Genomic DNA, 534,680 nt, shown 5'->3' on the forward strand with positions numbered 1-534,680 from the left:
GGGAGGGTCCAGCCCTGGAGCCACACAGGCCTCATGACCTGGCAAGGCTCCTTTGGGTGTGTGAATACATCTGGCCCTCCAGGAGTGCTTTTTCTGACAATATGTCCAGGTATTGTAGCTTGTAAGCTGACAGAACAGAGGGAGGTGACCGACCACAACAGCATGTCCAGGTGTCCACTGGCACAGAGGCTGCGCAGTACAAGGGCGGTCTAGCTCCTGGGCTGGGTCCATGACTCCAGAAGCAGCCTAGCCTTTGCGTTTTCTTAGGAAGGGTGCAGTGACCCCTGCCCAGAGCTCATAGGAAGGCCAACTTCACTAACCACCCCTTTCCCTGGTGGTGTGTCTCTGTCTGTAATTACTTCTCTCTGTGTAATTTCCTACAGTGAAATGCGATGCTTTAGAGCTAAATTAAAAAGTCGTCTAAAGAGACGGTTGGGTTAATATAAAAGTCAGGTTCCTCTTAGGAGGAACGCGTGTTTGCAGTCAGGCTTTATAGATATTTACAAAGAAGAGCAACACGTATCTATCCTACACCTGACCTCGGGTTTCAGAATTTCTACAGTAGCTCAGCGTGTTCATTATGACCTGCTAACCAATCGGGTAAACGATTTCTATTTATACTCATTTTCCAGTAAGAAACACTGGATCTGTTGCTGGCGGATGAAATGTAGCAACCCGCGAAGATTTTTCAGCTGTTTTTGCCCCCGGGGAGGGGGGGGGTGCCCTTTCAAGGTGCGTCATTACAGATCCTCGTGGCCGCCTCTCCGCTATCATGCAGGGATCCTGAGGACTCTTACCCTGATGATCTTTGCAAAAATTCATCGAACATCTGTTTGAAACCCATTCAGAATCGCTTTCATCTTCTGGCTTTGTCCTGGTTATTTTTAGGGTTGATATATTTATTTTTCCAAGAGCAAAACAGAACATTTTAAGGCTTTTATTTTTGGCTAAGCTTTAGTAAATTCTGTTCCGTGGAGAGCTGGCAGGTTTCCTGCTGAGGCGCTCGTGAACTTGGCTGGCACAGAGGTTTCCTTCAGTGCTGGTCTGGAGTCATGGACCCAGCCCAGGAGCTAGACCACCCTTGTACTGCGCAGCCTCCATGCAAGTGGACACCTGGACATGCTGTTCTGAGATTCTCTGTCCCTGCAGAGGGAGTCTTGTCCAGGGTTTACTTATTTCTACAGTTAAGAAACTTTCCTTGGGTCAGACTGAACCTACTTTCCGCAGTGTAAGCTGTCAAGTCACAGATTGAGTCTGGTGCTCTCAGGATGCATAACTGTTGTTATGCTTAAATACTGTTATTAAAATTGTAAAACATTACATGTTCATTGCAACTAGTGTAGAAAAATCTTTAAAATGTAAAGAAAATCAGAACCTTCCATCATCCCAGCACCCAGAGATAACATCCTCTTTTTTGTAATTTATTTTTTAAACTTTTATTTTACCGTGGTAAGAACACTTAACTTGAGATCTACCATCTTAAGTGTTTAAGCGTACAACACACGATTGGTGATTATAAGTACAACATTGTACAGCAGGTCTCTAGAGTTTACTCATCTTGCTCGACTGAAACTTTTTGCCTGTTGTTTAGATAATTAAACTTTATGCCCCATTCCCCTCCCCCAGCCACTGGTAACCACCATTCCACTCTTTGATTCTATGAATTTGACTATTTTAGATTCCTTACATAAGTGGAGTCATGCAGTATTTGTTCTTTGGTGACTGGTTTGTTTCACTTAGCATAATGTCCTCAGGTTCATCCATGTTGTCACATTTGTCAGGATTTCCTTCTTCTTTAAGGCTGAATTGCATTCGGTTGTGCGTATCTACCACATCTTCTTTACCCATGCATCTGTCGATGGACACATTTTGGATATTGTGAACAGCACTACCATGAACATCGGAGTGTTAATATCTCTTAGAGATCCTGATTTCATTTCTTTTGGGTAAATACCCAGATGTGGGATGACCGGATCATATGATGGTTCTGCAGTTGACCCTTGAACAGCATGGGTTTTAGCTGCATGGGTCTACTTACATGCAGATTTTAAAAAATAAGTATACAGTTGGCCCTCTGTAGTCACAGGTTCTGCATCTTCAATTCAGTGCTGATGCAAACTTAATACACAGTCCGTGGGTAGTTGAATCTGTGGGTGTGTTACCCATGGATACAGAAGGTGGACTGCAGAACTTGAGCATCCATGGATTTTGGTGTCTGCAGTGGGTTCTGGAACGCCCCCCCCCCCCCCCGCCCCCCAGCCTGAGAACATGGAGGGACAACTGTATTTTTAACTTTTTGAGGAACCTCCATACTGTTTCCCATAGCGACTGCACCGTTTTGCATTCTCACCAACAATGTACAGGGTTCCAGTATCTCCACACCCTCACCAACACTTGTCCTTTTTTTTTTATTAAATAATAGCCATTCTGATGGGTGTGAGGTGATATCTCATTGGGGTTTTTATTTGCATTTCCCTGATGATTACTGATGTTAATCATTTTTTTATATATCTGTTGGCCATGTGTATGTCTTCTTTGGAGAAACATCTATTTAAGTCCTTAGCTGATCTTTTAATTGGATATTAGGTTTCATACTATTGAGTTGTAGGAGTTCTTTATATATTTTGGAGATTAACCCCTTATCAGATATATAGTTTGCAAATATTTACTCCCATTCTGTAGGTTGCCTGTCCACTTTGTTGATTGTTTCTTTTGCTGTGCAGAAGCTTTTGGGGTTCGATGTAGTCCTGCTTGTTTATTTTTGTTTTTGCTGCTTGTGCTTTTGGTGTCATACCCATGATATCATTACCAAGACCAATGTCATGAAGTTTTTCACTTATTTTTTTTTCTAAGAGTCTTATGGTTTCAGGTCTTATGTTTAAGTCTTTAATCAATTTAGAGTTGGTTTCATGTATGATATAAGGGTCTAGTTTCATTCTTTTGCATGTGAATATCTAATTCCCCCTGCACCATTTGTTGAAGAAACTGTCTTTTCCCCATTAGAGATTCAATGCAATCCCTATCAAAATCCCAATGGCCTTTTTTTAACAGAAATACAAAAAACAATTATAAAATTCATATGGGGGCTTCCTAGGTGGTGCAGTGGCTAAGAATCCACCTGCCAATGCAGGGGACATGTGTTTGAGCCCTGTTCCAGGAAGATCCCACATGCCGTGGAGCAACTAAGCCCGTGAGCCACTATTGAGCCTGCGCTTTAGAGCTCGTGAGCCACAGCTATTGAGCCCATGTGCTGCAACTACTGAAGCCCACGTGCCTAGAGCCCGTGCTCCTCAACAAGAGAAGCCATGGCAATGAGGAGCCTGCGCACCACAACGAAGAGCAGCCCCTGCTCAACGCAAGTAGAGAAAGCCCGCACGCAGCAGTGAAGACCCAATACAGCCAATAAATAAATAAATTTATATAAAAAAAATCATATGGAACTGCAACAAACAAAAAGCCAAAGCAAGTTTGAGAAAAAAGAACAAAGCTGGAGGCATCACGCGTGCCAATTCAAAAATATATTACAAAACTATAGTAATCAAAACAGTATGGCATAAAAACCACATATATAGACCAATGGAACAGAATAAAGATTCTAGAAATAAATCTACATCTATATGGTCAACACATCTTCAACAATGGTGCCAAGGATTACGTTTTTAATATATAGGTTTTCTCTACGTCTTTTTTATGCCTATTGTAAATATGGTTTCCTAGTGTTTACACCATTTACAATCATATTTTCCACTCATTTATTGTCACCATTGCTCTACATCATCAAATATGTTACAGTATCATTTGTGAAATTGCTATAAATCACATACCATACATTCATGGTTTTAAAGTGTAAAATACAGTAATTTTCTTGTATATTGACAAAGTTGTGCAACCCTCACCACTATCAAATTCCAGAATATTTACATCACCCCAAAAGGGAATCCTGGAGCCATTAGCAGTCCCTTCCCATTCTAACCCCTCCCTTCATCCCATGGCAACCACTAATCTACTTTCTGTATTTATGGATTTGCCTATCTGGAAATTTCATGTGAATGTAATCATACAACATGTGGCTTTTTGATGTGGCTTCTTTCACTCAGCATAATGTTTTCCAGGTTCATCTATGTTGTAGCATGTGCCACTGCTTCACTCTTTTTCTTTTTTACTTCATCCCTTTTTATTGATGAGTAATATCCCATCATATGAGTCTACATATTACATTTATCCATTCATCACTTGATGAACTTTTTTTTCTCTACTTTTTGGCTGTTGTGAATAGTGCTGTTGTGAACATTTGTGTTTGAACTCCTGTTTTCAGTTCTCTGGGGTATATACCAAGGAGTGGAATTACTGGGTCACAATGGTAACTGTGTGTTTAACTTTTGAGGAAATGCCAAATTATTTTTCACAGAGGCCATGCCATTTTTCATTCTAACAACAATGTGTGAAGGTTCAATTTCTTTATATCCTTGTCAACACTTATTATTGTCTGTCTTTTTGGCTCTAGCCATCCTAGTAGAGGATCTAATTGTAGGGATCTGATTGTAGCTTTGAGTTGTATACCACTAATGCCTAATGATGGTGAATATCTTTTCATGTGCTTATTGGCCATTTTTATATTTTATTTATTTATTTATTTATTTATTGGCTGAGTTGGGTCTTTGTTGCTGTGCTTGGGCTTTCTCTTGTTTCAGGGAGCAGGGGCTACTCTTTGTTTGTGTGTGCGGGCTTCTCATTGCTGTGGCTCCTTTTGTTGCAGAGCATGGGCTCTAGGCAAGGGTTTAGTTGCTCTGTGGCGTGTGGGATCCTCCCAGACTAGGGATTGAACCCATGTCCCCTGCATTGGCAGGCAGATTGCTAACCACTGTGCCACCAGAGAAGTATGTTTTATATTCTCCTTGGAGAAATGTCTTTTTGGCTCCTTTGCCCATTTTTTAGTTGAGTTACTTGTCCTTTACATTCTGGATAATAGACCTTTATCAGATCTATGATTTGCAAATATTTTCTCCCATTATGTAGGTTATCTTTTTACTTTCTTGATAGTGTCCTTTGAAGCACAAAAGTTTTTAATTTTTATGAAGACCAACTTACCTAGTTTTTCTTTGGTTGCTTGTGTCTCGGGTGTAATATCTAAGAAAACGTTGCCTAATCCAAGGTCACGAGGTTTTGTACTTCATTTTCTTCTAAGAGTTTTCTATGTTTAGCTCTTGCATTTTGGGGCAGTTTTTGCTTATGGTGTGAGGTTGGAGTCTAACTTCACTCTCTTGCAAGTGGATGTCCAGTTGTCCCAAGACCACTTGTTGAAAAGACTATTCTTTCCCCACTAAATGGTTTTGGCATCCTTGCCCAAAATCAACTGCCCATAAATGTTTGGGTTCATTTTTGGACTCAGTTCTATTCTGTTTATCTACATATGTCTATCCTGATGCCAGTACCACATGGTCTGGACTGCTGTAGCTGTGTAGTAAGTTTTGAAATTGGGAAGTGTGAGTCCTGCTTTGTTCCTCTTTTTCAAGATTGTTTTGACTCTTCTGGGTTCCTTGCGTTTCCATGTGAGTTGTAGAATTAATGTGTCAACTTCTGTGAAAAGAGCAGCTAGAAATTTGATAGGGGTTGTGTTGAATCCATAGATCCATTTGAGGAATACTGACATCTTAAGTTTTACAGTACTTGAACATGGGATGTTTGCCCATTTGTTTAAGACTCCTTTGATTTTTTCAATGTTTTGTAGTTTTTAGTGCATTGCAAGTCTTGCGTGTATTTTGTTAAATGTATTTCTAAATATTTATTCTTTTTGAGGCTACTGTAAATGGAATTTTAAAAAATATATTTGGTGGTTTATTGCAAGTGTGTAGAAAGAAAACTGATCTTTGTATATTGATCTTGTAGCCTACAACCTTGCTGAACAAGTTTATTAGCTCTGTTTTGCTGTTGTAGATGCCTTAGGATTTTCTATATGCAAGATCATGTCATCTGCTAATAAATATCGCTTTACTTTCTTACCAATCTGGATGCCTTTTCTCCCTCCCTCCCTCCTCCTCCTCCTTCCTCTTCCTCTTCCTCAAAATTTATTTTATTTACTTGTTTGAGCCAGGTTCTTAGTTGCAGCAAGCATGTTCCTTAGTTGCAGCATGTGAACTCTTAGTTGCAGCATACACATGGAATCTAGTTCCCTGACCAGGGGTTGAACCTGGGCCCACTGCATTGGGAGCATGGAGTCTTAACCACTGCACTACCAGGGAAGTCCCCTTTCTTCCTCCCTCTCTCCCTCCCCTGCCCCCTTTCTTTTTTCTTTTTTTCTTTCTCCCTTCTAATTTCCCTGGCTAAAGACTCCATTATACTGTTGACTAGAAGTGGTGAGAGCAGACATCCTTACCGTGTGTCTGCTCTCACAGGAAAGGTTTCAGATTTTCACCATTAAGTGTGATGTTGGTTGTTGGGTGTTTTGTAGTTGCTCTTTATCAGGTTGAGGAATTTCTCTTTAATTGAGTGTTTGGTTTGGTTTTGTCTTTATTGTGAACGTGCATTGGATTTTGTCAGATGCTCTTCTGCATCTGTTGTGATGATCATGTGAGCGTGTGGTTTTGTCCTTTATTCTGTGAATATGGCGTGTCACACTGATTGATGGTCACATGCTGGAAAACCTTGAATTCTGGGTAAACACCACTTGGTCCTTTATATATGCTGGTAGGTTTGGTTTGCTAGTATTCTGTTGAGGGTTTTTGGATCAGTGTCACAGGGAATATTGGTTGAAACGTTCTAACAGCTGCATGATGTTTAATGATGTGCGTGCGTTACCGCTGAGCCAGTTAGGTTCTAATGTCGCCTCGGTTGTCAGCATTCTTCTAACCCAGGACGAGTTCGCAGCTCCTGTGCACACAGCCCTGAATTCCTTCATGATTATTTTCGCAGCTTCATTCCCGCAAGTGGAGTAACTGAACCAAAGGGTATGCGTAGATGCTCGTCTCCTCTGGTCACTGGCATTTGCGTTTGGTGTGTAGTTTTTGTTTCTGTTTTGCAGAGATTTTTTTTGTTTTCAAGTAGTCAAATCTGTTTTTCCTTTCTGCCTTTGCATGTTGGCTCAAAGAGGCCTTTCCCATCTCGTTTAAATATAGAATCTCCTCTATTTTCTTGTATTTCTTATAATGTCTTTTTTTCTCCACTTAAATCTTTTATCATCAAAATTCAATTGGGTACATGGTGTGAGGTAGGAATCTCTTCTCTTCTCTTTTCTCTTTTCCTCCTCCTTCCCTCCCTCCCTTCCTTCCTTCTTTCTCTTTTTTGCATATGATCAGCCAGTTTTCCCAATGCCATTTAAAAAAAGAATCCATTCTTTGTCCTCAGATTAGTAATGCCATCTTTACTGCAATCCAGATTCTTATGTTTGGGTTTTGTAATTATTCACTGATGGTCTCTCTATTCCTGAGCCATATCATTATAGTTATTTTACCTTTGACTGCTTTAATATGTGGGAGTATAAATACCCTTTCTTTTTTTCCCCCCAAGAATTTCCTTCTATAGAGAACAATGAATTATTTTACCAGATGAATTTTAGGATAATTTTATAAAGAATTTTCTTCACACTTCTAATCCTATTAGAATTTTTATTGGAATAACAATACATTTATAAAATTAATTTGTGAATGATGAATATCTAATTGTAAAATCATGGTATATTTTTCCATCCAGTCCTCTTTTTGTCATCCTGTAAAATATTGTAGTGTTTGCGGGGCACTGCAATTTTCTTACCAGGTTTATTCATAGATATTATATATATATATTTTTTACTTTGTAAGTAAGATTTGTTTAGCATGCAATAATTTAATTATTTTATTACACAATTTAATACCTACTTGTTTTAGAAAATTTAGAAGATACAATAGGAATTAAAAAAATAAGTGACCTGCAATTCCAGAGATAACCACTGTTAACATTTGGTGTATATCCTTCTATTAATAGATTTATAGTCTAACTGGGGAAGTAAGACATGATCACGGGAAAGGCTTAAATCCAAGGCACCAGGAGGTGACTGGTTTGTATTTTTTGTCTGTCCACGGCTTTTTTTTGTTTTGTTTTGTTTTTGCTTTTGGGAACTGCTCGTCTCATAACTAGTGGCCAAACACCCAGGTCCCTCTCCCTGGCCACGGGGTTGGACGGTGTGTCACTCTGGGGTTCTTTTCTGAGGTCTCTTCTTCTGAGACCCCCAGCCCTGGGATGCTGCTGGGAAAGGCTTTCCCATCCCCAGAGCACCTGTGCTGGAATGAAGCAAACTCAGGGAAACAGAGCCGCGAGGTGAGGAGAAACAGCTTCCAGATGACACCTCCAGGTCTAACTGGCTTAAAGCCAGCTTGACTTCACCCCCCAGTCTAGCCAGTTAGCTAAGCCAGTATTTTGCTATTTTGCTTAAGCAGAGTTCCCTCGTTTGCAGAGTCCTGACCACAGCCACCTCCATGTCTGTTCCACGGGGCCGGGCGCTGGAGGAACACCCGGATGCGTTAGGTCCCATGTGTCCCCGTGCCCCCCGGACCCCCGGAGGGCAGATCTTCCTCAGTGAGGTGGGTTCCCGGCCATTGCGCCTCTCGCTTGCTTCTTTCTTCTTTTCTTCCTTTCTTCCTTCCATTCCTTTCAGTATTTATTTATTTGGTTGTGCCAGATCTTAGTTGGGGCACGCAGGATCTAGTTCCCCCACCAGGGATCGAACTGGGGCCCCCTGTGTCGGGAGTCCTGACCACCGGACCACCGGGGAAGTCCCTGTGCCGCTCGCTTTCTTTAAGGCAGCGAGTGAGGGCCACCAAGGGAGGTAACACTTGCCGGGGGGTGTGGGGCCACAGTTACAGCCACACCCTGGGGAGGGGGGGCATCTCTGTGCTGTGTGACCACAGCTCCTTTCTGGGATCTGGGATGGGGACGGAAGCGCAGTGACCACGGGGGACTCAGCGTCCCTGAGGCCCTGCAAAGCCACACGGCCTGCGAGGGAGGGGCTCCCTGCCATCTGTCCGACCTGGATGCCCCGGTTCTTGGGGATGCGGCTGTAGCACACGCAGCTTGTTTACCTTCGCAAAATGTCTCCCGTGTGCATTTTCCATGCAGTGTGTTTGCCGCCGTAACAGGAGATGTCACCTGTTGTGAGAGTGCCCTTATGATTTTGGAGCTGTCTGAATTCAAAATTAAGTGTGAAAATATTTATTTAGAAAGAGAAATGAAATCACAACATATCACGGCGTCTTGGAGATGCAGATGCCTTACCTCCGAGATCCCTAGAGTCCACAGATCAGAACCACCTGCCTTGAAATACTTCCTGACTGTAACCTGAACTTCGCATCCCACCTAGAATATTCTACAAGTCACAGGCCTTGGCAAGGGAGGGGCCCTGAGGCTTCAAGGGAGGGGCCCTGAGGGCAGACTCACCTCCGAAGAGCAGACTGGCCTTTTTTTTTTTTTTTTTTTCTTTTTCTTTTCCTTTTCCGTTTGATACCTCAGGGAGCAATCAGAAGAAACTCGTCAGCCTACATCTTTAAATCGTTATGTTTCAGAGAGGTTCAAAGGAAGTATTCAGGAACCAGTAGGATAGAAATGATTTTGCAGTTTATGGGGAGGGAGGAGAGGCAGAGGGAGAGGCTGTCGGAGAGCAGAGCCCGCCTGCTTCCTGAGCGAAGCGTTGCTCCAGTGCTCCGTGCCCAGCCCCTCGAGTGTGGTTTTCCTCCCGGCCGGCACCAAACCCCAAAATAGTGCAGCTGGCTTGCTGATCGAGGCCGGAGAAGCCGGAGGAGCACAAGGTTTTGCAGTAAGTACCCAGTGGGTTGCTGTTTAAGATGGGGGTGGAAAATCTCCGACCGGCTCCATCTGGGGGAAGAGGTTCTTCTGCTGTGGGTGTAACGGCTCAAGTCCCCAGTGCCTCCTTCTGTGACTACAGCATTATGAATACATCCTCCTGTGGTTCGTGGACGGGCAAGTTCACGCTACGTGCGTGTTTGGGAGGCTAAAAATGGATTTCACATCTCCCGGCAGCTTGAAAACATTGTCTTTTCTCACTGTCTGTCCCTTTCCTGTCTTGCCAAGTAAGGATAATTAATGCTAACTTTGGGTTAAACGTCTAAAGGTCTTTGGAAGAGAAATCTTCCCCGTGGGTACTAATTACTAGCAGCGTGGAGATCTGTGTTTCACAACCGCGGTGAAGAGGGCTGCCTCTGTACATTCTTCTTGCCAAGTGTGGGAAGTCTGACAACCCGCGGGGGGAGCCACCCACTTGCCTACTTCCAGGTCTTCTCCCCCGGAAGACCAGCTCTGGGGAGCTCGCCCTCCCTTCCTTGCAGAGGGCCCGATAACGTCCCCCTGTGCTCAGTATCTGGGCCACACATTGTGCTTGCGAGGCCTAGATGGCAGAGTTTCAAAGATATGACAGAGATAGAGGCTTTTCTAGGAAGTTACTTGTTATATCGTTTCTGTTATCTGGTTTCAGGGCGCTCTGTTGCCCTACCCGCCCTGGCAAAGGGCTCAAGCTACTTTGAAAGGTCTCCACCACTCTGTTTGCTGGAAATTAAGTTTTGGGTTTTTATTTTCCCCCCATTTTTTCCTACTGAGTCTAATCTCTTTTTAGAATCAGACCTTTAGCTCAGTTATGTAGAAAGTCCATCCTTTAAGTTGACTCGAGAAGTGTGCTTTGCCCCCTCTTGTTAGGATGCAAAGGTAGAGACACACACATGCTCCTTTGACCTCGGGTCTGTTCCCTGCCGCTCAGCCCCACAGACTGTACATTATTACGTGGCTCTGGTTGGAGTGGCCGTTCCACTTCCCTTAATCTCTCCTTTGCCAAGTGAGTTTACGTGGAAGAGCAGTTGATGTCTCAGCAGGAGGAGCCCATGAAAGTCGAGGGAGTGCAAAACAGACAAGACCACCCCTTCACTGGGGAAAAGCCTCTGCATGGGAAGTATCTTTTTCCCTCACTTCAATTTTATTTTTGAAACATGTTGATTTAAAAAAAAAATCATGTCTTTAAAAAAATTAATTTACTTTATTATTTTTGGCTGCGTCGGGTCTTCGTTGCTGCATGTGGGCTTTCTCTAGTTGTGGAGAGTGGGGGCTGCTCTTCGTTGTGGGCTTCTCATTGCTGTGGCTTCTCTTGTTGCAGAGCAGGGGCTCTAGGCAGGCGGGCTTCAGCAGTTGGGGCACGTGGGCTCAGTAGTTGTGGCTCACAGGCTTAGTTGCTCCGTGGCATGTGGGATCTTCCTGGACCGGGGATCGAACCCGTGTCCCCTGCATTGGCAGGCGGATTCTTAACCACTGCACCACCAGGGAAGTCCCTCATGTATCTTTTCGAATTATGGTTTTCTCTGGATACATGCCCAGGAGTGGGATTGCTGGATCATATGGTAGTTCTTTTTTTTAATGTAGTTATTTATTTATTTTTGACTGTGTTGGGTCTTAATTGCGGCACGTGGTCCTCTCTCTAGTTGTATCCTGTAGGCTCTGGAGTGTGTGGGCTCTCTAATTGAGGTAAGTGGGCTCAGTAGTTGCGACGTGAGGGCTTAGTTGTCCCGCGGCATGTGGGATCTTAGTTCCCTAACCAGGGATTGAATCCGTGTCTCCTGTATTTGGAAAGTGGATTCTTTACCACTGGACCACCAGGGAAGTCTCTGTATGGTAGTTCTATATTTACTTTTTTATTTTTTTTAATTTTTATCAATTTTATTTGTTTATTAATTTGCTGCATTGAGTCTTCGTTGCTGCATGCAGGCTTTCTCTAGTTGTGGAGCGCGGGGGCTACTCTTCATTGTGGTGCGCGGGCTTCTCATTGTGGTGGCTTCTCTTGTTGTGGAGCACAGGCTCTAGGTGTGCAGGCTTAAGCAGTTGTGGCACATGGGCTCAATAGTTGTGGCTTGCGGGCTGTAGAGTGCAGGCTCAGTAGTTGTGGCGCACAGGCTTTGTTGCTCCGTGGCGTGTGGGATCTTCCCCGCCCAGGGGTCGAACCCGTGTCCCCTGCATTGGCAGGTGGATTCTTAACCACTGTGCCACCTAGAAAGCCCTGTATTTACTTTTTTTAAGGAAGCTCCAGACTGTTCTCCGTAATGGTTGTATCAATTTACATTCCCACCAACAGTGTAGGCGGGTTCCCTTGTATTTCTTACATAGAGTCAAATGTGTCATTCTTTCCTTTTATGACTTAAGACAGCCCTTCATATAACCTTGGGAGGCAGAAAAAGAATGACACCCTTGACTTTATATACATTTTAAAACTTGGTAAATTGAAAGACAGGCATGTGTCAGAGAGATGTATGTGCCGTGCCCCCACCACAGAGAGCTACTATCCGTGAGAAGAGAGGAATTTCCACACATCCATGAGAAAAAGGCAAAGACACAAAGGAAAAGTGGGCAAAGCCAACTTATAAACAGACAATGTATATTTATTTCCATAAATACATGAAGAAATATAGACAGCCAATAAAGATAGAATGTTCAACCTCGGTAAGAACCATGGAAACGCAGATTCAGGTGCTAGTGAAACGTCACTTTCCCTGCAGCAGAGAGACAAACACTGAAAACGTGACTAACAGCCAGCGTCACAGAGCACGTGGAGCGGTGAGCGTTGGCAGTCACAGCTAATAGGACAAGAATTAGCAAAGCGGTTTTGTACGGCAGTTTTACAGAACTTATCAAAACGTGTAACAGCCTTTAACGCCTTAGGAAATACTGCACGTGGCTTCAAGTAAGCACATCCAGTATAATCATATTTATGTTAAAGTTGTCATTATTTATGTTAAGATACCTAAACTCTAGATTTTTATTGGTATGAATATAAAAGTTCATTTTTTTAAAGTTCTGGACATAAAATATCAAGCTGTTTACTATGTTACTTCTGCAGAGACGGGGAGAATTAGGGCAAGGTCCCTTTCACCTTTTGCTAGATATGCTTCCATGTGTGAGTTTTTCATGAGTCTGTGTTTGTGTAAGATAAACAAATAGATGTTTTTCCAGGCCCGCAGGCAAGAAACTTTTAGGGTGCAGGGCCCGAAACCAGCACAACATTGCAAATCAGATATACTCCAACACCAAACATAAATAAATTTAAAAAAAAGAGAAAACAACTTTTTATGGAAAAATCCTGTATTTTTCCAAAATAAGAGGAAATTAATCCTGAAAGCTAACCGTGTTTTACATATTTTGCACATCTTTTTAATAATTGGCTTAAAAAGAGACAGCCAAGTCTCATACCTACGTCTGCATTCAGTCTATTGTGATCTGCTTGAAGGCTGTGCAGAAAATCCAGCCTCACACAGATGAGAAGGTGAAGAAGAGAGGTGCATCTTCATTAGCCTCTTCAGGTGACGGTAGACCTTTCTCTTTGATACCAAGTAGCCAAAACTCAACTAGAGGCCCTTCCTCTCTGGCGGCTGTGGTGTGCATGTTCTCATTCTCCGTCACGTGGCACTGGCTTCATCTTCTACTTTTCCTGCATCTTTTACCCACACATGATGTTTTTCTTTTCTTTTTTTTATAGTAGGGATGAATTGTATAATATGTCCTTTTGTTTTACAGAGAAACTAAACTTAAAGGTTGAGAAGTAACTGACACAGGAGTCTCTGGATCTTAAACAAGGGACTTTCCGTGACCTATGGTTCCATTATTTTAAAGTAATATCCCTGTTTTCTCTGCTCTTTTTTTTAATATTGAAGTATAGTGATTCACAATACTGTGCCAGTTTCAGGTGTACAGCAAAGTGATTCAGATATATATATGTTTACTTATATATATATTTATTTACATATATTTTTATGTATATATAAAAGAATATGTATATTTATTTATATATATATTTTCAGATTCTTTTCCATCATAGGTCTCATTTATATATTTTAAAAGGCAACTTTGTGGCTTACTGTCGATGAGAAAGGATGAAAGCGGAATAATGCTAAATTTAAAAATGACAATCACGCGTGCCCAGTGGTGAAGGCAGGAGAGCTCTCTGCCGTGGTCTGTAAGGCCTGCAGGGTTGCTTTGACCTCAAAGGGATGCTGTTGATGGAAAGAAATGTGTTAGGATTAGGTGTTCAGCCAGGAGAAATGACTGTTGTCAGTGAGTTCAGGGAGGATGAGAGAAAGGAGGGGAGATTGGAGAGCTTTAATCTATTTTGTTCAATCACCAGAGTGAGGTAAGCAGGACACATGACAACCGCGGACACAGAGGGTCCCCCTGAGACAGCCTGGAGCTCCTCCTCACGCGGGGAGCCAGGAGCAGCCCTTGGGGAGGGTCAGCAGAGTATCTGCCCCGTGGGGGGAGAGTTTATGCCGTAGGCAAAGGCGATGGTCTGGGTGGTGAATAAAAGTCTTTCTTGAGCCTGGGGCTTGAGAACTCTCTGGTATCCGCTGCCTCTGCGGACCTGTCTCAGTCTCACCAGTGAGGTCTGAGCGTAGGGTTTCCAGGGTCCCGGCCTCGCCTGCGAACCGCATTGGGCTGCTGAGCACTGGGCATCTCCTAGCCTTCCCCAAGGAGGACCAGGCCGCCCGGGGAGCTCCGGGCAGTGAGGGCGGTGGAAGAGGGCCCTGCTTGATCCCCTGCTCTGCAGCCTGCGGTGGGGGGACCCAGTCGCTCTCAGCCTGGCCGCCACCTCCCGCCTGAGCGCCTCTTCCTCACGCAGCCCCCCCCCCCCGCTCCCCGCTGTGCACCTGCATCCCGCTGCCCGTCCACGTTCTGCCCCTTCTCACCTGTCATCCAGGGCATCTCTCAGGCTGTCCTCCCTGACACGGGCCCCGGGCACACCGCCCCTGGGGTGAGCTGTGACGCTCCTCGTAGTTTTCCACACTGACTCCTGTGTTTTTCTGGGACTGTCTGACAGTGCCCGGCTCTAGACCAGGAGCGCAGGTGAGTGGGGCCGCGTCTCCGCTCACCCCTGTGCGCGGTACCTCCCCGGCGCCCGGGACACAGCAGGACCCCTAGAGGGCGACCGGTCCCCCTGCTCGAGGATGTCCGCGCGTGGTCCCACCGCTCCTCTGGGCCTGACCTGCCTGTGCCCAGGGCCGCGGAGGACCGGAGGCTGGGACGGGGGCCGTGCAGGGCGTGCGTGAGAACCGCAGTGGGGCTTGGCTTTCATCCGGAGGGACATGGGGGCCCCTGGAGGACTTTGAGCAAAGGACTGAAGGGTCTGGCTGTATTTTATCTTTAAACATTTATTTATGTGGCTGCACCTGGCCTTCGCTGCAGCCCGCGGGACCTAGTTCCTTGAGCAGGGGTGGAACCCAGGCCCCCTGCGTGGGGATTGCCGAGTCCTACCCACTAGGCCCCCAGGGAAGCCCCTGGCCCTGCTTTAAAAGGAGCGCGGTGAGTGCTGTGCGCGGGGTGGAGGAAGAGTCGGGCGCGTGGGGTGAGACCTGAAGGCAGAGCTGCAGCTTCGGGCCTGCTGCTCCACGGGACCCCATCTTTGTTGCTCTGATCAACGCTCTGACGTCTCACAAGGGCATCACAGCGTGGTCCTGAGGGTCTCAGGTTAAAATACATATAGAGCTTTTAAAGCAACAAACATTTGTTGTCCCCAGAAGCCACCGCATCACTCAAGGGGCTCGTGTGCGCTGGTTTGGGGCGCCCGGTGGCCCCAGCAGCGGGCGGCCCTGCCTGGGGGACCCCTGGCCCCGCCACCGCCATGCCCTTCAGTCACACATGGTACTGAGTTGCCACCAGTCACACAGGGAAGAGGCACTCGGACCTGCGGGGTGACGTCTCAACCCCTTAACCCAGCTTTCAGGAAACCCCACAATCCGCTCCAGTGCCCACCGCCGCCTGGGTGGGCTTCCCACCTAAAATGCCCTCTCTTCCAGTTTCCCTGTATCCGTGGCCCCATCCGCGGAGCTGCTGAGTCCTTGGGGCCGCCCTAGCAAAGCACCCAGACTGGGGGGCTTAAACACAGACATTTATCTTCTCACAGTTCTGGAGGCTGCAAGTCCAAGATCAAGGTGCCAGCAGGGTGGGCTTCTCCCAAGGCCTCTCTCTTTGGTGTGCAGACGGCCATCTTCTGCCTGCGTCCTCACGCGGTCGTCCCCCTGTGTGAGTCTGTGTCCTGCTCTCTTCCCATGAGGACCAGTCATGTAGGATTAGGGCCCAGCCCGATGGCCTCATTTTACCTTAATTGCATCTTTAAGGCTCTGTGTCCAAATGCAGTTACATTCTGAGGTGCTTAGGAGTTAGGACTTCAATATATGCATTTGTGGGGACACCGTTCAGCCTGTAACAAGAGTCTTGTTCAAATACCACTTCGTCCTCAAGCCTCTGCCTGTTCTCATGCATCACGACCCTTCAGCAGACTCCTTTCTTCCTTCCTTTCTTTTTCTTTCTTTCTTCCTTTCTTCCTTTCTTCCTTTCTTCCTTCCTTCCTTCCTTCCTTCCTTCCTTCCTTCCTTCCTTCCTTCCTTCCTTCCTTTTTCTTTCTCTTTCTTTCTAAATAAATTTATTTATTTTATTTATTTATTGGCTGTATTGGGTCTTCGTTGCTGAGAAACAGTTGCAGTGAGCAGGAGCTACTCTTCATTGTGGTGCACGGGCTTCTCATTGCAGTGGCTTCTCTTATTGCGGAGCACGGGCTCTAGGCACACGGGCTTCAGTAGTGGCGGCACACAGGCTCAGTAGTTATGACTCGAAGGCTCTGGAGTGCAGGCTCAGTAGTTGTGGCTCACGGGCTTAGTTGCTCCACGGCATGGGGGATCTTCTTGGACCAGGGCTCTAATCGGTGTCCCCTGCATTGGCAGGCAGATTCTTAACCACTGCACCACCAGGGAAGCCCCCCTGGCTCTTCTTTATCGTCAGCCCCTCCAACGTGTTCTCCATCCACCAAGCAATTAACTCAGTTCTGGTGCTGTCCACCTGGACAGAGTGTTACGGGTTTAGTCCCACAAGACGCGCCCCCCCCCCACGCTGATCACAGGTCCAGGAGGACCCCTGTGCTTCCGACCCACCAGCTATAGATCAGAGGTTCCCAGGACCCCCTCCTCGGATTCGATCAATTTACTACTCAGAGAAACACATCCTTCCATTCGCCAGTTCATTATCAAGGGTATTATAAAGGATGCAGGTGAACAGCCAGAGGAAGGGGCGCAGAGGGGGCGGCCCAGAAGGGCCCCGAGGCTTCCCTAGGAGCCTCTGTCCCTGTGAAACTGGTGTGCGTCACCCTCCTGGTGAGGACGTGTCCACCAACCCGGAAGGCCATCAACCCTTATTGCTCAAGAGTTTTTTTTTTCTTTTCCCTTTAAGAACTTTTATTGGGATACAATTGATGTACAATAAACGGCATAGATTTAAAGTGTACAATTTGATATTTTTCTTTTTAGTAATGTATGTATGGCAATCCCAGTCTCCCAGTTCATTCACTCAAGAGTTTTTACGGAGCTTCACCTGCAGGTGCCTCCTCCTTCCCAGAGGTTGGGGGGAGGGGCTGAAATCCCAACCGTCTTATCACTTGGTCTTCCTGGTGACCAGCCCCATCCCGGTAACCACGGGCAAAGACCAGATATAATTTATATACCCCAGCCCCCCGCCCCGCCGCCAGGCCCTGGTAACCGCTGGTCTGTGTTCTGTCCCTGGAGTGTGGCCTTTTCCAGAGCACTGTGTGGGTGGATCCCATAGCAGGAAGCCTCTGGAGGGGGACTTCTCTCCCTTGGCGTTGTGTGGCTAAAATTCATCCACTTTTTCGCGTGTACCACCAGCTGCTTCTTTTTCACCTGTGAGGAGTGTTCCACTGCATGGACACTCTAGTCTGTTTGTCCACCCTCCATGGAGACAGTTAGGTTGTTTCCAGTTCTTGCTGTTATGAACTGACAAGGAAAAATTTCATCCATAGTCCGTCTAAGAAAGACATGGAGATTTCATTCGAGCCCAGCTGAGGATTATAACGTGGGAGCCGGCCTCTCGGGTAGCTCTGGGCACTGCTCCCAGGAGGGCAGGGGGGCAGCTGGCACATGTGTGACCTTGGCACACGGGGTACGTGCAGCACAGCACTCATCTCGGCAGACATCTGCTGCTGGTCACGGGGAACAGACCCCTCAGTTCATGCTTTTTAAAAAAGTGTTTTTTAAGTATGGGAAGAAGCGAGAACCCAGGTTCGTAAAAAATTTCTCCTGAAAATGTCCAGCGGCCTGAGGGCTGGTTCTGCCAGTTTCCCCAGGGCCCAGGGTGCCTCCTTGCAGGATGTGTTGTAGGTCAGCGGCTGCCGCGACGGATGACGTGGTTCTCGTGGAACTGCATGGTGGGCAACGGCCTTTATTTTACAGTCCCTTCCCTTCTGGTCTTCGTTTTGACCGAGGTTTGGGAGGCATCTCGTGACCAATCTGTCCCATGGCCCTAGGAAAGCTTGTTCCCGGGTGAGGCCAGGATTTTGTTAACGGGTCACTGTGTGTGCTGTAACTGGACGAGGCCCTGTTAACAGCAGCCACAGCCTCTGGGCTGCCTGTCCTACTGGTCTGTGATGGTCCAGGAAACGCTTCCGTCTTGCTGCTTCTTCCCACACCTACAGGTACACTCTTACAATCATCGCTCGTACAGGACTGTATATAGGTTAATCCTTTCAAGTCACCTCGTCATCATTAATTTTATCTGAGGCCCAGTCACACATTTGGTGATGTAGGAAACAATGCTTTTGTAAAATAGGCCGAATACAAGCAGTGTAGCTAGTAACACTAATATAAGGTCCTAAGTAAGTATTTAAGCTCAGAACTTCCTTTAGGTGCGGCCCAGTATCTCCCCAGGTCATCTGACCAGTCTGTTCTTCTCCAGTCGCTGTCTTTAAGGGAACGGTATATTGGCATTACACATAAAGTTCACCAAAGACGTCTGCACATACAAGGTTGGTGGTGGTCATCATGGCCGCTTACAGGATGAAGAAAGAATGTTTTCTTCTAAGGAGTTGCATAGCTGGTACCAGAAGGAGAAAAAATTTGTTTTGTTTTGCTTTTTAATTTTATTGTTTTATTGAAGTATAGTTGATTTACAGTGTTGTATTAGTTTCAGGTGTACAGCAAAGTGATTCAGTTATACATATATCTATCTACATTCTTTTTCAGCTTCTTTTCCCTTATAGGTTATCACAAAGTATTGAGTATACTTCCCTGTGCTACACAGTAGGACCTTGTTGCAGAAGGAGAAAAGTTGATCTTCATGGTTGAGCCGGTGTCTCTGCCGCTGGGGGATGGGCCTGTATCACGCAGCTGCACACTGCACACTGGAGGGGAGGGAGGAGGCCAAAAGCAGAGAAAAAGTGTGTTTAAATTTTTCTCATCTTGCCTGAAAATTTGAAGTTTATTTCATCAGAACCAAGCCTGTGAATCAAGCTTCCCTCTCAGATGCAAGTTTTCATTTCTCTTGAGTAAATACTGAGGACTGGGATTGCTGGGTTGTGTGATAAGTGCATGTTTAATTTTATAAATTTATTTATTTCATTTATTGGCTGTGTTGGGTCTTCGTTGCTGCACACGGGCTTTCTCTAGTTGCTGTGAGCAGGGGCTACTCTTCATTGTGGTGACCGGGCTCCTCATTGGGGTGGCTTCTCTTGTTGTGGAGTATGGGCTCTAGGCGCATGAGCTTCAGTAGTTGCAGCACATGGGCTCAGTAGTTGTGGCACACGGGCTTGGTTGCTCTGTGGCATGTGGGATCTTCCTGGGGCAGGGCTTGAACCCGTGTCCTCTGCATTGGCAGACGGATTCTTAACCACTGCGCCACCTAGAAAGTCCTGTTTAATTTTATAATGTTAAAAGCAAGAGGCCTGAAATGGAGTCATTGGTGTGGAGCCCCCCGTCAACAACCTTCACTTAATTACAGTTTCAGCGTATCCCAGAAATAGGACCTTAAACCAATCAGGAATCGCCTGATCAGCACCAGTGAGGTCATCTGCCTGGGGGACCCCTGCGTCCCCTACAGGGACGTGATCTTGTAGTAACCAGCCTGCCTTTTTGCCGAGTATAACTTCCTGTTCCTGCTCCTTCTGTCAGTTAAAGTCTTTCACTTTGTACAGCTCCTCGGAGCTCCTTTCTATCTGCTAGATGGGATGTTGCCCCATTCATGAATCGTTGAAGAAAGCCAATGAGATCTTTAAAGTTTACTCTGTTGAATTAAAAAAAAATAATAAGGAATGAGTACACTGATTTGCAAAGCAGCTGCACCATTTTGCATTTCCACCAACACGAGTTCCATTTGCTCATGTCCTTACTAGCACTTGTTTTTATTTTTTTAAATTTCAAGACATTCTTGGGAAGTCCCTGGTGGTCCAGTGGTTAGGACGCCACGCTTTTACTGCTGAGACCCCCCAGTTCAATCCCTGGTCGGGGAACTAAGATCCCACAAGCCACGCAGCCAAAAAAATAACAAAATGAAAAATTAAAAAAAAAATTTCAAGCCATTGTAATTAGACATGTAATAGTATCTCCTTGTGGTTTCGATCTGCATTTACTTAATGACTCGTGACAGCGAGCACCTTTTCAAGTGTTTAGTTGCCATCCAACTATCTTCTTTGGTGAAGTGTTTAAATCTTTGACCATTTTTTACTGAGTTACGTTGAGTTACTTGAGTTTCATTGAGTTTCTTCATAGACTCAGGAATGAAGTCCTTTATCGGTTTTGTGTTTTGGGGATGCTTCCCTTCCAGTCGGTGGCTTGGCTTTTCATTTTCTTGACAATGTCTTCCAAAGAGCAGAAGTTTTAGGTTTTGAGGAAGTCCCATTTGTCTGTTTTTTTTTTTTTAAATTTTATTTATGGGTCATACTTTGGTGTTTGTTGATTCTAAGAAATTGTTGCCTAACTGAAGGTCACAGAGGTGTTCTCCTGTCTTCTAGCAGCTTTCTAGTTTTATTGAGGTTTCCATCTGTCTTTAGCCAGCACGGATTACAGGCCCAGACAGTGAGCCCGGAGCTGTGGAGCCACAGAGGTGAGACCATCCTTTGCTGCAGGATGCTCTGGGCTGAGAGCTGGGCGGGACATGAGTCGGCAGGGGGTCAGCCTGGTAGGGGCGCAGTGGACGCTCCTTGTGGTGGGGAAGCAGGACAGGACAGCAGGGCTTAGGTTGAAAGTAGGGATGGGGGGCGGGGGGGAGCCGTCGTCCCGGCACGGAGTGGCCGTGGGGGGGCCTGGAGCCTGGTGACAGAGCAGCTGCCCATCCTCTGTGGCACTGGGTCTGAGTGCAGGGCGCCTGGCAGACGTGGGCAGAGCATGCCGTGGGCCTTACCCCAGAACAAAGAGAAGGTGGGGGCAGCCTGGTGACAGCGCTGGTGCCGTGTCCCCTGAGGGACAGGGGACTGTCTTTCTTCACTTCGCCTCCGCCTCCGTATCACAAAGAGCCCATCCTCGGGGGGTGGCCACAGGGCTGTTGCATCATTGTCTTGGGCTCTCGCCCCGGGGACTGACCGCAGAGCCGCAGCTGTCTTGCTGTTCCTTGTAGCTTTGCTGCCGAGGCCCCTGCAAGGCACCCACGATGACAGAGTCGTCCCAGGAGCAGCCTGTACAAGGTCTGTCATATCCGTGGCTGTTGTGTGTGTTTCAAACACAATCCTCAAAGCGTCATGTGCTGGGGAAAGATAGACGTGTCCCAGGCTCTGAAGGCATTAACCCTGCAGAGCACAGCAGTTGCTTTCCTGAGCCAGCTGGCGCTACGGGAGAATAGCTGAAGCCTGTGGGTTAGAAAGGAGTATTTCAGGAATGCGAAAACAAAAAAGAAACGAGCACATTCAGTGATTTAACTTAATCCGGTAACAATAAAGAAATCCAGAGCGGTGGCGACTCCCACACCCCGAGGGGAGGGATGGACTCTGCCCCTTACCCAGAAGGGGTGTCTGCCACGCCCCGGGGTGGCCAGGGCGACAGTGCAAGCCTGACTCAGGCCCCTGCATGCTCTGTGCCTGTAGAAGCTCCAGGAAAGTTCCGTTTCCCCCTCGTTTCCTCCTGGGGTCTAGGAGTCAACACCGACGGCTAACAGGCTCAGAGGCTGTGCCGTCCCTCCCTCTGTCCCTCCCCTGCCCCGGGGTGGCTGCTGCTGTCCCGTCCCTGCACTCGAGGCTTCGCTGCCGACCGTCTTGCAGACCCAGCTCCTGGGGCCACAGTGGGGCAGCTGGGCCGCCTGCTGCCCCTCCTCCATCACCACTGGGCCGCCCGCCACGGAGAGCCAAGGCTTCCCTATCCCCCTCAAAGACACGATGAAAGGACCCTTCAGTGCCGCCTTCTCGGCCCAGTTCCTGCCTCCCTCCCTGAGCCCCCAGGATGAGTGTTCTCCCGGAAGGATCTTCAGTGTGTGCCTCGGACAGACTGATGGACAGGCGGACAGACTACCTGGGCCACGGCACGCAGCGTGGCTGGGATCCGGTTGAGACCCTGCCACTCGAAACCCTTCAAGCTCCCAGGACTCAGGGCTGCCTTTTCAGAATAACGTCATCGTTATAGGAAACCCACCACCAGCAATGGGGTCCTTTGTGAGTCTGTCTGGGCCACGGGCTTCTGAAGGTACCGATCAGAGGAGACGTCCTCCTCTTCGAGCGAGAAGGAAGAAGGGCACCGGGGTCCATCTTGGCTTCCTCCCCATGCAAGGTCTTTATGTGGTCGAGCTTGAGGTTTACGGTGGTTATGACACTGGGTGTTCCCAGTTCCTAATTCAGGAGCTTGGGATTGACATGCACACGCGACTGTGTATAAAATAGATAACAGCAGGGTCCTACTGCGTAGCACAGGGAGCTGCACTCAGTATCCTGTAATAATCTATAAGGGAGAATAATCTGAAAAAGAATATATAGAGATAAAGATATGAAACAGTCACTTTGCTGTACACTTGAAACTTACACAACATTGCAAATCAACTCGACTTCAATCAAAAAATCCTAAAAAAACCAAAATGGTTTTTCCCACTGCCCCCGCCCCTCCAGACATACAGACAAATGCACACACAGAAATAGATACACACAGACACATACACAGACAGACAACACACGGTCAGAAACTGGCCAACAGCTCAGGGTCTGTCGGGTGAGCCCTCCCTTTCGTCCTGGGGGTCCCCGGCCTCCGCCGGCAGCAGACGCGTGGTGAGGACCCGGTGGGGAGGAGCACGTCCTTCGGGGGAAGAGACGCTGAGTCGGGGTGATTAAAGTATGGGAGGGGAGGGGCCATGGCGGGGGCATGGCTTGTGACTCGCGAGCCTGCGGGGCCTGGGATGGTGGAGAAGGGTTCACGGCCACGCTCGGGCCCTGAGTCGGAGTCGCGGGCGTGTGCTGGCTCTCCCCCCACAGCTCGTGAATGGCGTGAGTGTCGAGCGGCTTTCTCAGCGAGGGGCCTCGGGAGCCGAGCTTCCGTGGTTTCCCTCGAGCCCCGCGTGCAGTGTGGAGCGTGTGGTGTGGGAGCTGCCCCACCTGAGTCTGCAAAGCGGGGGCTGCCTTCTCCCTGGCCTCTATTGTCCTGTGGCCAGAGGCCCGTGTGGCCGACACACAGTGAGCCAAGGGGGCAGTGGACGGAGGGTCCCTGTGTGCATCTGTGCCCAGCAGTGCTGAGGAGGGGACAGGTGTGCCCCCCCCACCTCTGCAGGGCAAGTGCCCTGACGTGAGTGGGTGGAGGGCATAGGGTTTTGCTGGGGGACTGGAGTGCAGTGTTTGCATTGTTTCTAGAGGAAATAGAACAGAATGAGTCAGAGGTGGCCGCCTGTTTCCTTGCCAGCTGTGCCACTGACATCATAGGGCTCTACCCCTGGTCCCACCTGGCTGAGGGGCCCCGGTAGGAACAAAGAAACAGAGAAGGTTGCATAAAAGGTACTTGCTTAGACGTGATCCTTTAAATTGTTGGGTCCCTAAACCTGTGGTTGCCATTGGCTACCACTTAACAGAGCATCCAATAGAAATTCATGTATTATGATGTTTCAGTTAAGATGTCTAAAATCTTAAAGCATACAATTGTAAAATATTGACCGTTACTGTGAACCTGGGATGTACAGCACAAATTTAAAAAGCCGTAGTCGTCCTTCGGGAATAGAGTCAGGAATGGTGCTGAGTCAGTAGATGATTTTAGAGACTTAGTGCTGAATAACTTTAGGAACTCTTTCTCCAGCCTGTTGTAAGTCAGTGAGCTGAATTTCACCAGGCTAATGCGTGTACATCGGCGTGAACCCTGTTTTCAAGGGAATGATGCTGGAAGGCTCTGCATCCGTATCCGCAGGGTTCTCATCCTGGAAGCAGCTTGGGGATTGCTTATTTGGTAGTTGTTTAGAGGCATTTGAAAGCCTTACGGGAGAGGGACTGTCTTTGCTCTGTGGCTCCGTTTTGTGTTCTCTGATTAATTCAGCCCTTCCTTTGCGAATGTGGGCGCCTGGCTAGCGAGGGAAGGGCAGGGGGACACCCGCACACATTTCTTCAGTGACAGGCAGGAGCTAAACATCCATTAGCTAACGTGGGTTAAGCACCTGCTCTGTGCGCCAGGACACCGTGAGGCACCGGGAGGGGAGGTGCCCTCGGAGATGCATGGGGCGGGAGGAGGGGCGGGGGGAGGGACATGATCCGTGGGGGATGAGCAGGGGCAGCCAGAGGCTGGGTTTGGGGATAAAAGCTCCGAAGGAATGACCAGGGCTGTGCCGTCAGCTCCTCCAGAGACCGGAAGGAGAAGGCCTTTCGGAGGAAGGGCCCCCGGGTGTGCAGAGCTGGGGCGGGGGGGCCTTCCGGTGCAGCGCTCCTCCTCGGGAAGCAGCGGGGCACGTCTCAGGAGCTGCAGCACAGGGGAGGGTCTCGGGATGGAGATGGGCGGCCCGACAGCCTAGGACTTCGGGGTTGTGACAAATCTTGGATTTTCACTCTAAATATAGTGAGAAACCCCAGGGAAGTTCTCCATAGGGAGGGACATGATCTGACTTGTGTTTGGTTTTTTTTTCTCATAATTTTAAAAATTTAAATTGTGGTTAAGCGCGCGCGCACACACACACCCCCCACGAAATTTACCACGCTAGCCATTTTTATCATTTGTGCTTTTAAAGGAGCCTCCGGCCGCTGAATGGCATTAACTCTCGTGGGCAGACGGGCAGCCGCAGAGCCAGGACCGATGGGGATGCGGCGGCATCGGGAGGGGGGCAGGATGGGGGGCAGGGAAATGTGGGGAGAGAGGCTTGAGGGGGTGAGTACCAGAAAGTCTTGTTCGCAGAGCCTCGCAAGAGAGGCCGGAGCGTTCGTAGAGGGGGGTCTCCGGGTGTGGATGCCCCCGGACGGGAACAGTGGAGAGGCCCGGGCCTGGTGCACGGCAGGGCGCGGCCCCCAGGGCTGGCAGAGCCCAGCCAGGCAGTCCCTTGATTTGGAGCAAGGCCAAGCACAGGCCCCGGCTCAGTAAGTAAGCAGACTCCTCGGGCCTCACTGGTGGTGGTTGTGAAGCTGGTGACTGCGCTGCCCCTGGGGCGGCTCTGGCCCCGAGCCTGGCACGTGCGTGATGTGAGGGGGAGCACTGACCAGGGCCTGAGTGGGAGCAGCCCCAGCTCGATGCTCCGGTCAAGTCGGGCCGGAGCGCGGGGAAGGGGTGACTCCAGGAGGGACTTTCAGGGGAGAAGCCGGAGCTGTGCTCGGTCCACACGGAGAAGGAGGAGGGCTCGGGGGTCGGGGTAGGAGCCCGAGCTCCCCGGGCAGCTGTGGGTTTGAGGAGTGGCCCTGGGGGGAGGGGCCAGGGAGGCCAAGATGCTCGGAGGTTTCGAGTCTGGGAGGCCAGGAGGGAGGCCGAGCTGATGATGGAAATGGGAAGTCGGAGAAGCTGCTGTTTCAGGGCGTTCTGTGCGTGGCAGCGAACTGGGGGCCCCCTGGGAGGGCGACAGGCCAGCTGTGAGGTGGCTCGGTGGACGATGAGGGTAGGAGCCCCGAGGATGCCCTCCTGGGCTGGGGGAGGCTTCTGGGGGGAGACCCCTGAGCTCACTTTGGAAGGCGGGTGGGAGGTGGCCAGGCCTCCATGTGTCCTTCCACATCGCCGCCACCTGTGGACGCTGCATCAGTGGTGGCACCCCCCCTTCTCCATGAGCCCCTGAGCCGCACTGGAGGGTCGGGGAGGATGCACTTGAGGCCTTTCTCTCCCCAGCTCCTCCCTCCGCGTCCCCATGGGTTGGTTGCATTTCTCTGCGGAGGCCTCGGCTTCTGCTCTTGGTCCAGCTCTCTCTGGGTCCCAGCGGCTTCCTCCCCGACCCCGCAGGCTGGGGTGGTAACATCCGAGCCGGGCTCTGCACCGTCCCGTGTTGCTGCTCCAGAGCGGCCCACCCCCGCGTGCCTGGGTCCTTTCTGTGCTCTCCCCAGTTTCCCAGCTGATGTCCCAGACGGAGGCAGGGGCAAGCGACGGAACAAACTTCGTGACTGAAGATGCTTTTGCCGAGATGGAGGTGAAAGTCGAGGTTCCCTCCCGCACGATAGTTTTTGTTTTGTTTTGTCTTTCTTATCACATTTTTAAGAATCGTGGTAAAATACACATAGTATAAAATTTACTGTCTTAACCATTTTTAAGTGTGTAGTTCCGTGGCATTAAGTACATTCACACTGTTGTGCAACCATCACCACCCTCCGTCCCCAGCACTGTTTTTATCTTACAGAACTGAAACTCTGTCCCCATTAAACAATGACTCCTATTCCCCTCTCCTCCCAGCCCCCGGCAACCACCGTTTTACTTTCTGTTCCTTTGAATGTGACTCCTCTACGTACTTCATGTAAATGTCATCATGCAAGTGTCTTTGTCTTTTTCTGCCGGGCTTATTTCACGTAGCGTAATGTCCTCAAGATTCATCCATGCTGTAGAATGCATCAGAATTTCCTTCCTTTTTAAGACGGAATGATATGCCACCGTATGTATAGGTCACGTTTTGTGTATCGACTCATCTCTCAGTGGACATTTGGGTCGCTCCCACCTTTTGGCTGTTGTGAGTAGTGCTGCTGTGAACACGGGTGTGCAACTATCTCTTTGAGACCCCGCTCTCAATTCCTTTGGGAATGTACCCAGACGTGGAATTGCTGGATCATACGGTAAAATCTACTTTTTATTTTTTGAGGAACTACCATACTGCTTTCCATAGCAGCTGCACCGTTTTATCTTTCCAGCCGCAGTTCATAAGAGTTCCAGATTTCTCCATGTCCTCAACCAGCATTTGTTATTTTCTGGTTTGGTTTGGTAGCAGCCGTCCTAACGGGTGTGACGTGGTATCTCCTTGTGGTTTTGATTTGCATCTCCCTGATGATGAGTGATGTTGAGCATCTTTTCACGTGCTTATTGGCCGCGCATGTATCTCCTTTGGAGAAATGTCTATTCACACGCTTTGTCCATCTTTAAATCAGGTTTGCTTTTGCTGTTGCGTTGCAGGAGTTCTTTATACATTCTAGATATTAACCCTGTCTTGGTCTGCCTGGGCTGTCATAACAAAAATACCATAGACTGAGTGACTTAAACAACAGAAATGTATTTCCTACAGGTCTGGAGGCTGGGAAGTCCAAGAGCAAGGTGCGGCTGGTTTGGTTCTCGGTGCGGGCTCTCTTCCTGGCCTGCAGACGGCCACCTTCTCACCGTGTCCTCACGCGGCCTTCCGTCTGTGTGTGCACAGGGGAGAGCTCTCTCTCTCTCTCTCCCTCCCTCCCTTGTCTAATAAGGCCACCAACCCTATTGGATTAGGATCCACCCTCATCACTTCGTTTAACCTTACTTTACCTCTGAAAAGCCCTATCTCCAAATGCATTCACTTGGAGAATTAGGGCTTCAACATGTACATGTGGTGGCGGAGGGGATACAGTTCAGTCCACAGCAAACCCCTTTGCCAGCACTTTCTTCCATGCTGTGAGTTGCCATTTCCCTGTTGATTGTGTTTTTGGATGCACGAAAGTGTTTAATTTTGACATAGTCCAATTTATCTAGTTTTTCTTGTTGCCCATGGTTTTGGTGTCATATTTAAGAATTCATTGCCAAATCCAATGTCGTGAAGCTTTTCCCCTGTGTTTTCCTCCAAGAGTTTTACAGTTTGGGCTCTTACATTTAGGTCTTTAATACACTTTGGGTTCATTTTTGTATGTGGGGTAAGGTAAGGGTTCAACTGCATTCTTCTGATGTGGATATCCAGGTTTCTCAGCACCATTTGTTGAAAAGACTATCCTTCCCTGTTGGATGGTCTTGGCACTCTTCTATAGTTTATATTCTTAGTTGCTCTTTCAATAGACCTTTTGAAACTATTCCTATAGAAAGAGTTCCTGAAGTATTTTATTTCCGTCTCCTTTTCTGCTGCCTTGGCTCATTCTTTTCATTCTTTGATGTGAAGCCACGTTATAGGTAAGGAAATAACTACTGATTATGGCCACCAGCTCTGTGGGACGCCGGCTTCTTGGTGCAGCTTTGGAGACAGAAGGATGGCCTGGAGCAGCGATTCTGAGGGTTTGGTCTCAATATAGCTCCGAGATTACAGCCTCTCTCTAGGGTCTGTGTTTCTTATTGAGAGAACGGCTCTTCCTGTTTCTCATTCCAGACTGAGCCCTACCCGTTGTGGTCTCCACCTCGTGGCAGCCTGTTGTAGCTTCTGCAAGTCCCTATTCCATTTCCAGAGTTTGTCTTGGGCTTGAGATGGTGTGGCTGGTGCTGGGCAGAGGTTCTTTCCTGTTTAGTGTTTGTTTTATCCCTTCTTGGTTCTTATTTTCTTGCAACGACTTCTGCTGATGGGCTCAGAGAATCTTTGTTTGCCATTTTCCTTCTACTGCTGTGTGGAAACCTGTTCTTTTCCTCATTTACCAGGAAGGAATCTAAGGCTAATAGGATGACTTTTCATCTCCAGACCAACAGGAAATAATACGCTTTGAAGAGTTTCCTGTGGCCTCCAGCCGAAGTCCGGGATTCCCTCCGCTCCTCCGGGTAAATGTTCCAGGGTTAGGTGGGAAACGTACCAGGTGCGGGTCTGAGAACCAGCGCCCGAGGCGACACTTCAGACCGCGTCATTCTCTGTTGTGGGGCCGCCCTTCGGGTACTGGGATGTCCAGCAGCATCCCTGGCTCTGCCCGGGCATCCCCCCTCCAAGTCGTGGCAACCCGAAGCTGCTGCGCACATCGCCAGATGTCCCCCAGGGGCAGAGCCGTCCCCCCCCCCCCCCGCCCTGCTGAAGCGGTCAGAGCAAATGAGCCCGTGTTCTAGAAAGTTCTAGCTAGATATTTTCAGCGTGCTGTTCACTTGCCTTCTGTTTCCTGCCGCGTCCCCTGGTAGTTGAGCTATGTGAACATTCTTATTTTGTTCGCTCTCAGACTTGAATGCCTCAGCGCTCGGCTTCCTGGGGCTTATTGTACTTGGAGTGCAAAGCTCAATGCCCTCTCCCACTCCCAGACACTCCTTATAATTTTTTTAAAATTTATTTTTGGCCGAGCTGCACGGCGTGTGGGATCTTGGTTCCCTGACCGGGGATCGAACCCACGCCCCCCGCAGTGGAAGCGGAGTCTTAACCCCCAGGGCTGCCAGGGACGTCCCGGCACCCTCCTCATTGTTTGTGATGGTCCAGAATGGTTTCCCAGTCGCCTTTCTGTTTTCTTGCCTTGAAAGGGTAACCAATCTGAAGCCCGAGACGACCCCTACCGCGCAGGTTCCGAAGGCGGCGGGGACGCAGCCCAGCAGCATGCTGGGGGGGCCCTGACCCTCCCCGGTGCCTGCACACGCATCACACTCCTGACTGCGTCCCCTCTACCCTCCCTCTCTTCACGCCAGACAATTTATGAGTTACGGTTGAAATAGAAGTCTTACACGATTCTACAGAGGAAAGACGCTTGGGAAGAAAATGAGAATAATTAGGGAAAACACCCCCGTGAAGACCTTCTTCTGCCCCCGTGAGCTCCTACATGTAACGGCTGTGGACCCTCAAATAACAAGGGTCTGGGCTGCGTGGACCTACTTACAAGAGGATGTTTTTCAGCTGTGGATGCTACCGTACAGCGTGGTCCGTGGTGGGCGGGTACTAAGGAACTGCAGACACCGAGGCCTATAAATTATGGGCAGATGAAGCCCCATGTTCTTCAGGGGTCAACTGCAATTTCTTGATCAGTTTGATCTTTTGAGATGGTTAGGAGGAATTTTAGGAATTTTAGATGGAAACCTTTTTTTCATTATCTTGTCCTTGGCCACAACCCATCTGTTTATTTTCTGTTACTAATTCACATCCCTGAGAAACGTATGGTTCACCCAGCATTCATGCCTGTGTTTATCTTTCAGCAGCCGGGGGCCAGTTCTAGTGACAGCAAGGTGTCTGCACTCGTTGTTCACCTTCCTCAGTGATTTCCCTCTCTTGCCTTTCCAAGTGAAAAGGCTGCTCTGTGAGCAAGGAGAGCACTTCCCTTAAATCTGGGGAGCGTGTCTGACCCCAGCCACTCAACGTTGATTCCACTGACCCACGGCTGGTGTTGCCGCGTAAGGAAAGCAGAGCAGCCGCGCCTGAACACTGAGCTGCTGGGCGGGGCCCGGGGGGGCAGCTGATGTTCACTGAGTGCCTTCCGAGGCCCTGCTCTCCTTCATCTTCAGTTTTATGACACAGGCACCAGTAGCTCCGTTTCCTGCGGGAAGATGTTGAGAATCACAGTGCTCAGAAAGCGTGCCCACGTCCACACAGCGCGTGGTGGAGCTGGATTTGGACCAGGAGCACTGGGTCCAGAAGCCCGTGTGCTTTCCCATGGGAGCAAGGATTACCCAGGGAGGCCATACCCACCCCTGACGTATAAGAGCCCGTCGAAACTGGGTTTGAATCCTGGCTATATCATAACCTCCGGGTTTGGGCACGTTGCCTAACCTCCCTGAGTGGAACCGAGTTTCCCCATCTGTCGACTGGGGTCGCCCCTACCTCGTAGGGTTACGGTGAGGGTTTGATGACACGTGAAAGGCTGAGCAGCGGCAGGCCGGGTGAGGGGCGAGAGGAGGGCCGGAGAGGAGGCGGTGGGAAGTGGATTGGGTGGAAGTCTGCGGAAGCCAGGCGTGGGCCGGGGGACCCTGCCCGCTTCCAGCAGGAGGCCTTCCTGGGAGTGGACAGAGGGCGGGGCCAGAGCAGGCCAAGTGCTGTGTGTGGACTGCTCCGAGGATGCACCTTTCTAGGTCTGTTCCCGAAGAGCCCAGGGCTGGGTGTGAGCAGAGCAAGGGGAAGGAGGCGGCCTCGGAAGATTGGAGAACACTCGGAAGACACCGGTCCTGCGGGGCGGGGGCGGGCATGGAGAGTGGGGAGCAGGGCGCAAAGCTGGCCTTCAGCCCGGTGGGGGCGGTTTCCCCACCGGGCACGCTCATCCTCTTGTCCCTGGAAAGCTGCATTGATCTGCCAGAGCCCGCTACCTACCCCTCCAGGACCCCCCCCCTCCCCTGCCCCCCACTGCCACCCTGGCATCCCACCCGCAGCTCTCTCCCCGGTCCAAGAGGGGACGTTACTTATCTCATGTCTGTGTATTTGGAACTCTGGGAGAAGATGGAATCTGGAGTCTGGCTGGTGCATGAGTATAAGAGAGAAGCCTCTGTCTGGGGAAATAATGGGAAAGACGCGTGACGGGGGCCAAGGAGAGAGAGCCTGGCAGTGAGGAGGGGCCCGGGGAGGAAGGCCCTCTGAGTACACGCGTCTCGGAGTAATTTGATTGGGTTCAAGGTTGTAGCAGAATAAAGAGAGGTGTGAGGATGCAAACCAAGTCACCCTGAGAATTTTGCCTCAGAGCAAGTAACCTGGCAGCCTTTGGAAAGTGGCTGCACGTTTTTCAGGTGATTGTCTAGAAGGTTGTCAGAGGTTAAGAGTTTAGATCTGGAATTTTGACTGGGATGCCTTTTTTCCCTTCCCATCCCCTTCCTTCCTTCCTTCCTTCCTTCCTTCCTTCCTTCCTTCCTTCCTTCCTTCCTCCCTTCCTTCCTTCATTCCTTTCTTCCCTTCTTTCTTTCCTTTATTATTATTACTGTTTTTTTTTTCTTTTTGCCAAGGACTTAGGGCAACATCAGGGAAATTTTCTATGGTCTTCCTTCTGCTTTTCCTCTTCACATTCTTATCTTTCTTCCAGGGAATAAATAAGAAGCATCTCATTTCAGGGGTGAGTGGGGCAGATTTTGGAAAGCATAGGTGCATTGTAGAATCACCTCTTTTCATCAAGTAAGCCCTGCAATAACCACCTCTAAGTAGTTGCAATCATCACGTAAAAGGGCGCCTTGATGAAACGAGTGTTTTCCTTCTCGTCTCCGTGAGTGAGACTGACGTGTTGCTGGTTGGTCCTGCAGTCGTGGGTAAAATTCATCACTGATTCTCTCCAAGAGTCACGCAGGCTATGTGCGTTCATTTGATATTGGGAGTCTTAATAAAAGTAATTGCCATGTAGGTCTTAACTAGGCATTCTTTCATTGTTGCTGTGGAAACCAGCATTAAAAATTGTGGGCTGAGAAAGGAAAACAGCTGGTGCTAAACATCACTAAAGTGCACGAGAAGAGGTTTTTTAAATACAGAATTTTAAAAAATCAGGATACCTGGAACCAAGCTGAAACTAATAAGGTGCTGAGCTCATCACATAACTGAAATCGTGAATAATTTTTCTCAGAAACACTTTAGAAAACAAATCGCCGTCTTCAAAATAGGATTTCCACCTGTAGCCACACTGGCACAGTTTCCAGGTGAGCAGTGCTGCAGAATGAGCCCCAGGGAGGGTCCTGGACCCCTGCCACCTGCTGTTCCCTTTAAGTAGGAGCAGGCACTGGAAGGCCGTGGCTGGGAGGCCGTGGGTGGAAATGGGGTCCCCAGGAAAGGAGACAAGAACAGGACGAGGTCCCCGCTGGGCCAGGCTGGGGAGGCAGCCTGTTCTCTCTCTACAGAACAGGGTGTCCTGGGATGCGGTGAGGGGAGAGGGGCCCAGGGCGGCTGAGCACCCGCTGCAAGCCCGGGGTGGGCACGGAGTGTGGCCACTGGCCTTAGCTGTCACCTAGTGGTGTTTCTTCATTTTCTTCAATTTGAAAAAAAGCGCATTTTTTGACGTGTTTCCTGTCTGCGGCTCTGGTCTTCTGTCTCATACCCCTGGTCATGAGAGCCCACGGGGACGGGCGGAGTCAGGGTCCCATTGTGCTACTGAGAACAACGCGGGCTCGGGGAGGGTGGGAGATGGGCGGCCCCAGGGGAGGCAGGACTCAGGCCGCCTTCCTCCCCTGTGGACGTGGACTCCCCCCTACGTCTTCAACCGCGTCCTACTCTTTCGCACAAGTTATCTTTCATGGAATGTTTTAGTTTGGGGGTAACTCTGCCCTGTAATGTCAGGTCTGCCCAATCAAAATCTACCCTATTAATTTAAAAAAAGTTTTGTTTATTTTTTTATTTGGCTGCGCCGGGTCTTAGTTGCGGCATGTGGGATCTTCAGCTGCGGCATGTCGGATCTAGTTCCCTGACCAGGGATCGCACGTGGGCCCCCTGCATTGGGAGCGTGGAGTCTTAACCACGGGACCACCAGGGACGTCCCCTGCCCTATTAGTTTTTAATTGATACCATGTTTGCCCAAAAGAAGAAAAGAGCTGTGCTTCTGTGAACTCTGATTTTCAAATAATTCATTTACGTCCATGTGGAAATTATATAAGTCGCTCAGCTGTCACCTGTACAGCGGCAAGGCTTACGGACACAGTATGTCTTGACTCAAGCTGACTTGTTTTATGTGGGGAGATGTCTGTATGTATATGTATAGAGAGAGTGTGTATAGTAAGACTGTGTTGGGTGCCTCTGACCAGGGAGGAGCCACCATTTTGCTGAGGGTGATGTCAGAACACCAGTACTGTTGCCCGTGGGTGTCTCGTAGTTTGGTGAAAGCTGTTGTGAAGCTGGAGAAAGGTGCCTGGTGCAAAGGTACCGCCTCAGGAGTAACATGCTGTGTGCAGCCTCGGCCCAGAGGCTTGTCCGTGACAGCAGGGGTCCCCGTGGCGCGTGGGGGTGAAGCTCTGTGACGTCTCTCCGCAGGTTCGAGTGTGGACACGCTTTTCTTTTCTGCTCTTGTACAGAGGGATCCACCGGGACCAACATGCGGAGTGCAGCCAAGCCCTGGAATCCAGTCGCTCGGCCGGGGAGCCACGGGGGGGACCGCACCCGGCCCCTCCCAGCCCCCTCTCCTGGCATGAAGAGCTCCAAGTCGTCCACCTCACTGGCCTTTGAGTCCCGACTCAGCAAGGTATGGCTGGGACACCAGGGCGGGGCTGCTGGGCGCTCCGTGACAGCAGGTGAGGCTCCAGGAGCCCCGGCATCACTTGACCTGAAGGCACAGAGCAGAGGGGGTGCAGTTGGGGTGCCCTGGGGTTGAGAGAGGAAACGTGCAGGTTAACAGAGTGACGGGGACCCCCTGCCCTGGGCCACGTTTGCCCCCAGTGCCCCCTAGATGGGCTCAGCCTCACCGGGGCCCTGATAAGCGCCCCACCCGCCTGCGTCTGGGCTTCCTCCTCTCCGTTGTCCCCTCCCCTACCTGGGCAGCCCCTGGTGTGCGGGGGGGTCTCCGCCCCTGGATCCTCCTCACCCTCAGGGGTTCCTAACATCGGGTGGGCCGGGGGCGCCTCTTTCCTCACCCCAAGGTGAAACTCAGAGACAGTGTCACCTACCTACACACACACTTTGGAGAAATCAGTGTAGTATCCTAACTGTAGAAGAAAAACAAAAGGAACATTGTTTGTAATTAAATAATCCGCATTCCCCACCCCCCCACCCCGTGTCTGCCTGAGCGTGACTCCACTGAAGGAGCCCCGTGGACGTGGCAGCTCCGGGCAGACGGACGCAGGGTTGTCGCGTCGATGACTCAGATACCAGGAAGGCTGTGGGGGCGGTGACGTGATGGTTTACGGAGCACTCCTGGCCAAGTTCTGAGCCCAAGTGCAGTCTTTCCCTGTTGTTCTTAGACAGTTGAGTGTATCTTAAAGTTGTGCAAGAAATATACTGTTTCATACGTAAAACAGAGGGAGGCTCTTGGCTCGGAGAGCAGGGCGCTCCACCTCTGCGAGTGTCTGCAGAGCCCGTGAGGCCTGTGGGGTGCGGGGCGATTCTTTGTGCACGTTGTCGCTTTCGTGGCAGGACGTCTGGGTTCTCCATCCTCCTGCCCCTTAGACGTCAGCAGCGCCTCCACTCACGGTGGCGACTGAAGATGCCCCCGCCCATGTCCGACACCCTCCCCGAGCGACAGCGCTGTCCCCCGTGAGAGGAGTGGTTCTAGGTGATGGCGTCCGCTCTCATGGATTTTAACACCCACGTGTGGATGACACACAGACTTGCGTCTCCAGCCAGCACTGCTCCACCTGCCTTTGCGACGCCACCTCGTGGATGTCTGGAGGGCCCCTTGCAGGCGACACGTCTAAAACTGAATTTGTGCTCCTTCCCCTCCATCTCTCCCGCCCCCAAACCATTTGAGTAAGTAGCAACTCCATCCTTCGCTCAGGCCACAGCCCATGGCATCCTCCTGGGACCCTCCTTTTCTCATACCCCACGGTCCATCGGCAAAAAGCCACCTACCGGGACTTCCGGGTGGTGCGGTGGTTAAGAATCTGCCTGCCAATGCAGGGGACACGGGTTTGATCCCTGCTCTGGGAAGATCCCACATGCCGTGGAGCAACTAAGCCCGTGCGCCACAACGGCTGATCCTGCGCTCTAGAGCCCACAAGCCACAACTACTGAGCCCGCGTGTTGCAATGTTGCAACTACTGAAGCCCGCGCCCCTAGAGCCCGTGCTCTACAGCAAGAGAAACCACCGCAATGAGAAGCCTGCACATGACAACGAAGAGTAGGCCCTGCTGTCCACAACTAGAGAAAGCCTGTGCGCAGCAATGAAGGCCTATCTTCAAAATAAATGTCGACTCCCAACAGCTCCCATGGCCTCTCGGGGCCACCGGGCACACGCCACCACCTTCCTGCTTCTGACCCTGCAGCCTACACTCCGCTTTCAACAGAAGCCGAGTGGTCCTTTCAACATAAGTCATGTCACTTCTCTGCTTAAAACCCTCCAGGCTCTCCCACCCACTCAGAGGGGAGCAAAGTCCCCCCGCCGTCCCCCACCCTGGCTCCCTGGGCTGTGGACACGCGGCCTCCAGGCGTCCAGGTGCTGCCCCTCGGCCTGGAGCACCCCTCCCCTCCCCCCTGCACTCCGCCACTTCTCCTGCCCTAAGTCTGTGCTCACGGTCACCTTGTCGGACGCGTCCCGACCACTGTGTGTCACGTGTGGCCTCGGCCACTCTCCTTGCCCTGCCTCGTTTTCCCTCTCGGCTCTTAGGACCCTCACACCCACCTGCGTGGTTCCTGACCTGTCCCCACGGCTGGACCGGAAGCCCCCGAGAGCGGGGACCGTCTGCTTGCTTATTTGTCGCAGGCTCTGTCCCTCACGCTAGGAGGGCACCTGCTACCTGGCGGTGCACGGCACGGGTTGAATGCCCGAGCACGCCTGTTCTCCCCGGGGTGATGGATGTGGGAACAGGAGGGGCTCCCTCGGGGAGGGGTCGGACAGCCCGCATTGGGACCCCAGCTCTGCCCCTCTCTAGCTGTGAAACGTCAGGCAGGCTGTGTCGCTGCCCTGAGCCCCGAGGTGTGCTGAGCGCCGTATCTGCCGTGAGGGGTAAATGTGAGTAGAGTGTCCTACACGTGGTTCCGTTTATTATTCTCTTACCCTGGACTTGACAGTTATTTCCATGATTTTCATTTTTATTATCATTGACCTATAGTACATTTGGGAGACATCTCTAATATAGATTTTAAATGAATACATACATTTCCCCCAGCATAGATAGACCCTTAGAGCTTCTGGAATACATTAAACTATTTTAAAAGCAGTGTTTAAAAATGGTCTGAAGCTCAGCTGTGTTTCCCAAGTGAAACGGTGACCACTCTGCCTTGGATCGGTGTGTTTTTTGGAAACTTGTTCCACAGGGAAAATGGAGGAGGAAAAGGAAACACTCCTGTGGAGACTCTGGGCTCTCATCCTGGTCCTTGGGATCCCGAGGCCTGATCCTGTGAAGGAGGGTGACGGGGTCTGAGGGAGGGGTAGCCGAGAGCGGCACCCGCTGCACACGCCCGGCCGTCTCCCCTGTCCGCCTCTGAGGGTGGAGGAAGAAGACAGAACCCCCAGAGAACAGAAGAGAAAGAGGCAACGGTGATGGACGGAAGAGCAAGTGGGCCCCCAGCGTTCACCACGGAAATCTCGAGTGTCCAGAGACGCTGCTTACATGGTGAGCACAGCGTCCTGCCACCTGCATGCCACGGCTAACGTCCTACGACCACTGCTCCGTAGGAGGTGGGCACATGTGGGATGGACGGGTGTGTTTTCACTGGCCCGAAAGAGGAAAACTAAAACAAACGCGCCCAAAGTAGAACGGAATACCCTATCTCAGGTGCCTGAGCCGAAGGAGCCCTGGGGCGGCAGGTGGGGGAACGGGAGCCCAGGTGGGACGGGGTAGGGGGCGGTGGGGGGCTACCGTGAGTCTTCCTGGAGTCTCCGAGCCCAGCGCAGGGAGACAAGCACCCGGACGGCTCTGACGCAGACAGGCCGCGTCACGCCGGCCACTTATAAGGCCCAAGTCTGCCAGCCAGGAGTCTCCCGGTTGCAAAGGACAAAACATCGGCTTGAGCAGAAAAGGAGTATGTGGAACAGATCTGAGGTCCCGGGTCACTGTGTGCAGGACAAGGTGCAAGACCGAGCGCTGAGATGTCGGGACTCCGTGTCCCGCACGTCTGCCTCTCTGTCACCTTTCCATGGTATGACACACGGCTGCCAGCCCGCCTGAGCCTCCCACATCCCTCGGAAGGCCCGGCTGCTTCCTTGCTTCTGGTTGGCTGGAAACAGACAGACAACAGGCGAAACTTTGGAAAGGTCTCTGCTTGGTCGGGCCCGAGGCGTGGATAGATGCTGCACGGCCTCCTGTGGCCGGGCGCAGGGTCCCCGGGACGCAGAGTCTTAAGGTTCATGTCCTCTGTGAGCCTTGGGGACCCGGTGAGTCCTGTCATTGTCCTCGGGAGTGAGCATTCCACACCTGAGCCAGCAGCCCCGTGTGGCGATGAGCCCTTGACACGCGCTGTGAGTGCAACCTACGCACCAGAGTTTGAAGAGCGACTACAAGAGAAGTAGAAGGCCTCATTAATATGTTTTACATGGATAATATGTTGTATGTATTGGGTTAAAAAAAGTATATCATTACAATTAATTTTGCCTGTTTCACTTGACGTGTTCTAATGTTCCTATGAGACAATGTAAACTTAGGTCGGTGGCTCGTATATATTTCCAGCGACAGTGTTGCTCTGGACCACATGGTCCCCAGCGTGTGGTCCCCACAACCAGTAGCGTCAGCTTCACCAGGGAACGCGTCAGAAATGCAAATCCTTAGCCCTCGCCCCCCCCCCCCCACCGACCTGGGGAATCATAAGCTTGATGGTGGTGCTGAGGTTGCGGGCTGGGGTGCCGGCAGCCGTCCGCATCGTAACAGACCTGCCAAGGATTCTGAGGGACGCTCACGTCTGAGAACTGCTGCTCAAACCATAACATGTTATCCATCTTTAAAGACCAGGCTGTGTTCTGTGGGATGATTTGAAAGCTTTGGATGTCCCCCCATCTTTGTGGAATTGAAGGAATTACATTCATCTCTGAGCTGTTCAAATGTTTTCCTTCTGTAAGCTTTCATGTACAGGTGCTCAGCGGCTTAAACATCAGTGGAAGCGTTCGTGAAAATACGTATTAAACATATCAAAGCAACACCGACACTTTCGTAGGGATCTTCTGTAACAAACCAGGAATCTCAAGTGGTGCCGAAGCTGCATTCGATGACCAGGAAACAAAGCCAAGAAGGCAGCCACCAGCAGAGAAAGAACGAGAATTAGTAACCAAGACTAATAGCTTTCTGCATCTGATGCCGCCGTCAAAAAATAGTGACGGGGCGTAAGAGACGCTTCAGCTGTTTGCCTCAGAGGACTAGTAGCATTGGTTTGGGGTATGTCCTGCCTCCTGGGAAAGCTTCTAAGCAATGAATCTTCCACTGATGGAATTCCTTATGGAAGGTGCTGGGAAAATGCAGTCCTCCCTGTAAAAGCTTTGCTGCCACCCAAACGTCCATGCTACGTGGTAGGGCGATGGCATGCCACTGGCCTGGAACATGTCTGTCTTATCCTTTCACCTGCAAAGGACGGGATCAGATCTGTTTACGATACAGAGTGGGACCCCAGAGTCCAAGAAGAGCCAGAGTAAGTTGGGTGCAGCTGGTAAAATGGAACTCAGAAGTGGGCCTTGGGGCTGGCGTGGTGTGTGGAAGCAGCAGAACGTTCAGGAGCGGGGTCCCTGTGGACCAGGTGCCCGGCGCCAAGGTGCTTCGTACATTTCACCTCCACTTCTCACAGCGGCCATGTGAGGTGTCTGCTGTCCCTGGCTGTGCCTGGTGCCTCACGAGCACACAGACCAGGACTGTTTCCTGGACGTTGTTATTAAAACATGAAGAGTCTGAGGTCCAGGGAGATGAGTGACTTGCTTTAAAAAGTTCTACTGTGCCCTGTGGAATTCCCGCTGCGTTGCCTTAATCTTTTCCTAAAACACTCCCTTCTCATTCTTGCTTTCATTTGTTTTTTTTAATTAATTAATTAATGTATTTATTTATTGGCTGTGTTGCGTCTTCATTGCTGCACACGGGCTTTTCTAGTTGCGGCGAGCGGGGGCTTCGTTGTGGTGCGCTGGCTCCTCATTGCTGTGGCTTCTCTTGTTGCGGAGCACGGGCTCTAGGCGCGTGGGCTTCAGTTGCAGCACATGGGCTCAATAGTTGTGGCTCACGAGCTCTAAAGCGCAGGCTCAATAGTTGTGGCACATGGGCTTAGTTGCTCTGCGGCATGTGGGATCTTCCCAGAGCAGGGATTGAACCCGTGTCCCCTGCATTGGCAGGTGGATTCTCAACCACTGCACCACCTAGGAAGCCCCTTGCTTTCATTTAATAACAAAAATAATAATGATGAGTTGTGTTGGTTATTATTATAGCTGGCGTCTGTTGAAAGCATGCTACGTGTCAGACACTGTTATTCTAAGCACGTTCTATGGCTAACTCATTTAAGCCTCAAAGCTGCACTCTGCAGTGGGTACCATTGCTAGATCTGTCTTTTAGGTGAAGAAACCAAAGCACGGAGAGGTAAAGCGACTTGCCCTAGGTCACACAGCTAGTAAGAGGCAGAGCCAAGGCTCCAACCCAGGATTCTAAGTCCAGACTTAGAGCCCAAGCCCTTAGGCACCAACCTGTGCCGCCCACCTGCCAGGACTTTCCTCCAGCCCTGTGAGGGGCGGCAGGAGTCTCTGACTCCCATTGGTCTCTGGCCCAGTGGAAATCTTTAAAGCCCTTGGAAACGCAGTCCTGGCCCTGAATCCCAGCTCTGCCTCACTCATACAGCCTCGAGTGACTTAGTCACTCTTGTGTTAGTTTTGTCACGGCCAGCATGGTAGAGTAGTGGTTTCAATGAGCAGAGATGTGTGGGTGAGGGACCTAGAGGGACCCACGTGGCCCCGTGTCATCAGCTCCCATCCCATCCCTGAATTCTGCCCTCAGACCCTCTGAACAGGCTTGTCCCCCCATCTTCAAAGCAAGAACTCGACTTTGCCCTCCTTCCACCTCCCCTAGGGGACCCCCTACTCCCCCTCTCCCCCACCGCCCTGGCTGCCTCCTCTCTGTGTTTGAAACAGAGGTTCCGTCACGTCAGTCACTACAACGCGTGGCTTTTACCACAGGGCCTTTAGCAGTGTGGTGTTTCTGTTGTAAGGGGGCTCAGAGGCAGCCACTGCCGATGGTAAATGGACAGGGGCGGCGCGTGTAGCCTTAGTGTAGGCTCATGAGGGCCCCGGCACGAGCCTGCTCCCGTTCATAAGCCCCGAGCCTGGGATATTGCTGTTGTCTTGTTGTTACAGTCCTCGTACTTAGAGCAAAAGCTTTACATTAATACAATATGCAATAAGCCTGATCAACCAATTCTTTAAGCCTGAATGAGTAAATAAAATCGTATTAACAGCTAGGATTTAGGAGGTGAGAAGGATTGTAGGTGATTTAATCAAATTCTTCTATTTTTTAGTGAGGAAACTGAGTCCCTCTATAATAACTTGCCCAGGGCCCTGCAGCCTATCAGTCACTTGTTTCTAATACATAACAATACCCCATGCTCTTGTCCAGACTTTTGTTTGTAAGTATAAAGGTGTTGCTGTGGCTACCAGCCCGGAGGACCATCATGGAAGGAGCACCAGGAAAACTTTCAGACAGCAAAGCCGGAAGTCTCTGGCTGAGGCCCCATAGTTGTAACAGTGATGCTGGTGATGCTGGTGGTGGTGGTGGTGGTGGTGATGCTGGTGGTGATGCTGATGGTGATGTGGTGGTGGTGCTGGTGGTGATGCTGGTGGTGATGCTGGTGATATGGTGGTGATGCTGGTGGTGGTGGTGGTGGTGATGATGATGGCAGTGATGTGGTGGTGATGCTGGTGGTGATGGTGGTGATGCTGATGGTGGTGCTGGTGGTGCTGGTGATGCTGGTGGTGGTGGTGGTGGTGGTGGTGATGTGGTGGTGATGCTGGTGGTGATGCTGGTGGTGGTGGTGGTGATGGTGGTGATGCTGGTGGTGGTGGTGGTGGTGATGCTGATGGTGGTGCTGGTGGTGCTGGTGATGCTGGTGGTGGTGGTGGTGGTGGTGGTGATGTGGTGGTGATGCTGGTGGTGATGCTGATGGTGGTGCTGGTGGTGGTGATGAGAACGATGATGGCCACTATTTATTGTGTTCTTAATTAAGGGCACAAACATAGAGATGCATGTATTCTTTTCTCCCTTTTAGAACTGAGGAGCCCCCAGCACGTCCCCCATCACACAGGTAGGAAGGGGTGGAGCCAGCGTCCATCCCCAGCAGCCTGCCTTGGAGCCACAGGCACACACCTTAACCACTACATGGGCTGCCTCCCGTGTGATTGCTGGGTACCTCGTACGTGGAAATCCCACATCGCGGCCCCTGTGAACAAAAGTAAACTCTGAGATACAGCACCTACTGACTGCTAAATCCCCGCTGGAGACCCTCCAGCCCTGAGTCTGGGGCGGTGGCCGCGCCCGGGCGTTCCCCCTGGCTCCTGTGACTGCCACCACCCTGCTGCCATTCTCATGGTCCCTGGTGCCACCTCTGGGCTATGCCAGGCCGCCTTACTGTGCCCCAGGGGTGTCCTCCCACCTGTCGCCCCGCCTCCTGTTGCCTCGTCCACCACCTCAGGAAGAGCCAAGCCCTGTGGGGGGGGGGGCTGGGGGCAAGCTCTACCCCTGAGACCGTGCCTGGGGGGCTGGCAGGGGCAGGGGCCGGGATGGGATGGAGGCCGTTGCTCTTGTGGCCCGGTGGGGGTCCTCTCATTTGGTGGATGCCCTGTTGTGGTTTGCCGACCCAGCCTTGGCTTTCTGGGCCTTTGCTGCAGAGTTTGATAATTTCACACTTCTTTGCGTCAGCGTTACTGATTTTAGTAACACCAGAGAACCAGACAGAGGAGAGCAGAACCAAGAGCACATCATTTGTAAAACTGCGTTAAGAATTCCCTTCGCTGTTTCCTTTGAAGTGTTGCTGTCTGGGGAATTTTCAAAGTCTAAAATCAGAATCGATTTTCCTTTGAGGACCCAGGAGGCCCCTGGCCTGCTTCTAGGCAGAGTGGATAATAGTTCCTTTCTGTTGAGAAAATGGTGCTGGCATCCTGAACTATTGTCATTTAGTCCTAAACACATACTACACTGATGACCTGGCAGATAATTTGAGATGCTGGAAGGCCTGGGTGCAGGAGCCCTTGTTACTCTGAGATGGGAGGTAGGGAAACAATGATGGGGTCCCTGTAAGAAGGCAGTTGAGGGATTTCTGCGTCAACCCAAGTGTCCTATTTCATGGTTTGTTAAGCTGTGGGGGGTCTATGCTGTGGGCTGGACAATGTGGTTACGTTAACATCTAGTAACTACGAGTGAACGCACACAAATTATCCTGTCAATACTAACCGTTTGTTTTAAAAATTAATCGTTTGTTTAAAGATCTTGACAAGGATTGCTTGACTAATATTTATACTTTTACCATCTTCTCTCTTTTAAAAAGTAGGCTGTAGGGAGTTAGTGTTTAATGAGTAGCGTTTCAGTTTGGGAAGATGGAAAAGTTCCGGATGGTGGTGATGGTGTAGCACAATGTAATGTACCTAAGGCCACTGAGCTGTACACTCAAAACAGTTAAAGTGATAAATTTGATGTTAGGTATATTTTACAACAATAAAAAATGGCAATGGGGAAAACCCTAGACTAGCACTTTGTGGGCTAGCACAGGGCTTTTTTGCCTGTGGTTTATCCCATCCTTCAGTCTTTTTCTTTTTTACTGAGATACAATATACTTACAAAACAGTATAAAAAGTGCATTAAGCATAGTCTTCGCTGTGCAGCCCATTGCATTTTTACGCATGCCTACATCTGTGTAACCGTCACCCAGGCAAGGTGTAGAACATTCCAGCACCCCAGAAGCTTCCTTCCCAGTCTGTAACTTGCCCCAGGAGGGAACTGCTGTTTTGACTCCTGACACCGTCGTTTGGTTCTGTCCCTTCCTGAACTTCACTGAAATGGAACCAGGCAGGCTATTCTCTTTTGCGTATGGTTTCCTCCACCCGTTCATTACTGTATCGGTAACTCTTTTCCTGAACTGTTGTGTGGTTTCCATTGCATGCCGTACCACGATTTAATTTACCCATGCTGTTGAAGAGCGCTCGGGGTGTTCTGGGTTTGGCTGTGATAAGTAAAGCTGCTGTGAGCATATTTTTGAGGAAGCTGTGTAGAGTTGTGAGTGTGTTCCTGCTGAATCACAGGGTGCACGTATTTAGCTTTAGTAGATCCTGCCTGTTTTCCGAAGTGGTGACCAGTTGACACTCCCGCCAGCAGCCCGCGAGCACGCCAGTTGCTCCCCAACCTCCCCGACACTTCGTATTTTTTTCTCTTTCAAGCCATTCTGAGGGATATGTAGCAACACTGAGGTCTAAGTGATGCACAGGTGGAAGTGCTTTGTTTGTTTTTTTTAGTTGTGCAAATATTTCGACCCCTAACCTTCAGTAAATGACCCCAGAGCCAGCAGAGAGCCGGACGAAGCAGGGCCCTTGGCCAGGGTGGTGGGCCGGGCTGCCGGTTCCATGTCTCTGTTGATTCGAGGGCACGTTCATGCTATTTCTCCAGATGTCAGGGGCATTTGTGGTAGCTGTGGGCACCTCCTAGGACGATTCCTCTCCACAGGGTTCTTTAATGGAGACTCACAACGGTCAAGAGAACTTATTTGTGGGTTTTCTCCTTCACGTAGAGTGTAATTTACCAGGGCCGGAGTGTGATCTCGTTTAGGAGCCAGGCTCTCCCTCTTACATGTCAGTATCTTTCAATAGGTGTTCTGCGCCTCCCAGTGCCAGGGAAGAAGGCAGAAAAGGAGCAGAGGGTCCCGCGTTCTCTCTGCCATCCCTACCAGCCTTCTCCTGGCCTCCAGAAAGGTCCCTCTCCTCCCTTTGAACACAGTGTGTGTGGGGTCGCCCGCGAGGGCTTGGGGTGGGCATGTGTCCATGTTCAGACCTTTGTGTCTCTTCCCCCTGCTTCCTCCAGACGTATGTTTTTGTACTACTTTTTATTGTCTTCGCCTTTCTTGTGCCCTTGCCCTGTCCTGACTTCTGTGCACCATATCGTTATTTTTTCCTCGGTTCCCAGTCTTCTAACTTTTTTTTTTTAACCTCATTGTTTGAATGTGAGTGATGGGCAGTCCCCACCCACAGCCTGAGGCCGGTCTGTGAAACAGTGATGGGGGTGACGCCGTGACCCGCGCGGGCCGTGCGGGCTTGTCCGCTCCGCGCCTTTCGCTCCGGCGCACCTGCCGCTCGAGGGGCCGCCCCCCGGGCCCCCGGTGCCGGGCAGGTGGGTTGCGCGGGGCTTTCCTGGTTCGCAGCGCTCCTTCCCGAAAGCGCATCTCCTCACGCTCTCTCTCTGTCCCCCTCTCTCTCAGCTCAAGCGGGCCAGCAGTGAGGACACGCTCAACAAGCCGGGAGGTGCGGCCGCCGCTCCTGGGGCAGCGCGGCTGAAAAAGACGTCCACGTCCGGGGCCATCTCCGAACTCACCGAGAGCCGCCCGAGGGGCCCCCCAGGTAGGAAGGGCCGGGGGGGTGGGGGGGGTGCAGGTGGGAGGGGCTCAGGGAGGAGGGACGGCCTGGGGGGGCCAGGTGGGAGCGGTCCAGGCAGGAGGGGCCGGGTGCCAGGTGGGAGGGGCTCAGGGAGGAGGGGCTCAAGCGGGGTGGGGGGCACGGGGCAGGCAGGAGGGACACAGGTGGGAGGGGCGCAGGTGGGAGGGGCCCAGGCTGTCTTTTCTTGTCCATTGAAAGGACCTAAGGGATTCACCCCCACTTCCCCATCAGACAGGTACCCAGTGCTTACTCTGAGTGAGGAACTGTTTCAGGCGCCAACATCCCACAACAGGAGGTGGGATGACAGACGGAAGGAAACAAAGAGGCAGTGGGGAGCCCTGTGCTTCCCCCGGTCCCTCCGGTTGTCTCCTCTCACCTGTCCCGTCGCTCGAGATCCAGGCAGGGCGGTGCAGGCTCTGGGGCTGTCTTGGTGGCTTGGGTCCCTGGCTGAGGTGGGGGCACAGCATCCGTCCCGGGTCTCATGGGAACCTGGAAGGTCCTCTCAGAAGGCTGCTCAGAGTCGCTTAGACACCAGCGGCCGCTGGAACCCATGGGCGTTCTCGGTGTTACTAGTTTTCCGAGAAACAGAAAAGGTTTTTTTCAACCACTATTCAGAGTATAGGAAACCTAAAACATCAAAGAATGTATTTCATTTTCTTTTGCAGCACGTAGATAAGAAAGTTAAGCTTCCGTGGTCTGACTCACGGTGCAGCTCAGTTAATAAGTGATGTTTTGGTCAATTGTCTAAGATGGGAACATAGCTGAAATATGACATTATCCATCTATAATGGGGTTGAATGGTAGCAAACTTATGATTTTTGCACTTTTACATAAAATATCACAGTCCAGATGAGCTTTCCAAAGATATATTTTAATTTATGCAGTTTTCAAAAAGTTGAAGCTATGAAGAATATATGTGGGGTTTTTTGTTTTTTGTTTTTGTTTTTTTTTTAGGATGCAAGGGGAATGGTCTCATGTTTCTATATAATGGTTTTACTCTTTAAATACTTGTTTCATACTAAATATACACACATTTGGTTTTTAAAATACAACATATGAAAGTAAAACTTAATTTTATTAAGCCCGCCTAAGACTGATTCTAAAAGTTAACAAAACACCACTAAAAAACTAACGGACAAGGATTCCTAGGTGACGCAGTGGTTGAGAATCTGTCTGCCAATGCGGGGGACACGGGTTGGATCCCTGCTCCAGGAAGATCCCACATGCCATGGAGCAACTAAGCCCGTGCTCCACAACCATGGAGCCTGCGCTTTAGAGCCTGTGAGCCACAACTATTGAGCCTATGTGCTGCAACTACTGAAGCCCACGTGCCTAGAGCCCGTGCTCTGCAACAAGAGAAGCCACGGCAATGAAGAGCCCGTGCACCACAAAGAAGAGTAGCCCCCACTCAGCGCAACTAAAAGAAAGCCCGCACACAGCAAAAAAAAAAAGACCCAACACAGCCAATAAAATAAATAAGTAAATTTATTAAAAAACAAAGACCAAGAAAACTAACAGACTGACCTTACTCTCAAATATTGATGCAAAAATGTGAGGTGAAAGTATTAGCAAGTAGAATCCAACGGGAAATTAAAAGAGCAGTAGTGCACCTCATAACACGGCCCACCAAACAGGATGGAGAGACTAAAGAAGAGAAACCACATGGTCATCCCGACAGAGATGGAAGATGTCTTTGACAAAATCAGCCCTCTTTCTGGTTGAAAAACAAACTTGTGGTAGACCGTAAGTGTGTGGGTATGTCTTTTGTGATATGAAATAAATGTATCTCAAGCCAAAGCCAGCATCGTGGTCAGTGGTGAAATCCTAGAAGTATTTCCATAAAATCAAGAATGATTCAAGGTTGCTCACTGTCACATTTTTCTGCAAGTATTAACCTGGGCAGTGAGACAGGAGAGCTATATAGGAGTGTATTCATGTTGGAAATGATACCAGAGGATGATTTTATGCAGATAATAGCACTGTATGCTTAGAAAAATGCTTAGAATTTCCTGAAAGTTGTGTCATTAGAAAAAACTTAGCATGTCTGGAGAATCTATTAGCTGCAATAAGAGTTCAGTGTGTGGCTGGCTACAGAATATAAAATATCACTAGCTTTCTTATCAGTGACTAGTTAGACAAGGTAATAACACAAGAAATGATCCCATTTATAAAGGAACAGAAAAGGTAAAATACCCAGTAATAAACTTAATATTACCAGAGTCTATATTTTAAAAAGTCATAAAACCTCTTTGAAGGACATAAAATAAGTAGAAGGGGACTTCCTAGGTGGCGCAGTGGTTGGGAATCTGCCTGCCAATGCAGGGGACACGGGTTCGAGCCCTGCTCTGGGAAGATTCCACATGCCATGGAGCAACTAAGCCCATGTGCCACAACTATTGATCCTGTGCTCTAGAGTCCGTGAGCCACAACTATTAAGCCCATGTGCCGCAACTATTGAAGCCCACGCGCCTAGGGTCTGTGCTTTGCAACAAGAGAAGCCACTACAATGAGGAGCCTGTGCACCGCAATGAAGAGTAGCCCCGGCTCACAGCAACTAGAGAAAGCCTGTGTGCAGCAGCAAAGATCCAACACAGCCAATAAATTAATTAAAAAAAAAATAAGTAGAAGGATACACATGGTTCTTGGATGAGAAGACTAAATATAGTAAAGATTAAATTTAGTAAATATGTTAACTAAGAGATGTCTAAATTATTCTATGAATTCATTTCCATCCCAATTAAAATATCAGTGGGAATTAGAGAGCAGAAACACTGATAAAATGATATTGGGCTTACCTAAAGCAGCGGCTCTCAGCTGCGGGCGCTTTTGCCCTGTACCCCAACCCAGGGAACAGTTGGCAAAAGTCGGCAGACATTTTTGTCATCACTAGGGGGCAACACTGACCTCTAGTGGGTAGAGGTCGGAGATACGATAAAGCACAGGACAGCCCCCCACAGAAAAGCAGGATCCAGCCCAAAGTGTCAGTCGTGCCGCTGTCGAGAAACCCTTTCTGGAAGAATAAATAACCAGGAAATTGAGGGACTAACCTATTCAGTAGAACAGTGGGGACAGCCCAGAATACACAGGAGGATTTCATGTAGGATGAAGGCAGCATTTTCTATCAAGACGGATAATTCACTCAAAAATAATGACTGATTGGGTCTTTAGGAAAAAATAAAGCTGGAACCCCATCACATGCCTCTCATCAAAATAAATTCCAAGTGAATTAAAGATTTAAATATTAAAAAGTGAAACCATGAAAATACAAGGAGAAAACATCAGAGAATCAACTTGTAGTCTCGGCCTTGGAAGGGCCTTTCTAAGAAGGAACAAACATAGAAGCCATACAGGAAATGTTGAAAAATCACATAAATATGAACACTGCGTTGTAAAAAAAAGAGGAAATTATTTGCAAAACATGTAACAAAGGGGGCTTATTTATAAAGAGTTTGTATAAATCAGTAAGAAAAAGAAAAACAGCACAAAAGAAAAATGGGTAGTTCACACAAAAATGAAATACAGATAGCCACTAGAAAGTTGCTAAGTCTCACTTAGAGGTAAAGAAATGTAAATCAGAGCAATAATTTCGATACACGATTTCCCCTAACAGATTAGTACAAATTAAAATGATTGAGGGGATTCCCTGGCGGTCCAGCAGTTAGGACTCCGCTCTGCCACTGCGTGCCTTGCAGCGCAGCCAAAATAAATTTTAAAAGAAACATTAAAATGACTGATAATTTCTGATGTTATTAAGGGTGAAAGGAGCAACACCACATATAGCTGATGACAAGGACAACCTGGTAAAATCTATCTACGTTTGAAATACGTGTAATCTTTCTAAGCGGTAAGGATTCCAACTGCTTAGCATTGAGCATTACTGATATACTTGAAAAAGGATGCCAGTATATATGGACAAGATGTTCAGTTGCGGCATTATTATAACAGTAAAATAATGGAAATACCTAAGTGTGAATCAGTCCAGGGCTGGTTGCATAAAGAGATTTTGGTTCAGCAGAAGAGTATGTGGCCATGGAGACGGACACAGATTTGTCTGTATCAACAGGGAAAGATCATTACTAAGTGGGGAAAGTAACATGTTGCATATGGTCTGACCTCGTTTGTTTTGATTTTAAAATATATGTTAATTTAATTTTTGAAATCATAATTTTTTTTTCTGGGAGGATGTAGGGATGTTATTTTTGAGGAGAGTTACCAGAATTGAAAGTGGTAGTGGAAAGAGACTTTTCATGTTAGATCTTTCTGTACTGTTTAAAAAATTTTAAAAACACATGCAGACATTGCTTTAAAAACATTAAAAACACAGTAAATATAAGTTATAACCTAAACTTTTTTTTTTGCCTTAGCCAAATCCTTCCTCTTCTATTTGCCTTTTGTTGTGTATTAGCCATTTGCTGCTTAATCACAGCACATGCTACCTTTGTTCAGGATTCTAGAGAAAGATTTTGTTTTTACTGGTTTTCACACCACACGGGCTTTAGTTTCCTTACTTGTCACATTGAGGAAATACAGATCGACAGCACAGTGATGTCATGACAAAGGTCTGTGAACGTTTTGTAAACTGTACCGGGCTATGGGAATGTAAGATGCAGTTCTGTTCCTACAGTTATCATTCAAATTCAGTTTGCTGCCTTCTTGATTGTAATGAAGTTATATCCTTTGACTTAACTGAGTTGAATTAGAGAATTGCATTTGTCTCTGGAGCTTTTGTTTTTAAGTGTAGGTTGTCCTCACCATCTTTGTATCAGCTTTTGGATAGCTTGTGCTTTTGTACATTGTCACGTACCCCAAACTGCCTCGTTCCTGGAGAATTTGGACCCATGCAGCAGCTGATGAACTGACCGTTAGGAGCGTAGGGTGGGGGGCCGGGGGGCGATGCTGCCTGTCACCCAGAGCGTCTCTGTTACAGGTGCCACCACTCCTGCAGTGGTGGTCCTGTGAATATTGGATCACACTTTGCCTTTATTTTATGAGCATGGAAACCAGGGGAGTGAGAGTGCTGTCACTAGTAGTAAGTGTGGGTTTTTAAGTCTTGGTACTGTTGAGACAAAGAGGAGGTGATTTAGTGTGTTCAAAACGGCACCCCCATTGGGTGCTCACTGGACTCAGCTGTTCTCTATAGATTCAGCTATAAAGAAAAAATTAAACTAAAGAAAATAAGGAAAATGCCAGTGGTACATAGTTGATTTCCTCCTAAAGGAAAGATGTAATTATAAGTTGTATATAGAGTCTTAGGGGACAGAATTCTTTTTATGGCTCTCAAGCCTTAGTTTTTGAACTTTTGGCTTTGGGACACGTTTTCTGTAATGCGTGGTGTGGTATAACCTGTATTTTCTTTCAAATGTATTGATTTTGGAAGGAATCTCATCATGAAAGTTTTGTACAGTAATGTGGTTTGAAACTCACAGTGGTTAAACCTGTGATCAGCCTGTATTGCGCCCTTTCCTGGGGAGTGATCTGTCCTCCGGGGGGAGCCCTCAGACCTAGTAGAGGAGAGGATACTCACTCTGCAGGTAATAAAGATCACAAGATCGCTCACACTTGCATCTGCTGCTAACGCGCCGTGGAACCCAGGTGCTGGGGGAGTCGCAGTGAAGGGGCTGGACACTCTCCGGGTTCCGGTGTCCAGGCCCGAGCATCCCCGAGGCCCTGCCTGCATCTGCAGTCACCAGAGCAGCCCCAGGACTCTGGACGGGAGCTCCGGGGCCGGCCCCACTTGGCGCTCCCTCACTCATCGTCCCAACAGCCTCGAGGAGAAGTCGGTGTTTTATCCAGATCAGGAAACCGCAGAAAGGTGGTCTCCCCGCCGCCCGCCCCGTCTCCACATGGAAGAGGCGCTCCTCCTAACTGATCCTGAATCAACTTATAACATCTCTGCCGTACAGCCCAGACCCCCGCTTCTTCCTTTTCTCCCTTGGATGCCCTGGTGCAGATCTGGCCTTGCCCGATGGGCGCGGGGCTTAGAGGATGGGGTGGCCCCGGTGCTAGGCAGCGGCCCTCCCGGGTACCCCATAACCGCGCATCCCCAGGCCATCCGTGCCCCCAGGAGATGCCGAGCGTCCCCCCTCAAAGCTGCGAGCGGGCGCCGCAGCTGGACGGCGGCCTCGTGCAAAGCCTGCCCCCGGCGCCGGGCGTCCGCGCTCTGGCCCCGGGCGCCGGGCCCTCACCCGTCAGGGCGACACACAGTCCGGACGCCCGCCGCGCGCCAGGCGCGGACCGAGGCAGCGGGGAGGCGTCGGGGGCAGGACACGCGGCCGCGCTCGGCCTGGCCGCCGCGGAGGGGCGGGGGCACGGGGGGAAAGAGGGCCGCGGGACCTCACCTTCTCCGGAAGGAGCGCTTCGGCCGCCGCGCAGACTGGACGGGTGGACGGGGCAGCCCAGGCCGGAGGCTGTGGCCGGACCCTGGGAGGGAGCCTTTTCGAGGCCGGACGGTGTCCCGCCGCGTGTAAAGCACGTCGCCTCGTGCCGCCGCCACCCACGGACCAGACAGGCCAGGACGAGCTTGGTCCGCAGGCCGCGTCTGGGTGACCCCGCCTGCGGGGGGCCTGGACTCGGTGCTGGCGTCCGAAAGCCCTGGGCTCCTAGCTGGCACCGGGGGGGTTCCTGGCGCCGCGTTCCCCGGGGCTGCGTGGTCATCACGGCGTGGTGGCTTTGCGGGCTCCTCCCCGGGAGCCCCTGGTGCGGGGGGGGGGGGGCTCTGTCCCTGCTCCTCCCCCGGGAGTGCCGACGTCTCTGCGAGGTCTTTCCGGCCAGAAATGTGCGGCCTGGCCACTTCTCTGAGCCTTTTTTGTCTTTCCCTGAAGTCTGCTTATTCCTACTCCTCCTCCCCCTCCTCCCCCTCCTCCCCCTCCCTCTCCCTCCCCCTCCTCCCTCTCCCTCTCCTCCCCCTCCCTCTCCCTCCCCCTCCTCCCTCTCCCTCTCCTCCCCCTCCTCCCCCTCCTCCCACTCCCACTCCTCCCCCTCCTCCCACTCCCATTCCTCCTCCTCCTCCTCCCAAGCCCACTCCTCCTCTTCCTCCTCCACCTCCCCACCCTCTGCTTCCTCCTGTTTGTTAAGTTTATACCTAGGTTTATACTTTTATTGCTTTTGTGGATGGGATTCCTTAGTCGTATTTTCTTTCTTTTTTCTTCTTTTTTAACGTGGAAAACTTCATGAGCTTGCACGCCATCCTCCACGCTCATCTTCTCCATGTCCGTCCAGTTTTAGAAAATGTGCTGCCGAAGTGAGCACTCACTGTTTTTTTTGCTTTTGGTTGTTTTTTTTTTTAATTGGCTGCGTGGGGTCTTCGTTGCTTTGTGGGGGCTTTCTGTAGTTGTGGGAAGTGGGGGCTAACTCTTCGCTGCCCTGTGCAGGCTTCTCATGGCAGCACGGGTCTCTTGTTGTGGAGCACGGGCTCTAGGTGCGAAGGCTTCAGTAGTTGTGGCTCACGGACTCTAAAGCACAGGCTCAGTAGTTGTGGCGCACGAGCTTAGTTGCTCTGCGGCATGTGGGATCTTCCTGGAGCAGGGATCAAACCTGTGTCCCCTGCATGGGCAGGCGGATTCTTAACCACTGTGCTACTAGGGATTTATTTTTTTCTTAATTAAATATTTTTAAACTAATTTGTAACCGACTCTTTCCCTTACTAGTGCTGATGGTTTTCGGTTGATTCTCCTGTGTTGTCCGAGTGGATGATTCTATCAGCCGCAGATAACGATGTCTGTTTCTTCCTCCTCCATCCCCATAGCTGTGTCTTTTCTCTCTGATTCCTGCTGTATATCTTGTGTGAGACCCGCGTTGTGTTCAATGCTAGTGACGTCCTTGTTCTCATTTTACTGTGATGGCTTTTGATGTTTCCGCATTAAATCAGATGCAGAGAGTTGGCTTGAGATATTGTTTTTGGGTTCAGTTCTCGCTTTCCTCTTTTGCACAGAGTTACTAGGATGGCCTGGCAGATTTATTAAATGCCCTCAAGGCATTCTGTTATTACTTTAATTATTGCTTTTCTTTTTACCCCGGAGTCTCCTTCAGGAAATTCAAATATGTGTGTATTTGGTCTCCTGGGTACGTCTTCCCCATCACATATTTTCTTTAATCCTTTTGATGACATTCATGCGTCCTCTGATTTTTTAAAGCTTATCATCTAATATGCTTTGCTTTGTTTCTTTACTTCAACATTGTGTCTTTAATCTTTAGTCTAATTTCTCTGATCTCAAATTGTTTCTTCTTCATAACTTCTTGCTCTAGCTTCATGGCTGTAAAAGCTCCTTGAATTTCAATGAGGACGCAAATTAGAGATTTTGAAGAATTTTCCTATTTCTCCCAGTAACTGTTTCATAGGTGCATATTTATCTGGATTCCTCAGACGGTTCCCGTTTTATGAACTGCCAAGACTTTCCATATAGATCTAGCAATTTTCTAGAATCATCCATTTTCACAGAGGGAACTCTGCCCTATCACGTCCCAGGGCAGTGTCCAGGCCTGTGACTTTCTCTCATGCTGAGGCTCGGGGCAAATTTCTGAATGATGCGAAGTGCTGGCTTCCCTTGATTTATATACTAGCTGCGTTTCTAGAAAATTCAGTGTCTAATAACGCGTAAAAACTCTCCATGTGTTTCTATGTAAAATAGAGTTAGATTCTGGACTCAGATCATTATAAACAGGTTTTTTTTTTTCCACTTCCCTAATGCTAGGTATCCTAAGAAAGGGGGGTGGGCTGCAGGAAGTGGGCACACCCCTGATATTTGCAGGGCCTGGGGCAAGGAGGCACATAAGAGCCCACTGTTTATTGGCAAGGTTCTGATCAGTAATTAAGTATCCTATAAAGGATCAGGGATTTTGGATGATCTGTTAGGTTGTGGATTTGATGAAAATAATTTTCCGGTTCATTGTCGCTGTTTATCTTTATCAGTAAGAAGTGAATTTTGTGTGGCAAATTTTACTCTTTTTCTTTTTTCTTCTCAGCTTTTCTCCCCCCTGAATTCGTGTTAATATTTTCTAATTTCTATCACTTCATGATTTTTAATGATTCTCAAAGATTTTTTAAAAATGTAGTGGTATTCAAAGTGTATAGCTTTTATATAAATTTTCATCAAAATATAATCAGTCAGTGTAAAAGTTGAAAATGTATTTCACATATTTTTAAATGACCTTTAACTTTGCAATAATTGTAGATTCACATGCAGTAGTAAGATATAATAGAGAAAAATTCCCTTGTACCCTTTACTGGTTTTCTCAAGTGGTACCATCTTGCAAAACACTAGTACAAGGTCACAACCGGATATGGACATTGACACAGCCTGGTTATAGAGTGTCTCCATCACCACCGGCATCCCTCCTGTGGTCCTTTCACAGCCACACTCACTTCTCTCCATTCCCACCCCCTCCTTAACCCCTGGCAAGCACTCATCTGTTTTCTATCTCCATAGTTTTGCTATTTCAAGCATGTCATGCAAGTAGACTCATACAGTACGTAAACTTTTGGGACTGGCTTTTTTCTGATGCAACAGAGTTCTCTGGATATTAATCCAGGTTGTTGTGTGTATTGAAAGTTTGTTCCTTTTCAGTTTCTTCATCGTATTTCACGGGACGGATGTGCCGCAGCTCACCTGTTCACCCAGGACTCTGAGCTGTGCCTAGTGTCCTGCTGTCGTGAATGAAGCTGTTACGAACGCTCTCATGAGTAAAGCTGTGCAGGTTTTTCTGTGAACATTTTGTGGAAGTTTTTCTCTGAGACAGATGCCCAGGAATGTAATTGCCGGATCGTATGGTAGTTGCATGTTTAGTTTTTAAGAAGGTGCCAAAACGTGTTCCCAGGGTGGCTGCCCCGTTTTGTACTCACACCAGCGATGTGCGAGTGAGCCACTTCGTCCACAGCCTGGCCAGCAGGTGTATGGCGATTGTTCACCGTGGCTGTAATCTGCATCTCCCTGTTGGCTAGTGACGTGGAAGCACATCTTTTTATGGGCTTCTTTGTCATCTGCATACCTTCCTCAGTGAAGTGTCTGTTCATGCCGTTCACTCATTTTCTGATTGGAGTTTGATTTATTTATTTATTTTTTGCTGTTGAATTCCCTGAGTCCTTTATATATTCTAGATACTATTTCTTAGTTGGATATGTGTTTTGCACATATTTTCTCCCAGTCTCTACTTGTCTTTTTATTCTTGTAGTGGGGTTGTTCACAGAGCAAAAGTCTTTAATTTAGATTACGTCCAACTTATCAATTTTTCCTTTTATGGATAGTGCTTTTTACGTTAACTTTAAGAACTCTTTGCCTAGCCCACGAGATTTTCTCCTGTGTTTTTTCTAAAAGTGTTATAGTTTCACATTTCCCATTCGAGCATATGATCCATTTTATAACAGACGTGGGAAGGGGTGGAAGAAGGGGACCCTCCTACACTGTTGGTGGGAATGTAAGCTGGTGCAGCCACTGTGGGGAACAGTATGGAGGATCCTCGGAAAACCAGAAATAGAGCTACCATATGACCCAGCAATCCCACTCCTGGGCATATATCTGGACAAAACACTAATTCAAAAAGACACATGCACCCCAAGGTTCATAGCAGCACTATTCACAATAGCCAAGACATGGAAACAACCTAAATGTCCATCGTCAGATGAATGGATAAAGAAGATGTGGTACATATATACAATGGAATACTACTTAGCCATAAAAAAGGAATGAAATAATAGTTTGCCGCTACATGGATGGACCTAGAGATGATCACACTAAGTGAAGTAAGTGAGACAGAGAAAGACAAATACCATATGAGATCACCTATATGTGGAACCTAAAATATGACACAATGAACTTATCTATGAAATAGAAACAGACTCACAGATGTAGAGAACAGACTGGTGGTTGCCAAAGGGGAAGGGAAGTGGGGGAGGCATGGAGAGGGAGTTTGGGATTAGCAGATGCAAACTATTATCTATAGGGTGGATACACAACAAGTTCTTATTGTATAGTGCAGAGAACTATATTCTGTCCCTGTGATAAACCCTAATGGAAAAGAAAAAAGCGCGTATAGTCCATTTTAGTTCCTTTTTCTGTAAGTTGTGAGACTGAGACTCAGGTCGAGTCACTTTTTCCTGTGGATGCCTACTTGCTCCAGTGTTATTTGTTGAAAAGACCACCCTTCCTCCACTGAGTTGCTTCTCCACCTGTGTGGCATATTTGTGTGGGTTTATTTCTGGGTTCTCTGTTTTTGTACCACTCATCTATGTGTCTGTCCCTCTGCCAGCACCTCCCAGTCTCGGTTATTGTCGCTCTATAATAAGTCTTGAAATCAGGTAGACTGATTCTTCAACATTATTCTTCTTTTCCAAAGTTGTTTTATCTAGTCTTGTTCCTTTGACTTTCTATATGAATTTTAGAATCATCTCGTATGTACACCCCCAAAATATCTGGGAATAGACATCTTTACTCTGTTGAGTCTTGCAATACACAAACATTTATTTAGATCTTCTTTGATTTCTTTAGCATACAAATCCTGTACCTATTTTGCTAGATTTATACCTATTTCTCTCTCTCTCTCTTTTTAGCTATTGTAAATGTTGTTATTGTGTTTCTAATTTTGGTATTCATTGCTAGAATATTGAAGTGCAGTTGATTTTTGTATGTTTATCTTGTATCTTAAGAACTTGCTGAACCCACTTATTAGTTCTAGGAGGTTTTTCCTTTAGATTCCTTGGAATTTTCTATGTGGACAATCATGTCATCTACAGGGAGGTACAGTTTTAATTCTTCATTTCTGATCTGTATGCTTTTTATTTCCTTTTCTTGCCTTATTGCACTGTCTAGAAATTCCAAAACTATGTTGAATAAAAGTGCTGAGAGTGGACATACTTGCCTTGTTCGTAACCCTAAGGGGAAAGCTTTCAGTCTTTTACCATTAGGTACCATTTTTTGTACATGCTCTTTATCAAACTGAGGAATTTCCTCTCTATCCTAATTTTTGTAAGATTTTTTTTCCTGAGGAATTTCCCTGAATTCCAGCGTTTATCATGAACGGAAGGTGGAAAGTGGAGCAGCTGGCAGTCAACACATTCACCAGATATATTTACTTTTTAAAAATGTGGATGGTTGGGAGAATGTTTTGTGAAATACTCATTAAGAAAAGTGAGAGTAGAATTTTTAATGTTTTTATTTATACCCTTTCTCGTATGAAAGAATTTGAGGAGTCTTATAGAGAGAAGTGAAAGAAAATAAAAATATAAAAAATGTGGGGGGAAAGAGAAAAACCAAAAATTGGAAGGAAAGCACCCACAGAAGGAAAGTGCACTGCTTGCTAGTTTGGTGCAGAGTTTCTAGAAGCCAGAGAGGAGAGGGAAACCTGATTCGTTGATGAGAAGATGGGAAGAAACCAATTACTGACAAAACGCACAACCTTCCTGGGACTAAAATGTAAGATAATCAAGCCTCCTTTGGAAATCTGAAGGGAACGAGGGATTCAAAGTCATCCTATAAAGCAAACCTTCTATGTCTGAACACCCCACTAGCGCCTGTAGGCTAGAATTCTCTTTATTACTCTTTTAAACAATTCATACATCTGCTCTCTCTCTCCGTAGTGTTTAATGAGAAACACCAGCATTACTGTTAGATTTCAGTGACTGTAAACCAGGTGATCCTGTGCCAGCAGAGACGGTTGGGTTACGTGGCGGAGTGAGAACACATCAGTCCACTTCAGGGATGGAGGTGTGATGCTATCGATGATGCGTGCTTGTGCTGATAACTGGTGGGTGTCTGCTGGCTGAAATGCAGGGAATGCCCCGTGAGTGAGCCTGCCAGGAGCCGTCGTAGAGCTCAGGGTGGGGGCGGTACAGCGGGTGGAGGTCGAGGACATTTCCCACTGCAGCTACCCTTCCCGGGAGAGCATGGTGACTAATGTCCTTTAATAGGGCCCGCTTCTGGATGGAGAGATAGATGAGTCCATCCTTCTAGGAGAACGATCGTGGGCATTGCTCCTTGAATGCGAACTGGTTCATGGTCAGAACCATGTGGCCCGGTGCCGTAACCCAGGCTTCTTTCTGGAGGAGGAGAAAAGGGTAGGAAACAGAGGGCCCCACTGTAGAATGAGTTGTGTTTTCCAGAAGATAGTTCTGCTTTTCTGGCTCTGTGTGGCCGTCGCGTTGGGTGGAAGGAAAGCTGCAGGTCTTTCCACCGAATTCATGCAACATTCAAGTTACAGGCCCTGAACTTGGGCATGACCTTCTGAAATGTTCAAGTCCCTCTCTGGAAAACATGACCAGACCTGCTCCCTTGTGCTGCTTTTCCTGGGGCCCACACACAATAGATTCTCAGTGCTCTGCTCTTTCTGAAAGTTTGTTCGGATGACTGAGCTTGCTGTTGAGATTTATTTGTTTACCTATTGATTTCCAGGTCAAAAATTAGGTGAATACCGTGAAAAGCGTTTTTCCTAAGCAAATTATAGTACAGATAGACTAGAAGTATGTCCTGTTGACACAAGCCACCACCCCCCACCCTCCAACTGACTCTTGCTCAGACTTTCTTACACGCTGTTGGAGGGAATATTTATCCTCACTTGATCGATCCCAAAAGACAGCCCAGCTGAGGTGGTTTTATGCTGTGGGAATTCGTTTCAGAACCTGAAGGCAAGAGATTAATAATAAATGACATCAACATACGTTTGATCATCTCCGTGCAGAGTGTTAAAGTTAGGAACTGTGTGTGAGGTTGCTGCCGGAGGGTCGGAAAGGAAGGCTTGCAGACACAGCGGAGAGGCAGGAAGGCTGCAAGAACAGCGGCAGAGGAGGGCACAGGCGCGGCTCTGCTCTGGCCTTCCCGCCCACACCCCAGCTGTGTGGCCTGCAGCAGACGAATCCCCCCCACCGCTGCCCCCGCTCTTGGAGTAGCCGCCCCTGTGGGCTTTCAGGTGAAAGCAGGCAGAAAGGCTCCTTCTGCCATCTGCCCCATTTTCAGTGAGTTTTCCTAGTTAACCCATCCTGGCTCCCGGCTACACCTGGGTCTCCTTTTGGGCCCTTGCGGACCATTCCTTTAAAAATCTGTTCTAGGGACTTCCCTGGCGCTTCCACTGCAGGGGGCACGGGTTCCATTCCTGGTCAGGGAACTAAGATCCTGCACGTCTCGCGGCCAAAACAACAACAAAAAAATCTGTTCTATCGAACTCTAGTCTTTGGTCAGGTAAAATGTTTATTTATTTATTTATTTTTAATTAATTAATTGATTAATTAATGTATATTTGGCTGTGCCGTGTCTTAGTTGCGGCACGCGGGATCTAGTTCCCCGACCAGGGATCGAACCTGGGCCCCCTGCACTGGGAGCACAGAGTCTTGACCACTGCACCACCTGGGAAGTCCCAGATAAAAATTTTAAATTGTATTCATTTTTCAAATCAGTCATACCATCATACGGCTCAAAATGTAAAGGCTACAGCGAAAAGCTTTGCTCCCACCCCTCTGCCTGCCCCGTTCACCACTGTCTGGCCCCCTGGTATCCTTCTAGAGATCCCCAGCATGTGCAGAAGCACGTGTACGTCCTCTTCCTGTGTCTGCACGCAGATGGTTGCGGGAGCGGACACGCGTTCTGCGCAGTGAGCCCTGGAGCCCAGCCCATGCCCTCCCACGTGTGCAGCGTGGTTTCCTCCTCTCTGGTACCATCCCTCATCTTTCGGTGGTTATGACAGCAGTTCACGACCTCATTCAAAGTTATCTCGGCGTTTGGGGCTGTCATATCCTGGACCAGGAGATTTGCACTCCTTAGGTGGTTTTCTTGGGTTCGAGTTTCCTCTACAGGGCAAACCGTTTTGGGGGGAACGTGTGTGCAGGAAGACAGGAGCAGGGCAGAGCTGCAAGAGCAGCGGTTTTCCCCTGAATTGTTTTCATCAAACCTCAGCTCCTTCCCAGGCTTGGCTTCCCAGACCATTCTCTCACAGGTTTCTGCCCACCTCCCGGTCACCCAAGGCTCTGCGTCCTGTTCTTCCGCGTCACACGCCCTCGAGTTTGCCGGGGTCTCAGCCACATTGGTTGCTTAGGGACCCCCCTTTTCCCCATCAGCATTGTCACTCATCAAGGGGTCAGACTCTCCCCTCTGGAGCGGCATCCTGTGTTTCCACCTGTGAGACGAGGTTGACCCCGTGCGTCTCAGGAAGTGGGGAGGGTGAAGTGCATCGCCTTTGAGTGGAACCAAGAGCAGAGCCCCAGTTGTAGGCATCTTTGTAAAACGTGCTTTTCCTCTGCAACCATGCCCCACAGCAGGACCTCCCCAGCAAGGACTCTGACCATTAAATGAAATCCACCTGCCCTGGACCCTGGGGCGTCCTGCCCAGTCTCTTCTGGCTCTGCTTTCCTAAGACAATCTGCTTTTTTCTTCCGAAGTTACCATCCCCTTTTCAGCCAAAATTAACGTTTTCCTTTTTGGTTCTAAGCGGTAAAATTAGGGCCAGGTTTTGACTGAATATATAGAAGAATGTTCTAGTAGCCACAGAAGTTCAGACAAGCCTGCTGCCCCAGGAAAGGAAGAATTCCCAGTTAGTGGAGGGGAGGTTTCTGTCTCCGCTGAACTCCTTGCTGGAGATGTTGGAGGGTGATGGGACCAGAACCTCATTCACATCCTTCCCAGCCCTGAAGGGGTTGCTGTTAAACTCAGAGACCTCCTCCTCGATGTCTCCTCTGGCCTCCTCCCACGCGGGAGGCACTCTTCCAGGCCCTGGGACCCCCAGGCCCCCAAGGACTCCAGACCTGCATCTCTGCCCCAGCTTGCACCTGCCTTCCGGAAACACTCCTCCAGCTGCAGACAGCGTCTCATGGACGTTTTGCATGTCTGTCCATCCATTTGTCCTGTCAACAAAAGGTTGCATCCACTGAGTTCCAGGCATCTTTCCAGGTGCCAGGGAGGCAGCTCTGAGCAAGACCAGGGAAGCCCCGGCTGGCGGGTCTCACACCGCATTCTCGCTCTCGCAGGGTTTGTCTGACGGATGCTCCCTGCCCTCGCTGCGCTGGCTTCCCCGCCTCCTCCAGCATCTGAGTCCTCCCGCAGTGGTCAGCGTGTCCCGCTCAGGGCGCGCCTTGGTTGTCCTGGTGAGCGGGTTATGTGTGAAGTGCTAGGAAGAGGGCGGATGAAGCAAGTGCCGTATCAGCAGGGCCACCATCTGAAGCACAGCTGTGGTCAGCTCACACACCTCGGGCTCTCCCGTGTAAGGGACCAGGGGCAAAGCTCCCACCTGGAGCCAGCGGGATCCCGCGGCAGCCTCGGCCCAACCCTGCTCGTGACTTGAGCTCCAGTCCTGGGCCACGGGGGGCTGGTTCTCCCACAGCACTCAGGACTTTCCCGCAATCAGGCCTTTGTTCACCCTGAGGAGCACAGACCTGGCCCTGCCGCTGGGCCTGCTCCTCCAGGACCCCCTTCTGTGCCCGACGCCCCTCCTGCTGCTCCCCCAGCCCCGGACTTTGACAGCAGTGCTGTCCACCAGGAGAGGGAGGACCGGCTCGTGAGCATCCCCTCCTCCAGGAAGCCCTTCTCAATCCAAGAACAGCATGAGCTTTTCCCCTTGTAACGATACAGACCTCCCCGCCTCCTGCTCTGGCTTCTCCTCTGTCCCACCCCTTCATTCTCTGCGCTTCCAGCGCACCGTGGGTTGGACCTGCTGGCAGCACACTCAGGAAGCAAGCCGGCCTGATGTGGGCGAGGCCCCCTATTTCCCCTTTATCTCATCTGCTTCAAAGCCTGTGTCTTCCTAGCCTTTATTCCTGGCAGCGTGGCACCCCTGGGCTAATGGAGTCAGAGTGAGGATGAGGCTCTTTTTAGTTCAGAAATAATTCATGGAGTCTTGAAGTCTCCTCCATTTATCTCCCTTGACTTAATAAAAAAAACACCCAGCTTTACTGAAGTGTCATTTACACATCATCGAATTCACCGTTTAAGATGTGTAAGCCCATGATTTTTAGGCAATTTACCGGTTACAACCATCCACCACAAAGGAGCTTTGGAATGTTCCCGTCACACCGAAAAGATCCCTTGTGTCGATTCCAGTCAATTCCTGTTTCACCCCAGCTCCGGGCAACCACAGATCTGCTTTCTGTCCCCATAGATCCGCCCTCGACTTTTCCTGCCACCTTTTCATCATTGGAGTGTTTTCAGGCCAATGTGCGTGCTGTTTGCCCGAGGAACTTTTCTTCTGACTCAGTTACCAGACTTCATGCGTTACCTCCTCTTTGACACTTCCTCCCCGCGTTTTTCTCTCTGTTTTCTTTGTGCGAACCTCTTTGGCCTTTGACTTACTAAGAAAGTTGAGGTTCCCCCCTCCTTTAAAAGATGGAAAACTTGGAGAGTGTCGTGTACGAAACAGGCACTGAATGCTACCGACTGAATAAAGCAACTTAAGCCGCACGCGCCTGGGACTTCAGAAATCATCGAGGGGAACACGACCACATTCGTGCGCCTGGACGTGGAAGCTTAGGGAAGAACACACGTTACACCTGTACGTAGGGAGCTGTTCAGTCTGGGCTTGTCTTTCACATATAATGTGAACTTCAGAATCTGAAGGGCAATGATGAGTTTTTATTATTTACACGAAGCTCCAAGGGAAGGTGATGGGTAGATAACAAGGTTCTTGTAGGCTCAGCGGGTGGCCTGGACATGGTCACCTAATGAGTCAGTGGCTGAGATGAGGACAGTGGGCGTTGCTCTTGTACACAGGTCTATGGTGCTAATGATCTCTGTCTCCATCTTCCTCGTTTACGTTGTACCGATGTCACTTATATGGAAGTTAAGCCCTGCTGAAGATTAAAAAATGTGTTTTCTCGAATTCAGGAAGGGTTTTCAAGATTTTCTCCCATAGTTTGCAGTTACTTATTATAAGAAACGATTTGCTTTTCTGAATCCTGAAAGAGTTGCTTCTCTTTGAAGATTCTGGGCTTGGCTTCTCCTGGAGGCAAAGAGGTAGAGAAAGGAAGAACAAGTGCTTTGGAGGCAGCAGGCCTGAATTAAATGCTGGCTCTTTCCTTTTTATCTCTATGTCCTTGGGCAAGATATAGCGAATCTCTCTGAACCTGAGTCCCTTATTGAGAAAAAGGATAGCTACCAGGTTAGATCATATCTGACTCAGCTGGACTTCAACACTGAGAAGGAAGTGTCCCGTGTTGTATTAACAAAACAGAAGGTAGGTGACTCAAAGGAGGTTTAACGTGGGGACGCCGTGATGTCCTGGAGGAACCGGTTCTCTCCGTCTTTCTGGTCTGTCCTCCTGGCCGGCTCTCCTCACCATCTCAGTGGAGACGGCCGCTGTAGTGCTGGTAACCTCAAGGCCCGCGTAAGAAGAGGGCATTTCTTCCAGTGTGTCTCCTTAAAGGCAAGAAAGTGTTCCCCAACTGTCCCACCAGACCTCCCCCAGTCACGAGCAAGGAAAATGGAATCACCGCGATTGGCTTAGACCGTGTGATTAAGATTCATGCCTGAGCTAAGAACAGCGTGACCTTCTGTCAGCATCATGTATGCGGAGTTCTTTAGCAAAAAAGAGGGAAGTGACTGACAGACAGGTGATGCCTGGCGATGGTTATCCCTGTTTTGTGGTGTTAAGTCCGAGGTAATGATTTGGATTGATTTTCTTTAAAGGAATAGCCTTTATTTTTTTTTTAAAGAGGCTTCAGGTTTATTAAAAAAATGAGTGGAAAGTATAGAAAGTTCCCATATACCCCCTCCCACCCCCCCTCAGTTTCCCCTTTATTAACAGCCTGTATTAGTGAGCTGCATTTGTTACAACTGATCAGCCTCTATAGGCCCTTGTCTTTCCTTTTTTGTTGAAGTCTAGTTGATTTACAATGTTGTAGATCCGTTATCATTAACTAGAGTCCACAGTTCATATTGGAGTTCACTCTTTGGGTTGTACATTCTGTGGGTTTGGACAAATGTATAAGGACATGTGTCCACACATAGAATAGTTTCATTGCTTTAAAAATACCCTGGGGTCCACCTAGTCTTCCCCCCATTTCTTCCTCCAAACATTGGTAACCGCAGAGCTTTTTCCTGTCTCCGTAGTTTTGCCTTCTCCAGAATGTCGTGTGGTTGGGATCCTATAGGATGAAGCCTTTTCAGGCTGGCTTCTTCCACCTTGCAATGTGCATTTAAGGTGCCTCCCTGTCTTTCTGTGGCTTCACAGCTCGTTTCTTGTTAGCGCTGAACAATATCTGTTTCCCTGTTGACCATCTTGGTTGTTTCCATGTTTAGGGAATTACGAATGAAGTTGCTGTAGACATTTCTGTGCAGGCTTTTGTGCGGACGTAACTTTACAATGCATTTGCATAAATACCAAGGAGTGGGATGGATGCACTGTGTGGGGGGGACATGTTTAGTTTTGTAAGAAACGCCAAATAGTTTTCCCAAGTGGCGGTACCATTGTGCGTCCCACAGGCAACGAATGAGTGTTCCTGTTGCTCCACATCTTCATCAGCACCTGGTGTTGGTGTTCTGGATCTTCGCCATTCTAATAGGTGTATTCTGGTTTGGATCATGATTTTTTTTAATTAATTAATTTATTTCTGGCTATGTTGGGTCTTTGTTGCTGTGTGCAGGCTTTCTCTAGTTGTGGCGAGTGGGGGCCACTCTTCGTTATGGTACGTGGGCTTCTTATTGCGGTGGCTTCTCTTGTTGCAGAGCACGGTCTCTAGGTGTGCGGGCTTCCATAGTTGCAGCATGTGGGCTCAGTAGTTGTGGCGCACAGGCTTGGTTGTTTTGCAGCATGTGGGATCTTTCCGGACCAGGGCTCGAACCCATGTGCTCTGCATTGGCAGGTGGACTCTTAACCACTGTGCCACCAAGGAGGTCCCTGGATCATGGTTTTTTAAAAATCTTGGTATGAGTGGAAATTTGAACCCTGATTAGGTATTTGATAATAAATTATTGTCAATTTTTTCAGTTGGGATGATGGAATTGTGTTTGTTTTTTTTTTAACAAGAGTCATCTCTTGTTAACATTATCTCTTGAAACACAAACTGAAATATTTACCAGTGAAATAGGATGTCTGGGATTGCTTCAAAATAACTGAGGATGGAGGAGAAGTGGATGATGGCATTTGAAACAGGATTGACCAGGAATTGATAATTGGATTGATAGGTACATAGAGGGCCATTATAATATTTCTTTCTACTTTTGCATATGTTTGAAGTTTTTCATAATAAGTGTTTAAAATTAAAGTTCAAGGTCATGTTATTAAAAAATGCTGCACTCTTAGGTGTTTAGTAAAAATTTCAACCTGTCTTCTAGCACCACCTTCAGATTAAGCTCAGTCCTTAATGGTATTACAGGGAAGAAAGGACTATATGTTCAATAATTGCACATGTACTGGATTAATACTTATTTAAAGGATCACCCTAGAAATGGAAGAACCTTTTGGTAATATAAGCAATTCCACCTGACATTGTTTACAGAATATCTGTGATTTTTTTTCAAAGTGAATTTTTTTAAATTACAAAAGCAAAAAGCAGTACAATGTGCACTAGAGCAAAATAAAAAATACATGGAGAGGCAAAAAAAAGAACATAAAGGATGTAAAACTCTTACCCACCCCATTCAAAGAGAGCCACTCTTAATCAGAGACTTGAGGTATAATTTTCCCAACCCTCTCCTGCTTATCTGTGTGTTTGTATCCAGATGTTTTTTGTTTGTATACAAATATACAGAAATTAAGAATTATGTCCTTAATATATGTACCGTTCTGCTTTATAACTTAACACGGCTGCCTGTTTAGGGACTGCATAGAGTGCCATTGAGTGGCAGTGTCATAATGTATTTAACCAAGCCCCTGTGTTAAACACTGAAGGTTTTTTCCCAGCTTTTTGCAGTTACAAACAGAAGGGAAGCGGTGGACAGATGTTATGAGCACAGACTCTGGAGTTAAATGCCAGGGGTACTGAGACAAGAGACAGAAACAAGTGAGCCTGCAGGCCTGGGGCAGCGGTCCTTACAGGGCTGGCACGTGGCCAGCCTCTGGGAACCTGGCTTTTGGGATTGTCTCCATCACCCGCTGGTGAGGGGGTCACTGTGCTTAAACTGTGCAAACACATGGGTTTACGCTGAACGCCTGCTTCCTTCTGGGAGTCTGGACTCCTGCTGCGTGCTAGGCAGAGGGCGCCCAGGTGAGCAGCTCCCAATAAAACCCTGGGCCCTGGGTTTTTCTCTAGTGAGCTGTCCTCTTACACGACATCTCACTTGAGTTGTCACATCTTGTTGCTGGAGGAACCAATCTGACTCCACTGGGAGAAAGTTGTTGGAAGCTTGCATCTGGTTCCCCTGGCCTTTGCCCCACCCGCCCTTCCCCCTTCTCGTAGCCTTTCACCGTGGTAACTGCAGCCAGGAGCCCAGCTCCACGCCCTGCAGGTCCAACGGTGCCCTAGGCGACCCCTCATAGGTTCAGATCTTGGCTTTGTCACTTCACACCTGAGTAACTCAGGCAACTTACTTACCCTCTTTGTCATTTCCTGATCTTTAATTTGGGTTAAAAAAATAGTTTTATCTTGTTGCATTTTTGTAAGGAATTAAATCAATTAAAATATATAAAGTACTTAGACTAGTCCTTGACTTGTCATTATTTTTCAATAAATGTTAAGAATTATTATCTTGGAAGTGAGATGTTTATGTGTATTTGTAATTTTTTTTTTTTAACAAATCCATAGAATTGCTAGGCTTAAGGATATGCACATTTTTTTTTCTTTTTGTGTGTCCTGATCATAAAAGTAAGATGTTCCCTGTTAAGGTTTTAGAGATACTTGCTATAGAAAAAGCAATTCCTCTATGACTCTATTTTTCAGATAGGGCTATTTGTAGTAATTTGCTACACACATGTCCGAATTTATATCTACATATACTAAAATGAACAATATAATACAGCATTTTAAAGAATAGTGCCATGTACATATTATTTTATTGTATATGCCAGAATATAAGAGGGTCCTTCTATTCAATGAAGATTCCTAAAAACCCTTTTTTGTCTTCCTTAAATAACCATTTCAAATAGAGAGGAAATAGAAAATACGTAATTGTAATGTTTATCAACTGTTACACCCTTACCTTTGAAATCACATGTTATGTAAATATACTCATTTAGAATTCCATTGTTGCTCTTTTAAAACAAGCACCATGGGGATCTCTGATGTCCCTAGAGCGTTTTTGAGGTGATTTAACAGCGGCTTCAGACAAACACTGACACCACTGGGAATTCCATCGCAGGCACAGTACACTGAGCAGTCGGCCTTCGCTTGCCTGGTTTGTGTGACTGCCACAACCTGACTTCTCACTGCCCTGCTTTCAAAGTTCTCTTTAAAAGATTTGTTTTCAGCAATGGCTGATACTTAAAATTGTGAGGTCATGCCCTCAGAAATAGTTACTAGGAGTGTGTTAAATGTCTCTACCTCCTTTTCAGATGGTTTTAGCAGGTAACCTCCATCAGCATCTAAAACTATCACTGATGGGACGTCCCTGGTGGTCCAGTGGTTAGGACTTGGTGTTCTCACTGCTGAGGGCCTGGGTTCTATCCCTGGTCAGGGAACCAAGATCCCACAAGCGGCGAGGCCAAATAAGTAACTAAACTATCACTGATGAGGGTTATTTCAGGATGTGTCTTCCTTAAACAGTATTTAACATTGATTGGATCCTGGTGTTTTTGGAAAAAAGTTTTTGGAGATGGGGAAATTTTAATATAGACTGTGTACCATACGCTATTGATATTTTCAAAATACTGTTTTTCATAAGCGTGATCATGGTGTTGTCAGAGAGTTTAGGAGACTGTGCTGGAAGTATCTGAGGGCGAAATATCACGATGTCATGTTGTCGGCAGCATACTTTCAAATGAGTCAATGAGAAGGAAAATGAAGGGGTCGAGATACAGGCAAATGTGGTAAAATGTTTACAATTGGTAAATGCCGGTGGTGGATGCTGAAGGTGTTCATTGTAGGGTTCTGGCCACACTTTTCTATGAATCTGAAAATGTTCCCAGTGAAAGGTTGGGCAATAAAAAAGGCTTCTCCCCCTTCAATATTATAAAATATTCATCCATATTTACTTCCAGAACTTTTTTATTTTCATATTTTACACTTAAACTGATATCGAATTGGAATTTATTTTTGGCATAAAGAGGGCGATTTGGCTGTCACTTAATCTGAAGTGCTATTTTATGTTCAATTTTTTTAAATCTGATTTTTTGGGGAATTTCCATGCTGTTGTAACCACACTTTTTCTGATGTAGTTTTATGGCATGTTTTTATTTCTAATAAGGCAAATCTCTCTTTATTCTTCCACTTCCAAATTTTCTTAGACTTTCTGAGGCCTTTATTCCTCCAGGTGAATCTTGGAATAAACACATCAGGTTCATGATTAATTTGAATTTTGTTAAAATTATAGGTTAATTATTTGGGCAGACTTGATGCCTTTATAATATTTAGTCTTTTCATTTCAATAACATAGGATTTCTCTGGAGACCAAAGAATCCTTCTGAAGGTTTAATGACCACCACAGCACTATTTTGAGAAGTTAGTGTTGTATTCTAGAGTAAGTAAATAAGTTATGTACTTTAGTATTTGTAAGATATGGGTGCAAAAATGACTAAGACAGCATCACTGCACAATCTTATAAAGAAGCATAGTTTAAATAATGTGGTTCTGCGGGGAAATGCCATCATTTACAAGGGACAGAAGTACCATTAGGGAGTGAGTATTCGATTCTGGCTGGAATGGGCAGGCTCCCAGGGGAAGTGATGCCTGACCAAGAATTCAGAGGCAAGAATAGGCATTTGCCAGGTAGCCAGGCTACAGAAGAGTATTGGATCAGAGGGAATACGGCAGATATGAAAGCCCAGAGGCCTGAGACAGTGGGGTGTGTTCAGGGCACCACTACTGGCTTCACGTCGCTGGGAGATGAAGGGAGGGTGTACTTTTGAAAGATGAGGCTAGAGTAACTGGGGTGGAGTCAGGGTGCAAAATGGTACCATGCAGAAGAACTGGGGACTTTGTACTAAAGGTAGAGGGGCGCCGTGGGGAGCTTTTTTTTTTTTTTTTTTTTTTTTTAGGCACATGGGCTTAGTTGCTCCATGGCATGTGGAATCTTCCCAGGGCAGGGCTCGAACCCATGTCCCCTGCATTGGCAGGCAGATTCTTTACCACTGCGCCACCTAGGAAGTCCCCGTGGGGAGCTTTTAAGCAGAGGTGTGATGAGGTGGGACTTGCGTCCTTGCTGAGTGGCGTGGAGGAGGGGTTTGGGTGGCAGCAGCACCGGAGGATTCAAGTGAGTTGGAAGCTAGAGCCGGTTCATCCTGGTGTGAATTGAAGGCCTGAACTGAGCAAGTGCCCGCAAAGACGCGAGACAGGCAAGATTAGAACACTGTTAAGGAGATAAACTACACACAAGACTTGACTAAATATTTTCGACTGTAAAAGAGTCATAGTTGTGCAGGATGTATCTTGAGTTGGTATCTTTCTGGTCCAGTTTTCATAATGAGACACACGTTAATTGCATAACACTTTATGGGATTAAGAAGATGACTCAGTTTCAAACCCTTTTAGATAAGTATGTAGCTGTCCTGTAAATCGAAGTGCTGTCCCTGGGGCAGTGTTCACAAACTCAGCCTTTGTCAATCAGTCAAATATTTTGGGAACTTAACCGTCTTTTCTGGGCTTATTCTTCATCTTTTAAAAAGGGGGGTTGAACTTGATGTCATGCATTTCTGCTGTAAAATCATCCCATGCAATTTATTTTCCTTAGTACATTTGCTTCTATGTGCTCCATGTTGTGTAGGTTATAGGGACTCCTGTCTTTTGACGAGCTAGTTTTGTCGGAGAGTAACTCACAGCATGACTCCTGAGACAAAGTAACGTATAAGAGCTGGTGTGTTTACGGTACAGCCTATAAACTCACTCATCCATTTACGCCTGTTCTCCTGATGTTTGCACTCTACTGGAGACACAGTAAACCAGTAAAACAGAAAATATATAGTCGACTAAATGGTGGAAAGTGTCACTAAGGTCTGCAAAGCCAGGAAGTGTTTGTGTTGAGGGTCTGATGGACTATTTCATGTGACGTAACAAGAGAAGCCCCTCTTAATTGAATGACGTTTGACCAGAGACCGAGGAAGTGAGACTGAGCGAACCATATGGTCTATGCAACGTAGGCTTGTGGGGAAAAGCGTCCCGGGCAGAGGGAACAGCACGTGCAAAGGCCCTTGCGTGGCAGCAACTTGGCTTCTTTGGGGACAGGGAGGAGGCTACTGTAGCAAGACCAGTGTGTGTGTGGGGGGGGGGGGCGAGGCCACTGGTGGAGGGAGGGGAAGAGAATTCAGGGCCTTGGAAGCCATGGTTAAGCCTTGGCTTTTCCTCCGAGTGAGACAGAAAGCCACTGGCGCGTGTAAGTGGGAGCGTGATATGATGTGACCTGGGTGTGAGAAGCGCCGCTGTGTTACGTGAAGGTCGGGGGCAGAAGAAGGGAGACTGGGTGGGAGGTGGCTGCGAGCTGGACCAGGCGGTAGCCGTGGAAGCGGTAAGTGCTGAGACACGGGGACATGTGCCACACATGTCCTGACACCGTCCGCTTATGCAGACGGACGAGACTACGTGCCACATCCGTGGAAGAAAATCTAGAATTTGGGTTTGTTCTGTTCGCCTGAAGATGCCCATCAGGACACCCAAGTGGAGGTAAACAGGGTAGCTGGATGGAGTTCAGAGGGCGGGATGTGAAGCCGCGCCGTGGCTGCAGCAGCCCGGCCAGAGGCCAGGGGGAGCGGACGGCGGAGACGGCGCCTCAGGGGCCTAGCGGTCAGGGAGGCGAGGGGAAGCCGGCGGACGGCACGGAGAGGGGGACCGGGAGGCGGCAGGAGGCCAGGCGTGCGTGGTGCCCCAGAGGCCGCGGGAGGGACCTGCCGCGCGGAGCCGACTGGGCGGTGGCCCGCCGTCCTGCCCGTGGCCGGAGGGAGCGCGGGGCGCCGGCCCTGGGGCAAGTCGTCCGGGGGTTTCCGCAGGCCGCCCGCCTCGGAGGGCGGCGTCCCCTCGTGCCCGGCGCGCGCACGGACCGCGGCGCACGCTCCGCGGGGGCGCGGTCAGGGCGCGACCCCCGCCCGTGCGGCGGCGCCGGCCCCCGGGACCTTCCCGGTGCCGCGGAGCGCGCAGCAGGCGCCGGCCCCGGTCTCCCCGGAGCTCCGCTCGCCCTCGCGCGGGGCCGCGCCGGCCTGCCGCGTGACACCCGGCCTCCGCCTCCCCGCAGCGCGGCTCTTCCCGCCGGCGGCGTGCGGCGGCCGTTCCCGGCGCCCGCCCCTAAGGGCCGGAAGTCGGGCGGCGCGCGCGCCTCCCCCGCCCGGGAGGGACGCTCCGGGAGCCCCCGAGCCACATGCAGATGAAGTGGGCGGGGCATGCAGATGAGGCGGGCGGGCCGGCCGGGTCTCCTGGACGGCCTGCCGGGCCGGGGGGCGGTGCGTAGATGAGGCGGGCGGGCCGTGGGGCGGGCAGCCCCAGGCGAGGGGGCGGGCCGCATGCAGATGAGCGGGCGCGGAGCGGCCGGCGGCCGCGGGCACGGGAGGCGCCGGCCCTTTCTTTGACTGGAGCGGACCCGCCGGGCGCCGCCGCCCCGCCAGCGGGAGCCGGCGCGAGTTGCCGCGCGCTGGACGCGCCGTCCGAGGCGGCCGGCCGGCCGCTGCCCGAGGCGGCCGAGCATGGGCAACCACGCGGCGCGGCCCGAGGACGCCGAAGCAGGTCAGTGCGGCGGGCGGGGGTCGCCGCGCCCCCTCCCGCGGGCGCCCCTCCCCCACGGCCGGGCCGGGGCCGCGGGCGCCGAGGGCGCGAGGCCCGCCTCCCGAGGGCGCGGGGGGCGCCGCCGGCTCACCTGGCGCCGGGGCCGGGGCGGGGCGGGGCGGCCGGGGGCCGGGGGCGCCCCTGGCCGTGCGGGCCGTCGGCGGGAGCGCGCGGGCGCGGCGCGGGCCACGCGCTTCGCGGAGCCCCCCGGACGGTGCGGCCCGGCGGCCGGTGTGTCGCCCCTCCGCAGACCCGGGCTGCACGGGGACTGTGCTTTCCTCCCGGCAGGCGGCCCTTGCCCCTTGCCCCGGGAGCCCCGCGCTCTCCGGCTCGCCAGGCGGCGGTGAGCGGAGCCGTGGGGCGAGCGGGCTGGAGCGCAGCGGGCCTCTGGGGCTCAGCTCCTGTGGTCACCCCGGCCTCCCGCGCGGAGTTGGGTGCTGCCGGCCGCGGGGTCGCCTTTACAGGCAGACCCCAGCGTGCTGTAGCGCCGCACACGCGGAGTTCCTTCCGCCTCCAGAAGTGCATCTCGGCCGGCTGGGGGGAGAGGGTCCACCTAGGGCTGGAGTCCTGGGCTGGCAGGTCTGTGCTCCTGTGACAGAGGCGGAACTCCAGACAGCTTTTCCAGGGGGTGATCTTTAAAATTGAACCTGAATGAGGAAATTGACGCCCCGGGAGGTGCGGTGACTTGTCTAGGTGACATCCCTTGATTGGAGGCGGGGCGGTGGTGAAGACTCGGGTCTCTTAGCCTGGGTTCACTGCTCTTCACTCATCTTGGCAGCAAGGCCAGGCAGGGCCAGGCCACGTCCTTGAGGCTGAGCGGAGGTGGCTGCCTCCCCGGCAGCTGTGGGACATTGGACTTGTGCGACAAGCAGGATTGCAAACTTTGACACACGGGAAGACAGACTGTGAAGAAAAACTCTAGATGTGGGATTACTGCAGTGATGACCTAGGGGTGACTTTCTAAACTACACAGCACTTATCCAGATTTCTTTGAGTAAAATAGCCAATACTTGCAAATTAATGCAAACTTGTCTGTGTCATAAACAGCCCTGTGATAAGCTGTCACATGAAGGATGTGTAACGTTTTAAAAACACCTGTCATTAGTACACACTTGCCCTGTGTATTCTTTCTTTAGTGTCAAAACTGAAGAGACAGTGCTCCATGTTAGAGTTTTTCAGAGTTATTTGGTTGCTGGTGTCCCAATTTCTAAGTGACCTTGCTTTGTAAAGTGCTCTAACAGATAGGAGATGAAAAGGACACTTATACCAGTGACTTATTTTATTGCATTTTTCAGAGTGCATATAATTTCCGAATGGGAACCCAGTCCGATTTGCTGTGAGTAAAGATGCCCAATTAGAAAGTCTTAGGAAAGGCTGTGATGCTATTGTTGGCTGAAAGTGTGTGTATAACTTTAAGTGATCTCCGTGCTGTGATGAAATGCTATAGAATGCACCAATGAGATCCCGGAAATGAGGGTTTTGTTAAAGATTAACGTATCCTCAATCTGCTTCACCGACACTCGCAAGCCCTGGGGCTGGGACGCAGCAGGGCCTCCCACTGGCAGGTGTGGTGCATTGGACTAGAATCAGAGCAAGTGCTTCAGCGGGTCACCGGAGCAGGGGGCCCGAAGCTGAGCGGTAGAGGTCAGAGGGAAACAGAGGCAGACGAGACAGAGCGACACCCAAGTCAGATTTTTACACCGGTCCTGTGTCATGTCAGTTTTGTCCTCTGAGACAACTTAAACAGACCCTAAACAGAATTGGGAATGAAAGAGGGTTATTGAAGGGTAACACCTGAGAAAGAAGGGGTGGGACGCTAAATTGAGCCAGGAAAGCCTTTGGACCGTGATGCAGACCCAGCGCCTAGGAAAGGAAAAGGAGGCCGCAGCAGGTGTGGGCAGAGAGCCCTGCAGGTCTGACCAAGTCCCGGCCAGCAGACTGCCCAGTAGAGGAGTCCCCCGTCCCCTCTTGCTGGGCCAGTCCTTGCTGGAAGCTGCCTGAGAGGAATGTACTTTCCGCTCAGAAGCCAGGCTGAGTCCCCCGGGCGGGGGCACTGACAACTGGAGTGTCAGCTAAGCCCTGTCCTTGCAGCTGACAGCCAGGGTCTGTAGAATGGAGATCCAAGCGGCACACGTCCTGGCTGACTCCCCCGAGACCGCGGTTACTCAGACAGGGAGGGGCTGTTACAGGGTAAATGAGGTAAAAGCCCCATCTCCAACCCCTACCGTACCCCTCCCCCCTCTGCAGGCAGGCCTGAGGCAGAAGGCAGGTTCTCAGCTGCTGCTGCTTTTCTAGCCTTGGAATTGGCTACCGTGGCAGCAAGAGTTCTTTTTTGTGGGGTCTGCGATCCTCTGAGTTGAGTCACTGACTTACTGTAATAGTACAGGATACAGAAGGTAAATGAATCAAGCAAAAGATAGGAGTTTGCATGAACAAGGGCAGCTGGAATCAGAACCTGTGGATGACCACATCTCTTACTTCCTAAAAGGTCTCAGTTAACAGTCCTTCAGTTTCCAGCCACGTTGTTTGTTGGTGCCTGCAGGTCAGAGAGGGCTGCTGGGTATCGATGCGCTGGTTGTGCACTGTTCAGAAGCGGCTGGGAATAAAGAAATGAGTGGGCCCAGGTGGGTTGTATCACTCCAGAAGAATAGTGCCATTTTGCTGTTTTGTACTCATACAAAGCTGCCCAATATGCTAAAGGAGGCCTTAATTTCTACTTAGGGTTGAAAGCTTAGAAGACTTTCCCCATTCTAATCACTAGCTGATATCTGCTTACTCTTTGCTTTAAATTTCCATGTACTTGTTTAAACAGTGGATACCAGTGATAGGAAACAGAAGTAGGAGCTTCTACCCCTCAGGTTCCACTCTGTATTGGTTATAGCCAATGCTAACTGTGGTTAAAGACGAATCCCAAAATAGCCCCTTAAGACAGCAAAAGTTGATTTCCCCTCACGCCCCCATCTAGGGTGAGGTGGGGGCCGTCTGGCGCGGTTCAGGCTGGTGAACATTAGTGCCTGGCAGCGGTCAGGAGAGGGGAGAGGGCATGAAGGTCCTGCAGGGGCTGGAGGGGCTGGGCCTGGACCGGGTGCCTGTCACCCCCCCATCTCCTGCCCCCCCCCACCCAGCCAGCCTCCGGTGCCCAGCCCCTCCCAGTGTCGGGGGGCTGGAAGGCAGCTCTGCCGGTGCCAAGCAGAGGACAGCACGGATGTGAGGTCCGCTCTCAGCCACATCGGTGTCAATATTTTCTTACGAGATTTTAGTCAAAAAAATGGAAAGATGTATACCGTTAGCACCACGGACCCACCACGTGGATTCTACAGTTAACATTTTGCTGCATTTGCTTTATCCTCTGTTCATCCCACTGTCTGTCCGTCAGTCCCTCATATGTTTTCATAAGAAATGGTGGTTATCTCTGTAATTCTATACAATATGCTATACCTATGCTATTTCTTGATTTTTTAGCTTTGAAGGCTGTCTGCTCGCCCTCACTGTGAAAGCCGAGGGATTCAGAGCATTTTCACTCCTGTGTTCCTCTCCTCCCCTGTTCCCGCAAGTCATGCTGAAATTTTCTCAATCTATTGTTAGTAAAGTGTTAGGCCTGGAGTACAGATGTTGGTGCTTAGTTCACTGTAAAATTCCTTTAACTTTGCTATGTGAAATTTTCATTCAAAAAACAGAAATACTAAGGAGATCTTTTATTATTTACCACTTGTATTTCTTGACTAACCAACTTTAAACGGTGTCCTTGGCTAGGTAAAGGAGGTTATGCTGTTCCTAAATGTCTTCTGCCTTTTCCCCTACATCCTCCATACCCTATCCTGGCCTACTCTCAACCTTTTATTTTTACATGGCTAGAACGTCCTGTTTCCTAATCAGTATCGTCACATCTTCTGGGCATGTTTGTAGGTTGATTCTAAAAATTGAAAACCGATTAGCATTTAAAATATTAGAACTCCATATATGTTATGTGCTGGAAAACCAGGTAGTGCATTTAGATGTAGAAGAGAAGGAAATGCAATCTTATATCATTTAACTTGTGATCTGCAACAGATAATATTACTTTAAAAGAAAAATAGAAGGAGTAAGGAGATTGGAAAGTATTATAGTTACTTACTTTGAAAAGTATCTTAACGTGCTTTTACCCTATTATCCAGCTTCTCGAGTCTACAGGTTATTATAGATAATTCATTTTCTTCTTAAAGACAGAAGGCATGATGGTTAAGAGTTTGGGCTCTCGAGCCAGACTGTGTTCAAATCTCAGTTTTGTCACTTAGTAGCTCTGAGACTTTGGGCGAGTTAAGCTCCAGAAAAGGGGAAGAAGTCGTACAACCTACCTGGTAGGGTTGTTGTGGTCATGGATAGGTTTGAAACACGTGATGGGTGAGAATAGGCTCAGACATCACAGAAAGTGCCCATTAAGCTTTAGCTGTTACTATTCCTGGCCTTCTGAGTTAATGTTTCCATTTGGACTTGGTTACCTTCTGGTCCTGTCTCACAGTTGGGTGAGTCCCCTGCTTCTAGAATCCTTTTTCCTCTTTCTTGCCTTCCCTTTGCTGTGGTTGCAGTATTTCCTGTGATTCTCTCTGTTGCTGAACTTTTATATATTCTGTCATCTCTGTGTTCACCTTTTTCTTCCAGTTTTCCTATTGACTTTTGAAATTTCAGCAACTATATTTTCTGTTTCCAAAATATTTTTTTGTGCTCTGTTTTATTCATAGCAGTTTGGGATTTTGAGTTGAGGGGAGGGGAGTGGAGTTGGTTGGAGGGCTTGAGCAAATGAATTAATGGCTTCTCTTGTCCTTAGTTTTAGATTTCAAGGATTCATCAGAATTTTTATAGTAGTCACAAAGTGGAGAATATAGCATGCATTTTTCTCAGATGTATTTTGCTCCCTAGAAGAATTTCAGAGTAGAACTAGTGTCCTGAGACACATACTTTGGAAAATGTAGCCTTTTAGGATTAAAAAGATATATATATCAAAGATCAATGAACACACATTAAAAAAAAAGGTGAGAATATCAGTGTGTCTGTTACTTTAATAAACATGAATGGGTTAAACTCACTTAAAAAAAAGAGCCTCCTGGGACTTCCCTGGTGGAGCAGTGGGACTTCCCTGGTGGCGCAGTGGTTAAGAATCTGCCTGCCAATGCAGGGGACACGGGTTCGACCCCTGGTCCGGGAAGATCCCACATGCTGCAGAGCAACTAAGCATGTGTGCCACAACTACTGAGCCTGCGCTCTAGAGCCCTCGAGCCACAACTACTAAAGCCTGCTCGCTCTAGGGCCCGAGCACTACAATGAAGAGTAGCCCCCACTTGCCACAACTAGAGAAAGCCTGTGCACAGCAACGAAGACCCAATGCAACACAAAAAATAAATAAAATAAAAATAATCAAAAAAAGAGCCTCCCCCTCTAGATTAAAACAGAAAACAAAATATATATGCTGCAGAAAAGCATGTTCAGATGTTTGATTTTTTAAATTAAGTCAAAGTTGTGAATAATAAAAAAACTCATTCTAAAGAGAGCTTTCAAGTTCAGCATCTTGTTATTCTGTTTATAAATCAAGTAAAAATTAATCATCACTATTTAAAGGTGATTTATTAATCACTATTTGATTAATATTTGTTAACCAAGGTTCCAAACTTGAATAATAAATTTTAAATATTTTAAGTTGTATTTAATATATTTAGGTTCCTGTTAAAGTCCGATTGACAAATAAGTCCAGTTTTTAGAAATCTGATACATTTAATAATTATTCTTAAAAACCTATTGATTCTTAAGTATTCTTATACATCCCCAAACACTCACACATTCTCCTTTATAAGTGTGTATATAGATGCATACTTTCAATTACACATTTTAAATTAGAATCGTGAGGCTGCTCTGTAACTCTTGGTAGGTCCAGTTCTCCTAAACATTAAATATGTAATTCCAAAATGCAGGTATTTTTTAATACATAATACTATTACTACTTGTTCAGTTATTTTAAATATTTCTCTACTTGATTCTAAACCTTTCTTGAATTAAAAGATGTTTACTTAAGTGTTTTATTCCAAATAATAAATGGTATTGGAATTTTACCCCATATAATTTGGGGGTTGCCTTCTCAGTTTGCTGAGGTTTTTTTAACCAACAGAGATTTCTGACAGGAACAGGGACAGGATTCTTACCCCAGACTCCATACCAGCCAGAGCAGCCTTTACTGTGGTTGGAGCACATTCTTGAGAAGTTGGATTTGTGCCCATACCATGGTGCACTGTCTCAACCTTTACCTGAGGATGTCTCTCTTTTGCCTTCGACTTTACTGATAGTTTGCCTGGGTAGAGACTTCTCGGTTCAAAATCCTTATAATCTCTCTGTGACACTGACTTCAAAAGTTGAAGAAAGTGGCCATAATACCTGTGTACCTTCAATTCAAATTATATTTTACTTAATTCTTGTAGCTCCTGATAGGAGTCTGGGACCCCCATTTAAATGGCCATATCACTTGATTAGGGTTTGCACTTCTTTGGCACTTAAAATATGTGAACCTTGTCCCATCTGACTCAGAAGACCTTTGACTTGATAGAACACTGCCTGCTCTTCTGACACTTTGTCTCGTAAGTCGGTGTCTTTCTTGATAGTAAAGCAAAGTGTGATTTAATTGTGGGCTTTATCTCATGGCTTCCTCTGGCTCCCAGCTGACTGCTGAAACAATAGTATCAGTTAAAGACACACCGCAGAGTACCTTAAATCAGACAGGCCCTTCTTTATTGATAAAAGTACAATTCAAGAAGAAAAAGTGGCGGTTACACAATGCTAGCAAAACCGTGGAAGTGATTAAAGCAAAAGCTGTAAGAAATGCCTGAAAAAAAACTCCCTTCAACGTGCGTCTTTCAGTTTTTCTAGATTGTTCGTGGAATGGTTAAAACATTGATCTGTTCTAGACCAGAAAGAAAGGCTTATTACCATCTCTTAAGGGAAATTTTACTGGTCACTGTGTGATCATAATGCAATAAAACTGTTGAGAATAAAAGTTGAAAATGTAAAAACGTAACCCATCTGGGTGTGGCATGGTGTGACTATAGTTCATTATGCTGTATTGCCTGTTTGACAGCTGCTGGGAGAGTAAATCACTTTGTAATTGTTGGTGACCGATGTTAACCAGACTTATTGTGGTGATCATTTCACAGCAGGTACAGATATCCACATGAATATCCAATCATTATGTTGTTTACCTAAACTAATATGTTACGTCAGTTATACCTTAAAAAAATCCATTTGGAAATTTTGACCCACGTAGGAACTGAAAATTATAGTTATAGATCATTTAGGAAAATAATTATGAAATACTTCATAATGTTACAAATAACAAGCAAATTCATTACTTGAAAGCTTTTGTTTTCATAAATAAAGTACAGAAAACTAGAAAATAAACAACAAAAGATATCTGGAAAAACAGGAGGGAGTTTTTTAAAAGGGGCAGAGGACTTCCTAGGTGGCACAGAAGGAATCTGCCTGCCAATGCAGGGGACATGGGTTCGAGCCCTGCTCTGGGATGATTCCACATGCCATGGAGCAACTAAGCCTGTGCGCCACAACTATTGAGCCTGTGCTCTAGAGTCCATGAGCCACAACTATTGAGCCCGTGTGCTGCAACTGCTGAAGCCCACACGCCTAGAGCCCATGACAAGAGAAGCCTCTACAATGAGGAGCCCGCGCACCACAATGAAGAGTAGCCCCCACTCACAGCAACTAGAGAAAGCCCGTGTGCAGCAACGAAGACCCAACACAGCCAATAAATAAATAAAATAAATTAAAAAAAATAAAAGGGGCAGAACAATTGAAGTGACTTATGACAGTGTCTGTTCCCCTTCTCCCCCCTCAGCACCCAGCTCACGGCCTGGCATGTGGTTGGCACTTAGTAAATATTTGTTAAATGAATATGTGAATGAACAAAATAGAAGAAAAACACTAGAATGGAAACATCTGAGAGTAGGTCCTTTGTTAAAACAGTGAAGTAGATAAAGCTGTAGTTAAAGTAAGAAAAAAAGAAAACACAAATACCTCAGATTAGCACTGTAAGAATGTGTATAATCAGAAATTTGGAGATTTAAAAAAATAGAATAAAAAAACAGGAAATTTTGAGGAAATCGAAGTTTTCTAGGAAAATGAAACCACTAAATTCATAAAGTAGTGAAACACTTGGGCAGAAAAATAATCTGGGAAGGCATCAAAAAGTGACTTAAGAAAAAGCTTCAAAAAGAATCTTGAACCTAGATGGTGTGATAGGCAAAGTTTTTCAGATGTCAGAGAATAGAGTTTCTATGCTATTTAAAGTCATCTAGTGTATTGTGTCCCAAAGATTATTGTATTACGGAGGGTATAGGTGATGATTTAAGGTATATAGCGATGACTATTTCTAATTTTAATAGTTAATACAAAATGTGTTGGGGGGGACTTTGCTGGTGGCACAGTGGTGGAGAATCCGCCTGCCAGTGCAGGGAACAGCAGTTCTATCCCTGGTCCGGGAAGACCCCACATGCCATGGAGCTACTAAGCTTGTGCACCACAGCTACTGAGCCCAGGCTCTAGAGCCCGTGAGCCACAACTGCTGAGCCCGAGTGCTGCAGCTACTGAAGTCCGCATGCCTAGAGCCTGTGCTCCGCAACGAGAGAAGCCATCACAATGAGAAGCCAGCGCACAGCAACGAACAGTAGCCCTAACTCGCCGCAACTAGAGAAAGCCCAACACAGCCATAAATAAATAAATAAATAAATAAATAAATAAATAAATAAATAAAATTTGACTAAATAAAATAATAAAGTGTGTTAGAAAAGTTATTACTAGTTCATTACGAATCTACATTACTTAGGACAAAGTTAGGTTTAAAAAAAATGAGTCAATATTAGGTTTTGGCAGAAAAATATATATACACTAGGACAGGTAAATGCAAATAAAACCAAAATTGTAAAGGTGATACTTAAATAATAGAAGTTTGAAAAACACTCCAAAGGACATGAAAGATGGAGGAGATTCCAGTTTACTTTAACAGATGCAGGGCTAGTGCTGTTAACCCTGCTCCTGATACCCAAGCCTTTCAGAGACAGAGGAAGGCAGAAACCCAGAGGGCGGTGTGGAGGTGCACATCCTGGCCACAAGATGAGCCACGTTTACTCCGGCGATGCCTTTGTAAGGTATTACACCCACTGCTTAAATAAAAGGGGGTTCATTCCAAGAATGCAATAATATTATTATATAAATAGAATTTACAACGTCAGTAAACTTAAAGAGAAAAAAATTCATCTTACTGTATGCCAGTAGTACCTTTAATAACACTTAACATCTACCTCATAAACATTTAATAGGAGTGAATGGATTATTTCTTAAGATAATAAATTAAATGGTCTGAAAACCACACACACCATGCTTAACAGGAAACAAAACATTCCTGCAGAGTTCAGGAGAAGAACAGTGGTGCCCATAGAGGACATCGTTTTCAGACAGACAAGCCAACGTAGTATGTTTTTTTTAAAAATGTTTGTTTAAAATGAGACAAAATTAGCATTATTTACAGGGACCGTAATTCTCCTGTTAGAATAACCAAGAAGATCAAATGGAAAACTATTAGAACTGGTGAGAATACAGAAAGGTAACCAGCCTGGAAATGCACATGTGTATCCCTGCACGTGTGAATATGCGTGTACGTGCATGTGTGTGTAGATGTGTGTAGAACAGTAGCTTTCTTAAAGTTAGTGATAACCAGAAACAAGGGTTTATTAAAAGGTCGCATTCGGGGCGTGAGCGAAGCCGATAAAGCCTGGGGAGGAGTGGGCTGTGTGAGGTCCGCTGTGGTACACCGTGAGCCCCCCACTCAGAACTGGACACTCGTGGTCAGGAGGTGGGTGTCCCTGGTACACGGAGGAACTAGCCTTCATATGTTACGGGTTTTAAAGTCAGAAATAGTTGCTGAATGTTGTTAAATGCCTCCTGGGCATCCCTCTTGAGATGACGATTTTTCTTTTTAGGCATAATGACATGTGATGGATTTGAAATTTTTCACCTTATGATGAAATTTTCAATCAGGTTTTTCTAAATCCTCCTTTTGGAAAAAAAATTTTTAACACCAGAGGTGAATTATCAGTTAAAGTTTTTCTTGGTCCCTTGTTGCCTTGTATGTGAAAAGGGGTGTGTGTGCAGGGTTTCTGCCACCTTTAACATTCCGTGACTGTTTGTAGACTTCTGAACTTTCTCACTCAGCAGTGTTTTGTGGGTGGAGGGGCCTGGGATGTCACCTGGGGAGTGTGTTGCCCGAATGTGCCTTAGGTGTGAGATTTCTGGTCTGCTGAATCCTGTTTTACTTTCTTTAAGTGTGGGTGTGGCTCCGCTCAGCTGTGACCAGCCCGGGTACTCGTGTCATAGCTGCAGCACTACAGCACGGAGAACTTTGAAGGTTCCCATGTATCCTTATGAAGACCTTGAAGACAGCTGTCCCTTATATTACCAGGGAATTTTTGAATTCTCAGGAGAAAGGAGGTTGAATATTCAAAGTTAATGTGGTTGGCCAAATATTTAAAATTGAGGTTAAAAAAAAAATCCTTTAATCTTATGGAATTCGGAAAAGCTTGATTCACAGAAAGAGTTTTTCAGCATTCCAGGCCGCTACAGAAATAACCCAGATATCCCGCGCCGAGGGCTCCCTGGGGGCGGCCAGGGCATTGCCCCCCACCCGCTGTCTCCTTCCCTCCCTGTCACAGAGACCATCCCCCTGTCATAACTCTTAAATATTCATAAATATTCTCTTTCCAGTGTCCTTCTGCCTCTGCTCATTGTTTTAAACGCTTGCTCTGTTTCTCTAGCAAAACTAGCCTTTTCTCCTTTACCCTTTATCCTCCCTCATTTCCAGCTGCTTGTTCCAAATGAAACCTGATTATGGATGAGTGTTAAGATGAGGGGTTATGATCAGCCTGGAAAGTGGAGTCTTAAGTTTTGACCTGAAAGTATATCCAGTAAAGAACCAGTGCCAGCTACCTCTGGAGCCCGTGAAGATCCCCTTTGTTTTATCTGCGAAGAATTCATCTCCTTCCTCTAATTGGTCCCACTTTTCTCTCTGGCACCAGCAGCCACATTAAAAAACAAAACAAAAAAACTTGGAAGGTTAAATTATCAGCAGTCTAACCTTCTCTTCTGGTTTATAAACAGATAAACAAAGAGCCTATTCATAGGCTCCTATGAGCACAGAACTATTTTGAAAATTATCTCTTTATAGTTACAGTTGGGTCTCTTCTGCTCTGTCTTCACTCTGAGTACATTACAGTGTCCCAGAGTTACATGGAATTATGTGCTTGCAAGCTGGGCCAGAGACGTGGTAGAAGAGTGTCTTTTTGCAGGCTAGCACCATGGGGGAGGGGTGTGCCTGCGTGTGTCCCTCACAGCCTCCCTGGCATCCTGGTCTTCTGTGGCTTCCTGCTTCTGTGCTCTCTGCCTTGGTAGGGATTTTCAGTCAGTAATTCTGACTTGATTGATTAAGAATCAAGAAAATTGAAGAGGTAACAGTGATTCCATTTTAACGTAACCTGTACATGAAAACGACCTCTTTGTAATAACTTCTGGTATCGAGTCTTCCACTTCGGATACAGAATCATCCCGAAAGTCTCACTGACATCCTCCCGTCCATGCCAATTCTGTTACCAGCCTTGACTCTGGGGGTGCCCTGGGCCTTCTCGATGGCTGTAGTCAGTCCACACGGGGTCATATGCCGGTCACATGCTGGCCCCCGTCTTCTGTTGCCACCGATCTGTTCCCACACACCTGGAAACCAGTAACCAAAGCTGCTAGATGTGTCTAAACCAGAGGTGCTTCTCCTAATAATGAAAGAGTGTGAAGTCTGGGGCACAGACATGTTTAGCATCTCTGGAGATCTCTTCCTATTCCCGGTTAATGACGGTATCTCAGGAGGCTGAAGGGCGGTCCTGGGGGGCCTTAGCCAGGTATCAGGGCACACCTGTGTAGCCACGTGTCCCCCGTGTCTCATGACCCACCTCCCCCCTCCTTGCCCCTTCCCTGGGCTGCTCCTCTCACAGGGCTCACAGCCCACCCTGTCGCAGGCTGACCGTAGGCCTCCCTCTGCCTGCCGCTGTCCCAGCTGCCGCCCGCTACTCCTGTTTTCTCCTCTGTCAAAAGTGCCGCCCTTTGGAAGATAAACAATACCTTCAACCTACTCCTCATCCTTCCAGGCCCCCCAGGTGGACCTTTCCCCACCAGCCGGGCAGGCTCCTTTCTCCCCAGGGATGGGGTGGGGGTGGAGTTCTTTGTGTGGCTGCTGAATGGCCTCTGTGGCGGGGCTGGGCTGAGCCGGGCTTTGTGAGAGGTAGAGAAATTTAGGCTTCTTTCCACGCGAGGACAGGATGGAGCAAGGCCAGACTGGGAGGATGTGAGAGAGGAGAGGTTCCGGTGGCTGGGGGTTGGGAGGGGGGGAGGTGAGATGGAGGAGGAGAAGGGCAGGGTGACACGTGGGGCTATGGTCCATGGGGGGGTGGTCAGTGATACGATTGTGTGCATCCTCCCTCAAGGAATTCTAATTCCCTCTTCGCCTCAAGGCTGTAGTGTCAGAATTGAGGGCTTTGGGAATGAGACAGTCCGTGTGCACGACCCAGGGAGAGACTTCCGGGAGGTTGATTATACACGAATGCATGACACAAACTGCACCTTCTCTGAGTGATAGGTCGTGACGGTAGACAAAGCCCTGGATGCAGAGACAGACACTGGAGGTGCATTTCCGCTTCTCTGACCTTGGTAGGTTTTCGTATTGGTGAGATGAGGGCCTGAGCTGTATCCGTGATGCCCTCCCATCTTTTAGTAGGAGTGCCTGCCTCCATGGGATGCTTCGGAGGTGCCAGACTGGAAAGCATTCTGAGTTTCTGGAGGACTGTTTTCTCCCCCAATTGCGGGCCAGAAAGGAAAACTTCCAAATAAGGAAGCGTGAGCTACTCTGAGAAACAAAGGGAAACGATAACTAAAATACAGGTCTCGCCTTTGCCCTGGCACGAGAAGCATGGAGACTGCCGACTGACCTAAAGCTTTCTGTTTTATTTCATATTTAGGTGAAACGGTCAGCTTTGACCATGATTCCCTAAGAAGTTTCTATTTAGACTTTAAAGATGTTTGTGTCATTCTGAGTGCATGATATTGTCCTTGGGAGATGAAAGATCTGTGAACCTGTCATGTTTCTTTGTGTACCAGGAGCAGTGCCTGAAAGCCAAGTTTAGAAAAATTAATCTTGGCCCACGAATGTTGACAGTAGACACTCAGTCAACACCCCATCTGATACTGTTGCCAGCCTTGCTAGGTCACCTCCCCACAGTGTAGCCGTCTAAACAGGAGCGGCTTAGTAACTGTGGTGGTTTGACTCACTGGATAGCGGAATGTCAGGATTTCACCGGAGGATGAGAAGCCCATGGTGTCAAGGAGGATGAACAAAGCCAAGTCCAAAGTTGTGTGTGTACCGATTACGTCTTTGTGGAATTGCAGTCCCGAGGACGTGGGTTGGCAGACCTCCTTTACTCATGGAGCATCTGGAAGTCGCGGGCCAGGGCCTGAGTGCGCCACGTGTCGTGTCTGCCTCCTCTCCCTTTGGATTCTTACTTTGTCTTTCACACATTTACTTACCTGTGTGGATCTCTTGCAGTTGAGTTTTTGACCTCTGATTAAAGAAATAATACGATGAAATAAGAGGGACTTCCCTGGTGGTCCAGTGGTTAAGACTTAGCCTTCCAGTGCAGGGGATGCAGGTTCAATCCCTGATTGGGGAGCTGAGATCCCACATGCCTCTCGGCCAAACAACCAAAACATGAAACAGAAGCAGTATTGTCACAAATTCAGTAAAGACTTAAAAAAAAATGGTCCACATCAGAAAAAAATCTTAAAAAAAATGAATTAAGACTAAATTAAAAGAAAGATTATTTTAAGATAAAATAATTAAATGAAGACACTGCACACGTGTAATGAGGTTATAACGGGTTGTTCTGGTTGCTCTCCGGGGAAATAGGCCTGGAGACGGAGATTTGTGTGCAGCAGGTTTATGGGGGGTCCCCGCGGAAACAGTACCTGTGAGGGGGCGGTTGAAACGTGATGCAGTCACAGCTGCCGGAGGAGCGGGAGCTGTCCAGGCCGGGTGGTCAGACCGTTGTGCGTCCCCCTGTCAGCCAGGGGAAGGCCTCGGGGGAGACTCTTTACTGGCTTTTGCGGCAGTCTTTCATTTCCTTTGTGTTTCTGCCCCAAAGGGAGGGAGCACTCTGATGTCCTGAAAGCAGATGAAGATTCACCCCGTATTTTCCTCCTGAAAAAGTTCACTCCCAGGGAGTTGGCTGCGCGCTGACCACAGGTCCTGCCCGCACAGGGACTGGCTGACTCACTCTGTTGCCCTGGGAGGTGTGCGCCTGAGGCTGGGCGGGGAGGCCGGGTCACTGCTTGCCCTGCAGACTCTCAGGCCTGGCGTTGTCCTGATAGAGTAGGAAATGTACATCCGGCCCGTTCCCGGCACAGAGCTCCTAAGACCCGGGGAATTCTGAGTGATGGGTGGGGGTGGGGGGGCGTCTTGTCTTGTTTGTAATGAGCCCCTCCTACCGCGCCTGAGTGTGTGCTGATGCAGTGACTTGGGAGGGTGTGGGGCTGGTGGCAGCCGGGTGGCAGATCAGAGGGTGGGATCCCAGGGCGGGGAGGGGGTTTGGAGGGGTCTCACCACCAATGGCCAGGGAGCTGATCGGTCTTGCCTGCGTAGTGGAACCTCCACAGACGGCTCACTGTGGGCCGTAAGCTTCTGGCTGCCCAGGGCGTCGAGGTGCCGGAGGGCGTGGCCCCCGGACGGCTTCTCCTCCATCCAGCGGTTCAGAGCCGCTGTGTCTACGATAAACCAGTGATCTGACTGTTTGCTCAGTTCTGTGAACCGCTGTAGCCGATGATCAAAGCGGACGTGGGGGCTGTGGGACCACCGGTTCGTAGCCGGTTGGTCAGAAGTACAGGCGACAACCTGGGACTTGTGACGGCGCCTCGGGGGTGGGGGGTGTTGATCATGGGGGCTGAGCCCTTAACCTGCGGGTCCCGGGTGAAGTCCAGGTAGTTAGGGCAGAACTGAGCTGTCGGACACCCAGGCGGCCGGGGTGGGGGACCCACCCGCCCGGGGTCGGGGTTGTGGGGGACCCACCAGCCCGGGGTCGGGGTCGTGGGGGTGAGCGCAGCAGGGAAGGAGAAGCAGGGCTTGTTCTTTGCGTCCGTCCGGGGCCTCCCCCACGTCCTCTAGCTCAGCCTGGCACCTTCGCTGTGGGCGCCGCCCCTCCGTCTGGAGCCCCCTCGCCCCGAGAGGACGGGGGCGTCCCCAGACGGGGCCCGTCATTCCTGCCTCTACCCCCTCGTCAGACGTTGGAACCCCCTTCCTGCCTCTGCGGCGGGCCTCAGCTCACACACCTGGTGGTGCTTTGCCAGGTCATCGGTGGTCCCTGAAGGCTGTTAACCCTGTTCTTCACTGCAGGTGAGTTTTCTCCTGGCCGTCGGGCTCTCCCGTGATGCTGATCTTCCTCCATTTCTCTTAATTTTAGAACAAAGTCGTATTCACCTCATTACCGTCTTTCTCACAATCCTGAGTGAATTTCCTTGCTCCGTCTTCGAGCTCAGGGACTGATTACCTGTCACGGGCAGTGTTGCCCCGCGTCAGTGTTTAGCCCATGAAAGCATTCTTTCCTAAGGAGACGTTTTCCCCTTGAAGGAAGGTGTTTTGCTCTCAGATCTTACTGAAAATAGGGACAGGAGACTTTGCAAAGATGTTTACCCCACTGGCCCAGCCTCCTCGTCTGGGAACCTGGCGGCGGGGGGGTGTCAGTGCTCCTGCCAGCCTTCAGTCACCCACCCTCCCTCCCGCCAGCTTTCCAGACCCGAAAGAACGCTCCTTACACCTCTTGGGGCTTCTGTGACCCCTGTCAGGGCAGATCCTCATGCAGGGAGCCTCTCTGGACTGACGGATAGGGCAGACAGGCGGGCTGGGAGTGGGAGGGAGGGCTGGATGCCTGGGAAGGACAGGCCCTGGGCAGCGTCCCCCCAGCCTTCAAACGGCCCCTTCGGCATCAGGCGGTGGAGTTTGCGTCCAGGTGTGTCAGGCCACACAGAAAGCAGCTGCACCGAGCGTGGCGTGTCTAACAGAGGACAGCGCTTTACTAAGTTCCGCCTGATTTAAACTATATTTAGTCCCTGTGGCTGGTGCAGACGTGCACATTCCTGCAGGTCCCTCCGTGCATGCGCTGTTTCTTGTTAATATTTAACAGCCCGGGTCCTGGAGCAAGAATTCCTGCATTCTTAACCTGGCTTCCCTGTTTACCAGCTGCGCCATCCTAGGCTGGTTGCTTAATTTCTTGTTTTGTTTTCCTCCTCTGTGAAATGGGGATAGTAGCTCTTCCTTAAAGGAATTCTCAGAACAATGTAAAGTTTTTAAAACAATGCCTGGAAGGGAGTAAGTTCTCAAAAAAATGTTAATCCATGTCAGCAAATAAATTAGCAGTAAATGTTAATGTCTCGGTAAATGTGAACCCCTCCTCCTTTTCTTTCTCCTCCAGCCTCTCATTTTCCTACTTCTTTTCCATGGTTTTCCTTGGGGTAGACAGTGTTTCGTTTATCACCAGATGTGTCCCACCCCACCCCCTCCTGCCCCAACATGCTTTTGGTGTAATCAGGAGTGTATTAGTTTCCTGTTGCTTCTGTAACAAATCCACAAACTTAGTGGCTTAAAACAGCAGAGATTTATTTTCCTATGGTTCTAGAGGTTAGAGGTCTAAAATCAGGGTGTTGGCCGGGCTGCATTCCTCCTGGAATCTTCAGGGCAAATCTGTTTCCTTGCCTTTTCCAACTTCTAAAGGTCACATGCATTTTTCTTCCATCTTCATAATTCATCCTCCAGCCTCTGGTTCCATGGGCACATCTCCTCTTTCTGCCTCTGACCCTCCTGCCTCCCTTTTATAAGAATCTTGTGATTATATCATGCACCCTAGATGATTCAAGATAATCTCAAGTCAAGATCCTTGACGTAATCACTCCTGCAAAGCCCCTTTGCCGTGTAGCATATTCCCAGGTCCCGGGGGTTAGGAATGGACATCTTTGTGGCACCGTTCCCTCCACGGCAGGGAGGAGGATATGCAGTGCCCTGATTATAGTCCCCTCCCTCCACCGTGCTGCCCTGGGCCAAGAGGTGTGGAACCCACACCAGGAAGCAGTGTTTCTTCCTGGGGACCCTGGGGCAAGTTTCACAGAAGAGGGACATTCCAGTGAGTCTTGGAGGATGAAGAGGCCTTCACCGGGGCTGGAAGGGCTTTTCTGCAGAGGAAGCAGCGCTTGCTGTGAGGGGAGCTGTGCGAGCATCCCGCCGTGTGGGGGACCGGTTAGATCTGTGATGTCGCCGGGGCGTTGAGGAGTGGGGGGGAGGCCAAGGTGTGGCGGTTAAAAAGGCATGTATCCCGTGAAGAGAGGGGAACCAGTGGAGCTGTTGTGGTGGTTTTTTTTTTAAAGTACAAATATTTTGTCTGCTTATGTAAGTAATATGTGCTCATTTTATGGAGAAACTAAAGAAATGCATCCAGAAAATAAAAATCACTTATAATCCTGCCACTCAGAGGGCATGACTCTTGACATTTCTGTGTGGTGTGGTTAATGAGTCTTTTTTTTTTTTTTTTTACTCAGATAATCATCTTAATGAGCATTTTTATTTTTATTTTTATTTTTTGGCATGCGGGATCTTAGTTCCCCGACCAGGGATTGAACCCCTGCAGTGGAAGCACAGAGTCCTAACCACTGGACCACCAGGGAATTCCCTCCTGAGCCTTCTTCATACATACTTTCACATAGTTACACCATGTTGTGTATTCACATTCATATCCTGACTTCTTTATGTAGCAGTGTATCATAAGGTTTCTTTGTATCATTAAATAGTCCCAGATATTCTTTACGTCATTGCTGTGATATTCTGCTGTATGTAGTACCGTGATATTTTCAGTCCACCTATGTTGGAGCCAATATTTTTCTCTATTTTAAATAATTCTGATACATAAATCTGTGTTTAAGCTTCTGCATATCTCCTTAGGCTAAATTCTTAGATAGATGTTTACTTGGCCAAAATATAAGATTATTTGTAAACCTCTTGGTATCTATTCTTTGTCCTTTCTGGAAGTGTTATAAAATACATACAGTTGTGTAGGTGAGTGTTGGTCTCATGGTAGCCTGCCAGTGTTATTCTGATCCTAAATGATTTCTCCTAATTAGATAGGCAAAAAAGTATTTCATTGTTTTAATTTGTGTGCTTCTTGAGTTTTATGTTTATTGGTCATTTTTTCCTGTGATTTGTCTGTTCCTGTCTTTTCTCAATGTTCCATTGGAGTTTTAGTATTATTCTTGTTTATTTTTTGGTATGTTAACACTACTAGTCAGTTTCTGTTACATTGTTGCAGATAATTTGTACAGGGTTTTTTTTTTTTTGGTAGTGTGTTAATTATTCAGTTTTTCTAAGTATAGAAGTCCATTTTTTCCATCATGATTTCTAACATTGTTTCTAGGCTCAGAAAGATTTTTCCTTCCCAAAGGTCAGATGTTTGGGGGTTTCATGTTCCCATTTTTTAATATTTATGTCTTTAGTCCATTTGGAATGTACTTTGACATATGACATAAGAGAATGTATTTAAAACATTTGGCAATTATTCCAGTAGCATTTACTGAACAAGATTTCTTTTCCTCGCTGATCTGAATTTGCCTTTTATGTTAGACACTGCTATATTCTTGGATATATTTACTGTTCTCTATATTCTGCTCATTCATTGTATGATTTTAATTGTTGTAGCTATGAAATATCTTAGTATCTGGTAAATCAGGTTTTCCTTCTTGTAACTTTGTATTTTTTTACTATTTTTCTTTTTTTTTAACTTTTTAAAAAAAATTTTATATTTATTTTGTTTATTGGCTGCGTTGGGTCTTCGTTGCTGCACATGGGCTTTCTCTAGTTTCTGTGAGTGGGGGCTACCCTTCATTTTGGTGCACAGGGTCCTCATTGTAGTGGCTTCTCTTATTGCAGAGCACAGGCTCTAGGCGCGTGGGCTTCAATAGTTGAGGCACATTGGCTCAGTAGTTGTGGCTCACGGGCGCTAGAGCACAGACTAAATAGTTGTGGCACACGGGCTTAGTTGCTCCGCGGCGTGTGGGATCTTCCCGGAGCAGGGCTTGAACCCATGTCTCTTGCATTGGCAGGCGGATTCTTAACCACTGCGCCACCTAGGAAGTCCTTTTCTGTTTTTCTTATTTATTCTTTCAAGTGAGTCACTTTACCTGGTTTCCAAAAAATGAAATTTGAATTTTAGTGAGGTTGCATTACTCTAAGAGGTAATCAGTACATTTTCCAGTGTAGAGTTTTTCCTTCTAGGAGTGTAATAAATGTCATTAATTATCTTTTGTATTATCTCTGCTACAAAATTTTTGGTAACTTTCTTCCTGTAAAGGGAGAAATGAATTAAAAGTGATGTATTAATAAGACTGGGTGATTGGGAAAATGGTGGTGTCTGTAAGAGAGAGAAAGGGACAGAGGCTGAAAACAGGGAAGTCAGGAGGAGGGTTTGAGAGGCAGCATGAAGAATTCATCTTCAGAAATTTGGGGTTTTAGCCAGTAGGCACATCTGAATGGTTCTGCTGTCTCTTATTAAGCTGCCATTGATTTGTGGTGGGGAAGGTGGCTGCTGGTCGGTGGAAAATGTGGCTACTGGTCGGTGGAGATGGTCTAAATCTGCCCCCCTCCCGCCGGGGATGCTTCCTTTCCTCTAGGAGGGGTGGCAGCAGGAACACAGCTCTGTCTGAGTTGTATCCTCTTCACTGTTCTCTCTCAGGACGGCACTTGTCAAGATGATGGGGTGACACGGGCTCCTTCCTAATTTCTGAAATGCCGTGTATTCTTTGTTGTTGTGTTACATGCTGTTTATTTTCCTGGGTTTGTAGCATCTGTCTGCTCCACTGTCTTCGTCTGCAAGTCCACCAGCTCTGTCAGGATGACCTGTCCTCACCGCCCTCACTGGTCTGCTCTCAATACCCAGCTTCGTTGTCTTCCCTTCCTTGACCACCCCCCCGAACCCCTTGGTGGGACCCAGTGTCCTTCCGTGCTCCCAAGGCTCTCTGTTTATCACACTGTATTGAAACCACCCCCTTGGGTCTGTTATGTACGTTCCTACATCAGTATCTCATACCGCGGTGCTTGGCACATACAAGATATTCAGGAAAGCTTTGTTAAAATGCAAATAATCTGAGCTACATTCATGCCAGGACATAGATATGGAGAAACGCAGGTGGTTGGGAATGTTATAGCTGGAGATTATTGTTTGGGAGTCGTTCACATGGAGTGGCTGTTTGACGTTTCAGAGGCAGGTTATGGAAAAGGTGCCAAAAGGGGAGCGCAGTCAGCGCTCCTTCCGCCCGTCTCTGGTGAACCTTTTTCGTTCCGGAGTCTGGGGACGCAGATGGTGTATCTCAGGCCTGGTCCTATCTTCTGGCCACCGCTCAGGACACAAGTGGTTTTCAGAACAGGTAGAACAGCTCCCTCTGTCCTCCCTGCCTTCAGTCTTGAAGGGGCCCCGAGTCCTGCAGATCCCAGGAGCCTGGAGCGGGGAGGAGCTGGCACTGGGGAAGGGGCGTGTCTCCCGTTTATTCTCAGAGACATGAGCTCGGACAGAAACGCTCCCCACAGCTGAGTGGAGGGGGTCTCAGTGCGCCAGGCCATTCACTACTGGGCTCCAGAATGAACACCTGCTCTGCGTGGTGCCCTGCCACTGCCCAGGAAGCACCGCTGTGTTTGGTGCCGGGGATCAAACCCATATTTTGCAAAGAACAAGTCTGATCCACTTAAGAGGGATTTAGTAACTTGAGCTAGAGACCTCAAGCTGAACGAACATTCAGAATAAAGAGACAGAAGAAAGCATTCACCAGAAAAAAGAGCTAGCTCTTGAGGAGTTAGTGTTCCTGATGAAACTTTTATGAGATAAAACACAAAGGATCACAGCCTCCATTGAGAACTGAGTTTGTTTTCTGAAAGGTGTCTTGTAAACACAAAGATACTGATACCATGAGGTGAAAATGGGATGATGCTTGAGGTCAACCCAGGAGACCTAATCACTGAACACTTGGATTTCTAACAGGAAAAAAGAAACAGATGGAGGAGACATAAATAGGGAATTCCCTGGTGGTCCAGTGGTTAGGACCTCTCACTGCTGAGGGCCCAGGTTCAACCTGCAGTCGAGGAACTAAGATCCCACAAGCTGTGTGGCCCAACCAAAAAATAAAAAAATTAAAAAAAAAACAGGCGATAAAAAAGAGATGACGTAAATAAGTAAAAGAAGAAGACCTGAGCCGAAGAAAATTTTATACATCAGATGAAGAGGGCTCATGGAATTCTGGAAAAAGATATAACTTAGTGGCTAGGCTGCAGCAATACATAAAACTCCTGCTGGCTGCTCCACAGGAAGGACAGCCCCGCTTTGAGGAGCGTCGGGATGGCACCGGGATGCCCCTGCCCTGGAAGCCAGAATCTTGTCTCTAGGGACGGTTGACTCCGCATAGCTTTGTGTCTTCGGTACCAGCCCTGTCGGCCTGGGATCTTCCTTGTAGCCACAGAAGCTGGTTTTGGTCGCTTGAGGAAGGAAAACCCGTTCTTAGAGGCTACTGGGTTATTGTGGAATCGACCTCAGGGCTCGGAGATGCTGCCGCAGGGAACAGCGCCTAGAACCGCTGGAAGGGTGGGCTCCCGCAGGACACGCCTCCGTGTGTACAGGCCTGTGGCTGGTGTGCCTGGCACCTCAGCCCCGGCCCTGGGGCCGAGGCGAGCCCCTGAGCCTCCACCTGCCGGGACCTTGGTCTTGCTGCAGCCACCAGCCCTGCCAGTGAGCCCTGTCGTCTGGGCCTCACTGTGCGGTGGGAGTCCCCGAGTCCGAGTCCAGGGCAGGTGCGGGCAGGGCAGGAGCCTCCCTGGCTGCAGAGGGGAGGAGGGTGGGAAAGCAAACGGGGGACGGTCTCAGCTTATTTCATGGCGGGTGGACCCTGCCTGTCCCCGAGAGTCACAGCGTGTGGAAGTCCCCTTGCACAGGAAAGAAAGGTTGAAAAGCTGGTAGTGAGAAAGGATGCCAGGTACAGCTCCTCCTGCCAAGATGAACCACTCCAATGAATCAGGGCAAAAGAAGGGTATTTTAAGACAGGAAGGATTTATGTCCCCTACTTGAGCAGATATTCACACGTCCAGCGAGATGCTGGTGATGGGGTCAGTAGGAATATCGAGGAGGAGGGTGAAGGATTCAGGAACCACTGTGCACGTCAGCGGAGGTTGCTAAAGGGCTGAACGGGCACGGTGTGCAGTAGAACTCTTGAAAAAAAGGGTTATTCTCTCGGGGAAAATGCAGGGACTAGCCCAGAACTGAGAATTCTCCCCCTCCTCAGCAAAAGCCAGGCTTGTGGCTGGGGGCGTTCAAGGCCTTCAGATGTAAAACGACCGCGAAGTGAATCTCGTCTTTGTTGGCCAGGGATGGGGGGCATCGTGACTTAACGTTGCTGGAGGTGCGGTGAGGCCTGTTGGAATGGCCGGTTTTCCCCCTGTGACAGGCACGGGGGGGCGATGATGAGGGGCACGCAGGCCACAGAGCGACAGAGAGAAGCCACAGCGGGGAGAGGAAGACGGGCGAGCCAGGAGTTAGCAAGTGGGAACCGAAATGAAGTGAAAACAAGAAAGCCGAGGAAACAGCCCCGCAGTAAGTGTTCCTGAGCCTGGTTCACCTGGTAAACAACAAGGATGAAAGGGAGCAGGCATGTGTGTGTATGCGGCAGATTCATTTCGTTGTGCAGTGGGGCTCACACAGCGTCGTAAAGCAACCGTGCGCCCATAAAAGTTAATAAAACACTAAAGTTTAAATATTTGAACTCAAACATGAAAACATTTTAACCCTCAACATATGTAATAAAATATTTCCAATTCAAAAAGAAAACAAAACAAAGATAGCCGTGTTAGTGTTAGAGCAGAGAGCAAGAACAGAAACACTGAACAGGACAAAGAGAGATATTGTATACTGATGAAAACCAAAAATATGTGACCATCTTTAATCTTTAAGCACCAAAATATGTAGGACAAAAACTGGAAATAAAAGAATTTAATTTAAAAAACAAGCATGTTATGCCAGGAGATGTTAATCACATGTCTTTTCTGATCTGACTGGCCAGGGACACTGTGCCGCCACCTTGGATGCCCACAGGGACCAGTCAGGCAGCGTGAACGTGTGGATTCCTGGTGTATGACAGCACAGGTGACAGGATTGCACCGTGAACTGCAGGATGCATGCCTTGCCTCGAGGCACTGAGAGTCATACATTTTAAAGTGTTTTGCCAGCCAAACAAAACACATCTGTACCTTGCAGGCTGCCAGTTTTCAACTTCTGAAACAAACAAAAGAAGTGCAGTATATAGGTTTTTATAAATAACACACTCAGCAAATTTATACATTCTTCCTCTAGATCTAGGGATTGTTTCATGTGCTTTGTCACAGAAAACAAAACATAAAATATAAACGTGACTGTATTTGCAGTGATCTGTCATCTTAATCCATTGAAATTGGTGATAAAAAAAGATGTGATTAAACTGCTTTGGAATTCAGGGACACTTTTAAAATAATCTCTGCACCAAAAGAAAGTTTAAAAATAAATTATAAATCATCTAGAAATAAATGGAGGAGAGTTTTTGTAGCAAAATGCATAATTATACATATATTAATACATATAATAAATATATAAAGTACATATTTTATATGGAAACATGGAATACATGTAACATGTTAAACACACATAATATATGAGTTAGAGATAGGGATTTGACTCCTTTGTCTGCAGCAATAAAACCTTACGTTAGTGAAGAAGCTTGTATTTTGTTTTTGTTTTTTGCTCTTTGAGAGAATGGGTATCACCTTAGATGCACAGTCACTCTATATTAGGATTAAATTTGGCTACAAGTGACAGTGTCCTTCCCCCAAATAATAGAGGTTGACACCTGACCCCAGTTTATTTCTCACGGAAGAGTCCAGGTAGGTGGTCCCGGCTGGCATGGGGCTAGACATTCCTGGCCTTGGCTCCTAGTGGCTGTGGCTCCACTGTGTGACGCCCTGGCGTTGTGGTCCCAGACATGGCATTTGCACTTCAGGCATAAGGGTGGACGAGAGGGGTGTTAAGGAGAGTGTCCAGAAAATGGCCATAACCTGGTCACCCAGCCACACCCAGCTGCAGAGAGGCTGGAACATGTCTTTGTTCTGAAGCCACGTGCCAAGGGAAAGTAGAGTTACTGAGGAGGCAAAAGGGAAGGAATTCTGGGGCATGACCAACCTCTGCTTACAGATGTGTGATAATCCGGGGGAAAGATTGCAGGATACCCCGTGTATACGAAGTCCACCTAGAAACAAACAAGGAAAATCTAAACGCCAAAGGTGTGGTCCAGGTCAACTGGCAGTAGTTTGATAAGAATCAAACAGCAAAAAGGAAAGGAAAGAAAAAACAAAGATATTGAACAGCAGTTGTAATCAGAGACATGAAAGTCAAATGCAACCATTTTTCACCCATCAAAAAGGAGTGATAGCTTTCCGTGCTGGCTGGGGACGGAGAAACAGTTACTCCCGCACGTGGCTGGTGGCAGAGTGAGTGATTGCAGTCTCTTTGGAAAGCAATCTGGCAGTAGCTGTTGAGATTGAAAATACACGTTTCTTTCTTTTTTAATTTTTAAAAATTTTTATTGGAGTATAGTTGACTAAAGATGAGCTAGAAATTTAGGCAAGAGCCAGATCACATAGGCTCTGTTATGCCACAAGGAGGGTGTTGGTTTTTGTTTTTTGTTTTTTTTAAGAACTTGTATTGAGATACAATTGACGTACAGTAAACTGCATATATTTAAAGTGTACAATTTGATATTTTTTTCTTATTAATGTATATATGGCAATCCCAGTCTCCCAATTCATTCGCCCCCAACCCCCCCTGCTTTCCCCACTTGGTGTCCATATGTTTGTTCTCTACATCTACACGTTTCTTTTGACAAAGCAGTTCGGTTTTGGGGAGTCTGTCCTCTAGAGATAAGAGCAGCAGTACTTAAGCACTTAAGCATGCAGTGAAGGTAGAAAAAGTTTGTCAATTGCAGTATTTTTTTTTAAACATTGATTTTTTTTAAATTAATTATTTTTGGGGCTGCATTGGGTCTTCTTTGCTGCTTGCAAGCTTTCTCTAGTTGTGGCTTGTCATGCTCAGTAGTTGTGGCGCACGGGCTTAGTTGCTCCGTGGCATGCGGGATCTTCCTGGACCAGGGATTGAACCCGTGTCCCCTGCATTGGCAGGCAGATTACAGGGAAGTCCCTACAGTACTTTTTTTTTTGTAGTGGCCCAAATCTAGGAACAGTCTGAATAGTCCTGGGTAGGAACTGGTTGAATAAATGACAGGACATCATTCTTAGGGAGAATTATATTATTAAAAAGAGCAGCGAGATCGATCTCCACTGTCCTGAAGGCTGTAAATGCAGTGTATTTTCACGTGATGAAGTAGAATTCACAAAGGAGTGTTTGCAGCTTTCTGTCATGTGCGCAGATGTCATGAGCCCAAACGAGACTAAGCCCTTTTGTCTCGACATGGAAGAATGCATTCTTTCCATGTCTCATATTTCATGTCGATGGCGCAGGAAAGTAGGGGATTTTGATTATTTCAGTTTTAGAAAGAGCACTATTATCTGTGTGCCCCTCGCTCCTTGGCACTTAGTGAAGAAGTGGGACCAGCTTGTCCAAGAAAGTGCGAACCACTGAGAACCGTGCGCTTAGCAGAGTGGACTTTACACGTGTCTTCACGGTTCCTTAGGGGCTAACGGGTCGTCAGCAGGGTGGACGTTGACTTCACGTCTGGATGGCTCAGTGAGCAGTTGGGGAAATAGAGGCGCACCATTGCTGGGTTTATGAGACGCAGCTCCGACCACTAGATATGACAGAAGTGACACCATGTGACTGCCGGGGCTGGGTTATGAGAGACCACGCAGCTCCCCTTGTTTGCAGAAACAGGAACGCTGTCATGGGCACACTGTGCCGGGAGGCCAGCCGAACTCCCACCTGCCGGCCGCCGGAGCGAGCCAGGCAAGGCCCTCCCGCATTCCCGGCCCTCAGAACCAGGAGCGAGATAAAATGGTTGTTTACAGCATGGAAGTTACGGGGAACTAGTCCTGAAACAGCCTCGTAACTGCGGTGAGGTTCACACACTCAGGAAGGAGCAGCCTGCACGAGGCTGATCCCTGCTGCCTGTCGCACACACGTGGCTAGTCCCGTAAACCAGAAGGGCTTGCCTGCATATAGTCAGTGCTCTTAACATTCGGCATCCCGCTTGGTCCTTTTTCACTTAATGGCTTATTTTTAAGTACTATCTACATATATGTATTATAGCTTGTGCATTATATACACTAAACGTATAGCACACAGGATACCTAAAAAATTTTTTTTTGTTGAACTCTGGTTGATTTAGTGTTGTGCTAATTTCCGCTGTACAGCAAAGTGACATATATGACATACATATATATATATTCTTTTCCATTATGGTTTATTCCAGCTTATTGAGTATAGGTCCCTGTGCTATACAGTAGGACCTTGTTTATCCATCCTATATATACAGTCGTTTGCCTCTGTTAATCCCAAACTCCCAGTCATCCCCTCCCCACCGCACCTCTCTCGGCAATCACAGGTATATTCTCTATGTCTGTGAGTCTTTTTGTTTCGTAGGTTTGTTGATTTATGTCGTATTTTAGATTCCACATATAAGTGGTATCAAATGGTGTTTGCCTCTCTCTTTCCGACTTACTTCACTTAGTGTGATCATCTCCAGGTCCATCCGTGTGGCTGCAAATGGCATGATTTCATTCTTTGTAATGGCTGAGTAGTACTCCATTGTATATATGTACCACATCTTCTTTATCCATTCCTCTTTCAGTTCATAATTTTCATTCTTAATTGTTGCCTAATATCCCCTGCTGAGGTCTGAAGGCTTTTTTGTTGGTTTTGAACTGGAGTACTATGACATTTTCTCTATGCTCTATTCCCAGACTGGTGTGCTGTACCAGGAAACTAACTCCACTTTGCTCAGACCCTGTTACGAACACTCTGAAACTTAAATGTTTGTCCCCAGCATCTACTTCCCTCTTCTTTCAGGTACTCTCCTTGGCTAAGTCACCATTTCTCCACTGTCAGCGGGTCAAGGATGGTACAGACCCCGTCAGACCGAGATGTGAGGAGACGTTGTTGGGGCCTCTGGGAGAGACTGAGTGCTCATCCCTGGGTTGGGGGTGTGCAGATGGGAGGCCTGGAGCTGCCAGAGGCCTCCCGCGCCCATGCAGCAGGCAGCTCGCTGATGACGGGCACCTGTCCAGGAAGCCAGAGCAAGGGGTGGAGAGAAATGGGCCCTGAGGACATCTTCCCGCTGAGCTGGACCTGAAGTCGGGCCCACCCCTGGACTTCCAGTTCTACGAGCCCAACACCTCTCTTTTTATTACTGCAACCTTGAGTTGGGTCTTCTATTGCGAAAATGCCTAGTGACCACATCTGCGGCATGTTTCAGATTCTGGGTCACATTTCAGAGGGACCTTTCTAAGTCAGGGAATCTACAGGCAGTTCATCCAATGACTGGCCCCGGGTCCTGGGAGGGAAGGCTTAGGAATGTCCTGCTTTGAGAATAGAAGGCCGGGGGGCTGACGACTGCCCTCAGATGTTCAGGTGTCAGGTGGAAAAGGCAATCCATTGGTTCTTTGTGGTTCCAGATGGTTTCAGAACTGGAGCCCACGTGTTCCGTGTTAACAAAGACAGCGTTCAGCCAGGTGTGAAGAAGAATGCGCCGACTGCCTGAGCGGCTGGGCCGCACGGCTTGTGCTGGGTCCAGCCTGGGGGTTTAAATGGCAACAGAAGTTGGATGCTGTTGATACTACTTTTCATGGAAGATGAGGCTACTTGATTTCTCTGTTTCTTCCAGTTCTGAAATAACAGGATTTTGCGCCTCCTCAGGTATCAGAAGATGTACTTATCATGTGACCCTTGGGCAAATTGTGAGGCCTCTCAGACTCATTTTCCTTTTCCACTGAAGGTAACAGTACGTTACCAGCTGGTTTCTGTGCGCCTCATAACGTGTGTGAAAATGCTTTGAAAACCAAAGTGCTCCACGAATGTAAAGGGCTGTTCTAACTGCCTACATGGTGAACTCCAGTTTAGAGAATGTGGACAGTTCCTTAAAGTTCTTTGTATGTTTTGACCTGTGTGGGTGGTTTAAAAAAAAAACAACAAAGAAAGAAAGAAAAACACTGATACTAATCCAAATCAACAGCCCAGCTGGCCCAGTCCACCTAATTCTCTTGTGTCTCCAGTCGCAAACTCAATCTTGTAATGATGGCACTTGGAAGTTCCTCGGGGGTCGCTCCGAGATAGAGCTGGGCGTCTCATTTTAGGCAGTCAGAGCTCAGTCGCCATCCCGGATAGGCCATTCTCCTCTGCGGCAAGCCTCACAAAGCCCGTCCTTTCCGTCTCTCCTGAGGGAAGGCTGCCCGTGGAGAAGCAGGTCTTTTCATTCACTAAAGCCCCTCCGCCCCCGCTCCTCCTCATCCGTCGCGTTTGCTGCCTGGAGACCCTGGAGGGGCTGGGGGAGTCTAGCGCACAGGTGCCAAGCTCTCGGGCTAGGCGATGAGTATGGTGTTTGACCTGCACGGTGGACCAGCGGGCTCGCGCAGCCTGCGGAGTGAACCCGGGCCACTTCAGTCTCGGGGGGAGCCGGCTGTCCCTGCGTCTCTCAGCTCGCGTGTTGGGAGCTGCCCCGCCAGGGCCGGTTTGCGCTCCGGCTCCTCCTGGTGATGACGGGCCGCCTGCTAGAAGCGCTCCTGCAAACACTGCTGCTTTGTCTGCTGCCCCATCTCGCCTTGAACCCGGCACAGAGCCGCCACTGTGTCCTCCCCAGGCCAAAGCCCCTTGTGAGTGAGGCTTCTTTTGTTCAGAAGCCCCCCGGTTCTGGAGCGCCGTGCGTGGTGGCCGTGGTCCAGTGTGAGTATTTGGGAAGGAGAAGAATGCAGATTTGTGGGTGTTTTAAACTCTCACCCGAGTCAATGACCAACTGGAGCGTGCGCAGAATTAATTCTGCGTTCTGGAAAAAGAAGAGTGAGATGAAGACGAGACGAAACATTTATCCTGTTACAGAAGCCATCTCTGAATGTGACCCCGTGGGTGGCCTTTAAGGAAGGAAGCCAAATGAGCAGGTGATGTGGTTCATTTGTGCGTGTAGAACTCGTTTGTGTTTTTCCCTCTGTTTGGCTTGCAGAGGGAGATTCCGTGAGCTTTAACACGAGGTGTGTGTGAATCTCCAGAAACCATTCCATCCAGACTCCCCAGAAGGCAGTGCAGCTGTGGAAGCGCTGACTGCCACAGGCGAGGCGGGGCCAGAGATGGGATAACAGACTCCCTTCCTTATGCAGGGCTTCTGCTTGCCGAGTGGCCGCCAGCTTCCCTCTTCTCTCTCATTTGTTCTAAGTCCAAAGGATCAGCACTGCCTATAAAACCAACTGCTGATTACCTGCTTCCGCACTGTATCCACAAGCACTCGCGTTTCTTTTTCTTAAATCCTATTCACAAAGTGGTAGATGCACAAGTTAAAAAAACAAAACAGGGCAAGACCCTTATTATGAAAAGCCAGGCCACTGCTCTCCGTCCCCTTCCTCTTCCTCGTCCCGCTTCTTAAAGGTAACCATTTCATCACTGCTTAGTTTTTTCAGTAGACTTTTAGAGCACTTTTAGGTTCACAGCAAAATTGAGCAGAAAGTACAGAGATCTCCCATCTGTCCCCAGCCATGCACGGCCTCACCCACCACCAGCATCCCCCACCAGAGTGGTGGGCTTGTTACAGTCGATGGACCAACATTGACGTGTCATTGCCCGCCAGAGTCCATAGTTGACATCAGGGTTCTTTCCCGGTGTTTGTACGCTATATGGGTTTAGACAAATGTATAATGACAGATACCCATCTTCTAAGTGTTATACAGAAGAGCTTCACTGCCCTAAAAATCCTTTATGCTCTGCCTGTTCATCCCTGCTGCCCTTAAAACCCTGGCAATCACCGATTTTTTTTTTACTATCTCCATAGTTTTGCCTTTTCCAGACTGTCATGTAGTTGGAATCATATGAAGCCTTTTCAGATTGGCCTCTTTCACTTAGTCATATGCATTTAAGGTTCTCTTGTGTCTTCTCATGGCTTGATAGTGCATTTCTTTTTAACGCCGATTGATATTCCATTGGCTGATGGCTACAGTTTATGCATTCCCCCACCGAAGAACATCTTGGTTGCTTCCAAGTTTTGGCAGCTATGATTAAAGCTGCTGTCAGTATCCATGTGCAGGTGTTTGGATGCAAGTTTGCAACTCATTTGGGTAAAAACCAAGGAGTGCAGTTGCTGGATTGCATGGCAAGAGGATATTTAGTTTTGTGAGAAACCACCACCGTGTCCCCCCAAGTGGCTGTACCACTTTGTGTTCCCACCAGCAGAGTATGAGTTCCTGTTGCTCCATCCTCACCAGCATTTGGTGGTGTCAGTGGTTAGGGGTTTTAGCCATCCTGATAAGTGTGCAGTGGTATCTCGTTGTTTTAATGTGCAATTCCCTAGTGACATATAACATTGAGCATCTTTTCATATGCTTATTTGCCATCTGTATATCTTCTTTGGTGTCTGTTCAGATATTTTGCACATTAATTAGCTTGTTCATTTTTGTTGAGTTCTTTGTGTATTTTGGATAACAATTCTTTATCAGATATGTCTTTGGCAATTTTTTTCTCCCAGTCTGTGTCTTGTCTGATCGTTCTCCTAACATTGCTGTGTTTTTATTTTTGGAGACAACCAAACCCTTTATACATTGCTATATTTTAATTTTTCAAGGTTAGACGTTTTGTTGATTCCTGCTGTGATAGAAGAGGATTTAATTCATAACCTTTCACGTCCTCCCAGTGTCATAATATCACTATTTTTAGTTCCTTTCTTGGTTACCTGTTTTATTTTATTTTATTTTATATTTATTTTTCTGCCCTTGTTTATTATCCAGTGAAAGAAAGGAAAGGAGACAGCCATTTACAACCCAGATTCCAAAGGCAGAGGGCTTAATAGAGGGTCATATCCTTAGCCTCTCTCCTCTTCTTCATATCCTCTAGTCTACTTTTGACTTCCGGAATACACCAAGCTATTCCTGCCCCAGGACCTTCGTATTCGCTCTTCCTCTGCTGTATTGTTCTGTCTTCGTACTTAGAAGGGCTGATTCTTTGTGCTCATTTAGTTCTTAGCTCCAGTATCACCTCCTCAGAGAGCCCTTCCCTGAATACCTTTGCAGAAGTTGGTTCCTCCTGGTGTTTTTCTAACAGAGCACCCTGTGTGAAATTTTTTTAATTTAAATTTTTTTATTCCTAGCATTTTAACAATTCATAATTATTGGTTTTAATTAACTTGTTTAATTACCTGTCTCATTGACTAAAGTTCCATGAGAGAAGGGACTGTTTCTGTTTTTCTCTAAGGTTTATCTCCAGTATCTTTGACAGTGTTTGGTGTCTAGAAGGCACTTATTGAATGAGTGAATGAATGAATGAATGAATGAATATGATGAATGGGAGTATAGAGAAGAAAATAAATTAATAATGTGACTAGGTACTCTACAGAGTTTTTAAGAGAAAGGTGGAAAATGTAGGAGAGGCATTGTAGAGCTCAAGAGCACCACAAGTGGAGACATGGAGAATTTTATGCCCTTTTCTGCATTTGATGGTAAATTTGTCTTCTGACCTTTAGCGCATAACTGCAAGGTCCGGGTTCAGGTTTCCTGTGTAGCCTCAGAAGCTGTCTCCTCATCTTGCTCCTGTTATTGGGTAACTTTTCCTTTCACAGCCTTGCCTTTCCAATCTTGTTATCCATCCATTTAATACCTCTTTTATTTTAATAACATATTCCATCTTTTTTTCTTGTTTTTGTCAACCATACTTAGTATCCTTGACTCTCCATTTGTAAGATGAGGATGGATATTATCACTACCCTTCTGCCAGCTCTCTCCACCTTGTCTTCTACCTCCCAGTTTCTTTCATCTGTACTTTAACTTTTTTTGCTAATAAGGATGATAATATTCAAATGTAAAACCGTCTTTCCTGTTTTGTGTATTTACCACTTTGTGACTTTGTGTCATTTTAAGCAGTATTAATGTTATTATGACTACATAGATGCCTTCCCTGCAGAGTGAAGTCATGTGCTATGATTTTGTTACCTTTCTTTTGCAGCTTCTTGTTTTTATGAGATTTCTGGGTTTTTTTCACCATGTTTATTATACCCTCATTTTTTTTTTACCCTTTGTACTCTTCATCCAATGAGGTGATCTGTTAAAGAAATTCCCTTCGAGGCACTTTGTCCTCTCACCCAGCCTGGGCTTGTTCACCAGGCTTGCTCCATGGATGCCATCTTGAGACTTCCTGGAGTGCTTTCCTCTGATAGGGCCATGCTTCCCGGATCACTCCTCCTCTTCTCTTTGATTTATTACCTCCTTGTTTTCCTGGAGCACATCCTCAAATGACTTCCTCAGAAGGAGTGTAGGCAATTTAATTTTCTGAGTTTTTGCGTGTTTTGAAATGTGTTTTCTACCTCTCTGATGGATCTATAGTTAGGTTGGGTAGGTAGAATTCTAGGTTGAAAGCCATTTACGCACAGAACTCTGGAGACATGTGCTTCCTTGCCTTCTGGAATTCGGTATACACGATGATGGTCAGTCTCATCCTCAGGTCTCACCCCTTCCCCAAACTTCTAGGCATTTTTGGTGTTCTGAAACTTTAAAGAAGATGTAGATCTTTTTCTGTCTCCATGTGGGTCTTTTTTTCGTTCATCGTGCCTGACTCACGTTCTTCAGCTTTGGGGAATTGTCTTGTGTTGGTTCTTTGATTATTTCCTCCACTCTGTTCCCACTGGTCTGTGGTTCTGGAACTGCTGTTAATTGACTTATCTTCTGGGTTGGCCCTCTGTGTTTATCTTTTCTGTTTTCATCTTGTTTCCATTTTGGTCTACACATTGAGAGAGTTCCTTGATTTTGCATCTCATTACTTCTATTGAATCTTTTAATTTGACAAACATATTTAAATTTCCTAAGAGCTTTTTCTTGTGTCTTATCTATTCTTTTTCCACAGCCTCCTGGCCTTCTTTTAAGGGATGCATGTCACCTTGAATCTCAGCGTGAGACCTTCCCTGAGTACCTTCTGTCAATTAGCCTTCTTCCTCACCCGCCCCTCCCTGCACTCCAGGGCCTTTGCACATTCTGTTCACATTTTCCCAGTCTTCCTTTCTCCCTTTTACCTGGTTTGAGGCATTTTTGTGATAATTCAGTTATGCTTGTCAGGTAAGTAGTTTGATATTCAGATGTTGCTCAGAGGAGAGGTCCATGTAACAGAGTTGCTGTGGGAGTCCTCAGTATGTAAATGGTATATAAGATCTTGGGGCCGAGTAGAAGCACCAGGAAAATATTTGTAACAGGGCAGGGAAAAGACCCAGGACCTACATCTGAAGAATTCCAACTTGCAGAGAGTGGGGAGGGGGAGGGACCAGACCGGGGGTGGGGTGGGGGGGGGTGGCTGCTGAGGTCAGAGAGAACTAGGTCAGCGTGACATTGGAGGCATGTGTCAAAAAGGAAGGTATTGTTCCAGTCCCGCTGAGAAGATTGGCAACGCCCATTGCAGTGGACCACGTGGAGGTCACGCATGAGCTCAGCAAACCGTGTGTGGTTGAGTAATGGGAGTGGGGGCGGGGTGGGGGATGAAGGGGAAGAAATGGAGACCAGGAAACCCAGCTCAGGGCAGGATTCCGCTGGGGAGCGGGGAGGGGCAGATCAGAGATGAGCTGGAGGAAGATGTGGATTCAGACATTCTTTTTTTAATTCTTTTAAAAAATTTTTATTTTATTGAAGTATAGTTGATTTACAGTGTAGTGTTGGTTTCAGATGTTCAGCAACGTGATTTGGTTATACATATATATGTATCTATTCTTTTTCAGATTCTTTTCCCACATAGGTTATTACAAGACATGAGTATAGTTCCCTGTGCTGTATAGTAGATCCTTGTTTATTTTATATGTATATAGTAGTGTGCATCCGTTAATCCTAAACCGCTAATTTATCCCTTCCCCCCACTTTCCCCCATTGGTAACCATGAGTTTGTTTTCTGTGTCTATTTCTGTTTTGTAAATAAGTTCATTTGTATCATTTCTTGAAGACTCCGCATATAAGTGATACGGTATTTCTCTTTCTCTGACTTACTTCACTTAGTATGATCATCTCTAGGTCCATCCACGTTGCTGCATATGGTGTTATTTTCTCTTTTTATGGCTGAGTAATATTCCATTGTATATATGCACCACATCTTTATCCATTCATCTGTCGATGGGCGTTTAGGTTGTTTCCATGTCTTGGCTGTTGTAAATAGTGCTGCAGTGAACCCTGGGGTGCGTGTATCTTTTACGTTGAAGAGAATTCAGTGTTTAGATGCCAGTCAGAGGATCCTGTGACGTGTGGAAAGAGAATATTTCCACACGTCACAGGTGTGTTGGGGACACTGGGGACACCGGCTGGAGCTCAGTGGGGGTGGGGAGCAGAAACACCCGCATAGGGAGTGTGGTTGGCTGTGTGGCTGGAGAGCGTGCATGGTCTCAACGTGACCTTGACGCCATGGGAAGACGTTTGCGTTGACGCAGCAGACGAGAGGAAACTCGTACAGGTTCTGGAACAGAAGGATGAGAGTTATTTAAGGGAGGTCGGTCCGGAACATCCCAGAGGTGGGAGAGGCTGGCCGCCCGGACCCTTCAGAGGTTCCGACCGGGCGTTCTGAGCTCTGGGACTAGATCCGTACTGAGAGGAAAGGAAACCTGCGAAGATGCTTCCAAAACCCGTTTACATGTTTCCTCGTCTGAGTGACCGACTGGATGGTTACAAAAAGGAAGGAGGCGGGAGGTTTTAAATGCTTTCAGGTGGATACAGATGTGGCATATATATACAATGGAATATTACTCAGCTATAAAAAGGGATGAGATGGAGCTATATGTAATGAGGTGGATAGAACTACAATCTGTCATACAGAGTGAAGTAAGTCAGAAAGAGAAGGACAAATATTGTATGCTAACTCACATATACGGAATCTAAAAATGGTACTGATGAACTCAGTGACAAGAACAAGGATGCAGATACAGAGAATGGACTGGAGAACTCGAGGTATGGGAGCGGGCGGGGGGTGAAGGGGAAGCTGAGATGAAGCGAGAGAGTAGCACAGACATATATATACTACCAACTGTAAAATAGTCAGTGGGAAGTTGTTGTATTACCAAGGGAGTCCAACTCGAGGATGGAAGATGCCTTAGAGGACTGGGGCGGGGAGGGTGGGGGGGACTTGAGGGGGGGCGTCAAGGAAGGGAGGGAATACGGGGATATGTGTATAAAAACAGATGATTGAACCTGGTGTACCCCCCCAAAAAAAAAAAAAAAAAGAAAAAAAAAAAAAAGAAAAAAAAGAAAAAAAAAATGCTTTCAGGGTTCCTCGAATAGGGGAAGCTGAAGAACGTTTGGCGCCAGTGTCAGAGGCGCGTAAAAAGAGTGAGGCTCCCCAGACGTGAGCTGGCGGCCAGGAGCGGAGAGGCCGGGGGCGTCCGGAGCCCTGACGTGTGGCGGTGAAGAGAGAAAGGCCAGGGAGACTTGCAGTAGAGAATAGCCTAGTAGTTCAGATTTTCAGAGGCAGAGCGCGCGAGTCCCCTCGTGCTCAGGAGGCAGGGCGGCCGGTGTGGGACGATGGTGACCGTGTGTCCCTCCCCTGCGCGCGGGTCCGCGCGTCCTCGGTGAGCACGTGGGCGCTTAGCCGCTTACCCCAGACGCCACCGTCGCCGCCATCCGCGCGCGCTGCCGCAGCCCCAGGAGCGCGTTATCTCAGTAAGACGAGGGAGACAGGAAGGGGCTGCCAACACTTTATCTACCGCTCGCAGAACCACTACCTAAAACCTGAGCGGTGATTTGAATGATCGCGCTGTTGTTACAACCATGCTTTTTGTTCTCTGGAAAGATGAACGTTTTCCCACCCCCTTCTCCCTCTGTGTATTGTGATGGTAGGATTTTCTTTTTCTTTATTGCATGAATGTAATTTTTAAAAAGAAATGGGAAAATTCACTCACCGTCCGACCAGCTTAGCACTCTTCTCTCTTCCTTTCTCGCGCGAGCGTGTCTCTGGGACACGTCGTCGGATGCACCTGTGATCGGCCACCGCGTACGACAGTTTTCCACTGGGCATTGTGAAACGTGACGTGTCACACGTGGCTTTAAGAAGTTACCGTATGAGGTGGAGCTTGCTTTTACTTTAACTTCTTGCAGTTGGACACCCAGCCTCGGTTGGAATAAGCAGTGCTCTGGTGTGAGGAGGGAAGAAGAGAACAGGTTAAGGGTGCCAGCTGAGCCGGGCCCTGCCCGTCGGCCTAGGCTTCCTGCCACCCCTGCTGCTGTCACCCCGCCCGGCTGTCCTGTGCCAGGAGTGTGACCGGGACAGAGGGTTCTGCGGCGAGGCCTCTGAACGCGGTACTGAAGGAGACTGGGAGGGAGAACCCTTCGGGTGGATGACGTCGTCAGCTGGGGGACTGCCTCCCGCCAGTGGCCGTGACGGGGTGTCTGAGCACAGGTGGGGGACTGACACCCACCTTAGTTTGCTCGTGTGGTAAATTTTAACAGCTCTCTCAATTTAACCTCAGCTAATGACAGTTTCTGAAATGATGTGTCCAGCTATGGGAAGAGCCTTTTAGAAGAGGCAATAACACCGACCTTCAAGTGAGGTGAAGTGGGAAGAACGGAAAAAAAGGACAAATGGAGTAAAAGTACAGCTGGATCGTGTGTTTCATAATCTACAACTGGATATGTTTCGTTAATGTACTTTGGTTTGATGTAAATGAATTCCTAGTGGTTTAGATAAGGCATAAGTAATGCCCAAGTGGAGAACAGACTAAGATTTGTTGGCAAAAGAAAGGAGTGAAGCTGTAGCTGGGAATGGTGACAGGGTTGGTCGGTGGTCCACTGTCATTCTTCCCAGACCAACAGATAGCTGAGAAGGAGCCTTACTTCTCGTGCCCTGTTAGGAATGGCAAACGCCTCTGTGACAGTCCGTCCTGGACTCTCCGTTTTGCCTGTTCTGACTGTAATTAGGTTGAAACTTTAGTTATCCTCCAGTTTTCATTGTGGTCCTTGCCAAGATTACTTCACTCCAGAGGGCCCAGTGTTAACTAAAAGGTGTTGTTGCTTCGTGATTTTAATCTTCATTTTGCCAGGATAATTAAACACGTCCTTTCTTCACTGAGTGTTTAGCATGATGCAGAGGGAGGCATCTGGACACCTCCACACGTTACATGTGTATTATCGTGCTCTTAATGTTTCTAAATTAAGCTTCCGGAAAGCTAACTTAAAAACCATAGTTTTCCTAGATATGAGTATGACAGTTTAGCCTTTACTATGTCAAAGTTTTAAAAGCACTCAGCCATCAGACACGTAGCAGAGGACGCCCCCCTCCCCGCCCCTCCCCGCCCCCACAGCATCCCCTCGGGTTCCGGGATGCGGGGAGATGCAGTTGCTCACGTCTTAGTAGCCGCCTTGGCAGTGGGTTCCGAGCTGTTTCGCCACAGTGGTTTCTGCTTCTGCCTCAGCAGACTGGGGCCTCTGCCAGCCTGTGGCCGCGTCCCTGCCCCCCACCCGTCCTACGCAGCACAGGCCTCCAACCCACGCTGCATTGTTGTGTAAGTTACTGCAGTCGGCCGTGATTCATCCAGTGTCTTTGAGTTTGTGAAACAGGTCCACGTTTTTCATTTTATGCTTTAACCTCCAAGGTGGGTTTTATTTCTAGAGCATTTAGGAGGTCAGTGTCTGGGTTTTCACCTCTAGAATTTTTTTTGACACTGTCTATAGTAAATACTATAAGTGAAAATTCAGTATGTAGTATAAACAAAGATTAAAAAATAACGATGGGCGTATAGTGAAAGTAAGAGACACTCCTTACCTTACATTTCCCGTTATAAGTATTCTCAACTCTGTATCCTTGCCACGTTATGTACATCCGGTCGGCACTGAAAACGCAGACAGATGAATGTGCTGGGCCCTTACCCTGTTGGTTCTTGTTTCTCTATGAATACAGATGAGCACAGGATTCCCACTTATGTTAAAAGCAATAGGTCACTGAATCAGATCGTTCTCTCCTTAGGATTATTCGGGCCTTCTGATTTCTTCATCGAATGTGTGCTCAGTCAAGATATGTTAATGATACATTTTTTGAGTGTTTATTTAGGAATTCACAGCGATCCTGGGTCTTGTTTAGTTGCTAGGACTGTCAGTTCAGATGTATTTCGTTGCAAGTTACAGAAAACCCGGTTCAAGGTGACTTATAAAGGGTGACGGTTGGTTTCTGTGATTGGAAGGCCAGCCTCAGGGTGACTGGTCCACAGCTCCACAGCATCCTAGGAGCTTGGTTTCCTACTCTCCACCCTGCATCCTCGCCTTCCTCTTGTGATGGTGGTTGCCAGCCATCCCCAGGCTTACAGCCTTGCTCGCCCGTCCAGCTTGTTTTAGAAACTCGCCCAGGAAACCTCTCCTTGTGTTTCGTTAACCTTGGCGGCAGGGGCTGGTGCCGTGCCTTGAACCAGCGACCGTGGCTGGGGATGGGTTATGCTGAGTGGCTCATCTGGGCGTCAGCTTCCCCTGAAGCACAGGTGCAGAAGCAGGACCGGTAGTTACCCGGTGGGGAGGAGATGGAGGAAGGGCAGCAGCCACTCTGCTCACCGTGCCGCGTGAGCTGAAGTTACTGGGTTTCGTTTATAAGAGCACTTGCTTTGTTTCATTAGTTTCTCCTCCTCTCTTTAGGGGCTGTGGCAGCAACCAAGCGGACAGGCATTCCCACCCCTCGAGAACTCGCGGTAGCTGTCTCCAGAGAGAGAACAGTGCCACGCGGTCCCTCCAACTCGAGGAAAACAGTGTCCAGTCCCACCTCTTCCAGCACGCCCACCCCCACCAAGCACGTGCGGGCCGCGCCCACGAGACCCAGGCCGGAGCACGAAGGCGCGGACAAGGCCGTGCTCGAGACCCAGGTGCGGGAGCTCTTAGCAGAAGCCAAAGAGAAAGACAATGAAATTAACAGGCTCCGAAGTGAACTCAAGAAATGGGTGGAGAAACAGACTCAGAGCACCGCAGGGGCTGAAGCTCTGAATCCAGGTGTCGATGCCACGTCCGTCTTGCCAGGGGACTCGGAGCCTTTGATCAGAGCCCTCGAGGAGAAGAACAGGAGCTTCCAGAAAGAGCTCGCTGAGCTCGAGGACGAAAACCGGGCCCTGAAGGAGAAACTGACTTATTTTGAACATTCCCCCAATTCAGAGGGGGGCGCAAGTCCCGCCGGCGACAGCAGCTGCCCCACATCTGTAACTCAGGAGTCCAGCTTCGGGAGCCCAACAGGAACTGAGCTGTCGGGTGAAATTGACGCGTATAAAAAAAACCCACACGAAGGGACGTTGCGGACGTCGGGCTCATCGAGCAGCGATGTCACCAAGGCGTCCTTGTCCCCGGACGCCTCCGACTTCGAGCACATCCCAGCAGACGCCCCCCCGGGGCCCCCGTCCCCTGCCGGGAGCCTCGTCAAGAGCTCCAAGTGCTCGGTGGCTGGCAGCTCCCCGAACACCGCGAGCGAGCTGTCCCTGGCGTCCCTGACGGAGAAGATCCACAGGATGGAGGAACACCACCACAGCACCGCCGAGGAGCTGCAGGCCACGTTGCAGGAGCTGTCGGACCAGCAGCAGATGGTGCAGGAGCTGACGGCCGAGAACGAGAAGCTGGCAGACGAGAAGACGCTCCTGGAAACGTCCTTGCGTCAGCATCGGGAGCGGGCGGAGCAGCTGAGTCAGGAGAATGAGAAGCTGATGACCCTCCTGCAGGAGCGAGTCGAGGGCGAGGAGCCCGGCGCCCAGGGAGCGGAGATCCTGGAGCTGGAGCAGAAGTGCACGGAGATCCTGGAGCAGGGCCGCTTCGAGCGCGAGAAGCTGCTCAACCTGCAGCAGCAGCTGACCTGCCGCCTGCGGAAGGCGGAGGAGGAGCACCGGGGGGCCCTGGACATGGTCCGACACCTGAAGGAGGAGAACGGGAAGCTGACCGCCTTCCTGGAGCTGGAGCGGCGTGACAGCAGTGTGATGGCCAAGACCCTGGAAGAGTGTCAGGTTACCTTGGAGGGGCTCAAGGTGGAGAACGGGTCTCTGAAGGCTCACCTGGAGAGTGAGAAGCAAAAAGTGGGAGAGAGCAGCCCCCCAGGGCACACGGCCGAGGGCTGTGACGTTCAGGAAATGTTGACGGTGGCTCGAGCCGAGAAGGACCAGCTGGAGCAGTCCTGCAGGGAGCTCAGGCAGGAACTGCTGAAGGCACACGGCGAGGTGACACGTATTTCAAGCCTGCTGTCCAAGGTAAGGAGCTTTCTCTGCCAGCATTTACTCATCCTGGTCAGCACGGTCCTCCCTCCTTGGCCTTTAGAGGCACAGGGCACAGAGAATGAGGTGCTCAATGTTGTTCCTAATCCAGCCTTCCAGCCTGAAGATCCAGGCAGGGTCCAGGCAGACCGGGGGTGTGGAAATGAGACACCCCAGTTTCCGGCTGCAGCAGTTGAATGTGTAGTGGGGATCTAGTGAGTCAGGTGATGCAGGGATAGAGAACATCGCGGAGGACAGCCAGGAGGCCAGTGCCCAGAGGGACATCTAGAATACCCTGGATACAGGAGGGTAGTGCAGGAGGACTTCCTGGAAGAGGTGGCAGTAAGCCGAATCTCGAAGAATGAGCGAGAGGCATCCAGGTCTCTCGGTTACCATGCTTTGGGCACCTAGGAACAAAAAATTAAAATCCCCCCAGGTTTCCCCACCAAGTAATAACAGAACCACTGTTTTGGTGTTTTCTTCCAGATGTGTGTGTGTATATGTGTGTGTGTGTGTGTGTGTGTGTGTGTGTGTGTGTGTGTGTGTGTGTGTGTCCCACAAGCTACAGAAAATGTTTAGAGTCATCCTGTACACATTATTAACTTTTTAAAAATATGATATTTTCCAAGCACATTCTCATCATTATTCTTTGAAACATGATTTTGAAAGCCAGATAGCACTCTGTTCTATAAATATTTCCTAAATACTTTACTAATCACCTGTCGTTGAGCATTTATATTCATTTTCAGCGTTTCGATCGTGTAAATCATTTCTTTATCTCTCTGATTATTTCCTTATGAAAAATTCCTAGGCGGTGACTTACTGTGTCAGAGTATGACCGTTTTAAAGACTTTAAATGCGTGCGGCCAGGTGGCCCCAGGAGTGTGACATGGGTGGGCTCCCACCGCAGGAGGTGCTGTTTCCCGGACCCTTTGCCGACACTTGGTATCAAATTGTTGGGTCATTCAGATCCGGTCTTCATGTCCTCTTTTTCCCTCCCCCTTTCCACTTGGAAAGAACTTCCCCAACCCGAGATCCAATAAATAATCTCCACCTTCATTTTTTAAAATAACCCTTTAATCAGTCTGGACCTTTGTTCTGTTGTGAAGATTCGTGGTGATCGTTTGATATTCTGCCCACCCATAGAGCAGTGCTGGAAAGGCAAAGACAGGTGGCTTCCAATTTCCCGTTTCCTCTAAGCTCTGGGTCTGTGATTTAGGGGTCCTGTGGTGACAGAGGTTGAAAACATCTTCTCACTTTATTTCAGGGGCTGTCACTCTTTTAAGAAACAAATTAAGCCCTGAGCTCCCCGGGGGGATTTCTCTTTCCTGCTTCATCTGCCTCAAGAGTAGTCCCTCGCAGCCTGATTCTGGCACTGGGCCCATCTGAGTCGTGGGCGGTGTCAGAAGTTTTTATCACTGGTTCTGAATTCACAGCATTTTATTTAAAGTGTGGAAGCAGTTCCTTTGACAGGAACCAGCCAGATGCCTGTATGAACTGTCAGTTGGTAATTTGTAGCTTTACACTGAGATTTCTTGTCTGGAATCAGTCCCCCGTCCCTTACTGTGTTGCAAAATGTTTAACTTCCCAGGCGACCTTCTTGAAGTCCCCCCTCAGTCCCTCCTCTGTCTCTCTGGTATTTCCATTGGCATTATATTAAATACGTGTCAGTGAGAAATAATTTGGCATTACTTAAAACAATAGCTTATTTTTCTGATCATAAAATTATATATTCATCACAGAAGGTTTAGGAAATGTAGAAAAGTGTAAAGAAGAAAATAAATATTACCTTAATCTCACTACTTAAAGAAAAAAACGCTGCTAACGTTTTGCTGTTTGTCTTTTGAGCCTTTTTTCTAGTTTAAGCACATTTTGGCACACATATGAACTTGAATCGGCATAGTTACAATATTTAAACTTCCTATTCAGGAGAGTAGAGTATGTCACTCCACAGTCCATGAACACAAAGGCCCAGTTGGATTAGTTTATCAGTTCTACTGTTCATCTATTTCTGATTAAGTTGTTTCTACTTTTATCTTTATCAATCCTTTCATCCTGCCTTTTGTATATTTCTTTGGTTTCTTCCTAGTTTCTAGAGTAAAATTCTTTGTTCATTTAAGTTTATCCTTTCTTGGTTGATAGTGTAAGTATTTAAAACAGTGAATTTGCCACTTATTATAGCTTTGTCTAAATGAAGACAATAAAAAATATAAAATTTTCTAGGATAAATGGAATCTAATTAGGAGAAAAAGAAAAAAGTATTTGCATTCTCTGTAGAGTCCAAGGTACAACATACGTGCTTTAAATCAAGCTGTTGATTATATTATTCATATATTCCATATCTTTGTATATTGCTTGCTGGTTATAATTATCAAATACTTGACAGTAGGATGAAAAAGGTCCTATGAGAGTTGGAGGTAAAAGGTGTGAGGCATGATGTCACAGATCGAGATCTTAGGTCTATGATTTTGGGCTTGTACACAATCAAGTTGTAACTTTTACTAATCTTCATCCCCTTTTCTGTTACATAGAAAAGTAAAACCCAGACCTCCTAGGCTGACTAATAGCTTATTGTAGCCCCAGGGAAGCATATCATTGACCCACGAACAAACCTGAATTTAGATAAGACATAGGGACTCATGCCTAAAAGAAACCGGAGCACTTTTAGCACAACAGTGTAATGAGGATATAAAGTACTGGAGCAGGTGAAAAGCCTGGGTCCTCCTGACTCAGCTGATGGATACTTTGGTGACCTTGGGCCCCTTCCAAGTGCACAGCAGAAGCATGGTGGTAGAGGGATCCTGGCCTTGCTTCTGGTTTAGAGGGCGCGCTTTTCACATTTTGTCATGAAGGCTGTCCACGGTAGGCATTTGTGCATACCTTTTATCCAGTTATGCACATATTTTGCTAAGAAGTGTTTTGACTTCATTGCTTGTTTTTCAGGAAAGGGTGGAGATTGAATTTTTCTACATCTGCTGTAGATCTTAGACGTCTGTAAGATCTGTACAGTAGATCTTGTACATCCACTAAGATTTTATAGTTTTAGTATAACCATAATGAGTTTGCTCCTTGAATGTGTGAATGACGTGAATTAGGGTAACAGACTTTCTAAGGCCGTCAGGTGTTAAGCCACTTTTGCGGTCCTGGGTAATTTCTAAGTCTCCAGTTCTCAGTTGCTTCACTGGGCACATTGCATGGACTGCGTGGGTCTGAACAGCTCTTTCCCTTGAGCCCTGCATCCGTCCACCCTAATTCTTGGCAGAAGGTGAATCTTATGAGAAAAGAACAAAATAAGCTAATTACAGAGAGGAAAGGCAATGTCAAACGATCCTGTGACCTTATAAGTTTAGTAAGTCTGCAGAAGTTTCCAGTTGATAAGTTATTTAAGGGACTCAGATACTGTTAGAAGAGCCTCTGAAAGGCCTTACAGTGTGCTTTTTTTCGGCATGGGGATGGTTCGGTTCCTCATGCCCTGGAAAGTTGGCAGGACATGTTTCTTAATGGTGCGAATGTTCTGTAGGTGTTTCTTTGTCTTCAGCTGGTTGCTGATATCTTCATTCTTTCAGCTTCCCTGACACCCACCGTGGGACTTTGCTGGTAGCTCCTGGGTGGCTGTGTGACCTGCCTCTGCACAGCTTTGGGTGGGGGCTGGAGTCGCGGCCTCCCGTGATCACACACGTGCCGCCCCAGCCAGCCAGGGGCGTGGAGCTGGACCTCATCGTTGTTTCTCCAGACTATAGTGCAACCCAGGGTTGCAGTTTTTTTGACTTTCAAGTTTTCAGTCATTTGGGATCTTGATTTCAAGCTAGAGAATTTTTATAAGGCTTGGAACCTAGAAGTTTTAAAAGAAAACACTGATGTTTTTTCACCCCCGAGGTTGAAAGCTTATAGGTGGGATTGTTAGAAATTCAGTTCTTTCTACAAAAACTCAGGCATTTCTTCCAGAGGAGTAAGGGGATTGTGAAGAAAACTTGCTGTGAGTGGTTGGAGAAAACTAGAGGTGACGTGATCAGTGTGTGACCACCATTGGTTACCAAGACAAAATAATTAGGGTAGCGACTGGCCACAAACGGCAAAAGCAGAATTTGAGAGGAAGGCATGGCCAGGTAGGTGGTCCTGTGGCCGTGACTGAGAGTAGGACCCTGCCAGAATGGGAGAGACTTGGAGCCTGGCTTAATGAGCAGGTGGTCCGCAAGGATGCCCAGGTGATGTTTGGACCGTGAGAAGCAGACCCCTGGTGTCAGTGCCTGGGCCGGCAGACACGCACTCTGCTCCGTCCCCCGGAGTCTGGGGGTCGCGGCTGGTGGCTGGGGTCCAGGCTCCAGGCTGGTGGCTCCGTGACCCTCTTGGCCTTTCCACCGGGGGTGCAGGCGAGCACTGCATCTTCAGCGTCTGGTCCCCACAGTCCCTGCAGGCAGGAGGCTCTCAGTCCCGTGGGGAGAACGTTTTATACCTGGTCAGAACTGGGTCACACCCCCTCCCTCAGGTCACCGTCCCCAAAACCACAGGATCACAGCCTGATTCTGAGCAAATGGGGGTTCTTAGTAAGAAAAGAAGGGGGCATGGCCTCTGGGTAGGTGAGAGCACCTTGGCCACAGCCCGCAGGACTCCACGTGGTCACTTCCCCGCCGCGCCTGCTGGTCCGCTTTCCCCTCCAGCCTCAGCCCCTCCACTGCCTCCCCCCATCTCCCACCAGGCTCACTTCTTGCCCTCCGGTGTCTGGGAGGGCTCTGTCTGCCCCCTCCCTCCCCCTGCAGGTCCTGTCTTAAGCTTTAGGACTCAACCACGGCATCCCTTGTTCAGAGAGGCCCTCAGCTCCGGGGGGCTGTGGGCTTGTGGATGCAGGGGACTGTCTCCTGGATGCACCGGGGCCTCTTGCCCGCCCCCGGCGTCTCGGAGGTGCTGCGTTGGGCCTGAGCGCCATACTCTTCTCTACCTTGACCACAGGGCTGGTCTCTGAAGCCTCTGGTCGCCCCAGTGTTTGTCTCTGGGGAACCACCTCGGGGCGCATCACAGCCCCGGCTTCTGAAGGTCTCCTCCAGGGTTCCCAAGTGAAACATAGGTTTTTACCCTCTTCCTTGAGTTTTCCGTCACCATTTTTCTTTTTCCACAACAAAAGTGTAAACGAAACTAGCATATTCCCTCTCCCTTGGCAGGCAGAGTAGGACTTTAAAAAAACAATAGCGCAGAGTTGGCCAGAGTCAGTGAAACACGGCTCTCAATCAGCTGTGTCTGTTCAGAACAGGGGCAGGAATTCAGCACAGGAAGTTTTGGAATAACCAAGTTAGATGTAGAACAAACACAACAACATAACACACACTCTCACGGTATAGTTACTCAAGCCGTCATACCATGTACCGTCTTGACGTGCGACCTCTTCCGCGTGTGAAACGTCCGGTAAATGCTTGCTGAGGGAGTGAAAGGATGAACGAGGACTGAATGTCCGCAGGAACGTGCAGCAGAATTAGGAGCGCGCGGCTGCTGGAGGTGTGTCAGTATGTGAAAAGAGAGTGTCTGTTTTAATAATAACAGCTGCTGTTTGAGTGCTCTGTGGATGCCAGGCACTCTGAGGGGCTTTCGGTCATTTAATCTCACTTCATCGTCATAATTTTAGGCTGTAGGTAGAGTCGCTAAAGTTTTTTTCAGTCGAGGAGACTGAGGCAGGGGATGATGACGTTACTGGGCTTAGTTCACTGATGAAGGCCAGGATTCAAAGTTGAGGCTGACCCCGGCACTCTTGTTCTTAATCCCTGACTTACACTGCTTCCTGGTTACACGGGAATACAGAGGAGAGAGAGCCATCTAAAGCAGACCTGAGGGCTCGAATACACAGTCGTCTGATGGCCCAAAGCCTTTCCCTTTGAAGAAAGCAACCTGTCAGGTCTCGATGAACTAGGAAAAATTTTCTTGGATGTAAACACAATAGAGAAACTCACAGTGAAAACCTGAGTCATAGAGACACGTCCTCGTGTTTGATTTACAGCCTGCATCTTGAGGGGTGTCGGGTTCACCAGGTGTGTGGGTGGGGGCGGGGACGAGAACAGCAAGTCCAGGGACGTGAGGGAGTGGTCAGCACTTGCTGAGTGCACAGCGGCCGCCTGCCTGGGGCCCGGAGGAGACCCAGGCAGGAGCTTTGACTTGTACCCTCAAGCCAGTGGGAGGCTCTGAAGAATTTGTTTTAAGAGCGGCTTTACTGAGATATAATTCATGTAAAGTGCACAGCCCTGTGGCTTTCTAGGGTGTTCCCAGAGCTGTGCAGCCGCCAGCCCTAGAACATCTCTATCCCCCTGCACAGAGGAGCGGTCACCTCCCAGCGTCCCCGCCCTCCAGCCCCTGGCAGCCACCGCCGCTCTGTTTTCTGTCGCTGTGGATCTGTCTGATCTGGACATTTCATCTGAGTGGAGTCACGGTGTGTGGCCTTTTCTTTCTCTTGATGTGATGTTTTCAGGTTTATCCACGTTGTCCTGTGAATCAGAATTTCGTTCCTGCGTAGCGCTGGGTGAGAGGCCATTGTCCGGACGGACCACAACGTCCTCCGTCGATGGACGGGCGGGTTTGGGGGTGTGCAAGAAAGAGGGGGGTTCAGCTCACGGCTGAGCTCTGGCTGTGTCACTGACTGCGTGGTCGTGCTGTCTGCTGTCGGGTGGGGGTGTCACGGGACGTGGAGCAGGCGTGAGGAGGGATGCTTGTCAGATGTGAGCATGGTGGCGCCAGAAAGGACGTCCAGGCCGCCAGGCCCAGCTGCTCTCGGAACCTGCCAGTCCAGCCACGGTGGATGCTGAGGCCGGAAGTGCCTCCAAGTCCAGGAGCCCCCTCTGTTCTCGTGCCTGAGGACCCCTTACCCTCTGGTATCTGAGACACAGTGAAAACGTGAGTCCGCATTTACCTTTGCTGAGGTTCGCAGCGTCTCAACAGTGTCAGGGGAGGACACGTCCTTGAGGTGGGGGTGGGTAGGATTCTGAACTTCTGCCCTGGTAGACGACCTTCACGCAGCGTGGGCAGGTCCCCTGGTGGTGGAACCACCTCCACCATTTGTCCCCTCCCCTGGGAGAGGCTCTAGATGTGTCTGTGGCGGCCCGTGGCCAGCCCGGCAATGCTCTGTAATACCTGCAGGGGGTGGGCGTGTCCCCAGGGCCCTCCAGACTGAAGCCCTCCTTCCCCAGCTGCCGGGAATACTGACCCCACTGCCGGGCCCTCCCTGGAGCCGCCCTCTGTGCGAGAGCCGCCTCCTTCCCGGGGTGGCCGCCCCCAGTGGCTGATCCGTGGGGGGGTGGGGGGGCGGGGGGCACGTGGAGAAAGGGCCAAGCCCTTGCTTGCACGGGGGCAGCTGTGACGGGTGTGCGGTGCAGGCCTCCCTGGGCCGAGCCAGCCCGCAGCTCCTGCTCCCCTGCGGCCGGTCCCGCTGCCTCGCCTCCTGCAGTGTGGGTGCCCACAGCGCCCCCCGCTGGCTTTGTGCACAGCCCCGTCTCAGGGTCTGTTTCCCGGGGAACAGGCCTGTGACAGTCCCGGTCCTGGGTTTCCATGTCTGGCAGGCCAGAGGAAAGGTGGTGAGCGTTGCTGAGATCCCAGCCCTGTCTGGCTCAGGCTGAGCCCTGCAGGACAGTCCCTCCCGAGTGGCCTCTGCTGCCACCTGCCCTTGGTGGTTGTCCGAGCGCCAGGGACTGGCTCGAAGGGCCCCCTTTCCCGGGAATCACGTGACCGATTTGTGATGCAGCTCTGGGCGGCCCGTTTATAGAGCAGGCTGACTTTTGGAGAGCTGCTTGGAAAGCACGAATGATTTCTCTTTTAAAGGGAAGCACTGGACACCACCAGGTGTCTGAGTGCGGTTCTTGAACTGGAGAGGCTGGACTCCGGTAACTGGCCAGGAGTGGGGAGCCGAGGGTGCAGGGGCAGCCGGAGCCCGACAGTCATCAGAGGCAGGATGGTGGCTGAGCTGCTGGATGAACGGTTCTTTTCAAACGACTTAATTTCTCTCTCTCTCCATTAGTTACTCTGTGAGATGAATACAAAAATACCTCCCTGTTATTACCCAGCCCCTGCGGGAAGAGTTGCGAAGCTACTTAGGATTTTTCTTTTTCTTTTAAATAAAAGAGGTTTCCAGAATGCAGTGCTCACCTTGAGAGAATTATTCCAGAACCAAGAAGGGAGATCGGTGTGTGTAATTGGAACCGTGCACCGGTGTATAGATTTGCTGACCCCAGCCGCGCACGGCACGCATCACAGGGCCCCCCACCCCTGTGCTTACGCGGGTGCCTGTGTTCATGACCCCGACACGGAGGGAATAACGGGAGGCCAGGGCCGCTGAGAGGCCGGCAGCCTCGCTGCCCGCGGACACCCCAGGCCTCAGCCTTTCCTCACCTGGTCACTTCCTCCCGTTTTAGTCCCAGCCAAGTAACAGGCGTTTCTAGGCCCCAGGGGAAGTGGCCCTCAGCTTGAAGGTTCTGTGACGCGGAGCCCGGCCACTCTGCAGAAAGCCAGGTCTGACTCACGTGCAAGAATCACAGGTGCCTCCTGTGGCTGCTTTTTAATGGCTGCCAGACATCAGCCTTCTAATAGCCAAGGTGCAGTGCCTCTTTCTCCTTAAGAGCTGTCTTCTGTTTATTTTAAAGTAGCTGTCGTAGGACATAAGACTTTGGTCTTTTCCATGTGTTGTAATTTCCTTGGACCTGTATTATCATTTAACTGCTGCATATGTGAAAACAGAAGGCTATTAGGAGAGAAGTAATAGCATTTATTGCATGCCTACCGTGTGCCAGGCACTGTGATTAACTTGTGAAGTGCGCTGTTGCATTCACTTGTTCAGGTGAGGAAACCGAGGCAGGGAGCTGGAAGGATACAGGGCTTGGCCTGGTGGAACTGGGATCTAAATTCTGCAGTCTGGCTGCAGGCCCGCAGCCCCTGCCCCTGGGATGCGGCCTGGCAGCCTGCGGGCTCCTCACCCCCTGCAGGGATGTGCCTGGCCCCCCGGAGCACCCTGTCTCCTCTCCGTCCCTTCCCACACCGGCGCTCTCTCTCGTTTCCTCCCTCCCTCCTTCCTTGTTTGTCCTTTGTCACAACCCCCCAGGTGAAAGCCAGCGCGACACTGCCTTCCAGTGTTTGTTCATTCGTTCATCAGGTCCTCATGAGGTGCCTCCGGAGGGCCTGACGGTGTCAGCACCGGGGGTCCCTGGGGAGGACTGTGGACAGGCTCTGTCCCTGCAGAGCTTACAGCCCCAGGTTTTGCACATGAAATACAGTTGGGAAAAAAATTGTATTGTATGTGGAGACCTTCTCCCAAATCTAGTAAGAACTCTATTAGGTATCAAGCTTACATTGCCTGCCAGAAATACAGCTATTTAATAACGAAGAAGCATAGAAACAGCGTATAGTTTGCAATGATAAAATGATTAGTATATTCAGACAGAATACTATGCAGCATTTAAAGTGGTGACCTAATGGGATATGTGAGCTAACTTAATTTGGGAGAGCAAATAAAAATTTTTTAAATTGGTAATCAAAAAAAAATGAAATAAAGTAGTGACCTAGGCAATTCCCTGGTGGTCCAGTGGTTAGGACGCGGCGCTGACATTGCCGAGGACCCGGATTTAATCCCTGGTCGGGGAACTAAGATCCCACAAGCCTCACAGCTCATCAAAAGAAAAAAGAATAAAGCTTTCCTTAAAAAAAAAAAAAAGGGACTTCCTAGGTGGCGCAGTGGTTAAGAATCCGCCTGCCAATGGAGAGGACATGGGTTCGATCCCTGCTCCAGGAAGATCCCACATGCCGCGGAGCAACTAAGCCCGTATGCCAAAAAAAAAGTTAAAAAAAAAAAAAATGAAGTACTGAGCAGAGTAATGTGTGTCATTATGAATACATCTCAGAAACATAATTGCAGACAAGTTTAATCCTGTTTGAGAACGGACGCGTCATAGCAAATGCAGGACACCGCACAAGCAGGACAGGAGCCTCTTGCCGAAGGGCACACTGCAGGGTAGAACAGTGCCCGCCAGGCCTCACGCGGCGTGGCAGCATCTGTGTAGACGTGAGAGCACCCGGAGCACTACTGTGTGTTCCCACGGGCACGTCCACGCACAGTAACCGTGAAACACCCCTCGGGGAACAGCCACACTCGGGGGTGGGAAGGAGTGAGGCGCGAACAAGCCTCGTCCAAGGTCTCGCAGACGCGGCGGGATCTAACTTGGTCGGTCTGTTTCGGTGCGTGGTTGTCTCACCTCTGGTGCTTTCCTGTACGTTGAGAACGGTCCCTGATTGAAGCTGAACAGGTGAGAGGCGTGTGCTGCGCGCCCTTCCGTGTCTGGCTGTCACCGGGGTTGCCCTGAGGAGGCGCGGTGGCTGCAGCGGTCCGGGCGTGCGGGCGGCGGCCCCCCGGCTCCCCGGCAGGGGGCGCCGCTCCCCCGCGGACGCGAGGCGGGCGGCCGTGCTCCTGGGCGGCTCCCGGAAGGGGCGGGGACGGAGGCTATTTAATAGGCAGGCGCGGCTTTCTGCAGGCCGTAGGAAGGGCCCAGAGCCCGCCCGTTTGGCCGTTTGCATCCGTCGCGCTTCTCTGCCTGTCTGTCGCCTTGGCTGTTCTCTGCCCCGAGCTGCCTCTGCCGCTGCCTCGATGGGCCTGGCGCTGACGTGCGTCCAGGTGACCAGGGAACCTTCCTTTCCTTCCAGGTGGAAAAGGATTACTCTTACCTGAAGGAGATCTGCGACCATCAGGCAGAACAGCTGAGCAGGACCAGCCTGAAGCTGCAGGAGAAAGCGTCGGAGAGCGACGCGGAGATTAAAGACATGAAGGAGACCATATTCGAGCTGGAGGACCAGGTGGAGCAGCATCGGGCCGTCAAGCTGCACAACAGCCAGCTCATCAGCGAGCTGGAAGGTGGGTAGGATCAAGCCCGGTGCGCGTGGGTTAGGCGGGAGGGGGTGCCGGTGAAAGGCCTTCCTTTCCAGCGTGCCGTGGCCTCCCGCAAGACGGGCAGTTAAAAGGGACAGAATCATTACTCTCCTAAGCGGAGCCGCAGGGCAGGTGATGCCGAAGAAAGAGTGTTGACCGTGGGCGGACAGCGCGGGGCGTGGGGAGCGCTGCGTGTGAGCCGCCCTGCCGACCGCACAACAGGTGTTGCTGTTGGCACCGCGCGGGTAGAAAGGCAGGGGGCGGAGGTCCGGTTGCTCTCAGCCTCAGGAGGAAACAGCCCAGCGTGGGTCCTGTGGACGGTGAGTGTCAGGTGACTCACAGGGGTTGCCCACGTCTTACGGAAGAGGCAGCGGCATCCGGCTTGCTTGTGAACAGGCAGGGATGTTCTTCAGAGATTAAACACTGCCTGCTGTGTCCAGGTAATTAAGCCTTATCAAGTGGTCGCATCTAATGTGTTTTCATTTTGTAACAAGAGAATTAGTGCTCAGAGCTCTTAGTGGCGCCTGCCTTGCTGAAAGTAGCACGGGCTGGTTGCCTGAAAAGCTCCCCAGTGGGTACAGCCCATCCCAGTTATTTGTGGAACCCTTATTTGCGAATTCACCTGCTGGCGAAAGCTGACTGGTAACCCCCAGGATCAGTGCAGTGCTTCCACAGCCACTGGTGCCCATGCAGAGCGGTGGGAAGTTTGAGGCTCCCAGAGTGCACCCCCGGCTCAGGTGGGACGAGGGGATGCCCGCCTTCCTGTTTCAGCTCAGGCCAGCAGGTGTCTTTCACAGCTGATCGCGTGCCACGTTTTTTGCATTTTTGTGTTTTTATGCTGGTAATTTCTCTGTTTAAAATGGCCCCCGAAGTGTAGTCCTGAAATGCCCTCCAGTGTCCCTGGCACAGGAGAGCCGTGACGTGCCTCTTGGGGGAAACCTGAGCGACAGGTGAGCCTCGCGCAGGCGGGAGGTGTGGTGCCTTCGATGTGGACGGAAACCTCCAGAGAAGGGGAGGGGAACGTCCCCTGTCTGACCCTGAGCTGCTCCAGAAAGTGCTAGAGTGGAACAGATGGGAAAGTGGCGACATGAGTGGATTCGTGAGATTCAAAAACAAAAAAAACAAAAACCCGTAGCAGACAGCATGGCTGCGAACCAGAACCAAAGACATGTACGGTCACTTTCCCAGGAAAGCGTGACGCCCTCTCGGCAGCGCTGGTGCCCGTCGGGAGGGAAGTTACCGCAGGTGAGGCGAGTTCTCCAGGCTGGAGGCTGTGGAAGCATCTTGCGGACGCCTGTCGCGTGTTACACGGGGAGGGGTGCGGTGGGTGAGTGGGTTTCTGCACCCGTGGGGCGGGCTTTTTTCACAAGGACATCAACCAGTGAGCCTGTTCAATGCAATAGCCTTTCGTTTGATGAAAACATTGGGACAGGAGGCTCTTGGGAATGTACCATTCTTGCCGTGGGAGCTGATCCTGTGCGCCTGGCAGCTGTACGTTCCTGCCTTGACCATGATACCTGGCCACGTCGTCTATCCCTTGATCCATTGGTCAGTGTCACCGGGGAAGCGGGATGACAGGACTCAGAATCACTGTCACCAGGCCCTTCTCAACAGTCACCCCTGAGAATAAAGCAGCACACCTGTGCAAGGTCAGACAGGGGAAGACCGGTTTTTGTTTGTATTTTGTTCATTTTTTTAGTGATTTATCGTTGTGGAGAATTCAGTTGTGCTGTCCCCAAATTCTAAAAAGTCGGCACAGACATACCAAGAAAGCAGCGTGTAATTACTGTGCAGAGCACACATCAGGCTCGCTTGCTCTGGCTACGTCATGACGTATCCAAGGCTGAAAAGAACAGCGACCCACCTGCATCTTTTGAGAAGCCATTTAACCTCTGTTGGGGACGTTAAGGTATTAGTAGATGTCTTTTCACCAGGAGATGTGGAGACATGATCCATCTCGCGATAAATCACTCCTTCCCCTTAAGACCCTTCAGAGGAATGGACAGAAAGATAAAAAGAAGCTGAGGAGCGCTGTCTGAGTCTGTGCTGTTGACCCTAAACAGAAACCCTCAGGTCCCATGTGTGAACCTGAACTGTTGGGGTAGAATCTGACCACGTGTGGGGTTTTTGAAGCTCTTCTGGTAATTCTGTTCATATCTTTTTTTAAATAAATTTATTTATTTATTTTTTGGCTGTGTTGCTGCACATGGGCTTTGTCTAATTTCAGTAAGGGGGGGCTCCTCTTTGTTGTGGTGTGCAGGCTCCTCATTGCCGTGGCTTCTCGTTGCAGAGCACGGGCTCTAGGCTTGTGGGCTTCAGTAGTTGTGGCACATGGGCTCAATAGTTGTGGCTCACAGGCTCTAAAGCGCAGGCTCAATAGTTGTGGCTCACAGGCTTAGTTGCTCTGTGGCATGTGGGATCTTCCTGGAGCAGGGATCGAACCTGTGTCCCCTGCATTGGCAGGCGGATTCTCAACCACTGCGCCACCTAGAAAGTCGCTGTTCATATCTTTAATAGACAAGAACAGCTGTGGAAGGACCATGGGGACCCATTGGAGAACTTACACCACGTGTAATGATGTGTTCAGATTTAAATTAAATGACTCTGGGCTTCCCTGGTGGTGCTAGTGGTTAAGAGTCCACCAGCCAATACAGGGGACACGAGTTTGATCCCTGGTCCAGGAAGATCCCACATGCAGCTAAGCCCGTGGGCCATAGCGACTGAGCCTGCACTCTAGAGCCTGCGAGCCACAACTGCTGAGCCCTTGTGCCACAACTACTGAAGCCTGCATGCCTAGAGTCTGTGCACCGCAACAAGAGAAGCCACTGCATTGAGAAGCCTGTGCACTGCAATGAAAAGTAGCCTCTGCTCGCCACAACTAGAGAAAGCCTGCGCAGCAGTGAAGACCCAACACAGCTAAAAATAAATAAATAAGTAAATTGATTAAAAATAAATGACTCTGATAGCAACGTGGAGAGAACTGGAGACAGAGAGGGACTGAAGATGTTCTTTTTTTTTTTTTCAAGTTTCTAATTTGATTTTTATTTTTTTATTGAGGTAGAGTCGATGTACAATATTATGCAAGTTATGGATGTATAAGATAGTGATTCACAACTTTTGAAGTGTTACTCTATTTACAGTTAGTATAAAATATTGGCTATTTTCCGTGTTGTACAGTATATCCTTGTAGCTTATTTTATACCTAATAGTTTGCATCTCTTAACCCCCGACCCCTGTGTCTCCCCTCCCCCGCCACGGTGAGCACGGGTTTGTCCTCCGTGTCTGCGGGTCCGCTTCTTGTTTGGTGTGTTCTTTAGACTCCGCATGTGATACCATACAGTGCTTGTCTCTCTCATTCTGACTTATTTCACTGAGCATGACACGCTGCAAGGAAGACGTTCTTAACTAGGGAAAGGGAGCCGGGTCTGCAGTGGCGCCGTTAGCATACCCCCCCGACCCCGCCCCGCCACCTGCGAGATGCTCTGTGGGTCAGGGTCTGGGGCTTGTGAACGTCTGCGCTTTTGAAAAGCTGCCCCAGTGATTCAGAGTTTTAACTGTGACTGACTCCCATGACTCTAGAAACCGGTGTGAAAGTCACATCCGTGATAACCAGCCGTGTCCACCATGAGCGATGACGGGTGTTCAGGTCATCGTGTGCGCTGCCAGGGAGGCCGAGAGTACGCGCGGGTGAGGGCAGCTGTGTGCTCTCTTCCCGTAGCGCTGCGAGGCTGTGCAGCCTGCCTCCAAGGCTGTCCCCAAACCTCGCACCACCTCTTTTCCAAACCTTCCTGTTCTCCTATCTCAGAGCAACCCCCGGCCTCTGGCTGCAGCGCTCAGGGCGCCGGGACGGACCCGGCAGAAGGGCGGGTTGCAGAGCCATTGCAGGATCTGGGGCTGCTTAGCTTCTCCCCAGAGTCCCGAGACTTTTCCAACTCCGTCTGCCTGTTCATTTCCAGGCAACGTGGTGAAGCTGGAGGAGCAGAAGTCAGACCTGGAGAGGCAGCTGAAGACTCTGACGAAGCAGATAAAGGTGAGACGCGGTCACAGCGGTGTTGGGGCCTCACCGTCGTTTTACCGGAAGCATCCCCATTAACCCGGGTTTGGAAACCTCTGAGAGGCCCCGCTGTATACGGTATCTTTGTGGGGCCTGGGCCCTGGAGCCACAGACAGTGTGGCCAGGAGGGATGCAAGTGGCCTTGACTTCAGGACGGGGACTCCGACACCCGAGGGTGCAGCTCCTGCCGGGGCCTTTTCCCAGTGGCGAGGCCGCGCGGCCGGTCTTGTGTGGGGACCCATCTGGGCCCTGCAGCCCCTGCCTGGGGGGCCTGCCTGATGCGAGCGCGGACTCCGGCTCTTCTAGGATGAGACGGAGGAGTGGAGGCGCTTCCAGGCCGACCTGCAGACGGCGGTGGTGGTGGCCAACGACATCAAGTGCGAGGCCCAGCAGGAGCTGCGCACCGTCAAGCGGAGGCTGCTGGAGGAGGAGGAGAAGAACGCCCGGCTGCAGAAGGCGCTGGGGGATGCGCAGGCCCGTGGCAGGTGGGTCCCCAGCCAGCACCCGGGGCGCCGGCGTCCACGTACGTGACTCTGCGGAGGCACTGTCCCGAGCCCCCACCTCCCCTCCAGGTCCCTCTGCCCCCGTTCACACCAACCCTCCAGCCAGGGGATAACTAACCCCATGGCCAGAGTTTAACCAGCTCCACGGCCATGGGAATAACTAACCCCACAGTCAGGCGATAACTAGCTCCACAGTAGGAATGCTCCACCCAGCACCGTCACTGCCATTCTCAGAGATGAGAAAACTCCTCACTGGCAGGGACAAAGTTCTAGCCGAGTCCTCTCCGGGTTTGGAGGAGAGGAGGCTCTTGCATCTCAGTGCTGGTCAGGGCACCAGATGAAGGCCTCACTGTCCTGGCCCAGGACCTGCTTTTGTATTAGCAGCGTCCGTGGGCTCCCTCCAGAAGGTCTTGAAATAAGCCACTTTATTAAAAAGGGTGAGCATGGAGAACATACGTCCGGCTGATACGTGATTCCCTTCTGCTCTCAAGGGGGACGTCACAGGCCATGCTGTCCCAACAAGCTCTTCTTAAGAGCATGCTTTCAGAGACAGCTGTTCCCAAAGTGAGCCCCGCATTGGTTATTGTTTAAAATTTAAATGGTTTCCAAACAAGATTATCAAGAGTATTTTAGGTTTCAGCTAATGCAGTGCTCTCGTTTTCCCAATCAGGAATAAATGTCCTTAACATTGAGATTCTTGGTTATTAGGCAGTTATTTTGGATTTGTCTCTCAATATGGAACGTAGTAGAGTTTAAAAGTCAGATTTAGTAGGTTCTGGAGGCAGGTTTGTAAACTTTGCCCTTTTCACCTGTGTTTCAGGATTGACAGGGGCTGGATTCCAAGCCTCTGGGTCTGATGTGGTACCTGGAAGGAGTAGGTTTCTGCTCTGAATTCTGTTTTGATTCTCTTACCAAACTTGCTTCAGTCAATCCCATGGTCGCCCTTTCTTTATGAAAATCAAGAACGTGATTTTATAGTCACACCTATACCCTCTGGCCACCAAAGCAGAATAGGAAAACTAGATTTCACAGTGTTCTGTTGAAATGATTGTGAGGTCATTCTGGTTTGCTTTGGTGTCTGCTTTTGTTTGTTTGTCCACGTGTCTTGCTTTTCTGTTGTGTGTCTTTGGAAGAGGAACCACGTCATAACTTGCATTGCTTCATATATATGTTATTTTACAGATAAATGGTAAAAGACACGCCTTGAGTTTAAGAGGTGGCCCTAAATCAGTTAGATATGCTGCGTTCTTACATAGATTCTAAGATACAGGTCAGAGTATACAACTTGAACCTTATATCATAGGACGTCTGCATGCGTCTTGACAATTTAGGGCCCCATGTGCTACATCCAACATTTTCAAACTTAGGGTCACTTTTTTAAAAAAACACAGTATGTTTCTCTTTTGATTTTCCAGTGATTTGCAAACCTACCTTACAAATCCAGCAGTTTAATTCCTTATCACAAAATATTTCAAAACCCGAGACCTGACACCGGTTCAGAACACAGCATGTCACGGAAACCCTGCAGACACCGTGGGTTTCTTGGCCGTCATTGCCTCGGGCAGCGCTTCAGACGTTTGTCAGAGTGCTTTCCTGTCTGATTTTGCGCTGCTCTGGCTGCTGGTCGCTTGCCGCTAGCCCCGCCTCTTCCTGTACCTTCCGCAGGAGCTCACACCTCGGAGCTCCCAAATCCGCTGAGTGTCTCCATCTTGGCTGCCTGGGTTCTTGACGGAAATTCGGTTTGACTGTGACAGTCATCTCCAAAGTCATTCTCGGTTCAGCCACAGCCAGGGAACTTGCAGGAAATTCTCTGATGAGATCCTCCAAGTGCAACCAAGAGCAGGTAAGAGCATCGGGAAAGTGCCTCGATCGTGGTCCCGGATGGGCTGATTTGCATTCTCATCAGCCGGCATCGGGAGATCACAGGCCGGTAGGCAGGCAGGCAGGGGCCTGGCTGTGAAGGCACGTTCGTGTTTATCACCGAGAACTCAACAGCTAAGACAAAGTGAAACGTTACTTAGCGTAGCATTTTTAGACAATTCTAAAACGTAGCTCATTGGCCATGTTCAGTCCTGTGATGTTTTCAGAGATATTTTTATATTTTGGAGTCAGAATAACTGATGTTAAGATTCATGGGAAAATGAGGCTCTGGTCTTGTCTTTGCCACCAGCTGGCAAGGTTTTCTTCCCAGACCAAGCTCCTTCCTCTGTTACGTGAGGAGGTAAGAGTAGGTGGGTTTTTAAAGCCCCCAAGCTCTGCAGTTCTGAGACTAGTTGGTCGGCTGGCCTTTCTCTGGTGGGGGAGTCACGGGCACATGTGCCCACCCTGCCATCTTCCCAACGTGAGCCTTAGGTCTCCCTTGCACAGTGGCATCTCCGTGTTGTAGCCGGGCCATGGGCCTCCTCTTTCTCTTCCAGAAATTTGAACAAGCCTGTGCAATTTCTGTGGACCTGAAAGTGATCTGTTTTGCTGGACATGTAAGGGGTTGGATGAAAGGATGATGAATAACTGTCTCAGCTCTGGCTGCTGCTTGTTTTGAACCATTGAGGGAAACACAATGAAATTAAAACTTTCATCGGAGTTAAAACAGCAGATCTTTTTCCCGAAAAGTTGAGTCCTTGGGATTCAGAGAACACACGTGCAGCTCGACTTAATGCCTCAATTTTGCCACATGCAGGCTTTCTAACAAAAGACACTGTTGGCGAGATGTACACGACACAGGCATCTCAGACAGGAGCCCGGAGAGACCTCTGTGTGTCCCCTCTTCCTCCGACACAGTAAAGACCATTGTTTTTAGGCAGTTCATTCGATTTTTGCTGAATTTATGACATGACACCACTGAGCGGCCATGGGAAACATCTTCAGGAGTTGAACACACTCACTGTCTTTGCCTGATTAACTGTTAGTTTCTAAAATAGGACGTCGAAGGTTCACGAGGTGTTTAGGTTGTGCCGCTGGTCCCCACGTTGTCGCCTCTGAAGTGAGCAGCGTGGGGCCACTCACTGCCAGACTCTCTGCAACTGGCTTTGAACTCTGTGTGCGCACACATGCATTCTGCCCTGACGTCAGTCGTGTGCCCGTGTGCCCTGTGTGTTGTTCTAGAGCTGTAACGTGTCACAGCCGCTCGCCAGGTGTCTGGACTGTCACAGAGAGGGAAAGGGGGAAGCTGGAGGCCTAGCCCCTGGTCCCGCTCTCTCCCTGTGGTGCTTTGATACGGCATCTCCGGCCCCAGGAGGGGGGCCAGTTCTCACGGGGATTCCTGAGCAGTGTCCGAGCAGAGCTCACATGCGAACCTCCAACTTCCGGGGGCCTCTGGCATTTTATTTGGCCCTCGAGGCAGAGACTGGTCCTCTGCTGTCCCAACAAGCACAGTCCTCTCACCCTCACACGACTTATGTTTTCACAGCTGAGAAATGTGCGTCTGTGGCATTGGAGATGTGGCACCTGCTCCCCGGCCCCCACCTTTACAGATTTGCTTTGAAAAGTGGGCGTGAGCTTCCCTGAAGCCTTTAGAATGTATACACTGTAATAGTAAAAGAAATCTTTTTTTTTTCTTTTTTAGCCTTAACTATAGGACAGTGGAGGGGAGCACATTCTGTCCATTACAGGGGCCTGGTTTGGTTGGTCTTAGACTTCTCTGCTGACACCCTTGCCTGTTGGTGAAGGTCTAGTGGCAGGAGCCCGGCATTTTGAAGTCTCTAGCATTTTCTCTGTCTGAAGACCTTCGACTTCCAAGAGACGTCGAAATTCAGACATGCTGGTCCTATTCCGGATCTGAGCTTTTCCCTGCGGACAGTGTCAGCTGTCAGTCCTTGTGTGTGTAGACTAAGGTCGTATTGCATCAAGTAACACCTTTACCAGCCTCTGCCTCCTGTTTCTATTTTCCAGCTCCATGGTCTCTGTCAGCTAGCAGAGCAGGTGGTGGAAGAGGCCGCCCAGCCCTTGCCATGATGGGAACCACAACCATTTCTGTGTGAGAGGGGGAATGTGTAGAGGAGAAATAACCTTTTGATAAAGAACCAAACGGTCTCCTCCTCACAGCCATTGTTTCCCAGAGTCACAGCAAGTCTCTTTACCCTTTTTTTTTTTTTTTTTTGCATTTTGGAATCAACTCTGCACAAAGATGATCCTTCCCGCTTTTTTTTTTTCTTTCGTCTTCTCAGAAGATACAGCAGTCTTTTGTTTGGAGCAAAAGATGAAGTTGTTTTGAAAAAAAAAGTCTGTTGTGAAAAAAATTTTAGATGCACCCAGGGTGCTGAGCAAGGGCCGTGGCGTTGCACGTGCAGAGCAAATGCAGCCCAGGCTGTGCTTTACTTTTTTGGAGTTTATTTTTATGCTTCCTTTTGAATATGGTATCTGATAAGCTTGGAATTAACACTATTTTAGGCAAAATAGGAAGCCATCTGCGTGACGTCTCGTTCCGAAGAAATTAGAAAGTTCTGCTTCCTCTGTGTCACCTTGATTTCACCTTTTCGAGCTGGGGTCTGACTTCCTTACTTCGTCTGAAACAAGCCACCACCACGTTTTGGGCTGATTTCCAAAATCTCTTTTGGGTTCTCTATATATAGATGTTTGCTTGATCATAAAGGAATGTAGCTGAATCAGATAAGTTTACATGGTGATGATGTTACTTGGAATGGAACTGAGAACTAATGAACAAAGGCAAACGCCTCGTGAATAAAACTCACCCTGGAAATGTAAAGACTCTTTCGATTCAGAAGCACATAACTCAGAGGGATCCAAGATTCAAGGTGTGACTTTGAACTTCTGGAAGTGCATACATTTGTGAAGATCTGGGTCCAATTCAGCAACCTCCATCAGGCAGAACCCGCTCCAGCTCTCGTGTGAGGGTCTTCTGGACCGTTAGGTACACTATCAGGAGGCCGAGGCCGGACAGGCATTCATGTCTGAACCATGGAAAATTAGGAACAGGAGAGCCCTTTATCTCAGGAGGACATTGTGGGGTGTCCAGCTGGACAGCACAGAGTCACTAGGATTCCACTTGGTGACAGAAAGAGGAGAGGTCGCTGTCCTCTCTGTAAAAAACAAATAGTTTTGACACCCACTGGAATTGTCCTAGTGGGATAGGAACTTATATACTGGGAGATCTTTACCTCAGACAGAATCCTTAGGATGATTTATAATTCATTTGCTGGGTGTTTTCAAATATAAACAAGAAAAATGCAACCTCAGCTTCAAATGCACAGCTGTCTCTGCCCCACATATTTTGATCTTTCTCTGGGGACTGTTGAATATTTTTATATGTAGGTGTTTATGAAGTGCTAAATAAATATGTCATTATTTAGACAAGTCTGTTGCCTGATTTTTAATTGCTGGCCACGTTTCTGCAGGACCCTCCGGTCGCTTTGTTCTCAGTTTTCCAGTGTGTGTAGGTCAGAACTTTAAAGGCACATCAGATGACTAAAATCAAGGCAGAAGCAAGCTGAATTTTCAATACCAGTTGCAGATGGGAGGTTGACTTCTAAGTACAAATTGTTATTTTTTAAATGATTTCATTATTGGAAACAAGAAGGCAAGGAAAAGATATACTAATTTTGCATAAATTAATTTTTCATGAAAGACTCGAGTATCGGAAAATAGAATATATGAAACTTGAAGTCTAGAATTGTCTTGTTGAAATTTAAAAACAAATAGATGTTTGGTGATTTACTGTACTGGATTTCTTCTTTTTTTAATTGGAGTATAGTCGTATTACAATGTTGTGTTAATTTCTGCTGTACAGCAAAGTGAATCAGCTACGTGTATACGTATATTCCCTCTTTTTTAGATTTCCTTCCCATTTAGGTCACCACAGATCACTGAGTAGAGTTCCCAGTGCTATACAGAGGTTGTATTGGATTTCTTCTTAATAATGAAGTAATATGTAGGTGAACTGGTAATAAAATGGAGGTGTTAAAGAAAAATATTCATCCTTCTCTACCTCTCGTAGCCTCCTGGAAGGTAATCAGTGTTCTCCTTGGTCTACTTTCTTTATTTAGTCTGATGCGAGGGGTGGGTCTTTTTCTTCCAGGTGGACAGCTGGTCGTGCCAGCACCATTTATTACCACACTGTCATTTGCCTGCGGAACTGAAATCCCACCCTGACATTGTTCATCTCATCCGTTTTCAGAGGGACTTTCCCAATATGCCCTTGTTCTTTTTTCTCTTGAGCTGGTTCTGCTTTAAACTATTTTTGTGGGATTATTAGATTGTTAATATAATTTTTACACTCAGCCTTTCATTTTAAATTGTCACCGTTCATATATTTTCTTGAATTTTATTGTATTCTGAAGGCAGATGCTTTTAGGTGTCTAAATCTGTTTCCTGACCTGTATTTACAAATGTCTGTTCTCCCTTGAGTGCAAGTGATTCACTTCACTTTATACTGTGAAATCTATTTGTAGATCAGGGCCTGTTGTTCGCCCAAGATCTGTGTCTGGATTCTGCCTAGATCTGTGCTCACTCTGCCCGACTGCTCTTGAAATCTTCTTCGCATGTCTTAAACTAGAAGGAAGGTTCTTTAAGGTAGATTTCTGTTGCCTGTCAGAGACTCAGAGGCTGCAAGGAGTGCGGAGGAAGAGGAAATTATTATTATTTGGGGGGAAGTTATACATTATCATCAGAGTTGTACATGCTGGGAGCAGACAGAGAACATGCCTCATTCCTGGGGTTGGCTAAACGTGGTGGCTAAACAAGGCAGCCGTTAGAGCTGTGCCCGAGAAGCAGACGGTGCAAAGTGCAGGAAGTGCGGCTGCAGGAGGTGTTTGTGTGCAGTTGTATTTACAGCACCATGCAAGCTGTCGTCTTGGGTGATTCAAGGGATTTCCAAGGCTCCTTTGGCTGTATGTGTGGTTTCATCTTGCAGATCAACCTGAGAGCCTCACGTGCATCTTAGGAGGCAGAAGCTGACGATGAACAGTGTTGGACCCATAGTGGCCTCTTGGAATGTTTCCTTTACTTAGTGAGTTGGCTACGGTACACCTGGCTGTTTGCTTGAGTATTTCTTAGTATCTTTTATAGAATGCAGAGTTCTGATTTTTCCTGGGAACAGAGGAAACATCATACTTCATTTATTGCTGGGCTGTTACTGATTGATTCCAAACAGTCTGAAGACAGGCTGGTGTCCCTGCTTATGGTTAAAGTGCTGATGAGATCAATAGCGTTCTTAATGACTGTGTTCTGTGGTTGTTCATTTCAGGCTTTGTTTTGTGACTTGGCACACAGGTGCACACAGGCGCACATGCACACACACAGGTGCCCGCACACAGGTGCTCACACAGGTGCACACAGGCGCACATGCATGCACACAGGTACGTGCACACAGGTGCTCAGACACAGGTGCTCACACAGGTGCACACACGCAGGTGTTCACACACAGGTGCACACAGGCACACATGCACACACGCAGGGGCACACAGGTGCTCACATCGCTGTTACATAATGTGATAGGTCTGTAGTCTAGTGGTGTCTCTAATCGGCCTAAACAGCTTGCAGGGTTTTCTCTCACTGCTACTTGCTGTTCCAGCCCAGCAGACTGATGGTTGGAGCAGTGCTCTTGGTACCTGAAAGCGGGGGCTGGAATTGGTTCTCATGTCCTTGCTACTTTCTTACGGCGTTGAAATGAGTCCTCTTTATCATATGATGCTATGAATCACAGGGAAACTTAGGTACTCAAAGGGAACACCTGAGCAGAATGTGGGATTTCCCCATTTTATTCTTATTAAATTATCAAGAAGTGAAATGAACATGGATTTTGAAAAAAGATCTTCCTTTGAGGGGTACCCTCAATCTCTCCAGGCTCTGAGGTGGCAGGACATGTATGTGGACGGGTAAGAAGGTGCCCACTTTCTCACCTTCCTGAGAATGGTTGGGACAGAAACGAGAGGTTTTTTTCCTGCTTACACCTAATCTGATTTCACTCTCTTTCTGCATATCTACCATCTGGTTTTATACTGTGTGACACAAGAGGGAAAATAACAAAAGCCAACCCCATCTGATTAAAAAAAATAAAACCTTACCAATTTCTGAAATACCGGATATTTCCTTCCAAAAAAGTTTACTGATTTTTTTTTTCCACTCAAAAGAAGGGACTGTGGAGACAGGAGTGTAGGGCAGTGTGATTTAAGTGTTTTAAGTTCTGTTTCACTTAAATTTATTCTACTCACATAGAATAAATAGAACAAAAGGAGGAAGCTTTGAGAAATAAGGACAAGTAAATTCAACCACAGAAGCTTATGAGTAGCTAGGTTCCATTCAAAAAAATCAGTAAATAAATACTTAAACTTCCACTGACCTTATTAAAGTACACTGCCAGAAGTATTCTGTTTGAGCCCTTCTCATAAATTAGTCATTTTCTTGCAAAACAGCTGTGGCAATTTGATATAATAAAAGGAGCAGTGATTTAGGAATCCCAAGTTGGGAGATGTTGTCTTGGCTCATTCACAGGGAGATTAAATGACAGGCTAACGTCCCCTGGATGAGGAAGCCGTGCCTCAGACGGTCTGTCTTTAAAAGGCTCTTCCATGAATCTGTGCTCCAGTTTGGAAATCACAGAGAGAACTCAGGAAAGTGTGGGAGAGTGGAGAAGCTTCACCTCATGCAGAGTTGCAGTGTTGCTCTAGAGTACAGTTACCATTCCCATTCCTGGGGGGTAAACATGTGTGGGTCAGGATTCTGTTGCACCTGATAGATGGCAGCCTTGTGGGTTTAAGCAGGAAAGTACTAAGGGACTTGCAGGATTGTTGGGGTGGGGGCTGGAGAAACATACTCCAGGCTGAGCTTCCAGGAGCAGTTCTTGAAGTTACACAGAACTGGGCTGCCAGGGGAGCTGCTGCCTCTGCCATGAACAGACGCCTTAAACCAGGAAGCTGCCTGCCCGGTCGGAAAGCTGCCACCAGTTTCCAGCAGCGGAAGCATCTTGTCTCTGCTTCCGTTGGTCTCAGCATAGTGAATGCCCTGCGCTCTGCCTCTCCTCCCCAACTCAGGTCGTGGTCCACGTCTTGTTCAGTGTTTCTGGTGGGGGGAGCCTAAATCCCCCATCTGAAATCCTAGCTGCAGGGGGGTCCTGAGATGTCACCTTTCCAACCTCCTTGCTCCAGGTGGGAGTTGGAATTCACAGTGACACACCAACCCATTGTAACCACCATGGACAGTAAGCTAACTTATTTTATTTTATTTTATTTTATTTTATTTTATTTTATTTTTAAGAACTTTTATTGAGATACAATTAACATACAATAAACTGCATATATTTAGAGTGTACTATTTGGTATCCCAATCTCCCAATTCATTCCCCCCAATCCTCCCCACTTTCCCTACTTGGTGTCCATATGTTTTTTCTCTACATCTGTGTCTCTATTTCTGCCTTGCAAACAGGTTGATTTGTACCATTTTTCTGTATTCCACATATATGTGTTAATATGCGATATTTGTTTTTCTCTTTCTGACTCACTATTTTATGATAAATAAGACGTCTATTTTTTTACAGTTGGCAGCATAGATAAGACTTACATCCTTTATTTTTTTTGAGAAAAGTCACTCTACATATAAAAACACCATCTCTGGCCATTCCCAAGAAAACATCTCTGATACACATGGAATGCAGTACCCATAGTAGTTCCTAAAGATGCAGAGCTGGTGTAGAGAACAGGATTTTCTACTTGACATTCTCCTCCCAGATTTGTTTCTCTTCTCCACGTTGGTTGTTTCCATCTGTGTCCTGTGTCCCGCGTGGGGACATCCTCCACCTTTTCAATCTGATTTGCTCTTTGCCGTGCAGACCTGTGAAGGAAGAGTCGGAGACCTCCGAGGTGGATGCACCCGGCCGGTGGCACGGCCTCTATGTGAACAGGACTCCTCCAACATCTTCAGAGTCTGCAACCACCGTTAAGTCCCTTATCAAGTCATTTGATTTGGGACGTCCAGGTATTTCGTCATTTTGTTGCATAAGCAAAACTCAAGTTGAGACCGAGGCCCCGTAGATTAAGCCCGTGCCCCACCTCCTGGGCCTCATGTTTGTGCACCCACAGGGCCCTCCCCAGCCGTCCACGTGCAGACACGGCACGCGACGCCCACCGGGGCTGCATGAGACAGCGGAGGGAGTCAGCTCTCCTCTCCTCTCCTCCCCTCCAGTTCCTGCTTCTCCATCTTCCTCTTCTGCCTCTGTGTCCGTTAAATCCAGGTCACTACTGTTGGCCTTCTTACATCTCCGGAGGGTTAACAGGGTTGGACCGAGGCTTTGTCTCCCAGGAAACGAGGCGCCGAGTCCCTGTGTTAGGCTGTCTTGCTGGCACCTGGGCCTTCCATATCCTAGGACGCGCTGTTACACTCTTCTCCCCCAGTCCTGTGTGTGGCCAGCAGTGCTGACCTGTCATTCCTGACGGTGGGACAGTCCTGGCTTTTTCTGGAAATGTCTGCCTGACTCACAGTTCACCTTCATTCACTGTTTTCTACGTGTGAGGAAAGGTGCATCTCTGTACTGTATACCCATAAATACAGTAGAGAGAAGAAACCAAATGTGCCTGTATCCAAAATACAATATATTTCTTCCCTTGATTGCAAAACAAATATGCCCGTTGTATTGGAAGGCCAGAGTAACAGCTAACCCTAGGATGTTGTCTCTGCTAAAATAGTTTGGGGCTAAACTTGATTGAGGTTAGACTATAGAGACCAGAAGCTGTGGAGGCCCAGTGCCTACATCTGGTCTGGGAGAGCGATGGACAGTGCGGTTTACGCTAGAGTGCTCTGTTCTTCCCGTAGGTGCCTCGTCACCTGCACGTTTTCTTCTTCCTCGTGTGTCCTGCATCTAAGAGCGGCCCCCACTAAGTTAACTTCCCAACTCATTCCCCGATTCAGCACTGGTCCAGAGCAGAAGAGGATGAAAGAGTAGACGTGATACCTGATTAGCAGCATGGGATACATTTTTAGTTGCCAAAAGAGTAGCAAGTCAGGAACTGTTATTTGCTGTTTTGAACTGGGACAGCGTAGAAACGTTCCCATCTCTTGTCTTGGCAGGTGGAGCTGGGCAGAATATTTCTGTGCATAAGGCCCCCAGGAGCCCCCTGAGCGGAATCCCCGTGAGGACCGCTCCTGCTGCCGCTGTGTCTCCAATGCAGGTATCTGAGCCCACGGGGTGTGGGTGGGGCCAGGGTCACTCGGTACATGGGCAACAGAAGGGACGCAAACTTATTTTTTGAGACATGTGGAACATCTTTTTTATTTTTTGAGACACGTGGAACATCTTTTTTAATATGCCTAAAATAATAATAATGAAACTTTCATTAAAAATTACCCTTTGGGCCTGATGTGGGTCTGAGACGCTGTAAACATACAGTTTTGTTAACACCACTTCCTTGATTTCCCGTAAGATGACACTGTCAGAGTTTTCAGTTAAATGAAGATTGTAATTTTTACTGGAAGTGGACATTGAACTAGATCTTCTTCTCAAAGAATTGTTTTTTTTTTTTAAATGCCCCTGGAGAGAGAATGTTTACAACTTATAAATTCTTAGAGTTCACTGCATGTAACTGCATGTAAAACCTGAAAGTTTGAGGCCAAAGCCTCTTGGCGTTTCTGAGACCAGGGCTTCTGACGTTATTCACAGCACCCGGCATCCTGCTTCTGCTGAGCTGAGAGTGGGGTTGTTGTCAACAAGTCCCGTGTTTTGATGTCCTTAGTAGCTATGCATATGGTGTGGGATCTTCTAAGCTTTAAAAAAATTTTTTTTTCACCTTTTTGCCCTTGAAGGTAACTTCTACCACCTTCTGTGTAAAACCAAATAAAACACTAATTTTATGATAATCATTGCTTATTTAATAAAAGTGAAAGAGGTCATGCTTCATTTTTACCTATTTTTATTGAGCTGTAAACACGAATTTGCTGGTAAATGTTTTTAACAAACTGGCTCTTTGGGGGAAAAGAGCCCTGAGTTGTAGTGTTTGCTGATTTCTCTGGTGTTAACATTCCCGTCGCTGCCAGTGTCGAGCTCTTTCCACGACCTCAGTGCACATGGAGTTGAGGAGCGATGTACGTTAGATAGTATTTCTTCCTATTTTTTTTCTTGGCTGCATTGGGTCTTCGTTGCTGCACGTGGGCTTTCTCTCGTTGCGGTGAGCAGGGGCTCCTCTTTGTGGTGCACGGGCTTCTCATTGTGGTGGCTTTTCTTGTTGTGGAGCACGGGCTCTAGGTGCGCAGGCTTCAGTAGTTACAGCATACAGGCTTAGTAGTTGTGGCACACGGGCTTAGTTGCTCCTCAGCATGTGCGATCTTCTGGGATCAGGGCTCGAACCTGTGTGCCCTGCATTGGCAGGCGGATTCTTAACCACTGTTCACCAGGAAAGTCCCTAGATAGTATTTCTACAAGGCAGACACAACAGGTATGAAGACCCCAATAGTAAAATGTAATAAAATATTTAGGAAGCAGTGAGTTTTGAGTACTTATTACTTTTGCTTTTAACGTGGTCTGGTTGTAATAACAGCTGTGGTTAGTAGCTTAGCCTGCACGGTTCCTGGAGATTTATCAGTGGGCCCTGGGAGCAGGTACACACAGCTGCAGCACACCACCGGCTATAATCCACGTACCATGAAGTACACACTCCCTTGAATACGTAACTCAAATGTTTCCATGTGTAACCGACACCAAGATAAAGCATCTCAGACTGTTTCATCACCTGTTGCGTCTGAGATTTCGTTCCTGTTTTTGTGGTGGTTCTTTCGTTGCGGTGTCGATACGCCGTTCTGCTGATGGTTTATCCTTCCTACTGATGGTTGACTTGTGGATTATTTCCAATTTTTAACTCTTGTGCTTATTTTAAATATATTTTTCCAAAAACTTAAGTATAAAAGGGAAAAAGTTAAACATCCCCCTTGCTCCCCAGCCCCAGAAATAACCTTTGTTTATGGCTTGTTGTGTATCCTTCTAGGAGTTTTTCTTTAACGTGAAAGTGTGTGTGTGTGTGTGTGTGTGTGTGTGTGTGTGTGTGTGTAGTGAGGGAGGAGGTTTTGTAAACCGGGTTACACTGCACATTATCCAGACACTGGCTCCTGTCGCTTTCTCGTTGGCATGTGTCCCCAAGGGCAAGGATTTTTATCCCTTTCGTTGCAGTTGCATCTCTTATCTAGAACAGTGGCTGCACATAATCATATCATAGTAGAAGCTCAATAAATATATGTCAGGTGAATGAAGGACTATGTCAGATATCTTTACATGTCAGTGTTTGGAGAAATGATTCCTTCTTTATTTAAAGGCTGCGTGATCATGCAGTGATGTATTTAACCACTCCGCTGTTGATGCACGTGGAGGTGGTTTTGGATTTGACTTGTTATGAAAACAATGCAGTGAAATTCCTTCTACAGATTTTTCCCCACTCAACGGGCTATTTCTGTATGAGCATGTTCCCTGATGCGTTTGGAAACACATCAGTAGCTGTAGCTAGTAAAGCAGGAGGGAATTGAACAGAGGAGAGGCTGCGGGGGAAGCTCTGATCTACACTGAGCTGCAGCCCATGTTCCCAGAACACCCCACAGCTGGCCCTTTAAAGGAATGCCTGTTTCTGCCAGAATCAGGAAGCCTTCCTCCAAGTACGGCCTCGGACCACTTCTGTCGAGACCTAGGTTCAGCTTTCCGGCCACAGCACAGGTGTGGTCCCCGCCTGCGGAGCATGCCCTCAGGGTGCATCCAGGTCGCAGTTAGTGACAGGGTTCCCGTCTTTTTTAAGGCTAAATAACATTGCAGAGACGACATTTCCTTTATCCATGCATTGGTTAGTAGACGTGCAAGTTGCTTCCCCCTCTTGGCTGATGTGAGTCATGCTACAGTGAACTTGGGCGTGCAGATACCTCCTCAAGATTCTGTTTCCGTTCCTCTGGGTACCTACCCAGAAGTGGCATTGCTGGATAACATGGTAGTTCTATTTTTACTTTTTTGAGGAACCTCCCTACTATTTTCCAAACCAGCTGCACCATTTCGCACTCCCACCTAACAGTGCACAAGGGTTCCAGTTTCTCCACATCCTCACCGACACTTGTTTTTCCTGTGGTTGCTGTTTTTTGTAATGACCGTCCTAACACGTGGGAGGTGATATCTCCTTGTGATTTTGATTTGTTTTTCCCTAATGGCTAGCGATGTGGAGCGTCTTTTCACGTACCTGTTGGCCATTAAAAAACAGTATTTTGACACACGTCATTGAACACACATGGACCATTCCCGGAAGATGTTCACGAACATGATTAATAACAGCTACCCGGGGAGAAGGACTGGGTGATGGGAGACTTTGTCGTCACTCTGTGTCCTTTGTGTTCCAATTGCATTTATCATGTATTCAGATAAAGAAGTTGTTTTAAAAGGTGATTCTGACGAGCTTGAGAACTGCTGTACGCCCGCGGGAGCACACACCCCCCCCCCCTTGCTCACGCTGTTCCTGATGTGACACGCCCACCTATGCTGCTGCCCTTTGGTTTCAGAGGCACTCGACCTTCAGCGGCGCTCGGCCGGCCAGCAAAGCAGTGACTCAGCGCTTGGACCTCCCAGACCTCCCTCTCTCAGGTAAATCACCTCAAATAGGAAGTCCTTTTGACGTAAGTATTGTGAGGTTAACTTTTCGTCTTTTCTTTGCGTGAAACTGAGCTGAGAAAAAGAATCATTTATTTGCAATAAGTGGCATGTATTGCAGACAGTTCCAAACTCTGAGTGGATGTGTTATGGCCACGCGACCCCAGCTGTGTCCTGGTGGCTGCACGTCTCAGGGTGTGTGAGTTTTGGAGAAATGTCAGGCTCTGGCGTTCTTTTGTTTGTTTGTGTTTTTACTAAATCTCAAGAGAATGTCTCATCTTTAGAAGTAACTATTTTGAGAAAAAAATCTTATCTGATTGTGAGGGTCTGTTGCTCCCACAATTCCTAAAATATGCCTCTTCTGAGACATCTTTGTCTTTGAGTAAACCTCTTCCTGTTGTTTTGCCGTACTTTTAAAAATTCACATCCTGATGGTGAAGCGCTGCTTGCGACCGCAGGGCCTCACGTGTCCCATTTCCGCTCCTGCTGCACCTCCTGTGCTGATGGCCGACGTGAGGAAGCCGTTGAGGGGGGCCGGGGTGGGACAGTGTGGGCTTGAACCTCGGCCCCGCCACTTACAGTCCGGCTCTGGCCCGGTTATTCCAGCCCTCGGCGCTGGTTCCCTCGTCTCTGAGACAGAAGTCGCGCTGTCCGCCTCGCGGGATGGCCTGCAGGGTGGAGGGAACCTGGCGGGCTGGGGCCGGAGCGGTGGAGGGGCTGCTGGCACCTGTGTGTGGTTCTCTGCCAAGTCAGCTCACACGCCAGAGCCCGGAGGCGTTAGCAGAAGGGTCGGCTTGTCCAGAACGTGCACCCTGGAAATCAGTGGTGTCTGCAAGGTCACCGTGGAGAGGAAACAGAAAAGATGAGAAGAGCACTAACTGACTTATTCCTGATGCCTGCAAGAAGGAGAGAAAGCCAGAAATCTAGACCGCATGGAGAGAAATCCTTTGTTCCTAAGTAGAAGACAGTTTGTGTGACACGGTGAATAAAAAAACCCCTACTGTCCTGCTTTTAGGCCATGGTCAGAAAAAGGTTTATCCTTAAAATAGTTGTTTCTGTCAGATAAGTTTCACCCTTTGGCTGTACACTCTTTCACCACCTTATTTTTTTCCCTTATGAATTGCATTTTCTTTTTCATGGAATTAATAGGACTTTAGCCTTAGGTAAACGCTGACATTGAGAAGTTAAAGATTACCTTGGCCTGTTCCCTGCATTTTACAGGTGAGACACTCACGCCCTGAAGAGCTTAAGCGATTTATAACAGCCACACTGATTTTTGAGTAGCTCTGGGACCAGGTTAGGATTTTTCCTGATTCTTTCTACCCCGATGCCTTTTGGTGACGAGGCTGGCTATGGCCCTGCTTAGCAGCTTCATAAAGAAGTCGTCACGCTTCGTATAGGACTTTGAGTCGTGATGATGACTTCCAGGAGGAGGGACACAGTGACCAGAGACCACGGATGGTCCAGGTCAGAGGAACGAGGAAAGCAGAGCGGGCACCTGTGTCGCGTTCTCCACGCTTGCCACGCAGTCTGAGATGGGAACAGCTCCGTGATCAGTGCTGTGCATGTTATTTTTCTCCAATTGTGGTAAAGTTCCTGTAACATGAAACTTAGCATCTGAGCCAGTGCCTTAGGTGAACTCTTGGTCTTAGTATCGGCATCTCTGTTCCTCCAGCTTTGTTTTCCTTTGTGTAGAGAAACCATTCTTTTCATGGTCAAGGTTAATACTGGCAATGAGACCACAGTGGCGATTGCCCGGAAGTAAATAGTTCATCCTCAGCCCCCCACCCCCACCCCCTGCAGGCCCCTGTCCCCCCGGGGTGACTCTTTACTTGGCCCACAAAGGACTGCACAGTGACAACGTCCTGCTTTCCGGCCAGGCCTGCATCACGTCCCTGGAAGCTGCAGGACTGGGGTTAATGCGCTGTTCCTGTTGTTGCCTGTAGTGATGTAAACACTGTTTTTCTCTGCTCTTCCTGGCTAATTAGCCTCACCCTGCACTTGAGCACCGTAATTGATGCCATTAGCTCTACAAGTGTTGTTTTCTCCACGACTGTTGACGGCATCAGAGGGGCGGCCGTGGGCTTGGCTTGGTCACTGGCTGTGTGTGGCCTCGAGCAAGGGACCAGTTCCCTGATCCCGAGTCCTCTGTACGTACAAACTAGACAGTCTCAGGAATTCTCTCCCGTTCTTCACTCCTGTGCTCCTTTAGGAAACATCCTCTGGAGGGTTCAGCCTGTTAGCCGTTTTGCCTCGGACTCATATGACAGCAGAGAAGAGCCTTAGAAGGAGTATTTTTTATTGATTTTTAGGGAGCTGGGCCCTGAGGTTGGCATGGCTTCCTGTCCTGTGAAACGGGATCATTCCTGGTTCCCAGCGTTTTGACCTGATAAGCCCACTGGGCGTCTTCCTGCCGGCGCCCTCCCTCAGGTGCCCCTTCATGAGAGCACAGCGCGTCACCTGGGGTCGGGCTGGCTTCCTGGGCCAGGCCACCCGGGTACCTGCCAAAGACGCGTAGAAGCAGGGCCTCCATCAGTGCTCTGCTGGTGCCGCCTTGAAATTCAGTCATTTTGGAACAGGGGCTAAAGGCATTAGTCCTTACGCATTCTGGAGTCCGTCCTGCCTGGAGAATCCTTTCTAGAAAACACCGTGTCCCTGTTTTTATTTTTATCAGTCAATCCAGAAAGTGTACCTGTGCATCTCTCTCTGTGTCTGTGGTGTATTTTTTTATATGAGTGTACTGGAGTGTGGTTGATTTACTACACTGTGTTGGTTTCAGGTGCACAGCACAGTGATTCGGTGTCTGTTGTGTATTTGTACGTGAGACTGACGTGAGGGTTGTGTTGTACTGGGCGTGTAGTGACCAGTCATGTCTCTGCCCCGCAGAATGTGTGATTCTCTTGTCCCCACAGATCTTCTGAAGGGAAGGGCCGAGGACCTGAAGCCAGACCCTTATCTTCGCAAGAGCCCCTCGCTCGAGTCCCTGAGCAGACCCCCTTCTCTGGGCTTTGGGGGCTCCAGGCTGCTGAGCGCTGCGCCCGGAGGCTGGAAGCCGCAAAGCAAACTCAGGTACCATCAGAGTGGGTCGAGCCTCCTGCCTTTGCAGCGTTGCACCAGCAGTTCTGACCGGGACGAGGTTCCAGCCGGGACTGTCTTCCTTTTGTGCTTTCACGCCCCTAAATACCGCCTCTCTTCCTGTGTCAACCCTTTCCTGAGGCTGCAGCTCACCCCCTGTGGCCTGGACACGGGCCTTTGGTATCTGACACCCACTGGGTATTTAATTCACTGTTGCGTCGTTTGTGTGCCTTTGTCCCTGTTCGGGCTATAATTTAGTGGACAGTGAATACTTCATCTTAACACTTTGATCTCTTTCTCAGCCGCTTGTGTTGTGCTACACAGAGCCTTTCACTCAGTAAATATTTACGAGTAGGCAGGTAGATGAATACACAAAATTGGCTACTTTAGGAGTAATGGCTTTTTAACAAACATTGGAACTACCATTTTGAGTATTACAAAAGGATTTTATAAAAGTCTGAATACCTCAGTTCAGATTGTCATATCTTTGGGTGTGGCCTATATTTGGACCCAAATAGATGAGGTCATATCTTTCAGAGGTTTAATTTAAAGCCCCAGATGTTACATTTCTGTCTTGTTTATATGCAAGAGATTTAAATAATCAAAACAGGTTTTAAGGACCAGAATTAGTGCTATTCTGTAAATTTCTCTTTTCTTTATGCCAGAAATGTATATAAACAGGCGTGTGTATGTAAATATGCTATTTATATTATACATTCATCATGAAAGGTTAGATTAGTGAAATTAATTTGTCATTTCATTTTTATGTTCATGTTATTGAGACAAACCAATAACAGAATAGAAATTATTTCCTTTGGAAATTCTAGTATTATTATTATTCTTATTGCAATCGTATGTAGTTAACTTTATTCTTTTAAGGAAAACTGGTAAGTGTTTTGTTTGCTTATGCAGAAGCTCTTTTCCAAGCCTCCATTTTAGTCTTCCCTGATTTGTCGGGCCTAGAAATCGGGCTCTAAGTGATGAATTAGGACCAGGCAACGTCCCCATAACGTCATCGTTAACGGTGACTCTGACCACAGAACCTCGTGGACCGGAATTTACAAATATGCCAGGTACACGGGAGAGAAGTCACCTGAGGTCCAGATGTGTCCCATTACTCTTTTAAAAGTCATTGTGTTTAAATAGTGGATGGGTACAAAACAGTAATAACAACATATGTGTAAAGCACAAAGAAATAACAGTACCTTGGAGAGGCACCTGGGTACCCACCTTCTAGTTTAAGGAAGAGAAAATTATTGCTTCTGAAGTTTCCTCTCAGCTGCTGCATTTGCAGCCCCCGCCCCCGCTGTCACCGCTGTTCTCAGCTTTCCCTGCTTTTTGTTGTGCTTTCACGGTGTGTGTTTGTACCCCTCGCCGTATAAACAATGTATTATTTAAATTGTATGTTTAACATTTTGTATACAGGGAAACGTATTGTGTTTCTTTCTTTCTTTTTTAATTCAAACTTGTCCCTACGATTCACTCACATTATTGCATACGTCTGTAGTTCTTTAGTTTTTACAACTACATACAAACCACAGTTTGTCCATTTTCCTGATGACATCCATTTGCTTGTTTCCAGTTTGTTGTTGTTATAAAAAGTGCTGCTGTGAACACGCGCATGTGTGCCCTGATGATATATACATCGGGGAGTAAATCCTGTTACTCTTTTTTAAAAAACTGTGTCGTTGATTTACAGTGTTATATAAGTTTCAGGTGTACAGCAGTGATTCACACGTTTTAAAGGCTCTGGTCCAGTTACGGTTGTTCTGGAATACAGGCCGTGTTCCCTGTGCTGTGCAGTGTGGCCTTGTGGGTTATTTGTTTTACACACAGCAGTTTGTGCCTCCGAATCCCCCACCCTTGTATCGCCCCCCCCCACTGGTAAACACTAGTTTGTTCTCTGTATCTGTGAGTCTGTTTCTGTTTAGTTATATTCACTAGTTCTTTTATTTTTCAGATCCCACATGTAGGTCCTGTCCTAGAGCATTTGTCTGTTACTCTTAAACTGTTGCTGCAGTTGCTACTGCAGACGTGCACCGCCTCCTGTTCTGGCTCGACTCCTAGCGTGGTGTAGGGAGACAGAATTCTGTTCCAGGTGCTGTAGGAGTGTAACTTGCATTTCATAATATGCAGTGTGGAAGACACTGTGTGCACTTTAGTCCCTTTTTAGTATTTGGATAATTTTAGGTCCCGTAACATACATGTCTACAGAAAGCGGAGGCTGGGGCACCTAAGCTCTTGGGATGAGGTGGTATAAACTAGTGAAACCACTTCCTTTGGCTGAGCAGGTGCTCAGAGTCGAGTTCCTGCACTGTGGACGGAGGGGTGTGAGTGTCACCTTCAGTGTCAGGCCCCCCCTACCTTTGAGTCAGTTTTACTGATTTTCTTTTTCATCTCTGTTCCCATCACGTCCCCATAAGCAGCCAGTCTGTGTCTTTAAAATGCCCTTCCAATCCAGCTTTTATATGTTATGTAGATGTAAGTGTAGCCTTGAGACGTGTGGACTGTTTTCTCTAGGTGTCTTTAGTTAGAGTGAGCTGCACGCGAGTGTTGATAAGTGAGTACGAGGCTAGAGTGAAGGAGCAGCAGATGTATTAAGAAGAGAAAAACCGTCTCCCCAGACTTGTGAGAGCCAAGAAGCACAATTTAATTTCTCTTTCACACCATGAGACTAAAAGTGTATTGTTAATGGGACTGATTTGGTGGTTTCTTTAGAGTCTCACTAGATAGGACTCGACTTTTGCTTTCCTGATCTAGTTAGTTATGTCCTGTGTGTCTGTGGATTCTAAAAGTTAGCATCTTCTCTTCACTGTGTGCTCTCCTTTCTAACTAGTGTGGAAAGAAGGGACCCCCTCGCCGCCTTGGCTCGGGAGTACGGCGGCTCCAAGCGCAACGCTCTCCTGAAGTGGTGTCAGAGGAAGACGGAAGGCTATGCGGTAAGGGCAGGGGCCGCCGGCGGGCGGGCGGGCGGGCGGGCGGGGTCCTGTGTGCTGCGTGTACCCTGGCCGGGCCGGGCCAGGGTGCCTGTCACTGTCGGTTCCTGTTCTCCCAGGTAGGGCTGCCGAGGAGGGTGGTGTCTCTGCTGCCCCGAGGACCCTGTCAGAGAGGCGGGTGGGGCTGAACTCCCAGCGGACGTGACTTCAACACAGGCCTGCGTCTCCTGCGGGAGGGGCCTTTTCCTTTGCTCGGAGGAGCCATAAACCCTCCAAGCAGTGCCCCCGACAGGCTGCTCAGCCCAAGGAGACCGCTTTTGCCAATCGTCTTCCCAAAGAGAGGGCCTTTTCCTAATTCACGTAAAGGCCCCACATGGTGGACCTTCAGCTTCTTCTGTTCCTTCAGGAGTTGTTTGCATTTAGTTGAAGAGTGTCAGTTTTTGTGTTCTGTGGAGGCTGAACAAGGAAGTAATACCCAATGTAACTTTAAGGGTTTTTATTGTGAAGTATACATAAAGACCAGTCCATCGAGTATAAATCAGTTTCACGAGTTACTCGAAGTGGAGACCCGTGGAGCCGCGTCCAGAGGTGCAGCACTGCCAGGCCCCCCAGACCGTTGTCACTTTCCCTGACGACTCCCACCGGTACTTTCTGTTCCTTCCCATTGTCTCCAAGAGTGTGAGTCCCTAAATGCCGTGTCTGTTTTGCCTGCATTTGAACTTTGTATAAACGGAAGTAAAAACTGTAGTATTTCCATCTGTCTTTTTAAGGTAAGTCGCTGAGATTTATGCATGTCGTTTCCTGTAGCTGTGGTCTCTTCCTTTTCTTCACCAGTCAGTAGCCTGTTGTGTGATCACACTGTCATTTATTTATCCATTCTTTTGTTGATGGGCGGGTGAGTTACCTCCAGTTCGGGGGCTGTTGTAAATCATGCTGGTATGTTCTCGTAACGCCTCTCGGAACACACACGTGCGCATTTCTCTTGGGTCTATACCTAGAAATGGGATGGCTGGGCCACAGGATGTGCGTGTTTAAGTGTGGTGGATCGTGCCGGACAGATTTCCGAAGCAGTTGTACCATTTACCTCCCACCAGTGATTGATGAGATTTCTGTTTTCTCTGCCTTCTCCCCAGTACTTACTGTTGCCAGTCTTTTTGCTCCTGATCGTTTGGACACGTGTGACGTGGGGTCTCACTGTGGCTGTGACTTGGTTTCCCTGCTGCAGGATGAGGCTGAGCTCCTTTTCATGTGCTCATTGGACGTCCTGGCTGTCTCTTCTTGGGATGCCTGCTCAGGCCTTTTGCCCATTTTTAAGATCAGATGGTCTTTCTTTCCTTACTGCTTCCAGGAGTTCTTTATATACTCTGGATACAAGTCCTTTATCAAATAGACAAATATCCTTTCCCAGCGTGGTAGAATTTTCACTCTTTTGTTGAACACAGTTCTTCATTTTAATTGTCTAATTTATCAGTCCCTTCTTTGATGACTACTGCATTTTGTTTCTATTTAAGAAACCTTTATTCCAAGATCGTGAAAACATCTTCCCGTGTTTTCTTCTATAAGTTGGATTGGTTTATCTTTCCCGTTAAACAGATGCCCTCTTTAAAACTGCCAGCTCCTCCACTCTCCTTATTCAGGCCCAGCCTCCCATGCCTTTACCCCATTTTTGTAAAAATTCTGAAGCCAGCAGCACCGCAACACTCCTTTCCCAACCTCCAGCTTTTGAGGGTGGCAAGAAAACAGGGTCTCGGTGGAGAACCAGCCCAGACGGCTAGGCAGCAGCTGGGATTCTCTTCGTAACAGCAGCAGTCATGCATCTCAAACTCAGACTCTGCCCAAGAAGAGGTGTCCCGTTTCTGTGACTTACCTTCTTTTCATTTTCTGTTAAAAAAGGAAAACAAAAAATCAGGGTTATGACCAATAATAGAGGCTCCCAGGGTCCAAAGGTGCTTCTGACCCGTCGTTTTTTCTTTTGGCTCCTATCTCCGCTGCTTCCGCCGTTTCCGAGGGTTCAAACATCTCAGGAAGGCAAGTGTCTGGGTAACAGTGTCCCTCAGCACGTGAGCCCCACCGACCTGCCAGGACACGGGAGAGGGTGAGGAGTCGGGGGGACAGCTGGTCACAGGAGGTTCCGGGTGCAGGGAGTGGGCCTGGTAACAGAAAAGCGAAGCTGGGAAGGACTGACCAGCCAGGCGCGAGGTCTGACCGCGGCCGGGCCCATGAGCTCACGGGCGGTCGATGGCAGTGTCATTTCCCCGGTTTACAGACATGGGCTGAGGGACGTGCTAGGACGGATATGAAAAGACAACGTTTGCGAAGGAATCAGCCCTTGAACGTGGAATGTCATTCTAACTAGGTCTCAGGGAGGGATTAGACGAGGTACTTCTAGTGGTGAGGGTGAGAAGGCGTTTCCTGCTGAAGCGCTTTGTTTCAGTTGGTTTTGTTTCACTTGTTTTGTTTCATGAACATCTTGAACTAGTTTTCAAAGCATCTCACGTTGGATGAAACCCAGACTCATCTTGCCTGAAGAGTATCTTTTATTCATTGTTAAATCTCTGTAAACTTAAAGAAAAACACAAATCATGTGTCTGACTTATTCACTCTTCACAAAATATCTTCTGTCTAGACCAGTTTGTCTAAGACAAGCCCCTACAGCTTGTTCCCTCCGACTTGGGAAGCCAAAAATAAATTGTAGAAAACTCGGGTGGTTCAAAAACCATCTTTTAAAAAACCGGTAACTATGTAATTTTGACTGAAGATGATTTCTTTTAACCCCACCAACATGTAGTGTGATGGCTTAGGTCAGAACTCTCTTTATATTCAGTGAATTCTTGTTGAGGCGCCAGTTCGGTACTGCTAGTACTTAAGAGCTGGGAATGAAACAGGCAAAATCTCTGCCCCCATGGAACTTACGTTCTCATGGGGAGTGACAATTAATTAAAACTTAGAAGTAAGATATGTAGCATATTAGCAGGTGGAATGTACCAGAGAGAAAAATAAAGCCAGGAAGGAGGATTGGGAATGTCGGTCATGCAGTTTTAACACAAAGGTCGGAGAGGTGATATTTGGTGTTGGCTCGGCTCACCTGCAGAAGGTGAGGTCTCTGGCATCTTCATCCGTGTTTATCTCACGTCAGGCTCGGAGGTCATGGCCTTCGTGATGGATCACTTGAAGTTTAAGTAACCTGCCGTGGTCGCTCTGTGTAGCAGCACCACAGGTTTGAACAGCAGGCCAGGCCCTCGGCCGAGCCCCAAGCCCAGCTTCCTGGTGTCCTGGGGCCGGGCGGCCGAGCACGCACAGGCGCGTGCTGTGGGGTGAGGCCTGCGTTGAGCCTGGAATGATTCTCCTCGAAAGGAGACCCTTCCAGACAGTCTGCTCAGCCCAGATTTCCTTGGTTCCTTTTGGGGAAAAGTCAGACGTCCAGGAAGGCCCTGCAGACTCCCCTCAGTCACGGGCTTGGTGCTAGTCATGCCTTGAGCTGTATCCCGTCCAGCCCGCGGAACCCGTGCGACTCCCTTTCTTCATCTGCTTTTAGTTCCCTCTTTGGGGTTATGACAGATTTCCATCTCTCAAGAACCAGGAAGCGTTCTAAAGGGGCAGAAAACCAAGGTGGCGGGTGGGGTGGGTGGGATTCTAAGAATCATGCCCAGTGACCCTCGTCCTACGGAGTCTCCCTCTGTATATGTGACAAACGGGAGATTCCCCGGGTGGACCTAACACGTGAAAGCTGAGCGTTTTCTCCAAAGCGTAAGGACCTGCTCCATCGGTGGGTTTGAAGGTGGAGAGGACGCGTGAGGAGTCGCTGACAGCCAGCGAGGAAACCAGGACTTTGCAGCACGAGAGCCTCGCAGCACCGAGGTCCTGCGGACTCCCGGGAGGTGCCGCGGGGGCGCCCAGCAGTCCTGAAGGGGAGGGGCCGGTGCTGCGCGGTCTGTCACCCTTTCTCTCCTTGTCCTGATGCCCCTGGGCCCCAGCGAGGCCAAGTGTGCCCAGCTGGCTTGGCCCCCTGCGCCCTTAGCTGAGGGACCTTGACCTGGAGCAGTGATGAGGGTGTGGAATTCAGCCCCGCATCTTGGCAAGGTCCCGGGACCTCCTGGGAAGCAGGATGAGGCACGACCACCCTGCCCTCCACAGGCGGCACCTTGGCTGCGTTCCCGGGTGGCCCTGCCGTGCCCTGGACTGTGTGGCCAACACTGGCAATTTGATCAAGGTCATACGGCACGTTCAAGACGGTGCGTTCTGGCAACACCCTAGGTTACCTTGAACGTGGGTTCTGTCTCAGAGCCTTCAGGGCAGAGCCTGGCCCGGTGACACCTTGATGTCTGAAGCAAAGGACCCAGCAGGGCTCGCCGGGACCTCTGACCCACTGAACATGCGCTAACGATAAACGGGTGTTGTTTTAGCTGCTGGATTTGTAGCAATTTTGCAGCAACAGAAAGCTAGTAAGGTGGAGTTACTGGGATCTGGAGGTACCAGAGAGGACCCCAGATTCTTCCTTAGGGTCAGATTGTTTGCTTTTCCTACATGATCAACCACAGTGGACGTTTCTTCCTCAGGCCATTAGTGTGTCCATTGTTCGTGTCTGTGTGTTTCTAACTTTTTACAACACGCTGGTTCTCTTAGGCTCAGGTGTGACTTCCCAATCTGAGGTTCTCGGTGCTGCCGGGGCCCCTGCCTGTGAGATCTTGAGTCCTCAGGTCTGGGGTCGGGACCGGCATGTTTTACAAAAGCTCCCTTGCTGATTTCATGTGTAGCCAGCACTGAGCACCGGGCTGGGTGGCAGGGTTTTCAGATGCCCCGTGACCTCTGCTCCCTGGTGTTTCTCCCATGATCACGTGATGTTCGTGGCAAAAGGGATCTGACAGCCGTCGTTAACGTTGTGATGGATTGGCCCTAAAACAGGGAGGTTACCAGGTGGGCCTAACCCTGTCACATGACAGCCGCTGCTGGGTTGGAGGTGGGAGGGGCCCCCTTGGAAAGGCCCCGAGAACAGCCTCCAGTTGCTGATGTGACCCGTGGCTGAGAGCAAGGAAGTGGGGACTCGGCCTTACAACCACAAAACTCGTCACCAGCCTGAATGAACCTGCAGGTAGATTCATCCCAGAGCCTGCAGGTGACGCCCAGCTGACACTGGATTTCAGCCATGGGGGACCCTGAGCTGAGCCCAGCTGCACCTGCTAATCTCTGACCTTCAGGAGCCGTGAAGTCATAAACAGGTGTTGTTCTAAGTCACTGGGTCTGTGTGAATTTGTTACACAGCAAAAGAAAACTAATACAGTGACTTTGAAAGCAGTAAAAATCCCTGGCCATTTTCAGCCAAACTATTTTCAAATTATGTTTCCCATAAAAGTGAACTTGGGTGTCACTTTACCTATTTCTTTCTACTTCAGTACTGCTCTGTTTTAATTTGACACTTGAAATGGGAGGCCTTTAAAACTTTACAACTCAGCCTGTTAAAACTTGCTACATCGTGCCTGTGTCCTTGACCAGATGAATCACCCGTGTCGACCACCCAGCCCAGGGCATGGGCGGCCCCTGGGAACACAGCCACGGTGCCACCTGTGGAATATATCCTTCAACACAGAGATACGTTTCTCGGTATTTAGTTCAAGGAAATAATCATGAATGCCTATGAGGATATAATTTCAAGCAAGTTTATTATGTTTTATTCATTTAAAATTATTTTTAAAGAACCAGAAATGATAGAGATGTCTAGTAATAGGGTAATCAGTTAAATTATGATATATGTGTACAGGGGAATATTATAAAGCCCTTGAAAATCATTCTTGGAGCAAATGGACTTAAAAGCAGTGGGGAAGATGTGCACACAACATCGTCAAAAATCAGGTTCTGAAACACTCTGTCTAGTGCGATTCCAGTTCTGTAAAAAGAACTTTCTACAAGTGTTATACAGATAACGGCAGTTATCTCTGGGAGAACACTTAAAGTTTATTCATCCTTTCTTGTCGTATTTTCACGTTCTGCCACGAACATGTAAATTTTTAAAAGAAAAAATTGTTTCAAAAATTGTATCTTTTTAACGGGAAGAAGCCAGGTACTGAAGATGACTCATTATATGATCCCATTTATGTGAAACGTCCAGGGAAGGCAAATCCATGGCATCAGAGAGTAGAGCAGTGGTTGCCAGGGACTGGGGGCGGTGTGCCCCAACCGAGCTTGGGTCCGCTGGCCTGCTGAGGCGACAACAGTCTGCAGACACCGGGTTGTGGTGGAGGAAAGTGCAGCGTCTACCGCAGCAGCAAGGAGAAGGGTTGGCCCGCACTCCGAAGGCCCCAGCTCCCCAGGGCTCTCAGGGAGGGTGGTTGTTGTTGTTTTAATTATATTTTTTAAGGTTTCCTTTTTTTTTCTTCTTTTTTTAGCTCTCTATTGGAGTATAATTGCTTTGTACTGTTGTGCCAGTTTCTGCTGTACAACAAAGTGAATCAGCTGTATGTATACATCTGTCCCCTCAGGGAGGGTTTTCAAGAGAAAGAGAGGGGAAAGGGTTGCGGGGTGTGTGATCAGCTCGTGTACATCCTTCGGGTTGGTTGGAGGTGAGGAAACAGGGTGGTGTTTCGGGAATCTTAATCATCAGCCTTCTGGGTCCAGCCAGTCTGGGGTCTGGAGCTCGTGGTCAGCCTGTCGTCACCATCGCCCACCTGGGCGGGGATCTTAGTTCCTGCAGAACCGCTGAAAGGTATGCGTCAGATTCTTCTGTGTACCGCTTGAGAGGAACGTGGACTCTGTTACTGCTGAACTCTTGTTTCTGGACCGCTTGTCCTTTCTTTCCACATTCACCCCCTCCCTGCTCAGATCTGCTCTTAGGAACTCAGGAAAAGCCTAGGAGACTAAAGCCTTTGTCTACAAATAAGAAACGGGACACAGAGGGACTTTTGTACCCGGGAAGGCCCCACAGAGTCCTGCTCAGTTTCAGTCCCCCCTTCCCTTTGACATGCTCCTCCATCCTGAGGGGAACGGAGCAGGACACGGAAGGGAATAAAGTTTTAGATAGAGAGGTTAAGCATAAACTCCGCAGGGGAGCTCGATTTTGGGGGGATCAAGTTTCAGAGGGAGCGACTAGGTACAGGATTCTTTTGTAGGGGATGAAAATGTCCTGGAATTACATGCTGGTGGTTGTACAGCCTTGTGCGTATACTCAAAAGCTACTGAATTGTACCTTTTATAAGGGTAAACTTTATGGTATGTGAATTATATCTCAGTAAAGCTATTACTTCTTGTTAGGAAAGGCAGTTAGAAGAGCTTCCGTAGAGAGCTCAAGGAGGTGGCGGGTAGGGGTGGGGGGTAGGAAACCGGTACTCAGATTATAAATCTTATCCAATTAAAACTTCAGAACACCTGCTCGTGTATTACTGTGTATATTAAAAAATAATTGGAAAGTAAAATGGAGAGATGCAAAGTGTTGGTCCCCTCGTTTTTACTTGGGAGGTGGGATTCACACGTGTTCACTTGACTGTCGTGATTCATAATCCAGATATAGTCTTTATATCGATCGTTGTGTTGTGACATACAACTTGGGGGTGAAGTCTGAGGGGAAAGGCTGTAAAAGTGTATTACAGTCAATAATTAAAGCAGATCCTTTCTAACAAAAACTTTGAAGTGGAAGAACAGAACAGGTAAGGAATTGTGGTCCCGAGAATAGACGAGGGGCTTGCGGGGTCGGGCTCTGTTCTTATTCCTGTGGTGCCGCTTCAGAGCCATGTGACAGGTAACAAGTCGATTAAAAAAACAACAACTGCATCTTCTAAAACTCAAAGATGAATGTAAAAGATTGATCAAACATTTTTCAGAAAAATGGATTGCACATACTGTAACCCCGACTTTCCCCCATTATTCAGATCCCATTTGGCTCTTGGATTTCAGATAGCAGGAAGCCAGCGTTCAAACGGCCAGAGACTTACTTGAAAGTGCATCTGAATCTGTTCAGTTTCTCATTTTGTATTGCACGTGTTGAGCTAGCAAGGAGATAGCTGTGCTTGTCATGAAGGAACAGACGTCTTTGAGCCTGTTTTTTAACCTCTTAGCTAGCAGCTACGTATTCTTCTGTGTTGGAGAAAAAAGTAGTCTTTGTGTTGTCCAAAACAAACCTTATTTTGCATCTGGAAGGAACACCCACGTTGCCAGCAGTGTGTTTTTCTGTCTCTGGTTCCCAGACAAGCACCAGCAGGCGCCTAACCAATGGCGAGCAGCCTGGGTCTGTCAGGCCATCTGGGGCTCTGTTGTTTTCTTTTTTGAGACAGGTCTCTGGAGACCTGCAAGCCCGATTCAGAGAATGTAAAATGCTCTGATTTATCTATCGTCATTGAAGCGGCTCTGTTCCTGACTTCATGATGAAGATGGATTCCCAACAGAAAACGCATGTCGTTATCGGCCTGTACTCTGTGGAGGCCACTCTCACCTTCTGACTCTGCTTCTGCAGCTGTTTATGAAACGTGATTTGTGAAGACTTTTTTTTTTTTTTTACATTTTTAAAAGTTTAACTATAGTTGATTTAGAATATTGTGTTAGTTTCAGGTGTACACCTTCAGATTCTTGGCCAGTATATGTAATACAAGATACTGAATATAGTTCCATGTGCTTGCCATACAGTAAATCCTCATTGTTTATTTTGTAGTAGTAGTGTGTATCTATTAATCCCATACTCCTATTTTATCGGTCCCCCCTTTCCCCTTTGGTAACCATAAATTTGTTTTCTTTGTAAGTCTGTTTCTGATTTGTGAATAAGCTCATTCATTTCATTTTTTTCTAGATTCCATATATAAGGGATATCATATGCTATTTGTCTTTCTCTCTCTGACTTCATTTAGTATGATCATCTCCAGGTCCATCCGTGTTGCTGCAAATGGCATTATTTCATTCTTTTTAACGGCTGAGTGATATCCCATTGTGTATATATGTGCCACATCTTCTTTATCCATTCCTCTGTTGATGGACACGTAGGCTGCTTCCGTATCTTGGCTGCTGTGAATAGTGCTGCTATGAACATTGTGGTGCATATATCTTTTCTAGTTAGAATTTTTGTCTTTTCCGGGTATATGCCCAGGAGTAGGATTGCTGGATCACATGGTAGCTCTGTTTTTAGCTTTCTGAGGACCCTCCATACTGTTTTCCACAGTGGCTGCACCAATTTACATTTCCACCGATGGTGTAGGGGGGCTCCCTTTTCTCCACACCCTCTCTAACATGTGTTATTTGTAGACTTTTTGATGATGGTCATTCTGACCGGTGTGAGGTGATACCTCATTATGGTTTTGATTTGCATTGCTCTAATAATTAGCGATGTTGAGCATCTTTTCATGGGCCTGCTGGCCTCTATGTTGTGGAGACGTTTAAAATGGCACCTTACAACCGGAGGCACCAGGAGAGCTTGTCTGGAGAATAAAGATGAAGCCGTGGTAGATGTGCAGTCAACCTGTATCTCCTGCTGGTTTTCTCTCCCGAGGGGCTCAGGAGCCCCCTTTCCTGCTCACAGTTGTGTGTGTGTGCACGCCCAGATGGATGAAATTTTGAGCAATAAAAAGGATTTTCTGAACAACAGTATCAAGTGAAGGTTGTAGACTGTGAGACTGGGTGCACAGCGGATGGGGAGGGTCTGCCCCCGCCTTCGTCTGCACGAGCACTAAGCAGCCCCACGACACCCTCAGCACTGCCAGCTGGTCCGGGGAGGCACCCGATCTCGGCCAGGGTTCGGAACTGGAGCTGAGAGAGACATGGCTCACAGAGCCAGGTGCTGTGCAGCACAGAGCCGGCGAGGCAGGCCTGAGGGGCCGTGCCCACAAGGCTGCTGGCCAGGAGGCCTGGGGCTGGTGCCTGGGGACTTGGATTCCGTGAGGGAGCCTTCCCATCGTTCCCAGAGCTGGTAAGAGAGGCGTACTGTGCCTGAATAGTTGGTGCAAACACTGTGGTTTATGCTGAACTCTGCTTTCCCTCTGGGAGTCGGGAGTTTGGATTTGTATTAGGTAAAGGGCGCCTACGTGACCAGTTCCCAGAAAAAACCCTGGTGCCGAGTCCCTGGAGAGCTTCCTGTGTTCTTACAACTTGTCACCATGTGACTCTGCCGGGAGAGGACTGTTGGAAGCCTGCGCCTGGTCCCCTGGACTTGGCCCCACAGGGCTCTTCTCTTTGCTGATCTTGCTTTGAATCCTTTCACTGTGATAAATCTGTGCACAGCTGTGAGTGTGAGTCTGGGCTGGGTCCTGTGGGTCCTCCAAGTAATCATTGAACCTGAGGTGGAGGTGATCTTGGGGACTCTGACACGGGCCACTGACCAGGAAAGAAGTGGAGGAGGCAGAGGATTATTCACTTGCACAGGGAGACGACCAGGTAATAAGACAGGATGTGACACCTTCAGCCTCCTGGTTCCAGCATCTCACGGCTCAGCAGCGTCCTTTTGGATATCCTTGGCTTCCATGACACATTAAAACCCTTAGGACAGATTCCTCTTTTCTTAAATCAGTTCCAGTTGGGTTCTATTGCTTCAGAGTTCTAGCTGATGCAAAAGGATCATAACTGATCTCCTCTTTACTTCTGTGTTTTCTGAATATTGTACACTAAGCATTTGCTGTTTTTATTATTTGAAAAAAGTGGTGCTATTTGCTTTGTTCCTTATTTGTATTTTTTCAACTAAAAAGTCATGGTTCTTTGGGAGAAAATAAAATATTTGTGTATAAACAGTGACATAACTCCTAGCACATTGCTCCGTTCTACCCTCTAAAAATATGCTTTCTAACAATTGGGTATTTTTCTTTAAATCATGGTTTCTCAGCCTTAGCCCTGTTGGTACTTTGGGCCAGATCCTTGTTTGTTGGGAGCTGTCCTGTGCAGGACAACAGCAGCATCCCTGGCCCCGCCTGCTAGATTGCACAGTGCTCGTCCAGTGGTGACAACCAGAAATGTCTCCAAGCAGTGACAGATGTCCCCAGCCAGGAGAGGGAGCAGGCACGCTAGCCCCTGGTTGAGAACCACTGCTTTACAGGTACAAATGTGTGTCTGTAAACTCACTTTACAAAAATGGGATCGTGTATGGATCTGTGCTGCATGTTTCAGCTGACATATTATGGTCATCTCTCGGTTGGCGCATTTCTAGCTACTTTGTTACATTTCGCACCTACATGGGTCTTCACAGGGTGCACCACTGTACCTGGTCTCCTGTGAATGAACCTTTAGGTTGCTTGTAACTCTACATCTGAATTTCTCAGGGTTCTTTGCTACAGACCACTGAAGCCACTCCAGGTGTTTTAAGCAGGAAGGGATTTGTTTAGTAAGGGTATATACTTAGCTCACAGAGTTGTTAGCAGCATTAAAGACATATACTCCAGGCTGAAAGTCTAGAAATACTGGGTTTTTCTGTAACATCTTGTGAAAAACTCAAACTTTTTGGCCAACCCCATAACTCCCAAATTGTTCACATCAGAACTGACCTGCCCAGGGAGCTGCATCCATGGCCACTGGAGCTGCAGGCTCCGGAGCCAGACCGCCTCTGCTGTGGACGGACTCGCGAGGTGGACGCCCCCGCCTTGCCTCTTTCTCCATGTGACTCAGCTCTGAATCCATCTCACACAAGCACCCCTGGTTGACAGAACCCAAATCACATTCTGAACCCAGGGTGCATATGTGTCTTGGAAATGTACTTTTCAACTTTCCAGGCCCTCGAAAAGGGTTAGATGACTATTGACGGAAGCAGTCCATAATGTCTGTCGTACCGCCACCCCTAGAAATAGTGCCCAGGGGACAGCAGTGAACATGGGAAGTTAGGACATCTAAGACTCCGTCCCTCTACAAAAGCAAGAAATAAGGTGGCAAAACTGTCAGAACCACCCTTTTCAGAACTCTGAAATCTAAGAACTCTAAAAACTTAAAGCAAACAGGAGAACAAAACAGGGAGCGGGGAGGACTGCAGAATTTCAGGCAGAGAGCTTCCCTGTTTGCATCCTCACACCCGCTGCTCAGCAATGGCTGTGAAGACAGAGCTCACTGTTCTAGGGCAGCTTGCTAGTACCAGAGGGCACTGTACAAACCTTGCTCTCTAAGGCCTGTGGTTGTGCGTTTTGACCTGTTGATGGTTCCTTGAAGGATCAGCTGCACAGGAGCTTCCCAGGGCCGAGGTGGCTGCCAGGGTGCCATTTGTCAAAAGCATTTGAGGGCAGAGGTATTAACTTCTGTCTCCTGAGTCGAGGGGTGATGGTTGGTTCAAGCAAAGACAGACCAAGAAGCCCAACAAGAGAGTCTGTGGAAGGAGGCACATGGGGACAGAGGCTGTAAAAAGCTCCTGTGTATCCCTAGAATCTAGAAGCTCAGAAAAGACCTGACAAGACCTGAGCTCTGACCTTGGGCTGACCTTTAGGCTCTGCATGGGCAGGAAGTGAAGGCTGAGCCGGAAGCTGCTGGAGGAGAGTCCATCCAGAGCCACCCTGCAAAGACTGGGGAGGTCTCCAGGCAAACATTTGAGGAGATCCCTGCCCAGTCACTAGCTGGTCACTCAGCCAACAGAGCAGAAACTGCAGTGACTCACTCAACAAAGAATACAAACTCTACAAAACTAGTGCAGAAAAGTCACTGCACAAAAAGGCATCACCACAAACAGTAACAACACACCCTGTGGAGGGAGAGACCCTGACTTCCAGAGTTGTCACGTTGTCGTACTCAAAATTCCAGTTTTCAGCAGAAAGTTACACGTAAGCAGAGAAGCAGGAAAGTTTGGCTCATTCACAAGGGGAAAAAACATAGGAACTGTCCCTGAGGAGGCCCAGAAGCTGGACTTACTAAACAAAGACTTTAAACCAACCGCCTTCTATACACTCAGCTCAAGGAGCCCACGGACAAAGAATGAGAAGAAATCAGGAAAGGGATTCATGAACAAACTGGGAAAATAAGCAAGGAGATAGAAAATATTAAAAGGGACCAAACAAATTCTGCAGCTGAGAAGGATTATAACTGTAATGAAAAATTGTTGGCAAAGATGTGAAGAGATTGCAGCCCTCGCACTGCTGGTGGGAATATAAAATGGTGTGGCCGCTGTATCTTTCGGATTTTACCTTCACATTGCTAAATATCACACTCGTACTACTTTCTTGTTTTATATTTTAGATGTTGTGTCTTGACTGCCTATGAAAGTTGAGGGTTTATCTCTTTTTCACCATGCCCCATACTTCCTGTCTTCCCGTTCTCCCTCATATAGTTTTGCATATTTGGAGTTTACGTTAAGGTGATGTAAATGTTGTCTGTGGATAAACCACATAATAGTATATAACAGTGTTGCTGTTACTTTTCTACACAGCCTTTTGTTTCACTTGTATTTTTAACCATCTTTGTGTTTCTCTGTTTACTTTCATTTTCTATATAATTATCACTAATTCAATCCAAACCCTCATGGAATATCTCCTTACGTGTCAGGGATTCCACCAGATTCCCCCGAGGAATCTCTCCTGAGCTTTTTGACCTCCTCCGCCCTGGCTTGTCCTCTGTGCTTGGTGCCAAGCCGTCAGACCGGGAGCTCCCGTCAGTGTTTCACTGTTTTATTTCTTCCTCCCCCTTTCTTTGATCTTCAGGATCCCATACCCTATTTTTTTTTCTTGTTTTGGTTCCTCCAGTATCTTCTGAACAAGAGTTTATAGAGGTAAAATTTTACGACCTTGCATCTCTATGTTACTTACACTCGATGGTTTCCTTGGGTATAAAATTTTAGGTCATAGAATATTTTCCTTCATAATTTTGTAGGCATCACTCCATTGTCTTCTAGTTTCCAGTGTTGCAGTGAGAACAAAATAATTCCAGTGCTTTGCATGTGACACGTTTTCCTCTCCAGAAACTTGAAGGAGCTTCTGTCCCCAGCATTCCAGGGTCATGTGCCTTGATGTGTATCTCTTTTTTTCTATCACACTGGACACTCACTGCACCTTTTCCATAAGGTAACTCATGTCCTTATCTTCTTACTCATTTCTTTGGTAATTTCTTCCTCTCTGTTTTCTTTTTCTTGAATTCTTCCTGGCCCAGATCCCTCATTATCATGTCTTTTTTACCTTTTTTTTCCATCTGTTTTACAGTTTTGTTTTCTAAGACTTCTTTAACTTAATCTTCCAAAATCTGTTAAATGTTTCATTTCTGCTATCATATGTTTTGCATCTTTTCAGTTTCTTTTAATCTTCAACTGTGGTAAAACATGTGAAATTTATCATCTTAACCATTTTTAAGTGTACATTTCAGTGTTAAGTACATGCACACTGTTGTGTAACCATCACCACCATCCGTCTCCAGAACGTTTTTATCTTCCCAGACTGAAACTCCGTCTCCACTGAATGCTAACTACCCCTCCCCCAGCCCCTGGCACTCAGCATTCTAGTGCTCCCTGTTTCTATGAATTTGATGACTTTAGGCACCTCACACAAGTGGAATTATATTGTGTTTGTCCTTTGGTGACTGGTTTATTCCACTGAGCGTAGTGTCCTCAGGGGTCATCCATGTTGTAATGTGTGTCATGAGTTCTTTCTTTTGTAAGGCGGAGTCATATTCCATTGTGTGTATCTGCTATTATGTTTTTAAGTCTTCGGGGTTCTGTTTTGGACCCTGAATTTTTTATAGCATCCTCTTCTTTTTTCACAGATGTAATATCATCTATTAATCTTGCTGAGAATAACAGGTTGTTTTATCCCCAACTCTTCTCCCTGCCTAGATTCTTGCCTGCAGATCCCTTTGTTGTGTTGGTGTTGCCTGGCCTCTGTCTGCGCTGGAGGCTTTTCCGGGAAGCCGGGTGGTCCTGGTGAGTGTGGGGCTCCGCAGAGCTGATTGGCGGCTCCTGGCTTGTGACGGCGGCTGTCACTGTGGAGTGCGGTGCCCGTGCTGTGCCCTTGGGGTTTGGGGGAGGGGGGACTGTCGGCCACTTAGGCACCCAGTAAACGCCTCTTGGTTCCCTGTTTTCGGGACCTGTGTCACCGTGAAATAGGATTTTTGTATTGTTTTCTGGTAAATACTCTCAACGAAAGGAATCTTGCTTCTGTTTTGAGTTTACTAGGAATTTTTTTTTTAAATCCAGAAATAGATAAGAACTGTGCTCAATACCCCCCAGTTGAAGGACCCCCGCCCCCACTTTGCTCTCCAAGCTTCTGCCGCGTGTGGGGGCCGCTCCAGGCTGGGCAGAGGTGCTGGGCACCGGACTTCCAGCCCGGCCTCCTGGCCCTAACGGCCTTTGCGCCCGTCGCCTGACCTCGGCGGGGGGTGGGGTTCCTGCACTGAAGGCGGGCTGGCTCTTGGCTCTTCCCCACGCCGGCCTGTCGTGGCAGCCATTTCCGGTCCATCTGCTTTGCAGATGCCAGAATCTTGTTTCCTTTCCTGTTTCCTTTCCCTCATCAGTTAATACCTTTGGGGAAAAAACCGAAATCTCTTTGTGGCTTTGATGGGGCTTCCAGAGAGTGACATTAAGAGCGTTGTGTCCGTCTGCCTTCTTTACCCGGGAGTCGCAGAGCTCTTTATAGGTTAAAATATTAGCCTTCACACTCGAAAGTTACTTGTTGAATGAATGAAAAGCTCCTCCAGAAAATGAGGGAATCTAAATTGCTAATGATGAAAGAAAGCAACAATGTTTCAGGACATATTTTCCTTAGGGATTGGCCACAAGCTAGGTAAGGCAAGTTGCTGCGTTTTCAAGGGAATTAGTTTCCTCATTAGTAAAATCAGGATGTTGGTTAATGATGGTATTCTATGTTCTATGACCAGTTTTATACCAGCAATTATTTTATTTCTGGATTTAAATAAATATTTTGATTGAAAAAAAAATTAGTCTTCAGCTGCCACGATGGTTCCAGATACTCTTTTCTAAACATTTAAGTCTTTCCTTTTTTTTTGCAATTTGTGTTTATTTTACCAGGTAGAAGTGTAACTTTTTTTGGTCAGTGGTGGCCCTGTGTTGTAGCATCATTTTTCTAAGTCTTTGTTAAATCACTCGATAGACCCAGACATAAGCGGGGATTCAGCAGCTGGACTTTCCAGCCTCTTCCGCTAGCCTGTGGGTCTGGTTCTCTGCCACCAACAGCTGCTGTGCAGAAAAACGAGAAGGTGACTGGGGAGAACACTCACTGTGCTTGTGACCGATGGCAGCGTTCGCATCTCTTTGTTTTTCATTATTTGATTGTATTTGCTGATTTTCAAGAGTTCCTGAGGCAGACTGGTGCAAACAATGATAACCTTCCCCCTTCTTTCCAATGTCTATACCTCTCGTACTTTTTTAGTTTTATTCATTTGTAAAAGTTCAGAAAATGTTGAATAATACTATTTTTTTTCATAATTTTATTTATTTATTTATTTATTTACTGGCTGCGTTGGGTCTTTGTTGCTGTGCGCGGGCTTTCCCTAGTTGCGTCGAGCGGGGGCTCCTCTTCATTGCGATGCGCAGGCTTCTCTTCTTGTGGAGCACGGGCTCTAGGCACGCGGGCTGCCGTAGTTGAGGCTCACAGGCTCTAGAGCACAGGCTCAGTAGTTGCAGCGCACGGGCTTAGTTGCTCCGCGGCATGTGGGATCTTCCTGGACCAGAGATTGAACCTGTGTTCCCTGCATTGACAGGCGGATTCTTAACCACTGCGCCACCAGGGAAAGTCCCAAATAATACTGTTGATGATGGCTATTCTTGCCTTATTTTCCATTCAAGGTGAGTAGTTTCTCACCTTTAAATATGATTTTTGTGTTATTTCCTGATAAACACTGTCAACTAAAGGAAGCTTAGTTCTAAGTTTATGGAGAGGTTTTTCTTTCTTTAATCCAGAAATAGATAAGAATTGTATCAAATTCCTTTTTAACATGGTTGAGCAATAAATACATGAGGTGTTTTTCTCTTTCAGCCCGTTTATGTAATTAACATAAATTTATTATATAACAGATTTCCTAACAGGGGAACATTCTTATATTCCTGAAGGCAAAATTCCAGCTTGGTCATGGTGTATGGTATTTATTAATATGGTATATTATGGGACGTCCCTGGTGGTCCAGTGGTTAAGACTCCGCCCTCCCAATGCAGGGGGCATGGGTTCGATCCCTGGTCGGGAAACTAAGTTCCCGTGTGCCGCACGGCGCAGCCAGAAAAGAGGAAAGAGAGAAAAGAAAAATACGGTATTTTATTCCTGGGGGAAATCTCTGCCTGCTGATGGCTGTTCTTTACCAGGAAGTGTGCTGTTTTCTGTACTCTATTCGTAATAAAGGACGTTTGTCTTATTGCTTGGTTTAGGCATAAATGAAGCTTTGTGTTAATGAGACCTGGTCTTAAGAAGTTAGGAAACACTTTTACCATACGTACACGGTCACACATGCAGTAGAAATTGTACTGCGTCTGCAGAAGGGCTGGGGGCAGAATTAATTCTTAGCCGGAAGGAACATGGTAAACCCCAGGATACAGGACAGGTCCGGACAAGACGATGCCTCTGACAAAGCAGACCACGGGTTTTCTGAAACTCTGTCGGTGGACGTTGGAAACCTCTCACTTAAAAGTTTCAATTTTCATGTGCTCTAGAAGTGAAGGCTTCAGTTTTCCTTTGGACGGGGTGCTCTTCTCTCTTGATAAAAGTCCTCTGGGGGGGGGCTTTGAGCTGCACAAACGAGAAGTGGCTCCCACCACCTGTTCCCAAGGGAGCCGGCGGGGAGCCCAGAGTTCCCGTCCCCGGTCCCCGACCCCCCGGGCTGGACGGTGCCCTCACTGTGTAGCCAGGTGATTCGTTGAAGTCTCTCACTCTGATTGTGGTTTTTGTCAAAATCTTTGATTTCTAAGAGTTTCTAAACGTTAGACGTTTTGAAACCAGATTTAATGGTTTGTAGCTCTTATACATTTTCCTTTTATTTCAGTTGAGCCTTTTGACCTGAAAGTTTACGTTCAGTGATACTGATATTACTGTTCCCATTTCTGCGCAGCTTTTATTTTCGTGATGTATCTTTGCGCTTCCTTTGTTTTCTGTCTTCCTCACTCACTTTAAGTGTATTTCTTGTAAGTGGTTTTAGCTTCATGTGTAATCTGAAAATTCCCCTAATAGGGAAATTTAGTCCAGTCACGTTTTCTTGTGGCTTATTAGTGTGGATTTAGTCACATTTTGTGCGTAGTGTACTTTTCTTACTGGTCTTTTTTCTGACCTCCAGCCGTGGCACACGCAGTGAGCATGTGGGTGAAAAGGTGGGAAAAGCACAGGGGTTCCCACCTGAGAATCCAAGTGAACGTTAAAGCTAAAGTCAGTTCTTATCAAACTTGAATAGAATAAAGAGACCTTTTTTCATCAAAATCAAGTTTTTACAACATAGAGCTAAAAAGCCAGCCAAATGAATGAGAAATGGTTCAGCGATGCCCACTGGGGTCAGGAGGCAGGGCGGGGGTCTGAGCACGGCCCCACTGCCTTCTCCAGGCCCGCTCTTGGGTGATCACCGGGAGGACCCTGCGCGGGCCGGGTGGGCGGGTCACCTTCCAAGGGAGCGGCCCAAAGCCGGAGTCGTGCCGCGGAGGGAGGGGGACTTGGGAGACCCGGGAGCCACCGGGAGCATCGTGAGCTGGAGAGAAGGGGGTCAGACAGGGACCTGGAAGGGTCGGGGTGAGGGGAGAGGGAGTGGACCTGGCCACACCACGTGCCACGTGCTGCGGCGCAGGGGCTCCAGGGACAGAACGGTGCCAGCAGCACAGCGGCAGAACTTCTCAGAATCACTGGAAACTTTTCCCCAGGTTGGGCAAGCTTACTTAGCAGCTTGCTGACTAGAGCACGATATTCTTGAAAGTAGTTGTAGTTACCCAGGAAGCATCCTTTGCTGTCAGTGAAACCCACTTAGCTACTCTGTTGGTGTTTGTGTGAGAAACCATCTCTTCAGCCTGGTTGTCTTTCTTGTCCTCAATCGATCGATCTCTCTTTCTCTTTTTTTTTAATTGTGTTAAAATAGACATAACGTAAAATTTACCACCCTCGCCATTTTTAAGCATGCAGCTCCGTGGCATTAAGCCCATTTGTGTTTTCGTTCGGCCATCCGCACCCTCCATCCCCAGACCCTTCTCACCTCCCCAGACTGAGTCTCCGTCCCACTGAACAGTGATGCCCCTCCCCCAGCCCCGCGTGACCTCTGGTCTACTTTCTGTCCCCATGAATTTGCCGCCACAGGCGCCCGCGGAAGTGGCCTCGTGCGGTGTTCGTCCTCCCGCGCCTGGCTCATGGCGCTTGGCATAATGTCCTCGGGGTTCGTCCGCGTTGGGGCAGGCGTCACCCACCTGCTTTTGCAGCCCTGCATCAGCTTCGTGGGTGAGCTCAGCAGGGACACGTCAGCCCCCCAGAACCCCAGCTCTGGGGACCACTTGCCACGCTCAGTGGCTCTGTACTGACCCGATATTAGATCCGTATCTGTAGGCTGGGAGGGTTGCCTTTCCAGCCTGGGTATTTAGCTGTTTTGTTTTTGCTCCCTTTTCTCAGAGGTTTGGAATGTCGTCCCCCCAGTCACCACCACCTACTGGAAAGACTGGGAGAGTAAGTCCTCCGTGTCCTCAAGGAAAGGAGAGCGTTTGGGTCCCCAGAGGTTTGGACTCTAGAGTTCTGAGATCATAAAGGTCTGTGTTGAGGAGCTAGAGGCAGAGGGTCCTGGAAGGAAAGGGAAGGAGTGGAGGCCGGGTGTGGGCTGGGGAGGAGGGGGACGGTGGGGCAGGGGGGCTGCAGCCCAGAGGCCTGGCTGCTCCAGCAAGACCCGGGAAGACCAGCTCGGCAGCCCCACGGGCCACAGGCCGAGGGACCCACATCCTGCCTGTTCCAGCCTGCTGAATTGCTACGAAACGCAGGAGGAAGGGAGGGGGCAGAAGGAGGTGGGCTTTTAGGGGCAGCGTCAGAGGCTCCTGCTGTGAGCCTTGGGGCTTCACAGGGTCACGGGCAGGAAACGCCTGCGTTCCTACGTGGCCAGTATGCACGTTTCTCCCCACGTGCAGGCACGGCAGGTGTCCCGCCGGCTCCAAGAAGCCAGAGCAGGGTTCTCAAAACAGAACGGCGTGAATGTCTCCTCCAGCTGTGGCCTGAGGTTCAGGTGCCTGTGTGCTCTCCGCTCCCGGGGGCCACTGTCGTGGGGGTGGGGCCCCTGGAGGTGAGACACACCAGCAGGTGACCGGACGGCACCTCCAGGCCCTGGAGCCAGTATCCTGCCTCGTAAGAGCTGAGCCGGATGTTTGCCCCTTCCCTCTGTCCCCCAGGGCGGCGCCGAGTCTGTTTAGATAATAACAGTCCCCAGTGACTCTGCACTGAGGATTTTTTCCATTCTCTTATTCATGAAATGTTCATCTGGGAAAAAGAAGCCTTCTAGCCGCAAGAAGCTTATGATTTTGGAGGCTGAATTCAGTCTTTCTGGGGGTGGGAGGTTAAGATTGGGTTGAAGATTGTTTGTCCGGTATAAATTAATCTTGGTCTTGGAACAGAATTCCTTAGGACCAGTTATTTAGTTAGTATGTATTATTTTCTCAGTAAGCACATCCAAAAATATACAAGTGCCATTTTCCCCTTAAAAAATGTGGCTTTCCCCCCTTACTAACAGTGTTCTCTTTGGAGTGCTAGAGCGTCGTAGGGTGGACAGAATCATGTTGTTCCCTGAGCCTTTGTGGGTTTCCTTACGAACGTGTAGAGAAGGCACTTCTGTGTTTGGGGGCGAGCGTGGGACGGAGTAAGAAGAAAGAGCATCTCGGAGGGCAGCTTGGGCAGAATCCGTCACAGTTTATTCCACGTGTGTGCAGAGTGATGACAAAAGACTGGGAACAGCTTACACATCTGTCTTGTCCATCCATGTCCTGGGAGAGAACAGAGATGAGCACGAGCTGGTGTATGTTGAGTGTCTCGTGAATGGCAGACATTGTTCTGTGTTGCTTACGTGTCACGTGTGTGTGTAATCTTGACTGCAGTCCTCTGAGGTATCTATTCCGTATCCACGTTAAGGATTTGGAAACCAAGGCACAGAGAAGTTGCCTAATTGCTCACAGTCCTGCCACTAGGAGGTGATGGGGCTTCTGGCTTCGGAATCCAGCCTCCTGGTTTCTGCCATGTAACCGCTTCTTGTACGTGGTGTCAGAGCCTGTCTCTGTGGGAAAGGTCAGGATGCAGAACTGTGTGCACAGGATGCGACGTTTGCATGAAAGGAGGGAAAACATACATGTTTGTGTAAGAGCACGGCAGGGCTGTGCAGTAGACCTTTCTGTGCTGATGGGAATGTTCTAGATCTGTGACGTCCAGTGCGGTAACCACACACCACTCGTGGTTCCCAGGCATTGAAAAGGTGGCTAATGTGGCCGAGAACCTGAATGTTAAACTTTATTCAGTTGTAACTAATTTAAATAGCCACCCGCGGCTTGTGGCTGTCGCGGTGGAAGGTGCTGGAGAGAACAGACGCGGAAGCTGGCGAGAGATCACTTAATCTGGTTTTCAAGCTCGACTTCAGAAGGAGTTTCTGCAGGAACTTTTGTTGGAAGAGCAGATTCCATAGCCAGTCGTTTCAAAGCCACGAATGTGGTCTAACCTTACCCACTCTAGTCACTCAGAGATGGGGAAACAAAAAACCAGAAAAGGTGAGTCACATGGCTGCTTTAGTGACAGAGGAAGACCCGGGCCTAGGAGCTGGTCACAGCTCGGGTTTGTTTTTCCTCTTTAGCGTCATTACGTTTTGGTTTGCCAAGGCCTGTTCAGTGTGATTTTCAGTCACCAAAAGAAAACAGAAACCAGACTCTTGTTTCCAGTGTTCCCAGAAGCACACGGGGAATCCCGTGCGCACGGGACATCCCAGCCACCAGGGGCCTCCTCCGCGTGACCCCGAATCACGGCAGGCCTGCCCCGCCTGCTCCGCTGGACGTGGCGAAGCGTTCGGGCGGGACCACGCTTCGTTGTTTGTCTGTCCCTCACACACACACACAGGGGCTCGACGAATGTTCGCTGTAATTAGATTTCAGGCTGTAGGTTGGGCTCTCCTTCCAGCCTGGAGATTTGACCCGCGAGTGCGGATGGTTGATGAGAAGGTTTCTGTAACAAGGTATCTGTATGGATACAGATGAGGTCTCGGCTACAAGCATGGGGTTTGGGGTGCGGACAGGGGACGGAGGCTGGCAGAGGGGCCACTGGGCCGTTCTAGGATGGACGGAGCCAGCAGAGCTGCAAATAAGCGTCTCCTCTTTTAGAGGGAGGAAGCCAAGATGAGTGCGATGAGTGAACAGAGGGTAATCAAGTCAGCAGGAAGGCAGCAGAGCACGGGAGATGGAGAAGGTTCCTGAAAGGTGCTCCTGCAGAGACCTGCACACAGGCTGGCCTGGCGATAGGACGTGGCAGGGCGTCATTAGGGGGCTTAGCCGAAGGGTAGAGGGGAGACCTCACAGGAAGCGGTAGGGGACCTCTGTCGTGTGCCCCTACCCTGCACGCGGAGCCGGGGGCAGGGCGGGAGGGGCCCTGGCTTGGGGGTGGACCCAGCTGGGCAGTTCAGGAGCCAGCCGTGAGGCAGCGGGGCACTTGCAGTGAAATGGGGCCACGTGTCACGATGCCAAGGTCACAGAACCTCAGGGAGGAAAGTCATGGGTGGGGACCCTCCAGCACTTGTTCCGTGAAAAAGGAGGACGTGGAGGAGGAAGCAAGAAAGATAAGCTCCAGTCGCCCTTCTGATGTCAGGATCCTTTTGACTCTGTCTCCAGGGAGAGGTTGTGCATATCTGCCTACACATCCCGAGACACAGCAGCCCTTTTGTCGTCAGAAAGCCCTCATCCTCCGAAGCTGTTCCTGTCCTCTTTCCCCTGTAACTTACCCCTTGGTCCTCGTGTGTAAGGCAAAGGGCTGTCCTTCCTAGACTTGCTACTCTGAGCTACTCTTCTCAGGTCTCAAGCCCTCAATTCCTTCAACACAGTGATACAGAGTGGGAAGAATCATTGAAAAAGTAAATTATTCCAAATTAATCTCTCAATTCAGTTCCGATCAAGATCCCAACCAGATATCTTTATTCTTGAATTTAAAATAATTAAAAATTCACCTGGTAGACCAAACAAGTAAGAACAGCCAAGAGAGTCTTGAGAAGGAGTATATAGTCTAAGAGTGAAGGTGCTTAGCCAGACCTGCTTAGGAACACACTGAAGCCAGAGTAGGCCAGGCCCCTTCATCCTGCCCCGCGTCCACCCACCTTAGGGATTCCAGAGGGATGACATAAAAATCTTAAATCTTATGCTCAATGAAGTAAGTCAGACCGAGAAGACAAATACTGTGTGACATCACTTATATGTGGAATCTAAATAATAAAAGAAACTAGTGAATATAGCAAAAAAGAAACAGACTCACAGATACAGAGAACAGACATGGTGGGGGGGGGGAGGGGCAAGAGAGGGAGAGAGGGTTAAGAGGTACAGACCACTAACTACACAGAAGGTAAATGAGCTGCAAGGACTTATTTACAGCACAGGGAATATAGCCAGTATTTTGTAATAACCATAAATGGAGTATAACCTTTAAGAATCGTGAATCACTGTGTTGTGCACCGGAAACTTATATGATATTGTACATTGACTGTACCTCAATTTTCCAAAAATTTTTAATAAAAAACAAATAAAAAATAATTTTTTAAAATGTGATGAATACAAGTGAGGGAAAAAGGATAAGCAGCAGTTTTCAGACTTGATTTGGGAGATAATTGACCATGTAGAATCTTAAGTAGAGGAATAAATGGTTAAAGCGATGATATAAATAACATCAGGAGAGGAAAGGAACTCCAAGGAAACCCCGAAGTTATTTGCATGAGGAGCAAAAGGTTGGTTTGTGTTCTCTCCGCTGTAAATAAGGCAGCTTCTGAGCTACCTGCCGTTGTACGACAAACCACCCCAAAACCTTGTGGATCAGGGTACCAGCAGTGTTTCTTTTGCTCACAAGTCTTCGGTTTAGGCCTGACTCGCTCTGTCTGCGGCACCACGTCCGGGGCCTGGAACAGCTCGGGGCTGGCCAGCCTCTCTGCAGGCAGCCTCTGCCCGTGGCTTCCTCACACCAGCGGCCTCAGGGCTCCCAGAGTCGGTGTTCCGAGTCCCGAGTGGAAGAAGCTTAAGGCTCCTTATGCCCTAGCCTTGGGGGTCCCTCGGGTCACTCCTCCACGCTCACGCAGACGGTTAGGGCCAAACCAGACTTCAGGAGGAAGGGGAGCCGACTCAGCCCCTCCAGTGGAAGATTTTAGAGACTCCGTAGCTGCCTTTATTCTGTCACAAGGGAAAAAACGAAGGTCTCCCGCCTGCCTTTTTAGCAAGTTCTTAATTCCATTTTCCTACCCTCGTCTACAGCCAAGTCTTTGTTCTTCTCCCTCACAATTTTGGGGGAAAAAAGGGGCATAACCTCAGGATCTAGTCGGTGTAGAAACATACAGTTGTTAGGACTCTGACTCATTCATCACCTTGGAATCTGCATTGGCCCATCTTGTCTGTATGTGATGCCATTACTATTTTTAATAACGTGTGTTATTTCTCCTAATTGAAGAAGTAGCATGTAGTCATTGTAGAAAAATATGGAAAACACATACAAAAGGAAGATGAGAAAAGAATTAGATTGACTGTCAGCTCGATTTGGTTCCTGTTCCTGATTTATTGAAATCTTTTTGGATTCTGAATCTATCCATTTGTTATTCTCTGTCTCTCCTAGGTTTCCTCAGCTGAGTCAGTAATGACGTAGAAAAGTACAGGACCAACTCTCTAGGGTGACGTTTATCCAATAACTAGTGAAAATACCAAGTATCTAGAACTTATTGCATAGGCATAAACGTATCAAAAACCAGAACATCAGAGTTTTCCCACAAGCTTCACAGGAATATATACAGATTAGAAAACTGAGTTATAGATTTTTTGAATTTAAAATGTCAAAAAAAACAATTAGCTTTATTGGTAGACAACTAGGGTACTGCCAGTTCCCCGTCCTGAACAGTGATGCTGTAAACATTCTTGTAGGTGAGTCTTTGGGCAGATGCATGACTATTTCCTCTAGAAAAGTTGCCTAGAAGTGAAATTACTTGATCAAGTCATATTTCCATAAAAAGAAAAAAGCTTCCGGTTGCCTTCCTAAAAGCCTATACGAATTTGTATTCCTATCAGCCAATAGAAGAATATTCACTTCCCCACATCTTCATTACCTCTGCCAATTAACCATCTATTTCATTTTTGCCAATTCGATGAGTGAAATAGTCCACTACTTTTACTTCCTGGTGAGAGGGAACACCTCTTCTCATGTTTCTATTTGTTTCTCCTCTTCAGTGCATCACCAGTTCATTCCTCTGCTAGTCTTTGCTTGAGTTGTTTCTCTCTTTCTTATTGATTAGAGGAATATACTCTGTATATTAACCACTTGCTGTATGTATGCATATGTCTCGCTATTAATTTTTGTCACACAGGAACTAAATTTAATGTGATCAGTTTTCTCAGTTTTTTTGCTCGTTGTGTTTTGTGTCTTGGATGGCTTTCTTTCCCCAAGATGATAGACCCATTCATCTGTATTCTAATAATGTTTAGTGTTGGTTTATGAACTTAGCCATCTGATAAGATGTACGTATCTCCAGGCAGCATCTCCCAGGGAAGGCAAGCTCACGGGCTGACCCCCCCGTCACAGCTCTCTGCTGGGGAACAGTTTCCATCACGATGCAGAGCTGGCATGGCGGGGGAGGCATCGCAGCCGTCTGCCTGCGCAGTGGTCAGAGTGGAGACCCGAAACAGCCACCTTCAGTGGGACGGGGCCTCAGAGAGGAAGGGTCTGCAGAGAGGGGCCCCCGAGTCCGTAGGCGGGTCTCCACGAGTCCACGACTGAGGACTGCGCTGTCTGTGTGCAGGGTCAGGCCACTTGAGGTTCACCAGGTGCCCCTACATTGGACCGGCTCCTGGAATGGGATGGCTGCAGATGTGTGTCCAGGCAGGGAGTGAGGCCGGGTCACGTGTGGGGAGGGCTTGCAGGCTGCCTTTGTGGCCATTCCACCCCCCTCCTTACGCGCGCACATGCCGTGTACTGTTTCTCACCAAATCTTCAAAGGAAGCTTGGTCTCCCCAGGGCTCTTCCTGCATGAGCTGAACCTTGCTGAGGAATGAGCTGCTTTTATCCTCCATGAGCTATAAATTGTTACATCCTCCTCCCCTCCCCCTCAGAAAAGCCCACCCTGATGTTACAGCTGTGACAATAAGACGTCTCCAGAAAAGGCCCAGGAGGTCCCAGAGGGAGGGTGCTAAGGCCGTCCCCTGCGCAGGACAGCTGGTCCCTGCAGCGGGGGGGGGGGGCAGTGTTTTCTAATCAGTCTCGTCTTCTTCCCAGAAACTTTTTTTTTTCCTTTTTAACTTTTTAAAAACTTGTGCATTTAGTGCACACAGAGTTGACCCACTGGTAGAAGTCTAGCAGAAGAGCCCGGGGAGCCCCTCAGAGAAGATGAGGATGGGGTGGGACCACAGCCGCGTCCTCGGCAGGGTCACGGGGACCCGCCAGCACATGCTCCACAGAGCGCTTCCTGTTTTCAGCAGATGTTGGTGTTTCCAGGCAACAGAAGGCAAATGAAATGAACCTTCTAGAAGCAAGTGCTGTGGCTTGTTGGGTTTTGCTCTGTCCTCCCCATGTGTTAGGGGTGCTGCTTCTCCACTCGCCCTGCTGGGGCTCGTCCGCAGCCTCAGCCACGCTGCTGATTTTCTGGGACGTCCACTAACGAGAGTTTAGCTTCCCTTGTGCTCCTCAGCGATGGCACGTCTCTCAGATGACTTTTGCTGCCCTGAGGATAGGATTCGGTTATCTCTCGAAGTTTTCTCCTAAGCACAAAGCTCAGAATGTTACCTTTTTTGTATCTGAGACTTCCTTTCCGCGGAATATTCTCACCCAGAAATATCTCTGAGGTATTTATAGCCCAGAGAAAGTTAAAGATAATTTGCAGTGAGTAATTACCATTTCCCTCAGCAAAATACACAGCAAGTTTCTTTTGGTTTCGCTTTGCTCCCTGCTCCCCGCTCCCCGCCCCGTAACTTTTATCGTACATGAATTCCGAAATGTTGGCGTTCTTTTTAACAGCCACAGTTCAGCTCCCAAAGAAGATCAGGATCCCCGTGTGTCTTTCCGTTTTCCTTCCTAATCAGCTGCCCCTCCCTCTCCCCCTCCCCCTTTTCTCCCCCTCTTCATCTCCCTCCCCCTCCTCCCTCCCTTTTCTCCTTTTTTATGGACGGAGGCTTTATTGTACCTACACGTGTACAGCTCAGTGAACTTTCACGACGTGCATGTAACCCACGTCGCTGGCCTCCAGCTCTAGACACACGGCATTGCCGGCACCCAGAACCCTCTTCATGGTCCCCCCCAGTTACTGACTTCCAGCCACGGATAGCAGTTACCTCGACTTTTTAAGAAAGTGTTTATTTATTTATTTATTTATTTTTGGCTGCGCGGGGTCTTCGTCGCGGCACGTGGGATCTTTCCATGGGGTGCGCGGTCTTGGTTGCCCCGCATCACGGGGGGTCCCAGTTCTCTGACCAGGGGTCAGGCCCACGTCCCCTGCCTTGGAAGGTGGACTCTTAACCACTGGACCTCCAGGGAAGTCCCCGTCTTAGTCAGTTTCACTCAGGAATAAGGAACAAGGAAAATAATTGAGGATATATCTTGTAAATGCCTTGTTGGCCATCTTCTGTTATTCTCTAAGTTATTCTTTTGATGAAGCCCTAAGATTCAGCTGAATGGTTATTAGGAAAAGGAAGACATCGCATGAACACCCCTAGAGCATCTGTGCTCTTGTCCTTGGTCGGTGCGGCTGTGTTGAGGACCTTGGCCCACAAGCTTGGAAAGCCTTACCCCAGCACGGCCGAGCCCCCTCTCATCATCCCCAACCAAAAAGAAGGCGTTTCGTCCCGTCCCGGGACGTCCCTGGCGTCCATACTTGACTCGTTCCTTGTCCCTGGAAAACGTCCCCTCTCTGCCCTAACCTGGCACCCCGGTGCCGTCCACAGCACCCTCCTGCTGTGTCTCCGTGACCTCCCTCGTCAGGACGGTGGGGCTGTGGGCCGCCCCGGGTGCTTTTCTCGTCCAGGGAGACCAGCCACCCAGAGACTGGTGGGCCCTGCGCCGCAGCCTGTGCCCCCGAGCGGTCCGCACGGTCCGGTCTGCAGGGCCTCCAGGAAGGCCGTGCCGACCCGCGGAAGCCCCGTCTCCCTGCTCAGTGAGGCCGTCCCCCTGCACCCTCAGTGTCCCCTGCGTCCCCTTGGTCTGCTCACCAGTGGCCCGCAGAGCACTCGGGTACGGCGATCTGAAGACGGGTCCGCAGGTGAACAGGAATTCAAGTGAGCAAGACCCGGCAGAGCACACGTCAGCACACTGCTTCCCTGTGATTCATGTAAACACGTGGCCGTCATCAAGTGGTGCTGCCCCACAGCTCACCCGTCACTCACCCGGATGCACCTCAGTGTCGGCAAGGAGCCCCTTGGGGTGGTGACAGCAACAGGGTGACCCCCCAGGCCCGAGGCCCCTGTGCTCTGACCCTCACCTTCTGACCAGACGGACCGCAGGTGCACACGTGCGTTTAGTTGTCCCGCTGGCTGTGCTGAGGTGGGAGTCATTGATGCGCTTGCTCACGTAGAACCACGGACAGTTTAAATGGCCTTCAGGGAGCTAGAGCTGGCCGTTCCACCCGACACACAAAGGGTAAGGTTGTATTTGCTGGCGTCACGTTCCTGGGGTGCACGTCATGTGACAGTGTGGCCGGACGCCCTCTGTCTCTGCCGGAGTCAGAGCTGTTCAAAGCCTGAGGCGTAGGAAACAGGTGACACCCTGACCCAGGTGCTGGATCCGGTGAGCTGACCAGATCTGGAATTTCCGTAGCTCCTTTGTTAAAAGCTGGGACGCTGCCTCCATTGTCTGGAACAGTGCTGGGTGGTCCCACTGCCTGAGCGCGAACATCCGTGTGTGCCGTGATCTGCGAGGCCCGTGAGCGGCCGTCCATCCAGAGGTGACCCGGCCACCTGAGCTGTCCTGAGGGCGTGAGTCATTTTGATTGACTTTTCAACCCTGGCTGTGGTCACACCAGACTTTCGTCTCAACCTGCTCAGTAAATGAGCACATTTACACTTTACATCAAAAGCTGTTCCTAAGTGGTGTTCAGTGAGCTAAGACAGAGGGTGCTGTCTTGCGAGGTGGATGGCATGGTCACCCCTCTGGGTCCCTTTGGCCTCTCCAGATGCCTCTGAAGGGTGTGCAGACGGAGAAGAATGATGCTTTGTGTTGTAGACGGTACAAGAGAGAAGTGTAAAACATGCTTTCATGTTTTAGGAAGAGAAAGATCTACCAAGTGTTAACCGCTTTTGATGTAAAGTGAATTTACACAGGAAGGAAGTCAGGGAGGGAGGGAGGGGAAGAGAAAGGGAAAAAGAGGAAGCAAGCGCAGCGAGAGGACATGCGCCCTGCAGCCGGCCGGCGGGAGCTGGACGGGGACTCTGGTCCCAGCAGCGTTTCTTGCCTCTTCAGCTTGCTCACCTGTAAAATGGGCACAACACCGCCTACCGTGCGACAGGCACCTGTGGACCCTCAGCTAACACTTCTGCCCGCACCGCCCCTCGCGGCAATGCCTGGTTTCCCTGCGGCTGGGCCGGCCCTGCCCCTGCCTCCCCTTCCCAGGGTCCGATGGCCCAGCACCTGGTTTGAAAGCTGGTTGAGTGAGCTGGACGGGTCATGGCCCCGCCTGGCTCTCCCCTCTGGTTTTTTAACACACAAACCTCTTTCGAAGGTTTACAGTCAAAGCGCTTCCTATTTCTAGAGCAGCCTGGGGCCTCACCAGGTAGCTCCAAAGTCCCCAAAGAGGCTTTTGAAACCAAAGGTCCAGACGACCTGCTTACCAGGGGTCCCGGCTTTGGCACGTCCAGCCTGAGCACAGACTCTATGGCACGCTGGTGCCGCGCAGCCGCCGTTTTGGTTGTGCTCTTGGCCGTGTCCCCTCCCGGTGGGAGGGCAGGGGGAGCGTGCCTGCGGAGCAGACCGAGAACAGGATGCACAGCTGAAGGGGGCGCTCAGGGAAGTCCTGGGGAAGAGACTTGATAGAAAGGCCGAACGTGGGGCCGGGTCCCTGGCGCGTCGCAGTCAAGGTGAGCCGCGGTGTGGGAGCAGCAGCACCTCCTCCACCGAGAGTGCCCAGCACACAGGCCTGCGCTCAGGGAGCCCTGGCGTGTGCCCTTCTACAGGCTCTTCCACTGCCCCTTCCAGGCTGCCTCAATAATGCAGGCAGCTGCTGTGTAGATCGGCCTAAGCAGTGAGGAATCGGTGGGCTTGGGAACCTGGCATTTCATTCAGGATGAGCCTGTGAACCTGGGAAGAAGACCCTGTTAGGGTGAGCTCCGTCAGGAAGAGGCAGCTCTCAGGGGCCCAGAGGCCCTGCCTGGGAGCTGTCATCTCCGGGGCTGCCCGTCGGGTTGGATGTTGGCTTCCTTGTCACTGTTTGCCAAGCTGCTCCCGGGGTCCCCGCCGGTCCTGAAGGAGGAGCTGCTTTCTCCTCGTGAAGCCTCAGCCCCTGGGTGTTTGACGAGGAGACCGTGGAGCATGGTTTTCTCCCCCCTGAGAAGCCCCCAGGTTGTGGGGAGAAGAAGATGGCAGGAACAAGCCATGTAGGTTTTTAAGGTCTTCTCGTTTTGTCTTGGTCTTCCTGTCGTTAATTGGGGTCATAGGTAATGATGGAGATGGTGGAGATGATGGGATGGTGGGGATGATGGGGATGGTGGGGATGATGGGGATGGTGGGGATGATGGGGATGGTGGGGATGATGGGGATGGTGGGGATGATGGAGATGGTGGGGATGATGGAGATGGTGGGGATGATGGGGATGGTGGGGATGATGGAGATGGTGGGGATGTTGGAGATGGTGGGGATGGTGGGGATGGTGGGGATGGTGGGGATGGTGGGGACGATGGGGATGGTGGGGACGGTGGGGACGGTGGAGATGATGGGATGGTGGGGATGATGGGGATGGTGGGGATGATGGGGATGGTGGAGATGATGGGATGGTGGGGATGGTGGGATGGTGGGGATGGTGGGGATGATGGGGATGGTGGGGATGATGGGGATGGTGGGGATGGTGGTGGTGATGGGGGTGGTGGGGATTCTTCTTGGCCAAATAAGGCTGGGAGGTGCTGGGATGTACAGAGCTAATCAGATGGGTTAATTTGAGAGTGAGATGTCTCAGAGCCTTTGACATACCAGAGGGTGGGCAGAAGTTCCCTACTGTTTTGAGATGTAGAGAGCAAGTTTATGGACACCAACGGGGGAAAGGGGTTGGGATGAGTTGGGAGAGTGGGCTTGACATATACACACGGTTACGTAGAAAATAGATTAATGAGAACCTGCTGTATAACATAGGGAACTCTGCTCAGTGCTCTGTGGTGACCTAAATGGGAAGCAAATCTTTAAAAAAATGGGTATGTGTATACATATAACTGATTCACTTTCTGCACAGCAGAAACTAACAACATTGTAAAGCAACTATACTCCAATAAAAATTAATAATAATAAAAAAAAAGTTCCCTATTGTTTTGGGCTCCAGAGGCTTTTTTCGTGCTGTTCTCTTTTCTTTTCTCTTCTTTTTTCTTTTCTTTTCTTTTTTTTTGGCCATGCTGCGCGGCTTGTGGGATCTTAGTTCCCTGCACCCCCTACCGCGGAAGTGTAGAGTCCCTTAACCAGTGGACCGCCAGAGAAGTCCATTGTGCTTTTATGTGAATGGATTTGGGCAACACCAGACCACCATTCCTGACACCAAAATTAGGTGTCCTGCTGGCAGACTTGGGTAGTGTCAGATCTTGCCTTCCCGCAGACCCAGAGGTGGATTCACACGCGGCTGCCAGCACGTCCCATTCAGGGTCGGGCACTGGGCACGGTGTGGTAATTCATGCTGCTTTCCCCTCCCCCGCTCAACAGAACATCGATATCACCAATTTCAGCAGCAGCTGGAGTGACGGCTTGGCCTTGTGTGCGCTCCTGCACACCTACCTGCCGGCGCACATCCCGTACCAGGAGCTGAACAGTCAGGAGAAGGTAAGTCCCCCCACCCCTCCCTGAGGGGTGGGAAGACAGGTTCCTTACGAGGTTACTGGTTTATTACAAAGGATGTTAAAGGACACAGAAGAGCAGCCAGATGAGGAGCCCACAGGGTGAGGTCTGGGAGGGTCCCGAGCACGGGAGCTTCTCTCCCCTTCCACCCTCCCAGCACACAGATGTGTACACCCACCCGGGAGCTCTCTGAACCCCGTCCTTTCGGGTTTTCGTGGTGGCTTCATTGTAGAGACATGATTGATGAGTCATTGGCCTTTGGTGATTGATCCAAGCTCCAGCCCCCTCCGGTCCCTGCAGGTCAGGGAGGGACGGAAAGTTCCGACCCTCTAATCCCCGGTTGGTTCCCCTGGCAACCAGCCCCAACTTTGGGTCATCAGGGGTTTTCCAAAAGCCGCCTCATTGACGTAAACCCAGGCTTCACTGGATTGAGTTTGTTACGAGTAACAGAAGACACCTGTTTCACCTTTACTGCCCTGAAGTCGTTTCTGGAACCCAGAACAGACACCAAATATTATAACAGAAGATGCCCTCGTGGCTCCTACGTGGGAAATTGCACAGGTTTCAGGAGCATTTTGCCAGGAAGCAGGACAAAGACCAGAGGCGTGTTTCTTACTGTAACTCACAGCTTCACAGAAGCACCAAGAGAAGACCCAGGAACAAGCTGTGAGGATGCCAGGCTTGTTGTCGGGGCAGAGGAGGGCGACCCAGCGAAGGGACCGCAAGGAGCAGCCGTGGAGGAGACCAGGTGGGCTTCCGGGCTCCCCGCAGCCTGGGCACTGTTGGCAAAAAAATTAATCAGTCGATCTAGGAAGAAATAGAAACTGTTCCACCCGTAAGAGGTCAGAGCGCAGTTGTGAAGGGTTTTGAGACCGCTGTGCATTAGATGGTTTAGACGATCCACGTCTGCTGGGACAAAGTGAGTCTCGGGTCATGCATGGGTCATCACGGCCCCTGCAAGATTGGGAAGGAAGGTTGTCGCCTAAGGAGCCTCTTGTTGGCGCTGGGAAGATGCTGCTGTTTATGGCTGAGCAGGTATTTCTGCCGGTGGGCGGTCCGGCCGACGTCTAATGCAGATGCGTCCTCAGAGTGCGAAGTGTTTGCCTGCATTCACAGCTCTCTGTCCTCCAGTCAGGAGGACGTGCTGGAAAGTAACGGGCCTTCACGCTGGGAGCGTGACATCGCTTCCTGATGACGGAAACCCCAGCGGCTCCCGGACGCCCGTGGTCCCCGCGCGGCGCGGCCAGCCGCCCGGATCTGGAAACCTGCAGAGCAGCCAGGCGTCACAGCCCAGTCACTGTGCTGTCCTCGTGGTCCAGGGGCCTGTGGCTCCTACACGTGGGGTTGCCTTTCTTCTCCCCAGTCCAGAATGCTGTCATCAGGGAGCACGTGGTCCCACGGTGAAAGGCTGCGGGTCTGTAAGGAGATGAAGGACTCAGCTCCAGGTGGCCAGAGTTTCCATTTTAAGATCGTGTGGCTTCACAGCCTCCCCAGGACCAGCTGGCCTCCTGCTTCCAAAATGCCCCATGGGGATGCGCCCTGGGTGCAGGGACAGTTTGGCCACTGCCCTGGGAGAGCTTGCATTCAGGCTGAGGAGAGAAACTCACATCTTTGAGTAACTGCTGAGGGTTCTCAGAACAGTGTGTCAACACTGGCAGATCCAGTCAGCACAGTTTAAAACTGAGCGCATGTGTGTGTGTGAGACTCAGCCCGGGCGGATCCTGCTGGAGGAGAGGGAGGGCTGCAAGCAGGGAGGGCTTCTTGGAAGGGGCAGATTCGAAGTTGGGCTTCAGAGGGAACGTGTTAATTTGAATGAAACATGTGCCTTTGACCTCGTCAGGAGGCGTGGAGTCCAGCCCTCGCCAGGAAACCGGATCTGGGGAGCTCTCAGTGCTGGGTGCTTTTTGAGTTTTTTGCTGAACGTCATACATCAAAAAGGGTACCAAGAGAGGCCTGTTATGTTTGTAAAAACCTGTTAAAATCAAAATCTAAAAATTGTATGCTCTAGCTCTCGATAACCGAGAACGTTCAGAAGTCACGAGCTGTTCCTCCTTCCTCGATGGAAGGAATCGGGGACGTGTGACATCGGTACTAAATAGGGAATTTCTGATGAAACTAACAAGGATGTCTTCTGAGACGTTAAGGAGATTTACAAGCACAGGATGTGAGTTCCATTCAGTGAAAGGTTTGACATCTTTTCAATAAAAAGCATGTTCATGTCATCCTGTAGAACTCCCGCGGAGGTCCCCAGATTCAGCTGATAGGATGGCGTTTATGTCGGTGTCTGAAACGAAATACGGATGTGAGAGGGAGCTTCTGGGCTGGGCATCCTCAGTCCCTTGGTTTTGGGCGAGATACCCACTGCAGGGCCAGCGGCAGAGCCCCCACGGCTGGGGGCTTCCACTGTCCCAGGGCTGTGGGCAGAGCTGCAGGCGCGGCCGGGTGGCCCTTCCCTGCGTCTGCCCTGGGCACACTTTCTGCGTCTGGCTGCCCTCTGGCCTCCCCACCATGGCCGCGACGGTGCTCTAACGAGAGAGTTAGGATCCAGATTACGAATGTCCTGCTGCCTCCAAAACCAGTAAGTCACTTTCAGGCACCAGAAGCCACTTCTCCCTGTAACGGTCCCTGTCGTGGTCTGTGCTATTTCATAGTGTTTTCAGACAATTTTTTGGCATGGACTGTTTCTTCTTTGTTCGATTTCTGCTTAGAAAATCCCAGCAGTTTCATTAGAATCAGGATAAAGGGTGTTAGGGGAGTTCTGTATAAAACCTGTGGTTGGAAATGCCTTTTCCTTAGACCTTACTGGTAATCAAAGAATACAAATTAAAACAATAAAATATTTTTAGGCTGTTACATTTGGCAGAGACTTTTGAAAATCATAACATTCTGTGCAAGTAAGGATGGGAGAAGATGGGCGCGTAAACCATTGTTGCTCCTACTGAAAACTGTAACATTTACAGAGCTATTTGGTGTTACATGCCAAAAACCATAAAAAATGTTTGTATCTTAACGTCTGGAGTAAATGGTAGCCTGAAAAGCATTGGCTTCCAAACACCCTTCCTCCCCAAAATGACCCAAAGGACTTTAAAATAAGGACAAAGATCTCATTAGCACCAAAATAGGAGCTTCCCGCTGCTGGTTGGGTAAGATACAGAGAGCCGGGAGCTGCTTTACAGCTGCCCTCTCAGCAGGACGGAGAGCAGGGTTAAGGAGGTGAGTGTAAGGTTTGCAGTCAGTCCGTCCCCATTAATTACCTTTAATTGGGGGGAAGGGGGCTGGCGGCTTGACCAGGATGACCCCAGGTCAACAGCTTTCCAGGGCCCCGACCGCAGACCAGAAGAGAAGTGCTTTGCCACGTTCTAGTGTTTCCCGAGACCTGGTACCTGGAATAGAGCGTCTGCCCCAGTGTCAGGCGGACCCATTCATCTTCAGGCACCAGATACGGCAGCAAGGGCAGAAAGGGGAAGTGGGAAAATGTGTAAAATTATATAGAAAATGCATAACATTACGAAATTCTGCTGAGGATCAGAAAACGTGAATATGTATGGAAACATCCGTCTCACAATTGTACTTAATTAAATTTTCACGTAATCCTCCTGGCTTTCAAATGAGCTTCGGAGGGGAGGAGGCGTGACCAGATGGCTCTTAAGTTCATCCACGTGAAGAAGCGTCAGAGAACAGCCAGAAAGGATCTCAAAAAGAAGCAGCTGACGAGGGCTGAGTGGTGTGGAGCCTCTAAAGTTCTAGGGGAGATTATTTTCGACCTGGAGTTCTATATCCAGCCAAATTATTAACCAAGTGTGATGGTAGAAAAGAGAAAATTTCAGATATGAAGGCATCTGGAAAATGGGTCCCTCCTACCTCCTTTCTTTAAGAGGGAGACTTACCAGTGCGCTCTAGTAGAACAGGGGTATTACCCAAAAACTGCGATGAGGTTTGTGGACAGAGAAGGTCTCCTGCCACGTCAGTGAGCCACCACAGCCACTCCCGACTGTACCCTGGGGGGATTCGGGATGAGGGAAGAAAACAGGATTATTAGTTCTGGGTAATTAAGGTGCATTTCAGAGAAATGATTTCAGTGAGCCCAGACTCTTGCATCTGCCCAAACATAGAAAAGTGCTCAACTCATTAGCCTGAGATGTTTGTTGTTGTTGGGTTTTTTCTTTAATTAGCAGAAATCTTTTGCTGTTCAGCTACCTGGTTTGTTTTGCAAAAGCCCTAAGTATCCTGGGCCCTCCTTTAACTCTTCGGAAGAGCCCCTTCCGAGCAATCTGAGAGCCGGTCTCCCGAGCTTAAGTCCTCAGTGTGTCCACCAAATAAAACAGAATTCTCCTCTTTTAGGTTGTGCTTTTTTTTTTTTTTTCTTCAGTCGGCAGGTCCAGGGCTGAAGGGGTTCGTAGAGTAACGGTGCAATTAAGAGCTCAAGGGTCTGATGACGGGGGGAAGGCAGGGAATGAGAGAACAGAACATGTTAGAACAGAAGGCCCGTTTGATACAGAGGGAGTATCATGGATTATAGGCCATAGTCAGAAAGGTAAGAAACCATAAGATGAGAAGGAGGCACCGTTGTTCTCCCAGCAAGAAAAATCTCAAGCAAGCAGAACTGAAAACGAACAGGCTTGAAGAAAAGGCAAGGTCCAGGTCCAGAGCACACCCTGAAACATGGTGTGGTTTTGAGCCATTGGTTGAATTACAAGGAGAAAACCCTTTGGAAGAAATATTTTGAGGAGCACAGCACACGGCTGTGGAACCGGGAGAGGAGTATCATTGCAGCTGCTGTGCAAACACCGCTTACCGTGCTCAGCCTTCAGAGCCCGTTAAGAGGGTGCCGAGTGCTTAAGTGTGGCTGAAGGAAAGGAAGCGATTCTATCAGCTTCAACAGTTTAAGACCCGTCAAGGTGGAGGAAACGCAAGGGAACATCTTCCTTATCATACAAAGTGGGGAACTGCTGTCCATAGTTGATGGGGCAAGAAATGGAGGTTTAAGGATACTGGTTAAAGTCACAAACATAACTAATAAAGGGAAAAACTATGTGAGCTATGTGACTATAATGCAGGTAGGAGAGGTGCGTGGTACCTAAGTCCTCATTTACCTGGGAGGAAGTTAGAAGGTAATGCCTCTGTCTTAGAACTCAGGAAACAGTGGTGTGAGCAGTTACGAAGGTATGGAGGAAATCTCCAGAACTAAAGAGAGAAACAAAGATTTGTTCTCCCCAGGGTCAGGATTGAGGGAAGGAGCAGTTCTTCATATGATTATGTTCAACTATGTGCACATATTTCTTTGATGATTTGTTGATATAACACCATAATTAAACAGCTTGATATGCAACACAATGTGTGTCATAAATCTTGACAGAGGAAAAAAATAACTGAACTAACAAAAATGTGTCTTTGATGGTCAGGAATCAATCAATAGTCATTTTTAAGGACAATGGAAACCTGTTAATCTTTTTTTTTTCCTTAAACTAAGACCCCGTTTGTATATTTGACTTCAAAACTTGTGTTTTATAAGTAGAAGGTAATTTATATGGGAGCGTTGGTGTTTTTTTCTACCAAAAGCTGTATAGTCTTAGTTGATATTTTCATTCTCTTTGTCTTTTTCACCTAGAAACGAAATCTCTTGTTGGCATTTGAAGCAGCTGAAAGTGTAGGCATTAAACCCAGCCTGGTAAGTATCCTCTTTGTACCCTTGCAATACTTTGTTCTAATCAGATGAGAAAGAACTTTATACCATCTGCTAAGTCATTTTTACAGAACAGTGAAATCCATTTGCTGAAGATCTGTTACTCGTGATTCCTAATATAAAATCATCCAGTTGGTGTAGCGTTTTCAGTGAAGATTTCACTGTGGATAAATTTCAGCTCTAGACTGAATTATCATTAAAGCTCTCTTGTTCAGGTCACCTGGACATCTGAATAAAATGTGGTTTTAAAAATATCAATACATAGCTGATCTCTGAAGAAAGAATGGGAAATGACCAGATGCCAGAAATTAAAAGAGGAGTGACGACCAGAGCCCTGACGTGTGCTGGGACCGTGGCCACTCCCGGGGGTGGGCTGGGGTGGTGGGCGAAGGCTCGTAACGGACGGGCATCCAACAGGCAGAGCCTGTGGTTCATGCCCTCGCAGGGGCGAGAGACAGGCCCTGAGCTCCCGTACACAGGGCATCAGTCCTGAGACCCTGCACAAAACCAAGGCTCGCAGAAGGCTACTCTTCTTAGTAAAGGGGAGATAAAAATCTCCACCTGCCCATCCAGGGAGATGATCAGGAAGCTTGGTCTCCACCTGGGTTTTTTTTGGTGGCCAAAAAAAGAAAATCTCCTGTAAGGGAAAGAAAACTGAGCCACATGAGGTTTGGAGTCCAAATGCATAATATTTTCTGCAGGCAGCCCCCAGTTTATACTGTCTCTGCGGTAGGAGGCTCCTGGGTTGGTAGCACAGAGGCTGCTGAAAATCCACTCACAGTCCCAAATTACAGAACACTCAAGAAAGTGACCTACTTGACAACAAGGACATACGGTGCAGCACAGGGAGCTCTACTCAGTGCTCTGTGGTGACCTATATGAGGAAAGAATCCGAAAGTAATGAATATGTGTACACGTGTAACTGAATCGCTTTGCTGTACTCCTGAAACTAACACAATGTGTAAATCAACTATACTCCAATAGAATTTTAAAAAAAGAACAGAAAATGATCTACTTGAGCTAGGCAGCAGGCACCACAGACAAGAGGATCATCTGCCAGAACTTGAGATAATAAAGCAATAAGAAAGAGACCTTCAAAGACTATGTTTAAACATGTTACAGAGATCAAAGAAAGAATAAAAGCCATAAGGAAAGAAGATGGTAGTGTAAAAAAAGATTTGGAAAAGAGTCAAGTAAAACTTGTAGAAATTAAAATTTGGAAATTAAAAAAACACCAGTTGGGCTGAAAACTGATTGCGTACAGCAGAATAGAGAACTGCTGAACTGGAAAATAGAGCTAAGGAAATTACCCAGGACATAAAACAGAGACATTTAAAAATGGAAAATGTAATAGAGGGGTTTTATTCGTTCACAGGTTTTCAGCGTCAAGAAAACCAACTGTTGATTGGGTTTTCTTCAATTTCAAGAAAACCCAGCTAGCAGTTGCTTCAACCATGAAGATTTATTTATTTGTTTATTTTTTAAGTTTCACTGGTCGGTGTTATAACCAGGGACCCCAGAGTGTCTTTTCTCTACACTCCACCGTCTCAATCTGTTGGTTCTTTGTCCTCTTACCTGCTTCTCTGTGGTTGGACATGGCTGCCAAGCTCCAGACATCATTCCCATCTCCCATCTGCAGGGCAGGAAAGAGGGAGAAGGGATAGAGCAAGTACCTGACATCTTCCCCCTTTGGTAAGGAAACCAAAGGCTTCCCAGAGTCCCTCCAGCTCATTGGCAGTGCCCTGTTACGTGGCCACTCCAGCTGCAAGGGAATTTGGGAGAGTAGGTGGGTAACATGCCTCATTCTCTATAGTGGGAAACCTGCAAGGGAGAGAGAGCTTGGGACCTCCTGATAGTGTCTGTCCCAGAGCATGAGAGGCGTGGAAGATAAAGTCAGCCCATGTCTAAGTCCAGCGTCCAGTGGGAATTCCAGGAGTAGAGGAAAGAAGAAGTGAAGAGAGATAACATTTGAAGAAGTGATGCCTGAAATATTTCCAGAATGATGAGAGACCACAGATTCTTAGTGAATCTCAAATAGGGTGAATAATACAAAATATCGATCCAGACACATCATAACATAACTTCAGCAAAAGCAAAGACAGATGATCTACAAATAATTTCTACTAACCAATAATAAAAAAAAAACCTAGTAGAAAATTACCAAAGTCTGGAATAGGCAACGCACAAATGGCCAATAAACATTGAAAAAAATGTTCAGGGGCTTCCCTGGTGGTCCAGTATCTAAGACTCCGTGCTCCCAGTGCAGGGGCCCGGGTCCGATCCCTGGTCAGGGAACTGAATCCCACATGCCACAGGTAAGAGCCAGTGCAGCCAAATAAATAAATAAAGGTTTTTTTAAATCTAAAATAGGTAAATAAAAAGATGTTCAATCTATTTAGTGATTAGGAAAATCTCAGTTGAAGTAACAGTAAGACATACTTGTGTAACCCTCAGGGTGAAATGAAAAAGGGAAAGGGCAGCTGTCATAGGAATTTGAGTACTATGGCAGTGCTATGCCAGCATGTTTGAAACAGGGCAGTTTTCTAAAAAAAATATAAATATATTTTTTCGAATAGTAAATGTAGATCTTTCTCTAAAACTTACTCAGAAAGAAGTAGAACTTTAACCATTAGAGAAGTGAAATTCATTGTTTAAACATAGTCACACATACAAAAAGGTCCCAGTGAGCCCAGATTCCACTGAACCTTTTAGAACCAGGTATCCCTGTTGTGTAAATACACGTCTAGAGAATTTAGAAAGGAGTGAGGGGACTTGGTGTCTGGCTAAGATGGAGTAGCAGGAACCTGATTTCTCTTCTGAAACACTAAACAGCGAACAGGCAACCACAGATAATTTCTGTAAGGAATCAAAGATATAATGAGAACTTGTTAGAAGATGATATGATACACAGAATACGGTTTTCTTTGTAGTGTTACAGTTACTCTTTGCCTTTTTAATTTAACATTTTTTCCTGTTTGTCATCTCATGTACTGTTGAAGTTAGTGAAAGCTGGGGAGAAGATGAAATCATCTTGTCGATCTAATAGAGAGCGAGTCTGTTTGTACAGATGTCTCTGAGGAGCTGCTCACAGACACCATCGTGAACCTCAAAACCACTTAGGGACGTTTTTGAGCCGTTTAGCCAGTGTGTGCTGTCACGGAAATAGGAGCGTCCTACCTTGTTCAGTTTGCTTTTCAGTATCTTTTCCTTTTTTTAAGTAATGCTCGTTTTTATTTTATGTTTAATTAATTAATTTATTTATTGGCTGTGTTGGGTCTTCGTTGCTGCACACGGGCTTTCTCTAGTTGTGGTAGCGCGCGGGCTCCTCATTGCCGTGGCGTCTCTTGTTACAGAGCACGGGCTCTAGGCGAGTGGGCTTCAGTAGTTGTGGCTCACGGGCTCTAGAGCGCAGGCCCAGTAGTTGTGGTGTGCGGGATTAGTTGCTCCGCAGCATGTGGGATCTTCCCGGACCAGGGCTCAAACCCGTGTCCCCTGCATTTGCAGGTGGATTCTTAACCACTGCGCCACCTAGGAAGTCGCAGCTTTTCAGTACCTCGATGTGGATTGAAAAATAATATGTTTAATTACACATGACATTTGAAAAATACACCCAATCAAAGTTGGCAGCAGTAATCATCCCATGTCTTTGGTCACGTTCTATTATTAGGTTAGTCAGGAAAAAAAATTCCCTTATATGTGTATATTCTAGTAGATGTAGTTTTCTGGGTTTAGCATATCAGCAAGGATGACTTTTTACAAGTGAAAGCTCTACGGTGTTGCCCAAATTTTAGAATGTACTCCTTCCCAGCCGCAGTGTCATAGAGAGCTTTAACCCACCACGTCACAAGTGGAGCAGCTCCCCACAGGAAGAATAAGAGAGAGAAGACCTGTGACCTTGTTGCCCCTGCTGTAAACGCAGCCGGGATGTGTGTCCTCCGAGGGTGGATGTGTTTGTACCCGATGAGGCGGACACGCCCACTAGGTCACACGGTCTGTGAGGGTGGTGCTTGCTGGGTGAGCCAGTGTGTCCACCAGAATGGTCACTCCACGCAGACTAAGGTCTTCCGGTCACTGGGAAGGGAGGTCATTACAAGTCAGGATTTTATGGGGCGATCAAAATGGTTCCTTAGGGATAACTGGGCCTGCTCTGCAGCATAAACTTTATAGAGGGTACTTAGACTGTTAGTTCATTTACTGTGCACGTGTTCACTCCGTGCTGGGCATTTTCCATGTGTTGACTCATTGGCCCTGTCAAAAGGCCTGTGACACAGGTGCTCCCTGCAGGTGGACACTGGGACACTGCGGTTCCGTGAAAGGGCACGTGGCTGGTGAGTCGCAAAGACCAGGGTCAAGGAGGCCCGCCGGCTCCAGCGCCCACGTCTCAGCCCTCCGTGACCCTGAGTCCAGGCAGCCGTGCCCGCCTAGGCTCTTAAAGCGCGACTCACGTGTGGTCTGTGGAGCCCGCGTGTGTCATACTGATTTCTCTGACTGTGTGGCTGATCTCCATCCCCGCCGAGACTCCTGAGGGCGAGGAGCTCAACCGTTTTTCTTTTCTATTTTTTTAAATTATTTTTATTGTTGTAATTTTCTGCACGTGCTATTTTATAGTTTTCTGCATATGGATTTTTGGGGGGTGCCATTTTAAATGGTTGGGTTTTTTTTTCAAGTGCCAGTTGTTCATTGCTGGTATGTAGGAAAGCTGTTGATTTTGTCCTGAGACTTGGCTAAACGTGCATGTTAGTTCTAAGAGTTTTTTTGGTAGACTTTTTGGAGTTTTCCACATGGACAGTCATGTCATCTGCAAATAAAGACAATTTAGTTCTCTCCAGTCTGTATGCCTTTTGTTTTTCCTTCTTGCCTTACTGCACTGGCTAGGACTTACAGTAGCGTGCTGACTAGAAGAGGTGAGAGAAGACCTCCTCGCCTTCTTCTGTTTTGCTGATCTTAGGGCAGAGGTGCTCAGTTTCTCACTATGAAGTATGATGTCCGCTTTTGGGTTTTGTATATGTTCTTTATTAGGTAAAAGAAATTCCCTTCTGTTTCTAGTATTTTGAGAATTTTTGTCATGAGTAGTTGTTGAATTTTGCATAATGCTTTTTCTGCATCTATGGATACGACCGTGTGGTTTTTCTTATTAGTCTGTTAGTATGAATAACACTGATTGATTTACAGATGTAGAACCAGCCTTGCTTTCCTACAGTGAGCCCCGCTTGATCATGATTCAGTTGCTAATATTTATTAAGGGTCGTTGTGTCTGTGTTCAAGTGAGGAATTGGTAATTTTCTGATGTCTTTGGTTTTAGTATTAAAATAGTGCTGGCTTCACAGAATGAGTGAGGACGTGTTCCTTCCTCTTCTGCTTCTTGGAAGAGATTGTGCAGAATTGGTATTATTTCTTCCTGAACTGTGTGGAAGAATTAACCAGTGAAACCATCTGGGCCTGGTGTTTCCCGTTGTTGGAAGGTTTCTAGCTACTAAATCAAGCAGGTGTCGCACACTGCTGGGTCTTCATTGACGCAGCGACCCTCTCTTCTCCTGAAAGGTGCTAAATGGTTTCTTCAAACACGTGCAGATGTGATGTTGACCATGTACCAAAATATTTTAAAATTTCTGAGTAAAACTGAATATTCATCGGACCTGGGAATCCTCTCTGAGCAGGAAGACGGGTCCTCGCCCCCCTTGGGGGAAGGTTTGCCCTCCCTCCGCGTCTCTGGGTCGTCCCTCTGTTCTCGGAGCTCATCCTGCCTCCCAAGTGCTCAGTCCTCACCACTTCTTCTCTGTATGCTCGTGTCGGCATCCCTCATGGTGTAGGAATTTGAGCTCTTCGTGCATCTGTCTGGGTGCACAGGCCCGACTGCAGTGTTTTGGGCAGAAGGAGATGTTCCCCCCTTATATTCTCTGAACGCTTTGTTTTCCTTTTCAAATCGTTCTAGGTACATCTGTGTGGAATGTTCCACGCACTTCTTTTCCACCCCTTTCCCATGTCCAGTGATATGCTGATTTCTCAGCATAACCAGGAAGCAAAATCAGTAAAATATCTTCAGATGTTGAAACAGGAGCTCCATGGCTGGCTCCAGGCCTCAGCCAGTTCTGTCCCCACCCAGCAACAGATGTGCCGAGTTCAGCATGCTTGTCCGCTGCATCTCTGCTTCCAGCTTTATGCCAGGACCTTCCCTACTGTCCTCTTGTGACCACAGAAGAAATCCAAGTTCCGCCCCAAAGCGAATTATTAAATATGTTCAGCAGCACGGGTTTCAGGAAAGCCTGGCGAGCGGTGGACGGCGCGCAGGCCTGCCTGCTCGTTGCCGACGAGATGAGGGGGACACAGCACTGAAACACTGAATGGTGAGCCTTAACTCTGGTAAAACCACTTTCAACCGGTTTAGGGCTTTTGTGGCACGAATCCAGCAGAAGGAAACAGTGCTGCACAGAGATGCTCGTTGCAGAGTCTGTGTGGTGAAGGAGTGACCACAGCCACACTCCGTGCCCTGAGAGGACAGGGGACAGTCGTTCCCCTGGACAGTGCACATCTGCTAAGATGACACAGCACAGCCATGCGGAAAATCGTATATGAAAAATGTTCAGTGACAAAGCCCTGGGCACACAGTGAGGGAGCGTGGGGGACGCAGATATGCCTTCAGGTGTAGCCTGGAGAAGTGAGGATCCTTTTACAATAATGGAATCACAGTGACGCTTCAAAACTTTTGTTTTATTGAAATCTAGTTGATTATAATGTTGTGTTCATTTCTGCTGTACAGCAAAGTGATTCAGTTATACGCATATACAACTTTTTCATGTTCTTTTCCACTATGGTTTATCCCAGGATACTGAATATAGCTCCCGGTGCTACACAGTAGGGCCTTGTCATGTATCCCTCCTGTTTGTAAGAGTTTGCATCTGCTCATCCCAGACGCCCACTCCATCCCTCCCCCAACCCCCTCCCTCTTGGCAACCACAAATCTGTTCTCTGTGTCTGTGAGTCTGTTTCTGTTTTGTATATAGGTTCATTTGTGTCATATTTCAGATTCCACATATAAGTAAGATATGATATTTGTCTCTGTCTGACTTAGTTCACTTAGTATGATCATCTCTAGGTCCACCCACATTGCTGCAAATAGTAATATTTCATTCTTTTTTTATGGCTGAGTAGTATTCCATTGTATATATGTGCCACATCTTTATCCATTCACCTGTCGATGGACATTTAGGTTGCTCTCATGTCTTGGCTATCGTGAATAGTACTGCTGTGAACATTGGGGTGCATGTGTCTTTTTGAATTATGGTTTTGTCCAGATATATGCCCAGGAGTGGGATTGCTGAATCATATGGTAGCTCTTACTTTTAGTTCAAAACTTTTTAAAATGCTTTTGTCATGTTGTTAAAAGATGAAAGGGGTGGGAGGTTGTGTCTAATGTTTTTTAAAAGGCACAGTCTCTCCTGAAGAAACTGGAAGGAAGAGCTTATCTTTCCACTGAGCGCTTCTAACACGGGCTGGGTGTTGCCTGCATCTGCCAGCCACATGGAAGGCTGGGTGGTGCCCCCTGACCTCTGCCCTCTCGCACAGGAGCTCAGTGAGATGCTGCACACGGACCGGCCCGACTGGCAGAGTGTGATGCAGTACGTGGCCCAGATCTACAAGTACTTCGAGACGTAAGTCCGGGGGCCGCTGCTCGTCCTGGAGGCGCCTGGTCTCTGTCCTCGGCCCTGCTTGGTCTGCCGCCCGACGTCTGGATTTCAGAGGAAGGCTTGACCCAGGGCCAACACACAAATAAGAACCAGCCGGGTCCACCGCGTGCCCACCTTGAACCCTGATGCACACGGACGGTAAATGGGGGGGCCGCGCTCCCTTGGGTCCCCCTTTTCCGCGGGCGCCCAGCAGTGTGTTCGCTGGAGCTGCCCTGAGTCTCACAAGAAACAGCACTTCCAGCCTGCCACCTTCCACGAAAAATGCTGGCTTCTGTCTTTATAAAAACTCTGCACTTGCCGCCCCCCACCTCCTCCAAAAAAAAAAAACACCCAACAAAACACAAAAAGGAAATGTTTGCTCTCAAGCAGCCCCAAAACACGTGAGCCCTTCCTTTTGGGGACTTGCGTTCTCAGTAAGGACGTCGCCACCTTTAGGCCTCCTGTCCCTTATTTGATTCTTTGGGTGGAAGAGCAGACATCTGAGGTGCAGAGGAGCCCCGGGGCCATTTGCTGGGCGTCCCTGGGGGGGACAGCAGGATGTGTCTGGGACGCGGTCACCCCAGGACCCGGAGCTCAGCGGCGACGGGAAGCCTGCGTGACTGTCACCTGCTCCTCCTGCCCTGCCCGTGTTCACACCCCGTCCACATCCACGTTTGCCCCACGTGTGGAACGTGACAGAGGCGCTCAGACGGAGGGCACTGGCCCGTGCCGGCTAGGGTCCTCGCACTGCTGCACAAACAGGCGGAGGATATGGGTTCCCCAGGTGCTGGGCAGGCAGCGCCGGAGCAGCGTTGCAGCTGCCGCTGCGGCGTCGGCCCCAACCCAGGCCGCCTGCGTGCGCGTGCTGAAGGAGGCCCTGGGGAACGCAGAGGTGGCTCGGGTGTAACTGAAGAAGGGAAACTGGCTTCACTAGAGTCTGCGGTCACCCCGGGTGGTAGCAGAGCCCTCCCCCCACACAGCCCGTCGCAGGAGGTGCAGGTGCAGGGCACATAAATGCACGTCACACAGCAAACGAGGCCTCCCACGGTCCCCGAGCCCGGCGCGGCCGGCCCTGCCCAGCTCCCCTGTGGCTGGTGGAGGCCCTCATTCACAGCCGGGGCCCCATCAGTCCCTGTCCGGGGGGGGCTGTGAGCTTGACGCCCCGCTCCCGGCGCCTTGGACGAGGAATCTGGGCCCCTCGCAGGGCCCGTCCCTCCATCTCAAGCTGCCGAGGTTGCCGGCTGGGGTTCTCCTCTGCGGGGCCCACGGAACACACATACCCCTCACCTGCCCCAGCGTGGAGTCAGGATCGGGAAGGGAACCCGGGTTGTGTTCTGTATATTTTCAAAGTCCCCGAGAAGCACTGAAAGGAGAGAGAGTCTGGTGGTGGTGGCTGTGATGACTGCCTGCACGTGGAAATTGGAGGCACCGTCTGGACAGAGGTGACTCACGCCTTCCTGATGGACAGTCCACTGAAGGATCCTCCCAGTGTCCCTCCTGCATCTGTCTCCTCCTTGTCCCCCTGCTCCTGCCTTGCTCACACAGGGTGGGGGGCGGGGGACGTCAGACCCCAGGAGGGGGGCTGAGCCGTGGGTGGTTGTGTTTAATCTGGGGTCTCTTCGGGGTTGCGTGCGGGAGAGGCCACTTGGGACCCCTGGGGGGGCACTGGGCGTGGTTGGCGCCCTGTCTGCAGCGACCCCAGGAAGGATCCGGAATCCGCCTCTGCGGTGGGGGTGCTGCTGCTTCCCTGCCCCCACGCCAGAGCTGCTCCCTTTAGGTGAAAAAGAGGGGAGAAGGCCACCTCCGTTTATCTTTGTAACTCCGAGACGTCGCCTGACTCCGTCTTTGCAGCGAGCACCCTTGGAGCACAGGGTGCCTGTGTCCTGCCCATAGACGCGCGGGTGGTGTCGGGGCAGATCTGGCCCTGCAGGGCCCGGGGGTGAGGGGTCCGGCCTTCCAGCACTGCAGGGCAGGGGCAGGCGTCACCTCGGTCCCTTTCTGATTGGAGAGCTCCGCGCGGAAGGTGCGTGTGGAAAACCGATACGTTGAGACAACACGGTGGTGACCGTCAGCACACCGCACCCTCCCCGGTTCTCTGTCCTGAGATTTTCAGAGGCCGCAGTGTCTGTGTTTCTTCCCATCTTCCTTAAGCCAGTACTTCGTCACTTAAAATCATGGGGTGGTTCTGCAGGTCCTTTTTCCAAAAAACATATTATTTTTATACCAAGATAGATGCAAAATGCAAGACCCCAAAGAGTGGAGGAGTTCCGTGGTTTTTTAAGACATGAAGAGAAGTCTGTGGTTCTTTGCGCTGTGAGTTGTTTCGCGGCCGATGGTGCCTCCTGCCCGCGGGGCTAGGGGAAGCCAGGCAAAGCCACCCACCTCCTGTCCCGTCCCCGCTCATGTCAGAGACAACCGTGGTCTTTGGTTTCTGTTCTTTGCGCAGCTGTTTTACGCTTCTGTGGACACCACCCAGAGGGTCCCAAGTGACCCACACTTGGCAACACAGTTTCTGTGGTTCTCGTCCCCAGACCCGAGGGCCGCTTTCCCAGCCCCCTGCGTCCCCGCAAAGAGACCGGCACCAAGCTGCCTGGGGACAGAGGACTCGGTTGTGAGATACAGGCCCGTTTGCCACGTCCAGCCCTGGTTCTCCCATCCCGGAGCTCCTCCTGAGAGGAGCTGGCCAGTGGCGTGCCGCAGAGGGCGTGGCCCAGCAACCCTTTTTAAAGGATGGTTGATAACTCACGTGCCTGGCGTTTCTGGGTGTCACTTCTCTGACCCAGGTTGGGGTCTGGCTGGACCTCTGCGTCCTGAGCGGCTCACGGACTTCAGCTGCACGAGTGGAAGGCCGCGCATCGTCTGCGGCCTCGGTTCTGCGCAGAGCACAGAGTGTGTGCAGTGTTGCCAGCGTGCGACAGAGGCGTGTGTCACTGAACGTGGACGCGTGTGATGTATGACTCTGTAACATTTCTAATAAATATATTTTGTTTCTGTCTGATGACAGATGTCCCAGTGACATGTATTGTTACTATTTTTCAAAACGCCAGGCTTCCATTCCGTCTCTCTCCAGGCCGTCACCTTCACGTCCCTGCTCCGCGCTGGGCCTTGGTCCCCACTGCAGCTGCCGGGACCTGCCGGGTCCTGACGCCTCTCGGCCGCCTCCCCGGCTGTGCCCGCCGTCCCACCTGGAGCCCGCCTTCCAGGGCCACGCGGGGTGCTGCAGAGCCGCGTGGACGGGCCCCCCGGGGGTGGGGAGCAGGAGGCGGCTATACCAAGATCACGGAGGCGGAGTTAACGTGAACTTCAACGGACAGGGGCTGCTGCTGTGTTCTGATACCAGGACGCTGTGCGAGCGCGTCATCCGGCGTGGTCTTCAGGCACCACTCGGAGGCCACCACTCACCAGCCCTGCCCGCAGGAGAGGAGAGGAGAGACCCTTATTGCCCCCCCCACCCCGGGAAGCCCCACGCACTGGCCTCCCCCCCCCCAGGGGCTGCCACCTTCCCAGAGCAGCACAGCCCCTGACGTGGGTGTGACGGGCCCGGGGCCAGGACGGTGGCTGCCGTGTGCGCCCTCCGGGTGGTCAGGTACCCCGAAGATACCGGGGTCCCGTGTGACGACCTGCAGCTGTCTCGACTGCTTGGCCTGCACGGACGTGCGGACACACACGAGCACGTGGACGTTTGGTGGCCGGCCAGTGCCTCGGCCGTGGCCGATTGCTTCCTGCATGTTTTGGGGCCCAGCGGTGAGGGGCCTGGTCCGTGGGCCTGGACCCCTCTGGATGAAGCACGGCCCGCGTGTCCTGAGTCGGGGCTCAGGCGCGAGGCTCCCGGCAGTGTCCTGTGACTCGGCCTGTGGTCAGTGGCTCCGAGCTGCCTCGGAGGCGTGGGGACAGTGGCCGTGGGGTCTCTGCTGGCCCTGGGCGCCTTCCCTGGTGCGTCTGCTGCTCCTGCCACACCACCCTCAGCTCCCCGGGGCAGAGCCGCGTGTTCGTCTGGCAGAGCCGGATGAATCGATATTGCAGGGCAGGGATGTTTTCAGTGAGTCTGAGCTTGCAGTCCTGTGAGCCAGGGTCCTAGACCTTATCTCCTAGACCAGCACACCCACATGGCCCCTCAGGGTCTCAGGACAAGTTTGAAGCTGTGCACTGTGACTTTTTAGGGATATTTTATTTTGAGGGCCTAATTTTTTCTTTGAAGTCTTAAAAATGTTGAAATTTCACATTCCCTTCTTAGCATATCAGTGACAGTTTCATATAGAAATGGTGACTTTTCCCCTAAAAAAAATCTTTGAGTAACATAGACATGCCAGGGAGGTTCGTCACCTCATCGTAAGCTGTGTGCCCTGGCGTGGAGAAGCCATAGGCATGCCTGACCCTCGGGGTGGGAGTCCAGCTGGGGAGGCACAACACGGGCCGAAAAGCTGAGTCACAAATTGTGTAACTGCAGGCATCTGGGAATAGAAAACCAGGGAGCAGGGTGGTAACTGGCCTCTTCAGAGTCCCTTTGGACATGTTTCTGGAAAGGTTCTCTGGAGTTGTCTGCACTTGGCGATGTGGGGAACCAGGCTAGAGTCCAAGAGCATCTGGTGGCCTTCCCATTCTCCAGGTGAGTCAGCCGGAGCCCACAGAGCCTACGTGCACTTCATTGTCTGTGTCCCGAGGCCAGGGAGGATGCTCTGCTTCAGACAATGGAAAACTGTCTCCCAGCTGGGAGCACACCCTCGGGGGCTGGGGGTTTGGCAAACCTGGATCAGACCTGGCCCCAGGCACCTTCTCCATCCTGTTTACAGTTTAAAGCAACAGGCACCCTTCCCTAACTTGTGGCAAGAGTAGAGACGCGGTGGGGTCTCTGCTGCTGGCAAGGGCCGCTGTGAGCGGCTGTGGGAGACGGTACCCTCAGCAGCACCAGTGCCTCCTTTGAAAATGAAGTTCTGCGACCATGAAACCAGAAGCTGGAAGATTCATTTCCTGCACTACTGCAAATGTCATTGTTTTAAAGTGACAGTTATTATTACAACACACGCTCAGTACAGAAAATACCAAAAAGCACAAAGACAATAAAAAAGTTCTTGGCATCACATAAAAAATGGGTTAGAGGAATTAACCTCCTTTTGGTATTTTATTGGTACACTTGTGGATCTGGGTTAGGACTGGGTTAACTTGCAGGGAATGGAGACCTGAGCAATACTGTCTTAGATAAGATAAGAAACTTACTTCTTGCTAAAAAGAGAAGTTCAGAGGTGGAAAGTCCAAGGCTGGTATGTTGGGGTCATCAAATCCTCAGGGACCCAGGCCCCTTTCCACTCTGACATCCCCAAGGGAGTGACATTTGTCCTCATGAGCTAAGATGGCTGCCAGAGTTCCAGTCATCACAACTGTATTCCAGGTGGCAAGTTAGAGGAAGGGTGCCCTGTCCCTTTTAAGTCTTCCTAGAAGACCCATATGCCACTTTCAGTTATATTTCATTGGGCAGAATTTAGCCTCATGGGTACACCTAGCTTCAAAGGAGGCCAGGAAATGTAGTCTTTTAGATGAACAGCAGTGAAGCTTGCTAAAATTTAGGAAAGGGAAGAGTCAACATTGCGTAGGCACCTAGAAGCTGCTGTGACAATGTGTGTACTTTTTCATCTTCAAGTTTCATTCTTTGAATAGGTTCAAACACTTGTTTTTACTTGGCTCAAAAACTTAAAAATTATGAAAAGATATAGAGTGAAAAGTCCCCTCTCCTCCCCTTACACAAGCTTGCTGGTAACCATGCTATCAGTTATTTTGTGTATCCTTCCTGAGTGTCTTAGATACGCAAATGTGAATATCGTGTGCTCTCCATCTCTTTAACCTGAAAGGTGGCATCAGCTATGCTATGCACGTCTTCTGCATCTTGCTTTTTGTTTTGTTTGGTTTGTTTTCTTTTCCCAAAGTGATGTATCGTGGAGGCATTTTCCTGTCAATACAAAGAGTGCATTCTCCCTTTTTGTTTCTGCCGCCTGGTGCTCCACTGTGGGGGGGGGGGGTGTAGCATAAATTATATATCTACTCCCCCCAGGAGGGGTGGGGTGGCCGGGTGATCTGTCATACAGACCAGGACCCTTTCAGGGGTTCAGGTGGGGGTGTCTGTTACTGATTATACTGAAGCAGAGGTGTGAACTGTCCCCGGTACACTGGGGGCACGGAGTCACCCCATGAGGATGAACACGGGGGGTGTTTGTCGCCGTGTTCTGCAGTTACAACAGTGCTGTGAACGTTCACGTGCACGTGGGTGAGTGGGCTTGTCGGCCCCCCTGTGATCGATCGCTGGGTCAGGCGTGTCTGCATTTGCGCTCTGGGTTGAAACTGCCCCTTTGCCTCCGTGGGAGCTGGACAGGTTTCTCCCCTCATCACAGCGTGTTGTCAGACCGCTGGATTTTTGCCCATCCTAACAGGGGAGAAGCAGCATCTGAATTTAGTTTTCATGTACGTTTTGTTGTGAACCAAGGCTGAATATGCTTTAAAATCCCATTTGTGTTCCTTTCCTGTGACTTATCGTGTCAGATCCTTTGCCCATTTTTTCCTTACTGAGTGTTTAGAAATCTCGTCTTGGAGCTTTCTCGTGCGTTAAAGAGGTGATGCTGGTGATGTGTGACGCAGATCGTTTCCCCAGCTGGCGGTTTGTCTTCGCTTAGGATGGTTTGTTGGGTTTTGCCACATAGGAGTTTTTTATTTTTATCTTTTCTTTTATGCCTTTGGATTTTAAGTCAAAGCCCTTCCCTGTTCCAAGGTTATAAAGGAGCCCTGTCATGAAGGAGTGCTCCAAGGTTTTCTTCCAGAACTTTCTTCTACTTTAAATCCTTGGTTCATTGGGATTTATTGTGGTGTTCATGTGGGGTACGGGTGTGTATGCTTTCAAAAAATGTTTTTACTTTTTTCTGTAGTAATACAAGCTCATGGTTCAGTTACCTCCGTATTTATAAACAGTAACTTATACTGCCTCATGTTCGCCTTATTGATTTTAAATGTACTTTTTTATGTTACATAAGAACTTAGGTCCTGTACCTTCACCCCGACACTCTGTGTACAGATGCCTGTCAAGTCTGTCCACTGGGCAGTGGGTACTGGGATTTCACCATGTTCTGTTTTTCTCCTCTTAAAAATGAATTAACGTTTCATTTTTAAGTGAGTGATCTGATTTAGTCACTGTGACCCCCCTTTTCAAAAGTATAAAAACCAGACAGATTTGGGGTGAAAGCGTGGGAGGGGGGAACTCATTTTTTTCTGCAAAGCATTTTTTTTTTCTAGCTACTCACACCATCCTGTGTTTGAAATAGCTGATTGCTTTTGTCTCTGAATAAGTGGTAACCTGGTGCTTTCTCTTGACTTGAGTGCTTTCAGCCTAGGGTCTGAGCAGCCCTCAGGGTCACCTGCAGATATTCCACGTGGTTGTCCTGCCCCAGGTGCTGCGGGATACGATTGAGAATGAGACAGACTCAGCCCAGGCCCTTTTGAAGTTCACATTCTGATGAGGGAGGCAGATGAGAAGCCAGGAAGATACAAGATGACAGATGTAGGTAAACGCTAGGAAAAAAGCAGAGCGGGGGCAGAAGGGCACAAGGGCTGGAGAGGGCGGGTGCTGCTCTAGGAAGGAGGGTCAGAGAAAGCCTCTTTGAGTAAGTGACGAAGTTTGAACAGATACCTGGAAGAATGAGAGGGAGCCTTAGGGGAAAAGGGGGCAGAGCTCGATAGGCTGGAAAGAGCGTGTGCAAAGGTCCTGCAGCAGGAACGTGCTGGTTGGGGGGGCGGGGGCAGGGGTGTGTGTGTTGGTTGTGCAGCGGGGGGGCCACGGTGAGCAGCAGAATGTGGAGGTGACTGTCTGGAAGAGAGAAGGAGTGAGAACCTCCCAGCCTTGTCAGAAGCGATTGGAGCGTTCTGGACATGGTGTAACTTACATTCTTAAACACTCTCTCTGGACGTTAAGCAGAGAAGTGATTGTGGTGGACAAGAACGTAGAGAGAAAATAAAATAAAAACAAGCCTGGCCAGGAGGTCAGGCGAGCGGTGCTGGAGCCCAGACAGGATGACAGCAGGGAAGACGGGGAGGACCAGGCGGATCGCAACAGGTTGCAAGCAGAGCCGACATGTGCCCGGACTGGGTGTGGGGAGAGGACGCCAGGGTGACCGCCGGCGTGTGAGCGGGCACCTGCCGAACCTGGGCTCCGCTCGCGGAGCTGGAGGAGGCCGGCAGAACTAGAGTCAGGCTTGAGACACCTTTGCGACATCCAAGTAGAGAAGTTGAGTAGACAGGAAACTGTAGGCACCTGGAACGCAGGAGAAGACAAGAAACTGTAGGAGGAGGGCTCCTGGTCCTCCAGCACGTAGCCGCCGGGGGTGCCGAGGGGCATCTCGGAAGCCAGCGTTTGGAGAAAGTGGAAGTGATGGACCAACTGCTGAGAAGTGAAGACGGGCGCTGAGGATAGACCATGGGATGTGGCGAGACGTGCGCAGCTGGCGACTTCTCAGGACGGTTTCAGGGACAGGCGGGTCCCACAGCTGCAGAGGGGAAGCGGAGGCCCGGGGCCTTGCGTGGGAGGAGTTTGCTATTAAGAGCAGATTGCTGGAAGGTGAGGTGAGGGAGGGACGTCATTGTCATTTTCTTTTCCCTAAAGGATGGGAGGATGCAGCCCATTTGCCTGCTCGTGGGCAGTGAGGGCCCAGGCGTCGGGCGAGGCTGTGACTGAGGGTTGGGGGGGGAGCCCTGAAATCCCACACGAGCTCCGGAGGCCGACGTGAGGCGGCAGGAGGCCCGGGCAGTGGCTGTTTACCAGCCTGGGTGGACACACGTCTGTTTTCACAGCTGGTGCAGCGGGACGGGGGCCGGGGGCTACGTGTCAGGTGGGGGTTGGGGGGCGGGGGTCTCACGGGAAATGGGCTGGGGGGGCAGCTGGGGGTGTGACGGCTGAAGCAGATGTCCTGGAGCGGATTTGGGTACCAGCAGCGACTCTGAAGCAGGATGGCGAGGGCCGAGGTGGGTCGGGGGGAAGAGTGTGGACCAGGGAGACAGAGGTGGGAGGGTTCGCCGAAGGTCCTCGTGGGAGCTGCCGGGAGTGGCGAAGTTTGGGGAGAGAAAGGCAGGGGTGGGAGGTGGGGGCGGACACGGACGAACAGCCTTCCTGGAAGTGGCTGGAGAGTAAGCAGGTGGCCGCAGGGCCAAGTGCCTCCTTACCGTGGAGGGAGGGGAGACGTCTTCCCAGAGAGGGGTGGGGGAGCTCGGACGTGATCCCAGATCCGCCCGCTCGGGAGAGAGCCTGGGGGAAGCAGCCCCGGGGCACGTGCTGTTTCCCTGAGGGCGTTCAGACGTTCAGAGGAGAGGCCGAGGAGCTGGGGCGTTTTCCGGCGACACCGTACGTTCCCAGTGGCCCGGTAGAAATTCGGGGGCCAGGAGGAGGTGGACGCTTGGGCCAGAGGAGGGATGTCTGGTCACAGCAGTGGAGACTGGAGGTGGACGCCAGACAGAACCCGGAGGTGGGAGCACCTCCTGGAGGAGCCACTGGGCGGATCTCGAGATGAGCCAGGCCTGCCCTGCGTCCCAGGGAGGAGCCACACCAGACGCGATGAGCTCTGCTCGGCTCCTGGGGGGCGGCCTGGCTGGGGGGGCCTTTCCTCGTGCAGGAGGTCGAGGAGCATTTGCTGGCCTCCTTCCATCCTGTCCCAGCAGCTGCCGCGGTGCCCGCCCCGGCCCAGCAGCACCGTCCACTGCAGGCGGAAGGTCTGTCCACACAGCGGAGTATCCTCCAGCCTCACCGAGGGAGGAAATCCTGACACGGGTACAGCGTGGATGAGCCTGGAGGACGTGGGCCGAGTGAAACAGCCAGTCGCGGAAGGACGCGCACTGTGTGACTGCTCCTGTGTGAGGTCCCTGCGGTCGTCACATCCACAGAGACCGCGGGATGGGGGCTCCTGGGGCTGGGGGAGGGGGAGTTATGTAACAGGGGCACAGTTTCTGTTTTGCAAGATGAAGCAGCTCTGGAGGTGGACGGTGGTGATGGTTGCACCACGATGTGAATGCACTTAACGCCACTGGAGGTGTGGATGCTTAGTGTGGTTAAAATGGCTTAAAAGTCGACGTGGGGAAACTGAGGCTGCCCTATGGCTTCTGGGCCACACATCGGACCAGAATCTGGCTTCTAACCCCAGAGCCCTGTGGGAGGAGGGATGGAGTGGGCGGTGACTCGTGCGCTGAGCACCAGGGGTCCACCCCGTGCCCCTCAGGAGGGACGCGTGCTGCCCGGAGACATCTGGGTCCCCAGGGTGGTGGATGAAGCGGGCGGGCGGCATCTGGGCAGCTGCTTGGCTCTGGGCTCAGCACGTAAACACTCACGACAGCAGGCCCAGCCCTGCGGGCTCTCCCTGACCCCAGCCTCAAGTGCCGGACTTCAAAACTATCATTACAATGGCCCGATGCTTCTCTGTAGAGAAAATAGCAGTCTGCTGAGGTCCATGAAGCTCACCTGAGTGTTTGTGCCACTGGGCTGGGGCCCCGCAGCGCTTGTTGGGAACCTGAGTCAGACCCACAGAACAGAAGAGGTCGAGAAAATTCTGAACAGGACAACAAAGGAAGACAGATATCAAGACGCCATGAAGACAGCACTTTTCAAAAGTGTGGGACCAGCTGGGAAGAGAGCAGCAGATTCTTGCATCAGACCCAGGATGGGCACCTGCGCCCAGAGAGGAGGGCATCCCCCGAGGTGGGCATCCAGCCGCCATGTCAGCCTGGGGGCAGCTTAGATCCGTCCTCCCTGAGGGAGACACAAAAACCCTGTGCCAGCCAGAGAGACTGGCACACTTCACCACATAAAAGGAAAAGCTTCTGTTCAACAAAAGACACTGTAAACAAAATTAAGAGATTAAAAACAGACTGCGGGGAAAAAACAGTCTGAGAAAAATATTTGCCATACATCACAGGCAATACCCAGCATTCACTACGTAATAACTATAATACAAAGAGCTCCAAAAACAGAGAAGACAAACAATCCAGTCAAAGAACGAACTCACAGGCGACGCTTAGAAAAAATGAAAAGTATTCGTAAGGATGAAGGCACGCTTGACTTCCCTAGAAAGGCTTGTGAAATAAAGCACTGAGGACATCAATATTTACTTATCCAGCTGGAAGAAAAAAAACACTGGTGATGTTCAGTTTTGGCGCAATTGTGCAGAAATGGATTCTCTCATACACTGCTGGTAAGGAATGAATAAACAGTATCTTTCTGGAGAGTGATTTGGAGATGTTAGTATGTTAAATCTTAACGTCAAGTGTTAAATATTGATATATAAACCTCTGATACAGTGTTCCCACTTCCAGAAACTCGGGCCAGAGAAGTACTCACAGATACTCAAAAAGAGCTATCGACCAGAGTAACGGCAAAAATGATGGGAATAGAGTAGGAATTGCCATGAATAGAAGAGCGATAAAAACTAAATTGTGTGCGTCCAATAGTATAGAATACCGGGCATCTTCGAGAAGGACGGGGATGAATGTGTCCTTAGAGAGAAGAGCACGAGATAGTTGTTTAAAACAGATTCTGTGACCATGTGGTGGGGTAAGTCCACTTTTATTTTTTAAAAATCTACACATGTATGCACGCCTGTGCCCCAGCTCACTAACTCCAGGTTGCGGACCCTCTTCACGTTTTCACAGGGTGCAACATCACTAGCATCTTTGATTCTGTGATACACGGCACCCCATTTGTATAAGCACAGGAAGGTGTCTGGAACCACACTCAAAACTGCACCACGGGGAGTGGGGTGGGATTAGGGAGGCTGGGGAGGGCACTTTTACTATCTTAAACACGTCTGTGAGCTGCAGTTTGTCCTGTGAGCACATGCCATTTTTGTCATGTGTGAAAATACGTCAACAACAGAGGTACCAGGCCTGGCCTGGCTGGATTCCATCCTGAGCCGCTGGAAGGCTGGTTTTACTTTTCCACCCTGGACAACCTTTATTCTGAACGGGGTGGCAATGCTCCTTTCGTAGTTTGTCCATCTTCCCCAGAATCCGAGCTGTCACCCTGACACCAGGAAGAACGGAGCCAAGTGGACTGTGGAGCGGATGCAGAGTGAGGACTTCTGTCCTGGACTCTGATCAACAGGAGGTTGGAGAGGAAAGCGTAGCTTAGAGGTCACGGGGTTCAGCCTTCTCATGTCATGATTTCATCATTGAGGGAACAGAGGTTCAGAGCCGTCAAGCAGTGGCCCCAGTCCCGCAGGGAGAGCTGGCCCTGCCCTGGAGGTGAGGCTACGGGGTCCCAGCCCCCCTTCTCTCCTGTGGGGTTCTGTCTGAATGGCTGAGCCAAGAACTAAGACCCCCGTGACCCAGTATTTGTGTAGCTCTGAATTCTGTAGGATGCTTTGCCACAAGTCCCAGAAAACATGCACGATGGTGGAGACATTTGCAGGGCTACTGAACAAGTGCAGACGCAGCTGTTCTCGGGGTTGGTTGCACTGTTCAAAGATGTGATCGAGGACACAGCCCTTTCCTCCATCACCTTCAGTGTGTTGGTTTTCACATCAGGTTTGTCACCTCATGGTTGCAAGGTGGCTGCCATAGCTCCAGATACGTGTTTTCACTTAGCAGTGGCCAAAGCAGGAGGGATGGGAGGAGGTCCAAACCTCATTGCGTAACCCGCTTTCCGTCCTGCTGGCCAGCATTCGTCACACGCCTGCCTGTCCCTTAGGGCAGTCACCGGCGAAGGGGAAAGGGATCATCTGATTGGCTTCGGCCACTCGTGATTCATCCTCTGAGGTGTGCATGTCACTGCCACCTGGGATTCTGTTAGCAACCCAGAAACGGGGTTACGGGTGGGAGCCAAGGAGCAGCACTGCCACCTGCTTCTGATCCTTGGCAGTGAGAGAGAAAACCCCCTGCAATGACCTCGCCCAGCTGGGCATCCACTGTGAGGGCTTCTGGAGAAGCTGGAAGCAGGTCCTGGTCACGCCTGGTGGAGGCGGAGGGGCTCGTGGTTCATGCAGCCGCGCGCGTCACCTGCCATGCCATCCAGTCATTTAAGGAGTGTAATTCTGCAGTCGCTCATGGTACTCCAGGGTTGTGCAACCAGCCCCCACTGAGAATACTTTCTTCACCGGAAGGAAATCCTCTACCTTTTATCAGTCAGCTCCGTGTTTTATTTTTTGCTTAACGTTATTTCACAAGAATCTTTTCCTGCTGTCTGACACTCTTCTTTACTACCTGGTCAGGTGACTGCCAGCAAAGGCTGTGGGGTGGGGGCCCGGCACGGCCAGGGGTGTTCTGGAATGATGGTGTTGGAGAGGACCCAGGAGCTTCATGGAGCGGGGTGCGGGGACCCAGGGCGGCGATGCGGAGGGACCACCAGGGGCGACTTTGGGGTGGAGAGAAGCAAAGCTCCGGGGGCAGCACCGCAGACGGATGTGGCTGTGGGGAAGCGGGGTGGGGGTCACACCGCTCCCGGGGCGGTAAGGTCAGCCACCGGGTCCCGGGGGGCGCGGGCCTGGGCAGACCGAAGATGACCTGCGGGGCCTGGGCCCGGCCCTCCTGGGGGGCCCGGCAGGCGGCAGGGGGCGCAGGCGGGCTCCCCGGAGGCGCCGGGGCGGCAGGGCCGGCTTGGGGGTTCCGGTTAAGGGCCCCGGGGCAGGCCTCGGGGCCTGAGCTCCCCCGGGCCGAACGGGGGGCTGAGCGGGCGCGGGCGGGCGTGGGGCGGCGCGGGGGCGGGGATGCGGGCCCGGCCGCGCCTCCCCGGGGGGCGCTGGGGGAGCCCCGAAGGCCGCGGGCCCGCTGGCGGGACGGCGCGGGGCGGGCGGAGGGGGCGGCGCCGGGCGGGCCGGGCGGACCCGGGCGGGCTCGTCCTCCGCGCCGCGCCGCCCCCTCCGCCCGCCCGCCGGCCGGCCGAGCGCGAGCCGCGGGCTCAGACGCGGCGGGGGACGCGCGGTCCGGGCGCTCCGGGCAGCCCGGCGGGGCCGAGCCCGAGCCCGAGGCCGGGCGGCGATGCCGCTGGAGGCGCAGGACGCGCTGTACGTGGCGCTGGAGCTGGCGCTGGCCGCGATGTCGGTGGCCGGCAACGCGCTGGTGTGCGCGGCGGTGGGCGCCTCGAGCGCGCTGCAGACGCCCACCAACTACTTCCTGGTGTCGCTGGCGGCGGCCGACGTGGCCGTGGGGCTCTTCGCCATCCCCTTCGCCGTCACCATCAGCCTGGGCTTCTGCACCGACTTCCACAGCTGCCTCTTCCTCGCCTGCCTGGTGCTGGTGCTCACGCAGAGCTCCATCTTCAGCCTCCTGGCCGTGGCCGTCGACCGGTACCTGGCCGTGCGCGTGCCGCTCAGGTGAGGCCCCCGGACGCCGCGCCCCCTCCTTCAGGACCCCCGGGGAAGCGCCCCGAGCGGGGCGGGGCTCGGCGCGCACGGGCCGGCGGGGCCGGGGAGGCTCCGGGACGACCGTGGACGCCGGGACCCGCGCGGGCGGGGGGACGCGGCTCGCCGCCCGATTTCAGGCTGCACCTGCCGACCCGGGGCGGGGCGGGGCCCGTTAACCTGGGGAGCCCCGCGCGCTTCGAGCGGACGCCATCCCCGCTGATACTTGAGAGGGCGGGCGCGCTCCCCGGCTCGCCGAGACCGACCGACAGCGCCGTGTGCGTTGTGTAACCTTGTTGCCCGCGGCTGGGGACGTGCGCCAGGGTTTCCGAACCCTGGAGGACTTGCGGGTGGCCCTTTCTCCCACGCCGAGAAGACGCAGGATTCGGGGGGATAGAGCCAGCCAGAGAGGGCGGGGCGGGCGGGGAGCCCCAGGTGAGCTGGGAGCTTGAGAGCATCACGTGGGCTTCATTGAAAGTGTTCTTTCTCTCTCTCTCTCTCTGATGCCTGGAATCCCTTCGGCGTTTCTGAGTTGGGTGAGCTTGGGATCTCTTTGGATTTAGAAGTGAGACAGGGAAACTGAGTCACGGGGCAGGGAGGGAATTAATGTCTTGAGTGCCGACTCTGGGAGGCACTTTAAACTTACAGCCTTTCATCCTGGCAGTAACTCCAGAGATGGGTACCTGCGTCCTGCAGGTGAGGGGAGGAGGTCAGGATGGGAGCAGGACTGGGACTCAGCACTGGCCCCGCATTCCCTCTGCGTGTGGCGTCCACGTCTGGGACGCGGGAGGAAAGCGGACTGCCCTTTCTCGGCGGATTCTGCTTGCAGTCGGTGAGTGGGAGTGGACAGGAGCCTTTGCTCAGAAGGCTGGCCTGTGGCTCCTGGGTCCCAGCGGGAGCGGGAGCCTCCTGCTTGCTGAGCCTCCTCTGTGTGTCTGGGCCTTTCCACGCGCTGCTGCCCTTGGCCTCTGACCAGGAGACCCCATGTGTCCCATCAGGTGTGACAGAGCCCAGGGATTTCTGAGGCCTGGGGTGCACGACACTCTCTTGGTTCTCTTAGGCATCCCTTACCTGCCTCTTGGTCCTCATGTTGGTTACTTGGTGGCCTTTTGGACGGTGCACTCAGCAGGCAGTCACAAGCCCCAGCCTTAGCTGATGGAAGCCCCTCGGGCTGGGCCCTGGCAGAGGTCCCGAGAGACCTCAGCTCACCCGAGTTACTGGAAGAATCCCCTGTGCTCCGTGGAACAGGAAGTTCCGTGAAACCGTAAATCTGTTAGTTCTTGTCCCGGTCTCTGCTGGGCTGCTGGGCGGGGCCTGGAAAGAATGGGCGTGGGTGTGTTGCCACGAGAGACGTGTGAATCATGGCCGCTAACTTCTTTGCATTTGCCGAGGGCGGGCGAGAGAGCGGGATGTAGACGTGGGGAGGGCAGAGCACCCTGGAGCACCCGTCCCAGCCCTGCCCTCCAGGCCTGCCTGCTGGAGGTCTGCAAGAATGTGTGTGACCTGTGCGGAGAAGGGACGGCATCTGTCCTGCCCCCTGGTGCCCAGCCCACCCTCACAGGCTGGAGAGGTTCTCAAGGCTCCTGTTTCAGCACTTCCTGGTCCCCTGAGCTAAAATGCAGATTACTGGGCCCCACCAGGCCCTCCTAAATCAGAATCTCTGGGGTGGGGTGTGTGTCGATTCCAGCACCAGTGTGTAACCGGGGACGTCTGGTCCCACCAGGGTTTGAGGACCTCAGGGGGTCAGGGAGACCTGGGGGAGGGGGGGCTCCCTTCTTCATGGACCTGGGCGGGGCAGCTCCCTCTCGGCTCCGAGGCCCTCCCTGGGGTGGAGGGTCGGTGGGAGTGGAGTTGGAAGTGTGCTGGGGAGGAGGGGCCTCCCGGTAGAGGCGGCAGCAACCCCGGTGAGGGCCAGGAGCTTAGGCCCACCTCCTGCCTGGGCAAGAGCAGGGCTTGGGCTCACCCTGGGTGCCGGGTCACGGGTGCCCCAGGGCTCTAAGCGAGGCCTGCGTGGTGGTGTGGGCACGGCTCGAGGCCGCAGAGCCCGAGCCCCACGGCCACCTGGTTGTCAAGGCGGATGCGGACCAGGGAGGGTTGCGGGAAGAGGGTGCGTGCGGGGACGCTGGGATGGAAGATGAGGACTCCTGCCCCCCTGAGGAGGAGGTGTGTCCGCTCGCACCAGGCACTGCCCTTTGGCCTCAGACTGCGGGGCGTCCACACACAGAACAGCTGCTAACTCAGGTTCAGATCCTCACAGTTCCTGACGCTGGCTCCGGTCGGGGTCCAGGCCCAGGGGTGCCCCGGCGAGCCTGCAGGGAGAGGGCTGTGCGGGGTGGGGCGTCTTCCCGCGGCCACTCCCGGCTCTCACTTCACTCTCAGGCCATTTCTGGCGGGAGTGCTTCCTCTGCCCTAATCTTGCTCCCTGCAGGCCCCCTGCCCCCCGGGCCGTGGTGGGGCCGAGTGGTCCCCCTGCCTGCTGGAGGCCTGCCCTCCCCGCTCCTGATCCCTGATCCCTGCACTGCGCGGCCGAGTGTCCAGTGGGGCTGAGGGCGGGTGTTTCCAGAAGCCTTGGGTTGGCTGGGTCGGACGGCAGGATGTAGGGGCCACGTCTGTCTGTCTGTCCCTGGACCCTCACCCGCTCGCCCGTCTGCCCCCTTTGCCCCATGGAGGCTTCTTCTCGGAGCCTCCCTCACGTGTCTGCTGGGGAGGAGGTATCGGGGACCTCTTAGCAAGACTGTGCCTTGGGTGAAAAGCTGGCCTCCACGGAGCTCCTTGTAGGTGACTGAACTGTGGGGTGTTGGCCCGGATTCTGCCACTTCTCGCTGCGCCCCACCCCCACACGTTTCCTTTCCTCTTCCTGGGATGCCACAGATGTTTGTCTGTCTACCACCCTCAGGTAGCTGTTTCAGGACGTGGGTTCTTTAATGCCAGGAATGTTTTTTTTCTCACGTGTGGTTGGTGGTTGGACTCATACACTCAGAGGCTTGCAGCAATGCTCGGACGCCTAGGGTTGCCCAGAAGTGTGACTTGGGTGTGATTCTTCTTTGTAACTCGGTTTCCTCAGGAGCCTTTGGGATCATTTGCTTTGCTTGGTGTTCTGGGGCTCCGTGAGGTTGGGTCTGAGTGTTGACTTTCAGCTTTTCTTCTTCAGCTGGGGATGCCACCTTTCCAGTCTGAGGACCTAGGTCTGTCTTCAGCTCTGAAATCTTACAAAAGAATTTTCCTAGATTATTTCCTTATGTCCATTCCATCTGTTTTTCCTTCTGGGATTCTTGAGAGAAAGGTGAAGACTTTCCCTCCTTGACCAATCTTGTCTCTTAAGTGTTCTCTTACATACAGCGTTCGAATACTGTAACTTTTCATTCTCCCCTGGAAGAGTTCCTTGAGTTTTCCCCCTTTAGTTCTTCTTTTTTTTTTTAATTATTTATTTTTAATGTTAGCATTCATATTTTTACTTTCGATTTAGGTTAAATTTTTTGGAGTCGATTTTCAAAACTTATTTTTGGGTTCACATGCTTTGGATTCTTGCGGTCACAGACTGTATATAATCAAAACTCTTCCTCCGACCCCGTTCTCTGTCCCTGGGTCTTGAGCTTCAGCTTGGGGAAAGGGCCGGGGCGCGAGGGATACACGCCCAGCTCCGTGGAAGGTGGGGGGTGAGGCCTGAGGGCTGAGGCCGCCCCAGGCTGGTCAGCAGGCAGCCTTCCTCCTGGTTCCTGCTCCTTTTCTAAATCCTGTCTGGCACCTGCTGTCTGCAAGGCGGGAACCTCTCTTTCCAGTCACCCTGTTTCTGGCTTAGGGCCCCATGCCCTATCCAGACAGTCCCTTCTGGCTTCTAGAGGCTCATGAGAATCTCCGGTTTGCTGGAGATTCTGCACTGCCGCCGGGTCTCTTTGGTCCCCGCTCTGCTTCTGCCCTGTTCCCGACGCCAGCCCTGCATCCTTGCTGCCCCTTCAGCCTGTTGGCACCTGGCTGCTCCCCCTTCCTTGACCTGATGCTCCTGGCGCCTGGGGAGCAGGCTGGCCTCTCAGCAGCTCTGGTCCCTTCTCCAACCTCCCCCCTCCCTCCACTCTGTCTCTCTGCTCTGCTTCTCAGGCCCCCCTCGATTCCTGGGCTGAGGTCAGGCCTTTGCACGTGCCGTTCTCCCTGCCTGGAACGCTCTGCGCTTGCCGACTCTTGCAGGTTTTCACGACTCTCTGCCTGGGAGGCACCCTGGTTCCCTTGCAGCTCTCTGCACACTCGTGGAATTTTCTAGGTTATTCGCCATGGTTTAAGGTTGCCTATCCTTCTTTATGAGCAGGGCTCGCGCTGCTCCCTCAGCATCTCCAGCAGGTGGTCCAGCGACTAGCCTGGGACGTGTCTAGGAGTTGGCAGTGTGTGTGCCCATGCGTGTGCTAGGGGGATGGGGGTGGACCCGCTTGTCACTGAAACGCGACAAGCCCATGGAGGGTGTCCTCAGGATACAGTGGGGAAGAGTGGGAGCGTGAAGGAGACAGAGAAGAAGTGGGAGGAGAAGAATGAGACGCACCGCCAAGAGGGGTAAACAGCGTTTCAGTCTGGTGTTTTCAGAAGGCATTGCAAATGTAGTTTTTTAATAGCAGGGACTTTTTAAAATTTACAAAATGAATGCTGTGTGTGTGTGTGTGTGTGTATATATATAGGTGTATTTGTAGCCATTTGACTAATCTGATGTGGTCTGTGGTTTCAGAAAGAATGAGTCATTCTGAACTAGTGTGTTTTTTTTTTACAACTTCTAAGTTGCAAAACTAATGTAAATCCCCACATTGTTCATATTTTGCTCCATTCGCTTTCTCTGTCTCTGTCTCTCTCACACACACACACTTCTACTGAGCAGCTTTCACACTGACATAGTACAGTCTGTAGTCAGATGTCCCAGTTATCCCGATCATGTTCTTTATAGTTTTTTTTTTTAAATCCAGATTCCAGTAAAAGGTCACGGGTGCATTTAATATGTTCCTTTGGTTTTCTTTAATCTGGACATGTTCCTCAGTCTTTTTTCTCTTCTTCCCCCTCTCTTTCAAGACAATACATTATTTTGGGTTTGGTTGTTTCCTTATGATTAGATTCAGCTTGAACGTTTTTGGTGGGAATACTGTCCACCTGATGCTATGTCCGTTTCAGCCCAAAGCAGAGGACGCACGCCGGGTCAGTCGGTCCCCGTGCCGTTGTGCTGAAGCTCATCCTTCGGGTGCGGCCGCAGCTGCCAGGGCTCATCGCTGCGAAGCTGTGCTTTCCTCGTTGATGATTCTCGCTTGGGTCCGTGATCACCATGTCAAGTGGTGATTTTACTTTTCCTCATTCCTTCCGCCGCACCTTCTTCTGTAGGGAAGAGGTTTACTCTTCCCTGTTCTTTCTTACATTATTTTGCTTAAGTACCAGTGGACTTAGGGAATTGTATTTTCATGGAACGCGTTGCAGTCCACTCCCATGTTATTCACTTTGACACAAACAGAGCCCGTTCAAGCTGACTCTGGTGTGAGCGCTTCCTCACTTCCTGGTGGAGAAAGGTCTTTTGGGCTCCACCGTGTGTTACAGCGTTGGACCAGCTGTTTCTCTGAGGAGCCCTGCTCCTCGCAGCGGAGCCTGGTATTTAGAAAACCAAGATTGGGCAGGTGCGTGCGTGGTGCTGGAGCATCGGCGGGGGGGCTTCGTTCTGTCTGGTTAAACAGCAACTCGGGAGAACCCTTGCTGTGGCAGAATGCCGCCTCGCTGACGAGTGGGGATGACCGAGTGAACGCGGTCGTCACTTGGCAACAGTTGGCGTAATCACTGGTTCAGGCACGATCCGTCAGTAGGTGAGAAACCTCACTGGTGAAAGTTTGGTGAGGGCCAAGGTATTTACAGAATCTCAGAGTATATGCACCACAGGGTACAGCGGATCACAACGGGAGGAGCAGGTCCAGTAGGGAAGCCTGGCGGAACCCTGATGACCAGTTATCACCAAGTTACTGTCACCAGGAACAGGACCTCCTGGTGCTGCGTGTCTCCTGATGTCTAACTGGTTGTGTGTGTGTGGCGGGGGCAGGGGGAGTGGGGGCGCTGATGCTTTTGACAGTTAAGGGTATATCTGAAGCACAGTGTTTTAACCCCAGCCATGGGAGGGTACCTTTGGGGAGGGAGAGGATGACATGGTATCCTTTTTCTTCTCTGGTCCAGTTTCAGGCAGTGGCCTTTTCTTTCAGGGGTTCTTATGTCAAGACCAGAGTCTGGAGCTCAGCAACCTTGGGGTGTCTTTGGTTTTTATTTAAATTAATTAGTTAATTAACTGGCTGCATTCGGTCTTCATTGCTGCACGTGGGATTTCTCTAGTTGTGGAGAGCAGGGGCTACTCTTCATCGTGGTGCGCGGGCTTCTCAGTGCCGTGGCTTCTCTTGTTGCGGAGCACAGGCTCTAGAGCATAGGCTCCATAGTTGTGGCGCACGGGCTTCGTTGCTCCGTGGCATGTGGGATCTTCCTGCAGCAGGGATCGAACCTGTGTCCCCTGCATCGGCAGGCGGATTCTTAACCCCTGTGCTACCAGGGAAGCCCCTAGGCTGTCTTTGGATCCCACCCGATACATGAGAGCAAAATATGTGCCTCGTGAAGAACCAGCCTCAAAGGTGAGCTCTGGGAGACCCTGTCCTGGCCCCCAGCCTCAGCCTCTGACCTTTCTGGAGGGCCCCCGCTGGCCTCGCGAGCTGGTGGGGAGAGCTGGCCACGTTCTCGTCTGTGTTCCTCGTGCATGGTTCCCAGGTGAGCGTGCAGGGCAGGTGGCATCTCTTCCGTCCACCTGTACCTCGGCTCAGGCCCCGGCCAGCCAGGCCCCCACCGGGATTCAGGCGTGTCTGGACTTGGAGGAAGGGAGGAGATGCCCTCGTGAGCCAGGGCACCAGGCGGACGGGGCTGCCTCCCAGGAGGAGCTCAGCCTGAAGGGCAGCTCCAGCGGCCACGGCCTGTCATCCCGCCTGTGGGCGGGCGCGGTCCTGGCCTCGGACAGCCCCTCAGGCTCCAGCCGTGACCACCTCAGGCGGCAGAGGCAGGCGGCTTGCCCTCGAGACATTTATTTACCGGAAACGGTAGAGGAGAGACCTTCCTCCCACCCCAGACCTGAACTTCATGCACACAGAACCAAGCAGCTCTTTTTGTGTAAAAATGGTTTCTTGTGTCCCTGACGTGTTTGCGAGCATTCCTTGGTGAAGCCGTGTGGGTCTTCAGCTTTCTCTGTGGGACGGTTTGGGTCCCGGCCCGTTACCGGGCCCCGTGCAGACCTGCTGCCTCTCCTGTCCCTGACGACGTTTAAGCCCGGTCGCCTTGGCGGGAAGCACCTCTGCAGCCTCGGAAGGTCCTGCCCCAGACAGATGCCTCCCGTGAGCGGTGAGCGGCAGCTGGGGCACGTCCCCACGCCCCACGGCCTGTCTGCGTGGCCGCCGCGTGGCCGCAGGCTGTCCCTTTCTCATCCGGTCAGGCTGGCGTCCGGCGTCTGCTCGTCGGGCCTGGTGTGAGGCGTGTTGGAGACGAGAGGGTAGGATGGGGTCCCTGCCGTGCGGGAGGCTCGGCCCCGCGCGGGGGACAGCGCCTGTGTCCCGGGGAGGCGCGTGCGAGGGGCGCGGGGGGCGCGCTGCGGGAACTCCCGTCACGGGCCGGGGCCGCGCGTGCCGGCTGGGCGGCGAGGGTGGGGACGGCGCAGACCCCGTCCTGGCTCGGCCGTGCGGCGCCCGGGCGCCCGGGCCGGAGCGGCTCTGCCGGCCTCTGCCCTCAGGGTGGCTGCTGTGCGGCCCAAAGCGCCCCCAGGCCCCGGGAGAGAGAAGCCGGGCCCGGGCCTCCTGCTGCGCCGCCGCCCCATCCGCGTCCCCACTCCCATCTCCCCGGCCCGCTGCCGGTCGCGGCCCCGGGGGCCTTGCTCGAGTTGCACTTTTGCCAGGATTTCCATGAGACGTCCTGGGTACTTTTTTAATATTCACCGCGGCAGCTGCTACCCCGCGGACCTGCCCGCCGGGTGGTCCAAGCTGTTTTGTTAGTGCTCTGGTTACGGGGTTTGGTAGGTTTTGAGGGGTCTGTCCTCACCCCGTTTTCACGTACGTCCTGTTATTATGCGTGTGCAGTTTTAGAGAATACGACGTTTTCTGAGAATGCACACGTTGCTTTGGAGCAGAAGTGTTTCTATTACAGAGGAACGAGACTTGTGAGCGAGACCAAAGGTAAAGAAAAAAGGCCCTAAACGAATAATCACCAATTTTAAGAAGCAGGACAAAACTCCGTGTGTATGTACTTAGTGATCTGCACTTATAAAACGCTTTGTACTCATGATATCTGTGTTCAAAGGCCCCGCCGCAGCCACCACTCTCCCCGTTTTCCTGAGAGCAGAGCTCAGACTCTCCCCAGCCCCTGTCTGGACTCAATGTCGCTGCCGGGGTGGCTGCCCTTGGAGATCTGCTGAACTCAGAGCACCCTGAGCGCTGGGAATTCTGATTTCCGAGGCTGGGAAGGCGGCCTGGTCTGAGCCAGGGCTGCAGAGCCAGAGGAGGGGGAACCCTGGCCCACAAACAGGCTAGCGCTTGTTAAGCCGTGCCTGGCGAGCCCTCTTTCAGGACGGAACCTGGTGTCCAGGCTGCTCCCTTTTGTTGATTCCCACCATGTGACTGTGTCCCTGTCCGGCTCCTTAGCTACCGAGCCTCTTCCATGGAGACTGGGTGAGTCCAGCCTGGCAGGGGCACGGCCGCTTCCCAGAGGGAGGACTCTCCCGGGTTGCCCCTTCTGTGTGGGCTGGAGTTGTCCCTGCCTGCTTGGAACAGTAAGACCGCCTGCGTTTATTCATTGCCTTCCATTTACGTCTCCTGCACTTGGGGCGGATGTAGGAAAGGACACGTCCCCGCCGCTCAGGAGGGATTTGGGGACACACACGAGGATGGTCTGGGAGCCACTGGTACACAGGGGTCGAGGGTGGGCAGGGTGGGAGCCGGGCTCTCAGGGAGAGGACAGTGGCCCAGCTGGAAGTGAGGACATGGTGGGGGGAGAGCAGACCACCCCCCACCCCCGTGAGATGCCAGAGACCCCAGGGTCGTCCCCCCAGTCTCCCGCCGAGTGCAGGGACGCCAGCCTGCTCTCACAGCGTCCCTGGCCATCTTCCACCTGTGCCGGGTCCAGCAGCGTCTCGGCTCTAGTGCTGAAAGCGCTTCTGCCTGCGGAGCCCACATCCTCCTGTGGGTCTGGTCGTGTCTGCCCACAGACGAAAGAGCCTCTTTGCCGCCTTTTAAGGACTGCCTGCCGAGAGGGTAGCCGAAGCCTCTGCCATTTCCCATGTGGCCGGCTGCAGAGACTAGGGGGCGGGGGTATCCCTGGAACAGCTGGCAGCTTTGGAGAGGGCAGAGGGCAGCCGCGCTGGGGCCAAGTCTGGGTGAGCAGGGGGCAGGGCGGGGAGCTGTGATCTGGGAGAACCACAGTGTCCTGAGCAGGAAAATGACTGCTTTGGGCAGGGCTGGGATCCGGTTAGATTAGGGGGTTTGTGTCCTGACTGCAGGTTAGGGGCAGCAGGCCAATCATGTAACCTGTCGGAGCCTCCGTCTCCACACCTGTGAGCTGCAGACGGTCCTCCGACCTCGAGGCGCAAGATGTGCGCCTGCAGCCTGGGCCTGCAGAGCCGCGCTCGGGGGCGGGGGGGATGTGCTCTGTGCAGCTGGGCGGGCGGGGGTCCTGTAGGCACGGGTCTGCACACGTGTCGTGTGGCCCTGGGGCTCAGAGCTGCTGGGCTGGGGGCATCTGTGCGCGCTGTCTTTGCTCTCACCTTGCCTCACGCCAGCATTTTCTCCTGCGTTCACCGCGGAAATCGTTGCCTCACTGATCTGCTTTCCTTCTGGCTACCCCAAAACTCTGTGTCCACGGTGAGCTTTATGCCGCCTGTACCAGCACGTCCCCCCCGTGTGCCTCAGAGTCCCCCGTGGCTTCCCGCGGCCCCGGGGTACCCGAGCATCAACTCCAGCCCCTTCCCTCCGCCTGGAGGGGGCCCCGCCTCGTCCCTTTTGCTTCTCTGGGAAAATGAAATCCTTTCCTGTCTGCAAGCCTTGCACGTTCTGCTCTCTCTGCTTAGCATGCCTTTCTCTCCACTTTTCAGTCTTCACTCCTCCTCCATCTTCAGCTCTGCTGCCTAAGAGACTCCCCCGACACCCCGTGTCCAAGCTCTTCCTGGTTTTCTCTCACCTGCACCCTGTTCATTTTGGTTTGGCCAAACTCCTCCTGACTTGTAATGGTAGATTTATGTGTTTACCTGTTTATTTGGTGTCTCTTCCGTTAGCTTTACAGCCCTTCAGGGCTGTGTTTCTGTATCCAGTGCCAGCAGAGTGTGTGGTACAAAGGAAGAACTCTGAATGAAGTCATGAACCAACAGGGGAGAAAGGCCCTTGGAGGGGGTGGGTGGTCACAGAGAAGGCTGTGACCAGCTGCTCCCGGTGAAATCAGCTGCTTCTCCTCATCTAAGACAGTTTAGCATAGAAGCAGTTTTTCATATATGCAGGATCCAGCAGTTTTGAGAAGTTTCAGATGTGGGTGGATTCCACAAGAATTTGAACTCCAGCAGGAAGCCACCCCCCGGCACCCCTCTGTGTACAGCAGACTCCATGTCTAGCACTGCTTAGAAAAAAGCCAAGTAAAAGAAGCAGCATAACGTGGTGCAAGGAACAGAGGCCTGGAAGTCCTAACTTAGCTTTGGTCTTTGGTTCTTGTATTGCCTTTGTTCCTTTAAGACTTTGTATGTCTAGTTCCTCATTTGTAAAATAAGGGAAGTTGGACTAGGAAAGATGAGGGTCCCTTACGGTTTGTATGAGCTAGCTTTTGGCTGCAGGTAACCACAACTTACAAAAGTCAAGGCCATCAGTTGTCTCCTGGACTAGAATATGGAGCCAGGATGGTTCTAGGGTTGGTGTAGTGGTTCAAAGACTCCATCAAGGACCTGGACTCTCCTTCCTTCTGCTTCGCCATTTGCTTTGTTTCCAGGCTCATGCCTCATGGTCACAAGGTGGCTGCTGCACCTCTAGGCATCACAGCATCCCATAAGAGCATCAAAAGCAGAAAGGGATGGGCGTGGGGAGGAGCTCTTCTCATGGGTTTCTCTCCTCGTATCAAGTAAAAATCTTTCCTGGAAGTACCCTGGAAGACCTCCTTTCGTCTCATTGGCCAGACCACCTCCCATATCCACCCCAGACCGTTACTGACAAGAGCATTTGCTTACCCAGGTCTAATTCATCCCCCAGGGCTGGTCTGTATTCTGCTGTACGCAGTTCAGTGCAGCCGAGTCCCGGGAACAGCAGAGGAGTAAGGGCTGCTGAGGAGGTGGCCTCGTGGGCCTGAAGTTCTGTGACTTGACCTTCAGGAGAGGCGGCCTAGTTACCCTGCAGGGACTGATTGCATGCTTCACATCTCTGCTATGGCAGTGGCCAGGAACAACATTTTTATAAGGAATGGCCTTACATTCCTGCATGAGCAGGGGAGCAGAAAGGGTTTGGAAACAGATGGATTTACTGGCTGAGGAGAGTTCAGTGAGGAGCTGCACCCAGCAGGTCCCCTGCAGTCGAGGCCCCACGACTGAGCCGTCCTCACAGGGAGCAGAGAAGATGAGGGGTCACTGTGGACAGTGAGGCCCGACCTAGGCTGACTCCCCTCGCAAACTGAACCCGTTCTGCCGCCTGCCCAGGCCACGGCATCAGGCGTTCCTAATAAGCAGAAAGCCGCTGGAAAGCTGTCTGCGAACAGGTCAGGAGTGTGTTTGCAGTGAAGCATGTCACTAAGAACCTCCCGTGTGTCAAGCACCGTGCTGGCTCCTGGGGACAGCGGGGCAGGGAGGCGAGGTCCCCGTCCTCAGGAGGCGGAACTCTCTCGTCTGCCTGTGACAGGTAAACGAGCTCTGTGACAGGCGTGTGTCTGGGGCCGGAGCGCAGGAGAGGCCACCTCTGCCTGCGAGGTGAGCGGGGGACGGGCAGCAGCTACTGTGGGAGCAGCGGGCCCGGGCCTGGGCTCCGTGGGCCACGCTGAGAAGCGAGGGCTGGACCCTGCGGGCAGAGGCCACTGGACGCTTCCCGCAGACAGGTCTTCACGTACATCCGGTTACTTCCCCTTTCCTTCCCAGAGGTTAAGGAAAGATTTTATTTCATTTTTTTTAATACGTTACGTTGAGTATGTATTACGGACTGGTTATGAACAGCAAAGTTTATACCTTTGCTAGAAAGCTGGACTAGTTTATAGGAAAGTGTCCAAGATGTGTATTATGATTTCTAGAGATTTTAAGTAAGATTTAATAGTCTTCGGGACTTCCCTGGCGGTCCAGTGGTTAAGACTCGGCGCTTCCAACGCAGGGGGCACAGGTTCGATCCCTGGTTGTGGAAGTAAGATCCCACATGTGCAGCACGGCCAAAAACTAAAAATTAAAAAAAAAAAAAAAAAAAAAGATGTAAAGGTCTAAAGATTACTAAAAAAAATTAATACTCACTAAGTTCTTTCCTAATTTTTATCAACTTGGTCGCAAGCCAAGACAGCCAGGGACGCTGTCAGCACCCCAGCTCTCCAGCATTTTACCGAGGAATCCGGGGGACGATTCTTCCTATGGTGTTTGTGGGTGCTGCCTGACTCGAAGGGCCTCCAGTCCTCGCTTCTTAGGCTTTTGTTCGAGGGCATCTTATCACTGAAGGGTCTCTAACACGAGTCCCGCCATGTTCCTCACTCTGCTCTTTTTTCACACTACACGTCTTCTTCTAACACCGTATAACTTAGTGACTTAGGTCTGTTGTTTATTTCTGATCCATCTCCCCTGCTAGAATCTAAGTCCCTGAGAAGCAGGGGTCTTTGTGGGTTCTGTTCCCTGGTGTATCTTGACCCCCTGCAACTGTGTCTTGTAGGCAACCCAGTATCTGGGTGATTAGAAAGCAGCCTTAAGAATCCTCCACTTGTTCTTCTTGACCACGACTTGTCGTTAGACAGAGGTGAGTTGTTAAGAATGGAAATCTTACTGAGTTTGTTAGAGCGAAGCTGTTTATAGCTGTTTGCACGTCGTCAGTGTGGAGGGTAAAGGCCGTGGACCCTCCGAGGGCGCGCCACAGCGGCTGTCAGGCGGGAAGGCCGCGGGACGAAAAGCAGAGGGGGGGTCTCGGGCTTTGGTGGCAGCGCTGGACGCTGGCGGTAACGGATGGTGTTCTCTTGAACAGATATAAGAGTTTGGTCACGGGCGCCCGAGCGAGAGGAGTCATCGCCGTCCTCTGGGTCCTTGCCTTTGGCATCGGCCTGACGCCGTTCCTGGGGTGGAACAGTAAGGACAGCGCGGCCAACTGCACGGAGCCCAGGGACGGAGCCACCAACGCAAGCTGCAGCCTCGTCAAGTGCCTGTTTGAGAACGTGGTCCCCATGAGCTACATGGTGTACTTCAACTTCTTCGGGTGCGTCCTGCCCCCGCTGCTCATCATGCTGGTCATCTACGTCAAGATCTTCTTGGTGGCCTGCAGGCAGCTGCAGCGCGCGGAGCTCGTGGACCACTCGCGGACCGTCCTCCAGCGGGAGATCCACGCGGCCAAGTCCCTGGCCTTGATCGTCGGCATCTTTGCGCTGTGCTGGCTGCCGGTACACGCCATCAACTGCGCCACGCTCTTCCGGCCAGCCTGGGGCCACGAGAAGCCCAAGTGGGCCATCTACACAGCCATCCTCCTGTCGCACGCCAACTCGGTGGTCAACCCCATCGTCTACGCCTACCGGAACCGGGACTTCCGCCACACTTTTCACAAAATCATCTCCAGGTACCTCCTCTGCCGGACGGACGCCCTCAAGAGCGGGGACGGGCAGGCGGGGGCGCAGCCTGCTGTCCAGGCGGGCCTATGACCTGGGCTCTGGCCTCTTCGCGGAGAGGGCACAACGTCGCAGTAACCAAGAGACGGGGCGTGCCTGGCAGACCCTCCCCGGAAAAAGCTGCCCCTCACAGGCCAGCAGGCTGCCTCTCCCGAGCACGTCCCTGGAGGTAGCCCGCACCTGGTTAACGTGCACGTGTCACTGGTAGGTCCCCAGGGTTGACGAGCGTATTTATGGTTCGCTGGCTGCTGTTACTGTGTGGACCATGCCGACGGCCTGAATGGATCGTAAAAGAATGTTTTGTTTTTTCAAGAGTCTGCCTCTTTCGTGGTAGAAAACGAATGAAACTGTTTTACTGTGAAACGCTGTGAACTATTACAACACAAATATTTTTTAACTTAGAGGCAATGGAAAAAGTTGGACATACTAAAAATATATACATGTTCCGAGGAAGGTGACCAGGAAAATTAAAAGTATGATTCTTCAATCAAGAAACTGCTATATTAGGGAAATGACACTCTCATTCGTTCTTAGGTAGACTATCATCGTGACAGGTTTGATAACAGTCTCCTCCATGTGCAGCAAACTAAAGAAACTGGAGAAGTGGGATCCCTCCCGCCACCAGATTCCGTCTGCCCCTTCCACAGCTAGATGGTGAATTTCACTTGTCTCTCAAGTTCAAGTTTGGCCAAGTTGCTGGAATCCAAAGTGAACATTTTACTAAGGAAAGTTACATAGTTGTGTTTGTACATGAGATGAAATAAAAATAAAACTTAAAAACGATAGTTTCTGGTGCTGCGTTGGCCTGCTGTACAGAGCTGACCTCCCTTCTGTCTTCACCCCGAGGTAAGTTTACATCTGAGTCCACATCTGCCACGGAGCCAAGTCTGGGCAGGTGTTACGTGCCACCCCTCAGCCCCCACACCCCCGGCGGCCCCTCACACAGCCGCGCGTCAGCCCCTCGAATCTCGGGGGCCCAGGGCTGGGGTGTCCTGACTTAGTTCCTCCTGCAGTAACCTTGCCAGGACACCGAAGGCTCACGAACCCCGACAGCGCCAGGGCGAGCCGGTCCTTCTAGGGGCCTGTTCTGGCTGTGGACGGCCTCCGCACGCGGCGCTCCCGGCCTGTGCTGCAGTCTGCCTCGTGTCCACTCGCATCCCTCATCGCTCCTTGGCTCTCGCTCGGGGTCCAGACGCGTCCCGTTCCTCTCCCTCCCCACGTGCTCTTGGGATCTCTCTGGCCTTTCTGCCTCAGACTGGACATTCTTCATCTGGCTTATTACAAAGCCCAGAAATGCATGCAGAGCAAACCAGCACTTCCTGTTCTAGATTCTACCTTCCTCACAGTGCAGCCTCTTTAATCAGCTGTGCTGGCCTCAACACCGCAGATCCTGCAGCTCAGAAACCAGAGCCCCGATGTCTTTTTATATCTGCTGCCACTTAGCCACATCTCCGCTCTGACCTTTTACTGCAGAAGGGTTTTCTGGACCCAGGGAAAAGAACTAATGCTTATTATCTAAACTTCATCTTACTGTTTTGTCTACCATTCCAACCTCTTAAGAATTCCTGGTATTTTAGTCACTTAAGAACCTGACTAATTGTGGACACGACATGTTTTACTAAAATGCTTGATTCCATCTGGAAATTTTTCACCCAGGGGGCTGGTTCAGATTTTTCAAACCACAGACACCCTGGGTCCAACCCACGGTCCCTCCGCAGTTTGAGGTGGGGGTGGGTGGGTGGGGGAGGGACAGTAACAAGAAGTCTGGAGCAGTCTCCTCCGTGTGGACCGTGCATGCCTGGGGACGTGCGTCTCCTGACGGGACTTCTGTCTTGAGAGACGGTGATGCTCCGTGTGCGCCATTCATGCTTCTTGTATCTTTTCCATCAGTAACACGTCGGTCAGCTGCTTGTCAGAGACAGCCAGCTGCTGACAGGTCCTCGTCACCTGACTGAGGTACACTGCCAGGAGGTGCTTGCACTGGGAGAGAGGACACACAAGCCAGTTAGAAACTGGAAGGGCCGGGCTAAGCCAGACCTCTCACGGCATCACATGCAGCAGGAAAGGCGTGGGGCACAGGCTGTGGGCGTTTAACTCACTGCCTAAAACTGCAGACAAAGACGAGGCAGAGGTATGCTTTCTAGGAGTCAGTGGGGACAAAGGAGGGTTTACGTTGCCTGTTGTTGGGGCAACAGTTGAGATCCAGCTGGTAGAGGTAAAACCAAGTGAAAGCAAAGACAGGCTCTTTGTTTTAGTGCTAAATTGTATTTTTTTCCTTCCTTGCCTTCAGAAGGCTGTTAACAGCAAATGGCTAACATTCCTTGAGGTACTGTGTTGCTAAGTTCTTCTCAAAGATTCTCTCATTTAAATCTGACAGCCCCCAGGGGGACAGGTCTCATCCCTATTTTACACACGCACTCAGAGTCCACAGTCTAGTCCTGTAACCGCTGTTACGTTTCTGGGACGCGGGGTGGGGGCAGGGGTGGCAGGACCCTCACGTACTGGGCCTGTAACCTGCTGTGGGGAGAGGGTCGGTGCTGGACCTTGCACTGCGGCACTCAGAGCTTAGGCTACTGAAGGGCCTGCTTTAACCCTGTCATTTTACAGGTGAAATCAGCCAGGAATGTGGCTTCTTGTACAGTGGGACATTCGACCTGCCGCCCAGTTCCCCAGATGTGTAATCAACAGTGTAAAAGAAAGGGGAGGAATGCAGTGGATGCTGTAATTTTCTCCTTCGGCGAGACTTAAAAAACAGCTACCTGCTCTCAGGTGGGCAGTGCTTCCTCCTGTGGAATCAGGAGCTGTGAGTGTGTCTTGTTCCTGCCTGTCGCTCTGGAGTCCTGTGACGTCGGCAGGGGCACCAGTGTGCCCTCCCGCCCCCGTGAAAGCTGAGCACGGCTAAGTGCCCAGCTCTCTCACGGGCAGTGGGAAGAAGCACATCGTGGCTGGAGCTGGAGCCGGGGATGTGCGAAGTCGCCAACATCCAGCTTAGTTCTTATTTTTATTGGGCCAGCTCATTCCCCGGCTGCCAACTCTGGGGATTACTGGTTGGCCAAAGCTTCACCTGTGGCCTTTTACACTAAAATGGGAAATTGGTGTAGTTCTAAAAATGACACTGCGTTTTGGGAGATGACTAACTGAAGCCAAGGACAAGAAACTACTATCTGTTTCAACCTGCAGTGCAACCCCCATTTTGTGCAACTCTTAAACGAAGCACAGTCCCTCTCTTGGCTCCCCCATCCTCACCAGGAGGCTGTCACTCTTCCGCAGCACTGAGAAGGCAAACGCCGGACACGAACAGTAGTGACAAGAGGCCAAACACGTGTACGTTTTCCCGGAACTTCCAAGCACCTAGAAAGGAAAGGGCAGATGGGATCACACTGGGAAGGTGTGCTGGGAGACCACTTCCTTCCCCTGCATCCGTGTGAGGACACATAGCGGCTCTGTGCTGGCAAGAACCGTAGCAGCGCTGCACACAGAAGTGGAAACAATTCCCCTGCCTGTGGGACCTTCCCGCCTTCCCCGGGCTCCGCCCTTGAGGCCCCAAACACAACAGGATGGAAAGGCTAAAAACTGCCTTCTGGCTGGGGATTCAGAGGCCCCTCCGCGGGCTGACTGTGAAGAGGCAGAGGAGAAAGCCCCCCCCCACCCCGCACTGTATTGTGGTGTTTCTCGACCTGTGGTATTTCACAGCATCTAAACACCTAAAGCTTCCACCGCATACCTGAAGGGGATCTGAAAACCGGTAAAGGCTCAGCACTGAGGCAGAAAGACAGGTCTTTGGAAGAAAACGGGTAAGGGCTTTTGCCAAGCACTTGAGAGCGGGAGGAACACGTAAAGCAGAGCCTTGTAACTGGGATGACTCAGCGGCTTGGGATGACCGTCTCAGAGCGCCACAAGCCCAGATCTGCCCGTTCACCCGGCAGGATGGAAGGGGTGCACAGATGCGCGGGGGCTGGTGAGATGGGCGAGAAGGAGCCGTCCGGGGAAACATGGAGAAACCGCCTGTTTATGCCTCTGCCGCCCAGCAGCCAAAAACAAAGGGGAAGCGTAAGAGGAGCATCCGAGGCGGCACGTGGAGACCTCCTGAGGGTTATTTACAATGAACTGCTGCCTAGGAATTTGCCACAGGGCTTCCAATTTTGTTTTAGGCTCCGAGATGGCAATCTGCATGAAAAGGCCAGGACTTTAAAGAAGAAGAAAAAAAAGGCAGGGCTCCCAGAATTCTTTCCTCCTTCTCCTCACAAAGGATGAAGCAGCGGGTAAGGCTCCACCAAAGAACAGCAGTGTCCAGGCACGTGTTGTGCCTGTTTGTCCAGTGTCCTGGGATTCACGTCATGCAGCCACGTCACTGCGGTTTTTTGACCAAGTCAGGAGAATTCCTGGGGGGCTGCAAGATTACCAGAAGGGGCCAGTGACTGGGTAAGAAGATGCATCTCACACGTTTCCCGTCCTGGGGCGCGGATATGTTTTAAAGGGTGGACGCCGAGGGTGAGTGGAGGAATCTCCCCAGTGTCTGGAAAACTTAGGCTGAAGTACAGCAGACTGTTTCCCCCTCAGTCCTGTGAGAAAACCCGTCAACATCCAGCAGTGACACCAACAATTCTTGGGTCTCCAAACTGTTACCAATAAATAAAAGCTTTAGATTTCTTCTGAGTTTACACGTAACTAGGCAGAAGCCTCTGGAATTCTGTGCTGGGCCCCCAGCCCGCCACAGTGCTCTCTGGATGAAGCCGAGTGAGTGCCTGCTGACTCAGGGACGGGGAGAATTTCCCCTGAGCTTCCCTCGCTGATCTTTTCAAAGGCTGGTGAGGACCCAAAACGTTGAGCCACACAAGGCAGTGAATGCAGTACACGGGGAGGAGGCTCTGAGCTTGCCGCTTCTGTATCTAGCAGCCGACAGCTAACGCACTGGACAGTCAGGCAGAGATCGGAGTTAGACATCGTCAGAACTGCAAACTGACCTTTGGGACCACCTAATCCGCTTCCTTCACCCTTCAATGGAAAAATCCACCTCCTCTTACAGGAACTGCTCCCAGTTCGCCCACTCAGAGCCTGGAATGTTTATCCCCAGAAGGAGAGAGCTTAAAAAAAAAAAAAAGATGCAGGAAAGAGGATACTTAGACCCAGACTAGACACGTGTGCACCTCGCTGGGAGGAAGTCGGCTACGGCTTCAGGGAGGTTCTCGGGAGAGCGACCCACCCGGATGGCCGTCCACTCACAAGAGCAGGGCCATTCTACGGCTGCCCCAAGCCTCTCAGCGTCCATCCCAGCGGTGAACGGAATTCTTTACTGTTCCCCGAGTTCGGTGCCTCTCTCTTAAAGAGGATTATGCATTCCTGCCCTATTAAATACAGGCTGGCTCTGTGACCTGCTTTAGCCAGTAAAATGTGAGTGGCCAGGCAGAGACATTCACAGTGGGTGCGTGCTAGGCCACGTCCTCTTCCCTCTGCTGTGAAAGCCACAGTGTTCCAGACGGGCTGTCCGTTGACTGGGACCCTGAGTGAAGAGGTTCTAGAGCAGAGCTGCCGCTGACTCTTCGTGGAGATGCACAGTGAGTTAGAAACGTTGCTTTGAAATTTGGGGGTCACTGTTACCAAAGCATAACTTAGCCCCTCCTGACTGACACATCCCCTTCCTGTGTGGACCAAAGTTTATCAAAAAGCAACTCAGGTGACAATGTACGTGTGACTTTAGGGTAATTACCACTATACCTGGAGGAAGTAAGAATATCAGAAGGTTGACCTGTGGAACATAACTAGCAGGGTAACACGGCAATGTCTGACCCCGCTTTTCTCATCTCACAGAACCTCTGAATTAAGCCAAATTCTTTCTATATTACTGTATACAATGAAACCGTGAGGTTAATTTGAGGGTGTCTGTAAGATTTCTACAGCCTCATTTAATTCGAACTCCAAGCTGACAGCCACAATTCTAAGCAGTTAGCATTTTTATGATGAATAAAGCAACGTGATATAATACAGAATGTGAATGATGAAAATTAAACAAGTCACAGTGATCCTGGGAGGGACAAAAAAGTCAACGATAACTGAAATATTTCAAAGTCTTTGAGATTTTAACTAACAACAAGATCACAGAACTAGAGGACGGTTAGGACTCTGCTTGTGCAGGTCAAGTGTCCTGCTGATGTTGGAACTGAGACAAAAAATCTGACACTAAAAGACATGGGAAAACTCAGAGGCCCTCCTCGTTAAGGGTATTTTAGCTACATAAAAACCAATAAATACACTAGAAAGAAGGGGAACCACTTCCTCCAGTACAAACAATATCACTTGAATTCTGATTATTAATCTATGAAGTTCACCTTGAGAAGACTGTACTCAGCAGCCTCGTAAGTAAACAGAACCCTGAGTTTCACCTGCAGCGCTGGGTACCAATCATCGTGACTTCACGCAGAAGCACAGCGCAGGTGCCGGGTGGGCTGCGTGCCCTCCAGTGTGGAACGGCAAGTGAGTTCACCAGGCCAAGCCACCTGTTTGCCCAAGAGGCTTTGCTCGGTCACTCACTCGCTGAAAATGAATCGACATGGTCTCAACTCTGAGAAGGTCATTGTAAATAAACCAGAATCCAAACACTGAAAAATCCCTCCCTTCCTGGTCTTCAGCAAGGCCTGGATAAAATACAAGAGCTGATCGCTTCTTTTTTACCCCTTCTGAGCCAGGCACAAGACTCTGGAGACCACTGCCAGTATTTTTATTTCACTCACAAGATTCCCTTCTCTCAATCCAGCCACAGGCCCCACTGTGTAACGTAGTCAACCCTGGAGTTGGGAGGGGAACCGGGCCCACTGCTGGTACCAAGGCCTCAGTGCGGGATGGCCGTTACCCTCCCTGCTGCCAGAGGTGACTGTTAACTCTCCTGCAGCCCAGTTTCCTGCAACATAAATACCTTCCCAGGCTTTGGTGAGAATTATCAACACATGAAAGTAATTCAGAGTCTGATAAGAGGCTGTTACTTTACAAATCTACCTACCTTAAGCTCCATTGGGCAGAACTAAGGTGCAAGTACACTGCCCGCGCTCAGCACAGCCTGGCCTTCAGGGAGCCTTCCTGACGACAGCATCTGAGATGAACCTGGACGTGTGGAGGAGCCTTAAAGGTGCATTTGGCTTTTGCTTGTAAGCCAGAGATAATGAACAAGGTGATGCTGTCAGTGCTTTTTGTGGGGGGTGGCAAGGTCCCTCTAGTACCAAACGACAGGAAAGCAGAAGTTGACCGTGCTCCATTAGACCTGGGAAGGGAGCCTTTCTGCATCACCACTGGTTCCGCACCCTGCTACCAGGTGGAGCTAATAGGCATGTGTATCTTATTTTAACTACTCACGCTCTAATTTTACTAAGTTGGGGCAAATGCTTTTCAAAAGCCCAGGAAATACTTAGAGCTGGTCACCAGCTTTCAAAGAGATTCATGAGAACATTTTGTCCCGAGGGGACTCTGTTGAGCTACTCCCCACCTCTAGGTTTCTACCTGGTAAACATGCCTCCCACTGGGCGATGAGATGGAGGTGATCGCCTGGCGATCAACTAGGTCCAAGGCCTGGACGGCGGAGGAGCCGAAGACAAACTGCAGCCTGGGAAGTAGAGAAGCTTCCGGTTAGACGGCTGGACTGAAAGCTGCCTCTGTGACTCGACCCCAAGGGTCACCAGCAGCAGTTTTGAAAAATTCACTTTAATTTGGAAAAAAAATGTAATAATACAGCAAAATTCCATGTAATCGACCCCCCAGCATAAATGTTAACATGTTGCTGACAGATAAAGAAGCCCCTTTTACACCTCACAGTCCTTCCTATTCTTCCTAGATTCCTTCTTCCCTGAGGCAGCATGCATTTGATGGTTTCTGTCCTGCTAATGTTTTTATACAGGGTTGGCCAAAAAGTTCGTTCATGTATTTCCATAATGTGTAAAAACCTGAAATTTTTGGCCAACCCAATATTTTATTATACATGGTACACGTGTGTGCATACATGTGTATATACACACACGTACATATACACACATGGTATTGTCTTATAAGTTTTAAAATGTAAAAGGTACATTGTAGGCTTTTTTGGCAACTTTTTTCCCCACTTAGTGTGCTTTTGACAATGATGTGTGTGTATATATAATTTTTTTAAATTTAACTTTTTAATAATATTCTAGTGTATGTACAGAATACATATTCTTTTTTTTTTTTTTTTTTTTTTTATGGCGCACGGGCTTAGTTGCTCCGTGGCATGTGGAATCTTCCCAGAGCAGGGCTCGAACCCATGTCTCCTGCCTTGGCAGGCGGATTCTTTACCACTGCGCCACCTAGGAAGTCCATATTCTTTTTTAAATACTCTATTTTTTTTAAAGTACTCTATTGATGGACATTCTGAATGTTTCCATTCGACACCATCATAAATAACACTCAGTTATCCCCGTACACGCCCCTTAGTGCATACGTGAGTCCTTCCTGGTTACGTGAGTGAAAGCAGAACTGCAGAGTCTTAGGACACGTGCACTTTTCAGTTCTAATGGGTGTTGCCAACAGCTTCCCACCTTGGGAACAGCCCTCCCCCTAGCACGGAACAGGACTTCTACTTCTTCCCCATCCTCACCAGCACCTGTGTTATCAGGCCTTTCCAGTTGGACCATCTGATGGGTGTTAAATTGGTTCTTTTTGGGTCAGTAATAAAGGCTGTCCAGCTGTTAGATGATGTACCAGAAAAAATGTGATATGTGGGAAAATTCTTATGATAGGTGAGAAAGGTAGGGCACAACTTTTTATATCTAGAAACTCTCCATCATGTTAAAAAACGTTTTTCTTAAGAAAATCTACAATTATCTCAAAATAAAACATTATATTAAAAAAAGGCAATAAACCAAAATTAACAGTAATTATCACTGGGTAGTATGATTATTAAGACTTTTTATGTTTTATTTTCCAAGGACTTTCTTTTTCACAAGTATAAATGGCTGGGTTGAACTAAAATAAAAAGTTAATGTTTTAAAGAACCCATATGATTTAACACAAAATAAGATAGCACTACTAAGGCTTTAAAATTAAAACGTTCAACTTCTTCATTTTCTAACAAAGTAATCTCTATTACTATAACAAACTGTTAGAATGGAAAAAGTTTTTAAAATTAAATATAGGATGATTGTCTATAGACAAAGAAAAATAAAGACATAAAATTTGGTATAACTTTATAAATCAGAGATAATTGCAGTTATCTTTAAAAATGGATCCGATCAGTTTTTTCAACCTGCCTTGTCTACTTTATAACATACTGTGAATATCTCAATGCACTTTTATCCACTTTTAATGGTTACAAAGAATTCCATTGTAAAGATCAATTACTATTATTTTCCCCAAACTCCATTTTTTGATAATTAGAGTTTATTAAACCTAATTTGAATAATTGTTTTTGTGCTACCATAAACAGTAGTGGATGAATATGCTCACTGTAAAGTCTTTAAACACCCATGATTAATTCCCTGGGACACAGTCTTATACGTGGAATTTCTGGGTCAAAGAATGTGTATATTTTAAAGCTCCTATTCCTAGTTGTCATATTACCTTCCAAGTTCCACTCCTACCATCAGGGTATCAGTTATCCTTTTCTCCATGTTCTTGCCAACATCTGGGAGATTCTTACCAACATCTTTTCTGTGGTACCCAGTTTTATACATGGGAAGTTATCTCATTCTGATTTGTTTTTTTATGATCCCTAGTAAAATTTACCTGTTTGTCAAAGCTTTTGGTAACTTGCATTCTTTTATTATTTGCCTAATTTGTTTTAAATGTAGTAATTTTTTAAAATAATATAAAATCTTTGTAAAAAACTTAATAGAGAAAAGGTTAAAACCCTTTTCTAAATTCCACTTCCTTCATCCCCCCTAAGATAATTCTGGTATAGGTTAGTGCAGATCCTTCTGGAGTTTCTAAATATAAGTGTTTATGTGCAGTTAAATGTTTTGTTATTCCTAGGTAGCTTTCAGTTTTTTCTTGATATTGAGAATATAATTAATGTTTGAACTTTGCGTATGAAGGGAAATAATTTTTAGTTTCTGTATTAAAAAAAATAACTTTGTTCTCTTGGTTTTTAAGAAGTAGTTATATCACCTACAAATAATGACAACTGTCTTTCCTTCCAGATAGGTACACAGCTGAACCTTGAACAACACAAGGATCAGGGGCACCGACCCTCTGAGCAGGTGGAAATCTGCTCTCCAAATGCATGGTTTAACCAACCTCAGATGGTATAACACTGCAGTATGTCTTCACTGAAAACAGTGCACACGTGGACAGACACAGTTCAAACGTGTGTTGTGCAAGGGTCAGATGTACTTCTCATTTCTTTTTCCTGAGGTAGTGTAACAGCTTACAACTTTTAGAACAATGGTTAAAGTTGCAATGAGGGCAATAAGGGAATGCCTTAGGGTCAAATACAGTGTTGGTTATTCACTTGAGACAGATTTTTAACATGTCAAGAAAATATTGTTCCTAGTTTAGTAAGAATATTTTTTTAAAAATCAAGAGTTGATGTTGAAAGCATCTGGCCTTTAAAAAATACACTGAGTTTAAAAAAAGATAAAACAAAAATAAATAAATAAAAATAATACATTAAGAATTAAAAACAAACAAAACCCCAAATACAACAGGATATATACTTACGATAATAGATGCTCATCAGGAACTGTAAAGCAGGAATGGAAAGAAAGTTAATTGTGCTAAACCAGTGTCCATAGACAAGAACATTTAAAAAAGACTATAGCCAAAAAGACTTTTGTGTAAGGTGGTGCATTGAACCTAGGCATCCAATTTTACGCCTTCCCAATGTTCCACTAAACAATAGGAAAAGGATTTTTTTTTTTAAAGCATAAATTCCCCAGGATGAGGACAGGGAGAAACATGCCTAAGATATGTTGGAAAATAATTTACAAGACCCAAGAACACTGACTCCTAAGCCAGCAATGGGGAGAGCCAAGCAACAGCCTGATTTACACTTCAGAATCTAGTACCCCCACCCCCTAAAAAAAAAAAACCAAATTCGGAAATTGGTGGCACCAGATGGCTCTGGAGTGGGCATGAAGCTGGGGGACTAAAATAAGACTCTTTGAAAGTAAGTTTAAGAAGCCGGAAGGTAGCAGGATGATGCTTTCTGGTGTCTGAAGAAACAGCATTTCCAACATATAATTCAGTACCTAGCCAAACTCGGAATTAAACGTGAGGACAGGAAAATAACTTTTCCAGGCACGTAAAGCCTCAGAAAGCACATGCCGTCCTCTTCCTCAGGAAGCTACTGGAGTATGTGCTCTATGGAGGAAGGGAGGACACCGAGGAGGAGAACCTGCAGGGCACCCCGGGCACACGGCTCCGCTCAGGTACAGGGACGCCCCGGACGCGAGCGCCGAGGGGAGAGCTCGGGGCAGAGACGCCGCCCCAGCGCGACGCTGACGACGCGCCTCAGGCACCCGCGCATCTCGAGCGGCGCTTCCAGAGCCCCGGTCAAGGCGCCTGCCGCCGCACGAGGGGTAAGCATACGCAGAAACGCAACGCAGCAAGCAGACGCGACAGGGTGAACGCGAGGCAACGCGAAACGTTCCTCCAGAGGCGGCGGCGTCCCCGCCTCCGACGCGGCTCCGCCGGGATGGGCCTCAGCGCCCCCCACCAGGGGGAGGCTCCAGGGCACCGACCGCGAGGCACCGCCGCCGAGGCGTGGGGGCGGGAAGCGCGCGCGACGTCCAGGGGGCAGAGGGGTCAGCGGCACGAGGCGGGCCCGTCCCCCCCGCCCCGCGCCGGGGTCGGCCCGCGCCTGAGCGCCCGGCCGGCGGACCTCCGCGGCGCGCGAGCAGCGAGCAGAGCGCGGCGGGCTTTCTAGCCGGCAGACTCAGCACAGACCCTTCCCCACGCGCGGTCCCTTTCACGCGGAAGCCGCCCAAGGGACGCCCCTTCTAGGCGTCCAGCGGCCGCCGGCGCGACGGGACGCACTCCCGCCAGGGCCCTCCCGACTCCCGCGCGGACGCGCGCGGCCTGGGGATGCGGGGCCTGGGCGCAGAGCGGCCTCCACCGGCCAGAGCAGCCCAGGGCCCCGCAGCCGCGGCGTCCGCGGCGGGGCTGGCGGCCCGGGAGCGCCGCCCCGCCCGAGAGGGGGCAGGAGAGCGGCCGCTCGGCGCGAAGGAGGGGCTCCCGGCGGGCTTGACAGACAGCAACCGCCCCGCCCCCGCCCCGCCCCCCGCGCGTACTCGGCGCGCCGTCCCGCACCGCCGCCGCCATCTCTCTCAGCAGCTCCTCCACCACGGCCGGCAGCGTGGGCTCCCGCGCCGTGGCCGCCGCCGTGGCCGCCATGGCCAGTCCCCCGCTCGCCGGGCGGGGCGAGCGCGGGGACGTCGCGTGCGTCCCCGCGCACACGGGCGGGCTGGCCAATCGGCGGGCGCCCGGGCCCGGGGGCGGGACTTCCGGGACGCCGGGCTGCCGAGCGCAGAGGACGCGGGCGGCCATGTCCCGGTTCCTGGGCGCGGGCCTGGCCCGGGGCCTCCTGCGGGCGGTGGGGCGGCGGGGCCGGGGCCGCCCGGTGCGCCTGCTGCCGGGGTCGGCGGGAGGCCGGACGCCCGCGCCGCAGGGCCGAGGGGCGCCGCGCGGCCGGGGCCCGGGCCTGCTGCCGCTGTTGGCAGGTGAGGGGCGCGGGCCGGCGGGCCGGGCGGGCCGGGCGGGCCGGGCGCGGTGACCTCAGCGCTCCTTCCCGCAGCGCTCGCCTGGTCCGCGAGGCCCGCGGCGGCGGAGCGGGAGCGGCAGGGCGCGGGCGAGGCGGCGGCCGGGGACGCGGCGGTCGAGGCTGAGGCCGAGATCATCCAGCTGCTGAAGCGAGCCAAGGTGAGGGGCCGCGGTGCGGGGACGGGGCCCGCGGTGGGCGCAGGCCCGGAGGCTGGGTGGGCGCCCGCGGCGTCTCCGGGAGCGCCGGCCGGGAGGACCTCGCACACGTGCGGGTCCCTACGGTGCAGCGCGGAGCGGGCTGTGCGCGGTTCCGGCCGCTTCTGTTTACGCCTTTCTTTCTCGCTCCCTCCCCGGGTTATCGCGTCTCTTCTGCCGGGCCGAGTGCCGCCTCCTGGCCAACAGCAGGCCATCCTGGCTGTCCACACGGTTGCCCGCGGACGTGCCGGCTCCGCTTTGAGGCTTCACCTGCCCCAAACGAAGCTTAATTTTTTTTTAAGCTCTTTATTGGAGTATAATTGCACTTTACACGGTTGTGGCAGTTTTTGCAGTAGAACTGAGTGAGTCAGCTGTATTTATACATATATCCCCATGTGCCCTCCCTTCTGCGACTCCTTCTCAGCCTCCCTATCCCAGCCCTGTAAGTCATCACCAATTATCGAGCTGATCTCCCTGTGAACCTTGATTCTTAAGTGCGTCCCCGACACCTTCCTTCGCTGTCTTCTCTTTCGTAGTTTTACTTTAGTAGTTTTCCAGCCTGGGCGCTTCTTGTGTTCCCTAACTACCACCTCCCGATATTCTTAGATTAGAGTCCAGCAACAAATGCTTTTTGGCTTTTGCCACCAGATGCAAAATATTTTTCAAATCTGCCCCTTTTTCTGTGTCTCTCTCCTGCAGTCCCCCTGGCCACGCTGCCTCAGCCTCCTTTCTCCAGGTCTGTCTCCCCTGCCATTCAGTCTCCATGCAGCAGCTAGAGTGATCTTTTCAGTGTAAATTAGAGCGAATCACTTCCCTGCTAGTGAACCTTGGGTGACTTCCCACAGCATTTGTGGTAGAACCCAAACTCCTTGCCGGGGTCCGTGAGACCCTCTGCCATCCACCCTGTGCTGCCTGCCTGTTTGGCAGTAAACATTGGGCTCACCATCCTCCCTTTGCATGTGTTTCCTTTCATTTTTTGATTGGCTGTTGAAGAACCGTTTTCTTTAGCCTGTATACAGGGCCTCAGCTCCTTCCCTGCTCTCTGTTTGGGTGATTTTCCCCACAGTTCCTTGCTCGGGGACTCTCTCTTCCTTCTTACCTCAGTTGAACAGCCACTTGCTTGGAAGACTTCTCTGACTCCCATTTAGGGGGTCCCTTATTGTTCCTTTTTGTTGCTTTTCTTCCCAGCTTTTATCATTAGTTGTAATTAACCTTGCCTGTTCCACACAGGGTCATTTCCAGCAGGAAGAGAGAAAGAGGATGCAGGGCTAGCTTCTTGCTTATAAAATCTGATAAAAATTGCTTACATTCCTGCTGCCTCATCTGTTGGCCAGAGTTTTGTTGTGTGGCCATACACAGCTGCAGGGGAGGCCAAACTCCCTGGCACCGTTGTGGACGTAATGCCGAGTGAATGGGTAGCTTCCTTCTATGTGCTGGGGTATATAGCTGTAGCCTCTTCTATGTGGTAGTTCAGGTGTCTGCTGCCTTTGTATTTCGTTTCCTGTTATTTTCCTTGTTCTCTCTTTTCAGTTGTGCATCATGAAGGATGAGCCAGAAGAGGCAGAGCTACTTCTGCATGGTGCCCTTCGCCTTGCCCACGAGAGCGGTAACAAGGAGGCCATCACTTATACTTACGATTTGGTAACTCCTCTCACCAGTCTGAGCCGCTAAGCATTAGGGGTGAATGTAGGACCTGCAGGAGGCCCTAAAGCTCTTCGGTTTTGTTTTTACTGAGTTTTCTTTTGGTTTCCATTTTTATTAACCCTAGGGTGTCCGTTATAGGACGTGTCAGTCCCAGACCAAAAAGAAAGATGATAATGTCTGTTTTTTCAGCAAAGAGTGGGTCTAGATCTAGTGTGTCATCACAGGCTGTGCACATGCTTACTCTCATACCGTTGCTGTGCTTTGCTGCTAGCAGATTGGTGACATACTTTTCTCTCTGGGCTATTTTTTTAGTTAGAGGGTGAAAGCAAAGGGGAATCTTTAGCTTAAAGGTTTTGAAGTAAGTAGGAACACAGTACTCTAAACTGAAAAACGACTTGTAATTTGTTTTCAGATGGCCAACTTAGCGTTTATACGGGGTCAGCTTGAAAATGTAAGTAAGTCACTTGGTAACGTCATGAGTTTGTGAAGGGCTGGCCTCAAGGGATTTCTGTTAGTAAGGGTACAGGCTAAGCTGCTGTAACAAAGAAACTCCAAAATAGAATGACTCAAATAAAAAGGAAACGTATTTTCCTTTAACGCGTTAGTCAAGGGGTAGCGAAACACTGAAGAGGGGTAGGTACCTCTGCTGCATGAAGTGGCCTAGAAGCCCAGGTTCCCGATAAGGTTTGTCGGCATCTGTGTGAGAGAGCTGGTTCATCTCCAGCCCGCAGGAAGGGAGAAGAAGAGGAGGGCGGGCCAGCAGCTTCCATATAGGATAGGATGTAGAGCGTGTTCATGTGTTCACGTGTGTTCGGCATGCATCTCTTGGCCACCGCACCATCATATGACCACACCTAACTGCAAAGGAGGCTTGACTGGTAAAAATTGAGGAGACTCTAACTAAAAAGATGGAGAGGAGGGTGAATATTAGGGGATAGTTTCCAGTCCTGTCACAGTGGGTTTGGGTGGGAAGTTAATTTCTGAAGCTGGTTTCTGCTCATCACTGAATAGTTTTCAAGGTGCCCAGAGGATATGGGGTCTTGGTATTTTAGGTTACCTTTCTCTGTGTATGTGTGAGTGTAAGTGTATGTGTGAGTGTAAGTGTGTGTGTGTGTGTGTGTGTGTGTGTGTGTGTGTGTGTGATGTTTTTCAAGGAGTGAGACGTCAGACTAGTACTTAAAATCCAGGGTCATCTAGATAGGGGGCCTAAATAAAAGAAACATCTTTTCCTTATGCTTTTAGGCAGAAAAACTTTTTAAAGCAACAATGAGTTACCTGCTCGGAGGGGGCATGCAGCAGGTAAGGATGTTACATAGGACTGTGCTGTAGCCAAAGAGGTCTCAAAACAGTCTTACTTCCTGTAAACTCCACCCAGCCCCCACATGTGCTTTGGTGAAAAAGTTGGAATTTTTGTTGCCTAAGACCAGTATAAAAATTGTGTCTTTCACTCATGCGAAAGCATGGCCCCGCCGGGAGTTCACAGTGGCCTGATTTCTCCAAAAAGGATAGAGACTATGGCTTTCAGGTCCAAGTCAGTCTGGAAGTTGATCTGAGATATTCCATGAGGAAATGAATCTCCTTCATTTTTCTTTTCCCAACAGGAAGACAATGCAATAATAGAGATCTCGTTAAAGCTGGCCACAATTTATGCTGCTCAGAATAGGTAAGTATAGTCAGGGTCTAGGTATGGAGGCGTCCAGGGAGCAGGCTGTGGGCAAAACGTTGGCCCTGGGATGTTGTGTAATTCATTTACCTACTAATCACCTGGGTCTCCAAAAAATTGGGAGTCTCACTCAGTGCTCTGTCCCTCATCTTTGAAATCTTGAGTCTTTTCTAGTTTCACCCCTGCCGTTTCCATTAGCCTGCCAAGCGAGGCATGTACTCCTCATACCTTTGGTTGCACCGTGACCAATCGAGTCAAGTTTTTATTCCTACTTGAACTGAGAAGGGAAGTTGTAGTTAGAACCTTAGTTTAGTTCTTCCTAGGAGAGGAGGCAGCAGTGTAAAAGCTGCCGGGGATAGTCTGTTTTGCTGGTATGAGTATCGACAAACCAGGAAGTTAGGTGTAAAGTTAAATACTGAGCGAGCCGCTGTGGGCATCTCTCAGTGGCTAGCTCAGTGGGTGGTTTGTAAAGCACGTAGAGGTGATCTGTGGCTAGGTTTCAGGAAGGAAGTAGTGGGAATAGAGGAGAGACCTCCGTGTGGGACCGGAAAGCAGTGCTGATTTAAAAGTACTAGTTGAGTCTAAATTGTTATAGAGAAGAAAGTCTGCCAGTACACAGGAAAGGGTTTAGGAAACAATTTGGATGTGTGCCAAAGGTCAGGAACATGGTTGAGAGAGGCCTAGTACCCTTCATTCTCTGGGTGGAGGTCAAAGAAGAAACCCCTATGGTGGAAGCAGAGAGCTGCTCTAGAGAGTTATATTTTGGGGTAAATTTTTTTTTTTTTTTTTTTTTTTTTTGGCACACGGGCTTTGTTGCTCCGTGGCATGTGGGATCTTCCTGGAGCTGGGATCGAACCCGTGACCTCTGCATTGTCAGGCGGATTCTTAACCACTGCGCCACCTAGGAAGCCCTATTTTGGGGTAAATTTAAGGGAAGACCTAAGAAAGCCTGGCTTTTCCTCAGCTTTATAGTTGCTGCAGAAGTTGGGTACCAGAAGTTTGGAATGATATCAAGCTTCGTGCTGTAGAAAGAGTGCTCCCTGAGGCTGTGGCCCTGGCACTGGTCCCTGCTGCCCTAGTTAGCAGCTCCTACATTCTCAGTGGGACCCGGTCTGTATTCCGGCGTTTGATTGGACACTAGATGGACCAGAACCTCTGAGGGCCTCTCACTTTGAGTCTTTAGAGGAGCTCTGTGGTTGGTCTGTGCCAGGAAGCATTGCAGCGGGGTCAGTCTCCCTGGACGGTAACAAACAGGACTAGATGTTGATGGGGTATGAGCTCCCAGGGTAAGAAGAAGCCCACAGATAGTAACACCAGAGAGTAAGACGCATCCACGGTCTCTTAAGAGGTGAAAGCTGTGTAGTACCTGCTAATACTTAGCCTGGAAGTTATTCTCCTTGAAAGTGCTTTTTCATTTTGATTTATTAAGAAACGCCTGAGACCAAAAAATATGTGGCCAGATCCCAAGGCTGAGAAAGGCTGATATTGGTTGGGAGGGGGTCATTGATAGACATTTTGCTGTGACTCAGGATGCCTTGTGGGCAGCCTCCTCCATTTCATGCCCTGATTGGATAGGGTCCCTCCTGCTGAGGTTTGGTTCTTCTGAGACCAGAGCAGAACAGTGAGGTCATCTGGCAAAGCATGAGAGAAGAGGTGAGGCTGGTCAAGTGCCACTTGTGGTGGGAAGCTAAGAGCCAGGATGGAAGAGCAGAAACCAGGGCTGAGCCTCTGGAGGGAGATGGAGGTTCTGTTGTGTTTCTGTGCATTTCTGTAGAAACTGGCAGATGACACTTGTTCTCTCCAGAGTCAGTCTGCCTGCTGCTTGGGTGTCCTCTCCAGTGGCCTGAGGGTCCCGAGAGTGGGCTGAATGCCTCCAGTGCCCTAGCTAGGGCTTCCATTTCTGTAAAGGAGACTTGCATCAAAGACCTGCAGCTGGGGAGAAGTGTAGCGCTCACAGACCTCTGCAGAAATTGAAGGAGGTCAGCGCTTAGAATCCTCACCACAGGGGCCTTTGCCTCTGTGGGTATGGGTGTCACTTTGAGCAGGGGTCAGGTCTCACACTTGGAGGAGCTGGCCCCTCGGAACTGTGTTAGTGGGGATGGAGGAACGGCTGGTTATGTCGGGTATTGAAAGTGGCAGCACTCCTAGCTTTTTATGTTTTAAGTTAACAATAGGTGACCAGAAAGCCAGACTCTAGAGAAATGGCAGGTTGACACCCCTTAGAGACTTCAAGCAGAATTCCCTCTTCCCATCTCACACATGATAAAGTGCAGCCGAGCTGGGAAAACAGGACAGAGGGGACTTGGCGAAAGGTGGACAGTCGACTGACGCTCTCTGCTCTGCAGACAGGAACTGGCTCTTGCCGGCTACGAATTCTGCATTTCAACTCTGGAGGGAAAAGTTGAAAGAGAAAAGGAATTATCAGAAGACACTTTGTCAGGTAGGGAAAGCTGACTGTTTTCTGGATGGTTGCTTTTTTGCCACAGAGGGCTTCACTTTTAGGCTGCGGTAAAGGAAAGAGAAAGGTATCTGAACTGGGGGAGGGAAAATGACTCATTTTGGAAATTGTGGCTGTTTCTAAGGTCTCAAGAGGGTTTGGAATAAGGTATTTTCTTCAAATGACTTGACCACTGGTGTCTTTTTTTTTTTTTTTTTTTTTTTTAAACCCTGTGCTGACATGTTCGTAATATATCCGTGGACTTTTATTATATATCATCTCTGGAAAATTGGGGAGCAGAAAGGGAAGTTTTTTCTCTTGTCTCTTGGTTCGGCTACCAGTCACAATGCTGACTAAATATCTCTGGCTCCTGATGCCTGTGGAGATGAGAGAGGCTTCTTGCTGTGGAGTGAAGAGTCATGCTGGGAACAGAATGGGGTGGGCAGGAAGCTCTGTGGCTTCCTGCCATTTGTTTTTTTGTTTGTTTTTGTTAATTTTTTTTATTGACATATGGTTGATTTACAGTGTTGTGCCAATCTGCTATACAGCAGAGTGACTTGCTTTTACACATACATACATTCTTTGTTTTTTTTCTATGTTTTGTTTTGTTTTTTATAAATTTATTATTTATTTATGTATTTTATTGGCTGTGTTGGGTCTTTGTTGCTGCTCACAGGCTCTCTTTAGTTGCGATGAACGGGGGCTACTCTTCCTTGTGTTGCACGGGCTTCTCATTGCTGTGGCTTCACTTGTTGCAGAGCTCAGGCTCTAGGCTCATGGGCTTCAGTAGTTGCGGCACATGGGCTCAGTAGTTGTGGTGCATGGGCTGTAGAGCACAGGCTCAATAGTTGTGGCGCTCGGGCTTAGTTGCTCCGCGGCATGTGGGATCTTCCCCGCCCAGGGGTTGAACTTGTGTCCCCTGTATTAGCAGGCAGATTCTTAACCACTGCGCCACCTAGGAAGCCCTATACATTCTTTTTTAATATTCTTTTCCATTATGGTTTATCCTGGGAGATTAGTATAGTTTGTTGTGCTATACAATAGGACCTTGTTGTTTATCTGTTCTAAATGTAATAGTTTGCATCCACCAACCCCAAATTCCAAGTCCATTCCCCCGCCCGTGCCCCGCCCAAACCACAAAGCTAATCTCTATGTCTGTGAGTCTGTTTCTGTTTCGTAAATAAGTTCATTTGTGCTGTATTTTACATTCTGCATATAAGTGATGTCATATGGCATTTGTCTTTCTCTTTCTGACTTATTTCACATAGTATGATAATCTCTAGTTGCATTCACGTTGCTGCAAATGACATTATTTCATTCTTTTTTATGGCTGAGTAATATTCTGTTGTATATATGTACTGCATCTTTTTTATCCATTCCTCTGTTGATGGACATTAGGTTGCTTCCATGTCTTGCAATTGTGAATAGTGCTGCTGTGAATATAGGAGTGCATGTATCTTTTTGAATTAGAATTTTGTCTGGTTATATGCCCAGGAGTGGGATTGCTGGATCATATGGTAGCTCTATTTTTAACTTTCTGAGGAACCTCCATACTGGTTGCACCAATTTACATTCCCACCAACGGTGTAGGAAGGTTCCTTTTTCTCCACATGTTCTCCAGCATTAGTTATTTGTAGACTTTTTGATGATGGTCATCCTGACCAGTGTGAGGTGGTACCTCATTGTAGTTTTGATTTGCATTTCTCTAGTGATTAGTGATGTTGAGTATCTTTTCATGTGCATTCCGGTTTTTTGTTATTTTAAAATGTTTATTTATTTTGGCTGTACCGGGTCTTAGTTGTGGCATGTGGGCTTTTTTAGTTGCAGCATGCATACAGGGATTGAACCTGGGCCCCCTGCATTGAGAGCACAGAGTCTTACCCACTGGACCACCAGGGAAGTCCCACATGTCGGTTTGTTTCTTCTCTTTTTTTTTTTGAAAAGCTTTGAATTTTATTTTATCATAAATTTATTTATTTATTTATTTATTGGCTGCGTTGGGTCTTCATTGCTGCACACGGGCTTTCTGTAGTTGTGAGCGGGGGCTGCTGTTTGTTGTGGTGCGTGGTCTTCTCATTTTGGTGGCTTCTCGTGGAGCACGCGCTCTAGGTCTGTGGGCTTCAGTAATTGCGGCACACAGGCTCAATAGTTGTGGCTCACAGGCTCTGGAGCGCAGGTTCAGTAGTTGTGACACGTGGGCTTAGTTGCTCTGTGGCATGTGGAACCTTCCTGGGGCAGGGCTTGAACCCATGTCCCCTGCGTTGGCAGGAGGATTCTTAACCACTGCATCATCTAAGAAGTCCCCTGGTTTCTTACTGCGGGCTGAGTGTTGGGAATTTTCAGACTTGGCCTTCATTCAGTAGCTCTGATGTCATACTTCCTCTTTGCCTGGGGTAGCATGATGCTAGGGATAGAATGGCCAGCTCCGTTGTGCCTAAAGCAGTACTCAGGGGTCTACTCAGGGCTCTTCCAGTTTTGCCGTGAACATAACTCAGTTTTCCTCTTTCATACTCTACCAAAGCCCCCTTATCAAGGTCCCCAGTTCTCAATTCTTATCTTACTAGCTCTACTTACTAGTAACTCAGCCTAGGAGATCTACTGGAAATACTTCATTAGCTTGGTTCTGGGACACCTCACTGGTCCCTTGCCCTCCCCGGGTCCCCTCTAAAGGTAACAGGCCTCAGGGCTGTCTTTGGCCCACTTCTTTTTTCTCTCTACCTTCACACACTGCAGACTCATGGGTAAGATTGGCTACCTGACATCCTGACGTGAATGCCTAATGGTCATCTCACACTGAACATGTTTCGAAATGGATCTTTTTTTTTCCTGCATTGATTTAACTTTTTTGTATTGAAGTACAGTTGATGTGTAGTATTATGTTACAGGTGTACAGTACAGTGATTCACAGGTTTTAAAGATTATCCTCCATTTACAGTTACTGTAAAATATTTGCTCTTTTCCCCATGTTGTACGGTATATCCTTGTAGCTTTTTTTAATGTGTATATATATATATTTTAATTTTATGTATTTTAATTTTGGCTGTGTCGGGTCTTAGTTGTGGTGTGTGGGATCTTTGTTGAGGCATGCGGGATCTTTTGTTCTGGCATGCGGGTTTTTTGTCTTCTCTAGTTGAGGCTGAGTAGCTGTGCCGTGTGGGCTTATTTGCACCATGGCATATGGGATCTTAGTTCCCCAACCAGGGATTGAACCCGCCTCCCGTGTTGCAAGGCGGACTCTCTACCGCTGGACCACCAGGGAAGTTCCCCTTGTAGCTTATTTTGTACCCCTTACTCCCTAGCCCTGTATTGCCCTCCCCCAAGGTGGGTCTCTTGATCTCTGCTCCTCTCAAGCTTGTTCTCAACAGCAGGCCACTCGTAAGTGCCACAACCATCCGCTGGTGCTTCGGCTAAGACCCTAGGCATCACCTGTGACTTCCTCCTCGTTCCCTGTGTGTCATTCTCGAGCAGCTTGTGCTGAATCGGCCATCAAAATGCATCCACCTCCCAGCCGTCTCACCCCCTTGCACCCCCACTGCGGTCCAGGCACCCCTGCTGTTTGGATACCTGTGCGCCTCTCCTCACAGGTGTTCCTGCTTCCCTTCATTCCCTCAGGGACTTTACTGTTCGCCCCCACCTGCCTGTTTGACACCAGCCTTCCACCTTCACCACCTGGCTCTTTTCTCGCTGTCCTTCACTCCACGCTCAGTGCCGCCTTGGGGCCTCGTACCTGCTCCCCCCTCTCCCTGGCCTGTCTCTCCGCGGCCAGTGGTCCTCACCCAGGCCTCTGCTCAGGAGGCTAGCTCCCGGTCTTCCCACCTGCACGCCCTCTGATCCTCTCCTCCTCTGCCTCGTCACCCTGGAAGGTAGGGGTGTGTGTGGTGCACTTGTGTTTGTATCGCCGGTAGAGTTTATTGCTGTTCAAGTGATTTTAGTGTCTGTCTGCCCTATCAAAGAGGGATAGAGACCTCGTGTGTTTTGTTCACTGCCAAATCCTCAGGACCTAGCGTAGTACCTGGTACTTAGAGGCTCAGTAATTGTTGAGAGAAAGGGCAAAGGCCCAACAAACCCTGACAGGCAATTGGAGTGCCAGTGCAGCCTGAAAGTGCTCTGAGGAAATGCACCAAGGATGTAAGAAGGGTGTAAAAGCTGTCAAATAAGTCACTTCTGAACTGTCCACACCCTCGCTTTGCTTCATTTATCCATTGACTGTAGACAGTTTCTTTCGAGTATAAAGCGGTCTTTTCTGACTCCAAAAGCAGTGCGAGGGTGTGAGGACAGCTTCCAACAGCATTAAGAAGAAAATACAGATCACTCATAATTGTATTAAGAACTGCTGTTTATTTTGGGGGATATGTCTTCTAGGCTTGTTTTCCCCTCTGATACTTATGTTTTAGTAAGAAATGAGGGATCACAATGTATATACTACCTTGTAACCTGCTTTTTAAAAAATTTAGTGGTATATGATGAAAGCACTGCTTTTTTTCTAGGCGAAGGGAGTCTTGTCAGGAAACTAATTTCTGTCAGGAACATGATTTTTACCCTTTAGTTATGTGGTAAAGAAAATGTATTACATTGTTTTTGTTTGTTGTTGCTGTGGGGCCTGTGGGATGGTAGTTCCCCAACCAGGAATCCAACCAAACCCAAACCAGGGGACTGCCAGGGAATTCCCATGTGTTACATTGTTCTTAATTTTATTTTTTCTAAAGAAATAATTCCCTCTGGGTTTTTTTCCTCAAATCTGTTACCTTTTGTAAAATATTTATTTTTGGTCGGGTCTTGGTCGAGGTGCACAGGCTCTAGAGCGCCCCGGGCTCAGCTGCCCCTGTTAGTTCCCTGCCCGAACCCGTGTACCTGTGCACTGGGAGGCGGATTCTTAACTCCTGGACCACCAGGCAAGCCCCTATTCCCTCTTAGTGTTGAATAAAGCAAGTCGAATATCAAATTCATATGCTTTTTACTGACATGACTCACTCCAACCCGAGAGTGTATTACTTCAGATCACACAGAAACATGGACTAGAGTGTGCTCATTTTCTTCCTCACGATGTGGGGTGTATACATGGTTACTGCAGAAATGCCTGCAAAAAACGAAGTAACAACAATATAGTTAGGAGGAGGCTGATTTTCTAAAATACGCAAATTAAGTATAGGCCTAGAACAAGGGTGAATGAGACCAAATACAGACAGTGATTATCTCAGGCTGGTAGATTTTATGGGGGAGTTATGTTTTTTTGTGTTTTTCTGAATATTCAGTAATTTTTTGTAACAAATTTTTACTTTTCTTTTAAAAATTACTTTCTAATATTGCCTCTATAGTGTAAAAAGTCAAAGAATATTTTGACCTTATTTGTTTATTGGCTGCGTTGGGTCTTCATTACTGTGCAAGCTTTCTTTAGTTATGGCAAGTGGATTGTGGTGCACGGGCTTCTTATTGTGGCTTCTGTAGGCACTCGGGCTTCAGTAGTTGTGGTGCATGGGCTTAGTTGCTCTGTGGCATGTGGGATCTTCCTGGACCAGGGACGGAACCCGTGTCCCCTGCATTGGCAGGCAGATTCTTAACCACTGTGCCACCAGGGAAGTCCATGACTTAATTTAAAAACAGCATTTTATTTGCCCCACCTGTTCCTAAAGTCATTTTCAACTCTTAACCAATTTCTTCTGATATTTTAGTTCTAAATAACATATAAAATTATTATTTCTTGATTTACTTTTAGAATCTGTTGACTTAGAAGCGAAGATTTATCACAGTTTTTAGGTGTGTCTGCACTATTGTGAATACAATATAACAGTGTTTGCTGCTGAGCCAAGTGCCATAACTATGAACTGTATTCTCTTTTGTGTACAGCCTTTGTTTTCCTCTGTAACCTGTAGGTAACTAGATATTCTAGTCACCTGTTTTATGCGTGTGGCAGATTCTTCCCTCAGCAGTGGTGCATGCTGGAACTCCTCATCTCTTCCGAGACTCCCGCGTGTAAGCTGGCTGGCTTGTGGACATTGAGGCTTCATCTGCCCCTCCTGTGCATGGCCTCCCCATTCATTTGAGTGGGGTTTTGGGAGAATGGAGAGAGGAGGTAAACGCCTGTGTCCAGTCCAGCAGGGTGTAGTCCAGTGTCCTGGTACTGCACATGTGACACACATTCTTAGCCCTGAAACTGCAGGTCAGTTAGCATGTTTCAAGGTGGTCGATGAATACTGCAAAACTGCCTTAGAAAGGACTGTACTAATTTACATTTTCTGATTCTGTTTAATGTATTTGTTTTGTTACTGTGGTCAAATCCCTGTGTGTTTTGATCCTCAGAATGGGATTAAGAGTAATACTGTCTCTCAGGACTATTAAAAGGATTGAAGGAGTTTGTATACGTAAAGCACTTAGAACCGTGCCTAATACATAGTAGGGACTCGAGAAGTGTTAACCGTTATTAGCTGTTACTATTACAGTGAGGCAGTGTGCCATTCTCCCCAAACCTTACAGGCTTTACAACCTCTGTCGGGTTCGTGAGACGGCATTGATACATTAGCATTTTCTTTGATAGAAGGTTGATCGTTTATTGGTACTTTCTTGTAAGGATATTAACTTATCCTGTTGGCTTTTCGTTTATTTGTGGGTAGAGTTTAAAGTTGCTGTTAATTTAAAAGAAATGTGAAACTGACGTTGTATAAAGAATAATGAGAAGAACAGGCAGTAACCGAGCGCTCTGGTACCTGTGAAGCCCTGCGTGTCCCTGGCCGTGGGCTGTTCCCCTCTCCGCCCCAGAGCTGCTGCTCTCTTGAACCTTGATCATTTGTTCGCTATTCTTCAGTTTTACCCTTGAATCCCTTATGAAGGTACTCTTCAGGTTTTGTGTCCTTTAAAAAATTTATGTGAGTTAATCACACAGTATGGCTTCCACAATCTTTGTTTTGGAATTAGATCTGAATTCATTTATGTTTATTTTCTTTGCTTTTGCTAATTTTTAATAAATCTTAATTGAGTAGCTATTCAATGCTAGGATTTGAATAGAGGCGAAAAGTCCCTGCTCTTCTGGAGTTTAATGCATAGTGTTTTTCAGCTTTGAAATCAGGTATTCACCCATCTTTCTAATTTTCTTTTCCTGTCTTTCTAAATAGTTAATATTTAACTTTTTGATACATCTGCAATTTACTTTGGTGTGAAGTTGGTAACTGCTCTCTTAAAGATAGTAATCTAACATCATTATGTGCTTATAATGTATTCATCAGTATATACTGGGGTTTCTTTTACGGTTTTCCATTCTGATTTATTCGACGATTCATAGCCGTGTATGCTGTTTGAATTAGGTGATATCACTTGAGTTATATAATACTAATCTCATGCATACTTCTTTTGCAAAATTTCTTTCCATTTGGTTTTCACTCAGTTTCCACATGAATTTTAGATATTTTTCATGTGAATTTTAGATCTTTTTGTCCGGTCCCCAAAGTGCTTTGAGATTGAATTATTAGATTTGCATTATATTTATAAATTAGTTTTGGGAGGTTGCCATCTGAATAAGTTAGCATTTGTGTACAAATAGCAAAAAATTTCAGCTGAACTAAGTTAAACAGTGACGACACTGTCATGTCCTGTGACTGGTAGCTCAGCGTAGGGGCCGCGCTTTCTGGCTCACTGACACGCCGAGGGCCCGCGTCTCCATTCGTCGCTCCTCACTGACTCTCAGTGTGCTGGCTTTCTCCTTACGCCTCCCTGTGGTTGAAAAGTGACCATCAGGTCCCAGGCATCTCATCCAGAAATGGCAGTGTCTGCTTCTCAGATGTTTGTCTTACCATCAAGGTGCTCTTTCCTGGAAGTCCTCTCCTGGATTTATGCTTACTTCTTGCTGACCAGATGGGGTTACGTGACATTTCTAACCCAGGCCTTGGCGAGAGAAGTGGGGTTTCCATGACTGGTGGACTCCAGCCCTCTGCGGGGAGAGCCTGAGACAGACGGGCTCGCTCCCATGTCCTCTTCCCCTTCAGGAGTGTGCTCACTTCTGCTTACTACACATCTTTTCACATAGATCTGACAGCTGTTTTGTTACATTTGACTGAGTGGACACCTTACTAAAATTTCCAGATGTGTAATCAAACATTTGGGAGTCATGATAATGGTCTCCTTTCAGATGGTTGTACTTCTCTGTCCCTACTCCCTCCCTTTATTGAGCTTAGTTCATTGGCCATAACCTTAGAACATGAAGTGACATCAGTGCTGGACAACTTTGTCTTATACCTGATTTGGCCCCAGACTGTGTCTGGAGCAAGTCAGGCTTGCTGGTAACTGGCTCATTGCTCTGGATGTATTGCTGGATAATGTTTAATGCTGATGTTTTATTTAGACTTTTGCATTTATTTTCTTTTGTGAGACCCGTAGTTTGTTTCTTGAGCTTGTCATCACAGGATTGTATCTATGTGGTAAAAATGAGTTGGCATGCTTTCTTTGCTTTCTGGAACAGGTGTGTGGTATTGCATGGAATGATCTTGTCATGGAATGATCTAGTCCTTGAGAGTTGTAGGGTCTGTGAAACCACAGGGGTCGGATCTCCTTTAGAGTTGATTCTCTGGCACCTTTTTTCTTCCTCCTTTGGATACTTAAAAAGTTTCTTGTTTTCTTGACTTGATTTCAGTACCTAGGACAGTGCCAAGAGCGCAGCGTAGATAAATACCTGTTGAATAGGTGAGTGTGTGGGTGAAAGAATTTTGGAGAACTACATTTTCCTGAAAGAAACTTTCTTAGGAGTTACATTTGTAAAGCATAACTTAACGATATTATGTGATGTATTCAGGTTCGTTTTCCTTTCCCAGTTTTTAATTTTGTGGATTTATTTCCTCTTTTTAAGAGAGTTTTCCCATTGATTCTGTCCTCTCTTTGAGGTGAGAGTTTCATTCATTTTCATATTTTAAGTAAAACATTTCTGGAAAGTTGAAGTATTTCTGGTGGCCTATTGGTTTCATGAGTGCCTGAAGACAAGCCTGGTTGGAATTCTGCCTTTTCCACTTAGAACAGCAGTGGGACTGGACAGGTTCCTTACCCTCTCCTCGGTTTCCTCATCCATACAGTGAGAAGACACTACAGTGTGCCTTATCGAGTCGCTGTGGGATTAAATGCCCTAGGACTGTGACTGGGACTCCTTAAGGACTATGAAAGTGTCTGCTGGCATGTGATATATCTATTAACCTGAGTTATGAAATAGTTTAGCTCCTCTCTGTTATGTTTGCCACTCTTAATTATGAAGGACTTTCCTATTTTATTCACAGTTTCTCCTTGGTTTTTGTCAATTTTGTTGACCTTGTCAAAGAGCCAACGTTTGGTTTCATTTCTCTGTTGTTTTTCTGATTTCTACCTCACTTATTTCCACTCTAATCTTTTATATCTCTCCTGCTTGCCATGGGTTTATTTTGCTGTTTTTCTGGTTTCTTAGGGGAAAGATTAGGTTGTTGGCTTAAGTGCTTTTGTAATGTAGGCATTTACAGTTATAAATGTCCCTCTACTGTGTTAGCTGCAGCCCATGAATTTTGCTATGTTGTGTTTTTATTTTCATATATCTCAAAATATTCTTTAATTTTTCTTGTGATTTCTTCTTCTTTTTTTTTTTTTTTTTTACAATTTGATATTTTTTTTTCTTATTAGTAATGTATATGTGGCAATCCCAATCTCCCTTCTTTGATCTTTTAGATGTTTTGGAGTGTGTTGACTAATTTCCATATATTTCTGAATTTCCAAAATTTCCTTCTATTGTCGATTTTTAAATTCATTCCATTATGGCCAAGGAACATGCCTTTATGATTTCAGTCCCTTTACATTTTAATGAGGCTTGTTTCATGGCCTGTTACATGACTTATCCCAGGGAATGCTGTGTGCATTTGAGAACAGTGTATGTTCCTTAGTTTCTGGGAGGCGTGCTCTATAGACGTCTTTCAGGTCTGGTTGGTTTATGGTGTTGTCCAGGTCTTCTGTACCGTTGCTGATTTTGTCTAGTTCTAGACAAAAGTTTTGTTTTTGTGGTTTTTTCTTTATACATATTTCTATGCTGTTTAGAGTCTTGGATATATAGATATCTATATCTACATAGATAGATATCATCGTGAATTATTCTTTCATTAGTTTTACATTGTTGGCTATATTTTAGAGTTTGAGTCTTTTTTTTTTTTTTTTTGGCGCATGGGCTCAGTTGCTCCATGGCATGTGGGATCTTCCTGGAGCAGGGATCGAACCCATGTCCCTTGCATTGGCAGGCGGATTCTGAACCACTGCACCACCAGGGAAGCCCCGAGTCTTTTTTTTTTTTTTAATTTTTATATTTGGCTGTGTTGGGTCTTCGTTGCTGTGCACAGCTTTCTCCAGTTGTGGAGAGCAGGGGCTAGTCTTTGTTGCGGTGCAAGCGTTTATCATTGCGGTGGCTTCTCTTGTTGCATGGGCTCTGGGTGCACAGGGTTCAGTTGCAGCACGTGGGCTGCTCCTTGGCATGTGGGATCTTCCCGGCCAGGGATCGAACCTGTGTCCCCTGCATTGGCAGGTGGATTCTTAAGCACTGCACCACCAGGGAAGCCCCTCTGAGTCATTTTGTTTTCAGTATGTGTTTTTTAGAAGGCTGTGTTTTGATTTTTTTTTAACCTAATCTGAGTATTGTTGTCTCGTGTTAGAGAATCTTAAAAGCTACTTAAAGTTAGAATTGAAAATGATATTTGGTCTAATTTTTTGCATTAAAACTTTCCATTTTTGTTATTTCTTGTGTTTTCAAGTCCCTCTTATAAGGATGTTTTCCTCACTAAACGTCCATTTATATTTTGGAAGGAAGGGAACATATATGGTTTTCAGTTCTATTAAAGAGCAACCTGAAAATTTCTTCAAGACATGTTTGACTCAGGGAAAAAAATCTGTTTGCCGTTTCTTCTGTAAGATGAGATGACTACAATTTAACATTCTTCTACCTTTCCTCACTTGTTTTTTCTCTGTGATCTGGAATTTTAGATCTAGTGGGACTTTATGCAGAGAATTCTGAGGCCAACTTATTTGCTTTCTTTTGTAGATAACCCGTTTTCTCCTCCCTGGTTACTTTGTAGGCATCAGAAGCTTTTTATCATATGGTTAGGGGGTTGGTCTCTGTGAATTTTGCCTGGTCTGTGGTGAACCTTCGTTTTAAGGTCCAGTTCTCTTGAGCTTCTGTAGTGCACCTCCGATTGTTTCTCCAGTTCTGCCTTGCTGCGGTTTTTATTCAGGAATGTTGTGTACCTGTATGTTGGACTCTCTGATCTATAGTGTAAATTTATTCTCTCCTCTCAGTTTCATGTCTGTATTTTGGGTATCTTTCCAGTGTGTATTCCGTGTTATTGACTTATTCTGAAAAGTCAGTTCTGTCCTTTTCTTCTGCTGTTTTTTAATTTTGTTTTTGTTTGTGTGTGTATACACATAGACACACACACATATATATTTTTTTAAGATTTCAAGCAAATATAAAGAGTGGAGACTTTAACAAATATCTGTATACTTTCCCCTTAGCTTTGCCAATTCTAAGTACATTACCATATGTGCTTCAGAGGATGATGGGGGGTGGGGGCGGGAGGTTCAACACCCTCTGTGTTCCTGCTCAGTGGAACTAGCAGGTAAACCATCCGTTTACTTGGTTTGGTCTTTACCATTCTTATGCCTGTTTATTACACTTTATACATCAGTAAACATGGGACTAACGCGTGTTTAAACTTTACATGAATAGTATCACACCGTACAATTGTTTCTGTAGTTTAGTTCTTCACTCGTCATATTGCTGAGGTTTATCCATGAGCATCAGGGTTTTTTTGCACAAAGGCCCTGTTTGCTTGCCATGCTGCATGTCTGTCCAGAAGGGATGATTTCCTCTAATTAGTCCCCTGGGGTGGGGGTGAAGTTGCGCTTTTTTTCTATCGTTAAAAGGAGGGCTGCAGGCTGGAGGTGACCCTGATATTCCATTGTGTGCACATACTCATTTCCCCTGTTGATGGACATGGAGGTTCTCCCTGTTTTGCTGTGGGGAAGAATGCTTGGGCCTGTGTCTGTGCCCATGTCCAGGATGTCCCCTGGGGGTGTCCTAGGAGTGGCCTTGCGGGGGTGCGAGTACTAGACATCACCACACTGCTCATCAGCATGCTTTCACCGGTCTCCATGTTCACTAGCGGTGTGTCCGCGTTCGTGTTGCTCTGTGTGTTTGTTATTATTGGACTTAAACTTGTGGATGATCTGGTGGGCATGGTGGAACCTCACTGTGGCTTCTGTGTGTGTTTCTCTGCTTGCCAGTGAGATACAGAATAGCTTTAGGTGTATTTATTGGCCATTCAGATTTCCTCTTCTGAAAATTGTCTCTGTATCCCCTTTGCTTATTTTTTTGAAAGGTTGTCTTTTTCTTAATGATTTGTAAGAGTTCTCAACTTAATGTATTTGAGCACCTTTTTTTTTGAGCATCTATTTTGTTGGTTACATGACCTCTTTGTGGCCCTGTCTTTTCACTTTAGGGAATTTGACAGAAATTGAATGATTAATTCTGTTGAAGGTAATAGAATCTTAATATTTTCCTTGATAATTTGTGTTTTCTGAGAAGTCTTGTTTAATAAAATCCTTTACTCTTCTAAGGTTAGAAAGATAATCTCTTCTAAATATTTGGCTTTTTTTACATTTAGTCTTCAATTACCTGCAGTTTATTTTTAACATGGTGTGAGGTAATGATGTAATTTTTTCCTCCCTCGAGCACAGGTTTTAGCTCAGGCCTGTTTTGTTAGTGCATCCATTTCTCGTTGTTGTAATGACATCTCTGTACTGAGCTTCCATAGATTCATGCAGTGCTGTTGTTACTTCTATAATTAAAATTAATTTTTAGTTTCATTGTGTTGTATCTTTTCCATATGTAGTTCAGTACCTGCATGTTTCTAGTTCTTTCTTTTCGCTCATTCAACCAGTCAAGAAATACTGATTGAATGCATGCCTGTGACATGCCAGGCACGTTGCTAGGCACTGAGACACAGCAGTGAACAAAACCCGAGCAATGCCTCCTCAGTGTCTAGTGGAGGGAAACGCACAGTAAGCACTGTCTGCTGAACTGATACCATGTCCAAAGATGGTAAAGGGCTGCACAGACGCGTCTGCAAGGAAACGTGTGCCCAGGGGAGATGTGGGTGGTGCAGTATTTTGCAGAGGGCTCAGGCAGTGGCAGGCAGAGGAGCAGCCAGGGCAGGCTCTGCGGTGGGGCACACCTGCCGTCTGAGTGAGTGTGTGACGCTGCTTGGATTACAGTCTGGCATCACTCAGTTGCCGTGAGGGTTCTCGTTCGTGGCGCATCTCATGCTGCAGCAGGGTTGGAGAAGTGAGTCTCCAGCCCGGTTTTGTTTCTTTCAGGCACTCAGGTCCGAGCCTGAATGGATGGTATAGATTTAGACATCATCCTGCGCGTCTGTGGGCCTGTGATACAGATTCCCATGTAGTCGCTGTTCCCTTCCAGGTCCTGGCTTAGCTTCTCGCATAGCCTCTGGGGATCATCCTCATTTTATGCAGGGGCTTCAGATCTGGTTCTCTGTTCTGCACAAGGCAAAGAACCCACTTCTGGTTTCAGAGACACTCGGGCCACCCACACAGCCAGCTGGAACTGGGCTTCTGCTGCATCGACACACATGCTTTCCACTTTGGGTTTTAGCTTATTTCTGATTTCTGGCCCTTGAGATTTCTGTCTCTCAGGAACTCAGCTGTACATGTAAAAGGACATGTATTACAATTTATCTAGTATTTGAAGCAGAAGGGTTTTCAGATTATCAGTCATGTTACTGGAACCAAAAACTCCTTCCACTGATGCCAATGGGGTCATCGGTTAGGTATGAGAGATTCAGCTTAGCAGAAATTCTAGGGTGTTCCTGGAACGTGGGTGGCAGATACCTTTAGGTTCAAAGACCCTGTAGACTTTCCTAGGTTATTATTAGAGGTGGGGGGAGTTAGATGGCTGTGCTGAAGTTTTCCTGAATTCGAGATGCTTTGTTTGTTACTGTTGGAGAATCCCTATTCCTGTTTCTCCAAGTGCATGTGGTTGTTCCTGTAACTTACCACATTTCTGCAAGCCTAATTTGACATACTGAGCCATTCTTGGTATTCCTGGCATAAAAGCTGCTTGGGGCATTTATCCTTTGTGCACTTGAGAATTCAATTTGCTTATGTTTTGAGTACAGATTTCTGTGATGAATCTTGTTTGTTTCATAGACTGATTTTAGGTAGCTCATCTTTTTCTTCTAAGAATAATTCTTGAAACAGAATTATTTATAATTAAAGGTTGAAGATACGAGTATGCTTCCCTCCCCCTCAGATTCCAGTAATCCTTTGGGGGAAGCTCTGTTTAAACGGTCCCAGTTTATTTCTTAGCTGTTATTAGGTTATCTGACTTGTTCTCATCTAATTTCTAGCCGTGTTAATATTAATATTTCAAAGAACTGTGTTTTGTTATTAGTTAGAAAAGGAATTCTTTGTGGTGCTTCACTAAAGATATGAACTTCTCACTTGGCAGTGTGCTGAAGGTTCTTTTATGGAGTCTTTTTATTTCTCCCTTGGTCCTATTTTTTTTATTTTTTTATTTTTTTTATTTTTTTGGGGGTACACCAGGTTCAATCATCTGTTTTTATACACATATCCCCATATTCCCTCCCTTCCTTGACTCCCCCCCCTCGAGTTTGGTCCTATTTTTAGAGAAGTATATTGTTTTAAAAAAATTTCCATTTTTTATGTTGCCATGATTAGAATGTGCTTTGAATTTAAAATGTATATTCTTCTTTTTTTTTCTTTTGGCACACGGGCTTAGTTGCTCCGTGGCATGTGGGATCTTCCTGGAGCAGGGATCGAACCTGTGTCCCCTGCATTGGCAAGCGGATTCTTAACCACTGCGCCACCTAGGAAGCCCTTTTTTTTTTATTTTTTTTATTTTTTATTTTTTTTATTTTTATTTTTTGGCACACGGGCTTAGTTGCTCCGCGGCATGTGGGATCTTCCTAGAGCAGGGATCGAACCCGTGTTCTCTGCATTGGCAGGCGGATTCTTAACCACTGTGCCACCTAGGAAGCCCCTATACTCTTCTTAATAATGAAAAAATATAGCTAAAATTTACCTCATTATTCTTTCTAAAAAGCTTTACTATTTTTTCTGCCATTCTAGTTTAATTTCCGTTACTGCTATCAGGGGTAATAATTTTCCACTAGAATTACCTACCACTTTATTCTTGTACTTTGCAGTTATAGTATTCAACATATTTTCTAACTGTAAAATGTAAAAAAAAAAACTTTTTTCTAATATAGAAATATCTGAAGAGAATGAACACACATTCCAGAAATATGATGCAGTTGTCATTTTTGAAAGTTTCCATAACTGGAGTAGTTTATGCTTGTTTGTTTTGGTGTACGGTGAATACTTGTGTCTGTACATGTTCTCCAGGGACGTGGGCTTTTGTGTGGTGTGGAGGCTCTGGTACAAATGGCTCACCTCCTTGGACCCGGGACAGAGGCTGGGCTCGTGTCTCTCACATCCTTTCCGTGGAGGGGGGGTGGCGGTGGCGTTCAACTCTACTGCTTTACAAGCTTTTGCTCAGCATTTTAAGAGTGCTCATAGCGAGATCTGGTTTTTTCTGTCACGTTTCTTTCGTAGAGAAATAAGGTATCGTCACCTGTGGCCTTTATTTGTTGCCGTCCTACGTGTTGCTGTTTATTGGTCGTGTGTGTCCATAAACATATATACTCTTTATCAAAAGTTTCATTTATACTTTTTGAAAATAAATTTGTAAGGTGATTTATTTAATACTACTCCTAATTTGATTTTTTTTAAAGGATTCTCTTTTTTTTTTCCCCTCCAGTTTTATTTATTTATTTATTGGCTGCATTGAGTCTTCGTTACTGCACACGGGCTTTCTCTAGTTGCGTGTGCAGGCTTCTCATTTTGGTGGCTTCTCTTGTTGCAGAGCACGGGCTCTAGGCGCGTGGGCTTCAGTAGTTGTGGCGCACAGGCTTAGTTGCTCCAAGGCATGTGGGATCTTCCTGCAGCAGGGTTGAACCCGTGTCCCCTGCATTGGCAGGTGGATTCTTAGCCACTGCTCCACCTAGGAAGTCCCTCCTAATTTGATTTTAAGAAAATGATTATCATTTACCTTTTATATATAACTAGGCCAAAGTAATAACTTTAGATTTCTACTCCAAGTTTTGGGGGTTTTTTTGTTTGTTTTCATTTTTACTTTCTGATGTTATTTCATTAGGTATTCTTATTTGCATTGTTTTATTTAAACTGTCTCTTCAGTAATTGGTCATACTATTATCTGGTAACATAGTCTTCTTTAAATTCTGTATGCCATTTGTAAGTTGTTTTTGAAACTTTGAAGATATGGAAGGAAAGGTATTTGATGTGAATGATACCTTTGCTGGTAAAGAAACCTGTCTGAACCCCTTCACTTGGGCATCTAATAATTGTGTTACATAAGATTATCTGAGGGAACCTCTTTTTTAAGTCCTTTGTGTAAACATTTACTTTCAGCTGAGCTGTTTGCAAAATGTCCTTTGATCTGGTTCATCACCATTTCCACATTTTTTGTGTCATCTCTCCTGAGCCTTGTGACGTTGCTGTCCCTAGATCTGTTCTCTGGCTCTTCTTAGATGGCATGGGGGGTCTGTTCTTCCGCGGGTGCAGTGCGCTCGGCTCTGCTGTGTGCGGCAGCCTTTGTTGCTCCTCTTCAAAAAATGGACAAGCTGTTCTTTGTGACTTTCCGCTGCAGGATTCTGAGTGTCCTGCACTCCCTTTCTGTAGTGCTGTTATCATACCTGGAAACTTTTTCATTGGCCTTAGACTTTTTGTTGTTAACTTATTCTTAACTTTGAGTTTATCTTCACCTGGTCCTGCTATATATTATTGGTTTCAAATTTTAATGTGTGTGTGGACCCAATCTTAAAATGTAGGGTAAGGTTCATCATTTAGTTGGATATTGCGGTGTTGTGATTTATAAGAAACACATATTCTCTAAATGCCCATCAACAAATGAATGGATACAGAAGATGTGGCATATATATACAATGGAATATTACTCAGCTATAAAAAGGGATGAGATGGAGCTATATGTAATGAGGTGGATAGAACTACAATCTGTCATACAGAGTGAAGTAAGTCAAAGAGAAGGACAAATATTGTATGCTAACTCACATATACGGAATCTAAAAATGGTACTGATGAACTCAGTGACAAGAACAAGGACGCAGATACAGAGAATGGACTGGAGAACTCGAGGTATGGGAGGGGGCGGGGGGTGAAGGGGAAGCTCAGACGAAGCGAGAGAGTAGCACAGACATATATATACTACCAACTGTAAAATAGTCAGTGGGAAGTTGTTGTATAACAAAGGGAGTCCAACTCGAGGATGGAAGATGCCTTAGAGGACTGGGGCAGGGAGGGTGGGGGGGACTTGAGGGGGGGGAGTCAAGGAAGGGAGGGAATACGGGGATATGTGTATAAAAACAGATGATTGAACCTGGTGTACCCCCCCCCCAAAAAAAAAAACAAAACACATATTCTCTCTTCATCCATACTTCCTGCCACAGAGCTTCCCAAATCCTTGAAATTCCTCAATTGTCCGGCATGATTTAAAGTGGCTTTTGTTAGGTTGATGAGGTGACTTGGACAGCACCTAAGGACGGGGACTGGTGCCAAGCAGGGTATTAGAGGGTTGGAACCTTCAGTCTTACCCCCTGACCTCTGAGGAGGGGTTGGAAGGTCAGTCAGTGGCCAGTGCTTCTGTAATGAAGTCACAGTCGACACCCCAAAGGATGGGGCTTGGGGCCCCTTTTGGGCAGTGTTGGGGCAGTGGTGCCTGGAAAGGACCGGGAAGGGCCAGGCCCGTTCCCACATGCCTCTCCCTGTGCCTCTTCCATCTGGCTGTTCCCAAGTTACATCCTCTTATACACAGGTGATCTGTGAGCCACGCTAGCAACCTAACTGAACCTGAGGGAGGGAGTCTTGGGAACCTCTGATTTACAGCCAGTCGGTCAGGACAGGTGACAGCCTGGACTTGTGCCTGTGTCTGAAGTGGGGAGAGGGGATTAACCTGGGGAATCTCTGGGTGGGTGGTGTCAGAATTCAGTTGAATTCTTAGCTACCCTGCTGGTGACCAATTGCTTATTGATTTGGAGAACTCCCCCTCTCCCCACACACACAGTTGGGTCCAGGAGCCAGTTTAGATGTTAACACATCTGAGTTCTCACCTTTGTGTAACAGTATAAAAGAGTATTTCTTCAGTGACCTGAAACAATCAGTTAGGGTGTGGGTCTTGGTAATAAAGTATGTGTTACACCCCAGCATTGCTCTTATTTCCTTCCTAGTGGAAGAGAAAGCCAACACCCACCTCCTCTTGGGCATGTGCCTAGACACCTATGCCCGCTACCTTCTGTTCTCCAAGCAGCCGGCAGAGGCACAAAAGGTGTATGAAAAAGCTTTGCAGATTGCTGAAGAAATACTAGGAGAAAGACACCCACAGGTAAGGGAGCAAAACGGAAGGACCGTAAGACAAAGGTTTCGGAATCCAGAAATATGAGATAGGGACAGGTAGTCGGCAGAGGGCCAGACACCTCCCCTCCTCATGCTCGGCCATCACTCCCCTCCCCAGATGCTTGTTTCTAGAAGGAATTGAGCTGCTGATGAGTTCCTGGGTCTGCCCAGAAGGTCTTAGGTGTGGATTGGTTTGCACAGCTTAGTGTTTTGGGAACTGAATCTTATGCAAATCTTAGGAGGAACAGGTTAACATGTGAAGATCCTCCTCTCCCGAGCTCCACCGGTAAAATGCCAGGGGAACGTGGTGGGGAAAGGATGGTGGGACTGCGTTAAACAGAATTTAAAACCACTGACATAGAATTTAAGCACAGCACGCAGAGCCTTCTGTTAGGACAGTAAACAGAATTGAAGTCATCTTTTTGTGCCTTAAAGGTAAGAAATGGACCACTTGTCACTGATGTTTGGTCCCCCAGCCTAGGACGTGAAAATCGTGGCTGGACTGAATGTGTCCCAAGGCTGCGAGCAGATGAGCAGGGCAGGTTGCTGGGCCATGAATTACCTTCAGGAAAGGGGTTTGGACCCCCCTTAAGTACTAGAACTGGGGCCTAAAGTGGAGGCGGCGGCGGGGCCTGCCGCTGTTAGTGCCAACATCTTTACAAGCTTGGTGGGAATCTTCCTGAAAGCCACGGTGGATTTCTTTCTCCCGAGGTCGTGGTATAGTGAGGCTCAGAGGCCAGCCTCTCACGGGTGCGAGCCTCGAATAGAATGGGGTCTTCTCCTAGCACTTGCTGTTATTTTTCCATTTGCTGCTTTTCCTTTGATAGGTAGTTAGATTAATAAGTAATACTCATCCTGGTACCTGGTTTCTAGGTTTGCATCTGTTTGCAGAGGGTTGGGTGGTTGCTGTACAGTGTGAATGGTCAAGGCACCTGACTTGTTAGAGGCTGACACCCTGGCCTTGGGGGACCCTGGGGAAGACGCCCCTGTCCGAACGGCCGCCACACTGGCGCTCGCGCTGTGGGGTGTTGGCAGCCGTCCGCCTTCTCTCCCGTGTGTAGACCATCGTGCTGCTGAGCGACCTGGCCACCGCCCTGGATGCGCAGGGCCGCTCTGACGAGGCCTGTGTCCACGCGCAGAGGGCAGCCGACCTGGCGAGGCAGGTGGAGCACCCGGAGCTCCACGTGCTGCTCAGCAACCTGGCTGCGGTCCTGATGCACAGAGGTGCGGGGGCAGGGGCGGCCAGGGCGGGACACATCCTGGCTGGGGTCCTGCCCTGCTGGCCTGTCGGGCGCTTCGCGGGGAGAGCACCTGCAGGGCGCCTTGGTTCTGTAGTGTGTTAGCAGTCTCTGAGTCTTGTCACACGCACAGCTTCACTTGCTTCTCACGAAGCGGGGGTGCCAGGGCGTGGCAGCTGGGCGGGCGCACTCCGCCACCCTGCTCAGGAACCTGCAGCGGCAGGACTCCCTCACCCGGTCCCAGCGGGGTGCGGTGAGGCCTCACGCCATGGCCCGGGCCTGTGCCAACACTCGTTCTTTCCAGAATCACGCTGGGACACGCACTGTCTTTATTCTCCCTTCTCTCCGGGTTCTCTTAGAACGATACACCCAAGCAGAAGAGATTTACCAGGAAGCTCTGACGCGCGCGAAGCTGAAGAGAGACGAGGTGTCTGTGCAGCACATCAGGGAGGAGCTGGCTCAGCTGTCAAGACAAAGGTCTGCTCTGTTGTAGCCGCACTCCAGGCCCTTCCTTGTAGGGACCTTCAAGTCATACCTCTTATTCCAGCCCCCGGGACGCCCTCCTCAGCAGCTCGAGTCCCCTCAGCTTAGCCTCGGTAGAGGACAGGCTGTGGACACTGCATATGCTTTGTGTATAAACCTTTTGTTTTACAAAGAAAACTTCCCCCCGACCTGATTTGCTTCTAAGGATGGATGTCAGTGGGTGCTTTCCGTTGTGACAGATGGTCGGGTAGGTGCTGTCCGTGCTGGTCCCAGCAGAGCTCTAGACGAAGAGGGGCCAGTTCCCCCCTGGGACGGATTTCAGCCAGGCACCTCCCCCTGAGATGATGGTCCCGACTCACTGCCTTACCTCATTCTGTCTATACCTGGCGGGCCAGAGCCACTGGGCCTCTATCTCCTGAAGCCCAGGTGGGACTCAGTGCAGTGTCTTGGCATGCCACCAGCCCGAAGTTCTTAAAGTGTGAATTAGGCACTTGGAAGTATAGTTTCCTTTTGATTGTAAATAAAAGTGAACTGTATGTATCTGGTTATATACAGCTGTGAAAAATTGAGGGCAAAGAGTGATGTCCTCCTGTGTCCCTGCTCTCTGAGCACTCACCCCTCTGTACCCGGTCACAGGGTAGTGTTGTCTGGGGACAGCCCGGCCCTCTGACTGGGGGCCTGTAGGTGTGTGATGTGTCCCACTGGTGCCGTAGAAGCATCCGGGTCCTGGACCCTAGCTCAGGCTTCTGGAGTTTGGGCCTTAGCACCCTCTCTTAGCATCTGGCTGATGACCTCACTAGGATAGACCACGTGCTCAGAGCTCTATCACACTGCCTCAGGGTATGTAAAGTACGTACACACAGGGCACACCTTGACGTTTACACCCAGCAGTTTAGGCGGTTCTTCTGGGTACCAGGAAGGAGCTCTTGTTGCTGCTCTGCCGGTGGCGGTGGGAAGGATAAACTGGTATTTTTTGGTCCCTGTGTACATACTGGAAGAATCCTTTCAAAATCAACTAGAGACTCTACAACAATATTGTATGTATTCCATAATCTTTGAGTTTCTCATTAAAATAATTTACTAAAGAGTTAATAAAAATAAAATACAGGGATTAGATTAAAACTGGAAACTAGAATCTTATGTTTTGCAGATGTAAATATCTTCCTACTTTCCCACCCAGTAAATTCCTTTAATTACTCAAGTCTAACTCAGAGTGATAAGCTAACTCATTGCAACCAGTCAGTTTATTAGCAATTTAAAAAAACTGTCCACTACTCACCTTCTGTATTGAGAACGTTTCTACCTTTTCACAGTTGCAGGAGTTACTGAAAGGGAGATTTTTCCATCCAGGTTTTACTGAGGAATTTCTGACCCTCCTCAGTAATGTGGCTCCTGGTCCTGGGACACCTGCAGGAGTTTCCAGAAAGAGCATCTGCGTGTGGTGCTGTCACTACAGTTCACTGCACTGAGGTAGCAAAGCAAGGAGGATGGGGCTGAGCACAGTGGTGAGCAGGAGCCACTGGAGCTTCAGGCTGCAGGCGGGAGCTAGGGTCACCCAGCACAGCCTGTGCGAGCACTACCAGTCTTTGTGTGGTGAACACTGGCTGTCACACTCGCGTGAACCTGAACTTCGTTCTGGGTACTTAAAAAGAAAACTCGTCAGGCCGTAGGTCTCAGCCCGCAGCGTCCCACCTTGGCTCCCAGCTGACTTGGCCCACGTGGTGTGCTCCCTCTGCAGGTGTGCGCTCCGTCCTGCCCTTGTTCTGAAGTAGGACACGTTGGGGGGGGGGGGGGGGGGGGGGGGGCGTGTCTCCTGTTGCGGGATCGCTTCTCCAGGTGGCAGCAGGTGAAGTAAGACAGCTGGGTCTGTGCTGAGGAGGGCGAGTGGCCAGCAGCCGCAGCCTGTGGTCCTGAGTGGAGCTGCACAGGTGCCAGGCAGGTTCTGACCTGACATGTGCTCAAGAACTAGTCCTAGGAAAATGCCAGCAGTATCTCTTTGGGACTGTTTACAATTAAATTATTAAAATCTAAAATATTACCAGTACCTAAACAAAATTTTAAGCAAAAAACTTGTTACTGTTTTTCATTCACATTAAAACTTTATGTATTTTTTAGTCATACCAGCTTTCCAAGTAGTAGGGATCTGACCGCTACACCTGACTTAGAGCTTGCTTTGAGGACCTCAAATATATGCTGGTGCACAGCTCACTGAGCTTCAGGTAGTATGGCTTTGTGGTCCTGTCTTTGCCCACATAGGTAAATAAAAAAGTACTGAATCTGCATCCACATCTGTAAAATGGGGACTAGACACCAAGGTGAGGGTCTCGATCACTACAAGGGAGGCACTTTGTGGTTGTCAGACACCTGCTATCTTGAGAGGCTTGAGTACTTTTCAACAGCTCAGGTCTACTTAAGAGTCTGTAAAGTGTGAGTTTGTCATCCTGAGAGACCTCTATCTTAGAACATCTGTAGCATCGTCCCAAAACCATTAGCATCCGTGTCCTACGGAAGGATGCTTCAATGTTGTGTTTAACTTGTATGAAAAAAAGCTTAATTCAATAAGTAATTATTAATGAAAAAATGAGACTGATCTGCTAGTACCATAATGGGTTTAAAATTCAGCCTTATTAAGTATTTGCTCCTTGAGATTCAGTGGAATAAAAACATCTGACAGTAAACTCCTGCCCACAAGGAATCAAAGTGAAAGCAAGCACAGGTTGGCACGAAGGGGAAAGGACGGGCTGCTCCCCACAAGAGCTCAGGACACGCAGCATGAAGCAAACCTACAACACTGAGGTTCTACACAGACCGTGACCTTCTGACTCAACCAGTAACAGACATCAAACCAAAGGAAAGTGTACGTTTTTCCTTTGAGACCTGAGACACTGAAAGCCTTAAATCACAAATAATCTACTGTCGCTGTGGACAGGGCAGTCAGATTTATTTCAAAACAGAAGCTTTGCTGGGCTGCATCAAATGCAGGAGAGTGCTTGGGGCGTGGTTCATCACCAGTGCGCATTACAGCGAGGTACGCCTGTAAAACGTTAGAAACTGAACTATGACAATACTCATGCAGTACTATTTTTTTCAGTGCTTCCAATTAAAAAAAAATTAAAGCCTGCACTGGAAATTAACACGATGGCAGAATTCTGTTTCTCCTTTTGACCCTAATACGTTAATGTACAGATTTTATGACAGGGTCTGTGTTAAAAATCTAAACATTTCCACAAGATTTTAAACATCACTGGAAATCTGAGTTTAGAGGAAACAAAATTGGATAAAAGTACAATGCCCGTGACAGCCAACACCATGTAACTGGGCTGTTTGAGGTTGTTTAGAAGGGTTAAAAAGAGAGAGGAGAGATTTTTAAAAATTACCTTACCCCCAAAGTCGATGCGCTGATTCGAACATAAGTACACCAGATACTAGAGCGAGGGGAAACACTGCAAAAAGGTCATCTATTTACAGGAGAGTGATTTAAAGACATTATGGTTTTCTTTACAAACAGATGTAAGAACAGGAATTAACCCACTTTTAAAAAACTCTACATTTCAACCCTCCACTATTCTTATAATCCACTGAACTGCCTGTATCAAGGCAGCCTTTCCCCCTCATTTGACCCTTGAAATAAATTTCCATCCTTTCTTCATCGTCTGTGGTCCAGGCTTTCCTGAAGTCTCTGGCACAAGCCCTACAAGGACAGGCTTCTGGCCCGCAGTTAAAAATGAAACCACCAAACACTAGAGCCCCTTCCCGGGGCCCCTTCCCGCAGGTCAGTCGTCGCTGTCGGACAGCGTCTCATACTGCGCGGAGAGCAGCGGGGCCGGCTCCCGCTCCCAGATCCTGCTCGGCTGGTGGGGGGCAGCCGGGCTGGCGGCGGCGGGCACACAGGCGGCGGCAGGCGCGGGGGGCGTGCTGCACAGCATCCGCATGGTCAGGGGGTTGTAGGGGAACTGCGTCGAGCCTGCAGAGGAGAGAGGGTTAAGGTTCCGTGCCCTGTTTCTGTGCAGTGCGGTGGAACCCTCTAAGGAAACTGGGTTTAGAAGCAGCGCGGACGTCAGCAGCCCCTCACCTGTGGATGAGGGCCTGTCCTCCCAGGCCCAGCCCGGTGTCTGCCTGTGATACTCCCCCTCTGAGTGCACCGAGGAGACCGAGGAGGGCCGCTCAGCGCCCAAGTAGCCTTGCCCTGGGATAGGAGATTTCGATTTCCTGCTGTTTGACTTGCTGATCAGCTTTGGTTTGCAAACTCCTCCTAAAAGTGAAGTAAATTATTACTACTGATGTATAGTAATTATGTTCTCAACTAAAAAATCTACCAAAATGCTGGGATTATCTAGCGTTAAGTCAGAGCAGCAGAATGGTAGCATGAAGAATCCAGTCCTAGTGCCCAGTGAATAGAAAAGTCATCTTTAAAAGCAAGCCGGAATTTCCTTATGGCAGCTACAGTCAAAGAGGGGTGTGTCCTCGCACCGTGAACTCAGAAACGTGACCAAGGACTAACGTTTCTGGAACATCCTTTCTTTCTTGGCCTTGGAGCACAGACACTGCTAAGGCAGTGAGAGCTGGGTGACAAAACTCAAATCCTCACTGTCTCCTGCCCACCAGTTTACAGAGAAGCAAATGGAGGAGGAAAGAATCTGTACAACAGAAGCCCCCTTGGGGCACCACTGGCCCTCAGCACGGCGGACAAGTCCAGGTGGCCCTTTCTGCTTCCCCAGAAGTGGGAAACCCCAACTGGGCTCTAGAGCAAAATGCTAAAAAGATCTCAGAAGAGTCACCAGCTAATGTTTCCCTCAGCCCCAGCAGAACAGTTTCACCCTGGTCCCAACCCTTCAGGGTACAGAAGAAAGGAATCGAAAGCCATTTCTACCCTCTAACTATCTGGAAGCAGAAGAATGCAAGTCCTTGATGATGGAAGAGACTGTAATAGACAATGGGGGGGTGGGGTGGGGTGTGGGGTGAGTGTGATACAAACCTTCAAAATACATGAAACCAATTTTATAAAAGAAGCTCAAAGAATAGACAACCAAAATGTATGCGGTGAAAAGGCCCAGGAAACAGAAGTCAGCAAGGGAATTATTGGTGCAAAGGAAAAATTTGAGAGCTTCAGAGTAAAAGCAAGATGACTAACATCATTAGAAGGTAACAGACACGGAGGACAAAAGAACGGCAGAAACAGAAAGGTCCCTGTACCTAAAATGGAGGCCCCGAGAAAGAGGACAACCAGGAGGCACACGTGACAGGACACTTCCCTGAGGGTGATCACCCCAAAGGTGCAACGCCCTCCCATGACCAGGAAGTGTGGTGCAGGGTGAGCACCACTCACTGATGGTGAATGTCTTGAAATTGAGGGAAAAAAGGTTTCTTTGGGCAAATAGTCACCACCAGAAAAACTGGGGCGGGGGTAGTGGGGGCATCTGGTCTTATTTCTTATACAACAGAGAATGCCAGGAAAAAATGTAACCGTATCTACAGGATGTTTTGAGAAAAGTCTGTGTTGAATATTATAACCTGCCAAACTGTCATGTCAAACAGAAAGGCAGCAGGACGCCATGGTGCAGCACGGAAGACCTCCGGGCAAGACAGCCTCACCACAAAGACATGCGCCATGAGATGACGACGCAGCCTACAGGGCACTGCAGCTGTGTACGTCACCAACACTACAACCCTAAAACACGCAGAATCAGTAAACGTCGGAAGGTCAGAGCAGAAACGGGAAGACAGTGGCTCATCTTTTAGAGCAGGAAGTGAATTCATGTCCTAAAATGAACATACATAGGTAAAAATAAATAACTAAAACCCCTAATCTCTCTATCTTCTCCTTAACCTTAGTGAGATCTTTTGCTTGACCATAACAGGAAAATAAACTAAACCTGAAATGTTGCTGACCTTCAGGTAATTTTTTAAGCTATAAGAGAGATTCTCAAAAGATTAAGAAAAAAGGTTATATATAAATATATAAAGCGTAGAGTCACGGGTTTTGTGTGCTTGCTTTAATAGGATGTATAAAATGATCTCATTCCAATAAGCTGTTCTTTTATGTAGGACAATAACACTAGCTTTCTGGACAATGTGATATGAAGAGTTTTTTCCCCTTACTCTTTTCTGTGGCTTAAAATTCTTTTATACTGAGCCTGTCATTTTTATTACAATAGTAAGTCACTGATTCAAAAGCAGAAAACGAAATTGCATTTATATTACGATTACAATGTATGCATACAGATAAGGACTAGATGCAAACAAAAATAAACACTGATATGCTGGAGGGTGACTTTCTGGGCAAAAATCTTCTTTTCAATTTCATGATCCTAACATGTCTGAGGAGGTTAAAAAAAAAACCTGGTTTAAGTAACTAAAACCTTCAGAGGTGACTCTTGAGCACGTAAATGAAATCCCTTAGTGATCCGTTAGAACTTGGGTGTAAATTGGCTTTTTTGTGGGAAAGGGGGCGGAAGAGCACGAAAGTGAGCCCTTTACCTGAATGAGGTGACGGGTCCCCTTCCTCTCTCCGGGTCTCACCGCCGGTCACCACCCCCACGGGCTGGGGCATTGCCACCCCATGCTCCTCCGCTTTGTCGTCAAAGCTCCCCATGAGCGCCTTCCGGATGATGTCCTCCAGCCCCAGGTTGCTAGCAGGGTCAGCAAACGAATGGCCTCTGGAGCTGACCGCACCTGCAAGAGATAGCACCGCGAGTCTGCTGGGTCCTTCTGGGAGCCAGGAGCCCGCAGGACACACGGCACACCCTAACCCTAGCCTGGGCCCCAGCGAGAGTCACTCACCAGCACCCATGTGGGTGAGAGTCACTCAACGGCTTTCTTCTCTTTTTAGCTCTTTCGTAGTTCTGACTCTCTTCGCTTGCCTTTTCAACAAATACTTACTGAATCTCAATCCACTGACTCCCTCCCTCCCCGACTGAATGATGAGCTTTCCTGGAGCAGGGCCCTGTATGCAGTCGGCACTCAGTACTGATTTGCTGGACTGGCTGCTACTGTACCAGCTTCCTACTGGTGGATGACATCGTCTGAATCTTACCTGAGGTGGTGACTGCTGGCAGATTAAAGATCTCAGTTCCTGGCTGAGCAGCTGCTGTATTTAAACAAACATTTAAGTTAATTGAGATGTGATAATCACATACATTGAACGAGATAGTCTCAAAGAAAAAAAAATCCTACAATAAAATTAACCTTATTTCCCATGATCTCAACTGTATTTTTCACTCATTGTGAAGATAAAGTGAAAGAAATAACTTTTTATTTTTTTAATATAAGAAACCAGGAAATAAGGAATCAGAACGGGAGTCCTATAATATAGCCCAGGGAGGAAAGGACAGAACAGGAAGCCAGGCTTGCCAGGGAAGAGACAGAGACTCTCAGAAGCCCCTGCGTGTATCTGAGTTTGAGATTAGATCGGGGAGGGAGGGTGGGGGGTGGTATGCCCTGTGAACAGCATGAACACGACCGTGTGTCCCTGCCGCAGGGAAATGAAACGACTCTTTCATTCCCAGGAGGAGACAGAGATCTGCTATTGGTTCTGTGCATTCCTGCTCACTGTGCACTTTGTCACTTGCTCTGTCTGAGTGACAGCAGCTAGGACACCCTGCGAGCCGCGTGTAAAAGCGCTGCTCCGGAAACACAAGGAAGCTTGAGAACACGAATGGGGTTTTCATCATGTCTTCCAACTCGATGCTGAGAATTTGAAAGAGAAAGAATGTAGGAAGTAAGTCGGTGGCCAGACAAGCGGGGTCCCAGAGAAGAATGTGCAATTTTGGGTGAGACCCGGAAGGGGCCCGTCTGTGTAGACACAGACTTCTGTGATCGTGGAAAACTGTCTGGGGGAGGGAGGACGCTCCAAGAAGACAACACAGCAGGGACCATGCACGACAGGCTCCTCACTACGGTCAGGAATTGGTGAATGAACGTGAAACAGCACCAGGTGGTAAGGCAGCCTCGCAGTCACCACAAGAACCTGGGGAATAGGACTCCCTCATTTCACAAGTTCTCACTGAGTGGTTTCTGTGGCTGAATAATATCTTTGATTCTGATCTTATTGATCAAAAATGGCCATGCAAAGAATTTCCTGTCGTTCAACCAACAGTAACACTAAGATGCTGGGCTTGAAACACATCCCTTCCTTTACCTGTGGAGCTCACAGGTTGGTGGAGTACCTCCTGTGGCTCTCAGATCAGAATCACCTGGGGGCTTAGTTAATGTGCCCGTTTCCAAGATTCCTGCAGCCTCGTACCCATGTTTGAACAAGCACTCCAGGTGACTGTGATGGGTGGTGACGTTTTAGGGCCTCGGTGTAAGACTTATGAGAGGACATGAGGGAAAGGCAGACCACGTGACAGGAGGAGGAAGAGCGATTGGTGGAGCCTTGCAGGGGAAACGTGGTGGGAAGGGGAGGAATGGAGGCTCTGTGTGGAAAGCTGGGGCGGTCAGTCATTTTTAGGCATTTAAGCAGCCAGTAAGACATTCAAGAAGGAATGAGGTCTGCAAAGATCTTTAGTAGAGCTTCATAGAAAAAGCTGAACTCCAGATATAAGTCTGGGAGTTTTCAGCACAGTTTAAACGGCCAGAGTGGACGAAACGCCACAGAGAATCCAGTGCGAGAGGAGAAAACAAAAAAAGCAACATGCAAGAGCCAGGCAAAGCAAGACCTTGCTGCCGAGGAGACGTACGAAATGGCTGAAGAAGTCGAGGAAAAGACAGCTAGAAGCAGGAAGTGGGTTGCTAATGTCAAGAACGGCAGAGGTCAGATAAAGGAAGCATGACAGTTTCTCAGAGTGAAGGCACTGATGTGTCCTGGGCAGGAGCCCTGAGCTGATGTGAAGCTATCTCGGTTGCCGAGGGCTAGGGTTTCTCAGTTCTGCTTCCTGGTGAGAACCCAGTGTGCCTGGGGTCCCATGAGCCCACTGGTTCCTTAGTGGAGTTCCTTAACTGTCCCTCTCCACAATCAGAACTCCCAGAATACAGCAAGTCTTGTTAGTACTTGCCTTACAACATTAATAAAGTTCACCTTCTGTTAAAGCTAGATACTATACATTTTCAGAGTAGAGACCATCTGTCATTCTAAAAGCACCCAACAGAGGACCCAGCTCAATAAATGAATATCAAGTTCATGAAGACTGAGCTACTGTCTAAGGATGACAGAAAACATTAGAAGAGAGAAGAAAACCATAAAGTAGGCTTCTTCAATTCATGGCATTTTTGTCAAGAAGAATTTCTAACCAAAGAAGGGGAAGAAAGATTTTCCACAAGCCTGAGAGCAACTCTGGTCAGCATTCTAAAATATTTCTTTTAGATGATTTTGTTGCCATTTTAAAAGTGAATCTATTAATCAAGCACTAGGATAACTGTACACACAACGCGTGACTCTGGGCTCCTCCTCTTTCCTCTGGGACGTCTCGTCCAGCCTTTATTAATCACAGAGTGTCCCAGATTCACACACTTCCACCTGGCAGTTTCTAGCAGGCAGTGCAGACATAAAGCAGACTGTGGGCAGCCCGGATCCCACAGGACACCCACACGACACCCACACAGCCTCTGCATCACCGGATACACCTGGGAGGAAAGCCCAGGAGTAATCCTGGGTGACGGCGTGAGTGCTGCAAGCAGCGTGCAAGGAAAGTTCCGGGGGCGCCTGCATTATCTGCCCCGAGGAAAGGCTGGGGTGCCCCAGAGCTCTACCCCGTGGACATTTGCTAGCGGCCTGGGTGAGGATGCTGAGTGCAGGACGACTGGGAGCAGACTCCGGAGCTGGAATTCCTGAGTCTGAACCACAGCCCCATCACTGAAGTTATGTCACTGGCAACAGTTTTTAAACCCGATCTCAGCTTCCTCATCTACAAAGTGGAGATAATTCCAATGCGTGGCGTGTAGGGCTGGGAGCCCAGCAGTGCTGCACGTGGAGCTGGCACCACCCCGGCAGGGCGGGAGAAGAGCCAGCGCAGGCAGCCTTGTCCCACACCTTGGTGTGAGCGACAGGCCTGCACAGGAGGCCGGGTGTTCGCACCAACACAAAGTGCCCTGGAACTTAACAGCACACAGGTGTCAAAAGCCCTAATATGATCTTAGACCTCCTTAAAATGATGAATTTGGGATGGATCCTGCCACAGTACTCAGAACCTACGGAAAGGTTATGCTGAGTAAATGTTTTTAGTGAAGAACACCTGGGATGGAAGGAACGCTGAGAACCAGGCCCCCTGACGGGGCTGATGAACCTGGGGGCGTCTGCAGACAAAAGGCCAGGCGGGCACGGCCCGTCAGCAGGCAGCGAGATGGTCCATGGGAAGGAAACGCAGGCCTGGAGACGGAACACTGGAGGGCTAAGCCTGCCCACACAAGAAACAGATTTCCTAGAGCCAGCGCTTGTGCAAAGAGGAAACGGACAGCTGCAGAGAGAGGCAGGGGCCCGCTCCCTAACAGGACATCCTCTCGTGCAACAGACACTTGGGAAGGAACTTCAGAGTCCGCTGTGCTTCGACAGATGCCTGCAAGAGCCTTCAACTCACACTCACACGCGGCAACACTGGCCATACTGTTATTAATGCATATTTTATTGGGGGTTCATGAAAGAAATCCCACTTACCCATATCAGAGTCACCTCCACCAGAGGAGTTCAACTTACGAAAAATCTCCTGCTTCTTTGACTTCACCATGGGTGACGTGTTTTCAAGCTTGGTGAAGAATGAAGGCAAGTAGCTTATACTCCCCGGTGAGCGGGAATCGTTCCTGTTAGGGACAGTTACGTGTGTTACCATCATGTACTCCTACCCACCCGCCCATGCTTGTGCAGTCCCGGAGTCCCTCCCCATCAGTCTGTGCTGACAGCCTAGGGAGCAGTGTGTGACCAAAAGCCAGGGAGCACGTCACATGTGAGGACACAAAGATGACATCAGAAAATGAGGGCTGGAATGGAGATATTCTAGAACCAAGATTCTTAACAAAGAGTGAATGGACATTCACGGGAACACCCAGAAACACTCCCCACGATCCTGTCTGCTGGACAGCACAGACATTGATCTGTCTAGGGTTACCACGTCAACTGGGAACTATGTGACCAGCAGAATTACCCTGAAGTACAATAAAATTGTAACACACTTGCCTGTAGAATAGCTAACTCTCACACCTAAGCAACAGACACTTAGACTTGAAGAGAACAGCTCAGTGTAGAAATAAAGTTGCCTATTTGTTAGAACCTGGAATTTCCAAGCCTATGACCAGGTGAGCTGAGTCTCACATGCAGGCTCTCTTCCGTATTTCACTGGCAGCTTCCTATACTAACACATTTAGGAAAACAAGTTTCCTCTACTAGCTCAGGAATACCCAGGGTCTAACTAGTGCCAGAGACTGTAACAGAGAACGTATGGAAAGGCGCTGATAATGTAATCTGGTTCATCACTCAAACAGGAGAACACCTACTGTACTCAAGGAAGACAAAGAAGGTGACAGAAAAACAACTTAAGATGCAGTCTCTGTCCTCAGAAAACTCACAAGCTTAGGGGAAAACATGTAAACATATAATTAAATTCAACATCATTCCCTTTCCAAAAATGGATTTCTTCCTCATTTCACTGAAAGGGACCAACATCTGTTTGGCTGCCTATGAGTATACACAATAAATAAATAACTTACGACACACTGTAAGAAATGCACGAAGGGCTTGCAGTAAGACAGACCTTCCTCGAAAGCTGGACTCCCTCTCACTTTATTTGATCACCAGCAAATAAGAGAGCATCAGGGGAGGGTGTTCCACACCAAGAAAAGAGAGTGAGTTCAGACTGCGGGGCTTCAGGGCACAGAGTGGAGTGACAGGAGGCGGGGTGAGGGGCGTGAACCTGCTCACAGAGGAACGCAGTGCCCTGCTCGTGACCAAGTGCTCGAGGCCACTTCAGCTTCAGACAAATCACTGGTGGAAATGGACCACACAGGGGCCAAGTCAAAGGGGTCTAAACCACACGGGAAGAAGAATCTAATGATCCCTAGGGTTGGGTTAGGGCTAGAAGTCGCTAAGAAAACACACTCGAGCAGCCCAGCCCAGGTGTTCACTGTGACCCCTTTCCACGCACAGCACACCATGCCGGGTTCAACGACCACACAGGCAAAAAGGTTTTAAAAATAAGATCTAGAAGAACTCCACTTCAAGAACGATGACAAACAATTGTGTTCTCTAACCTTCTTCAATAGTACAATTGTTTATTAAAATCCACTAGCATTAGAGCACTAGGAAAACAGAGACAAAACGAGCCTCCTGACATATGACCCAGAAGAGAAAAAAGCGCGCTGACTTGAGGAAAACGAAAGGCACCGAGCACACGCACGCGCACGCGCACGCAGGCACCTCTGCTCCGCGGGCTCGGCTCCACGCTGGGCCAGCAGCAGCACGCTGTCCTGCTTCTCGTGCACGACCGGAACCTGGGGTGGGGAGATGGGCTCGTACGGCTCTGAAGAGACGTGACTCCTCTCTGGGGACTTTCCAGGCCTGATGCTGGAACACACAATACATCGGACTGTCTCCCCAGGGCTCACCTACACTCACCCTACACAGACCCCCTGCTTAACGTCAGTCATTTCAAGGACCAAACACATATCGGGAAAAAGCTGCCTTGGATACTCGCTATGTACCTAGTTATTTTTTAAAAGCCTGTTACTGTCGCTTCATCCATGCACACGGAGTTGCACGACAGACAGTGCCGGGGACGGGCCGCAGCCCAGGCTCCGTGGGGAGGTCACTGCCCCAGCACCGGACCTCTCCTGCCCCTGGCCAGCTTCTCCACTGAGCCCTCCAGGGTCTTACTGCCAATTTCAAGCCAGGACCTACCAGGTATTACCCCACTCAGTTAAAAGATAAAGGACTTGAGTGCCACACTGACACCTGAGGAGTCTGTCAGGTGAGTCAGAAGAGGCTTCATTACACCACGTGAGGCTGAACAGTTCTCTGCAATTTAATGTCTTCCCTCTGGACACCATGCTGTAGGGATGATGCGAGATGAACATTGTTTGGGCCCAAAAAAGTTTCTGCCTTAGTGATTATACATATTAAAAGCCACCTGTGACCTTTAATATCTGCTTTTATCACTATTATAGGTAAGTATAATTGTATATGTGTGTGTGTGTGTATATATGTACGTATGTATGTATATATTATTTGTCATTTCTTTCCCTAATCTACCCCATCCAATTCTCAGAGGTGGCCACTTTTGGCCATTTTTCTTTTAGTTCTTTGGTGGTTCCCAGCTCTACATCATCTAAACAATCAATCTGATACCTTCCTTGATGTATCAAAATTTGATACAGTATCTATCAGTTTCCTTCCATGAAAGATGAAGAGCTTGACTACTTCTCTACGTGGTCACCCATTTTATTTTCATCTTTAGTTTGTCTAATGTAACTGAACACAGCATATACAGTCATTTTTATGTGATTTACAGCATTTACATTCTATTCTAAAACTCTAGGAAAAACTCCTCTGTGTTTTGCTCATAGATTGAAAAATCAATTAATGGTGTTTTACAACGTTATGGATTTTGTAAACATTTTACACTGTAAAACCAGGTAACCTGACTAAAACCAATGAAAGAAATGTAATAACATTCCTCATTCAAATGTATACGTGTGGTGATGTAGAAATTACAAGTGAAGAAGTCAAATGGATTTTCTTTTCATAAATGCCATCTGCTCAAAATCTACATAGCAGTTTGTATCAAGAATGTACTGTGGGGACTTCCCTGGTGGCGCAGTGGTTACGAATCTGCCTGCCAATGCAGGGGACATGGGTTTGAGCCCTATTCCGGGAGAATCCCACGTGCCACAGAGCAACTAAGCCTGTGCGCCACAACTGCTGAAGCCCGCACACCTACAGCCCATGCTCAGCAACAAAGAGTGGCCCCTACTTGCTGCAACTAGAGAAAGCCTGTGCTGCAATGAAGACCCAATGCAGCGAATCAATCAATCAATCAATCAATCAACAGAATGTACCATGAAATGACTCTGCTATAGCTTTCTGTTCTTTCATAACTGAAGTTCTTTTCTTTGTTTTTGTTTTTGTTAAAAGAAAATGTGTTCTCATCTTATACTTAAGATCATCCAACTTCTTGAAATGATTATGTCATTTGAGATTCGCTTCACCACCACCCATCTGAGTGAGGGTGGAGCAAGTGGGGATGAAGTGAAGCAAAGCAGCCCCGTGCTGCTGTTCCCGAAGCCGGGCAGTGGCTGCGCGCAGGGACGCTACCCTGTCCCCTCCGCTGTGTGTGCACACACCCCACAATAAAGCTGCTATTTTTCCCAAATGAGCAGCACTCAGCTTCTTAAATACATTATTCTTCCTCCATTATGTTCTCTGCTAACTTGGGGGGCTGGCAGGCAGGCTGAAGAACCACCTCTGCTACAAGCTTGAAGTGTGGCTTCCACGGCTCCGGTTCCTCCACCCTGCGCATCTTCCAGATATTTGCACACTTGTAGACCCGCTGACACCCCAGTCTCGCCCTCAGCATTTTCATGAACTTTATGAATGTTCATGTTGCTCGACAGCAACTGACAATGTGCCCACACCTGGTCTACTACCTTGAACGAATAGCCTTGCATCCATTCTTTAAAATTCCAAGTGCAAAGCACTGGGGGAGAAGACATGCTCTCTACCAAGTGGCCCTGCATATAAACGAGTTTCCTCTCGAGGCCTCACTTTCATTACTTAACGTCAGCTTCCCAAACATATGAACGTTCTTACGATTCTGAAGAACCAGGCAAAGTGTCCTGACGTCACCACTAAACCACACATTCTTCGTAACTGTCCTTGCAAACCCGCAAACAGAGCAATCAGCTTGTGAATACACAATAAAAAGATACAGCACCACTGTCCAGTGGGTGTTCCAACAGTAACACACAGAGGAAAACCCTTGTTTCTACTTGCCAGGGGATGAAGGTAAAGAAACTTTAGGTAAAAGAAATCAATCTCCTAATTTGGAGATATAGTCAAATTGTTTCACTATTGGGAAATTTACATATGGCTTAAAATAAAGACCATACCTTCCCCTGGATTTGTCCACAAGATTTTCTGGAGAGACCCTTGAACCTGGTCTTTGATGGTGAACAGACTGAGACTGGGATTCTGGGCTGTATCGGTTTGATGTTTTAGTCCTCACAGGTGTAGACACCAAAGCAGATGGTGAATTTTGGAATGTAGAAGCGGGAGGCTGCTGGGGAGGCTGCGAGGACACTTGATTTCTAGCAAAATCCTGTGTGATAATTTGCTGTGAATGAGAAAAGGAGGAGTTGGTTAAGTCTATTGAGTACCTGCAAAAAAAAGTGTAGCATAAAAAATCTAGAGCTTCCCTAGGGGCGCAGTAGTAAAGAATCTACCTGCCAATGCAGGGAACACAGGTTCGAGCCCTGGTCCGGGGTTCTATCCCTGGTCCAGGAAGATCCCACATGCCGAGAAGCCACTAAGCCTGTGCGCCACAACTACTAAGCCTGCACTCTAGAACCTGTGAGCCACAAGTATTGAGCCCCATGTGCCACAACTACTGAAGCTTGTGCACCTAGAGCCTGTGCTCGGCAACAAGAGAAGCCACCGCAATGAGAAGCCTGCACACCACAACGAAGAGTAGCCCCTGCTCTCTACAACCAGAGAAAACCCATGCACAAAGCAGCAAGGAAGACCCAATGCAGCCAATAAATAAATAAATAAAATCTAGACAGCTTTATTGTGATTCTATGTGAAATGTGCCTTCTGCAGCATCTTAAAAAAAAAGCTAACGAGAATAGTGAGACACTTACACAGATGTGGTCAGCAAGTGTGATGAGCCGGTGTGTCCTGGGCACCTGCCCCACCCCCTCGGCCTGTGAAGACGGGGGCGGCGGCGGCTGCTGCGGGGAGGGCGACTCCTGCTGCGGCCGATAGTGATGCAATGGTCCTTCGTACTGTCTGGGGGCCTCGTCTAAAGGGGGACAGACAGACATCTTACTCCAGGCAGGCACACCTTTCACTCATGAGCAAAGATGAAACATAACTCAGAAACACATGGAAGGGAATTCATATCTTAATTTTAAAGGAAAAATATAGATTCACTGAGAGAAATCAGAAGATTAGCACAGGATAAAATGTGAAAGCACAAGTGGGTAAACACAACTAGTATCAGCTGTTACCTACAGCGCTAGAATACACACAGAGTCCTCAGTCATGGCTCACAAACAGTTTCCTGTTAGAGCAGTTTTAAATGTTTCTAGACTCATACAATTTCACTCTCAAACAAAACAAACAAAACGAGCTACTTCTTAACATGCCCTGGACAGACAACGAGACGTGAGCGTGAAAACACCGAAGACCCACTTTCTGCCTGGCTGGCCTTCATGACCTCCGGCTGGTAGGCCTGCAGCCTCTCGGGCGGCGGCGCGGGGGAGCTGGCGGGGCTTATCACCTCAATGGCATCGCCAGGGGTTTCATACCGGTGAGAAGATACTTGAAGAAAAGAAAAGAATCTATTTTAAAACTAATCCTATGAAAAGTCTTGGAAGTCCAAGCTCTTCAAACCTATGTGCATATTCTCAGTTTTTACTCTGAGAAACATTCAATGGCACCTCAGGTCAATCGTCAATGAAAAAAAGCAACCAACTCAATGCATGGTGTCAAAGGTCAGTAAGCGCTTCCTCAGGCTCCTAATCTTGGCAGGGTGCGGAGTTTCCTGAAAGTCTGTGGGCTCTAAGACCTTTAGGTGAGGCAGAATAGAAACAGAGCTTGGCCTTCTCCTGGGGGCTGGAAAAGAAAATCACCAGGAAACTCATCAGCAGAGATTAAACCAACAAGAGAGTAGATCTCAACAGTCCACTGTTTCCAATCATTTCCATTCTGTGGGACAGTCAGCTCTTCTTTACCAAGATGACTTTAAAGCTGTAGGTTAAGTAGCATCACATAATGGTTTTCTCAAGTCACTGAGTACTGCTGACAAAAACTGCTCCAGTTTTTGGCACCACATTACACTGTGAAGATAGAGAGAAATGGCAGGAACATCTGCAGGGAAGCAGAGTCACTCCCTTGGGTTGGCAGAAAGGGAAGAGGCACATGCCAGGGAAGGGCCCCTCTACGATGCGGTTCCCCAGGAAACGGAGGGTCTATGCAGCAGGGTCCAGCACTTCTTCAGTCCTGCCATGACCTGAGAGCTGAGAATGGGGGGTCGGGGGATGTGATCTCCTGCTTAGGAAACGTCTGACTCGAGAGTGCTGTGTGCACCTTCGGGTGCACTGAAGCATCTGAGGAAATGGCCAGAGGCCCAAAGGGTGTGTGACTCTGGACGGATCAGCAAGCGTGGTCAGGCGATGACGGGTCCTGGACACAGGCAGAAGGTGGGAATGAACTCTGCTACCAGACCACCGCCCAATCCTCCGACCTTGACTTAACAGCCCTCTCCTGCCCCCCACCAGGCCACAGAAGCTGCAGTGACCTGGGTCTAGTACACTCAGGACAGAAACCTGGTCACTGGAGTGGAAATTATCTTTGGAGAACTAAAAAGAGTCACTGTATTCAAAGTAACTGAGACTACTTTGCGGTGGGCAGTCATCGCTGCTCATGTCCCCGCCTCCTCCTAACTCTGCCTCCCACATCCATGCACAGTCAGCAGCAGGCCTGGCGCTGCTCTGCGAGCACACGGCTCTGGAAGCCTGACGTGCAGGGCAGGGAGGCCACGCTGTGCAACTATGAAGACCCTGTGGGCTTCACGCAAGGAGTAGACTCAGGGATGAAACGGTAACCACACTCGGAATCATAAACACTCAGAAAAGCAGCTGGACTCTCTGCTTTCAGACGTTCTGTGACGCACACTGAAAAGAAGTGTTGTCAAGTGATTATCGAGCATTCAACAGGCCCAGGTCAGGTCACAAGATGTGTGCAGTGACTTCCCTGCGAAAGGCCTAGTCATAGAACTAGAGATCTTCCAAATTCTCTGCGTGTGTAACACCTGTTTGGCTGATTTTCATCATCCAGGCTAAGGGATGTCTTTCATCTACACAGCAGGCTACCAAGCTGCCCCTCTGTCTCCGAAAACCTCAGCAATGGGGTATTCACCCAGACAAGGTACGGTCAGGTGTGGAACTAAACTAAACAGAACCATGCATTGCATGCTGGTGTGCAGGGACCATGGGTCACTGTCTCCGAGTCTACTCAGGTCATTACTAGAACAAGAGGTTACTACACGTGGTTCAATTACTTCAGTATTAATGGACACTCGTTTAAATACTTGCCTGCTCCTTCAGGAACTCGATATAGAATTTAGGCTGCAGTTTAAAATAAATTTAAAGTAACTTTTCTAGCATTTTACTATAAATTGGTGAATTCTTACACTTACAGAGTAGACATCAAAATGACTAACCCAACTCGGTCAAAATCCAACTTGCAAGAAATACCAATTACCCAAAATAATAATTACCAATAAGGTGGTCTCACTTTAAAAAAATCTGTATCTTAGAAAAAGAATACTAGAGGCTTTGGGGTATCGGGCTAAATATTTAATCACATCCTAGGAGATGTTTCTTGAGGAATGAGGCCTCAGTGATGCTGAGCTTGATGATACAGCCTGAAAATGTTGGTGAGCTCTGCCTCTGTCTCCCTCCCTTCCAGCTCTATCTCCATACAGGCATGGTTCTCATGGAAAACACCCTGACAGGTACACTTAAGACACTGATATTCAAAGAGTCATAACAGCAGAAGAGACACTTTTGCACCACTAACCCACAAAATCTTTCCATTACATTTACTACCCAGATGAGAATGTCTTTACACCGTACGGTGCTGCTTTCCCTACGGAATCGCGTCACTGCGTGCTCGGTACCACAGGGCGGGGCCGGGTGAGATACATACAGCTACCGGAAGAGTCTGAACTCTGGGAGCCACGTTCCCTTGCATCCTTGTCCGAGGCAATTTGCCGGGTGATGATCACGTCTATGAAGTTAGCTGCGGTAATGGTGGTCTTCCCTCGGGTCCTGAGCTCTTCCTCATATCTGGACTTTGGAGGAGGCCCTTTCTCTTTCCCAGCCTCAGAGTAAACTAGTGCAGAATGAGGCTGGGGCTTGCCACTCGGCAGGGCTGAAGAAGTGTACAGACACTGACCAGGTCTCTTCTCCGCCTCCAGGCTTTTCTGCTCTAGCTGCTGCTCACTAACTGCTGCTGACCTGCTCCTCAAATTGTCTTCTAACCTGGCCGCTTCATGCTTACTCTCTTTTGTTTTGGACACGTCCATCTGGGGAGCAGACGCTGCAGCGTCCACAAGAGCAGCCAGGGCGTCCGCAGCAGTGTTGTAACGGGAGGCCGGCAGGCCCTGGCTGATGGAAGGGCCCCCAGCAGGCAGCGGCCTGAAAAGAAAACCAAACCACAAGTCTGTGAAGGGGAAACGTGTGTGTGCATGCGCGTGCGCGCGGGCATACACACATGTTGGGAATTTCTGGTCCAAATGTACACCGAGACTTACATGATCCGCAGCTGCGCGCTTGGGTCCAAAGGTGTGATCACGCTGGTTCCATTGGTTCCCTGGAAAACGCTGGGTCTCTGCTGCAGCAGGGTCTCCTGAGCTCTGACCGAGGGGGATGGGGAGCGAACGTAGCCATGGCTGCTGGGCCGGCCAGGCTGCTCTGAGCCTGCAGGGCAGAGGGACAAAGAGAGCCAAGCTATGAGGAAGAGGCTGGACAGCAGCACTGTGGGACGGTGACTTTTTGAATAGAAGCGAGGAAAACGAGGGAAGAAACTTGCTACCTCGCTTTCCAGCCTTTCTAGAAATAAATTCTATAAGAGTTTTCCAATAAAGATGCAACAGAACCCCACTAGCAACTTGAAACAAAATCATCAGCTACCATTTACTGTCATTTCCATTTTGGTGACAAGTTTCTATCTTGAATCCAGAGAGAAGCAAAACTAACACCAATAATGAGGAACTAATACAGTCAGGTAAGTTCGTTTCTCAGGTTTGTCCTCACACTCTGGTGTGTTTATCATTTCCAAAATCAGGTTCGGAACAGCCCGCTAGGTATCATAGCAGATAACGCACATGATGTCCGTCTGCTGCCGCCAGGCCTGAGAGGCGCTTGTGGCGCCCTTGCTTGACCGCGGCTCTCCCGCAGCAAAGCTCCTCCACGCGCAGGCTCTCAGGTTCTCGCTCACCGCTCTCCTCCGCCTCCTCGGGTTCGCGGCCTCGCCCCGACTTTCTCCCTGAGCCAGCAGTTCTAGCAGATACCCCACCTAGCACAGCCTTTTGAGCGACTTTCTCCCTCTGACCACACAGTTTATCTGAGTACTCTTACAGGGTACATTCCTAGAAGTGGAATTACTATTTCCATTTTTATACCTCTGGAAAAGCTATCTATCCCTGTTTACACTGCCACTGATAAAGTGTAAGAGACATCAATTCTTCAGATACTTCAACAGAGAATATTTATGGAATGTTAAATGTATGATGGAGAAAAATGGTATTTTATTGACAAATCTGCATGTTATTCATTAGTGGCATCACAAGCGTTTTTAAGATATAGTTCCTAAAAAAAATTATGTAGCATTTGTACTTGGTTTTCTTTAAATCAATTTCTGTGGTTTCTCCACAATCGACATAGAATCAACATGACAGTGCCACCTCACAATTCATTACAGCATCTCCTACAGTCAGACACTTAGCGATTCTTTAAATTCTAGACAGACAACAGGTTACATCTAAATGTCCTCAGGCTTTGCAACCATCGACTCGGAGGTAAATCCCTGGGAATGCTACGAGGTCAGAGGTCATGACCACTGGCCTTAGCCTCCTCCTCTATAGTGCCCCCACCTCAATCCAGGGGGTGTTTGCTGTGGCCACGGGAATGTGACGCCCTCTGGTTCTGCACCAACCTATCAGGCGGGTCTCTGGCCCCCTCTGCCCCCACCTCTAGCAGCCCTCCCAGAAGGACCTCGGGATGGACCTGCTCCTGCCTGCACACCTGCCCCCGAGATCGTGTTCAGGCCAGAATCCCCGGGCTCAGTCACCATCTTCACACTCTGTCTTTTCTCCCAAGTGCCGATCTGAGTTTCTGACAACATGGACGTGGTCAATGGTTCGATTTCACAGAATATAAAATGACAATTATATCACGGATAAGAACAAATGTTCCAAAGACATGTCAGATTAGCTACATCCAAAACAATCACCATCACTGTGCTTTCACCAATCCTGCGCTATGTGAAGTGCAGACCAATCTTGTTTCTTACCTCTTTCACCCCCCACATCCAGCTACTGTTAAGTCCTTTCCATTCACCGTAACAATATTCATCCAAGCAGTTCCCTTCTGGCCATTCCCAGCGCCAACATCTCTCAGGAGACACAGGAACGTCAGACGTGGTCTCACTGTCCTCCTGGCACCAACCCACGCCCGCCTCCCAGGTACTAACCCAGCTCACGCTGCTCCCGTGTGAGGGCTCCTCTGACCATGTCACTGCCTCCTGCACTGGACTGCAATTCACACCATCACACAACCTTCCAACCATCCTTCTTTCCATTCTTCCTTTACTGCCAGCTCAACCATACACCTGTCTTCACTTGTCTCCTGTGAGCCTTTGCCTGGACTGCCTTCAGCTGCAACGAGCTCCACACCCAGTATCTTCAAACCCAACTGCAGCCAACTGCTGGGGCCAAATCCAAATGACACCATCACTGTGAAAATATCCCTTCTTCCTCTGCACCACCCAGCTCCTACCGCACCTCCACTGAAGTGCCCGAACTGCCTTCTGTCTGATAATTCTTGCTTGCAAGAGCACCCCGGCACCCCCTGCCACGTGAACGTGTGGCCCGCAGCCTCCCACCCACCTGGCCTCAGGTAGAGGTCCGAGGAGGCTGCAGCGAGGCGCTCCCGCTCCTTCTCCCGCTCCCGCTCTCTCTCAGCACTTGCCGCGGCAGCAAGGTGTGTCGAGTGCCCTGGAAAACACACAGACCTGCAACTTGAGGACAAAATATCAATGTGGCAAGTCCAAACAAGTGTTACATTCTCAAGTGACTGAAAATTTTTCAGAAAGCTCCAAATCTGAGCTGTAGGAAGTGTGTTTTATTCAGAGTCTCGGATGACAGCGGAGCACAACACAAGCTCCTAGGATCTCTCCAGAGGACCAGGGACAGACGGCGCAGGGTGACGACCACTGACAGTAACTGAGAAACAGAGACCAAGTGGGGAGAAGGGCCCCAAATACCTACAGGGGCTGTGCTGCCAGCACGTGAGCATGGGCTCCCAGCAGACCCACCTGGAGACATGGACGCAGAGTTGTACGGCCTGGGGGGGAAGGTGATCTGCGTGCCTGGAATATAAGTGATTCTGTCCATGGGGGGCGTGCTCGTTCCCCCCGGATGAGGCACTAGAATTGCTGGAGGCATATTGGTCAGGTCAATGATTCCTGTTCAGAAGAAATACAGAATTATGCTTTATTTCAGTGTTATTCTACAGACAGAGAACAGTACCTGGCTTTTTAATTTTACTTATCTCTATACCCCAGTGATAATTTGCACAACAGAAGACCTTCTTCACCTAGAGAAGGATAAGGAGTACTGTGCCCCACACCAGCACCCGAAAACGTGGACAGAGGAAAGAGGGAGGGAGACTGATGAGACCATGGCTTCAAACCCCGAGCACACTGGTCTGGCTTCAAAACAGCGACGGATCACTCTGTTAGCCTTCCAGGGCTAACAGCTACAGAGAGAGAAGGGACAGCCTGCTTTTCTTTCCATCAACCATCCTCTGAGCATTTATCAGAGTGCCTTGGAAACCGTGGGCACACATCCTAAAGTCTACAAAGACACACACCCCTGGTTGCTGGGTATGGGAGACCCAGCTGCTGCTCCCGGGGAGACAGCCCCCTGGCCACGTCCGGGCGCAGGCCCACTTGCATCTGCTGAGAGGTGATGTAGTCGTTGAGGATGGTCTGCCGCGTGTTCTCCATCGCATACAGCTGGTACTGACTGGGATAACCGGGAGTTGGGGACAGCTGTCTCTGGAACAGGTAAGCAGCAGCTGCTGATGGAGAGAAGAGGGAGGCATTTAGTTTAGTCTGGGTAGAATTCCTTTGCCAAACAGCATCCACAGAAAGAATAAGGGAAAAAACCACCTGTTGAGCTAATGTGCACAATGGACATCTAGCCCTCGTGGGGTCGGTGGGGGGTACAGGGCTAGGGTGGCTTCCTTTTAGACCACAACACATCAGCAACATGAACACAACCATTCTAACGTCAGACCTAATGAGAAAGGGGAGGACAAACTAGACGAGAGTATTTCAAGTAGTTTCACTTTCAGTCTTTGACATGTAACTTTATTAGATTTCACCTGAAGTCTCCAGAAGCTGTGTCTGAAAACACAATTATGCTCGATGATGGGTGATGCCTTAGAGGGCCAGGACAGGGAGAGCGGGAGGAAGTCGCGGGAGGGAGGGGATATGGGGATATGTGTATAAATACAGCTGATTCACTTTGGTGTACCTCAAAAGCTGGTACAAGAGTGTAAAGCAATTATATTCCAATAAAGAGCTTAAAAAAAAAAAGAGAAAATACAATTGTCTTGCAGTATTACTGATCATCTAATACAACTAAATGGAAATATATGTGAGGACACTTTGTAACAAAGAGTAACTTCACTTTTCTGGGGGTGAAAGGATTAGTCTACAAGCATTTAATTAGTGTGTGTTTAAAGCAGGGATTAGCTGGCAAAGGGCCAAATGGTTGATATTTGAGACTCTGTGGACCATACAGTCTCCATCACACTGACTCGACTCTGTCATTACAGCGTGAAAGTAGCCACAGACAAAACATAAACAAGCAGGCGTGGCTGTGTTCTAATAAAACTTGATGCGCACAGAGTGGCAGCCGCCGGATTTGGCCCCTCCAGCCCAGGGCTGGAGCATGCCACAGCTGCTCGGAAGCTGGAGGGGTGGGGGTGAGCAGGACGCACGCCCGGAACGTGTTTAGACTGTGCTGTACGTCAGCTCTAGCCCAATGAGGCCCGAAGGAAAAAAAGATGATGCCTCTCCCCTGAAAACACTGATAATCCAGCTCCAGCTCAAGAATGACGAGCACATGAAGCCGCTCAAATAAAGGGCTGCGACAGGCACCACACGGAAGCATGAACATTCCCTTTCGTGTGACAGCGTGGTGACCTGTCACACACACACACACGGCCAGTGCCCTAGAACAACACACTGCACGCTCTCGGGAGCGTCTGCTTCCCCTTCCTCCCAAACGCCCAGCTGAGCTGGTCAGCGGGCTGTGCGCGTGGCAGCTCCTGCCTCGGCTCTGGAGACGGGCCCTGAAGAGCCAGGTGAGGGCTCCTCTGAAGCGGAACGTTCTGCAGTGACAAGGCGACCGCACGCCAGCGCCGCAGAGGCTCTGCACCGCCCTGCTGGCGGGACTGCTCTCGCTGTGCAGAGCCCACTGCCCCGGGCCCCCGCAGGCGGCATCACCGCGCCCAGGGCAGGCTGCTCTCTGGAAAGCCCACACACTTCTACACCTGCCAAAGTCATGTTTATTCACAGTCAGTGGTGTCTGTTCAAAAGTTCCTTCCAGCTGTACTTGCTACTGTAATTATGTAGCTTAATGAAAAAAAATCTGTAAATACATGAGAGAAGAACGAAAAACGTGGTTTTTCCAGAAACTAAAAGTTGACTGCTTTGGAAAGACTGAACACAGACAGTGCATTAGGTATGGACTAGATAATTTTCAAAGACTGGGAAAAAAAATCTAAAAGGATTCTGTATTTAGATTTCTTGGAAGTGTCTTTAAATTCCAACTTCACTTAAAAAACCAAACCTAGAGATGTATCAGTTATACAAGAAAGACAGTGGTGAGGTTTGGCCCCTGACCTGAGATCAGAACACTGGTGAATTGAATGTCTATGTTGTAAATTAAAATGTAGAGTATGCCTGTGTCATTTAAAAATAGTTCTTCACATTAACCCACTTTTCCAATCAGCTTAACCAAATGCCATCAGACAAGACGTCTTTCCACAAACCTCGTAGTTCTAGTTCTTAAGCGGTGCTGGTAATATGTTGTGTCTTGATCTGAGAATTTGTTACGTGGGGTATACAGTCTGTGAAAATTCACTGAATTGTACATTAATGACACATGCAATTGTCTACATAAATAAAAAGTCTAAGAGGGCACAGGTACATTACTTCTTTGCCTTCAGCTATTACTACACACTGTGCTTACCAGGGTCCAGAGCCCGGTGAAACGGCATGGCTGGGTCCAGATGTGCGGGCAGGTGGCTCCGGTACACCTCGCCTGGGGCACCGCCCCTGTGGTGCGGCTCAAAAGGGCTGTGGCTCACTGCAGGGTCCACCCCAGGCACTGGAGACTTCGCTGCAATGCTCTCCCTCTGGGTAGGGGTCAGCGTCGACTTCCTTTCATGATTGGTAGACTTGCTAGAAGAAATTGTAACTGGAAAAAGAAGGACCAACACCACAAATTCTTTAGCAAACTTGTTAATGTTTCACTATTTCTCAACCCCTCAAGTACACACCATATTCATATATTGGTATATTCTGATCTTTTTCCACTAAACATCAACAGGAATCTGGCAGAACACGCACATATGAAGAAGCGGCAGGTGCCTCTGGGATCTGGAGGCTGCCTGCTTCCTTTGGGTCACAGCCTGGGTTTACCACCTAAGACTGAAATGACAGTCAATTCTCCTTGTGAAACCCCACTCGACACTGTTTTGTGGTCTCTGCACCTCATATTCTAATTCCTCTTGCTCCTGTGCCCGCCAACCCCCAGCTCAGTCTCTGCCTGCGGCCCCCAGCCCCTTGCTAGTGACCCCGTGCTTCCCTGCTCAGTACTTCCACAAAGACTTTCTCACCGGCATCAATCTCCTCCCTGCTCCAGCTTCTTTTCTACACGACGTTATCCAGAGAGGTTTGATCATCCCATCAGTGATACCGTACCCAAGTCCTACCAGCCATCACCCTCTACTGTTTTAATGATTGTGGTAAACACAAGGAACATAAAAGTTACAATTTTAGCCACTTCAAAGGGTACATTTCAGTGGCAGTAATACACACAGGCTGCTGTGCAACGGTCAGCAGCAACCGTCAGCACCATCTAATCACTGATATTCTGATATTGACTCTGCTACGATAACACAAACCTGCCCGTCAAAACCAAGAAATCAAGCCAGTTTATTACAGCCCCTCACATCGCAGCTTGCTCTTATACACAGATCCTTTCCCTCTGCAGGGCAATTCTCCTCTTTCAAAACTAGTGCCCCCAACAGGCACTCTCCTCTTCTCCCTCTAGGCTGCCCCCCTCCCGCCACCCCCGCCAACTCTCCGTGCCCACAGCCTCACAGAGGCCAGCCTAGGACCCTGTGTATAAGCTCCTAATAAATGAGTGCTGCCGTACAATCTAAACGGCTGAGTGGACACATTTTTAAGGGGCTCAGATTCCTTCAGGGCCCACCTGGTAAAAAACCCACGCCTCTCAGCTCACTGATGAGCCTGCCAGCAGCATAAACCCTAAGGAAGTGCAGGTTATGGCAACAACGGCGGCACTGACAGCAACAACAGTGCAGTCACCGAGTCCTTCCTGCACACCAGTCCTGTTCTCTCAGAGTTCTTTAGATGCACCACCTCATTTTATCTTCACAAGAATTCAACGAGGTAAGCCTTAGTATTACCTCCCCATTTCACAGATGAGGAAACTGAGGCACAGAAGAGCTAAGTAAGGTGTCTAAGTTTCTACAGCAAGGAGAACCCTGATTCAACCCTAACTAGCCAGGCTCCACAGCCTAAACGTCCAACTTCCACGGCAGACAGCGCCGAGGAGTGAGCAGTCAAGCCTGACTCCAGACAGCCTCACGGGTTAGCTGAAAATCCACGCTAAGCATCACTTATTTGAGCATTTCTGGACTCCATCATACTCTACACTTAATTAAGACCTTAGGCCTTTCACCTACAATTACGCCTATTTTAATCTGCAGCCAGCCTCCCAGAGCCCTGGCATCAAGCACAACCGACAGCACGTGTGACCCCGGAGCCAGCACTGGGCAACCGCTGCTGGCAGAGGTGGACAGCAGACACCAATGATCAGACAGGGACACGAGAGGAACACACCCTCGGCAGCTCTGCTCATCATGGGCGAGCCTCTGGACGCGCTGCCGGCGTAGCTCCCCGGCGTCCGCCGTGCGCTGGTGTCGTCGTAAATCCCCGGGCTCAGCTGTGCTTTGGGAGCTTCATGAAGCGTTGACCTGAGAACCGAGGGGCCAGAGCTTACCACCGACGTGTGCCGGGAACGCACAGGCTCGCCTGCTTTCACATCCTCGTACTTTCCCCGTTCTACCACTTTTATGCTCTCTGGCACAGTTTCCAGCGGAGGCATCCCACGGGGTAGCTTGCTGGGCCCCGTGATCAAGGATTTGACATTGTGCTTGATGGCAGATTGACCGGAGCTGCTGTCAAATTTGATCGGCGTGCCCTACAGGGAAAGAGACGTGTGTTACAGGCAGCCCCTCGCGGCCACGTCTCCGCCTCAGGTCTATGCCTAGCTCGTGGCAACGGCGGGCTGCGGTTTGTGTGGGTCTCAATCACAGGCCCACCGAGCCTGAGCTGCACACTCCCCACACCAGAGCACTGAGGATAAAGCACACACAAACCTTCATGTTTACTTCCATGCATATAATGATTGTATAAGGACTGTGAGAACTGCTTCTAATCATACGTCACACAGCAGTCCGAAGCAGGGGCTACCTGGGAGATGGAGCCCTCAACGACGGGCCGCGTGCTCTGCGCCATGTCCGGAGTCTTGCGGCTCTCCTGGGCTAATGCGTCCTGCCGCGGGATCTCATGGACGGAGCGCCCCATCTCCTTGATGGTGGTGATGCCGTCGTACGGCTTTCCTTTGGTGATGGCGCCTTCAAACGCACGCATGGGTGGGCTCTCCCTCTTAATCTGCTTGGGGTACTTCAGGCCATCTTCAAAACTTTCACTTGTTGCTCTTGGTGTGCCTTCAAAAGAGGATTCAAGAAACATGCTTATTAAATTAACGCCACTGAACCACACACTTAAAAACTGTTAAAATGGTCAATTTTGTTGCATATAATTTACCACAATATAAAAAAATCAATGCCCTGCCGTCTGGCAGTTTCTAATCAATTTTCTGTTTATAAACACTCACTGGACATTGTTTTGGGGGGAGGGGTGTGTTAAGATTTAACACACTGTTCATCACAATCACAGACGGTTCTTCCACAATGAAGATGTCTCTATGTTCAAAGATTAGGCAACTGTCATCTTCAAATAAACTATGTAACTCAGAGAAGAGTTATAATCAGGATTTAAATCTCTAATATTTCAAAAGGGAAGATATCTTGAAAAACAGGTTTCACCCCCTGCACGTTCATTTCAAAATCCTTTGCCAGTGAGGCAGTCATGAATAAGAACAAGCGAGCCACATGTTTACCCTGCATTATGGAGCCAGACAGCACAGTCCTTTCTCGCAGGTCGGAGTGAGGGCTCCCCCTGGGTAATGCTCGGCAGATCAGCCCTTCAAAACAGGAAGGCAGTTCCAGTGTCAGACACAACACAGACGTCAGCCCACACACCACGAACTGTTCTCGGAGAACACACTTTTGACAAAAGCTCCATGGAGAAAGGGGTGCCATTTTAGATTTGCAAACTATTCAGAAGATTATCATGGAAAAAAAATAAAAGTTGCAAGTACCCAACATGACACCACCTGCTTCTCTTTAAACATTTTCCCATACAGAAAATGGCCACAGAGGACATCTGTTATTGGTCAAGAAGTGAAGAATATCACTTTCAAAGCTCAATCTAAACTCCCAGTGCTTTTTTATCGAGGTGAGAAAAAATACAGAGGGATAGGAAATCACTGTTTAGCTCTGGAATATATTTGTGAGAAGGCGAAAACATGAAAGACGGATGCCTCAAAAATAGGTAAATTATATTAAATGAAACACGCAAATCAAAATGAAAGAGATGTAAATAATCTCCTAAGCAGTTTCATGTTATATTGCCAACAAATCTGAATCAAGGAAAGAAAACGAACGTGAGGTTTTGTTTGTTTGTTTTTTACTACAGAGAAAATCCAGCTCTTACAAAATTTCACAGGCCTTCGCGACTGAGGCATCCTTACCCTGTTTTTAGTATTTTATCTAGATTAAAACAAAACCACTGAGGCAGGTTAAGATTGAAGGAAAGTGAGCCATTAAACCAACCAACCACGGCTGTCACGTGATGAACACACCACACGCCCAGCACGAGGCTGAGACCTGTCTCTAACCCACGACAGTAGCTTCACTCCCCTAACTCACAGAGCAGGAGAGAGACACAGAGGCCCGAGCCAGGCGAGAGCGAGCTCTGCCCAGCATACCACTTCATCTGCCTCACAATGAACACACAGCGCTCAGGATGAAGTCCACATTTTTAAACTCACTTAAACAGGAACAATCTACAATTATATGAGCACTTTAATAGTTACCTATGGTGTGGCCAATTATGTTTAATTTTTACTTCCTTCCACTGTCACGTACCACGTGATTTACATGCAGATATGTGCATAAATTTAAACGTTACGAATATAAATTTCACATGAATACACTTTTCTGATTTCATTTATATATTGAAATATAAACTTCAGGTTGAAATGACAGAGACTGAATACACCCTGACTCCACAACGCAGACCTACCCTACTGTGTGAGATCAAGTGCACGCGAGCAGTGCTCTGGAGACCCCACTCACCCTCCAGCGGAGCTGACGCAGGAGCCTCCCTCATGGACAAGCCTGGCTTTACAGCGCCCTCCACGGAGTCATAGCTCCTTTTGAGACTGAGCTCATGAGCTGTCCTTGGACTCCTCGTCCCTTCGCGGGCATTCTTAATATCTGCAGAACACAGACACAAGAATTGCTCAGACAGAGCCCAAGGCCTACTGTACTGTAAATAAGTTATCTTAATTTCATAATCTCACAAAAGTACTAACATAAAAACTGGTCTTAATCTACTATATCCACTGGAGTAGGGGCCATTTATAAAAAGTCTCATTCACTCACATATATTTATTGAGTGTCAGGTATAAACTAGGCTTGCAGATAAGGTTAACAAATTAAGTCCCTTCCCTCGTGAAACTCACCAACAGTGGCAGATACAGATATATAAACAGGCAGTTACCAGCGTGACCAGTACTGTGGACAGTGGGCTATGAGAATGCTGGGAGGGGATCCTGACATTTAAAGGTTCAGATAAGGGTCACTGAACACAGCACTGTGGTTCACGGCAGCCACTGCTGACCCAGCCAGTGTGGACACAGCGGGCAAAGGTGAGATTCACGTCCTGGGTGGGACAGCACGAGCTTTCATCACACTACTCAGAACAGAGCACAATTTAAAACTGAAACTTAAGAATACACCTGAAGATAAATGGCTTACAGACAGACATTAACAACGGTTATATTTAAGCAGCATTTAAATTCAATACTCTTTCTAGGATTATCAGACTATTATGTAACTGCTTAATTCTTTTTTTATTTTTGACTTTTTACTTTTTTTTTTAAGCTCTTTATTGGAATATATTTGCTTTACACTCTTGTACCAGTTTTTGAGGTACATAACTCCTTAATTCTTAATGCATAAAATAGGTAACCTTTTAAAATAAAAGTGATTCTACTGAAGTTAGAGATTCTTCTCTGAGGCTATATCAAATAGCCACAGCTGGCAGTGTAAGCTGGCACTCAGGGGACACTTACCATGGGCTCTGCACTGTTCATCACTTTTCGCTGACTGTTTCAGTTAATTTTTCACAGAAGTTTCCTGAGAAGTACTAGTATTAACCCTTTTTACATGACAGAGAGGAAACTTGGGCTCAAGGAAGGAAAACTAACTTTCCCAAAGCAAGCATGTAGAGAACCAGACCCATGTCCTTAGGCACACATTACAACACTGGCTTCAGTGTGGAGATGCAATACTCACTATCGTAGGATAAGATGTGTCCACTCTTGCCTTCATAGATAACATGACCTTTGGATGCAGCTTCCTCTCGGCCTTTCTCAGGACTGCTCTCTTCAATGGACAGTCTGGAAATGGGTCCCTTTACTAAAGCCTCAGTTGGTATGCCAGCCTGCGACAGAGCCGGGGTCCCCTGTCATCAATTCAAACACAGGCACCACAAGTGTCACTCGAGTTTACAGGAAACATGGATGCTCAGAAAATGTAACCTGACACACCGAGGGTCAGAGCAAGCCATGCCCCCAGGTAGGAAAGGCTAGCACACAGGGAAATCAGACACACGTTTTATAAACGTACAGAAACACTGCACCTTGGTGCTTGAACCCTGCCATACAAAACTTCCCCAAATGCCAACAGGCGTATGAGCTGAATGAGCTTTCTTCCCCACCTCAAGTCACACCGCTATGAAGGTACTTAACTCTCAGAAACAAAATTTGTCTGAAGGCCTAAAATCATGCAAATGTAATAAAGCTTTTTCAAAACTTCTAAGAAACATAACTCAACAAATTAACTTTTAAATTAAAGTACCACAACTTCCTCTCGTATTGTAATAAGAGGGAAAAAGAGCTTTCAACTCCTAAACTGTCTGCTGGGTTAGACCTCTGGTTGTCAGGAAGAGGGGACAGAAAACTCAGATGCCCCCGTGGTATGACAGTCTTATGGGTTCTGGGTGGACAGTCCTTCAAGGGAAGCACTCATGGACCCTAATGTGTAGAACAAAGTGAGCTGCCCGGGTTGAACGGAAACGGTGGGCCCAGCCACAGCCCATACACACTCCAAAACTCAGTGTCCCCAAAACTCCACTGAGGCCACTCTGAAACCATGTCCTTGCAGGGCAGTGATGGGGGCCATGTGTCTGCTCGTGCAGCCCAGAGGTGAGCTTGGTGGTTATCATCCAGAAATCCTCACACCCTCTTAGGAAGCACTCACGTCACATGGACAGACTTATGTGAAAACTGACAAAACCCAGCCTCACCTGATGCAGTTCACTCTGTCTTCCTACCCACAGTTTGGATATTGGAGCGAAAATGAAGAAGGAAAAATAAGAAGCACAGGCCATTTATTTTTCTTCTACTTATATTAACGTGTTTGCTTATTCTGAAAACTAACATCAGGAGAATGGATAACTTCGGTCAAATGTGGAAGGGGAGATCTGAAGAGTTAGCGTGTAACTTCCCAGATCACTATACGCCACATGCTGTATAACCACGTCTCAGGAAGCAACCACTGGACTCGGGTTAAAATGGAGTGGGGACAGAGAGCTCTGCGTTATCCTAACGAGCTCCCAGGTGACGCTGATGCTCTGGGGTGGACTACACTCGGTCAGCAAGGTCCTGGGGCTGCTTCTCGAATGGGCACTCGGCACGATCCCTGGAGGGCCGGAAAACACAGACTGCTGGGCCCCGGCCCCCACAGGCGAGACTTCAGGAAATCTGGGGCAGGGACAGAGCATTTATGTGTCTAACAACGTCCCAGGTGACACTGCTGCTGCTGCTCTGGGGAACAAACTTTAACAACCGCTGTCCCAGGAGCAGAAACAAAAGACAAGGAAGAGGAACAGAACAGAGAGCTTGCAGCAGGCACAGCGCACAAAAGCACAGGATTCTGTTTACGATGAATTCCCGAAACAGAATTTTCCTTTTCAAGATCTACATTAATAAAGAGGCTAAGGACTGTTTTACATTTCAAACTAAAATTAACATCTAACTGAGGAAAAGAAAGACCTTTTGTTAATCAAAATTGTCAATTTATGTAGCCTAAAATTAGAAGAAGATACTTGATTTCTGGTGCTTTTGTCAATGCCATCCATATTTCCTGAGACTGTAGACCTTCTTCACAATGGGCAAAGCAAGCAAACAATTTATAACAATTTTCCTCTCAATTTCCACGTAAGCCAAACACACAATAAAAGCTTTGCCAGGAAGACAGAGCTGTATCAATTAAAACTTGTTTCTTCTGCCAATTTGCCAATAATCGACCTCTTCAAATGCACCACAGTATACATGATGTGGCTTGTGGTCAAACGACCACATTAACATCTCTCTCAGCTGGTTCATGAATCTGAGGTTTACCATCACTGAGACCCCGTCCCATCACCCAGAACAATGAACCACGTAGTCACAGAACTACTGCTGGAACAGCCAACACACTGGTTTTTTCATGAATGAGTGCAACTAACCTGGGTGATAGAGCCACGGAGGGATGGGATGCTCTCCACCGAAAGTTTGCTGGAGGGAGTTCCCCGAGTTATACTTCCTTCTTGAATGGCGCCTGTGGTACCTGAATAAAAACACAATCATTAGCACATCACGCCCCTACACCTGCAAAAAAACCAAGCAAGCAACATCAGCCCCTACTTCAGAAAGAGCTAAGAAGAGAAGGGAACAGCAGCACAAAAAGAACAGTTTTTCTTTTACTGAAATGTACTTTTAAAATAATTTCCCAATTATTAAAAAGGACTGAAGAAATATTAAATTTCAAAGTTTTTAAATCATTTTTATACAGAAAGAGAACAAATTTAGAATTTAAAGATTTAAATATAAGAGCCCATCATTAAAACACATTAATGACTTACTTTAATAAATTTACTGGGGACCAGACTTTCATATTTCTGCCAAAGCAGCATATTTTACCTCTGACCACTCCTTCATGTTGGGCTCTGACCAACAGACCCTCAGGTTGTGAGTTCTGGCTTCGGGGAGAAAACTCTTCCTGCTTGATGTAGGGCACGGCAGCTGTGAACCAAAGCGAGAGAGAGTGAGCTCACGTGCTGAAGCCCAGGCTGTGGTGATACAGGGGTGGAGCCGCCCCCTCACTGACCTGGCTTGGCGGCCTCCTGCTGCCGCGGGAGTCCCAGGGAGATGGAGCCGGCGGAGGGCTTCGCTGCCTCGGGAGCGTAGGAGGCCTGATTAGGAGAAGGCAAGTAAGTGCCGGGTGTTCCCTAAAAACAATGTTAAAGGACTAGAATAACACCGTCTCTTCACAAGGCCCACGTTTCTGTGTATAAAACTTACCACCCACCCCCACCAACAGTAAGAACAGGTATTTGTAAGGCAAGAATATCCTTGACAGAGATTGGTTAAATTTTAAAAGTTTTTAAAGGGAGCAAGATACGTCTTCCAAAATTACCATAAATTTTATGAAGATAATATGTATTACTAACAAATTATATAAATAAAAGCACTTAACCATACACTCAAAATGCAAGCTACTACCTTTAACAACATTTATCCCTCATAAAAATGCTACGGGATAGATGCACCAATGAAAATGGAGTAATAAGGACTTCCAAAAACCCTCCTCCATAAAGGCAGCCAGAAAACTAGCAACAACTTTACAAATCACCCTTTTAAGAACTCTATTCCAACACTTTAACCAAAGGCTTGTAGAATCAGGGGGCATTTATTCAAGAAAAATGGTGGAACCCAGGTAAGAACCATGAGGACTGTGACGCTTGGACTTGCTATGCTGCCCCTCCCATGCACCCCTCCAGCTCTGTCTCAGCCTTGAGAACCCACAGCCCTCAATCATGGTGAAAACCAGCAGTCCAGCAGACACCACAAGGGAAAGAACAGGGTAGCTGTCATTATCAGGCTGGTCTGATGGTTCTCTGCGAGACCCACTTGCAGAGCTGTCTTTTCTGGCCTTACTGTGGTGGTGAAGAAGGTGCAGGCTTAACTTCTCCACTGGCGGAGGCAGGAGAGAACAGCTAGGGCAAAAAAACAGACTAAAACTCTAAGAGGAAAAGCTAAGAAAAGAGATGTTCACAAGGGGTTTGAAAAGCTCCAACATCTTCCTAGGAACTAGAAGGCCAAGTGCACATGCAAGGCTGTGTACCTTTCAGAGAAGACTGAGTTCTCACCACTGGCTGACCTCAAGGCTCTGTGAAAGCAGGAAGCAAAGACTTAGGCAGAGCTGCCAGAGCTGCCGTCTGCCTGGTTGAATGTGGAAGGCATGTCCCAACACACACACACACACACACACACACACACACACACACACACACAGACACTCACACACACACCCTCAGTAAAGACTGGAAACTTACTCCTTCTGGGCACTTAACTCTGTCCAATCACTAGCTGACCACGAACTAAAAACAGAGACTTCAGTGGCCACACATGATACATGGATACAGACTACAGAATTAGGTCTGAAAAGTCGCTAAGCACATAAACAACAACAGAAGTACAGAGCAGCAACAACAAATCCTAGAGAGAAAGGAGAATCTCATTCCACAGTTCCATGTTATGTTATGTGTTTCAACCAAAAGTTACACAGACATGCAGAGAAGCAAGAACGTATGATGCATACACAGGGGAAAGAAAGCAGTGAATAAAAAACTGTCCCTGGGCTTCAGACTTGCCAAAAAAAGGCTTCAAATCAGCTATTATAAACATATTCAATGCACTACAGGGAACCATGTATAAAGATTTAAAGCAAAGTATGAAAATAATGTCTCATCATATAGAGAATACCAACCAAGAGAAAGAAAATATAAAACAGAACCACATAGAAATTCTGAAGTTGAAAAGTATAAGAATTGGAGAAAAAGAAAAACTCTCTGCAAACTAAGAATACACTGACATGTCACCATTCTGATGAAGGGCACCTATGAAAAGTCTGTAGTTAACACACCTACGAGAGAAGCAGTGAATGCCTCCCCGCGAAGATGGGCAACAAGGAAAGTACATCCTCTTCACCACCTCTACTAACCACCGCCTCTAATAACCACGTTCTAAAAGTTCTACCCTAACCAGTTTAATAAAACAAGGAGAGAGTAGAATCAAGATGGTGGAGTAGGAGGACGTGCGCTCACTCCCTCTTGCAAGAGCACCGGAATTACAACTAACTGCTGAACAACCATCAACAGAAGGACACTGGAACTCACCAAAAAAAAAACCACCCCACATCCAGAGGCAAAGGAGAAGCCACAATGAGACGCAATGAGATGGTAGGAGGGGCGCAATCGCATTAAAATCAAATCCCATAAATGTTGGGTGGGTGACTCACAAGCTGGAGAACAGTTACACCGCAGAAGTCCTGAGGGTTCTGAGCCCCACCTCAGGCTTCCTAACCTGGGGGTCCAGCAATGGGAGGAGGAATCCCCAGAGAATCAGACTTTGAAAGCCAGTGGGATTTGACTGCAAGACCTCCACAGGACTGGGGAAAACGGAGACTCCACTCTTGGAGGGCACACAAAAAAGTGTGCTCACCAGGACCCAGGGGGAAGGAGCAGGGACCCCACAGGAGACTGAACCAGACCTACCTGCTGGTGCTGGAGGGTTGCCTGCAGAGGTGGGGGGCAGCTGTGGCTCACCAAGGAGACAGGGGCACTGGCGGCAGGGGTTCTGAGAAGTGCTCATTGGTGTGAGCCCTTCCAGAGTCCACCATTAGCTCTACCAAAGAGACTGTAAGCTCCAGTGCTGGGTCGCCTCAGGCCAAAGGACCACCAGGGTGGGAACACAGCCCCACCCATTGGCAGACAAGCAGATTAAACTGTCACTGAGCTCCACCCACCAAGTCAGATTAAAGTTTTACCGAGCTCCGCCCACCCAGCCCAACCCACCATCAGTCCCTCCCATCAGGAAGCAACCATGAGCCTCCTAGACAGCTTCCTCCACAAGAGGGCAGACAGCAGAATCAAGCAGTATCAGCAGTACTTCATCTTACGGAACTGAAAATCACAGCCACAGAAAGACACAGAAGATGAAAAGGCAGAAGACTTTGTACCACATGAAGGGACAAGATAAAACCCCAGAAAAACAACTAAATGAAGAGGAGATAGGCATGCTTCTGGAAACAGAATTCAGAATAATGATGGTGAAGATGATCCAGGACTTGGAAAAAAGATTGGATGCAAAGATCGAAAAGTTGCAAGAAAAGTTTACCAAAGACCTAGAAGAATTAAAGAACAAACAAACAGAGATATGCAACACAATAACTGAAATGAAAAATACACTAGAAGGAACCAATAGCAGATTAACTGAGGCAGAAGGACGAATAAGTGACCTGGAAGACAGAAAGGTGATCATCACTGATGCAGAAGAGAATAAAGAAAAAAGAATGAAAAGAACTGAAGACAGCCTAAGAGACCTCTGGGACAACGTTAAACGCACCAACATTCGCATTATAGGGGTCCCAGAAGGAGAAGAGAGAGAGAAAGGACCTGAGAAAATACTGGAAGAGATTCTAGTTGAAAACTTCCCTAACATGGGAAAGGAAATAGTGACCCAAGTCCAGGAAGCACAGAGAGTCCCAGGCAGGATAAACCCAAGGAGAAACACACCAAGACATATACTAGTCAAACTGATAAAAATTAAAGACAGAGAAAAGTTACTAAAAGCAACAAGGGAAAAACGACAAATAACATACAAGGGAACTCCCATTAGGTTAAAAGCTGATTTCTCAGCAGAAACTCTACAAGCCAGAAGGGAGTGGCACGATATACTTAAAGTGATGACAGGGAAGAACCTACAACCAAGAATACTCCACCCAGCAAGGATCTCATTCAGATTTGACGGAGAAATCAAAAGCTTTATAGACAAGCAACAGCTAAGAGACTTCAGCACCACCAAATCAGCCTTACAACAAATGCTGAAGGAACTTCTTTAAGCAGGAAACATAAGAAAAGAAAAAGACCTACAGAAACAACAACATGTACAATTAAGAAAATGGTAATAGGAACATACATATTGATAATCACCTTGAATGTAAATGGACTGAATGCACCAACCAAAAGACACACACTGGCTGAATGGATACAAAAACTAGACCCATATATACGCTGTCTACAAGAGACCCACTTCAGACCTAGGGACACATACAGACTGAAAGTGAGGGGATTGAAAAAGATATTCCATGCAAATGGAAATCAAAAGAAAGCTGGAGTAGCGATACTCATATCAGATAAAATAGACTTTAAAACAAAAAATGTTACAAGAGACAAGGAAGGACACTACATAAAGATCGAGGGATCAATCCAAGAAGAAGAGATAACAATTATAAATATATATGTACCCAATATAGGAGCACCTCAATACATAAGGCAAATGCTAACAACCATGAAAGAGGAAATCGACAGTAACACAACCATAGTGGAGGACTTTAACACCCCACTTACACCAATGGACAGATCACCCACAAAGAAAATTAATATGGAAACACAAGCTTTAAATGACACAATAAATCAGCTGGATTTAATAGATATCTATAGGACATTACATCCAAAAACAGCAGATTACACATTTTTCTCAAGTGCACATGGAACATTCTCCAGGATAGATCACATTTTGGGTCATAAATCAAGCCCTGGTAAATTCAAGAAAACTGAAATCGTATCAAGCATCTTTTCTGACCACAACACTATGAGACTAGAAATCAGTTATAAGAAAAAAAAGTGTGAAAAAAATAAACACATAGATGCTAAACAATATGTGACTAAATAACCAACAGATCACTGAAGAAATCAAAGAGGAAATCAAAAAATACCTAGAGACAAATGACAATGAAAACACAACAATCCAAAACCTATGGGATGCAGCAAAGGCACTTCTAAGAGGGAAGTTTATAGCCATACAATCCTACCTCAGAAACAAGGAAAACCCCAAATAAACAATCTAACCTTACAACCTAAAGAAACTAGAGAAAGAAGAGCAAACAAAACCCAAAGTAAGTAGATGGAGAGAAATCATAAAGATCAGAGCAGAGATAAATGAAAGAGAGACAAAGAAAACAATAGCAAAAATCAATAAAACTAAAAGCTGGTTCTTTGAGAAGATAAATAAAATTGATAAACCTCTAGCAAGACTCATCAAGAAAAAGAGGGAGAGGACTCAAATCAATAAAGTTAGAAAGGAAACAGGAGAAGTTACAATAGACACTGCAGAAATAAAAAGCACCATGAGAGATTACTACAAGCAACTATATGCCAATAAAATGGACAACCTGGATGAAATGGACAGATTCTTAGGAAGGTATAACCTTCCAAGACTGAATCAGGAACACATAGAAAATATGAACAGACCAATCACAAGTAATGAAATTGAAACTGTGATTAAAAATCTCTCAACAAACAAAAGTCCAGGACCAGATGGATTCACAGGTGCATTTTATCAAACATTTAGAGAAGAGCTAACACCCACCCTTCTCAAACTCTTCCAAAACATTGCAGAGGAAGGAACACTCCCAAACTCATTTTATGAAGCCACCATCACCCTGATAGCAAAACCAGACAAAGATACTACAAAAAAAGAAAACTACAGACCAGTATCACTGATGAATTTAGATGCAAAAATCCTCAACACAATACTAGCCAACAGAATCCAACAACACATTCAAAGGATCATACACCATGATCAAGTGGGGTTTATCCCTGGAATGCAAGGATTCTTCAATATACGCAAATCAATCAATGGGATACACCATATTAACAAACGGAAGGATAAAAACCACATGATCATCTCAAGAGATGCAGAAAAAGCTTCTGACAAAATTCAACACCCATTTATGATACAAACTCTCCAGAAGGTGGGCACAGAGGGAACCCACCTCAACATAATAAAGGCCATATGTGACAAACCCACAGCAAACATCCTTCTCAATGGTGAAAAACTGGAAGCATTCCCTCTAAGATCAGGAACAAGACAAGGATGTCCACTCCCGCCACTACTATTCAACATAGTTTTGGAAGTCCTTGCCACAGCCATCAGAGAAGAAAAAGAAATAAAAGGAATCCAAACTGGAAAAGAAGAAGTCAAACTGTCACTGCCCGCAGATGACATGATACTATACATAGAAAATCCTAAAGATGCCACCAGAAAACTACTTCAGCTAATCAATGAATTTGGTAAAGCTGCAGGATACAAAATTAACACACAGAAATCTCTTGCATTTCTATACACCAACAATGAAAGATCACAAAGAGAAATTAAGGAAACAATCCCATTCACCATTGCAACAAAAAGAATAAAATACCTAGGAATAAACCTAACCAAGGAGGTAAAAGACCTGTACTCAGAAAACTATAAGACACTACTGAAAGAAATCAAAGACGACACAAACAGATGGAGGGACATACCATGTTCTTGGATTGGAAGAATCAACATTGTGAAAACGACTACATTACCGAAAGCAATTTACAGATTCAATGCAATCCCGACCAAATTACCAATGGCATCTTTCACAGAACTAGAACAAGACATTTTACGATTTGTATGGAAACGCAAAAGACCCCGAAGAGCCAAAGCAATCTTGAGAAGGAAAGATGGAGTTGGTGGAATCAGGCTTCCCGACTTCAGGCTATACTACAAGGCTACAGTGATCAAGACAGCATGGTACTGGCACAAAAACAGAAATATAGATCAATGGAACAGGATTGAAAGCCCAGAGATAAACTACGGTCAACTAATCTATGACAAAGGAGGCAAGGATATACAATGGAGAAAAGGTAGCCTCTTCAATAAGTGGTGCTGGGAAAACTGGACAGCTACATGTAAAAGAATGAAATTAGAACACCTAACACCATACACAAAAATAAACTCCAAATGGATTAAAGACCTAAATGTAAGGCCGGACACGATAAAACTCCTAGAGGAAAACATAGGAAGAACACTCTTTGACGTAAATCACAGCAAGATCTTTTTTGATTCGCCCCCTAGAATAATGGAAATAAAAACAAAAATAAATAAGTGGGACCTCATGAAACTTCAAAGCTTCTGCACAGCAAAGGAAACTAGAAGCAAGACGAATAGACAACCCTCAGAATGGGAAAAAATATTTGCAAACGAATCAACAGACAAAGGCTTAATCTCCAAAATATATAAACAGTTCATCCAGCTCAATATCAAAAAAACAAGCAACCCAATCAAAAAATGGGCAAAAGACCTAAATAGGCATTTCTCCAAAGAAGACATACGGATGGCCAACAGGCACATGAAAAGCTGCTCAACATCACTAATTATTAGAGAAATGCAAATCAAAACTACAATGAGGTATCACCTCACACTGGTTAGAATGGGCATCATCAGAAAATCTACAAACAGTAAATGCTGGAGAGGGTATGGAGAAAAAGGAACGCTCTTGCACTGCTGATGGGAATGTCAATTGATACAGCCATTATGGAAAACAGTACAGAGGTTCCTTGCAAAACTAAAAACAGAACTCCCATATGACCCAGCAATCCCACTACTGGGCATATACCCAGAGAACACCATAATTCAAAAAGACACACGCACTCCAATGTTCACTGCAGCACTATTTACAATAGCCGGGACATGGAAGCAACCTAAAGGTCCATCAACAGATGAATGGATAAAGAAGATGTGGCACATATATACAATGGAATATTACTCAGCTGTAAAAAGCAATGAAACTGGGACATTTGTAGAGACATGGATGGACCTAGAGACTGTCATACAGAGTGAATTGAGTCAGAAAGAGAAAAACAAATATCGTATATTAACACATACATGCGGACTATAGAAAAATGGTACAGATCAACTGGTTTGTAAGGCAGAAATAGAGACACAGATGTAGAGAACAAACATATGGACACCAAGTGGGGAAAGCAGGGAGGGGTGGGGGGGGGAATGAAATGGGAGATTGGGATACCAAATTGTACACTCTAAATATATGTAGTTTAATGTAAAAAATAAAAAAAATAAAAAGTTAAAAAAAATAAAATAAAATAAAACAAGGAAAAGGAAAGGCATAAAGATTGGAAAGGAAGAAGAAAAACTGTCTTTATTTGTAGATGACAGGCGTACAGAGAAAGTCCTAAGAAATGTACCCCCTGCCCAAACAAAAACCAAAAAACCCTGTCAGAAACAATAAGTGTATGTCATAGAAGTTAAGGTCAAGATATAAAAATCGACTTTTTTCACACACCAGAAAGAACTAGAAAATGAAATTTTTAAAAATATCATTTATAAAAACATAAAATACATTAGAAATAATCAAATCAGCTAATAATAACGCTAACAAAACATGTACAAAATCTCTACAGTAAAAACTACGAAATACTGCTGAGAAAAATCAAAGACCTAAACAAATGGAAAGATGAAGATGTGCATGTATTAGAAGACTCAGTTTTCATAAGAATTAATCTACAGATTTGATGCAATCCCAACAAAAAACCATAGCAGAATTTTTTGTAGTAATTGACAAACTGATTATATACCTTATATGGAAATACAAGAGACAATGAGGAGCTAAAACAATCTTGAGAAATAAAAGCACTACAGGACTTATACGACATGATCTCAAGACTTAGTATAAAAGCCACAGTAAAAAAAAAAAAAGTAGAAAAAAAAAAGCCACAGTAACCAAGACCGTGGTGCAGATGAAAGGACGGGCAAGTAGGTGGATGGGACAGAACAGAGTGTTCAGAAACAGACCCAAACATGCAGTCAAGTCACTCTGACAAAGCACTGAAGCAATCAGGTGGGAGAGAGAAAAGTCTTTCAACCAGGCCTGGGGCTGCAGATCCACATGGAGGGATGAGGACCATCCTGGCCTCACACTGTACACAAAAGCCAAAACTACACAGCTTTCAGAAGAAAACCTGGGAGAAAATCTCCACATGCGTGAAACAGGCAACGATTTCTTAGAGAAAAAGAACTAATCATGAGAGGGAAAGAAATTATACATGGACTTCATCAAAATTTAAGACTTCTCGGGACTTCTCTGGTGGCGCAGTGGTTAAGAGTCTGCCTGCCAATGCAGGGGACATGGGTTCCATCCCTGCTCCAGGAAGATCCCACGTGCCATGGAGCAGCTAAGCCTGTGCGCCACAACTACTGAGTCTGTGCTCTAGAGCCCGTGAGCCACAACTATTGAGCCCGCGTTCCAGAACTACTGAAGTCCGCGTGCCTAGAGCCCGTGCTCCACAACAAGAGAAGCCACCAAAATAAGGAGCCCGTGCACCACAATGAAGAGTAGCCCCTGCTCACCGCAACTCGAGAAAGCCCACGTGCAACAATGAAGACCCAACACAGCCAATAAATAAATAAATAAAATTTATCAAAAAAAAATTTTAAACTTCTACGCATCAAAACACACAAGCCACAAATAGGGAAAAAATATATATATACATATATAAAACAAAGGATTTTCATCTGTGATGTATACAGAACTTCTGCAACCGAATAACAAAAAGATCCAATAAAAACAGTCACTTCACAGTCAGATGTACTAGTGGCCAATAAGTGTATGAAAAGTGCTCAGCATCATCTGTCACCAGGGAAATGCAGAATAAAACCACAGTGGAATGATATATACCTACTAGTGTGACTAAAATAAAGAAGAATGACAACAGCAGTGGAACTCAGACTGTGCTGGTGGCAGTGGCGCTGTAGAGCCACTCTGGAGAACTAAGAAGTAGATCACACATACACCCAGACATTCCACTCTCAGGGCCTATACAAGAGAAATGAAACCACATGTGTACAAAGAGCCCAGGATAAGAACGTTCATATCAGCTTTATTCACAGTAGCCTAAAAGTAGAAACAGCTCAGGTTTCCATCAACAAGAAAATGGATAAACAAATTGGTATGTTCGTACAATGGAGTATTATTCAGCAATAAAAATGAAGACACTACTGATTACACAAAAACCTGGACGAATCCCTGAAACCACTATGCTAAGTTAAAGACAGACAAAGAAGAGTGCACACTGTATGACGTCCTTTACATGAATTTCTGGAAAAGGCAGAACTGATCTACGACAACAGAGAGCACACGAGGCAGTAGAAGAGGAGAGCGCCTAGGAAAGGCCACATGGAAATGTCCCCAAGCCCGATGGGGGCGTGGTCACCAGTCGTGAACATCAGTCAACCTGACTGAGCCATTACAATCAGACCACACTAAAAGACAGAGAGGTCAAGGTCAGAGTAAACTAGCGCTTACCAATCATCTACAATTTAACATTAGAGGCTTTACAAACGCTCTAGCACTGGAAACTCTTCCATCTCCATTTACACCACACTACACTTCAGGGCACATGGACCTTTCCTGAGCTAAACCAGATGAGTGCCACCGTAACTCCACCTGGGCACATGACTCAAACAAACTTCCTGTGTGTGGCATGGAGGAGAAAGTGATTGCTGCATTTTCAGGTCACTGTCTCTCCATAAATAGACAGATTTTTATTTATCAGGACTCTGACAAATTAATATGGGAAGGAGGGAAAATTTTTACCAAAGCAAAAATCAACACGGAATCTATTGGGAAGAGAAGCCCTTTTACCTGTGATATGGAGCCTCCCAGTATAAAAGATGGTTTTTCTGAAGCCAATGTGGTTTTGGATGATGGGATGAGAGGAGGAGGTGGCCTAGTGGGTCGAGTTGTCGGAAGCCGAACCCCTTCAGGGAGGTTAGTTATCACTTGATGTGGAGCAGGCTGGAGGACTTTTAAAAGGGAGAAAAAATTATTTAAAATAGTCAATTTCCTAGTTTGCAACATTCCACCTATCTCAATTATTTCTTCAATCACATGTAAATTATAAGTGCAAGATGAAGTCGAGGATCAACACTTCTATTTTAAATGGCTTTCACTTAAATTAAACCTGTATCCACACTCAAGTCACAAATGGTATCTATGAGGTTGAAATCCTAACCCTAACTCAACTCCCTGTCAAACCAGAGCCTTCAGGCTGATGTCCGTTTCAAACTATTTCTGCTCAGCATACTGCCAATGGCAATCTTTAGTAATTTTTTCTCTCTCTCCATCACTCTTTGGACCTCACAATGGAGGTGAGAAAAAGGGTGTTTCTTAGAAACAGCTGATATTACAACTCTGGAAAATATACGGATATGACTGACAACCAGTTAAACATCCTCTTTGCATCTTGCATAATTTGAGAAACATTTACTGATTCTGACTCTCACAGACACTTGGATTTTTTTTTAGGGGGGGTTGGATCTCAAGATTTTTACAAAGTACATGTACTCTTAAAAGAAAAGGCAGTCAACATCACAGCATACATGTATGAACACAAATCTCCCAGTGGCCCAGTGAGTCTCAACTGAATACAACTGAAGATGGAATGCAGAGAAACGAGAAAGGAATTCTGAAACAGCAAGGACGCGTCCTGGGGGTGAACCACCCATGTCACCACGTGTGGGTCGATGGCCAGCAGCCACGGCACAGAGGAGCGGTATTTACCTGGCGGGACACTACAGCGGGCTGCACGCACATCGGGCTGTGGCGCGGCTTTACTGACTTCTCTCGGAGAGAGCCTACACGGTGATGCTGACCTTGCTGCGGTACTGTGCATCTGTGCTTCCTGTTCTAGAGCACGTGTGACCTCAGCATAAGGCATATAGGCGACTGATTTTCCTATGAAAGTTAAAGTTATCAAAATAAGGGAAGAACCCCAAATTAAAATAGTAAGTGTGAAAGGACCAAGCCCACACCATCCAGGGGCAGATCCAACTATATACTACTATCAATGTCTAAAATTCCCGGGCCGGTGGGGGGGCGGGGGCGGGGGGGGAATCCACCCACAGAGAGGTTAAAAAAAAAACCTCTAAATCTAAATCTTCTCTGTAAGCACCATTACTGTGACCTAATAAAATCTCCCAAAGTTCAATTACAATTTTTTTTTTTCAAATCAAAGCACAAACAACTTCTCTTTCCTCTCATTAGGAGAATCGAGTATTTTCACATGCAAGAAAGACCACCACAGGCAAAACATCAGATTATCCAGCTATTCTATTCTGTGAATTTAAGTATGGCCTCAATTAGAGGCCAGAACTCTTGAGGATTTCAACTCTTATAACTGGCCTGTTGAAGCACACTGCTTAATATTCAGAGAAATAAATGTAATCAAGAAATAGAAGAAGGATTTCAAAAGATGCAGATCAAAATAACTTTTTAAAGGCTACACAAGCTTATAAAACTATAAATTTCACTGTAATAATGCTGATGAAAATTATTCCACATAATTTACCTCCATATAAAGTATAAAAAATTTTTGAAGCATTTACAGGGCACATCAGATATGCAGTCATATTAAGACAAACACACACATATATAATTATATATATAATGTATAATTTTTTCCCTTTTTTTAAAAAAAGTGAAATTGACATACTGTAATGTTGGAAAATAAGAAAAGCACAAAGAAGAAAATAAAAAATCATCTGTAACCCACTTTAAATTGTGGCATTTTAATGTCTGCCAGAACAAATTCCCATTCATTTTTTATTCTTTTGCTTACCTAGTCTTATCCACTTATTCTTCCATATAAATCTAAATTTAAAATCATTTTGAGTACTTCCTCCCCAAACAAAATATCACTGAAATTTTCATTCGATGTGCATTAAATTTATCTCCTGTATTTGCAGGAGACTTGACATTTTATAATGAGTTTTCTAACTGAGGAACCTAGATTTTTTTTCATATAGGTCATTTTTCATAATTTCATAAAAATTATTCATAGGTATTTTATATTTTGTTGTGAGGAAGCCCATCTGTTTAATACATATATATGGAAGTGTATATATATATATATATGATTATTGCCGATATATAAGAAAGAAAGATATAGATTTCTATAAATCCATTTTTTTCTGAGAAACTTCCTGAACTTTCCTCCTGGCTCTAATAACTTCTTAGTTAATTCTCTGAGGCTTCCTAGGTGAATATCATCTTACCCTGTGAATAATAACTTGTCTTCTCCCTTTAACAGCTAAACCTCTCGCTTGGCTCCTTTATTCCTTCCTGCACTGCAGTAAGTAACACTGGGCATCCTCATAGGTCCTTTCTAAAGAGAGGGTCTCTAGCATTTCACTATGAGGTGGAAGTTTTGTGACTGGCTTCAAACAGAGATTCATTAGCACAATTAAAATGTTCTTTAGTTAATTAAGATATTTTTAAAATCCAGAAACAATGGCTGTAATGTCAGCTAATGGGAATCTGTACTATGGGCAGAGCCCTGTGATTACAGAAGCATCTCATTTAGACCTCATGACTAATGAGGTCAATAACATCATTTGACAGAGAAGGAAACTGAGGTTCCAAAGAATCATACCTAACCTCCCAACCAAGGTTGGAGATTTTTCGAAAGCAGTGCAATTCCTGGCCCTGAGCTCTAAACCATCCTGAGTGCAATGGTGTCTCTCTGAGCACTGGGTTTAGAAATTTCAGATGCCTCTGGGGTAACTGTCAAGATGATGTTACCCAATCCTTCTGTGAAGGATTAATATAATGAATTAGATTATTAAGTGTCCTAATACTGTGCAGATTTATGAAATAAACCAACTTCAAAAGAAAATCACTTTTCCCTTTCTAGAGAATTCAACATGAGAGTGCATTATGTGTATTTTGTGTCTGATTGTTTTACCATTTCCATTAAGTTTATAATCATGCGACACTGTCATAATAGTGTTAAAGAAAATGAAAACTTAGATTGTTCTAAATACAGCTATTTATATCATCACGTACTCAGCTGAAAAAATTAAGAAACAACAACAAAATAAACTAGATTCAGCTGCACAGAAGCATTCACTCTTATTTTGACTGGATAGATGTTGTTAAACCCTGCATTAGAACTTCACTTCTAACTCTTTCTCTACATGTGTAAAGTTTGAGTTCTTTCACTGCAGAGAAAAGGTTTCCAACTAAAGTAGGAGTCAACTTGTGTAAACGTTACTGGAAAATGAAAACAATCTTTCTCTGAGGTTTCTCAAGCTTTTATACAAATGGAAAGGCTTAACCCCCCATCTCACTGACATTAAGAGAAGGTAAACACAAGCAGCTGGACAACAGGTGGTGCCTGTTACCTTCCAAGCGAGCCCATGACGGGAAAAGCCTCAGGTAGACAATACCAGTTTGGTGATGGTTTATACACAAACCCTCATTCTCACCATCCTTGCCATTCTATAAACTACTCTATGATGCTGCACTGAAAACATCTGTACCAAGCATCCTACATACAAGCAAGTTAACTGCAAATACATAAATGTTATTTGGGAGATTATCCTTTAAGCGAACTACAGGATAGCTATAAATTCAGGAGAGCCTTCAGGCCCTTGTTAAATAAATGACTGGATGAATACACTAGCTAGGTTAGGTAAAATAAAGCTTAACCTTGGGATAAAACATAATCAACCATCCCAGTTGGAGTTGGTAGAGAGTCACCTTGATCCAAACTGGTGTCACATTAACAAATACCGAGGTGCCATATTGGTCAAATATATAATTACAGTCTGGTTTTAAAGCCACTGCATCACTATTAAAAATAAGGATACCATTCAGATCTAAACCACATGAATTAACGTGACTGATCATGGTGAAATGCAATTCACAGTTTGGAGCCTCAGAATTTAGGGCTCTAGCCTAGTTCAGTCTCTCCAGCTGCTAAATACAACCCCTTTCATAAAGGAGATCAAGAAAAGAAACTGAGGTCCTAAAATAACTATATAACATAGACATATTAAAATGATCCAGATATTCTCAACTGCATAATGTTAAGCTTTAGCATGAGTTCAGCAAATACCTTCGAATGTTATTTTTTCTACATTTTAATTCTGCCTCAAAAAATGTATTCTAAATCATTTATGTAAGGAATAGATCAAAAGACTTCTGAATTATTCTGTAATTTATCATTCTCATAATGACAGATTTTCTTATAACTGGAATGCTCAAAAGACAAGCATTTCTGCTAAGCTCATTTTTATCCTACTTCATTTAAATCATTACTTTAACACGTAATTACTAAGTATACATTATGTTAATCACTGAGTTAGCAACTAAGGATTCTCTAGCAGCAATATACTAAAAGTCCAGAAGTTAACAATGGTTTTTTTTTTTTACCTTCATTCAAGAAATACTCATTTAGCACCTATTATACACACAGCCCTGGTGGGTATTAATCACTCTGGTTCACATTTTTAATAGCGTAAGATTTATATTTAAAACACTGACAGTCTTATACGTAAAACTCTAACGTAAGAGGTTCAGCCTGTCATGTAATTAGCAGGTCATTACTGGTGTGGGGGCGGGGAGTCCGCAGGATCAGTTACGCTGCATGGCTCCTCTTTTATACAAAACAGCCCTTGAAGTGCATGGCGCTCCACAGCTAATAACTCTTTATCTATATACAGTACTACAAGCAGTCTTCTGGATCATTACAAAAAATGAAACCGTAATTGAAGAAGACTTTACCAGTCTTATATTCTAAGCGTATTATACTAGATAGTCCATAAGTTATTATCAACCAGAATACATGTACCATTTTCTAGCCATGCCAGAATTTATTAAAATTTAGAAATCGCTCCCTTTCTTTTTTAAAAGAAACCTAAGTGTATCATGCACCAACTAAAACGAGCATGCAGAACTCAAACCCATCACTTGAAATAACAAGAGTGACATACAACAACAACAGTACCTTCACTGTACCTGTGACACTACGCACATATGAATACACCACTATTACTTATTATACGGCATATAAAGTGACGCTGAGCCATGTGTTATAAAACAATGCTGAATGCTCATTCTTTCCTACAGGCTGTAATCCCGGCAAGGCAGAGATATAGCTAGATTAAACAGATATATCATTTGCACTTTACAGATGAGAAAACTAAAGCTAAGACGGTCACGTGGCCTGCCCACGGCCAGAGCGAGCGGTAAGCCAAGGTCTGACTGGCTATGTGCTACACAAAGTTGTCCCCTGTCATATCAGGGATTTAGAATATTACTCTGATTTGCTTGGAGGACAGGACAATTCTCACTCTGAAAACTCAGATGAATGCAGCATAAAGCATGTCTTTTATACAGTCATCAGGCATTAAGGTGAATAACAGAAAATTCACATTAACAAGACATCTGCTGAAAATGTTACCGCCACCCTTTAGTATTCAGTAATACTGACGTTCCTTAGTCTAACCGAGCTCAATGTAAAGGAATTTTATCTAGGAGGGACCAGCGCCATAAGCTACAAAGTGCTAAGGACACTGTTCTGACACACAGCTGTGTTTCCCGCCAGCACGGCTCTCTGTGGTGGCAGCGCCGCCTACCTTCCCACTCTCTGCTCGGGCTCCTGGAGGCGCCACACGGGCTCGGGGAGCTCCTGCACTCCAGGTCCCCCTGCTCCTGCCTCTGCCGCTGCTCCTCCAGAAGTGCGGACTCGTGCATGGCTTTGATGTGTCGCTGGTAGAGGGCGTAGCCGCTCACGGGAGTCCCAATCGGTATGTTACAGGGGGTGCAGGAGACCTACAGGAAGAAAAACACCTCAATGTGCCAAGGACCAACAGAACATGAATTACCATCTGTGGCAAGTAATGCTCATTTCTGTAACATGACTGCTTGAAGTGGTTTTACCATTTTTTAATCAAGGAATCTTCAAGCACAAAGCTTAAAATACCAAACAATTACTTTCAGATCTGAACACAAGATAAATCCCAAAGTTGGGGTAAGAAAAATCAAAAACAGAAACCACAATATTTCCAACTGCTTTTAACCCACGATGTTGAATCCCTAGTGGCTCAGGCCTGGGTCCCACCCTCCTCTGTCCTCTCACAGGTGCTCAAACCCACTTCTGTGGATTTAAATGTCACCTAAACATTCATGGCTCATAAACTTCTATTTCTAAGTTATTTTCCTCTAAGTTCCACACTCACAAAACTGCCTACCTAACAACTCCACTTGGGTATCTCAAAGCACCTCAAAACTTACATTCAAAACAGAACTTTTCATTTGCTAAACTCAATGCTTCTCCTACAGTGATCTCCATCTCACAAAAGAGAACCTCAGCACCTTAAGCCAGAAACCTGGCGCCACCCTGGACTCCGTCTCCTCTCCTCCCACAACCAAAGCATTAACACATCAATTCTCTTCAGACAGGCGGTCCCTAACCATCCAACAGCACACTGCAACCCGCCCCCTCGCCCCCCAGCTTCCTTCTCCTCCCAGCCTGTCCCCCCTTCCACAGTACACAGCACTTGCCACAACTGGAAATGAGATGCCTGCTTTCTCTGTTTGTTTTCTGTCTCTCCCACTTCATGAAGAACCCAAGCTGCTTTGTCCAAAACTAAGTAAACAGCCCCTAACACAGTCCATCACTTCAAGAACACAAGAGTCTTGGGAATAGCAGAGATCTGACTCTTTTAGACCCTGTCATCGGAAGACTTGCAGAGCTTTCTCCACTGCTGTAAGTGGAATTTTTCACTGCACCCGTAACACACACAACTGTCCTGCCTTTGGCTCTGGCTTATATGTAAGCTTATATGTAAGCTTATATGTAACGTGACTTTTTCTCCTTTTGCTATGAAGCGAAATGAACTGCTTTGGTCCAACCAAAACATCATTTCCTACATGGAGTCTTTAAGTGTCAATCCTTAAGAAGGAAGCTCTCCTTCCTCTGAATCACCCATCATATATTTTGCAACCTAACAGAGCATCACATTATAATTCTTTTAAATTGCTGTTATGATTTTTTTCTATGTCTTATTATCAAGACCAATCTCTAAATTTTCTGTAGTCAGAGACTATGATATCCCCCACAGTATTAAAAATGTTATCTTGAACTGGGCAGACACTCAATAAAGATCCATTTGGGTATATCAATGAACACATATTTCCTGACGTTTTTGGTGAGCCTATTTATTATAAGCACACACTTAATATTTGCATACTGTCATGTGAGACAGGAAACAAATTTTTATCCTCTGAAATAAAGCAAGAGCTAGAACATAACTAGGTAAAAGATCAATACCCAAGACTGAAACTCAGGTTCAAAGGGGAGTCAAACTCATAGAGATTAATAAGGTAAAATGTAAATAAAACTAGATTTAGAACTGTACACTAAAGTAAATTTATTACACTTTATAATAACCTCTATAAAATATTCTAAATATTCAAAAACTAGTTGTATATTTATTCTACTACTGTCTTACAGCAAAACAAAACAAACATAAAACTTACTAACATTTATGGTGAGAGCACTACATTTCTCTTTTTTCCTTAATTGGAAATGACTACTTTAATCAATTGTCACAATGGGTCCATTTGAAAAAGCAATACATCCAACAGATGAATGGATAAATAAAATGTGGTCTTAAAATGGAAGGAGAATCTGACATGTGCTACAACATGTATTAATCTTGGGGACCTTATGATGAGTGAAATAAACCAGCCACAAAAAAGCAAATACTGGGTTGGCCAAAAAATTCATCCAGGTTTTTCCATACGATGCTTTAAAGGGACTTCCCTGGTGGCGTAGCAGTTAAGAATCGGCCTGCCAGTGCAGGAGAGACACGTTCAAGCCCTGGTCTGGGAAGATTCCATGCCGCAGAGCAACCAAGGCCATGCGCTACAACTACTGAGCCTGAGCTCTCGAGCCACATCTACTGAGCCCACATGCCACAACTACTGAGCCCGTGTGCCTAGAGCTTGTGGGCCACAACTATTGAGCTCACTGCCTACAGCCCGTGCTCAACAGCAAGACAAGCCACAGCAACGAGAAGCCCGCGCACCACAGCGAAGAGCAGCCCCTGCTCGCCGCAACTAGAGAAAGCCTGTGTGCAGCAACGAAGACCCAATGCAGTCAATTAATTAATTCATTCATTAAAAAAAAAAGATGCTATGGAAAATACCAAACAAACTTTCTGGCCAACCCAATACTGCATGGGTCTGCTTATATAGGTAGCCAAATTCATAAAATAGTAAGTACAAAGGTGGTTACCAGGGGCTGGGGAAAGAGAAGAAGGAGAGTGATGGTTTAATGGATATACTTAACCCTACTGAAGTGTAGACTTAAAAAGAGTTAGATGGGCTTTCCCTGGTGGCTCAGCGGTTAAGAACCTGCCTGCCAATGCAGGGGACACAGGTTGGAGCCCTGGGCTGGGAAGATCCCACATGCTGTGGAGCAACTAAGCCCATGCACCACAACTACTGAGCCTGTGCTTTAGAGCCCACGAGCCACAACTACTGAAGCCTGCATGCCTAGAGCCCGTGCTCCACAACAAGACAAGCCACTGCAATGAGAAGGCTGTGCACCACAACAAAGTGTAGCCTCCACTCACCACAACTAGAAAAAGCCCTTGCGCAGCAATGAAGACCCAACATAGCCAATAAATAAATAAATAAATAAAGTTAAAGATGGCAAATTTCATGTTATGTGATTTTTAACCACAGTTTTGTTTTTTTTTTAAATCAAGCACTGATTAAAGAAGAGAAGAAATGTCTCTAAAGGTCTTTGTTTTCCACTCTACTTTTCTTACGGTGAAAACTTACCATTGGTGGGATGACTGCAGCTCGATGCTGAAGCTGTGGCAGGTCCAGTGGATTTGGTTTGATTGGGGATGAGACCAGTATAGATCCAGTGGGGTTTAACAATGAAGGCTTTGAATCCATAGGAAACATTCTGCAAATGCAATTTAAAAAGATAAGTTAATATATTCTTATTTAAGACTAAACATACAATCACCATAATCCCTTCTAAGTTAACACGTACACACACACGATCACATTAACCTTACATATTTGAACAGTAAGGGAAAAAACCTAAAATGCTAATTTTCCAGGTAAAGAAACCTAACACTGATTTATAGATTGAAATTTATCTGAATTTAATCACCTGCAACTAAGCAACAGAGCAGTCTGAACAAGTGCCATTATAAAATGTTAGGTCTGATTTTACCATTAACATAGGTTACAAACTATGTTACCTGTTACAGAATGTTTTACTAGGATTACAGAGTATTTTTTAAAACATTTGAATAAAGCACCACCATTTTAAAACCAAGAATTTCACTCAAAATTCCAGACTCCTGGTTTCTCATGAACAAACGGGAAGAAGAACTGCACCACAGAGGCAGCACTCCCTGCTGAACCTGCAGGGCTGCCCCTCCCCTCCAGCCCGTGCTCCCCATTCACACCCCTACCCTCTCACACTGCACTCATTTCCAGGACCTACACTTGAGTTTAGGATGCCCAACATAGGAAATGGGGAAATTATATGAACACCTTACAGACTCCATCACATTTCCCAGTGTTGTCAGTTACTGGGGAAAGATGAACATTTTAAAAGATATAAATTGGTAAGAAAATTAGAATGTGTAAAAGAAAACAATTTACATCTTACACAAAGAATAAAGATAATACTAAAGATATAGACAACTGAAAGTGTTATTTTGATAGTTTGGAAGTGAAGTAAACTTTAGAGTATCATCCAGAGACACCGCATATTATAAGGGATTTCAGAACTACTGTCACGGCCATCTCTCAGGATGCCCCTCTCCTTTAAGATTACTGCCATCCTAATTTTTCCTTCATTTATAAATTTATAAATGAGTTACTGAAACCAACAGTGCAAAACACAGATAACTCTCATTTCAGATGAGATATTTCAATAAAGCATGCTTAAAAGGGAACACACAGTTTGAATCCATTTATGTTTACTCTAAAGCCTGGGACAGTTAAAATGTAGATTACTATGACATGAGAAAAAAAGAGTACAGAATCTTCAATTTTCTGAAAATCCAGTGGTTAAGTAGGAGCCCTATATTATCTCAATTCTTGTTGATTAAAACTCTAGCAAAAACTGGCACAGCAATGTAAAGCAGTTATACTCCAATAAACAGCTTAAAAAAAAATTCTAGCATCTACATATAAAAATCTCCTTGGAGAAACCATCACTGTTATCCTCAGTATTATTCTAGCACCAGGTCTCATTCTAGAATATATAAGATGCACAATACACTGGATATGGACTGAGAGCACAGTGACACCAGGACACAGTATGTAAGCTGAGCTCTGAGCAGAATCTGGCTGTCTCCTGAGAGCCTCTTTCTTATTAAAAAGGGGAAAACAAACAAACAAACAAAACAAAACAAAAGAGCTGAATTGGGTTTCTGGGTAAATGACATTTTAGTCTAATTCATTCTAGAATTTGCACCAATCCAACATTCTACTGTGATTCTAGGTGATTCCATTTCTTTCAAGGAAAAGGAAACACACAGGAAATTAAATATATTAAAGAAGGTAGTACCTACTTTTGCAAAATATATGTTTTTACAGTAATTTTTATAAAAACCATAAAGATTACATTTTCATATTGATTTGACTAAAAGTATTTATAAATTAATTTGCATTATATACCTGATATTTTAAATTACAAGCATGAATAACCTACAGTTTTAACTGATAGAAAAAAGCGGTCATTATAATTACCACTAACTTGAATCTAGATTTCGCTCTCTAACACACTTTCATTCCAGTTTCCATCTTCACCCTCAGCATCTCTCACATCTCACACGCGGGCACTGCAGGCCTTGATTTGAGGCCACTCAGTCTGAGAGCAAAGTTGGAGCTGGCGCCGCCCCGCCCCTGCCTCCACCTTCACCACGACACCCCTTCCCTGCTCTCAGATGGAACGCACGTAACAACTGATGTAGGAAGAAATTAAAACTGTTTTCATTAAGGAGTAATGACCACGCAGTCCCTTCTGGTTACTTGACCAGGTGAACAGCATCAGCACCCCACACTGAAAGCAGACAGACTCTCTCACTTGCAGTCCTTACACAGCAGCAACCTCGGCAGCCAGCACCACCCTGGGGTCCAGTCTGCAACCACAGAGTAAAGAGCAGGAGGAGGTCAAGGAGGGAGCCTCACCGCTGCCTCTCCAGCTCCCCGTCCACGTCCTCGTCGGCACTGCACGTGGCGCTGGAGTCGTGGTCGGAAGGGGGCTCAGGCCTTGGGGCGCTCATCTGCTGCGCTGCCCCCAGGGCGTCGTCTCCGGGCTCCGGCTTCTCGCCGCTTCCCTCCAGGTCTCTGTCTTTGGGGTCCCCTTCGACTCTGGATGGACTGCTTTCCGGCGCCCGCGTGTCAGCATCCACAGCATCGGCCTCGGCAACCGAGGGGAGGTCAAGAGCGGCAGTGTCTTCAGCCCCGCACGCCTCGTGCTCCACGTCCATCGGCTCTGCTGGGTCCACTGCTGCGCTGTCGCTCGCCTGGGTCTCCCCACGGTCCCCCTCGGCTGCTTTTGTGCTCGAAACTGCCGGCGAGGGAGAGGCCCTGGGCACGGTGCCGGGGGTGGCCTCCAGCTCGGCCGCGGGCTCAGCGGTCCCTCGAGGAGGCGCGTTTTCAGTGCTGTCTTCGCCGGGCTTGACAGCTTCAACTGGTGAAGGAGAAGGAGCACTTTCTGTATCAGAACTATTTTCAGCACCTTAAAGATAATGATACGGCATAAAAATCTGATAATGAACACGTGTCAGGTGGTGACAGAAGCCATGCTTGAAAGTACTTGTTTAGGAAGAACTATCCTCCTTTGATGACCTCATTGAAGTATTACAGCCATTGGGAAAACTAAAGTTTTTTCATAAGTAGAGTAGGAAAGGGAAAGATCAAATTGTCTTGGCCTTCGGAAATTGAAAGCATAAAAGCTTTTAATGTCTAAAAATAATTCATATGAAATTTGAAAAACAGAGAAAGATAGAAAAACAAAACTAAACAAAAAACATTCCCATAAATGATAACATTCTGGTTTATTTCTAACAGCCTGTTTCCAGGCTTTTCTTTTCACCCAGGAGAGCTAACACTAGAACAGCACTGTCCAATAGGAACATAATGGAATTACATCTCTAATTTTAATTTTTCTGGTGATCATGTTAAAAAAGTAAAAAGACAGATAAAATTAGCTTCAGCAATGTATTTTATTTAACCCAATATGTGCCAAATGTTATCATTTTAAATGTACCCAATACTGAAACCTAGTAATAAGATATTTTACCTTTTTTGGTACTAAGTCTTCAAAAGCTGATTATATTTCACATTTTCAGCCCATCTCAACTTGGACTAGAGTTGTCCCTTGGTGTCTGCAGGGGACTGATTCCAGGACAACCCCCACGTCCCCACCACAGATAGCAAAATGCACGGGTGCTCAAGTCCCTTATATAAAACGGAGTAGTATATGCATATAACGTATGCACCTCCTCCCATATAGTTTAAATCGTCTCTAGATCACTTACAATACCTAATACAACACAAATGCTGTGCAAATAGCTGTAAATACAATGTAAATAGTTGCCACTGTGCAATTTTGCTTTGAGGAACTTTCTGGAATTGTTTTCTGTATATTCTCGACCCACAGCTGGTTGAACTGCAGGATCCTCAGACAGAGCGAAGACTGCACTCACATTTCAAGAACGCAATAGCCACACACATGTGCGTCTAGTGGCTACCACACCGGATAGCAAAGCTCTAGAACAATATTACACAGATTTTTTATTTAACATTGTAACACTGGTCTTTCCCACTGTCTGCACCATTTCATAAATATACTTTTAATGCTCTTTGACATCTTTACCTAGATATCTCAAAGGAATCACAAATTCACTATGTCCTATTCTGGACAGGTATTCAACTCTCCCAAGTCCCAAATCAAGTTCTTTTCTGGTGTTTAGTATCCAACACACAAACCAGGACCTAGTAGTCATCTTTTAACCACTCCTCTTATTTATCCCCATATCCTGCCTCCATGAGTCTCACAGATTTTCTCTCTAAAAATATCCCTCAAATCCAGCCATTTCTGTTCAACTTCACAAGTGCCACTCAATTCCAAAACTGACACTTGTGACCACCACTGCAGACCATTCTCTACAACAAATCCAGAGTGAGTTTAAAAGTAAAATCTTAACAAAACTCACTTGCACTCTCTCTCCCTCCCTCCCTCTTAGAACACCCCCGGGAATCTCGCTGCTCCCAGGATAAGTCCCAAACCCCTGCCGCAGCCTGCTGCAAGCCTCTAGCCTCATCCGAGCCCTGCGTTCTCTGTGTCCCGTATCATTGGCCTGCTTTCAGCTCTATGAGTGCCCATGCACCCCCTACCATAGACTTCATACATTCTGAATGGCTTTCACCTACTTTCCCCGCTATGGATAGTAGATCAAATACCACATGCCTCAAAAAAGCCTTCTATCATTTCCTTAACGAAGTTGAATTTTGCTTCTATGGGTCTTACAGCACACGTACTGATCACAGTTACAGTTTTACATTTATTCACAATTATTTGATTCCTGGCTGTTGCTCCCACTAGGCTGTAAACACCATAAGGGCAAGGATCACATTTTGCTTATCATTTAAGTCCTAGAGACAAGCACAAGTGCCTGGCACAGAGCAGACTCAAACATCTGCTGAAGTAAGAAGTGAATGGGGGGCTTCCCTGGTGGCGCAGTAGTTACAAATCCGCCTGCCAATGCGGGGGACACAAGTTTGATCCCTGGTCCAGGAAGATTCCACATGCCAAGAACCAGCTAAGCCCATGTGCCACAACTACTGAGCCTGCAAGCTTTAACTACTGAAGCCTGGTACCTAGAGCCCAAGTTCCACAAGAAAAACCACCACAATGAGAAGTCCCATGCACCACAATGAAGAGTAGCCCCCACTTGTCGCAACTACAGAAAGCCCGAGCTAGCAACAAAGACCCAATGCGGCCAATAAATAAATGGAGGAGATGGAGGAGGAGGAGGGGAGGGGGAGGAGGAGGGGAGGGGGAGGGGAGGGGGAGGAGGAGTGAATGAATGGCTGTGAATGTGTCTTTAAATTTACTTCACCTTTCCTCTATTAGTGGATCCTTGGGCTACTTCCAACTTGACACTGCTATAAATAGTTACACAGAGATGTTCACTTCAACATTAAGTTTTCGATTCTTTTCTTAAAACAGACTACAAGAAAACATAAAACTTTAAATCTCCCTAAAATTAAAAATATATTCCAATGAGAATCCCAATGGTAAGAAAGATTTCTTAAACTAGATAGACCAATCTATAATTTATAGGAAAAAATAAGTCCCTGAGAAAATCCAAGAAAATTAGAAAAAGTACTAGCGTGAGAGAGACTTGCCTCTCTAGATACTTATGTACTATGAAGCAAGTATATTACAACGTGTTTGGAACTGCCACAGAAACAGACAAGGTAAATCAATGGTACAGAAGACAGTGTCTAGGGACAGGTCCTAAAGTATGTGAGAAATTAATATACGCCAAAGGTGATCCTTAAAACAAATGACCATATGGGAAAGAATACTTTTCATGCATAATATTTAAAAACTCTACAAATTCACTCTTTCATTCATTCAAATGTGTACCTAACACCCGCCATGCACAGAGCTGTTTGAGGTCCTGCTGACACCGCATGGGAAAGAAATTACACTCTAATTTCCAACGAAGCAGAAATTCTAGTGTGAAACAGAAAACAGACAATAAACGCCCGACACGTCAGGTGGTGACAAAAGCAGCACAGAAAGAGCAAACCTGGGGATCGGGGTAAGGAGGCATCAGAGCACTAACGTGACATTGCAACAGGCCCACAGTAAGCGTGGAAGCTCATTCCAGGTAGAGAGATGAGCAGGTGGAAAAGCCCCTCAAGTGGGTTTGTCTGCTCGGGAGCAGTGTGGTCAAAACACAGGGAACAGTCACCTCACACCTGTCAGAACAGCCATCGTCAAAAGGATAAGTAACAAGGGTTGGTGAGGATAATATGGAGAAAAGGGAACCTTCATGCACTGTTGGTGGGAATTGAAATTGGTGCAGCCACTATGGAAAAGAGGATGGAGGTTCCTCAAACAATTAAAAATGGAACTCCCATACGATCCAGCAATTCTATTTCTGGGTATTTATCTGAAGGGAAAAAACAACAACACTAACTTAAAAAGATATCTGCACCCCAACACGCACTGCAGCATTACTCACAATAGCCAAGATATGGAAGGAACCTGTGTGTCCACCAATGGATGGAAGGATAAAGGAAATGTGTGTGTGTGTGGGGGGGGGGGGGGGGGTGTATATCTTGCCATTTCTGACATGGATGGGACATGAGGGCATTATGCTAAGTGAAATAAGTCAGACAGAGAAGGACAAATACTGTATGATGTCACTTACATGTGGAATCTGAAAACAAAAAAGCACAGATACAGAGAACAGACTGGTGATTGGCAGAGGCAGGAGGTGAGGGGTGGGCAAAATGGATGAAGGTGTCAAAAGGTATAAATACCTAGTTATAAAATAAACAAGTCCTGGGGATGTGACGTACAGCATAGTAACTAGAGTTAATTACACTGTGTTATAAGTCTGAAAGTTGCTAAGATATCAAAAATTCTCATCACACACAAAAAAAAACTATGCAGTGATGAATGTTAACTAGATTTACTGTGATCCTTTTGTGATATGTACAAATATCAAATGATCATGCTGCTAACCCGAAACTAATATAATGTTGTCTGTCAACTGCATCTCCATTAACCACCACCACAAAGAACACAGTGAGCAGGCGGAAAGGGGTTGGCAAAGAGGCCTCAGAGTCAGTTCCTGCCAGAGGCCTCGCCCATCACCGCAGGCCTCTGGCTTTGATTCTGAATGAGAGGGGAAAGTATCACAGGATTTGGAGTAGGGCAGGAACTTGATCTGATTTATATATTATAAGGATCACCCTGGCTATTCTTTGGAGGAAAAAAAATCTAATAGAACAAAAAACAGCAAGCGGACCAATCAAGAGCCCAGTGCAGTGGAGATGACAGTGGCGCGGAGGCAGGCGGCAGGGCTGGGGGAAAGAGATGTGATGAGAGCCTAGGCAGTGCATCTGAAGAGAAGCTGGCGGCCCACAGGTGGGGTATGAGTGAGCTGGCATCACTTACTGACCGAGGGAGAGACTGGAGGGAAAGCAGGTTGTGGTGGTGGGGAAACACCAGTTGGTTTCAGACGTTAACTCTTAGGTGTCCAAGTAGAAATGTTAAATAGGCAGTTAGATGTATGAGCCTAGATTCAGATGAGAGTTCAAGTCTCAAAAATAAAAACAAAATCAAAATTAAAAGACAAAAGCTCAGAAGAGCACCTCATATGCAGTAAGATCTCAATATACAGTAGCAATTACTATTGGTGAAAGATGCTACCTAAATGTTGAAAGGCTAACAAAAAGCCTGACTTCATCCTCATTTCTATTCATACAGTGATGGAAAGCCTCAAACCCAAGGACAAATGAACAAGTCATTTATGTTCCAAATACTGGAGGACATGTTAGTGAGTACACAGATGATATCATTTGACATAAGCACTTTTCCAGTTAAACCACAGAGGAGGTGTATTTCCCAGGCGCCGTGCTTCACCAAGCACTGGCCAAATGTGCGTCTGCCCCACGCTCCACCCCCCACCCCCTCAAAAAAACACCTGAAAAAGTGATTCAGAACAAGAGGAAATCCAAATTCTGGGGAAGTCTTAGTCTTTCTGATTTAACTCGTCTAATCAGGAAAGATACTCACACGGTTAGATGTGTGTTTTAAGGAGCCAGACACAGACTCTGCCTCCAGCAGCTGCCTCCACTCTCCCAGGGCAAGAGCCTGACCGCACGACCAGCAGTGGGTCTGCAGTGTCTCCGTAAGCTGAGCAGTGAGACGGATCATGGCTCATGGAAACTGCACTGTGCTTTCTTTTCTCTGACACTTTCCAAATGAAATTAAGTCAAAGGAAATGGAGATCCACAATTCTCATGGCAAGTTCATTTCCTATTAATAGGAAACTATTCTAGATGTCACAACACAGGCACATGTATAAATGGGCATGATGTGACCACGCCACCCCACACTAGAGCCGACGGAAACATTATTTTAATACCTCACTTAACCTTAATAACCTTATTTGACAATTTGAAAAAAGCTTCACACTAAGATAAAGTAACAGGAGGGAAACAGAAGGGGAAAAGTCACCTTTTGGTGCTCAGTTTTTAAGAATCTGTCAGTCCATACGTGGATGGGCGTCTCTGTTCTACAATAAATATGTACATGACAAACAGGCTTGGCCCTTGTTATGAACAGAATTGTGTCCCCAAAATGTATGTTAAAGCCCTAATGTTCAGTGTGACTGTCCCTGGAGATAATGTCCTAAGGAAGTAATTAAGGTTAAATGAGGTCATAAGAGTGGGGCCCTCATCCAAGAGATAGGTTTCTATTGTTTAAGCCACCCAGTCTGCAAAATACAGGCTCCATGTACATTTATAACCCAGGGAACACTGGCTACCAGCTACAAACCTATTACAATTAACAAACTCTGAGGACCTCTTTCAACGTGCCAGACACACTCTCCCTCTCAGCTGTCTGCAGCACCCTCACTGTACCTCAAGGTGAGCTTACTCCAACAGTCTCTTTACTTTTGTAATAGCTGCCTCATTTTTCACAAAACCTCACAGAAGTTTCCTTATTGTTCAAAGCCAAAACCCATTTCAAGACAAATTTTAAGTCGAAAACCCAATAACAATAACTTGTAGAAAAAAAATAAAACAAAATCTAATATTTATAAAACTCCTGGAAGGTATAGAATCTCTTAAAGCTTAAAATGTAAGAGCCTACAAAGGAAAATGTAAATAGTTCTAATTACCTGCAAAGTTTAAACTCTGGTAATTTAAAGATAAAACAAAAAGCAAATGAGATGGAGAAAATATTTGTGTACATAAAACGTGAACAGGTTTGAGATATATAAAGAGCTACTGAAATCACTGTGAAAATCCCCACTTCAAAAGAGGACAATTTACAAAACAAATCCACGGAAACTTTAATGGAAATGTAAACTGAACTAAATTAGGTACGTTTTTAATTAGGAAAGAAATCAAGAAAATATTTACTTTTTCAGGAAGTTGTCATTAAATTGTTCAACTGACAAAAAGGATGTTATTTCTTCTCTTAAGTTTTTGGGTTGACATTTTTTTCTGCCAGTGCCTGTGGATCATTAATACTTTTTTTACATGAAAACATCAATATGACGTGTAAGCTCTGTAAGCACTGAAATAAATCAAGCTGAATGGAATAAAATAAAGAGGGAAAGGTAACCGATGGTACTGATGGAACCAACACGTGTGGCCATGATCCAGACACACAGACGTTCTGCTGACGTCGGGACTTGGTGTCTGAGGCAGGCCTGCCGCCTTCGAACTCTTCTGGTTATAGCACCTGGACCACCTCAGGAGCTACACAAATAAACACGTGTTGCCTGAATGAATACACTGTGTTCACGTTTCCTTAATGAAGCGATTCCTAGACAGTCGGATGACTAAGGGGCACGTTGCGCACCTGGGTCAGCAGAAGCCACAACCAGATGGAAGATGAGATACCTTCACTGTCCTCGGGGTTCTCCTCTTCATTGGAGGCTTCAATGTCCTCGTCCTCCTGAGCAGACACCGTGGAAGCTACACTTTCACACTGAGACACATCTCGCTCTTCACGAGGCTTCCGTGAGGCCTAAAGGAGTAAAAAATACTGCTTTTTTGGGATTTAAATAACTAAAAGGAAAGACATAAACCTCTCACCCCAGAGGTAAGGCAGCAGTCTGCGTGTCCCACCAGCCCTCTGGCGGGAGTACAGTCCCCTGAGGGAGCCATTCAGGGGCCTTTCGTGCAAGCGGACCCCTTCCATCAAACTCATCAAACGTTACATCCGAACCACTTTCGGAGCCACTCACCACTACACACGTACAAACAGCCAAAACCCACAAAACCCCTGCTCTTCTCCCCCTCCAAATAATGCAGTTGTCTGATAAAAATAACATATACATTTATCTTCTAATAATAACGGTTGGAATGTGGAAGACACAGAAAACTATGTTAAGAAACATAAGAACTGCTCACAATTCTCGCAGCCAGAGGTTCTAAGTATGCTGCTGTGTTTCCTTTCAGTCCTTTACACGCATACACGTGTGCGTAAACACTCATGCACATGTGTAAACAAAACCAGGGTGGCCCCGTGCAGTTACATATCCTACCTTTTTTAACAATATAATCATGAACTGAACATACTCCACTTTATGAATTCTTCAAAGTGACTATTTTTATTAATGATCCCATTAAAACACTCTACCAATATATATATTTCCAATTTTCCTATTTTAAGGTATTTAAGTTGTTAATAATGCTGCAACAGCCTCCCTTCACTGGCATTAAAAATTATGTGATTTCATAGGCAACAACTCATTGTTACTGAATTTCTTTTACTATTAATGAGAACAAATTCCTTTTTTAAAAAAAAATAGGATTTCCCCTTCTGCAAACTACATATTTACATAAAATTGTTCATTCTTCTACTGGGGTCACTTATCTGTAAGAGTATGTGTCTACATACATAAATGTAAGACACTAGCCATTTATTGTAGTATTTTCTATCTTATGTGGCTAAACCGAAGACTTAAGGTCTCCAGTCCTGCAGGCCCAAAGGTCCCAGCCCTGGTGGTCCTCTGTTCTGTGCCTCCTCCAAACCCCACATGTCACCAGACCTCAGCTGCCAGCCTCTCCCAAGGAGAGACTCCTCAGAGAATGGCAAATAAATGATGACCACCCCAACTGTGAAAAATGACCAATATTCTTATTTTTTCCTATTCTTAGTTTAGATATGAATATGCTATTTAGGATCCAACCTAAAGCATTAATTAAGTCAAAAGAGAAATCTATTTTCTGACATCAGAGTAACAGAACTAGGTGAAATTCTGAAGACCAAACAAAATCCATCCTTATGTTCTGAGCAAGAACACAAGGGAAGACTCCTCTGGCTACATTTTCTAAGAAGCCTCAAGGAAGCTCCATGAGTGCTCTATGTCTGAGCACTCATTAGCTAAGAGCTACTGTATGGGCTCTCTTGGTGTGCAACCTGTACCTCTCCTTTGCCAGCACTCACCCGTTCTGTCTGGTGCTTTCCTGAGCGGCTACAGAAGAGACAGCAGCTTACCAAGCCTCTGCGACATCCCTCTCGTCACATGCAATAATCTACTATATCTCCAAACATCTTCTTTATTACATCAGAGCGTTCACTTTAACGTAATAATTCAAATATACAGAAAGGTAACACCTATAAATCTTCCACTGAGTTTAACAGATATTAGACATTTTGTCATGTTTTCTTAAAATCTTCTTCAAAAGGATGAAACACTCTACTCAAAGGTTAGGTGCAACATGAAATCTGGACTGTATCAATACACTTTTTGGACTCTATTAAAATCCATTCCGCTACCTTGTGCTTATGGTTCTTTCATCCATGCACAACACCCATTGTGATATCATGAGTTGGTCACTTGGAAAACGAGTTACAGAGATTTTTAAAATTTGGATACATTTCATTATATACCAAAACATCACATTAGTTACTATTACCACTAATCTCATCAGAAAAGTCTCTTGAGTATTGTGATGATGTTAAGCTCACAGTGAGAGACACACATTATCCAAAATTCTAATTTTTGCCTGAAAGCTGGAAATTTAAAAGTGGCAACAAATACTAATGGTTGTTTTCTTTCAAGACAGGCTCATTTGTTTTCAAGAAAAGGTCTGCAAAATATTCAAGTCTGAAAAACCATAGTTGTGTTGTTATTCTTTTAATTAAAAATAACATTCCATGCAAAGGGGAGGCTAGCTCAGCTTGGAACTCCGACAACACAAGAGTGCCCTTCCTTGAGAGCCACGCCTCCCTGGCCGGAGCAGAGGACTCTCTGCATCCTCCTGTCATCACACAGACGTGTGCACAGGCGTCAAGATTTACCAAAGTCAATTTTCAGTTGCTTCACTAAGGGCATTCTTAAGTGAAACTGCCACTTACAAAACAAAGCTGCACCTGCTTGGAGATGAAGAGCGCATAGAGCGCTGAGTGCAGTGGCACCCGGCCACGGCTCACGCCAAGGCACCAGCACTCTCACTCACAGCTGCTTTGACACCTTAAATGCAAATGTCCAGACAGCGGAAAAAGGAAACAGCTTAGCACTTTTATGAAAATAGTTTTGACTTCATGGAACCCTCAAAGAGCTCTGTAGACTCTGAGAGCACTGGAACTTCCTGGCTAAGGAATTTTCAATCATCTCTAATAATCTTTCACTAATTTTCAAAATGTGCTGGTCTTTAGTTTTTACCCTATGGAATCTTTCTCTCTGAGAAAATGTTTTTTAATATGCCAAATCAACTCAATCAACATGGTAAACAGAACTAAAGTTTTCACTTCAAACTCCAAAATGCTTCTATTTTTCAAATCTAGTCTACAGTAAGTCAAAAGTACTTTACTGCCATTACCGCTAACAGAAATTTTACTCCTTGGGCAGTAAAAATAAACAAATAGTCAACTTGTGTCAAGAAACTAGCATATCCTTTACAGGTAAACATAATTAATAAAAATACAAGATACAAAAAAGTTTCCTTCAAAACCAATCTTTGAAGCTCAAAAAAAAAAACTCTAAGTAAAAAACAGCAAGTAAAAGACTCACCACCTCTGATATACTCACTTTCTGTTTATGCTGCTGCAAGAGGTTATCAAGATTGTGTCGCCTTTTATAGTTAAAATAGAAGTTTTTACATTGGGCTTCACTTTTAGTTCCCACCATTTTGGCAATTGCTGCCCAGTTACGACCATGTTCTACCAGACCTGTATTTTAAACACATACCAAACATTAACTGAATAATCACCTGATAAAGCAAAGAAGGAAAATAATAAAATCAATTTAATCACTGCATTCACAATCATTAATACTAAAAGTTTTTCAATTATTTATTGATATACTTCAATGCTTGTTGAAATGTGATCGACACAAAACTTATTAACAGCTCTATTTTTCTACCCAAAGTTAAAACATGCTCATTAACGGAAGGGTTCAACATTATCCTTGTTATGTACCTCCCAGAGGACGAGGACAAGGCTGGACACACATTAAGAGCCCAAACACTGTAAACTGAGTGATTAGGTACAGTGCTTCTAAATCTCTGGAAACAGTATATCAATGCAAAGTTAATAAGTGATTAACACAAAGTAAAGATATGCTTAAGACTCCATTTATAATCAGCATGTCTTCAGCCCATTCCCAATCAAGGATGCCCTTAAAAATATTAACCAGTTTTTTTTCCCACACCTGTTGTAATACAATGTATCACAGGAACCTATGCAATCTGTTCTTTCAACAAATGACACACGTATGCGCACAGACATGTATGTGCAAGGAACATGGGTATATAAATGCATAAATACGGAGAGGTACTTTAGACGTAGGTGTATCCAAGCAGGAATTTCTAGTACAAATTCAGTAATTCATGGGAAAACATCAATTTTTCAAGGTCAACACTAGCAGCCTCCTTAACAATGGTAACTGGCAGAGCACCTCCAGCTCCTGTGACGTGTGACTACAAGCTCAAAGACACAGGGCCTGAGCATCCCGCGTGGGGACGTGCACAGGACAAGAGCACACGGCGGCAGAGCCAGCACCCACTACTTCACTGGGATGGTCAGGGGACAGTAAGACCCGGAAGCGTGGCAGTCACAGACATGCTCATCATGGCAAAGAAACGCCAAATAAAACTACTGTGAAGACAGAACACTCTAAACTGCTGTATTTTTGGCTAAGTTGGTTTACATGATTCTTAAATGTGTTACTCATCACCAGCTAAACAGAAAATAAATCTGAAATGTGTCACTAAAAGGTCAAGCTATTTGCAATAACTTCTCTTTAGAACTACAAGGTAAATCCTTACTTAACCCCCAAAAGAGTTGGCTAATCTTTCTCAAAAATTATTTTACTTAAAAAATAAATTTTAATTTATAAACCAATTATCTATCCTTTTAGAAATTTTAGTTCAATCTCAAACTGTATGACATTTATAAGCAACAACAGAACACAAGATCCATAATGTTCCAGAGTAAGATGAAGGCCACACAGCTATGAAAGTGTCAGAGGCAGGATTCAAACCTTCGTTTGTCTGGCTGCAAAGTCCACGCTCTCTCCTCTGAATCGCAGTGTAATTTCTTAGCTGTTTATAATCAAACTTAGCCTTACTAAATGCAAACTGAGAAAGTATGTATCATTCTATTAAATGAAACTTTTAAACGAGAGACTTTTTATATCAAATACCTTCCAAAACAACTTTAACAGCATTTAATGACAACTATTCTGGAAAACTGAAAGTAGCTTACTTGTTCTCTAATAGGACATTCAAAATAAAATGAGAGAGAAAAATCTCTCAAAGTGGGCCACTTAAGGCACGCTGGGGTACCTTACTGGGCACCACACCATCAAAAAGAACTCTTCAGTGTACTTCTAAATTCGACTTACCATTGTGGAAGAACTTTCCTTTTTTTTCAATTATACAGAAATTAGTTCCATCTCACTCATTACTAATAACCCTAAAAACAAACACAAACCTAAAGAATATTAACTACTACCATTTACCTTTTTTAGCAACTTCCATTTCTTCTTCTGTCCATCGAGAGGTTTCTACAGGTTCTGTAGAAACTGAAATAAAGACAGAACCCAATAAGCCAGAGAAAAACGAAGTCCTTCCTTCACAGACTGTATGGCACTGAGCATATAATCTACAACCTAAATATCTGTCTGACATAAAGCCACTTTAAAGCATTAGGTGCAAGAAACTATGGAAATAGGATGGTATCAGCCTCTCTTCCACCATAATAGAGGGGAAAACCCCCACTCCCCAGTGCTATGATCTGTCTCAATGTCCTTTAAGGCTCCATCCATGTCCACATGTTTAAACATGGTGCCTCCCCACTTCCTAGAGCTCCATCCTTCCTCTCTTGAAGTGTCAACAGAAGCAGCCACCTCCCTGCTTCCTGCCCAGGCAGGCACAGCCCTCTCCTGCTCTCTGAACCCCCATCTCCCCCAAACTCCTGGAGGCCCCTGTGTTCATCCTCAGTGCCTGAAACCTAGCAAACAGATGGATCACAAACTGAACACTTCTTCTATTACTTTACAAAGAAACTTGAGACCCTCGGGCCTAAAGTGAGCTCCTGCTATATCCTCCTTCTCAACTAACATCACTGCCATCCACCCAGTCACTCCAATTAGTATCAGGATCTTCAGACTAATTTTTGAAGCCTTAGTATCTTTCCTCCCATCTATCTCTCACATCCAATGATGTACGTCAGTTCTAATCTCCTGAATACATCCCCTCCCTGCCTGGAGCGCTGAATGCATAGTGATGCCCTTGCAGCTGGTCCCTCTGCCTCCAAGTCCGTATTGCAAACACACCTCCACACTGTCACCAGAGTTATCTTTCTAAAACACCAATCTAATTACAACACTCCTCTATTTAAAAACCTCTGTAGGCTCTCTATTTTGTAAGCAAAGCAGGATATAGTGCAAACAAAGCCCACCATGATCTGCCCCCATCTGCTTGTCTAATTATTCCCTTCACGCCATCCTTGTTGTTTCCAGAACCTGTGTTTTCTTCCATCCTTCACGTAAGGATAAACCTGGTGCCGCTGGACCACCAGTGGTGGTTCTCACCATCAACATGACCGCATATAAACGGATGAAGACAGTCCTTCGTAAGAGAGAAAAGTGCCTGTACTCTTAGACCCAGCATTCCCCTGCCTAAGAAGTTATTCCTATGAAAACTAATTTAACAGAAAGGAAATGCTATGTGAATAAAGATGTTTTCATTAAAGTGCTGCCTATATTAGTTTTAAAGGGGGGGAGGAGATGGCCTACCTCTCACAGCCATCGAAAGTGAAAAGGAAGGTCACTTAGAAAGTAGAAAAGTTATGATATGTGCCCAGTGAAAACATCAGAAAACAAGGTGGCATGCACACTAGGGTTACAACTAAGTAAAAGGAAAAACAGCTGTATTAGGACAGTTGGGGCTCACGCTCTTTTTCAAAAGACTCTGATATTAAAGCCTAACAAATTTAAAGGCCAGAGTTTCAGATCAGCATTTCTAGGCTGTCAATATCAGAGGTCCCTCCTGCCTCACCCCAGCACTGAAAGAAACAATCCCAAACAAAATTCTGGCCTGTTTGCTCTAATACTGTCCACTCACTGGGTTCCGGTGGCGGTGGCAGAGGTGGTGGGGGCTCCTCAGTGGCTGCGGCAGCTGCAGCGCTAGCAGCTGCGGCCTCACTGGTCATGGACCTGGTGATCCGGCCCTTTCGGCGGCCCTGACTGTTGGCAGTCTTTCGGCCCCGGGGTGTGGCCTGCTCTCTCTCCTCAGTTTCTTCTGCTGTACCTTCTGTCTTATCCTTTTCCTTAGTATTTTCTCTAGAAACAACAGCAAAAGAACATTTTATGTGATTTAAAAGCATACATATACCAAAAAGATTACAGCTTTGAAAATCTTATAACAGAAATTGAATAGAACTACCCAAGCTCCCAGTTACTTGGAATAACCACTTGGGCTTCCCATCACTGCAAACTCAACCCACCCAGAAACATGCTCGCCCTCCCCACCTGGCTTCCTGCTCCCTGGTCCCGACTGTCTGCTGTGAGAGGAACCAGCACACTCGCGCTCACTCGGTCCACAGATCTGACTTCACCTTCAGCTCTTTCCCTTGTTCATTACTTCCCACATGTGAACTAACGCCACATTCTGGTTCTTTCCTCTGATATTCCTCCCACCAAGTCCACCACCTCTACTACCACCATGCGTGTTCAGGGCCTTAGCAGTCCAGTCCCAGTCCTTACAACAGCCTCCCTGACTCCTCCACCTCCATCTGCTCTACATGCTCGTGGATCCTTGTTCCAGCAGAACGGCTTCGGCAATAACCCATTTCCTCCACTCTAATCCTACCTGTTCCCAAACAGGGCCACACAGCCTCCGAAGGGAAGGCTACACTTTAGCTTTCATTAAGTCTTTACATAATTGAACCCTGACCTCCTTGCACGTTTCTCCTTGAGGTGCCCTGCGTTCCAATCTCACAAAACCATCACCTGCCATTTCTCGAAGAGGCCTGTCCATTCCCGCCACCCCCTCTATTCTATGCACACAGACTACGATCCTGCAGGAAGTCCTCCGAACAATCCAGGCAGAAGTAACACTCAGCCTCTCCTCAGTCTCCCAACACACTTTACTGGTTCTGCTCATTTCTTTCAGGCTTCTTTCTTTTCCTTAAAGAGTACTTGCATCGTGCCTAATTTTTCCTACTAGATCACAAACTCCCTGAGAAGAAGACGTGTCTTATGTATTTCTGCATCCTCCATGAGACCTACTCACAGCAGTAATAAATGAGTGCTTATTAAATAAACTAGGGGTTTTAAGAACAAAGTAAAAACAAGATATGGCAGTAACATATGAGCAGAACCACTGACCACGTGGGAGGATAAATGTTTTACCTAACTAAAAAAAAAAAAAAAAACCCATAAAATTTCATAGGTATCATCTTCCTAAGCACAAAATTAGAATGGCATGAGTATCCAACTCTTTAAAAACCACAGCAAGTGATATAGGCTGCTTTTGCTGCCTCAAAATTCGATAAACCTTCAGCATTTCCAAGAGGATTATAGAAATAACACAGTAAATATTAAAAGAAACAAATACTAACTTGAGCAACAACCTGTGTGGATCTCACATTCATTACACTAAGCGAGAGCAGCCACACAGCAGGAAATGACATACTGTATGATGCCATTTATATGAAATTCCAGAAAAGGCAAAACAGATTAGTAGCCACCAGGGGCGGGGGAGGGGGGAGGGAAATCAAGGCTAAGGAGTATGGGGAAACCTTCCGAGGTGATGGAACGTTCTGAGTCACGACTGCAGCAACAGGTGCACCAGTGCATACAACTGTCAAAATGCATCAACGTATACACTTAAAACTGGTGAAATTTAGTCTGTGTAAATAATGCCTCAATAAAGCTGATCCTTGGAGGAGAAACAAACAAGCCAGCTGCTAAGGGTCTCCACTCACCCAATCCCGCCAAAATGTGTACACAAAGACATCAACAATAGCTATCTCTGAGTGACAGAGTCACAGGTTCATTTTCTTTATATTTTGTTCTCTCTTCCTGATTTTCTACAAGGAATAAGAATTACTTTTACTACCAGGAAAACAGCAACAACAACCACAAACAAACCAGGAGGCCTGTTTTATATGAAAAATAAAATCCATAAAGCTGGAATATAAGATATTATATAAATTAAAACCACTCAGCAGCATTTTTACACTAATGTACACTGCCTGAGGTACTTCCAAATCAAAGATTAAACTATACTCACTGCATCTCAGTGACGGTGTCTATTACTGTAGCTCATCCCTTCTGAAACAAAGTATGTCGTGTCTGGTAAATAAGTCCATCAAGCCAAAAGTTACACTTCCTGGAATATTCCACTCCTTAATATATCAAATAACTATTAGATGATCAAAGCACACATCCCGTTGATTCTTTCATCTAAAATTTTACACTTTCAAGAGATTCAATCTCATTATTTATAAATAACTACAACAGCTAACTGTTTAACTCACTTAGAGTCCTCCTTTTCATCTTTTTCTTCTTCATCTTTCTTTTCCTCCTCTTTTTTTTCTGTTTTTTCTGCTTTATCTTCTTCTTTTTCTTCTACTTTTTCTTCTTGTGAAGGTCGGGCAATTTGCTGCTAGAATGAACCATCATTTGTAAAATTGGAAAATAAAAGAAACAGCTCCTCAAATCATAATGATGAATAATAAGTATCTATGCAACAAATTTAATGTACGATTAACCTATTAATCATCTACAATGTAACTAGGGACCATGTATTAAAAATTAGTCTAATGCTCTTTAATGCAGTCTATATGTATTGTTTAAAAGGTCACACACACGCACGTGCGCGCACACACACACACTCATAGTGTCTGGATCCATCAGAGAGGTGACAATGTTAAGATTCCACTTAGAAATCTGAGGTTGGTACTCTCTTTCTGTAATTCCCACATCTAATTCTACCTTGAAATTTGATAAACTATAATTTATCAAACCATGCTCCCTAGTATCAGATACCTAGTATGTTCCCAATTTTTTCATCATTATGGATAATACTACAAGAAACCTCTTTATGCTTTTACTCTTTTGGGGAAACATTCATTTAATGGAATAGTAGATAGCCATGGTCATTATCAAGACAAACAATTTAGAAAAATACTAAGGATATGATAAAGTGAAAAGTAAAACACTCAAATATGTCTAAGCTATAATTACAACTATGTAATTGTAAATATGTATATAAACAAAGACTGGAAGATAAGATTATGGACCCTTTTATTTCTGATGTCTCACTTGCTAAAACTGAGAAAAGTGAAATTAAGTTTGTGTTGAGTATTACTATGTTTGTTTAATTAAGAAATCAAATGGCCTAACCGAACAGGACTCGACTCCAACTCCCCCTGCAGCACACGCCGACCTGCCCAAGTGCACCTCCTCCTCCTAACCCCGACCCTTCCGAGGCTGCCCTCAGCACACCCAGCGTTTTCATGCCTTTGCCCAGAACAAAGTAAAATTTTCCTTAATTTCTTTTTCCTTTCTTTTTTTTAATTTTAAATTTATTTATTTTTATTGGTTTCATTGGGTCTTCATTGCTCCGCACAGGCTTTCTCTAGTTGCAGCAGGCAGGGGCTATCTTCGTTGCAGTACACGGGCTTCTCACTGCAGTGGCTTCTCTTGTTGTGGAGCACGGGCTCTAGGCGCACAAACTTCAGTAGTTGTGGCACTCGGGCTCTAGAGCCAGGCTCGTACTTATGGCACACGGGCGTAGTTGCTCAGCAGCACGTGGGATCTTCCCAGACCAGGGCTTGAACCCATGTCCCCTGCACTGGCAGGCGGATTCTTAACGACTGCGCCACCAGGGAAGCCCTTTCCTTAACTTCTGACGGCATCTCGAAGTCTTTTACTGACTTCTCAAAACTACAATCCAGCTTTTCCTTCAGATAACTGGCCGCTCCAGAAGAGGTCCTACACCGTACCTTTTTCTAACCCACGGAGGAAGGAAGAAGAATCTGAACCCTTCCACCTTGTGCCTGCCACTTCCAGAACACTGCTCAACTATGGTATTTGAAAACCTCCCTTGACGAATTTCAGGAACTCTACCTATGACACCTTTCTTCCTCTTCTGGTGTTACGGACTGACTCTCAAAGACTCCCAGGAGCACAGACTTGATTTTATCACGCGACTTATTATGCCTTGTCATTATTCTTCAGATTTGAACATGTCTGTCGATGCCTTTTCTATCAACATAATACCCGACGTGTGGAATACTCCCCGTCATGCCCATTAACCCTCCCACCAGGAGCCACTGCTGCCATCCTCAGGGGGCACTGCGTCACCTCCAGGACCCAGCTATCCAACAGTCTGCCCTACGACCACCACCACTCCCACCCCTCCCACCCTACATTTCCACTGTCGCCGATCCTGCTTTTTTCCTCCTCCTCATCCTCGATGCCTTGACTGTAGAAAATTTTCACAGTCCACCAAGAGCAGAATCCACTCTTCCACGCTGAGCCCTGCTAAACCGTTTCAATACCATGATGCCCTTACTCGCCTTATCCGACCTTCCCAGCTGCTCACTCTGTCTAACTGCCAGTTTCCTTTTCTCCTGAATATGTATTATTACTAGAGAAAACTAAGAAATCAGAAAGATTTTCAAATGTATACTTTCCAGCCGTGGTTAGTTCTGCTTTACAACTGGGAATGTTTAATTCATCTCTGAATCCCTAGCACACTACAGTGGTTACAAGACCTGTTTCAAATGCTAATACCCTCACCCTGCCCCCCACAAATGTATCATTCATCTGTCATTTTGAACCAACAAGATGGCATACCAACTCTGCCCTCTGCCTGGCACCCAGAAAACGGTTTACAGCCCTACGAAGTGATGGGTGGTTGTCCACTCAGCTGAAGATAAGGAAAGAGGTCTACTGCCCCTTAGACTTGAACAACACTCTGACTGTATTCCCCTAATACTCCTCTGCTCCTAGTGCAGACCCAGGGTTTTGAAGTACGCAAGCAATCCCCAAACACCCTGCCGCCTGAAACCAGCCCACCGCTGACTGGCCCCTCCTGCAGGCTGGGGGGGTGGGGGGAGGGGGTGTGCTGAGAGGCAGAGGTATGTAGAGGGCAGGATCCCTCCAGAGACACAGCCGCCAGTTCTCAGAGTGTGTGCGGACGAGCCAAAGAAACCGCTGGAGCTGCCAAACAGTGCAGAGCAGCGCCCCGCGTGGAGCAGCAGCAGCAGGCGGACAGGACGCGAGGGAGTGCGGGCAGCACCTCACCTGGGAGACAGGCACCAAGACCCACAGCAAGGAGGGACACGAGAGACAGGAAGGAACAAGCTCTCCTTTCACCAGAAGCGGCTGGCACTGCTTTTGTTTCAGGCAAGTCTGTAAAGAAAAGCGCCAACCCCCATGGTCCAGGCCACACTCCTTGACCCTTTCAGAGGGCTGGCTGGAGCAGAAGCCCATGGTTTCAAAAGGAAACTCTTCAAAGGACCCTAGGAGACACAGGCACTCCCATGAGCTTCCTGGCCACACTTCTCTCTCCTGAAGACCAACACTTGATAGACAATTAAAAAAATGTCTCATTCTGTTAGGGAGATCCTCCCAACATGAGATGATAAGTTATTCACTCTGAATGCCAGAGCACATCATAAAACAAAATGAAAACTCCAATGAAAAAAGTGAGAGTTACATGTATTTCATGAAGATAAATGAAGAACAGGGTCAAGGTCAGCAGGGTCTTCTATAGCAAGATCAAATGCTAGCTTATGCTGAGATTCATTACTGCTAAGCCTCAGGTCTTTAGAAAACAGATAAATAAAGGAATTCCCAGTGAGCAGAAAGTGAAGTTGCCAAGGAAATGAAGTGACTAAATTTAAGAACAAGGAGCTAGTTAACTAACAATGTACAAGAGGCAGAAAAATGAAGAACTACTTCAGCCACTGAGGTTTTCTTAAAAGTACTTCAGGCAATAAATAGAAAATATTTCATGCCAATCTACTCAAAGTATATTAATAACTAATGCCTTTAAAGCAACTGAACTGGAGACTACTTTCCTGAAGAGTGAAAGCTGTCCATCACCAAGAAGCACGTTGGTTGAAGGCAACAAAGGCGGTACCTGCTGCCCTTTACTTACTGGGTGGTCCCTACACTCTAGGTACCACACACACCCAGCCTCCTGTTAGCCCTGAAAGGTACCCACCACTGCTCACAGATGTCACCAAGTGACGGGACACAGCTAGAGGGTCAGAGACACAAAGAAGCAGAGCATTTGGGATCTAAGGCTTTTTCCATTATATCCAATTATGTAACTGTCTAAATCACCCTTTCTAACTCGTGTATAGCTAACAGTTTAGTCAAAAACTCCTCCAATTACAACAATTACTACATTTCCATAAGTATACACTTTCTGAATACCTTTGGGAAATAAAAACATGCTGGCACAGTTAAAGGGGAAGATACTGTAGGCATGAAGGGAGAGTACAAGTTCTTGTAAAGCCATCAAGGATCTGGAAGTGAAGAATGTGGCTTCCAAACAATGACTTGCTCTGCTGCGGGTCACGAGCAGGTGCCACAGTAATCCTACCCGCACAGTGACAGAGCCACTAGACGGGGGTTTCTGCTGCAAAGTGAGATGGAATTCTTACTTCTAACAAAAACGCTGCACATAGAATCAAATGACTCCTTGGCACGGGGTTTACAACCCGAGGTCCCAAGCAGTAATGCTGAGGCATGGCTTCTGGCCACACCCGCCGACACGCACGCACCGCTGCGGCTGAACTGGATGCGGGGCTCCACGCAGCCAGCAGGCCGAGCTGTGAGGATGGCTTGGGCAGAAGTTAACATAATTTTGAGAGAAGAGTTAAAACTTTTGCCAACAATTATCTCTGAACACAGCTGTACCAAAACTATGATTCTCTCTCATTCCTGGCTGATTCTAAGATTAAAACTTATCTTCTAAGTAAATAATATGCAAGGTTCCCTATGGCAATAGCAGGTTAAAAGTCACACCTCACAGTCAACGGGATACTACATTCACCTGCTGAATAAAAATGACTTCCCACAGGTAAGCGGCTGCGCGTGGGGGAGAGGAGAGCAAGCCAGCCCTGAGAGGACGGCGGCGCGCACGTCAGCAGAACCCACCTGCAATAAACCCGCTCTACTCGCTCGGGATGACCCACGTTCTTCCTACCCATTCAAACCGGACTGGATAGCAGAGAAGCAGAGCGATTTTCAGATTAGTTAGAGCTCTACACCTACCAGGGTAAAAACACCCATTTAAAAATTCTTAACTTGTAACTAGATTTTTCTTTAAAAAAAAAAAAAAGTCTTTCTGGGGAACTCCCTACTGGTCCAGTGGTGACGCCTCCGAGCTTCCACTGTAGGGGGCCCGGGTTCGATATCTGGTCAGGGAGCTAAGATCCCACATGCCACGTGCAGCAGCCAAAACCACCACCACCAACAACAAAAAGTCTGTCTGAACTTTTTTCTATAAGCAAACTCTCCATTTCCCGCCCAGACCTTCTTCCTAAACTGCAGACTTCCGTGTCTCCCTGCCCACTCTCCATCTCCACATGGACAGAGTCTATCTAACAGGCCCTGAAAACCTAGCACGTGCCAATTGCCCCCAAATCTGCTCCTCCCTCCTACGAGCCATCACAGTCAACTCCATCAGCCAAGACTCAGTCTATCTCTGCCAACCATCCCCACACCCCCCACAATCAATCCATCAGCAAAACCCACTGGCTGTACCTCCAAAAACATACCCAGAACCTGACCAGTTCTCCCCAGGTCCCACTGCAGCCTGGCCCAAGCCACTGAAATTACTAGAAGAACCCCTAACTGGCCTCCCCTACAGTCAAGTCTCAACAGAGCAGCCAAAAGGCTCCTGTCACAACTGAAACCTTAGATGACTCTTCTGCTGAAAAGTCTAAGGGCTTCCCCTCCCCTCTGGTATGGGTGCCCATCATTCAGTTCCACAGGAGAGAGCTCACACCACCCAACACTGTCTAACTCTGAAAAACTACCCATGTATTTTGACACAAGCAATTAAGAAACAGAGATAAGATTCTTTGGGTCTGAGATGGTAGTTTAAGTCCATCATTTAACTCCCTCCCCTCCCAAATTCCCAGTGAATCAACCAGAAAAATATAAAAGTAGAGGAAAAATCTTCAAGGTGGCAGCACCAGACTGTCAGAAAGGCTGCCCAAAACAAAACAGCCTACCTGGGGGCAAGCATCCCAAGGTTCAGGTCCAGGTGAGGGTACATGCGTCCTGGGACGTGCGAACAGCAGTAGCATAGAGGACAAGTGGTGCAGAAGAAAACACCCCCATGGCTGGACCCCCACAAAGACAAGTACGCCACAGCGAGGAGTGAAATGCTGTCCCAGATAACTTTAGGATGGAAAACCAGTGTTTCAGAGTAACAGAGACAATCCTGTCACACAAAACTTCCTGCTTTGTCATCACAAGCCACAGACTGCTAATGGGGCAAAGGTGAGGTATAACGTAAATCAAATTATCCCCTGACATTATCTGGGATTGAAAAAAATCAAACAGTAATACAGACACTTTCTAAAAATAAACGTTATAAGTACCACTTTGCAATTAGGAATAAAGCTATTCTTAAAAATTAGTAGCTGAAACTTGTTTAAAACGTAGGAGGGCTCTACCATCTCTGGCTAACGGACCCCAATTCCACTTTCTCTGGGGAAGCGGGGAGACACCACGGCTCCCCTTCTGGTGGAATAGAGTTCCCCTCGTCACCACCAGTGCCCACCCTGCCCTTCAACTCGCTGGTCAGACCTTCCCGGAGCCCTGCAGCACCCTCTGTCTGTCTCTGCAGCGCTGGTCGCGGTAGCAGCAGGCCCTTCCCTCCCTTCCCACCCCCAGCAGCCCTGCCTCCGTTCCTCGGCACCCTCTCATAAGCGAACTTTAGAAACAGGGGACACCTGTGCTCTGCACGCCCCCAGCCCCACTATGGTCTTAGTCCTTGCCCCTCACCTACCCACCGCAGCTCACTTGACCTCTAGCAGCGTTTTACACAGCTGACCCATAAAACACTCTATCCTTTTTCTTGACCAAGAAATACTGCTTCTGAAGAGTCTGTCGTCACATCCTGTGAGGTGGCATTTTTCTGCAGGAAACAGTGACCCAGAACACACGAGAAGGTGATGACCACATCATGAGAGAACCTGCATCTGGCGACGGGGGTGACCAGGGAAGGGAAGGCAGTGGGCTGGGGGGTGGGGACCAGAAGAGCATCAGGAATGCTGAAGACAGCAACCGTCCGCACGCACACGTGCCACACATCCTGCGAGGCCTCAGGGCCTGGGGCTCACAGGAAGAGCAGAGGGAAGCTGTGAGGGCGACTGATCAGCTATTTGAAGGAAAAGTTTCTCAAGTACCAAACTGCAACTGTGAAAACACACACTGCACTGCATTAAAAATAATGTTCTGAGGTCAAGTACTTTAACCCCAGAAACGAAGTGAACCTGAAACACAATTGGGTCCCCGGTATTTCGGTAAAGAACCCTTCAGTCTAGTTACCATGCTATACTTCTCAGCTTTACTCTAGTCACCATGCTATAACTTCTCTCCTTTACTCTACCTGTCCCCCCCACAGACAAAAGGACTGGTAAAGGTGGGATATTAAATATGGTATCATGCGTTCTCATGTTTAATTACATTATTGTTAACTCTGACATGCACAATTTCAATAGCATAAAAAATAAAACTTTTCTCATTAGTTTTGTTACACTAGAAACAAAATGCATTCAAAATAGAAAATATAACACATTAAATATATACTAACTTCAAAATAATCAAAATATGGTCATAACATTCTAATTAATTTAATAGAAACATCAATTCCTAAATCACACATTATTACATATAAGGCTCCTATTAAAACATTCTCATCTTTGTATTTCCACCAGCCCTGAAGTAGTTTCCACACAATAATGAAACACACCTGGTTTCTTCCTCTACGTTTTCCATAGTTCCTTCTTACTAGGGCTTTATAATTCTCATTTTTCTTGGTTAAGTAGTAATACAAAACACAATCAGGAACACTCTACAAAAAAAAATTATTTTTGAGGATCCAATGAAATACATTTTTTTAAAAAATCAAATAACAGTTCCAAGGAAACTCTAGTGTTCTCAAACTATAAACTGAAGAAAAATATAAATGGCTAGCTTTTTAAGGCATACCTAGGCTGTAAAAAAAAAAAAAAAAAAAAAAAAAAAAAAATATATATATAGTATCTACTATTTTCATGGACAATCACAGCTGTCTTAATACAAGTTATGTAAAAGATACCAGGAACTATCAGAAACATTCAAGCACTTTCTTATTTACCAGTAACTAAATTCTCTTTCCTCCTCCATACATGTAAATATTCAAAATGTCTCTTTTAATATTTTGCTCACTAACCCAACATCCAATCCATTGTGAAAAAAAATTTAAGGAAAATCAGGACACTGAAATTTTAATTAGCAGTTTAATGAGGTTCAAAAAACATTGTAACCTACGTGTTTTTATGGAAATATAATATCAGGTCATTTTTCGTTAACCACGAAAATTAGTCTGTGTTCTGTGCTTAGAATCTATCATCATATAATTGTAAATAAATATCACTATACTATTCACATGAGAATCTTTTCTGTATCAAGCCCTTCGCAAAAATTCTATTTAACTACTTGTATTTCTATTTAACTACTTTTCTGTGTTGGAGCACAAAATTTCAAAGCAGCAACCATCACAAATTTATAAACATTCTCAATGCAAACTATTTCTTACCTTCCTTTCCAAGTAAGATGCAATAAGTCCAAAGTTTTTTGGATGCTGGATAAACCTGAGTAAAAAAAAAAAACAACACACACACACACATTTTAACAAGAAGAGAGGGGAAAGCCCTTAGGAATAGAAATATAACGTAGGCTAATTCCTATTGACTCCTAAATGCTAATGCCCTCTTAAAGGGCACAGACTTCTGGGCACCATGCACCAGGAACTGGATTGGGATATGGCAGAGCACAGAAATCTAACTTTAAAATGCACCCCTGGGTGATTCGGACACCAATCAGGTTCGGGTAACACTTAAAATGACCCCACAACCCTGTTCTTACTACTGGTACCTACATTCCTGCCTATAAACTTATAGGAAGGTCATACCAAATCTATCTTTTCTGCCTTCCACAGTACCCACTCAAATGCCAAAATGGGGCCAAGTTTGAGGGGTAACAGTTCAATTTACAAGTAAATGCAATACTTTTCACTAACTTATGTACACTTCTATTAGAGAATAATTTAAAGTTTAAATTACTTGTCCTTAAAGATCTCCTTCTCATGGTCAGTCCAAACATTCATGAACTGCCTATCTTTATAAACCTTCATAGGGTCCTCCATAAGCCCATTCATGTTAATGAACTTGACCCGTCTCTGTTCTGCATCAAACATCATGGGTGGGATCACAGAAAGCTGTCGCATTTGTTTCTCATTATTCTGGGGAGGAGAAAAAAAAGAAATGCAACTTACATAGAATAAAACTTAAAAAGGGCCACAGACCCTGTGGTGGCCCTTAACAGACACTGAAACACCATGTATGTGCTTTAATGACAACAGCGGTGGTACCATAACATCTAACACGTAGTAATTATACACATATCTAATAAATACTCTTTGCATGAATAACAGAGGAAGAGAGTACATATATTAGTTTTTTTATAATCTACTACTACAAATTGAGTTCTTTCCTTAAACGAAGCTGATACTTCAGATACTGGATCTGAGACCTAAAGGACACACAGTAATGTCAAGTCACTGAAGTAATGATCTTATGAAGCACTTACTAACGTTAACACTGCCTCATTTTAAAAAGTCTTAACATCATTGTTAAGAATAATAAAATAGAAAAATAAGCAGACAGGAACCAAAATTTTAAGGTTATTGATTTTAAATCAACTAAACTTACTTAAGTATTAAGCACTTCTTGCTAATTTTACATAATCTTTCCATTGCAAATTTAAGACTATGATCCTTAGAATTTCAACTAAAACTTGGTTACAGTTATACAATTTATTTTTCCCAAAGTTTAATTCAGTAAGTTTATAAGCACAAACTTCCATGAGAAAACTTTTACCAAAAATTTTAAGTCCTGACCCCAATACAAGGCTAGGTTTTTTCCTGAAACTCTTCTCATGCAAGCAGACACTGCCTTAGAGTCAAGTCCTCACAAAGGTTCTAATTTTAAGGGTCCTCTCAATCAGTCTGAACACCGAAGTGTGGTTTGGGACAGATGCATTAGCTTGAAATCACCTCACCTGATACTAGTTTTGGCTGTTTGCAGATGCCCCCCTTATAGAATTAGTCAAAAAGTGAGCAAAGAAATTTAACACAGAGTTAAGTCATCATTGCAGAGTTTATGGCCACAAATTCTGAAACGTATAGCGATGTAATCATTGTCTTTCATTATTACTTAAGAGGACCACCATGTTCAAATAAGCAAGACCTTCAGAACCTAGAGATGAGGTTTTTAAACAGCAATATCATAAAACCAAAACTAGCAAAACTCCATACATGGCTTTTGAACTGACCTTCAGAGATAGTTTGAACACAGCTAGGAGGACCCACTGTTAAGAACTGAAATTTATTCTTATTCAGAAATGACTTATTAATATCATATCAGATCTCTCCCAGGCTCATCTGGCTAGAGATCACAGTTGTCCTGTCTACTCTACCTTCTACTAAACCTCTCTTATCAGGTCCTCCCACACATTCTACCATTGTCATCCCATCATAACAGCCTCCTTACCTCCTTCCAGGCCTCCCTGCTGCCAAAGCCATCTTAGTAAAATGCCACCATGATCATTAAAACTTCCAATGGTGGGCCACAGACTTTGGAACAATTCAAATGCCACAAGTGTTCCCTCATCTACATACAAATCAACACTCAGTTCGCAGGGTATGAGGCTAAAATGCCTGAATAGTTAATTATTTAACTTGAATTAAATCAATTAACTGTCTTACCTCCTGTTCAGAGAGCCCATCAATAATTTCAGAAATCTCATGCTCACTCCTAGCAATGGTGGCTGAAAGACCAGCTCCCCTCTGGCCAACTCTAAACGTGAGGAAGAAATTATAGATACATTTAAAGGCCTTTTATAAAGAAGACATATCAATTAATTACTTTTACATCGATTTCTTTTCTGAATGGGACCGTTTAATCAACTAGAAGTCAGAGAAGAAACATAAAATGTTATTAATTCCTTTCAAGCAATATGTCTAATTCATTTATCTATAAAATTAGTAACAATTTAAATGTTAAGATTTCTTTTTAAAGGTTACATGTCTAAGTTCAAATGGCAGAACTGTTTTTGGGAAACTCCTGGAAAACTAGTTATTGGTGTCATTTTCATCTCAAATATCAGTCTTTTGTCTGCCTTCCAGAGAATGGGACTTAGAAAAATACATAAAATATTTTTAAAGGGAGGCGAAAAAAACACAATCAACATCCCTCACAAAAACTTAATTGTGATTAACAGGCTTTTCATGACTCATTTACATGAGACAGTACAGAAAAAAAACTAAAGCTTCTACCTTTGCAAAAGCACTCTTCTCTAAAAGTAAAAGCAAATCAGAAACTACATACCAGTAACAAATAATTTCTTAATTAGCAATCAATTTAAGAGTTATGATCACGTTGGGAGGTAATGAAGGATTGAGACACTCAAGTCTATTCTTATTAACTGTCATTTCCAAAGGAATGAGCATTTTCAAGAACTGAAGAATTAATTTCAAAATATTCACTTAGATTCAACAGCATGACTAAATACAAAAAATTAACATTAAATTCACCAAGACATAAACATTGCTAGTTGATAATGAAGTTCTATATTCAAAATAAAAGTTCTTAGACTCACATAGAGAAGAGACCTGTGGTTGCCAAGGGGTGGGGAAAGGATGGAGTGGGAGGTTGGGATTAGCAGATATGAACTATTACATACAGGATGGATAAACAACAAGGTCCCACTGTGTAGCACAGGGAACTATATTCAATATCCTGAGATAAACCATAGTGGAAAAGAATATGAAAAAGAATGTGTATATAGCATATATGGATAACTGAGTCACTTTGCTGTACAGCAGTAATTAACACAACAGTGTAAATCAACTATACTTCGATAAAAAAAGAAAAAGGAAAAACATCATAAAAGTTCTTTATGAACTTTCTTAAGGTAACAATAAATACTGTGAAAGATCAGAGGTATGATTCAAAGGAAAACAGCATAGCCATCAAACACCAAACCACTTACCGCTGAAACCGCTCTTGCTGTTCTCTTTGCTTTCGAATTTCTGGAAACTGTTTTTCATAGTACTCCCTTGTTTTGCTTTCTTTAGCTTTCCTCCGAGGATTATTTTCTATTCTGTCCACTTTTTTCTCCCATGCCTCCATGAGCTGATCATAACGCTGGCAGATTTTTTGTTCCTATTAAATACCCGTAGCAAATTAATAATTAAACTAAACTCTGTGATTCTGACAAACCTAATACTTTACAGTAAAGGTTACTTCTTAAGACTAAGTAAGAAGTACATTTGGCCTATGACTCAACTGTGAATGAAAAGCTGTCCTTGATCTGAAAGAAGAGAAAGAAAGGGAGCTGTTTTCTACGAAAGATCAACACATAGAGCCTACTGTGGCTGGATTTTTTAGTTAACGTTAGGACTACACAAATTAACAAACTACATGATGAGCCACTCTGATAACAATTACATCTTCACTGTCAAAAAGATGGAAAATGAGAAATAGAAACATGTAAATAGCTCATAATCCCAAAGGCAAGCAGATTAGCATTTTGTTGTCATCCTTCCAATCTGTCAGAGAACACACTCACACTTAAACATCCCCTCTACTGCTGGAAGTTTTGGTTACTTGCAGCTTTTTCTTACTATAATGCCATACACTGAACACTTGACAGTCTGGAAAAGGCAGAAATTAGTTGTACTTTATGACAAAAAGAAACACAGTAAACTACATGAAATCGAGAATGAATGCTTTTAGAGAAAATGAATAATGTATGATCTCATTTTCTAAATAGGGAAGAAAGAAAGAACCCTGCATTCCAGCCCAGGGACCATGGGTGAGAGACAACAGAAGGTGTGAAAGGGCTCGTGAAGGCCTGCCACACAGGCATCTCCAGGAAGCAGCGCGAGGGGAAAGCACTGTCTTTCCCACCCCCCACCCCCTCAACGCCCGTCCAGCTCCTGTGCCTCCACCTGCACTCAAGCTCTACTGTCGCCCCCTCAGTCTCATCTGGATTCAAGTAACGGCCTCCTTCCTACAGGACTCTCATGCACCCTGAATGGTGCAACCAGATACAATTTCTTAAAACACAAAGCTGGACATCTTACTTCCTCAGCTCAAAAGATGCCCTCAGGATCTGACCCAAAGCCCCCTGGTGACCCTGGGCTGTGCACGACGTGGCCCTGCGCAGCCTCGCTCCTTGCCACCCTCCCAGCTCAGTCCACGCAGGCTCTCTCCACCCTGCCACACTCCCTCCACTTCCCAGACCTACATGTGAGCTGCTCCCTCTGCGCGTGCAAGTTTGCGGAGGACTGGTTTTCCTGTGCAACACCCCTCGTGATTCCTATCTGTGTCAGCTGTCCCCTTACACGCTCTCATGGTCATCTGTACGTCCTGTGCCACTGTGTATGACCACAACACTGCCATCGCCTGCAGCCTCTTCTGCCCCATTACTCATTAGGCTCCCTAAGGGCTAAAACCACGTGGCTACCCACTCCCTTTGTAGAATACATGGGACAGAGGAAACAGCCAATAAGTATTTATTAAGCAAATCAGTGAATGTATAAACTTTGTAACTAAATACTCTGTGAAGTATGAAAACAAAGTCTGTGCTTCTGTATTTGTGTCTCCAGACAGCAAATTTAGCTATTTTTTACGAAATTTTACCATAATTATGACAAAATTATTGGATTAAAAAAAATACTTTAGCTAATTTCTCACTTATATGCGTATGCTCTTGGTCAAAAAGAAAAAAACAAAACACCAAAAAACCCCACAAATCCAAGACCGGGAGATTGGCAAATCAGAACATTAGACGTGATATACCAGAGTGAAGCTGCTGACCCTTACAGCTCATGAAACCGCCAGGCCCTTAAATACAAGGTACAAAGTTCATTTCTGATGTGGATCAAAGCACATCATGTATTCACTAAAACAATATAAATGAATTAATAGTCTGTCTAAAATGAGTACAAACACAGTATAAAAATAAGAATACTGGCATGTTTTCTGTACCTTAATTTCCACGAAGATTATAACCACAAAATTTTTAGACTGCAAGTCATATAATAAATGTGAAAAACGATGTGAATTTGAAAAAGCTGCACTTTAGCGGACCCAGTGACGCCTCATCAGCACGACCACGACGTACCCACACTGTCTGAGGGTTACGAGACTACATGCGGATCATCCTACGTCTCTTTCATATTTTTTTTAACGACTCACCATTTTCTTTATTTTGGCTAGATGAAAATGTTATACACAGATGACCAAAGAAATTAATTTGATAATGATATTAAATGTGATTTATGACATCAAAATGCTGCTAGAATTAGACTTATACTTAAGCCACATCTACAGTTACTTTTTAAATCAGCACCCGTTCTCACTAACAATGGGAAAGCATATGCCTGAAGAAGCACGGACGGGAAAGTTGTACAAATTTCAGTTAACAAGGATAGGACCTCACCCTTTGTTTTCTTGCATGATTTCTTCTTTTAAAAAATAAAATGAGTTTTTTCCTCATCACCTGGTTTCTAGAAGAGAAAAATATGGTTGTATGACATTAAGAAAAAGTACAATTTAATAATGCATTCACTTTTTTGTTTTCAGAGACACTGAAAAATAAGCGAAGATCACTTAAGAATACAATGTAATCAAAGTTAATCCTACTTTTTTCACCCTGCAAAATAAGACTCCTGAAATAATCGGAACTAAAATTCCTCCCATTCTATAGTCAGACTTTAATACAAATAGTTCATTTTCAATGATTACATTCAATTATAAGGCAAGTATTATTTTCACGTTATAATTACACAGTTACTGATTCTCCTTAAGAATTCTGCTGAGACAAACACCTTAGTACACTCTTGGAGGAAAGGGGGCGGCAGAGAAGGCAAAGCTTTTACAGTTACCTCCTCCCTTAGGTATGTGCTGCCCTCCCTTCTATGAGAAAGTACCAACACAGAGAGCAGTGACTTCTGCTTTAAACAGAAACTTTTCTTCAGTCACAGAAATAACACAATACACTCTAAGAAGTCACAGAGGGCCACGTGACAAGGCAGGAAGACTTCCCTTATAACAGTGTAACAGTTTCATTTTTCAAATCTGAAGCACTGTAAGCTTCAAAAACAATGACATGCAGGTTCAAATATAAATATTTATACCCCACCTACTTCCAGAAAGGATTTCAAGCTGATTATTCAAATATAAATACAAAGCCAAGGCAAGGAGAAGTCATTTTTTGGATTATCTGCGACTCAGGACTAACACTGACACTGGCTCCACTCAAATAAGCAGGGACAGTCAGGAGCTGGCTATATGGAAAAGTAGCCAAGAGATGAAGAGAATTATTAAGGGAACATTTGCTATTTCATACAAAGCAAATGACGGAAATGAAAGAATAGCTACTGAACGATTCATACAGACGCATGCAGCTCAGTAAATGATATTTCACAAGGTGATGTACGGCGGAAGCATTACCATATCTTCAGTTTGCTCTCATTGTAATTATGTGCTACTCAAAAGCAAATGACAAATCAATAAATGTATTTTAAGATGTTTCCTAAGAATTTAAATGAAGACCCCCCCCCATCTCAGGACAGTGTGCTAAGCACCGTAGTAGGCAACAGCTAATATGAAATAAATCAGACAGGGCTGCTCTGCAGCTAATACCAGGGAACAGACAGAACACAAACATAATGGAAGCTTTGTGGGGAAAAAAAAATCATTCAAAGTAGCCAACTAGATTTTATCTGCTTTTCTCCTTTTTAAAAATGTTAAAACAGCAAAACAGTTCCAAAACAAGGTACACTTTATGAGTTTTGCCTAACCTACTTCTAAGGGTTGTCAAGACCATAGCAGCATCTCACAGAAAAATTCTAAGTATATGACTTTTATTATAAACCACTTACTTAACAAAAGTTAAAATTATTCAAATTTCAATTTCTGTCATGCATACTACCATGCATATTATATTTGCCACCAGTTCTGCAAAGTAGTCAATTATTGCACATACTCTCAGTAAGAAAATTTTTTAAAAGAAAAAAAAAAAAAAAAATATATATATATATATATATAAATAGCAATGTGCTCATTAGTAACTGTACTAGTAAATAAGTATAATGTTCTGGTTGTACTTAATAAAACATATAAAGTAGATATATTACATTTTTGTTACAAAGAATAATTCATCTAAAATTCTCTTAAAATATGATAATTAAAAAAAAAGATACCTATCTAGCTTCCTCTCTTACGTCAATCAGATCAATAAATTAGGTTTTCTTTTCACTTATTTTCTTATTCCAAAATGTGCACCCACAAGGCCTGGTGTCTGGGATGAGCAAGGCTAAGCAGACCGCACTCTGGAGCAGTCTCCTCGCCCACGTGAGGTGGCTGAGCGCTTCCAAGGCACCAGGACATGAAATGGCAGAAGGGTCTACAAATACCGTCATTAGCAAGAGTCATGGAAGGGATTTCCCTAGAATAGGATTTTGAATAATGATAAAATGATCCGTGGCACTTCTACTTTGCAATGGCAGATGTGGCTTGGTGGGGGACGGTGTCATCACTAGTCTTAAATGAAAAAGCTTCATTATCTTACTTCATCATGCGCCTTGCAGGTACTCCACTGAAAAAAAGACAAAACAGGAGGCAAAAAATTCAAGCCTCAAGGTAAGCCATTTCAATGTTAAGTATCCACCTTTTTTACTAGCAGATTATAAAACCAGCTAGTTTTATGCAATAATTTATTTCATTTTTTTGGCCTCGGAAACTCAAAGCTGTTACCCCAACCCCCAAGAAGCCAGAGGAAGATAACATATAATAAAACGACAGCAAATTACACAAATCTAAAACACACCTACACTATATTATAATACTATGTCAGCAGATAAAATAAAAATGATCTCTTTATAGAATATACGGTCTTTAACTGAAGAACTCCAAAGATGATCAATACTTACGTCTTGATGTTCTCATGGTACACCTTGGTATCTGATGGTTGGTTATAGAGTGGCTATAAAATAAAAAAACACTCATATACAAAATGTTGTACATATGTCTATGAACAGACAAAAACACAATTTCCATCTCAAGGCAAGCCTAGGCAGAGTACTACTGGCTCTACACAACAGACACCCTACCAGAACCTCCAGACTTGGGTTCCCTGAACAACCTGTCCATGCCATCTTCTAACAATGCCACTGCTATAAGACGGTTCATAAATCCATTGTATCCCGTAATAAATTCATTCATAGGTTTTTTTTTTTTTCTCAAAGACAAAGGAGGATTAAACATCAATATTACCCTAATAGTATGATTCAAAGAGCTTTCTGTTTCTGTTCTCACTTCTTCCTCCTTCTGCCCGAGCGATTAAATGGCTGCTCAGGCAAAAACACAATCAGGAAAACGCTTCTACAAAAGGTAACCAAGCTCATGTACATCATTTCAAGCTTATCACCCTTACTGCCCAGCTACATCACTCTCATCCCAAAGTAAGAAACTGTATTCCATCTTATCCCAAGAAAAATTGCTTCAAAAGGAGCCACTAAGCATGAAAAAAGAAATTTCTTACTTACCAGTTCAACTTTTGGGCCAAGACCTTCAAATATTTTATGAGCTTCTTCTGCTTTTTTCTACAGATAAAAACATTATTATATTGTATAATTAAAAATTACACTACCTAAATGAAAAATCATTTCCAATTTAATAATATTTACCTAAAGGCTAATCTGTAGTCAAACTTATCCTTACTTCCAAATGTTCTTCTCTCATAAGATAGGCTGAAATACTCTCTTAATTTTATTGTCATAACTCCCTCAACAAATTCAGTCAAATCTGAACACTTGTATTGAAAGCGAAACCTAAAGAACTGGCAAGTTCTTAAAAGCGCATAGATATTAAGATTCCAGAGAGAGGGAACAGAGACTCCCCATTAGAAAGGAATCCCTCGTTTACTGTATGTCAATTATATCTCAAAAAAAGTTCTTAAAAAAAAACAAATCCCTCATTTTTAATACTTCAACTCTTAATGTCTTTAATGAAAATTTAAAAACATAAAATATCATAAAATCTCCAATCTTTACTATGGCAAGCCAAATTGATCTCTCTGAAGAAAAGCTTATAATGAGCATACTTTCTAACTTTAAGAAAACCTTAGTAATAACGATAGAGAAAAACTAGTTTGAATTACTCAAGTGTTCAGTAGTAAATAAATGTTGAATTATATACTTTCACATGCCTTTTTCAAAAGTAAAATCATCTAGACCAAAGTGCTACCTAACAGGAATCTACCTTTAATAGACAAATGAAATGTAACAATATGTGATACTAAAACTGTTTAAGCTGGAGTTCCACGTCCAGCAAATGTGCCGGGGGTCCTCAGCTCTCTCTCGCCCCAACACACGCTCACTAGTACCAAGGGCTCATTGCCTGCTGTAGAGACTCCAGGGCTTCTGATGCGACACACAAATGGGAATAGAATCAATCAGTATCCCCAGTCTAAGGAAAAATATTCCCTTAAAATAAACATTCTCCTTCTCATTTATCAATCAAAATTGGTCAGTCAAGTATTTAGCATCTATTATGTGAAAAGAACTATAGGTAACTAGCGTAGGAAGCTCAAAGTAGTGTGATGCACTTTCCAAACTCCAAGAAACTTAAAATGTTATTAAGATGAGAAATAAACATATCAAAAATGTCAAATACAAAAATATTAAAAAATCATTAAACTTGCATAGCAAATGCTACTTGTATAGATACTTTTAAGGCAGATTTGTCAACCTTGGTACCATTACCATTTGGGGCCCAATGTTTCTTTGTTATGGGGGCCGTCCTGTGCACTGTAGACTCTTCAGCAACACCCCCGCCTCTGCCCACTACATGCCAGCAGCACTCCACCCCTCCCCCAAGTGACAACAATCTCAAAAAGCCAAAATGTAATTATCAGAAAACTCAAATTTATTAGCTTTAAGAAGTATATAACACAAATAACAGAATCACAGATGATAAATGTGGGAATATCTAGCACCTGCAACTAATTCTCTAGATGACCTACACTCACCAGTGTTTAAATCTGCTTTCTTGAGACACTCTACATTATACAGAGTCTACACCAAGAACAGGCAAGCTAAGTGGAACTGTAAGCAAATAATACTCAGAGACAAGTGGGAAAAATTGTAGTATGGCAAATATTTACTGGTATCCTATTACATAAAGGCACTTACCTCTTCAGGGCTAATTTTAAAAGGTGATATTTAAGGTGTTTGCATATCCCAAGATTTAAGTTTTGCAAAATTTTATTAAATATTTGACTTCATGTTGGCGTAACTGCTAAGAGCAGATTAACCTATCAATTGTTTGGCAGAAAAAATTTAATTTAAAACCTTCACATTTACATAATATAATTTTATCCTAAGTCTACAGATACAAGTAATTAATGCCTCAAACATAGGCTGAGTATGTTCTATGTGCCAGGCACCTGCGAGACACTAAGGAAACAATGAATAAGCTATCCTTCTGGTGTAGGAGGATAAGGAGTCTTGAAAGGCTTCATACAGAAAATGAAACTTGAGCTGAGTCCTGAAGTCGAGTGCCCTCGACAGACAAGCAAGGCAAGACACTGGGACACCTGACAGCAGGGGCAACATCACAGGGTTAAGTACTGATGTCAAGGGAACATTCACATCTGTTCTGGTAGGGTATCGCTAAGAAAAGAGTTTTGGGCCACAGGCTGGCCAGGCAGGCATGTAAGCACTGATGAAAAGGCTGGGCTACTCCTAGAATGGGGGAAATTATCAAAAGGTTTTACTTGGTGAATCACATCAGAGGACTCAAATATGAAGGATAGATTAGAAAGAAAAAAAAAGCTGAAGGAAGGAAACTCAGTGTCTATGAGAGGTGAGGGCCCAAATTAAGCTACTGCCAAATAAGGAAGAGAGAAGCAATGGACCAGACCAGTACGTAGGAGGCAGAACTGAGGCTCTTCACTGATTAACCAAATCTGCAGAGTAGCAAAAAGACAGAGATCCACAGTTTCCAGGATGATGGTCTCGGTGACCAGAGGTTGTGGCACTAAGTATATTCACTTATTGTCAATCTCTTCCTTTCTTCTGATGCCACATTAACTTGCAATTCATTCGATCAAAATACAAACATGTTTTTGAAAACTACACTCCACACCCCCTCTTTTCTATATGTATTATAATGCTGAAATTAGAACACTTACAGATATTTTTGGAACTTACAACTGGGAAGGGTAACAGCAAATTGAACTGTTAAAAATAGTCTAGGAGAAGAGTCTGTTAAGAGACTAAAAGAATCTTAGCCTCAAGTTTAAATATGATGCAAGGCAATTTTTCTCTCAGGAAGTCAATTTTAAAAGAGTCAGTTTGAGGTAGTTTTCTGCCTCCCACTAACTTTCTAAATAAAAGAAAGATGCCTCATACAAGATAATGGCCCCTATCTGTTAGGCCACATTTGGCTTAACTGCCAACCAGTGTCTGCCGCTCCAAACAAGGAACAAGAGGGAGAGACATACTCTTGTCGCCACCCATCACTCCTTGCCTTCAGTGTCAAAGCAGGTAAGGTCATTCATGACAAAAAGCTACAGAGGCAGTGAAGGTCTAACAAAAGACAGCATGGTGAGGAGGAAGGCATGGAAGGGTCAGTGGTGAGAAAGCCTGCCGTGCTCCCTCACGCCCCTCGGGGACCTCTGCTACCACCAGGATCTACTGCGCAAGCACTACCACAGCAGATGACCAGCAGCAGGGAATACAAAAAGAACATACTTTTTAAAAGATGATTTCTGGGACTTCCCTAGTGGTACAGTGGGTAAGACTCCACGCTCCCAGTGCAGGGGGTCTGGGTTCCATCTCTGGTCAAGGAACTAGATCCCACAATGCATGCTGCAACTAAGAGTTTGCATGCCACAACTAGGGAGCCCGCCAGCTGCAACTGAAGAGACCACTGGCCACAACTAGGGAGCCAGCAAGCCACAACTAAGACCCAGCACAACCAAATAAATAAAAATTTAAAAATAAAAGATGATTTCTACAGTTACTGAGTTAAAAACAATCTTCACTATAAGTCTAATATTAAGACAGATTTCAGGTTTGGTTCTATTCTTCACAGAATGCATAACAAACTGAAAATGTAAATGCTAAAATGGCAAGAGGTCTGAAAGGAGCTGTCAGTTCTGCAGATGGGCATAAAGGAACATTTACTACACTAACTAATGAAAAAAAATACATATATATACATTAAACACAAACTGAATCCTCTATCAGATCTTGTTCAATAGTTTTCAGTCTTCACATCCTAGGCAGGCAACTGCAGAATTCACTAACATTGGAACTGTTTACTAGGCCTGTAAGAGAAGGCTAATTAAGAAATTCAATCAATTAATGAATATCATTGAATTCAGTGTATTTGAATAGTAACTCATACTAAGAAAGAAGTCAATATTTTATAAGATCCTTTTCCATTGTTATCAGCTCTAATCCCTGAAGTCACAAACAGGCCATGAAGACCATCAGCCCACAGAAGTACTTTACTGTTCTCCAGTGTATTTTTTAAAAGCAGGAGATTTCATATAAAATCCACACTCCTTGCTCCTCTTAAACAAGGGAGCACCTGTTGACCAGGGGACACATCCCTGCAAGGACCCCAGCATCACTGCCCTCCAGGCATGCCCTGAGGGGCCCTCATCACTCACTCCACACCAACTGCCTTCACCCTCACTGGACTCATCTTCATGTAGGTTGCTCTGTCCGATAAATTGGATTGATTTTGAAGCCAATCAAGAAACTAGTATCAATTACCCATATTTCTGCCTCCCTGTGACACTTACCATTATCTGAAATATTGTGTATCTGACGCCTTCCAGTTATCTATCTATACACACACATACATGCACACCAGAGTCCAAGATCATTCCTATACATGTGTATTTAATGAATGTTTCACAGTGGCTTTTCTTAAGGCCAGTTTCCTTCAGGACCTGGGCTAATATAGCTATAGGCTGCCTGTGTAAGATGTACTGATTCTGTGACTCCATTCACTACAGGGCAAATAAACTGACACAACAATCCCCAACTTCTACCTTAGCTGATAAGCCAATTCTCTACCACAGTACTTAATGCATACAATTCTTTCTTGAACTGGGGGCTTCTGGAAGCCCAATGTTAAGCAGTTCTCTTGGAAGGTTTTCTTCACATTAAGGTGAAATCAGTTTCCCTTTAACTGTTAGTTCCTGGGCTGGATTCTGGCCAAAAACTAACTTCAACATCACAAAATTATTCACAGAATTGAGGCCTGGCTTTCCTAAATCCGTGGACACTTTTAATTATGAGTATGAAAGAAGAAAGTGTTTTAACAAACCTAAAAAAGAAAGTCTACCTGTCAATGGCCTCATACTTTATAACTAAAATTCAAACCACAGCCCAGCTATCAGCTCTGAAGCAGATAACACAAGCCATTTCCATGCCCAATGACCTGTCTCTGCTAGAAGAATGTACTTGACATTAAATGTCTCTCATAAAGTGAAAAACTACAGAACAACTGTATTATGTGCTACACATTTGCTTACCACTATTTATATAACAGGAGAGAGACTCAGCTAATATAATTATACTGTCATAAAATAATATTTATACCATATAGTATGCAAATGAAATATTAAATAATTTAAGACACAACTGTCAACTTTTCTTCAGTACATAAAGGAAAAACACCAAGCTTCAGCCAAAGTTTAAGAACATTAAAAATTAGAAAAGAAAGCAGGTTTTAATAACATTAACATCACCACAGAACATAGAGATGACTGGAAAAGGCACAGTCCAGTGGTTTTAAAGGCCTGTGCCGTCGGGAATGGCATGAACTTACCCGATTCTCATCATAAATAATTTGGACAATACTGCGGTGTTTCTGCTCCACGGGAGGAGGGGACACAGGCTTCTCAGGCTCTGGAGGTTTAGCGGCTTCTTCTTCGAGCTGTTGCTAAGAGACCCAGAAAGGAAGAGTCAGGCATCTGCTACACGTCAGCCCCACCAGTAATTAATCGCCAGAGATAACACATGCTCCTGAGCAATGCTTTGGTGATTCTATAGGGTAAACACTGAATCTACTAGGGTCTAATGGACCCAAAGGCTCCAACGAACTCAATCAGATTTATTTTGACTACACACTAAAGAACATAAGTCCTCACCTGACAGATAAATCCTTGTATATTTTAATTCTGATAAATTCAAAGCAAAATAAAAAGAGTCTAAACATATGAAGGTACCCCATCTACCTCTATCACAATGACCTTTTGTGGCACGGGAATAATGCTTTTCTGTGTTATAGATACACAAGACGTTTGCATGTCTGGCGGGAGAGTATTGATAGAACATTCAAGGGTTCATCTGTAACTCAGCACAGCACCATCCTCTACCCCACGCCCCCACCGAACTTGATAGTCTATAGGGAAGAGGCCCTGGCAATACCAAAAGAATATGGACTGCTGGAGTGAGCAATCGCAAAGCAGGAGGCTACCTAAACTACTCTGCCCAGGTCTCAGCCTTAGGGTCACCCTTTACAAGCGGTTTGATCCTAGGACCCTTTCTAGTCCTTACCTCAATCTTGAGCAAGTATGCAAACCCCTCACATGCGAAGTAGGGATATTAATCCTACCTATCACACAGCTTTCTGAGAGGATTAAATGCCTCAATATATGTCAAGCACAACTATAAACAGTAACTATTACCTACAATTATTACTGAAGTAAGGACTTAGCTTGGTTCACTGCCTTTGTCTTCCATCACCTATTGCCTGATACCTACCAAATGCTCAACAAATAGCTACGTGGATATAAGTTCACAGCATGAGATGATAAAAAAGACATTAGGTAAAGATGGTAAGTCTACCAAAGGCCTAGCAGAAAAAAAATTACCTATACTAGCAAATAAGACTGAAAGTCATATAAGTTAGACCACACCCAAATGAAAAGATAAAAATCCCCCAAGAGAGAAACTTTGAGGATCACTTCCACTTTGGAACAGAAAGCACTCTTACAACCTGCTATCTGTGTAAGCAAAAGATATTTGGAGTTCTGAGATCATTTTTATGGGAATGAGTTCTTCGACCATGCCCTTTTATTCCTTTGCTCAGAGGGTTTTCTTTTAGAATTCCCGTTAAGTACGTGCAGAAAAAGAAATAAATAAGGTTCAGGAAATCACATTTTCTTCTTAGTAGCTAAGCAGCCCTAGGACAAAATCACAGTAACAGAAAGACTAAAAACAAAACAAAACAAACTTTCCTCACCTATTTTTTCATTTACATTAACTTTACAATAATATTGCCAAAGTTTTTTTTGTTTGTTTTGTTTTGTTTTTTTGGCACACGGGATTAGTTGCTCCGTGGCATGTGGGATCTTCCTGGAGCAGGGATCAAACCTGTGTCCCCTGCATTGGCAGGCGGATTCTTAACCACTGCGCCACCTAGGAAGCCCGGCAAAGTTTAAACATAAATTTAGTTAGAATTTTTACCGAAACTGTATAAAATGTGAATTAACTTACAACGAGCTCACATAATTAACACTGTGTTTCTATTCTGCTGTATTTCTTTACTTACTCAAGTTGTCTTTTATATTCTTCAATAAAATTTATAGCGCCTGTATATCTCATAACAGTCATACAATGTCTCATTATTTTTAACTATTTCAATGGATTACATGTTACTGAGCATATACTATGTGCCACATATCATATAATACATTATCTCAACTCACACAACAAGCACATGATTCAGTTGGTGTTATTAGTATTACTACTATTTTATATATGAAGAAACTAAAGTAAAAATATGACCAATCCAGAAGGATCAGACCCACTAAGACTTAAAAGAATTGTCAGGCATATTATTATAAATTTAATATGATTTAATAAAAAAAAGAGGGCTCAACATATTAAAAAAAAAGGCAAGAGGGAGAAGAATCAAGATGGCAGAGTAGGAGGACTTGCGCTCACTCCCTCTTGCAAGAGCACCGGAATTACAACTAACTGCTGAACAACCATCAACAGAAAGACACTGGAACTCACCAAAAAAAAAACCACCCCACATCCAGAGGCAAAGGAGAAGCCGCAATGAGATGGCAGGAGGGGCGCAATCGCATTAAAATCAAATCCCATAAATGTTGGGTGGGTGACTCACAAGCTGGAGAACAGTTACACCGCAGAAGTCCTGAGGGTTCTGAGCCCCATCTCAGGCTTCCTAACCTGGGGGTCCAGCAATGGGAGGAGGAATCCCCAGAGAATCAGACTTTGAAAGCCAGCGAGAGTTGACTGCAAGACCTCCACAGGACTGAGGGAAACGGAGAGTCCACTCTTGGAGGGCACACAAAAAAGTGTGCTCACCAGGACCCAAGGGGGAAGAGCAGTGACCCCACAGGAGACTGAACCAGACCTACCTGCTGGTGCTGGAGGGTTGCCTGCAGAGGTGGGGGGCAGCTGTGGCTCACCAAGGAGACAGGGGCACTGGCGGCAGGGGTTCTGAGAAGTGCTCATTGGTGTGAGCCCTTCCAGAGTCCACCATTAGCTCTACCAAAGAGACTGTAAGCTCCAGTGCTGGGTCGCCTCAGGCCAAAGGACCACCAGGGTGGGAACACAGCCCCACCCACTGGCAGACAAGCAGATTAAACTGTCACTGAGCTCCACCCACCAAGTCAGATTAAAGTTTTACCGAGCTCCGCCCACCCAGCCCAACCCACCATCAGTCCCTCCCATCAGGAAGCAACCATGAGCCTCCTAGACACCTTCCTCCACAAGAGGGCAGACAGCAGAATCAAGCAGTATCAGCAGTATTTCATCTTGTGGAACTGAAAATCACAGCCACAGAAAGACACAGAAGATGAAAAGGCAAAAGACTGTACCACATGAAGGGACAAGATAAAACCCCAGAAAAACAACTAAATGAAGAGGAGATAGGCATGCTTCTGGAAACAGAATTCAGAATAATGATGGTGAAGATGATCCAGGACTTGGAAAAAAGATTGGATGCAAAGATCGAAAAGTTGCAAGAAAAGTTTACCAAAGACCTAGAAGAATTAAAGAACAAACAAACAGAGATATGCAACACAATAACTGAAATGAAAAATACACTAGAAGGAACCAATAGCAGATTAACTGAGGCAGAAGGACGAATAAGTGACCTGGAAGACAGAAAGGTGATCATCACTGATGCAGAAGAGAATAAAGAAAAAAGAATGAAAAGAACTGAAGACAGCCTAAGAGACCTCTGGGACAACGTTAAACGCACCAACATTCGCATTATAGGGGTCCCAGAAGGAGAAGAGAGAGAGAAAGGACCTGAGAAAATACTGGAAGAGATTCTAGTTGAAAACTTCCCTAACATGGGAAAGGAAATAGTGACCCAAGTCCAGGAAGCACAGAGAGTCCCAGGCAGGATAAACCCAAGGAGAAACACACCAAGACACATACTAGTCAAACTGATAAAAATTAAAGACAGAGAAAAGTTACTAAAAGCAACAAGGGAAAAACGACAAATAACATACAAGGGAACTCCCATTAGGTTAAAAGCTGATTTCTCAGCAGAAACTCTACAAGCCAGAAGGGAGTGGCACGATAATACTTAAAGTGATGACAGGGAAGAACCTACAACCAAGAATACTCCACCCAGCAAGGATCTCATTCAGATTCGACGGAGAAATCAAAAGCTTTATAGACAAGCAACAGCTAAGAGACTTCAGCACCACCAAATCAGCCTTACAACAAATGCTGAAGGAACTTCTCTAAGCCGGAAACATAAGAGAAGAAAAGAACCTACAGAAACAACAACATGTACAATTAAGAAGATGGTAATAGGAACATACATATCGATAATCACCTTGAATGTAAATGGACTGAATGCACCAACCAAAAGACACACACTGGCTGAATGGATACAAAAACTAGACCCATACATATGCTGTCTACAAGAGACCCACTTCAGACCTAGGGACACATACAGACTGAAAGTGAGGGGATGGAAAAAGATATTCCATGCAAATGGAAATCAAAAGAAAGCTGGAGTAGCGATACTCATATCAGATAAAATAGACTTTAAAACAAAAAATGTTACAAGAGACAACGAAGGACGCTACATAAAGATAGAGGGATCAATCCAAGAAGAAGAGATAACAATTATAAATATATATGTACCCAATATAGGAGCACCTCAATACATAAGGCAAATGCTAACAACCATGAAAGAGGAAATCGACAGTAACACAACCATAGTGGGGGACTTTAACACCCCACTTACACCAATGGACAGACCATCCAGAAAGGAAATTAATATGGAAACACAAGCTTTAAATGACACAATAAATCAGCTGGATTTAATAGATATCTATAGGACATTACATCCAAAAACAGCAGATTACACATTTTTCTCAAGTGCACATGGAACATTCTCCAGGATAGATCACATTTTGGGTCATAAAACAAGCCTTGGTAAATTCAAGAAAACTGAAATCGTATCAAGCGTCTTTTCTGACCACAACACTATGAGACTAGAAATCAGTTATAAGAAAAAAAAGTGTGAAAAAAATAAACACATAGATGCTAAACAATATGTGACTAAATACCAACAGATCACTGAAGAAATCAAAGAGGAAATCAAAAAATACCTAGAGACAAATGACAATGAAAACACAACAATCCAAAACCTATGGGATGCAGCAAAGGCACTTCTAAGAGGGAAGTTTATAGCCATACAATCCTACCTCAGAAACAAGGAAAACCCCAAATAAACAATCTAACCTTACAACCTAAAGAAACTAGAGAAAGAAGAGCAAACAAAACCCAAAGTAAGTAGATGGAGAGAAATCATAAAGATCAGAGCAGAGATAAATGAAAGAGAGACAAAGAAAACAATAGCAAAAATCAATAAAACTAAAAGCTGGTTCTTTGAGAAGATAAATAAAATTGATAAACCTCTAGCAAGACTCATCAAGAAAAAGAGGGAGAGGACTCAAATCAATAAAGTTAGAAAGGAAACAGGAGAAGTTACAATAGACACTGCAGAAATAAAAAGCACCATGAGAGATTACTACAAGCAACTATATGCCAATAAAATGGACAACCTGGATGAAATGGACAGATTCTTAGGAAGGTATAACCTTCCAAGACTGAATCAGGAACACATAGAAAATATGAACAGACCAATCACAAGTAATGAAATTGAAACTGTGATTAAAAATCTCTCAACAAACAAAAGTCCAGGACCAGATGGATTCACAGGTGCATTTTATCAAACATTTAGAGAAGAGCTAACACCCACCCTTCTCAAACTCTTCCAAAACATTGCAGAGGAAGGAACACTCCCAAACTCATTTTATGAAGCCACCATCACCCTGATAGCAAAACCAGACAAAGATACTACAAAAAAAGAAAACTACAGACCAGTATCACTGATGAATTTAGATGCAAAAATCCTCAACACAATACTAGCCAACAGAATCCAACAACACATTCAAAGGATCATACACCATGATCAAGTGGGGTTTATCCCTGGAATGCAAGGATTCTTCAATATACGCAAATCAATCAATGGGATACACCATATTAACAAATGGAAGGATAAAAACCACATGATCATCTCAAGAGATGCAGAAAAAGCTTCTGACAAAATTCAACACCCATTTATGATACAAACTCTCCAGAAGGTGGGCACAGAGGGAACCCACCTCAACATAATAAAGGCCATATGTGACAAACCCACAGCAAACATCCTTCTCAATGGTGAAAAACTGGAAGCATTCCCTCTAAGATCAGGAACAAGACAAGGATGTCCACTCCCGCCACTACTATTCAACACAGTTTTGGAAGTCCTTGCCACAGCCATCAGAGAAGAAAAAGAAATAAAAGGAATCCAAACTGGAAAAGAAGAAGTCAAACTGTCACTGCCCGCAGATGACATGATACTATACATAGAAAATCCTAAAGATGCCACCAGAAAACTACTTCAGCTAATTAATGAATTTGGTAAAGCTGCAGGATACAAAATTAACACACAGAAATCTCTTGCATTTCTATACACCAACAATGAAAGATCACAAAGAGAAATTAAGGAAACAATCCCATTCACCATTGCAACAAAAAGAATAAAATACCTAGGAATAAACCTAACCAAGGAGGTAAAAGACCTGTACTCAGAAAACTATAAGACACTACTGAAAGAAATCAAAGACGACACAAACAGATGGAGGGACATACCATGTTCTTGGATTGGAAGAATCAACATTGTGAAAACGACTACATTACCGAAAGCAATTTACAGATTCAATGCAATCCCGACCAAATTACCAATGGCATCTTTCACAGAACTAGAACAAGACATTTTACGATTTGTATGGAAACGCAAAAGACCCCGAAGAGCCAAAGCAATCTTGAGAAGGAAAGACGGAGTTGGTGGAATCAGGCTTCCCGACTTCAGGCTATACTACAAGGCTACAGTGATCAAGACAGCATGGTACTGGCACAAAAACAGAAACAAAGGTCAATGGAACAGGATAGAAAGCCCAGAGATAAACTACGGTCAACTAATCTATGACAAAGGAGGCAAGGATATACAGTGGAGAAAAGGTAGCCTCTTCAATAAGTGGTGCTGGGAAAACTGGACAGCTACATGTAAAAGAATGAAATTAGAACACTTCCTAACACCATACACAAAAATAAACTCCAAATGGATTAAAGACCTAAATGTAAGGCCGGACACGATAAAACTCCTAGAGGAAAACATAGGAAGAACACTCTTCGATGTAAATAACAGCAAGATCTTTTTTGATCCACCCCCTAGAGTAATGGAAATAAAAACAAAAATAAATAAGTGGGACCTAATGGAACTTCAAAGCTTCTGCACAGCAAAGGAAAGTATAAGCAAGATGAAAAGACAACCCTCAGAATGGGAAAAAATATTCGCAGACAAATCAACAGACAAAGGCTTAATCTCCAAAATATATAAACAGTTCATCCAGCTCAATATCAAAAAAACAAGCAACCCAATCAAAAAATGGGCAGAAGACCTAAATAGGCATTTCTCCAAAGAAGACATACAGATGGCCAACAGGCACATGAAAAGCTGCTCAACATCACTAATTATTAGAGAAATGCAAATCAAAACTACAATGAGGTATCACCTCACACTGGTTAGAATGGGCATCATCAGAAAATCTACAAACAGTAAATGCTGGAGAGGGTGTGGAGAAAAAGGAATGCTCTTGCATTGCTGGTGGGAATGTCAATTGAGACAGCCATTATGGAAAACAGTACAGAGGTTCCTTGCAAAACTAAAAATAGAACTACCATATGACCCAGCAATCCCACTACTGGGCATATACCCAGAGAACACCATAATTCAAAAAGACACTTGCACTCCAACATTCACTGCAGCACTATTTACAATAGCCGGGACATGGAAGCAACCTAAAGGTCCATCAACAGATGAATGGATAAAGAAGATGTGGTACATACATACAATGGAATATTACTCAGCTGTAAAAAGCAATGAAACTGGACATTTGTAGAGTCATGGATGGACCTAGAGACTGTCATACAGAGTGAATTGAGTCAGAAAGAGAAAAACAAATATCGTATATTAACACATACATGTGGACTATAGAAAAATGATACAAATCAACCGGTTTGCAAGGCAGAAATAGAGACACAGATGTAGAGAACAAACATATGGACACCAAATGGGGAAAGCGGGGAGGGTTGGGGGGGAATGAATTGGGAGATTGGGATACCAAATTGCACATTCTAAATATATGCAGTTTACTGTAAAAAAAAAAAAAAAAAAAAAAAAAAAAGTTAAAAAAAAAGGAAAAGGCAAAGGGGGATTTTTTTAAATGACCAAGCAGATTTTTTAATGAGCCATATAGAAATTCCAGCAATAAAAACATAATTATTGAGGAACTTCCCTGGTGGTCCAGCGGCTAAGACTCCGGGCTCCTAATACAGAGGGCATGGGTTCAATCCCTGGTCGAACTACACCCCACATGCCACAACTAAGAGTTCATGTGCCACAACTAAAAGATCCCGCATGCCACATCTAAGACCTGGTGCATCAAATAAATAAATAAATATTTTTAAAAATTATTGAAACTGAAAATACACTTGATAGCACATTTGACAGAAACAAAGATATTCCCCACAATGAGCCCCAAAAGAGAAAAAAGTGGGAAAGAGAAGCAATTAAGAGACACAGAAGACAAGAGTGATAAAATATTATATCTAACAGGACTTTCAAAAGGAGATGATAAAAAACTGTAGGAGAAGGTTTTGTAAAAAAGATAATGGCTAAGGAATTTTCAAGAACTCATGAAAAACTCCAACACATTAAGGAAGTCCAGTCAGTCTCAACCCGAACAGATCTGAGGAAAAAAACCCCAAAACACTCCTAAATAAATCACAGTAAAAACAATAGCACTCAGAGAAAAAGATACTGAAAGCAGCCAGAGAGAAAATTCACTCTCCACAAAAGAACACAAATTAGATTAAGTGCTGATCTCTTCACAATGAAAACAAGAAGACAGCATGCAGAGAAAACTGAGAAAATAACCACATTCCAAACAAAGATACCTTTCAATAAACAAGTATAAGGAAAAGACAAGAGTTAAGTTATAAAAACAAAACAAATACTGAATTCTCCAACTAACAGATCCTCACTAAAGGAAATTCTAAAGGATTTTCTTCAGGTGAAAGCATGTTCCCACACATGGAAGATCTGCGTTGCAAGAAGGAATGATGGGCAGGGACTTCCTTGGTGGCACAGTGGCTAAGAATCTGCCTGCCAATGCAGGGGACACGGGTTCAATCCCTCATCCAGAAAGATCCCACAAGCCGTGGAGCAACTAAGCCTGTGTGCCACAACTACTGAGCCTGCACTCTAGAGCCCACGAGCCACGACTATTGAGCCTGCATGCCACAACTACTGAAGCCTGTGCTCCACAACGAGAAGATAATGTAATGAGAAGCCCACACATGGCAACAAAGAGTAGCCCCCTGCTTGCTGAAACTAGAGTAAGTTTGTGTGCAGCAATGAAGACCCAACACAGCCAATAAATAAATAAGAAAATTTATTAAAAAAAAAAAAGAAGGAGTGATGAGCACATAGGATGACATATGCGTGGGTGAGCCTCAACGAAGACTGAGTACATAAAATAGCAACATCTTTGGCAATTTTAACAAAACAAGAAAGAACTAAAATATGACAACAATAGCATAAAAATTGGGAGGAAAGAAAGAAATCAAGATGTTTTATGCCCTCATACTACTCAAGAAAATGGTTAAGATACTAGTTTTAGGCTTCAAGTTAAACCGGTTGTTAAAATTTCTGGGGAAGCAGTATAAACAAAGAAATAATGTATAAAATCCAAACTCGTGGAGCAGAAGAAGATGGAATAAGACAATCAATCCAAAATAAGGAATGGAAAAAACAAACAAGAACATCCACATCAGCATAAAAAAAGACAGGACAGTGATTTCCATGGCAGTCCAGTGGTTAAGACTTCATGCTTCCAATGCCAGCGGTGCAGGTTCAATACCTGGTCAGGCACTAAGAACCCACATGCCACACAGCGCGGCCAAAAAAAGAAAAAAAGAAAGAAAAAAAAAAGGACAAATAGAAAGCATGTAATAGTTTAAGGATAACTGAGATACTACCCGTCATTATCATCAACTTAAAAGAACTAAATTATCCTGTGGAAAGACAGTTTGTCAGACTCCATAAAAAACAAAACCCAGCTATATACCTATATAAGAGATATACCTAAAATATAAGCACAGAAAGTAAAGGGGAAGAAAAAGATACACTAACTTACATCAACCAAAAGAATACTGATCTAACTACATCAATATCAGGTGAAGCAGACGTTACGGTAAACCAAGCACTGGCGAGGATGTGGAGGACAGGGATCTCCTGTGCACGGCTGCTGGGAACATAAATTGGTGCAGCCACTACAGAAACAGTATGAAGGTTCCTCAAAAAATTAAAAACAGAACTCCCATATGATCCAGCAATTCCACTTCTGGGTATTTATCCAAAGAAAAAAAACATAAACTTGAGAAGATATATGCACCCCTGTGTTCACTGCAGCATCTGGGGCGGGGGGGTGTGTCATCATTAAAAGGGGTCAAAATGGGAAATGAAAGGGAGGATAACAGAGTTTGGGGTTGCTGCAGCTTCTGAGCTCCAGGCTAGTTCCACACTTTGATTTCCTCCTGGCCATTAGGGTAGGAATTTGAGGATTTTACAAGCACCAAAGCAGTGCCACTTGAGAATGGAAAGAGGTAACTGGGAGATTGTTGTACACACTATCAGAACCCAATTTTTAGGCCACGAGCCTTCACATACAGGGTCAACTATAGTTGTCAGACTTTTTTGAAAGTGCAGTACTTCTTGAAGACATTCCAAAAGCAGGCTTCCCAGGGGAATGTGAATTCATCAGCAAGCTTGGCAGCTCACTCCAAACAAGCCTAGTTTTAGGCAAATGAAGTTTAGCCCCAGCTCTTCGGAGCAAACACATCACCATTCCCGAATCTCTTCTACAAAGAAATCTTGCATCTTCCACTGTATAAACTTCTTCGAGAGCTGGGCTGAAAGGCAGAAATCCTGGAATCCTAGCATGCATATGAATTTAGGCAGACTTCCCTGGGGCATATTTTGTGCTTAGTTTCCCTTTCAGGACAGGAGAAATGAAGAGAAGATTCAGTAAAATCAGGGCCCCACGTTTTCGTATTAATAGGAACCTGCTTCAGTTTCCCAGAGAGGTGGGGAGGGATGGGGACCACTGCTCACCCTGGAGACACAAGACACTGGCAGCAGCCACCCCACTGTGTGGATGCTGGCATGGGTGGGCCCCACAGCAGCACGATTCATAGTAGCCAAGACATGGAAACAACCTAGTGTCCACGGACAGGCAAAAGGATAAAGAAGATGTCGTACACAAGCACAACAGACTACTATTCAGCCATAAAAAAAATAATGAAATCTCACCATTTGCAACAACATGGATGGACCCCGAGGGCATTATTTTAAGTGGAATAAGTCATAGAAAGACAAATACAGGTAGATCTCACTTATGTGTGGGGGAGGGGAGGAGAGGGGAGGAAGGAAAGGAAGGAAGGAAGGAAGGAAAAAAAAAGAAAGGAGGAAAGAAAAAAAAGAGGAAAAAAAGGAGGAAAGAAAGAAAAGAAAGAAGGAAAGAAAGACAAGCTCTTAGATACAAAGAACAGACTGGTGGCAGGAGGGAGATGGACCAAATGGGTGAACAGAGTCAAAAGGTACAAACTTCCCATTATAAAATAAATAAGTCATGGAGATGTCAAGTACAGCATGGTGATGATAGTTCACAATACTGTATTGTATATTTGAAAGCTGCTAAGAGAATAGATCTTAAAAGTTCTCATCACAAGAAAAAAAATTCTGTAACTACATGTAGTGATGGATGGTTAACTAGCCTTATTGTAGAGATCATTTTGCAATACATACAAATATAAAATCATTATGTTATACACCTGAAACTAATATACTGTTGCATGCCAATTTTACCTCAATTTTTAAACAATTGAGAACTACTAGGAAAAAGAGACAAATCTAAGATCACAGTAGTAATTGATAAGTTACAGACAAAAATGAGAGAAGATATGGATGATTTTTTTAAAGCAGAGAATATATACTCTTCTCAAGTATGCCCAGAGTATTTTTATGAAACTGATCATTACCTAGGCCAAAATTTAAGAACCAATTATTTAAAAAGACTGGGTATTAGAGACCATATTCTCTGGCCACAATAAAGTAAGAAATCAAATAACCAAAAATAGTCAATAAAAAATTGTGTATTAGAGATTTAAAAGAACACATTAATTAATACAGGAGTGGAAAAAGAAACCAGAATGGATAATAAAAAGCATTACAAATTAAAACTTGCTGAATGAAGTTAAAGTAGTACATAGAAAGAAGGGGGAAGCCCACAGGCCTAGAACCCATGCTCCGCAACAAGAGAAGCCACTGCAATGAGAAACCCGCACACCGCAATGAAGAGTAGCCCCTGCACACCACACCTAGAGAAAGCCTGTGTGCAGCAATGAAGACCAAACACAGCCAAATAAATAAGAAAATAAATCTTTAAAAAAAAAGTTAATTTCTTTCACCCAGAGTTCATTTTTTTAAAAAAAGAAAAAAAAAAAACAAGAAAGAAAAGGAAAAAAACAAGAAAAAAAAAGAAAAAGAAAAAAAGAAGACATAACTATATTCTCCAAAATGAGGGAAAAAATTATCTCCAGAAGAAATAGAAGTGAATTCTTTTAAGTTGAATCACTAGTTTTAAAATTCTTTATACACACAAAAAAAATACCCACTACATTCAGCTGATTTTACCAAATACTTACAATCTTACTCAAACTATTTCAGAGTTCACAAATGTTATGACATTAGCATGATCTGTTACCAAGCCAGACAAGAATAGTATAAGAAAAGAAAATGACTGGCTTATCTGTCTTACAAATAAAATACAAAAATCCCAAAATAAATATTGTTAAGTCCAGCAATTTATTAGATGATGCATTATGACTAAGGTTAAACCTAGAAATCCACAGGTGGTTAACACTAGAAGATAACTGATGTCATTCATCTTATTAACGTATTAAAGGAGAATAATAAGATCAACAAACTTATGCAGAAAAAGCATTTGATGGATTTCAACATCCCTCATGATTAAATTCACAGCACAATGGAACAGATGGGAATTTCCCAATCTGAGGAAGGATGTCTACAACACTGACACCATAATCTGTGGAAAAAAGTAAAAGCATTCATGTAAAAAGCAGAAAAGAACAAGAATAACCACTTTCAATGCTGCACTGCAGTCTTAAGCAGAGCAATAAGGCAACAGAAAAGTAAGGAAAAGGTTTAAAAACTGGAAATAATGAAACAATGGGACTTTCCTAATGGGGCAGTAGTTAAGAATCCGCCTGCCAATGCAGGGTACATGGGTTCGAGCCTGGTCTGGAAGGATCCCATATGCCACAGAGCAACTAAGCCACAACTACTGAGTCTGTGCTCTAGAGCCTTCGAGCCACAACTACTGAGCCTGCATGCTGCAACTACTGAAGCCCGAGCACCTAGAGCCCATGCTCCACAACAAGAGAAGCCCATACACCACAACGAAGAGTAGCCCCCACTCGCCACAACTAGAGAAAGCCCGTGTGCAGCAACGAAGACCCAACACAGCCTAAAATAAAAAAACAAAATAAAATAAAAAATAAATTAAAAAAACAACTAAAAGCTACCCCATGATTTATCATTTTTTTAAAAAAAGAAAGAAAGAAACAATGGTCTTTTATTTCTTTTTTACTGATGATATGACCATTACTTACATAGAAAGCCCAAAAGAATCTGCAAATAAGTAATAAGCATTAAATGATAATTTAGGGAGGTTGCTGGCTTACAATAAAAAAAAAAAAACCTGCAGATAAACAATAAGGACCTATAGTATAGCACAGGGAATTATGTTCAATACCTTGTAATAACCTATAATGAAAAAGAATCTGAGAAAGACTTTACATATATATATACGTATAACTGAATCATTTTGCAGTACACTTGAAACTAACACATTATAAATCAACTATACTTCAATTTCTTAAGAAAAGTTATTCTAGCATGTGAAAAAAATTGCAAGTTAGAAAAAATGTAATTTTTTAAAAGATATTATTAACAACAGCATCAAAAATACAAAGTCCCAAGAACTGAACCTAACACGAGGCATACAAAATATTTATGGGCAGAAAGCAATTAAACATGAAAGCCCTCCTAAATAAATTGGCAGATAAACCACAGCCATGGACTGGAAGACTCATTAACATAAAGACACCATCGTCCCCAAACTGATTTCTATATTATGTGTGATTCCAATGAAAATTTCAGAAAGATGTTTCGGAAAACTGAAAAATGTAATTCTAAAAGTTATATGAGATGGTTAAAAAAAACTTTAAAAAGCTAAAACATGCCCGTAGAAGTGGGGTTTGCCTCACTGGGGAAAAAAAAAAAAAAGAATAAAGCTACAGCAATTAGAAGGATATCTATCATATTTCTGCATCAATACTACAAAGAACATAAAGACCACAAAGCCCAAAAATCAAACCATATATAGATGCAAACTTGAATTGTAACAAAGCTAAAAATGTAGAACAGTTGGAAAAGAATGAACTTCTTAATTAATTATCAATACAGGCAAAAAAACAAATATTGACCCCGATCTTGAGGCAGACACAAAAATTCAATTTCTGGTGGATTAAGAATAATGCGATGAGAAAACTATAAAACTTTTTAAAAGACAATATAGTAAACTCTTCTAATGATCCCAGGGTAGTCTTATATAAAATCTACAGAAGTTCTGTTCACCAAAAATGCTGACCTAAATGTAAGAGCTAAAACTATAAAACTCATAGAGGAAAACAAAGGTATAAATCTTTGTGACCTTGGCTTACACAACTTGGATTATGCTTCTTAGATATGACACCAAAAGCCCAAGTGATGAAAGAAAAAATAAACTGGACTTCATCAGAATGAAAACTTTCCGCCCTGGTGTGATTCTGTCCTGCTCAGCTGTCTTCTGAACAGCAGTCACTTATCTACATCCACCTGCTCTCCCACCTAAGTGTGTGCCTCTGAGGCCCCAGAACTATCTTTTAGTTGTCAACTAAAGACCAACATAGATTATCACTTTAAAGTGGATAATGATGAAAGTGAGCAGGTATCTTTAAGAAAGGTCAGTTTCGGGGCTGATGCAAAGGATGAAGTGCACACTCTTGAAGAGTGCACACTCTCTAAGCAGAGGCGGCCCAAACAAAGCAGCCCTGGCAATGTCAATAACATCTGTATAGCCAATGGCTTCTCTGGGGGCTTTGAGGCACCACCACCTGTGGTCTAAAAGTGGTGCAGGGTTTGTACTTATTAGTGGACAGCACTTAGAAGATGCAGAGTAGGAGGATGTGAAACTCCTAAGTATATCTGGAAGTGGTAGCAAGATTCCACAGAAAACAAGCAAAACTTGCTGATGAAGAGGAACAGGAAGCTGAAGAAACAGCTCCAAGAAAGAAATCTATGTAAGATACTCCAGCCAAAAAGGCACACAATCAAATCAGAATGGAAAAGACTCAAGACCACCAAACACCATGAGCAAAAAAGTCAAGAATCCTTCAAAAAACAGAGGGAAAAAACCTCCTAAAACACCAAAAGGACCTAGCTCTGTAGCAGACATTAGAGTAAGGCTGCAGGCAAGTCTAGGAAAAAGCACAATGAACAGTCCTGGTAAATTATGGGAAAGAGGAAAAGGAGAGACAAATACAAAGGAGAGTCCAAGCTGAGTATCACTAGCGATCCAGACGGAGTTCTCTACTTTCCTCCCAGTCCCCTTTCGCGACTTGCCACCCCCCACACCCCTCTACAGGCCAGAAGCAACCTCGCTCTCAATTTCTTGTTTGACTGCTATGATTCAGTGAATCTTATACTTTGCTTTCTATTACTTATTCATTTGATTTACCTCTTTGACCATGTTTTAATCACTTTTGTATCTCCCTAGATGTTCAATAAATATTTGAATGAATCAGAGGAAAAAACGGTTTTGTACATCAATGAATACTATCAGGAAAGTGAAAACACAACTCACAGAATGAGAGAAAGTATTTGCAAATCATATATCTGAGTATCCAGAATATATAAAGAACTCTTACAACTCAACAATAAAAAGATAACCCAGCTTAAAAAACAAAATGGGCAAAGGATCTGAATGAACATTTCTCTAAAGAAAATATACAAATGGCCAACAAGCACATGAAGAGATGTTTATCATTGGTCACTAAGGAAATGAAAATTAAAACCACAATGAGGGGGACTTCCCTGGTGGCACTGTAGTTAAGAATCCCCCTACCAATGCAGGGGACAGGAGTTTGATCCCTGGTCTGGGAGGATACCACACGCCGAGGAGTGACTAAACCCGTGAGCCACAACTACTGAGCCTATGTGCCTAGAGCCCCGTGCTCCACCACAAGAGAAGCCACCGCAGTGAGGAACCCGCACACCACAACGAAGAGTAGCCCCCGTTCACCACAACTAGAAAAAGCCTGTGAGCAGCAATGAAGACCCAATGCAGCCAATAAATAAATAAATAAATTTACTTAAAAAAAAAAAGCACAATGAGATACAACTTCGCATTTACTAGGATAACTATTTTTAAAAAACAACAACAAATGTTGACAAGGAAGTAGAGAAAGTGAAACCCTTCCTCATACACTGCTGGTGGGAATTTAAAATGACACAGCCCCTTTGGAAAAGAGTTTGGCAGTTTCTCAAAAATTTAAACAGATTTGTCATGTGACCCTGACAATTCTACTTCTAATATATATCCAAGAGAACCAAAACAACATGTCCACACAAAAAAGAGTGTGTCACGGCAGCACTATCCATAACATCCCAAAGTGAACATGACCTAAACGCCGCCAACTAATGAACATCTGGGTAAACAGAACACAGTATATCCATGCAATGGGAATTCTATTAAGCCTGATACCAGATGCAGCATGGAGGACTCTTGAAAACATGCTGAACAGAAGGAGTCAAATGTCACATATTATGATTCTATTTCTCTGAAGTGTCCAGAACAGGCAAACACACATAGACAGAGAAGAGGTTAGCAGTTGCCAGGAGCTGGGGGTAGAGGAAAACAGAGCAGCTGCTGAAAGATATGTGATTCCTTTCTGAAGAGATAAAAATGTTCTGGAATTATATAATGATGACAGTTGCACAATTTTATGAATACATTAAAAGCCACTGAACTGTATACTTTAAAAGGGTGAATATTATGGTATGTGAATTTTTTTTAACCTCAATAAAAAAATCCTAACCCCCCCTCCAAAAAAAAAGCAAAACGAGGAGCCACAAATTAGGAGATATGTGCTATACCCATAAGTGACAAGAAACTTAGGAAACCCTAAACATAAGAAAATGACAAAACAGCAAGCCACATAAGGCACACAAACCACCCATAAGCAAATAGAAACAAGCTGTCTCACTTCTAATTAGACAAACGTGAAAGAAAACTATCTCACATCTGCATGAAGGCAAGAACGTGACACACTGCCAGCAGGAGTGTGAGCGGTGCGGCCATCTCAGCAGATGTGGTCTCACCTAGCACATGTGCACATACTCAGGCCAAGGAACGCCACCCCTGGGCACAGGCCCTAGAAAGTCTGTCTACACGTGAACCAAAAACACCATTGTGTGGAATAGCAAGAAACTAGAAACAGCACATCCAGTAAAAGCCAACATAGAATGGACACACGTATTCTGCTATCTAGAATCATAAAACCAGACAATAGCACAAGGGAAATGACTGGATGAAACTAAGGAAACTAACAGGTATGATTTGCTTTACGTAAAGTTAAGAATACAGAAAGTTCAACAGTCTCTTCTTCAGGGAGACAAACATGCATCTGAGAATGCGTCAGGCAGTAAAATCAAACTCTCACTTGTTTCTTTTTCAGTTTAAGGATCTGCTGCTCCACTTTCGCAATTTCCCGGTCCACACGGTCCATACTCTGTATCAACTCTTCCTTTGAAAGTTTTGAAGGTGAAGCATTTTGGTCATCTCCACACGGCTGCCCGGAGATCGGAGAGGAAGGAGCTTCATGTTTGACTCCAAATGCTGGATCCTTTAAAGAAGAAAATCAAGAACAAATGATTTCTCACCAACAGCCAATATCACATGTTTCAGGATTCTCTTACTGAAAAAAGTGAATTTTAAAGCTTAGCAGAGCCATGTGTGCTCTCTCTCTACATGGCAGTCCTATCGTAGCAGTGTTCTCCCTCGCTCCCTCTCTCACACAAACCCACACCACTGAGGTTGACAGTTTAGACATACCATTCACAATTCTGAAGATCCTAAAAGCTATCCAGAATGAGGGGGTTAAGTGGCTAACCAGCCTTTAGTACAACAATACTGAGACTTACAGAGAATTTCTGCCAAAATAATTATGCAATCACAGCAAAGGAACATACCAATTCATCAGCCATCTCCTTGTGATGGCACTGAACATGCATACCTATGTGCCCACCCAACTTAACAGCTACGACAGGGCTGCTCCTATCAAAAAGTTTTCAGACTTTCCAAGAGCCAACAGTGAAGTACAAAAGTCAAAGAAATGACCTAGAACTTTTATTGCTATAATCACCCAGACCTACCCTCATAAAGGGCAACTAAGCCTGCCCACCCTACAGCGCACACAGCATCTCTTCAGCCAAAGCTATCATCCCACTCCAGCTCCAAACCCGCAGGGACTACAGCAGACTGAAGGCCTCTCCACCCAAAACCTACCACCCCGTCAATACACACATGCACGCATGCACGAACACACACACACACACACACACACACAGCCTACGAATCTCCAGTCTACAGTGACGATACCAGCAATACTGTAAAGCTGATGAATTTTAGATTAAGGTACTAGTTTTCTTTAGGCTATAAGAAGCCTAAAATGAGCATAGTTCATAGGACTATAGAGCACTCAACGTATTAAATAATAATTAAGTAACTGTGAGAAATCAGTAGTTCTAACCAAGAATGCATTTAAATATACCTGGACAGTTGTTCCAAAACACTTGGAACAGAGATTTCAACTAAAACATACCATGTATATTCCTAAAAAATCTGATATTCTGTAACCGTAAAGCTAAATATAAGATCTGTGGGGAAAACAGTCTTACAGTTGTTACTTAAAACCTATAAACTTTGCAAGCAGAGCATTAACAAAAACAACAGCAGTCCTAAGAGAAGTAATAATACTGTTAAAGCTCTAATATCATTTGCATTCAGACTACAGTCAACTCTTTGGTAGCCATATACCCTGTAATTTATGCTTCCTTTGTTAATCCTTGAGGTTATTTGCTTCTAGTAGAAAATAGTATGTCTCATCAAAATGAAAATCAGATACAGGGTATAAAGATTTTTATCAACCTTTAAAAACAAAAAAGTACCGGAGAAAATGTCTTTGCAGTTTCTTTTCAACATTCCAACCTTCATTAGTTAGCTTAACACTGAAAAGCAGAGCAGTTTTTGAATTAACTAAGCCAGCTACTACCTGCACTAGAGGAAAAATAAATGCAGACTTTTCAAACCTTGTTAAGGTCTTCATCTATCTCGAAGGCTATTTAATTATGAGAGAGTTTGATCCTGAGAGCTTTAAAACACTCCTGTGCGATCATTCGTGAAGCATTAGGGCTTCCACGTTATATTACTATCATTCTCTTACATGTGCACATGAGCTAATTTGTGTCACAGAACACGCATGATAGCAAAACAGATTATATTTTGATTCAGCAGATTTTGAAAATGCTCCTCAGGTGATCTGATCCATGCCCTAAGAGCTATTATTACAAATCAGTATTTTCCACTGACGACTTCTCTAGTTAAATATTTAACAAAAGACAAATTCCTTGAGTGCTTATAATATGACAGGCACTAGGTAGAGTGGTGAACAAAACAGGCGTGGGGCTCGCCTTCAAGGAGTTTATAATTTTGTGTTGGAATATTCTGATAACAATTTGAGGGAAAAAGTTAGATTCCTATCTCACAGCTTACATAACGATGAAAGCCAAATAATAGCAAATATTTATATGAGATTTACTAGCAAATCGCAAGACGCCTCAAACAATCAAAATAAGGTATTCACATTATCTCGAGCTTAGGAAAGCCAACAGCAAAAGACATTAAAAAAAATCGCAAAATCAAAATAAAAAACAATTTTCTCCTTACCAAAATTTTAATAACAAATTTAAAAGGTAAATGGAAAAAATCATTTGCAAAACATGAACTCTAACAACTGAATATAAAATAAAACACACCAACAGAAAAATGGGCAATAGATATGAGAAAGCAATTCATAAAACAGGAAAAATAAATAAAAATATGTTAAATTTTACTAACAAGCAAATAAATGCAAGTTAAAAATTTATCAGACAATGACTTTTTAAAAAACAGGAAATATGTGGTATCAGTAAGGGCATGCAAGGTCTGGGAGCCCTTACATTGTGCTGTCAGGAACAAGAACTGGTTCTCCTCCTTTGCAGGACAGTCTGGATACACCCATGAAAACCTTAAAATATGCCAACTCTGGTCTATAATTACTACACTAATAGGAATTTACCTTAAGGAAATAAGAATGCATATCAAAAAAATCAACCTAGGGAATTCCCTGGTGGTCCAGTGGTTAGGACTCTGCACTTTCACCTCCGAGGGTGCAGGTTCGATCCCCGGTCGGGGAACTAAGATCCCACAAGCTGCACAGCGCAGCCAACAAACAAACAAACAAACAAAATCAACCTAAAGAAAATATGTCGTTGTTCTAATGAGCAAACAGGTAACCTACATGTGTGACTTTTACATAAATTACTTTATATCCATATGTGGAATATGACTAAAAATACAACTGTTAATGACACAAAAAGCTCATAATGTATTTAAGCAAAAATAAAATTACATACAATATACAAAGCGAGCACATTAAAATATGCACAATTAACAAAAATTTCTAAGTGGTGAGACTGTAACTTTCTCCTTCAAGCTTACCTGATTTAATTCTTTTACAAATGATATACCTGGGCTTAACAACATTAAAAAAAGAAAAAAAACTAACATGCTAATTCTTTCAAAATTCCTACTTCTAAAAAAAAAAAGGGAAGTCTGGATTTACAACTTAGGGAGGAAAAAGAGCAGGACCAGGGATCAGAGATCATGGGTTTTTATTCCAACTCAGGAGGCATGACCTAGGTCACTTCAACTTTTCTTAACATCTGTCTTCTCTACTATAAAATGGAAATCAGCTGTACTCTGATCCAACATACCACACTTTAAAGCATGAAGTTTTAAGATCTCTTTCTGTCAAAAAAACTACAGCTATAAATTACATTTGTGGTCATTTATTCAGCCTCAGAAGAAGACTTTTATTCACTGTCTTTCTTTTCTTCTTTTTTAAATGTTGCACACATTTCTTATAAACCCATAGGCCATAATACAGATGTTTCACATGGTGAAGCAGGTCTCAATACTTCTAGAAGCTTAGTTCATTTCTAGCTTATCACAAAGCGCTTTCCCCACCCAACTTATTATTTTTAAAATTATCAAATTTATGTAAGAGTTGAAAGACCAGTATAATGGATACTCAATCACCCTTCACCTGGATTCACCAGTTGTAACATTTTGCTGTATTTGCTTTGTCTCTCGCTATACATATGCACACACCTAACTTTTTTTTTCCAGTTGATCTATTTGAAAATAAATTGCAAACATATTTGCTATCTTTGAAATCGCTTTTCACTGCATAAAAGCTCAAAGAAAAAGGGTGAGTACTTACTTATCTGATATCAGGGTGGAAAGGGCCATTAGCCATAAAGGTAAATAAACTTTAATGTAAAAGAGATTTAATGACAAAAAAATATATAAGGGGATAGATAAGAGATATTAACATATGATAGTAAAAGGGTTAACACTTTACTGTTAAAAGTGTTTTGAAGAATTAGTTTATTCTTTTTAAAACAAATATTTATTCAGTACCTACTAAGTGCCAGGTACTTTGTAATCTGAAGATTTAATGACAAGCAAAATAGACAGTTAAATATGATAAACTCAACAAAACAAGGGCACAATACAGGAACATGCATTTCACAGAAGAAAGACAAATAACAACAAACACGAGGAAAAGAGGTTTGATCTTAATAGAACCTTCCCAACATACCTTGTTTGAATGATCGTGAGATGTAGCTACATATTAAAGGTATTGACGGTTATCTCTAAGACAGAGAATTATAGATAACTTTTTTCTCTGTATTTACAAGAACTTATTTTTTACATAAATTAGAAAAAAAAATTTTCTTTATAAAAATCATAAGCACAGATAAACCTCACCTAAAACATGTCTTCTCCCTGTAGTAAGCTAATAAACTGCAACTGGATTTAAGAGGATTACTTAAAATGTAATTTAAATGTTACAGAGCTGTAGCTAGTCTTGAGCACCTCTGGCCACATTTTATAGCCCAGCAAGCCGTACAAAATGCCTGAGAGCCATTCAACAGCAATTTCTCTTTACAGCAGTCCTCAGATTGTTTTCATTCACCAAAAAGTCAAAAGTACTGACTTGAAAAGTCTGGAGTAAGTCTGTGGCTTTTAGTTTTGTTTAACAAAATTTTTACTTTCCCATAGCACTAACCTTTAGAGACTGGCATTATTGGGCTTTCTTTTAGGCTCTGTGCCTGAATATGGCTAAATAAACATTTCAGACCGACAACTCCACAGGGTAAGAGAACAAATATTTACCTTCTTAGCATCTGCAGAAGACCTCAACCCTTCTGGCAGCGTGTGCACTAAAGGTAAGACCGCAGCGCTGACCCGCTGGAAATGGGAATCAGAAACTTGCTCCAGACGTGGTCGCTTGGACTCCAGGGAATCGTGATCCACTGGGGAAGGGCCCGGGTGAAACTGCTCGTATCCAGGTCTCCTTTCTTGAGGCCTGACACATACAAGGAGAATAATCACTTGAAAACGTGTACGCGATGTACAACTTCCTGCTGATATCCCTGGTTGAACTTTGAAATAAAAAAAAAGTTACGCTTACTTTTAAAGGGAATTACCTCACCCCAGGAGAATATATACCTCGCTATAAAGTACTATTATGCATCTAATTCTAATAGAAGAAGTTTCTTCAGGGGAGGCGGGAGTAGAGGTGGTAAAGTAGTGAAAGATGTAACAGGAGATTTCAACTTGCAGAAAATTTAAAGCTGCTTAAGAACACCCATGGAACATGGTAAGCCTGTGCCGTAATAAAGGGACGAGGTATAATCTAGACAGAAGAACCACCATTTTCAACCATTAATAAAAGCAAGCAGAAAAAAATTTCCCAGCAACTGCCACATGCAAAGACAAATGACCTGAGTTGTGAGGTGCTATTAAGACTTAAAAAGAAGTCTCTTGAGTGGGAATGCAACACTGCCTTGAATACACAATTCTGACCCCTAAAATGTGTTTTGTCTAGTTTTCCCGAATATGTAAGTATCTTGAAGGTCAGGAATCTGTTTTTAATTTCTTTACATGATATACTGTACAGAGTACTACATATGGCTGCTTGTTAACTTGACTTTTCATCTTCTACCAAAGTATTTACAGAAGCAACATTTTACTTGTGGCCAGGCTTTAAATGAATGTCTCACAAAACAACTTTTCATTGAAAAGTTAATCATGGGGTTTCGTTTTTTAGAATAGATGATAAAATAAACTCTGAAGTCTATAATTTTATTATACTTCAAAAATTTGAAATCTCATTCAAGATGTAAGATTCCGTTGTCTCCTTAAAATTCACAATGATGTCACAAAAAATACTGGAGTAGGAAGCTTCAGGAATAAGACAAGGACGCCTGTTTTTGCCACTTTATTCAATACAATATTGGGAGTTCTTATCAGAATATTAGGCAAGAAAAAGAAAAGGCATCCAAATCAAAAAGGAAGAAGTATTTCTATTCGCAGATGAAATGATCTCATATGTATAAAACTCTAAAGAATCCACAAAAAAAAATGTTAGAGCTAGTAAATGAATAGAGCAAAGTTACAGGAAAAAAAAAAATCAACATGCAAAAATCAGTTTTATTTCTATACACTGGCAATGAACAATCTGGAAATGAAATTAAGTTAGAACAATTCCACTTATAATAGCATCCAAAAGAACAAAACAGGACTTAATTAGACCAAGGAGGCTTAAGACTTACACAGTGAAAACCACAAAAGATTGCTGGAAGAAATTAAGGAAAACTTAAATAAATAGGAAGACATCCTATGTTCATGTACTGAAAGACAATATTGTTAAGATAACAATACTACACAAAGCTACGTACAGATTCAATAAAATTTCTAGCAAAATCCCTTTTTTTGAGACATAGAAAAAACCATCATAATTCATGTGGATGGGAATTCCCTGGTAGTCTAGGGGTTAGGACTCGGTGCTTTCATTTCCACGGGCCTGGGTTCAATCCCTGGTCAGGGAACTAAGATTCCACAAGCCATGCAGCATGGCCCAAAAAAAAAAAAAAATTCATGTGGAATCTCAGGGGACCCCAAACAGCCAAAAATATATATACAGTTGGAGAACTCACACTCTGCCATTTCATAACTCGCTACAAATCTACAATAATCAAGAGCGTGGTATAGCCAGTAGGGTAGATATAAGAGACTAACAGAATAGAATTGAGAGCCCAGAAATAAACTCTCACATCCACAGTCAGCTGAGTTTCAACAAGGCTGGCAAGACCATTTCACTGGGCAAGAACAATCTCTGTAGCAAATGGTGCTGGGGAAACTGGATTTCTACACACTGAAGAGTGAAGCTGGACCCTTAAATTGGATTAAACACCCAAAACTTGAAAACGCCTAGAAAAAAAAAATTAGGAAAAATCTTCCTGACCTTGGATGTGGCAGTGAATTCTCGGATATCACACCAAAGCCCAGGAAACGAAAAAATAGATAAACTGGACCTCATCAAAGTTAAAAACTTCTGTACAAAGAACACTATCATGAGAGTGAAAAGACAAACCACAGGATGGGAGAAAATATTTGCAAACCATGTATTTAAGGTTTTAGAATACTGCCTGATGCCCACATTCACTCTCTCTCCTCTAGGTCTCTGATGGTTCTCTCTGCTCCCAGTCTATCCACCTGAAATTCACCTTGCACTGAGCAGCCAGAGGCAACGTGTGAAAAACAACCATCCGACACTAGATAAAGGCCAAGCCCCTGGATGGGCACTGAGAACCAGGGCCGCTGCTGGCCTGCTTGGAGATTTCGTGTGGAACTTCTATAAGCAAATGCGACCCTATGGGACACAGGGCCTCACACACTGCCCAAGCCGGACCTCAGCCCTCCGTTGTCCTCTCAACTAGGCACCCTTGTTCAGGACACAACCCACAAAAGCTTACTTCCAAGGATCATGTTTCAGCTCCAGCCACTCTGCCTGGGAGATTTAGTAAAGCCATAGGATGAGGTGTACCGAGTGCTGGAGGAGAACCTCAGGAAGCCAGGGTATAGGACAGTTAAGAAAAGCACTGAGTAGAGAAAGCTCATTCCATCAGGAAGCAAACTATGTCCCATTTCAGCTTGCCAATTCTTTTTAGAAGGACAAAACTACTCATGCATAAATAAATAAATAATTTAACATTTAAAATTTCAAACAAATTTAAATGAACTATGAAAATCTTGGTGAAAATAAATATAATTTTATATTGGGAGCTAAGTGTGAAATCCGCATTTTATTTTATTTTATTTTTTTTTTTGACACAATAAATCAGCTTGATTTAATAGATATCTATAGGACATTATAGCCAAAAACAGCAGATCACACATTCTTCTCCAGTGCACATGGAACATTCTCCAGGATAGATCCCATTTTGGGTCATAAATCAAGCGTTGGTAAATTCAGGGAAATTGAAATCGTATCAAGCATCTTTTCTGACCACAACGCTATGAGATTCAAAATCAATCACAGGAAAAAAACTGTAAAAAAACATTCCAAGGGCAACCTGTTGCCTTGGCAGGTCCACAGGGCACTGACCACCCAGCCTAGAGGAATGGAATCCTTGGGGGTTTCAATGAACCTCAGCATAAAACGCTCACTTGCAGGAATGTGGATGCTTTAACTGTGCTTGCTGATGTCCATTCAATGTTTCTTCTTATTTATCAGAAGTAGTTTGGTATGGACTTGGACTGGAAAAGACCACTTATTAGCTGCATAACCTTGGGCAAGTTACCAACCATCTGAGGGCTTCAGTTTCTTTTTGTTTCAAATGAGCTTCATGTTAATATAAAGAAGGGCCTTCCTTCTTTATAAAATGGACTTGCAGGTTGCAGTTTGGGTGCCGAATATCAGGGAGAGAGCGATTCAGGGAGATTTTATCACTGACGTAAATGTTAAATCCATTTTCTCGGTATGCCTGATCCACCCTTTCAGCGTCGGTCATGGGGAAGGGCCTCCCTTGTTCTCCGTTTCCTACGCGCTGAGCATCCCTCTTGATGGCTTCTTTGTCATGCCAGTCCTTCAGCTTCTGCCCATCTCCCAAGAAAAAGGTCTTCTTTTGCTGATTGTGTGAGCCCTGTCCGGCCGCGTGGGCTACCGCTGCTCGGGATCCCCCGGGGGTGCCGTCGGGCTGCCGCTCGCGGTACAGCGCCCAGAGCCCCACGTTGGGCAGAAGGACCAGGGCCGCCAGCGCCAGCGCCACCGCCTGCAGAAGCCGCTTCTCCTTCCGCCTCATCGGGGCCGCTCAGCCCCGCCGCGCCGCGCCCCGCCGGCTCCGCCGCGCCGCCCCCAGCTCCGCGCGTCCGCCAGTCCGCCCGGCGGCGGCAGCAGCCCAGCGAGGAGAAGCGGCCGCGGCGCCGGCCCCGCTCCAACTCCGCGGCACTTCCGCCGCTCGCCCGCCGGGGGGCCGGGCTAAATCCGCATCTTAAACTAACAAAGTATTTACCTTTTAAAAACTAATATCATATGATGGTATGGCCACTTTGTAAACAGTCTGGTAGTTTCCCAAATGGTAAACAAACAGAACTACCACATAATCCAACAATCCCACTCCTAGGGATATGCCCAAGGAAAAGGGATAGATAGCCGCAGAAAAATCTGCTTGAATGCTCACAGCAGTATTACTCGTAACAGTCACAACGTGAAAACAACTCCAACAGCTACCAACTGATGAAAAGAAAAATAAAATGTGGTATTTCTAAAACATAACCAAAAAACCCACCAGATTTTCATACTAAAATATCTCTGTAGACTTTTAAACTTAAAATTCCCTACATTTTCCTTTCACCATCTCTTAGAATCTTTAAATAGCTTTAAGACAAATTTATCAAATGGATTTTTTATTGTAATATACCAAATCATTTTAATTTTTTAAAAAAAGATAACCCTCATTTAGGGGAAATATGTCATAAAGTTCATAGCTATCCAAAATAGTGGCCCACAAAGGACATCAAGAATTACATCAACTTATTTTATTTATTCCCAGCTAAGAAAGGCTGTTGTCTGAAACAAAATTAATTTCACTTAAATTTTAAAATGAATAAATATGACTTGGCCTCTCTTGTTGCTCAAGAGAAAACCAATTATCTGAGTTTCAGTAAATATTTTATAATATCTGAAACTACCTCAGTTGTTCTTTATCTGCTTATCTAAATACTGAAATACTCTGTTACTTGGACTAATTTTTTCATTGAAATCCAGAAAACATGATGAATGACATTCACACAGAAATGACTCTTACTTTTTAACTAGTGCTGTGTTTATAAAATGATAAACATTTGCTAACAAAAAATTTCCAGAAATATATAACAGAACTAAGCAGCAAATCACTCCAAATTTCACCACACTGGAACTACTATAACTAAGGGTGAATATCATGCCCAGACATCATCTTATTTTTATATATGGACACACAGGTAAAAATAAAACAACAGAAGAATCACATACAGTATTTTTTAAATACAGAATATTTGGTTTATCTTTACATAGATACATACATGAGAAAAAATGAAATGAAATAAAGCTTAAAATGGAAGGGATTCCTTTAGCGCAAGAAATCAGTTCCTAAAAAATTCTTGCTAAAGGGTAAGGAAAATAATTGTGAGAAAAGCATTAAGAATGTGGAATTTTTTTTTAATTAACTTTTTTGGTTGTATTGGGTCTTTGTTGCCATACGTGGGCCATCTCTAGTTGTGGCAAGCGGGGGCTTCTCATTGTGGCGGCTTCTCTTGTGGAGCATGGGCTCTAGGCTTCAGTAATTGTGGCACTCGGGCTCAGTAGTTGTGGCTCGTGGGCTCCAGAGCGCAGGCTCAGTAGTTGTGGCGCATGGGCTTAGCTGCTCCACAGCATGTGGGATCTTCCCAGACCACTGTGCCACCAGGGAAGTCCCAAGAAAGTGGAATTTTTTTTTAACCTAACATATTTCCATTTTAGAAGTCATCAAATCACTCCAGGCACACTTTTCAAATATACCTTTATACATTCTCACAAGTTACTTATGGTACCTCTGATTTTGGGTACTTATTTTAACTTTGTCGTAATTCATTGAGATATCTCCCACAGACTTTCTACTCAAATGGGTTTATGGCTACTGTAGCCCTTTTACCATGGCTTCCATCCTTTGCTTGACTAGATTCCATCACCTAGAAATTCTTAAAGAAGCTTTAGATGCTCAGTGCTTTCATGTCTAAAAATGTCTGCCTGTTGCTTTTTAACATGTCTGATATAATATTCTTGGATTTCAATTTCTTTTTCTCAGAACTTTGCAGCTATTGCTCTACTATTAATGTCTTCCGTCAGATTCTTTCCCCCCATCCAGGACTTGTTTTGCTTCCTGGATTCCTGATTCTTTTACTTACCCTTAAACTTTAACAACAACTCAACCAGGATCTCTCTTGGTATTGCTCATTCTGTGTAAATTTTTCCTGGAGCAACGTATGTCCTATAAATCTACAGAGGTCTTCCTTCACTTTGAAGGGAAAAAAACTTTTTTTTTTTAAATTATGAATATTATTTCCTTTCCTTTACCAGGTTCTCCACCTCAGAAACACATGTTCTTGTGACATGTTGAGTGATTTTAATTTGCCCTCTCTGTTTATCCACGTCTTTCTAATTTCTTTCATCTCTATCCTTTTCTTCTGCTTCCACTCTGATCATCTCCAGACCTTTCTTTCAGGACAAAAGTCTGACTTCCAGTCACATCTATTTTATCCCTTGTTCCTTCTCCCTTTACATATTGAATTTAAAATGGTGGCCTTGGGGGCACAGGAATGTTCAATCTTTCATTTTATCTGATGTGGCTGTCTTATTTTGTTTTTGAATATGTCATCATTACTTTTAAGTTCTTCGGGGCACAGCACTCATCGGGCATGTTCTTTGTTTCGTCTTCTTTATACACAAGGCCTTTGTTTTTGGAACACTGTATTGCTTTAATTTTCCTTTCCAGGAGTGTGTTTCCCGGTTCATGGCATCCCTCACGCTCCTGCTCAGGTATACTCTGAGCAGCACTGCCTAGACTCCCTCTTTGGTGTGGAATGGTGTGGGGAGTTTTCCCTGCTCATCCCCTTTTGCCTGGCATGTGCTTCTCTACAGATGGAGGACTGGATATGGCTTTTATATACTTTTTTACAGCCTGAGGAAACAGAGAAATAGGGCAAATCAGGGGAACCTCAGCTGGGCCTATGACAGCCTTTGCTAAGGGTCCTGGCCCGCTCCACCACACAAGGAAACCAGTCCTGAGGGCTCTGGCTCAGCACGTTGCAAAGTGGTGCGCTGCAACTGTCTTTCCTGCAGGACGGCACGATGAGGATTCCTAAGCCAACCACTCACCACATCACTACCCCCACTTACACATTCCCAACTGAGGGAGCAATCATGAGAAATCCATGGTAGATCCATGGTAAAATCCATCTTAAAGCCTAAGCAGTAAACATATTTTTAAAATAGGAAATCAGGTTCTTTACAAAACTGCTAAAACAAGGACTCAAGAAAAGTGATTTAATAAAGGTAGTTATTATATTTCAAAATACTTTAAAGAGTGAGAATGGAGTAAAAGACCTCAGACGTGGCAAGGACACTGGAGGAAATGAGTACCTACCATGGATGGGGCCAACATTTACCTGACCACGTACCTATCCTGTGCAGACAATGCCATTTTTATCCTCATTTTTACAGGTAGAAAACTAAGCTCTGAGGAGTCTCAATCACTGACTGGCAGCCCTGGCTGCACATGAGAGGGACCTGGGCCCATCCCAGAGACTGATTTAATTATTCTGAGATGGGACTTCGGCATCAAGTTTTTAAATCTCTCCAGGTGGTCCTACTATGCAGCCTGAATTGAGAATACCTGTTTTCATGATGTGACCAAGGCCACAACAGCTGACCGAGATTCAAACCTAGGTCTACCTGAGTGCTCACTACACAGGATTAACTCTGAACTCTGGAAACAAGTTTTTAAGAGTTTAACTATTATATAATAGTCAGAACATGGAAGCAACCTAAATGCCCATCAACAAATGAATGGATAAAGAAGATGTGGCATATATATACAATGGAATATTACTCAGCCATAAGAAGGAATGAGATGGTGCTATATGTAATGAGATGGATAGACCTAGAGTCTGTCATACAGAGTGAAGTAAATCAGAAAGAGAAAGACAAATATTGTATGCTAACTCATACATATGGAATCTAAAAATGATACTGATGAACTCAGTGACAAGACAAGAATAAGGACGCAGATGCAGAGAATGGACTGGAGATCTCGAGGTTTGGGGGGGCGGGGGGGTGAAGGGGAAGCTGAGATGAAGCGAGAGAGTAGCACAGACATATATATACTACCAACTGTAAAATAGATAGCCAGTGGGAAGCTGCTGTATAATAAAGGGAGTTCAGCTCGATGATGGATGATGCCTTGGAGGACTGGGATGGGGAGGGTGGGGGAGAGTCGAGGGAGGGAGGGGATACGGGGATATGTGTATAAATACAGATGATTGACCTTGGTGTACCTCAAAAACTGGTACAAGAGTGTAAAGCAATTATATTCCAATAAAAAATTAAAAAATAAAAGAGTTTAACTATTATGACAACTACTCCAAAAGGTCAACAAATATAAAAGAGCTCAAAATACAAACTGTAAACGACCAGTCACAGCTTGGCTAATAAGATTATAAGATAAATATAACAAAATTAAAATAATAAAATAAATGACACACTTGTGGAGTTTACACACACTTCCCAAGTTGGGTCCTGGATGGAAACATAAAAGAAAGCCCATTACCTGTCAGAACCTGGGTGAAACTCTGAAAGCAGGGAAGGCCGCCTTCGAAGCTGCTGCTGCTGCAGGAGCTGTGATGCCTGGCTGACCTCCAGATGAGAAGGACGATAATCAGGGACTGCAAACTCCTGGCGGGGAAATAATCATGAATGAATTATTAACCAAGAAGCGGACAGCATCATGAAACCAAACCAAGGACAAATGCACAAAGGCAGCTGTGGTCCACTAAGTATGGAAAGAAGCAGCAACGATTTCAGTCCTTCACTGATCTGATTCTTTCCCATAACCTAAAACAATCAACATGAACCATATATCATTCAAAAGAATTCAAACTGAGATTTTGTGTCTAACGTATATTTGATTTATTCTTCTAAGAACATATCACAGTAATTCCTAATCTATATTATTCATGTAATAAGGTCTCAAACCCATGTGTTCAATATGAAATGCTAAAAAACATTCCTATCTTAAATTTAAAATGGGTAAGTAAGTTGGAAGGGTCACAGAAGCCATCTAGTTAGATCCATGTATATTTACAAATGAACAAACATAAGTCCAGAGAATCAACCTGCTAGTTAAAAGTAATAGTTTTTCCACCATTCTAGGTGGGTGTTTTATGTTTGTTTTTCTAGTTTTCTTTTGTTGACTTTTTGTTGAAAAGGCCAAAGCTTCTTTTGAAATTTATTAACAATCACAAACAAACACAAAATTACCAAAAAACCCAGGAATTCCACTCCTAGGTATATAGACAAAGTAATTAAAAGCATATGTCCACACACGAAAATGTATACACAAAATTTCAAAGCAGCATTATTCACAACAGCCAAAAAGAAGACAGAATCCAACTGTCCATTGACTCATATGCAGATAAACAATGTGATATATCTATACAATGGAATAGTATTTGGCCATTAAAAAGAATGAAGTACTAATACATGCTACAACATAAATGAACCTAGAAAACATAACGCTAAGTTTAAAAAAAGAGACATTAAAAAGTCACATATTATGATTTCATTTACATGAAATGTCTACAAGATGCAAATCAAGAGACAGAAGGTAGATTAGTAGCTGTCAGGGGATAAAGGAAGACGGGAATTGCAGTTGACTACTATTATGTATGAGGTTCCATTTTGGGTGGTGGAAAACTTCTAGAATTAAATAATGGTAATGGTTGCCCAGCATAGTGAATATACTAAAAACCACTACATTATGCACTTAAAAATGGTGAATTTTATGTTATATGAATTATATATCAACAAAAAGTTTAGAAAATCATAAACAGATAAAGTGGAGCTGGCCAGAACGAAACATGGGGTATGATAGGAGGTCCAGAACCTTCCACTAGAAGCAAATAACAGTAAAAAGATTATCTCATGCATAGTCTAAGAAAATATATCAGGTACAATGCTGAAAACAAACAAGAAAAAACACTGAAGACAAAAGCATTTTTTAAAAAAAGGACATCGAAACTCAAAAAATAAAGAACTTACATCCAAAGAAACAGATACAAGATAAAGTAAAAAAGGAATTTTTTAAAGTATTTTTAATACTTTAATACAAAAGTATTAAAAATGCCCTCTAAAAGAACCAAACAGCAATCAAAAAAATTTTAAAGTTGATCACTGAAATTAAACAACAGTAGGTGAAGGGCAAAAGCAAGCAAAGACAGGACTGAGGAATTCTCTCAGAACACAGTAGAGCACAAAGATATAGAAATTACAGAAGAAAAGTTAGAAATGGCAGTTACACTAAAAGGTTCCAACATTCAATATTCACAGGTGAGAGGTAATATTCAAAGAAATAACAGAACAGCATTTCTCGGAAGTTAAAAAAGACATAGTCCTCAGATTTAAAAGGGCCTAAAAGTTGAGATTTTAAAAATTAATCCACACTGGACATATCAAAATTTTAGAAAACCAAGGATAAGGAGAAAGCTCTACTACTATTCATAAGAAATAAACTGGTTTCCTACAAGGTAAGAAGGATCATAATAAAAGCAGACTTCTCATCAGCAACACTGAAGAGAATGAAACCCAAACACATATTCCAAGTTCAAAGGAAAACAAATGTGAACCTACAAATTCAGTAACCAAATCATCGTTCAAGTTTTAGGACTACAAACTTTACAGAATTCAAGAACTTAGAAAATACACCAATGATAGCCTCTCTGAAAGAATTCTTAAAGGATGCACCCAGTAAGACAAATGAAGATTAAGGAGTGAAATCAGAGAAACAACCGTGCACTTCTGCCCCCAGCTACGAATAAGTTAACTCTGTCACAAATACACTCCTATAGTAAACAGCAAAAAAACTGGACAAAGTGTAGAAATTCCTTTCAGACACTGGACAACAGGCTGCACAGGACTTGACCTCTGAGACACAAATTGGGGGAGTCCTAGCACACCCTAGGCTTTCTGCCCAGAGGTGATTTCCAAATTGTATCCAAACACTGCCCTCAGAATCTTATTCACTGAGGAAGCAACCATACTAGTTTGGAAAGCCAAACAGGCAGAATTTCTGCAGACTTCCACAGAGGAGGGAGTTACACAGAGAAAGATTTCCTGAAATATGAATTTGGGTTCCCTTAAGTGTTTGGCTGAATTCCAGTCTGTAATGCACAGGGAGAGCATAGCCCAGTCTTTAAAGGCTGCACTAAGAACAACTTCTGAAGAAAGAACTATTAGAAGGAAAAATAAACAATTCTCAGAGCTCACCCAGGGCTAGAACTCATTCAAATTTCCTCCAGCCAGAGATAAGAAATCTCACTGAATACATAAGACATTCAGTAGATACTCCAGAAGAGACAAGTTTCTAAGTGGAGGATAAATTAGACCTAGAAAAAAAGACTATTCTAAACTTTCCCTAAGGGACTTCCCTAGTGGCACAGTGGTTAAGAATTCACCTGCCAATGCAGGGGACAAGAGTTTGAGCCCTGGTCCCGGAAGATCTCACAAGCCGAGGAGCAACTAAGCCCGTGTGCCACAACTACTGAGCCTGGGCTCTAGAGCCTGTGAGCCACAACTACTGAGCCTGTGTGCCACAACTACTGAAGCCTAGAGCCTGTGCTCCACAACAAGAGAAGCCACTGCAATGAGAAGCCCATGCACCACAGCAAAAGAGCAGCCCCTGCTCTCCGCAACTAGAAAAAGCCCACGCACAGCAACAAAGACCCAATGTAGCCAATAAACAAATAAATAAATAAATGAAAAACAAATTAAAAAAATAAAAATAAACTTGCCCTAAGACAATTTAAAAATAAAACTCAAAAGTAACTTCACTGCCTACCAAAAGGAATCCAACTTTCTTTAAAGGAATACAACAAAAGCCAGCAAAGTTCATATTCTAATCAAAAATCCAATGCCTGCAGTGATAATTTCACAGGATGAAATTAACAGTGGGTTGGAAACTGCAGAAGAAAAGATCACTGAACATGAAGCCATAGCAAAATGAAGCAAATGGATAGAAAACAGAGGGGGAAAAAGAGATCAGAGGTTCAGTGACCTGTAGGATAATATAATATAGGAGTAACAGGTGTCTCAGAAGGAAACTAGGAGGAGAGGAGACAGAAAAATATACCTGAAGAAATAATGGCTGAATATTGCCCAAATTTTATGAAAATGACAAATACACAGAGGCAAGGAGCTCAGTGAATGGTAAAGACAGAAACATGTACATTCAAAAAGCACAACAAAGGCACATCATAATCAAATTGCTGAAAATCAATGATAAAGAGAAAAATCCTAAAAGTAACAGGTGGGGGGAGATATATACAAATAAACAAAGATAAGAATGAGCAAAGACCTGGTCAGAAACCACACAGGTCAGAGTATAACAAAGCACATCTCTTAAAATGCTGAAAGAAAATAATTGTCAACCTAGAATTCTATACCCAGTGAAAGTATTCTTCAAAAATAAAGTTGAGAGACTTCCCTGGTGGCACAGTGGTTAAGAATCTGCCTGCAAGGAAATAAAAAAACAAATTACAGAACCAAAAAAAAAAAAAAAAAGAATCTGCCTGCCAATGCAGGGTACAGGGGTTCGATCCCTGGTCCAGGAAGATCCCACATGCTGCACAGCAACTAAGCCTGTGCACCACAACTACAGAGTCTGCAACTACTGAAGCCCGAGTGCCTAGAGCCTGTGCTCCACTAGAGAAGCCATCACAATGAGAAGCCAGCGCATCAAAAGAAAGAGTAGCCCCTGCTCGCCACAATTAGAGAAAGCCTGTGCATAGCAACTAAGACACAACAGAGACAAAAATAAATACATTAAAAATAAATAATTAAATAAAGTTGAAGTAAACTTTTCCAGGTAAATAAAAGCTGAGCAAGTTCATTGTCAAAAGACCTGAACTAAGAGAAAAGATGTTCTTCAGGCAAGAAGAAAATGGTGTTAAAAGGAAACCTGAATATATGCAAAGCAGTGAAAGGAGTCAGAAATGTGGCAATTATAGAAGGAATAAAATAATATGAAGCAGAAATCAGTACAATATCATAAAAAAGGAAAAAAAAAAAAAGGATGAAACTAAAGCTAGTTCTTCAGAGAAAAGAATCTATTAAATTGATAAACGTCTAGCTAGACTAATAAAGGAAAAAAGAAAGAAAAACACTTATTATTAACACAAAGAATGATAACACAACAGATCTAAAAGACATTGAAACAATAAGGAAATAGTATGACAACTTATGTCAAATTCAGTATCCTGAACAACAAAATTTACCCAAACTGACTCAAGAAAAAGTAAGGAATCTGAATTATAACTATTAAAGAAATTGAGTTCATAATTCAAAAGTTAAATTCTTCCCACAAAGACAATCCTAGGCCCAAATGGCTTAGATTCTATCAAACATCTAAGGAAGAAAAAATACCAATCCTACAATAACTCTTCAAGAAAATAAAGGGGGAAGGAACACTTCCCAAGCTAACAACATTCCTAATGGTGAAAGGCTGAATGCTTTCCTCTTAAGATCAGAAACCAAGCAAGGATGTTCACTCTAACCCAGTCTACTCAACACTGTACTAGGGATTCTAGCCAGTGCCATAGGAAGAAAGAGAACAGACATCTAGTTTGGAAAGGGAGAAGCAAAGCTGTCTTTATTCTCAAGTTACAAGTTCATCTACACAGAAAATCCTATGGAATCCATCAAAAAGCAAGTAGAAGTAACAAGTAAGCTTGCAGGATACAAGATTAATATACATAGCAGCAATAAACAACTGAAAACTGAAACTCAAAAAGCAGTACCAGTAACAATCGTGTCAAAATATTAAATATTTAGGAATAAACATGACAAAAGATGTACATTACCTGTACACTGAAAACTACCAAACATTAATGACAAAAATTAATGCAGACCTGCATAAATGGAGAGATATACCATGTTCATGGACCAGAATATTCAAAGTTAAGATGTCAATTCTCTCCCAAATTAATCTCTAGATTCAATACAATCCCAATCAAACCCCCAGCAAGCTTTTTTGTAGACATTGACAAGTTGATTCTAAAACGCTAAGTATCTAGAATACCCAAAACAACAATTCAGGAAAGAATCAGACTACTTAATTTCAAGTTATTACAAAGCTATAATAATCAAGACAGTGTACAGAGCTTTATTAAAAGATTAAATGTTTACAGGACTTCCTAGGTGGTGCAGTGTTTAAGAATCTGCCTGCCAATGCAGGTGACACAGTTTCGAGCCCTGCCCCAGGAAGATACTACATGCCATGGAGCAACTAAGCCCGTGTGCCACAACTATTGAGCCTGTGCTCTAGAGCCCATGAGCCATAACTATTGAGCCCATATGCTGCAACTACTGAAGCCCACACACCTAGAGCCCATGCTCCGCAACAAAAGAAGCCACCACGTGAAGCCCACGCACCAGAATGAAGAGTAGCCCCCGCTCTCAGCAACTAGAGAAAGCCCGTGTGCAGCAATGAAGATCCAACACAGCCAATAAAAAAAAACATTTTTTTTTAAAAAGATTAAATGTTTACACAGAAAAATCACATAGATGCGAGATAAAGATAGACAAAATATATCAGTGTAGAGAGGTCAGAAATAGACTCAGACAGACATGATCAACTGATTTTCAATGAAAGTGCCAAAGCAATTCAGTGAGGAAAGGATAATCTTTTCACTAAATGGTTTCTAGAACAACTGAATACCCACATGCAAAACAATGGCTTCAACCCTTACTTCACACCATAAACAAAATGTAACTCAAAACAGATAACAGATTTAAATGTAATAATCTAAAATTTTAAAGCCTCCAAGAAGACAACATAGAATAAAATCTTAGTGACCTTGAGTTTGGCAAAAACTTCTTAAATATGACACAAAAAGCAAGAAATATTAAAGACAAAAATTAATAAAATGGACTTGATAAAATTAAAAATATATCTCCCAAGGACACTGTAAGAAGGCAAAGCTTCTTTATGTAATCTAGATACAACAAACACATAGATACGTATTTTCTAAATAATTTTATTTGTAATCACCAAAAACTGGAATAAGTGACTGGATAAACAAATTATGGTATGTCCATACCCAGCAAAAAAAGGAAATTAACTACCAAGATGCGTCAAAACATGGATAAATTTCAAAAATATCATGGGAGAGAAAAGAAGCCATTGAGAAAAGAGTTCATGTAAAACTCAAGACAAAGGTATTCTGTTATCACAGAAAGCAGACCAGTTTCCCAGTTTATGGGAAGTGGGGGAGGAGACCTGACCTGGATGGGGCACAAGGGAACTTTCTGGGGTGATGTAAATGTTCTCTTTCTTCACTTTGGTGGTGGTTTCATGGGTGTATGACTCTGTCAAAATGTACACATATAATAAAAATTACTATAACCCCAACTAAACCCTAAAGTCGATTAAAAAAAAAAAAAAGACAGCAGCAGCGACAATAATCTAGGAAATTAGAAATCAGATGAATAGTACTGGGGCAGGAAGGACACGCAACCAAAATGCAACACCTAATCATGGTAAGAATCCTCAATCTAGCAGTAGAAAGTGACTTCTTCAACCAAAAAAGGGCATCTACAAAAAACATTCAACTAATATTATACTTAATAGTAAAAGATTGAATGCTTCCCTAAACAGAAACAAGGTAAGGCTGTCCATTCTCACTTTGTAATCATGATCATGCTTCAAAGGAGTCCTTGGCAGTACCCAGTAGTACTCAACTATATTTGCTGGTAAATGTGCTTTCTTGTTCTCCGAAATGACCATTTTATCCCTTCCCTTCTCTTTTTCTTCAAACCTCTTACACCCCTGTCCCTGGCCCACTCTAAGCTGATAACTTCACCTATTTTATTTTTCACAAGTAAAACAATCACACAAACTCATCTTCCTACCATCAAATCTCCCAAGAAGGTAGAGGTTCTTTAATATATCACAAATAATACCAGCAGCTACATAAAGTAAACACACACATAGAAAACCTTAGCATGGGACCTGGCTCTCATTCAAGAGAGGCCAAGTCATATGGCCAGCTTAACACTCAACCAGAATTTGGCACATAAACAGAGGTCTTAACTTAGAAACTCTAGGCAATTGATACTTCACTATCTATCAACAACTCCTACAATCAGAAGCAGCGACATGGTCAACTCCTGAAGTCTGGCATAAAGCCACAGTAAGAAGATAAATATAACTAATCTCTAACCTTCGGTTCCCCACCTTTGAGAATGGTTCTTGCCATTAAAAAAATATATATATATGTATATAACAATTTTTTATATATATGTATATATATAAAATTGTATTTGGTTTCTGACCAACAGATGTATTAAACAGGAAAAGTAAAGAAAAACACAAAATACATACACAATGTGCATAATATCTGCTTCTTACCTGCTGGTGTCGGGTGCTGGGAAAGGTGTACTGAACAGAGTGAGGAGGATAACGGCTTTGCTCTGCACTGAAGGCTCCTTGGTTGGGAGGATAACCTGAACTTGACATTATCAGTAAAGAAGTCCTCACCAGGTTGTGAGATCAAGTGCAACAAATAATCATGCTTCTACGAAAGCACCTAAACAGGGTGGGGAAAAAATAGAGTTGATAAGAACTAAAACACCAGGTGTGCTCCCAATAACTTAGAATTATAGCTACATAAACAAACCCACTGTGATCAGTAAAAGCTTTCTCTCTTGTTACTTACTTAATATAATAGAAGTTATTGGGGCTTTTTCTCTATACTTAAAAAAAGGTTCTTTAACATATTACAAATAATATGTAGCTACATAAAGTAAACACACATAAAATCTTAGCCCAGGAGCCGGCACATAGCAACTGCTCAGTAAATATATTTCTTTCAATAAATACTGAAGCACAAATATTAAATATTACAAAAACAAATATCCATGGCTATAAATTTGGGGGTTGTGAAAAAGTCAACTGTTAAAAGGATTCAAGGGTATTTATAAGGCAAGCATTTGTGCAGAGGAAATATTATCTTTATTAAATAATTCTGCCTCAAAATGACAGCCTAAGAAGGTACTGGGGATAGAAAAGCTTTCAAGGAAGAACAAAGTGAGCCTATCATTTCAAGAAAAACAACTGTCAAATTCTTTTTGAAAATTAGGATTTTTTGGAAAAACTTGCGTCTGCCACTATGAGCCTGACAGCTTCCCCATATTTAAAGACTTTTCTGGCAAGACTGGTGATGATATTAACAAGTGTGAGGTTTCTGATATTACATAATGAAATTTAAAGATCTGCATGACTCAATGAATCAATATTTTTCAAATGACCAATACAAAATTATGAGTGAATGAAGTATTTAAAGTACATTTTATCACAATAAATAAGGTGGAAGACAAACCAATAAATGTTTAATGTGACAGAATATGAAAGATTTACTGATATGGTTTCAGATTCCACACAGTAACTAACCTTAAAAAACTTACCACTTGTCTGGTTTGGGTGTGATATCAAAGAACATCCAAAAATATGTTAAAAGGCTATTATAATACCCCCTCCCCTCCCTTTTCCAAATATATATCTACATGAGGTTAGCTTTTTTTCATAAACTTCCATCAAAACAACATTTTGCAAGATTGAATGCAGAAGCAGAAATGAGAATCAAGCTATCTTCTTTTTTTTTTTTTTTTTTTGGCACACGGGCTTAGTTGCTCCGCGGCATGTGGGATCTTCCTGGAGCTGGGATCGAACCCGTGACCTCTGCATTGGCAGGCGGATTCTTAACCACTGCGCCACCTAGGAAGCCCGTCAAGCTATCTTCTTTTCAGAGACTGAAGAGGTCTGCAAAAATGTAAAACAAAGCCACTCCTCAAATTTGTTTTATTTTGGAAAACACATCATAAAAATGTTATTTACATTAATATTTGGGTTTATATTATTTTTAAATAAGTATCTTTTAAATTTCCCCATTTTAATATTTAATATGGTAAATATCAACATATATAACCCACATAAGCAAAAGCTCTTTGGAGTCCCAAATAATTTTTAAGAGTCTTGAGACCAAAACATTTGATGACCACTGGCCTAGGGAATTAGGTCATCTTTAGACTGACTAGCATTAGTGCCCTACAGCAAGTCACACCAGGGCCCTGCACTCCTTCCACAGACTCTGGCCCTATAAGGTATGGCTTTGACATGATGTTTTTATCAAATGGACCAAGGTTGTACCAATCAAATCCCCCTCCAGGAATCTGACTTGAGAACATCAACTATTGCAAAGTGGCCAGAGTAGGAGTCAAGCTGAGCCAAAGCACGTGCCGGAGAAGTTACCGGGTAGCAGAGAACACCAGTCTAAATACAGACCAGACAGGATGCAGAGAGATGTGGAGCCCAGAGACCTCGAAGGTCCCCAAGACACACCAGGAACTGCCTAGGCTCCCATTCCTGGCTCCAAAATCAGCCCCGTGAGAAGGCCTGTACTTCTTTCCTCCTCTTTGGATACCTGTTAAAACTGCCTACACAGTCTCACAGCAAGTCCTCTTTGCTTAATACAGGTGGAGTAGGTTTTTACATCTTAGAATCACAAGATCTTAAGTCCCAAAGTAACGATACAAACCTTGGAACAATCCAAATGTCACGTCCATCAACTGATGAATAGATAAAATGGGGCACATTATATAACGGAATATTATTTTGCCACAAAAAAGAACAAAGCACTGATATAAGCTACAGTTTGGACAAACTCTGAACCATAATGCTAAGTAAAAGAAGCCAATCGTAAATGACTGATGATTTCTTTCATATGAAAGCCCAGAGCGGTCAGCTCTACAGCAACAGAAGCAGAGCAGCAGTCACTCAGGGGCACTGGGTGGGGGGGAGGGGGGAATAGTGGGTGATGGCTGAAGTGGATGGGCTTCCTTTATTGTTCATTGCCGTAAAACATACACCATATAAAAGTCACCATTTTGGCCATTTTTAAGGGTACCTTTCTGTAGCATTATGTACAAGGGTGAGTCAAAAATTACCCACAGTCTGGCTGTACAATCTCCTTGCCTTTCAATACACGTTGTCCATCTGTCAACATGCTTTTGTATTCCCTCATTAGAAAATATTTTAGGCTGACCTACGAGCCACAAATGCACCGCTATCTTTGCTTCTTCATCAGAAGTGAATCTTCGTCCTCGCAGGGCTGCTTTCAGGGGACCGAACAGGAGAAAGTCCAATGGAGCAAGATCAGGACTACAGGGAGGATGCTTTAACACCTCAAAAAGATGTTTTTGCAGTGTCTACAGTGTGGGCATAAGTGTGCAGACGTGCATTGTCACGCAAGAGCACAACGCCCTTGGACAGCAGTCCCCTGCGTTTAATCCAAAGTTTAGGCTTCAGCACAAACCTTTCGAAACCTAAGGCTGTTGTGGATTATTTCATAGGCAGAGCCATGGCTGATGTGCAAATGATTTGCCACATAATCCACTGTCACTCATCTATTCGACAGAATCATTTCACGTTTACACTCAATGTTGTCATCAGCCATGCATGGGTGTCTGGCTCCTTCTTGATGGCTAACACTTGTGTGACCTTCCTTGAACTTCTGTATCCATTCATACACACTTCTTTGCAACAAAACACTTTCTCCATACTGCACACAAAGTCTTCGATAAATAACGGCACCAGGTACACCCTCAGATCACAAAAAACAAATCACTGCACACTGCTCTTCTTTCGTGCAAATCACAAGTGGGGCATCCAGTTTTGCTCTCACTGCAGTTACACATGAACTAATGTAACACGTTCCCACCTGCACAGCATTGACTGGGGAGACAGTAGCCTTGAAAAAGCACTGATGAGATAGTGTGGCCAGCACAAGTTTTAATATAAGCAGAGTGCGGAGAATTTCTGACTTGGTCTCGTACATTTACATTGTTGTGTAACTATCACCCCCATCCATCTTCAGAGCATTTTCATCTTCACCAACAGAAACTCTACACCCATTAAACACTAGCTCCCCGTTCCCTCCCCCAGCCTCTAGAACCACCATTTGTCTATTTGAATGTCTATATGAATTTGCTTTGTCTATATGAATCTGACCCCTCTAGGAACCTCATATAAATGGAATCATACAGTATTTGTCCTTTTGTAACTGGTTTATTTCACTTAGCAGAATGTCTTCAAGGTTTATCCACGTGGTAGCATGTATCAAAACTATATTCCTTTTTCAGGCTGAATACTATTCTGTTGTATTGGGGTTTCTTTTTGACGTGATGAAAATGTTCTAAAATGGACTGTAGTGGTATCTGCATGTATCTCTGATACACTAAAAACCATTAAATTGTACAATTTAAATGGATGACTTGTAAGGTACATAAATTATATCTCAATTAAGCTTTTCAAAAAAAATTACCTAGCCAAAATCAAACAAGCAAAAAAACTATACAACGCAACCACAAGATTTAAAAATGATTGTGCTGCAGTCCAAGTTAACATATTCCATAGTTCATGAATTCTGATATCCACATGTATTCATATCTTAAAAATTCTGAAGTCAATATCCATCTCACAATCACTGGCATTTTATCATTTCATGAGCAGTACTTTTCCTTTAATCTTAGTTTAGAGGTAAATAACAGCATCTTATAAGCAAAGGCATCTTTTTACAGAAATACAGTATTAGAGAGTTAGTACATCCAGGATTATGTTTCTGTCCTCTCTCCCCAGAAAGGTTTTTGTACCTTTAATTTGTTCTTTGACTCTTAGGATAAGGCAAGAAAATTAAGGACACTGATATTCTCAAAGTGATTTCCAATCTGAGGTCCTTTAAAAGACCAGGTAACATTTGCAGGACTTTGAAGAAACCTAACAGAAACACATACACAAACGGACGAAGGACACCTTCCCAAGCATAACCCCCAAAAGCACAAACGGTAAGACTGTTATCTCTGACTGAGAGAAAAATTTATTTTTCTGTAAAGAAAAAAAAAAAAAAAAAACCCTAAAATGGCAAACCGTAAACCAGAAAAAGCACAATAGCAAAATTCTGATATACATACACATCTTACAAATCAATAAGAAAAAATGATCACAACAGAAATACAAGACATGACAGAAATATGGGATTAATGAAGGAAATAAAATTAATGAAGTAAGTCAACTTCAATAATGACAGAAAAGTAAAACAAACAAACTGGCAAAATATTAAAAAATGCCTAGTGTTGGTGAGGGTTTGGAGAAAAAGGTCCTGTTTCACAGTTACTGGTGTGTATGCAAAATAGGTACAAATTGCTTTCTAAAGAAGAATGGCAATTTATACAGCATCAGCCTTGAAAATATGCATATCCCCTACCACAGCAATTCCATTTCTAGGAATTCATTTGGTTATTCAATACAGACATATCCAAAGATGAATGCCTGAGTATGTTTATCAAGGAATTGTCCTAAATAGCCAATACACAAGCTTAGAAAATTGTTTTTTAAGAAATTTAGCTATGGGGACTTCCCTGGTGACACAGTGGTTAAGAATCCACCTACCAATGCAGGGGACAAGGGTTCCATTCCTGGTCTGGGAAGATTCCACATGCCACAGAGCAACTAAGCGTGTGTGCCACAACTAGTAAGTCCACGCACCTAGAGCCCGTGAGCCACAACTACTGAAGCCTGAGCACCTAGAGCCCATGAGCCACAACTAGTAAGCTCACGCACCTAGAGTCCGTGAGCCACAACTACTGAAGCCCGAGCACCTAGAGCCCATGCTCCACAACAAGAGAAGCCACCACAATGAGAGGCCCACACACCACAATGAACAGCAGCCCCTGCCTGCCACAACTAGAGAAACAAAGACCCAAAGCAGTTGGAAAGAAAGGAGAGGAGAGAAAGAAGGGGGGGGGGAGGGGAGGGAGGAAGGGAGGGGGAGAGAAAGAGAGAGAGAAAGAAAGATTAATTTAGCTAAGGAAAAATTTCATTTAGAACATGCCACAAAAAAAAAAAGTTCTTATAAATGAGAATGTTTTGTTGTATACAAGTCTGATTTGTATATACCATTACTACTTGATTTTTCATGTATGTCTATCATATCTTCACAAGACTTTAGGGCCAAAGGCAGAAATGTCACATACATATTCAGCAAACATCTACTGAGTAGTATATACTGTGTGCCAACACTGCTCTACACGCTGGCACAGAATGGGACCACGACTGGCATCTTATTTTGAAGTGACATAGACAATAAGTAACCATAAAATACTATGATAAAGTGCTATAAATAAAACAGGATGGGAGAAGGGAAAGGGAGATATGTCTGGCAGGTAGAAAGCCAGTCTCAGCTAGGATGACCGTATGCCCCGATTTCCTGAAACAGACCCAATTTACAACTACTATCCCAGTGCAATTATTAACTATGCTCCATTTCCTTCTCAAAACTGTCCCAGTTTGGGTAATAAATTATGTTCTAAGATGACTTTTGAGCCAAAGCCTTGAAAAGACAAGAGCATTCAAAGGAGAGAAACTAGAGAAGCCCTTAGGCAAAGCAAGGAGGCTGAGGGGGAGTGAGGGAGAGGGTGAGGAGGCCAGGCCTGAGACTGGGCGTGGGAAATTCTCGGGGTTCTGCTGCTAAGTGTGTGACCTTTATGTCACAAATACTTTCTAGAGAATTGTCATTCAATTTAATCTTAAAACAAAACTTAGAGAAAGCAACTTTTAAAATGCTATGTGGTACTAGGTAACATATGAACATTTTAAATAAACAGACCATCGCACTACTCACTGCACTGTCCCTGCTGCAGGAGCAGCAGCAGGGCCGGAGTCAGAAGACAGAACCAGCTGCCTCCCAGACTGCTGCCTGCCTGCTCCCACCCAAGGCATGGAAGCCAGAAAATCTAAGAATTGCAAGGTTTTAAGATTACCCAACTAACACTGATTTTACAGATCAGAAATCGGAAGCACAGAGAAATCCAATAATTTCCCTATATCACAAAGTTGTCGGTGGCAAAAATGGGAGAAGCTAGTGTTTTCCATGATGCTGTGTAGCTGTCTCGGCAGGCAGTAAGCTCCTCTGAGGAGCTGAGATGTGTGGTGAGGCCACCCATCAAAACCACCTGGGCAGCACCCCTCCACACACCTGCACTTGCTAGTGGAGGGGAAAGTCAACACAAGGGGGATGAGGGTGTCTGTTTTGTTTTCGTTTTTGGAAACAGGTATGATATGTATGATTTAAGAGTTTCTCAAAGTCCCATAGGATACAGAGGGAAAAATCTCCCTTCTCACCCTTGTCCCCAGCCTCTACTTAGTTCTCCTCCCAGAAGGCAACCAAAGTTCCTAGGTTCTGGAGTATCCTTTAGAAACAGCCTTCTCTCTCTCTCTCTCTCTCTCTCTCTCCCACACACACACACACACACACACACACACACACAACACACAACACACTTTGCCCCTACATAAATGGAAGCATAGTAGATATATACTGTTCTATATCTTGCTTTTATTACTTAACACTTAATACATTTTGACAATCATTTTCATGAGTCCATAAAGAGCTTCTTCATTCTTTCTATTGTAATATATTCACTGTCTGAATGAATGAATGTTCACAAATATCTTATACGTTTTCCAAGCAACTGTGATCTACACCCCTAAGAAATGCTTATGTGATCTATCTCTGAGCTCTCCTCCCAACTCAGAGATCCTAAGTAAATAAAGCTATAAATGGAATGGAGAGGCAAAAGGAAAGATCTTAGCTCAAGGACATCCAAATTTTTTTCCACCAGTGGCCCACAGGATGAGAAATCTATGCGGTATCATGTTGTTTTGGGGTTGTTTCGTTTTCATTTTCAGCAATGGTGAGTCCTGAGTTCAACACACACACTCAATGTCACTCAAGTATAAGTCAAATGATTTGTCTGTTTCCCTTTTATCATAACCAATCCTTCAAGATGTCCTAGTTTTCTGATGATTTTAGTGAAATTTAACTTAAATTATCTTTAAAAAAAAAAAATAAAGTCAGTTACTATCAGCCCAACACAGGTGGTAACAAAACATCAGCAAAACTAGAGATCAGCCCTTACCAGGATACAAATTTATGGGTCAAAGCGGGCCCTACCTCACAAGAACTGCAACTTGGAGCTCTCTATGACCTCCTTCCTCAAAACTTAATCCATGATATGCACAGCAATAGTTCACACCTTTTTGTTTTTTAACCAACACTCTTTCCTCAAACATTTGACATGGAAGCCAAATGTATAAAATACACAAAGAAGAAATACTTTGATTCAGGGAGAACAAGGAACCTAGGTCTGTCTTTTCAGGCCCTTCCCCGCGCACCCCCCACCCCCCCACCTCCCCGCCCTGGCTCACCAAGACACCTCCACAGAACACTTGACAGTTTGAAAACAACTGAAGTAAAAGAACTGGGTTTAAAGTGAAGGCTGAAGGAGAAGGGAAAACCTTAAATGGCAGTTTCCACTTTTAAGTTCAGTACATAGCTCCAAAACTCATTAACCCATAGTTAGTTGCATGCTTGACTCACGGACTATAAAAATTCCATGTAAAGTTTAAGAAACCTGGTCAAAGCTTTCTGTGCAACTCCCTCATATCATAAACATATATAATTGTATTTTAGAATGAAAATACTATACTGAAACTAGATGTCGTTGTTGTAAGTGACAAGAGCACTTTTTTCCCCCAAGAAACTGATCTTTACTCAACAAAGCTCTACACAAGTGGAATCTCACGCCACCTTGGCGCCAGTCCCCAGCACCACATGGTAACAAATGGACAGACCCTGGAGCCTGCAGGAAGAAGAGGATGCGAGGGAAGGAGGGATGTGGGAATGAGAGGGACTGCAGATGGAGGCCAGTCAGAGTCTGCAGCCCCGGGCAGGGGAAAAGGTTGAGAAGCTGAAACTTCACTGTGCAAAAATCAACCAAAAAATAAATTTAAAAATTAAATAGTTTTCTTAATTAAAAAAAGAAAAAAGATAACTAGAACCAGGCTCCCGCTTCCCTGAGGGTGGTTGGAACCCCCCTTCCTGGATAGAGAAGGGGTAACCAATCCGATCAGACAGCCAATCCACACACCCCAAGACCCAGCAGAGGATGAACAAGAGCCCACTTTAGCTGAATTTTAGAGATAAACACAGAACTAGCCTCCACCATTTTGCAAACAGGTCATAAAGTACAGTAAAATGAAATCAGTCTATTTAAGTTTCTCTTTGAATCTTCCCATATTAACATAATAAAGACACACACATTTACTCAACAGGAAACTTATCTTGCAAAACAAAATTTCAAATGCAATGCTGAAGAAAAAAAAAATCCCTTCTCACCAGGAACTCCTGGCTTTTGGCCTACAATCTTTGCATAACCAAAATGTACTTGGATAGGTTTTCAAGGTGGCCTAAGCTATCCTGGAAAAAGAGCTAAAAATAGACTTCACTGTGGCAGGACTGCAGATGCCACTTTAGATGAGCAAGAACAACTCCACTAAGGGTCACAACAGACTCCACCCAAGGGTCACAACAGAGGTGAAGTCCACATTTCACCACGGCAGCAAAAGGACACAATTTTCTTTTAAACGATCAAATAATACTTTTTGATACAAAAGCATGGCATAGGGGAATGGCCTCTATGACACTGGAACATTAGACACTAAACCGAGGCAAATCAGGTCTCACTAATTCTCACAAAGCAGCTCAAAAGCATGTGAGGCAGGGAGAGGCTAAGGACCACCCCCTGGGGTATCCCAACCACCTAAGAGTCTCCCGGCAGGCAAAGGTGTGGAGAAAGCCCATCTGAGCCTATCCCAGGGTCCAGCCTCCAGGAGAGGAGACAGAGGCTAGAACCATTCCAGTGAATTCTGTAATGTGTATGAGATCCGAGTGGTGCTAAACTGGAACATGATTTCTCCTGTGAAATAATCTAAAGCATTCTTCCCTTTGGGGGGAGGGGAAGAAGAGGTACTCTGAGGGAATGCCATTAACAAGCTGTTTTATTTGTGGCCTCTTCTGACATAATGACATCTCACTTAGAAGACAGGAAGGGGAGCGAAAGAAAAAGACCATTTAGTCTAGACCACCCCAACCCCGATAAAGCATGACACTGAAAGGAACACATTAACATGTGCACAATCATTTGATTAATCTAAGAATACAATAAACAATTCTTGAATGAAAACAACAACACTACTCTATTCCTACCTGAGGTGAGAAAGAAGTTTCCCGAGACGGCCGCAGGAGGCAGACGACTGAGAACTCTGTGGTAGAGCTGCACTGTATTGACCTAATTCCCTAAATTGAGCAATATTCACTCCAGCTATAAGAATGAATATATTTCAAAGTCAAAATGGACAACTATGGGGACTTCCCTGGCGGTCCAGTGATTGGGACTTTGCCTTCCAGTGCGGGGGTGCAGGTTCAATCCCTGGTCGGCATGCATGAGCTCACCTAAACCACTAGTTTCACTATTACCCCTAAATAAGGCTTTGGAGAGGCTAAGTAACTTCCCCAAGGTAATTTTTTTAGTTCAGAGCTTTCTTAAAGATCCTGTTTTACTGCCTCCCCTTTGACCCACTAAGACAGACTGCTAAAGGTTAGGAAGCAAAATAAAACAAGCTAATGAACAGACTCTACTTCTAAGGTATACATCAAAAATAAAGTAGAAAAAAAAGCAACTGACTTAAAATGTACTGAATTCTATATCAAAGACAAATAAAAAATAAACAAAACCACCAGAGACCTGTGAGGGCAGGGACCATCTCTTCTCTACATACATGGCCTCTCCAGCACCTAACAGTCCTTAGCTTTCAACACACCCATCCCAACAGCAAGTCTTATGCTTCCTTCCATGCCCACCCCCGCAACGGCCCCCATACTTCTCCATCTAGACTACCCCCAACCTCCTCTCTTGCTGCAGAAACTCCTAATTGGACTTCCCACTTCCATACTTTCTCCACTCAACAAGCCAAATGTGTTTTAAACCAGAAATCAGAACATGTCACTCTTCTGCTCAAGACTCCTCAGGGGCTGCCACACACTTCAAACAGAATACAGACTCCTCAGTGGGGCCCTGGAGGCCCCACCTCATCTGCCTGCCTCTGCGGCCTGCCCCCCAGGAGCACCGCCCGCACACCCCCCGCCACGACTGCTCAGGAGGCCCCAACTCGAGCTTCCTTTCAGCTCCCTCACCCAGTGCCAGGCCCTTCCGTGCCTCAGGCAGTTGTCCTTCTTTACTCTCCGCCTGGAATGCTCTTCCTGGCTCACCTCACTCCTCACACTTAGGTCTCAGTTCAAATGCCATCTTCTCAGGCCTTTCCCAGCCACCCTCCAGTTACCCTTTTGGTTTCTTTATAGATTAATCATAGTCTGAAATGCACTCGTTTTACTTATACTGTCTTCCCCCATGGGAAGAATACAATTCCCTGTTTGATTCCCTACTATATTTGTTAGATAAAAGAAATAAGAAATGTGCAGAATTTGAAGGAAAGTTTCAAAATTTACTGAAGAACATAAAAGTCTATTTGAACAAAAGGATAGGAAGTACACATAGGTGTCAATTTTCCTAAAATTAACCTATGAATTCAATATTGCCAATCACTAGTCAGTATTCCCCATAAAAAATCTCAGCAAGAGTTCTTTTTGAACCTCACAGAATAATTCCAAAGTTTATCCAGAAGAATACATAGACCAGAACTGTCAAAGTCTGGAAAAAAAAAAAAAAAAAAAAAAAAAAGCAACGAACAGATGACTAACCCTACCAGTATTAAGATTATAAAACAATAGTAATTTAAAGGATATGATAACATAGGAAGAGATCAAGAAAATTTAGCAGATTAGAAACAGTTCCAAACATACATAGTAAATGATAAAAGGTGCAAATCTAGGAACTGGGGCAAAGGCTGGGTTATTCATCAAATGGTTCTGACACAACTGGTTATTTCGGGGGGAAAAACACATACCTCTATCCCCCCCAAAATATATGTCTACCTCATTTCCTATACTAGAAATAAATTCCAGATGGACCCCCCCAAAATCAGGAGTTTAAAAAAAGGAAAAGAAAAAGCAAAGAAAAAAAAAAATAAAAAATTAAGATCTAGGAACTTCTTTGTTCTAAAAATACAAAAAGGTATACAATCAGGTCTTCCTCTCACTCATGTGCCTCTCAGTTCTTCTTCCTACAACAAGCAACAATACCAGTTTCTTGGGTTTTCTTTCAGAAATATTCTGTTATAAAAAACAAATATGTATATATTATTTTTCCTCTTTAAAACAAGCAGTAATATACTATACTTAATATTCCTCACTTTTCTTTTTCACTTTAATAGAGGTGACTATTTTAAATTTTAGAGTAAGGAAGGTCTAAGTAGAGCATGAAACCCAGAAGCCACATATAGACCAATAATAAAGACAGCTAACACTGAGTTTTTACTTACCATGTACCAGCCACTATGCTAAATGTTATTTACATTATCTCCATTTCCATTCTACAAATAAGGGAATTAAGGCTTAGAGAGGTTAAGTAATGTGCCCCAGGTCACAGAGCCAGCACAGTCCCAGTTGGATACATCTGACTACATAAGACTACAGAAGAACAGCTGGGGGGTGGGGGATGTACACAAAGATGAAAAAAGTGGGGAAAAAAAAAAGAAAAAGTGAAAACCCTAATAGGCAATGAGCTCTTCAAGTCAATCTGAAAAACACCAATAATCCTATCAAAAAATAACCAAAGAACAAAAGCAGATAATTTCTAAAAGAAATACAACTTCCTTCATTAAAAAATGTTCACCGTCAATAGTGACTGATAGGCCAATCAGAATCACTTTTTTTTCCCACTTCTTAAATCGGCAAAATGTTTTAATGTGTAATATCCAGTGCTGGCCAGGGTCTGAGGCACACCCATACATTGTGATAATATCCATCTAAATCTACACTGTTCACGTAACTGCAACTCTACTTTAGAAATCTATGCTATATAGGTGCATGCACAAATATACAAAATAAGTACACACACACACAAATAATTCACTACAGCTCTCTTTTTCTGACAAAACACTAGTGGCTGCAAACTGATTAAACAAATCATTGTGTTTTATAAGTGGAATACTATGTAGCTGTTAATTATAGCAGTGACTCTAAAAATACCAACATGGAACAGCAGTATACAAAAGACAACATATTATGGTCCCACAATACAATTACATGCACACAGAAAAAAAAAAAACTGAAAGAATACACAACACTGAGCAAATTACATCTAGGAAGTGGTGCTTTCGATTTCTTTATATACTTCCATATTGTACTTCTGCAAAATAACATATTACGTATAATAAATAAAAGACAAGTAAAGATTTCAAAATAACATATCCCCCTTCACTCACTAAAATGGTTTTGTGTAAATACACAGTAACTTCTCCTTCCATCCCTCTCCTCCTGCTCAGTTCCTGCCCACCCTGCTTCCATCCTCCCTTCCCCCCTCAATCCTCCCTCCCCCCATTTACACACACACACACACACACACACACACACACACACACACACTCAGTTAATGTTCTACACACTGCCTACTTCTGGTATATTTATACTGTGTATATTTTAGGCTGTAACTCTTAGAAAGCACAAGTTTTGGTTTCATTCCAAGTACATAAAAGTTACTGTTATTCAAAACTGAATTAAAAGTACTTAATCAAAAGTAATACAAAGTTAAAGTAAAAAAAAAGTAATACAAAGTTAAATGTCTTTGAACAGGAGTTCAAAGGCATGATGATTACTACTTAAAACACTTCAAAATTATACAAATCAATATGCTATTGCCAAGGGAAATGAACTGCTGAAAACAAATTACTCTGACGCTAAACTGTGTATGACAACAAAAATGTCAAGAAGAGCCTAACAGATAAATAAAGTATGGGGGGGGAGAGGAAATCCATAAAAGTGACCCTCCTAACAAATGAGTCAAATTTTCCTAGAAAAACATAACCTCAATTTATTCTGGTTTAATTTCAGTTTATTCATGTATAAAAAAGAAAAACAAAACACCCCAAGTTTTATTCCCCAAGTAGAAACTGTGGGGGGTGGAGGGGAGGAGACTGAAATAATTTTGTAATCTTAGCTTTTCTCTTCCTTTGCTCTTGACTAATCTACTCAAAAGTTTAACTTTTGATATAAAACTAGTCAAGTACTATTCTTTCAAAGGGGTCACTTCGAAGGGATTTTATAATAATCCTATAAACCAACTATTCCTAATTCACATTTTTTCCCTAGCACTAAAACAACTCCAAAATTCCCTGTATATATAAATTAACACACTTTTGTTCTAATATTAACTGGAAATACAAATAATCTGAGATGAACTGATCCCGCACTTTCTCCTTCTCCCAAAAATACCAGTAAACTGAAACACTTTTCTAAAGAAATTCTTTGAGAATTCACTGATAACAGACATTTTCTCTCACCGACACAGGTGAATTTCTACCTGTGTTTTAATTTCCAAAAGCTATTCATCAAGTTTCCACATGTGCAGTTACAACTGCACCAAGTAACTCTAGCAGCTTGGCTCCTTTTTATGCATTTGACAGATTTCTACTACACCATTCCTGGGAACAGGGTGTTATTCTGGGAGTGGGGGCGGGGGGAGGATCAAAAAATAACTGAGACACAGACGTGCCCACAATGGGCTTATGGTCTGCTGGGGACTCAATGGACATGTACATAAATACCTTTGATGTTATAACAGAGGCATGAGAGAAGCATTAAGAATTTCCAGACCAAAAAAACACACGTCTTCAGAGCAGAGGGAGGAGGAAGGAGACTTCCTGGATGAAGTGATATGTGATCAAAACCCCTCAAAATATAGGCAGTATGTAGGTGTGGTAAAGTCTGGAAGATTTGGGTAAGGAAACAGCATTCCAGAAAAGGGCACAGAATGGGAAAAACAACAACCCTTCTTTGCAACACAAAATAGGCATATTATTTAACAGCCCAAATGGAATTAAAAAAAAGAAAATGCCACGCTTCAGTATTCATGTGAGGACGTTAGTTTAAAAAGAATAATATGCCTTTTCCTTTCAAATAAGTTTTATGGCATGAGTACCTATAGAAAACTAACATCATATACGAACTTTTCAACATGCCATTAAAAGGATAGTTCATGTTCACACTATTTATCTAAGCTCTCACATAACAACTGAAGTTTCTCATACTTTAAAAAAGTCCAGAAGTTTGAGATTAAGTGAAGCAAGCAATAATTAATACATAAAATAATTTAACCTATATTTGTATCTCAGAGGTACCTAACCATTGTCATAATAAAATTTCCATCACTGTAACACTTAAATTCCATGAAATGTCAGTAGGTCCAGATAACCTTGAAGACATTTTTATTTAAGAAGATATTCATCACAGCAGATTAAAAATGAAACAAACTAATAATTCCCAGTGATCATATTACTGATGTAGATCAATACCAATTTTTTTTTCAAATTATATTTTCACTGCAAGAATGTAAAGTTAAGGAAGTACCTAAATTCAATACCTGAGTGACTGCTCATTCCCCACCTACCCCAATTTTTGTTTCAAGGAGTGTCGATCATCACATTGAATCACCCACGGATGGTATGGTAGAACAGAAGCAGCTACCCTGGACGGCAGAAGACTGGAGTCTGCTACTGGCCAACAGCCATAATTTAGGGCAGACCCCTTCAATTCAATGACCCTCAGTTTATTCACCAGTAAAACAAGACTAGATAATCTATGTGACTCTACATTCTATAACTCTATAAATTATGAGCATTTTATTTTAACCAACTTAGATTTGTCTTTGAGATTACCATTAAGTAAAAGTAACCGCAGAACACATGGAAGAATCAAACTGAAGAACTCCCCAGGAACATTCCCATGGCTTTGTATGGTCTCATTTTCACATGCAAAGAGAATTCCCCCCTTCCCGTGCGCCATCCCCCCCCCACCAAAAAAAGTTGTATCTGAAAACAATCCAAGCAATATCCAAGTAATATTTTGACCACACAAGCTTCTGGGGTAGAAAAAAATGGTAGAACAGTAAAAATGTTCAAGGAAAACCACCACCACAAGAATACCAAAATAAAAAACAGATGGTCTACATATAGTTAGTGCTACATGACAGAAGCTTTCATATCTTTTCAATACTCCTAAGAAGTCCTGATAGAAAAAGAATGTTTTCTTAACCACCTATCTAAATGTATTTTTGCATCCTCACACCTGAAAAAAACAAAGTATCAGACAACCTACAGACAATTCTTTGTGCACATAACTGATCTGGTCAAGTTTATACTTTTATAGCATTTAGTAACTAAACATAAGGCACACCACACCGCTGAAACAAGTGAATGAACTACACACCAACAGATAAGTCCATACATAATAAATTCTGGCCAACCTTAAAACTCTTTGTACCGTATTCCAGTAAAATCCAACCAAGTAAGTAACTAAGTACTCGAGAACTCTATCATTCTCAGGCACCAGTTACGAATTTGAAATTACAATTAAGACAGATCACAAAATACAATTAAAGCTGAACAACAAAACAAACACAAGAAAACTGAGTACAGCCTGACATTTACCTACATCGATCCTGGCCTATTTAAAGGCCTCTGCTTTCTCCTGCAGACAGCAATGGCAAGGCAATCTTCCCACTTCACAAAATTTAGGGGGAAAAAAAAAAACTTACAACTTGATTAATCTAAATTTGCTTAGCCTGGGAACAAATTTTACTCAAACTCAAAGAAAGAAGGTTAATTGTGAGTATTCGGTGCTTTTTTTAAAAAATTATGTGGGCAGGCCAAATTCTTAAGTTTTACTATATGATTAAATCCAACAAGGCATTCAGTTAAAAACATTTAATTCCTCACAGATCACAGAGAGAACCATAGTTATATAGATAAGTCATAGCCGGTTAGCAGGTGTTTTAGGTAAGTTGTAATGTGAACACAGTGTTTTAATTAGAATACAATGTTTATTCGTTCAGTAAACATTTGCAGCCTCAATATCCTAGGCAGAGCCTTAAAGACAAAGTCAGAGAAGGGTCTATCCTGCCCTCAAGAGGAGATAAAACAGGTACATACCTAAATACAAGGTAGAAAGTGTAAAGGCCTCGGAGAGTGGAGCTGTGCAGACAAAGCATTTCAGGAGGGAGGTGGGAGCTGCTACTCTGACACAGAAACAGAACCTTTTCCATCACACAGCAAGTTCATAACAGCGCTCCTAGGCTCACAACAGCAACCTAGGAGACCAGATGTTTTCCTGCTATCACAGATGAGGAAACTGAAGCAGAGAAAGGTTGATCGTGTTCCAAAATGACACATAGTTAAAGGAAAAATCAGGACTCTTTGTATTATATTTTCTCTGGGGAAGAGTCCAACATATGGCAAGGCTTTTGTAAAAGGAAAGAGTATTTTGGTATTGCAAGTAATCGCATCCTCATGTATGTATGTGCATATTATATGTGTGTGTGTGTGTGTGTGTGTGTGTTAACCTTAATTTCCACTAACAGGTGTGCTTAAAGCAAAGCAAAGCAACTGTGTACTATAAATATTAAAATAAATAAATAAACCTCCACTGGATTTTAACAGAATGAGAAAATAAAAGACTATTTCTTTCTGCAACAACTTGTGCTTATTTCTCCTGTAATTTTTTACCCATGTCTAAACAATATTCTAAAATTGGCCTGTTCCTGAGACCGGGCAAGTTGGTTCAGCAGATAAATATCTTTATGAAAGGGTACGTCCAAACATTTTCAAAAGACTACTAAAAATTAATGCCATCGGCTCTTCAGTTATCCAAGGGAGAGTCACCAGCAGCAGCTATTGATCAAGACATGTTGAGCCAATGAATGAATATCTGTAGGCATTTTAAAATCTCAGGCCTGTTGCTCTTTACCCATCGTTCCGCCTCCCATCACTGCCTCACCATGGTGCACGCAAGGAATGTAAATTTCAGTACAATACAATAGGACAAAATTAGGGAAGCAAGTCTGATGCAGGTGAAAATACTAATCCCAAAGATTAGAATTTCCCACACCTCTACTCTCCAAGGTTAACTCTGTAGAAGCGGCACTGTAGCACGCAACACCCGTAAAAGAAAACTGACACTTTCCGAGCAAACACTGTTCACACATATCACTTATTCCCACCCACACCTTTAATGCACGACTACCCCTAATCCGGCTAATTCGAAGAATTCAGCCTCCTCCGCCAGGAAGACTGACTTCTCCATTACAGTCTTCCTAATTCCTCTTCCCCCAAAAGAGAATTCACATTAAACAGCAACGATAAAAGGCAGAAGGTAGCGGGTTCCGATCTCCGCCGTCTCCCCCGCCCTCCCTTCGCCATGACACCCCCAGCGGTTCGGTCGCAAAGGTGAACTAGTTTGCTCTCCACGCACTTGTCCGCCTCTGTCACCCGCCCTGACCCCTTGCACACTCCCGGGCGGCCACCAACTCCGCCCCGGAGGGAGAGCAGGCCGCCACCTGCGCCGGCCCCACCCGCGGCCCCGGCCCGCGCCCGCCGCGGGCCGCGCAGCCCCCTCCCCGCGGGACACCCCGGGCGCCCCGGCCCGGCCGCAGCCCTTTCTTCCTCCAGACTCCCTGCGCCTCCCCCGCCCGCCCGGCCCCGCTCCCCGCCGGGCCCGGCTCGCCCCGGCCGCCGGGGGCGAGAGGCTGGCGGCTGGGCGGCTCCCGAGCCGCCGGGCCCGCGACGCCCCTCGCCGGCCGGGAAGCCGCCCCCGCGGCCGGTGCCCCCCGGAGCCCTCGACGGCCCCGGGCGAGCGGGGACCCGGAGGCCGGGCTGCGGGCGCCAGGCCTACTCACCGGGAGCGGGCGGAGCACGACGGCCGGCGCGGCCCCGGGCCTGAGGGGCAGGACGCGGCCCCGCGCGCAGCCCTGCCCGGGCCCCGGTCTGCGCGGCGAGCCGGGCGCTCACTCCAGCCGCCGCCGCCGCCGCTGCTTCGCCACCTCGGCCGCCATCTTGACTCAGCCCCTCTCCTCCACCCCCCCGGGCCCGGCGACCGCGGCTGAGGCGGCTCCCGCGCCGGCTCCTCCTCCTTCCGGAGGCTGGGAGGCCGACTCCCTCCGCGGGCCGAGCTGCCCCGGCCGCCCGCGCCCGGCCCCCCGGCGGCCCCCCGGCGGCCCCCCTCGCTGCCATCGCGTCCGAGCCTCCCCGCCGCCGTGGGAAAGGGCAGGCCGCGAGGCCGCGCCCCGGACCTGCGAGCCGCGGCTGCGGGCGGGAGAGAAGCGGGGGCCCGGGGGCGCGCGGCCACCCGCCCCGCTGCTTCCCGGGCTCGGGCCGCATTCGCAGCGGGCCTCCCGGAAAGGCCGCGCGAGGCCGGCCCGCCCGTGATGCCGGCCCTCCCTCCGGCCCCTCCGAGGAGCCCGGGCCCTCGCGCCCGCCAAGGGCGCTCTCGGCCTCACGCTCGCAGGGAACTGACCGGACGGGCCTCGCCACCGCGCACTTTTCCTTTCGAGAAGCCGCCACTCCACATCCCAGGATCAGGGAGGAGAAACAGAGTCGGTGTCCACCCGGAGAATTACGAGAAAGTCCGGGTTTTAAGAGACGAGTGATAAAATGGTGACGTGAAGAGAGGAGGAACTCGCACTCAAGATGTTGGGGGTTCTTTTCAGACGTTTCCCCTTAAGCACTGTGTGGACGGCAAGGGGGTCGGCTCAGCCCTGACACCCGGCGGGCACGAGAGCTCGTAAACGCCGCGTAAAGTGGCGGGAGCCCGTGCGGAGGGCCGGAGGCGTCCGTGTCAGAGCACACAGCCCGACGCGTGAAGCCTCCGGCCGTTGGGGCTGCACGGCCGGCCGGACTCACGCTCGGAACGCGGTTTCCGCGAGCGCACTTTTCCCGCCGGAGTCGGCCCGGCGGCGGCCTCCCCTCCTGCGCAGGCGCAGTGCCTCGGCAGCGCATGGAAGTGGCGGGCGCGCTGCTGTGCGTGGCCGCGGCGGTCCTGACATGGGGCTTCCTCTGGGCGTGGGCCTTCTGGGAGCGAAGGCAGAGCCCGGAGCTGGCCGGCCTGCCGGGAGGCGGAAGCCGGACCCTCCTGGTGACCGCGCACCCCGACGACGAGGCCATGTTCTTTGCTCCCACCATCCTAGGCTTGGCCCGCCTGCGGCACCGGGTGTTCCTGCTCTGCTTCTCCGCAGGTAGGAGGCTGACGGCGGGGCGCGGGGAGCCGGGCTGGGAGGCTGTGGAGGCGCTAACCTGTTCGGGGAACACACTGCAGGTCCCTTCTCTGGGCCCTGGCCTGGGGACGGCGGGGCCGGCTTCCCAGGCGAGCCGGGGGCGCGGGCAGCGTGCGAGCCCCGCTCTCCGCTGGAGGGTCGGCGGGCGCGCGAGGGCCCTCGCCTGTGCTCGCGCTCGGCGCCTGCACCTGCGGCGAGGACGGCGGCTGCGGTCGGCGCTCGGCGGAGCCCCTTCGTTTCCCGGAGGGCCGAGGACAGCGAGCACGCAGAGCCAGGCTCAGCCCCTCGGCCCACTTGTGCTGGAGAGGTGCGTGTGTCACCTCGGAGAGGGAGGTCACTAGCCTGGAAAATCCTCCTCGAGGTCATCTTAGAGTTTAGCTCCACCCAGCTTCCACTGAAGGGCCCTTTCAAAGAGCAAGTCCTCCTCCGCCATACAGAAAAGAGGGAAAGAGAAAACAGACATGGACCACGGTACTGGATTATGCGGCGACTGCACAGCTGTGTAAATGAAATACTTGAACTGTACATATACAATGGGTGAATTTTATGGTATGTAAAATCATACCTCAATAAAGCTGCTTTTAACAAATGCCCGGTCACCTCTTTTCCCATTTGGTTGTGTTTCGTACCAGTGCTTCTTCTATACGGATCTTTCTCAAGCAAATTTTATGCCATTTTACATTTTTCACTGGATATTACTTTTTCGTTAATTTCTCAAATATTTATTAAAGATTTTTGTGCACTACTATTAAAATGGCCAAAATCCAGAACACTGACAACAACCAAATGCTGGTGAGGACGTGGAGCAAAGGAACTCTCGTTCATTGTTGAGAATGCAAAATGGTTCCGCCACTTTGTCAGGCAGTTAGCTTGGCAGTCTCGTACAAAACTAAACATACTCTTTCTTACCAAACCATCCAGCAACAGCCCTCCTTGGTATTTACCCAAAGGAGTTGGAAACATGTTCACACAAAAACCTGCACACAGATGTTTATAGAAGCTTTATTCAGAATTGCCCAAACTTGGAAGCAACCAAGATGTCCTTCAGTAGGTGAGTGGATAAATAAATTGCAGTCCATCCAGACAATGGAATATTAGCGCCAAGAAGAAATGAGCTATCAAGCCGTGCAAAGGAGGCATCTTAAGTGTGTATTCCTAAGTGAAAGAAGCCAATCCGAAAAGGCTTTGTACTGTGTGTTTCCAGATACGTGACCATCTGGAGAAGGCAGAACTGTGGAGACAGTAAAAACATCAGTGGGGATCAGGGGTCGGGATGAGAGGAAGGTTGTATAGACAGAGCACAGAGGCTTCTTAGGGCAGTGAAAATACTCTTTATGGAACTATGAGGATGAATATGTGTCATTACACATTTGTCCAAGCCCACAGAATGTATAAGACCAGGAGTGACCCCAATGTAAACAATGGACTTTAGGTGACTGTGACGTGTCAGTGTAGGTTCATCGATTGTAACGACAACCCTGTGGACCCGAAATGGGGAAAAGCATGAATTCTCTTTTCAGGGGGTTGGATTAAGGAAACTTCTCCAAAGAGGTTTTCTTTTGAGTTGGTCTTTAAAAATAGGACTTAGGTATACAGGAAATGGGGCAAGTCATTCAGGGCAGTAGTAAGAGCATAAGTAAGTCTTAGACTCGTCTGAATAATTCATTCTAACTACGTCTCCAGTTTTAAGGGGCAGGGAGAAGCAGGCAAAAATATATTTTGTTATTAGCAGTTCATTTAATCCTCAGCAATCCTATATGATAGGGATTCAACATACAAAATGTCACACATATATGTAACTTGTTTTTTCTGTTTTTTAACTGCGGAAACAATCACAAAGAAGTTGAGTGACTTGACCAAAGTGAAGAGCTGGAACGTGCAGGAGCCAGGGCCCCGTGGCTCTTTCCTGTTCTAAACCACTGCACCCCTTCTGCCTCACACATTGTCTTGTTGCTGTGGCAGTCAAGGAAATAACTAATTTGATGCCCAGAGTGTGTTCCAAGAACTACCAGTTCATCAAGCTGCTATTAAAAAACAAAAAATGTTAATACCTTGACCTGACAAGTTTAGGGAAATTAACCAGATGTGCTATCCCCTCTTTAGAGGTCCACAGTCCTTATTAGACTATCAACATCTTTGAGAAGGCTTGATATAAAAAATCCTATTTAATTTTGTTTAGCCCAGCATTTCTCCAATTTATGTAACCAGTGAAATACCTATGAGTATACACATGGGAGAAAGCCACAGTAGATAGTACGGTGTTGTAGAACACATTTGGTGGAGAACTAACACAGCCAGCTGTATGTTTCAGCAAGCTCATTCTGGTGGCACAGAGAACAGTTTGGAAGGAAAAACTGGAGTTCAGTTCAGCCCACGCTTTCCCCTCCTGACTGCACTGCCACCTCTCGTGTGTCAGAGCTCCATGTATTTCTGATCTGCATACTGTCCCTTCAGTCAGTGTGACATCCCTGTGCCAATATCATGCTGTCGCTTTTACAACAGTTATCTTAGGACCAACCCCCTGATCTGTTGTTCCTCAGGGTGTGTTTGCCATTTTTGACCCTTTTTCTTCCAAATACACTTTAGAACTAGTTTGGTCATGCTCAAGGAAAAACCGTGATGGCATTCTTATTGGAATTTCACTGACTTTATTGATCAACGTAGGGAAAATTGACAAATTTACAATATATTAAGTCGTTCTATGATTTTATGGTACATCTCATTTATATTGGACTTTTTTAATGTCCTTTAGTAGATTTATAATAAAGGCCTTATGTATATATTGAGATGAGTGGTAATTTTGTTCATTAGTCTGTTTCTCATATTCAGAGATTCTTTTTAGCAACAATTGGGTTGGCCAAAAAGTTAGTTCAGGTTTTTCTGTAACGTCTTAACGGAAAACCTTTTGGCCAACCCAATATTATACTTTCTTGTTACTTTCTCATAGTTTGACATTATTTAAATATATTCTTTAAATATATTAAACACATATCTACTTCTAATAATTCCAATTTCTGCTCTGTCTGATTCTGCTCTTTGAGTAACTCATTCTGCGTGACTTGTTTCCATGTGTTTTGTGATTTTTAATTGTAAGCACATTTCATGGAACCATACTTGTGACAAAATTTTGATGATTTATGTTCGCTTCATCCCAGGCAGCAGAGGGAACGCATCTTAGATCACTCTGTATTAAAATTTTAGACTGAGGTTTTTCAGTCCACAGAGGTAGTGTAAACTCAGGACCCAAACGCAAGTGCATCGGTTGCCTGATGCTGTGTAACAAATTACCCCAAAGCTTAGTGGCTTAAAACAGTCATAATACTTGTATCTCTCACTGTTTCATACAGAGAGCAGTTGTCTCTGCCCCACGATGGTTAGAACCTCAGCTGGAAGACCCAGAGGCTGGGGACCAGAATCATCTGGCTGGGCTAGAGATGTCTGCCAGGACATCCACATCCACTCAACCCACGCAGCCTGGGCCTCCTCACGGCCTGGTGGCTGGCTTCCTGGGCAGGCGTCTGAGAGAGCCTCCCCTCGGGGGAGCCGCTGTGGCCTGCTGTGGCCTAGCCTTGGAAAGCACGCAGTGTCACTTTTACTGTGTTGTGTGTCAAGGCTGTCACAAGTCACATCTTGCTAGGGAGTGGCAAGGTTCTAGAAGTGCATGTGGACTAGAATTATTGCAGTAGCTATTTTTGGAAAATACAGTGTGTCACACCAAGTGAAGCAAGTGTGTGGTTAACAGTTCCTGGGTGGGGTGGGACATTTTTCTTTTTTTCCTTCCGCTAGAAACAAGCCTAAGATGCAGAAGTAGCTCCACCATCTCTGTTTAGGCTGGTTTTTCCCTGGGTCACCCACTGTAGGTGTTGCCCTGTGAAGGGTCTATCTTTGTGTAGCGGTCTCCTTAGTTTGTGCCCAGGCTTTACCCCCTGTCCTGACTTCAGGCCCCTAGGTGCCCTGGCCTCAGCTCCACGCCACCTGCCTGGATCCGTGCTTACCTACTGTTCATGACTCCCAAGACAGCCATGCTTTCCTGCTAACTCAGCCACGCGGCCTGAAACTTGTTGGCCTTGTGTTTCCCGTGTTCAGGTATTCTGTGCTATGGGAGTTTCTCCAGACACCTGAGTCACTTATTTCCAAAAACAGAACTTACCAGGTCATTTTCACTACTGCTTCTTAATCGTGACTAATTATTCAACATTTTCCTTATTGAGATAAACTTAGATCCAGGCTCAAAAGTGTTAGTCTCGACTATTTTACTGTTTTCTTTCTGACCCAATACATTTGGGATTTCTAAAAATATATGATCTTAAGGATTGACTGCATCTTATTAAGAATGGGATAAATGAATAACATTTAAAATATGAATTATGTTTAAGAGAGTGATAGAAACTTCAGAATGGGACTCAACAGTTACATATCTCTGGCCCTATTTTGTTAAAAAAAATATATATATATACACACACACACACATATATATCTGTATATATATCTCGAAAATATCGAAAGCTGGGCAAGGAAGCCAGAGGACTAAAAGGACAGAGAAAAAGAATGTTATCAAAATGTTTATGACATGGCCCTCACATGGAGGGTACGCCCCGAGATGCTGCCAACCCAGGCCCTGCCCCTTCTGCCTCCTCTTTCCTGATTCTTTCCCAGAGTCCCCGCTGGCGCCCCGTGCACTCACAAACCCTGGGCAGAGTTGAGGGGAGCCTTGGTAGTCCATGACCCAAATGGGAGAGTGGCTCTAGAAGCCCCATGCCCATTCACTCACTGAGACAGGGACTTGGTCTCTGTCTTCAGCTAGAGAGAGAGGTCCTTGCAGATCCTGTCTCTTGGGCCCCTCTCCTCTCTGGCCGGTTCCATCTTCCAAACTGCTCCTCAGCGGGGCATGATCCTTCCTTCATATACGAGGGTGAGTTCAAAATTACCCACACTCTGGCTGTAGAATTTACAGAAGTTTTAATGTAACCAAGGTGCAGATAATTTTGGACTCACCCTCGCGTGTGTGAGTGTGCGCATGCGTGTGTGTGTACACATACATGTATACACACCATGATTTCTCCAGCTGGGCTCTGTGGATACCTTCTAACGGAAGAGGGCCCAGCTTTTGGGGTTTCAGCCTCCTTGGCAAACCCAGAGTCGGGCTCGAGTAACACGGCCCCCTCCCTTTATCTCTGCAGCCTAGGGTTAGTGGTTACTTCTCGCTGTCACTAAACCCTGGGTCTCCTCACTATTCCTGTTTAGCCCTGAATTTCTCCCATCAGCTACGTATCAAATTCTTTTTATTAAATTCTTACCAATGTAAATATTTGATATGGTTTCTGTTTTCCTGGGTAGACCCTAAGTGGTATAGAACCTAAACTCCCCCATTGTATAGCTGAGAAAATGTGGACCTTTTTTTCTCCCCGATACATTTCAGAATTAGCTTAGTCATGTTCAAGGAAAACCCTTGCTAGCATTCCTAAAACCCAGGAAATTAAGGAATTTCTTCAGATTCACAAAGTTGGTGGAAGGCCACGTACTGGGACCATGATATGTTTGATTCTCAACCCACTTCTAACAAATTAAAACTTCCAGGGTAGGGAAATGGGTAACCAGAGGACTGGAAGAGGGACGTCTTAAAAAATACATATGGTTTTGTTTCTTTTGATTTTTAACCATGTACCCTTTTACCTATTTAGAATAAATAAATAAAATTGTAGGGTAAAACAAATATCTGCCTTTATACATTGCAGTGTATAAATGTGGGTCTTTACAAAGTGACTTTAATTTCTATTAAATATCATTATGTTTGCCAGTTATTACTAAGTATTAGCTATCACACACACACACACACACAATGCAGTTCTATATAAAGAAATCTACATTAACGCCATTTATTTTCTGCCTTCTAGAGTAATGATCTCCAGGCTTGTTTTGGTCACATTTTCCTACTGGTGAAAGCTTTTGAGCATATACTGCCATGTCTGTTTATTTATAGTTATATTAAGTAGCTGGACTACTGAATTACAGTGTACATTATGAAACGTTAACAAAAGTTGACATTTATAAAGGACAAGGTAAAGAAATTAGGAGAAGTTCTAAAGCCTTTCCTCCACCCTAGCAGATGGTCCCGTGCACCCCACATGCACCCAGGGGACACTGTCCTAGAGGGTGCCAGTCAGGAGCTGCCGGGGGCTCCCACACATTTCCTCTGCTGACTTGCCTACGTGTTCACCAGACTTCGTGAAGATGTTTGAAATGCTCTCTGACTACAACTCCCTAACCTGTTCTGAGTTCCTCAGTTCAAACAAAGCAGCAGAACCAGCTCCATAAGCAGCCTCCCTTCTAAGCAGTTTGTCACGACTGTAATCAGAGCCTGATGTGCTCAGTCTCTGAGGTTAGGAATCCCATCTTTACTCACTACCAAAGGTAAGTAACCTTGAAACAAAATGGGAGAGGGAAACCTAAAATATAATGACCATCATAAAACTGACAATTTCGATCTGACTCTGATAGGGCTTCCTAGGTGGCTCAGTGGTTAAGAATCCGCCTGCCAATGCAGGGGACACAGGTTCGATCCCTGCTCCAGAAAGATCCCACATGCCGCGGAGCAACTAAGCCCATGCGCCACAACGATTGAGCCTGCGCTTTAGAGCCCGTGAGCCACAACTATTGAGCCCATGTGCTGCAACTACTGAAGCCCACGTGCCTAGAGCCTGTGCTCTGCAACAAGAGAAGCCACAGCAATGAGGAGCCCGCGCACCACAATGAAGAGTAGTCCCCACTCAACACAACTAAAGAAAGCCTGCGCACAGCAAAAAAAGACCCAATACAGCCAATAAAATAAATAAATTTATAAAAAAAAAACTGTGATTAGAACACTACAAAATTAAGCTGTTTTCTGGAGTCTTTTGGAGGTTAGTCCTTTTGTCAGATACAATGTGATGACTCTCTCCTATCTGGGTGCAAACAGTTCAAAATTAGCCCTAGAGTAACCCCTGCCAAAGCTGAAAGCTTTCACTTGGGAGTTTCTGAGTTTTGGAACAGTAAGCAGAGCCACTGTCTGCTGGGGCCTCGTGAGTGCCAGAGTGTGCTGACACCAGGAGGATACAGAGTGGAGTGAGACCGTGGCTTTTAAGGTCAGTGACATTTAGGAATTAATAATCAGATCGTGGAGGAACATTCCTACCTCTGAGCAGAATACTGGAAACGACTGCTCACCAGGGAATGCAGCAGAGGCTTCCCAGCAGGAGTGGCATTGGACTTCGATGGTGAGGATGAGCTGTAATCAGGAAGAAAGGAGAGGGCAGAGGTGAGGATACAGAAGCCAAGGGAAGAGAAGATTGACACGGAGCACCAAAGCAGGTGGACGTGTGTTATCACAGACTCCTTGGGAAAGCCTCAGGAGACGGCCATCATCCCCTCTTCACAGATGGAGAAACCATGGCTCAGGAGAGGTACATAACCAGCACAAAGTACACATGTGTCTTCTGCTGGAGAGTTGCAAGGGGTGCAGCAGCTAGACAGCTGCTCGTAAGGGCAATTTAAGTGCTACCAAAACGTCACTGTGTGTTATGTGTAAGGATACTAATCAGTTACCAGAACCGTTCTTGGGAAGTATAGTGTATGTGTCAGGAAAATAAAGGATTTGTCAGCTATATGGGGTGCTGGTGTGGTCCAGATCCCCAGGGACATGCTGGGGTACCTGGTTACTAAACTCCAAAGGAGGCCTTTTTCCAATAATGCTCAGGAGTAGCAGCCTCTTTAAATAAGTGCTTAACAGATATTTGAAGACTATCAGTTTAAAGGGGCCCAAACGACATACACCAGGACAAACCTCTACTTCAAAAAGATACACGCACCCCTGTGTTCACTGCAACACTAGTCACAGCAGCCAAGACATGGAAACAAATGTCCATCAACAGAGGAATGGATAAAGAAGATGTGGTACATATATACAGTGGAATACTACTCAGCCATAAAAGAATGAAATAATGCCATTTGCAGCAAATGGATGGACCTAGAGATGATCATACTAAGTGAAGTAAATCAGAAAGAGAAAGACAAACACCACATGATCTCTCTTATCTGTGGAATCTAAAACATGGCACAAATGAACCTATCTACAGAACAGAAACAGACTCACAGACATAGAAAATGGACTTGTGGTTGCCAAGGGGGAGGGATTGGGGGAGGGAGGGATTGGGAGTTTGAGGGTAGCAGATACAAAATCCTCATATACAAGATGCATAAACAACGAGGTCCTACTGTACAGCACAGGGAACTATGTTCAATATTCTGTGATAAACCAGAATGGAAAAGAATTTTTTAAAAAAAGAATATATATATATATAACTGAGTCACTTTGCTGTACAGCAGAGACTGGCACGACATGGTAAATCAACTATACTTCAGTTTAAAAAAATTAAATAATAAAGGGGCCCAAATGAATAGTGTGTCCAGGTACCCCACTTGTTTTGAGTGGTTACAGGTGGGTCAGTCCTAAATTTTTTAACAGCAAAGCCAGTGCTCAAAGCCTGTAGCGTGCGGCTGAAACGATATGGGCAGGCAGATGGATGGTCACAGGGATAGACACAGAGATGGGGAAGAATTCAGTGGTGATTCTAAAGTCTGTGCTTCCCACAGGAGTGTCTGATGGTACCCTAGTGTTGCGTTTTCTTCGGCTTTTTATCACAACCACAGAATTTTCAGGGAGCTTAACTCCTTTAGGGAACAAGACAAGAATGAGTGAACCAATAGATCGCCACAGATAAAGAAATTGACCACTGTGTGTTTGTTACCCTCAGGAAATTACTACAATCAAGGGGAGATTCGGAAGAAGGAACTCTTGCAGAGCTGTGATGTTTTGGGGATTCCAGCCTCCAACGTGGTGATCATTGACAACAGGTAAATTTATCTTCTAACAATGTGGAAATTCAGTGGCAATAAATACGCAGTGGTACACTCAGAAGGCACCAAAAACCCTGATGTGGGTGGATAAGAATATCTTATTTGAGAAGTCTACTGAAAATAGTTTCACGTTTGTTTCTAAGTGACAGTGTAGTGCAAATGAGAGCTTCTTGTCTTTAATCTTTAAAAAAATTTACTATAAAAAATTTCGAGGACTTCCCTGGCAGTCTGGTGGTTAAGACTCTACACTACCATCGCAGGGGGCATGGGTTCAGTCCCTGGTCAGGGAACTAAGATCCCGTATGCCGTGCAACCAAAAAAAAAAAAAACCCAAAAAACCTCAGAAGTGTAAAGAACAGTATGATGAGCCCTCACATGCCTGTCTTCTGAGACAATAATTATCAAGCCTTTGCTACACGTAATTCATCTGTCCCCACATAACTTCTTTTGTATGTGAAAGTCTCTCTCTTTTTTTTTTTTGCAGTGATAACTTAGCTGGGGTTTTTTTTTTTTAACTTCTACTGGAATATAGTTGATTTACAATGTTGTGTTAGTTTCAGGTGTACAGCAAAGTGAATCAGTTATACATATGCATGTATCCACTCTTTTTTTAGATTGTTTCCATTATAGGTCATTACAGAGTATTGAGTAGAGATCCCTGTGCTATACAATAGGTCCTTTTTAGTTATCTATTTCATATATAGCAGTGTGTATATGTCAGTCCCAATCTCCCAATTCATCCTTCCCATGTGTGAAGTATTTTAAAGAACACCCAACCATCAGGTTATTGCACCCCACATGCTTAGGGATACAGCTCTTAAAAAGACAGACTTTTTTTTTCATGCAGCCACAATGTCATTATCATCTGTTGAACAAAATTAATAATAACAGCGATTCCTTGGTTTCTCCAACACCCAGTCCATTTTGAGCTGCTCCAGGTAGCTCAGAAATGTCCTTTTGCAGTTGGTTTGTTCAAATCAGGATGTAAACAAAGTATACACATTGCACCTGGCTGTTCTGCGTGTCCCTCCCCCTCCCCCACCACATCACTGATGGTTGAAGAACTGAGTCAGTTGTCCTACAGAAAGATTAGTCCACCCGCTCCCTCGTGGTTTTGCCTAAATACTTCTTCTGTCCTCCATATTTCTTGCAAACTGGAAACGAACACTAACTTTCAGGCTCAAGAAGCTGTATTGCGTGCTCCCTGCTCCGTCACTTCAGGAGACCTGCACCATCCGTCTCACTCAGCGATCCGACAGTTGACGGGCAAGTGCACGTGGCAGTGGCTGCCCCTTTCCCTGTAAAGGCCCACATCTGCCTTTCAGGTAGTGCTTTCATGACTGCCCAAGTCCTTAATTAACTAGAAACTGCAAGATGGTGAGTTTCTGAAAGTCTCCTGCGTTCCAAGTGTGTTAGCTATCATCCTCCTCTAAAGCAGAAAGTTATCAACTGGGGCTGTTTAGCTACCCTGATATATAGTTTGACCCCAAAAGACAGGCTAAATGCTTAATCCTTTCCCTTCAATCGCCGTTTTCAGCATGGGAGTTGATCCCCTACATGCCGGCAATGGTAACCTATTGCTTGTTTGCTTCGTGGATGGGGTGGGCACTGCTCTATTCCATTAGGAACTTCTGTGTTCATGTGTTCGGTTTTTCAGTTTATTATGTGCTTTGATTTCTAATCATCGCCTCTTCATGTTGGCTCATACATCCTTTTGATAAGAAACTAAGAATCCAACTTAATTTACTACAGTTTTTACGTATCCCAAAGATCATACAGCTTCAGCCACATCCCCTACCTGTAAGATGCTACAGTAGGGAGGGTAGTAAACTTGTTAAAAATAAATACTTCAAGAAGCCAGTCTGAAGATTCAAGGAGACCAGGTGTCTTAGTCTGCCATGGTAAAATACCAGAGACTGGGTGGCTTAAACAACAGAAATGTTTTTTCGTGGTTTTTTTTGTTTGTTTTTCTCACAGTTCTGGAGGCTGGAAGTATAAGATCAAGGTGTAGCAGGGTTGATTTCTGGAGACGGTTTGCTTCTTGGCGTGCAGATGGCTGTCTTCTCACTGTCTACGCTCTTCCTCTTCATATAAGACCACCAGTCCTATAGGGTTAGGGTCCCACCATTATAACCTCACTTAACCTTAATTACCTCCTAAAGACGCTGTCTCGAAATACAGTCACGGTGGGGATCAGGGCTTCAATACACGAACTCTGGGAGGACACAGCTCAGTCCCTAGCAGCGTGTCACAGCAGAGTCTTTCAGCCTCTCATTTCCTAACCCAGAAAAAGCAGAGCTTTGGGAGTCTGGCTTTGGGTTATTTAGATGAGTCAAAGAGAAGAATGAAGGGGAGGAAGAGAAAGGAAAATTTTATGGAGGACCTGCACTGGAATAATAATGCTACATATAGATTAAACCATTGTTGTCAGTGCCAAAGACTATTCTAAATACATGGTCTTAAAATCTTCAAAATAATCCAGTTACTTTTCTGATGTTATAGCTAAGAAATCAGGGCCTAGTGAGAGGCTGTCATCTGCCCGGGGCCTTGCAGCAAACATGAGGCAGAGCTGGCATTCCAGCTGGCCAGCTGCTTACCGGGCTTTGTCTACTCCATGCCTGACTCACGAGTCCACAAAGGTCATCTCCTTTCAGTCTTCAACTAACTGTAGAAAGATAGGTTTTTATTGTCCTTTTTTGTTTCACATGAAGACACTAAAGCTTAAGAGACTCCTCTGAGGTCAGACAATTAATAAACGGCAGTCCGTGCTAGGATCCGAAAGCAGAAAAGGAAGACGGAACTGATTCCTGACTTTTTGCAAGAAAGTAGGTCGCCACTTCGTTAGTGTAAGTGAAAGACCAACGTGTGTTTAAAACAACACCTGGCCAACACTGTGTACGGTCAGTGCTGTTGTCCATTGTTCTGAACTTCACAGCTGCAGAGCTCAGTCGAGTAAACCCATATCCAACCCCTTAAGGAGGGAAATAAGTTCAGTTCTCAAGACAAGAAGGCATCTCAGTCGTCAGACAACTAAAGGGATATTTCGGGCAACTTTACCCAGTTCCTTCACATCTGTGGGTTCTGCTCATTTAATGAGCCACGTGGTATTCAAAGGCATGTTATTAACAGATACAGAGTAAGTGCCCGGAAAGGCAAGGCGCTGTGCTTCATGCTGAAGGAACAGAAGAACAGTTCAAGGTCCCGGAGCTGGATAATAGGTGTTGGCCTGACAGTCACGGCTGCTGCGTTTACAGAAATGTTCTCGTGTGTGTGTTAAGGTTCAGGCCTAGGAGGGGCTTAGAGACCCTCTTTGGGACACTTGGGAATGGAATGTGATTGGGAAGTGCAACCTACAGATTTAGTATTCACTTGTTGCTTTTGTGCTTCTTAAAAGATTAGGAAGCGTCCATAGCTTTATTTCATTTTCCATTTCAAAACAAAAAATAAACACACATTTCTGCACACATAGATAATTTCTGAAAGAACACATACCAGACTCCTTCATAGTAGCTGCTACTTAATTAGACCAGGGAAGAAGGATGCTTGCACGTCTTAATTCTACAGAATACCGTACGGTTTTATTTTGCTTTTGTTTTTTTAGGAAGCCTGTGTTACTTGTTAAAGTACAAGCAGACCTCAGAGATACTGCAGGTTGGCGTCCAGCCCACTGCAATAAAGCGAGTATCACAATAAAGCACGTCACAGGGATTTTTTGGTTTCCCAGGGCACATAAAAGTTACATGGACACCATGCCCTAGCCTATTAAGCATGCAACGTACATACCTTAATTAAAAAACAGATATCATCTGAGCGTTCAGCGAGTTGTAATAATAGCCTCAAAGACCTCTGATCACAGATCACCGTAACCAAGACGATGAGAGCAAAAACGTCTGAAACGCGAGAATTACTGAAATGGGACAGAGACACGAAGTGCGCAGATGCTGCTGGAAAAACGGTGCCCACAGACTTGCTCCCACAGGGTTGCCTCAAAGCTTCAATTTATAAAAAATGCCGTATCCTTGAAGTGCAGTAAAGTGAGGCACAATAAAACAATGACATTGCTGTCTTTTTTAGACTACTCCACATAACGGACACAACATTCTTCCCTCTGTCCTCAGCGTCTATCCATACAAGTGAAGGCTAAACTAGAAATAATTCTGCGTACGTTTTGATAATATTTGATTTGATAAGTTCAAAACATAGAATAGAGTTCCTTGAAAACATAATAAGGCTTTAAGCCTTTTTATAAACACTGTGGTCTTCTCATAGGCCTCGTTCTGGAGGACGACTGGGCAGAGGGTCAGATACGCTGCTCCAAAGGGCTCTGATTGGAATGGGGGGTCCAAAGGGGGCCTGATTGTGATGGAATAAAACAAAGCAGACCCTCCAGCTATAACCCAGGCCCATTAAAATGCTTCGGGGCCCAATGACCAACTGCTGGGCAAAACTTGCAGGGTCTCGGAGCTAATGGTGGTCTGACCCCTGCTCCTGTCACCTGCACGTGTGATACCACAGCACATCTGTTCCCACAACAGAAACAGGGAGGCCTGCCTGCACCCCAGTCCATGTCCTTGCGTGTAAGCTGGGCTGTAGACGTACCGAGCTTTCCTCTGCTACCACACCCTGGCCCTCTCTTCCCAGCACTCCACACCCTGGCCCTCTAGCAAACTCCTCTTCATCCTTCAAACCCCAGCTCAAGATTACCTTAGACTCTGCAGCATCTCTGATTTGCCCGGATTTTCTTGGACACTGTGGTTACATTCTCATTGTCCCATTATATTCTAGCATATGCACCAGAGCCCCTCTGTATCTTATTCCTGTATCCGCGACCTCTGTCATGGCCCTTGACGTGTAGTAGTTGCCCAATTCGTGTTTGCTGAGTAAACGAATGACTGTGCCTATACCTAGCATGTAATGTGTGGTCTCGAAGAGCTTAAACGATACCGAAGCAGCCCAACCCCGCTTCCTCACTTTTTCTTCATTTATCCAGAAATGGTGATTAGCAAACCAGTTTCTGAGACTTCAGTGAAGCTGTTTTCACTTTTTTAATTAAGTGAAACAGTCTTGATCCCTGACTTGCATAGTTATTTTTAACCTTCTGGAAACTCCTAAATGAGTACTTTGGTTTGGAAGGATTTTTCTACACCTCTTGATTTTGCCATTCTATAAGTTTGGCTCGTTTGGCCCTAAGGTTTCAGCATCATGAAAATCTCATTTCTCCCAGTGTTTGTCTTAACATCATCCCGGCACGAACAAATCCAAGACTTTGAGATGAACTTGAGCTGAACAGGCAAACAGAATCCAGTACCTAGTAGGAAACATAAATGAGCCTGGCCTGCTAGCAGTTCCTGAAAATCTTTGTGTTTTCCAATAAATCCACGCAAATTATACAGTGAAAGAGAAGCCACAAAGCAGAGAGTCTGGGACTGTCGGGGTCATGTTGGCAATTAAACCCCCTCCCCCCTTGAGACCCAGTAAGAGCCTTCCCCCTCCAAGAACCGAAGGAAAAAAACGACTGCCGAAGTGGATCTGACCACACATCCGCTCACTGTGAGAGATGAAAACAAAGCTCCCCACAGGCCTTTTCTCCAAGTAACACAAAGAAGTGCCTGGGCCAGCGCAAGGACACAGCTCCAGTCCCAGTTGGCAAGAGCAGGGCAGGACTCCTGTCCTCCCAAAGGGCTCAAAGGACAGGAATGTTTCCTAGAAAAGGAACCAGGGGAGGTGACCGACGTGGACCGAGCTGGTCCAGAGCTATTGTGTGAACCTGGAAAGCTGCTTCTCTGCTACCTCAGAGGCGGGTTATTCTGGGAGCTGAAGGGAGGCTGAGTCCTTAAGTCACATGACTGGTCTTCAGGTCACATGAGTCGCATCAGTCAGTGCAGAAGGAGAGGGGGACCAGGGAGGGTGCTGCTTAACCGCGCACGCGCCCGTGGCTGACCCTGCTCCTTGAAAGAGGCTGCAGATACACAAGGTGACTGTGCACTGCGATACTCGTGACAGCACTCTTCATAACAGCAAAAGATTGGTAGCAAGCTAATGTAGCAGTCAGCAGTTAATTATACAGCCTTGGTCCAGAACATTAAGCCACAATTCAAAGTTTTCAACACATAGCCAGTAACCCAGGAAGAGGTTCATAACATCACACTGAGTTTAAAAAGCAGTATGTACTTCCTTTACACATTTCTGTATTTTCCATAGTTTGGGTAATGAGCATACATTAGTTGTAAATCAAAAGTTTCATTAGATTTATTTTAAAATACATTATTTCCAGGAATACCCTGGTGGTCCAGTGGTTAGGCCATCTGAAGCTTCTACTGAATGTTACTGTCTTCAACTGCAACTCTTCAAATATTCCCTTTCCATTACCATGGAGGCACCTACATTTTTTGTGTATTTTCTCATTTGCCCTTCAGTACCCTACTGGGGCAAGGAGACATGACATCAGCACTAGAAATAGCTTATCAACACGATTCTCCTCCAAACCCCGTGGTCTCCTTGACCATTTATTACCTGCAGTTCTCACAGTGCTCATCAAAGAACACTGGTGCCTCTGAGGATGGTGAGGCTTGATTCTGGGGACAGCATCTGCTGGCCAGCTGTGTGCCCCCTCTTTCTGGGGCAGGTCTGACAGTATTAGGTGGGTATGTTTCATGCTTTCTGATTTTCTGATAAGGTGGGTTTTTTGCTTCCTCAAAGTTGATGCCCTGTAACCGTTATTTCTTTTGTTGTTTTCAATGGAGTTTGAGGGAAGAGAGTTAAGGGGAAATGTCAGAAGCACTGTAAGTGGAAGTCCATATTTCCACTTCAACAGATCCTGCTGGCAGTTGAAGGAAGGATGAATATGAGGAAATCAAGACCAGAGAAAAGAAAACAAGGGAAGTACAGTGTGATGGAAAGAACTCTGGTCCAGGAGTCACGTAATGTGGCGTCCGGCTGTAGCTCTGCTGTAAATGGGCTGTGTGTCCTTGGGCGAATAATGCCCCCTCTCTGGGCTTCTCTTTCCTTATATGTTCAATGACTGGATGAGATGGAGACTTTATCTAAAGCTCCTAGATCTTCTCAGGAGCAGAGCAGAACATGTTTAGGCATGGTTGTTCTTCTATATGTGGAGGTTCATGTGCTCCGCTCAGCAATATAGCTGATATGTTTCTAAGTGCTTTCCACTTTACTAAGTACTTCTACATTTCATGACATCCACAGTAGACTATGTCCACTGTGACGCGCTGGGATCCTTTCATCAGAAAGCTGAAAAGGGATATAAAAAACTAAAAATTAGACCTATTAATAACCAAAGCACGGTTAGCCAGCTCCCCCTTACCCCTACTGTCAGTACTGCCACTGCAACAAAAATACCACAGACCGAGCGGCTCATAGACAACAGAAATTCAGGTCTCACGGTTCTGGAGGCTGGAAGTCCAAGATCATGATGTCAGCAGATTCGGTGTCTGGCAAGGGCCTGTTTACTGGCTCACAGATGGCTCTCTTCTTGCTGTGTCCTCATGTGGCAAAAGAGGCGCAGGAGCTCTCTGGGGTCTCCATTATAAGGACACTAACCCCATTCACGGGGGCTCTGTCCTTGTGACCTCATCACCTCCCAAAGGCCCCACCTCCAAATACTATCATGTTGGGGGAAATAGGTTTCAAGATATGAATTTTGAGAGGACACAAATATTCAGTCTATAGCATCTACAAAAATTGTACTAGGAACCAAAAGCTTTGGATAACAGGCAACTAATTCTCTGCCACGCAAGTCTTACAAAGAGTGTCCAGAAGAAAGGTTATTGGGTCAGTCTTTCAGATTATTTCTCCACAGCACCAAGTTCCAAGAAGTAATTCTTAGTCATTTGTGGGATGTTCCAGAGAGCCCTTGGGATAAGAAAAATTGCAGCTGCCGTATGTGTTGCAATTGAAGATGATGTGGTGGTACTTTGGTAAAACCATCATGGTTAGATAGACCTAGTTCTGCAAGGCTGAGCCACAGCTTAACTAGCCAGATTCTTTACTGGAAGGATTTATAGGCTTTATTCTTTTTTAGGATTTCTTTTTCTTTCTTTTTTTAATAATACCGTTACCCTCATATATACAGTCAATTGATTTTCAACACTGCTGACAAGACAACTGAACAGGGCAACAATACTCTCTTCGACAAATGGACATCCACATACAAAAGAACAAAACTGGACCCCTTCCCTACACTAAACCCCAAAATTAGCTGAAAAAGGCCTAAGTATAAGAGCTAAAACTATAAAACTCTTAACAGAAAATATAGGAGTAAGTCTTTATGAGGTTGGGTTAGGCAAAGCCCTCTTAGCTATGACATCAAAAGCATATACAACCACAAAAGAAAGAACAGACTAATTTAACTTCATCAAAATTAAAAACTGTTGTGCTTGATGCTACTATCAAGAGGGTGAAAAGACAACTCACAGAATGAGAGAATATATTTGGAAATCACGTATCTGATAAGGGATTAATATCCAGAGATAGATATAGAGTAATATGTCCTCATATATATATATAGTATAGTATACATAACATATAAAATAACATATAAAGTACTTCTACAAGCAACGACAAAAAGAAAAACAACCTAATTTTAAAAATGGGCAAAGGACTTGGACAGACATTTCTCCAAAGAAGGTATACAAATGGCCAATAAGCATAGGAAAAGATGTCCGACATCATTAGTCATTGCAGAAATGGAAATCAAAACCACTGTGATACTACTTCACACCAGAAATGGTCACCTAGGTTGAACATTTCTTAGAAAATAAAAAGGGAAATACCAAATGTAGGCCAGGATACAGAGATACTGGAACCCTCATGCACTGAGGGGTTTGTAAAATAGTGCAGACGCCATGTGAAACAGTCTGGCAGTTCCTCAAAACTTAAATACAGCATCACCATTATCCAGCAATTGCACACCAACGTACATACCTAAAAGAATTGAAAACAGACATTCAAACAAACACGAGCACGTGAATGTTCACAACAGCACTGTATGCAGTTGTCAGACATTAGAAGCAACCCCAGTGCCCATCGGCTGTGAATGTGGTCCATGCAGGCGATGGAGTATTAGTCAACCCCAAAGAGGAGTGACGTCCTGACACAGCTGCCAAGGGGAGGACCCCCCGAGAGGCTGGACAGCGGGCCGCCACATCGTGTGCGGTTCCATGTATCCGCAACACCCAGAGGAGGCAGCTCCACACACAGGAAGTGGACCCGTGGCTGCGGGGAGCGAGGAGAGGAGGAGAGGGGAGTGACTCGTCACGGGGTTTACTCTGGGGGGTGATGAAAATCCCTGAGACGGACTGCAGCGACGGTTGCACAGCTCTGTTAACATACTAAAAAAGCCCAAGAACACACTGAATTATGCACTTTAAAGGAGTGACTCGCAATAGCATGTGAATTATATCTCAATCAAGCTGTTATGAAAATGATAATCACATATAATAACAGAACATTTACAATGTTCATTGTAAAAACAAACAGTATAAAAACATACCAAGTGAAAAAAGATGAATGTCTCCCTCTATATGCTTCTCTTCTCAGGGAAAACCACTGTTAAGTACTCAATGTGTAAACTTCCATACCCTCAAACATACAAGCACAAAAACCGCTCATTTCTCAGTCCTGCATACTGTTCCATGGGTCACCTGTATCACAATTTATTTGACTCACAAAACCATCCCGTGGCCTTGCTAGAAGCATCACTAACCATCATGAAATAAATAAATCCCCACGGCCGCGCACTCTGAAGTGGTGCACAGAGGAAGAAGCTATTTAGTTATGCACCAGGGTTCGCAGTGTGGAGAAGCCCTGAGCACCTTCCGTCGCCGCCGCTCCTGTGCCACGTAGTGCTGAGCAGCGGACAGCCATGCGCTGGAACTCATGGCTTTGGGGACTTCCCTGGGGTTCCGGTGGGTAAGACTCCACGCTGCCAGTGCAGGGGGCCCGGGTCTGATCCCTGGTCTGGGACCTAGATCCCACATGCATGCTGCCACTAGGAATTCGCATGCCACAGCGCAGACCCGGCGCAGCCAAATAAATAAATAAATAATTTTTAGAAAAGAGAAATTGTGGCTTTGTAGCTACATGGCTGGGGTGCTGCTCACCCCATAGGCCCTTATGTGAACTCAATCTGGAGTCCAAAGCCTGCCAAGTGTAAGTGCTCAGTAAATATCAGTCCCTTCCTTTTTTTTTCCCCCTTCTCTCTTTTTTTTAAGGAGGTGGTATAAACCAAGTTCATGAATCCCCTAAATCTTTGAATTGTTTTGGGATCTAGTCATATGACAGGAGGTCTTTGGCCTTTAGGTCTTAGCAGTGAATCTGTGGTTTCTGATGTGGCTGTTAGTCTTTCTCTGACCACCAAGTTCAGACTCAATGCCCTCAGCAGCCCACTGGGTGCAGCTGGGGGCACTGGAGGCTGGTGCAGGACCAGCCACAGGAGAGCAGGTGTCCCAGCTCCACGCCAGGCCTGGGCCGACAGCCGGGGCCAGACTGGTAAGGGAAACAGACTCACCCCGCAAGGAGCCCCAGCGGCCCAGGGAGAAGGTGAGCACGTGGGTGTCCCTCACGCACGGGGAGAGCGGAGAGAAAGCACAAGGGCAAGTGCACAGGAAGGTCTCCAGGGAGCGACTCCTGGCCTGACCTGAGATCTGGGGCAGGTCTTCCTACAGATGTGACTGTTCTCGTGACCTGAGCCGAGTCCTGAATGAGTAAAAGGCAGGCTGGTGAAGAAGCAGCAGAGGAGCATGACAGCTGGAAAACCCAAAAGCCTCAGAGGCCCCAGGCCGTGTGGTGTGAACACCGGGGAGCGGCGGGTCGTGCAGGCAGAGTGCAAGACGCCACGTCCAGTGAAGCCCTCTCTCCCCCAAGCCGTGCCTTTCTGCTGCCACTTCCTTTTCCCCTCTCAGTGAAACAGGACCAGCAGCTTTGTAATAATAAGAGCTGACACATCCTCACCCTGTCCAACACTACTCTACTTGCTTTAAATGCATTCACTTGTTTACTTCGCAATCCTCTGAGGCGAATACTGTTATTACTCCATTTGGAGATGAAGAAACAGAGAGGTTCAGTAACTTGCCCAAAGCACACCAGGGCCACGGGTCTCCCCTCTGCTTCGGCCTGTGCTTATGGCCTCCACGGGCCTGGGTTTGCGTGGCCCCCTCCCTCCAATGGACAAGCCTGGATCAGGCTGCCTGGGAGGGGCATTTCCTGGTGTTCCTGTTTGGAGTACAGGCGTGGCAGCAAGCTCCTGATGGGAGGTAAGAGCAGAAGAGGCTGCGGGAGGGAAGAAGACAGTACTGCAGTCCCCAGTCACTGGCATTCCTGGGGAAGCCTCTGTGTGCAGCCCGAAGCGTGCCGTCCCCTGACCCCACGTACGGATAGCCCAGCCTTAGCTCTGCCCGCAGTCGCTCCTTACAAGACCACGGAAGCAACTAACACTGGTCCTTGGATGCAGCTCCTTGTGGAGGGGCCTCTCCCCCAATCTCAGCTTCCTCCTGCCCAACAGATGAGAATGAATTTCCTTTCCTTTTCACCACGGTGTCCTGCAGATTCACTCTTTCTCTGCCATCCCTCTCTCCTTGTCACCCTCCAATCCAGTGTCTTCCTTAACTCTGGAAATCACTGTTTTTCGGAGGAAGAGGTAAGGCATAGAGACAGCTCTCCCATGGGTCCTGGCTGAGCGGGAGAGGCATCAGAATGCCTCTTGTTACTCCTGTTAAGCCACCCTGAAAAGGTGTGTAGAGCAGCTGCAGCACGGTAGCATCAGGTGGCCACCTGGGCACGTCTGACCTCTCCGCCTCCAGGTGGGCGGGGACTGTCAGACTCCAGGGCCAGACACACTCAGAGAGCCAGAAACACGCAGGAACCCAAGCCCCCAGCGGTCCCAGGCATCCGCAGGGGCTGGAGGGGCAGAGCCAGGAGATGGGATCTGGGGAGTCGAGATCAGGTGAGAGGCTCTGGAGCACCCAAGGCACTTAGCCGCTTTCTAGCCCTGAGCTTCTGGTCGGACAGAGGCTGCCAAGGGTCTGTTTTAAAGAATGAGTCGCTGCGTTTCTTAAGTATTCGACCAAGACTGTCTTCCTCATCTCGCATTGCATTCAGCAGCCTTGACACGGTTACAGAGCGGAGTTCAGGTGCTGGTGGGGGCTGCGCAGCACGGACGGACACTTTTAAGACGCGTGTCAGGTGCCAGCCCCGCCAACCCTCTTCATCTTCCCGCTTCCGCAGGTCCGACCCCTGCTCTGGTCGTCATCACCCTGCCTGGGTTCGTATCTTGCAGATGCTTTCCTGGACTGAGCCTCTGTGACCCCACAGGTGGTTTCAAATTACTAGATCCAACCTGAGATGAACTGACGCGGCATTTTTTCATTAGATGGTTACTGGTCACCTATCTACAAACACGCGAGCGAGCCGTTACCCATGGAAACTTAAGCAGACACGACCTCTCCCTTGGACTCATGTCCAGTGTAAACTGTTATCTCTCAGCCGTCCTGTGACTAGGCTATGTCATTGTGATCATTCCAAATAACAGCGCACCTCCCTCCTCAAGAGCTCCGAGAGATGTCATAGAGCAGACAGCGTGTTCCTTTTCTATATTAGAATTAATTTGATAAGATGGCCTCTTATTAACTTCTTTGATAAGAATTCCATGATGTCCCCTGGGCCTCTCTCCCTGTGACAGCCCCGGGGACCGTGAGGCCCTGCCCTGGCTCCCCGCCGCATCCAGCGAGGGGAGAGCAGAGGCAGGTCTGCGCGCTGACCCTCGTCCTCCTCTCAGATAAAACAAGGATGTGGAGGGAGGTTATCTCTGAGGCCTTTTTTCCACAACTAACATTTTGTGATTCAAAAAACATAATACTGTCCTGCAAAAAATGTATGTACCCTAAACAGGGTTGCCAGATAAAGGACAAGAGGCCCAGTTAAATTTGAGTTTTAGATAAACAATCATTTTTTTAATCTTAGTATGTCCAAAATATCACATGGGACATAACTATATTTTAAAATTATTCACTGTTTATCTGAAATTCAGGTTTCGGCAGGCGCCCGGTCTTGGCCACCCCAAGCCCAAAGGCCGCTCCCTTCTGTCTCGTTTGTGAAGGTCGATTTCATCACTCCCCTACCTGCGCCTGCTTGTCTGCTAGCTTTTATCCTTCGCCAGAAACAGGGTGTGAATATCAAATCGCTGCTCACTGCATGGCCTCACCCGTGAAATAAGTCCCCAGCATTTAGAGAGGATAGTAACCAACGGCCTGTTTCCTAGAACCAGCTGCCAGGTTGGCCAGGAGACACCTGCACACCTGCTGTTTACAGCCTCGCAGCCACAGAGGCCTCGTCAATAATCCTCACCTTTGCCACACAGTTTGTTACGCCCGTAACGAGCTTCCGTGGAAATTTTCATTTGCTTCTGTTTGTTCTTATTGTTTTGGCTACTTTGCATGCGTTTTTGTTCAAGATTCTCTCATCATTTAAACAAACAAACAAACAAAAAACCCCTCCACTCACCTTTCCCCCACCCATCCCTGCCCCTTCTCTCTCTTCCACGTAATCAAGTGTTACCTGTCCTTCATCCGCCCCCCCCCCCCGTCACTCCCCAGTGCAGTAACATCCCGCTCCCTGTTCCTCCCTCCCTCCTCCTGCCCTCGAAACCCCTCTTTGTCAGGGTCACCGTAACTTCCTGTGAAATCAGTGGGACGCTTTTCAGTCCCATCTTCCTGGCCTCTCAGCAGCCCTGGTGCACGGTGACACCTCCCCCCGCTCCTGGAAACTACTCTGGCGTCTGTGACAGTACCAGCCCCAGCTGCCCCTGCCTCCTTCCTCCCTGGGCCATTTGGTGCCTTCACCTACACCTGCTGCAGGGCTGGTCCCCAGCTCTTTTCACGTTGCCTGGGCTGCCCCTACATCTGTGTTCTCAGTACTGGTGCGCCTCCTGCACGTGTGAGGGAGGCCATCCGCAAAGCACCAGGGCCTGTGGGTCCAGGCTCACGTGGCAGTCGGGAGGAAGGTCTGAGAGCTCACGCAAGGTGCTTGGGTGAACCCGCGTCCCCTGCAGTGGAAGCGCTGAGTCCTAACCGCTGGACTGCCAGGAAAGTCCCTCAGGGTGTTTCTTCATCGATCTCCGAAATGTGTTTATTCATTTAGCCTTTACTTGCTGAGCATATGCTGGGTCACAAATGCTAGGCCCCAGGAATACACAATGAAAAGCCAAGTTCTTGCCCTCAGGGGCCCACAGTCTAGAAGAGCGGCTACTGCAAAGGGCAGGTCCGTGCCAGGTGGAGGTTAAGGGATTTCAGCAGTTTCTTTAAAGTATGAAAATCTTGGAAGCAATGACTTGATCTGATCTGCATCACAGGAAGCTCTCTGTGGAGAGCAGCCGTGTGGGGGCGGGGGGTCTAGACGCGGCGCCGTGGGGCCAGGTAGCGTCATCAGGTGACACACGAGTCAGAAACACAGCAGTGGCACCGACGGTGGAGAGACGGGGCCGGTTCCTAGCGCCGCTGCAGAGGCCGCGTCTCAAGGGCTTGGTGACCAGCTGGCTGTGAGAGGTAAGGGAGAAGACAGGCCAGAGGGGCTCCCAGGTATGCACGCACCACCTCCACTAGATGACCCATCTTTCCACCATCCCTGTCAGACTGGACACCAAAGAAGTCACTCTGCCTAAAAGGGAAAAGAACTATTTTTCAAAGGCCTGAATTTTCCCTTTGGCCCTACTGCTGAACGGAGCCGTTGGAAACGTGTTGGGTGGGGGGTGTCAGAGCCGTGGCCAGGTGGTTCCCGGGTGCCCAGCTAGTAAAGAGATGATGGCCTCCCTCGGTGACCTGGGCACTCATGGGGGCAGGGAGCAGAGCCCCGATCAGCAGGGCTTCCAGGGCTTCACCAGGAAAGGTGCTCGTCTACCGTGTTCTCAGGTAGATGTCACAGATGGAGACCCCAAGACCCCATCCACAGATGGAACCAAGGTCATTGCCAGGAAAACAGTGTCAGGTGTCGAGTCTGAAGGTCAGCACAAGGCCAGAAATAGGAGATAAAGAGCGAGGCCAGAGGCGAAGGGGTCGGAAAGTGGTATAAGAAACAGATCAGGGGCTTCCTAGGTGGCGCAGTGGTTAAGAATCCGCCTGCCAATGCAGAGGTCACAGGTTCGATCCCAGCTCCAGGAAGATCCCACATGCCACAGAGCAACTAAGTCCGTGTGCCCAAAAAAAAAAAAGAAACAGATCAGGATGGGCAGTTCAGACGTGAGGCCGAGGGAAGAGGAGGCTAGAATTCTCCACAGGCCTCGCCGGAAACCTTGCTGCAGAACAGTGGTTCACTTTAAACTCATCTTTATGGGCAAAATCTTGCACATTTCAGGTACTGATTCTGTCCATGTGTCGGGCTGCCCTGTGAGGCATAAGATGAGGCTTGCTGCATCCAAGGCCTGTGCCTCCTCTGTGGATGCAGGTGGCCAAGACCTCCTGCCTAAGAGGCCAGCGGGACCGTTCAGCATGGCCTCAGGCTCCACAGTATCCTTCAGCACATTCACACAATCTCTGACTTTTCAATCTTCAGTCACCCTTCTGCTCGTTTCACTGCACTTCCCACCAGAGGATCTTCCATACGTTGTATTAACTTATTCCTGTTACACCTAAATTCAGCCCCCATCCCGCCTCCCTCCCCTCCAGGTGGTCACATCGGACAGGCATGTCTGATGGAGGTGCAGGGACCTCAACAGCACAGGCCGGCCCGTCAGCCATCAGATTATAGCAGCCTGAGGACGGGGCGATCGCACCTGAACTGGGCTAGTGTCTGTTTCCAAGTATGCCCAGTCTAGTGGGTGTGACAGTGGGCAGGTGTCATGCTACCGGGTGTCAGAGTCGGGCACATGGCCCGCGGTGATTCCGCGTTGACCTCCTCGTCTGGAGGCAGACCACAGCCAGCATCTAGGAAACAAGGCACTCGGTTTTAACACGTGACCTCACCAGACCCTGGCGAGGCCCTGACCGACTGGCTGGCTCCACTCTTAGTAAAGAAACAGAGGCCAACCAGGGCAGAGCCCAGCACACAGGCCTGGAAACCACAGCATCGCTGAGAGAAGGGCTGGAGCCTGACGCACACGGATGCGTGAATCCACGGGGCCCTTCGAGGGCGAGTCCAAAACAATGCCTTCACGTGGTTACTTCCAGGGCCCCCCTGCTCCTGGGATGGGTCCCACTAAACGGTGCCACCTAGGTCCATGGGGACCCTGCGCGAGAGGGGCTAAGGGCCCTGCAAGACTCGGGAAGGAGGGCTGTTGCCTAGAGAACGGGGCTGGTTTCCACCCACAATACTGTGGAGCGGGGTCGGTTCATCCTGTGACGTACAGATCGTTTTTTCCTGCTAACTTAATTTTCTGTTTATGTTTAGCTTACATGTATTATTGAGTCCTTTTTTAAAAATAAATCTCAGAAACTTTGGGAATACACGTGTGATCTCACACGTGAATGCAAGCACTGAAATCACAAGTATCCACTTTCTTGTCAATGAAATAATCACAATTTTCCTAGATTGTTATCTCTGTAAAAATACCTCTTTCTAAGAACTCCTGGAGCCCTGAGAATTTGGCCACAGACACTCAAGGATTTGTGGGCCTCAGCTGGAAAACTCTGATGTAGAACAATAGTTCATCCTGAGCTCATTTTTTGACAAGCTAGATTTTGACTCATTTTAGATGCTAAGTCTAGGAGCATCCTACCTTGCTAAGAAAAGTCTAAGGTTTTGTGTGGTTTTTTTTTTTTTTTTTTTGCTTTGAAAAAATATCAGCTGCTTTTATGTTTCAGAGACAGGGAACTCGAGGTTGTTAATAAGTGACTGACTGGTTTGCTGCATCCCCAGACGTCCTCAGGGTGGTGCAGACCCTTCCCCGGACTCCCGGTCCCCCAGGCCTCCCTCCTCACTTCCTCCCAAACGTCTTCAAGCTCCCGGTGCTGCTGTCTCAGCACCCACTGACCCCGTCCTGCACTGCCTGCCCCTCTTCATGGGCACTGCCTCCAGGGCCACACGTGGTCTCTCAAGGGGTGAACTCCAGCGGCTTTCTCTTCCTCAAGGCCTGTTGCCGCACTGGTCCCGTCGAAGGCTCTGCTCTGTCTTTGCTCCTCCAGACCCATCCCTCCTCCCCATCCCGACTCAAGAGCTCTCAGGCTGCGGTTCTGGTTCTTGCTCCCTTGAGGCTATTCCTGGAGAGTTTCTCCATGGCTACAGCTCCTTCATGAGAATTAATTTTTTTATAATGTGCTGTTTTAATTTTGATGATCTTAAAACCAACCAAAAAAAGTAAGTACCATTTGGATGAGCTCTCTATAGCTGGGCACCAATCTCAGTGCCATCCTGGCGCTTTGGATTGGTACACCAAATGATGACTAAATAAAGTGATGGCATCTGACGGTAAAGGAAGGCACTGTTTCTAAACGCGGAGCCCTCGTGTGTGACGCTGGAGTCACCATCCATGTCGTTTTCTTCCTTTTCTTGTTCCTACCATCCAATTAGCTGCTAAACCTAGCAAGGTCTCCTTCCGAAAGAGCTCCTGGCGCCCTGCTCTCTTCCACCCCCACAGCCACGTCTCTGGACTGGACCCTGCCGACGCCTGGCCGAGCTGCACTCCCCCGTTTATTCCTCTCTGTTCCCAGGCTGGTTTCCTAAAGCGAACCTGACCTGGCCACTGCCCCGCAGAAACCTCCCCGAGCTCCTCCCTGCAAGACAGTCTCTGCCCAGCAGCACTGGACTTGCGGCCTCAGCCCCCCGCCCCCGCACACTGTGGCTCCGTGCTCTTCCTCCAGCTCTGGCCCCAGTCGGGAGGCCTGTCCACCCCAACCCAGCACAGACGCCTCCGCCTCTACGAAACACTGAGCAACCTTACATTTTCCTCTCCAAACCCCCACTGCAGTGTGTTTGACGACTTCTCACAGTGCTGTCTTACCCTGATTTCGCTATTTGAGCACTGGTCTGACCCTCCTGCTCCCACGATGCCTTGCAGCTCAGTGGAACCTACGGGCTAAGGTTCCCTTTCACCCTAAGCTGCCCCAGCTCCCTGGTTCAGCCCCCCGCCCCACCCCACCCCCCGACTCCAGGGTGTCCTGGTGAGCAGGCCCCACAGCCCAGGGGGACTCCACACCCCGCCCTCTGGCTTTCTGTCAGCTCCATTTCTTGGCACGTGATGTCTCGGGGGCTTGCCAAAATCAGGGATGACCCCTTCTCTGACATGACTCCAAATGTGGATCGTTTTTAGAAAAAGGAACGAGGCAGACATTTCAGGCACCGGAAAACTGAGAGACCTGTGGAGAGTTTCGGCGGCAGCCCTTCCTTCTCTGTTCTGAGCAGCCTTCCACAGCCTCTGCTCGGGGAGCCCTGCATGTCTGGACACAGACCCGGCCTCTCCAGCAGAACCCTGTGACCTCTGAAGGGGGTTCAGCGAGCAGATTCTGTTTTCCAGTTGCCACGTAAGGCAGCAAATTAGCAATTTCTGGAATAGGATTTCTCACTTGGCTCTACACAGTTTGTTGTGGTATGAACATAAAACGCTTCTTTCTCAGAAAGGCGACCTGCAGACATACCTTACAGTCACGACTTGCAAATCCCTTTCACATCCCTGAGAAAGGAAGATCCACTGTATGGGTAGGGTGGGGAGCCTCAGGGGACGAGGGTCTCCTGGGGCATCTGGTCGCTGTCTGGGTTCCTGAACTGCTCGAGGAGGGGCCCCTGTCAGAGCAGACACTTCACAGACACGGGCTGGTCTACCTCACCCTCTTCCTCCCTCTCCCATCCTTTCCTTTCTCCTCCTCCTCCCCTTCCCGGGGTTTCTTTTCCTCTCTGCGGCTCCTAGGCTGCTCCCTGGCCATCCGGGGACGCCCCGCAGCCGCCCGCCCGCCTCGCAGGGTCCCGGCCCGGCCCCCGCACTGGCCCGGCGGGTCCCCGAGCCCGAGGCCCAGGTGGCCCGCTCGCCTCCGGTTGGCGCTGAACTCAGGTGACCTTTGCCCGCCTGGATGACAGAGGAAGTCCTGGGGTTTAGAAATGTGCGGGGGGGGGGGGGGGGGGAGGGGGGAGGGGGACGCGAGCCGCAGGACCAAATAAGGGCGTGCGCGGCGCCGGCGCCCGCGGGTGGCAGCCCCCGGCCGGTGTCCCACCCCGGGTCCCCCCCTGGTGCCGCCCGCGGTCGCGCCCCCCCGGCCGGGCCCTGTATTCGCGCGGGGACCCGCGCCTGGCGCCCAGCGCATGCCCAGCCCGGCGCACGGCTGAACGCGCGGGGACCACCCCCTCTGCGAGCCGAGCCCGGCCCCGCGCTGCCCGGCCCCGCGCTCTGCGCCCGCGGCCTCGGAGGCCCGCAGCCCCCCGCCCGGCCCTGACGTGCTGGGGAGCGGACCCCCAGCGCCGCCCCCCGGGCTCCCTGCCGCGCCCCCAGCAGGCCTCGGCCCCGCCCGCTTCCTGGGGAGCCCGCAGGGCGCCTGGCCGCCGGCACGCACCCAGAGCCCTGCATGTGCAGGTTCTCTCGCAGGCTGGCTTTGTCTTCAAAATTCAATCCCTCTGCGAAGATTTCCTCTTTCATACGAGTCTCGTTCCTAAGTCAGGGGCAAAATTAAAGCTTCATGCCGGGAGTTCTTTTTTCCAGTTTTGTTTCAACATTCCTTTCCTTGGGTGTATCTAACTTCCTTTGCTTTTACTCTGAACATGCCCTAAAACCGCGTTATCGTTAACATTTTCCGTGACCCACCTTGGGGAAGTTCGAGAGCCCCTCCCTGGCCCCAGAAGCGCGGAACTGCGAGCCTTTCCCGGGTGATCGCGGTGAAAGCGGTGTCTGCCCGAGCAGACTGTTAGTGTCAGTTTCCAGTGTCAGCGTCACATCTGCGCAGAGCTACCCAGGTGCAGATCAGCGTCTGAGGCGTTTCCATACTTTTCATGAAAATTGCAATAAAAGCCAAGAAGGAGCTTGCTCATAATTACAGGAAGTTTCTAGGATCTCTCAATACCTTTATTACCGTTCGCCGTAGGCCTGCTCAGATGCGGGCTTGGGGAGAGGAACGAGCAGCTTCAGCACACACGTCAACCACCCAGGCAAACCCCTCACATGTGCGTTGGGTAGGGAGGGTGATGCCAGGTAGTCCTTAAATATGAGAAGCCTGACTACCCTTCGGGCTTGACCTCTGCTTTCCTATTGGGTTTGTATTACATCCACGTGATTTCCCAGGAGACGGGTTGGTTAACAAGATGAAATTGGGGTCCTGACAACACATGTGTTCCTTGACAGCCCCACGCAGCCAGCCCTTGGCACCTATAACTCCACAGGTAACTCACTCCCTTCCCACCAGCTCTCTCTCCAGCTGCAAAAGAACATAAATGAACCGGCCTTTTCAGGGAGCTCCAGGGATAAGGAAGTAGGTATAAAACACCTGAGACTTTTAGAAAGACTGGAGCTGTTGATAAGAGTGGTCCCGGCTGGTCAGTCTTTCACTCCAGCCTGCGAAGTGCACAGCCCTCGCTCCGTGCTGCTGTGCCTTGTGACTTCACATGCTTCCCACCTCCTCCCCCGAAATTTTTATACTATTTTATTTATTGATTTATCTATTCTTGGCCACGCTACTACCTGACATGCGGGATCGTAGTTCCCCAACCAGAGACTGAGCGCCGCAGAGGAAGCACAGAGTCTTAACCACTGGACCGCCAGGGAAGGCCCGCCACCTCCTCCTCTTAGCAGGGCTCCTCACAGGGAGGTCTCCCCAGGTTCTCCTCGCCTCACCACTGCCTCTGAAGTGCCCTCTCTGGGTTCTATCCCGAGGAAATACTGAGATGCATACAAAGAGTTATGTGTCAGGAGCTACTTACAACCTTATGTCAATAATAACAACTGGAAACCACCTAAATAATCAGCAAAATGGACGCTTCACAAAATTATGGCATATATAACAGGATCCGGTTATCCAGGAAACAAGAGAAAACCCCCAGTAACTCCAATCACTGTGGTAGGAGTGGGGCCGTGGGAGGCTGGTGTGAAGGGCCAGGGCTCCATCTTTCTGGTGACTCCGCCGTGTCTGGCTTTCATACCTAAGATCCCTTCATGCACTGAGATGGCTGCTTCAGTTCCACTCACGCTCCGCAGACTCCAGCCAGCAAGAAGCAGGACAGCACAAAGAAAACCAGGGCACAGGCCGTGCACCAAGGAGGGATGACTCAGACCTGTGTTCACACCTCTGCCAGCGTGTTTATCTGAGGCGGAACTGTTAATCCGTCAGTGAAGGAAGGAACTATTGCTAAAGTCATTACTTGGACCCAAGCCTTGAGTTGATTAGGGCTGAACTTTAGGAGGAAGACAACTCATGCAGTTGGTCTCAGAGGAGTCACTTTTTCTACATTTCACTGTTTGAGGTTTGCCAGTATCAAATCTTATATTTTCCTGCCTCGAGGGGAAGCGGTTCCGTTGGGATGCCTTGCTCCCCTCTGCAATCCATACCTTTCCTTTTCTTTCTGCCCCTAACCTGTTATATAAAATTGCTATCTTCCAGAGCTCTTACTAGTACGTTCCAACCCCAAAGACGGGTACAGCTGCCTTCGGCTCAGCCAACGAATCAGGCTCCTTGATGCAGCGCCTGCCGCAGGGTAGGGCTCGTTTACGGTTGTTGCGCATTTACGTAAACTGTTCTTTGACTTGGACTGTACAAAGTACCACATGAGAAATAGGTGAGACGCAGGTCTGCCCTCATACTTGACTATAGTAGAGAGGCTCACAAAACAATGGACATTCACAGAATGTTGTACTAATTAGGTCCTAAGTGGGGCCATCCGGGCTACAGCGGATAGAAAAGTTCAGTCAGGTTCCTAAATGCAAGAAAGGTTCGGAGTGAAGAATTTGGCCTGGCCCCAGGAGAGGTCTGGCCTTTGCCCTGGGCTTCTGGGAAGTAATATGTGTCATACCTGATGGCAGTGCCTTTGTTTGGGGAAGGGGTGGCACCAGCTGGGAGCTGAGGGTGGGGGCTTTGCAGTACCAAGTTCACCTGGAGGCTGAGATCAACCTTGTGGGCAACTAGTCAATCAATCAATCAGTCAATCAATCATGCCTGAGAAACGGAGCCCCGATAAGAAAAGCCTGGGTGAGTGCCCCTGGTCAGGATACTGCGTGTGTGTGATCGCATGTCACTGCTGGGAGAACAGCGCCCAGACTCCGCGGGGAGAGGACAACAGACCATCTGCCTCCAGAACCCTCCCGGACTCTGCCCTGTGCGTCTCTTCCTTTTCTGACTTTACTCTGTATCCTTTCCCGTGGAAGAACTGTACCTGTGCACACCACAGCTCTCAGTGAGTTCTGCGAGTCCTTCAGTGAATTCTCCCCCTGGGGGTGGTTTCGGGAACCCCTGGCCTTGCAGTTATTGTCAGAAATGAGGGCAGTCTTGGTAGTTGGCCCCAAACTCCTTCCAGAAGGCTCCGTGGAGGAGGCCCTACAGGACGTGTTAGATTTGGCCGGGTAGAAAGAGGAGCAGAGAGGAATCCCAAGTTATCAGAGGCCGGAGGCCACATGAAAGGAGGAGAGAAGACTGTTTTCCTGACTTTGGTGACCTCATCTCTCGGGGATGATGTCACCATCACGGACAGGCTTAGAGCAAGACGGCGCCAGACGCGCTGGGGAGACTGTCGCTACTGCTCAGCCCTCCGCAGAGCCCCAGGTCGGCAGCTACTGGGGAACACGAGCCCACAGTCAGCCTCAGTGATTCCTAGTGATGATGAGCGATCCCTCCCTCTCTAGGGAAATACTGAGGGAAACATTACACAATAATAAGGGGAAGACGACGTACGACTCGTGTCTGCTCTGGGCCAGGCCCGACTGCAGTGCGCGGAACCCAGTAATGAGCAGACACGCCCTGGGAGCAGGCCGTCAGGAAGCACTGGGAGCGTGGCTGAGCCCTGGGAAAGTAAAGAGAGCAGGACGCTATTTACTACCCAAGACCCCCGCTCTTTCCTAAAAGCTGCCATCCATGGTCAGTGTCTTAACCTCCCTCGAAATCGTTTACGACATGAAGTCCTAGAAGTCAGGGCTCTCAGGAGGTCACCGGGTGCGGCCCAGGTTCTCCTGGCCTTACTGATGACACAGCGCACGTCCTGGTCACCTGGTGAGCAGGGAGCTAGGACTCAGGTGCTCTGTGACCCGGCCTGGCCATCTCTCCGCCGCATCACGTTGCCGCCTGGTGACACTGGACCCCTCTGATTGCGGGCAGTGCTCCGTCACTGGGGTGGAGCTGGCCGTCAACCGCTGCCACGTCTCCCTTCCCTGTGCCTGGCCTCCTGCTTGCCCGGCAGTGGCCTCCACGATCCCCCTGCGGTACTTTCTGCTGCCCTCTGTACCCAGCAGCGAGTGAGCTGTTGCATCCTCAGAGGGGTGGCCAATGGTGGCAGGCAGGTGGCCAGATTGCTGCTGCCCTTTGAAGGTTTAGGGTCAAGACTGGGATGCAGCTGAAACCAAACATCCACGGGCACCTGCTGTGAGCCGTGCCAGCCCCTCACGCCTTTGCCCGGGGCCAACAGAGACCACCTGCCGGGCTCCCTGGCCAGTCACCTGGCTTCTCAATAGGTCTGACCAGCAGGTTGCCGTGATGGGAGACTGGAGGTGGAGGAGGGAAAAGCGGGTCTTTCCCGCTCCCTCTGCCTCCGTCAGCAGCTGAATATTTCCCGCGACTCTAGCTACTGCCCTGTAGTTTCCACCATCGCCCGTCCCCAGGCTCGGGTGTCCCACCCTAGTGGTGCCGGTGGCGTCACCCCACTGCTCCCTGCTGGGCCCTCAGCTCTGCGCATCAACGGGGTAAACAGCTCCCTGCGTCATCTAGTGCGGAGGTCCACGTCCTTTTCCTCCTGAAAAACCTTCAGCGGCGCTCCTCTGACCTAAGTCCTAAGCGGGTCCATTACAGCCACCTGCCTGGTGGAGAGCGGAGGGGCCCGTGTCCTCCCAGCAGCAGGCGGGTGTCTGGGACCTGAGCCGGCAGAGATGGTCTATTTATAAGACTATGAATGATATCTCCAGACTGAAGTCAGACCACGGCCTTGGCCTGAGACCAGCAGGTGGCGGGGGAGGTGGGATAAGGCCGGGAGTCACCTGCAGAGGCCTCTGACCCTGAGGGCGCCCTGGGCGGGGCAGGGGGAGGCGTGCTCCCCAGGGCTGAAAGCTCTCGGCTTTGCAGTCAGCACACCTGGGTCAAATCCAACCCAACGACCTTGCAACAAACAGGCGACTGAAGGTCATCGTTGCGGCCCCACAGCTGCCTGAGCTGAAAGGAAGCAGCTCCGCGCCACTCCTGCGACCCTTACAGACACGTCTCCCTCTGCCCTGCGTCCGACGCCGTGGGTACCACACTGTCCCCCAGCTCGCGGACAGATCTGCTTCCCCGCCCCCCACCCCGGCCAGGCCACGGGCCAAAACCCCCAAAGCATGTCATGTTTCCTCTGGACACCCCCCGCCCCTCCCTATCCCCCCCCCCACACCTACCGGAGCTCAGGGAGAAGCCTGCATCGGGTTAGAGACGGGCTCGAGTTATGCTTCTTCCTTCCAGGGACTTCCCAGATGACCCGGGCGTGCGGTGGGACACCGAGCAGGTGGCCAGCGTCCTCCTCCGGCACGTAGAGGCCCACGGCATCCACCTGGTAAGGGGGCGCCCTCCGCGCGCAGCACGGGCCCAGCCCCGTCTCCCTGAAACCTGCTGAGAAGCAAACACCTTTCCTGAGTAACCTAAACCCAGCGCTCCGGGACAGGCTGAGGTTTTTCCAGACTGTGCCCTCTTCCCACCTCACCCCGCCCCTATCCGTGCTGCCCCCTGAAAACCCGGGTCCCGGTCAGCCTGCCCAGGCTCGCTGGCACAGAACGTTCCGCCAGGCGTTTTCATGCTAGGTCCCGCTGCAGCCCCGGAGGTAAATGCTGTTAGGACGCTCCCCTCACACGGAGCACACGGAGGCCCCAGAGGCCCGGCAGCAGCATGAGGCCTGCAAGTGTGAAGCTAGGATTTTAAGCCTCGATTCCTCACTGCAGAAAACGGGCATCAATGCACAGTCCCTGCGGTTGCTCTCGTGGGCATTCAATTCACCTACATCGGACCCCTGAGAGTCCATCACTTGCTTTGTTTTGACTAATCCTTGTTAAAAGGTGACCGCTGCTGTTAGGCTTTTATCAGTGACACGTTCTCCTAGAGCTCTCTAGTTGCTCTACTAGACCTTTGTTAAGGGCAGGTTTTCATGGATGTAAAGTCAGACCGTCTTTGTGCTCTAATGACAGACATGCAACGGGGGCTCCGTCCCCACAGGCCGAAGGGGCCCCTGACAGGCTGGCTCTGAACCACACGAGGCGGGAGTGGGGGTGGGCCGCGGGCCCTGCCGGGGCTCTGCGCTGGCGTCACTCTTTGTTCCGGCTGGAAATGGGGTCACCCACAGCCGCAGGCCCACCCCCCGCCCCGCCCCCCACGGCTGTACCTCCCCACAGGGGCTGCGGGTGATAGCTGAGGGGTCACTGCCCAGGCCCGCTGCCTGGCCTGGCCCCTCTTGGCCCGCCGTCCCCCAGCCCACGCTCGGAACCTCTCAGGGCTCCACAGCCCGGCAGGGGGACAGAGCAGGTCCTCAGGGCCGACCTGGGGTACAGGGCGCCGTCTGTGAGGTGTGCCACAGTGGCCCCTGGGACCCCGTCTGCCCCGGCAGTGGCTTCCTCAGGGCCAGTCCCCAAAACTCTCCTCCCCTGCTTCGGTGCAGGAACGGCTGGCGTTCCAGTAACTGCTGCTTGTGGGATGAACTCCCATCTTTGTGAACTTGGCCGTCTCCCACATGGCCCTTCCTTACGTGCTGCTCACTGGTCCACAGGGTTGGCCCTTCCTGAGGTGCCGGGCTCTTATTTAGACCATGCCGCAGCCACGGCTCTGAACCCCCAGGCGGGAGCTTCAGGGCAAAGACGCGCTGTGCGCCTTTCTTGCCCTCAGCAGAGTCTCCCAAGTTTGTGTCCCAGAAACGTGATTTGTGGTCCAGGCCCAGCTTAAGACCGCCTTCTCCAAGGAGCCTTCCGACGTGTACAGCCTCTTTGGGACAGTATTTCCCATGTGTCCTGTGCCTGTGACACGAGCTGCTGTTTATCCTCTAACGCACAGACCACGTCTTGGGAGCCACTGTCTTAGAGAAACGAGAGCAGCCCCACTGTTCTCTCTTGTGTGCTGGGGTCTGGGTAAGACTTCATTTGCAGAAAGGTGTCTGCAGTTTAGGGGAAGGTGGACAGAGCTCTGCAAAGAACCGCAGGCGCCCCTGCTGTCAGGTCCTAACCTGCCTGAGTCCGGGGGCTGGAGTTCCGCTCAGCCCTCCGCACAGCAGGAAGAGCGGGGGGTTGTCAGGAGGTGCGGGGTGAGGAAGGAACGAGACCTTGGAGAACTTCTGAAGCGACGGAGCAGACTGCAGTGGCCCCAAGTCCCCAGACCAGGGAGTGCACCCCGGCTCACCTGTGACAGCCCGGCCCCGGCGTCACCTCCGCCCGGGGGCAGCAGACGCTCGTCCTCGACTGCTGTCCGTGTCCTACACCCCCAGGTGGCTTCACTTGACCTTCATCTCAACCCAGAGAGGAAAGGAGGGCAGGCCTCACTCTTCCCATCTCACAGATGAGGAGACCAAGACACTGAAAGCAGATGTCACTCCCAGGGGTGACATTCTGTGATGTGCCCGAGGGGCTGGGCTGCAGGAAAGGATGGGATCAGAACAGGGTACGTGAGTTCTGCGGTAAACGTTTTTTTAACACACTGTATTTTTTTGAGCAGTTTTAGGTTCACAGCAGAATCGAGCAGAAAGTACATACACAGCCCCCCAACCCCACGATGTGTTAACAGGTCAGTGAACCAGCACTGACGCAGGTTCACCATCACCCCAAGTTCACGTTAGGGTGCAGCCAGGGGCTGTATGACACCCTGTGGGTTTTGACGCGGGTACGAGACACATCCACCATAGCTTACACGCCTTTTTAAAAATGACCCACTATGGAGAATTTCAGCCAAAAGCAGAGCGACTCGTTTAATGAACGTCCGTCCCCACAGTCAGCCTCAGCCGTTACCTGCCTGCCTCCCCACTGCCTCTGTCCTCCTTCTCCCTCTTTTCCTCCCACAACCAGCCACGCCTATGCCTTTCTCTGAGTCCACGCCTTCTTTCTCACATTTCTTTTCTTATTCAAGCTATCCTTTTATGTTTATGATTATTATTCAAACTGTTCTTTGGGCTTTTTAACCCATCTGTGCAGAAATGAATCTGGAGCATAGACTAGGCTTGTAGTTTGAAGAACAAATGCCGCTCTGTGAACATGGAAACAGGCAGCCTACGAGGAGGCGCGCTCCTGCGAACGAACCCCAGGGCACGGTGGACACGGCCCCAGGAGAAGAGGCCAGACAGATCAGGCAGCATCGACACGCGCACAGGTCACACCGCAGACAGTGCAGTCAGGAAACGAAACGTGCTACGAAGAGGCCAGGAAGACAAGAAACAGAGACACTCTGGACCCCGGTTCCTCTCGTGGCCCACTTCCACTCTGCTCCCCCGGCCGGGGACGCGAGGGAGCCGTCCACCCACGGCCACGGCCTCCACGCAGTCGGCGAATGACGGTCACGCACCCGCGACCCGCTCCCCTGTCTGTTCAGACACACTCAGCACGCGAACAGCTTCAGGGTTCTGGGCCCTCCTGTCCTTCCCGGCCGCGGGGACGGAGGCGGGAGAGACAGGTTCAGACAGTCAGGAGTGAAACGCTGTGTGTCTCTGCAGGTGGTGACCTTCGACGCAGGGGGCGTGAGCGGTCACAGCAACCACACTGCCCTGTATGAGGCTGTCAGGTACGTCCCTCCGATTCTGCGGGAGGCGGGGTTCCCCCATCACCACACGGCCCACGCGTCATCAGACAGCACTGCTCTCTCTCCACGTCCTCCTGGGAGCGATCGCCCGGAGTCCTAGCATGACGGGGTCGCGCTTCCTAAACGGCCATGTTTCCCTGCCGCATGGATTCAGCAAATAGGGGAACTGACTACACTCCTCCCTCTGCTTTGGCCACAGAAGGCTTCAGGGCCAAACTTCTACTCCCTGTGGCCCATGGACAGGACTAAGGGCTGAGTTCCGTGGTGGGGCGTGCCTCCTGGCTTCGGCCTCCTTTCCCTCCTCGCATTCCCGCTTCTTTGTTCTCTCCTGCTGTGTATTTTGTGCACCGTTTCAGACCCTTCTCTGGGGAAGGAAGGTGTGCACGTCATGTGAAATCTCACTTGCTCTTTGCAGCCGCTCCATGTTACTGACACGCACCTGCATTTCACTGGTAAAAACCCCGACCCTCACAGATCGTGAGGGACCTGCTCAGGTCACGCAGACCTGTAGCGTGTCCTGATCTCTGCAGCCATGCTCCCCGGGCCCGTGAGCAGCTTGCTGGACTGGCCCCGGCCCGGGGAAGGAGGGGCAGCCTGCTGAGAGGCACGGACTTCCTGACCTCCTCCTGAGCACGTACAACACCCTTCAGGGCTTGATGTGCAGGTTCCCGGCACGTCTCCAGGGCTCCTCTCACCTCCACTGAGATCCCGTCTCCTGGCTCTTTCCTTGGAGATCATCCCCAGGGCTCCACCCGCAGCGCAGGACAGGCCGCCTCTGACCCCAGGGTTTTCTGCCGAGGAGTCAGGCCTGTGTTTATGAGTTCCCTCCCAGCCTCTCGTCTTCAACCCCTGCTCCCTCCCGAGACCCCTCCCGTGAGAGTGCGTGCGTCTGTGTGTTGAGGGGGGCGTCTGTGCCCCGCCCCCACCCCTCAGCTTCCACCACAGAGAGGTCACTGCTGCTGGAACCCCCCCGCTCCTCTTAAGGTAGTGAGTGCAGGAGGACCTCTACTGTCAAAGGGGGGGGTCAAATAGGAGAAAGGACACAGGGAAGAGAAACTAATTAACATCTTAAGTATCCTCCACCACGCTCACATCACAGTTTCAAAAGAGAAAAAACTTTGAAGAGTCCACTGTCACTACCTGCGTCTCTGTTGGGCAAAGCTCGGACCAGGGCACGTCACATGCCACTGGCCACCTCCAGATTGGCTGGCCTTGGGTAAGGGACCCACATGGTCCCTTCAGCTGTAGCCAGAGGTATGGAAGCCAAGGAATCTATTTAGTGACTTACACACAAGCTGCCTAGGAGCGTGCAGTGGAGGGACCCCAGGGTGGGGCAGGTGGGCTCTGAAGGCCCTGCCTGTTACCTGCAGAGGAATTCTCATGCTCACCTGTCCTTTCCCTCCTCCAGGACCCTGCACGCAGAAGGGAAGTTACCTAAAGGTAAGGCCCTCCCTCTTGCAAAAGCTCACCCCTACCATCTCTCTGGGGTGAAACTGGTAAATACACAGAGAGCTGCCCTCCGCCAAGTCGGGGTGGGGGCGGGGCCACAGTCTGCCGGCTCAGCTCAGTGTGCCTGGCACGGGGGGTCCCCAGGTTGTGTCCCCTGGGCAGTACCCTCAGGTGTGAGCGGGGGGAATGTTAGTCGGGGTTCTCCGGAGAAACAGAAGCAAGAGATACAGGCAGAGAGACGTGGTGCTACATGCACTCACACGCGTACACGTACACGGCTATGGAGGCCATGAAACCCCAGGACCCGCCGTGTGCGCGCTGGAGGCCCGGGAGAGCCGGGACGCCACGCAGTCTGAGTCCAGAGGCCTGAGAACAGGGGCCGATGGTGCACAGCTCAGTCTTGGGGCAGAAGACCAAGGTCCAGCTCTGCGGCCAGACAGACAGGAATGGACCCTCCCTTCCTGCACCTTCCATCTGTCCGGCCTCAACAGATTGGATGAGGCCCACCCACGCTGGGGAAGCCTGCTGCTTTACCAAGTGTCCAGTTTAAACGTGAAACACTCACAGAGACACCCGGAAACAATGTTCAGCCAAACATCTGGGCATGCAGGACCCAGGCGGGTTAACATAAGAAGTTAAACATCTCCGTGGGCCTGGCCCCTCACTGCCTGGCTTTCTCCCTGGCCAGGTCTGTCCTACCTCTGGCATCCTTTCAGGACATCCATCCAAACCCACATCCATCCCCCAGCTAACCGGCCAGACTGTGGATGACGGACGGGTCTGGAACTCTTCCCAACCCACAGGAAGGCGTCTGACCCACTTGGCCAGTTACTGCGCGACACCCACCCTGCCCTCCCTGAGCCGGTTTCCATCACAATGTGCACCCTCACGGGAAAGCCCTGGGGACAGAATGACGGACACGCAGGCGGTGCGCCTCTCAGGGGGCCTTTCTGGCAGGTGGCGCTGCAGGGGCTCAGGAGCAGGACTGTGGTGTGTTTGATCCAGGCATCGCCCTGGGAGACAGGCAGGCCCCACACTCACACCAGCACCGTCGTACAGACGGGAAAACTGAGGCTCACGGGACTTCCCCGAGCCTCAGTTCTTTAGTGACGCGCCGCAACCAGGTCTCTGGCTCCCAGAACAGAAATCCCGTCTGCATCCCCGCTCTCTGGGCCTGAGCCCGAGCCCAGCCTCTAGCAGCCGACCTTTCCCTGCTGGGGGCACGGTGCGGGCAGAGGGCGGCCGCCAGGTGCTCTGGGGCCCTTGCACCCTTCCTACCTGTGAGATGGTGGGCAAAGGGCGGCTCTGGCGCCACGGCCCTGCCCTGAGCCCCGAGGGAGGACGGGGGACCCGAGAACCTGCCTGGAGCCAAGGTTCCCCTCTGCCTCCCCTAGGGTGCTCAGCGCTCACGCTGCAGTCTGTGAACCTGCTGCGCAAGTACCTGTCGCTGCTGGACCTGCCGTGCTCCCTGCTGCTTGCCCGCGACGCCCTCTTCGTGCTCACCCGCCGAGAGGTGGCTCAGGCCCAGGTGAGGACCGCCAGCACCCTGCACCCCCCGGCTCCTCGAAGCCCCTCACCGAGGCCCTCCACAGCGGTTCTGTCCCCAGAGCTGGCCCGCAGTCAGGCCTGGGGAGCCGTAGACCAGGGACTTGCAGCTTTTCTTCTGATTATAGAAATAATACGTGCTGGGAAAAAAGCAAATAACAATACAGGCTCAGTGTAGAAAATATGGAAATACATAAAAGAAGAAAGTAAACATCATTAGTAAAAACTACCTGCAACCCCACCCCTCCAGCACAGTGTATATATATATCTCCTCTGTATGAAGAGTATACGTACATGTGTAAAATAGGATGGCACAGAGCCCGCTATTTAAAACCTACTTGAACAGCATTAGACCATTTCCTCCGGTGTCCTTGCGTGTTCACGTCCACGGCACAGACACAGCATAAAGTAGACCATCACCCCTTCAGGTTGGAAGCTTCGGTTTACGGTGTGTCACACGTGGATCGGCGCTCTCAGCTTGAACGATGAGGGATCGACCCAAACAGGCCGCCCGGGCAGCAGGAGGCGGGGCCTGTGCCTCGGAATCTGCTACAAGCGGATGAGTAGTTGGGACCACAAAGTTCCTCCCTCCTCGCAACCTTTTTCTAAAGTGAATGTTTTATTCTCACTCTGGCCTTCAAAACCGAAATGCTTTTCCGTGAGTTCACACAGCCATTTTGTTTCCGAAAGTCACTTGTATTTTAAAATTTTAGGTGTATTTCCCATTGAAGCCAGGCTGTGTAATATTTTGCCTGAATATGGTGATAGTTCTGTCAACCTAAAGCTTGCAGTCATCACAGGGGTATTTATGTCTCTAAAGCCATGGGTGTTCCAACAATGAATATAAAGTGAGTTTTTTACATAAAGGTTTGCAATGATATTAGCTTAGATTATAAACATTAATTTCTGTACTTAGAGAAAAACAGGAACCATTTATATAGGTTACATCTAGTTAAGTCAGTTGTTATGATCTATTCTGTTTAGAAACTGAGCTACACTAGATCCGAATAATAGGATAACATCATTCTACCCATACCTATGGGTACCATTCCTTTTCTCCTTCTAAGAGTGACGGTATTTACCCAGCTTAGTTAATTCAGAGGAGTCAGAGCACAAAACATCCCCGAATGAGTTATACGTGCCAGGTAGCGGAGCCAGGGATTAAGAATGTAGGCTCCACAATCAGCCTGATGGCTCTGGGTTCAAATCGCAGCATCACTACCTACTTGCTATTTCAGACGGATGAGTTCCCTCATCTGTTTAAAAAAAAAATAATAATAATAATGGCCCTTTACTCACAGGGGTGTCACACTGAGACAGGGCTCAGTGGCATCAGCATCCTCCGCTGTTATCACAGCGCGCACCAGGAGACGGGAGGGGGAGCTGGGACTGGAGGCCAACCCCTTCCAGGAGGGTTCAAAGGCCAAAGAAGTCAGGTGGGGGGAGGCGAGAAGGGGAGGGAGCAGAGTGAAAGCAGCAAGCCGCCCGGGGCCAGCACTCATGACCTGTCCTCTGATCCTTCTAGAGAGCCATGTCCTGCCACCGCAGCCAGCTGCTCTGGTTCCGCCGCCTCTACGTGCTCTTCTCCCGCTACATGAGGATCAACTCTCTGCACTTCCTCTGAGCTGGGAAGGCTCTCAGATCCAAGGCACAGAGAGGAAAACGGCCAAGGAGCCCAGGGCCTGTCTGGAGCGGCTCCTCTCCCTGGGCCCAGGAGATCCTGGCGTAAGGCTGCGTCCCAGGGCTCTCTCCTCCAAGCTGCCCGGCCTCTAAGAAAAGGGAAGCCATGCAGGCCAACGGGCTGTCCAGACTTGAGCGTCTTCCTCTGGGGAACAAAACCACAACCACCAAACACAAACCAACCTGGAGAATAATAGCTACCCTGCTGGTTTCTCAAATTCTTGTGCAAAACAGTTTACATGACAGCACAATTGTATGTCAACCCCTAACACAGACCTGCAGTTGTTATAAATGAATGTAAAGTGCACTGAAATCCCTTCTCAGGTGCTATGTATTTTTACATTGTTTCCAAAGCAGGCTCACCAGACATGCACACACACAAAAGAACACTCTATACTGAATTAGTTTAACCATAATTCCTTGGATTTATCTCTGCGGCCTACACATCAGATATGAATCCAGGGAAGACTTCTCCCTTTAACGTCATAGTCACTGACCGGGGCTCCCAAGGTCGGATCACTGTGCCCAGTGTTTCATACAGAGACCGCCGTGACGTGGGCCCTGCCCTGAGGAGCTTACAATCAAATAGCTCACTATTGGTCTTTTGGGGGAAGCAGGAAATAGGAAGAGAGATCTGGAGCTTACCACTCAAGAACTTACGTCCTAAAATTGTGCTACAAGCTAAAGTGCAGTGAGGGGTCTGGCTTGGAAGCTATTCCGAGTCCAGCCGGTGGTCCAGGAAGTGGCCCGAGGTGAGGAAGCTCCAATTCAGAAAGAGAGAAGACAAACGTGTCGTCACTGGGAACAGGATGGATAGGACAGTGACAAAAACGGAAAAGGCTGGAAAAATATGAGATGATATTCAAGTCCAGGGCAACAAAACTGAAAATCTGAAGGAGATGGATGGCCTCCTAGCAGATGCTGGACCACCACCATAACCTACGTAATGTCACAGATAGGGTCCAACCACGTCAATCCCACAAAATGCAGGGCTGCATCATGGCAAGATTAGTGAAAACCGGTACTTTTAATCTTCCAAGGACGCGGCATCAAGCTCACGCACCCAAGAGCTGAAGGAGGGCAGGGCTCCTGGGCAGGTGGCTGTCCTGCTCTCTCGGCCAAGTCTAGGAGGGAGGGAGGAGGTACACCCGTGCAGCAAGATGCTCAGGACCAACCGCACAGCAGGGGTGGGGGGAGAGGGAGAGCGGCCAGGCTCTGCAAGGGGCTGGGCCCCCGATGGACGGAGGCTGCCATGGTGGCTGTCTCCGTCCACTGGAGAGCTGCACACTGCTCCTTTTGTTGAGCCCCTGCAAAGTAAAAACTGCTCTCCTGAAACGGAGTGAGTCCCATCTGGGGGTCACCTCCAAACCGCCTCCCACACCCACCCCCAGCACAGCCTTGGCGGCCCATGTTTGAGAACAGGGACGAGGGAACAAGCACTGGCTTAGACCCAATGGCGGGCACCTTATTAATGGGACTTTACATGACTACCATTGGCTTAAAAAGGGAAAGGGAACAGATGACCACAGAAGAAATCAGAAAGGTAATTATAATAGATTTTTTAAAGATTCCTAGTCTAGATGGTTTTACAGCTATCTAAAAATAATTCCAATGTTATTTAGAGCATAAAATAGAAAAGTACTTCAATTCACAGACAAGATAACAAAACACGAAATAGCACCCCCAAAAAAACCCTGACAATTTGTGACTACAGATGCAAAAATGTAAAAGAAAATATTAACAAACTGAACCCAGCCGCACATCAAAGGAATCAGTACTCCACGACCAAGTAGGGTGTTATTCCAGGACGCAAGAATGGGCCCTCTGTGGGAAATCCATCAACGTAATTCACTACATCCACAAATTAAGAAGAAACACCATATTCTTCCATGTATCAGGTGCTGAGAGAGAACAAAATTCAATCACTACTCCTAATAACAACTTTTAAGAAAAATAGGAAGAAAGAATACAACTAAAATATAATGAAGACAATTTACTGGGGGGCTTCCCTGGTAGCACACCTACCGCCCGTGCTCTGCAACAAGAGAAGCCACCATCGTGAGAAGCCCGCACACCACACACAGTAGCCCCCACTCACCACAACTAGAGAAAGCCCATGCCCAGCAACAAAGACCCAAAACGGCCAATAAATAAATAAACATACATTAAAAAAAAAGACTATTTACCGAAATCTAGCACCTAAAACTAAGTGGACAAGGTCGAAAGGTAAGCTGCTCTCTTCACAGTCACCAAGGTTGTTCTGAAGGGTGAAGCTGATGGAGTAGGACAGGGCACTACAACAACGGGTGTAAGTATTGGAAGAGACAGTTGTGCTTACAGACCCAAGAGCTGCCAATAAAATCTACTATAATAGATGAGGAAATTTAGGAAGGCAGCTGGAGCATAGGTATCTTTACAAAAATCAATAGACTGTCTTTAACTGGCAATCACGTGACAGAAATGGAAATGGGGGGGGAAATCCCTTTCTTATCAAGAACTATAAAATACCTAGGAATGAGTTCAACACAAAAGATATAAGATCTATCTGGATTTTATAATCACTATTAAAATTCCAGGGTTTTTTTTTGCAGAAACTAACAAATTGATCCTAAAACCATATGGAATTGCAAGAGACTCAGAAGCCAAAACAGACTTAAAAAAGGAACAAAATTGGAAGACTTACATGTCCCAATTTTAAAAACTACTACAAAGACATAAATGTAAGAGCTAAAACTATACAATTCTTAGAAGGAAACACAAATGTTCATTTTGTGACCTTGGATTAGGCAACAGTTTTTTAAATATGACACCAAAAGCACAAGCAACAAAAGAAAAAATAGAAACCTTTGTGCATCACAGGACACTCTCATGAAAGTAAAACGGGGAAAAGTACTGGCAAATCATATATCCAAGGAGGACATAGTATTTAGAGTATAAAAGAACTCTTAAAACTCAACAACAAAAAGGACAACCTAATTAAAAGATGGGCCAAAGGCTTGAATATACATTTCTCCAAAAAGACTTTCAAATGGCCAACAAGCACAAGAACATCATTCATCATAAGGAAATGCCTATCAAAACCAGGAGATGCTACTTCACACCCACTAGGATGGCTCTGATTAAAACAAACTAACAAGACTTCCCTGGTGGCGCAGTGGTTAAGAATCCGCCTGCCAATGCAGGGGACACGGGGTTCGAGCCCTGGTCCAGGAAGATCCCACACGCCACAGAGCAACTAAACCCGTGCACCACAATCACTGAGCCTGCGCTTTAGAGCCTGTGAGCCACAACTATTGAGCCCACGTGCTGTAACTACTGAAGCCCACGCGTACCTAGAGCCCGTGCTCCACAACAAGAAGCCACTGCAATAAGAAGCCCGTGCACCACAATGAAGAATAGCCCACGCTTGTCACAACTAGAGAAAGCCCATGTACAGCAATGAAGATCCAATGCAGCCAATAAATAAGTACATAAATTTATTTTAAAAAATATATATTAGAAGAGGAGATGTCCAAGAATAGCCAAAATATAAATATTAAAAAGGATGGAGGGGAAACTGAGACGAAGCGAGAGAGTAGCACAGACATATATATACTACCAACTGTGAAATAGTCAGTGGGAAGTTGTTGTATAACAAAGGGAGTCCAACTCGAGGATGGAAGATGCCTTAGAGGACTGGGGCAGGGAGGGTGGGGGGGACTCGAGGGGGGGGAGTCAAGGAAGGGAGGGAATACGGGGATATGTGTATAAAAACAGATGATTGAACCTGATGTACCCCCCCCCCAAAAATAAATAAATAAATAAATAAATAAATAAATAAAAAGGATGGAGATATGGGACCTGCATTTCTATATATTAAAACTTATAAACCCACTGCAACCAAAATAGTATGATACAATCAAAGGAGTAAACATATGTTGAACAGAAGAGAAAATCCAGAAACAGATCCGAATTACATGAGAACCACTATACAATAAAGGGGGCATTTCAACTCGGTGGAGAAACATTTAATAAATGGTTTCAGGATGGCTGGTCAGGCACCTGTAAGAAAACAAAGACTCTATACCTTATACCAAATACAAAAATACACTGCACATGAATTATAGATTTACACGTAAAAATTTAAAAAATTAAAATATTGTTTAAGAAACTTGGGAGACTAATTGCATGTACACCTTGGAATGGGGCAGACCTCATGAAGCCAGGCTGGAAACTCAGAAAATGTAAAGGAAAAAACCAGATATTCCGTAAGTTTCTGAAATTAACAGATATCACAGATGTGTTAATAGCCCAAATATATAAAGACTAATAAGAAAACATTCCAAAAGAAAAATGGATTAAGGATGGAAAACTTACAAAAGAGGAAATCCAAATGGTCAATAAACAGGAAAAACTATTCAACCTCATAAGTAGCCAAGGCTACAAATTAAGGCAAAGAAGGAAATCTATTTTTCACTGAAGGTGGTGACTGGATTAAAGTGGGAGTTTTCCAGGGAGGAAAATGAAGAGGGCAGAGGACATGAATAGGTCTGCCCCCCTCTCTCTCTCTCCCCCAATCTATGTCAAAAAAAAAATCCCACTACTAACTAAAGAAACACAAATTATATGAAAGTCCCATTTTCCCTCATCTAATGTGCAGAGATGTCTACAAACAGTAACGCCAGTGCTCTGCAGGCGAGGGAACGGGCACAGATACGCTACTGGTGCAAACAGGAGATGGGGGGACCTTCCGGAAAGCAGCACGTCAGAAATCCTTAAAACGTACACATCCCTGGACTATGTGTGCATTTATCCTGGGGAAGCAAAAACTAGTACAAAGGTGCACAGGCAGAAGTTTGATGTGCAGCACGGATCAGAGGGAAAACAGAATCTACAGGCTAGAGCAATGATTGCCTGACGCTGAGTTCTCAATAATGTATATATTCTAAGTGCACATTATAAAACATACAAAAAAAAGAAATTTTAGAAGGATAAATGGGAATTCTAACATTTTCTTCCCAGCCCTAACGGACCACCTTGAGCACTTTCGGGGGGGTAGGGGGACGGCACACCTTACCCTGGAGACCACCAACCAGCCTTATCATGTAAAGTTAGTGAATCCTGAGAACAGTGAGCCTGTCAAACCCTGTGAGACAGAACAGGACGCTCATGCTCTTGGGCCCCGAGAGGTCAGGGAGCAGAGACATGGTTCTAGTTTGATCAGAGTGTTAAGGTCTCAGTCAGGTTTGAATCCTGCCAGGGGCTCCCATCCCTCATGGCCAGTATTACAAGGAAAAGCTACGTGAAATGGAGTTCACGTCAGTAATTAAAAGCTGGATAACTCGTGGTCAGATCCAGTGCCCCTGGGGGGAAGGTCTGAGGAGTTTGGGGGCGGCGAGGTCAAGGGAGAGCATACCAGTGATCTACGGGTGCATCGGAGCCTATGAGCTCGGAACCGCGGACGGTCGTTCCTCCTGCTGATCCGGGTCTGGTCCGTGTGGGTGATCACGGCGGCAGTCTTCCTGCCTGGAAGGATGCCAGGGAAAGCGGAAGCGTGGTCTCCCGGAGCCATCTGCCAGCCTAGGCCCCGAGCGATGGCTGTGTCCTGGCACCAAGGCTGCTCCCCCCCGCCCGAGGGGGCAACGGAGGGAGAGCGAGGGGTTCCCAGATTGTCCCCCAGCATCTCATCGGTCACAAAAGCAGCACTGGTCCATGCCCCAGGCTTTAAAGGGGGGAGGGTTGATTTCAGGAAAGAAAGAATGCTGGGAGTGCCAGCTCTTGGATTTCCACCCACCACAGCTGGCTGAACTTCTCTTTGGGAAGTTCCTGCCATGTTCAGGAGTGTTTCCTTCCTTTATGAATTCAGAAGACACCCCCAAATTCCCCCACAGGGCATGTATGGGAATGTCACGTGAGAGGCAACTTCCTGGTCTCGACCAGAAGGAAGGTGATAGGTGCCAGGCTGCGTCCAACGATCCGAGGGCATCTGACGTTCCAGGCCACAGTCTTAGTCAGAGCTCCTCCTGGTGGACATCAAACCTTCCTGAGCCCCGAACATGTGGGAAAACACCAGCGTCTAAGATGGTTGAGCTCAGAAGGCTCAAGCCGGAGTCTCCACGCGGGGGCCCGGTGACCATTCGGCATACCTCCACTGATCTCACTGCCAAGGGATGCTTCCAGGAGACCAGCTCAGAAAGTCACTGGAAATTCAACAAGTGGCCAGATAAAAATGCAACATACCAAACAACAGCATTCCTCTCCACCAGCAATAACCAGCTGCAAAGTGGAGAAAGAGATCCCATTCACAAGAACGACCAAAACACATAAGACATCCAGGAATAAACCTAACACAGAATGTGCCGTTTACACGGCCGCCACGTGGAGAATAGCAGGAAATGTGACAGAGGGGCAGAGAGGGACAAAACCAATGGTGACGTGTCCCACGTTGTAAAGAAGCCTGCCCCCCCCACCAATTCATTTATAAATTCAATACACTCTCAATCAATATCCAAACAGGATTTTATATGGCACTCGATACACTAATTCTAAAATTCATCCAGAAAACAAAATAATCAAAAAAGAACCATGAGGAAGATCTACTTGAACTGGTTTTTTAAAGCACATCATAAAGCTTTAGGGAGTTAAAACCCTGTGGTATTTGTGGGACTATAGGAAAATAAATTTAGAAAACAAAGTGTCCAGAAACAACCTCATCTAGAGAATGCAGCATTTAAGGCACGGATGGATCAGTCAGTGGCAGGGTCGATGCAGAGATTACCCATTTTGAGGGTGGGGAGCTAAACCCCTACCTCACACCACAGACAAAAATAAAAAATGAAAACCATTCAGAAAAAAAATCCAGACAGATTAAAGAGCTGTATGTCAAAAACAAACAAACAAAAACACCAAAAAAACACCAAAAAACTGTGAGAGTAGCAGAAGAAAATGACAGTATATTTATAAGCTTGATAGGAAGGTATTCCCAAACAAGATAGAAATCACAAAAAGTCAGAAAAAAGGAAAGTCAGAATGCCATAAAAAGGAAAAAAAAAAAAGACTGATAACTGTGAGCCCTTCAAAATGTGAAACTCTAATAAACAGAACAGTGACAGACTGGAAAAGAATATTTGCAAAACTTATTACAGGATTTATATCCTGAACATACAGAGTTCCAAAAAATTAATTAAAAAAAATAGTATCTGGGCCTTCCCTGGTGGCACAGTGGTTAAGAATCAGCCCGTCAATGCAGGGGACACGGGTTTGTGCTCTGGTCCAGGAAGATCCCACATGCCTCAAAGCAACTAAGCCCGTGTCTCACAACTACTGAGCCCCTGTGTTGCAGTGTTGCAACTACTGAAGCCCATGAGCCTAGCGTCCATGCTCCCCAACAAGAGAAGCCACCGCACTGAGAAGCCTGAGCACTGCAACAAAGAATAGCCTCCTCTCGCCGCAACTAGAGAAAGCCCGTGTGCAGCAATGAAGACCTAACGCAGCCAATAAATAAATAAATTTATTTAAAAAATAGTATCTGAAAAACAAACAAAAAAAAACAAACAAAAATTAGTATCTGAAACACAGTATTTACTAATATTTTTTAATATGTGGATGGAGAAAAAATAGCTCCGAAGAAAATGGGCAAAGGACATGACCAAGGGACTGACAGGACAAGAAATAAAAATGTGTCCAAAAACATAAAAAATGCTCAAACTCACAGGTAATCAGGAAAATGGAAACTTAAAAAAATGAAACTGTTTTTGCCCAACAGACTGGTCACAATTACAAAGACTGATAACATCAAGTGTTGGCAAGGACAGTACTATATTTACAGGGTTGATGGACATTTTAGGGGCTGGTATATACTTTCTGAGGGAACTTGAGCATTTTTAATATTTAAAGTATGCATATCTTCAACCCAATTCCTCCTTTATAGCCTCAAATAATACACATATACAAAGAGGCATGGAAAAAGATGTTCACTGCCAACACAAATTGTAAAGCAGAAAATGGAAACCCTAATTTCCATGAAAAAATAATTAAATAGACTAAAGCCATACTCTGCAATTCTATGGAACAGCCAATAAGAGGATTTGTATGTTGACATGAGATCAAGATGTTACTAAACAAAAATGCAAGTTGCAGAACAAAAGGTACTGAATGATACCATTTATGTTTCTAAAGAGACACAAACTATGTGTTTTACATACCACTGCCAGAGGGAGGGCGGATCAGAAGGGACCTTCCCTGCCCCAGAATATACTCCTGTTTCACCTGTGTAGCTTTTTACCAGCTCCTTCCAATCAGCTGTCAGCTGACATGGTGACCACACAAAACCCAAGTCCCTCTGTATTTCCACCCCCTGCCCTTTTTTCTGGTCTACTCTCCCTCCCAGATCATTTCATGATTCATTTTCCTAAAGCAAAGAACAAACATTTATTAGGCGTTTGTCTTTATGTACACACCCAGTATTTGATAACGGAAGGAATGCTTTAGGAAAGCATCGTATTGTAATAAAAAAAAACACTGATTATAATACGAAGTGATGTGAAACGCGGAGGGTGGGAATGGGGAACCAGTCGAAATACTGTTCAAAGCCCTCCAGGGCTTCCCCACACCTGTGAGACAAAGACCCAGGACTGTCCACAGCTGGCTTCGACGTATTTTTCTGACCCACTACTTCTTCCCACCATGAGCCTCCCGAGCTGCCAGGCTTTACCCTGTGCCTGGACCTCTGTCCACAGCTTCTTCTCCCTTCTCTCTTCCCAAACATTGCTTCCTTTAAAAACATAGGCTTGAAAGTCGGAGCCGTCACAGCCACCGCCTGGAGCCCCCGGGACCTTCCACCTCGCCGCTCCCGCCCAGCCTGCCACGCCATGCCGTCAGGGAAATCCTTCAAACAGCGCCGAACCGTCGAAGAGTAGAAGATGTCTGACTTATCTGAGAGCAGCATCCTACCAAAATCCCAGTAATAACAGAAGGATACAAAGGTGAGAAGCAGTTTCTGGTCCTCGATAAAACAAAGTTCCTGGTGCCTGATCATGTCGACATGCGTGAGCTCATCAAGATAATCAGACGCCTACAGCTCAACGCTAATCAAGCCTCCTTCCTGTTGGTGAACGGGCACAGCATGGTGAGGGTGTCCACGCCGACTTGTGAAGTGTATGAAAGTGAGAAGGATGAAGATGGATTCCTGTATATGGTATACGCCTCTGAGGAGACTTTTGGAATGAAACTAAGACTTAAAAAAAAAATGCATCTGTTCTAGAATTTTTTAAACCCTTATTTACCAAGGAATAAAAAAGGGATGTTACAGAAACAAAAAAAAACCACACACACACCACAGGCTCAAAGTGGTTCTTTATGGGTAGAAGGGCCTCAGTTTTGCACAATGAAGAGTTGTGGAAATGGGTGGCACAAAAACATGAACGTACTCAACACTGCTGGGGGGTGCACTAAAAACAGTAAAGATGGTCCATTTTATGTTATGTGTATTTTACAATTAAAAAAATCAGAAGCTGATTTACCTTAAAAAAAAAAAAAAAGGCTCCAATCACACTCCCCCCAAGTCTTCCAGGAGCAGCCTCTCTCCTCTAAGACACACATTCTCTTCACAGCTCGGGGGCCTGTGATCTCTCGCCATCTCACGTGTGCCCTCTGACCCCTCCGTCCGGACGTGGCTGCAAGCACCTTCACAGTGCTCCGTGTTCGGTAAACACCCGCTGCTCAACGACTGGCCGCAGCAGCAAAACCAACGTACAGAGAAGATGATAAACCGCAGTAACTGCTTTAATGTTAAAAATATTTATTTTTCTAAAAGATCACACAAAAGTTGGGAAGAGACAGAAGGGTGTCAACTAGCCTATGTCAAAATCTGAGCTGAGGGAGGATAAGAGCTGCCTGAGGACCAGGGCGGGGTGGGGCTCACTCCTTAGACAGGCTCTTGATGGTCTTGTGCTCCCTCATGGCCTTCTCCCAGTCGCTGCCGTTGAACTCCTCGACCACCACGCTCCGCACGGTGCCCTCGTCCAGACAGTGGGGTGCGATTCCTACGGGGAAGCCAGGGGGGCGTGACACAAACCCACCCCACAGGCATCAGCGCGAAGCGGGCTGCCTGGCGGGCCCTGGCTCACGGCCCCCTCCTCTCAGATGGGGCTCAGGGGTGGCCAGGGCTGGACGTCACTCAGTACCAAGCTGGGAGGATAAAGGAGAGAGGGGGCTCGAGCCCGGAGCCACTCTGCCCGGCAGCCTGGAGAACTCACAGGCCTCGTCCAGGGCTTGGAGGGACCGCGTCCTGAGCGTTACACGTCTCCCCGCACGACCGTGCAGCAAGGCCAGCAGGAGAGCGTCTCCACGTGACAGCTGAGGAGCACACAGGGGCTGCTACGGGGCGCAGGCGTCACACACCCCCCCCAGCAGGCTCGAGGCCGCCGCGGCCACCCTGCTGCAGTTTCACAGGCTGTGTCTCTGTGGGGACGGCGCGTCCCCCACGCCTGCTCCCCACCCAACGTGCACGGCGGAGGCTGTTGTTCGTCACAACTGTCGAAGGTGGTTCTGCCCCCAGATCCAAAAAGGACCTGAAGAGGGGCTTGGGGTTTCCCTGTTTGTGTTTGAACAAACCCGACTTTTTACGCCGCAGCATCACCGCTGCTCCTTCCGGCCTCCTTCTCTCCCTCCCCCGTCCCCAGGCCCACAGCCTCTCCCCACCCTCCCGCAGGAGACAAGAATCGGGGTCCTAGTGGTCTCTGAAGGCCCAGCGCCAGGAGAGAGCTCTGCTGACAAGCCCTGCGCCCCTCGCACACGTGTGGAAGGGCCTGGACACGCGGGAGACCGGCCTGTGACACCAGGGCCCGCTCCCCACGCGTGTGTTACCCGGGCGGCCGCAGGCGCGGTGCCCCGAGCTCGGCCCCCTTCACTCACCGAAGCCTCCAGGGTTGGAGCGGGGAGAGTAAAAGCTCTGGACGCCGCACCTCTTACAGAAGGTGTGCTGCGCCTTGTGGGTGTTGAAGGTGTACGTGGTGATGCTGTCGGCTCCCTGGGGGACACAGACAAGGAGCTTCAGTCGTTTAAAAAAAATCGTGTAAAAGGCTCAGCAGGGACGCCCTCTCGCCAGGCTCCCAGGACTCATCCAACCTGGGGTCGGGGCCCGTCCACACAGCCCGGAGACCCGTCAGCCTGGAGGGTGACAGCTCAGGGCTTCTCCCAGGTCAGCTGCATGCAGAGGCCCCGGCCTCGAGCTTGCCCCGCATCCTAGGCCCAAACGGGGAGGTGTCAGCCGAGGGGCTGGGTCCCCGTGTCCCCAAACAGCACCGCTCAAGGTCCTCAGAACACACTCACTGGACTCGGATTCATCTACGAAGGACCAGGCAGGAAAGAGCATCTGCCTGACGGCACAGGCTAATTTCCTTAACGGAGAACCCAACTGGAAACCGGGCAGAGGATGCGAAAAGTTCAGAGAAACTGGAAAACCAATCTCTCCTTAACCCTAGATGTGATATCCACACTCACAAACTGCAATGAGGTCGTCTTCACTGTCGGGGGCAAAAATTAAGAAGTGAGCTAACTCGGCACTGCGTGTGTAAACACACATCCTCGGATACACGTCACGGGAATGTAAATCCATAAAGTTTCGTAACATCCACCGAAGGTTGAAAAGGCACATATCCTTTAACACAGCAACTCCACCTCGAGGAATGTATCCTACAGTGAGAATTCCATATTTCATCCAATAACATGTCTACAGGTGTCAATGCAGCATTTGTAAAGGCTAAACATTAGAAAAACAGAAACCGTCCGTCCGCAGAAGACTGGTGAAAGCAATCACAGACGGGTGTAAAAACGGAATCTCCGCAAGTTTTGAAAAAAATGAGGCAGTCCTACTTACAAATACTACTAGGAAACAATCTCCAAGGTTACAAAGTTAAGTGAAAAGGCAAGGGTTAAAGCAATGTGTGTAGCTAGCACCACTCCTGTTTTTAAAAAGCGCACATCCTGGCACGCGCTTTTAAAGAAATAACCAAGAAGGCAGTAGTTTACCTCCAGGAAGACACCGGGCGGCCGAAGGCTCAGAGCGTCTCCCCTGCGGCCGCCGCCACCACCACCACGCGAGAGAGGCCCTCAGAGCTGCATCGAAACCTGTTCCCAGAGGGGCCTCTTCTCACCCCACGTCCCCCCCGCCACGGAGGGGCAGTGAAGATCAGACAAGTGGTCCCAAACCACGCAGAGCGACCTGACTGCACCCCTTCCCCCAGGGGACCCCCGGGGGCCTGAGGCGCTGCCTCGCAGCCCCAGACCTCATGCGGCACGAGGACCGCCGGTGGCGGGCAGACCCCACGTTGCGCGCCTCCCCCAGCCGGACCCCCACCCCCGCTGCAGCACGCGGTCCATCGTCACGACGCTGCTACGCCCTCCACAGCCCCCGCTCACCTCTTGCGTCTTCCTGCCGGGTCAGAAATCACCAGGGGCCACCACGCTGACAAACCTCACGGTCGCGTCTCCTGACCCCCGGATTCCTGTTCCCCTGAACCTGACCCCTCGGGACCCCTCCTTCCGTCCGGAGGACCCCACGTTCTGCAGGTCCCGCCTCCCTCCCCGCTGGCCGTGCTTCGCAGCCCCTCTGTCTGCTCTGCTTCCCCTCCTGCCCCATCGCTCTCCGTGCTGTGTCCTGGGCCCCCCTCTGGCCACACCACCTCCCCATCACCCGACGCCCCAGTCGGGGGCCACGCAGCTCTGCCGTCTCCCCACAACTCAGACGTGCACCCAGCTGCCCCTCTGTGAACATTCCAGATGTCTTCACCTCAACTTTCTCAGAAAGGATCTGATTCCCGCCCCCTCCAAATCCGGCATCTCTCCTCTCCCATCCTGTCCTTCCTCTCCAGCAGCGGCTCTCTGTGTGTGGTCCCAGGAGAACTTGTGAGAATCATACATCTTGGTCCATCCACCTCCCCCCGGCCCCCCGGCCAGCACAGTCAGGAGGGAGCCCAGCGACCTGTCTAACGGGCCCTCCAGCTGACCGTGCACACACTGGACTCTGAGAACCACCGCTGCTAAACACATCTCCACTCACCACTCCCTGCCCATCTCCACGACTACCACCCTCTCTCCCGCCTGGTTGCCCCACAACCTCCCAGCTGCACCCCCCCCACCATACACACACTCACCTCCTCACCATCTGCACGCCACACGGCAGCCACTGTGTGCTTTTCAAACACTGAAGCAGGTCTCGCCACTGCCCCACTTAACACGCTCCCTGGGCTCCACTCTACAGAGGACAAGCCTATCTCCTCGTCCACTCCGGCCTGTTTCCAACCCCAGCTCAGTCCACAGGTTCACCTCCACCCTCCAGCCACAAGGGCCACTGTGCAGCTCCTCGGATATGCCGCGTGGCCCCTGGCACGCTGCCTGCCCTGTGTCCAGGGCCCCCACACCTCCACCACCTGAACATCAGAGGGACCTGCCCTAGCCCACCTAGACTGCCACCAGCCAGCCTCCGTCATGGTCCCTGCTCGGACTCTCCACATGGCATGTCCAGGCCTCTTCCTATTTCTCTGTCTCCCCCACAACACCTAAGCTCCAGGGGACAAGGGCCTGGTGGCCACAGCAGCTGCTGGGTTTCAGTGGAGCAGAGCCTGGCACGGCAAGTGCCCCTTACACACTGCTGAGCAAGGAATGGTCCCGTACTTAACTTCAAAGAACAAGCAGAAAACTGCTCCTTCACCAGGCTGGGCGGAAGGGGAGAACAGTGTTTTGGACACCGGGGCACTGACTGGTAAGAGGCCCGTGGGGCGGGGGCTGCCAGATCCGAGACCAAGCGCCCACAGCCACCCACGCGGCCTCGGGAACCGCCTGCCTCAGGGAGCGGGGTCGGGGCCACAGCCTCCAGCCGGCGCCCGAGGAGGGCCGGTGGGAAAGACGAGGGCCGGTCTGCTGCCCACCCGCGCCACGCCCCCCCCACCAGACAAAGGATCAAGGACGATGAAAACGAGACACACTTGCCCAAAGCATCTGGGATTCGGTCTCAGCTTCTCCTCCCAGACGCTCACTGAGGGACCACGTGATGCCAAGGCCCTGGGGCTGGGAGTGCAGACACGACCAGAGATGGTTCCGGGAAGCCCTCCCAACCCAGTGAAGGTCCCACCACCAAAGTGGAGATGTGTGTCAGGCCAAGTCAGGGGACGGGAGCTGAGGGCGGACCAGAGCCCCACCCCGCCCCACGTCAGCAAAGTGTGCCAGAGCCTTTGGTAACGGCTTGCGTCCTTTGACCAGAGATTTTACTTCCAAGAGAACTGATCCAAAGAAATAAGGTCTATACTGTCAAAGATTTATACAGGGAGGTGCATGACAGCACTGTTTGTAATTAAAAAAAAAAACAAAACTTCTAGGACTCCACCTAGAAGTTCGAATGTAAGAAAACTGCCCATGGTACATCACAGAACAAAATATGCTACAAACACAGCAATAATCATATAAGTAAACTAGGAAACAGTTGTGGGGGGGAAGAGGCCGGGGCCTAGGGGCAGTGGAAGGAAGGCCTTTCACTGTGTATCTGCTCTGTACCTTGCAAATCTGGTACCAAGCACAAGAACTTCCCCCAAATAATAAAGTTAAAAAAGTTTTCGATCATTTATTTTTCATCAGGAAATGATAAAAGTCAGTTATAAAAGACTAAAAGATAAAATTCTACTTTGATAAAAAATATACATGACACATTTAGATATATTTATCCACGTTCAAAATAACACACAAGGATATACAGCAAAACACAACAGTGGCTACCTTTGATCGATAGGATTTGGGTGATATTTATTTTTCCATCCTTGTGTGTGTACATGTTTCCACCATAATATCAAATATACGTCCAAAATATAAAGGAGAAAAATAACACAACCTTTTAAAGATCAGCATGAACCCTGGGTGGCGAGGGCACCCTGTAAGCCGGGTCCCCCCACCCTGCTCACGGCACTTACCTTGAGGAGCTTGAAGCGAGAGGCTGGAACAATGAAGTGTCTATTCTGCTTCTTCTTGCAAATGCTGCAACTACAGAAAGATAAGAGCAGACCCTGGACTGTGAACAACCATCCGTGCCTTCCGAGTTCCCTGCGGGGCCCAACCTGCCTTGTCCCAGGAGCCGGCTGAGCCCCGAGGTGAAGCCCCTTACAGCGCCAGCCAGGGACGGGCGGCTGGGCAGGCGGACCGGCCTCCTGGGGCCTCTGCTGGCCACAGCCAGCAGTGCAGGCCATCAGGATGGGGGACACCACGTTCCTGCCGCCCACCCCCTGGTTTATGATAGTGAAGGGAACTGCTGGATTCTGGAGACATGCAGGAAACAAGTATTAGGCAGAGCTACGATCTTATGCTTCTGGGGTGTCCATCTTCACCAGAAAAGGACAAGGAAGCTTAGGCTTCCTCCTGTCCTCATCTGCACATCACAGAATCCAAGTCAAACAGGTCCTCAGAATCACGTCTTTAGAATTAAAGCTACAGCTTTTTAGTTCACCTTTTAAAAAACTCTAATTTCACACAGAACCCTCTAACAACATATTCCATGGGGATGCTTCTTCAATCTGGACTGCACAGTTAGTAGCAGGGTCAGCTCCCCGTGGGAAGAATTCTACAGTAGTCACTTATTCTTCACATATAATTCAGGCAGCACAGCACCAGGGGGCAAAAAGGACTGGATACTGTTGAATACTCAGCTATACACCAACTATGGGTGAGAAGTCAGAGCCTGGGGCCCCTGTTCTTCCATGAGGCCTGGGAGGCGCGGACGGCAGGCCCTCCATGGATCCTGGCGGCATCACCTGCCTCACCTGAAGGAACGAGGCCAGCTGGCCTGGGGCGTGGCCCGCTTCCAGGTGTGCGTGCTCTCACCTCACCTCGCCTCGCCCAACTTGGGACTCCTGAAGACTCTGTCCAAGGCCCTTCATTCAGTACCCAGCCGGACCGTCTCCAGGGAACCACTCCCCCCCAACCGGTGGCATTCTGCTGCCGGCACAAGTCGAGGGCCACGCTCCACGTCCCCTGGGGCCGTGCTGCAGGACTGAGCTGTGTCACACACAGCAGGCTATTATTTTTAGCCTCCCCTGTTTTTAAGTTTTTTATTATTATTATTATTAATGAAAATGTCTAACACAACTTCTAACGTCTAAGCAACCTGGGAAGAGAAAACACTCACTTGCAGTCAAAGATGTGCAGGTCTGCCGAGGCCCAAACTTCAAAGCGAACCGCCCCACAGTGGCAGCCTCCTGTGTGTTTCACCAGGCCCTGGTACTCGCTGAAGGGAACGAAAATCGGGAAGATGAGTGCTGAAGAGTCAGGCCACAGTGGAAAAAAAGAAGCAAGAATGGGACACAAGTCTTACAGGACAATCAGACGCACTTCTGCCTTTGAGGAGGCACTATCAATGCTGTAAAAGAATTCAATACCTTCTTTGTCCATGAGCTCTCTTTTTTCCACTTCCAGTTTGTTAAATTGCAAGATAAAGCGTTCCGAAGTATGGAAAAGAGAGAACTGCCTGGCGGACCGTAATCCAGCCACCCAAGCACGTTTATTTACGTGGCAAATGCTTATTAAGATTTTTTATAAGCAAGGCACCAGGGGAGGGAGCAGTAAACAAGATAGAGCAAACGTGGTCCTGGCCTTAGGGACCTTGGGCCGCCAAGGTCCCTAAAACAAATTAACGGAATATGTACGTGACTGTGATAAAGGCGTCCAGGCTGCCACGGAAAACAAAGGGGGCCTGATCGAGCAAGTTAACAAAGGGCTCCTGCAATTCTGCCGTGCTCCCCTCCAGTACTGTGCGTGTACGTGGCTTTTTACAGAGCTATCCGAACACAGTACGCACAACTTTAGTCCTCTTAAAACTCATAAGTCAGGCCCTTCATTGAACACGATGAAGAAGTGATGCGTATCATCCAACTGGCTTTCCAAAAGGGCTAAACACTCGCATCAGTAACGAGTGAGAAAACATTTCACCGAAACTTCTCAAGCCATAATTACAGGAAAAGTAGCTCGCTGCAGTTTTAATCTGCATTTATTTGGTTACTAAGACTGAATGCTTTTTCATGTTTCTGTACAAGCTGACTCCATCAATTTGACGTGTTTTTTTCTGCAGACACAAATAATGTTTATGGTAAAAAGCTCAAACATTACAACACTTGAGGATGTTAAAAACAGAAGTCTGCTAAGTCTAACACAGTTAACTGTTCCCTGTTCTGTTGTATGGACATTTTCCCATACAATAACGTTTTAACAATAACAATGAAGCAGAATAGTTACATATTCTTTTTACTTTAGTAACTTTTGGCCTTTTTAACAAATGTGTGTAACTTGAGCCAACCTGACAGGTTAAAAAAAAAAAAATCTCATCCTATCACGTCAGCATTTTAAAATCCTTTTCTTGGCCATGTAGCAGCATCTTTTAAAGCGTAAATTTACCTCAAACTTGCGTTGTACGTTTCTGAGAACTTTATATTCCCCCACACTCAGCAGCAGCTGGCGCACCTCAGGGGCTCAAAAAGGCCGGATGATGTACGTTCGTTAAAAACTGTTGCGCCTACAGCCCCAGATGATAAACCAAAGAGCGAAGCCCACGGAAAACCCAACACTCCATCCCTGAGAAGACCCGTCCTAACGAAGAGAATGTCCTGCGGAACGAGGACAAAGAAACATTTTCCTTCAAGAAAAGGAGTAAATCCTCAGGTTGTTATGGAGTCGTTAGCCTGCTGGGTCTCTTCTGGGGTTTTCTGGCCTAAGACGGCGGACCCTGCGAGGTCCAGGGCGCCGAACCACTTCTCGGCAGGGCTCCCGGGCGGGGGCCGCGTCTGGAGGCGCCCCCGAGCTCACGGCTCCCTGCGAACTCCGCGGACTCCTCCTCCGGCCGCCGGGGAGCCGGGGTCCTCGCCCCGCGGCGGCAAAGCCCCGGCCCCCGAGCGCCCGCGGCGGTTCCCGGCCCCGCCGCCCCGCTCCGCGCAGGGCGCGCGCAGCCACGGGGGCCGCCGGCCTCCCGGGCGGCTCCGGACTGTCCCAGCGCCGCTGCCGCCCGGCCCTGCCCTCCCGGCCGCTCTCCAGAAACACGCGCGCGCACACGGACGCGGCCCCGGGCCGACCCCCTCCCCGGGAAGGCCGCCGCCGGGGCGCGCGGCGCCGGCCGAGCGGGGAGGCCTTTGTCCGGCCGGTGCGCGGCTCGAGCGCCGCGGGGACGTTTCTGGCGCCGGCCGGGCCGCGCCGCACTCACTAGGTGTCCAGCAGCAGCTTGGCGGCGCCCTCGAAGCTGAGCCTCTGCCGCTTCTGGAACGTCTCCCAGCGCTCCCGCTGCTCGCCCAGGTCCAGCTCGGACGCCGAGGGCGCCGGCGGGGGCAGCGGCGGCTCCGGCGGCGGTTCCCCGGGGCCCGCCTCCTGCGCCCGCGGCGACGACTGCGGCCGCCGCTTGGCCGACGGCTGCTTCGCCGCCGACCGGCTCCCGCCCCCGGCCTGGCCCGCGGGCCGCCGCGCTCGGTCGGCGCCGGGGGCCGCGGCCTCGACCGCGGGGGCCCTGGAGGCCCCGGACCCCTTCTGCGCGCGTGGCTTGGCCGCCGCGCCGCTCCTCGCCCGCCGCATGGCTCCCGCAGCCCTGAGCGCAGGCCTCTCCGCCGCGCGTCCCCGCTCCGCCGCGAGCCCGCTGCGCCCCGCGCGTCCCCGCCGCCCGCGCGCCCGCCGCCCCGCTGGCCCAGGGGGCGCTGCGCCCGCCCTGCCCCGGCCCCCGCCCGCCCTGCCCCGGCCCCCGGCCCCGGCCTCCGCCCGCCCGGCTCCCGGCCCCCGCCCGCCGTGCCCCGGCCCCCGGCCCGCACCTGCGCCGCTCCGGCCGGCAGGCCCTGCGGGACGGCGCCCCCGGCCTCCGCTCCGATACGCGGAGCCTGCCTGCACCTGCGAGGCGCCTCCGGGGCGCCTGAGCCCCCAGGGCTCCGCCCGTCTTCCCGAGGCCTGGCTCACCCGGCACTCACGGCCACACCCCAGGGGCGCCCGGGGCAGCTCCGTCCCCCAGGGAGGCCCGCGCGTGGCGGGCGGGAGCTCCCGGTGCGGGTGCGGGCCCGGCTCCTGCCTCCGCGGGACGAGCAGCAGCTGACGTCGGAGTCCTCAACCCTGCGCTTTCCCCCAGATTTTGAAGCCGCGGCTTCAGGATCTCCGTGGTCAACAGATTTTTTTAAATTTAATAAATGAGTGAACTCCACACCAAGCCCCATTAATATGGTTTTGTTGAACACAGCCCCGAAGTTTACAGGGAAAATCACGAGAAGCACCGACGGAACCCAAATATTCACCAAACTTATTTTGTTGCTCTATTTTATTCATATCTTCAAAGAAATAGCATTTTCAACGACTCATGTTTTTTTCTTTTTTTGTGTTCTACTTCCTAAATTTCAACTTTCCTCTTTGTTAATCCTGCTTTTATCTTATCGTTGCTTTGATAGTTTATTAAACTAAATACATAGTTCCTTCACTTTTAGTATTTTGGGTAAAATATTAATGACAAGTTTCTTCTGAGTATAACTTTAGCTGAATGCATTAGGGTTTCATTGGAGGTGTAGTTTACATACAGCAAAAAGCACTTTTGGGGGGGGGGTCTTTTACTGTTTTGTTGAATGCTTTTAAAAATTGTGATGGGGAATTCCCTGGCGGTCCAGTGGGTAGGACCCTCCATTTTCACTGCCCAGGGTGCAGGTTCAATCCCTGGTCAGGGAACTAAGATGCCAAAAGCCCCATGGCATGGCAAAAAATAAATAACTCATTAAAAAAATTGAGATGAAATTCACATAAAATTAAACGTTTTAAAGTGTGCAGTTCTGTGGTACTTGCCATATTCATGATGCTATACTGTCACCACCTCTATTTAGTTCCAAGCTCTTCTACTGTTTTTATATTAATTTATGCCTTACTGGTAAACAGAAAATTCAGTGAGTTAAACGGTGTGTAGATTCCCCTCAGCAAATAATTGACATTTTACTAAAATAAAAAAAAAAATTTTTTTTTAAACAAGAGTAGCTAAAAGATATTCCATCTGTTTCACCTCTTTCCTCTGCTGCCACCTTTGGGCCAGTTTATGACTCCTTCACTCCGGGTAAATTTCAAATAAATCTGATTTAACTTTTTTAGCAAGTTTGTTTAAAATGCTTTTACAGTAGGTATTAGAAGAAAGGAAGATGAAGTAATTAACACTTGGCTAAAACTCAATTTTGTGGGGGTTTTAGTTTTTTTGTTTGTTTTGAAGTATAGTTGATTTACAATGTTAGTTTCTGGTGTACAACAGAGTGACAGTTTTTATATATATATATATTCTTTTTCTTATTCTTTTCCATTATGGTGTATCACAGGATATTGAATATAGTTCCCTGTGCTACACAGTAGGACCTTGTTGTTTATCCATCCCATATATAACAGTTTACATCTGCTAATCCCAAACTCCCAGTCCATCCCTCCCTCACCCCCTTCCCCCTTGGCAACCACAAATCTGTTCTCTATATCTGTGAGTCTGTCTGTTTCATAAATAAGTTCTTTTGTGTCACATTTCAGATTTCACATGTAAGTGATAGCATATGGTATTTGTCTTTGCTTAGTATGGTAATCTCTAGGTCCATCCATGTTGCTGAAAATGGCATTATTTCATTCCTTTTTATGGTTTAGTCGTATTCCATTGTACATATGTACCACATCTTCTTTATCCATTCATCTGTTGATGGGCATTTAGGTTGTTTCCATGTCTTGCCTATTGTAAACAGTGCTGCTATGAACGTAGTGGTGCATGTATCTTTTTGAATTATAGTTTTGTATGGATGTATGCCCAGGAGTGAGATTACTGGATCATATAACTATTTTTAGTTTTTTGAAGAATCTCCATACTGCTCTCCATTGCGACTACTGCTTACATTCCCACCAACGGTGAAGAAGGGTTCCCTTTTCTCCACACCTTCTCCAGCATTTATTTGTAGACTTTTTAATGATGGCCATTCTGACTGGTGTGAGGTGATACCTCATCGTAGTTTTGATTTGCAGTTCTCTGATAATTAGCGATGTTGAGCATCTTTTCATGTGCCTGTTGGCCATCTGTATGCCCTCTTTGGAGAAATGTCTATTTAGGTCTTCTGCCCATTTTCAGATTGGGTTGTTTGTTTATTTTTGTTGAGTTGTATGAGCTATTTGTGCATTTTGGAAATTTAAGTCCTTGTCGGTTGCATCATTTGCAAATAGTTTCTCCCAGTCTGTAGGTTGTTTTTTCATTTTGTTTTTGGTTTCCTTTGCTGGCAAAAATGCATGTATGTTAAATATACAGCTTATGTAACCACCACCAATTCAAATCTAGAACATTTCTAGCAGTCCAGAGAGTTTCTCTCAGGTGAAAGAACACAGAGGGGATCACTATTCTGAATTCTATCACCAGAGGTTAGTTTTACCTATTCTTGAACCTTTAAAACCAGCATGTACTCTTTTAGGTCCAACATCTTTCACTCAGCATAATGTTTCTGAAAATCATCCATGTTGTTTTGTGTATCACAGTTTGTTTGCTGTTATGTAATATATGACTTACAAAAGCATCACAGTTTATTTTCCTGTTGATGGACATTTGGGTTGTTTCCAGTTTGGGGGCAATCATTAATAAAGCTGCTATTTACATTTGCGTACAAGTCTGTGAACTCATTTCAGTATATACTTAGGAGTGGAATTGCTGGGTCATAGATTAGCAGTATGTTTTTATAAGAACTGCTAAACTGTTTTCCAAAGGATTGTACTGTTGCTGCTGTTGTTTTTAGAATTCTTTTTTTAATATTAAGTGATTGGCTGCGTCAGGTCTTAGTTGCAGGCACTCAGGATCTTTCGTTGCAATCTGCAGGCTTCTTTCAAGTTGTGGAGCAGGCTTCTCTAGTTGTAGCACTCGGGCTTCTCTCTAGCTGTGCTTTGAGGGCTTAGTTTGCCCCGAGGCATGTGGGATCTTTGTTCCCCAACCAGGGATCGAACCAGTGTCCCCTGCGTTGCAAGACAGATTCTTCTTTTTTCCCCCATACATTTTCTTGTTTAATTTTTTTTAAGAACTTTTATTGAGATACAGTTAACAGACAATAAACTGCATATATTTAGAGTGTACAATTTGGTATCCCAATCTCCCAATTCATTCCCCCCACCCCCCCTGCTTTCCCCACTTGGTGTATGTATGTTTGTTCTCTACATCTGTGTCTCTATTTCTGCCTGCAAGACGGATTCTTAACCACTGGACCACCAGGGAAGTCCCAAGGCCTGTACCGTTTTATACTCCACCACCAATGTATGAGAAAGTCACAAGTATGCTACATCCTCACGGCACTTGGCGCTGTCGGTCTTCTCAAACTTAGCCTGGCTGGTGGCTGTGCAGTGGTATCTCTTTCTAGCATTGTTTTTTGTTTTCTGTTTTGTTTTGTTTGCATGTCTTTGACAAGCAGTAATGCTGAAGCACCTTTTCATGTGCTTATTGACCACTTGGATATCTTCTTTGTAAAGTGCCTGTTCACAGGCACTAAATTGGCTTGTTTGATGTATAGGAGCTCTTTATTTCTGGATATGAGTTCTGGGCCAGGCATATATATTTAAAATATAGTCTCTGAGGCATGGCTTTCCTTTTCACTTTAATATCTTTGAATGAGTGAAAATTTTTTATTTTGATGGGGTATTTTCTTCTGAGAAAATTCAGCTTGTGAATTACTTATTTTATGGTTAAAGCTTTTCATGTCAAGTTTTACAAAAAAATCTTTGTCTACCCCCAAAGGTCATGTTTTCTCCTGTCTTTTCTTCTAGAAGGCTTACAGTTTTAGCTTTTATTTATTTATTTATTTATTTATTTATTTATTTATTTATTTGGCTGCACCGGGTCTTAGCTGCCGCACACAGGATCTTCATCACTGTGTGTGGGATCTTTTTTTTTTTTAACTTGCGGCAAGTGAGATCTAGTTCCCTGACCAAGAATCAAACCTGGGTCCCCTGCATTGCAAGTGCAGAGTCTTAGCCACTGGGCCATGAGGGAGTCTCTACAGTTTTAGCTTTCATACTTAAGTCTACGATCCAACTCAAATTAATTTCGCATATAGTCTGAGGTGGAGGCCAGGTTCTTCTCTTCCTCCATATTGATATGCTGTGGTCTGTCTCAATCCTCTGTTCTGTTCCAATGAGCTACTTACCTATCCTCACATCAACACCACTCTGCCTTACTTACTTACTTAGTCTTGGAATCAGAGTAAGTCCTCCAGATTTGTTCTTCTTCAAAGCCAATTGTCTTGGCTTTTCTAAGTCCTGTTCATTTCCACATAAAGTATAAAATCAGCTGTTAATTTACACAAAAAAACCTGCGTGGTACTCTATGCTATCAACCATATTTCTATGAAAATCCCCCAATTCAATATTCCTAACTTCATTCCTTTAATTTTCATTCTTTCACTACTGCTCTGAAAGCTACACCAACTAATATTTTTCAAACTATTCTAGTTACTCCTTGATTGAATCAAATCAATTTCATTCCTAGAGTCAAACTGTTTCAAGAATATACCTTTTAAATCACCTTCTTGGGTTTTGAGTGTGCAATAACTTTGTTTTCTCCACCTGAAGCCAATTTAATGGTATAATGTCTTTAAAATAAAAACCTGGGGACTTCCCTGGTGGTCCAGGGGTTACGACTCTGTGCTTCCAATGCAAGCGGTGCAGGTTCGATCCCTGGTTGGGGAACTAAGATCCCACATGCCACACGGCGCAGCCAGAATATAAAGAATAGAATAGAATAGAACAGAACCCTGGCACAACACTGTAAATCAACTCTACGTAAATTTTAAAAATATTTTTTTAAAAACCCTAGTTCATGTTTTTCATTTTTTATTGTTATATCCATTTCTTTTATTTTTTAGATTCCACATATAAGTGATAATGTACAGTATTTGTCTTTCTCTGATTTATTTCACTAAACACAATACCCTCCAGGCCCATCCACATGGTAGCAAATGACAAAATTCACTATTTTTTATGTAAGGAAACAGATTTCTGTCACTGAAAAGAAGGCTGAAGTGGTCATTTAACTCTGGCTGATCTTCAGGGACTTTTATATAAGGGATCCTGACTAGTCATTATACATCTCCACTAATGAATGAACAAATAGGGACTTCCCTGGTGATGCAGTGGTTAAGAATCCACCTGCCAATGCAGGGGGCACTGGTCTGGGACGATCCCACATGCAGGGGAGCAAGTAAGCCTGTGCACCACAACTACTGAGCCCAAGTGCTGCAACTACTGAAGCCCGTGCACCTAGAGCTTGTGCTCTGCAGCAAGAGAAGGCACCACACTGAGAAGCCACCACACTGAGAAGCCCATGGATTGCAACAAAGAGCAGCCCCCGCTGGCCACAACTAGAGAAAGCCTGCACATAGCAACAAAGACCCAATGCAGCCAAAAAATAAATAAAATTTAAAAAAAAAAGAATGAACAAATAAAAACCAATTTTAACTGCAAAAATTTTTTTTCATTATTTTTTGTGGCTGAGTAGTATTCTATCATATATATGTACCACATTTATAGAGTTCTTTATAGTGTTCTGCTTATGTTTTCTTCTAGGAGTTTTATGAATTCAGTCTTACATGTAGGTCTGTTTCAGTTTATTGTTCCATATGCTGTGAGAAAATGTTCTAATCTCATTCTTTTACATGTAGCTCTCCAGTTTTCCCAGCACCAATTGTTGAAGAGACTTTTTCCCATTGTATATTCTTGCCTCCTTTGTTGTTGATTAATTGACCATAAATACGTGGGTTTACTTCTGGGCTCTCATTTTTTTTCATTTTTAAATTGGGCTAAGCCTTACACACTGAAGCGTTTTTACATATATGCACACCTTTGTAACCACCACCCAGATCAAAACAGAACATTTCCAGCATCTCAGAAGGGTCTTTTGTACCCCCTCCCAGTCAACGCACCCAAGGACAACCGCTAGTCTTGCTTTATCACCGTGATTCTGAACTTCATATAAATGCATTCATACAACATGTACACTTGTGTATAGCGTCTTTCACTGAATGTTATGTCTGTGAGCTGCATCCATGTTGTTGCATGAATCCACAGTTCGTTCATTTTCATTGTTGTGGAGTATTCCAATATAAGAATATACCACATTTTATTTATTCTTTCTACTTTTGAAGGACATTTAGAGTGTTTCCAGGTTGCGGCTATTATAATAACACTTTTATGATTTTTTTTTAAACAGCCATTTTAATTTGCTGACGATCTCATGGGACAAGAATTCAGGAAGGACTCGACTGGACAGTTCTTGCTTGGAGTCTTTCATGCAGTTCACTGGGATGTCTGCTGAGGACACAGCCACCTGAGAAGGCTCACTGGGCTGGATGTCAAAGACGCCTGCATTCACATGCTGGCAGCTGATTCTGGCTGATGGCCTGGAGATCAACTGGGCTGTCACCTGGAGCTCTTACCCACAGCCTCGCCATATGGCTTGGGCTTCCTTACAACATGGTGGCCTCAGAGAAATCAGATTTTTTTTTTTTTCATTTGGCAGCTCAGAGCTCCAAAAATGAGAGACCTAGGATACAGGGTAGAAATTTTATCAGGATTTTTTTTCTTGTATTTTTATACCAAAAAATAAAAAAAATTTAAAAAGCCTGCTGGAAGAGTGGGCTGTAGTTGCTTTGAATCTGTAGACAAATGTGGAGAGAACTGACTTCTTAAAAATATCATCTTCCACAATACTGCAAAGCTAAAGTGATCAAAATAGCATGGTATTGGCAAAAAAACAGACATATGGATCAATGAACAGAATAGAGAGCCCAGAAATAAACCCACACAGTCAGTTAATCTTCGACAAAGGAGGCAAGAATGTACAATGGAAAAAAAGTCTCTTCAACAAGTGGTGGTGGGAAGGTTGGACAGCTGCATGCAAATCAATGAAGTTAGAATGCACCCTCACACCATACACAAAAATAAACTCAAAATGGCTTAAAGAGTTAAATATAAGACATGACACCATAAAACTCCTAGAAGAAAACATAGGCAAAACATTTTCTGACATAAATTGTACCAATGTTTTCTTAAGTCAGTCTCCCAAGGCAATAGAAACAAAAACAAACATAAACAAATGGCACCTAATCAAACTTACAAGCTTCTGTACAGCAAAGGCAACCATAAACAAAATGAAAAGACAACCTACAGACTGGGAGAAAATATTTGCAAATGATGCAACTAACAAGGGCTTAATTTCCAAAATATACAAATAGCTCATACAACTCAACAACAAAAAACCCCCAAACAACCTAATCAACAAATGGGCAGAAGACCTAAATAGTCATATCTCTAAAGAAGACACACAGATGGCCAACAGGCACATGAAAAGATGCTCAGCACTGCTAAATATTAGAGTAATGTAAATCAAAACTACAACCGAGGTACCACCTTACACTGGTCAGAATGGCCATCATTAAAATGTCTACAAATAACAAATGCTGGAGAGGGTGTGGAGAAAAGGGGACGCTCCTACACTGCTGGTGGGAATGTAAGCTGGTGTAGCCACTATGGAAAACAATATGGAGGGCTTTCTAAAAACTAAAAATAGAGATGGCATGTGACCCAGCAACCGCACTCCTGGGCATACATCTGGACAAAACTGTAATTCAAAAATATACATGCACCTCTATGTTCATAGCAGCAGTATTTACAATAGCCAAGACATGGAAACAAGCTAAATGTCCATCGGCAGATGAATGGGTAAAGAGGATGTGGTACATATATACAATGGAATATTACTCAGCCATAAGAAAGACTGAAATAATGGATGGACCTAGAGATTATCATACTAAGTGAAGTCAGTCAGACAGAGAAGACAAATGTCATATGATATCGCTTGTATGTGAATCTGATATGACACAAATGAACCTATCTACAAAACAGAAACAGACTCACAGACACAGAGAACAGACTTGTGGTTGTGAGGGGGGGTGGGGGGTGGGGGAAGGATGGACTGGGAGTTTGGGATTAACAGATGCAAACTATTATATATAGGATGGATGGAAAACGAGGTCCTACTGTAGAGCACAGGGAACTATACTCAATATCTCGTGATAAATCAGAATTGAAAAAAATATATATATACATATGTATACCTGAATCAGTTTGCTGTACAGAAGAAACTAACATGACATTATAATTCAACTATTTGTTAATTAAAAAAAAAAAAAGGAATGTAGCCCTGCTGACACCTTGATTTTTCTTTTTAACATTTATTTATTTGGCTGTACCAGGTTTTAGTTGCAGCACACCCAGTCTTTAGTTGAGACATGCGAACACTTAATTGCAGCGTGTGGGATCTAGTTCTCTGACCAGGGATCAAACCCAGGCCTCCTGCATTGGGGGAAATGGAGTCTTAGCTGCTGGACCACCAGGGAAGTCCCTGACACCTTGATTTTATCCATTGAGATCTGTGTTGAACCTCTGATCTCCAGAACTGGAAGATAATAAATCTGTGCTGTTTTCAGCCATTAAAAAAAAAAAATATATATATATATATAATACACATATATTATATATATATAGTCTTCCAATCCATAAATATCGCTCTCCATTTATGAAGTCATTTCTCTCAGCAATTATAAACGTAATATATCTTTTGTTAAATTTATTCCTAAATATTTTGCTGCTACTATAAATGGTATTTAAAATTTTCATTTTCCAATTGTTTGTTGCTAATATATAAAAACAATTGGTTTTTTGTATATTGACATTGTATCCACTGACCTTGCTAAATAAATTCACTGATTTTCCCAATAATTTTGATTTCCTCTTAGACCTGCGAGACTGTTTCTTAATTTCCAAATAAAAATTCAAAAAATCTTTTTGTGGTTGATTTCTATCTATATTGGGCTATATTTAAAGTTTCTGAATTACAGAATCTCTTGGGGTTTTTTTTTAATTTATTATTCTTTTCTTTGTGGCATATAATTGATTTCTATGGACATGAAGAGTATATATATTCTCTATAAATTAGAAATTTCTCTGAGTTAAATCAACCTTATAAACTGTATTATAAAATTCCTCTATGATTTGCTTTGTTTTTGCCTAGTTAAATTCTGAAAGTGAATATGAGTTATGTATTTGGCCATGTTTGGTACATAAACATCTATGACTCAGGTTGTTTTATAGATGATGTACAATTATGAATTTTAATTATAAGTATGAAAAATGTATAGTATTTTACAGTATACATACATGTACAATATTATGTGTTTTTATTGAATAACAGTCTTTTTCACTTTTTGATGTATCTGGCCTTGATTTAAATTTTATCTGATGGCAGTATCTCATTTCTGCTTTCTTTTTGTTTGTATTTGTATGATCTATAAATACCCATCCCTTTGTTTTCAACTCTTCTTTAAAATGTCTAAATAATTAATAGGTGGATTTTTAACAACTCACTCTGTTATCTTTGTTCTTTTTAAACAGGACAATCGAACTCTTTTGCAATTATTATGAACTGGAACCTGTGCTCTATTCTATCCATCTGTATAGTTATTTTATATCTTACCTTGTTGTTGGTTCTTTTTCTTTGCATTGGCTTGGAAGTTTCTCTTTGTTCCCTTTTTTGCCCTCCTGTTAATTTGGCATTGCTTTTTTTCTTTCTTTCCCTTTTTCTTGTTTCCTTTCACTTTACTGAATTAAAACCAGCTCATCCTCTAGAAAGCAAAAAGTAACTGCCATATGAATTCACTAGCCAAAAATTGCATGAAAAATTTGGCATTTCTAATGTTTCTCTCCATAATGCTGGTGTTTCCTTTCCATATCTAGTAGTTATGATAAAATGTGTATTGCTCTAGTAATATTCCAAAACTGATCAATAAACACATTTCTCAAAACATTTTACCCCCTCACACCCCACCCCTTCACTTGGATGAAAATTTTAGAAATTGCAATTGTACTTCTTCACTTTCCCACTGACCAATCATAGCCAACTCCTCTTAAGTGTATCTTCTGCTTGAAGGCTCCTTACTGGACATTTATGTCATATACATATATATATTTAAGTCTTTATTGAATTTGTTACAATATTGCTTCTGTTTTATGTTTTGGTTTTTTGGCTGCAAAGCATGTGAGACCTTAGCTCTTCCACCAGGGATCGAACCCGAACCCCCTGCATTGGAAGGTGAAGTCTTAACCACTGGACCGCCAGGGAAGTCCCTACACTGTATATTTCTTATCCCACTAGTATCCTAACCATACTGTCAGCTCCGATTTGCTACCAAGACTGGCACTCAAAATGGTTGTTGAATTAATAAATTATCCATTATGATATAGCTATACTTATTACAAAAGTAATTGTTTATGACAAGTACTGTACTCTTCATCTACCCAATATTAAAGTTTCTTTTCTAATATAATTATCAATTGATTAAAGAACTGTGAAATTTTTATTTACTTTTTGGCTGCGTTGGGTCTTCACTGCTGCTGCTCGTGGGCTTTTTTTTTTTTAAGCTCTTTATTGGAATATAATTGCTTTACACTCTCGTACCAGCTTATGAGGTACACCAAAGTCAATCAGCTGTATTTATACACATATCCCCACATCCCCTCCCTCCCATGACTCCCCCCCACCCTCCCCGTCCCGGCCCTCTGAGGCATCACCCATCATCGAGTTCATCTCCCTTTGTTGTACAGCAACTTCCCACTGGCTATCTATTTTACAGCTGGTAGTACATATATGTCTATGCTACTCTCTTACTTCGTCTCAGCTTCCCCTTCACCCCCCGCCCCCCCAACCCCGTGTCCTCCAGTCCACTCTCTGCATCTGCATCCTTATTCTTGTTTTGTCACTGGGTTCATCAGTACCTTTTTTTTTTTTAGATTCCGTATATATGAGTTAGCATACAGTATTTGTTTTTCTCTTTCTGGCTTACTTCACACTGTATGACAAACTCTAGGTCTATCCACCTGATTACATATAGCTCCCTTTCATTCCTTTTTATAGCTGAGTAATATTCCATTGTATATATATGCCACATCTTCTTTATCCATTCATTTGTTGATGGGCATTTAGGTTGCTTCCACATCCTGGCTATTGTAAATACTGCTGCAATGAACATTATGGTACATGTTTCTTTTTGGATTATGGTTTTCTCTGGGTATATGCCCAGGAGTGGGATTACTGGGTCATATGGTAGTTCTACTGTTAGTTTTTTAAGGAACCTCCAAACTGTTTTCCATAGTGGCTGTACCAATTTACATTCCCACCAACAGCGCAGGAGAGTTCCCTTTTCTCCACACCCTCTCCAGCATTTGTTGTTTCTAGATTTTTTGATGATGGCCATTCTGACCGGTGTGAGGTGATACCTCATTGTGGCTTTGACTTGCATTTCTCTAATGATTAGTGATGCTGAGCATCTTTTCATGTGTTTGTTGGCCATCTGTATGTCTTCTTTGGAGAAATGTCTATTTAGGTCTTCCGCCCATTTGTGGATAGGGTTATTTGCTTTTTTGGTATTAAGCTGCATGAGCTGCTTGTATATTTTAGAGATTAATCCTTTGTCCATTGCTTCGTTGGCAAGTATTTTCTCCCATTCTGAGGGTTGCCTTCTTGTCTTGTTTATGGTTTCTTTCGCTGTGCAAAAGCTTTCAAGTTTCATTAGGTCCCGTTTGTTTATTCTTGATTTTATTTCCATCATTCTAGGAGGTGGGTCAAAAAGGATCTTGCTTTCATGTATGTCATAGAGTGTTCTGCCGATGTTTTCCTCTAGGAGTTTTATAGTGTCTGGCCTACATTTAGGTCTTTAATCCATTTTAAGTTTATTTTTGTGTATGGTGTTAGGAAGTGTTCTAATTGCATTCTTTTACCTGTTTCTGTCCAATTTTCCCAGCACCACTTATTGGGCTTTTTTTCTTTTGTTGCGGCGAGCGGGGGCTACTTTTCGGTGCGGTGCATGGGTTTCTCATTGCGGTGGATTCCTGTTGCGGAGCACGGGCTCTAGGGCGCACGGGCTTCAGTAGTTGTGGCGCACGGGCTTAGTTGCTCCATGGCATGTGGAATCTTCCCAGACTAGGGGTGGAACCCGTGTCCCCTGCATAGGCAGGGAGATTCTTCACCACTGTGCCACCAGGGAAGTCCCTAAAGAACTCTGAGTATTTTCATCAGCCAGGATCTATGGGCAACATATTGAGATATTGAGTGTCTAAAATTGTCTTTCTTTGCCCCAAAGGATGAATGACATTTTGTCTGGGAATAGGATTCTTGTCTGTGTCTTTCTTTAGTTTGTAGATATTGTTCTGCTGTCTTCTAGTTTTCAGTGTAGCAAATGAGAATTCGAATGCTAGTTTCATTTGATTTCCTTTCAAAAAAACATCTCATTTCAGTATGAAAACATGTACATTTCTCCCTTCACCCATGAGGTTCAGGAATTTGCCAGCATATTTATATGTGTGTCTTTTTTTTAAATCAAGAAATAGTTGATTTACAATATTGTGTTAGTTTCGGGTGTACAGCAAAGTGATTCAGTTATATGTATATGTACATATATTCTTTTATGGATTCTTTTCCATTATAAGTTATTACAAGATACTGAAATAGTTCCCTGTGCTATATGGTAAATCCTTGTTGTTTATCTGTTTTATACACAGTAGTGTGTATCTGTTAGTCACATACTCCTAATTTAACCCTCCACGCTTTCCTCTTTGGTAACCATAAGTTTGTTTTCTATGTCTGTCAGTCTGTTTTTGTTTTGCAAATAAATTCATTTGTATTATTTTTTTAGATTCCACATACAAGTGATATCATATAATCTTTGTATCTTTTTAAAATTATTCCTCTCTGGGTGTGTCATTAAAATAAACACCTGATAAAGGTTTATCAAGCCCGATGAAGAAAAAACGAGAAAACAAAATACACATTTATACATTAGAAATGAAAAAGAAATTATAACCACAGAAACAGGACAAACTCAAAGACTGACCACAGGATCTTATATGCCTTCTTAGGCCCTTAATTGGAAAGTATTTTCATCACCTCTGGCTATGTACCCTTCTAGCAGCACCTGTGAGTTTGGGTAGGTTTTGTTAAGACTAGCTAACTTCTTCATACAGGCTGTGTTCTGAACTGAAGTGTCATATGTAGATACTGGGAAACCTATCCACTCCTACAGCCAATCAAACATGAGCAACTTTTCCTACTGGAAATGACATTAGGTTCTTCCTGGATTCAAAATCATAAAGACTTAAGGTAGAAGAGAGGTGACGGGCTGGGGGAGGAGAGGGGAGATGGGGACTTACTGTTGAATGGGTAGAGTTTCTGTCTGGGATGATGAGAAAGCCCTGTAAATGGATAGTGGTGATGGTTGCACAACACTGTGAATGTAATTAATGCCACTGGATAATACGCTTAAAAGGGAATAAAATGGTAAACTTTATATATGTTTTACCACAACAAAAAGTTCTTCCTATATTTTAGCACACAGGTAAAAATATAAAGTGATGAACTCGTCATAATTTGCACAGTGTGGATATATAATATGACAGCAGTCACAATTAAAAAGCCCACCCGTGAAAATCAAAAATGTACATATTTGTACCTAGAGTAGTCGAAATCATAGAGACAGAAAGTAGAATGGTGGTTGTAGGAAATGGGGAGTAATTGTTTACTAGGTACCGACTTTTCAGTTTGAGAAGGTGAAAAAAGTTCTGGAGGTGGATGGTGGTGATGGTTGTATAACGATGTGAATGTACTTAATGCCACGGAACTGGACACTTTAAAATAGCTAAAATGGTAAATCTCATGTATATTTTTTGGGGTTGCCCCACGTGGCTTGCGGGATCTTAGTTCCCTGACCAGAGATTGACCCCAGGCCATGGGAGTGAAAGCGCGGGAAAGGGTTAGGGTTAGTCCTAACCACTGGGCCGCCAAGGAATGCTCTTTCCCTTAACTTTTTTTAAATTGAAGTGGGCATTTGGGTTCCAGCCTAGCCCCTAAAACCAACATGAGGTCTCTGGTGAGTCCGGATGGGGAGAAACAGATCCAGCGTACAATGTGCTGGCAGAAAAAGAACAGGTAACACTCAACCTTAAAGGGAAAGTAAACCCCCCGGGGCGAAGCCGCACAGGATTTTCAGGAAAGGGAACCTGGAAACCGTATCGTGTGTTCGATTTGCTTTTTCCTAAAGCATAAGCTCCCATGATCTCGGCCGGAACTGCTAGAAACAGAGCCGCACACGACGGCAAGGAACGTCGCCCTCCAAGGCGAGGGTGCTTTCACACGAGGTCTGTCCGGGCCTGACGTGGGAGGCGCCCGGCCGCCCCAGCGCTGGCCGCCGGGGGGGCAGGAGGCCGCGCCCGCTGCCGAAGGCACCGCCGCGTGGCTGCGGGCGGGCGCGAGGGGCAGGCCCCCGACACGGGTGCGGGCGGGCCAGCCTCGCGGCCCCCTCTCGGCCACGGGGCAGGCCCGCCGCGCGCCCCGCCGCCGCCCGCGCCCGCGCCCGCCTGCCGCCCCACCGCAGGCCGGCGGCCCGTCTGCTCCTGCGCGAGGGCGGGGCCGCCCGGACCCCTGCGCCGGCGGGAACAGGAAGTCCCCTCCCTCCGGCACGCGCGCTGGCGGGCCCGCGGCCGGGCCGGCGCAGGGGCGAGTCCCAGCCGGCGAGAGAAGGAGCGCTCCTGCGGGGCCGCCTAAGGACCCTCGGGGCGGGACGGGCACGGCCAGCGCCTCGCCCTCCTGGCGGGGACGCTGAGGGCGCTGGCGGCCGGGCTCACGCCGAGGGAAGCGCGTCCCCCCGCCGCCCCGGCTGCTCCCTCAGGCCGGCAGAGGCGGCTTTTTAGCTCCTCCCGTGTCCGCTGCCGTTTGCTCTCTTTCCCTTGGTGTCTTGCTCTTGTTTCTCCGAGGAAGCCGCTGCTCCCTTCGTGACTCCCTGGGTTCCCCGGGGCATCGACCCCCCCACACACCCCTCCAGGCCCCGCAGCCCCGAGCCAGGGCCCCCACGCGGGGCGGGCGGCGGGCAGCCCCCCAGCACCCAGGCGCGCGGTGGGCACATCTGGCTGCCCCAGACACCCTTCCGTACACGAGGCCCGGCCGCTTCCAGGTGAACGGGCTGGGCTGCGGCAGCCCCAGGGCCCCGCAGCAGAAGACGCCGCCCCGCGGGCAGGGGCGCAGGGGGCGCAGGGGCCCCCCAGACCCGGTCCCGCCCCTAGGCGCCGGGGGGGCGCGGCTTCCTCCGCGCTGTGGGCCCCCCCGCCCGCCGGCCGTGCTGCAGTAGCTCCTGTTACAGTAACTAACGCACCTGCTGTGTATGTGCAATTCCAGTAATGTGAATAAATAATGTCCAACTGGGTTAAGGAATGGAGCTTTTTCCCAGTTCTCTGATGTTCCCGACATCCCCCTCCCTGCTCCCTAAGGGGTGACCACCACCCTGACTCTTGTGCTGATCACACGTGTATGTACATCTAAATGGGACGCTGCTTACAGTCTTGTCTGTTTTTGAATTGTATGTCAGTGAAATAATGCTGTATGCATTCTTGTGAGACTTTCTGGGATCCACCCCAAAAGAAAGGCGTGTAGTTGGGGGCTGATACATGTTCAGTGTTGTGTAGTGTTCACTGTATGAACATCCCACAATGTCCGTTTCACTGTTGATAGAGATACATGTTTAGCGTTTGCTATTCTGAACGTTCTTGTTCATATCCCCTGGGGCAGGTGTGCAAGGGATTCCCTAGGATACAGTGTTTACAAATCTTTTCAGACAACTTAATTATGAATACATGCCAAGGTTTTATTACAGTCTTGCTGAAGAACAAAGCCCCTGATAGACCAAGCCAAAGACTTCTCTCTTGGTAGAAACACTTAAAGAGGGAAAAATAACTAGGCAATTTATTTATTTAGTTAATTAGTTTTTGTGGCTTGTGGGATCTTAGTTCCCTGACCAAGGATAGAACCCTGGCCCTCAGCAGTGAAAGCACAAGAGTCCTAACCACTGGACTGCCAGGGTATTCCCTTTTTTTGTTTCGGTTTGGTTCTTTTTTTCGGGTTTTGTTTTGTTTGGGGTTTTCTGTTTGTTTGTTTTGATTAGGCAAGTTAAAGGAAAAAATTCCTCTACTCTCCATACTTCACTACTGACACCAGATTGGGGGGGGGGGTCCTTTACCAAGTAATTCTCCAACACCAGCTGGGTGTCCTATATTTTAACTCAATCTGATACCATCTGCCGGGAGTCACCATCAGATACCACAGGTTAAGAGCTCAGTCCCACAAGATGGTCCCCTCCCCTCCCCCCTTCAGACACCAATTCCAAGTTCAGGTTGTCACCTGTGCTTCCGATCCAAGAACTACAAAGCTGAGGTTCCCAAGACTTCCTTCCTCCTGAGGTTTCATTAATTTGTTCTACTGGCTCACAGAGCTCAGGTAAACTGTTTACTGACTAGATCACCAGTTTATTAGAAGGGACGAATCTCAGGAGCAGCCAGGTGTAACAGATGCACCGTGCAAGGTGTGTGGGAAGGGGTGCAGAGCTTCCATCCCTCTCTGGGACCACTCTCCCAGCCACTCTTCCCACCCGCACTGTTCACCAGCCAGAAGCTCTCTGAACGCTATACGTTAGAGATTTTTATGGAGGCTTCATTACGTAGGCATGATCAATAAAACCAGTGGCCACTGAGGATTAATACAACCTCCAGCCCCTCTCCCCTCCCCCAAGGTTGGGGAGTAGGGCTGTAACTTCCAACCTGCTAATCATAAGGCTGGTTTCCACAACAACTGGCCTCCAATTTAGGGCCTTTGCAAAAGTCTGCCTCATTAACACAAACTCTGGGAAGGTTGAAAGGGGCTTGTTATGAATAACAAAAGACTTCTTTATCACTCTGATCACTTAGAAAACGCCTAGGCTTTTAGGAGCTCTATGATAGGAATGGGGATTAAGACCAACTTCTTACAAATAACATCATCCCAGTAATCGCTGCTGCAGCATCACAGTAATACAATCACTTAGATTGTTTACAAGAGAAACGTCTAATTAAAGATCTTTAGACTCTCCACCGACAGCTGACAGTCGATTCAGTATATGGGTATCTAGTGTCTCAGAAGAGATCTTAATTTGATTATAATCTATCATAAAATTGCTTAAATATTTTATTAGCAATGCTAACTTTTTGTAACTTATGTCAGCCCACAGGCCAGGCTGAGGGCAATTTTTCCTCTATAATAACTGAAGTGAGATTGCTGGATCTAGGATGTGCACGTGCTCAATTTTGTTTTCAAAGGGGTTGAAACAATTTAAACTCTCACCACAATGGATGAGCTTCAGTTGCTCTGCATCCGAACCAACAGCCAATAGTGTCTGAGTTTTTAATCTTCGCACATCTAGAGGCTATGAAGTGGTGTCTCATCGTGGTTTTAATTTGTTTATTCCTGATCTGGTTGAGCGTCCATCCTATTTCCTCTTCTATGTTCTTTATATATTCTAGATCTGTGCTATCCAGTATGGTCGCCACTAGTCATATGTGACTATGATTAAAATTAAATACAACTTAAAACTCAGTTTCTCAGTCTCAGTAGCCGTAATTCAAGTGCTCAACAGCTACTGGTGGCTAGCGGCTACTGCATGGTGCAAATAGAGAATATTCCTACCGTTGCAGAATGCTATCGGACAGCCCTGTGCTGGATACTGATTCTTGTGAATTACATGTGGCAAGTCTCTTCCTCAAGTTTATGGCTGGTCTTCCTACTGTCTTTATTAGGTATGCTGATGAACAAAAGTCCCAATTTTAATGTAGTTGAATTTATGAAAGACTTACCAAAGCTCCTTACCTTGGTCATAAAGATATTTGTCTAGATTTCCTTCTAAAAGATATAAAGTTTTGCCTTTCACAGTTAAGGCCTAAATCCACCCATAATTTAGTCTGGGGTGTGGTGTAGCATAAGGATCTATTTTCATTTTTTCCAATAGTCCCTTCTTTACACAATGTATGTATGTTAGGCTTTACATATGCACAGCTCTTCCTTTGAGCTCCCTGTCTGTGTCACTGATCCTGAGGCAATCGCACTGTCTTAGTTATTATAACTTTAAAATGTAATAAAGGTTTGATACCCTGGTTCTTCAGGAGTGTCTTGACTATCCTTGGCCCTTTGAACACCCATATAAATTTTATTTTATTCTATTTACTTATTTTTGGCTGGGATCTCAGTTCCTACACGGCATGCGGGATCTTAGTTCCCACACTGGCATGCGGGATCTTAGTTCCCCGGCCAGGGATTGAACCCACTGTAGTGGAAGCACAGTCTTATTAACCACTGGACCTCCAGGGAAGTCCCTATATAAATTTTAGATTCATTTTTCAAGTCTCCCATAAAATCCTGTTACAATTTTGATTGGAGATGCATTAAATCTACAGATAGATTTGGGGGGAAAAAAACACCAACAACCTGATATTTATGTTCTAGGTACTGTTCATGTCCCTGGGGATGCACAGCAGATTGGACAGACCGGGGGCTTCCCATCAAAATTAAGGTAAAAACCGAACTCTTCCCCACAGCCTATAAACCAATCCACATGAGACCTTCCCAGCCCTTCCCCCGCCACCCCCAACCAAGCTGGTCACCCACCACTCTCTCTGAGCTCCAGTCACACCTTCCTCTGCACTCCTGGACTTCAACAAGCATTCTCCAGCTGTGTTTTTGCTGAATCTGCACATTCCCCTCCAACTCTCTGCCCCTTATTTGCACGACAGGCTCCTTCACCTTAAGCAGAAGTTTGCTCAATCGCCTTTTCAGAGAAGCCACTGTGCTTCGTAAAAGAGCTGCAGCCTATGTCTTTAGCCCTCATCACCACCTAACACATTAAAGATGGTTTGGTTTTGTTGTCTGCCTCCCTACCAGAAACTAAGCTCTTTGAACCAGGGACTCCATCTGTCTTGTTTACTGTTACGTCCTCAGACCTTGACCTTTGCCGAGCACATGAAAACACTCAGTAAATTTGCTGAATGAATGAAAGAAGCAAGATCAGATAAACGATCAGGAGCCTTCTGAATTAACCCGGGCAAGCTCTCTGAGTTGGGACATGTAGCTACAGCCATCCAAAGTTTTAGAAATATTTGGCTAGTGGTTATCAATTAAAAAAAAAAAAACAAAACTGGACTTCACTGGTGGCACAGTGGTTAAGAATCCGCCTGCCGGCAGACTCTGGGAGGGCTCATGCTGGTGGGCGCTTCCCAGAACCCCTACCACCAGTGTCCCTGTCTCCTTGGTGAGCCACAGCTGCCCCCTACCTCTGCAGGCAACCCTCCAACACCAGCAGTGAGCCACAGCTAACCCCTGCCTTCTCAGGAGTCCCTCCAAGACCAGAAGTCGACAGTTTTGGCCACCATGAAAAAGGGACTCAGAGTGTACTTCTCTCTTTCACCTGAACTCTATGAGGAACTGGAGCCTTGGTACCAGCAGAGGCCCCTTAAGCCAGTCCACCTCCTCTGGGAGTCTAGACGAATTTGGTCTTAAGAATTTATGATAGTAAAGCATGCCATGGGCTCTCACTGAAGATCAGAAACAAAGTTTTTAAAGGTCTCAGACCGTCTCCTTTAACCATAGAAAAGCAAGGTGGATAGACCTGGAGGTGGACCTGGAGATTATCATACAAAGTGAAGTAAGTCAGACAGAAAAAGACAAATAAATGATATTGCTTATATGCAGAATCTAAAAGAAATGATACAAATGAACTTATTTACAAAACAGAAACAGACTCACAGACTTAGAAAATGAATTTATGGTTATGGGAGGGGGAAGGGTGGAGGGGAGGGATAAATTGGGGGTTTGAGATTGACATGACATACATACTGCTATGCTTAAAATAGATAACAAGGATCTACTGTAATAAATAAAATTAATTAATTAATTAAATGACCAAAAAAAAATAGAATCCGCCTGCCAATGCAGAGGACACGGGTTCGAGCCCTGGTCCAGGAAGATCCTACATGCTGCAGAGCAACTAAGCCCGTGAGCCACAACTACTGAAGCCCATGCACCACAACTACTGAAGCCCGCACACCTAAAGCCCATGTTCTGCAACAACAGAAACCACTGCAATAAGAAGCTCCTGCACTGCAACGAAGAGTGGCCCCTGCTCGCCGCAACTAGAGAAAGCCTGCTCGCAGCAACGAAGACCCAACGCAGCCAAAAAATAAAAATAAAATAAATAAAACTACAACAAAACTGGCTGCAATCCCTGAAGATTTTCCAGGGAGAAGAGTATTTAATCACCTAATGATTTTTAGAGTCCTATTTACAAATAAGTCATCTATCATATTTCTATACAAGGGTTTGGGCAGATTGATTTTAATTCCAATTTATTAATGTTTTCTTTTATGGATTACATTTGTGGTGTCATAAGTAAGAAGTCTTTACCTAACTCAGGGTCACACACAAAATATTTTTTTTCCATTTGAAAGATTTATAGCTTTTCATTACACTTAGTTCTATGTCCCATCTTGAGTTACTTTTGTGTACAGTGTAAGACACAGGTCTCAGCTGATTTATTTTGCACATGGATATCCAATTGCTCCAACACCATTCATTTAAATGTATCCTTTCCCGGGACTTTCCTGGTGGTGCAGTGGATAAGACTCCACCCTCCCAATGCAGGGGGTGTGGGTTTGATGCCTGGTCAGGGAACTAGATCCCACATGCAAGCTGCAACTAAGAGTCCACATGCCACAACTAAGGAGCTGGCAAGCTGCAACTAAGGAGCTGGTAAGCCACAACTAAGGAGCCAGTGAGCCACAACTAAGGAGCCTGCCTGCAGGCAACTAAGAAGCTTAGGAGCTGCAACTAAGACCCAGTGCAACCAAATAAATAAATATTTCAAAATAAAATAAAATAATTCTTTCCCCATTGAGTTTCCTTGGTGTCTTTGTAGAAAATCATTTGTTAACAGGAAGATCTACTGCTGGACTCTCTGTTACATTATGCTAATCCGTACATCAGCATCATGCCGTCTTAAATATTGTGTCCTTACAGGGCGTGTGAAACTGGGCAAGTTCTCCACCTTTGTTCACGACCTTCCCGAAGAATAGCTTTGGCCATTCTAGGTCTTTTCTGTCTCCATATAAATTTTGGGATCAGGCTGTCAATGCCTATATTTAAAAAGCCTGCTGGGATTTGAACAAGGATGCATTGACTCCACAGATCTACTTGGGGGGAGCTGCCATCTTAACGATATTGAGAACTTCAACCCATAAACATGCTATGTTTCTCTGTTTGGGCAAATTCATGGGTTTCTTTTCTCTTATTCCGGCTTGTTTAGCAGCTGGCTTATTGGGGCATAACTGTTTCTGTTTTCAGCCCTCACTTCAATAAATGTGTAATAATGACCGTTTGGTTTTGTTATTAAACAAATCACAACACCCAAAACAGGTGAGAGCTCTCTTTTCCTCTGGGAACACCTTGTTTCTTAGTGCCTGGTGTTTCTCTGGAGCCATCCTGGGGCCTGAACCCCAATTCTCCCTGTTGGTGGCTGGGCCTTTCCATGTTCCTAGAGCCTTCCCTGGGATTCCTGTGGACCCTGCTTCACTACCCCACATTGATTCAATCAGTCCCCAAGGCTTTTTATGTCCTCAGGACGGTGGACAGAGTGCTTTAAACCCTTCTTTCCTCCATCATGCCCCAAATATCTACCCATCTTACTTGTTCACTTTTCTTTCTGTTCTGGGATGTACTCGGGAGTTGGAAGCATGGCAGGGCCTCCCAGTGAGCTAGATGGGGGCATGGCTACTGAAGCTAGAACCATTGTGCCTCCTCGGAGTAAGGGACTGACCCTGAACCAAACGGGGCACTGATCCCTGCTGACGTCCCCTGGGGCCCGAGGGACAACACATGCACTGGCGGCCTCCTCCAGGCACAGCCCAGGCACCACGGTCTCCTCTGCCACAGCGCCTGCAGGTGGGCCTGGACATTGACCCACTTGGTCTGGGAGGCAGTAGGATGGCCTGCAGATGCCCCCCGAGCACCCTCTGCATGCCAGGCATCGCTCTGGGCACCATGAGAAGACAGTCTCTAACCTCCCAGGGCTTCCAATGTAGGGGGCTAAAAAATGCATGAGCTGAGCTAGTTCAGCCACCGGTAACTGCACTGAAGGCAACAGAAGAACATTCCAGCATGGTACGACAGCGACGTCAGAGAAGGCCTCTCAGAGGGGTGGACTCCTGAGTGAAAACCTAAATGATGAGAGAAAAAGGAAGAGCCGTCCAAGCACAAGGACGGGCCAAGCCCCGAGACCAGCACGGACATGGTGAGCCTGGGAGACGGAGGGCAGGCAGTCCCAGCGGGACATACCATGGGGGTGCAGCTGCGAGCAAGGCGTGCACGCCCCGCACCTGGCCTGGAGGCCCTGGAAAGGGCTCTGGGTCTCACCGGGAGTGACAGGCAGCAGAGCAGTGACAGGCCGAGCTCGAGCTGCAGGATTCCCTGGCACTGTGCCCAGCGTGGGGCCGGGAGCGAGTCCTGAACACAGAAGAGGTATCAGAGAAACCACCTTCCATCTGGCTAGGGAACCCAACAGCGGGGAGATGGGGCGAGATCTCAGAGCCGCAGCAGCCAGCGCGGGCATTGGGCTGTACGGGAGTGCGTGTCGGAGTCAGGGGTTCTGGCATCCTGCTGAATCCAACTCCAGGGTCTTCCCAGGGAAGCTCCCCTGCCCCTGCCAGCTGCGCCTGGGCACATCCCTACCACACCTGTGCTTCTTATAAGCACTGCTATGACAGTGTCTCTGACACGGCGGCAGAGTGATTTATTGGCATGGTTTCTATCTCACTGGGTGATGGCTTCAGGACAGACACCGAGCTGCTCAGCTCTGCTGTGTGCTGGGGACACAGGTGACTGGTTTGGTGAGATATGCGGGGGGGGGGGGCAACTGAGGACACCCCTGAACACCTAAGGACATTTGGAAGCACTCCAGAGGCAATACTTTGCTGCCACATCTTTAGCAAAGACTGCTCTTGACACACAGCAGTGATGCTGCACTGACTGGAGGGCAATGTGGCCCATCTATCTGTCCAGATATGTTTTCCCTGCAAAATATCTGAGATTTTGGACAACTGGGCTGGATCATCACTGAAGAGCTGGGCACAAGTCTGTATCAAGGGCCAGCATAGGAAAGAGCTGCAGTAAAATTCTTTCTTTCCAGCTGAGATGGAATTAACAAGTAACATTATGTAAGTATAAGATATATCATGTGATGATTTAGGATGATTAAATTACGATGGTTTAAGCTCTACTCCCTTAGCAACTTTCAAGCATACAATACAGCACTGTTATCTACAGTCACCGTCCTCTGCATTAGACTCCCAGAGCTCATCCGTCTTACTGTGGTAAAATTCTCGATTCTGTCCTGGAGGGAGGCAATGGAAGGTTTCACGCACTCATCACAGAGCAGGCTCTTCATTAGGACCTATGTAAGACATTTCTCTCCAGAGACACTCTTGTTTCTCTGGAATCACTCTGTCTGTCTCTCAGGGGCAGTGTGACAAGTGCCTAATCATGTTTCCCCCTTTGCGCTGGCTGCTCAGGGAGTTCACCACTAAACCCGCAGACTATTTCTCACAGCCATAAAGGGCCAACGGAGAAAATCAGACTCAGAAGTAAGACTGTGCAGTCACCCTGGGTTGAAATCTCACTTCTGCCACTTAGCTGTGTGACTGTGGACCACTTATCTATTTCTTCCCCAAGTATTTATAAAATGGGCACAATCACATGATTCACTTTGGGAAGTTATTTTGTCGTAACGATTTAGGGATACAGTGCTAAGCACAGGGCCCGGCCCAACAATCAACATAAACGGCACCATTTTCACTTTAAGGGAAGCAGTTCTGTGTGTTCATATGCCTCTCATCTGCAGTGTTTTCTCGTCTCTAAGATACACACACACACACACTTCTACTTCACAACTGCATAAACTGATTAGTTATTATTATTTTTAATCTGCTATACACACTCTACCGATAAGAGTCTTTGGAAAACTTGCCATGATAATTAAATCTGTATGTGTGGGGCTTCCCTGGTTGTCCAGTGGTCGAGACTCCGAGCTTCCACTGCACTGGGTACAGTTTCAACCCCTGTTCAGGGAACTAAGATCCCGCACGCCGCATGGTACGGCCCAAAGAAAGGAAAAGTAATTAAAGAAACTGTGCTTTAGCTTCCATTTGAGGTCAAATAAATTCAAACAGAGGGGATCTATTAGGGTGACACTAATGTCTGCTACATTAACATAATTTAAGAAATCTCAAGCTGGGTAAATATATCTTTATATTTTATAAAAGCAGACATTTATTGGTAAAAAATATTTTTTTAAATTTTTATTGCTGAAGTCAGTTTACTTTTACTTCTTGAGATACCTCTGTGCTCATCAAGGATTTACCTGAGTTCCCAGGGAGGGCTTTGCCAGATGTCTGTCTAACTTTAACTTTTTTATAGCTTTACTGACATGTACATGATGCACAAGAAGTTGCACACGTGTAAAGTGTATACACTGGTAAGTGTGGATATATGCTTATACCCATGAAGCCATCATCAACATGAAGATAATAAGCATTTTCCTCAGCCTGACCCCAAAGTTTCTCCAGCCTTTTATAATCCATCCCACCTCATCCCTTCTACCTGCCTCCATCTCGAAGTGACCACTGATCCACTTTCTCTCTCAGTAGATAGTTTGCATTTTCTACAATTTTATATGGGATGGAATCCTATGGTTTGTACCCTTTCTGGTCCGGCTACTTTCACTCAGCATCATTATTTTGAGATTCATTCATGTTGTTATGTGTATCAATAGTTCATTTCTTTTATTGCTGAGCAGTACCCCATTATACGGATGTACCACAATTTATCACATGGACTTATTAATTGTGTAATTGTTGTGTCTCTCTCTCTCTCAACACTGGCTGGAGGAAAAAAACACCAAAACGCTACATTTATGGCCCACCTCTAGCAAAAGGACAGACTTCAAAGCCAGCACTTTCTATACTAATCTCATTCCTAAATTCATTTTCTCTTTTTTCTTCTCCTTCTAAGTTTCCCATCCATTTAACTTTCTTTTATTTTGTTACACATAAACAATTAAGTCAGTCATCCTGGTCCCCTTCTGAAATAAGGACCCAGTGTAAGGAAACAATGCTCTGCTTTTACTTGACCTTCTGGGGTCTTTCCTGCTGCTCTCTTTAGGGGCGCTGGGTTTTGTTGACCCGGCCTATTTAAAGATGCTCATCACCTTCTGCTTGGCCAATGGCCACCGTCTCTGGAGTGCTGGTCTCAAATCTCACCCCCTCCTATTCACCTGCTACGACGTCACCAAGTTCTCACCCTACACTAGGGACCCGACCATGCCATGCCCAAGCGCAACACCTGCAGGAAGGATCTGAAGTCCTCAGCGCGGCGGGGCAGGCCCTTCCTTAGCCACTCACTCTTCCAACAAATACTTACTGAGCGCTGACTGTGTGCCAGGCTCCACACTAGCTGGCTACGTGTGGAGGTGTGGTGATAAACTGGAGGGATGTGGTCTGTACCTCACGGAATTTATGTTCTAGTGGAGGATACAAAGAGATAAACAACCACGTGTGTGACAGAATTATGGATTGGGTAAACGTGAAATCGTTTTGAAAGAAATAACCAAGGTGCTGCAATGGAGTCCCAGGAGCAGGAACGGATGTCAGAGGCGGCCTTTATGCAGAGGTCATGTTTACAGTGCCCGAAAGGAGAGACAGCAGTAGCCATGGAAGAACTGTGGGCAAAGGAAACACCAAGTGCAACGGGCCAGAGTGGGAAACAGCCAGGGTGGCCAGGACTGCGGGCGGGAGTGATGCTGTGGGAGTGCTGAGCTCTGCCCTCTTCTCCAGCCTTACTGCCCAGCTGCAGCCCCTCTAAATCTCACACAAAGGTACCCACTGCTTCATGACACGATGCCTTCTCATTTTCCACCTGCTCCCCTCTCTCTTCAGTCCTCACTCCTCCTCGTGACTGGGCTTCTAAATGATACCTTTGTTGTAACTTCCATGTCCCCTTGCTTCCCTCCTCCAGGCAGCTAGACTGCTTCCTCCCCTGTGTCTTCGTCCTTCTCCTTGTTCCTACAGCTAACATTTACTGAGCGCTTCCTATGTGCCAGAAACTGTTCCAAGCACTCTACCTGTAGAAACTGACCTTGCAAGGCAGGTTCATCCGACCCTCAAAAACTCTCTGAGCTAGGTATTACTACTATCCCTGCCATATGGATGAAGAAACTGAGGCCCAGAGAAGCTGAGTAATTCACCCACAGTCACACAGCGAGCAAGTGGTAGAGTCAGGATCTCAACCCAGTCCAGCCTGTACTTTAGCCATGGAGCCCTTCTCGCTTTTTAAGACTGATAACAGTAGCCAGCATTTATCAAGCACTCCCTACATGCTGGGCTTTCCTCTCAGCCCTTTATATGAATTGACTCACTGAATCCTCCAACAACTCTCAGCATCACAACGACCCCCTTATTGCGCCAAGACCATGACCCCCTTGGGTGGGGCACACGTCCAACCGCAGTCAGCAGCCCCAAGGCCTCCCAGCAAAAGTTGCTGGACACATGTCTGCTGAACGAGTGGATGAACCGACAGACTTGGTGTTTCTCTTGGCTCAACATTCTAACTTCAAGTGCACACGGTGCCCAGACACAGCTGCTTGGAGGAAATTACGATAATGGATTAGAAATCTGTTGTTGTAAATACCAAGCAACAAGAACTGCTTGATACGAAGGCTGACTTAATATGCATGTTTGCTGCATTCTGAATGTGAAATAAGGAAATTCCTTTATGTATCAGAAATTGTATTAAGTATCAGAAGATGTACCAGCCAGCACCTACGACAGCAAAATAGGGGCAAAGGGCTGCTTTCAAGACAGCTTCCAGGGACTTCCTAGGTGGCGCAGTGGTTAAGAATCTGCCTGCCAACGCAGCAGACACAGGTTCAAGCCCTGCTCCAGGAAGATCCCACATGCCATGGAGCAACTAAGCCCATGTGCCACAACTACTGAGTCATGCTCTAGAGCCCACGAGCCACAGCTATTGAGCCCGTGTGCCACAGCTATTCAAGCCCACATGCCTAGAGCCTGTGCTCCGCAACAAGAAGCCATCCCAACGAGGAGCCCGTGCACCACAATGAGTAGCCCCCGCTCTCAGCAACTAGAGAAAGCCCGTGTGCAGCAATGAAGACCCAGCACAGCCAATAAAGTAAATAAATAAATTTAAAAAAAGACAGCTTCCATAATAAATTTTGTCTGTTTACATGTGACAAGGCCAACAAAAATAACACATCAACTTAAAAAAACCACCTGTGTCTTTTGTCTAGCTATTCTGTTCTTTCACTTGACAGCATATTAAATTAAATATTAAACACAATAAACAAAAGCTTAAAATATCACTTAAATCTCAGAATAAGTTCTGGACCCTGAAAAACAAATTGGGAAATAGTCGATGGTAATCAGAAAAAAGAAATGAAGCATAACTCCTTGAAATCTAAAGGAATGGTGTAAGATTAACTTATTTATCCAAAGAAATAGCAGCTACTATTGCCTAGTCATTTCTGGATACCTACTATAACTTTCTAATAGGCTGAGAAATTGATACACTAAGCCTCAGTTTCTTGGTTCACTGACTAAGTTTGGGAATTCCCTAGACAAGTACTGGAAAAAAGGAAAATACCAGTCTTTCCAAGGGCAGCTCTGTAAAAAGCAAAGGAAACCAAGCAAACAGGCAAAGAGAAAGGGGTGGAAATGACATTTTCTCAGCACCAAGTGCCAAGTGATTTACCTAGATTTAAGACTCACCACAATCTGACAAGGTAGGAAGACACCTGATTCACAATTTTTCTTTACAAATAGGGAAGTTAAAGCTTAAAAGTGGCAAGTAAAACACACAGTCATAGGACTGGTGTGAAATCAAGTTGGGAATCTGACAGTCGTGTTTGATTCCAAAACTTAAGCTTTTATTGCTGCAGCACACTGCCTCAGGTTCCTAAAAGGATTTATGGACAAATCTGACGTAATTACCAAATTTTTAAATTAAAATAAATCACCAGGGACATCCCTGGCGGCGCACTAGTTAAGAATCCCCCTGCCAATGCAGGCGACACGAGTTTGATCCCTGGTCCAGGAAGATCCCACATGCTGTGGAGCAACTAAGCCTGTGCACCACAACTACTGAGCCTGCGCTCTAGAGTCCATATGCCACAACTACTGAAGCCCATGTGCTGTAACTATTGAAGCTTGAGCACCTAGAGCCCATGGTCCGCAACAAGAGAAGCCACTGCCAAGAGAAGCCGGTGCACCACACAAAGAGTAGCGCCCGCTCGCCACAACTAGAGAAAGCCCAGGTGTAGCAACAAAGACTCAACACAGCCAAAAAAATTTAAAAAATAAAAAAATCACCAAACACTGTAAAGGCAATTTGTTTGCAGGCGCTAACCCAACATTCATTTGCACCCTCATACCCTCCATCAGCAGCTACAAGTCACATTTCACTGCCTCACACAGTTCTTCCTAAGAGGCTCCTTAGAGCCTCACACCAACCAACCTCTCATGGCCAAATCTACCAGATGTCAGACCTGCCACAAGGCTGTCTCCCTCCCTAGAGTCAAAACCCATCTGTAAACAAACAGCCTCATATTTATAAAGTAAACTGAAGGGGACTTTGTAAACCTTTTTTTCTAAAAAATATCTTCCCATCAGGCTGGCATAATTTTAAGTGTGTACCAATTCTAAGTGCTGCTGAGGATACAGAACTGTGAGAACTCTCCTATGCTGCTGGAGGGAGTGTAAGTTAGCACAGTCACTTGGGGAGCAACTCTGCAAAGTTTAGTAAAGTTTAAGATACATTCCACAATTCTATCCGTAGGTATATTTCCTAAAGACATTTTCACACATCTATACAAGAATATACATGAATGCTTCTACTGTTGGTGGGAATGTAAAATGATGCAGCTGCTTATGGAAAACAATACGGTAGTTTCTCAAAAAATTAAAAACGGAATTACCATGTGATCCAGCAACTGCACTTCTGGGTAGATACCCAAAAGATCTGAAATAGCGCCCCTCAAAAAGATACTTGTACCCCATGCTCATAGCAGCATTATCCACAAAGGCCAAAAGACAGAAACAACCCAAGAGTTCATCAACAGGTGAATAGATAAAATGTGGTACATATGTAGAGTGGAATAGTATTCAACTTTTAAAAGGAAGGAAATTCTGAACTATGCTACAGCATGATGAACCTTCAGGACATCATGTTACGTGAAATAATCCAGACACAAAAGAACAAATGCTGTATGAGTCCATTTATATGACGTATCTAGAGCAGTCAAATTCACAGGAACAGAAGGTAGAGGGTGGTTGCCAGGGACTAGGGGCAGGAGGGAATGGGGAGGTATTGTTTACTAGGTACAGTTTCAGTTTTGCAAGATGAAAATAATCCCAGAGATGCACAGTGGTGATGGCTGCATAAAAATGTGAACGTACTGAATGAACTGTACACATAAGATGCTTAACATGGAAACTGTATGTCTCTTTTACCACAATTCATAAAAATAAAATAAGTGTAAAATAAAGTTTTAAAATGCTTTTAGCAGCTTTGTAACAGTAAAAACTAGAAACACGCTACTGTTAAACTGTGATATCCTCACATAGAATACCATACAGCAGCTAAAGCAGTTGAACTAGATTTATCAACACAGCTAAATCACAAAAACTATTAAAAAAGAGACGTTGTAGAATGACATAGAGTATGACATCATTTACATAAAGTCTGAAAACAGGTGTCTTCATCTATTCAGGCAGCTATTAACAGAATACCATAGATTGGGTGGCTTACAAATAACTGAAATTTATTTGTCACATTTCTGGAGGCTGAGACGTCTCCAGATGGTGCTGGCAGATTCAGTGCCTGGTGAAGGCCCACTTCCTGTGTCCTTACATGGGGCAAGGGAGTTCTCTGGGATCTTTTATAAGGGCACTAATGCCATTTTTGAGGGCTCTGCTCTCATGGCCTAATCACCCCCAAGGCCCCCACTTCCAAATACCATCACATTGGGGATTAGGTCTCAACACATGAATTCTGGGGGGACACATTCAATCTCCAGCAACGTGTAATATTCATGCAAACATTAATGTACATTATTAGTTTCAAAAGCTTCCCAGGGTTGATAAACATCAAATTCAGCATTGTGTTACCTCCAGGAAGAGAAAGAAAGGATTGGTGTTGGAAAGAGAATACTTAAAAAACAAACAAACCAGTAACACTGACCCATACAAGTCCAGCCAACTGAGTTTTGACAAAAGTGCAAAAGTAATTCAATGGAGGGAAGACTGCGCTTCCACGGTGAAACTGGAGGAACTTGACAACCAAAAGTGAAAAAGTGAAACTCAAATCTCAAAATGAATCACAGATTTACATGTAGAAAAAACACAGGAGAAAATCTTTGGGATCTAGGACTGGGTGAAGAGCTCTTAGACATGACACGGCAAGCACAATCCATTAAAGAAAAGAACCAAAAAACTAGACTTCATCAAAATTTTTAAATTTTGCTCTGTGAAACACACTGTTCAGAAGAGAAAACAAGAACTGGGGAACTTAGAAGGTTTTCAGAGCAGACGCAAAAGAGACAGAAAGAGAGCTAGCCAGGCAAAATGTTGGGCTCTGAGAGTTTAACACTGGGGTTTAAGAAAGCAGAGTTCAATCAATCAGTTTCAGGTGATGTCAAAGTTGATCGCTTAGGCGAAATAGAGGTGACTGTGCACCGGGTAAGGGTGATACAAGGCAGGGTGCTGAGATTTCATCAAAATAAAGTTTTGTACTTCAAAAGACACCATCAAGAAAGTGAAAAGACAACTTACAGAATGGAAGAAAATATTTGTATTTTCTTCTAAGAATTTATATCTAGAATATAAAAAGAACTCTCAAAACTCTACAGTAAGAAGACAGACAATCCAATTACAAAATGGGCAAAAAACACGAACAGACATTTCAGCAAAAACAATATCCACATGGCAAATAGGTGCATGAAAATATGCTCAACATCATCAATCATTAGGGAAATGCAAATTAAATCTATGATGAAATATCACTACACAAGTATTATGTAGCTAAAATAAAAAATAGTGACAATTACCAAATGCTGTGAGGATGCAGAGAAACTGCATCTCCCAGACACTGGGGGTGGGAGAGTTAGTAATACAGCCCCTCTGAAAAACAGCTTAGCAGTTTCTTAAAAACCTAACCATAAAAAAAAAAAAAAAAAAAAACCTAACCATATACATACCTTATAACCCAGCATTCATCCTAGGAAATTAAAACATATGTTCACACAAAAATGTACATGAATGATCACAGAAGCTTGTGTTACAAAGGAGACAAAATGCCCCAAATGGAGTCCCTTGAGTTAGGCCCCAGGACAGCAAACCAAGACTTCTTACCTAACCCAACTGCGGTTCCAAGCTTCCCCAGGAATGTGACCTTTAACCAGACAACCTGGAATGTCCTGGCTGGCACTAGAAGGTAATCCGTGGATACACCACCCCTTCCCTTCCCCTTAGGAGCGCACCCTCGCCTAAAACAAGGTATTCTTTGCCAATTCTTTCCTTTTTTCTGCTTCCTCTCTGCCTTTAAAAACCTTTCCTGCTCTACAGCTCTACAGTGCTCCCTTCTATTGCTAGGTGGGATGCTGCCTGATTCACAAATCGTTGAATAAAGCCAATTCGATCCTTAAATTCACTCAGCTGAGTTTTTGTTACTTAACACTTGTAATAGCCCCAAACTGGAAATATCCCAAAAGTCCACCTGTAGGTTCATGAATAAACCAACTGTGGGACACACATACCACGGAATGCTACTCAGCAACAAAAAGGAATGAACTACTGACACATTCAACAATTTGGGTGAATTTTAGACTAAAGCTACTGTCAAAAAGTAACACGTTGTATGATTCCATTTACATAAGTCTGGAAAAAACAAAATTATAAAGCTGCAGAACAGAGTAATGACTGCCTGGGCTTGCGGGGAAGGGGTGGGAGAAGCTTGTGACCACCATAAAGAAGTATCAAGAGATTAGCCTTGTGGTGATGAAAACAGCTCTGTATCTTGATGGTGGTGGGAGTGACGTGAATCTACTACCCATGTGATAAAACTGCATACAACTATGCACACACACTGCACACACACTAAAGTGCATGTAAAATTGCTGAAGTCTGAATAAGGTCTGTGTGTTGCACCAATGTTAATGTTCTGGTTTTGATACTGTACTATGGTTATATAAGACATTACCACTGGGGGAAAATGGGTGACGGGTACATTGAGACTTCTCTACTATTTTTGAGATTTTCTGTGAATCTGTAATTATTTTAAAATAAAAAATAAATCACTAAGGAAATGCAAATCAAAGTCACGAGATATCATCTTACACCCATGAGGACAGCCACTATTTTTTTTTTTGAGTAACAAATGTTGGTGAGGATGTGGAACAACTGAAATTGCGTATTGGGTAGGCATGTGAATGGTGGAACTGCTGTGGAAAACAATACGTAGGTTCCTCAAATATCAAAAATATTATCACATAAAGATCCAGCAATCTCACTTCTGAGTGTATATCCAAAAGAATTGAAAGCAGGATCTTAAAGAGATATTTGCACACCCATGTTCACTGCAGCAGCTCATTATTCACAACAGCCAAGAGGCGAAAGCAATCCAAATATCGATAGGCAGATGAAGGGATGGACAAAATGTGATGTATACACACAATGGACTACTAGTCAGCCTTAAAAAGGAAGGAAATTTTGTTCACACACGCATGTATGAAGCTTGAAGACATTTTGTTAAGTGAAACAAGCCAGTCACAAAACAAATACTGTATGATTATGATTATAAAATATATCTAAGATAGTCAAAATCATACAAACAAAAAGTAGAATGATGGTTAGTGGAGGGAGAAATGGGGAGCTGTTTAAAGGGTACAGAGTTTCAGCTTTGCAAGATGAAAAAGTTCTCGACATCTGTTACTCAACAAGGTGAACATAGGTAACAGTAGTGAACTGTACACTTAAAAGTGTATAGTTGCTAAGATAGTAAATTTTATAATATGTATGTTTTACTACAATAAAATTTTTAAAAGCTGAAGCAAAACAGCAAAACGCTAAGATTTAATAAAGTTGGTGAGTGGTCATACAGAGTTATATTATCTCCAACTTTCATATATATGTAATATTTCATAGTAAAACCATTTTTGAGTAGCTATTTTTAAGTGGACAGATTTCTGTAATTTTGAGGACCAATATAAAGACAATTTAGAATTTCCCTCTGTGTTCATTTGGGCATTCAATATCAAAGTTTCTCACTTGCTGGTAAGAAATTAGGAATTAGTCTCATAATCCTGTTGAGATAAAATCCCAAACAAGGAAATGACAAAGCACAGACTAACTCCAGCTGATAATGTCAAGAAAACAATTGTGAATTTATAATTGGAAGCATAGTTTCTCAAAGATTTTTATTAAAAGATGTCTAGCTAAGTAAAAAATCACTTTGAATCTCAGAATCAAATACTCTTCGTTTCTTTCAAAGGAACTGCCTAGGCAAAAACTATTTGCCTATGGGTATTAAGTAAGCACTGCCATTCTGGTTTGTATTTTAAGTGTTTAAGGCTGTCACAGCGGTTTTCTCTCTTTTCCCCAGCTGAACAAAAGGGAAACTGCACTTCTCTGAACAAACATTTACTGAGCACAATGCCAAGTATTGTGCTAGATTTCCAAATTCCTGATTTGGGGGATTTTTGTCTGTCTATTCTTTAAGTTGTTTACCAATTACCTTTTATGACTTATTACCAGAAATTATGCTATTATTAAAAGTTTCATTTATAAACAGAGCATAAAAAATTCACCTTGTTCATCATACAAGGAAGGCACACGCTTCCTTCCTGAAAACATTTTGCTGCGTTGAGGTTACCAAATGCCCTCTGGTAAAACAGTAAACCAGGAAGCTGTATGACTAAGTTATTTCTGTCAACTGCTAGAATTCCCAGCCAAGTCATCATATGAAACTATGAGATCTCCATTCTAGATCATTCTGTCAATTCACATGGGTGACTCAGGAGGAGCTGTGAGTTGGTGAAACAAGCTCAGGTTATCAGCTTAACAAAAATGAAAATTCATACTTTGTACGAGAAACATTTCATCAACTACTTCCCAGTCCAAATTATCTTAAAGAAACTTTATTTCTATCTCCTACTATTCATGTAAGTAGATCTCACTAAGTTTTAATAAACTCAGCGCTGTCTAGGCGTTAACTCGTATACCTGTCACACTGTACCTCCATCAACATACCCTCTTAAGCTTAGAAATGTCATTTAATGACTACCGACCCTTTCTAAGAGATAAGCAGCCAGTCTGTACTCGTGTGCACATCTTCAGACTTCCTCTTACGTAGGGAGGTAGCTGTTACGTGACAAACAGCCACCCGCATGTTTGTTTACACCTCCACCCGCATGACTCAGCCCGGGGCTGCGCGGCTCCGGATCCGAACACGCTTGCCTTACTCACGTTCGCTGGGTCAGCTCCCTGCGGACGAGCGGCCACACCCGCGGTGCGCGGTCCTAGCTGGTTAGACCACCTGTAGTGTCGCGTGCACACCCCACACATCGATGGGACACTAAAAATACGAGTGATTCCTCGCACGTGACATCTCTGTCTCTGCAAGGGGGGGGTCTCGGCTTCCGCACCAGAGTCCGGACAAACCGCGAGAGCGGAAAAGGGTGTGAAGCTCTGGCCGGAGCCCGATCCGAGCACGGCCGCTGGGCCACCTGCAGCGAGATGCGCGAGGAGGGGGTGAGGGGGACAGCGGGACCCCGCGATGCGGAAGGGGGAGGGGGCCTTCGCGCTGTGCGCTGGGGAGGATGGGGAGTGGGCGAGGCGTGCTCCCCGTGAAGGTCGGGAGGAGCCTCCGCGGTACGGGGTGGGGGTGGGGCGCTCCGCGGTGGGGGAGGGGTCCTCCTCGGGCGGGGCCGGGGGACCAGGGCTCAGCAGGGAGTCCACCAAGAGTCTAGAGTTCGTCTCCTCGGAGCACGACCAAACCACCCTCGCTGTAAGGCTCCCCAACGCTGCTCCAGACAAAAACAAAAAAAAAAGCGGCCAGTGTGAGGGGGCTTGTGCTTCAGAGCAGACACCGAGAAAGACAACTGCAGACACCGAGAAAAACAACTGCAGGCCCCGCTGCCCAGCCCCTAGGCACCTCCAGACCCAGGCCGGGCAGCCCTGTCGGGAAAGTCCGCGGAGCCCACTGTCTCCTGACCTAAGACCCGAAAGCACGACACTTGAGGGGTCGGGGCCTCGCAGGCGGGAGCGAACGACCCCTCCTCCACCCCCGGCCGGAAGTACGCTTCTCTCCCGAAGGCGCGCCTCCGCCGCGCACGCGCACTCAGTTACTAAGCAACGTCGGCGCCGAACCACCCCAGCGGGAGCCCAGCAACAGCCGAGCCGCCGCGTTCTCCACCAATCAGCGCCAGCCTCTCCTCACACGCCTCACCAATCAGCGCCGGCGCCGCAAGGAAGTTTCCAGAGCTTTCGAGGAGGGGCCCCTTAACTCGAATTCATCCGCCTGATCATTTTCCTACTTCTTCCTAAAGGAGGAGAAGGATCACCGGGAAGAGAGGGGAGCTGATCTGTTAGGATCTTCTGCTCCGGCTCTGAGGAATTCAGGGCTTAGTCGAAGGGTCTAACTGCGTCGCGGGAGGTGGGGCTGAGAGAACTACTTTCAGAGGCGCACGGACACGGCGCCTACGTAAGCGTGATAAGTGACGCAACAGACGTTGCATAAATTGCGGCCCCGCCGAGCCGGAGCGTTGAGAGACGACTGGACTTGTCGGGTTCCTCTGTGTTGGCGTGGGGGTGACTCGGCGTGCTCGGATTCTCAGCGTCTCCGCGTTAGCTTACAGGTACGGGCCCGCGGCGTGCGGGCGCCGGGAAGGCTGAGAGAGGGCCTCGGTGAGGACGAGCCGGCGGGGGCTCGGGGCTCGGAGGCCGCTGGGAAGGGTGGGGGAGGGGAGGCGAGGTGACGCGGCGCCGGCCTTTCCGGAAGAGCGGGCCTTGTTTACGTGTCGGGAGCGGGGGCGGTTGGCGCGCAAGCCGGCAGAGGCCAACGGACGCTTAACCGATGGAGATTCCATCGCGTCTGCTTCAGGGGGGGAAGGTGGAAGAGAGGTAGTCAGCTGGGGCTTTTGGAAAGCTTTTAATCAGAATCCGGACGTGGAGAAGGTGTCGTACTCCTCTACAGTTTAAACGGGGACTTTTGTCGTAAGGATGCCGTGATCCTAGGTTCCGGAGGAAATACGGGCGGGGGGGAGGGAGCTTAACGAAATATATGGAGCAGTCAGCAGGATGCTGGTCTCCTAAAGCATTTCTGATTGTCCATCCGTTTTAGGTTTACGTCTTGAGGGAGGAATTTTGTGTTCAGTGAGTAATTTACGCCTACTCCAGTAAAAATTGGGGGGAGGGGATTGTGAGTCTTTAACGTAGTTAAGGCATTTTGGAATAATAAATTTCGTTTTTAAAGAATTGATTAGCTATGAAAGCAGTTAAAGATTCTGAGGTGGTAACACTGTTTTTAAACTACAGGTCAAAATGCAAATCTTCGTGAAGACTTTGACCGGCAAGACCATCACCCTGGAAGTGGAGCCCAGTGACACCATCGAGAATGTGAAGGCCAAGATCCAGGATAAGGAAGGCATCCCCCCTGACCAGCAGAGGCTCATCTTTGCAGGCAAGCAGCTGGAAGATGGCCGCACTCTTTCTGATTACAACATCCAGAAGGAGTCCACCCTGCATCTGGTGCTGCGTCTGAGGGGTGGTATGCAGATCTTCGTGAAGACCTTGACCGGCAAGACCATCACCCTGGAAGTGGAGCCCAGTGACACCATCGAGAATGTGAAGGCCAAGATCCAGGATAAGGAAGGCATCCCCCCTGACCAGCAGAGGCTCATCTTTGCAGGCAAGCAGCTGGAAGATGGCCGCACTCTTTCTGATTACAACATCCAGAAGGAGTCCACCCTGCATCTGGTGCTGCGTCTGAGGGGTGGTATGCAGATCTTCGTGAAGACCTTGACCGGCAAGACCATCACCCTGGAAGTGGAGCCCAGTGACACCATCGAGAACGTGAAGGCCAAGATCCAGGATAAGGAAGGCATCCCCCCTGACCAGCAGAGGCTCATCTTTGCAGGCAAGCAGCTGGAAGATGGCCGCACTCTTTCTGATTACAACATCCAGAAGGAGTCGACCCTGCATCTGGTCCTCCGTCTGAGGGGCGGCTGTTAATTTTTCAGTCTTGTATTCATAATGCCCAATGATGGCATCACTCTGCACTCTAGCCATGTGCCCCAATTTAAGTTTAGAAATTACCAGTTTCAGTAATAGCTGAATCTGTTCAAAATGTTAATAAAGGTTTTGTTGCATGGTAGCATATTTGGTGTCTGTTGTTCTGAAATTATGTAGTGATGGTGGGGACTCCTAACTGGTTAAAATGGTACTCAAAGAGGGATTTAACTTTGAGGTTATCAGTGTGACCAAAATTAACTCACTTGACTTTGGTAAACATTGGGTGTGCCAAGGTGTAGGAACTCTGTCCTTTGTTCAAGGTCATTTACAAGTTATGATTCTGATGTAATTAAAACCATTTTAGAACGGAAGCAGTGTAAAGCTATTAACTATGGAGGCATATTGAGGGAAAGGAAACTTGTCCACCTGCCTCCACCTCAAATAGTGGGGGATCTAATCAAGACTTAAGGAGAAATAGAATCTTGGCTGAGGGCTGCACAGTTGTTCTTTCAAAACCTTGTGATTATTGATTATCTCTTGTGCTTTCTTCCCCTCTAGTGCATTACACTTCAGTGTTTATCCTTAGATCATGAAACAACCCTAATTCTGGTTTTTGTGAAGGGAGCCAAGAACCAAGTGGAGCCCTAGGCAACAAGATGGGGAAGAGAGCTCTTCAAAGAATTCCTGAGTTAAAAGGGTGTCCTAACTTAAGGCAATTTGCTGACTTGGGTGTGTTAGGCAGCAAATTAAGGTGGTTCCTAACTACTAGCAAACAGCTTTGCCCCACTTTAATAAGATTGCTCCAGTAAAGAAGATTCTCAGTTGGGGTTGTGGTAAGAATCTTGTCTAAACCCTACACAAGAGGTTTCTGTCCTCCCTTATTGATAAACACTAGGCTGTTTAGTTATTAATATGGGAGTAAGAATTTTGGGGGGCACAAGGTATCCTTTATTTTTACAATACTTTTAAGTTCTCAGCCTTTTCCCCTTTCACAATCACTTCTCTGTAATGCAACTTCTGTGGTGGTTCTCAACTTGGCACAAAAGTGGATGTGGTGAGGGGAAAGGTGTGTGCAAGGGGAAGGAGTTGGAAGGCCACCTGGTTTTCTCAGGTTTACTCTATGCTAGGGAAATAGCTTTTTTGGTACTACAGCTGGTGTAACCACGGGCACAACCTTAAGGGTAAGAATCACCCAGAGGGGCATCATGTCTAGAAATAGACCTTTGTTACTCTAGGTGTACCTCATGTGTTGAGTGCATGATTTTAGGAGCTCAGCCTTAGCAATAGCTTCTTAAACCTGTCCTAGAAGTTCACCTAGTTAAATTTCAACGTAAGATGGTTTTCTTGGCTAAGTTAGACACTGGAGGTAGCACTTAATTTTAGACGTAGTTAATGCAACTCCTTGGAGTGGTGGTAAAAACTTGGGCCTGCAAGGGGTAAACTGCTTTTATTAACCTATTGGAGCTGGTAATGAAACATGAAGTTTTTATAAAGCCTTCCTTAAGACTTACGGGAACATGTGAGATTCATTGTCAGACTGGAAGTTTACCTCCTTCCCAGTCCTGGTGTTTTGACTTGTTCAAGGCCTAGTTATTGTCAGGGGCAAACCAAGGACTGGAATCCAAGCTCAGAAAACTGGAGATGTTTTAGTTTTATTAGGTTCCTAGCTCTCAGGCCGTCCTCAAACTAATGCCTGCATGACAGGTGTCTTGCTGAATATTTAATAGTTTAAATATGCCTTTTGCAAGTAAAGCTGGGTTTTGAAGGTTAAAATTTCTTTCCTACACTTAACTGTACACTTAACCTGAAGAATAAAAGCATTTCAAGTCAAAACTAGTGCTGGTTTGGGCAGCAGAACTAGCACTATTGTGTTGGCCTTTCTCCCTGACTTGACAGGCATGCAGGTCTGCAGTCTTGTGAATCCCCTGAGGAAAACAGGTTTCAGCTGTTGCTCTAATTCTCCCGGTATCTCTTCCTTTCCTAGGGGTCCCTTAAGGTATTCGTGGATCTCAGCAAACTCACTCTGCACATAACCTGAAATCTGAGCAAGAAAAAGGCTCACTGTGTATGTTGGTCTTCAACAACCTGTGCTATCAACTAGTTTTGAAAATGGGTTTCTCACTCTTGGCCTCAAACCTTGCTCTACAGTGAATAAAATTGAGGCTAATTTTGGTTTTTGGTTCCTGCTGACTCCTGTTGACTGTGAGGGGCCAGCAGTGCAGTGGGGAAATGTGATTAGGAGTGAAACTTTGGGATGACCTAGAAGGGGATGGGAGAGTTGATAAACAAGATTTGTCCATGTATCCCAAGCCAAAATAGTTCTGGTTCCTGTCACCTACTCAGCTCAATGTTCCTTGTCCAGTTAGCTTCTTATCTAACGGCCAGGAATACGTTCTCAAGTCCAGTGTTGGTCCAAATGCTTAAGAGCCCATGGGAAGGAAGGTGACATATTCTGTTACAGCCCCGGTGCAAATACCTCACCTGCCCTTCCTTTAAGGGAGCGTTTCCCTGGACCTTTCCACCCCTTATAACCTCAGAAACAATGCCACAGAGGGAAGTTTATGGGACCTTTGTGACTTGTTACGCTGGTGTCCAAAGTATATGTGGGCCAGTCTTCCAAATTATTTTAAACCCATTTTATTTTGGACCTGTGCTGTCTGAAAAGCAAGTTCCCTGTGTTGACCAGAACTGCTTGTACTGCAGTGTCATGCCCTGGAGCTCCCGGAGTTCACAGAACAATCTGCCACTTAACCACCCCCACTTGTCATCTTCACTGTTCCCTTTGACTTAGGAATTTGATAAAAGATGGGTTTCTGTTAACATATTCTATTTGTGACCTTTTCTGAAAGAATGCTCACAGCTGCGTGCAAAGGTGTGTTAAAAGTATACTTACTTAGTATACTGAAAGCAGCAGTCGCAGGGGCTGGTCTGTAGACTGCTGCCACCCCAAGGTCAAGTTTTTGCCAGCTCTCAGTAAAATGAAAAATACGAGAACGCCACAGTGGATTTTACATAAAATTAGGTCTATATTCAATTTAAAAGATTATATGCCCTCCTTGTAAAATGTCTAACACAATGATTTGGAGTGTTGCTCTGGAGAAGGGACTACTTGAGTTCATATCTGGCTCCACCACTTACTGGCTGGTAACCCTGGGCAGCACATCAGACTCCTCACCTACAAAAGGGGGTGATGACACCTCTCAGAGTAGCTATGAGGATTGCATGTGAAGCGCTTAGAAAAATGGAAGAACTTGCCTAGTGCTGACAATGCTATTTTAGTGACAAAATTGGGAACGACCTAATCGCCCATCAAAGGGGAGTGGTTAGACGATGATGGTACAGCAGTGCAAGAGGAGATAGGAACTGGCGTGGAACACCGGTCAAGACGGTGGAAAATGCTAGAGAAAGAGGTGTGTACGTGTGCACAAACACAGGTGGGTGGGCCCGTTTAACATCGGTGGCTTCTGGAGAGGAAAAGGGTGGTTGCGAAGGGAGACATATTTCAGCTCCTTTCTAGATATTTTCTAATCGCCACCCACAGGCTTCCAGGAGAACTGAAGTCCCTGACAACACAGTATCACCAGTGTCCATAACAAGCGGCCCCCGTTCAAGGGCAGGCAAAGTCCTTCCTCCCTGAAGTCACACCACACTCCCAAACTGCACAGAGTAGACTTACTTTGCACAAGCCTCTGTTTCATTCTCTATGGAAATTACATGTCACGAGAGTTCCCAAACAGCACGCTTCCTTTTACATACATCCTGCTCATTCCTCCAGTAATCCGAAGGGGCAGGTCACGGCTCCCTTTCATTCAGGCCCAGCCAACTCCAAGTGGAAGCTTTAGACAAATATTGACTTCTGGGAAAAGATCTTGCACTTAGTGCAGCGATATTAACCAGGAAAAAAGTTTAAGATTTTTCTTTTTTCATACTTTCTTGATCCCATCACCATCATCTACCCCTCTTTTCTGTGGTCATCACAAGTTAATTGGTAAGGTTCCCTCTCCAGCTAGTAGGTCTCTGCCAACCCCTATAATTTATTCTAGCACCTACTCCTCTGACCATGTAACACCATCCAGGACTCTTTTTTTTTTTTTCTTTTAAGTGTACAATTTGACTTTTTTTTTTCTTATTAATAATGTATGTATGACAATCCCAATCTCGCAATTCATCCCACCCCAACCCCCCAGCCAGGACTCTTCTTAAGGGACACCTTTTACCTTCAGAAATTTCTGATACCAGTGTTTCACAAACTCTGTCCTCCAGACATTACAACCAGTGTGAAAAGGATGCTGTGGTCACAGGAGCTCAGGAAGGTGTCTGTTATCTCCCCCTTGGAGACCACCTTGACGGCTCCAAGAAGTTCTGCCCTAAAGGGACCGGTTTAATGTGGTTCAGCGCAGTGCGTTCCAATTTCACTTTTTTTTTCCACTCTCCTTTTCAATCAGTTAACATCCCTCACACCTTGGGAAAGCCTGTTGGAGCCATGACCCCTCCCATCTCCGTTCCCAGCTCTGCTGATTGCGCTTGGTTCCCAGCTGTCACAGGACAGAAACGTGCTGGCCTCAGGGAAGGCCACAAACTGGGTCTAGAGAGTCTACTGCTAAAATAGAGCAACACAAATACAAAAGAGAAGAATATAAACGAAAACATTTTTCCAACTCACAGGGAAATGGATAAACCTTTTCAGGTTAAATGTTTCTTCTGTGAGTTGTTCTTAGTCAGCTGGTACCTGCTACAGCTTGTCTTCATCAGCTGTTAACAGACAAAATAGTAATACATTTTGGACATGTGATTTTTTTAAAAAGTATCTGATCTTTTAAAATACAAAAGTGATACAGGCTCTTGCTAAAATATGAGGGTGAGTCAAAGCACTCTGGCTGTAGAATTTACAGGAGTTTTAACATGACCGGAGTGCAGATAATTTTTGACTCATCCTTGTACATCTAATGATATACAGGAGTATCCAACAAAAAGTGAAAGATCTCTTCTTACCTCTCTCACATCCCCAGAGGAAACCATCAAAAGAGACTATTTTTCGATTCATTTATTCATTCCACACATATTTACTGTCCACTGTGTTTTCCAGCATTGGAAATATAACAATGAACAAAACTGACCAAGTCCGCTCTCACAGAACTTACATTAAAGAGCAGAGGAGACAGGCGAATAGGTTAAGTTCGTCATATTTTAGATAATGGAAAGTGCTGTAGTGCAAAAATAAAGCAGAATAAAGGGCATTGAGTGATCAGGGAAAGCCCCTCAGATAATATGACATTTGAGCAAAGGTCTGGAGGAAATGAGGGACTTACCTCATGATATCTAGAGGAAGGGTATTCCAGGCAAAGGGAACATCATGTGCAAAGGTCCTGCAGCAGAAAAAAGTTTAAGTTCAAGATCAATATGATGGCCTGTATAGCAGGAACTTAGCAAGGAGAAGAGTGGAATGAAATTATACCGGGGTAATGGGAACACCACTTAGTGGTTCATAAGGACACTGTAAAGATACACGTCATAGGTGTCCTTCTGGATTTCTACGCCAGTACAGACATGCATTTGTGTATACATGTCCCAACACATACATTTACTTCATTCTTGTTAATGTCTGCATAATTCATAGTAGGTACACCATATCTTCCTTAAAATAATTTTATTGCTAAACAACAAGGATCCGGGAATTCCCTGGCAGTCCAGTGGTTAGGACGCCATGCTTCCACTGCAGGGGCCACAGGTCCGATCCCTGGTCAGGGAACCAATATCCCAGCTGCCATGTGGCGCAGCCAAAACAAAAACAAAAAAAAACAAGGACCTACTGTATAGTACAGGGAACTGTATTCAATGTCTTAGAATAACATAATGGAAAAGAACCTGAAAAAGAACATATGTATTCTGAATCATTTTGCTGTACACCTGAAGCTAATACAACATTATAAATTAACTATACTTCAATTTTTTTTAAGGTTAAAAAAAGCCCTATTAAAAATATAATTTTATTGCTTTCCTATTATGAATGTAATACATACTCAATGTAATTAACTTGAGAAATACAGAGAAAGAAAGCACTCACTAACCCTACAATCCAAATATAATCAATTTAGCATATTTCCTATTCTCTCAGTATTAGTATTTTACTTAAATAACAATGAGTGTGATCCAGTTGTCGAGACTCAGTCAATGGATGTGTGTGTGTGTGCGTGTGTGTGTATAGAATAAAACATAAAAGTCCTTTTCCAGTGTCCCTCCTCAGAATCTCTCTCTGTCCACACTTAGCGTTCTCTGTGTCACTTGCTAAAGGTTTGGTGTATTTACCACCAGATTGTTCTAATGTGTTTACATATGTATGTATTCTATGAAAATATACTCTTAAAATTATACATAAAAGGAATTGTACAGAACATTCTCATGTAGCTTGAAGTGAGCACCTATAGAGCTCCCTCCTTCTTTCTGAGTGGCTACCATGTATTTCACAGCACAGACAGACCATATTTTACTCCTCTCTTTACTGATGGATATATGTCATATTTCTTCCCTATGAAAACAATGTTGCTGGGACTTCCCTGGGGGTCCAGTGGTTAGGACTCCCGAGTTTCCACTGCAAGGGGCACAGGTTTGATCCCTGGTCAGGGAACTAAGATCCCACATGCCGCACAGCAGGTGGCCAAAACCAACCAACCAAACAAACAAACAAATAAAACAATGCTGCAATGAATATCCTTGTAAACGTCTCATCCCAGATGTGCAAATATTTCTTTAAGATCTAGCTAGAAGTGGAATGCTATCAAAGAATATGGCACTGAAATTTGTGATTACTACAAAATTGCCCTCCCAAAAGGCTGTACCACATGCAATGAAATATTATTCAGCCTTGAATAGGAAGGAAACTCTGACACATGGGATGTGGATGAATCTTGGAGTCATTATGCCAAGTGACATAAGCCAGACAAAAAGGACAAATACTGCATGATTCCACTTATAGGAGGTCCTCAGCGTAATCAAATTCTTGGAGACAGAAAGCAGAATGGTGGCTGACAGGGGCTGAGGAGGGGGAGGGGGAGTTAGTGTTTCATGGGGACAGAGTTTCAGTTTTGGATGACGGAAAAGCTCTGGAGTTGATAATGGTGAGGTCGCACAGCAATGTGAAAGTCCTCAATGCCACTGAATGTTCTACTTAAAATGGTAAATTTCATGTTATGTTTTTTTAACACAATAAAATAGAAAAGTATACCAATATGAATTCCCACCAATACTGCATAAGTGGACCTAGTCTTCCATACCTGTGTATATATGGGTGTTGTTTTGCTTTGTTTTATTTTTTTGGCTGCGCTGTGAGGCTTGTGGGGTCTTAGTTCCCCCACCAGGGATGGGACCCACACCCCCTGCAGTGGAAGCATGGAGTCCTAATCTCTGGACTGCCAGGGAATTCCCAACATATATTAACAATCACTTCAATTTTGGACAACTTGAAGGCCAAAAATGACACTGTGTTTTAATTTGCATGTCCCTGATTAAACTTGTGAGAGTAAACGCTTTCGCACTTTTTGACATTAATTTGTACTGCAAATTACCTTTTCCTATCTTTGCCCGTTCTTGTTATTAATTTGTAGGACCACCTTACATGTTCTAAACACTAATCAATTTTTCTGTTATAATTGTGACAAATAGTGTCTTTCAGAGGGTTATTTCACTTTTTGTTTATGACGTCTTTGTAAAAACCAAAACTTTGGATTTGAAAAAGAATCTGGCAATCTTTTTTTTTTTATGATTTCTGGACCAAAGAAATACGTGAGGGAGCCGTTCTGAAAATTGGGAGCCTTCCCTCCATCCCTCCAGGCCAGTGTTCGGGAGGGAGGCAGGGCCTTGCACTGCACCCAACAAAGGGGATGCTGCGGCATTTGGGAGAGAAAAGGGCCTTTGGGACTTCTCCAAAGAAGGCCTTACTTCCCAGGGAGAATGCCCCCCCCCCCCCATAACCCTCGGTCTTTCCACAAACCCGTTCCCTCCCCCCACCACGGGTTAGCTGGCGGCTCCAACACCTCCCGCTTTGCCCTGGCTTCTGAGACCCACACCCGACCCCTCCCATTCCTGTGAAAGCTGTTTTTCTGAGCATCAGGCCTGAGCGTAATCTCCTTTAGAAGCTGAAGCAGCCTGCTCTCGTTTCTGCAGTCAATACTTTAGTTCAGACGCCCCTGATGGCCTTTTAGATGATCCTACTCCTCTCCCCTCTCCTCCCGAGCTCTTCCCGGAAGCAGCCTGGCGACCTTTACTGGGACATCCGGCTCCTGCCCCCACACCAGTCTGGACCTCCGGAGGGAAGAGGCCCCGAGCCAACCAAGGACATGAGCAGGTTGTTTAGGGAGACAGAGACCTCCAGAGGAAGGCGAGAAGACAGAGGCTGAAGGGGTGCACTGGGGCTGGGAGAGTCTGCACGTCTCCGCCTCTGTGCTCCTCTGGGCCCTCCCCCGGTCACTGAAACCTCTGCTGTCTCCTCTGCTCTCTTCTGTGAAACCACAAGAAGGCAGGTAGAGACGGCCCAGTTCCAGTAACGTGCTGACGGTTTCCTCCTGGGGCTGGCCCCTGCAGACTCACATCACCCGCTAAAACAATCCACTCAGCTCCCTTCCAGCTCTGCCCCCCCACTTGTGTTTCAGGCCAGAGCAGCCCAGCAAGACTCCAAGCTCTGGCTACTGGACCCAGGCGAGCAGGGCCTGAAACAGGTCTCCTCACATGGAAATCCAGAGTGAAAGAAGGGGTCCGTGCCTAAAGACACACCCCGAAGTAAATGCAACATCTGCGCAGGCTCTCCGGGTTGACCCCGGAACACAGAATGCAAGTTGCAGAAGGCAGAGACACAAGCTTTCCGTGGGGGCATGGTTTGGGCTCACCCAGAAACCAGTAAATATCACCCCTCCCATCTGGAAAGGTGGGAACGAACAGCTCTGTGCGAATCCGGGCCCAAACATCTGAGGACGTGAGTATGCTGTTCTGCCCTTACTCTAAAGCCTCACGTGTGTAGGAATAAAATTGGTCCTTCTAGGGGGGAGGGATGGACTGGGAATTTGGGGCTGGTAGATGAAAACTATGACATTTAGAATGGACAAACAACAAGGTCCTACTGTATAGCACAGGGAACTATATTCTCCTGGGATAAACCAGAATGGAAAAGAATATAAAAAAAGAATGTAGGAGAGTGAGTCAAAAATAACCCACACTCTGGCTGTAGAATTTATAGACGTTTTAATATAACCAGAGTATGGGTACTTTTTGACTCACCCTCGTATATATGTATGTAACTGAGTCACTTTGCTGCATAGCAGAGATTAGCACAACATTGTAAATCAACTATACTTCAATTAAAAAAAAAGGAAGAAGAAAAACATGAAAGTAAAAATTGGTCCTTCTCACCCTATGCAAAGTGTTGAGGCCGCCCAGACAAACACGCTCAGTCACTGATGAAACAGCCTGTAAACAGACAGGAAGATAAATACCAAGCTAGGTCAGGGTCTGCGCCCTAAGGGCTCCTCCCCAAGAGCAGGTAGGGCGCCCTGGGTGCTGGGAAGGGACGCGCTGTTTTGAACTGGGACAATGAAATGGAGGAGTGGGTTCTGCTCCTGCTTCTCCCCACCGCTGCCTTGGAACCCACAGTACCTTCCTCCATACCTCCCGTGACTCCGATCTCCGCTCCAGGCCTTTGGAGTCAAATCAGGGCGGCCCAGACCTCCTGCGTTTGAGAGATGCTGAGAAAAACAGGTTGGGACCAACTGATTTCAGCAACTGCCTACTCATCCCCGCTCCAAACAGCCAGACGTTGCAGGGGTGAGTCCTCCTAGTGCTGCTTCCCTCTGGGGAGCACAGTGTGAAAACAGGCCCAGTGGGCAGGTGGTGTTCTGTGGGGGGAGGAGTGGCTGGTGTGTTTTTCCGGAGCCTCCCTCTGGGGCTTATCTACTCCCCATGCGCTGAGCTCGTTGGGCCTGCGGACAGAACAGACCATACCCCAGAGGATATAGTACAGCAGCCTCCTGTAATCTCAATACGTCACTTCTGACACTCCTGGCCACCAAATGTGAGGTTGCTTTTTTTTTTTTTTTCCCCAACAGCCACCAATTCAGCGACACTAGCTGGGTGTCCTACAATTTAACTAAATTCTGACACTATCTACTTGGAGACAGGTCAGATCCCACAGGTTAAGGGCATCACCACTTTCAAGAGAAAAGCTACACACTGTATTATCTTCAGAATAAGAATTTTAAATTAGACTAATAAACACATTAAAAGGTATACAGAAGCTATTGGAACTACAAAACAAGAACACAAAAACATCAAAAAGAATAAGAGAGACTAGGTTGAATTCATAATAGTTGGACTAAAGAACAATATTTAAACATTCTCTTGAATGGACGAATTAGCTGAAGAATAAATTAGTGAACTGGAATAACAGAAATTCCCCGAAAGGAAAAAAGAAAGAACAAAGGAACAGAAATTATAAAGCAGAAGCTAAGAGATATGGAGGATAAAAGTAGAAGTGGTAACATTCCAAAAATAGGACTCCTGGAAGAAGGAGCTAAAAATGGAGGGGAGGAAAGACAAAAGAAATAAAAGCAAAAATAAACAAATGGAACCTAATGAAATATACAAGCTTTTGCACAGCAAACCATCAACAAAGTGAAATGACAATTGATGGAAGGGGAGAAAATACTTGCAAATGATGCGACTGACAAGAGTTTAATCTCCAAAATATACAGACAGCTCATATTGCTCAATAACAAAAAACAAAACAACCTAATCAAAAAATGGGCAGAAGGCCTAAATAGACACTTCTCCACAGAAGACGTACAGATGGCCAAGAAGCACATGAAAAGATGTGCTAACTAATAACATCACTAATTATTAACGAAATGCAAATCAAAACTACAATGAGGTATCACCTCACACCGGTCAGAAGGGCCATCATCAAAAAAATCTACAAATGACAAATGCTGGAGAGGGTGTGGAGGAAAGGGAGCCCTCCTACACTGTTGGTGGGAACGTAAATTGGTGCAGCCACTATGGAGAACAATATGGAGGGTCCTCAAAAAAACTAAAAATAGAGCTACCATATGATCCAGCAATCCCACTCCTGGGCATTTATCCAAAAAAGATGAAAACTCTAATTAGACTTGAGATCCTGCAAGCCACTCAGCATAGTCAAAAAAATAAAAAATATATATATATATAGCTAAGAGCAAAGAAAAAGAGGAAGTACTTCTGTAAAATCAACCATTAAAGTCAGAATTAAAATAACTGGGAACTTCCTTGGTGGTGCAGTGGTTAGGAATCCACCTGCCAATGCAGGGGACACAGGTTTGGGCCCTGGTCTGGGAAGATCCCACATGCTGCAGAGCAACTAAGCCTGTGCGCCACAACTACTGAGTCCATGTGCTGCAACTACTGAAGCCCACGTGCCCTAGAGCCCATGCTCCGCAACAAGAGAAGCCACCGCAATGAGAAGCCTGTGCACCGCAACAAAGGGTAGCCCCTGCTCACCACACCTAGAGAAATGCCAGGCAACGAAGGCCCAACACAGCCAGAGAAGTAAATAAAGTTTTTTTAAAAAAAGGAATTAAAATAAGTTTCGCACATGTGAGTTCACAGCTGGATAGATACAAGGAGGGGCCTTTGCACATCTGTGGGTTTGAGGCACAGAAATGAATTCAGAGCCCCCGCCCAGCCCCACCCACCGGGTCCCTGGCATGAGAGCCCCTTTACTGGGCAGGGTCAGCTCTCTCCACGGGAGGTTAATGCCCCCTACGTCAGCCTTTGGAAAGCCTCTTCCATCTTTTTCCTTCTCTGACACTCTCCCTGTGTTTCTCAGGCTCGGGTAGTTTTGTGCACCAGCTGTCATGTATCTGGCTTACTTATGAGAGACGGGGAACCCCTTCAGCCTGGGGTACCCCGGGCCCTGGGAGCTGCTGCACATCCCCCACACTGGGGTGGGGAAAGGGAGCAGCGGGTCTGATTCCTCCATATAACCCTCCCTTGGAAACATACCTCTTCCTCCTCCTTTGTCACCTAGCAACACCCCAGGCCTGGAAGAGTCTGGCACCTGCCTTCTCCGTGCCTGCACCCTCCTTTGGGGGGAGGGTATCACACACCTAAGTTGACTGGTTTCACTTTAAATTCGTGATGACGAAACTCAAAGGGGTTTGAACACCTTCCTGAAGTTCTCCTCCATTTCTCTAAGGGGTGGTAGGCTCTATTTCTTCAACCTTCCCACACCCTTACTCCTAGCTGGTGACCTTGACTTCACATTTCTTTGAGAAAACACAGGCCATGAGACCTGCCCATGCTTGTCCTGAAACCTGTCCACACTTGGACCTACCTTACTTCCTTTCCTTGCTACATGAACAGAGATGAACCCCTCCACTAGGGCCACCCTCTTACCTTCTCGAGGTCTCTGTTCTTGTAGGTACCCACCCGCCCCCACTGCACTGACCACTGGATCATTCCTCATCGTACAAACAGAATCCGTCATCTCATGGATAGTTGCTCTTTAAACAATCCCCCCCTACCTTGACCCCACATCTCCTTCCAGTTACTGTGCTACCTCCCTGCTTCCCTGTATGATGAAACACCTCCAAAGGGTGGTCTGCACATCGTCCCAACTTCAACTTCTTCACCTTTTGGTGGGGGTGGGGGGGGCGGGGCGGGGAATGACTTCGGATTGTCTTGAAAAAAATAAATAAAACATCACAGTCACGGTTGGCCTTTCAATTTAAAAATGGCTCCCTCCCCAAGCCCCACAAAAGGGATCATAGAAGATTTAAAAAAAAAAAAAAAGGAAATCCACGAGGACAAAGAGAGTGGGAGGGGAGACCAGGCAGAGGCACAGCCAGCAGTGTTTGTGCCCTGGACAGTGGATGACCATTTGTAACTAAGTAGAGAAGCTGAGACCTAGTGCCCTGGGGACTCAAGCACAGAGGAGACCCTGCTGACCTTGGGGAATGAAGTGGACAGCTGTCTGCTAAACTGTGGGAAACGTGACATTGCCCGGGGGCCGGGGGGAGATGCTCAGTGAAGCCCCATCCACACAGCTGGCTTTCTGGTGCCAGACATTCGAGGAAAGGCTCTTCCATGAACGGCAGAGAGCCCCCCAAAACAAACAGAAAAAGTGGAACTGGGACCAGAGGAGACAACGCAGAGAAACAAAGGAGACTCTGATGCTTAAGCTTTCTTGCTGTGGCTCCAACTCTCTGGACCCAAGTGCTGTTTTCAGGCTGTGCTGGCCTGCAAACCCAGCCTTTCTGGCCAACATCCTTTCTCTTCTGAGATGGTCTTAGCAGTGAGGCAGCTCCCCACCCCCGACCCCTGGGCACCTTGGGGCTCTGAGGGAGCACCTAACATTCAACTCCAAGTCATTCTCTGTTACTTACATGATAAAGTCTAAATGTGAGTGGCATTTTTGAAATGTCCTAAACCCTGTTCTGAACTCTTGTCCCTGGTTCTTGTCAACTTGTCATCGTTGCCTCCAATATGGTCTGAATGTCTGTGTGCCCCCAAAACTCACAGATCGCACTCCTATTGCCCAAGATGACAGTATTAGGAGGTAGGGCTTTGGGACGTGCTTAGCTCAGGAGGATGGAGCCCTCATGAATGACATTAGTGCCCTTATAAAGGAGACCCAGAGGGATGTTGCCTTTCCATCAGGTGAGGACACAGGGAGAAGGCCCTGGCTACCATCCTGGAAGGGGCCCTCGCCAGTACGATGACCATGCTGGGGCCTTGACTTGAACTCCCAGCTTCCAGAACTATGAGAAATAAATTTCTGTTGTTTGTGAGCTGCCTAGTCTGTGGTAGCAGCCGGAATGGACTAAGACACCTTCAAACCATTCTTCCTTTTCTAGGCCTGCACTCAGCCCAGGCAGGGAGAACAAACGTTCTAGGCCCGGGAGGGGGTCAGACCCTGCCAAGGGGGACTGCGGCAAGAGTAAGACATGTGGGACCTTAAAAGAAGCCAGGGATGACCCCAACTGCGCGATTCCATTCACGTGACATTCTGGAAACGGCAAAGGTATCCTCGGCGGTTAGGGGAGCACGGCGGTGGGGGAGGCGCGGGCAGAGGGGCACCAGAGCACGTTCCGGGGTGACGAGTGTCCTGCATCTTGATCGCTCTGGTGGTCATACGCTTATGTACTCTGGTTACCACTCTTGGAACTGTTAGCTGTTTACAAAGCACATTAACATTTTAAAGGGCGTAAGTTATACTATATACAATAAACCTGACTTTAAAAAAAAAGAGAGAGATGGGAACGCAAAGGGAGACCAGACCGCCGGCGCTCAAATCCCAGCTCCATCACCCGCGACCTGCGCTGCCCTCCCCTCCGACTCCGTCTCCCCGTCTCCGAAAAGGAGACGCCCACAGGTCGCCCTCGCAGGGCGGAGGGGAGGCGTGTAAAGCAAAGGGCACCGAACCCCGCTCGAGCGCGCGCTTCCAGCTGTGCCCGAGCGCAGAGACCCCGAGGCAGGCGCCTCCCCAGCCCCGGGGGCCCCGGCGGGACCGCGGCCACCTGGCTCCCCCGGCACGTCGGGGAGGCGGGGGGGTCTCACCTGGGCGGGGGCGGCGGGGACGCGAAGGGAGGGCTCCCGTGGGAAACGGGCTCTGGGACCCGCGCGGAGGCGCGGCCGGGGGGCGGGCGGGGGCGCGGCGGAGGACCCTGCTGGGTCCCGTGGTTCGCCCTCAGCCCCGCGGTCCTGCACCGCGGGCTCTTTGGCTCGACCTCGGACACAGCCCGGTCATCCTTTGCCCCAGGCCCTCTGATGCTTCCTTGACCCAGGCCGGCTGCCTGCGTCTGGTCTTCCTCCTGTCGCCGTCGTTGGTTCTGGACGGCCCGTCCGGATCTCTGGCCTCAGGCTGTGCCCTCCTTATCGGTCTTGACCGTCTGTTTGACCAGCGCTTCCGCTCTCTGCCCCGTCTCTGTCTCGACGCTGCCTTCTCCTCCCCCTTTCTCTATTCTTGCCTCCCCGGCGACAGAATACCCTTCTCTCCTGGTCCCCTCAGTCGTGAAATCAGACATCCGCTAGCCCGTAGCCGGGGCTGTTGAGAACGGGCCCAGCTCCAGCCCAAGGTTGGGGAAGTTCCCCAGAGGCTATGGGCTTGGGGCTGGGCTCCCAGATTTGGCCCGCCGCCTGGCCGTGGCTATTCTGGGTCCTGGGAGAGAGGCCCCACATCTGGGCCTGGCTGAGCAGTGGCCTCTGGGGCGCAGAGGCGGTGTGGGAAGGGGCAGCTCGCTGTCCCTGAGAATTCTCCCAGGCCAGGCAGGCCCCGCCCACACCAGCAGGACTTTAGTCCCCTTCTCCTGCAGGAGGCACTCAGCCTCCGTGGCCCTCTAAGGGCAGGGGCCACCTCAGCTAGTATTTCTGTCTCCCAGCACAATCCTGCTCAACGTCAGTCCGCCTTGTTCCAGGAAGCCTGTCCAGCCTCCTAAGTAAGCTGGCTTATTTCTGTGTCTTGTCTCAGACACAGAGCTGCTCAGAGAGGCTGCATCTGGCCAGTCAACAGGCCCAGCCCAGGCTCTGGACCGAGTTTTGGGAAAAGCAAAGGTGCAGGCTCTGGCTTGGGCACCCCCTCCCCTCAAGTACCACCCTTCCTTCCCTCTTTCCCCCCATCCCACTCTCTCCCACCTCTCTTTAGAATTTACATTATTTATTCACAGGCTTTAGACATCACTTGCACAGTTGAGTTTTTTTGTTTGTTTGTTTTTAACTCTGCAAGAGATGTCTTATTTGCTTTTTTTTAAGCCAGTGGTAAAAATTTCAAATAGTACAAATGATACACATCAAAAAGGAAGTTGCCTTCCCACCCTCCACCCTTAGTTCGCCTCTTCAAATGATATCCCCACTGCACATTTTTTGGACCTCTCACTTGTTTGTGTTAAAATTGATTCCGAAAATAAATTCAAGTGAAAAAAAACATGCCTTTACAAACAGTTACTAAGTGTGAAGTGAAACACATGGAAAGATTGAGAGTAAAGACTGCTTGGAGGGGATTTTCCTTGCCTGGAGACTGGACTGGACAAAGCTTCTTGAAATATGAGTCCGGTGGCATTGGAATTGAGGAAGCTATGTCTCTCTGCTTGATTCATTTCCGACTAAAAACAGGCATTCTTCTTTGCCCAGAGGACATTTTTTTTTAACACAAAATTCACATATAGTTCTCTAATTTAAAGTGTACAATTCAATGGTCTTTGGCATATTTACAATAATCATTACAATCAAACTTAGAACATTTTCATCACAACCAAAAGAAGCCCTGTACTGGGAGTTCCCTGGTGGTCTAGTGGTTAGGATTTGGCGCTTTCATTGCCATGGCTCAGGTTCAATCCCTGGTTAGGGAACTGAGATCCCTAAAAGCCTGAAGGTACAGCCCCGCTCCCGGGGGTGGGGGGGGGGAGAAAGAAAACAGGGGGATAAAAAAGAAGCACTGTACCTTTCAGCTCCCGGTTAACTCCCAAATCCTGTTGCCCTAGGCAACCACTAACCTACTTTCTGTCTCTGTAGAGCCCCCTATTCTGGACGTTTCACATACATGAAATCATGCAATATGAAATCCCTTGTGACTGGCATCCTTCACTTAGCCTAAATTTTCCAAGCTCCATCCATGTTGTAGCCTGTATCACTGTTCCATTTCTTTTTATGGCTAAATAATATTCTGTTGTATGGAGAGAATTTTATTTATCCATTCATCACTTGATGAACATTTGGGTTGTTTCCACTTGGCTATTATAAATAATACTCTTGGGAACATTTGTGTATAAGTATTTGTATGGACTTACATTTCCATTTCTTTTGAGCACATACCTACGAGTGGAACTGCCAGGTCATATAGTAACTCTATGCTTAAATTTTTTGAACCAGACTGTTTTGCAAAGTGGCTGCACCATGTAATCTCCCAGTGGTGTGTGAGGGTCTAACTTCTCCATATCCTCACCAACACATTATTATCTGTCTTTTTAAAAAATTTATTTTATTCAAGTATAGTTGATTTACAATGTAGTGTATTATCTTTTTAATTGTAGCTATCCTGGTGCGTGTCAAGTGGTATCTTGTGGTTTTTGATTTGCATTTTCCTGATGACTGATAATCGGAGAACTTTTTATAAACTTGATTTGCAGTTAGGGCTGTGGTGATGCCTCTGAAGGACTGGAGAGTCTCCCCTTACTCTTAAATTTTCCCCCAATGGCATAGTAATACCCTCTGCATTAGGATCTCAGTTCAGAGTCTTCTTGAGCATCAGCTGGGGGCTGGATGCTGTGCTGGGGGCTGAGGATACAGGAAAATAAAAAAAAAGGCAAGATCTCACCTCTTGGAGAGCTTGGTGGGTAAAGGTGTGGGTCTGGATTTGAACCCTTGCTGTCACCTCCCAGCCATGTGGCCTTGGACAGGGTATCTGATCTTGCCCAGCCTCAGTTTCCTCATCTGTGAAATAAGGTTGCTCTGAGAGTTAGCTGTAAGGCACTCAGCACTGGCATATAGTGACTGCTCAAGAGGCATCTGTTATTGTTAAAAATGAAGCCAGACGATTACATAAATAATAAGTGTTAACAGTCCTGGACAATGAGTTATGATCAGAGAAATGCAAAGTGTCATGGACATAGTGGGGACCCCCAACCCAGTCCAGGGTCTAGGACAGGCTACCCAGAGGAAGTAATAAAACAGAGAGGTAGACTCCAGCAAGACTCATCAAGAGAAAGAGGGAGAGGACTCAAATCAACAAAATTAGAAAGGAAACAGGAAAAGTTACAACAGACACCGCAGAAATAAAAAGCACCATGAGAGATTACTACAAGCAACTATATGCCAATAAAATGGACAACCTGGATGAAATGGACAGATTCTTAGAAAGGTATAACCTTCCAAGACTGAATCAGGAACACATAGAAAATATGAACAGACCAATCACAAGTAATGAAATTGAAACTGTGATTAAAAATCTCTCAACAAACAAAAGTCCAGGACCAGATGGATTCACAGGTGCATTTTATCAAACATTTAGAGAAGAGCTAACACCCACCCTTCTCAAACTCTTCCAAAACATTGCAGAGGAAGGAACACTCCCAAACTCATTTTATGAAGCCACCATCACCCTGATAGCAAAACCAGACAAAGATACTACAAAAAAAGAAAACTACAGACCAGTATCACTGATGAATTTAGATGCAAAAATCCTCAACACAATACTAGCCAACAGAATCCAACAACACATTCAAAGGATCATACACCATGATCAAGTGGGGTTTATCCCTGGAATGCAAGGATTCTTCAATATACGCAAATCAATCAATGGGATACACCATATTAACAAACGGAAGGATAAAAACCACATGATCATCTCAAGAGATGCAGAAAAAGCTTCTGACAAAATTCAACACCCATTTATGATACAAACTCTCCAGAAGGTGGGCACAGAGGGAACCCACCTCAACATAATAAAGGCCATATGTGACAAACCCACAGCAAACATCCTTCTCAATGGTGAAAAACTGGAAGCATTCCCTCTAAGATCAGGAACAAGACAAGGATGTCCACTCCCGCCACTACTATTCAACACAGTTTTGGAAGTCCTTGCCACAGCCATCAGAGAAGAAAAAGAAATAAAAGGAATCCAAACTGGAAAAGAAGAAGTCAAACTGTCACTGCCCGCAGATGACATGATACTATACACAGAAAATCCTAAAGATGCCACCAGAAAACTACGTGAGCTAATCAATGAATTTGGTAAAGCTGCAGGATACAAAATTAACACACAGAAATCTCTTGCATTTCTATACACCAACAATGAAAGATCAGAAAGAGAAATTAAGGAAACAATCCCATTCACCATTGCAACAAAAAGAATAAAATACCTAGGAATAAACCTAACCAAGGAGGTAAAAGACCTGTACTCAGAAAACTATAAGACACTACTGAAAGAAATCAAAGACGACACAAACAGATGGAGGGACATACCATGTTCTTGGATTGGAAGAATCAACATTGTGAAAACGACTACATTACCGAAAGCAATTTACGGATTCAATGCAATCCCGACCAAATTACCAATGGCATTTTTCACAGAACTAGAACAAGACATTTTACGATTTGTATGGAAATGCAAAAGACCCGGAAGAGCCAAAGCAATCTTGAGAAGGAAAGACGGAGTTGGTGGAATCAGGCTTCCCGACTTCAGGCTATACTACAAGGCTACAGTGATCAAGACAGCATGGTACTGGCACAAAAACAGAAATATGGGTCAATGGAACAGGATAGAAAGCCCAGAGATAAACTACAGTCAACTAATCTATGACAAAGGAGGCAAGGATATACAATGGAGAAAAGGCAGTGTCTTCAACAAGTGGTGCTGGGAAAACTGGACAGCTACATGTAAAAGAATGAAATTAGAACACTTCCTAACACCATACACAAAAATAAACTCCAAATGGATTAAAGACCTAAATGTAAAGCCAGACACTATAAAACTCCTAGAGGAAAACATAGGAAGAATACTCTTTGACATAAATCACAGCAAGATCTTTTTTGATCCACGCCCTAGAGTAATGGAAATAAAAACAAAAATAAATAAGTGGGACCTAATGAAACTTCAGAGCTTCTGCACAGCAAAGGAAACTAGAAGCAAGACGAAAGACAACCCTCAGAATGGGAGAAAATATTTGCAAATGAATCAACAGACAAAGGATTAATCTCCAAAATATATAAACAGTTCATCCAGCTCAATATCACACACACACACAAAAAAAACCCAGTCAAAAAATGGGCAGAAGACCTAAATAGGCATTTCTCCAAAGAAGACATACATATGGCCAACAGGCACATGAAAAACTGCTCAACATCACTAATTATTAGAGAAATGCAAATCAAAACTACAATGAAGTATCACCTCACACTGGTTAGAATGGGCATCATCAGAAAATCTACAAACAGTAAATGCTGGAGAGGGCGTGGAGAAAAGGGAACGCTCTTGCACTGTTGATGGGAATGTAAATTGATACAGCCACTATGGAGAACAGTACAGAGGTTCCTTGCAAAACTAAAAATAGAACTCCCATATGACCCAGCAATCCCACTACTGGGCATATACCCAGAGAACACCATAATTCAAAAAGACACATGCACTCCAATGTTCATTGCAGCACTATTTACAATAGCCAGGACATGGAAGCAACCTAAAGGTCCATCAACAGATGAATGGATAAAGAAGATGTGGCACATATATACAATGGAATATTACTCAGCTGTAAAAAGCAATGAAACTGGGACATTTGTAGAGACATGGATGGACCTAGAGACTGTCATACTGTCATAGAGTGAATTGAGTCAGAAAGAGAAAAACAAATATCGTATATTAACACATATATGCAGACTATAGAAAAATGGTACAGATCAACTGGTTTGCAAGGCAGAAACAGAGACACAGATGTAGAGAACAAACATATGGACACCAAGTGGGGAAAGCAGGGAGGGTTGGGGGAGGAATGAATTGGGAGATTGGGATACCAAATTGTATACTCTAAATATATGCAGTTTATTTTAAAAAATAAAATAAAATAAAATAATTAAAAAGAGAGAGAGAGAGGTAGAAATTGGCCAGAACAAGCTGGTGTGTGTGTGTGTGTGTGTGTGTCTCTGTGTGTGTCTGTGTGTTCCTGACAGTTTTAACAGCTCGTGCAAAGGCTTGGAGGCAGCAGAAGAGAGCATGGCATACTGGAGAGACTGAAGTGTGTTCAGAATGTCTAGAGCAGAGCTGTCCAGTAGAATTCTCTGCTGTGACGGAAAAGTTCTCTATCTGTGCTGACCAATGGTCACTCACCACATGTGACTATTAGCACTTGAAATGTGGCTGTGACTGTAGCACTGAATGTTTGATTGAATTTTATTATAACTGACTTAACTAGCCACTGTGGCTGGTGACCTTACATTGGACAGCACAGGTGTGCACACCGGCGTGTAGTGTGCACGACAGGATTGCAATGAGAGATGAAGTTGGGGTGTGGGGAAGGGTGTCCAGACTGCAGAGCTTGGGGTGGTGTTTGCCTTTTAGTCTAAGTGCCACCGTTTTGGGGGGAGGGGGAGGGGTTTAAGCCTGGGAGTGAGATGATCTGGTTTTCATTTTTGAAAGGTCACCCTCGTTGCTGTAAGGAGAATGGATTATGGGGGGTGGGGGCAGGAGTGAAGCAGGGAGACCAGCTTGAAGGTGGCTGTGGTCTCCCTGGCAGAGATGGTAGTGGCTTAGACCAGCAGAGATAAAGACAAATTGGTACGTTTGGGGGTGTGGGGTTCCTGATGGCTTGGATTCTAGGAGTGAGGGAGAGGGAGGTGACCTAGGGCTGGGTACTCACTTGGATGGTGGCTGTGTCCCCAAGCCCCAACGCTGAGTCTGGACCAGGGCTGCTCTGGAAGGGAGGCCTACTTTCGGAAGCACAGGCCGGCCTCCTGTCCGCTCCTGCTGGCTGGTGCTGGAAGCGCCTTCAGCTCAGGGAAGGAAGGCTGGGGGGCTGGGGGCTGGGGGAAGGCCCCAGGGCGTCGGGTGGGTGGGGTGCGTTTCCAGGGGCAGGTGCTCGGCCGAGTCCCTCCTCTCCGGGGGGCGTCCGCACCAGCTCTCCCTGCCCTATCATGGGTCTACCAGTTGCCAGTCTGAGCCACATGGCCGCTGGGGGGCAAGCGGTGGGGACGGGGAGGGGCGGATGTCAGCGCAGTGGGGAGAGTCCCCTCCCAGCCCCACGCGGCATGCCAGCTCCCCCCGAGGCAGGGCCCCGCACCCCAGGACTGCCCCCCGCATCTGGGGCCCTGAGTGGCAGGCAGTGGGGGCGGGGCGGGGTGGGACGGGGCGTGTCTCCCCAGAGAGGATGTGGCCCGTGGTCCGGGGGGTCAGTCTCCGGGCCAGCGGGTCCTGCTGGGGGAGAGCTGACCCCGCTGCGGCCAGGTGGGCGGGCCGGGTGGGCTGAGCGTGCGGAACGCCGAGGGACCCAGCCGGCTCGCGGGGCTCCCAGCCGGCCAGCGCCCCGCCAGGCCGCACTTCCTCCGCAGCCCCCGCCGCCGCGGCGCGCCCCGCGCTGCCTGCGCCGAGCCTGTGAGTCGGGGATGATGCCGGTATTCGGGGCGGGGGCCCAGGCTCCCAAGCCTGACGGCGAAGGGTGGCCCGGGGGAGCGCCCTGCTCCCCCACCCTGAGCCAGGGTCTTCGAGGGGCTCGGGCTCTCTTCTCCACCTGGCCTGTCAGGTCCTTCCTCCCCGGCGGGGAGGATGGGGGTGGCGGGGGGTCCAGGAGGGGGCAGGCGCTGCGCAGACAGCTGTTGCTGCGGAGGTTTGGGAGCGGTGGGCTGGGAGGCAGAATGGTGAGGGGCTGGGGACAGCAGCCGGCTACATGGCGTGTGGCCGGGGAAGGACGCCCCGGGGCGGGCAGACAGATGCAGGGTCAAAACTGCATGATGAGGCAGTGGACAGGCCCCGGCCTCCCCTGCGGCTGTGGGAAGATGCCCCACCCCGGCCCCCCCGCGGCTGAAGCTGGGGAAGATGGTCCAGGCCCTGCCACCATCCACCCTGCCACTCCCACCTCCACGTCCCGTCCCCAAGCTCTGCTCTGCTCCCTGCCCCCTGCGCCCCACCCCCACACCCGCTGTTCCCCCCCCCCCAGCC

General features: G+C 46.7%; 8 protein-coding genes and 2 pseudogenes across 39 annotated transcripts; 7 read left to right on the forward strand and 3 right to left on the reverse strand.

Moving 5' to 3' along the window:
- Positions 1–9,659: 9,659 nt before the first annotated feature.
- SPECC1 (sperm antigen with calponin homology and coiled-coil domains 1) lies at positions 9,660–196,747 on the forward strand. 6 transcript variants are annotated; one of them, XM_057716152.1, is made up of 16 exons: positions 9,660–9,781; positions 33,927–34,093; positions 44,914–45,052; positions 110,806–112,385; positions 123,045–123,252; positions 127,224–127,297; positions 127,628–127,806; positions 137,603–137,748; positions 138,838–138,938; positions 142,285–142,366; positions 145,285–145,441; positions 148,284–148,386; positions 163,070–163,156; positions 180,264–180,380; positions 186,004–186,063; positions 193,642–196,747. In XM_057716152.1, the coding sequence occupies exons 2-16, from the start codon at positions 33,947–33,949 to the stop codon at positions 193,729–193,731; spliced, it is 3,270 nt and encodes a 1,089-aa protein (XP_057572135.1). In that variant the 5' UTR covers positions 9,660–9,781; positions 33,927–33,946; the 3' UTR covers positions 193,732–196,747. The 6 variants fall into 6 exon arrangements, 4 of the variants coding, with proteins under 4 accessions (XP_057572135.1, XP_057572136.1, XP_057572138.1 ...); XM_057716153.1 differs by lacking the exon at positions 163,070–163,156; XM_057716154.1 differs by lacking the exons at positions 9,660–9,781; positions 33,927–34,093; positions 44,914–45,052 and adding an exon at positions 71,609–71,789.
- A 10,888-nt stretch (positions 196,748–207,635) lies between these two features.
- On the forward strand, positions 207,636–222,691 carry ADORA2B (adenosine A2b receptor). The gene is made up of 2 exons (XM_057717072.1): positions 207,636–208,063; positions 221,278–222,691. Exons 1-2 carry the CDS (start codon positions 207,729–207,731, stop codon positions 221,939–221,941), a joined length of 999 nt encoding a protein of 332 aa, XP_057573055.1. The 5' UTR covers positions 207,636–207,728; the 3' UTR covers positions 221,942–222,691.
- ZSWIM7 (zinc finger SWIM-type containing 7) lies at positions 222,151–234,362 on the reverse strand. Of its 2 annotated transcripts, XM_057717080.1 has the most exons (5): positions 234,139–234,362; positions 232,568–232,589; positions 229,397–229,499; positions 225,155–225,259; positions 222,151–223,888 (listed from the first exon to the last, which is right to left on the reverse strand). In XM_057717080.1, exons 1-5 carry the CDS (start codon positions 234,239–234,241, stop codon positions 223,772–223,774), a joined length of 450 nt encoding a protein of 149 aa, XP_057573063.1. In that variant the 5' UTR covers positions 234,242–234,362; the 3' UTR covers positions 222,151–223,771. The 2 variants fall into 2 exon arrangements, with proteins under 2 accessions (XP_057573063.1, XP_057573062.1); XM_057717079.1 differs by lacking the exons at positions 229,397–229,499; positions 232,568–232,589; positions 234,139–234,362 and adding an exon at positions 225,633–226,992.
- Positions 233,410–262,557, forward strand: TTC19 (tetratricopeptide repeat domain 19). Of its 5 annotated transcripts, XM_057717076.1 has the most exons (10): positions 233,410–233,427; positions 234,642–234,766; positions 236,333–236,443; positions 236,859–236,897; positions 237,689–237,745; positions 238,048–238,109; positions 240,455–240,549; positions 258,885–259,039; positions 260,112–260,274; positions 260,648–262,557. In XM_057717076.1, exons 3-10 carry the CDS (start codon positions 236,342–236,344, stop codon positions 260,779–260,781), a joined length of 807 nt encoding a protein of 268 aa, XP_057573059.1. In that variant the 5' UTR covers positions 233,410–233,427; positions 234,642–234,766; positions 236,333–236,341; the 3' UTR covers positions 260,782–262,557. The 5 variants fall into 5 exon arrangements, with proteins under 5 accessions (XP_057573059.1, XP_057573061.1, XP_057573056.1 ...); XM_057717078.1 differs by lacking the exon at positions 236,859–236,897 and having other exon boundaries at positions 260,648–262,556; XM_057717073.1 differs by lacking the exon at positions 233,410–233,427 and having other exon boundaries at positions 236,333–236,408; positions 260,648–262,556.
- Positions 262,558–263,695: 1,138 nt separating this feature from the next.
- Positions 263,696–413,684, reverse strand: NCOR1 (nuclear receptor corepressor 1). 17 transcript variants are annotated; one of them, XM_057717049.1, is made up of 48 exons: positions 413,552–413,684; positions 394,546–394,723; positions 386,692–386,816; positions 378,176–378,368; positions 373,335–373,517; positions 355,648–355,761; positions 350,343–350,399; positions 349,728–349,780; positions 349,367–349,393; positions 347,234–347,300; positions 344,777–344,949; positions 343,491–343,581; positions 341,788–341,966; positions 341,262–341,316; positions 340,434–340,535; positions 332,962–333,089; positions 330,543–330,760; positions 328,937–328,999; positions 327,005–327,144; positions 323,865–323,991; positions 316,386–316,938; positions 314,007–314,136; positions 310,790–310,985; positions 305,931–306,104; positions 305,013–305,173; positions 294,588–294,708; positions 294,401–294,502; positions 293,947–294,047; positions 291,732–291,900; positions 290,508–290,648; positions 289,208–289,291; positions 288,496–288,752; positions 287,863–288,223; positions 285,962–286,189; positions 283,569–283,778; positions 283,012–283,161; positions 282,584–282,691; positions 280,229–280,394; positions 279,622–280,112; positions 277,102–277,230; positions 276,549–276,709; positions 275,799–276,022; positions 273,112–273,258; positions 271,360–271,502; positions 267,805–267,858; positions 267,249–267,443; positions 264,844–265,023; positions 263,696–264,735 (listed from the first exon to the last, which is right to left on the reverse strand). In XM_057717049.1, the coding sequence occupies exons 2-48, from the start codon at positions 394,651–394,653 to the stop codon at positions 264,545–264,547; spliced, it is 7,530 nt and encodes a 2,509-aa protein (XP_057573032.1). In that variant the 5' UTR covers positions 394,654–394,723; positions 413,552–413,684; the 3' UTR covers positions 263,696–264,544. The 17 variants fall into 17 exon arrangements, with proteins under 17 accessions (XP_057573032.1, XP_057573033.1, XP_057573039.1 ...); XM_057717050.1 differs by lacking the exon at positions 413,552–413,684 and adding an exon at positions 412,935–413,073 and having other exon boundaries at positions 332,962–333,086; XM_057717056.1 differs by lacking the exon at positions 413,552–413,684 and adding an exon at positions 412,935–413,073 and having other exon boundaries at positions 316,386–316,890.
- LOC130839774 (nucleophosmin-like) lies at positions 364,922–371,292 on the forward strand (annotated as a pseudogene).
- Positions 413,685–414,030: 346 nt separating the features above from the next.
- On the forward strand, positions 414,031–459,393 carry PIGL (phosphatidylinositol glycan anchor biosynthesis class L). 5 transcript variants are annotated; one of them, XM_057717066.1, is made up of 8 exons: positions 414,031–414,269; positions 423,098–423,197; positions 447,746–447,836; positions 450,960–451,027; positions 452,454–452,485; positions 453,298–453,484; positions 453,889–454,022; positions 455,565–459,393. In XM_057717066.1, exons 1-8 carry the CDS (start codon positions 414,032–414,034, stop codon positions 455,810–455,812), a joined length of 1,098 nt encoding a protein of 365 aa, XP_057573049.1. In that variant the 5' UTR covers position 414,031; the 3' UTR covers positions 455,813–459,393. The 5 variants fall into 5 exon arrangements, with proteins under 5 accessions (XP_057573049.1, XP_057573053.1, XP_057573052.1 ...); XM_057717070.1 differs by lacking the exon at positions 453,298–453,484 and having other exon boundaries at positions 455,565–455,800; XM_057717069.1 differs by lacking the exons at positions 453,298–453,484; positions 453,889–454,022.
- A 5,175-nt stretch (positions 459,394–464,568) lies between these two features.
- On the forward strand, positions 464,569–464,960 carry LOC130840300 (microtubule-associated proteins 1A/1B light chain 3B-like; annotated as a pseudogene).
- A 520-nt stretch (positions 464,961–465,480) lies between these two features.
- CENPV (centromere protein V) lies at positions 465,481–475,292 on the reverse strand. Of its 2 annotated transcripts, none has more exons than XM_057714672.1 (5): positions 474,662–475,292; positions 471,867–471,965; positions 470,659–470,728; positions 466,613–466,727; positions 465,481–465,741 (listed from the first exon to the last, which is right to left on the reverse strand). In XM_057714672.1, the coding sequence occupies exons 1-5, from the start codon at positions 474,910–474,912 to the stop codon at positions 465,617–465,619; spliced, it is 660 nt and encodes a 219-aa protein (XP_057570655.1). In that variant the 5' UTR covers positions 474,913–475,292; the 3' UTR covers positions 465,481–465,616. The 2 variants fall into 2 exon arrangements, with proteins under 2 accessions (XP_057570655.1, XP_057570654.1); XM_057714671.1 differs by lacking the exon at positions 474,662–475,292 and adding an exon at positions 473,928–474,299.
- Positions 475,293–510,492: 35,200 nt separating this feature from the next.
- On the forward strand, positions 510,493–512,165 carry UBB (ubiquitin B). The gene is made up of 2 exons (XM_057714674.1): positions 510,493–510,648; positions 511,328–512,165. Exon 2 carries the CDS (start codon positions 511,334–511,336, stop codon positions 512,021–512,023), a length of 690 nt encoding a protein of 229 aa, XP_057570657.1. The 5' UTR covers positions 510,493–510,648; positions 511,328–511,333; the 3' UTR covers positions 512,024–512,165.
- Positions 512,166–534,680: the final 22,515 nt, after the last annotated feature.

Source organism: Hippopotamus amphibius, chromosome 17, assembly GCF_030028045.1.
Source record: "Hippopotamus amphibius kiboko isolate mHipAmp2 chromosome 17, mHipAmp2.hap2, whole genome shotgun sequence".
NCBI classification, from domain to species: domain Eukaryota; kingdom Metazoa; phylum Chordata; class Mammalia; order Artiodactyla; family Hippopotamidae; genus Hippopotamus; species Hippopotamus amphibius.

Coding starts and splice junctions, on each gene's coding strand:
- SPECC1 (XM_057716152.1), top strand. CDS start 33,947: ATGCGGAGTGCAGCCAAGCCCTGGAATCCAGTCGCTCGGCCGGGGAGC. Junction 45,053..110,805: donor CCGCCCGAGGGGCCCCCCAG/GTAGGAAGGGCC, acceptor TCCTCTCTTTAG/GGGCTGTGGCAGCAACCAAG. Junction 123,253..127,223: donor GCTCATCAGCGAGCTGGAAG/GTGGGTAGGATC, acceptor GTTCATTTCCAG/GCAACGTGGTGAAGCTGGAG.
- PIGL (XM_057717066.1), top strand. CDS start 414,032: ATGGAAGTGGCGGGCGCGCTGCTGTGCGTGGCCGCGGCGGTCCTGACA. Junction 452,486..453,297: donor AGAAGGGAAGTTACCTAAAG/GTAAGGCCCTCC, acceptor CCCAACCCACAG/GAAGGCGTCTGACCCACTTG. Junction 453,485..453,888: donor GGCTCAGGAGCAGGACTGTG/GTGTGTTTGATC, acceptor TGCCTCCCCTAG/GGTGCTCAGCGCTCACGCTG.
- ADORA2B (XM_057717072.1), top strand. CDS start 207,729: ATGCCGCTGGAGGCGCAGGACGCGCTGTACGTGGCGCTGGAGCTGGCG. Junction 208,064..221,277: donor GCCGTGCGCGTGCCGCTCAG/GTGAGGCCCCCG, acceptor TCTCTTGAACAG/ATATAAGAGTTTGGTCACGG.
- CENPV (XM_057714671.1), bottom strand. CDS start 474,289: ATGCGGCGGGCGAGGAGCGGCGCGGCGGCCAAGCCACGCGCGCAGAAG. Junction 470,729..471,866: donor CTGCACATCTTTGACTGCAA/GTGAGTGTTTTC, acceptor ATCTTTCTGTAG/TTGCAGCATTTGCAAGAAGA. Junction 466,728..470,658: donor CTCGCTTCAAGCTCCTCAAG/GTAAGTGCCGTG, acceptor TGTGTCCCCCAG/GGAGCCGACAGCATCACCAC.
- NCOR1 (XM_057717049.1), bottom strand. CDS start 394,653: ATGTCAAGTTCAGGTTATCCTCCCAACCAAGGAGCCTTCAGTGCAGAG. Junction 341,317..341,787: donor AAGGAGATCTTTAAGGACAA/GTAATTTAAACT, acceptor TTTTTTACTCAG/GTTTATCCAGCATCCAAAAA. Junction 323,992..327,004: donor TGCAGCAGCATAAACAGAAA/GTGAGTATATCA, acceptor TTACTCCTTTAG/GCCTCACGGAAGCCTCGTGA.
- ZSWIM7 (XM_057717079.1), bottom strand. CDS start 225,902: ATGTTTCCCCGGACGGCTCCTTCTCGCCCATCTCACCAGCCCCCGCGC. Junction 225,260..225,632: donor GGTTTTCAGATCCCCTTCAG/GTATGCGGTGGA, acceptor TTTCCTTTCTAG/GTGCTTGGAAGTTCCGGGAA. Junction 223,889..225,154: donor GGAAGAGTGACAGCCTCCTG/GTGAGGATGGGG, acceptor CCTCTCTCCCAG/TGCAAGCACCTCCTGGCAGT.
- UBB (XM_057714674.1), top strand. CDS start 511,334: ATGCAAATCTTCGTGAAGACTTTGACCGGCAAGACCATCACCCTGGAA.
- TTC19 (XM_057717076.1), top strand. CDS start 236,342: ATGAAGGATGAGCCAGAAGAGGCAGAGCTACTTCTGCATGGTGCCCTT. Junction 236,444..236,858: donor TCACTTATACTTACGATTTG/GTAACTCCTCTC, acceptor ATTTGTTTTCAG/ATGGCCAACTTAGCGTTTAT. Junction 259,040..260,111: donor TAGGAGAAAGACACCCACAG/GTAAGGGAGCAA, acceptor TCCCGTGTGTAG/ACCATCGTGCTGCTGAGCGA.